Source organism: Balaenoptera borealis (genome assembly GCF_965194805.1).
Source record: "Balaenoptera borealis genome assembly, chromosome: 2".
NCBI classification, from domain to species: Eukaryota; Metazoa; Chordata; class Mammalia; order Artiodactyla; family Balaenopteridae; genus Balaenoptera; species Balaenoptera borealis.
The window spans coordinates 48,931,648-49,508,363 of NC_138867.1; the positions used below are offsets into that span (position 1 = coordinate 48,931,648).

General features: G+C 38.7%; 2 protein-coding genes and 3 long non-coding RNA genes across 8 annotated transcripts; 3 read left to right on the forward strand and 2 right to left on the reverse strand.

Moving 5' to 3' along the window:
• The first annotated feature begins 18,239 nt into the window (after nt 1-18,239).
• LOC309624448 lies at nt 18,240-59,921 on the forward strand. The gene is made up of 2 exons (XR_014241933.1): nt 18,240-27,856; nt 28,585-59,921. It is a non-coding gene; the product is annotated as an uncharacterized lncRNA (long non-coding RNA).
• Nucleotides 59,922-176,508: 116,587 nt separating this feature from the next.
• On the reverse strand, nt 176,509-454,609 carry DEPDC1B (DEP domain containing 1B). 2 transcript variants are annotated; one of them, XM_082382374.1, is made up of 17 exons: nt 454,481-454,609; nt 444,060-444,325; nt 408,093-408,228; nt 403,962-404,089; nt 401,940-402,070; nt 399,597-399,644; nt 390,669-390,809; nt 364,077-364,243; nt 361,444-361,620; nt 350,913-351,098; nt 345,887-346,447; nt 342,692-345,684; nt 326,733-326,795; nt 283,218-283,308; nt 216,619-216,740; nt 205,480-205,512; nt 176,509-186,306 (listed from the first exon to the last, which is right to left on the reverse strand). In XM_082382374.1, the coding sequence occupies exons 1-11, from the start codon at nt 454,526-454,528 to the stop codon at nt 346,286-346,288; spliced, it is 1,590 nt and encodes a 529-aa protein (XP_082238500.1). In that variant the 5' UTR covers nt 454,529-454,609; the 3' UTR covers nt 176,509-186,306; nt 205,480-205,512; nt 216,619-216,740; nt 283,218-283,308; nt 326,733-326,795; nt 342,692-345,684; nt 345,887-346,285. The 2 variants fall into 2 exon arrangements, with proteins under 2 accessions (XP_082238500.1, XP_082238501.1); XM_082382375.1 differs by lacking the exons at nt 176,509-186,306; nt 205,480-205,512; nt 216,619-216,740; nt 283,218-283,308; nt 326,733-326,795 and adding an exon at nt 336,837-340,478 and having other exon boundaries at nt 343,762-343,851; nt 344,701-346,447.
• On the forward strand, nt 251,948-304,459 carry LOC309624413. Its single transcript, XR_014241884.1, has 5 exons — nt 251,948-252,425; nt 253,678-253,805; nt 253,919-261,781; nt 301,486-301,608; nt 303,214-304,459. It is a non-coding gene; the product is annotated as an uncharacterized lncRNA (long non-coding RNA).
• LOC309624485 lies at nt 449,771-451,262 on the forward strand. Its single transcript, XR_014241968.1, has 2 exons — nt 449,771-449,838; nt 449,897-451,262. It is a non-coding gene; the product is annotated as an uncharacterized lncRNA (long non-coding RNA).
• Nucleotides 454,610-484,171: 29,562 nt separating the features above from the next.
• On the reverse strand, nt 484,172-554,116 carry ELOVL7 (ELOVL fatty acid elongase 7). 3 transcript variants are annotated; one of them, XM_082382467.1, is made up of 9 exons: nt 553,944-554,116; nt 539,173-539,315; nt 507,926-508,023; nt 501,204-501,394; nt 497,104-497,184; nt 496,157-496,213; nt 493,793-493,898; nt 488,723-488,859; nt 484,172-486,891 (listed from the first exon to the last, which is right to left on the reverse strand). In XM_082382467.1, the coding sequence occupies exons 3-9, from the start codon at nt 507,987-507,989 to the stop codon at nt 486,682-486,684; spliced, it is 846 nt and encodes a 281-aa protein (XP_082238593.1). In that variant the 5' UTR covers nt 507,990-508,023; nt 539,173-539,315; nt 553,944-554,116; the 3' UTR covers nt 484,172-486,681. The 3 variants fall into 3 exon arrangements, with proteins under 3 accessions (XP_082238593.1, XP_082238594.1, XP_082238595.1); XM_082382468.1 differs by lacking the exon at nt 539,173-539,315 and having other exon boundaries at nt 553,945-554,116; XM_082382469.1 differs by lacking the exons at nt 507,926-508,023; nt 539,173-539,315; nt 553,944-554,116 and having other exon boundaries at nt 501,250-501,387.
• Nucleotides 554,117-576,716: the final 22,600 nt, after the last annotated feature.

Here is a 576,716-nt window from a genome sequence, read left to right on the forward strand (position 1 = left end):
ATGAAGGAACAAGATAAAACCTCAGAAAAACAACTAAATGAAGTGGAAATAGGCAACCTTCCAGAAAAAGAATTCAGATAATGATAGTGAAGATGATCCAGGACCTCGGAAAAAGAATGGAGGCAAAGATCGAGAAGATGCAAGAAATGTTTAACAAAGACCTAGAAGAATTAAAGAACAAACAAACAGATGAACAATACAATAACTGAAATGAAAACTACACTAGAAGGAATCAAGAGCAGAATAACTGAGGAAGAAGAACGGATAAGCGACCCGGAAGACAGAATGGTGGAATTCACTGCTGTGGAACAGAATAAAGAAAAAGGAATGAAAAGAAATGAAGACAGCCTAAGAGACTTCTGGGACAACATTAAATGCAACAACATTCACATTATAGGGGTCCCAGAAGGAGGAGAGAAAGAGAAAAGACCCAAGAAAATATTTGAAAAGATTATAGTCTAAAACTTCCCTAACGTGGGAAAGGAAATAGCCACCCAAGTCCAGGAAGTGCAGCAAGTCCAATACAGGATAAACCAAAGGAGAAACACGCCGAGACACATAGTAATCAAATTGGCAAAAATTAAAGACAAAGAAAAATTACTGAAAGCAGCAAGGGAAAAACAACAAAAAACATACAAGGGAACTCCCATAAGGTTAACAGCTGATTTCTCAGCAGAAACTCGACACCCAGAAGGGATTGGCATGATATACTTAAAGTGATGAAAGGGAAGAACCTACAACCAAGATTACTCTACCCGGCAAGGATCTCATTCAGATTCGATGGAGAAATCAAAAGCTTTACAGACAAGCAAAAGCTAAGAGAATTCAGCACCACCAAACCAGCTCTACAAAAAAATGCTAAAGGAACTTCTCTAAGTGGGAAACACAAAAGAAGAAAAGGACCTACAAAAACAAACCCAAAACAATTAAGAAAAGGGTCACAGGAACATACATATCGATAATTACCTTAAACGTGAATGGATTAAATGTTCCAACAAAAAGACAAAGGTTTGCTGAGTGGATACAAAAACAAGACCCATATACATGCTGTCTACAAGAGACCCACTTCAGACCTAGAGACACATACAGACTGAAAGTGAGGGGATGGAAAAAGATATTCCATGCAAATGGAAATCAAAAGAAAGCTGGAGTAGCTATACTCATATCAGATAAAATAGACTTTAAAATAAAGAATGTTACAAGAGACAAGGAAGGACACTACACAATGATCAAGGGATCAATCCAAGAAGAAGATACAACAATTATAAATATATATGCACCCAACATAGGAACACCTCAATACATAAGGCAACTGCTAACAGCTGTAAAAGAGGAAATCGACAGTAACACAATAATAGTGGGGGACTTTAACACCTCACTTACACCAATGGACAGATCAGCCAAAATGAAACTAAGTAAGGAAACAGAAGCTTTAAATGACACAATGGACCAGATAGATTTAATTGATATTTATAGGACATTCTATCCAAAAACAGCAGATTACACTTTCTTCTCAAGTACGCACGGAACATTCTCCAGGATAGATAACATCTTGGGTCACAAATCAAGTCTCAGTAAATTTAAGAAAATTGAAATCATATCAAGCATCTTTTCTGACCACAACACTGTGAGATTAGAAATGAACTACAGGGGAAAAAACGTAAAAAACACAAACACATGGAGGCTAAACAATACGTTACTAAATAACCAAGAGATCACTGAAGAAATCAAAGAGGAAATCAAAAAATACCTAGAGACAAATTACAATGAAGACAAAATGATCCAAAACCTATGGAATGCAGCAAAAGCAGTTCTACGAGGAAAGTTTATAGCAATACAAGCCTACCTCAAGAAACAAGAAAAATCTCAAATAATCTAACCTTACACCTAAAGGAACTAGAGAAAGAAGAACAAACAAAACCCAAAGTTAGCAGAAGGAAAGAAATCATAAAGATCAGATCAGAAATAAATGAAAAAGAAATGAAGGAAACAATAGCAAAGATCAATAAAACTAAAAGCTGGTTCTTTGAGAAGATAAACAAAATTGATAAACCATTAGCCAGACTCGTCAAGAAAAAGAGGGAGAGGACTCAAGTCAATAAAATTAGAAATGAAAAAGGAGAAGTTAAAACAGACACCACAGAAATACAAAGCATCCTAAGAGACTGCTACAAACATCTCTATGCCAATAAAATAGACAACCTGGAAGAAATGGACAAATTCTTAGAAAGGTATCAGCTTCCAAGACTGAAACAGGAAGAAACAGAAAATATGAACAGAAAAATCACAAGTAATGAAATTGAAACTGTGATTAAAAATCTTCCAATAAACAAAAGTTCAGGACCAGATGGCTTCACAGGTGAATTCTATCAAACATTTAGAGAAGAGCTAACACCCATCCTTCTCAAACTCTTCCAAAAAATTGCAGAGGGAGGAAGACTCCCAAACTCATTCTATGAGGCCACCATCACCCTTATACCAAAACCAGAAAAAATACTACAAAAAAAGAAAATTACAGACCAATATCACTGATGAATATAGATGCAAAAATCCTCAACAAAATACTAGCAAACAGAATCCAACAACACATTAAAAGGATCATACACCAGGATCAAGTGGGATTTATCCCAGGGATGCAAGGATTCTTCAATATACGCAAATCAATCAATGTGATACACCATATTAACAAATTGAAGAATAAAAACCATATGATCATCTCAATAGATGCAGAAAAAGCTTTTGACAAAATTCAACACCCATTTATGATAAAAACTCTCCAGAAGGTGGGCATAGAGGGAACCTACCACAACATAATAAAGGCCATATACAACAAACCCACAGCAAACATCATTCTCAATGGTGAAAAACTGGAAGCATTTCCTCTAAGATCAGGAACGAGACAAGGATGTCCACTCTAACCAGTATTATTCAACATAGTTTTGGAAGTCCGAGCCATGGCATTCAGAGAAGAAAAAGAAATAAAAGGAATACAAATTGGAAAAGAAGAAGTAAAACTGTCACTGTTTGCAGAGGACATGATACTATACATAGAGAATCCTAGAACTGCCACCAGAAAACTACTAGAGCTAAACAATGAATTTGGTAAAGTTGCAGGATACAAAATTAATGCACAGAAATCTCTTGCATTCCTATACACTAATGATGAAAAATCTGAAAGAGAAATTAAGGAAACACTTCCATTTACCATTGCAATAAAAAGAATAAAATACCTAGGAATAAACCTACCTCAGGAGACAAAAGACCTGTATGCAGAAAGCTATAAGACACTGATGAAAGAAATTAAAGGTGATACCAACAGATGGAGAGATATACCATGTTCTTGGATTGGAAGAATCAATATTGTGAAAATGACTATACTACCCAAAGCAATCTACAGATTCAACGCAATACCTATCAAATTACCAATGGCATTTTTAACGGAACTAGAACAAATCATCTTAAAATTTGTATGGAGACACAAAAGACCCCGAATAGCCAAAGCAGTCTTGAGGGAAAAAACGGAGCTGGAGGAATCAGACTCCCTGACTTCAGACTATACTACAAAGCTACAGTAATCAAGACAATATGGTACTGGCACAAAAACAGAAACATAGATCAATGGAACAAGATAGAAAGCCCAGAGATAAACCCACACACCTATGGTCAACTAATCTATGACAAAAGAGGCAAAGATATACAATGGAGAAAAGACAGTCTCTTCAATAAGTGGTGCTGGGAAAACTGGACAGCTACATGTAAAAGAATGAAATTAGAACACTCCCTAACACCATACACAAAAACAAACTCAAAATGGATTTGAGACCTAAATGTAAGACTGGACTCTGTAAAACTCTTAGAGGAAAACATAGGAAGAACACTCCTTGACATAAATCACAGCAAGATCTTTTTTGATCCACCTCCTAGAGTAATGGAAATAAAAACAAAAATAAACAAATGAGACCTAATGAAACTTCAAAGCTTTTGCACAGCAAAGGAAACCATACACAAGACGAAAAGACAACCCTCAGAATGGGAGAAAATATTTGCAAACGAATCAACGGACAAAGGATTAATCTCAAAATATATAAACAGCTCATGCAGCTCAATATTAAAGAAACAAACAACCCAATCCAAAAATGGGCAGAAGACCTAAATAGACATTTCTCCAAAGAAGACATACAGATGGCCAAGAAGCACATGAAAAGATGCTCAACATCACTAATTATTAGAGAAATGCAAATCAAAACTACAATGAGATATCACCTCACACCAGTTAGAATGGGCATCATCAGAAAATCTACAAACAACAAATGCTGGAGAGGGTGTGGAGAAAAGGGAACCCTCTTGCACTGTTGGTGGAAATGTAAATTGATACAGCCACTATGGAGAACAGTATGCAGGTTCCTTTAAAAACTAAAAATAGAATTACCATATGACCCAGCAATCCCACTACTGGGCATATACCCAGAGAAAACCATAATTCAAAAAGACACATGCACCCTAATGTTCATTGCAGCACTATTTACAATAGCCAGGTCCTGGAAGCAACCTAAATGCCCATCGACAGATGAATGGATACAGAAGATGTGGTACATATATACAATGGAATATTACTCAGACATAAAAAGGAACGAAATTGAGTCATTTGTTGAGACGTGGATGGATCTAGAGACTGTCATACAGAGTGAAGTAAGTCAGAAAGAGAAAAACAAATATCGTATATTAACACATGTATGTGGAACCTAGAAAAATGGTACAGATGAACCGGTTTGCACGGCAGAAGTTGAGACACAGATGTAGAGAACAGACATATGGACACCAAGGAGGGAAAACCGCAGTGGAGTGGGGATGGTGGTGTGCTGAATTGGGCGATTGGGACTGACATGTATACACTGATGTGTATGAAATTGATGACTAATAACAACCTGCAGTATAAAAAAACAAAGAGAAAAAACAACTAATACTAAACTTTCTTTGGGTTATTTGTATGGAAGTATGTTAATATAAATGTTTCAGACATTACATGAAATTTCTAAAAATCTTATATGTTCTGGTATAATGGTATAAGTCATAATTCTAGTTATTACTTTAAAATATATATCTCAGAAATAACTAAATTTCCTTGTCAATTGCATTATTATGAACTTTCATCAAATCTTTAACCGTGGTCATTTTTAAGTCTTTTGTCATTTACAGACAGTTCTGGGTGTACTCTGATGCTTTTGCAAAAATGTTCCTATAAAAGGGTTTCATCTTCAAGGAATTCATGGAAAAGACTCTGACAAGTACAGGTTTCTGGTAACTGACTATACTGCTGAACTGAATGAATAAGCATTTTCAGAACTCTAATGGAAAACTGATGAATTCATAAAAGTGCTAACAAAAGATCAAGATGAAAAAAAAATTAATTACATGGGACTGAGTGAACTGATGAGGATGATTATAATTTTTGTGACTTTCTGTTTGAATTAAAAAAAAAAATCCCACAAGGACTCAGAGGCAAAAAATGTACAAATCAATTTTCACTGCAAAGTAAAGGAGCTGTTACAGTGCAGGATTACTGGACTGAATGTCAATATTATGACGTAGTATGAGTGTGTTTCGTGTTTGGTAATTGCAGTCATTGTTGCTTTTGTTGTAGTCATCCATTTACAATGCTTGGTGTCAGTTTATTTATCTCTTGTAACGATAAAATACAGTGTGTGTGTGTGTGAAAAAAGAAAAAACTATCAGGACAGAGAAGCTGTCATTCCAGTGATGTTGCTGAAACAATAGGATGTAAACCTTGTGGGAAGTATGTAACTTGGTGGCAAGGTTATGTGTGTGGAGCCTGCTTGAATGATGCCAGAACAGAGAAAAACTGAGTTGTGTGATGGAGAAATGGTCCCGATGATATCTCTGGAGTCCTAGATCCAGAACTACCCCCTGGGCCTCTCAATTATCTGATCCATTTAATTTGGATTAGTATCAATTGCCACCAGTATCTCCAACAAAATCCATGCCTAAAACAATACATGGTAGCATATCTAAGAGATAAAGTAACCAAAAGTCGTATGGAAAAAATACACACCCTAAAGGGTCTCAGTAAATAACTCAAATGAGACCATAATAATTCTAGTAAACCATTCTCTTCTGTGAGACCAGCCATGACCTCTAAGTATGATGACCCCAAATCCTTCTGTCTTGAGCCCCTACAACATTGCCACCTCTGTCCCTGGCACTATGAAGGCCAACATAAAATCAAGATGGCAGTTCAGCTGTGGAGAAGAGATATTCATAACTAAAGATATCCATAACAGTTTAAGTGATTAGGTGCCAAAAATGAGTTCCACTAACAGCAAAGGTGGGAGACGTCTCACTGTGAGCTGATGCAGTACAGGGGAAAGGGGACTCCCTTAGTCAGTCAATTGTTTAATACATTCCCTTTAATCACTCTCTTGTTAGTCCTGTTCAAGGCTGGTTTTTCACAAATAGAATCTATAACCAACTGTTTTATCTTTGCTATCTTTCAAAAAGAACCACTTTCACATTTTAATGCTTTGTGTACAAAATGGCTCAGTAGGATATGTAAATTTAAATGGCTTCAATTAAAGCAGTTTTAAGCAAATGCAGTGTAAAGTTTAGTAACATTAAGACACAATGAAATGCTGTGGGAAATACTTTAAAATAGCAGCAGATATTAAGCAATATTCTGGCTACCATTATGGTTCTGTTCTCCTAAGACAATAATTTAGTGGCTGACAGGAGCGCAGGCAGGTCTTGCCTTTTGAGTCAAGGAATAATCCTCCTTTCTTACAACTTTAAATCTTTTAAGTCTCTGATCAATTCTTTCTGGGTTACCAGGTGGATCAGCAATAATTTTCCTGGCACTGATGTTTTACCTTGGTCGTGCATCATGGTCCAAAATACTGCAGTTCTAGTCTTTAGCCTCATGTGCTGGTAAATCCAAACTCGGGAAGCCACATCAAAGGTGTGCTCTTGAAACACCAACAGAGATGAGATGGTGTCTCAGAGCCAGTGCCTCCTCCTACAGACATGTCTCCAACAAGAAAGACTGGAGATGTTTCCCAACCACTTGTGTGCTAAATTGGGTAAAGCAGGTTATTCCACAAAGGTCCAGGGAGTATAATTATTACCAAGCATTTTCATAGCAGTCAGCATGGTACTACCTGTTCACAACACATGAAGAAGCCTTAGACTCAGCCCATGGAAGAGAAAAGGTAAAGTGAAACCTCCATGGAGCTAATATATTTTTCAGTTTCTCACCAAGAAATTAAGAGTGCCTCTGCAGACAGTGAGGAAGAACAAATAAAATTATTTAAAAGGTCTTCAGAGACTGAGAAGAAGAAACGTGAAAACTTAATGAAAACAGTGAACACATGCAAATGCAGCACCAGCCATACCACTAATAGAAAACGTTACTGAAAATTGGAGAAGGGGGTATTACATAGTTCCAATTTTTCCTTAATACTTAGTGGAGAGGATTTCTGAAACTCAACTGAAAGCTCAGCATGCATATAAATAGCTCAAAGGAAAATGTCATGGGAATAAGATTATCAAGAAACATGTAACCTCATACATATAAGATGTAGCTATATAGTCTTGAAGAACAGCAGAAGGAGGCCATAGCTACACACAAACACACACACACATCCCAAGAGTAAGTCACATACTTGTGATCCAATTGTCATTCATTCCGACACATGTTTATTAAGTTTACTTCATAGTAAGTATTTTTGCTAGGCATTTGAAGATCTATAATACCCTTCTCATGTTAAAACTTTAATGATTATTATTTTTCTTAACACTGTCAGGTTCCAAGGGCCACTGAATAGACATCGTTCTTAAAACAGTGGTTCCACAATTTAGGATTTTATGGAACAATAAAATTTTTACATGAAAAAAATTTTGAGATCAATAGAGGAGTGCCAACATTTTATTTTGCAAATTAAAGGCCTTACAAAATAATTACCATCTACTAGAAGTAACATTTCCTTTTTTTTTTTTTTTTTCACAAAGGGAAATTTTAACAATGTAAAATAGGAAGGTTAGACTCAGAAGAAAAGGTAATTTCTCCAAGAACAAATTATTGTGGTCTTCAAATACTTTTTCTGGACCATTCTACTTTCTGGTACTCCAATTATGCATATATTGCTGTATTTAATGGTGTCTCACATTTCTTTGAGGTTCTGTTTATTTTTCTTCATTTTTCTGTTATTTATATTATGTAATCTTTATTAATATATCTTTACTAATTCTTTCTACTGACAGGTCACATCTTCTGTTGAACCCCTCTAGTAAATTTTTCATTTAGGTTATTTTAACTTTCAACTCTGGAATTTCTCTTTGGTTCTTTTTTTATAATTTCTATTTTTTTATTGACAGTCTTCATTTGATGAAATACTGTCCTCATACCTTCCTTTACTTTTTAAGTTATGATAATCCTTTAATTCTTTTTTAATTGAAGTATAGTGCTGTACAATATTATATAAGTTACAGGTGCACAGTATTGTGATTCACAATTTTTAAAGGTTATACTCCATTTATAATTATTATAAAATATTGGCTATATTCCCTGTGTTGTACAATATGTCATTATAGTTTATTATATACTTAATAGTTTGTACCTCTTAATCCCCTACTCCTATCTTGCCCCTCCCCCTACCACAGGTAACCACGAGTGTAACCTGTGGTTATACTAATGTAACCTCATACATATAAGATGTAGCTATATAGTCTTGAAGAACAGCAGAGGGAGGCCATAGCTACACACACACACACACACACACACACACACACACACACACACAGAGATTATTTGCCTTTCTCTGTCTGACTTATTTCATTTAGCATAATGCTCTCCAAGTCCACCCATGTTGCTGCAAATGGCAAAAATTCATTCTTTTTATGGCTGAGTAGTATTCCATTGTGTGTGTGTGTGTGTGTGTGTGTGTGTGTGTGTGTGTGTATTTATCCATTCATCTGTTGATGGACACTTAGGTTGCTTCCATATCTTGGCAATTGTAAATAATGCTGCTATGGACACTGAGGTGCCTGTATCTTTTCGAATTAGTGTTTTTGTTTTTTTCTATCCTTTAATTCTTTGAACATATTTATAATAGTTGTTTTGACATCTTTTTCTGCTAAGTCTCAGATCTTGGTCTTCTCAAATGCAATTTCTCTTGCCTCCTTTTTTTTTTCCTGTGTATGAATCACACTTTCCTGTTTCTTTGCATGCCTTATAATTTTTTGTTGTTGAAATTAGACATTTTTGACAATATATTTCAGCAACTCTGGATACTGTTTCCCACACCGTGGGGCTTGTCATTGTTTTTGCTTAATTATTTAGTGATTTAACTGGCTTATTTCAGTGAAGTCTATTTGCCCTGCAGTTTGCAACATCTGATGTCACTCTTTAGAGGGCACAGCCTTGAACATGCTCACAATCACCCCAAGATGACAGTGATTTTAGCATGGCTCTTCTTGACTGTCTCTTTCCCTGATCTCAGTTAAGCTGTGTGCCTCCGTTAGTAAAACACAAGACTATTAGCTTCTGTTAATTGCTGGCTGATTTCTCTATTGTTTTCAACAATTCCCTGGGAAATAAATTGTTCCACAATTTAATTCAATTCAATTTGGGACACTTCTGGGGTTTTTGAGGCTTGTTACAACCCCAGAAGGACTCTTCTTAGCTGTCTCTCCCTCTGGTACTATCTGTTAAACTTCTAGCTGGCCTATAATTTATCTTTTTGTTATCATGGAGCTAGCAGCCTCTTCTTAATTGTTCACTACCAAAATCTCCATTTTTCTCAACAGTAGTCTAAGACTTAAATGTTTTCACATTCTGATCCAAATAAAGTCAGTTCCTTTGGGGAGAGCTATGAGGTTCTCTGTCTTATAGCCTGCTCTCCCCCTGGGAAAAAAATCTCTGCACCACTGCTCTGGATCTGGGGGAGGGAATAATGGCCTGTTTCTCTCAGAGTAGACTCTGCTGCGTAAAGCAGGTGTTACCCAGGGACGATAGCCTCTGGTCTTCTAGACTTACCTCTTCTGGGAACCTCTGTCCTATGAGCAAGCAGGGATGAGGGTGATTGGAGCCCATTATCCTTGGTCTGCCATGCTTATGATCGAACTTTTACCCTATAAGATGGGGATGGGAGCCCTAAACTTTTAAGTCTTGCCTGGCACAGAGTTCTACAACATAGAACTTGGGAGAAGGATTAGAAATGCTGGTGGCCTGCCCCTCCATGGTAGATATTGTAGCCCTAGACTGGAAGCTTCGGCGAGAGGAAGTTCCATGTTTTCTACTACAACCACCTGGAATGTAGGTTCTATTATGATGAGCTGGTGGGGACAGAGGGAGAGGTAGTAGGTCATGGCTTAAATGCTAGAAACTCTGGCTGTTTGAGCCTCAACTTAGTAGATTTTCTTTAAATGTTTCTCCATTTGCTGTATGCCCCTGGGACAATTTCCGGAGACTTAAGTGGTTAGGTTTTTAAAATAATTTTCTCTAGTTATGGTTATTTCAGTGAGGAGCCAGTCCATAGGGCTACTCATGCTGCCATTTCAGAAGTAGATCATTAGTCTATTTTTCCTCATTGTGCCACAGGCTGGTGAAAATTTTATAATAGCTCTATATCAGGCTGTAGACTGGCATTTATGAACCATAGCCTAACAAGTTCCATTACGTTTTCCAAAGAAAGGTAACTCCTTAAAGAAAGCTCTAAACTAGTATCGCACATTTTAGTGTGCATGACAACCACCAGAAGAGATTTTTTGAAGTTCAGAATCCCATCTCCAACCCAGAAGTTCTTATTTATGATGTCTGGGGTAAAACCAAAGAAACTGCACTTTTAAAGAGTATCCTGGTGGTGTTTCTTAAAAATTAATGTAAAAATGAATCATCTGACTACCTGGGATATTTGTTGATAAGATTTTCATTCCGGAATAATTTTAAATTTACAGATTCTTAGTTTGGGCAAGGTATCATGGTTATGTAATGTGTTAATAGTAGGGGAAGCTGGGTAAAGTGTATATGAGAATCCTCTGTACTATCTTTGCAACTATTCTGTAAATTAACATCAATATAATGTTATTAACTAAACTGTAGATATTCTTAGGATTTCATCAATTTTTCCACTAATATCCTTTTTCTGTTTCAGGATACCACATTGCCTTTAGTCTGGGACCTTCGCAAAATGCAGATTCTGCATTCACTTAAAGGTATTTTCTACAATATTATTAGTTACAAGTATACTGAAACTTCCCAGAGTTCTTTGACTCAGATAACTTTTTTCCCTCCATGAACCTTCTAGTTAATTATACGTATCCATTCATCTTCCTTATCCATTCATCTGTTGCTGGACACTTAGTTTGCTTCCATATCTTGGCAACTGTAAACAATGTTGCTATGAACACTGGGGTGCATGTATCTTTTTGAATTTCATTTTTTCAGATATATACCCAGGAGTGGAATTGCTGGGTCATATGGTAGTTCTATTTTTAGTTTTCTGAGAAACCTCCATGCTATTTTCCACAGTGGCTGTTCCACTTTATCGCCAACAGTGCACAACAGCATTTTCTCCACATCCTTGCATTAACATTCAGTTTTAAATATTTTCTAATTTTTATTATGTTTTTGCTTTGACTCATGTGTTGTTTAGAAGTGTGTCTATATAAATTTTCAAATCTATCTGGGATTTTTTTTGTTGTTTTTTGCTTAAATTCTTAATTTAATTTCCTGGCAGTCAGATATGGTCTCTTCCCAATTCTCCCTATTCTCTCCTTCTAGAATGCCTATTAAACAGTGAATTTTCTCTTTCTCTCCAACGTGTCTCTTAATTGTCTCTCATATTTTCTTTTTCTCCTTAATGCATTCTGGTTGATTTCTTTAAATTACATTAAAGTTGATTGAGTCTCTCTTTGGTTATATCTAATTTGTTGTCTAACCCATTTGATAATTTTTTATTTCAATTGCTATATTTTTCACTTTTAGAATTTCTATTTTTTGCAAACCTAACTTTTCTTATTCATAATTTGTTTTTCCATCTTAATCATTTTTAATATTCTTATTTTATACTATTCTATTGGATATTTCCATCATTAGAAGGTATTAAGTTTTAATCCTGCTCATTGTTATGTTTTATAACTCTTACTCATTGGGGGCCTTTTTTCTTATGTTTTATAATTTTAGGTTATAATTTAATCTTTAGAAGGAATTTATCTGTAGGAATCCTATGAAGCTTGGTTTAGTGGTAATCTCCTTCGCAAGAAGCTTGCAATTGGTTTTGCCAGATGTTTGAGAGTTATCAGTGGCCTAGAATCTTCTGGGTTAATTTCTCAAGTTGTGGTTCTTTTCCATATTATACAAGGAGTACAGATTCAAATCCCAAATCCAAATGAGCCACAAATCCACAGTGATATGTGGTTGGAGAAAATATTATTTTCTAAGACACATCTTTCTTGTTTCTTCTGTGCTGATGGTGGATTTTTTTTTCCAGAGCCTCCTATTCAAAACAACTTTGTGCTGAAGATCTGTTTCAACCCACAAAGTCCCAATTTTTCATTTCATATTTCCACATGGTTGTTAAAACATAAGTCCTTGGTTTAAGGAGACTAATTACATCCTCCCAAGAGCGACCACAGCATCATTCACATGTTTATCCCTGAGGTTTTCAATTCTATCTTTATTTCTGACTCACAGTGATACCTTTATTTCCTTTCAAGATCAGATATACATGAAACAGTTTGTTTATTTAATCTAGTATTTCTAAGTGTTTGCATAAGGCACAATACTAAAGTTATCAGCCATGTTTCTAGAACTGAAAGTAAAAAATAACTTCTCTCTAATAAGAATCAATGATATCACAATTGGCATGCTATGAATCATTGTAACTTACCAATTGTGAAACTTTTTAAGCTCAAAAATGTTTTATCTAAGACTTGTTTTATCCCTTAGTCCCAGTTTCAGGAAACTATATTGAAAAATATATAATTAATGTCCATACGCAGCACAGAACTCCAATTAGATAGAAACTTGACACTGTACTTCACATGGATCCAAATAAGTCCTTCAATTTTTCTGGACTCTCTCAGAAGTTCTTCCAATCATATTTTTCTACACTGTCTAAGCACAGATCACTTTCCATATAAGTTTTCTCTGTTCATTATCAACAAATTTCATCAGCTTTTCTTCTTTCTTTCCATTCATTCAATATAGCTTTTCTAAGTGCCTGCTATATTTTAGACACTGGGGAAGTTGCCCAAAACAAATCTAACCCCTGGTCTCACAGAGTTTAAATCTTAGTGCAGGGGAAAGAATAAAAATAATAAACAAATTAATAAATGTATTTTAGGTTGAAATGAAAATTATAAATTAACAAATATACTTTAGGTTGAACCATAGGAAATGGCCAATATTTGACTGTTCCTGACCCATTAAAAAGGCAATTTCATATCATTTGACTTAATAGAGTATGACAAGTGATGATAAGTGTTATGAAGAAGAAGAAGCCAGGGTAAGTGGATAGGGAGTGATGGGGTGGGTGTGAGTGTGCTATTTTAGATACCATGGCTACAAATTATCTCTCAGAACGTGTTGTTTGAACAGAGATGGGAATGAAATGAAGACGTGAGTGATACGGATATCTGGAGGAAGAACACTCCAATGAGAGGAATGTGCATGTGGAAAGGTTCTGAGAAGGGAGGGTGGATGGCATATTCAAGGAACATCAAGGAAAGCAGAGGGACCCAAGTGGAATAAATGAGAATAAGAACAGTGTGAGATGAGAGCAGAGAGGGGGCCAGGGGCAGACCCTGTAATACCATGTCAGTCACAGTAAAAACTTACTATCTCACTGCTAGTGAGATGTGAAGCCCTTGGAAAGTTTGGACAGCAGAGTGGCAAAACCAGACTTGTATTTTCAGTGGTGTGGAGGCCAGCCTCCAGGGGGCAGGGTGGACATAGAGAACTTAGTGAGAAGGCTATTGCACTAACCCAGGGGCGAGACCATTGTAACTTAGACTTGAGTGGTAGCAAAGTAGATAGTGAAGAGAGGCTGGCTAGTCACAATTCTTTCATGACTCTTCTAATCTTTCTTTTTTAAAACATATTTGTCTCATCAATGTTTTATCCCAACAAGTATATTGTCCAGCTCTCATATCCTGACTTTGGTGATCCTGGTATCAAAATCATCTTGCCTGCCTGCTAATTCCAATAAGACACTTCTAGATCATTCTAAATTCAGCAGCCCCAAAATCTACATTTGCATGTACCATAGCCTAACACATCTGCATCACCACTCTTATCTCTGATCACTCTCAAGACAATGGCACCGTACCTGATCAAGGAGGAGCTGGCTTTCATTCTGCAAGGAGCATCACCAGAGAATGAACATATGCCTCCAAAGGTCACCACCGAGTGTCTGTCTCTTCCCAGAGGCTGTAACTGATGGGTGGACTCGGCCTGAGCCACAGCAAGAAAGAGCCATTCATGGCCCACTATGATGCTAAGTCGCTCCTCTGAGCAAGAAAGCTCCTAACCCTATCCCTGCAGCTGGGCCCCTTCCTCTGAAGTTTCTATGCTTTACAACTCCCTAAAAAGGAAGTTGTCTTAAGAGGCTTACAGCCCTTTAGGGAGAAGCTGACCACAGCTTAATGGTATGTTAATGCAACTTCTGCAACTTCTGGCCCCATTTCCCCCTCATACCCACATAGGGCTCCATGTAGTCTATTCAACATTTAGGGTGAAGTAATAAGTAACTAGCTGAGCAAGATCAATACCAAGCCGCCATGGCAGGACAGAAACCCAGTTTCTGTCTCTCAGTGTCATATGTCATTCAAGAGTAAAGCATAATAATGTTTATAAAATACAGTTAGTCCAAGAGAACAAGTCATGTCAAAATCATTTATCAACATATCTTAAGTTAAAAAAAAATCCTAATATATAGCTTGCATGCAATATGCAAACAGCCTACTCAGGAGAGGATCTGACATTAAAATGTCACTAAAATTACTACTCAGCTGTAAGACTCACACACCTAAGATTTAACAGCACAGGGCCTATGTAGGGTCACAAGTAATAGTATTAAAGTGAATATTCAAAACTTATTTTCTGAAAAGGCATTTTGCAAAGATACAACTAGACATAGCTTTTTTTTAAAAAAAAAATCTTCATTTGCACTATGATACAGAATGAGAAAACAGAAATCAAAATGTATTCATCACCCTGGTCCCTCCTCTACTTGTAAATAAAGCAGAAACCACATCTTAATATTTGAACAAAATTAAGCTAGATCTGAAGTGATGTTACTTAAGACTACCAAGGATGAAAATTACAGCCTGAATTCAATTTGCTATCAAAAGCACGTGAGATGCCAGATAATGTAAAAGAACTTTGAAATAAGTATTAAAAGGTCCACTGAAAGACCTTTCCTTGAATTCTGTTACTGAAAATCCTCTTCTGCTAAAATTTCAAGGTTCCTTACAGTGCTTCTACATATACTCTCTGACCCCACTAACTGAAAACCTTCCTTTTCTGTAGGCAGTGATTTTATCATCAGACACACTGATTCTGCTGAAAATTGGAGTCCATTTTAAGAGTTTTTCACAGCATGGATATTTCTCCCTTATAAATTATTGTTCACTTTTCCTAATACTGCACAAATAATATAACAACAATACTGAGGAAAAAAATTTTAGTTTGAAAGTTCATCGCACATAAAAGCATGCTCTTTTAATGGAACTGTGTCAGGGTCCCAGTCCCTGAGCAGTAAGGATAAGCATCTCTAGAGGCAGGCTAGGAGTGTCACCAAGCAGGCAATAGTCTCAGTCTGGCTTGGCTCAAAGAAGCAAAGATTTATACAGAAGTGACCCTGTATTCCTGGGCCTCCTCAATCTAGTAACTTTGATTATTTTCAAATTTTGAGATTAGATGAATACCAAAACTAAAAATTTTGGGGGGGGATGAAGAATATGGCGTGAACATAACTTTTAAACAAAGAAAGATACATTTCTCGCATATAAATAACTTCTTTTTTAAAAAATCCCACTCCAATTTGCAAAATCGACACTCCCAAATACACAGCTTACTTTTTCAATACTTTTTTTTTTGGTCAACCATCAGCTACAGTCCCATTCCAGCTTGTTGAGTTAGATTCTTTCTAATGAGGTTTCAAAATAGCTGAAGTTCTACTAAAAGAAGGAGAGCCTTGGAAATGTATGGTAAACTAGTCACTAGGTTTTGGAGACAGTTGAAAGACCTGTGAAAGTATGGGGGTGGTAATGGCAGGGGTCTGGACTGATAATGAGACATAGAAATGCAGGATGCTACAACTTTCAATTTTTCACTTTTAAGATTTGACTCCTACGGAAGGAGTGGAAAATTGGAGCAGTATCTAAGACAGCAGGAACCAACTGGAAGAAAAGTAGTACACCCAGTAGTGTACCTAATTCCTCTGGCTGGCCCCTTTTCCTCCTCATGGATCCTCTTTATCAATAAATTTTAAATGGTATTTATACCACTCCTGGGCTCTATTTTCCATTCCATACCACATTTTAGGAGAAAAGCTATAAAAATATATATGTGAACTAGAGTAAGATTTTGACTCCTACCACTTGGAACTTGACTAGAGTGATGAATAGACTAGATTGAATTTTGGTGACTGTACACACTGGTGGATTAAGTCACTGCTTTGAAAGGCCAATAATTACTGGACTATGAAGAAACAACTCACCAGCAAATGGGTCACCAGCAACTAAAAGGCCAAAAGCATTAGTACTGGAAGCCAATTTATTGGAACTAATCAGATGGCACAAATTTAACCAGAAAGCACCCATGGTTCTGCTGATAACATTTGCTCTGCAAGTTTCAACAATGTAATTTTTAATCTGGGCTCCCAGAGAACAGGCTTTTTGCACCTTGCCCCAGAGATTCTGATTAAATGCATTTTATTTTTAGATGTTTCCTCTCTTGACACAGGGTTCCACAAATATGAAGGGACAAATGATCCCCCAGGCATGCTAGCGGTTGTTGTTGTCTCTTCTCTCTTACTCTGTGGTCTCCTACAAGCATTTAAAATAATAGTTAGTCAAGAAATGTTTTCCTGCAGAACAAGACACTTCCCTTGGCCCTAAAATGGGAATGCATTAAAAGGATTGAGTCTGCTTTGGAACATTAGGTTGGCCCTTTTTGATAAATTGAAGGTGCTTCAGAGTTGAGAGGCCATCTTAATTTTACAGTAAAGAGCTATCTTATGAGAAAGTAAGAAAAATCTCAGGTAGTGTTTTTATTGAAAACATTGTTATTAGCATTCTAGCAAAAGAATTTGTTGTGAGGAGAAAAGTCACACTGTCTTAATTAATATTATTCACTTTTCTTTACAGAGGCTCACATCTAACATGCCTGGAGTTAGTACTGAAGTCAAGGGTATTAAATCAAAAGGAACCTAATGTCTTGATGGTTTCCAAAATAATAATTCAAAACATGTCTGTCAATATTTCAGAAGCTACATGTCCCTGATTAACCTGTAATAATGGGACAGAGTAAAAAGGAATGCGACTCAATGATAAATTACTCACAGAACTATGTGGTGTGATAAACTGCTAATTCAACAAAGCCATCAACATATTACACCTTCAGAATCTTTCATGCTTCTGAAAAGAATCATCAATCAACCTCAGTTCTTGGAAGAGCATATCTTAGATACAGCTCTTCTTTCTACACTCCTCTAAAATTGTATTTTAGCCAGGGTTGATAAGCAAAAAGTAACATACCCTTGTCAAAGTAAAGACTGATATTTCTCAAAGGAGAGCATTGCTATGTGGGAGACAAAATATGATCCCTTTGTTCTTGGTCTAAGATCCCTTGATAACTAGAGTCCAGGGTTCAACCAGAAATGTCAATATTACACTAAGAGGCAAGAAAAGATTTCTTCCCATTATGCCTTCATTATACCATTAAGAGACCTGGGTCGTACTGACTCACACATATGTATCTGTGGATACTCAGTCAAAGATGTTATCGTGTCCAGCTCCTGTCTTTAGGCAAGTTAAGCATTATTGATTCCATTTCTTCTTCTTTTTTTTTTTTTGGCTGCATCGGGTCTTACTTGCGGCATGCAGGGTCTTCGTTGAGGCATGCAGGATCTTCCGCTGTGGTGCAGGCTTCTCTCTATTTGTGGCCTGCGGGTTTTCTCTTCTCTAGTTGTGGTGTGTGGGCTCCAGGGTGCGTGGGCTCTGTAGTTGTGGTATGCGGACTCCAGAGCACGTGGGCTCTGTAGTTTGTGGCACACAGGCTCTCTAGTTGAGGCACGCGAGCTCAGTAGTTGTGGCGCATGGGCTTAGTTGCCCCACAGCATGTGGGATCTTAGTTCCCCCACCAGGGATTGAACCTGAGTCCCCTGCATTGGAAGGCAGATTCTTTACCACTGGACCACCAGGGAAATCCCTTGATTCCATTTTACAGATAAAGGAAGTGATTCCCAGAGCATCTCTGCGCCAGAATTTACCTGCCTTCCAACTAAACCAAAAATAATAGTCATTAGTAACAATACACAGAGTTTCTCTGGTGTCCTTTAATATAATCTTGCAGCCATAACTTGATTGGGGCTTCAAAGTCATCTAGGTAAGCCCAGTGCAAAATCATCTGTGAAATTAAGTAGAGTGCTTACAGTGCAAGAAGCAGGAGGTAGTTAATAACATAGACTATGTCATCATGATGTTTAGACATAATCTGATTCAGTCAGAAATGAGACGTGAGGTCTTAGAAAAGTCATTTAATCTTTTGTGCCTCAGGCTCCTGGTCTGTGAAATGGGAATATTAATGGTATCTACATCGTAGGGTCACTGAATAGATTAAATGAGAAAACATACATTAAGCATTTAATGTAGTACCTGGCATATAGCAAATGCTCAATTAGTATAGCTATTAATATACAATGAGAGTGTTGATTAATGGGCATTGTCTCACTCAAAGAAAATCTACTGCAAAGTAATAGCATGGTCCCAACACTTCCTAAAAGGAGAGGACTGCTACCTGATTTTAACTTTGTTTCCTCAGAACAATGTCATATTCCTTTCTGCAAATTTAGCGATCACCCTTCATATCAGACCATGTCAACCACATCAGCTGAGATTAGAAAGAACACATATTTCACCTTTACCAACAGCAACTAATTGGAACAACTTGGCATCCACAAGGAATCTCTATTTTATATCTCGTGATAACTATCCATGACTAATATTTTATTTCCTGAAAAACATTCCAGTATCTCATTCCAGTATCTTGGGAGTCAATGAGAAGTTGGTTCCAATCCTAACTCTGTTGCTTACTAACTGTATGACTTGGGCAACTCACTTCTTTTTTATGAGCCTCAATTTCCTCATTTATAAATGAACATAATTATAACATAGGAGGTTGCTAAAAGTATTAAGTAATTTAAATTCACAATTAATTCCTCTTTATCAACGCTGTCATCAAGTTCTCAAGAATAGGTTGCTTTTGGCCATGATTTACTCTTGGGTCCAAAAAGTAGCCTGTATTAAACAATGTATTTTCCAACCTAACCTCAGCAAGTGAGTCCTCAAACATTGCTTCTGTACAACTTTTTACATTTCTCTAAATTGATGGTGTCATTTTGAATTATAATCCTGATGTTTAACAAACTCATCATCTGTCTAGACACATGCATGTCAAAGAAAAAGCTCATGATTTCAGTATTACATTTGGAATCTCAGAATTTAATTTTAGTGATTAAACATCAGAGCAGTTCTTCCATGCATCTTTACCAAGCCTACATTATGGAATCTCCAGAAAATTAATGCCACCAGATTGTCACTCCAATTAGCCAAAGGAATACTCTCTATTCTAAACTGTTGCTAGAATCAACTCTACGTGTAGAGTTCCAAAATCACATAATCAACACAATCAAGGATGTTATCTCAAACTTCAGCAACAGCTGGCCCATTACTTTTATAGTTTAAATATCTTTAACATGGCCTCATCAGAGATTTGAAAACATCTTTTTTTTTTAAAGGTTTTTAAAACCACTTATTAAAGATTAAGGGACAGGCAAAAATAAGAATCTACTTTATTTCACAAATGCTTAAATTATGGTTTTATTTAAAATATGAAATCAGTAACCCTAAACACGTGTCCCCCAACCACCCGGAAATGTGCTCACAATTTGAATCTCATGAATGTTTTAGAATAAAAGCTAGTCAGATAACTACATTTACTGGATATATATTACATGAAAACTTTCTAGTCAACACATTGGAAAGTATAAAAGAAATATAACTGGCTCTCCCCTCAAGGAAATAATAATACACACCCATAACCAAGAGGACTGATAAAGCAACACATTTTGAACATGTGAGCTGACACAGTGTGGACAAGACAGAATGGAAAGAAGATGAGGAGGCAGATCTCTGAAGAAGTAGCGCCCACATTGACAGGGAAAGGAGTGGGCTTTCTTCTTGGGGAAAACACATATTGGGGTGGAAACAAGAAAGTTGAGTTTTAAATTACTTAACAATACTATAGAGTCTAAAATTCACACAGAAAAGATGGCCAAGGAGAATCTGGATTTAATCCTACATGCAACTATGCGGCATTATACAATCTTCAGAGGAAAAAAAAATGATAAAAATAGTATTCAGGAAAGACTATTCTCAAATCATTTCCACCTATTCTTTGCGGTTCTGCACAAAACCCTTATTTTTAAGGAGCTTTTGCTTTCTTTGCTATAGGACAATTTTTGTGGCCCTAGCAATCCCCAAACTAATTCTGAGTTTTTCGTGCAAGACAAAACTTAGTATTTATCTTAAAACTACGACCTGCATGCTTCAATACAGCTTTTAAAGTTTCTGTCTTGTTTTTAATGGCGTCCTTAGCTTACGATGTGTCTGAAGGCATTTAGCATTTAGCTCCCTGATAAAATGACAAGGGACTGAAATAGACTGCAGGAAACTTACATTAACTTCCGTCACGTCCAGTGGTTTGGGGAGTGAAGCTACGTTAGAGAAAGCATTACTTCCAGCAGATGCTGACAGAACGCAGCAGTTCCTCAGACAAAATGGACATTTCTCCGTCAATACGGGCCCCTCATCTCCATGGAGCATCTTAAGCAATCCCAGCAGCAGAGGGATGTGGGTTGCCAAATACAGACACAATCTGTCCCCTCTCCTAAAATGAGGTTGGTTCTCATTATTCTCAAGGAGTCACACAAGCTGTTGGCAATTTGTTCAAGTGAAGAGCAAACCATATTGAGTAGTTGCAACACTTCAGACCTCCAAGGGCAGCAGAAGCAGAATGTACCCACAGCCCCAGCTGACCGGCAATTTCTGGACCTTTCCAATAATAGCTGAGACAAAGGGGGAAATGAAGCCTGTCACATACACATCACTAGCCAGGCCTGGCTTTTGTAATGCTGAACTAACAGAAAGAGGGGACCATTTAGTAACTGTATTACAAAACAGCCCACAGAACAGCCTGCTCTGGCTGCCCACACTGATGGCAGCATCACGCTGCTTCATACCCTTGCCTAGGCATCAGCTAGGGCAGTAGTGTGTGCTTACACCTGCAGGAAACAGCACACTTTTTTATGGAATGAAGCATTCATACAATTCAATAAGAAAAAGAAATGGCCAGACATGCCGTAGCCCTGGTCAAGAGTGGGTGGCATTAAGGTCGGATTAAAGGGAAAAAAAGGAACCATAGCTGGATAACTTTAGGAAACTTCTCTTGCAGATTTGAGGATTTACGATGTACTTTTTTTTTTTTTAAGGCTCAAATCTTTCAGTAAAGAAATCTGTTTCGATTAATTTCATCTTGTGCATCCTACCACCACCACCATCACCACCGCCTGTTTTATTAACGGGACCATTTTTCATCTTATGTCTGTTAACATCTCATGGAAAACCCACAGGGAAAAGCTGCTCTAAACTGCCCACACCTTAAATGTGATAAATTGAGGCTCAGAGACACTTAGTAAATCACACACCCAAAGTAGCTATGGCAGAAACAGAGTTGGATCCCAGGACGCTAAGTCATTCCAGTGCTAATCCTACGGTCCTATAGATCATACACACCAATGTCACATTTTTAAAAAATAACATATTTTGGATATTGATTAACAGAACCAGCACGATTTTAGCACAGAGCAGGGAAATTCTAGCAATGCATAGAGTTGGCAAAAAATGTGAAGATCTAAGTGAAACTAAGTCAACATGACAACCTGAATTTAAACTAGAAAGGCCTGTATTCTCAAACTAGAGGAGAGAAGACTTAAAATAGTCACAGTGAAGGGATTGGAATAGTTGTTCTCTAGGGTAGGCATGTCCTCTGTCAATCTGTTCTGGAACTACAGACAATGACGGTACGTGGATGTAACTCTGTTTCTATAAAGTTGGTCATCCCAGCGGAGGAGATGAAGAACAAAAATCGACAATAACAGGATCATTCGCTGAAAACCATCTGACTGCACAATGAGTTCCTAAGGGAGCTGGTGTCCTCTACACTGGAAGTTTCATTAAAAAAGTAAGATAGATTATCATCTACTGGGAAAGGTATAAAAACTGTCCTGCCTAAAGAAAAGAGATGGATTGATAAAATTGCAAAGTCATTGTCAACCTTTCAAGCCAGCCTGTGAGCCAGAGGCTGGCTATGCTGTCTGTGTGCTATCCAGAGACTTGCCTCACATTCTACTTCTTTGCCTCACCTTTTGATCATTTTCTTGTTTACTGGCATCTCTGTCTACCCTATGGGGAAACACGAAAGTGAAAGAAGACTGGAAACAAATTATTATATTGAATTCCTTCCTAGATAGATTTACTTCTTTGAACATAGGATAGAATAGAAAAAGGTAAAAATTATGGCTAAAATATGATTTGGATTATCTGCTCATTTTTTTATCCCATTTCTTGATCAACTAGAAACAACCCGAATGTTGGGGGTAATTCACTGACCCAGCTACATTGGAGAAGAGTTGCTCTAATGAATGTTCCAAACTTAGACTTTTCAGAACCAATTTTTCTACTCCAAATCAGAAACCATGAAGGTTTGAATCAATTCCCTTTCTCCCACACATCTTCTCCTACATCTCTTTTTAGAATCCACTGCTAAAAACAAATAATTCTGAGAAGGCTTTAGAGGAGTTTCAACATGTAACCAAATTAACTACCTTTCTATTCAATTTAAATTTAAATTAAAACAAAATATAAACAACTGCAACACTAAAATCCCTCCATTTTAAAAAAGAATATATATGCTTTTGGTGTATCCAAATTAATTAGCACTGATGGTCTCTAGATGAATTTTGCTTATCATGAAACAAGGAGGTAGACTGAGTTTAGCACTTACAACCTAAAGATAACATCTAAAGTTTAAAGATTTTAATGATATTTTAAAAATCAATTTGCATTGGTCAAGATTATAGTATAGTCCTATAAACCCTACCTAGAAGAAAAGCCTCTTGAGTACATAATAAGAAAAAAGGAATTGACAATTTCCTGGGCTCCAAGCGTACATGAAACAGATTAAAAAAATGTTTCTGCAGTTTGTTATTCTTTTGAATTCCCCCAACCCTGCATCCTACTTCATATTCACCAGAAGAACTGAAGTTCCCCTGTGTCCTCTTGGCGCTAATCATGTCCTATATCTAGGTGACTGACAGAACTTCAGTGCAGTCTGTGTAGTTCAGGCACAGAGAACTTATCCCCAAGTGTCTCTAGTCTCCTCACCAACATTCCATCTCAGTGTAAGACAGAGAGGGGAAAAATAAACACGCTAAGGTCCATTGGATCTGCCATCATTACCCAGAAAGCTCATTATCACCTGGATTTAGCAATAATATTGATTGCACTATGGCCCTAAACACACTACATGATATAACACAATTGTAGAATGGACAGCCAACTGTGCCTGAGCTGGTTCCTCAAACACTGGGAAGAACAGGAGTTCTGATAACTAATTTAAATGCTTTGTAAGTGGGGCTAAAGACGGGACAAAAATACAGCAAAAGAGTAGCACAGCATAGTGGTTAATAGTGTGGGCTTTTGGAGCTGGGGAAACCAAGTTCAAATCTGACACTGACACGTGCTTTGGGACCTGAACCTCTGACCCTCAATTTCTTCCTGTAAAGTTGGGATCATGGTAGTTCCTCATGTCTAAGTGCTTATTAAGTGGTAGCTACTATGATCATTATCTTCTTAACAGAAGAGTCCCTGAACCACGGAAAGCTTCTCTTTTTTCACATCTAATATCCTGCCAACAGAGGAGGGTTTCTTTATCCTGTGATTTAATCTTAAAATATAATGATTTAACAAAAGTATACAATGAGACACTAAGACCATCTCCAGTTTTCAGCAGAATAGAATTAAGGTCCCATTATAGGAACCTTCTAAAATACACTGACATTGTATATGTATTTTTCAACAGTACTTTCTAGTTTTGTCATCTAAACCTTGGCAAGAATTCCTCCCACATGCTAGGGCATCCGTTCACACTAACAGTAGTGATGAGGGGAAAGGTGGGGGAGAGGAGAAGCTCACATCTCCTTCTGAAGGATAACCCTGGAGAGAATGGAAAGTGGAGCAAAAAGGCAGTTGGACTCAAGTAAGATCTGCCTCGACTCCCTAATTTCTTGTACTTTGGGATGACCATTGTTATTTGTGTAAGAAGGAGAGGCAGTCTGGATGGGATGGAGGAAAAGCAGTAGAGGAGAAATCACTATAAATTATAAACAAAAACTCCATCTTTGCGATTGACAACTTCTCCTGGGACTTCCTGAGCCAATTAGTATCAGTTGCTGAGGTGGGTTTGGTCATACAAACCTCTGTGCTAATGCCCACCTGCGCTAAACCCACCTCCTGTGAAGCAACAAAGCCTCTGTTAATGAGGTTCAGGACCAATCATCTGACAAAGAGTCCCGCTAAGGATGCTACAGCGGATGTCTTAGGGTAACCGGCAGGGAAATTCCCTTAAATTCTACTGTCTTACTGGAAACCAAGACACTCTAAAATAATGACTTGGCTCATTCTTTCCGCTCCTCTTTTCCTTTGCTTCTTATCACGTGAGGTGATTAAATTTGAATCCATTGCTCCAACTGCTGGGCCCAGCTGTTTTCAGAGGTGGGAAAAGTGATGTTGCAAGGAGCAAATTGTAAATCCAGGCAAAGAACAAATGACAAGAATGTCATATTTCTCTAGAGTCACCATCTCCAGGTGGGAGACACAGTTAACACGAGCCCTACAAAACAGTTAAAGAAGAGTTTAGCAACATCTGGGAACCTGCCTGGCCAACTTGCTCTTGTCGTAAAATTCATCATGGTGTCTCCACTGCATTAATACACAGAGCTCAGGATGCTTTGTGAATCCATTCAGTGTAACTCAGACAAACTGACACCAGTTTTGTTGTCTGATCTCCTAATAAATGACACTCATCCTCGTGGAGGCATACCCACTTGGTTCCTACTATCAAACAATCAAGCAGCAGTTGTTGACAAAGCCTATTATGAACACAACACTGGATAGGGCACTCTGGAGAGAAAAGAAAATGCCTCAAAGTCCTTGGCTTCAGAAAGCAAAAATGAAAAAAACCAAAAAGCAAAAATGAACAAAATGAACACATCGTGTAATACTACATGTGAAAAATAATAAACTAAAAAATGTTAGGGAACTCTGAAAAGGAAACAAAGAGATAAATGCAGGAATGGCTCCCCAGAGAAGGTCAGGTATGAGTTTAATTGCTTAAATGGTAAGACTTAGATTGGAGGCGTGGGTAAGGAAAAATTGTAGAAGTGGGAAGACACAACATGTCAAGCCCTAAACGATAAGACCCAATGATCTAAAAGATATTCAGATTCCCCTCAAGCTCAAGTCTTCATGAAAATAATCAAAAGGAAATCACAGATAGAGCTCCCTAAGTTTTGCATAGGCCAAATTCTCCCTGACATGATTCCATCATCGTGGCTCAGATAAGTGGCTGCTGATTAATTTGATCTCAGTACATACAGAATACGATGGTACCTTGGCCTAGTGATAGCTAAAGAAATCACAAAAACAGTGGCATGGAGGCTCTCCACCCCACCCCGTCCTCTCTCTGTGGCTGGCCGCAGCTCTCACCACAAACAATTAGAACTGGAGAAAATAGCCAGGCGAAACAAAATTGAGAGAGACAGGCATGAAATTCTTTTCAAGTTCATTAGGCAAATAGACCAGGATGTCTCAGAAGGTATGAAATATAGTTGGTTGCCAAATTCAGCAACATGTGGCAAGGTCTGCCTCAACAAAAGTACATCACTCTGACAGTAAGCTATGAACAGGGGATGTGGATTATGTCTTCATGATCCATTCTTCCCTTGGCTTTTCTGGGATATTTCTGAGGTTGGAAGAAGCTAGAAGGCAACTATGAGCTCTGCTCACACACTTCACTCCATCCCCCATTGTGGAATAATAAAATTTTATAGCTGGAAAGAGAGAACATGTACTGTAATCCTTACCCAGAAAGTGCCCTTAGAATTCACTCATTCGTTTATTCAACAAATATTTATCGAGTGCTTACTATGTGCTAGACATCACTGTGTTAGACACCAAAGATATAGTCATGAAAATTACAGGCATGTTTCCTGCTCTGTGCAGTTTACAGGAGAGAGGACACATAACTGGAAAGTGGAACTATACTTGACACATGCTAAGAACAGAAAAATTGGGTGTGCTGAATTTTGATCACCTCTTCTTCACCCCATTGGTGAGGGAATGATTCCTACCATAGGGCTGTGAAGATGGCTGAAAACATGACACACAATACGGAATGGCTGAGACCTACAGCAGTTCAGTAGTCATAGATACTCACAGCCCAGGGGAAGACACTGCATGCCACACAGGGACACATGGGATCACTCAGGAACAGAGTGAACAAGCGAAGGCCATAGGAGGTGGGTTTTATAGTAACAAGAGGATGAGGTGACCCCTAGTTGCCACAGAAGGATATGACTGACTTGTTTGAATAATTCCCTGGGCTGGCAGGGAACTAAAGGCCGCCACTCAAGGTGAAGTGAGCCCTGCGTTTGGTCCATGTGATTAGGAGCATTGTTTGGCCGGGAAGCACAGTGGGGAGGGGAACCTGCAGTTGGGCCATGTGAGGCCCTTGCACTTTTACCGGAGGTCAAGGCTGCACATGATCTTGAACCTTATGAACCTCTTGAACCAGTGGGAGCACATAGAACAGTCCAAAGGCCAACCCTGAGATCACTTACAATTCAATCAGAAAGCCTTAGTTGGTGGGAACCTAGAATCAGAAAAACTGTTTTCTCTTCCATTCCTCCTCCTCTGTACATGGCAAATAGCGTGGGTATACAAAGGGTCCTGGGTGTCACCCATCTGTGTCTCAGGTCCAGCATTAATACCCTGCTTCTCAAAAAAAAAAAAATATATAGGCTGCATCCTTTCTGGGATACCACATTGCCTTCCCAAGCTGAGGGCTGGGTGGGTAAGATCTGGGCAAGGGGCTCTCCGAAGCAGCCTCTGTGACAATTGTATTTAATACAAGTTAATAAAGACAGAAAGCCCCACTTATGTGAGTGAACATAAGTTCACAGGAATAGAAGTGAAGTTACAGAGGTGCAGAGAACATCGGTCCCTCTCATCTCAAGAAAGCAGACAGCTTGGTAGAAGCAGCCGTACGCAGACAGAGGAAGAAGTGTGCTTGTCTGAACAGGACTTGCTGAGAAGCAACAGAAAGCAGGAAGCAGGAAGCCAGATGCAACAGGAAGAACAGGCAGCTGTTTACAAGACTGAGCCCACTGTTGTCACTCAAACGGGAAGATACGTTCCTGCCCTAAACACAATCTTCGTAACAGTGAGTCTAAGGGAACGAGAGAGAGAGAAAGTGTTTATAGAGATGTTAAATCTCCTGCAAAGAGTGTAGTTTGTTTCCCCACAGCAGGCTATTGGAAAGCCTGTGAAAGCAGACCCTTGGGAGACATAGAAAGTAGAATCAGAGTACGTTTTCATGGGATTTCATAAAGAAGGATATCCCTCAGGTCAAGAGTCTAGCCATATAAACGTTTTGTAGAAGAAAAAGGTCAGCTTCCAAATGGAAAAGTGCCAGCTGGTGTCTTTCTAACTTGCTCCCTTTCCTTCCTCTGCACCCGACATTGTCGTCAGCATCCCCGCACTGGTGCAGACTCACCCCTGGGTGGCACAGGCCTGGCAGGATGCTCGTGGATAATGTGGGAGGGGCAGGAGACTGAGCAACCTCCAGACGTCTGCTTCTGGAACTCTGACACTGTCCACACATGGGTGTACATCCCATGAGCATCAGTCCTCACTTTCTGAAGGGCCCAATTCTAGCTGGATATACAACTTAACTCAATAAACAGAAATAGTTCATTAGTAAGCAGATAGAAGGAAGACATCTGGAAGTCACACCCATCTGACTGCCTCCTTAGAGCTATGGAGGAATTGGAAGTAGAAAGTCAGCAGATACACTGTCTCCTGTGTTCCACGCTAAGCCAAAAATCATACCTTTGTTCTCCTGTGATACAGACCAAATGATAACGTCTCAACCATTTTCCTTTCAATCAGACCAAGAGGACTGAAGAAAAGCATACAGCTGTCACTATGACCACCTATGGTTTCTGCCCAGACCACTCAGGGACTGCTTTACTCTTTCTGTGTCTCCTTTCACCACACAGGTGTTATTAAAATGACAACCTTAAAAAGAACACTAAACTAGGTGACAGAATGAAGCAGTAAGGAAAAAATTAAGTTAAAACTGAACATATATTTTGATTCTAATTATATTAGAAATATGCCTGAGGGGAAAGGACTTGAAAAAAATACAACACTATATTAACAAAGAGGCAAAGAGAAGAGAGGAAACCTTTATCAGGGCCAGTTGCCATATATCAGGTTCTATGTGCTTGGGGTTAGGACAGAACTGTTTCGTGTGTGAGCTTATGTGTTTGTTTATATCTTTCTGTATTTTCCAATTTTTATTAATGGGATTATAGTACATAAATTAAAATATATAAAGTATACATGCACATAAAAGAATCAGAACACTCCAAAACAATATGCCACCATAAGAGCTATTTATTATACCGGAGAAAGAGCTTGAGTTAGAAGCAGACACACCCAGCTTAGTCTCATGCTAACTGTGTGTCTGTGGGCAAAACAGTAACCCTGTGGGCCTCAGTTTCCTCACCCATAAATATAAGGATAACACCACCTACCCCACATCTTTTCCTAGGCAGTCAATGTTATAACATCTGTGAATGATGTTATGATATCCATGAATGAATCTCGCCCAGTACTTGGAAGTACTCAAAAATACTCCTTTCCTTACCGTCTACACCAGTCCTCTGTTCAATGCACGGATTCCCTCCTCTATTTTGATTCAAGGTCCTTTGCAGAGATTAGATTGTGGAGGGCTTAACAACTTGAAAAAAATTATCAGACAGCTGTTTCAAGATCTGTGTTTGCAACTTTATTGCACCAAAGAAAACACTCTTCCTTTATCTGTAAAATCTGCGGTCTGTGGCAAGATTGATCAGGGCTTTGCAGGGCTTTCTGAAAAGTAAGGGCACCTCTCCTTCATTCCCCATTGAAAGGCTGGCTCTAGTGTGTGTGTTGCTCTTGGTGGTGGTGTGTTTTCCTCACTTACTGCCTAACGTAAGGCTGTGAGAAGACAGAATCACCCACCGCCAGGGAAAGGGAGGTTTTTCTAGCCCTGCACTGTGCAGGCCATTCAGGCACCAGGCAGGGAGCTCCTGTGGCATCAAGCCCAATGGGTGATCCAAGCACAGAGAGAGGCCTCCATCCTGCCCTGCCAGCATCGTTGTGACCAAGATTATATAAAGGAAACTGCCATGTAACAGAAGAGATCATTCTCATAGCAAAAGTCTCTATCACCCTTGCACATGGTAAAATAATAAAGTATGGGGGGAATGTTTAAGAAAGCAATAGATATCAAATGCAGTGCTCTCAGACATACATTATATTTGCTTACGTCTAGGAGTTATCAATGACTTAGAAGCTGTTCCTCTGCATCTCTCGAAAGAAACCTTGTCTTCATAGGGAGGAGGAGTAGGAAAAACACTCCCAGGAACAACAGCAGTTGCAGCCACGGATGGGGGATGGGCCCCCTCCACGGAGGTAAAGGGTAACCTCTTCAGGTGTGGTCTGGTCCCTCACAGGCTTAACAACTTACAGAGCATCCACAGTATCACAGAACTGGAGGGATGCTTGCAATGTGGTCCCAAGTCTCAGGGCAAAAGTTAGAAACCCAAGATCTAGTCCTGACTTTTCATCCAAACCCCTATGAGAGAGGAGGCAAATCTCCTGGGTTCTTCATTATCTCCTAAATAAGAGCATCATTCTGTTAAAAGGCTCTGAATCTGCGGTGTAAAATTCTGCCAAAATTATACACCATAGTTTTTGTCTATGGGCAGATGTTCATTTTTCAGAGAAAAGTTCCATATCATTTATCAGATCCTCAAAGAGTCCTGTAGTCCAAAAATACATTAAGAACAACTAAACTAAGTCACAAGTTCCCTTCCAGATCCCCATTGTTGGAGCAAATATTTCTGATTATGAAACTCACAGACTTAGAAAACAAACTTACGGTTAACAAAGGGGAAAGGAGGAGGGGGGGATAAATTAGGATTTGGGGATTAATATATACACACTACTATATATAAAATATATAATGAACAAGGACCTACTGTATAGCACAGGGAACCCTACTCAATATTCTGCAATAAGCTAAATGGGAAAAGAATTGGAAAAAGAATGAATATATGTATATGCATAATTGAATCACTTTGCTGTACACCTAAAACTAACACAACATTGTAAATCAACTATATTCCAATATAAAATAAAATTTAAAAAAATAAAAAATAATAAAATAAAACATGTATAAAAATACACATTCATTGTAGAAGAAATTTTAAATGTAGCCAAAAAGAAAAATTCCCCATAATTGGGCCATCCAGAGATAACCACTGGTAACATCTGCATACACAGGAATATTTTTTACGATGGTGTATTCAAGTTACACTCTGCTCCACTGCACATTTTCATACATTAAAAATTCTTCAAAAAATTCCTCAAAAACAGTACGTTTAGGTCGAATAATATTTCATCATAAGCTTTTAATTATATTTTGTTTAACAATTTGCCCATTGTTGAACATCTATGTTGAGTCTAATGTTTTGCCGTTATCAATAATGCTGCTGTGGACAGTCCTCAGTCAAATTGTGCTTATTATACTTTTGGAAGAAATGGGGAGCTACTAAGAGTTTTTGAGCAAGAAAATAGCAAAATCCATATTTGTCTTATGATGTTACAGGAGATGAGTTGAAGTGGGAGAGAATAAAGGCTTAATGATAAGGTAGAAGGCTGTTATTTGAGAACCTGAACTGAGGAGGGAATAGTGAAACAGGACACAAGGTCCAGATGTAGAACATATGCCAAGTGGAAATCACCATGAGTCGATGGTTCACAGGGAGAGAGGAGAGTCCAAGTTCAGGCTGAGGTTTCTAGCCTTCATGCCTGGAAATCAAATATACCATTAACAAAGACAAGGAAGCTAGGCTGAGAAGCCGGTTTGGAAAGAGGCAAATGAGGAGTCATATCTCCAGAAGGTCACTGCAAATTGAAAGATATAATTATTGAGCGACTTTTTTTTAATCTTAAGGAAAAAAAACTTTAAAAATTGACATGCTTTAGGACACCAATTTATAACAATATAAACTGGGAAGTATGAGCCAAGAGAACTCAGTGGTATATCACCTCTTAGCTCTTGAATGTTCAAATTCAAGTAAATAGGTATTAGTAATAAACATCATTTAAAGCATAGAAGCTGAACAGTTTGCTTCATTCAGATCAGAATAATACTTCATAATTATGACTATATAACCAGATTTTTAAAATTATAACATATTTTTCACCTTTATTATTTTGTTTTACTTTTTCATTTTATAGATTCTTTTAATCAATATGTTTCAGTTAAAGGAGCTAATTGCTAGGGGGGAGAATCCAGAAATTAAGGTCACTAGCATATAAAATGCCACCACATGTCATTGGCTCAGAGCTCTATTTCTAGGAGAAGGTCCCTAGGAGTCTAATTCAGTGAAGATTTTTCTGGCTTTCTCACAACATAGTGAAGCCATTAGGAATGACAAGTAGAGATTTTCTCAATGGGGTCTCTGCTTACCTTTTAGGTCCTCACGTACAGGTCTGAAATAGTAACTCTGGACTTAGGTTTAAAATGCCATCTTCTACTTAAATATTTACCATATAAAAATTTCTACATCATTCTTTATTACTGGACTATATTCTTGCCCCAAACTTTAGCTTGCCAAACAAGAATATAGATGCATTTCTCATAAGATTCTTTGAAAACACCATTTTTACCAATTCTGAAATGCCAAAGACAATCAAAGATGTAGTGACCAATTGGCAGGGAAGCTATTAATGTTATTTCCATTTTAGTATGAGGTTACTTTTATCTTTTATAGCCACCCTCCCTAGTGTGATAAATCTCTACCACAAGTATTTACTGAAAGACATTTTCATGTTCCAGGCACTGGTACTAGGTGCTGATGGTATTAAGCTACAGAACACTGAGATCAAGTTCAGTAAAATGTAACTGATGCAATTCCTTTCTCATAACTGGGAATTAAAGGGGCAAAGAAATTAACCAGTTTCTTCTAACTTCTAATCCTCCAATTTCACCTTCTAATTCTTTCTTTTACTGTCCCATACTGGATGACAGGAAAATTGACTAGTTACATGACAGCCAGAGTGGCCTAATCCCCACAAAAGAAAAAGTCCTATATAATAATTCTAAAAGCCAGAGAAAATACTAGGAGAATGTTCTGATAGCCCCAAGTCTTGCCTGTGCTAACCTGGTTTTCAGATAAGACCATGGGAAATGTGATACGAACAGCTCGAAGTGTCATTTCAAATGAAGCACGGCACTTGAATGGCCTCAAAATGAGTTATAAGTTACACTAGGCCATACTTTTATGTATAAAGTAAAAGAACATGAAATAATTTAAGAGAATGGCACACAGTATGGCAAAGCGCCTAGAGACCATGATCTATGCCCTAATTGCAGGGGAAAATAAAATGAACTGAACCCTGAAAAATAAGATTTAGATAAGCAGAGAAGATGTAGAATGAAGAGATGTATTCGAGGGCAATTCCTGGGTGAAAGTGCATAAGGAAAGGCACAGAAGCAGGAATAAGTACATCTAGTTCCCAGATTGACATTAATTTGCACTGCAACGTGGTCTAGAAAGGGACCATCAACTCTAGACATGCATCAGCATCAAAACTGTGCTCTGCAGATTGCTAAAGCAGATGACCTGATGAAACAGGAATCAGGAGATGTTGTGAAACCCAGATGGCCTCTTGGATGCAGAATTCTGATGGAACACAGATGGAAAGCCCTGGAGATGCTGAACCAGAGCGTTTGTTGCCAATCCGTATGCTTCTTCATTTGCTGTTTATTTCCTAAACTTTGGTTTATGTTACAAAATTTCCCTAGTCAAATATGCATGTAGGAAATGAACTGCAATCTTTTAAACATGGCATCTCCTTCAAAGTTTGGAAGTGCAGCTCCCTGTAAAAAGAGACCCCACAGACATGCAGATCTTTTAGAATGGCATGGGTTCATCCTTCACCAAAGAAGAGTGCCAACTCCATAACCTGAAGGAGTTTCATTCTTCTCTGACCTGCTGCTGATGAGGTATATATTGGGCAATTTACTACATACAACCCAGAAACTGAAGTAGAAAAAAATAGTAAGAACTCAGAATATGGAATTGTATCAGTTAAACCAGAATCCCTCATCTGGTTCTGGAAGCAAATGGAGCCTAGGAAAAAAAAAAAAAAAAAAGCTGCTGCAAGTAAATAAAAAATTTAGTTGTAAAGTCTTTTAAAAAATACTTTATTATGATATCTTGGAAGACAAAAATATGTCATTCAGCCTAATGAGACTACTCCTTCTCCACTTGTCTTAGATACACTTTTTTCCAGATACCCTGCTATAAGAAGCTGAGAGCTGTAATGAACAGAAAAGCTGTCACCTATAACATGACTTGTGTATTTTTAACAGTTCCACCTACCTCTCTCTCACTGATTTGCCAAGACAAGTTCCTTTCTTCATACTACTGGGAATTTTGTTTGTTAACATTTATTGAGCAGAGACTCTAAAATAGACATTGAGTTTGATACTAAGGACACAGGGGTGAATGAGACAAGCCCTCCTTTTAAGGAACTGTTGAGGAACTGTTGGTAAAGAGGGGAGTGAAGTTCAGCGTGATAAATGTAACACCAAGGATAATAAAAGGGTATGTTTCTCAGCCTTGAGAGAGGTGGGATTGAGGAAAGAATCTGTTCAGAGGTATTATCTTAGCAAAAAGGAGAGTAACGGTGAGCCACTTGGAAGAATGCAAAGACGCTCTAAGTAGGGGCATCACCTACTCAGAGGCTTGGAATGTAGAGAGATGGTGCATATGGGAAAATGCATCTAGTTCAAGGTAGAGAGAATTGCAGAAAAAGTGTGCAAAGCACCAAATCATTAATGATTTTTAAGTCATATTAAGGAGTTTAGACTTAATTCTGAGAACAGTGGAGAATCACTGAAGCATTTTAAAGATGAGAAGTGGCAAGAATAATAACACTCTGGATGCTATATGGAAAATGGATAAAAGAAGGCCAGCCTGAAGGCAAAGACATAAGATAGGACACTGCAATTTAAAAGATGATGAAAACCTGGACCAGAGTAGTGGCAGTCATAATGGTTAAAAAGAACATGGATTCAAGAATAGTAGAATCCACAGACTCTGACAATAAGTTCTATTTGGAGTGGAACAAAGGGGGAAAGGGTCCAAGATGACTCTCCAGTTCGTTACTTATCACTGAGTTAGGGAATACAGGGAGAGATGGAGATGTAGTGGAGAAGATGAGTTCTATATTGGGCATGCTGAGTTTGAGGCAACTTTGAGAAATCTAAGGAAATGTGTCCACTAGATCTGACCTGGCCATGTAGAGTTGAAGTTATCAGCACATGGGTATATCTTTTTTTTTTTTAACATCTTTATTGGAGTATAATTGCTTTACAATGGTGTGTTAGTTTCTGCTGTATAACAAAGTGAATCAGTTATACATATACATATGTCCCCATAACTCTTCCCTCTTGCACCTCCCTCCCTCCCACCCTCCCTATCCCACCCCTCTAGGTGGTCACAAAGCACCGAGCTGATCTCCCTGTGCTATGCGGCTGCTTCCCACTAGCTATCTATTTTACGTTTGGTAGTGTATATATGTCCATGCCACTTTCTCACTTTGTCCTAGCTTACCCTTCTCCCTCCCCATATCCTCAAGTCCATTCTCTAGTAGGTCTGTGTCTTTATTCCCGTCTTGCCCCTAGTTTCTTCATGACCTTTTTTTTCTTTTTTTAGATTCCATATATATGTGTTAGCATACGGTATTTGTTTTTCTCTTTCTGACTTACTTCACTCTGTATGACAGACTCTAGGTCCATGGGTATATCTTGATAACATCAGAATACGAGGTAAGCATGCCCAGTTAGAATGTGTAAAATGAGAAGAGATGTTCTAAAGACACTGGTCTCATAAGATGCTTTTAAGATCCATGTTACCTTAGAGGGGAGAGGTTTTACCCTCTCACAATACACTGGAATGATTGGTTTATCCCATTTGCTAATTTTTAACTGGTAATGAAGAGGAAAACCTTGGAAGGTGGTATGTCAGGCAAATGTTGATGGTGGGGGTATAGTGGTATAAGATGGAGATAGAAATCAGGGTGTTCAACATTGATTCTAAAAAATAAGGGATAAAACCAACACAAACTGGGCTTCTTAGGCATCTGAGGAGAAACTTAAAGTCAGTGACCATCACTTTAAAGAGAATAAGAGGTATGTGCTCTTCAATGACTCCACAAACTCGGGGACAAAAAAAAAAAAAAAACTAGGAAAGGATTATTTAAGTTTCATGGGTCATTGGAAGTCTCAGGTAGAGCTATCTAGACTGGTTGTTCTCAACTTCAGCTGCAATCCGACTTGGGAAATTTTTAGAAATGCAAATATCCAGATGTCCTATAGACCCTTGTTATTCAAATTGTGATCAACTACCAGCATCATTAGGCTCCCATGGGAGTTTGTTAATAATAATCTCAGACCCCGTGTCAGACCATGAATCAAAATCTATATTCGTATAAGATTCCCCAAGAGATGTATATGCACTTTGAGAAACACTACCTCTGAATCACTGGAAGGCCTTGTTAAAACACAGACTGCTAAATCAGGAGTGGGGTTTGTGAATTTGCATTTCTAACAAGTTCCTGAATGCTGCTGCTACTGCTGCAGGTCTGAGACCATAGTTTGAGAACTTCTGCTATAGACCAATTAAATCAGAATCTCCGTAGGTGGGATCCAGGTATCAGTATATTTTAAAGCTCTCTAAATGATTCTAATTTACAGTCAATGTTTAGAACCACTGGTAAAGATATTTTTCTGCTCCTGGTTACACAAAGAACGAAATGAACATGAGAACAGCTTAGCTATCCTCTCAACACTAGCTCAAACTCATGACTAAAATATTCTTTAATATAAGATGAATTTTGATTAATCAAAGGAGAAAGAAAAATGCTGCTTCATCCTTAGTGACTCACTTCCACAGACATATTTGGTTACTGTTGAAAAACAAGGTCACCAAAAGTAATCATTAACTTAATCATCACAGTAACAATCAATTTATTAATTTCATTTTCTGATGATTCTTATTTAATTGGGAAATGGCATTTTGAAGGCCAGAATACGTTTCTTTTCATCATATTTTTTAATAGAAGCAATTCTGAATAAATCATTGTTCTCCAATCAGCCTGCAAAACCAATTCTTTCTGTTCATCTCTTTGCTTTAGGTTTATTTTTTACCTTCTTTCTCTAGGTTCTTAAAGTGGAAGTTTAGAGTATGATTTAAGACATTTTCTCTTTTCTAATGTATACATTTAGTACTATAAATTTCCCTCTCAGAACTGCTTTAGCTGTGTACCATAAATGATATGTTGCATTTTTACTTTTATTCAGTTCAATGTATTTTTTAAAATTTTCCTTGAGATTTCCTCTTTGATCCATGGATCAAAGGTGTATTGTTTGGTTTCCAAGAGTTTAGAGATTTTCCTGTTTTCCTTCTGTTATTCTTTTCTAGTTTAATTCCATTCTGGTCAGAGAAGCACACCTGTATAATTTCTATTATTTTTAAATTGGTTGAAGTTTTTATTATGTCTTCAGATATGATCTATATTGATATAAGTTCAGTAGACACTTGAAAATTTTTGTATTTTACTGTTTGGGGGTGGAATAGTCTCTAAATATTAAGATCCTATTGGTTGATGATGTTGTTGAGTTCTTCCATATCTTGGATGATTTTCTAACTAGTTGTTCTATCAATTGGTGCAAGAAAGGTATTGGAACCTTCAACTATAATTGTGGATTTATCTATTTCTTGTTTCAGTTCTATCAGGTTTTGCTTCCATATTTTCAGCTCTGTCATTTGCTTTATACATATTTAGGAACAAATGTCTTCTTGATGAAGTGATCCTTTTACTATTAATACATAAAGACCCTCTCTGTCTCTGGTAATTTTCTTGGCTCTGATATTAATATAACCACTCTGCTTTTCTTTGATTAATGTTTACCTGATATATATTTTTAATGCTTTTCTTTTTTTGGCTGCATCAGGTCTTAGTTGTAGCACATGGCATCTTCACTGCAGCATGCAGGATCTTTCCTTGCAGCACGCGAGCTCTTTGTTGTGGCACTTGGGCTTCTCTCTAGTTGCGGCACGCAGGCTCTCTAGCTGTGTCATGCGGGCTCCAGAGTGCATGGGCTCTATAGTTAGCAGCACGAGGGATCTATAGTTGTGGCAGGTGGGCTTAGTTGCCCCATGGCATGTGGGATCCTAGTTCCCTAACCAGGGATTGAACCTGTGTCCCCTGCATTGGAAGGTGGATTCTTAACCACTGGACCACGAGGGAAGTCCCATACCCTATTATTTTCAACATACCTATATCACTATATTTGAAGTGAGTTTCTCTCATAGACAGCATATAACTAAGCAATATTTTTAATTTCATAATGACAATCTCTTAATTGATGCATTTGGATCATTTACATCTAATGTAACAAAAATATGCTAGGGCTTAAGTCTGTCATTTTATCTTTTGTTTTCTGTTTGGTTTGATTTGGTTTTCATTTCTCTGTTTTCTATAGCCTATCTTCTTGTGGGTTACTTAAACATTTTTTAGAATTCCATTTTAATTTACCTATAGTGGTTTTGAATGTACCTCTTTGTACAGCTTTTTTAGTAGTTACCCTAGGTATTCCATTATATATAGATAACTTATCACAGTCTACTGGTGGTGTCATTTTACCAGTTCAAATGAATTATAGGAATCTCACCTCCCTTAACATCTTTTTACCCTCTTGCATTTATAATTGTCCTAAATATCTCTTCTACATATGTTTAGAACCACATCAGAAAGTGTTATAAATTTTGTCAATGAACAAACATAATTTAGAAAACTCAAGTGGAGAAGGGAAGTCTATTTTGTTTATATATATTTTTGTTTATCATGTTCTTTTTTCTTTTGGTCACACCACACGGCTTGCAGGATCTTAGTTCCCTGACCAGGGATCGAACCCATGCCCTCAGCAGTGAAAGCACAGAGTCCTAACCACTGGACCACCAGGAATTCCCTGTTTATCATGTTCTTTTTTCCTTCCTGATGTTCCAAGTTTCCACTATTTCCTTTATGTCTAGAGACTTCCTTTAGCTATTCTTTTAGGGTTGATCTGCTGGTGACAAATTCCTTTGTTTTCATTTAAGAATGTCACACCAGCCCAGTGGGAAGAGGGAGGAAGACTTTATTATCGCCAGGTGAGTTTGGAAGGCCACACTTCCCATGTGGTCTCCACTGACACAGAGGGGAGGTCAGGCATACCAAAGTGAAGATAAAAGTTCTTATCCCCTACTTGATCTTTTCTGACATTATCCCAGTGGGGCTTCAGAGTACCACATTAAAGCCCCACAAAGATGAAAATCTAGGCTTCCCACTTAGACTTTGTTGGCATGAATGTGGGTGGGTCCATAGTTTTTTCTCCACTGTCTGCCTAGAGTTAGAGCAGTTCTTGTCTAAAAGTTTTCTGTCATGCTAGGGTGTCTCTTTCCTGGTCCTTTGGCAAGAGAGAGCAGGTTTTTGTTGAGGATATTTTTTATCTGTACCCATTGTCATCTCTGGGTCACCAGCTTCTTCAGTTCTAAGTCTGGGATACATGAGGCAAAAAGAAAACCCCAGGGAACTTACCAACTTACTACCATGTTGTTCTTTGGGTCCCAAGGTCCCTAATCAGCCTGCCTTCTACCTTCTTAACTCTACCTTTCCGAGTATTCTTATTTATATATACATATATCCATACACATATAATATACATGTATTAGTATTTTATATAATATGTATGTATTATTTTAGTTATACATAATAGGAGGAATAGGGGAAAGCATGTGTACACCATCTTCCTGGAAGCAGAACTCTCCATTCTTTAGCATGATGAATGAACTAATGAATGTGAAGAACAGGTATCCCTTGGAGAACAGAAACTACCTGAAAACATTACCCAGTCACTAACAATGGCTAAAATATAATAAGAGGGTGAAGAAGTTTTCAAGAAGCAAATCAGGAACAAGTGCAAAATAAAGTTCTAGATATACTGAGGCAGGGAGAGCAATAGCTCATGGCCTCAGGCTCTCATGACCAAATGTCAGAAACTGCTGGAATCTTAACAACACCTGAGATCCAGATGCATCACAGGCCTGGGGAAGCTACATAACCTCTCCTCACTAAATAGCATTATTGTGAGAACTGAATGAATTGATAAATGCAAATAATTTATAGCAAGTGTCTGGCTCACATTAAGGGCTCTATAAATGTTAATTATTAATGTTGTTAGCTAAAAATATGTATATTACCTTAAATAAGAGCTTCTTGAGATAACAGAAGTCTATCCATATAATTATTAGGTCACAATTCTCCAAGGCTTGGAGGTCAGTGTTGAAGAAGAAACTGACCATCATCATTAAACTTAACATGGGGAACATTCTGCCAGTTATGAGAATTTTTACCTACTTCAAGGCACTTGCTTAAGTTCATAGGCAGCACCGTTAATGTAGTTTAGAAAGAAATTTTTTTTTTGAAAAAGAGATACATATCAGGAAGGGTAGAACTAATTCTACCCCTACTCACCCTACTCTGGGACTACTCAGACTTCCACCGTCTACCAGACACCAATCTTCCCTAAACATACTACAAAGTACCTCAAAATCACCAAGTCCAATATCAAACTTCTTGTTCTTGTTGAAACCTGCTCTTCCTCCAGATTTCCCTATTTCAGTGTCTCGCTAATGAACCATTAGCCTCTAAGGAAACCAAGACAGAAATCACAGTCATCCTTTATTCACCATTCCTAAAAAGTCACTAAGCATACTGATTCTATATCAAAAATACTTTGACTTTGTCACTCCTGTTTCTCTCCACTGTCATTTCTGTAATAGAGCTACCAACCCCACCCTTGCTCCCGCCTGACTCAGTCCTTCATCCAGCCTCAACTTCTACTCCTTTCGCTTCCCTTCCTGCTCAGGAATGCAGCCAGATCAAGTGGTTTCCCAACATCTCCCCCAGCTCAATGCCTTTGTGCATCTGTTTCCCTCTGCCTAGAATGCTTTCTCCCTCTTCCCTTTACATCCCACCTGCAAACTCCTATTCATTCCTGAAAATGAAATTGAATAATGCTTTTCTCTTCATTTTTCCTAATAACTCGAGATCTACATATAGCTCTTTTTCTACCAGCTATCTTTTCCCACTAGGCTGTAAGTTCCTCAAGGGCAGGGTCATGCATTTTTCAGCTTTATAGTCTTAGGGCTGTTAAAAAAAAGGTGGACTATGAAAACAAAGAGTCTTAAATTGAAACATTAGCTTTGTCATTTCCCAAGTATGTGACCTTGGATAGTTTACTTTATATCCTGTCAACTAATTGGATTGAGAATATAACTTGCAGAGGTGTTGATCCTGTGAACCCTCAAAATAGATGGGGGATACAGAGCCACAAAATGCCTTAAGTTAGTGGTCTATCACTAATCTCAAGTGCCTTTCAAATATGAATATCACTTCTGTGCGTAATAAAATCAGGAAAGTTTGGGAAGCATGAAATTACTTAATTGACCAGTTTGTGCATAGGTAAATTATTGATGATAATGCCTGATTCAGAGGGTTATTGGAAGGATTTATATATGTTAAAGAACCCAACTAGCACAAATTCTGGGACATGGTTGGTACTCAACAAATGTTAGTTCTATTCATCTTCTTTTTATTTTTTTCTCTTTAAAGTCTTTTCTCCACTTTTCCGTTTTCTTTCTGCTCTAGCTTTTTAAAAAATATATTTTTTTCAGTCATTTCTACACTTATTCTACTTCCTCTCTATTTATTTTACTTTACTCCAACCCAGTCTCCCCTTATATCCTTATTCTATCCTCATTCAGACTCAAGAACACACACTTCAAAGATATGGCTTTCCTCCACTCACTATGCATGCATACCAACACTGCACCATCACCCACAAGACACCAACTCTGAATGTTGAGAAAGCTTTAGCAAGAATTATTCCTCATAATAAAAATCTATGAGTGGAAGAAGAATTAATTTTCAAGGAGAATAAATCTCATTCAGGACAGGTTTAACACAACCAAAACTCAAAAGATAAGCAAAAGAAAAGGAAAAGTAATGGAAAAAGTAAAAAGAAAAGAAAAGAGATTATATTGTAATAGAAATAACATTGTTTCAAACAATATTCTTCAGCATATGAAACAAAGAAATCATCATCATTCTTGGAGTGAAGAATCTAAATTAATTGAAATTCATGTGACATAGCAATGAATCTCTTAAAAGGATGGGAAAGGGAGAGACCTAAAAAAATGAGTGTTAAAAAACATTAGTCACCCATGGTGATTCAGGAAAAAAAGAATTACATGGTAAAAAACAGCTGGGATTTGCTGCACTTGATCTTCACTTTGCCAATAGAGATTGAACATTGCATTAACATATTACTGGTTGGAAGTCCTGTGGTAACTTATTTAATTTGGTCCAATATGGAGCCTCCAAATTTTCAACAACAGTGGAATCATTCTTTTTCTTTAAAGTAGCATCTCATATAAGTAGTACACTTTGGAAATCTTATTGATGCATTTGTTTCCATTAAAACCAGGAAAGTAAAATTATCAATTGGTTTTTGTATAAGTAAAATATTTAAACTTAAAATATTTTGAGTTTTAATACACCTATAATACTTTTCAATTTTTCAATAGTTTTTTACCTGCTTTAATGTTTTGGAAAAAAATTAACTATTACAAAATTTTTTCCCTCTTGCCTTAGACTCCAGTATCCCTAGGCAGGGTCCTGAGTGGTTGCCTCTGAATGGGAGTGAGGGTTGATTGGGGAGGAGCATGAGGGAACTTTCTGGAGTGTTGGAAATGCTCAGTATCTTGATAAGGGTATGAGTTACAAAAATGTATACATTTGCCAAAGCTCAGCAAATGTTCACTTACAAGCATGGCATTTCATTGTGAGTTTTATATAAAAAAGAAAAAGACTGTGAATAATGAATTCTAGTTAAAAATGTGCATGCTGAAGTATGTAGGGGAAAGAATACTTAAGTCTATAATTTACTCTGAATGCACAAAAATAAAATGGATTAGTGGATGGAGGGTTACCTGTATGTGATAAATTCTAGTAAAATGTGAATGGTATAATTGGTGGTGGGTACATATTTGTGTAGTGTAAAATTCCTTCAACTTTGCAAATGTTTGCCAGTTTTCATAACAAGGTGCTAGGGAAAAGAGAAAATGAATAAAATGAAATGAAATGGAATGAATAAAAAGCAGCATCTCAAAAAAAAAAAAAAAGCAGCATCTCATAGAAATAATGAGAAGCTCTGGTCTAGAAACCACCTGCAGACAATCATGATTTATTCACTACTGAATCACTATAGAATGCCTAATATGTGACAGGCACTGGGATATTATGACATCAATGAATAAAACAAGTAAAAATCCCTGCCCTCATGGAGCTCATATGCTAGTGGGCTAAGGGTAAGATAATACACTTATTAAATAACTAAACTATATATTAGGTTAGAAGGTGACAAGTACTGTGAAGAATAAATAGTGCAGTTAAAATAGGACTGCAATTTTAAATAAGAGAGTTGGAATAGGTCTCAAAGACAAGGTAAGATTTGTGCAAAGACTTGAGGGAGATGACATAATGAGTCAAGTGGAAAATCTTGAGGGGTAATCTACCCCAGGTGGACTTACAGCCAGAGAAAATGCCATTGAATGGGAACATGCCTGTCATATTCTAAGATTAGCAGCAAGGCTGGTGTGGGCTGACAGATTTAGTGGCTAGAGTAGTAGGATATGAGGTCAGGGAAGGAATGAAGGACCAGATCATGTAGAATGTTATAGGCTAAATTGTGACCCACAAAATTCATATGTTGACGCGCTCCCTAATCTCCAGTCCCTCAGAATGTGACTGTATTTGGAGACAATGCCTTTGAAGAGGTAATTCAAAGTTAAAACTGGGTTGTTAGTGTGGGCCCTAATCTAATATGACTGGTGTCCTTATAAGAAGAGGAGGTTAGGAAACAAAGTGACAACCATGTGAGGACACAGTGAGAAGGTGGCCATCTGCAAGCCAAGGAGAGGGACCTCAGAAGAAACCATACCTTGACCTTGAACTTCTAGCCTCTAGAATTTCTGTGGTTTTAGCTGCACAGTCTGTTATTTTTTTTTTCTGGCAGCCCATCCCTCCTAACTTTACAACAAGAACAAGCCAAATAAGTTCCAAAACCATGTTTGCTTGTTTGTTTAACTCCCAGAGAACTAGGAATACAAAGAAAGCTAAATGAATTAAATTCCAGGAAGGAAGGAATCCTTCCCAGCAAAGAAGAAACTCACTACTGCTTTCACCCCTGGTTTAATGGGAAGAAGAGCAAATATGCTCTTGATAGGGGTAAGGAGAAAGTAGCTTAACTTGTAAAACTGTTAAACATTATAAGTGGACTGATGTGATGGATTAGATCCCACAAAACCTCATCACAGAGGGAGGCTGCGGCCCTGACCCAGAGACACAGAGGCCTTTCCTGAGAGAAAGGCAGGAGCTCTCTGAAGGCTGAGGATAGGGAAGAACAGCCGAGAAACAACTGACTTCTTCATTATCCTTTACTTTCTCCTTTCAATAACTGTTGAATCTGTAGTGATGTCACCTCTCTCATTCCTGATACTGGTAATTTGTCTCTTCTCTTTTATTCCCTGATCCATCCTAGCTAGGTTCATCAATACTATTGATCTTCTCAAAGAATCAATTTTTGTTTTCATTGATTTCCCCATTGTTTTTCTGTTTTCTATGCTCTCGGTTTCTGTCTTGATCTTTATTATTAACTTTCTTTTCTTTATTTTGGTTTTCATTTACTATTTTATAGTTTCTTAAGATAGAGGCTGAGGTCATTGTTTTGGGACCTTTCTTTATTCTAATATAGGCACCTACTGCTATAGATTTTTCCCTAAATACTGCTTCATGAGCATCCAACAAATTTTGATATGTTGTATGTATGCTTTCGTTTCATGTGAAATACTTTCTACTTTCCCTTTACATTTATTTTTGACCCGCAGTGTATTAGTTTCCTATGGCTACCTCAACAAATTATCACAAACTGTGTATCTTAAATCAAAAAAAAATTATTTTCTCACAATTCTGGAGGCTAGGAGTCCAAAATTAGAGTGTTAGTAAGGTCACACTTCCTCTAATGGCTCTAGAGGAGATTTCATTCCTTGCCTCTTCCAGCTTCTGTTGGCTCCATGTGTTATGTGGCTTATGGCTCTATAACTCCAATCTCTGCCTCTATCTTCATTTGGCCTTCTCCTCTGTGTCTGTGTGCTCTCTTTTTCTTTCTTTTATAAAGATACCTTTCATTGGACTTAGGACTCATATGGATAATCCAAGATTATCTCATCTGAAAATCCTTAACTGAATCACATCTGCAAAGAAGGTCGTAATCACAGGTTCCAGTGATTACAACATAGACATATCATTTTGGAAACTACAGATCAACCCAAAGAAGTTCGTATTCACAGGTTCCAGTGATTACAACATAGACATATCATTTTGGAAACCACAGATCAACCCACTACACAGGTATTATTCAGAAGTATGTTATTTGGTGTCCAGATATTTGGAGGCTTTCCAGACATGTTTTGTTATTGATTTTTCATTTAATTTCATTGTGATTAGAGAACATACTCTGCAATACCTTTAAACATATTGAGACTTATTTTTATGGCCCAAAATATAATTTATCTTGGCAAATGTTCTGTGTGCATTTGAAAAGAATGTATATTCTGCTTTTGTTGGGTGGAGTGCTCTAAAAATGTCAATAGGTCAAGTTAATTGACTGTGTTTTTCAAATCTATCTACTGATCTTCTGTCTACTTATTCTATCAATTTGTGACAAGGATAACATATTTCTGACTGTAACTATGAGTAATGTGTACTATATTACTATGTTTTCTAACACTGTCTACATCTCACACCCATATGTTCACTGATACCTACACGGGTGGATACTTCCTAACAAATTCTCCCTCTCTTTTATTAGGAGTCCTGTCCATCGTTCTTTCTATTTTAGTTATAGATATTTTTCTACAAATTTTGGTTAATACATAGGAGATATTTGACTCTGCAAAAATTTCAACCTCAGTTTTTACTCATCCTTTAAAATTCAAACTATACTTTTATCTTATAAGTGTTGTAAATTATGTTTATGTTCTAGGTTTCATGAGCTGTCTGCTCCTGATCAGGTGATATAATTCTGAATACAATCAAAGCCACTTATGAAGTTTTGTGAGAGGTACTAAGTGCTCTTCTAAAAACTTTTTAGTCTTAAATATTTAAATAGAGATGAGAAAACTGGTAACATTTTTTTTTCAAATATCAGATAGCAAGTTCAAGAAGCAGATTATACTAAACTTCTCATTACTGAGAAGTTACACATCATGAACTCAAATTTCTTTTTTGAGGCTTAATGTAGCTTAACACTTTACCTCATGGGAGTTACAATATGGAAAGAAGACATAAAAGACTTGGGTTGATTTGTTTGTATCACAGCAGGGCCTGCAAAATATATCAGGTCTCTCAGGGTGGCCACACTGTCTGAATAATTCACCTCTGGGCTATTGTTATATTTGAGGGAGGCATTCAAAGGTCTATGAGTGACCATCTGCAGAAGAGGAAAAGGCAGGCCAGGACTGCATGAATTTCCCATGTACTGAGTCAAGCTCACTATTGGAAAAAAAAATCTGTCTCATATTCAGCCAGTTCTGAGAAAAGATCAGCTGAATGAATACAGTGTAGTCACCTCTCAATATTAAAATACATAGTACTATTTGTAAGAACTAGAACAATGAATGGAAAGATGAGACAAGGTCCAACAAAGCGATATGGTAAAACTGCAATTTGTCATAGGAGACAAATTTCCATTAAAATGATCATTGGGCTTCCCTGGTGGCGCAGTGGTTGAGAATCTGCCTGCCAATGCAGGGGACACGGGTTCGAGCCCTGGTCTGGGAAGATCCCACATGCCGCGGAGCAACTAGGCCCGTGCGTCACAACTACTGAGCCTGCGCGTCTGGAGCCTGTGCTCCACAACCAGAGAGGCCGCGATAGTGAGAGGCCCGCGCACCATGATGAAGAGTGGCCTCCGCTTGCCACAACTAGAGAAAGCCCTCGTACAGAAACGAAGACCCAACACAGCCAAAATAAATAAATAAATTTATAAAATGATCATGCTAAAGTACAGAATATCCCAGTGTGGGAACTTTATCATTATTTCTACTTCTATTCAAAACTTACTTTGGTTCAGGTGCTATGCTAGGCAGTATAGGGAGCTATTAATATGACTTATTATCTGACCTCATGGAAATTAAAAATTAGTTGGTGATAAAATTTTATTTATGTTTATTATAAGATCTCTCAATAATAAAGTTATCACCTGGGTAAGAGGTCCTTGAGACAATCTCCTACCTAGAGCTGAGAACTCCTAAGAAATGGTACTTTTCAGGGATACTTTCTTTGGTCACCAGACTGTTCCCTAAAACAGTCAATGTATATAGGCCTTAATTATAATATTAAAGTTTGAATTAAGATAAAAATGCAGTATATGAAAAATGAGTGTGTGATTTGCTTTTAGCTGAAAGTTTAGAATGACTGATGGTTCACTTTGGCATGAGCTGTGTCATACAAAGGAGGCCTTAGTTGCATTTCTACAAGATAACCCAAGGCAATGACACCCTCCCCATCTATGCCATTGCTCTTGCACCAGAGGAGACCAACTAGTGGAATAGCAGTCTTCTGGGGCCAAACCAGACAGGTTTACTTGAAGATGCTTCTCCACCATTAGGACACCCAGAGTCATGAGACTCTAGAACACTTCACTCACCTTTCCTCTCCATAGTAAAGGAGAGAGCAGTTGGTGGCTTTCAATTTATCCTCTTATTAGAAGCCTTCCTATCTGACATATTCAGAATAGGTAGATGGCCAGTTTGTCAAATAAATATATTAAAGTTAAGAATCTTTAAAAATAATACCTAAACATTCTTCATAATAACATTTAAATGCACATAGTTTGCTATTCTTTTGATGTGAGGCCAAGGCCTTTGCTTTATGTACAGATCTGCTAGTTAGATTTCTACATCTTACATAAAGCATTTTCATATGCATCATCTATGCTTTCAAGTTTTGTTTCTTTAGAATAAAGCGAGGAAATTAAAGACACCTGAGAAAAAATCTGAAGAATCATTCTATGATTCTTAGCCACTCACATTTTCCCATCTTTTATGATTGTCTCAGCCACACCTAATTCTAATTCAACAAGAATTTTGCTTTAGCAAATTGACTAGCAGTCTATTTTAGTTTTCATATAAACATTTCTCTTCACTTGTAGATGTTATATTCATTTACAGAATAATTAATTACATTATATAATAAAATAGCAAGTACAACTGTCATGTACAGATTTGGGACTCTTGGTGACATACATCACCACAAGGGGCACCTGAAGTACACAGGAGTAGCGAAGAACAGCCTTCTAGAATGTCATAGGCATTAGTGTTTAAACTTTCCGGAGGAAATAGAGAATGTCAGTTAGTCCACTTAGCTGGGAGATGGGATAAGAGGGATTCTGTTGTTACTTCTTAAGCTTGAGACTTTTGTAAAGGCCTACTTATTTAGAAAAGAAGAGAGAAAAAAAAAAAAGAACATGCCTCAAGCGTCCCTCTACAACTAGAAAACTACCTTAATCAAAATACACAGATATAACCAAAAATTACAGAGAAGGAAACAATGAATTCTGCCTGGCATTTAAGAATAAGAAAATTAAATTTCAGAAAATCAAGACAGCAAAGGAGGAGTAGCAGAGGAAAACTTCAACTCCATTGCTTCTCTTGAAGCAAAAGCTTATGTGATACAGCACTACTAAAGTGAAAACAAAGAGATACTACTTGACCAGCCCCAGTTCACTTCATACAAGTTCACAGAATGACATGGTGCCCACAACATCTCAATGTCATCAACAATGAGTTGCAATAAAAATGACCTTGAGAGTTCCTTTCAGGTCTATTTGTGCAAACTTTGACAAGTGAACGGCACTTATTGATATAAATAAAGGCTGGCAGACCACATGACAGGTTTGCATACTTAGAAAATTATATCAATGTAATCAGCAGATTCCAAGATTTGAAAAGCATTTTGAAACATTGCATAGTGCACATGTAAAAGGGACAGAGTGATTTCAGTGTCTCTCAATCAAATATAGAGCTTTGAAGAAATAGCTAGTTCCAATGAAGACATTTTGGTCAGAAAACTTTAGGTAAACAAGATGCCCATTTGATACTAGCTCATTCCCTTCCCATGAGTTCAGATATGGCTGTAGTCAATCTGTGTCACAACAATCCAGAAAACATGATAATTCTTAGCAGTGCCATAAGGAACTATTTAAGAACTAGTAGAATTAGTCTGTTTCCATAGAGACAAAGGAGATTTATACACACTCTGAAAGAAGTTTATAGGGTTATACCATTTCCATGAATGTGACAAGCCATTGTAGATATTTAAGTAATAGTTTTCCAAAGGAAAAAGCAATATTTTCAAAGACCATTTATGGCAACGATGAAATGGTCATAGCTCTTTTTTTTTATATATGAGCTCCATAGACATTCATACTCCAAATATATACAGACACTTGTTTACATAAAATAAAACATCATAAATTACCATCTATGGTAAGATGTAGGTACAAACACCTGCAAATGATATCTTTGTAGAAACCATAGCATAATATCATACGGCCACCAAGTGATTTGGCCCTGCTTATTTCTAAAACTCCAGTCCATTACACTGACTACCATTACAGCTATTTAAGCATGAAATGCTTGCCCTCATTTTTATTCAGATACTTCATGGACGATTTACTGTCAGCTATAAAAATCATTTGAAAGGTAATTGAGTTTACAGCTGAGAAAAATAAGAAGCCTCCTAAACAATCTCAGAATATTGACTTAGTGTCTTGTAGGTAGGGATGAACTTAAATTGAATGTGAAATTGGGGCAAAAGGTGACTTTTTAACAAGAACATTTTTTAAAATAAATGAGCAGAATGGCTTGTGGATGTTCAAGTTTCTCCCCCTTAATAAGAAAAAGCTTAGCCGTAAAGAGAAGAAAACTTTAAAATGCCTCCAAAGTCCTCATAGTTCAAAAAATAGTATCAAGGGCCAAAGGTAGCTTCAAGACACTAGCCTCAGCTGTAAAAATTGTGAAAGGCTGGGTCAGTGAGGCTGACCACGTGTAGGAAAAGGACACCTTTTCTCATAGGTGTGCCTTTTACCAGATATGTTTTATTTTCCAACAAATATAAAACCTAATTACATCCCCAAACTCTTTAATGCCCACTGTGTGTGCAAGGCACTGTTCTAGATACCACAAAGGAACACAAAAATGATAAAACCTAATTTTGTGGCCACCACAAACTTAAGGTCTAGAGGGAAGACAAATAAATGAATAACTTTAGTACAAAGCAGAGTGCAAGAAGGGCTACAAAGACAAAATGCACTCTCTGCTGGATGGTGGAGCTCACCCAGCTGTCAGTAGGGCTGAGGAACCTGGAGAATGAGCCCTGCCCACCCTGGTATTGCTGTGTAGGATAGGCGCCCCCTTCAGGCCTTAGGGCACCAAGGGCCGGCCTCTAGCGCACACCTGACAACAATGCTTCTGCACACATATGCTTCTCCAACTGTGGGCAGCTCTTCAAAGACAAGAACTAAATTTCTTATTTATCCTGTGTTCCTAGCACTTAGTTTAGGGTCTAGTACCTAGGAGGCAATCAATAAATATAAAATGGAAAATTTAATAAACTGAATTCCCTCAATCCAGAATGGGCCACTATCCCTTTTCTCCCTTTTCTCTATACACACACATTCACATTTCTGAATATAAAATTCCTACCCAGGTCAAATGCTACTTCTTCCTTACAGCAATATTTAATCTTGCCTCTTTTTCCGACCCTAAGCAGAATTTTTTACATTTTCCCTAGATTTTTCTGTAATCTATACCCCTCAGACTTCTAAAATGGTTTTAAATGGCTGCATTATTAAATCAATGATTCTCTGTCGCTCTCATTTTCCACCTGCTCTCAATAGTTTGTGTGATTATTGCTATTTGTGCACTGCTTTTCTGTGTAACCTCCTAGAGGGAGGGATCTAAACACCTCATTTGTTATGCCTTCAGCACCCTAAGAGAGCATCAATTTACTGGTTTAACAAGAACCTATTTAGCATCAATACTGGGCCTGAAGCTATATAAAATTTTAATTAAGTGAAATTATATTTCTAGACATGATTGAGAGATTCCAGTGTAACAGGGGTCTTCTTGACCTCTGCAACCTTTTGCCTGCTCTAACACTGCTGTGTTTGCTCAAGGGCTATTGACACACAAGACTGTCCTGACACTAACTACTCCATGTATTATTTTCTTTCAAACCTCCAGCCACTTTTTTCCTCTAATTCATCTTCTGCCTGGATAATATCACAGGTGGGATACATTGATGTCCCTTCATCTATGTCTTACTTTACATGAAATAGAATAAGAGGTTAAATGATCATTTACCCCAAAATGGCAAGCAGCTTCTACCTTTGACCTCCAGAACCTTGCTACACATACATGAGTTTTCTTCAACCCTTGGGTAGGAGATTCCTGGATTAAAAATGCAAATGTGCTGCCCCCTCCTCCAAAAGTTTCAGGTCTCTTTATTTGGCCCTTCATATCTTTATATATAGGAAAATAAAACAAAACAAAAATAAAATGAGCGCATTAAATGCACAGCTTTTAGCACATTGCTGAGCACATAGGAGAGACTAAGCTAAAAATTGTTAATTGGTAAAACATATGCAAAAGAAGTTTTCTAACTATAAGGAGTCTTGTATGTAACTGGGTACTTTGTTTCACAGACAAATCTCAAGTTGTCAGAGAATTCAAAACAACACTCAGAAAAATTCATTTTAAAAAGTCTGAGTCATGCTGAGCAGACTATAGCTGGTATTTTATGTGCTCTCATTTTGAAGCCTCTCATTTAAAAGGAATCATTCATATTTTCTCCAGAGAACATAAAGAATTTTTGTTACTTTCAATCACATGTAAATTGGTTTTATTCTTGAAACTATGGCCATAGTTGCAAAAGGAACGCTGAAGATCACAGTGGGATATGGATATTTCACCAGAGCATTTCATATTCACCAGATTATGTCATGTATGCACCTTGTATTTGAGAATTCATTCTACAGACGAATCTTAGAGATTGCTAATTTTCATAATAAACTAAAGCTGCTTATTCACCTAAGAGAAAACAGAGAGGGAACGTGTATAATTATACTTGAATCAACAGCTGCTGTGCCCACTAAACTCTTCCCCGTCTCCGATGAAGACACCATCACTGTTTTTGCAACTAAAATAAAGTTTTTCTAAACGCAGATAATCTAAGGATCAGTCATCTTACTTTTATGTCTTTCCCCAGAGTGGTTTAAAAGAAAATGTTTCAGAAAACGTGTATAACGTTCAAATTTGTCAGTTGCTGGAAACACTGACAAAGTCCAATGTAGGCTGCTTCTAAACTCCTTGAAAACCCAAAGAAAACAACAGAACGGAAGGTCCAGTATAATTGCATTAAATGTGTCTGTGGGAACTCAAAATAAGCATGACATGTTGCCCTAACTGATAAAAAAATTTCTGGCATAAACCTCAGACAATTTGGGTGATCCTAGAAATCATTATAATCTCTCACCATCTGTCTCTTTTAATTTCTCCATTCCTAACTTCTAACTTCTGTTCCATTTTTCTCACCACAGCCCCAAAGTAAAGAGCCTGCTTTGAAGGTTACAGCTCTTTCCCCACCCCTGTATACAGACTTCCCTACTCCTAAAATAGCGATAAAAAATAACTCTTGCCTACCAATTACTGAGATGGTTATAGAATCTGCTATTGGATTATCCTCTGGTTAAATGTTTAAAGGTCAATTAAAATGCAAATTAACACTAGACAATGTAGCAATTATGGCTAGAGCATGACAAGAGAAAAAGTCAGTTTCATCCAAAAATGCAAATTTTTGGAATCATAATTAAATGTGTAGCTATTTAGATTTGACAAAAAATTTTATGGCCTAGTAAAGGAATCAGGAAACCCCAGCTAAAATTGTGCCAGATAAGCGTTTCCAGTCTGGTCAAAAAAATGTCATTTTAGAGACACCACAATTTTGGCAGTATATCTTTTAATTTCATGTCACGGAATTGATTTTCCTGAATTGTTAGAGTGAGTGGGTTAATGTAGCAAAACTCTGAGTTCTTTGGGGAAAGATGGAGATCATTTGGTATAGTAATTTACTGATGTGGAAGAAATGTATCTCCAGATATGTTTAGAAAGGATTGCTGAATTACAAAGAGATCAGTATTTGCCAGTCTCATGTGTGAGTAGGAGTGATGTCTACTAGTGGCTTTAGTAAAATGTATACATACATATAGAGCATAGGCTTATTTCACATGGCCAGCCATTTCATCTGACAGTGGCTGATGGTGGAGGTGAGTGGGAGAAAGTGAAATTAAAACAATAGAAGACCAATAGCAATAAGAGCATAACAGAAGGCACGAGGCACCAAAGAGAGACTCATATGAGAAGCAGATGATTACACATCATAACAGAATGGACATTGATTCACATTCTGAAGATCTCAGGGAGACAAAAAGAATGAAGAAGGAAAAAAGGAAATTAATGATTGGTGAAAATTAAGAAATGACACACCTAATAAGAAATGACTGTGGAAGAGTCGAGAATTATTAACGGCTTGTTTATTAATATTAGTTAATATTAGTTGAATTATTAATATAATCCATATTTGAAAAAAGCTAGATATTCATATGAAATAACTAATGGGACAGTATGCAGACACATAAAGCAAATGCATAATGATTTTTTAAAATGTTCTTTCCTCTATGTATTCATTGTTACAAAAAGAAAAGTACAGTCCAATAATACAAATAGACAAATGGTAAGTACTATAACAGAAGGAAAGAAGCCTGAACATTTTCTAAAGAACAAAATGTTCTGCACTGTCCTGAAGGGATGTGAGGTAGCATCAGAAATTATTACTATCCTGTTGCTGGGTCTCCTGCTGGTCCAAAGAGCAGCATCTTTACTGAGCAATGACCTGGACACTGACTCAACATCTTGACATGGCCAACCTCCATGAGAGGCTGATAATATTGGTTCTTATCTTGGATATTTTCAGGGAAGTGGAAAACAAGTTAACCATCTGCCTTCCTTTAGCTGTAGTTCTAAAGCCATGATATTCTAAAAAAAAAAGCTAACTAAATGCCACAGATTAAATATCAAACTACTAATGATATCTACTATTCAGGTAATATAAGTGTAAGATTCCATTTTCCCATAGCATTCTTTGCACAAAGTCATCAGGATCAAAAGGCATTGTTTGACAACATTAAAAAAAATTACTTCTCTGAATTAAAAATCAAAAACATAATTAAAAGGTGAATGCCTAAACATAAAAATATCTGTTACGACATGCTGGACAAGAATAAAATCCTTATGAAAGAAAGAGATAATGTTAATCATGAAGAAGAACTTAAAATCCTAAAACACAAATGTATGGAAGACAGAGTTTTACATTGCAACCTCATTAGTCACCTAAGAAATGCAAACTAAAACAATGACATTCTATCTGTAAATAACAAAAATAAAAATTGTAAGTCTGGCAAGTGGACAATGGAACAGGCATACTTATATATCTCTGCTAGAATACAGTGAAACTGTCTTTTCAGAAAGCAATTCGGGAAGAGTTTTTGATCTGGAAGTCCCACAGCTGGGAATCTATTCTAAGTAAATAATCCAAAGTGCAGATAAAAAATATGCACACAAATGTTCCCTTAAAAAAATTGTATATTATATAAGGGAATGTCCAACAATGAAAGAATCTTTAAGTAAATCATGATATATTCATATTATATAGACATATTATAGAGTTTTTAATTACACAGGAAAATGTTTATGATAAATTGCTAATTAGAAAAGCAGGATTCAACATTTTACATCAGGTATGATGTCAAACTCTATGACTCTGTGTGTGTGTGTGTATTTTTGTCCATTCCCACACATACATATAGAAAATTACATGCTAAGATAACTACCTCTAAAAGAAACACGTATTATCTTTTAATGAGAAAAACACATAATTAAGGGAATAAAACTTTCTCTGTTTTCCAATAATGCTGTGCATTAAGAACTAAATATCATTTTGGACTAAATAAATTTGGTTTACAGTAACTGAGGATTATAAGAATCCTGCCAGAGTCTAGGCATGGCTGAGTAAAGCCTGTCTTCACTGCATGCAAACTAGTCATTTAAACAAAGCTGAAAGACAGACATTTTCAGGGTATCAAATAATACTTATAACTGAGATACATTTGTTATGCTAAATGCAAATCATTCTTTTTTATTTAACTATGCCAAGAATCTTTATTGATTAACTTGTAAACCTTAAGACAAAGCAGTATATATTTGAAACAACATAAAACACACTTCTTGCCAAGAGTTTATAAGGATTCTATAGTTCTTCCAAACAAATACAATTTTAGTGAACATTTAACTTAATTCTATAAAACACTCATAAACTTTTTTTTCTCAAGGGTTAAAAAGGCTATTTTCCCCAATTCTATAGTTTTTTAGATTTAATTACAAAGAAAAATATATGCAAAATATCTTATTTCTAAAATGGAGACAAGTGCCCAATTAGATGAATAGCTCCTATCCCCCTGCCCAGCAAAAGATATTTCTAAGACTAGTTATTATCAATGAATTTATTGATATTATTTATCAATGCCAATAAAAGTGGAAAGCCTTTACTTTCTCTCAATTCTACAACTAGTTTCCATAATCATGTTACGCTGTCATTGGAACATATGAATAATTTTGAAGTGTCTCCTATTATGGTATAGCCCAAAATGATAATAGGCCCTTCTTGGCTGATGTATATTGAGGAACTCTGAAGTTTCCTGATTATTTGGAGTATCATTTTGCCAGTTATTATGTCTTTCTCTTGGTCCCGTTCATTTGTAAGTGTACAAATTCCTTTTCCTTTTCTTATCAGGAAAACTGATGAACTATTTCCTAAGCTATCTGCGTTGAAGAGTTATTAAAAAGATTCCTGAGCGTTGACTACCAGTTTACTTAAAATGCTTTTTCTCGAAATATTAAGCAGACAGAAATGGAATATCCATACTCATTTTTATCGTGCAGTTGTATGACAATGGGTTTATGTGATGCTTTATAAAAGGTAATAACAATTAAATCCAAATACAAGATAACAAAAGAAGAATTCTCCAAGATAAAGGAGAAAATTAATGATGTCAACATGTTGGAGAATTATTAAGATTAAAAAATATTACTTTAATTAAATGATATTTGATTCTACCTCCTTTCTAAGGAAATTTCCAACTTTGTAAAAATAACTCTGAGTAGTACTATCAAAATGGATCTAAAGAAAGATTTTTTGGCTTCCTTGATGGCACAGTGGTTAAGATTTGGCCTGCCAATGCAGGGGACACGGGTTTGAGCCCTGGCCCAGGAAGATCCCACATGCCATAGAGCAGCTAAGCCCATGTGCCACAACTACTGAGCCTATGCCCTATAGCCCGCTAGCCAAAACTACTGAAGCCTGCGCACCTAGAGCCCGTACTCCACAACAAGAGAAGCCACTGCAATGAGAAGCCTGTGCACCACAACGAAGAGTAGCCCCCGCTGGTCACAACTAGAGAAACCCCGCATGCACCAACAAACACCCAACGCAGCCAAAAATAAATAAATAAAATAAAAATCTTTAAAAAAAAAAAAAAAGATTTTTTAGTCCATTAAAATAATTTCTCCCCCAAATCTACAGTTGTTCAGAAATACTGCAATCTGCAGAATTTTAATTTATCACATTTACAAGTTATTTTTCATTCTTTGATGCTACCTGCATTTCCTTATTTTTATATTCACCCTGGACAACTGTTTTAAACATCTGAAAGGTAAACCCAGAGCCAGATGATTGTTTCCACTTGATTTAAAAAAAAAAAAAATGGATTTCCCTGGTGGTCAAGTGGTTAAGAATACGCCTTCTATGCAGGCACGCAGGTTTGATCCCTGGCTGGGGAACTAAGATCCCATGGGCCGTGGGACAACTAAGCCCACGAACCACAACTAGAGAGCCCGTGTGCCATAATTAGAGAGCTCGCATGACGCAACTACTGAGCCCGCGCACTCTGGAGCCTGCGAGCCACAACAAAGATGCCACATGCCAAAACAAAGATTCCAAGTGCCACAACTAAGACCGAACACAGCCTAATTAATTTTTAAAAAAACTGATCTATAAGTAAACAATAGACACATTAATAAATATGCCCTGAATTGTCAAAAATATTACATAATTTTGGTTCTTAGGCAAATAGGAATTTTAAAATGCTGTCACATTTTCATCATTATTTAAAGGTTCATCGAAGTTCTCAAAAGCTGAAATTTATTCACTCATAAATATATTTATAAAGAATATATTTAGGTGTGAAAAAATTTCAGCTTTTGATGCAAAAATGCTCAACAAAATACTAGCAAACAGACTCCAACAACACATTAAAAGGATCATACACCATGATTAAGTGGGGTTTATCCCAGGAATACAAGGATTCTTCAATATACGCAAATCAATCAATGTGATAAACCATATTAACAAACTGAAGGAGAAAAACCATATAATCATCTCAATAGATGCAGAAAAAGCTTTCAACAAAATTTAAAATTTATGGCAAAACCCACTCAGAAAGAGGGCATAGAGGGAACTTACCTCAACATAAAAAAGGCCATATATGACAAACCCAAGTCCAACATCATTCTCAATGGTGAAAAACTGAAACAATTTCCTCTAAGATGAGGAACAAAACAAGGTTGTCCACTCTCACCACTATCATTCAACGTACTTTTGGAAGTTTTAGCCACAGCAATCAGAGGAGAAAAAGAAATAAAAGGAATCCAAATCGGAAAAGAAGAAGTAAAGCTGTCACTGTTTGCAGATGACATGATACTAAAGATAGAGAATCCTAAAGATGCTACCAGAAAACTACTAGAGCTAATCAATGAATTTGGTAAAGCAGCAAGATACAAAATTAATGCACAGAAATCTCTTGCATTCCTATACACTAATGATGAAAAATCTGAAAAAGAAATTAAGGAAACACTCCCATTTACCACTGCAACAAAAAGAATGAAATACCTAGGAATAAACCTACCTAAGGAGACAAAAGACCTGTATGCAGTAAACTATAAGACACTGATGAAAGAAATTAAAGATGATACAAACAGATGGAGATATATGCCATGTTCTTGGATTGGAAGAATCAATATTGTGAAAATGACTATACTACCCAAAGCAATCTACAGATTCAATGCAATCCCTATCAAACTACCACTGGCATTGTTCACAGAACTAGAACAAAAAATTTCACAATTTGTATGGAAACACAAGACCCCGAATAGCCAAAGCAATCTTGAGAAAGAAAAACGGAGCTGGAGGAATCAGGCTCCTGGACTTCAGACTATACTACAAAGCTACCGTCATCAAGACAGTATGGTACTGGCACAAAAACAGAAATATAGATCAATGGAACAGGATAGAAAGCCCAGAGATAAACCCACGCACATATTATTTTCAATAAAGGAGGCAAGAATATACAATGGAGAAAAGACAGCCTCTTCAATAAGTGGTGCTGGGAAAACCTGACAGCTACATGTAAAAGAATGAAATTAGAACACTCCTTAACACCATACAAAAAATAAACTCAAAATCGATTAAAGACCTAAATGTAAGGCCTCATACTACAAAACTCTTAGAGGAAAACGTAGGCAGAACACTCTATGACATAAATCACAGCAAGATCCTTTTTGACCCACCTCCTAGAGAAATGGAAGTAAACATAAAAATAAACAAATGGTATCTAATAAAAGTTAAAACTTTTGAACAGCAAAGGAAACCATAAACAAGACGAAAAGACAACCCTCAGAATGGGAGAAAATATTTGCAAATGAAGCAACTGACAAAGGATTAATCTCCAAAATTTACAAGCAGCTCATGCAGCTCAGTATCAAAAAAACTAACAACCCAGTCCAAAAATGGGTAGAAGACATAAATAGACATGTCTCCAAAGAAGATATACAGATTGCCAACAAACACATGAAAGAATGCTCAACATCATTAATCATTAGAGAAATGCAACTCAAAACTACAATGAGGTATCACCTCACACCAGTCAGAATGGCCATCAACAAAAAATCTACAAACATTAAATGCTGGAGAGGGTGTGGAGAAAAGGGAACCCTCTTGCACTGTTGGTATGAATGTAACTTGATACAGCCACTATGGAAAACAGTACGGAGGTTCCTTAAAAACTAAAAATAGAACTACCATACGACCCAGCAATCCCACTACTGGTCATATACCCTGAGAAAACCATAATTCAAAAAGAGTCATGTACCACAATGTTCATTGCAGCTCTATTTACAACAGCCAGGACATGGAAGCAACCTAAGTGTCCATCGACAGATGAATGGATAAAGAAGATGTGGCATATATATACAATGGAATATTACTCAGCCATAAAAAAAACGAAATTGAGTTATTTGTAGTGAGGTGGATGGACCTAGAGTCTGTCATACAGAGTGAAGTAAGTCAGAAAGAGAAAAACAAATACCGTATGCTAACACATATATATGGAATCTAAAAAAACAATGGTTCTGAAGAACCTAGGGGCAAGACAGGAATAAAGATGCAGACGTAGAGAATGGACTCGAGGACACGGGGAGGGGGAAGTGTAAGCTGGGACGAAGTGAGAGAGTGGCATGGACTTATATATACTACCAAATGTAAAATAGATAGCTAGTGGGAAGCAGCCACATAGCACAGGGAGATCAGCTTGGTGCTTTGTGACCACCTAGAAGGGTGGGATAGGGAGGGTGGGAGGGAGATGCAAGAGGGAGGAGATATGGGGATATATGTATATGTATAGCTGATTCACTTTGTTATAAAGCAGAAACTAACACACCATTGTAAAGCAATTATACTCCAATAAAGATGTTTAAAAAATAAAAGGGCTTTGCTGAAAGCTTTCAGGGAGTTCAAGGTTTTTAAGGCGTGAGCCACCCGTCTCCTTGCATGGCCCTGCAATAAACTTTTCTCTGCTGCAAACTCTGAAAAGAAAAAAAAAAAATATATATATATATATATATGTATATATATATATTTATAAGGAAAATTTCAATCAAAGCCAACAAGAATATACTTTATAAAATTAGAAGTATTTTTCTATCCTATGCAACTACTGGTACTGACATTTCTAAATGTTCAGGTAAATTTAATTCAGGAAAATACATAAATCCTAATAGTACAATTTTGGCAAATAGATACACCCATGCAACACATACCTTTATGATGATATAAAACATTTCCATTACCCTAGAAATTTCTCTCGTCTATTTCTAGTTAATCTTCCTTCACAGAGACAATTATCATTCTTTTTTTTTTTTAACCTGCATTAATTCTGTTCTAGAACTTCCTATAAATGGAATTATATATGAGGTATTCTTTTCATTTTGGTCCTTTTGCTCAGCATTATGTTTGTGACAGTCATTCATGTTGTTTCATGGATCAGTAGTTCACTCATTTTTATTGATGAGCAGTATTCCATTGTATAACTATACCAACGTTAGTTTATTCATTCTCCTGTTGATAAATATGTGAGTTGTCTCCGGTTTGAGGATATTGTGAATAGAGCTGCTATGAACATTCTAAACAAGTCTTCATATGTATATAAATTTGTATTTCTTCTAGATAAATAACCACAGTAGAATTACTGGGCCAAAGGGTAGGTTTATGCAACTTTATTTTTTTTAATTGCAAAATCCTTTTCCAAAGTACTTATAACATTTAATATTCCTATCAGCAATGTATGAGAGTTCAGTGACTCCAATTCTCATCAATATTTGGTGATGTCAATAGTTTTAAATTGCGATCCTAGTGGGTGTGTAGTAGTATCACATTGTGGTTGTAAATGCATTTCCCTGAAGACTAAAAATATTGAACAGTCTTTACTGTGTTCACCAGCCATTCATACATGTACCTTTGTAATGTGTCCATTGAAGTATTTTGCCCATGTTTATTAAGATTTGTGTTTTCCTTATTGAGTATAAAGTTCTTTATATGATATTTATTCAAGTCCGTTGTCAGATAAGTTTTACAAATATTTTCATCCCATAACTGGCTTGCATACTCATGTACTTAATTATGTCTTCTGATGAGCAGTCTAATTGATCAGTTTTTATGGATATTATTTTCTACATCTTATAAAGAAATATTGGCCGACTACAGTCTTAGTTCAGACTGCTATAACAAAATACCATAGACTGGGTAGCTTATAAACAACATAAATATATTTCTCACAGTTCTGTAATCTGGGAAGTCCAAAATTAAGGTATCAGAAGATTCGGTGTCTGGTAAGGTCCTGCTTCCTCTTTCACAAGCAGCCATCTCTTGCTGTGTCCTTACATGGCAGAAAGGGAGAATTCTGGTCTCTTCAGTTCCTTAGAAGGACATTAATTCCATTTATGAGGGCTCCACCCTCATGACCTAATCACTTCCCAAAGGCCCCATCTCCTAATATCATCACATTGGGAGTTATACTTTAATATACGAATTTTGGGGGGACTCAAACATCCAGTCCATCACAACCATGAACTTGAAAAACATTATTCCATATTTTCTTCTAGTAGTGTTGGAGTTTTAGTTTTTATTTTATGTCTGTGATCCATTATATATTAATTTTTGTTTCTCATGTGAAGTAGAAGTAGAGAATTATTTTTTTCCATATGGAAATCAAGTTGTTCCAACACCATTTGTTAATAAGACTCTCCACTCTCCCATTTAATTGCTTTGGTATCTTGAAAAAATCATTTACTATATAAACATGAGCCTATTTCTGGACTTTATTCTGTTCTCTTTATTTCTCTATCCTTATGCTAAAATCTCCTCATGATAAAATTTTACCATCTTGATTACTGTATTTTTATAGGAAGTCTAGAGTCAAGTAGAACTGTTCTTTTTCAATATTTTTCAAAATTGGATTACTCTAGATTCTTTGCTTTTACATATAAATTTTAGAGTGTTTGTCAATTCCTATGATATAAAAGCATGCTGAGATGAAGATTAAAATTAATTTGAATCTATAGAAGATGTGGTAGATAGATGTACAGATATATATATCAACATGGATGAACCTAGAGAATATTATGCTTAGTGAAATAAGACAGACAGAGAAAGACAAATACTCTATGATATCATCTATATGTGGAATCTAAAAAAGAATACAAGTGAATGTATATGCAAAACAGAAAAAGACTCACAGATGTAGAAAACAAACTTGTGGTTACCAAAGGGGAGAGGGAAGGTGGGCGGGGACAAATTAGGGGTATGGGCTTAAAAGATACAAACTACTATGTATAAAATAGACAAGCAACAAGGATGTATTGTATAGCACAGAGAATTATAACCATTTTCTTGTAATAACTTAGAGTATAATCTACAAAAATACTGAATCACTATGCTATTAACCTGAAAATAATATAATATTATAAATCAACTATACTTCAATAAAAAAATTAAATTAAATTACATTAAAAATTTTAAAAATAAAGTAATGAAAGCTACAAGCATGGAGAAATAAGAATCATTACAGAGCTTTCTAAGACTCACTATGAATAGAACTGGTTAACATAGATGGGGGAAAAGTATTATGGAACTTAAAATGTGGAAGAAAAATAAGCAGTTAGATGGAAATTAATATGTCTAGAAGTGTATTACAGTGTCCAAATACATTATAAATCTGGCCATTGTCTCAACTTCATCACCAAAATGATGTTTTTAACTACTCAATCTCCTGGGGAAGTTACTTTCCATGAGATTGTACCTCCAATTACATAATAAAAATAGGGTTCCAATTACTGAAATACTCTTTATTATAAAATTTCTGGTATTATTCTATAACCAAAGGTCAGTAGGTTCACCTTCTTATAAGCCAAAGCGTTTTTATTTATAGGAGAGAATTTCTATTCTACACCACTTATACAGGAAATGCCAATATTTTATTGTGAGAATTTTAACACAATATAGCTTCAACACAAGCTTAATCTGACATATCCAAAGAAAAAACATCTTCAAGATGCTCCAAGTGTGAAGCCCACTCCAATTGTAAATGACTCATTTTTATGGATGTGATTAATATACTGCCATGCACTAAGCTCTAGAGTAGGATATTCAGCTAGTTCAAATGTACATTCAAAATAATGTATTCCTAGAGTATCAAGTTCTTTTTGTACTTGCATTCCAGATAATCCCTCTATTTGAGTAAAAACTATGAATTCTTTATTCAGCCATGGTTTATATGTTGTCTGACAATTCTTTTTATCTCTCTTCAAATCAATAAACATCTACCAGTAAAATAAAAGCAGATTATAGGCAGAATCTCAATTAACTGATCACGTACAGAAAATGCATTTCCATTTAGTGTGTTAATTTTCCTTAATGTCTCCTGTTTATGACTAACTGTCTGCCATTCAACTAACATAAATGTATTTATCTAAAAGATCAGAGAAGTTATCTACCTTCATAAGCATTTAGAAGAGGAAAAATCTTTCTACTTGTTTCAAAATGGGGTATAAACACATTTCTAAAATAATTTTAAACAAATTTATTCCTCTGAAACTTGATTTTTAAAAAAATACACAACTGAAAATTACATATAGAGAATACATAAATCATAACTATGGAAGAACAATAACTACATCTAAATTCATAATTAGGTCACTATTTTGAAAATGCAATTGCACACTCAAACAGACATTTACTAACCTCCACCATTTTTCCTCCCACTCCAACCCTTCAACATCTTCCTGTGTTTTTCATGTCAATTTTAACTCCCATATAATTTTTCCCTCTATTAAGAACAATTTGTTGAATGGTTTCATTTCTTTAACACATGCAACTCAATTATGTTTTCCTGTTAATGTATATAAGAATGAGGCTGATTTGTGCAGATTATCTGACCCTTCATTTTCTACTTGTGTGACTTTTGCAAGTCAATGGCATAAAGGAAATTCCTGTTCTCCAGTTGTATCATCTATCACGATTAGAAAAATATAATAGATGAAAGATATTTGAAATATATTACAGTGGATTCAAACCCAATGCAATTCTGTTACATTTTAACAGTCATTATTGAACTTTTAGGTCTCTCTCTTACTCTTTTGAGGTATTCTTACATCAAAAAAGGAAAGGAAGAATAGACACAATTTTTGAATTTATATTTTAATATTACACCAGAATTGTGTCTTAATTCCAAGTAGAGACAAAGATTTAAAATTTTAATTATTAGCATACAATCTTTAAATAAAAGTAAAATTCTGTTTTTTTTTTTTCTCAGCTTCCTGATAGGAGGTTCAGGTTCAAATAGCTTCTGGCTAGCATCCTTCAATGCTGCTCTTTTCAGCTTATCACTAAAACCACTGAAGACACCTTTTAAAACCAAACTAACAGACAACCAATTCCATAATCTAGAAGGAATAGATAGATTCTAACTTTGAAAACCCTAAAGGGAATTTAGTAATACCATGGCATATCCAATTTTCACTTCCAATCACCAGGCTCATAGACATAGAAAACTAAGAATACACCCTTCTTTTCTTTATGAGAAGAGAGGCACCCAGAGTTCTCAGCTTTGGGAATTATTCTCTGAGGCAAATATTTTTTCTCTCACCATTCTACCATCTTTAAGAGAAAAAAAAAAATGAACAGAAAGTAGGGGGAGAGGTCTGCAGTACATGTTCTAAAAAGATAAGTCTGCATAGGTAAAACCTTTGGTGGATGAGGTGGAAAGGACAGGTGAATGGGGCACAGAGGAATAACCCTGATTTGGGGGGAATTACAGATGCCATGTAAAATTTCTCCTTAGAGTAAAAAGGAATCAGGCTATGGGAGTTGAAAGAAGACCAAATTACAACTGAGGGGAGGTATCTTAAATAAAAACAGTCAGAGAATGCTAATTGAAACAGAAACAATGTCCATTAAACTATAAACTTAACATTGAAGTTTTCATCACCATTACTGTAGAAAATGTAGAAAAGGAGCTGGAACAAGGAAAATCCACTCAATCTGTGTATTGTTGTGGCATTACTTAAAATCAAATAGAAAAAAAAAAACTATTTAAGCATATAACAAGGGAAAGAGAACTGTGTTCTGAAACTTCAGAGCAAACTTCTGAAAATTTTCTTACTGCAGAATCCAAAAGAAAATTTCAGAAAACAATTTGTCATCTTCATTTTGAACAAAGAAATATGGCCTCTATGAAAAGGAAACAGGATGAAATCAAGAGGATCCCAGGCAGATTAAAAAGGCAAAAGGGTAACATGAAAAGAGAAAGGATTATTTAAAAAAAGAAAGATTACAAAGAAAGTAAAAACAGAGTAGAAGAATTAATTGATACTGAAGGTGGTGGTTTTAAGCATTATTTAACTGTTCTATAAGATCTCATAGGTAGAAAGAAAAAGGAAAATATGATAGAGAAGGGGTGAAAAAATAAAGAGTAGCATTAACATACAGTTAATCAGTGTTTCTAGAGGAGAGCCCAGAGAAATGGAACAGAAACAATAATCAAAAATATACTTAAATCCTTTGTCAGTTGTGTCATTTGCAAATATTTTCTCCCATTCTGAGGATTGTCTTTTCGTCTTGTTTATAATTTCCTTTGCTGTGCAAAAGCTTTTAAGTTTCATTAGGTCCCATTTGGTTATTTTTGTTTTTATTTCCATTTCTCTAGGAGGTGGGTCATGCAGCTCAATATCAAAAAAACAAACAACCCAATCCAAAAATGGGCAGAAGACCTAAATAGACATTTCTCCAAAGATGATATACAGATTGCCAACAAATAAATGAAAGAATGCTTAACATCATTAATCATTAGAGAAGTGCAAATCAAAACTACAATGAGGTATCACCTCACACCAGTCAGAATGGTCATCATCACAGACTCTACAAACAATAAGTGCTGGAAAGGGTGTGGAGAAAAGGGAACTCTCTTGCACTGTTGGTGGGAATGTAAATTGATACAGCCACTATGGAGAACAGTATGGAGGTTCCTTAAAAAACTAAAAATAGAACTACCATATGACCCAGCAATCCCACTACTGGGCATATACCCTGAGAAAACCATAATTCAAAAAGAGTCATGTACCACAGTGTTCACTGCAGCTCTATTTACAATAGCCAGGACATGGAAGCAACCTAAGTGTCCATTGACAGATGAATGGATAACGAAGATGTGGCACTTATATACAATGGAATATTACTCAGCCATAAAAAGAAATGAAACTGAGTCATTTGTAGTGAGGTGGATGGACCTAGAGTCTATCATACAGAGTGAAGTAAGTCAGAAGGAGAAAAACAAATACCATATGCTAACACATATATATGGAATCTAAAAAAAAAAAAAGGGGGTCATGAAGAACCTAGGAGCAGGACAGGAATAAAGACACAGACCTACTAGAGAATGGACTTGACGATATGGGGAGGGGGAAGGGTAAGCTGGGACAAAGTGAGAGTGTGGCATGGACATATATACACTACCAAACGTAAAATAGATAGCTAGTGGGAAGCAGCTGCATAGCACAGGGAGATCAGCTTGGTGCTTTTTGTCCACCTAGAGGGGTGGGATAGGGAGGGTGGGAGGGAGACGCAAGAGGGAGGAGATATGGGGATACAAGTATATGTATAGTTGATTCACTTTGTTATACAGCAGAAACTAACACACCATTGTAAAGCAATTATACTTCAATAAAGTTGTTTTAAAAATAAATATATAAATAAATAAAATACAAAAAAAAAAAAAAAAGAAAGCCTATATGATCCACAAAATACCATTAAGAGAAACAATGTATGTGTTATGAGAGTCCCAGCCAAACAGAAAGAGGCACAAAGCTTATTTAAAGAAACAAAGGTTGAGAGCTTCTCAAAACTGGGAAGTTATTTGGACATCCAAGTTCCTTAAGCTCATAAGTCTCCCCAAAATTTCAATTCAAAACAATCTTCTTCAAGACATATTACAATAAAACTGCCTAAAATCAGAGAGAAAGAAAAAAAATTTAAAGCAGTGAGAGAAAAAATGTTCTCACATAAAAGGGACTCCTATAAGGCTACCAGCAGATTTCCCAGCAGGCCAGGAAAAAGTGGGATAATATATTCAAATTGCTGAAAGATAAAAGTGCCAACCAAGAGTACTTTACCCAGCAAAGATGCCCTTCAGAAATAAAGGACATTTAAAAACTTACCCAAACAAACAAAAGTTGAGGGAATTCATTACTGCTAGATCTGCCTTACAAGAAATGCTTAAAGGAGTTCTTCAAGCTGAAATTTTAAAATGCTATTAAGTAAAAAGACAGCTTATGAAAATATAAAACACAATGATAAAGGTAAGTACAGTTGACCCTCAAATGATGGTGGGGTGGGTAGTCCACATATAACTTATAATCAGCCGTTTTATCTGACATTTCTCTGCAATGGCAGATTCAATGAACCATGAACCATATAGTACTGTATTATTTACTATTGAAAAATATCCGTGTGTAAATTGACCCATGCAGTTCAAACCCATGTTGTTTAAGGGTTAACAGTGTATAGTCAAATTCAGAAACTTTAATACTGTAATAGAGTGCTGTATTAATTACTTAACTCTAGTATAAAGGTTTAAGGACATAAGTATTGCTAAAATAATTTGTTTATGGATACACAGAATAAAATGAGGTAAGTTGAGACATCAAAAACATAAAATGTAGGTGTGGAGAGCAAAAGTGTTGAGTTTTTATACGCAATCAAAGTTAAGTAGTTATCAGTTTAAAACAGGCTGTTATATCTATAAGATGTTTTATGTACACCTCATAAAGCACAAAGCAATTACCTACAGTAGATACACAAAATTTAAAAAGAAGGGAATCAAATATACAACTTCAGAAAATCAACAATTCACAAAGGAAAACAGCAAGAGAGGAAGAAAGATACAGGAAACTATAAAACAACCAGAAAACTATTAATAATGGCATTAGTAGGTCCTTGCCTATCAATAATTACTTCAAATGTAAATGGATTAAATTCTCTAATCAAAAGGCACTGAATAGCTGAATAGATTTAAAAAAAAACAAGACCTAACTGTATGCTGCCTATTAGAGACTAATTTCAGTTTCAAGTGCAAAAATGAAAGGACAGAAAGGCTCAAAGTGAAAAAGTTATTCCATGCAAAAGGAAACTAAATAAAGTGGGGGTAACTATACTTATAAGAGACAAAAGAAACTTTAAGTCAAAAACTGTTATAAGAGACAAAGAAGGTCATCACATAATGATAAAGGGGTTGATTCATCAAGAGAATGTAGCAATTGTAAATCTATATGCACCCAACATTGGAGCATCTAAACGTGTTAAGTAAATATAACAGATCTGAAGGGAGAAATAGACAATAACACAATAACAGCCTAGGGTTTCAATATCCCACTTTCAACAATGGATAGATCATCCAGACAGAAAATCAATAAGGAAACAGCAGACTGGAAAAACACTATAGGTCAAATGGACCCAACAGACATATACGAAACATTCCATCCAACAGCAGCAGAATACACATTCTTTTTTTTTTCCCCTGGCGTCTCAGTTGTGATTTATTATCCTGGCTCACAGGATACACTTCCTAAGAAGTAATTGTCACAATATAGAGTCTAGATTTCTCAATGAGTCAAAACTCTTTGCTACCTAGGAATAATAGTCACATTTCAAACAAGATTTACAAGACTGTCTGATGTTTGGTTATCATGTTTTTTATGAATTTAATGTACAAACAAACAAACAAAAACAGAGCATGTGCATCCCTCCAGGATCCGAAATGCAAATCTCAATATACTTTCCTATAATTATGTCTGAAGGGGGAAATTTCCCTCCAACTTTTAGAAGCTGATTAGGTTTTACCAGGCAGTTTAAAGTCCAGTTCCTCTCCCCAGCAGTCACACATATATCTATTTTTAGGATGGTTTCCCATTACAATGATAGACCTGTGAGATTCCTTTCTCCTCTACCTCTGAGAAGTTTCACATAGCTTTGAAAATAAAGTAAAAATAAAATCATTTCCACAATTCTACAATTTAATTTTCAAATTGTGACTAGAATAGAGCTTAAATACATTGAAATGCCAACCAAAAATGGCTTTAGTAAACTGAAAGCAAATGACAAACCTATATATTGCAAGGTTTTATTTGTTTTAAGTCTGAAAAAATATTATAAGGGTTATTAGCAGTAAATAATGTATAGAGGTAGAGAGAATACACATTCTTATTAAGCACACATGGAACATTCTCCAGGATAGATTATATGTTAAGTCACGAAACAAGACTTAGCAAATATAAGAGGATTAAATCATACCAAGTATCATTTCCAACCACAATGGTATAAAACTAAAAATCAATAACAGGAGGAAAACTGAAAAGATCACAAATATGTGGAAATTAAATGACACATGCCTAAATAACCAATGAATCAAAGAAGAAATCAAAAGGGAAATCAAAAAATATCTCCAAACAAAAGAAAATGAAAACACAACATACCAAAACATATGGGATACAGCAAAAGCAGTTCTAAGAGAGAAGCTTATAGCAATAAAGGCCTACATTAAGAAATAAGAATGTTCTCAAACAACATAACTTTACACCTCAAAGAATTAGAAAAAGAAGAACAAACTAACCCAAAGTCAGTGGAAGACATAAAAAAGATCAGAAAAGAAACAAATGAATAGAGACCAGAAAAACAATATAAAAGGTCAACAAAACTAAGAGCTGGTTTTTTAAAAGACAAACAAAATTGACAAACATTTAGCTGGACTAAGAGAAAATGAGATAATGTTCAAATATATAAAATCAGAAATGAAAGCAGAGACATTATAACTGATACCACAGATACAAAGGATCATAAGAAACTACCATGAACAATTATACACCAACAAATTGTATACCCTAGAAGAAACACATAAATTCCTAGAAACACAAAACCTACCAAAACTAAGTCATGAAGAAATAGAAAACCAGAAGAGAAAAATAATGAATAAGGAGGCTAAATTAGTAATCAAAAACCTCTCAACAAAGAAAAATCCAGGACCATATGGTTTTATTGATGAATTCTACCAAATATTTAAAGAGGAATTAATTCCAATCCTTCTCAAACTCTCCCAAAAAATTGAAGAGGAGAAAACATTCCCAAACTCATTTTACTAGGCAAGCATTACCCTAATACCAAAGTCAAATAAGAACACTATAAGAAAATAAAATTACAGGCCATAATCCTAATGAATTTGATATAAAAATTCTTAACAAAATACCAACAAACTAGATTCAGCAGCATATTAAAAGGATCATACACCATGATCAAGTGGGATTTATTCCAGTGGTGCAAAGATAGTTCAACATCTGCAAATCAATGTGATACACATTAACAAAATGAAGGATAAAAATCATATAATCATCTCAATAGATGTAGAAAAATTCAACAGACTTTCATAATAAAAACTGTGAACAGAATGGATATAGAAGGAATATACCTCAACATAATAAAGCTCATATATGACAAGCTCACAGCTAACATGATACTGAATGTTGAAAGGTGGAAAGTGTTTCCTCTAAGATCAGGAACAAAACAAGGGTGTCCACTCCCACTACTTCTATTCATTAATGTACTAAAGTCCTAGTCAGAGCCATTAGGGAAGAAAAAAATAAACAAAAGGCATTCAAATTGGAAAGGAAGAAGTAAAATTTTCTGTTTTCAGATGACATAATCTTATATATAGAAGATCCTAAAAACTCCACGAAAAACTATTAGAACTGAAAAATAAATTCAGCAAAATTTCAGAATACAAACAACATACAAAAATATGTTGTGATTGTACACACTAATAATGAACTAATGAAGAAAGAAATAAAATAACACAGTCCCATTTAAAATAGCATCAAAAACAATAATATACTTAAGAATAAAGTTAATCAATGAGGTGAAAGATCTATATACTGAAAACCATAAAACAACGATGAAAGAAATTGAAGTGAAAAAATAATTTGAAAATTCAAAAAAAGTATTTGTGTTAAAATGTCAATGTTACAGTCACCTATAGATTTACTGAAATCTCTATCAAAATACTAATGGTATTGCTTAAAAAAAGAGAAAAAAAAATCCTAAAATTTGTATGAAACCACAAAAGGCCCCAAATAGCTACAGCAATTCTGAGAAACAAGAACAAAGCTGGAGGCAACACGCTTCCTGATTTCAACCTATATTACAAAGCTATACTAATCAAAGTAGTATGGTACTAACATAAAAACAGGTACAAAGACCAATGGAAAAGAATTGAAAACTGAGAAATAAACCCATGCATATTGATTAACTAATATTTGATAAGGGAGCCAAGAACACTCAATGAGGAAAGGACTGTCTCTTTAATAAATGGTGCTGGGAAAACAGGAACACACAAAAGAATGAAACTGTACCACTATCCTACCCCATTCACAAAAATCAACTCAAAATGGATTAAAGACTTAAAAGTAACACCTGAAACTATAAAATTCCTAGAAAAAATTAGGGAAAATTCCCCTTAACATTGATTTTGGCAATGATTTTTTTGGATACAACAGCAAAAGCACAAGTAGCAAAAGCAAAAATCAACAAGTGAGACTACATCAAACTAAAAACTTCAGCACAGCAAAAGACACCATTGACAAAATGAAAAGACAACATATGGAAAGGGAGAAAATATTTGTAATCCTTATATCTGATAAGGGGTTAATATCTAAAATATATAAAGATCTCATATAACTCAATGGCAAAATAATAATAATAATAACCCAATTAAAAAATGGGCAGAGGACTTAAATATACATTTTTTCCAAAGAAGACATACAAGTGGCCAACAGGTATATTCACGTTACTAATCATCAGGGAAATTCAAATCAAAATCACAATGAGATATCACCTTAAATTTGTTAAAGTGTCTACTATTTAAAAGAAAAACAAATGATAACAAATGCTGGTGAAAATGCAGAGAAGAGGGAACAGCTGTGCACTGTTGATGGGAATGTAAACTGGTACAGACACTATGGAAAACAGTATGGAGGTTCCTCAAAAAATTTAAAATGAACTACAAAATGATCCAGAAATCCCACTTCTGAGTATATATCCAAAGGAAATGAAATCATTACCTTGAAAAGATACCTGTACCATGTTATTGCAGTATTATTCATGATAATCAAGGTTTGAAAACAACCTAAGTGTCCGTCGACAAATGGTTAAAGAAAATGTGATACACACAGACACACACACACACACACACAGAGGAATATTTTTCAGCCTTAAAAAAAATGAAATCCTGCTATTTGTGACAACATGGGGGGCATTATGCTAGATGAAATAAGCTAGACAAAGGAAGATAAATACTGCATGGTATCACTTATATGTGGAATCTTTATTAAAAAATTAAACTCATAGAAACAGAAAGTAGAATATTAGTTGCCAGGGACTGAGGGGTGGAAACATAGGGAGAAGTTGGTAAAAGGGTACAAATTTTCATTTATAAGATGAACACGGTTCAAGGATCTAATGTATAGCATGGTGACAATAGTTGACAATACTGTATTCTATAATTAAGGTTAACTAAGAGAGTAGATCTTAAGCATTCTCACACACACATGCGCAGAAGGGGTAAATATGTGATGGATGTGTTAATTAACCTGATTATGAGAATCCTTTCACAACATATACGTATATAAAATCATCACAATGTACAATTAAATATATTAGGATTTTGTCAATTATACTTCAATAAAGCTGAAAAAAGAAAAATAAATGATTATATATTAGGGGTAGATAAAAATATCCCAGAGTTATAAAATATAGAAATTAAATAGACCATCTATTTGCTCACAGAATGCACAAATATGTGAATCAGATACACAAAAACACAACAGAAATTAATATCAGAAGATAACCTTAAAATAAAAACACATAAAGGCAAATTTTAAAATAAAGCATTCCTAAATGGCACAGACTAAAGAAAAAAATGAAAATTCCAATTACAAATTGTTTTAACATTAAGAATAATTAGAAAATATTTTATAAAAGCTGATGATTGTGATAAAAGATGTATTCAATGTGGAAAAAATCATGATATTTGGAGTCATTTTCTTTTAAATGAATGAAGATAAAAGAACAAGATACTCAACTCAATAAAATAGAGATCAATAAAGTTCAATAAAATAACCCTAAGAAAAATAGCAGTAATGAATCAATAAAAATAAACACAGAACCAGATATTCATTAAATAAGCTAGAAAAGGATCAATAAAATAACCCTAAGGAAAATTAGAAAAATGAATTAATAAAAATAAAAGAAGAAAAAAGGGCAATGAGATAAAAACCATCAGATCATCTCAATAGATGCAGAAAAAGTATTTGACAAAATTCAACACCCATTTATAATAAACTCTTAATAAAATGGGTACAGCAGAAATATGCCTCAGTATAATAAAGGCCATATATGACAAACCCACAGCTAATATCATACTCAATGGTGAAAACCAAAAGCTATTCCTCTAAAATCAGGAATAAGGCAAGGATATCCACTATTGCCATTCTTATTAACATAGTATTAGAAGTCCTGGCCAGCGCAATTAGGAAGGAAAAAGAAATAAAAGGCATCCAAATTGAAAAGGAAGAAGTAAAACTGTCACTATTTGTGGATGACATCATTTTATATATAGAAAACTCTACAGACTCCACCAAAAAACTATTAGAAATAATAAACGCAGTAAAGTTGTGGGGTATAAAATCAATATACAAAAATCTGTTGTATTTCTATACACTAACAATGAGCTAGCAGAAAGAGATAGTAAGAAAACAATCTCATTTACAATCATAACAAAGAGAGTAAAATACCTAGAAATAAATTTAACCAAGGAGGTGAAAGACCTATATTCTGAAATCTGCAAGACATTTTTGGAAGAACTGAAGAAGACAAAAATAAATGGAACTATATCTCATGCTCACGGATTGGAAGAATTAACATTGTTAAAATGTCCATATTACCTTAAACAATCTACAGATTCAATGCAATCTTGATCAAAATCCGAAGAACATTTTTCACAGAAATAGGACCAAAAAATTCTAAAATTTATATGGAACCATGAAAGACCCCAAATAGCTAACGCAATCCTGAGGAAAAAAATAAAGCTGGAGGTAGCACACTCCCTGATTTCAAACTATGTCACAAAGGCACAGTAATCAAAAGAGCAAGATACTGGCAGAAAAACAGATACATAGATCAATGGAACAGAATTGGGAGCCCAAAAATAAACCCACACATATATAAACAATTAATTTATGACAAAGGAGCAAAGAACATATGACGGAGAAAGGATAGTCTCTTCAATAAATGATGTTGGAAAAACAACAGCCACATGCAAGAAAATGAAACTACACAACTATCTCTCACCACACACAAAAATCAATTCAGAATGGATTAACGACTTGAATGTAAGACCTGAAACCATAATCTTAGGAAAAAACATAGGCCGTATGCTCTTTGACATCAGTTTTAGCAATATCTTACCAGATATGTCTCCTTAGGAAAGAGAAAAAAAAGCAAAAATAAACAAATGGGACTACATCAAACTAAAAAGATTTTGCACAACAAAGGAAACTATCAACAAACCGAAAAGACAACCTACCCAATGGGAGAAGATATCTATAAATCATTTATCTGATATAGATTAATATCCAAGATATATAAAGGATTCATACAACTCAATAACAAAAAAACAAGCAACCTGATTAAAAAATGGGCAAAGGAGTTGAGTAGACATTTTTTCCAAAGAAGACATACAGATGGCCAACAGGCACATGAAAAGATGTTCAACATCACTAATTTTTATGGAAATGCAAATCAAAATCACAACAAGATATCTCTTCACACCTGTTAGAATGGCTATTATCAAATAGGCAAGAAATAACAAGTGTTGGCTAAGATGTGGAGAAAAAGGAACCCTCGCGCGCTCTTGGTGGGAATGTAAGTTGGTGTAGCCACTATGGAAAACAGTATGGAGAGTCCTCAAAAAATTAATAAGAGAACTACCATATGATCCAGGAATTCCACTTCTGGGTATTTATCCAAAAAATATGAAACGCTAATTCAAAAAGGTATCTGCACTGCTATGTTCATCATAACATTTCCATAGCTATTTCCAATAGCCAAGATATGGAAGCAACATAAGTGCCCATCAATGGATGAATGGGTAAAGAAGATGTGGTGTGTGTGTGTGTGTATATGTGTGTGTATATATATATATACACACACATATACACACACACACACAAAATGGAATATGACTCAGCCATTAAAAAGAGGAAATCTTGCCATTTGTGACATGGATGGACCTTGAGGGTACTATGCTAAGTGAAATAAGTCAGACAGAGAAAGACAAATACTGTATGATTTCATTTGTATGTGGAATGTAAAACCCAAATAAGCAAAGTAAATAAATGAACAAATAAAAATAAACACTTAAATACAGAGAACAGAGTGGTAGTTACCAGAGGGTAAGGGGTAGGGGGAGGAGCATAAAATGGGTAAAGGAGATCAATTGTACAGCGATGGATGGAAACTAAATTTTTGGTGGTGAACCCGCTGTAGTGCATACAGAAGTAGAAATATAATGTGCACATGAAACGTCTATAATGTTATCAACCAATATTACCTCAATTTTTTTTTAAAAAAAAAGAGCAATGAAGCAAGTAAAACTCACCAAAGCTAAGCAAGAAAGAAAAAATTCAAATTTCATTGAAAATTACAAGGTAGATAAAGCCAAATAAGATTTAAAAGATCATAAAAGGACAGTATATATGACCTCATTTTGATTAACATGATAATCCTGATGCAGACAATAATGTAAGAAAATATAAATTAAGAAAAGTGATCTAGAAAGAAATAGTAACCAAAATATAATAGAACACATACATAGCATTAAAAGCTTTTGGAAAATCTATCTATAAAATAAGGAAAAAGGTACAGATTATTTAAGAAGCAAATTATTTTAAAATTATGCTACATCTCACAACATAGGTAAACATGAAAGGCTACCATACCCATTTTACCTAAATATTATAACCCTGATACCAAACCTGACAATGATTGTTTTTTTAAAAGATATACTTATCTTACTTTTATTAGAATGAAAACATAAGTAAAATATTTATATAAAATCCAATTAAGAAAAAAAGTCACAACTAAATAAGTGTTCTAAATACTTAAAACAATAAGACAGAGGCAGGATTATTTTTCATAGTAATTCTTTTCCTTAAAATATCAAAGGAAAAAGATATAATGGAAGATAAGCCATTCTAGACAATAAAGTGTATTAGAAACCTGTAGCAATGAATATGATACTAGCTCCAGACAAGAAAGATAAAGGATTGAAAGAAAAAGATTAGCTGCCAAAGATAAATATGCTAAATATGTATAGTATAAAATTTTAGTGTAAGAAAATGTGACATTTCAAATCACTGAAGAAGGTTTAGATGAATCACAACATTATGAAGAAAAATGGCATGTACGTGTCCTGTAAGTATTCAGGTCACAAGCGGAGAGGCAAAGTTCCAGAGGCTGGCCTCCAAATTCAGCCAGACCAACCATTTGAAATCAAGCAGCTCATCGACCATGCCCCTGGGACCACAGATGTGCATCAACTCTGTCTGCACTTCCTAGTCCATCCTTTTCCTTCCTCCTCATCCCTCATTTGCCACTGTCCCAGCATCACACTAGCTTAGAAAAGAGAGAATAATCACCATGTCCCCGCAGATCATACCCCATAAAATTAACCAAAATAAATAGCAAGGAGAAATCGATAAAGAAATCTTTTTGTTCAGACGCCATTTCCTGTTTTCACGACACTTTAAAAATAGAGATGTTTCTATTCTATTTATGTAGAAGAGAAGGAATATTTAATCTCATAAAATGCCATAGAGAAAAAGAGAATATAAATTCTGCCTCAACATATGAGAAATACTTTTAAATCCAAAAGCCCAGTAATTTCCAAATTCTATCATGTTTGACTTTCCAACTAACTTTCTTTTTTTCAATTTGTTCTATAATATAACCTTTTGTGAAACTGAATTTAAATTAATTTTATTTTGAGAAGTGTCCAACATTCCTTGTTGAATTCTGCAGTACCAAATACCCAGGAGAGGAAGTTTCCAAACTATTCTATCCCACACTCTTCTGGAGCTGTTTTTAACCTTGCTATAGACATTTAACAATAGTCCAATTTTTTAAAAAATAATAATAATAACAAATCTTTGGTAATTGGTCACAAAACTAATGCCATTATAAGATTATCAACCCACCATATAAAAAGAAAAGCCAGAAACCCCACAAAGGCTTGTGTTTCTAAAAGATGCCACAGATGCAAAATGCATTCAAAGTGCAGTTTAGTATACCCTCCAATGAATGTTACACCGTAACTCAGCACAGTTCATAATTATGGTACCATGGAAAGAGCCAAAGAAGACAATTGCATCTGTATTCTTTTAAACCATTTTTCTCCCAGATGCCCAAAGAGCATTCAGACAGCAAAACAAATGCCCTGTGACAGAGCTGAGGGATTCAAAATTGAAAATTCCCCTTGACTCTCAATCTTTTTTTCTAGGTAACAAACCTACCCCACCATTATCACCATTAGCCCTCAATATTCTACTGTTCTTCCTCTCAGTGATGTAGCTATGGCTAAACTCTTCTCTGAAAAATAGTGACTTGGCAGATGACAACCAAGTAGAATAGCTATTTATGTTGTTTCTGTCTTCATGTCTTATAAACATATTGAGATCTGAAAGTCCATGGCTTTCTGCCTAGATACTCACTGTTTTGTTTATTCTGAAGTGCTTGGTGAGAATCCGTTAATATCATTTAAATCTTATTTGGGGAGAATCCGCAAAAAAGCCACTAATGCACAAATTGATAAATGTTGTTTTTGCCCTCCCTCAGCATCTTCCCCCTGAGAGACAACCTGGGGACAAGAAGAGACAGGAATTGTAATAGGAAATTAAATTTCAATTATAATTACAATGAATTCAGTTTCCTACAATGGCAATACCCAAGAGCACCACATTTATAGAAAAATAGAAGTGTGGTAGTCACTGTTCATGAGTCTAGCCATAAACAATTGAACAAACGAAAATCTGTACTCTGAAACCTTGACATTACAACTCAATTTAGGAACAAACATTTGAAATAGGTAAGCACATTGGTAGATTAGATACAGAGAAAGATCCATGGGCTTTCTCTCTTCTTCTTGAAATTTAGAAATAGATAAATTGTTCTCAATCAATTCTTTACTCTGATAAGAATGCACACTTGCTTGGGCTTATAATATTTCTCAGCAGAGAACAGTGAAAGCACAGCTATTGCAAAAGAAAAGAGAAAAAGAAAGAAAAGGTACATTCTTTCTGTCTTTATAGGGTTACTAGATGAAGATATCCGGGACTCTCAGGCCACTGGGATATGTTGAAATGCAAGACATCAATGGTGCCACATCTAATGGAGGTGAAAATGTAAGGCGACAATTTTTAGTTCCACAAAGCAATGCTAACTCGTTATGTATCATACAACCATGTTGATTACTGGCTAGATTATTGAATACAACACTTTGGTCACTAGGTAAGACCGGTGGACTGGTTAACATCATGATAAAAAGATTTTTTTTTTTTTTTTTGGCTGCATTGGGTCCTCGTTGCTGTGTGTGGGCTTTTCTCTAGTTGCAGCGAGCAGGGGCTACTCTTTGTTGCAGTGCACGGGCTTCTCATTGCGGTGGCTTCTCTTGTTGTGGAGCACGGGGTCTAGGTGTGTGGGCTTCAGTAGTTGTGGCACACGGGCTTCAGTAGTTGTGGCTCGCGGGCTCTAGAGCGCAGGCTCAGTAGTTGTGGCACACGGGCTTAGTTGCTCTGCGGCATGTGGCATCTTCCTGGACCAGGGCTCGAACCCATGTCCCCTGCATTGGCAGGCAGATTCTTAACCACTGCACTACCAGGAAAGCCCCTAAAAAGATTTTAAATATGGTGTTTTTTTTTTTTTATTTAAATCCAAAATCTAACACAAATGTAATATTATTTGAGAGCACTTCTTTCTTCTCCTTGAGTTTACATTAAGGTTTATAGAAATGAACTGGTTGATTTGTGGGTATATGTGCTTTTTTTCTTCCTTGAGAAGTAGGTAAGAATAATCTATAACCACTAATGCTTGATACAGCTGCCCTATTGGAATGGCATCCTGGAGACCCCCTTCATCCTTCAAATTCTCTTCTTTGTGGGCTTCCATTATCTGCCTCTCAATGGGAAGTCTTCCCAACATGGACCCTCTCTTTGACCTTACAGTTATTAAATCAAACAAAACAATAATCCCACTTTAGCAGCCTTTTTTGGATCCCATCCAGAGAATTACATTTTATTGTGAACACCTCATTTCAAGAAGAAAAATAAAAACCAAAAATGTTTGCTAAAAATGATGGCCAGGGTGGTAGAAGTTTTGGGAACAATCACATAGGAATGATTCCTGGTGGAAATGATCAGGAGACTAACCTGGAGGAGGGAGGGCTTAGAGTCTGAAGAGCCCATGACTGAGGGAGAGGGAGTAAATTTCTTCTGTGATGCTCCAGTGGGCATGTAGCATAGACTGCCTAGATGCTAAACAAATCCACATCTTCCCAGGCACACAGCTCAACTACAGGCGTACCTCATTTTATTTTGCTTTGCAGATGTTGAGTTTTTTCAAATTGAAGGTTTGTGGCAACCCTGGCCTATTGGTACCATTTTTCCAAGGGCATTTGCTCACTTCATGTCTCTATGTCACCTTTTGGAAATTCTCACAATATTTCAAACTTTTGCATTACTATTATACTTGTTACAGTGATTAGTGATCAGTGATCTTTGGTGTTACTCTTGTAATGGTTTTGGGGCACCATGAACCACACCCATATAAGATGGTGAACTTAATCTAATATAAATGTTGTGTGCATTCTGACTCCACCGACCGGCCGTCCCCCTGTCTCTCTCCTTCTTCCCAGGCCTCCCTATTCCCTGAGACATAAGATTGAATTTAGGCTAATTAATAACCCTACAGTGGTCTCTAAGTGTTCAAGTGAAAGAAAGAGTAGCACATCTTTCTCTTTAAATCAAAAGCTAGAAATGATTAAGCTCAGTGAGGAAGGCATGTGGAAAGCCAAGATAGGCTGAAAGCTGGACATTTTGAGCCAACAGTTAACCAAGCTGTGAATGCAAAGGAAAAGTTCTTGCAGGAAATTAAAAGTGCTACTCCAGTGAACACGCAAATAATAGGAAAGTGAAACAGACTTATTGCTGATATGGAGAAAGTTTTAGTGGTCTGGATAGAAAACCAAATCAGCCACAGCATTACCTTAAACCAAAGCCTAATCCAGAGTAAGGCCCTGACTCTTTAATTCTATGAAGGCTGAGTGAGGTGAGGAAGCTGCAGAAGTTTCAAGCTAGCAGAGAGTGGCTCATGAGGTTTAAGGAAAGAAGCCATCTTCATAACAAATGTGCCAGGTGAAGCAGCAAGTGCTGATGCAGAAGCTGCAGAAAGTTATCAAGATCTACCCAAGATCATTAATGAAGGTGGCTACACTAAACAACAGATTTTTAATGGAGATGAAATAGCCTTATATCAGAAGAAGATGCCACCTAGGACTTTCATAGCTAGAGGGGAGAAGTCAACAGCTAGCTTCAAAGCTACAAAGGAGAAGCTGACTTTCTTGTTAGGGGCTAATACAGCTGGTGACTTTAAGTTGAAGCCAATGCTCATTTCGCATTCCGAAAATCCTAGGGCCCTTTAGAATTATGCTAAATCTACTCTGTGCTCTATAAATGGAACTGCAAAACCTGGATGACAGCACATCTACTTAGAACATGGTTTACTGAATGTTTTAAGCCTACTGTTGAGACCCACTGCTCAGAAGAATATTACCCACTCCTTTCAAAAGATGACTGCTCAGTGACAGAGCACCTAGTCACCCAAGAGTTCTGATGGAGATGTACAACAAGATTAATGTTGTTTTCATGCCCACTAACACAACATCCATTCTGCAGTCCAATGATCAAGGAGAAACTTTGATTTTCAGGTCTTATTTAAGATAACCATTTTGTGAGGCTATAACTGCCATAAATAGTGATTCCTCTGATGAATGTGGACAAATTAAATAGAAAACCTTCTGGAAAGGATTTACCATTCTAGATGCCATTAAGAACATTTGTGATTCATGGGAAGAGGTCAAAATATCAACATTCACAGAAGTTTGGAAGAAGCTGATTCCAACCTTATGGATGACTTGGATGGGTTCAAGACTTCAGTGGAGGAAGTAACTGCAGATGTGGTGGAAATAGCAAGAGAACTAGAATTAGAAGTGGAGCCTGAAGATGTGACTGAATTAATACAATCTCTGGATAAAACTTTAACGGACGAGGAATTGCTTCTTATGGATCAGCAAAGAAAGTGGTTTCTTGAGATGGAATCTGCTCCTGGTGAAGACTATTGAAATTACAACAAAGGATTTAGAGTATTAAATAAATTTGGTTGATAAAGCAGCAGCAGGGTTTGAGAGGATTAACTCCAAAGGGTAAAATGCTATCAAACAGTATTGCATGCTACAGAGAAAACGTTCATGAAGGGAAGAGTCGATCATAGGGGCAAACTTCACTGTTGTCTTATTTCAAGGAAGTGCCACTGCCACCCAACCTTCAGCCACCACCACCCTGACCAGTCAGCAGCCATCAACACGGAGGCAAGACCCTCCACCAGCAAAAAGACTATGGCTCACGGAAGGCTCAGATGACGGTTAGCGTTGTTTAGCCATGAAGTATTTGTTCACTAAGATGTATACATTGGGGGTTTTTTAGACATAATGCTATCACACACTTATTAGAAAATGTAAGTATAACTTTTATATGCACTGAGAAACAAACAAATTTGTGTGACTCACTTTATTGTGATACTCACTTTATTGCCATGGTCTGGAACCAAACCCACGATATCTCCAAGGGATGCCTGTATATTTCCCAATCTAACTCTTGCAGTTAGATTGGGTTGTGTGATTGACTTCTGGCCAATGGTATAGGACAGAAGTGATGCATACCACTTCAAGATCTGGCCCTTAAAATCTCCCATGTGATTCTTCACATTCTCCTGAGAGTGCATGAGGAGCGGTTGATAGATTTGAGCCTTACTCTGGCTAGATCACTGATATTCTTCTTATTCCTGAATCTTCCTTTATGAGGTCTTTCTGCTATCTCGTCCTTTTCTTACTCTGAGCCTTTGCCCATCTCCTTAAACACCTGCGTTTGTGAAGTTACTAAAGGTTTCTTTTATAACTTCTGTATGAATACAATCCCTACCCGGCCAAACAAAAAGTTCTTCGAGAGGAAAGACAAAATCCTTTTGTATGTGCTCCTGTGCTCCCACCAGCATACCTGGTAGCATACTCTATACACAGGAAATGAAATTTCACACTTAGGCAGTTTCTGTTAGCGAATTGAGGCCAACACATTAAAATAAGCATTTCTAGTGATTAGAGACACATTTCTAATCTCCAGGTGTTTGTCCCTTGTCTTCCTCAGCCAAAAAAAAAAAAAAAAAAAAAAAAAATTTGAAAAGGAGGGTCCATTTGCTGAGCTAGTTTCACATTCGTAGAAGCATCTGTTCATCTTCTTGAGCGGGTAGGAAAATTGCAGAGGCCTAACATCAGTGGATCAACAGCAAAAATGAAAATCCAGCAAACTTAGTGCGCCATTTTATGCAAACCCTGATATCCTTTTAAAATAATCTCTAATGTTTAACTCAGCCCAGGCCTCAATGTTTAAACAAAATAAATTGGTAAATTTTCCTCATGTGAAAAATGAAAATTTCCCCTCAGTCAGTTCACTTAATAAGTATATACACATTCAGAGATCTTTTAAAATTTACATTTTTATGTTCAAATGAGTATTCTCCTTCCAGTCTCTCCAAACAGTCTGAAAATCAATCACTTAAAAAAAAAAATCCTTCCCACCTTTCTCAAATTCTTTCCTCTTAGTTATACAATATAGATGTTAACTTGGATTTTTCATAAAACATGGATACACCATGGATTTTTTTATATAACAGCATAAGAAAATGAATGTCCCCAAGCTTCTGGAGAATGGGCCCTTAACAGTGACCAGGAATCCCACTACTTTTCTCAAGCCAGCTCACACCCACTCTTTTCCACAATTACCATATATCAAATTCTCTCAGCTCTCCTCACACCTCCACCTCTCCTTCCTGCTCCCTCACAGACAAAGATACTGTCTTTTGCTTTACAGGAAAATAGAATTCCTAGGAGGGGAACTCCCTCATCCTCTTCATACCAAGCATGCAAACATGGACATCTCTGCAAATCTTTTCCTGTCTATTCCCAGTCTCATGAGCCAATACTATTCATGATCCTTTTTCTCTCCCAAATAGCTGCCAGCTCCCTATCAATTAAATATTTACCAGTGACTTTTAAACATACTCAAGTCTCTCCCATCTTATATAAATAACCTTTCCCAAATCCTGCATGTTCTATTTGCTGTTCTCTTCTCATAAGACTTATCTTTTTTGACTGTATCCAATTTCACAACCCTCACTCACTTTTCACCCTGCTCTAATCTGTCTTTTTCCTCATCCTTCCACAAAAAACCCACCTCTTACTAAGATCACCAGTGACTTCCATACCAATAACTCTAAAGGACTTTTTCAAACTCACATTACTTGACTTTGCTGGTCACTTCATCTTCATCAAAGCATATCTTCCCTTTGTTTTCATGACACTAGTAGTTTCCTTCCTATCTTTTGTGATATTCTTCTACAACCTTTGTAAGTTGATCTTCCTTCATACAGCCATGAAATGAAGTTCTTCAAGGCTTGGTTCTAGGCTCTGCTTTTTTTTATCACTCCCTAGTATCTCTCTAGGCAATGGCACCCATGATCATGATGTCATTGACCACCTCCATACTTATGATACACAAGGTATATTCTAGTCCAGGCCTCTCCTCTAGGCTCCAGAAATATAGATTGAAATGTTAACTTGTTGTTTCTGCTTGTCTCAAAGTCATCCCAAACCCAACATGTTCAGAATTGAGCTTGAAATCTGCCTCCCAAATCTGACCTGCTTGCGGTGTCTCTATCTCACTGAATGATGCCACCAACTATCCAACTTACTTTTCTTCTCCTGACCCTATATTCAATCTATCACTAATTTCCACCCATTTTACCTCCTAACTACTTCTGAAACCCATCCCCTGCTCTTCATCTTCACACCACCACTTTAATCCAAGCTCTATCATATCTAGCCTTGTAACCTCTACAATTTTCTACTAGTCTTCCCCAGGTACACCTTGGCTGCCTGCCAATGCTGTCTGCATTGAGCTGAAAAGAGCTGTTTAAATCACAAATCTAACTCTATCCCTCACATATTTTCAGTGACTTTCCTTTGCCCTTAGGATTAAAGATATTTACTAGGACCTGAAGGCCTTGCTTAGTCTGGCCTCTGACTGTCTTTCAGACCTCATCTAGAATCTTACCCCAATGGGCTCTCTCCCTCCACCTCTCCCCTGAGGTCACTCTGGCCTTCCCTTCAGCCCCTGGAATTTCAATGACCTGACCTGCTAAAGGGGCTTTTTCTTCACCACCCCATCATTTACCTGGTTAATGCCTAGTTACAAACTCTCCTATTATTCTCTCTAGTAGTATCGTGTACATGACTTTCATGGTGTTTGTTCCAATTTTCTATTGCAATGGGTTATTATCCTCACATTGTATCATTTTTTACAATGTACCTAATATCTATCATAATATAGTAGGAGTACCTCTACTGTAGGAACTATGTTCATTAATTTTTGTATCCGCAGAATCCAGCACAGTGCCTAAAAGGTACACAAAACATGTCTGTTAAAAGGATGGAAGAAATGTTGACCCAGACTCAAAGATCCTGGGTTCAATGTGTAGGCTGTGGAATTAGATCTATAAACCCAAATTCTGGCTTACTAATTGTGTGATTACAGACAAACTACTTAGTTTCACTAAGCCTCTATAAAATGAGAGTGATAATACCCAACCTCATATGGTTACTGTGAGAATAAAGTGAGATAATTCTTATGAAACCTAGTTTTGCAATTCTAATACCTCAGGGTATACCTAAGGTATACTCATGGAGATTATTATTTTCAAACAAATAAACAATGTACACTGCTTTGAACCACCTCTGAGACTCTGCACAAAGAGGGAGTATACATCATGGTCCCTTCACATAGCTCTACCTGCCAGCATCCCTGTCAAAGAACAATGTGGCCTACAGAATGAACATTGGGACTTCTGCTCCAAAGCAAGACAGCCAGCAGGGCTCCCTGAGACAACCTGGAATGCCATCAGGTAAGTGGCCTTTTCCTGAGGAAGTTAACTGAAACTAACATCCCACCTAGCTTAAGTCACAGCCTTCCTAGATATAATACTTTGATGTAACAACCCAGCTGAGATTTGGAGGGAAAAAATGGCTCTGCAGAGGGCCTATAGGAATTCATACCAACCTCTTAACAATCAAATCTAAAAGTTTCCTTAAGATTATATACCTTCCTTGGGTATACCCAACACTCAAACTCAGTAATTCCCTATCTTTCCTACTTGACTCCAAAATAATGTATAAGGATTAGCTATCATTTAAAAACAACTTGAGCTTCAAAAATTGCCATTAAGGCAAATCTGCAGAAACAATTACAAGGAAAGTAATAATATTCTAGGTTTGCAGAAATATAACTTATTTACACATACTACTCTAGTGTTGGAAGAATGAAATGAGAAGGATGTCTGTTAATGTATGTTAGGGCCATCTGAATTTTCACCATACTACAACATGAAATGCAATTCGTATTTGCTTCATCTGCACAAAACTATGCTGTTCTCACTACTTCAAAATACTCTTGGCATGACTATTTTTCAATAAAAATTCTATTGCCCCAACTTTACAGATGAAGAAGTTGAAGCAATCAAGGGTAAAATCATGCTCCAAGATCAAGGAGAAACTGGGAACCTGTGATGAGAATGGCACTGTGATATGGGAAGAAAAGAACCTGTTCTGACAACAGACTGTTTTAGCTTCCTATGCAGTTATAAGAAGTAATACAGAGAGATCCAGAGTACACTTTATCCAGTTTCCCCCAATAGGAACATCTTTAAAACTATAGTACAATATTACAACTAGGATATTGACATCGATACAGTCAAGATACAAGATACTAGCAGAAGGATATTTCTGAGTGATTGATTTCATCTCATGTGAAAAATGGTCTAAGGAATGAAAGGTGTTAGGGAGCCAAGAGTCTTGACTACATTCTGTGAACCATTAACAGCTCTAATGACGGAAATTTTATTACACATAGCAGTCATAAAATTGGATTACAATGATAAAGATGAGAAGATATTTGTGGGCAGCTAGAGGCCTGTATAGCATTTCTTAAGTCACAACATGTAGATCAGTGATTCAGAGACTTTTGTACCCAATCGTGCTCCCGTGTGGGTAACTTACACTTCACCTCTACCCTTAGTGACATTTCTTAGTCACTGAGTGTGAAGCCTCAGAAGAATTCAGCCAATCATCATATTCAAAACAAAATGAACCTATCCAGTCTCTTAGCATAGCCAATCTCATATTTAGTACAAGAAACAAGAACTCCATTTGCTTCCTCTTTGTTTAAGAAGAGGTAGCATCAAAGACCTTTGAGTTTCAGATCAGGCCAACTTGGGTTTGCATTCTTGCTCTCCCACTGACTAACTGCCACCATGGGTACCTGAGATTGTTACCTCATCTGGAAAATGCCTGTCATAGGTATCCACCAAAAGTGTTAGGGGGTCAATGAGATAAGGTACATAAAAGACATGGCACTTGATGTTCACTCAAAAGGTTTATTTCAGGTACTCTCCTTCACTCTGCTTTCTAGTTCCTTCCCTTACAGTATAAGTTTCTTGTTAGAGAATAATTAAAGTAGAATGTCCCAAAACACATCTACTTTGCTCACCTGACATATCAAACATGTCAATAATTAACAAAAATTATTTTACTTCACACCTTCCCCAAAAAGGCTTTATAGTAAAATAACAAAGAGAACTTGACTTGCATGCCAAACAGAAAGCCCTTCTTTCTAAAGAGACACTTCAATGCCAAGCTACCTCTCAATACTGGCAGCTGTAACAATGAAGTTTAAAATGTCTACAGGGACCTGGCAACTGCAGGGACCAGCAAAGACAACACTAAACTTGAGGCCAACTGAAAGGTCAAAATAATGTACACAAAAACAAAGGAAAACCAGGTATATTTAACTAGAGCACTCAGGAAAATGATACCTAAAGAGACAGCTTAAAGTAGAAAACCCACAGAGATGATAACCTATGAGCCAGAAAAAAACTGAAAAAACATAGTGAGGCTCCCCAGGATATATCAGTTATAGCATTACAAAAAGCAATTAGGCAGTGAATATTACATTCTAAGCCTTAAAAACAAACAGACAAAAAGTCCCAATCATTTTATTCCCACTAAGATTCCTTACATTACCTTTACCGTTCCCTAAGCTGATCCCTGGACCATCTAAGTCAAATAGGAACTGAACAATGGGCAAACTTCTTAGACTTTAATGACTGGTCAGACAGGTTCTTTGGAGCCAGAAGAAAAGTAATTATGGGGGAGAAAATAACCTTAGCCATCTGTCCATTTATTTAGCTGCAGTTCAGATATATTTCTTCTAAAGATCTAAGATTCCTACCTGATATGTAGGTATCTCTGCAGGCCAAAGAATATGAACTAATGGCTCCTTGAAATTTGGCATGAACAAAGAATACCAGAACCTTTGATAGATGACTGTTTCAATGATTAATGTTTTCTTTAATGGGAGGCAGGGAGCAATGGCTTTCCTCTGGAACAGTCTATAACATTTGCGACATGAATGGGTAATTATGAAAAGAACTGACCTAAGAGAAACTGGGTAGAGCACTTCCTGACTCTCTTTCTCCTTAATTAATTTTTGAGGTAATTGTAGATTCACATGAAGTTAAAAGGAATAATACAGATCCAGTTGATCCTTTACCTAGTTTTCCCCAGAGGTAACAAAATCACTATCAGAATACTGACACTAAGTCAAGATACAAAACAGTTCATCACCAAAAGGATCTCCCATGTTACTCTTTCATAGCCACACCCAACTCTCTCCCACCCTATCCCCCCTTAACACCTGTCAGCTACTAATCTCCACTCATCTGTCTTCCATTTCATAATTTTGTCATTTCAACAAAGATAAATTGAGTCATATAGTATGTAACCCTTTAAAATCGGATTTTTTTTCACTCAGCTTAATTCTCTGGAGATTCATCTAGGCTGTTGTGTATTTTGATAATTCATTCCTTTTTATTGCTGAGTAACATTCCATGGTATGGATGTACCACAGTGTGTTTAATCATTCACTCATCAAAAGATATCTGGGTTGTTTCCAGTTGTTAGGCTATTACAAATAAAGCTGCTATCACCCTTCATGTACAAGTATTTGTGTAAACTAGAAATCTTCATTTCTCTGGGATAAATGCCCAGAAGTGCATTTGCTGCATGCTTTAGTAGTTACATGTTTAGTTTTCAAAGAAAGAACCAAACTTTTTTCCAGAGTGGCTCCACCATTTTACAGTCCCAGTAACCACAAATGAGTAACTCAGTGCTTTTGCATACTTGCCAGCATTTGATGTTGATATTATTTTTTATTTAACCATTCTGATAAATGCCCCTGGCTCTCCATTAAAGGTAAATGTGAAGATAAGAGGAAAGACTTGCCTAAACTCAGAGATAACACTGAAAACTTTAATTCAGCAATTTAAGTTTTACTATATGCTTTCCTAAAATCTGATCAGCTAAATTCAGAAATTGCTCTCCAAGACCATCAGAAAATTTAAATAATTCAATAAGGAGAAATAGCAATCACATGACCACATTTCAGCCTGAAACATTTCATCTTGTACATAATTTTTTTAACTTTATAATATTTCATTATCATCCCATTTAGTACTAATATTTATTATTGTGATTTTCTTAAACAAGAAGTCTTCCCAGAGCTGTTTTCTCATTAATGAAGCTTTAACAGATTAAATAACTCATAGGTATTTCTTACCCATTAACAGCTATTAGGTTATTTTGCCATCAGCTACACTGTATCTTTATAACTTCGGGTTCTATCTTTACCTTACAGGCTTAGGTCATTTTTAAAGTTGTTCAAGCTTAGATTGCATTAACATTAAACCAAAATGTATAGCCCAAACAACTGTTTCTTAGATAGGTCTTTTCCAGAAGCTTCCTATCTCCCTGGGAAGTCTTAAGAGTTATCATGTCTTCTTTTTTAATTAATTAATTAACTTATTTATTTACGCCTGCATTGGGTCTTCGTTGCTGTGCGTGGGCTTTCTCTAGCTGAGGTGAGCGAGGGCTGATCTTTGTTGTGGTGTGCAGGCTTCTCATTGCAGTGGTTTCTCTTGTTGCAGAGCACAGGCTCTGGGCGTGCAGGCTTCAGTAGTTGTGGCATGCAGGCTCGGTAGTTGTGGCTCACAGGCTCTAGAGCACAGGCTCAGTAGTTCTGGCACACGGGCTTAGTTGCTCCACAGCATGTGGGATATTCCTGGCCCAGGGATCGAACCCATGTCCCCAGCATTGGCAGGCGGATTCTTAACCACTGTTCCACCAGGGAAGCCTCTATAATGTCTTCTTTATCCCTCACTGAGAAATCCTACACTGAAAAAACCACTTGATAGAATCCACTAAAGCTGAATATATGCATATCTTTGTCCCAGCTCTTCCACTCCCTTGTATAAGACCCCAAAACTGTGTACATGTGAGCCAAATATAAAGTACATAGCACCATTATTTGTAATAGCCCCAAGCTGTAAATAACTCAAATCTCCAACAACAGAAGAATGGATACATAAACTGTGGTATATAAAACATATAGTGGAATACTATACCGCAGTGAAAAGGAACAAGCTACTGTTATATACAGCAATATAGTCACAAACACAATGTTGACTTAATTGTCAGTCATAAAAGAATGTACAATGAATAACTGCATTGGTCAAAGTTTAAAAATTGGTCAGACAGGGGGAGGAACCAAGATAGCGGAGTAGACGGACATGCTCTCACTCCCTCTGGCGAGAACACCAGAAACACAACTAGCTGCTGGACAATAATCAACAAGAAGACACTGGAACTCACCAAAAAAGATACCCCACATCCAAAGACAAAGGAGAAGCCACAATGAGATGGTAGGAGGGGGGCAATCAGAGCAAAATCAAATCACATAACTGCTGGGTGGGTGACTCACAGACTGGAGAACACTTATACCACAGAAGTCCACCCACTAGAGTGAAGGTTCTAAGCCCCACGTCAGGCTTCCCAACCTGGGGATCCGGCAATGGGAGGAGGAATTCCTAGAGAATCAGACTTTGAAGCCTAGTGGGATTTGATTGCAGGACTTCGACAGGACTGGGGGAAAGAGAGACTCTACTCTTGGAGGGCACACACAAAGTAGTGTGCACATCGGGACCCAGGGGAAGGAGCAGTGACCCCACGGGAGACTGAACCAGACCTACCTGCTAGTGTTGGAGGGTCTTCTGCAGAGGCAGGGGGTGGCTGTGGCTCACCCAGGGGACAAGAACACTGGCAGCAGAAGTTCTGGGAAGTACTCCTTGGTGTGAGCCCTCCCAGAGTCTGCCATTAGCCCCATCAAAGAGCCCAGGTAAGCTCCAGTGTTGGGTTGCCTCAGGCCAAACAACCAACAGGGAGGGAACCCAGCCCCACCCATCAGCAATCAAGCGGATTAAAGTTTTACTGAGCTCTGCCCACCAGAGCAACACCCAGCTCTACCCACCACCAGTCCCTCCCATCAGGAAGCCTGCACAAACCTCTTAGATACCCTCATCCACCAGAGGGCAGACAGCAGAAGCAAGAAGAACTACAATCCTGCAGCCTGTGGAACAAAAATCACATTCACAGAAACACAGACAAGATGAAAAGGCAGCGGGCTATGTACCAGATAAAGGAACAAGATAAAACCCCAGAAAAACAACTAAATGAAGTGGAGATAGGCAACCTTCCAGAAAAAGAATTCAGAATAATGATAGTGAAGATGAACCAGGACCTCGGAAAAACAATGCAGGCAAAGATTGAGAAGATGCAAGAAATGTTTCACAAAGACCTAGAAGAATTAAAGAACGAACAAACAGAGATGAACAATACAATAACTGAAATGAAAACTACACTAGAAGGAATCAAGAGCAGAATAACTGAGGTAGAAGAATGCATAAGTGACCTGGAAAACAGAATGGTAGAATTCATTGCTGCAGAAGACAATAAAGAAAAAAGAATGAAAAGAAATGAAGACAGCCTAAGAGACCTCTGTGATAACATTAAACACAACAACATTCGCATTATAGGGGTCCCAGAAGGAGAAGAGAGAGAGAAAGGACCAGAGAAAATATTTGAAGAGATTATAGTTGAAAACTTCCCTAACATGGGAAAGGAAATAGCCACCCAAGTCCAGGAAGCGCAGCGGGTCCCATACAGGAAAAACCCAAGGAGAAACATGCCGAGACACAGAGTAATCAAATTGGCAAAAATTAAAGACAAAGAAAACTTATTGAAAGCAGCAAGGGAAAAATGACAAATAACATACAAGGGAACTCCAATAAGGTTAACAGCTGATTTCTCAGCAGAAACTCTACAAGCCAGAAGGGAGTGGCATGATATACTTAAAGTGATGAAAGGGAAGAACCTACAACCAAGATTACTCTACCTGGCAAGGATCTCATTCAGATTCGATGGAGAAATCAAAAGCTTTATGGACAAGCAAAAGCTAAGAGAATTCCACACCACCAAACCAGCTCTACAACAAATGCTAAAGGAACTTCTCTAAGTGGGAAACACAAGAGAAGAAAAGGACCTACAAAAACAAACCCAAAACAATTAAGAAAATGGTCATAGGAACATACATATTGATAATTACCTTAAATGTGAATGGATTAAATGCTCCAACCAAAAGACACAGGCTTGCTGAATGGATACAAAAACAAGACCCATCTATATGCTGTCTACAAGAGACCCACTACAGACCTAGGGACACATACAGACAGAAAGTGAGGAGATGGAAAAAGATATTCCATGCAAATGGAAATCAAAAGAAAGCTGGAGTAGCAATACTCATATCAGAAAAAACAGACTTTAAAATAAAGAATGTTACAAGAGACAAGGAAGGGCACTACATAATGATCAAGGAATCAATCCAAGAAGAAGATATAACAATTATAAATATATAGGCACCCAACATAGGAACACCTCAACACATAAGGGAACTGCTGACAGCTATAATAGAGGAAATCGACAGTAACACAATAATAGTGGGGGACTTTAACACCTCACTTACACCAATGGACAGATCAGCCAAAATGAAAATAAATAAGGAAACAGAAGCTTTAAATGACACAATAGATCACATAGATTTAATTGATATTTATAGGACATTCCATCCAAAAACAGCAGATTACACTTTCTTCTCAAGTGCGCATGGAACATTCTCCAGGATAGATCACATCTTGGGTCACAAATCAAGCCTCAGTAAATTTAAGAAAAATGAAATCATATCAAGCATCTTTTCTGACCACAACGCTATGAGACTAGAAATGAATTACAGGGGAAAAAACGTAAAAAACACAAACACATGGAGTTTAAACAATACGTTACTAAACAACCAAGAGATCACGGAAGAAATCAAAGAGGAAATCAAAAAACACCTACAGACAAATGACAATGAAAACACGACGACCCAAAACCTATGGGATGCAGCAAAAGCAGTTCTAAGAGGGAAGTTTATAGCTATACAAGCCTACCTCAAGAAATAAGAAAAATCTCAAGTAAACAATTTAACCTTACACCTAAGGAACTAGAGAAAGAAGAACAAACAACACCCAAAGTTAGCAGAAGGAAAGAAATCATAAAGATCAGAGCAAAAATAAATGAAATAGAAACAAAGAAAACAATAGCAAAGATCAATAAAACTAAAAGCTGCTTCTTTGAGAAGATAAACAAAATTAATAAACCATTAGCCAGACTCATCCAGAAAAAGAGGGAGAGGACTCAAATCAATAAAATTAGACATGAAAAAGGAGAAGTTACAACAGACACCGCTGAAATACAAAGCATCCTAAGAGACTACTACAAGCAACTCTATGCCAATAAAATGGACAACCTGGAAGAAATGGACAAATTCTTAGAAAGGTATAACCTTCCAAGACTGAACCAGGAAGAAACAGAAAATATGAACAAACAAGTCACAAGTAATGAAATGGAAATTGTGATTAAAAATCTTCCAACAAACAAAAGTCCAGGACCAGATGGCTTCACAGGTGAATTCTATCAAACAGTTAGAGAAGAGCTAACACCCTTCCTTCTCAAACTCTTCCAGAAAATTTCAGAGGAAGGAACACTCCCAAACTCATTTTATGAGGCCACCATCACCCTGATGCCAAAACCAGACAAAGATACTACAAAAAAAGAAAATTACAGACCAATATCACTGATGAATATAGATGCAAAAATCCTCAACAAAATACTAGCAAACAGAATCCAACAACACATTAAAAGGATCATACACCATGATCAAGTGGGATTTATCCCAGGGATGCAAGGATTCTTCAGTATACACAAATCAATCAATGTGATACACCATATTAACAAATTGAAGAATAAAAACCATATGATCATCTCAATAGATGCAGAAAAAGCTTTTGACAAAATTCAACACCCATTTATGATAAAAACTCTCCAGGAAGTGGGCATAGAGGGAACCTACCTCAACATAATAAAGGCCATATACGACAAACCCACAGCAAACATCATTCTCAATGGTGAAAAACTGAAAGCAGTTCCTCTAAGATCAGGAACGAGACAAGGATGTCCACTCTCACCACTATTATTCAACATAGTTTTGGAAGTCCTAGCCATGGCAATCAGAGAAGAAAAAGAAATAAAAGGAATACAAATTGGAAAAGAAGAAGTAAAACTGTCACTGTTTGCAGATGACATGACACTATACATAGAGAATCCTAATGATGCCACCAGAAAACTAGTAGAGCTAATCAATGAATTGGGTAAAGTTCCAGAATAAAAAATTAATGCACAGAAATCTCTTGCGTTCCTATACACTAATGATGAAAAATCTGAAAGAGAAATTAGGGAAACACTCCAATTTACCACTGCAACAAAACGAATAAAATACCTAGGAATAAACCTACCTAGGGAGAAAAAAGGCCTGTATGCAGAAAACTATAAGACACTGATGAAAGAGATTAAAGATGATACCAACAGATGGAGAGATATACCATGTTCTTGGATTGGAAGAATCAATATTGTGAAAATGACTATACTACCCAAAGCAATCTACAGATTCAATGCAATCCCTATCAAATTACCAATGGCATTTTTTACAGAACTAGAACAAATCATCTTAAAATTTGTATGGAGACACAAAAGACCCCGAATAGCCAAAGCAATCTTGAGGGAATAAAACGGAGCTGGAGGAATCAGACTCCCTGACTTCAGACTATACTACAAAGCTACAGTAATCAAGACAATATGTTACTGGCACAAAAACAGAAACATAGATCAATGGAACAAGATAGAAAGCCCAGAGATAAACTCACGCACCTATGGTCAACTAATCTATGACAAAGGAGGCAAGGATATACAACAGAGAAAATTCAGTCTCTTCAATAAGTGGTGCTGGGAAAACTGGACAGCTACATGTAAAAGAATGAAATTAGAAAACTCCTTAACACCATACACAAAAAGAAAATCAAAATGGATTAGAGACCTAAATGTAAGACCGGACACTATAAAACTCTTAGAGGAAAACATAGGACAAACACTCTTTTACATAAATCACAGCAAGATCTTTTTTGATCCACCTCCTAGAGTAATGGAAATAAAAACAAAAATAAACAAATGGGACCTAATGAAACTTCAAAGCTTTTGCACAGCAAAAGAAACCATAAAGAAGATGAAAAGACAACCCTCAAAATGGGTGAAAATATTTGCAAATGAATCAACGGACAAAGGATTAATCTCCAAAATATATAAACAGCTCATGCAGCTCAATATTAAAGAAACAAACAATGCAATCCAAACATGGGCAGAAGTCCTAAACAGACATTTCTCCAAAGAAGACGTACAGATGGCCAAGAAGCACATGAAAAGCTGCTCAACATCACTAATTATTAGAGAAATGCAAATCAAAACTACAATGAGGTGTCACGTCACACAAGTTAGAATGGGCATCATCAGAAAATCTACTAACAACAAATGCTGGAGAGGGTGTGGAGAAAAGGGAGCCCTCTTGCGCTGTTGGTGGGAATGTAAATTGATACATCCACTATGGAGAACAGTATGGAGGTTCCTTAAAAAACTAAAAATATAATTACCATATGATCCAGCAATCCCACTAATGGGCATATACCCAGAGAAAACCATAATTCAAAAAGACACATGCACCCTAATGTTCATCGCAGCACTATTTACAATAGCCAGGTCCTGGAAGCAACCTAAATGTCCATCGACAGACAAATGGATACAGAAGATGTGGTACATATATACAATGGAATATTACTCAGCCATAAAAAGGAACGAAATTGAGTCATTTGTTGAGACATGGATGGACCTAGAAACTGTCATGCAGAGTGAAGTAAGTCAGAAAGAGAAAAACAAATATCGTGTATCAACGCATGTATGTGGAACCTAGAAAAATGGTACAGATGAACTGGTTTGCAGGGTAGAAGTTGAGACACAGATGTAGAGAACAAACATATGGACACCGTGGGGGGAAAACCGCGGTGGGGTGGGGATGGTGGTGTGCTGAATTGGGCGATTGGGATTGACATGTATACACTGATGTGTATGAAATTGATGACTAATAACAACCTGCAGTATAAAAAAACAAACAAACAACCAAACAAGAAAAACAACTAATACTAAACTTTCTTTGGGTTATTTGTATGGAAGTATGTTAATATAAATGTTTCAGACATTACATGAAATTTCTAAAAATCTTATATGTTCTGGTATAATGTTATAAGTAATAATTCTAGTTATTACTTTAAAATGTATATCTCAGAAATAACTAAATTTCCTTGAACTTTCATCAAATCTTTAACTGTGGTCATTTTTAAGTCTTTTGTCATTTACAGACAGTTCTGGGTGTACTCTGATGCTTTTGCAAATATGTTCCTATAAAAGGGGTTCATCTTCAAGGAATTCATGGAAAAGACTCTGACAAGCACAGGTTTCTGGTAACTGACTATACTGCTGAACTGAATGAAGAAGCATTTTCAGAACTCTAATGGAAACCTGATGAATTCATAGAAGTGCTAACAAAAGATCAAGATGAAAAAAAATTAATTACATGGGACTGAGTGAACTGATGAGGATGATTATAATTTTTGTGACTTTCTGTTTGAATAAAAAAAAAAATTCCCACAAGGACCCAGAGGCAAAAAATATACAAATCAATTTTCACTGCAAAGTAAAGGAGCTGTTAGAGTGGAGGATTACTGGACTGAATGACAATATTATGACATAGTATGAGAGTGTTTCATGTTTGGTAATTGCAATCATTGTTGCTTTTGTTGTGGTCATCCATTTACAATGCTTGGTGTCAGTTTACTTATCTCTTGTAAAAATAAAATACATGTGTGTGTGTGAAAAAAAAAATAGTGTAAGGGTAATACATATTCATCTGCTATATTTGGAGTATTCCCCAGTTTGTACTTCACCATTTAATTGCTTGTGATTTTAAGAAAAATATTTGAACAGTTTTCAGTTTTTATGTGTTTCAATCTATTGCATACCTGTGTAAAAAAAAAAAATTAAATTAAATTAAAATTAAAAAAATAAAATAATTGGTCAGACAACATTACCATTTGGGGGATAGAAATGGAAGGAAGTTTGAGGGAGATCTCTGGGGTGCTCATAATCTGGTTGGAAGTTACATGGATGTGGTCACTATATGAAAATTCATCATATTGAACACATGATTTCCATATTTTTCTATATTCCTGTCAAACATAATAGAATAGCTTATATAAATACAGTTTTTAAAAATATGAAAGAAAAAGTTAAAATAATGATGATTATGAGCATCATGATGAAAGAATCCTTTCTCCAAACTCAAGCAACGGTCACTAGCTTTATTGCACAAAAGTTAAATCCTGCCGAGTGAGTGTTAGGATTCAGAGTTATGGTTTTAGAAAACAGTTCACTCAGCAGGCTATCTAGTCCTAGTCACTGAGAGACATGGGCAATTTAACCCTCTTCACAGTGACTGAATAAATGGAGTCAGGAGGGAATACAATGGGGATTCTGTTGTCAGCACCTGGATAAGTAAATAGAACTTTTCTGAGGTTTGATGAGGTTTTAATCACTCTTTCTGAGAAGAGTTAGTTTGGCTGTCTCTTGAGAGAAAAGGGAGGGTCCTAGAAGTAGCATGTCACTTTGGGGGTACCTGGTGACCACACTAGAGGTGAATCTTCCAAGCAAGTAGATGCAATTATGCTCTAGAGGAGACTATAAGCTTTCCATGAAAGAAATCTTTGATCTGATACCTAATGCTAGAACTTCTTTGAAAAAATATGTAATGACTCAATTATGATGGCAGTTCAGTCATTCTACAAAAATGTATTAAGTACTTTCCATGTGCCTAGTATTGTGTTAGATGTGGCAATTCAGTGATAAATAAGAGAGACACAAAACCTGCCCTCAAATGGGGCTATAGTCTAGCAAGGCATACAGATAAATCAGCCAAAATAATTAAGTGTACAGATAGGAACAAATGGGGAAAATACCAAAACTAGTCCAGAGCAGGAGTTAGGAGAGTGTTCCAAGGCTTTCTGCCAATAGCAGAGAATGGTCTTGGCATCTCAGAGAAGTGGGAAGGGAGCACAAGGAAAGACAAAGCCGAGGGCCAGCACAGCTGAATGTTCCAGGAGGAAGCAGCAGGAGCATCTGGGCAGGGGAATAACCACAGCACAGCAAAGCCAAGAATGGGGACTTACCAACAGAGGGACCACACCAATGGACCTATGAGGGGCAGGCATTCTGACAACCTCTCTTGCATCACCTTAACACCCAGAGTTTTGTGTCATTGTAAGGAAAGAGAGAAAAGGACTACAACATACGTGGTGTTACTATTTTCTATGAATAAAAGTTCTTTCTGGCCATTTGAGTCCATGCTAGCCAGAAATTTTGCAGCAATTTACTGAGCCAACTAGGGGAAAGGTGAGCAAGCCCAGTAAGCTCAGTACAGCCACAGCATCTAGGTAAGGTCAACACACTTAACGGCAGAGATAGATCAGGAGGGAAATGTCTCCTTCAGCACATTTTACCTGGAATTTCTCATCTACATCATAATTATACTCTGTATCCCATTAATAGTAAAGGTGAATGAATATTTTGTTCTACTATCTTAGTTACTCAACAAATATTTATTGCATATCATTATGTGCCAAGGTCTGGGAAGAATTAGGAAAGTGTAAAAGCAAAGGTGTTGTTAACAGGCAACCTAACCAAGTGGAAACAAACATGCACTTTGGAACCTGATCACATGAGGTTTAAATCCTGGTTCAACTTCTTACTAATTCAGTGGCCTTGGGTTAGTCCCTTAACTCCCCACCACCTCATACCCATAATGTGAGGATAAAACATTACCCTGAAGTGTTCTGCAGGATTGAATGAGATAGTGTGTGCAAAGCACCTAGGGAAGGTTCTGCACGAGAAGGTAGTGGTTCAGCAAGAGCTGGACCCCCCCATCCCCCAGACTCTAGCCCATCTTCCTTCTCTCTGCACCAACTCGTTTCTTCACTGGAATTTACAAGCACACGTGTGGACACTGTGGATTGACAGCCATTCACATTCCCCACCCCTGCAAACAGCTGCCTTTGGCCAACCCTTGTATGAAATTCAACCTGCCCTCTGAAGGACAGACATGGGTCTTAGTTTAGGGCCATTTGAGCAGGAAATGCCAGCATTCAGATGCCCTGACCATGGTCTATAAAAGGGAAGGACATGATTCCTTGGCCCAGCAGAACCTTTACTCGGTGGGGAATGGCGTGATCAGAAAAGGAGTCCTCTAACAAGCTGGGTCAGGCAGGGGACTCTCTTGCCCAAGTCTAAGCCCAGTACAATTTGGAAATAAATGCTAGAGGAATAAAAGAATTTTCAAGAGATGGTCTTTCCACCAGACTATTTCACCAGTCATGTTTTTAAAACAATCTTCCTCCCTGAGCAACCCTACTCCTATAGCTATTTTATAGGAATGCTGCTTGTTTTCTTTCCTTTTCTTGTTTGAAACTCACTCTGAATCTCTAACATGTCCAAGGTCTTGACATGCTTGCTCATTGTTCTGTATATCCCATGATATTCTTTGGATTAAAAAAAAACGCAGTCTTACCTAAACTGTGTTCACTATGATTGCTGTTAGTCAGTGTGTGGACTTAAATAAATATTTCAGCTACTGCTACTCATACTTTGCATAACGACCTCGTATAATATTTTGTATAATTTTAAAGGTGGGAAAGTTTTAGAAACCTAAGTCTGAGAAATAATACCAGGAAAATTACAAGAAAAAATCGATATCATCCAAAGGCTCTTTATAGCCAAATAATTGTCCAAAATATATTTATTCAAATTAATAACAACAGCAAATTTTTAAACAGCCAATTCAGTGGCTATATATAGATATAGCCCTGACTCACTTAAACAAAAGGACCCTCACTCTGTCAAGGAGACATATGATTCATTAACTAGTCAGAAAGAGAAGAGTAAAAATCCCCAACACAAAAGTCAGGGGGCAGGATACTCTGAGCTCAGAAATTATAACTCATGGTCTGTGTCAGGGTACACTAGGTACAGGGTCCTGATGTTCTACGGGTGTATACAAAGCATGGTGCAATCTGCCCAAGCCAAGGTTGGCTCCAGACCAGGGCGGTAAGGTCAGCGAACTGGATGCTCATATGGGAAGACAGAAAGCTGTGACCGTCTCCTTGGTTGCATCATCGCAATCGCATTGATCTCTCAATAAGGAATCTCTCTTCTCCTCTCCCAGTTCCATGGATGACTCGTTCTCCTCGCTGATTCACTGCAGGGCTCATCTTGAAAACACAAATGCTAACCTGATGAAATAACCCCAAGGCTGAAAGCTTAAAATACACGAAGGATGAATAAGTGCACCTGGGGCTCCAAGGACTAATGCCATAAAACTGTCATCATTTCCCACCAAACGTTATTTCACCCACTCACTTGATGTACATCTGTGGCCCGTTCACACTGCATATGGCTGCGGACAGAAAATGCCTTGGTTCAAAACTAGCACAGTGGGTCTGGAAGAGGCTTCTGCTGCAGCGTTGGCTTCCTTCTTAGTTTTAGCTCCAAACCTTGTCACCCTAACATAAGGACGCTGAACAAGCCTACGTGGAGGCTCAGAAAGTTCCAAATATGGGTTCCAACCCTGCGGCTGACTTACTAATGTGGGGCTTCAGCAAAGTATTATTTAAAGACCTAAAATGCCAAAAGCATCTACTCTATCTCTGCTACCTTTAAACGTGGCAGAGTTTTCAACCAAACAAAGGAGATTCTACTCTAGATGAAAAGGATTTCAGGGCAAGAGCGCCACAGTCTCTCCCAGGAGCACCTCTACGTAGTTAGAATTCTTGCCATGAATGCCTTGTACAGTGTATTCTTAGCACAATAAACACTGTCCTTTCATCTGTTTGCTTCTCTCCTGAGTGCTTAGAAGACAAGGGTGCTCTGCCCGCCCCCCATTCTGCTCTCATTAACAATTAACAATACTGAACCACTAATTATTACAGTTTCTGCTTTCCTTTACTTTCCTAGGCTGAATAATATTATTTTGGTAATTCATTCAATGAAAACTTATACAATAAATTTCTAAAACACTAAAATGAATGAAAAGAACAGAAAGCATATGGTCTCTATCTTTAAGAAGTTTAAAATACAGTTATGGAGGGAAAGGACACAAAATAACAATGTAAAACAGACTGTAATTAAGTTCTGTGTGGTTTAAAAAGTGTCAGTAAGCAATAAGGTGATAGAAAAGATTATACAATAGATGGGGGAGGGGGAGGGGGAGGGGAGTGATACAGGGGATGGAAGGGGCTCCGTAGAGGAGTTACAGGTATTTGAGCTGGGTGAAGGAAAAGGGTCTGTTGGAGCAGGGGTTCCTGACCTTTTTCGCGCAATGGACCCTTTGCAAGCCTGGAATCTAAGACCTCACCATATTTCAAAATATTTGAAATAGAATACTTGGATCACAGAAGAAATCAATGATCGCCATTTCTGCTATACTGCTGTTTGGAGAACATGAGTTTGTTCCAGTGCAATTGATACATTAGGGAACAGTCTGGGCATAACACAGATTCATGTTTGCTTATGCACCACTTCCTCCACAGGAAACACTAGGCGAATGCAAAATTGGTACCCACCAAAACTAATGACAGAGGAGTACACAAAACCCAGACTCACATGCCCCAAACTTCCACCAGCTTCCTCAATGCACCAAGAGAGTTGTCAGCTGCACCCATCCACACCTGGTGTGACAACTTTCCATTGAGTTTAAATAACCCCACTTCACAATAACACACAAGCCTCATCCACTTCTACAAGCACACGCACGTCTTTTTCAAGGTGAGGTACCATATTTCTTGAACATAACTGTGTATGACTGGGCTACCATTTTTATTAGGTTCCTATATTTCTTTAAAGTGTAACTGATAAGATTTTTGAGTGTTATGCCCTGAACCCCACATTTCCCATGAACTCTATGGTTTTTATGGTGTGACTCTGCATGGCAGGGTGATTTTAAGAACATGCATGTTGCAGTATAGCAGAACTGACTATATATTTAAAATATTTTTTTTAATTTGTGAAATAATAATATATATGCTTCTTTATTAACACATTAAATTATAAGATCTAGCAGCTGGCCAAATAAACTACCATAATTTCACCATATTGATGAGCACAAATTATATAGATATCTGTAACTATAATATGACATGAGAATACTCTGATTTCTGTGAATGAAGCCACAGACAGGGTACTGCTAATGCTCCTGATGTTTATGGTCTATATTGGTAATTGAAGAAAAGGTTAAATTTCAGTAACATGTTGACAACAATAATGATATAATTTTACCCATTTAGTTTCTTCGATGCCCTGAATTTTATCTTCACCCTCCAGGTAAAGAACCTCTGTTATAAAGAGAGTGAAGGTGAAGAGCTTTTCTATCAAAGAAATTGAAGTAGGCAAGATCATGATATGAATTGTCGAGCTAGAACCAATAACTTATGATGGAGAAGATGAGAAGGAAGGGGAGGAGAGAAAAGAGAGAACATGCGGAAATACAGAATGGGCCAATATCAAGGCCAGATAAAATTCTCTCCTGACTTTTCTATGTTTCCCTTCCTGTCCCATCGATGGTATCGAGTCACTGACTCACACTCATATCATCAACCAACACACAGCCCTTGCTGCTATAACTATATGCAGTCATTCCTTCCCAATAAGAATTTGTCTATGTGCTTTTTCTTCCCCAAGTATGATCTAGTGGCAAGATCACTTTGAATTTTTCTGTTGTCTAAACATCTTGCCAATTTTATCTTCTTGAAGACTTGGTTATATATAAACATATCCTGTATCCATCATGAAAAGGCAGATTCTGATATCTCATATCCAATCGCAGTTGACTAATAATAGTGCCCTATTCATAACTGCTTCTAACCTTATAACAACCTTCCCTTGCCCAGCTCCCAGTGGACCCACCTAATAGTTACCATCTTCCAGTTTCACAAGCTAATAACATCAACTCACTCATCTTCTCAGGTTGTGGGAGGGTGGATAAGATAGTTATCGTAAATCACATTACAGACATTAGGCAATGTTTATTACAGGTATGTCAACAGCCACAGGGCAATGTCTTTAAGCATTAAGATTTCTGAGTCATCTCCTGCCCTGACTCTATGCCAAGCCCTGCCACCCAGCTTACACAAGACATGTCCTCTTGGTCCCATTTGTGGAGTCCTGATCTCTGTCCCATGTTGATTCCTTTTAGGAGGCACGTGCCCAGTGTGCCCATGTCACTGTCCCAGAGAGAACTGCTGAACCAAATGGGAGGGGGGGTGATGGAAAGGACTCTGAAGAAGAGGGACCTAGGTCTCTTGCAAACATGCATGTGACTTTCCCTGCTTCAGTCCTTAGTGATTCTGACACTTTTCAAATAAGCAGAGAGGGAAAAGGAGGAATTAATGGAACTGTGGACCCCATACCCATTTCTATCGGAGCTATTCTGCTTCTGCCTACTTTATATTCGTACAGTTCATATAACTTTAAAAATAGATTCCATTTACAACAAAAGAAAAGTTTGAAAACCACTAAACAAGATGACCTCCAAGGACAGTTCTGGTCCCAGCCTTCTGGGCCTGTTCTGTGAGCAGGAGTAGAAGAGATAATCACCTTTATGCAATAAGAAATCAAAGATTCCTATCCCAAATCACCTCTTTTTTATGCTCCTCATAACTCCCATCTTCTTTAAACCCAGGAGACAAAGATGCTATTTGTAGATCATTAACTAACAGCATTACCACATTAAATCATTTTTGACTATTACCCATTTAGCATCAGCCAGTTTAGCAGTATAGGCACTCAGCCAGGGCTCTGAGGTTGAAGGTGGCCACGCAGGACAGCTTAGCTTTGAGAGCAAGGAAAAGAATGAAGAAGAAGTACAGACACGAGATGCTACCACTCAGACCAAACACCAACAACTTGTTTCCAAGTAACTGTCCTGCCAAGCTTGCTTTAAAACAGAAAGGTAAGACTCATCAGTAGTATAAACAATGGACTCGCCAAAAGTCTTTTAAAATAGTTTATTCTTTAATGTAGAGTAAGAAGAACCTACTTGAAAACATCTTTCTTTGTCTTTGTTTGCCCTCCTGTTCCAATAATGGAAACATAAACAGAGACTAGTCATTTTAATTATTATCAACTTGAATCATCAGAATATTTTACTATAAGTATGTTTTTGTGACACAGTCATCCTGAGAAATAGCAAGCACTAAACTCCCTTTGATAACTCAGGAAGAGTTTATTTTCTTAAAGATAGAACTATCATGTATACTTTTCCCTTTCCAGAGAACACAGTTCACCTATTTAAGAGGGCGTAATGGCTTCCTGAGTTGTACTCCTCCACAACACAGCTTGTCAAGCTGCCTTGATAAAATCTTACGTTGGTTTACAAACTGGAACACCAAGATCCTTGGTTTCCAAAGCAGTCTTGCATATATCATTCATATACAAGGAAGAACATCTCATTCCCTCATCACCTTTTGGGTTGACCTGAAGTCTCTTAATGGTGGGTTGATGTTGTTGATGAACCGTGACCTTTTTTCCTTCCATTATCCCTCCCTTTATTTCCTCCTCTGTCTGCTAATTTCACCCTTAACCTCAACTTTAACAGTTCCCACAGCGGTCATATCCATCCAAGAGAGGGTTTCCAGATAAAATACAGAATGCCCAGTGAAATTAGAACTTCATATAAAAAGGAACAATTTTTAGTATAAGTATGTGCTATTTTAATTTGCTAATTCTGGTAACTCTATACCTGGGTCAAGATCTACTATCCAATTATTTTCTCCTTCCAAGGGAATAAAACCTTGTTCTGGAAAGTTGTGGAACTGTACTAACTGCTTTAAAATATAAATTCATAGATGGAGCCGGGAATGGGAAGGAAATGTTAGCTACAAAGGGCCACAAGGGAATTTGGGGGGTGGTCAAACAGTTCTAATATCTTGATTCTGGTTGTGTTAACATGACTGCATTTGTCCAAATTTATAGGATTATATAATAAAAAGAGTGAAGTAAATAACACTTAAATAAACCTGACTTTGTAAAGTAGAAAACAAATGTATGCTACTCAATCTCAGATGGACCTCACACATATTTTATATGTCATTTTATTCCACCCTAGGTATTAGCAGAGTAAATGTCCTTCAACAGTTATTCCAATTTTTAATTCTTTTTAAATCCACAATTCCAACATCCCATCCCTCTCTGCAAACAGACTTGTCCATTCATGTGACAAGCATCTAATACTAACTAGATCTGTACCAGGCTCTGAGAATACAAAAATGAGAATAGAGTCCCTACGAAAAAAATCACTCACTATCTAGTGGCCAAAGAGACATGAATTTTTTTTAAAAAAGACATACAGTGTAAAAAATATATAACGGATCATTACAAGATGCACTAAATGGAGGAACAGCAAGCACAAAACTCTCTTTGATAACTCAGGAAAAGTTCAAAATGCTTGAGTTCAGCCTTCAAAGTTGGGAGTTATACAATTAGATATAGGAGAGCAAGTGCCCAGGGAAAAGAAGGAGAAGGTAAGCTGAACAGGTGGGTCAGTACAAATGATGAAAGCCCTTATCATTCAGGTGCTGTCAGAATTCTTGCTTATTGTAACAGAAATGGACTGGCTCGCTGAAGCAGAAAAAGCAAGTTTGCTGGAAGGATATGCTGGTTCACAGAATCAGTGAGAGGCTAAAGCACCAAATATAGAAAATGGGCACACACAAAAAACCCAGGGCACTTTGGATGCCAAGAAGTAAGAATCACAAGAACCATCCTATAGCAGGAATAATGACTAGGATACTGCTGCCACTGAAAATCAATGGACATCCCCACAGACACAATGAATCAATTCTAATAGCCCCCTGACATTGACCCACTTGCTCCAGAGGCAGTCCCAGCAGGAGAGCCTGACTGGTCGAGCTGGGGCCACATGGCTATACCTAGGATCTTGTTGTCAGAGGCAGAGAGAGGTAAGAATAGCCTTCCTCCAAGGTTGTACATTACAGACAACTGCCCAAACTTGGAAGGGGGTTGAATCTGGCCAGTCAAAAAAAGGACACCTGTCAAAGTAAGTCTACTCTCATTAGCATCGTTAGTATCCAGAACCTCTCTAATTTGGCTTATCTGATATTTCTAACCCTGATTCCTCCATCTGGGAAAAAAAATCTCTTCTCCAATTCTGTGGGTCTTGTACCATCTCACGTATAGGATGTCACATTTAGACCGAATAATATTCGTTGTGTGTCTTTGGCTTCTTTCTTTCTAACTTGGTAGGTGCCTTTTGAAGTTTGGTATTTCACGGTAGTCATCTGTCTTTCAGTCCCCGCTTGTGCTCAGCACAGGCCCTCCACAGCAAGCTGCCGAATGCACGTCTGTGTTCTGCGTGGATGTGTTCCGAGGCAACTCAGCATGTGTGCTTGGAAATGTGCCACTTTCACTTGGTAGGATCGAATCTCTTCCAAATCAGACCTTTTTATTTCAGCTCACAGGAGATCCCTGCCCTCAAGGCCTTGAACTAAACCTCAGTAGAACAGATAATAAACCAGCCCAAACCACCAAAGATTATATCAATGTGCATGTGGCTGTGGAACGGGCTAAGAGCTGGCACCGAGCATCACTGAGGCTGCCAGTGAGCTCTCCGAAGAAAGCCAGACAGCCCTGTGCTCAGGGAGTCCCTGCTTATAGTGTCCTTTTCTGACACTGCATAAGTTAAACAAAAGGAAGAGTCTGAATTATTAGTTGTTTGACAAAATGAACAAAGGTATAGAGCATCCTATTACTTTTTCTAATCTAGGGGAAAGAAACAACACATTTCACTTGGCTCAGGAAGAAAGGTATTACATTTGTGGAGAGGATAATCTCCTCCACCCATGTGAATGAAGAAATACTTAAAGAGGTTATAATGGGAATTTTATCTGCCTCAGACATTCCCTTGCACAGTGGTTTCTCCTTTTAGCCCTGACTAGCACGTGGGGAGGCTTTAATCCTCCCACCTCTCCAGGAAATCATAATAGCCTTATTTCCTGACTGAGTTACTGGGGAGGAAGCGAACAGAACACAGCCCCATTATGTGCTTTCATTAAGCGGTTACATCATTTAAAAGAAAAAAAAAAAAAAGCAAACAAGCATCTCAAAGATAGCCTCATTTGTAGCCGAGTTCAGGCTCTGACCAAATAAAGTCTGCAGATGAAGGTGGCTATTTAAGTGGGGTTTTCTGATTATTCCAGATAAGAAGTATAATGAAAAGTTACCAAGTTCAGAGAAGAGTTGGAACACCCAATTATGTACAAAAACAAATGATAATAATATGGACAAGGATTTGTCCTCAGAAAGGGGTATAAACACACAAACACCATCCTTTGTTCTTCTGTATATCATAGAAAGAATTTTTTCCAGTATTATGCACTTCCATGAGTTTTTAATCCTGTACTACTTTTATCAGCCAATTAGTAAGTAAATGTGAGAGTACTCTCTACAGAGCTGTTTTATCCTCACAAGTACACCAGAAAGCACCAGGCTGGTCGAAAGAAATGCAAAACTGAGGGGAAATGAGGCTCCCATTTCATTATGATTGACCATCTAGTGAGTCAGAGCAACATCTTGAAACTTTTCTGAATGGAAATGACTTTTTTTTTTTCTGCTGAACTTATGATCATGCTTTAAAGAACACTAAAAATAAAATTCTAGAACCATGAAGATCATTGAATTCCTATCGTATTACAAGAGAGTAAACTGGGCTTAAAGTAGTCAAGTGGTCTACCCAGGGCATATTCCAGAGCTGGGCATGCATCCAGGCCTCCTGTCTCTAGCACAGGGCCCCTCCTGCTGCCCTTCTGGCTCTCCATCCGCACCACAGTGACCGTGGTCATTCACTTTCCCAGAAGCGACTACAGCTGGATTCTGAAGGATGTTCTGTGCCCGAGGTGGAGCTGGAAGAGTAAGGAAGAGCTCCTGCTGCTGTGATTTCCTCCAGGTTCAGGGGTCTCATCACACACACACTCCTTCCACCCTCTGCCTCACCTCTGTCAGTAACCCACCACCACTCCCCGGGTGTTGTGACTCAAATATGGGCATCACGGTTACAACTCCTGAAAGATCCTTAGGAGGACCAAAAGTCAAGGACATTTAAAGACTCGAAACACAGCACCTTCCATCCTTGCCACCGTGTTAATACTTAAAATGGAGAGAAGGATCGCATACACAGAGCATTTACCAAGCAAAATCAGTGAGCTGCAATTGCCTTGCCTCTAGAAGAGCACCCTCTCTTTTAAAGAAAGTGAAGAGAGCCAAGGCCAAAGCTAAGCTAAAAAAGGGTAGTACCAGATGAAGACGCGTGCAGCTCAGAACTAGGCACCAGCTTGAAAAATGCAGGGAATATATGGTATGTTGCCGATAACTCTCCAACCAAACACAGACCCATCAGCCTTTTACCTCACATCAACGTCTGATCAGTGTGAATTTAGAAGCAGAGAAGAGCAACAGGCAGCCACTTGTGGATCCCACATGTCCTAACTCCTCCCTTAGATACCTGTTTTCCTGAGCCTAGCAAACAAAGCAAATGCAATCAATACATTTTCAACCCATAAGAAGACGTTTGCTTCTTTGGAACACAGTAAAGGATGAAGGTCATGTTCATTTCTGCTTGTAAACAGCATGGGTTATGGTCATAACTCTGTGTTCCTGGAAGACAGAGGAAATATGTGACTTGATACTTGGGGGTCAGTCTTCCTCATTATCAAAAGGCTCCTTTCTTTTGCTGGAGATTAGATTTCTTAGTGATAAAAAGGGGAAGCTAAACTAGCTGTTCTTTAAGCTCATTTCCTGCTTTGGCATTTTAGTAATCCGTAATTTTGAGGTCCTCAAGCATTGTGTTTTGCATTAACTCTTTTCCCTGTCTATTTCTACTTTATTGTGTCACATTCACATTAACGTGCTAACATTACCACATAGTGATTAAGAGTATGAATCTGGCAGCGTGGCAGTGTGAATTTGGGGAAGATTTGTAATTTCTAAGCTTCAGTTTCTCAATCTTTAAAATAGACATCTGTCTCATGAGGAAGTTTTAAGTCTTAACACCACATTAAAATGACAGAATGAGCCCAAAGTGAGCAATAAGTGACATGGAGAAAGTACTCAAAAACTGGTAGCTGTCATTATACTTTATTATCGCTTATTTGAGACCTAGTCTTAAACACGAAGGATAGAGCACTGGAGAAAACCAGACAACCCTTAACTCCTTGAGATCAATAAATGTTCTTTCTGAGAATTGGTATAATTGGAAAGCCAATGCGAAAAAGCCTAACAATACTTTAAAACCTAGAAAAGCCGCTAGTTTTCATACTGATAAAAATCTCTCAGGAGAGAAATTCCCAGGACTTAGCAAAGTGCTACAATAAACAGTGTGTTTTCAAACGGAAAGCAACTCAAGAGGGCACTTTGACTAAGCCTCGAGATTTATCCAGATGGATTTTTAAAAATTTTGTATCTATGCTTCAAGGAAGCAGCTATGATTCTTCCTGGTGGGCCTGTTAAGGCATCTTGTCAAACTACTGACTCCGTTAAATTCATTCATTTTAAAGTCAAGGTATGGCAAACACCAAAAGGAAATAATAAATATGTCTTCTTTCAGTTTTGCAGGATACAGCTAAACTCAAGCCAAAGGGATTAGATAGAATATATGAGAAAATCATTAATTTTTAAAGTTAATTTGCAAGGATCTCTCCATAGGGTTATTATGAATACTTAGCATGTTCTCAGAATGGCTCAGATTCTTTGGAACTGACTATGGCTCAGTTCTGGTTGTTTGTGAGTAAGGTTTGGTCACTCTGCCTGAACTCAGCACAGGGCAGATTAGAACAGGAGACCGAGGGAGTCACATGGAACACCTCTGCCTGACCAGACACTGAAAATGCTGAAATGACTAGCAACCTGTCCATGGCAGAGCCCAGAAAAGAGGAAACTATCCCAGAAATAACCGTCTGGCATCCAATATATAAAATATCTTCACAAAGAGATGTTGTCACTCTGCAGCTGGCATTGAGGACGATGATAATGGTAGTGTTTATTGGGCATATATATGCCAGGTGCAGTTCTAAATGCTGCAGACACCATACCTCATGTAACCTTCACAACCGCTCTCTGAGGTAGGGGATTGTGCCCGTTTTAGGGCTACTCCTTGCCCTTCTCTGCCCTACACCCTGCTCCGTATCACAGAGGGGTGATGCAGGTTCCCTGTGTGCTGGCTTCTAGTTGTGTTTGGCTATAGGAGCGCAGGGTGGGAAAGCCAGGGTATTTCTTGCCTCTCTCTGTGCCTCAGGCAGAGTCGCCAGCTGTGAAGAGGTCCCCTCCATGCCTCCAGCGTCACCATAATTGCAGCTTCCTCCAGGTGACCTCAACGCCTGGACTTCAGTAACACCGTCGACAACAGATTGCCCTCCAGACTAGGGTTCATAGACGTTCCCTGCTATCACTAACCTGTGGGTTGTTTAGTGACCCCACTTGGCTTCTCAGCTCCTCCCTCACCTACATAATCAATTAAATTCCCTCTGGTTCAGACACTTAAGATGATTTTTTTTTCTTTTTTGGACCATTATTATTCTCATCTTACAAATAAAAAAATCAAGAGGTGGCTTGCCCAAGATTACATGTTAGAAACTGGTGATCATTGGGTCCAATGATTCTGAAGCCAATGCTCCTGGCTGCTGCATTATATTGTCATTTCTTAATGAAACGGTATAAAAGTATAAAGGTTAGAAGTATATGAAGAGACTCCTATCTACCTCTACTTCATGAACAGTGATCCGCCACATACCTACTATTTTGCTGCCAGTTTTCCTAAAGAGAACATGGCTGGGGGTTGCTTTGGTCTGTGAGCTTTGTTTGGGGGTCTAAGTTTATACTTAAGTCATTAACAATAGAGTTCTCCACTCACTAGTTTTGATTCTTGATTTTTCCTGATCATCTTAAATTTACTGTTACAAAGTGAATATATCATAACCTTCCCGATCGAGATACCAATCTCTTATGGGGCAAAAGGTTGTAACAATGGTAAATTAGGCAAAGATATTTACGTGACCACACTAAAGAACCCACAAAGTCCTGATTCTCCAGCAAGTACTCTTTCTACAGAACATTTCTCTTTGCAGTCTATCCTCTAACCTATCTAATGAAGTCTTTATGCACGACTTGTTCCAGTTCCCATCAACTAACTCAGTTTTATTGCAAAAGCAACACAAGAGATAAATAGTTTATACGCACATAAACATTAATTATTCAATTTTAACTTGTCGTAATTTTTGGCCAAAGATTTTCTGTTTAAGAGGAGCTATTTAGATGAGAAAAAAATTATATATATATATTATATAAGGATATACGTATACTTCTGTAAAAAAGTTTATTTAATTCCAACTACATTTTAAAATATTTCATTCACTGCATTCTTTTTTTTTGAATTTTTGAATTTTATTTTACTTATTTTTTTATACAGCAGATCCTTATTAGTCCTCAGTTTTATACACATCAGCGTACACATGTCAATCCCAATCGCTCAATTCAGCACACCACCACCACCACACTCTCGCGGCTTTCCCCCCTTGGTGTCTATACATTTGTTCTCTACATCTGTGTCTCAATTTCTGCCCTGCAAACCAGTTCATCTGTACCATTTTTCTAGGTTCCACATATATGCGTTAATATACGATATTTGTTTTTCTCTTTCTGACTTATTTCACTCTGCATGACAGTCTCTAGATCCATCCACATCTCAACAAATGACCCAATTTCGTTCCTTTTTATGGCTGAGTAATATTCCATTGTATATATGTACCACATCTTCTGTATCCATTCGTCTGTTGATGGGCATTTAGGTTGCTTCCAGCACCTGGCTATTGTAAATAGTGCTGCAATGAACGTTGGGGTGCATGTGTCTTTTTGAATTATGGTTTTCTCTGGGTATATGCCCATTAGTGGGATTGCTGGATCATATGGTAATTCTATTTTTAGTTTTTTAAGGCACCTCCATACTGTTCTCCATAGTGGATGTATCAATTTAAATTCCCACAAACAGTGCAAGAGGGTTCCCTTTTCTGCATACCCTCTCCAGCATTTGTTGTTTGTAGATTTTCTGATGATGCCCATTCTAACTGGTGTGAGGTGATACCTCATTGTAGTTTTGATTTGCATTTCTCTAATAATTAGTGATGTTGAGCAGATTTTCATGTGCTTCTTGGCCATCTGTATGTCTTCTTTGGAGAAATGTCTATTTAGGTCGTCTGCCCATTTTTGGATTGGGTTGTTTGCTTTTTAATATTGAGCTGCATGAGCTGTTTATATATTTTGGAGATTAATCCTTTGTCCATTGATTCATTTGCAAATAGTTTCTCCCATTCTGAGGGTTGTCTTTTCATCTTGTTTATGGTTTCCTTTGTTGTGCAAAAGCTTTGAAGTTTCATTAGGTCCCACTTGTTTATTTTTGTTTTTATTTCCATTACTCTAGGAGGTGGATCAAAAAAGATCTTGCTGTGATTTATGTCAAAGAGTGTTCTTCCTATGTTTTCCTCTAAGAGTTTTAAAGTGTCTGGTCTTACATTTAGATCTCTAATCCATTTTGAGTTTATTTTTGTGTATGGTGTTAGGGAGTGTTCTAATTTCATTCTTTTACATGTAGCTGTCCAGCTTTCCCAGCACCACTTATTGAAGAGACTGTCTTTTCTCCATTGTATATCCTTGCCTCCTTTGTCATAGATTAGTTGACCATAGGTGCGTGGGTTTATCTCTGGGCTTTCTATCTTGTTCCATTGATCTATGTTTCTGTTTTTGTGCCAGTAACATATTGTCTTGATTACTGTAGCTTTGTAGTATAGTCTGAAGTCAGGGAGTCTGATTCCTCCAGCTCCGTTTTTTTCCCTCAAGACTGCTTTGGCTATTCGGGGTCTTTTTTGTCTCCATACAAATTTTAAGAATTTTTGGTCTAGTTCCGTAAAAAATGCCATTGGTAATTTGATAGGGATTGCATTGAATCTTTAGATTGCTTTGGGTAGTATAGTCATTTTCACAATGTTGATTCTTCCAATCCAAGAACATGGTATATCTCTCCATCTGTTGGTATCATCTTTAATTTCTTTCATCAGTGTCTTATAGTTTTCTGCATACAGGTCTTTTGTCTCCCTAGGTAGGTTTATTCCTAGGTATTTTATTCGTTTTGTTGCCATGGTAAATGGGAGTGTTTCCTTAATTTCTCTTTCAGATTTTTCATCATTAGTGTATAGGAATGCAAGAGATTTCTGTGCATTAATTTTGTATCCTGCAACTTTACCAAATTCATTGATTAGCTCTACTAGTTTTCTGGTGGCATCTTTAGGATTCTCTATGTATAGTATCATGTCATCTGCAAACAGTCATTCACTGTAGTCTTTTGCTAAGAAGTCACTTGATTTTCTGATTGTTAATATAGACATATAGTAGAAAAAGTGAAAATACAAAGAAAAAATAAAAATTATTATTCAAAACCAGAGATAAATTCTATTGATAGTTTAGTTTCTTTCCTTTCAGTCTTTTGTGGGTTTTTTTTAAACATAGTTGAGATTATATACTATATATAGCTTTGTGTTCAATTCCTTTATCACTTAAAAACTTTTAAATATTTAATTTGTTAAATAGTTGCATAAAATATATCAAATGGGCCTGCCACAAATTATACCTATATTTGAATACTAGGTAATGTCCAACTTTTTTTATTATAAGCAGTATTGTTATCAACATCTTTTTGCAGAAATGACTGAGTTTTAGATTTTTCTCTAGGCTAGATTCTTTTCCCCCCCCCCCCCCCACCTCCAGGTCCTGCCCCACCATAGGTGGGCCAAAAGACACAATCTCATCTCCTCTGGTCATTTTTATGAACATTGTCCCACAAATTCCTTTTGAAAAAAGCATATGCTATCTGGACTACCCTATTTGAATGCAACTGCTCTTTGGAAAAGCAACTGTATGATCAAGCATACCTTAGCAGAAATTGGTTTATCTTATCCTAGAGACTGGTAAACTTGGATGAGAAATCAGAAAAGATCTTGAGTATAGAGTGTGGGCAATAGCCCCTTTGGGGGTCTGTGGAGGTGAATGATGAGGTGTAGAATGAGATGGTGAGAGACCAGTGTCTAGGCTAGATTCTTAAGACAGAATAAATTACTAAAATTTCAATTTTTGAGCCAAGGGAGTAAATATGTTCAAAATCTTGAAACATACTACCAAACTGGTTTCCAGAATAATCCGAATTTCTATGTTAATAAAAATCACTGAAGTACTTCTGAAGTACATTCATTGTCTCCTAACAAACCTGTTTTCTTTATTAAAAAAAAAAAATCAAGCTTATATTCATTGAGTAAAATGCAAACCTATTAGTTTAATTAAGAACTTTAAATTTAAGACTATTTTTTTCTCACTTTTCCTTTTCTTCCAGGTTTTAAAATCTTACAAGTGCAAAGAAATAAAGAATACATATGCAACATGCATGAGTTTGTAACAGATTTTTGAATTTGCCAGGATGAGTTTTCACATTTTCATCAAGATCATAGTAATGATGAATCATCTTTTTTATTTGTCTTATTTCTACTGCCCTTTCAAAGGGAAATTCACCTAGAATATCCTCCTTGGTGCTGAGTGACTCTGACAGTACAGACTATGTGAGTAGATGTGGATCCTGCTTATGACATTCTAACGCAGGCTGAAGAAAGTAATCTATTGTCATTCAGAAAGCAATAGGCAGAAAGGAAAGCTACAATTTTCTCTCCATATTCACCTTGCAGAATTTTAGGAAAGTGTTCAGATGCTGTTCTCTAAAGTTCTTAAAGTATCCTGATTTACTACCTCTTTAAGAAATGATAGGAAAATTTGTTCAATCCATTTCCCATGGTTTTGCCAAACCTAGGGCAAATTGCTATCCTAATATACAATGCTGTGCCCGATCCATTGGGTGGCAGCCATGACTCATGGTGAGATATTAAGCAACACTCACGAGGTAGAGATCAGGAGGTGTATGGCTGGCCTCCCCCTGCCACTAACTGTGAGAACTGAGCCACTCCCAGAATCTCAGGGTCTTGGTTTTCACATCTGTAAAATAAAAGAGTCTGAGCTAAAGGAGACAAACACCCTTTTATGTTCTAACATCCCATGATTTTAATGAGTCCTAATAAAGCATTGCTTTTTCAATGCTAGTTAAGTATCCCTCCGATTTTTCTATATCCCAGTTTCCCTTATCAATAAAATTTCAATAATGGTGTTCTACCAACTTCAGGAATGACATGATGTAGACTATTTAATTCATTAATTCATTCCACAGACATACATTTCTTGGCACTCTTCTTGTCCTGGACTTGAAGCAATGAACTAAAAGGAGGTCTCTGCTTCCATAGAGCTAATATTCTGAATTGTAAACACGTGAACAAATAGACAAACAAAATTATTTCAGGCAGACAAACAGAGTAATGGGGTAGTGACTAGGTGAGGGCAAAGCATGCTACTTTCAGTAGGGTGGTCGGCAAAGTTCTTCCTTCAGAGGACAGTTGAACTGTGACCTGAATGATGCCAAGAGCCGGCACGTCCAAGAACCGGCATGATGCCAAGAGCCAGTTAGAGGGAACGGCTAGCTCAAAGGCCCCCAGCAGGAATGAGTTTGGCTAGCTCAAGAAACAGAGAGAAGGCCAGTGTGGTTGGAAGTCAATAAGCAGCAGAAGGAGAGACTAACAGATGAGAACAGTACGAGCCAGATCACGCAGACATTTGTAGATGATGATAAGGAGGTTTGCTTTTAATCTAAGAGCAATGACAGGCCATGAAGGTTTTAATCAGGGGACTGACATGGTCTGATTTATATCTTAAAAGATCACCCTGTCTGGTGTATAGAGAATGGATTGCGTATTTTATTGCCAGCCATATTGGAAAGGACTCCTGTTCTCTTACAGCAATATTGATAGTACTTCTTTTGGTGAAAAGCAGCAAAATATGCTGGATAAAATATTTTTAAATGTTTAAATGCACACACGATTTAGAAAGAAAGAAAGGGTAATGCTCAGGCACCAAAATCAATGAGAAAGTACGAATCCAGAGAGCAAGGTGTACTCCTGAAGCCAGCCGCTAGCCTGGTAGCATCAGCCCACCTTGATGACCTAAAATGAAACCCACTGCAGACAAGCCAACTGCACCAGTTTGGAGCAGAATTAACACATCTGTGTGATCTCACAACCCCAAGAGCTGTGAGATCCCCAAAGTACCATTTCTTCCTCCTACTTCTCCTCATCTGCCCACAGAATGGAGAGATGGTTCTCAACCTTCACAAGTATGAAAGCTGCTTTTTAACAACAAAAATCTTCTTTCATTCCCCTTCATACACACACACACACACACACACACACACACACAAGAAGTTGTACGTTCACTTATTTAATCCACTATCATTTCCTAGGGAACTCAAGAATTGATAGACCCCAGGGAATAATTCTGTGCCCAAGGAGTAGTTCAGCTTCCATACAGGGAACAAGTGGAATGGAGGAAAGAAGACCAAAAGCCATCAAGGTGCCAGATCACAGAGTAAAAACTCACCGTGACTCAAGACCTCCAAACAACTGTCCTCTGAACCCAGTGTTCCCTCCTTAGTTGTTTTCCATCAATTTTGGAGTAATCACAATCAGTCATGAGATTAATAACTGCCTTTCAAATTAAGTGGGCAGTTCCCAGACCACTGCCCACCTATTTTGCTGAGCGAGGTACCCAAGTGTCCTACAAAGTACATAGTACACCCTGAAGTGTTTGTTAATTTGACTTGTCTCAATAAAACCTCAGAAGTCTTGGTATTGTCTCCTGGCCATCAGGACCAATAGGAAAAACATAGGTGTGGGGCAGGCTGGTTCAAACAGTCTCCCCTTCTGCCAACAAATCATTTTCAATTAGCAAACAAGACCTGGGTAGCAAAACTGCAACAATTCTTATCATTCCTTCCTCCTTTTTCAGTGTTTCTCCTCCCAACTTCTCATCTGATGCCCCACACACAGAAGAAAAGCCAGACAGAATATTAAGAAATATGTATGTGCTTCCTTCATTGTAATACTAAATAAAATATACCCCTTGAGCCAGTAAATCTACCTCTGGAATTCCAATTTCTTAAAAAAAAAAAAAAAACTTAAATATGGAAATGGTTTCTACACAAAAGTATTCCACACAGCATTAGTCTTAGTAGCAAGAAAATTAGAAACAGCCTAAGCGACCTATTACACATTCCTTGATGAAATGGTTACATATACAGTAGAGATGAAAATTCTCATGAGACAATGTTAAGTTCAATTGCCCAAAATTCAATTTCCAATGCAATGACCTTCATGGAACTTTAGGGTATTTGTTCTTTTTTTTTCTGCAGCTTGTCTTTATTTTACCAAAAAAGAGAGAGAGGAAAGCTTTAAGGAACTTGTATTACTTTTATAACTGAACATACATTTTAAAGACAAAAAATATATATGAAATAGACAATGTTGATCTCAGCCTCACCACCCTAACATTAGATCAGGAATGGAAAGAAATCTCATACACGAATGTTCTCTGAAAACAGAATCTCTAATTCTATTTTGCTAAGATTCAAATTTAGAAACCATTAGAAGGAATGTTCCAAGTGGTATTAATTGCAATGTAGGTATGAAAGGGTATGTTCAAGGGAACACTTCCCCAAAACTATACTGAAATTAATAAACTAAAACCTAATACTACAAAGTAAGCTTAAAATCAAATAGGTAAGTTAGGGTGTAAAGAGGAGCACATTACAACAGGAAAAAGTTGAACTCATTAAGATAAACAGCCATGATAAATACTAGTGGCAGCGCCGAGTAAGAAGCACATTGCTATCTCTCTCATATGCAGGCAATAGCCCAATACACTGTGTCTCAGCCACAGAATGCATCTGATTTCACGTGCTAGAAAAATTAACCTTAATTAAGCTGAGGGAACCCCTGCATAGGTGTTTTATGTCAATTGAATACACCTAAGGAAAATTAAAACTTAAGAACTGAAATAAAACTGATGTAATTTATGTCACTATTACTAATTAAAATGTTGAGGCTTTCCCAGTTATAATGAATAAAATTAGCACTCACAGATCTCACATCTAAGGAAAACCAGACTGAGATCACACATGTTTCTCAAGGTAGCAAATAGTTTTTCTTTTCCTTTCTTCCTGTTTGCAGCATTCAGCAGTAGGGCAGGTTTAGAAATCAGAATCATGCCACTTTAAACTGTTGACATTTACTCTCTAAGGTAGAGCTAAAGGATTTCAATTCAAGCCAAAGTCCAAGGATGCAAATACCAATGGAATGACTTACTAGGGCTAGGAGAAGGCAAGCGAGCTCCTTCTGAAATATATAAATATGGTATCTAAACAAAAGCTTCAAATGATGAAAATGATGTTTCCTCAAATCATTCAGTCCAGCATAGCTTGAAGGATCTTGATGTCTCTTTTTATAAATAAGAAGTATCTGAATCCTATAGCTTTTTGAGGGTTCTTTCTTCTTTATCTTTTACACGTTAAAATTAAAGTGGTTTTCAAGTAAATTTTTAGGGTTTGCAAAAATACACAGGCCTGTACAGTACTGTGTTGGGACAAGGGTGGCTTGGGAAGCAGTTGTGTATTATCCCGTTTTTAAAAAGTTTAATGCCCCCTACAGACAAAAATGTCCATGAACAGATTGCCAACCAGTTGGAGTATGGGCCTAGGTTGTGAACCACTCAAATAAGCCTCCTAAATAGGTTACAGAGTCATTCCTGGGGATTGTAAGGGAGGATTTCAAACAGCACCATCTGTTAGAACTACTACCCTGAAAAAGTTACACTGGTTGGTTATCACTTAAAGCACCGTGGAGTTCACCCCACCTGTGTTGGAACAACTTGGTGAAAATCCATGGTCACATCCTGGCTCTAGCATTGTAAACCATGGCTTCAATTCAAGCCCATTCAGTCAGAGTCCTGAGATACCAGATATCTGGAGGGGCAATGATGTGTCTTCTCACAGATGGTTCCTGGAGCCGTCATAGTGGATGCGTCTTCAGGTCCTCCTTGTCGGGCCCTTTCCTTCTAGGACCCCAGCTTCCACTTATATCCGGTCCCATTTCTCCAGGCCAGGAGTCCTCTACTCATGCCTCCCAATCAGAGAGCAACACCACCCACCCCCACCTCACCCCTATGCATTGGCTATCTCCTGAGCCACCCCTGGCAAAGAGTACAAGCATAGATGCTTACCGGTGCCCAGTTGTTCACATAAATGGGTGAAAAGCGGGCCAGACATAAGAGATCAGAACGGTGTGCATGGATGGGAGACAGCAGATGTTGGCCCCATCTAAAGAGGGCTGTCACCACTCAGCCCCAGGAGGTTTTCAATGAACTGAAACACAGGATGGGTGTTGCCAAGTGGCCTAATTCTTCAAATATGTATGAAATAAACTAATTTTCAAATGCTGGCCTTTTTCTTCCTTAAACTGTTCGGGACAACCAAAACATCATAATTTAGGCTTTTTGGAATCTTTATTCAGGTTTGGAATTCTATGGTTCTAAAAACACATTGATACACTTACCCATGACTGTAACCTCAAAAATCTTCCTACTCTGTTTCCTCTTAGAATCTTTCCAGAGCTTCAGCCAGTTTATCTGAGGGCATTAATCAGACAAGCTTCACAGGCAGGGTGCCAAAGAATTCCCGCTTACCCCTGATATCGTTTCAATTAGTTCAACTCTACAACAGGCAGATAAAAGGGTCTAAGGTGCCACTGCCAATCCCACATGGCTGTGTGTGTGCTCAACCATTCTTGGCAGTCTTCTCTAGAAACTGCCTCAGCTTCTTGGACGACTCAGAAGCAAAGGTAAGAAACTCCACTTGTGGTAGTAGAGAAAAAGGCCTTTCTTGAAGCCAAGAGGCTACAGTCAGCAACATCATAGTCTCTAAGCTCTGCCCGGCTCAGCCTCTGTGACAGAGGTCATGAGTTGCCTTCCAAATACCCACTTTCTCCTTCTTCCTTAGTAAGAGAACACCAGCAATAGCTAGGCATATTGCTGCTTGACACACAGACTAAATTTCCCAGCCTCCCTTCCAGCTAAGTAAGGTCATGTGACTAAATTCTGGCCAATGAGATGTAAGAGGAAGTACTATATGGGCCTCTGGGAGGGAAAGTTCTGCCATTCCTGCTGGCTGGAAAGTGGAGGTGATATATAGAACTCCAGCAGCTACCTTGGATCTTGAGTTGACTTTGAGAATGGAAGCCATGTGTTTAGAAAATGGATAACAGAAATAGAAGGAAATTGGGCTCATGGTGACATTCTAGAATTGCCATGCCAGCCCCAGACTGCCTACTTCCAGACTTCTTTTAACATGAGAGAGCAAATCTTTGTGCATTTCAACCACTGTTTGAAAGGACTCTGCATTATTTGTAGCTGAATGTAATTCTTCAGCAGTATAGTCTCTCCCCTCCCCTCGGCCATCGTTGCGCCATCTAACCCTTTGATCCCTTTTAAACTTCTATTCTGTGTGAACTAAATTCTCTTATATGCTCAGAATTTTTCTATCACTCTTCCACCATAATCAACACATGCCATTTTTCCTGATGATAAAAATTCTCTCCCAAGGCAAGGTAGTGAACTTCCTCTTTTGCCTGTCTTTTCAGCTTAGCAAGGATCACAGTTACTTAACAGATGGCGTTTCTGTCCTCTCTCTGGAGACTAACCGGAATGTACAGTCCCTCAGGTATGAACATGATGCTGCTGACCCTTTATCCATAAAGCATCTCGAGAAAGTATTTTTGCCACCTTTCTACCTCTCTCTTTCTCTCTCTTCTCAAAGATGGGCCGTGTGAACGGGCAGGGCAAAAGAGCGAAGGCTGAGGCCATAAAAGAGAGTAAAACTAAATGGCTCACCTGGCAACAGGACCCATTGCTTTCGCCTCTGATTAGCATTATGGCTTAAACCATAGAAATAAGCCGCCTTAGACATCTGCTAGAATATAGGGATCTTCAATCTCTAGTTTGAATGACAGGACCCTGGAGGCAAAACATTTCCTGTGGAGATTCTGTACTTTTCCCTGCTCTTGCTTTTCTAGCTCAAACAACTCAATTTTGTTGGGCTTCAAAGTACAGTTCAAGGTAAGTCAAGTTAATGGCCCTGGGGATATTACCAGCGTGACTCATCAATTACAGGAAAAATATGAGGTATGTATAAACATTCTGAAATGGGTTTGAAAAAGACTCAGTTATGTTTGTGACTATTTCCAGTGGTACTTCCACAATTTTTCACGAAATCACATAATGGCTAATGAGTTGACCCTGGAAAATTTTGGAGGAAGTATTGGGTTGGCCAAAAAGTTTGTTGGTGTTTTTCCCATAACAGCTTACGGAAAAACCCATACGAACTCTTTGGCCAACCCAGTACATAGCCCAATAGGGTACTGGTCATGGTAAAGTTCAAGAGAACAGAATCTCCCCAGCTATTTTAAGAAGAAAAACATGTTATACAGATAATTAAGTGACTTATCACCGGGGAAGGCTGAAGAAATACTTCTAAGCTGAGCCTTCAGAAATAATTCCCAAGCCACATCACAGAACTGGGCCACCAGGAGAACCATTACCTCTTCTGTGATTAGCTACCTGCCACCTTGGGATGCCGTCAGTTCCATAACCACAGTGCTGCACCACAATTAGGAAGCAAACACTAACAGGACGGCGGCTGGATCATGAAATCGCTAGAATCCAGGGGCCACTCAATTGGGAAGCTGCTGACTCAGCTGCTACTGCTGTCTGCTTCCAAATCATACAGTACCTGCTATGCCCTTCATCAGCACAACTGATACTCCACACCCTGCCTCTTAACACTCATGTAGCTAGTGACTGAGCCCTGGGACTTGTGCCGATGCTGAAAGCAAAGCAACGAAACATCCCCATGGTCATTCACCACCTTATCTCCAAGGAAGTCTGAGAGACTGTTTTGTAACTTTCCACCTTTTACCAGATGAATAATAGGGGCTTGGAATGGATGTTAAGAGACAATCCACCATTCTACCACAGAATAAATTTACTTTTAACATGTCATATTACTAAGTACATATCAAATACCTGATATGCACACAATACTATACGTATAGCCCAGGCAATCAACAGCATTTGCTGAGAAGGTCATCAGGCCAGGGTCTTCAGTTTTCATCAACTTTGATTTTCATCAATATATAGTATCTAAACTATCCCATTTTTTATACCACCAGTTACCAAACCATAGATTAACAGCCACTGCATGAATGCTTATGAATGAGAACGATGATCATGGTAAGTGTTCTGGAAAGCACTATAACAAAATATATACTTTCCTAAGAAGCTTAATATCTAATAAGAGAATACAGTACTAACATGAATACCTATGAATGAAGTGACAGGTATATAAAAAATGTTCCAAACCAGCCCTGAAATTTAGTTATAATTACTTTAGATTTAAATAGTCCCTAAGGAAAATGGGGTAAAGTAGGTTTGCCTGAACTAGCACCCCCATTTACCTATTTAAGAAACACCATTTAAGTAGCATTGACCACTTTTCTTACAAAGTACCAAACGCAGAAGTAGTGCAAAGGGAACAGAAGTTCATGCAGGGATCAGTGTACTGCAGAAAACACCAAGGCGCACTATTAAATACAGTGAATTGGTTTTCAGACCATTGCTAAGGTGTCTTTGAAAAGAATGGTCTGAGACATTCATTTCATTCTGTTGGACACAAATAAATATACCTGGTATTAAATCCATCCTTTTACAATCACTGGGAAAAACAACAGTTTGGCCACTGATGAAGCTGCCCGTTGGGCAGAATCCACTCTCCTATGTAACTACTTTTGCAATAAATCATGCAAAAAAGGCAGCACTGGTGATAAGGGCTGTACACTGTGATTACTATTCCCATAGCCAACTCTCATTAACACAGAATCCAATTATGGAAATGCCATATGATATAACAGGCAAAATTCACACATTTCCTGGAGGCAATTTCTTTGTTATTGTTTATTTTTGGTTTTATTTTTACCACAACTGAAAAACACATTAGCAACAAATTACAATGCCACAACTGTAGTTTGAAAATACTGTAAAAAATAAAAATAAGCCCAAGGGACTATAGTCAGGAGACAAAATCCAAGGACGTCTACTGTGGGCCTCCCTGCACCTTTCAAATGTATCTCATTGCACATTAGACACGTACTATGGTATTCGTGAGCAAATCCTTACATTACCAGCAAGGATGTCTGGCTGCACAGCTGGACTAGCTAGACGGTGCCAATCCACTCTCCCCAGAGCCTCCTGGCAGAGGGCCATGTGCCCCTAGAAGCCAAAAAAGCGTTAGTACCTTGACTCCTTGGAATTCACGTTGGCGCCTCAGCAGTTTGAACCAGTGCAGAGACCGAGAATTATCCCAGACCGGGAAATACCTTTTAATCCACTACTTCCCCTTCCTTATATCCCTACCTCTAGCCTGGTTCTCGATTCAGAGGAATTTGAAAATAAAGTCTGTCTTCCTATCCCCACCTTCCCCCAACTCATCGGTACTGAGAGGCCTCAAGAGAGGTCCTGGGAATGTCCCCAAGAGGTGGAGAAACACCAGGGGGCCCCTAATTAACTTGTCAGCAGACCTAAGAGCCACATGTCAGGCTCAAAGATCTAGAGCTGCCCTTTTATCAATCCCCAAGATCTTGACCATTGCATTCCCATTAATATTACCAATATTCTCACCAAAACAAGACAGAGGAATTATTAGGTTCTCTCTGGCTCTGCTTATTGAACAGACCAAGTAATTGCCCTGAACATTTTATTATCAAGATGAACATTTAGCCTTGTACCTAGCAAAGACGGTCGGTGCTTTTTTTCCACTTGCTATTTTCCTTACACCTTGTATATTTATATGGACTGCCTTCAGCTGCAGTTCTTATTTTCACATAATTTATAAATTTTGAGAAATCCAAATAGTGATAGATATTATATTTGTGTATTCATATTTGAACAATAACTTTCCTGAACATTTTATTTTACTCTGGGTATTCCAATATCCACCTATGATTTAGAAATGTCCTCTGGAAGCCATTTGCAATGGCTTCTACCTTCTAACTTCTACTTTCCTTTTGAGAAATTGCTAGTTTTCCCCCTTTTTTCCCCCACTTTAATCTCTCATCACTTACTATAGGAATACTATTGAATGAATAATGATGAGGAACTGTATAAATGACATTGATATTGTTGACACCTCACACTAAATTTGTTTGATTTTGCATTCACTAGACTTGTTTGATTAAAAGTGTTCATCACCAGGGACTCTGTGACTTGGAAAGACAAGAAACGAAGAAACTGGCGTGATTCCAGCCATGCTGGCGGTACCTCTGTGAGCTCTATGACACTACTATTCATCTAGCTCGAAGCTATGAAACTGACCACTCACGTCCATCAACACAGCTACAAGCACTCGTGTCAGAAACTCACTGGTCATGTTGTTATAGGTCAGGGGAAAAAATGAGTCAGATAAAGAAAAGTACAGCAACTAGAGGTAGAAATAGAGCAAAGAAAAGAGTTTCATTCCCAGTGGAAAACAGGCAGAAAGGGCAAGGACAGGGCACCAGACCCAGGTGTGCTTAGTCAGTACAAGAAAGGAATAGTTGAAATCAGAGACGGGAGAGCTGTCCCATGGGTTAGATAGGGTCCCAAGAATGCACTTCCCACAGGGCCTGCTCCACAGACCACAGTTTATATCGGGAAGGCTCTTCCCGTATAACTCTGCTACTAAATATTTTTTTAAACTTCATTATATTTATGAATGCAGAATCAAGCTGTGCAGTGAATTCATTTTTAAACTGCCTGGCTTATCCTTCTGAGTTATCTTTGTTAAAAAAATTCACTATTGCTCTCTAAACACCTATAATGAATAATCCATGCCATGACTTCTTTTCATATTCACTAATCTTTACATTCAATTTCCTATTAACTGCAATTTCAATTCATTAAAAAATGATATCATCCTGGAACTGAAGCTTGATTCTTATTTTTTATGCCAAAGCAATTATATTTCAAAGAGTAAAATTTTATGTGCCTTTCCACTTGGAATTTTTACCAGATTCCTGTCTTGACTACTGCCACCTCTCAATAGAGTTGAGATGAGAACAGAACATTTGAAAAACTCAAGCACTGAGAATTGAGAGCTTTGAATAGTCACTTATGTGAAGTAGGATGCATGGTACATATAGAAATATTTTTTACATGTCCTTGGTAAAAACATCAGTAGTGATAGTAACAACATAAGTAATATTAACAATATATTTTTCTTCAACTTGTGTTCCTGATCCACCCTTGTATACTGAACTCAAGTGGCCAACCACACACATTTCACATCTCCATTTACCACTTATACTGAGTCTTCCTGATCCTGCCATTACTAATAACAGCAGTATGCTAAGTGATAAACGTGTATTAACTCATTTAATCCTCACAATAACCCCATGAAACCCCATGAAAGTAATATTTTTATTACTTCCTTCATTTCAGAGATCATAAAACTAGGGCACCAAGGCTTTAGTAATTTCCTGGCTAGTATGTAGAACAGGGATCTGAACCCAAGCAGTCTGCCAATAGAGCCTACATATTTTACCACTCTGCTATGTTGTGGTGGCCCTTTGTCTGCTTCCCAATGACTGATATGGTCATAGTGGGAGGATTCAGGAATGATTGGCCCTATACCCAGAGAGAAGATGGATTATACACAGAGGTAAAAGAGGTTCCCACACTGCTGACTCCCAGAGAATAAGAGACATAAACAAGCAAAACAGATTCCTGGCTGGTTTTTTCCTCATCCTTTTGCCTTTTGCTTGTCTAGTTGTCCTTTTGATCACTGCATTTGGCTTTTGGTTCTCTTAGCCTGGGTAACTGGCAGAGGCAATGATAAATGATCATGCTTTGGCTGACTGTATCAGACACATTACGGTATATTATGTGGAGCCAAGAAAATATATTATTCTTTTAGAGCACCTTGGTGGTATCAAGCATTGCTGCTGGCACAGTGCATTCAGTAGACACTCTACATGATAGCCATCCATCTCCTCCAACCCACGTCACCATGGTGACACAGACCTGCCATTCCAGGGCCTGAGCCTTCCAGACCAGCCTCGAATTTACCCAAGCAAAATGCTGGAGCCCCTTGGTAGCTAAACACAGAGTTCATTTTGTACACTATTTAATATAAGCTTTCATTCAAGTTCAGTTTGGCAATATTACATGAAAGAAACCCAAGCAAAATGCCGGAGCCCCTTGGTAGCTAAACACAGAGTTAATTTTGTACATTATTTAATATAAGGTTTCATTCAAGTTCACTTTGGTAATATTACATGAACGAACTATCTATATTTTTGTCCTGAATATAAGTAAACAAGAAATAAAGTCAAATCACTGGCAAACAAGATGTGATATTTAGGTCATCTCCCCACTGCAGAAGAGTAAACAGAAATAGGCCTTTATTCTCTTTCTATTGGGAATCTTGGGTCTGTCTTCATTCATTCAGTCAATCAGAAGACATCAATTGGGCACACACTATGTGAGGATTACAAAAGTGAAGATATAAACTCTGTCTTCAGGTGGCTTCCATGCTAAGTGTTAAAATAAGGACATATGTGGTCTTCCATTAAGGAAGTCTGAATTACAAAATGTATGCAAGGAAAAATACGGTTCCATACTAAGATTTTGGAGAACGTAGCCTGAACAGAATATTGTAATAAAAACAAGACATCTTGGGGGAAAAAAAAAGAGTTACCAAGGGTGGATCTCATAAGAAAGTAATAGCTGATTTCCCTCCACAAAGATTTGGATAAAACAAATAAAAGGCTGGAACTTCCTATTTCTATTCCATTCTTAAGGCAATAAAAAAGAAAATTACCTGTTCCCTAAAGACTTCTTAAAATATTAGCTCAGAACCTTTTGGCAAAGACAACTCTTTTAGTAAAACACATCTAATAATGTATCTTCTGGTCTTTATAAAAAGTCAGCTTACATTTCCCAAAGCTGTTCTTGTGCTTATTATGTATACACTAACATTATAGAATCATTTGGTAAACAATCACACTCACACACACACACAACACACACACACCTCCCATGTTTCTAGTCACATTGTTTTCTTACCTAACAAGATATGCTTCTTCCTCATATTCAACCTCTCCACTTTTGTAAACACCTTTTGTTAATTTGAGGGCAGTGCGTGAATGGAATGTTCCTGTAGGGGCAAAAGTGGATGTGGTTTATCGCTATGGGACAAGGTCTCCTCCAGCTGTACTTTCTATCTGTGACCCAGTGAAAACAGAATCAAAGGAGCAGGTGTGATTGCTTACATGAAAATCAGGCAAAGCAGACTTGGCTTTTTGAAGCCACATACCAACAATGTGCTCTTATATCTTTTTATCTCAGACAAAGCAGTAACACATTGGCCAGAAGCCCCAAATTCAGATCCATGTAGACAGAAACCTCACCCAGTCTTATTTGACAGCATTAATCAGAGGAAACCACAAAGAGAGAATTTTCACACTCAACTGAAATGCAGCTGGTTTTGGAAACAGCTAAGGGAGGGTACAAAACCTTTCAAGAAGTAACCCACAATCGTCATGCAGAAGACCTGCCTTTCAACACACAATGGCACAAAACAAACTCGTCACCAAGTACACAACTGCTATTTACTAAGGGGAAAATATGTGGGGAATTGTGATCAGCAGAAGGGAATCCCTGTGGCTGGGGGAAGACACAGCTAAGGGACCAACCTCAGTGACCAAAAGGCCAGAGAGTAGAAGATAAACTTAAGCTTAATTGGACATAAGCCCTTAAATTCTAAGTGCGTCCATCCATATCTAACATTGTACCTGGCTCTCCAGGAGTCATCTCCCAGGGACAGTGCTGAGTCATCAAGTCTTCTCCCAGGAGCTACTGCATGTGCAGTTGGCATCTGTGCTCTTATTATCATCAGGACTGAATCCTATTTCAGCATCCCATCTCAACGGGCCGCGGGTGGATAATGAATGGAGAATTTCAGGAGGCAGTCCTGACCCCATGACTAATAGTCAAGTGAGCACTATTTAATTGAATTACCAGTTGAATAAAAATTATTTTAGGAAATGAACTACAAACTCCAAGTCAAGTTGTAACATCATTATCAACATCACTACCTCCAGTACTAGGTACCTTGAAAACAGGGTCTTGAATGCCCACCAATATCCTACAAAGTAGGTTAGCCTCACAAGAACCTTCCCTGCCTGCACTGAACTGTATCCATTTCTGGGGTTGGCTGAGTGAGTGATGACTGAGTGAGTGATAATTCAGCAAAGCCATCCAATGGAGTGTTTAGCATAGCGATCAAGCACATAGTAGGTGTCCCATAAATATTGGCTGAATTCAAGAATTAATGCATTAACCATAAAATGATAATCAGTTACCTGCTAATTATCTGTGAAAATTAATCAATCATGTAAAATACATTAAGGAGAGAAATCATGATTTAATAAATCAGTGGTAATTCTAATCAAGAGGCATTATAAGGACAACCACTCTCAAACACCCAAATAGGCTTTCAGCTATAGACAATCAAATAATCTCCTTTCTTTCCTTCTGCACTTTCTCTATATAAGTCTAGCCCCTGGCACCTGTCAGCCAGGGCTCCTAAACACTTCTGGTTTGGCGCTGCCCCATTCAGATCGATTCTTGCTCAAATAAACTCCTAAATCTTTTTTAAAAATGGTAATTCTGAATGAAGAAAATGAGACATTCTCTGATAACCAGCCTACCCTTTCTATTCTAATAAATCAATCTGTGCCAAAAACAAGGAGACAAATAATAAATGAATGTCCTTAGTTCTGTTCATGACTATACTTTCTGTTCCCCTTGTGCTTGGGTGGAACCAGGCACCATAACTTCTAGTCAGTGAGTTTTTGAGTTGAAGTGCCTCGTGCCATTTCTGTACAAGAGTATTTAACCCATTAGAGCTCGACCCCTTAGAGCTCGCTTTCCCCTCAAGCATGGCAGTGAGCAACATCTGAGATGCTGGCAACTTCATCACTCGTCCCTGAGTGACGATGATTGGCAGAGCATCCAGCCGACCCACAGTGGACACATAGCATGAGTAAGAAATAAATCTTTGTTGTTTAACCCACTGACACTGTTATAGCAGCACATCTCATCCCAGCCCAGCTGATAAAGTGAATAAAATTCCAGGATGCTGAAGTTTCCACAAAATAACAATGATCCAGGACCACATCAAAGCTCAAACTCATAGCTTCTGACTTTGCTCACCTCTATCCCAGACCATCTTCAATCTTCCCCTATTACTACCCTTACTCTAATCTGTTTTTGATTCCACTAGAATTTAAAATTCTGCTCTCTGCAGAAGACTGTTATCAGGGCTGGGAATAGAGGGGAGAGAAGGCAATTTTTGCCTCACAGAAAAGCAATACATGTTCTAGATGAGATTACATTTAGAGCTCTACTCCACAGATGTGAAATAGACCAAAATATTTTCCTGAGCCTCTCCTTCCCTGTGTTTGATCTGCTCCTAGGGACTGGTGTCGATAGAAATCTCTTAACCACAGAAACCCTTTTTGCTTTCTTTTGTTTCAGATCTTGAAGAGATGACTGGTGGGTCAGATGAGTCATTGTTTGGGAACTTGAGAATTTTCAGCTGTACTTTCATATTTCATATTTTTCTGTCAAGAGGTAGCATTTAACAGAACCATATATTTTTCTGCCACATGGTAACGATAAGGATGGTGACTGATGAGAGTTAAATCTCAATGGACTAGTCACATTAGTTAAAATTTCATCAGCTTCATGGAACATCTCCTGTCTAACATGTCTTAGGGGACAGATAAATATTATTTTACTTCTGTTTGATTTTAGAAGGTTAAGTCTGTTGCCCTTGGTCCCTGATGTGCCATTCATAAACAAATAGATGGATCATCACAGACTTTCAGGGTAGTAGGAGGAAGATTCCTCTTAAAAATCTGACACTAGCTATGGGCTGTATCACTGGTTGCTTATCATCTTAAATGTATGTTTTCCCCTTCTACTATCAGAAAAGCATTTATCAACCATGCATACAGGCTCAAAGCAAACTTGAAGCCCACTATGTTTATTTAATGCTCTGCAAAAATCTCATCAGCCTTCCTATTCTTGTCAGAATTATGAAGATAAAGCTTTGGTGTGCATGATGTACACAATGACATCCACTATAAGTTTATATTGAGGTCTGACTTTCAGGTATTATACATTTGCTTCTTTTTTGTTTTAAGGCAATGCTTGTGATTCACTGCTCAAATCATGTAGCTAATTTCACCGTTCCCATATTTTCCCATTTCCTCACCACCCTCTGCCCCTGTTCTCCCCCAACCCTGACAAATAATAAAATTATATTCCAATCAAGAGTGAAAGAGTTGCAGGTAAAGCCACCGAATGGGAGTAAACTGTATTTCATCCAATGAATAATTTTGAGTGCAGACTTTATACTAGATGCTGTTGTAGATTCTGAAAATAGAGCAGTAAAGCACAGTAGAGGAGGTCCTATTCTCATGATGCTTACATATCAATGGAGAGACAATAATAAATAAGATTATTTCAAATAAGTGTTGTGAGGAAAATGAAATAGAGTTATAGGATAGAGTGATGATAGAGGTGAGCTCACCAAAGAAAAACTCTCCAGGAAGGTCAAATTTGAGTCAAAGTCCAGGTGGAAAGAAGCCAAAGATCTGAGGAAAGAAACATCTAGAAAGAAGGACAAGTAGGTTCAACAAGGAGCTTGAAGTGAGAAAGAGATTAGTCTATTTAAATAAAAGAAAGCAAGCCTAATTAGATGGAGACAAGGTAGAAGAGGAACACAGAGGCCAGCTCAAGACGAGCCATGGAGTTCAAGGTAAAGCCCTTGGCTTTTATTCCAAATCCAATGAAAAGCTATTGGAGGATTTTAGTAGAAAAGTGACATGAAATGTAGATATGCAAATATCAGTCCGTCTGACAAAATCGGTCAAACCTTTCAACTTTCATAATAGAATGTTATTTCTGCCAGTTCTACAAAGAAAGCATGGGGATATTCCCCAAGTCATGGGGGGAGAACTCCTGAGCTCTCACTTTTCATTAGGACTCCAAGGCTCACGCTAGCCAGTACCCAACAGACCCAGGAGGAATATGTGCCAGCCTTTTCAGAAAGGCCACCCTAACTGGGGTGTCCTGTTGAGCTGCTTCCTAAATTCTTATTCTGCCAGTGTGATGTGTTTCCCAAGCCAGGATCTATCAGAAGACAATTGTCAGATGCTGTGTGGATGGATGGACGGGAGGGGAAAACCGGAAGCTAGAGACATAGGGTGTTTTATCATCACTGGCCTACCGTTACATGGGCCAGTGTGAAATTTCCTTAGAAGGCATTAGAAAAATAATCAGCTTGCTGTAAAATATTAATTTATATGTATTAAAATACATCATAAAATATAAAACATTAAATATATAATTAAATATTATTGAATTTTGTACCATATTTCATTCTGATCCTAATAGTTGTCCATAAAACCTTAAAGGATCTTCTGCCATGGAATCAGTGAAATGTCATTTTTTTCTCAAGCAAAAAGGTAAAATTTATGAACAATGCATGTGCCAGTTCTGTGCAATGCCAGCTTGACTAAAATTTGCCTAAATTTGCTTTCAACTCGGCAGAGCGCCATTGGTGCTTAGACATTAAAACAGCTGGTATTCCTGTCAAGAAGTTCTGTATTTCTTTTTAGAAATGTAGATTAAAGTGGCTTACTTTAAAATCCCTACTCTTGAAACCAATATATACAGATCGGCTCCATTCCCAAGAAACAGAAATGTTTCATTCCCATCCCTCTCTTTTTACTGTCAATCCTAAACTCCTTTGTAAGCCCATGGAGGACTCCACTGAAAAGTCTTGATAGACTTGCTTTAGATAATCAGGAAGCAGTGGGCTAATAATTATTTTTTTAAACGACCACCAATAATGTTTATTCTGTATGATCCAAGTAATGTAACCAGCCTATCCTCCAAAATGTAGAGGGATGATATGATAACTCTACTTTAAAACTCACTAAAAGTAGAGAAGTTTCCCATTCATCTACAGGATAATACTGGACACCCTCCTAAGGGCATACATACTACCCTTAGAGGCACAGGTTACAAACTGATACCCAAACACCTAATGTGACCAACCCATTTTAACATGCAGCAACAGAGGCACAAGTCTCACAATGTTAGCACAGTGTTTTTTAAACATTTGAATTGGCTGTCAGTATTTAAAACTCAGCAGATTTTACAACTTGATTTCCAGTTCCTTTGGAAAAACTCAAAAGATCTGAAGCCCCTAGACGTGCATACTTGCTTTTCTTCAAGACAACAATCCCCAGAGGGTAAGTAGTGGCCACTCCCCATAGACAGAGAAATACTTGATTTGCTAAGTCTCTACCATGCCCTATTATATTGTAATCCCTCCCTGCACCATTCACTTACAGCACCTGCCTGACCGGTGCAAACCCTCTTTGGTAATGAAGAGACAGATCAGATGGATGGATGGAAAGATAGATGGATGGATGGATGGATGGATGGAGGGATGGAGGGATGGATGGATGGAATGCAATTAAGCCCCAAATTATGGAGTTTCCCTGAACAGTGAAATTTTATAGCAAGCACTCTTTAGTACCAAATATGCTGAGGTTCCAAGGCTTCCCTAAAACTAGAATTTTGAATTCCTCTGATTAACCAAACTGAGTAATAGACTTAAGTAGTTGAGACTATCTCAGAATCTGGCCACTTCTGGAACTCTAGACCCTACCATTTCTGCCTATTCTCCAAAACAGGAGACCTTAGGGGCAATCATGGCCATTTGCTAGCCCACATGGCACCTTTGTGGAAAATAGAAAAAGTTCCCCTTCCTCTGGGTTGACACAGACCCACATCACCTGGCTAGGCTTGGCAAGCAGAGTAGGGCTGCCTTTTCACTGGCACTCACCTCCTGCACCCTGGCCCCATTTGTATAGTGATTAATCTGCACAGATACATGCAGCAACACAGCCCCGGAAACAAACATCACACAGACCACAAATGAAATCAACATGCATATGAAATTCAAACAGAAAGATGCACCTGACAAGTCAAGAGATTAAAGGGACATGAAGACTTGGGTGTTTTTTCATTGGTGCACTGGGTTTTTAATCTCTCAGATGAAACAGATCTTAGAACCTTTGAAAAAGGGAAATAAGTGAGCACCACACCAGGCCAAGAGAGGTGAAGACCAAACTACTCTACATAATCTCTGAGATCATTCTGTCCTGAAGAACAGGTCTCCCACGTGCGTAGATACACAGTCTATTCAGAAAGCCAATTTTTTATTTGTTGGGGGTAAAAATGATTTACAAGAAGAATTATTTTCACTTCTCCCTCTATTTTTCAAAGTATAGTTGATTTACAATGTTTCAGGTATATAGCAAAGTGATTCAGTTATTCATATATACATACTTTTTCAGATTCTTATCCATTATAGGTTATTAAAAGATATTGAATATAGTTCCCTGTACTATAGAGTAGGTGCTTGCTGTTTATCTATTTTATGTATAATAGTGTGTATGTTAATTCCAAACTCCTAATTTATCCCTCCCTCTCCTTTCCCCTTCGGTAACCATAAGTTTGTTTTCTATGTCTGTGAGTCTATTTCTGTTTTGTAAATAAGTTCATTTGTATCATTTTTTCAGATTCCACATATAAGTGATACCAGATGATATTTGTCTTTCTCTTTCTGACTTACTCCACTTAGTATGATAATCTCAAGGTCCATCCATGTTGCAGCAAATGTCATTTCTTTTTTATGGCTGAGTAATGTTCCATTGTGTGTGTATATGTATATATATATGTATATATACCACATCTTCTTTACCCATGCATCTGCTGATGGACATTTAAGGTTGCTTCCATGTCTTAGCTATTGTAAATAGTGCTGAACATTTGGGTGCATGTATCTTTTCAAATTGTGGTTTTCTGTGGATATATGCCCAGGAGTGGGATTGCTGGATGATATGGTAATTCTACTTTTAGTTTTTTAAGGAACCTCCATACTGTTCTCCACAGTAGCTGCACCAAATTACATTCCCACCAACAGTGCAAGAGTGTTCCCTTTTCTCCACACCCTCTCCAGCATTTATTATTTGTAGATTTTTTGATGATGGCCATTCTGACTGGTGTGAGGTTGTACCTCATTGTAATTTTGATTTGCATCTCTCTAATAATTAGCAATGTTGAGCATCTTTTCATGTGCCTGTTGGCCATCTGTATGTCTTCTTCACAGATGTCTATTTAGGTCTTCTGCCCAGTTTTGACTTGTACCAGAAGAATTTTTGTGTCAATAAGAATTCTATAACAAGTGGAAACTTTGAAAATACTATTCCTTTTTTTTTTTTTTTTTTATCTTAAATAGCCCGGTCCAGGTAAATTTTCCCACTCCTTAATGGAACATGAATTTCAACAAGTTGTGCCAGTCTTACTGCCCTGCAATTTCTCCTGTCCTATCTCACTGTTCAATTTCATGTTTCTCCTCCCTGCTGGGACCTGGTAACTCCGAGCTTTCAGTGGGAGTCCTGATGGCCTTGCTCAGTAAGTTTTTCAGTACAGTCTCCTGTGCTTTTTGAGTCTGAAAAATAAGCACTTAACACCAAAGTGATTTTTTCCTAGTCCACTGGAAGTACGCATGTCCAGTACCCCTTTGACTCTCCTTGGAGGAATCCCCAGGACTAAGCCTCCAGCCCCAACACAACCTCATGCTTCCACTTGCCTGAAATAGCTGCCCTGTCCTAAAAGGAGGTAAAGAAAAGCCCTGCCCTCTCCAGCGAAAGCACTTCTGAATCATGTATGTCGTCACTGAATGTTCTTTTTCAGATCTTATAGACAGTGGAAATGAAAGAAGCATTATGGAGAAAGAAATATATTTTGCATCTTTGAAATATCTTTGATCTTCTCCCATTCCCAGGTTTTACCCAAGGATAAAATATTTGCAGATATTTCAGAAAATGGGTCTCCATCATGCTCATGCAATTTCCCATTTCATAAAATAACAACAATAATAATAAAGTTGTCTTTATCTAATATAAAAAGTGTTATACCCTTCTCCTGCAGACAGACAGCCGATGTTCTGTTGCAGTTTACAGGTGACAAAGATGTGACTTCACATTCCTCAGTGACAAAGTTGGAAAGGCATTGTGATCATCCAGGTTTCTCACACTAGCCACTAGGACATGGCATGTGAGACGGTTGAATAGTAATGTTCTGGGAGTTGCCATCTCGGGACATACTTAACGGAGTTTCACAGGGAATATCATGACCCATGTTGGCTGGTGGTGGGGAGGGGATGGTAGGACGTGCTGGGGGGCCCCTTTTCTCCCTCTCCCCACAATCTCACTTTAACACATAAAATAGGAATTGCCACAGATTCCTATTTGTATTATGGAGGAGGTATCCTTCCCTCGTTCTGTCATTCATCCATTTTCCATCATGGGTAGAGAAAAGGATTATCTGACTATTGGGTCCCCCTCTCTCTCAATCTCTCTCTGTCTCTCCTTTCCTCTCTCCCTCCCTTTCTCTCTGTATTTGGACTGCTCCATCCCACTCTCTCCCTCACCCTCTCCCTCTTTGTCCTTCTTCCTCTCTCCTCCCTCTCTTTCCATGCCTTCTTCCTTCTTCTAGCTATCTGTAATTCTTTCTCTCCTCTTCTTTTCACTCTCCCTTTCACTCTGAACTACCAACCTGAAATCACAGATGTTCTTCTGTCTTCCTTGTTTAAAGCCATGGGGGCAGAACTGGCTGCTTTATTTGTGATGGAGGAGGTAAGTCCACTATGAGGCAAGATGGTGAGAAGCCCATTGGGCCTGGCCCCATAATGAAGATGTGCCAGCATTAAAGAAGACATTATTTATGATATTTGAAATGATGAGCTCATCAAAGCTCTCAAATGTAGCAGTAACGAAACTGGGTCTCAACCAAAACGGGCCAAAGGGAAATTATACAAGAACGAAATTTCCTCTCCTACTCACATATCTGGCCAAGTGATTTTGATGGACCATAAAGTGAAGGAAAGTGATCATCAGATTCTTAAATGATGACTTTGAACCAAAACAGCCAAATAAATCACTTATGGAGAATGTTTCAATGTAAATTTTATATTCATAATCATTGAAACTTGCATCCTGACTTTTAAAAGATAATTATATATACACTATGATGTATTAAATCCCTTTGTATATACATTGCTATTTTATAATGGTATAATTTTAGTTCAATAAAGAAAATAAGTCAACAATGCAGAAAATCCTCCTTTGATGTCTGTCTTTATTTCTCCATTGATCCAAAACCCATGAAAGATGGAATGTAATCAAGCCCTCGGATTCCCAATAATTTCCACTCTTGAGCACGGAGCGCACAGACAGAAGAGTGAGTCAGCTGATCCAAGAACCAAGAAGGAGTAAGGCGGGACCTGCATGGGGGCCCATCACGGGGAGGGCCAGACCCAGTGAGAAGTGATGAGTAGCAAACACATTGCACGCTATACAGACTTCCTACCCTCGTCATTGAAAAAAATCTTATGTTTAACAAGGCTGAGACTTGTCTGCTCATAGTCATAAGACCCTGAAAGATGAAAGTCAGGAAAATCAGAAGGAAAAATCAGGTCAGACATGAATATGGGTGATATTCAGTTATGGGTTTTCACCAGGATTTCAATAGGGAGGAATTGTAATATCACAAACTTAGTGACTTAAAACAATACATATATATTACCTTACAGCTCTGGACATCAGAGGTCCAGAATGGGTCTCAATGGCTTAAATTAGAGTTGGCAGAGCTGCATTCCTTTCTGAGGGCTCTAGAAGAAAACCCGTTTTCTCGCCTGCTAGAGGCAGCTCTTATTCTTGGGCTCAAGACCCTCTCTCTCCATCTTCAAAAGTCAGCAAGGATTGGCAGAGTCTGTCTCATGCTGCATCATTCTGACACTTCCTCTTACACCATTGCCTCCTTCTTCCACTCTTGAGGACCCTTGTGATTCCATTGGGTCCACCCAGATAATCTAGGATAACCTCCCCATCCCAAAGTCATCTGATTAGCAACTTAATACCATCTGCAACCTTAATTCCCCTTTGCCAGGTAACACAACATATTCACAGGCTCCAGGGAATTCCATGTGGACATCTTGGAAGTAGGGGGTGGGCATGAGTCTACATTCCACAGCCCTCAACACAGTTATCAAGTCTTTCTTTCCTTGAAAAATACAATTGAGCTAGCACTGTTAATTTATGTAATAATGTTGCTACAGTTCCTTCGTCCAAAAACAAAACAAGCCTCCAAAATCCAAACAACTCATAGCCAGCATTATAACTTTCTACGGCAAAGCAAAGCAGTTTTCTCCTGCATGCCTATAAATTCCAACTGGCACTTTTGCTTGTTCCCCAAAACACCATCACCTTCCTGGCTTGTTAGGAAGAAAGAAGGAGAGAGAGTAGAGTGAAAAGGAATGACACAAGCTGAACAGATCCAGGTACAATTCCACTTGAGGATTGAAAAGAGGAAACACTAAGCAGCATATCAAAGAAACTTCTGTGTTGCCTAGGGTACTCTAAGCCCTCAGCACAGCTCTGAAAAAGAATTCAGTCTGAGAGTAATCCTAAACTACTGAAGGTGCCCATGAATATTCTCCCATGTGTTTCAGAAATTCTCCACAGTGTTTCAGAAATTGCCCAGGGAAGGTCATCTGACTCACCCATGACACTATCAGAATCAAACAGGAAAAAACAAAGAGGACAAAGCAAGCAAAATCACATGGGATACTTTCACCTGTCTCTTCTCCAAGTAGATAGTCAGGACATTGTTTCCAGTTTACAAAAAATAAAAGATAAAATGATGACTCATATCCCATCTATAAATGTCTCTGATAAGCTGGCATCCAGACTTCATTTGCTACTTCAAATCTTTCAGATTATATAGCATGTTTAAAATCAGTTGAATATATATGTTTTTTTCTCTATATAAACTTTAGGGAATTTTTCAGTGCATCAAATAATTTCTAAATATTGTACACTTTAATTTCTATCTGAAATCATTTCCTAAATCACACACAAAGTTAGCTAGGTAATCCAACTCATCCTTAGGAATCTAGCTATAAAGTTGGGCAACACGGCAACCTCACCCTCCTTGAAACATTGCCATGAGCCCACAATCTTCCTGGCATCAACTCCTATATCTAATCAGATTCTTGGCCTTCCTACTTCTAAATGTTCTCAAATCTTCTTAATTGTCTCTATCCCTTAGACTTCATTTTCATAACATTTATCACAGTTTTAATTAATTATCGAGGTAAATTTTTGTTTACTCTGTAAGGACAGGGACATATCTGCTTCTTTCTTCCAAGTTTCAGTTCTGTGCCCAGCACACAGTGGACTCACAAGGACGACTGAATGAATAATGCTCCTGCGTAGCTTTTTAACACACATGTTTATTCATGCCAGACACTATTTTAAGTGTTTTGCATGTATTCATTCATTAACTCTTATAACCAATCCTATTATGCAGGGGCCATTATTTCCTTGTTTTACAGATAAGGAAATGGACATAGAAAGGTTCACTGATTTGTACAAAATCATACACAGCCATTAATAACAGATAACATTTGTTGAGTACTTATATGTGCCAGGCAGGGCTGCTGCTTTACCTCCCAAGGTAACTTTGTTCAAATTACAAAAAAGATGCCCCTTTTGGATAGATGAATTTAAACAGGTATCTCCTGCTCCAGGATGAGTAAGCTCCCTCCAGGGCACAGGGATTGTAAATTGAGAGCAGGCTCCCACCTGCCCTGCCCCCGCCCTCCCCACCGCCAAGCCTGAGCCTTTCGGCAGGGTACAGCCTGCATAAAATATCATACACAAGTATCTCGGTCACAAACTGCTCAGAGCACTAAATGGCGATCACCCCACAGCAACCCAAGAGACGGGCATTAGTATTTTCATCCCCATTTTACAGAAGCAAGACCAGCAACCCACAGAAGCAAAGTGACTGCTCAGAGCCGTCCAGCTATTGAGTGACAGAGGTGGGATTCAAGCCAGGCGTTGTGGTCCCAGGGCCCACACACCCAGCAATGCTCCCTCCTGAATTTGGTACTCCGGTTCCTGCAGCAGTCTCCTAACTAGTCTCCATGCCCCCTAACTTGTCCCACAACTTAATCCACTACTGCAGCTACATGAATTTCTTAAAGGTACAAATCTGATCAAGTCTCCTTCCTGCTCAAACACTTCAATAGCTCCCTCATTCCCTTCAAGATAAGGTCAAGACTCCTTCCTGTGGCTGGGAAGGGCTCCTTGTGACCTGATCCTGGTCACCCTCTAGCTGAACCCCTGACCCTCTCTCTGCCCTGACCCCTCACTGCACACAATGACAGAACCACACCAAACATTCTGCCCCATGAACCTTCACGTTCTTGCTGCCACAGGCCTTAACACAGGACAGTCTTTCCACCTGGAGCCCTTTCTTCCCCCAGTGCAGTTGACTAGCTCCTACTCATACCTCAAGTCTCAGCCTAAATGTCTCCTCAGATTCGTGTTCCCAGACCACTCAGTCTAAATTAGATCCCCTAAGAGATTCTCTTATCATACCCCATGTTTTCTTTGTAACAATATCACACATATGTGCTTATGTGATTATTCAATCAAAACCAGTTTTCCCCAGTCATAAGTATGAAGACAGCAGGGGCAATGTCTGTTTTGTTAGTTAACTATAAACTCAGCATCTTACACATTTCCTCGTACGTACAGGCAACCAAATCCTGTTGAATGTCCCTCCTGGGTGCTCACCATGCTTCGCCATCACAGCCCCCGTCACAATATGCTGTAACAGCCTGTTTCCATCTCCCATTTGATTGTAACTATTTTAAATACTATGAAGACAAAGACTTAATCTGACTTAGTTAGACCCCTCTACTGAACCTCCAGTATCCAGCATGTTGCCCAGCATATAATAGGTGCTCAAACATTCCAGAATAAATGAGTGAACAAAGCAAAAGTAACTGGGCCATTCAGAGAAAAAGTCCTCGTATTATCACTGCCATAAATGACATCAGTGAATTGAAGAATTGTTCTACTTTTAACCGCTTTAAAGAAATAGGGTCTATATGGAGCACTGAGAAAGTTTTCAGCTTCAAAATCTGACCCAATGTGTTCCCCAGCCACAGCAGACAGGGAGGCCAACTCAGGCCTAGATGAAAAATGACCTGTCAGCTTAGTCAACAGTCTCAGGAGTGACCACTCAAACACAAAACTCAGCATCCACTTTCAAGTCCTATAGAGACCAAGGCCTACAAGAACTACGAAGGATTCTCCCAGAGGGGATCAACAATGCTTACCAATAGACATTATATCACTCCCCATTAAAGGAAGGTCTTAAGGAACCAAATCTCCCTAAATTGATAATTAAATGACTACCCATCAGTCTGAAAAGAGGAGAAAGTGCATTCAAATAAAAAGAAGCAAAAGCAAAGTTAAAGTATATTACTTAATAATATTTTATAAGATCATGGAGGAAAAGCCATTCCTAAAAAGGACGACTTGTTCAACAGGAATATAAAAATCTTTTCTACATACAGCATATGCAATGGAGGCAACACCCTGTCTCATTTTCACCTTGTTCCAGAAAGTCTCTTCAGACTTGGAAACAATGACAAGGTCCTTCAGATTCTGGAATAGGATTCTACTATTTTGTCCACTGGCGAGTCATGATTGCTAGGTTGTGTATGAAGGAATTTCAGATCAGTCTTGGAGGCCATAAGCATGAAATATGAACAGTTGTATCATGGCAATGACAATGATCCCAAAATGCCACAAACACATTGGTATTTCATTAAATTAATAAGAATATTTTCATGACAACACAAATGCCCTGGAGTTTTCCCACTAGCGAAGGGGACATATGTTGAGTTGATCAAACTTCATCTTCTCTCTGATTCAAAGCCAGGTCTCTCTTTCCAGCCACAGACCAATTAGCTCCACACTCTACTTCTAATACCAGGATTCTGAACGTAAGGATCTAAAAGTTTACTTGATCGATTCCTTCATTCAGTGTCTTCTTATCATCTGTCTTGCTGTTCAGCATCTCATTAGTGCTGCAGTTAATACCTTAACATGGATGACACTGATTTTTCTTTGCTTGGTTTATTACCTTAGTCATCTAAGAACCTAACCCCCTTGACACAAAGTAGAAGCATAAGTAAAATATCATTTAAAAAATTAAAGCCAGTATGTTGCTGACAACATGCACAGTGGTTTTATCAGCTTTACAGCTGTTTGCAGAGCCCAGCTGAGAGTTAACTCCCAGTGCTGAAGCTCTTCCCAGGCGGTGATGAAGGCCCCACATTCACAGTCACCGCCTTGGGCCATCAAAGTACTTTGGCTCTCCTTTCTGCTAATCGGCAACATTCCCCTTTAGTACTGAATTTGGAACAGACTGCCTTGAGAGCAGTTTTTTAAATTGTAACCAGGAAAAAGAAAAAATAACTTAAAAATCACTCACCCAAGAAGTCGTTTTGATTATTTGCTGCACTGGCAGGGACCGGTTTTTATTTTTAGGAACATTTTCATGAAACAAGGCTTTATCTCTTCTTACCAAGTATAATAGATCCAGTTACTTTTCTTCATCCTTACTCTCGGTCTGCTATTTTTGACTTCAAGAATTATCTTCTCCAGTAATAGGGGTGCTGCCCCCAGGATAACTAAAACTTGAGTGGGCAAAAACAGCCAAGTCCATGGGTCCCTTCTCATGAAACCCAAAGTAGCACGAGGACCCAATCTCATGAAGGGTTCTGAGTCACAGATATTCAAAGGATGCTGTGTAGGTGGATGACCTGGTGGCCTAGGACGTGAAATTTACAAGAAAGCAGAGCCTAAACAACATTTTTTTTCCTGCTGCTCTGTGATGACTTCCATATGTATGGTCCTTTGGCGGCACAAAGATCCTGGATAGTAGGTTTCCTTTTTTTTTTTTTTAACATCTTTATTGGAGTATAATTGCTTTACAATGTTGTGTTAGTTTCTGCTGTATAACAAAGTGAATCAGCTATACATATACATATATCCCCATATCTCCTCCCTCTTGTGTCTCCCTCCGTCCCACCCTCCCTATCCCACCCCTCTAGGTGGTCACAAAGCACCGAGCTGATTGCCCTGTGCTATGCGACTGCTTCCCTCTAGCTATCTATTTTACATTTGGTAGTGTATATATGTCCATGCCACTCTCTCACTTCATCCCAGCTTACCCTTCCCCCTCCCCGTGCCCTCAAGTCCATTTTCTATGCCTGTGTCTTTATTCCTGTAGGAGGTTTCCTTTTAATATACAAAGACCCTGACAGGAAGGCCACTGCTACACTATTTGATGCTTTTGTGTTGATTAGAAGACACCCTTCCTCCACATCCCTCCTCAGGACTTGGCTTGTGAGAAAAGCATGAATTGGATTTCAACCTCCCCACACACTCCCCTGCCTGGCCTCTCCCGCCATTGAATAGTACTTGGGTTTCTTTGTAACACTGGAGCAACAGTTATTTTTCCATTCATTCATCACGTTTCAGGCATGACAATGGGTAAGGCACCTGGGCTCTGTGGAGAATTTAAAGGTGAATAAAACAGTGGGTTTCTTCAGAAAAGGGTCAGCCTTCTCAGTAAATGACTGTCATGAGCAATGCTGTTGAGGTGCTAAGAGTTAATCTGCCCAGTGCTGGCGAATGTTCTGGTTTCACTGGAGCATAGGAGAGTCATGAGTGATTGAACTTAAAATAGAGCTTGCATGACTAGTCAATAGAAGATCGTGAATTAAGGCAGTTTTAGAGAAGGGAAATAGTTCACCAACAGTGAGCTTTGAGGATACAGACTTGGTGATGATCAACAAGATGAACTAGAATGTGACGAGGGTGGAAGGAGGCTAGAGGCAGAGAGGCCAGGTAGGAAGTTGATAGATTATATTATTGTCCAAACATTCACCACCACCCCCCAAGGGAATATTACATATTCCTAATCCATTAACCTCAGGCCTGGCTACGTGATAGTCTTCGGACACTTAAATGGGATAGGCAGAATACGTGCCACTTCCAAGAAAAACTTTTAGAGCCATTAAATGGTTCTATCATGTGCTCTTTTATCTTTGCCACAATATCCCAGAGTAGGGCTGCTCCTTCAGCTTGGGTCCCAGAATGACGATAATATGAGGCACAGCTGCAGCCGACTCAGAATGAATAAGTACAGGATTGAGAAATACTCCTGTTTTTGCTAGCTATTCAGATTTGGGGATCATTAGTGCAGCATAACGCATCCTAAGCTCACTGATGTGGGAGGCTAACGCACTACGAAAGTGAAAGCAATAAGGTCATAGACTAGATAGAGAGTAGTATTGGATAGGACAGGGCAGAGACAATAATTATAATAACAACGAAAAACCATCATCTAACATTCATTTAGTATTTATATGACCAGCATTCTGTTAACCATATCTTGTTTAATCCTCATAGAGCTAGACACACATATCTGTTTAACACCAAAGTTTGTGCTCTTACCCATTTTCCCCGACGGCCAATAAAGCTTGGTATTGTATGTGCCTGTAAGGTTAATTCATCAGAGCTGGGTTGCTCAAACCCTGAATGTTCTTAAAAATGTCCTATCTTTAGGACTTGGCCAGCTCCTGGGAGTTGAGCTCCGAGCCCTTAGAATACTCTGCCTTGTAAGAGTGTTGTATGCCTGAGGCCTTGGGCCCAGCAGTATCAGTTTGGTCAAATAGTTTATGCTAACAATATGATTCATGGTGAATGCCTATTTTTTCCTGGGGATCTGGAGTCTGAACAGCTGAGATAAATCATGCTGACACTGCATGTCTACATGACTGATCCCCAGTAAAAACCCTGGACACCAAGGCTCAGGTGAGCTCCACTAGTTCCCTGGTTGTACATCTTGTCACAAATCATCGCTCAGAGAATTAAGCACATCCATGCAACTCCCCTGGGAAAGAAGTTTTGGAAGCTTGCACCTGGTTTCTCCTGGAAATCATGCCCCACGCATCTTTCCCTTTTCTCTCTTTTAATTTCTATCCTTTTACTTCAATAACCCACAGCCATGAGTGTAATAGTTTTCTCAGTCCCATGTACCCTTTTAGCAAGTCATCAAGCCTAAGGGTGGTCTTGAGGACTTACAACACAGCGCAGGACGTGAGACAGGCAAGTGTCAAAGATGACCCCAAATTTTCAAGCCCAGGTGACTCAAAAAAATAGAGGTTCAAGACCAGAAGTGGGACAGCCAGAAGGAAATGGTGAGCTGAGGGGGAGGGTAAAGGAGGAGGCTGAGAAGGCAAGTGGAGAAAAGAAGGTAAGTTTGGTGCTTGATTTAATAAATTTGACTTCCATATCCAGGTAGGAATGTGCAATGGGCAGTGCGAAATGTACAACCGGAGTCTATGATGGAAACCCAGGATGGGAATATAGTTAATGATTGAAACCATGAGAGTGAGTGAGAGTCCTGAGGAAAAGATGAGAGAAAAGGAATGGCAAGGAGTCAAACATAAACTGCAGAGAATATAACTTGGTTGCCTTGGGAGCAAAAAACAATGAGAAGGGGAGGCAACTTTTATCTATTTCCCATTCATCATAAAGGATGGCCTGTTTAATTTTATATAAATTTGTATTAATCCAGTTATACCATAGACTTTACACAAGAAAATAACTGCTAGAGGGGTTTTGCGATACATAAATAGCACTAAAAAATTAGCAGTATTGATTTTCTCAAGGAATCCTCCTTTCAAGAGCATTTAAAACCCTGCCTCATGAGCAAAGCATCCAGGCATGACTATGGTGCTGTTGATAATTCCAGAGAAACTGGGACAGAGGGAAGCCCCAGCCATTCATGATACTCTGTCGTGTGTCTGTGCAGCTGCCGCCAGGGCTATTTTTATATGTTTATTTATGTTTTTAACCATTAAAAAATTGGGTCAAAAGAAAGACAATGATAAAGCCAGTTAAGGACCTGTGAAACAGAGGCTTCTTTTCATTTAACACAGCATTTTCTATTTTTCTGCATTTTCCTCATACAGCAAACAGAGCAAGAGAACAAGAACGTCAGGCCCAACTCCAGCCCTTCCCTTTTTCTTCTGCTCCCTCCAGGTAGGATTTGTTTTCTATTCCACCATGCTTTTAGGTTTTCCTTTTTCTATAGAAGAATTGATATGGGATCATTTCAGGGGCATTTCCAATAAAGTTGCTATGGAAATCAGAGTTCCGCCCCAGCCCCGTTTCACCTGAAGAGACGGGGCTGGGGCAGTCCCTCCCACATTTATGGCCCATGTGCTTCTTACCAAGGCATCAGAAAACACCGAACCTGTTAAAATTTTCCTCTTCTTTTTTTTTTTTTTAGCTTTACCCTTTTTTGCTAGAGAATGCACATACACGGCTACATTTAGAAGAGAATTGCGAATTGGTCCTAGGGCCTCGGATCAGACAGTGAGCACTGGGGAAATCTCGGGCAGTTCTATAGCCAGTCTTGCCCTATTACACTGCCCACCATGGACAATTCCACCCCATCATCTCAGACTCAAGCTGTTGGGAAAGCCATTGTGCATAACATTCAAACCAGTGTCTCAAAAGCTCCCCCATGTGTGCACATGAAAAATAACTCATCGGAAGAAAAAATCACTGGAATAAGTGCAAAATTAGAACAGGGACCACTTTTCAGGCCCAAAAATGTGCTAAGGTACAAGAAAACAGAACATCCTATAATTATTTATTTACATGTCATGTTTACGACCTAAAAGTATAATTAATTTAAGTGGACTGGTTTTATACAGACTACAGCATCAACAAATGAACCGGATACATAAAAAAATTTTGATTTTTCTATAAGTGGGATGAAGAAAATGCCAAAAAATGAAAAATAACTGGATACACTCAAAAAGAAAAGCCATCCAAATAAAACATAATCAACTGATCTATATATTTCAGCCCAAGAAAGGAATTACATGAAAATGTAACAAAATATTTAGCACACTTTCCAGAAAACATTTGCCTAGTTGAAAGGTTTTCAGATTTCCCCTCTTGCCCGTTTACCATTCCCTCATGGAAAAATATACTATAGCTAAGACTGCTGTGTAAATCAGCCACCCCTGTCCCCCAAGCCAAAGGTAGACTTCCAGAATATTAAAATCAAGGCTGGCAAAGATTTTCTACTCCAATCTCCATCTTGTACAGATGAAGAAAGTGAGCTCAGAGAAATGAGTGGACTTGTCTAAGCCCATAGAGCTGACAGAAAAGCTGAGAACAGACCCTTAGTCTTTTGTTTTTTAATCCAATCATTATTCCTTTACACCATGCCATCTCCCGATTTTTAATAATAGTAATGAATAATAAGCAGAAAATATACTAACAAATACTACTTCCAATACTAAAAGGTACTAAGCACCTACTCTGTGCCAGACATGGTTTTAAGTACATTACTTGAATTAACTTATTTGTACTGAGAAGAACACTCTGAGGTTGTATTATCACCTCCATTTTACAGATGAGGAAACTGAGGCACAGAGAAGTAAAGTACCTCCCCAGTAAGTGGTAGAGTCACTCTAATACTTAGCCAGTATAACTCTAGAGATTAAATTCTTAACCACAGGTAACTAAATAGGATACAAAAAGTAGAATCATTATTCAAAATTCAAAGGGACACCAGCTATAGGGTTAAACCTTGGTTTTTTTAGGCAACATAAAACTGAAACCTGTGATAATTAAAACAGAAGTATGACCAACTTAAAAGAAAACAATAACAACTGGCTTAGAAGGAAAATTCTTACCCAATTAGCACAACAAATCCAAAGCTTTGTAAGTATCCAATTTCATACAAATCATCTAAGTAGAGGGCTGCATCCTTTGGTATGCTAACTGAAATCATGCTTACCTAGAATTAGAAATTATTCTTATCTATCTCTTAAGACAATCCCTCTTCTAGGCATTTCTTGTTGAACCTATTTTCCAAGTAATAAAATCAGATTTCTTAAGCAGGGGAGGGGGACCTCTCCTGCTTCTCTAGTTGGTCCAAATTAATATCAACTGGTGTCCTAAAGACACCAGTGACCACCCAATGTCCAAATCCAATGGAAACGTGCAGGCTTACCTCACAAAAGCTCTCCATTGTTTCCTCCCTCTCCTGACATTTCCCCTCTCTTAGCTTCTATAACATCAATCTCTTGGCCCTTGCCTGGTCTTTTACCCCTTCTCTTTAGCAGGTCCTCCTCATCCATGGGCTTGGTTAAGCTTGGTACCCCCAGACTTCTGTCCTTGCTGGGTTTTCCCCACATCCCCTGCCCACACTCACACCACAGCTCCCACTGCCACTTAGGAGCTGATGCCTGGCTTCACTGCTGGGGTCTCAAAACTGCTTCTTTCCTCTAAGCTTCACACTGTCTGTGGCAAAACCTCAGACTCGGCATAATCAAATCCAAATCCCTTCTACTTCACCAAAAATTCTATTCCCCATCCTGTGGTCCTTATCTTGCTTCATAGAGTCCCCCAGTCAACAAGCCCAAACCTTGAATCACCTGAGACTCCTTCCCTTCTGCTCAGGATACATCCAGTGAAGCTGTAATTTCTATGAATTGTACTTTCTAAATTGCTCTCAGGTCCTCCCGTCTAACCCCCATGCTCATGAGAGTCTACCTTCATCACCGTATCTCTCCCCATCCCCCAAAAAACTGTTCAGTGTGGGTTCCACCAGAAGTAGACTCTGAGCTAAGAATTTAAGTGCAAATAGTTGTTAAAGAAGAGACCCCCAGGAAGCAAATGTAGGGGGCATGGAAGAATGGCAGGGGCGGGAAGGAAGTCAATACTGGTTTGTAAATGGTCAGATGACTGCTGTAAGCAGTGGGGTTCCATCACGGCCGAGGCCTCCGGGAGACCCTAGGACACCCTGCAGGTTTGCCCCACGAAGGAGCCAGGAAGCCAAGACATTTACCCATCACTGTCTCAGGGCTGCTGTCAAGGGGGTTAACTCTCCCACACTGGGCCTGTCTCCTTGGAGTCTTGCAAATTCCCAGTCGCTGAGGCTTGTAGCTGCTGGCTTGTGTGGGAACAGTGGCTGCCGAGGGAATATGAGAAATCCTTCTGAGGCTCCCAGAGGCTTTAGATGGAATCCAAGTGCCTCTGCACAGCCTACCAGACATTCCATGATCGTCTCCTGCTTTACCCTTTCATCATTTCCCAGGCTTCCTGGATGTACACTCATGTGCTCTAGCCTTACCTACTTATCAGTGGTTCCCGAAACCACAAGGCCATTGCCTCAGCTGTGTTTGGACTTGGTAGTCGTTTTCCCAGAATGACCACCTCTACCTCCCAACCCTCTTCCCCTCTATCTGAAATACTCCCGCTTTTTGACAAGATACAGCTTGCAGCCTTCCCCATCTCAAGTTCTCAAGCCTTCCCTCAATCCTTGCCCCTAAGTTGAGCACTTGCACCCATGCCACTGCCCTGCCTTGTCAAACTGTCTCTCTCAACAAACTGCATGGTAGTTACTGGTCCCCATGGTTAGGCCAGCTGGCCAGAGTGCGAACTCCTAACAAGTGAGGACTATGCTTGATTTATCTCTGCTTCTCCAGCACCATGCCCAACGCAAGGAAGAGGGACAACTGGAAAAACACCAAATAATTCCTGAAAGGCCTAGATACCATACAGAATAAATAATGTAAGTCTCCAATTAATATGGCAAACAAAATAAAGCAAAAGGAAAACCTAGGGGGAAAAGTAGCAATTCTCCCTTTAGTGCATGCTTTTCTTTAAAAAAAAATTGCTTATTAGGGATATTTTTCCTTATATATGGGCTATAAATCAATTTGATTTACTCTACCTCAGCTTCTTTAGCTAAGTGCCTCTTTATTGACACTGATTTCCTTAAAGGGAACCTAATGCTTAAGAGACCCTGACAGGGAGCCCCGGAGAAAAAATCTTCTACATATTCACTCATGGGTATTTTGTGACCACAGTTCAAACTCTCACACTCAGGCTCTTTCGTGTGCCTGACAGTGAGCAGCCTTCACACTGAGCCCATTGATACCCCTGGAAGGAAGAAACAAGGGATATAAGTACTCTCCCAAGACCGGCTTTGCAGGCCCCTCAAGGCCACCTGCATCTGTGGCCCAGCTGAGCTGTCCCTGCAGGGGACTTCTGCCAGCTTCAATGCTGATGGGTGGAAAGCCAATGCAGCGTGCGGTAGGGGTCGTCCTGCCCCTCACCTTTCACTGGATTCATCATAAGCAATTTATTGTATGCAAATGTACCCAAACCTGAATAAGGATGAAATTCAGATTCTGGGGTAGGGTTTGTTTTGTCCTTGTTGTGTTTTGTTTGTTTGTTTGTTTGTTTGTTTTTGTCTTTTTTTGAGACAGTAGCAGATAAAAAGGAGAAAGAGGTGATAAACTACTTCTAAAGGCCATGTAGTTCAGCCCAAATTGACTCTGCTTACATTGATGTGAAAACTAAACAAATTGCAGATATCTTTGATCTGGATCCTCTGGCACAGTTTGTGCTGGGCAACTGTTGTTTGAGATTTTGTGATTCATTGATCAATGTCACCATGTCTGATGGAAACTAAATTGCCTTCAGTCCACCTGGACACGATTTCAGCATTTTACTCCCCTGCCCCTCCCTATCCTTATAATTACACAATAGGAAGGAAAACAACCACAGTGGATCTTCACTGTTGAAGGTTTTAACATTGGGTGTTGCCTTCTATCACCTGTGTTTGGGTTTTACCCTAACCGATGCTGGGATCCTTTAATCTGAGGTGATAGAAATCTACAAATATAGCAACAATGCAATCTGTTGCAGCAGAAAGCAAAGAAGGAATCTTGGAACACCCTGCTCAGAAGTCAGGTTTGCTGTTTCTGTTTTATTTCACATTTTCAGACTCAATGCAGGCAGCCAAGGAGTTGCTATTCAAAATGTTTTGCTGACCCCACAAGAACCAATGTAAATAGACTTTCTACCCAATGACGCCAATGCTGAAGGCAGTGTCTATGTGTTTTTATATTTTATGAGATTTCTGTGTATATTGCTTCCAAGACCTTGTGTTGGTGAGCAGAGTTTTGCTTTGGTGTAAACTGATGCCAATCTTTGCAGGCTACCGTTTCTCCTAGTTCCTCTCCACCAACTACAAAACTAAGAACAGAGTGAAAAGATAACACTGTACTGAACTCCCCTTTTCATTCCTACACTCCTTGATACTCTTTCCCTGGGGTCCATGTCTCAGAGTTGTTTTATGGGCAAAACCTTGCCCTTAAAGGTTTGGGCTACCCAATCAAGCAATCCCCAATGGATAACAACGGCTAGCAATTAACTCAACAGATATTCATTAAGTACTTCTGAGGGGCAAGTTATCACTTTTCTAAGCATTCACTTCCTTTTTTTTTTAATCTCAACATTCCTTTGAAGAAAGAAAGGACAGGATTTGAATCCACATTTTACCATCCAAGAAACTGCAATATAGAGGTTTCGTACTTTATCCACAAAACAAGGAGCAAGTCAATGAAAGGGCTGGAATAAAACACAAGTCTAATAACAAAGTCCAGTGTCCTTTCCCTCATCCTTCCCTAAGCTTATACCAAATTCCACTTTATAACAAATGAGACAGAAGTCTCTTCCCAGAGCTTCTCCACCTGGGGTCTATATGCCTGCGGATGAACAAAAGGAGAAGGGTCTGGGACTCTTGAAACTGTACTCAAAAGGTTAATATATGTGCATTTTTCTGAGGAAAGAGTCAATAATTCCAGAATGGTTAAGAATGATTTTAATCCTATGCTATATATTATATATACTTGAAACAGCAAACCAATCACATATGAGAACTGACATTTCTCCTTCCCGTCTCCTAAAAAGTACCTTGTCGCAATTTTCCACATACAACAAGCTACCCCAAAAGTTAGTAGCTTAAAAGAACAATAGTCATTTCATTTTCTCGCAGATCCACAATCTGGGCAGGGCTCAGCAGGCACAGCCCTTCTGCTCTGTGTAATGTCAGCCGGAGTGACTCGACGGGCACCGGGGGATCTGCTCCAAGGCAGCTCTCCACGTGGCTGGCTGCGGGTTCCTCTCCACGTGGGCCTGCGTGGGGGAGGCTTAGGGTCCACACAGCATGGCGACTGTCTCAATAAACCGAAAGTGAAAACTACCATTTCTCAAGGCCTGCACTCAGAATCAGACACAGTGCCCCTCTGCTCCGTTCTATTGGTCGAGCCGTCACAAGAGGATTCAAGGAGAAGAGGCGGAGACCTCACTTCTTGCTGGGAAGAGCATCAAAGAATTGCGAGGCCATGATTTTAAACTGCCGCATACCTCTAGGGTCACCTTTTCTCCTGTATTTTGCTCCATCACTATTCTCTCTCTTTTACAGACCTTTGCTGTGTGAGAAACCAAGCTCTGACATTTCTTTCTGGGGTGAGTTTTTAGCCAACTCAGCCTACTACCGCCAGCTGGCCTGCTCCCCTCGGGTCACACTGGGCTCCTTCTGAGCCGTAGGTGTTCAGACTTCCTCCCTTCACTGCGAGGGTCACTTGAGGTACTCTGCATAGCCTGCTCCTTTACAGAAGTACTACACAATGGCTTTAGGGGGATAGTGGCTGTGGGTTCTGTCTGAAGACCGAGGGATAAAAGGTCCTCTGAGAGACTTACATTAGATACAAGCGATGTCATGAGAGAAGAAGAGATTGACCTTTCCCAGCATCACTCTGTGAACTGCTGGTTGGGTTGAAAGCATGCCCAATTCTGCCTGTTTCCAGGCACTAACCAACCATACCGCTCTTTGAAAAGCAAGAGTTTTCAAATTTTCAAGGAAATGCCAACCGGTATTTACATTATTTGCATCACTTTCCCCCATTCTCTTCATTAATTCAAATGACTGATCCATAAAATTGGTTATTGGCACTGAAAAATTCTCTAATATCTGCCTCGGGCTGCCTCAGGCAGGCCTTTGGAAATGGTCTGTTTTTGCTCTGCAGCAAAGGTGATAAAAAAGGGCCACCTGCTAAGGAGGAAAGGCTCCAACTCCAGGCCTGAGGAGGCTATAAGTCACTATTCAGATCAACCAGGCACCCCAGAAGTCTTAACTGCATTCTCACCACCCCACTCTCTCCGATCCATCAGCATGTCAGGACCCCTCTTGTCCTTAGGGCCTTTGCATCCTCTTTGCTCTGGGTTCTCTTGCCCCAGAAAGCCACGTGGCTTGTCTCCTCTTTCCTGACGTAAGTCTTCAGGCCTTCATTTGCATATCACTTTCTCCGTGAACCTGCCCTTGGAAGCCCCATCTAAAATTTACAAACCACTGTACACACACCACTTCCCCTCACCCTCTCTTCTTATCCTGTTCTTATCACTAGTTAGTATATGATGTGTTTTACTTAGTTATTGCCTGTCTCCCCTTCTGCAATGATAGCTTCGTGAAGGCAGGATTTTTTTATGTCCTGTTTATTGCTGGTCCTGGAATAGTACCTGGCGTCAAGTAAGTGTGCGAGACACATTTATTAATAAATAACTGAAGGGACCGGCGATCCAACCTGTAGCTGTCCTCAAAAGGTGGTAACACAGGGTTCCTAGTCGCATTGCCTGCTTTGAAGGTAGAGAGCTACAGATCCGCATCTAACAGCCACCCCACCTGTGTTAGTTTCCTACTCCTGCTGTTAACAGATCACCAAAAACTTAGCAGCACAAAGCAACAAAAGTTTATTATCTTACAGTTTTGTAGGTCAGAAGTCCAACATGGGTCTCAATGGGCTAAAATAAGGCATGGCATGGCTCTGTCCCTTTCAGGAGGTCTTAGGGGAAGATGTGTTTCTGTGCCTTTTCCAACTTCTAGAGGTCATCCCCATACCCAGGAAGACGTGTGGCCCCTTCCTCCATTTTCAAAGCTGGCAATGTCACATGCCTCTAGCTATTCTTCCTTAGTCACGTCTCCCTCTGACTCTCATTTTCTGCCTCCCTCTTTAAGGATGATGTTAGCCCCAACGAGACAATCCAAAATAATCTCCCTATTTTAAGGTCATCTGATTAGCAACCTTAAACCCATCTGCAACCTTAATTTCCCTTTGTCCGGCAACCTAACATATTCATAGATCGTGGAGATGAGGATGTGGAACTCTTTGATGGCCATTCATTCTTCCCACCACATCACCCTCTAGAATGACCTAAGAAATGATAAGGCCTCTCCCATCACTTTGATAGCTGTGATGTTTCTTATCCAGATACTGAGTCCTTACATTTGGTCCTTTCATAAATACTTATTGAGGTATAGTACAAACTTCCCCAGACTTAGAGGCAGAAGACATCCACTGAAGACCCTTTCTGAAACTGACCAACTCAGTCACAATCACTGAGACTTCATTTTCTCAACAGAAAAATGGAAATAACAAAACCTCCTAACAGGGCTATTATGAAGATTAAATGTGGTAATGTTTATAAAAGCTCTATAAACGTCAAACTCCACACAATGTAGGGACTCATTATTATGACAGAAATCTCTAGCACCAAGGATACCCTGAGTTTGTTCTCATGGTGGTTTTGATTGTTTTGTTCCTTGAAAGAAATGATACGAATTATCACTTGCATACTTTGGACAAATCGGAACTGAAATTGACAGCGCTACGCACAGTCCAAGTCCTGCATTACCTTTACCTGGTTAATGTTAACAATATTGTACAGACAAACCAACTGCGAATACTCATGTATTTTTCTTCAAAAATAACATTGGGAAGCAGATAATCCTCACCTTTATTTGATCTGGCAAGCAATCACTGTAGTTATTTTTATAATATATTTCCTTCTAGGCTCCTTAGGGGGAAAGAAGTGTGTCACATTCATTTTTGTAACTCTGGTGCACAAAGTTTTGCCTGGTAGTGATACCCTTAAGTTAATGAATAGTTCTTAAATTAATAAATAAGTTAATACATTAAGGATTAATTAGTTAGCTAATTAGAGATGCACATTAGGAACTTCTCTCTGCTGCTGTTATACAGTTATAATTCCTTTCCATCTTCATTTTCCAGTTTCTTATTAATCCCACCTAGAGCTTCCCAACATCAAGGGGAAACGCCTTTGCCTGGCCTCTGGAAAGTCGCTGAAATTCCTCCTTTAAAGCAAGTTCTCTAAATGCGGAGCACCAGCCTCCCACTTGTGCTTTCAACCACCACTCTCATGATCAACTATTTCTTCCTCAGTTTCCCCTAAGAAGGATACTACAGGGAAGATTTCGAACTCCATATTCAAACAAAAGAATTGAAGATCTGCAACATATTTAACTGGGTACTTCCCCTAAGGTAGTTGTAATCATTGCTTTTATGCGGCCAGGTGAGGATTTCATAGAGGCTGATAAATGTTCTCAGGGACAAAGATCTGATTCTGAACCTCCTGGCCTCTGGTGGGTCTTGCCCTAAGGAGGGCTCATATCTCAGTGGTCAGTGGATGACACATCATTAGATGTGTTCCAATAAATCAAGGGCTTATACAAATCCCAGAGCCTGCTTTTGTGGGGCTCAAGCTACAACCAGTTTAAAACCTCGCACACACTGGAACAACTTCATAAAAAGACTATGGAAGCTAGGCCCTTGATGATTCCACACTGCCTGATTTGCCAAGAGCAGAGAAAGTCTTTTCCAAGCTGAGAGTCTTTGAGCATTGCAGATCTGTCCTCGATACTTAGGGGGATCAGTTCCATTTATTCTCCCCTTCAGCTGTAAGATTAAAAAAAAAAAAAAAAGACCCTATGAATAGCCCACTGCAATTAGAAAGCACTGCTAATTGAATCAAGAAGTTAAAGGTGTAAGACACATTTGTATTGAATTTCTCTTGAAATACACTTAGATTTAGAAGATAAAGGGAAGGAGGACTTGACAGTGTGAATTTTTGCTGGCAACAGAAAATTCCAATTCAACAATTAACTCCACAATAATTATTTTGCCAAACACAGCAAATATATCTGGATTCACCTAAACCTAATACTGTAGGGGTAGCATTTCAAACTATTTCCACTTTAGTCACTCACTAAACATTAGGATGGCCTGGGCAAGTAATAAACTCTTGCAGTAATGAATGGCTAGTCCATTTTTCTTTACCAATTTACCATAGATTCTGGTGGCAAAAAAATGCTTCACAGAAAAATACTGATTTAACTCTATTAGGGAACTAATTCACATGTTTAAAAAGAGAATTCCTTAAATGTTTCCCTGAGAGGGTTATTATCTACAGATTTGCCTAAATTTTCTAAACTCATGTGTGCCTTCAACTAATATAACCTTTTATTTATTGCAGTTTTAAGAACTAAATTGAATAATCCACAAAAGGTAAGATGTTTCATCATTTAGATTTTTATTCTGTCATCTTTATATCAATTCAAATCTGTTGTCCTCTAACTTTTCCTTAGAAACTCAAGTAACCACTAACCACAAATGAAGTAAATACTTCCAGTCACTAGTTACAAAATTACACATTCCTAACTTGTTTGTCTATTCACAAATGTTTAAGTTCTTTCTTTGGGGATGGAGCAGCAAGAAGGACATGACCTTGGCAGAGCCCATGAATCTCCATGAATCTCCGTGAATCTCCACGGATCTGGGGGATTCCACAACCTGCTTTGAGGCAAACATTTTGTTGAAAGCAAAAACCAATTCACCAAACCAAGGAACTCCTGCTGAGAAATGTCAACTCTCTCACATCTTTACCTTCAGGGCAGTTCCGAAACCCAGTGTTGTTTAAAGTTATACTAACGCTCCCCAAATGACCCATGAGAACCCAGACTTTTTAAAAAATGGCTCAATCCCAAGACCTTTCCTACTGCTCCATTTCAATGTACTAATGCAGTAGGATTCTACTAAACCAGATCCTGTTCAAGCAAAGAAGTCATGGCTATGATCACTGCCTTAGTTATGAAAATAGCTGTACCATAGAAAGCTGACAGCCTCCATCTGCTGAATAACTTGTTGAAAACAAATCAACCACAGAGAGACGATTATTCTAAGGTACTTTTAAAATGTAAGGTCTTTTTTAATTTCAGGAAACTTGACTTCTTTAAGACGGTCCATTCCACAACAATGGTTCATAATTAGATCTATTTATTTTGACAGTCCATAGCTCCTGATAAAAGGCCATCTGCAACATTTTCAAATTAAAGATTTTTCCTACAAAGAACATTACTATTCACAACGTGAACTGTTGAGGCTTGAAAGGGAAGTGTAATCAAAGACCACAACATAAAATTCCATTATCACAGTGTCTGGTTTTGCCTCTGCTTTCTCAATTTAAAGAGGAAGAACGAGAAGTAAATGTAATAAGTAGTGAGGCGTAAAGGATGGGGGAATGGAATTGCTGAGTTAGACTGCAAGCATCTCAAGAGCAAAGAGTGTGCCTTTCTTTTTCTTCATGTCTACAAAATATAGTACATGATCCACACTGTGTCCTGTTAATGTAAGTTATCAAGATTAAGAAGGAAAAAAAGCAAACAAATGAAACTCCTTTTCAGAATCCTCCCACCTTCTGCCTCAGCACCCCTCTAACCTACTTGGGTACCTCTTTCACAGGTTGTTTGAGCCCCCTTCCCAATATCATGCTCCCCAGGCTTGCTCATCACCACCTCCAGGACCACCGTCTAGAGTTGTACAGGTAGTTTACTGCACAAAGCTCCCCAGCTGAAGGGGGCAAGTGAAAGCTGAAACCTAGTCCACAGTTACCAAGAGAATCAGCTACTAGTGTCCACCTGGGAAGGCCTCCTATTTGTGGACTGCGTTGCAAATGACAGAGGTATCTCGCCATCACTGAGGAAGCTACTCAACATATTGGCTAAACCAAGTCAGGGAAAGTGGTCAGAGTTGCAAGGACAGTAGTAAAAGTGGCTGCCACATTTATGGACCTGATACTATCTGGACACACCAACCAATTTCCACCGTGGCCTAATCAGTCCATTTCCACTCAGGTGGTGACTTTGGTTGCCACTTCCTGAGTGGCTGGTATTTTTGCCCTTTAGAGCAGGAGGAGCCCAGCTCAGAGAATTAACCCTTGTCTGAGTTCTGAAGAGAATTATTATACCATAGATTAAGCTTCTGAAGGGCACCCTGAAAGCCTGCTCTGCATTCAGAAACCCCCTCTACAATGTCCCTCAGGTTAAGTCAACCAAGCTTCCCTTGAACACTTCCCACGAGGGGGCGTTTCTCCAAAAGCAACCCCTTTTCACTCTGAGAGAACCTGCTTCTCCTCTATTCTGTGATATCAGGAATTAGAAAATTTAGCTACCATTTACTGAATGCATATTATGAGCTTTCCATATATGAATTTATTTAATCCCCACACCAACCCTGTGAGGGAGGGATCGTCCCTGCCCTTCTACAGGTGAACGAAGAAACTCGCCCAAGGCCACACTGCTGAACAAGGATTTGCACTCAGGCCTGGCTCCAGCACCCTGTCTGTAACCACTATGCTCTGCTTCTGAGTGTCTAGCCATCTATCTAGCTGCAAATTACAATAAGGTGTATATTTAAAATGGAAATTTTAGGTCCCTGAAATTCCATGATTTGATTGTTTACACTAATAAGGGAGCAAAAGGCTAAGTTTAAACAATATTTAAACCTCATTTAAATAACTACTTTTCATTTCCTTCCACCTGATCCGTTCTAGGCCTATTTCACAGCTGTACTCTCAGAAAGTAGGCTCACACCTCCATTTCTAGGGGTGGGGCTGTGAGATCTCAAGGGATGAGGGTGGGGAGTCAGTGTGACATTCCTTCTGGGTATTGCTTACAGAAACTTCAAGAAAGCTATAAAGTAAAATAATTTTAAATGTTATCTCTTTATCTTTTCTTCTCCTACTTGAAATACAGAATTGTAGTAAATAGCTTTTTTTTTTTGTAGCTTTAAAAGAAAAAAAAAAAAAGATGTCAGCAAGAAGGAAAATGAAAGGCTCAAAGGAACGCCTTTGATAAAATGAGATGGTGATGTGTAACCAAACTGTAGCCTCCCAGCATCTGAGCTCTTGCCTGTATTTGATGAATCTCCCACCACATAGGTCTTTGTGGGAAACAAAGCCACTTCCATTATAGCAGTCAAAGTAGCCAGATTCTTGCTTTTCCAGCCCCTCGGGTAACTATGGCACAGATCGTGAGCTAGCCACGAGCAATGAGACACCCTGGGGCATCGAATCATGGACTCAGTGACTCAGCGAACAGGGAGCCTTCATTCTGGTAACTGAGGGGGCAGCGGTCAGCTGTCAGGCCAGCGGCATCGGCAGCTCCAAGCAGCGGCATCCAAGGCCAACACCAGCAGTGGCCACGCAAGCCACCATGTCATGTGCAGCAGGGACAGCAGCGATGGCTCACCAGGCTGGTTCTGTGGTGGAACTTTGACTGTGACTTTGGCTTCTTGATGCCCACACATATTCTAAGTCTGGTGCCCGACACTTCACAGTGACTCTACCAGATGCCTGATATCTTTTAGGAAATTCCTTTTATCCTTAAGCCAGCCAGAGTCAGTTTCAACTGCTTGCCTTGAAGATTCCTAAGGGATACATTATGTACAAGGACATATTTGTGCTAAATCAGAACAACGGCATCAAGCCACATTAGGAGCGGCCACTAAATCCATCTCAGCATGTGAGCCTTATCCTACCTTTGGACCTGGAAAATCACAAGGATGGCCAGGCTCGAATTTCTTTTTTTTTTTTTTTATTACATCATGCAGTGACCACCTCCTCAGAATATCACTCACTACACAAGAATGAAGAATGGGAAAGCAGAAATAGGTGAGAATATGCTTCGAACGTCTTTTATTAGTTTCCCACTATACTTAAATGTAAATTCTTATCAAACCCCAAGTGTATTTAATAACATAGAATTTCCTTGTTGTAACATCTTTCTGTAAAATATACTAATTTATGGAACTAAAAGTGAGAGTTACTTGGTATTGGGGGTAGAGAAGTGAAGACCTGCTTAATGCACACATTTCTTCATTTCATTGCTCATCATGGCAACATCACAACACAGTACTTGGGACAAAGGCCGTCTAAGCTATTTTAAAATAGAACCAGTCTTCGTAAACAGGAAAACTACTATGGGGTACACAGGGCTTTATTACACAAAAGCCATATTTTAAATAGAGGAAAATCGTTTAACAAACCATCATATGTAGTACTGTCAAGAAGAGCAAGGACATGATAAACACAAATTGCAAAAGAGTGGTTCAGAGGAGGAGAATGCAAAAGGGGAAGGGCTTATATTCCATTAAGTGAGCCATGGATTCAGAGAGGGTTATTTCATTATTACGCTTTAAACTACATGACACAAACTCTTGAATATATAACATAGTTTATAATGAAAAATCTAAAGACACAAAGGACAAATAATGACAAAACTAAAAAAGACCATGCTTCAAGAACATCTTCCTTCAGCCTACTTAATTGTTGAAGCCCCAGACTGTTGATAATACAGCCCCTGGAGCAAGCACACATTCCTTCCCGTATCTTAAGATGAACGACAGAGCCTACATCTTTTTTCATGGCAATACAACCAGGCAGATAGAGGCCCTGTGCTGATAATCAGTTGCAGGTGAAGGAACTGCTCAGCCTTGATCAAGGGCTCTCCGTAGCATCTCCCTCCCCAGACCTTTTTCCAGGGATCCATATGTTAAACGTGAGCACTGGCTCTTTCTTTGTCTTAACAGGCAATTCCCAGGAAACTCCAGCCCTGCAGAGACCCCTCCAGGTTGCCCAGCCTCCATGAATGTGCCGCTTGTTACAGAACATTGAAAAGGTTCCCAGACCATGTTCACAGTGTCTGCCTCAATCAGCAGATAAATCTAGCTTGATAAACTGACACACTCTGCCCTCCTCCCGGCCACATCTTAATAAGAAACCCAGAGAACTGCCAGCTTTTTTGTTAACCTTTCAAAACACTAGAAATGAATCTCAATAAAACCTAAACATGAGTTCCCAGAGTAGGGGGGAAAGCACAAAACTCTAACTCCTAATCAACCAAGTGTAAAAGAAAAAAAAAAGATCCAGCAAAAAAACTTACATTGGAACCCTGACAGCTGGAAAATACAACTACGTAATGACTGCAAATGCTGAGTGGATGCTGATGGGACCACTGGTGGTGACTGTTTCTTTGCACCAGAAGTGCCTGGAAATAGCAATAATGTGAGAACAATAATTCCATCCATGATGCCCACAGGCAAAGAACACTGAACTGTAACAGCAAGTAATATCTGCAGAACATCCTGGAGGTTGTGTGTCATACTTGCAAGAAAAGTATGCATTTGACCATCCAGAGATCTTATGGTCAAATATCAGCTCGACAACTTTCCTCTGAGTCTCAGTTTCTTGCTAGTGTCATGAAGACAATAATCTCTACCACATGGAGCCACTATGTGGTTTACATGAGACAACGTATTGAAATGTCCACCATGGGGCCTGGCACGTGCAAGGTACTCAATAACCATTGGCTCCACTCCTGTTCCCTGGAACACCTACAGCCACAAAGGGCTGCCTCATTCCTGCTTGCTGCAGGCCAAGCCAGCCTCTCCAGGCCTAGAGCTTCCTGGCACTCCACGGTTGCACCCCCAAATTGACAGTCACACCTTGGAATGGCCTGCAGCAATTTTCCATAAAATACACAAGCTCTCACTGCATAAGGGTACCCAGGGTTGAAGATCACAGTTAGAACAGTAAACTGGCTTCACTCCAGTCCCACAGGGTTGGTGATCTTTTGTTGATGCTTCACATCTAGTAAAATTTCTATGTGATATTTATAAATCAGATTGAACTCAGATAAAGTTATAAAGCAGTCTTAAAACTGTCATTGTTAATTCCTCTTCACCTTCATGGTATGTCCCTTGTAACCTCATAATCAGGCACTGCATGACCATATTTGATCAATGCGCCCTGTTCCCTGTCCTTGCAGAGCTATAATCCCTATGGTGTCACCCGCGAAGGTGCACCAACCCAGACTCTGCCCCATGCCCCACTACAAAAACTTACCAGCTTATTGTCCTGCTTATAGAATTACAAATCAAACCATTTACAGGAGACCTACTCTAATCCTCCATTTAATTAATAAGAAACCACGGTCCTGAAGCCTACCAGATGCTAGGTAACATCGGAGCCAGGTCTGGAGGCCAGACCCGCTGGCCCCCAGGCCAGAGCTTCTTAGATGGTAGGCTTGGCAGCTGGACCAGAACCAAGGCACACAATAGCTTAGTGTATTCCTGCTCTGAAGTAATAGTTGCTTTTAACAGGGACCTTTAGTTAAATGGGATGAGTGATGCTTAAATTTCAAAACAGCTGCCAGGGCCGGTGGGTAGATATTTGGGGTTGAAAAAGAGGTTTGTGGCCTCCCTCAAATCATTCCACTTCGGTGACCACCTATAGTTCCAGGAAATGTTCTGCAGATGAAGGAAAATGTGGCCTCCATTTCCCATCCATCTATCTTTTCAACGAAGAGTTGCTGAATGTCTGATACATACATGGTATATTGCTATAGGGATTGCATGTACAAACACAAACATTATGCACACGTTATCCTACTATAGGGATTGAAAAGATGACTCCTCCCGCCCGCTTTACTCACACTCTGTGGGCCAAGTATTGCACTAAGCACTTTATTTGCCTTCTCTGACTCAATCCTCACAATAATCATACGAAGTAGATGTTTGTGTCCCCTATGTTACAGACAGGGAAACCAAAGCATAGAAGTTAAGTGCCGAAGTCCCAAGGTTAGTAAGTAGCAGGCTGGAACTCGAACCCAGCCTGCTCAACTTCCAGAGCCTGTGCCTTTGTCCCCTTCCTGGTGCCCTCTCTCCACAGGTGCATGGCTGACCTTGGTTGGGGGAGTATCAGGAAACTCATATAAGAAAAAGCATGTGAAGCAGTGAACACAGCACTTGGCAGATAGTAAATGCTTTATCTTTTTAAAGTTGGACGAGACAAACCATTTTATAAAACTTTTGTTTAGTTTGGAACTCAATGACATTTCGGTTTGCAATGCCAATATTAATATACAAATGGCAGTGAGTTTTACTGTGACCTGATCATTCTGTTAAAGTTGTCTGCAATTTTCCATGAATGTAAAAACAAAAAAACAAAAAAATCCTAGAGATTTTCTGGTTCCTACAGTCTGACCAGCTATATTTTGTGTGCCAACACCCCCAGTCATTCAATGCTCTTTTGTCTCTCTCTATATTATTTAGGTGGAGATGGGGCCACGCTCATTCCTCATTTAAAGAGTCCACAGGGAGTGGGTGGTGCTCAGTAAAGCCAAGCTGACTCCCTGACTGAGAGCTGTGAGAATGGAGTGTTGAGTAACCATTCTTTTGCTCAGAACAAAGGGTTTGTTAACTTGAGCATAATTAAAATGAGAGGACTTCCTCCCGGGGTTGCATCACCTCTGCCCAAGTGACAACCTAAAGTCTCTGACTCTGATGCCGGGTCACTGAATGCAGTTTCAGAGGCACAGAGCTTCTAGAGCAGCACTGTCCAATGGAAACTTCTGTGATGATGGAAACGTTCTTCCTGTGTGTGCTCAGCCAAGTACACAGCCACTAGCCACACGTGGCTACTAAGCACTTGGAATGGGGCTGTGTGGCTGCGGAACTGGGGTTTTCATTTTATTTCACTTTAATTAATGTGCATGGCCACATGTAGCTGATGGCTACTATAGGAGATAGCACAGTTCTACAGGAACTGATGGCAGGAAAGCTGGTTTATGGAGGACGGAGCGAGGGCTCAGTAAACTTGATGTTTTAGTTTCTTGACAGATTCTTAACCCCCCAGAAGCATGACCACCAAGAGGGTCTGGGCCATGTTGGAAGGAGACCAGTTTGTCTGTGATGTACTTCCTCTCTCTAATTCTGGGATTTCTTCAGGTAGGACCTGGACCACCATCAGGAACCAGAGAACAAGAGAAAGCAAAGGGACTTTGGAACCTCTAAGCCATCTTTTTGCAGAGGAGGAAGCTGGAAGTCAAAGAGGAAGCCCTCTTCCCTAGGTCATATGATGGCAGAACAATAAAAGCCTCCTGATACACAGTCCATGCTCTTTCAACTAAACTTAGCTGACATCTCAGTTCTTATCCCTAATAAATTGTGGGCAGGTAAGTTTTCGGGGGTTGCAGGGGAACAATGAAAACGTATAAAGGATGCCAAGAGTAGGATGTAGGGACTGGTATCCCCAGCAGAAGTGCCCATCCTATCAAAACTGGGCAACTGCCACTTGCTGCCAATTGTTGCCATGTAAGAATATGTCACCCAATTGTCCAATTTTCCCAAGGGAAGCAAGGAGTAGAGTTTGCAACCTCTGGCTTAACCTGTCTTCTCCTCACCCTCATCTCTAAAACATCCTCACTAGTTAGTGATTATTATTCACAACTTATAGGTCACAGATTATGGAGGTTAAGCATCTTGCTCAAGAAACAAGTAGTAGAATATGAGTTCAACAGCAAATTGGGCTCCAAAGTCTACGCACTTCCCACCACATCCCACTCTTCTCTCACAACACCAGCTCCACCCACTGAGGTTCCTTATTCTAACAGATGGGCTCGAAGTGGCTCTCCCTGCAGTAGATCATCTTGCACTTTTTACTTTCTTTCCTAAATTATAATTTCATTGTTAACAAATGATGAAAATTCCATTACCATAGCTGAGAAAAATAATAAAGCTATTCCTTGCTGAATCAAAATAACAACAAAATAAAATTTAATATCTATGCCAAAATAACAGGTAAGCATCCCCCATCCAAATCTACCCCATTCCTGCCACCCATCAACAGTGGGTCAGAAGTGTCTATGTATCTTCCTTTTAAAATTACCATGTCTAAACATTTCATGCACAGGACTCTTATATGGAAAATTAATTTTTAAACTAAAAGGAAAAAGAAGAGGGACTGGAGACAAAGAAGGTGCTATCCCACATGCCTTCAACTGTTTTCTGTATCTAAAGCCAAAACTCTGGATGTGCTATTTATATCAGTCATAACTCTTCTCTCTTTGAGATGCCACACCTACAGTGATTGATGGGTAAAGTCTAGAGTTTCTAATACTGTCTACCCTGATGGCAAATTGATATATAGTCCCCAGCAAGTTCCATTTGAGCTCATGATTTTCCTGTAAATGTGCCCCGGCACAGCTGCCACATTCCTAAATTTTGGGCAAAATTTATGATGGTGCTTCACTATTCGATTATTGTGTAGGAGCTTAGTGTAAAACTCCCAAAATAGTGATAATGTGATTGCAGTTCTTTACTTCATTGCTGGCTGCTTAGAACTCTCAGCTTTACATCAGCTGACTGTTTGATGAAGATTAATTTCATTTTCTCTCTATCCACTGTGTTAATAAAAATAAGCATTGTTGAGAAAATAGGACCGAGTGGGACAATTAGCTAATACCCGTTCCTTCTATCTCTTGTAAATTATGTTGAAATGAATGGCAGTAAAAGTGAGTTCAGAGATTGCAATCTGCTTCCCGGTGGCTGGTTTAAAAAGTACTCTAAACTTAGCCTGCTTAGCCCTTCTCATTCTAAGAACCCAGAGCCGTGGGCTAAATGAGATGCCAACTGGAACTGGACATAAGGGGAATAAGGAATGAAAAAGGCCAGGGGCAGAGATGTGATGGAAAGAGAGGAGGTCAAGCAGCGTGGGTCGGAGTGGAGAAGGAGAGGAAGCATTTGGGAAGGTTCTGACGAGCAGCTGCTTGGTGGCAAGGGGCTCATATAACACATAACGCGTACCTCTACCTGTTTTATCACATCCACCAAAGATCTCAAGCAACTGTCATCCAGCTCTCAGCCCCTGAGCACATTAGAGTTGAGGAAGGAAACTTTTCTCCCGGAAGATCCTGAAAGAGCTCTAACTTAGCCCAAGAAGCCATTAAAGGTCAGAGCACGTGCATAGTAAACGTAACCTGGATCCAGAGCACTTTCATAGGCCTGTCTCCTGATCCCAAGTACAAAATCCTGACCCGCCCCTCCATTTCATTCTTTTATTCTTGTAGTAGCTTAAAATGTAGTTCCAAAATTCTTAGATACTCTTCCCATCAAGAAGTGAGCTCTGTGCCCTCTTCCCTTGAATCTGGGTGGGCTTTGTGACTGCGTGACCCAGAGAGGATAGGGAAGTGAGGCGGAGTGGTCTCCGCTGTTGGCCATGACAGGCAATGTGCTTCTGCCTCCACCATGGGAACACATGTGCGTGAGGCCCTGGGCTCCAGTGTCTGGCAACCCCGCCACCGCCAGGCTGTGAGAAAGCCAAGCCACACAGAGAGGTCCCATGGGGCCACTCTGGTCACCAGACATACGAGCGAAAAGCCTCCCAGGCCCAGCACTGAGTCTTCCCGGCCCTTCAAGTCTTCACAGCCAGAGCAGAGCCAACCCAGCCCCGCTGTGCCCTGACTTCTGGCCCTTAGCCTCCTGATGAGTGTAAGAAAATGGTTGTTGCAGCAGCTAAGTTTTGAGGTAATTTGTTACACAGCAGTCACCTCTGGAACAATCCTGCTGCTCCATCCCCACCTCTAATCTTTCTCTGTGGAGGCTTCCATCTTTACATCCTTAAAGGAGTCATTTCTATTTGTTTGTACCCAAAAGCTCTTTGTTCAAGTGAAAATTTCTGCCTAAGAAATTGGTGGCTAACATGGGACTTCCCTGGTGGCGCAGTGGATAAGACTCTGCGCTCCCAATGCAGGGGGCCAGGGTTCGATCCCTGGTCAGGGAACTAGATTCCGCATGCATGCCGTAACTAAGAGTTTGCATGCCACAGCTAAGGAGCCCACGTGCCACAACTAAGGAGCTGGCGAGCCACAACTAAGGAGCCTGGGAGCCACAACTAAGGAAGGAACCCATGAGCCACAACTAAGGAGCCCGCCTGCTGCAGCTAAGACCTGGTGCTATCAAATAAATACATAAATAAACATTTAAAAAACACAAAAAAGAAATCAATGGCTGACAGAAGCTCTAGGGCTCCTTAGCTCACAATTTGACAATCACCCTTCATCCAGAAAATAAATACGTGGCTTTCCTTCAATCAATCAAATAATTTCTGGAATACTGCCTTCTCTTGAAAGCCTTCCCAGCTTAATCACACAGAAGTTGATGGCTTGTAATTTCTTCCCTCACCCATCTCCCAGCACCACCACACATAACCACCGGCATGCATGTATTGAACAACTAAACATCATAAAAGATGTAAAAGAAATATGTCATGATATCCCCCTTTAAAGGACTTCCAATCTTGTTTTGAAGGCAGTGCTAGTCACTCTGCCCCCACCATCAGCCTTATAAAACAAAATAATAAAGATAGAGGGACCCACTCTCACAATCACATTATATATAATAAGAATATAGAAAATCCTATTTCTGTGCTTACGAGGCATGTTTCCTCCGTGCACATCCGTGTCACCAGTGTTAACAATAAGAATGATTCCTTATATCTGAAACAAGTTACTATTCAATCACTTATTCACACATTCAATAACCATTTACTGCTCTCTTTGTATGTGCCAGGCCTTCTGCTAAGCTCTGGGTATAACCCAGGGAGTAAGACAGACACAGTCCATGTCTTTTCGAAGCTTACATTCTAGTGAGGAAGACAGATAACAAATGTGTAAACATTTTAAAAGTATGACTTACACAGGAAAAGAAATAAGGAGGACGATGCAATGGACACTAAGTAGAAGTAGGATGGCCACTTTGCTGAGGGTGGCCACAGAAGACCCAGGAAAATAAGCGAATGGGTGGCATTTGAGGTAGATCCTAAAGATAAGAAGACGCTGGGAAAATCTATTAAAACAGGGTTTTGGGTGAGGGAACAGCACTTACAAAAGCCCCAAGGCAAAAAAAATCACTGCATGTTCCAAGAAGAGAAAGGCCTATGTGTCCAGAGAGATGGAGGAGAAAGGAGAAGGAGTTAAGAGCCGTGAGAGGGGGAGCCTGTATGTGTCATGATGCCAAGCATGTGGTCTCTGAAACTATAAGCCATCCAAGGGTAAAAGCAATCTAAACAGCAACTACACTGTGCTAATAGTTACTTAATCATCATTGTCATCAGAGCAAAGTTTATATTGATTACTTGCTTACTTTGGATTGATATTTTGGAAAACATTGCTGTGTTCTTTCCTTGCCTTTCAAGTAAAAAATGTCCTTAGGACAGAAAGAAGGAGAATCTGGCACTCAAAATAGGCCTTATGCAAGGCTTACTAATATATTGTCTTGAGAAAGAATTTTTAAATGCCTGTATCACCTTTCACATATCAGAAGGACTTGAAGAATTCTCCCACAGTGAAGTAAAGATGGGACATAGAAGAATGTGGAGAAACCTCACCCTCATCCTCATCCCAGGGGCTGTGAGAGGAGGAGAAGCAGGGGAAAGAGCAAAGTGGCTGGAGTGTGTCTTAAGGAGTTTTACATAGATCTGGGAAAGCCAGAGGAATGAGGGTTCTAACCCTGTTCCTGTCCAGGGCTATAGAAAGACATGACCTCTCAGGTTGCCCCATTCCAAAGTCCATGTGGAGGCAGTTAGGCAGAGAGACAGCTTGGAGTGTAGCTTTTCTGAGCACCTCTTGGTTGCCTGTGGGAACCATTGTGGTAGGGTTGGGGTCCGGGTATTCACAGCTCCCTAAGGGGGGAAATTAGAAAGTAGCTGAGCTTAGAGCCAGTATGCCAGCCTGGAGAGGAAAGAGATGGTGCCCTAGCAAAGGCTGGGTGTGGAGAGTCCATTCAAGGGCATCCAGCCTCTGTTCTTGAAGGGGGACAGGGATTCAGAGGCCCTGTGATACCACTGAGAATGAGATGATACCCAGCAATCCAGGGAGACTGCCAGACCCTAATCAATCCTGAAGACTCCAGAGTCCTTGTTACACCAGCTCAGATCTCAGCCAAGAATGCCAGTGGACCACGCAGCAAGTGGGGGGATGAGTGGTCAATGAAACCCAGGCCTAGGGCTGTGGACTCCTCCCTCCCACCAAGACTGCCTCAGCCCCTCCCCTCTCCCACATACTTGCATCTCATCTTGGAGAGGAGCCCAGAAAAGCCTGGAACACTGAGAGATCTGAAAGTCTGAGCACTTTTTCCTAGACATAGAGCTTTATCTAAAGTCAGTATGGCAGACCACGATTTAAAACAATTTGGACATTCAATTAATTTTCCTTCTAATCAGCAAGAGTTTGTTGAGGAGGAACATCACATTAGTGAAAATCAAAATTAAGGAGCTACATGTTCTCTGCCCATCCAGATGTGGTGGGAGAGAAATTTGTGACTGATTACAAGTGCTTTACACATGTCATCTCATGCAATCCTCAGAACAACGATAAGAAGCCATCGCTCTGAATCTCTTCCCCATTTTACGAGGAGGAAAGTGTCAGGTTCAATAAACTGATGAAGCTGAAGCAACCCCTGAGTGTCAGAGCCACCAAAGGTTTGAGTGCTTGATCAATGCAGGGTTTGCCTTATCACTCTTGGTCCAGAATTCCTGTTAATGTGATGGCAGTGAGCATCACAAGTGTATATTTAATTTAAAATCACAAGGCACTTACCATGGGGAAGGCACTGTTCTTACTGCTTTGCAAATATGGACTCATTTAATCTTCTCACCAATCACATGAAGTAGTTAGTGTTATCACTCCATTTTACATGTAACACTGAGCTCAGAAAGTGGAATAATTTGCCTCAGGTCAATTTTGTAGCTAATAAATGGAGGAATTGATACTTGAACCCAGACCACAGAGAATGAGAAATGAGCTATTAACTGCTGCACTGGACAAAGAATCAAAAAACTTTTCAAATTCTAACTTTTTCAAGTTACAATGATTCTAGGTTGTAATAAAACTTACAGTGGTTTAATCTTCGTGGCTAATAAAAAGTTATATATTATTCCAGGGATGCAAGGAGTTTTCAATATCCACAATCAATGTAATACACCACAATAACAAATTGAAAAATAAAAACCGTATGATCATCTTAATAGATGCAGAAATAGCTTTTGATAAAATTTAACATCCATTTATGATAAAAACTCCCCAGAAAGTAGGCATAGAGGGAACATATCTCAACACAATAAAGGCCATATATGACAAACCCACAGCAAACATCATTCTCAATGGTGAAAAACTGAAAGCATTTCCTCTAAGATCAGGAATAAGACAAGGATACCCACTCTCACTACTTTTATTCAACATAGTTTTGGTAGTCCTACTCATAGCAGTCAGACAAGAAAAGGAAATAAAAGAAATCCAAATTGGAAAGGAAAAAGCAAAACTGTCACTATTTGCAGATGACATAATACTATACATAGAAAATCCTAAAGATGCCACCAGAAAACTGCTAGAGCTCATCAATGAATTTGGTAAAGGTGCAAGATACAAAATTAATATACAGAAATCTGTTGCATTTCTATACACTATCAATGAACTATCAGAAAGAGAAATTAAGGAAACAATCCCATTTACCATCACCTACCTAAGGAGGCAGAATACCTGTGCTCCAAAAACTATAAGACACAGATGAGAGAAATTGAAGATGACTCAAACAAATGGATATACCATGTTCTTGCATTGGAAGAATCAATAATGTTAAAATGACCAAACTAGCCAAGGCAATATACACATTCAATGCAATCCCTATCAAAATACCAATGGCATTTTTCACAGAACTAGGACAATTTTTTTTTTTAATTTGTATACAAACAAAAAGACCCTGAATAGCCAAAACCATCTTGAGAAAGAACAGAGCTGAAGAAATCATGCTCCTTGACTTCAAACTATACTACAAAACTACAGTCATCAAAACAGCATGGTATTGGCACAAAAACAGAAATATAGATCAATGGAACAAGATAGAAAGCCCAGAAATAAACCCATGAACTTATGGTCAATTAATCTACAACAAAGGAGGCAAGAATTAACAATGGAGAAAAGACAGTCTCTTCAGTAAGTGGTGCTGGGAAAACTGGATAGCTATATGTAAAGGAATGAAATTAGAACACTCTTGAATAACATATACAAAAATAAACTCAAAATGGATTAAAGACCTAAATGTGAGACTGGATACTATAAAACTCCTACAGGAGAACATCAGCAGAACACTAACATAAATCGCAGCAATATCTTTTTGGATCCATCTCCTAAAGTAAAGGAAATAAAAGCAAAAATAAACAAGTGGGACCTAATTAAACTTAAAAGTTTTTGCACAGCAAAGGAAACCATCAACAAAATGAAAAGACACCCTATGGAATGGGAGAAAATATTTGCAAATGATATGACTGATAAGGGATTAATATCCAACATATATAAACAGCTTATATGACTCAACATAAAAAAAAAAAAAACCAAACAACCCAATTTAAAAATGGCCAGAAGACCTGAATAGACATTTTGCCAAAGAGGAAATGCAGATAGCCAACAGACACATGAAAAGATGTTCAACACTGCTAATCATCAGGGAAATGCAAATCAAAACCACAATAAGATATCATCTCATTAGAGATGGCTATCATCAAAAAGTCTGCAAATTACAAATGTTGGTGAGGATGTGAAGAAAAGGGAGCCCTCCTCCACTGTTGCTGGGAATGTAAGTTGGTGTAGCCACTGTGGAAAACGGTATGAAGTTTTCTCAAAAAAACTAAAAATAGAACTACCATATAACCCAGCAATTCTACTCCTGGGTATATATCTGAAAATAACAAAAACCCTAATTTTAAAAGATACACACACGCCAATGTTCATAGCAGCATTATTTACAATTGCCAAGATATGGAAGCAACCTAAGTGTCCATCAACAGATGAATGGATAAAGAAGATGGGGTATATTTATACAATGGAATACTACCCATTTATAAAAAAGAAAGAAATTTTGCCATTTGCAGTAACATGAATGGACTTGGAGGGCATTATGCTAAATGAAATAAATCAGACTAAGAAAAACAAATACTGCATGATATCACTTATATCTTGATTCTAAAAAATACAACAAACTAGTGAATATTAAAAAAATACAACAAACTAGTGAATATAACAAAAAAAGAAATAGACTCACACATATAGAGAACAAACTAGTGGTTACCAGGTTGTGGGGTGGTGGAATATAGGGTTGGAGAAATGGGAGGTACAAACTATTGGGTGTAAGATAGGCTCAAGTATGTATTGTACAACATGGGGAATATAGCAAATATTTTGTAGTAACTGTAAATGGAAAGTAACCTTTAAAATTGTATAAAAAATAAAAATAAATAAAAGTAATATAATTTCCAGAAGTGTTCATTTTCCATTCACTGTGAAAAATCTATCTGAAGATAGTTACAACTGACAGCTAGATGTAAGTAAGTTATGGCATTTAAAGGAAAGATGGACTAAAAGACTAGCTTAGGTAGAAAGAAAGTCCTTTAAGGACTAGAACTATCTTGGACTCTCAAGTACACTATTACCGGAGCTGTAGGAGATAACAGAAGAAAGTCAAATCACAAGAGCAAGCACCATATAAGTGTTAGCTAATTTCATTATCATCAACATTAGCATCATTACTGCAGTTATAATATAAAACCAAGACATCGCAACATAGGAAAGTGATCCTTATGTAAAGGGAATTTTCTCAATGAAGTCATTCATTTCATACCAAAAGCAAGGAATTTCAAATTTTAACATATTTCTGAACATTTTAGTCCAGTCCAAACCATTTAGTTCTGAAAGAGTAAAATGATGGAGGTTGCTGGATGTGTGTAACACTGTCCGTGTTCACCGTGTGCCTAAAGACTCCACAAGGCGAATCACGTTATTAGAAATAACTCGCTGACTTAATGAAACAGTAACTATTAGAGTAACTATTTCTTTTTAGCTGAGTATTTTTATTCCAGTGAAGGAGCTGGGATAAACGCTGGCTGGCTTGCTTTTGTTTCTTTTGTCTTCCTTGAGGTCTTCACCATGCCTGGCTAGATCCACCTGCACAATCAGTAAGATGCCAATACGTCTGCAATTAGGTATGTCTTCCAATAACACTGCGAAGGTGGTATCTCTGTTATTTCCACCTTATGAGTAGAGCAATGAGGGCACAAAGAAGTGAGGGGGAAATGCAGCCATAGAAGACTCACCGCAATCAATTTTGTTGCTCCCGATTACCCCAAAATGCATCTCTTTTATAAATAGGTCTATTTGTACACCACTCAAAAGTATAGTCCAAAAAATGGAAAATCAGTCAACACCTTTTTTTTTTAATTTTTTGATTTAAGTTTATTTATTTTTTTATACAGCAGGTTCTTATTAGTCATCAATTTTATACACATCAGTGTATACATGTCAATCCCAATTGCCCAAATTCATCACAGCACCAGCCCCACCCCACCGCAGCTTTCCCTGCTTGGTTTCCATACGTTTGTTCTCTACATCAGTGTCTCAGTTTCTGCCCTGCAAACCGGTTCATCTGTATCATTTTTCTAGGTTCCAAATATATGTGTTAACATACGATATTTGTTTTGCTCTTTCTGACTTACTTCACGCTGTATGACAGACACTAGATCCATCCACGTCTCAACAAATGACCAATTTCGTTCCTTTTCATGGCTGAGTAATATTCCTTTGTATATACGTACCACACTTCTTTATCCATTCGTCTGTTGATGGGCATTTAGGTTGCTTTCAGGACCTGGCTATTGTAAATAGTGCTGCAATGAACATTGGGGTGCATGTGTCTTTTTGAATTACGGTTTTCTCTGGGTATATGCCCAGTAGTGGGATTGCTGGATCATATGGTAATTCTATTTATAGTTTTTGAAGGAACCTCCATACTGTTCTCCATAGTGGCTGTATCAATTTACATTCCCACCAATAGTGCAAGAGGGTTCCCTTTTCTCCACACCCTCTCCAGCATTTGTTGTTTGTAGATTTTCTGATGATGCCCATTCTAACTGGTGTGAGGTGATACCTCATTGTAGTTTTGATTTGCATTTCTCTAATAATTAGTGATGCTGAGCAGCTTTTCATGTGCTTCTTGGCCATCTATATATCTTCTTTGGAGAAATGTCTATTTAGGTCTTCTGCCCATTTTTGGTTTGGGTTGTTTGTTTTTTTAATATTGAGCTGCAGGAGCTGTTTATATATTTTGGAGGTTAATCCTTTGTCCATTGATTCGTTTGTAAATATATCATCCCATTCTGAGGGTTGTCTTTTCGTCTTGTTTATGGTCTCCTTTGCTGTGCAAAAGCTTTGAAGTTTCATTAGGTCCCATCTGTTTATTTTTGTTTTTATTTCCATTACTGTAGGAGATGGATCAAACAAGATCTTGCTGTGATTTATGTCAAAGAGTGTTCTTCCTATGTTTTCCTCTAAGAGTTCTATAGCGTGCGGTCTTACATTTAGGTCTCTAATCCATTTTGAGTTTATTTTTGTGTATGCTGTTAGGGAGTTTTCTAATTTCATTCTTTTACATATAGCTGTCCAGTGTTTTCCCAGCACCGTTTATTGAAGAGGCTGTCTTTTCTCCATTGTATATCCTTGCCTCCTTTGTCATACATTAGTTGACTGTAGGTGCGTGGCTTTATCTCTGGGCTTTCTAACTTGTTCCATTGATCTATGTTTCTGTTTTTGTGCCAGTACCATATTGTCTTGATTACTGTAGCTTTGTAGTATAGTCTGAAGTCAGGGAGTCTGATTCCTCCAGCTCCGTTTTTTTCCCTCAAGACTGCTTTGGCTATTCGGGGTCTTTTGTGTCTCCATACAAATTTTAAGATTTTTTTGTTCTAGTTCCGTAAAAAATGCCACTGGTAGTTTGATAGGGATTGCATTGAATCTGTAGATTGCTTTAGATAGTACACTCATTTTCACAATGTTGATTCTTCCAATCCAAGAACATGGTATATCTCTCCATCTGTTGGTATCATCTTTAATTTCTTTCATCAGTGTCTTATAGTTTTCTGCATACAGGTCTTTTGTCTCCCTAGGTAGGTTTATTCCTAGGTATTTTATTCTTTTTGTTGCAATGATAAATGGGAGTGTTTCCTTAACTTCTCTTTCAGATTTTTCATCATTAGTGTATAGGAATGCAAGAGATTTCTGTGCATTTATTTTGTATCCTGCAACTTTACCAGATTCATTGATTAGCTCTAGCAGTTTTCTGGTGGCATCTTTAGGATTCTCTATGTATAGTATCATGTCATCTGCAAACAGTGACAGTTTTACTTCTTCTTTTCCAATTTGTATTCCTTTTATTTCTTTTTCTTTTCTGATTGCCATGGCTAGGACTTCCAAAACTATGTTGAATAATAGTGGTGAGAGTGGACATCCTTGTCTCATTCCTGATCTTAGAGGAAATGTTTTCGGTTTTTCACCATTGAGAATGATGTTTGCTGTGGGTTTGTCGTATATGGCCTTTATTATGTTGAGGTAGGTTCCCTCTATGCCCACTTTCTGGAGAGTTTTTCTCAAAAATGAGTGTTGAATTTTGTCAAAAGCTTTTTCTGCATCTATTGAGATGATCATATGGTTTTTATTCTTCAATTTGTTAATATGGTGTATCACATTGATTGATTTGCATATATTGAAGAATCCTTGTATCCCTGGGATAAATCCCACTTGATCATGGTGTATAATCCTTTTAATGTGTTGTTGGATTCTGTTTGCTAGTATTTTGTTGAGGATTTTTGCATCTATGTTCATCAGCGATATTGGTCTCTAATTTTCTTTTTTTGTGGTATCTTTGTCTGGTTTTCGTATCAGGGTGATGGTGGCCTCATAGACTGTGTTTGGGAGTGTCCCTTCCTCTGCAATTTTTTGGAAGAGTTTGAGAAGGATGGGTGTTAGCTCTTCTCTAAATGTTTGATAGAATTCACCTGTGAAGCCACCTGGTCCTGGACTTTTGTTTGTTGGAAGATTTTTAATCACAGTTTCAATTTCAGTGCTTGTGACTGGTCTGTTCATATTTTCTGTTTTTTTCTGGTTCAGTCTTGGAAGGTTTTATCTTTGTAAGAATTTGTCCATTTCTTCCAGGTTGTCCGTTTTATTGGCATAGAGTTGCTTGTAGTAGTCTCTTAGGATGCTTTGTATTTCTGCGGTGTCTGTTGTAACTTCTCCTTTTTCATTTCTAATTTTATTGATTTGAGTCCTCTCCCTCTTTTTCTTGATGAGTCTGGCTAATGGTTTATCAATTTTGTTTATCTTCTCAAAAAAACAGCTTTCAGTTTTATTGATCTTTGTTATCGTTTCCTTCATTTCTTTTTCATTTATTTCTGATCTGATCTTTATCCTTTCTTTCCTTCTGCTAACTTTGGGTTTTGTTTGTTCTTCTTTCTCTAGTTCCTTTAGGTGTAAGGTTAGATTGTTTACTTGAGATGTTTCTTGTTACTTGAGGTAAGCTTGTATAGCTATAAACTTCCCTCTTAGAACTGCTTTTGCTGCATCCCATAGGTTTTGGATCATCGTGTTTTCATTGTCATTTGTCTCTAGGTATTTTTTGATTTCCTCTTTGATTTCTTCAGTGATCTCTTGGTTATTTAGTAACGTATTGTTTAGCCTCCAGGTGTTTGTGTTTTTTATATTTTTATCCCTGTAATTGATTTCTAATCTCATAGCATTGTGATCAGAAAAGATGCTTGATATGATGTTAATTCTCTTAAATTTACTGAGGCTTGATTTGTGACCCAAGATGTGATCTATCCTGGAGAATGTTCCGTGTGTGCTTGAGAAGAAAGTGTAATCTGCTGTTTTTGGATGGAATGTCCTATAAATATCAATTAAATCTATCTGGTTTATTGTGTCATTTAAAGCTTCTGTTTCCTTATTTATTTTCAATTTGGATGATCTGTCTATTGGTGTAAGTGAGGTGTTAAAGTCCCCCACTATTATTGTGTTACTGTCGATTTCCTCTTTTATAGATATTAGCAGTTGCCTTATATATTGAGGTGCTCCTATGTTGGGTGCATATATATTTATAATTGTTATATCTTCTTCTTGGATTGATCCCCTGATCATTGTGTAGTGTCCTTCCTTGTCTCTTGTAACATTCTTTATTTTGAAGTCTATTTTACCTGATATGAGTATTGCTACTCCAGCTTTCTTTTGATTTCCATTTGCATGGAATATCTATTTCCATCCCCTCACTTTCAGTCTGTATGTGTCTCTAGGTCTGAAGTGGGTCTCTTGTAGACAGCATATATATGGGTTTTGGTTTTGTATCCATTCACCAAGAATGTGTCTTTTGGTTGGAGAATTTAATCCATTCACGTTTAAGGTAATTATCAATATGTATGTTCCTATGACCATTTTCTTAATTGTTTTGGGTTTGTTTTTGTAGGTCCTTTTTTTCTCTTGTGTTTCCCACTTAGAGAAGTTCCTTTAGCAGTTACTGTAGAGCTGGTTTGGTGGTGCTGAATTCTCTTAGCTTTTGCTTGTCTGTAAAGCTTTTGATTTCTCCATCGAATCTGAATGAGATCCTTGCCGGGTAGAGTACTCTTGGTTGTAGGTTCTTCCCTTTCATCACTTTAAGTATATCATGCCACTCCCTTCTGGCTTGTAGAGTTTCTGCTGAGAAATCAGCTGTTAACGTTATGGGAGTTCCTTTGTATGTTATTTGTCATTTTTCCCTTGCTGCTTTCAATAATTTTTCTTTGTCTTTAGTTTTTGCCAATTTGATTACTATGTTTCTCAGCGTGTTTCTCCTTGGGTTTATCCTGTATGGGACTCTCTGCACTTCCTGGACTTGGGTGGCTATTTCCTTTCCTATGTTAGGGAAGTTTTCGACCATAATCTCTTCAAATATTTTCTCTGGTCTTTTCTCTCTCTCTTCTCCTTCTGGGACCCCTATAATGTGAATGTTGTTGCGTTTAATGTTGTCCCAGAGGTCTCTTAGGCTGTCTTCATTTCTTTTCATTCTTTTTTCTTTATTGTCTTATGCAGCAGTGAATTCCACCATTCTGTCTTCCACGTCACTTATCCATTCTTCTGCCTCAGTTATTCTGTTCTTGATTCCTTCTAGTGTAGTTTTCATTTCAGTTCTTGTATTGTTCATCTCTGTTTGTTTGTTCTTTAATTCTTCTAGGTCTTTGTTAAACATTTCTTGCATCTTCTCGATCTTTGCCTCCATTCTTTTTCCGAGGTCCTGGATCATCTTCACTATCATAATTCTGAATTCTTTTTCTGGAAGGTTGCCTATCTCCACTTCATTTAGTTGTTTTTCTGGGGTTTTAGCTTGTTCCTTCATCTGGTACATAGCCCTCTGCCTTTTCATCTTGTCTATCTTTCTGTGAATGTGGGTTTTGTTCAACAGGCTCTAGGATTGTAGTTCTTCTTGTTTCTGCTGTCTGCCCTCTCAGTCACCACCTTTCTGGAGAGCCTTACTGCATCTGGATACATTTGGGTGGTCTCAAATATTTTCATGTAGTGCCTGTGTTTCACCTCATCTCATTTTTTTCTTTTTTCTGCATTTCTGGATCACTATCTAGGATGATGAGTGATCTGTATTATTTTCAGGAAGACAGAAATGTTTCCCAAATCATCCTGACTATTTCATGCCCAGTTCAAACCCTACATGTTTTATATATTGTCATAGGTACTTTTAGCAAAAGAAGTCTGTCACCCACAATTCTGTTACTGGTCTTAGCAAAGTACAATAGCCATTACATCTCCAGTGATGACTGTGAGGCACTCCAAGATCTTAAGGTACACACTGAATCCTTTTTTTAAAAACTGTTTTTATGTTAAGTTCATGTTAATTATCCTGGTTATTTAAAAATAGGTAATCTAGTCTATAATAATAACAGATAGCTATACCTGTATATTTATCTATTTGCCAAAGGCTATAGCACTGTTTCATATAAGCCTTACAAAAACTACGTGGGACAGGTTTTATCAAATACTTTTTATAGCTGAAGAAACTGAGGTGGGGCTGCAGGTGGAGTTGCTTACTTAAGCCTATGCAGCTATTAAGTCATGAAGTCATGATACCAGGATTAAAGCCCATTTCAGTGTGATTCTGAAACCATGCTTTTAACCACAACATTATGAAGCTTCAAGTATGGAATGCATGTGTAATTCATCAACCCAATTTATTTAATAAAAGCAAGCAGTGTCTTCCCCTTGCCAGTTGAGCTCACAAACACATAATTTTCATGTTATCACCAGCTTTATTTACTCCTGGACATTCTTCCCAGACTACATTCCCGATGACTGGTATAGACTTGTTTTTTTACATCACTGATTCAAAAACTCTCGGGATTTTTGGAGAGCAATATACTATAATATTACTTCATCAGACCCACAGGAAGAAAAAGTTTGAACATGACATCTACTTTCATTTAAATCAGTCTTCTTTCCGATCTTGAAAGGAAAGCATATTTTGCATTCATGTTGCTCTGTGTTTTATATCGGTCCCAAAGATACTAGTACATAATAGGCTTCCAGAGCCTTTCATTTCTTGAAGATGAAAGTAATTGCATGAGAAAAGGGAAGGAAGAAAGGACTTAGGAGATAGGAAGGCTACACAGAATCAGGCACGCAGTGGTACATTTTTACTAAAAAGGACACAATGTGCCTTTTATACTATGCATGAAGCCTAATCATTTCTCTCACGTGCATAAAATCAGATTCCAAAGAAATCAAAGTAATGGCCTAATCTCATAAACTCAGAAAGCCAAGAATATAAGAGGATTTCAGGGTGGTTTGTTTTAATTTAAAAAAATTATTTGGAGAAAACAGCTGAGGAACTTCAATTTGGTACAAGTATCATGAGGTCTTATGTTGGATTGTCTCAGCCCTGCATTAAATTCCACGGTAACAAATGATCCTAATATAATTTCCATTCAGAAGAATGAAACACAGCCATCTAGTTGTAGGCATCTCCTAACTCATAGGGAAATTCTAGATTTTTCCAGCTGCTTTACTGGAGTTACAGTTGACTTTTTCAATCTTGTTTTACACAGCTCTAGAGAAAAAGGGAACCATGAGCTATGTTTTACAATTTACTTAACTAATTTCACGTACTTATGTTTTTTCTACCAAGTTTCTTGACAGTTATAATTTCTCCCCTTTGGAAATTAAGGAGAAGGGATCATAGTTCACAGCACATGCCATGCTGACAGTCCTTGTCTACCATATGTGCTAGGACCCACTTTAAGACTAATCTTGGGACCTCCCTGGTGGTGCAGTGGTTAAGAATCTGCCTGCCAATGCAGGTGACATGGGTTCGAGTCCTAGTCCAGGAAGATCCCACGTGCTGCAGAGCAACTAAGCCTGTACACCACAACTACTGAGCTCTAGAGCCCACGAGCCACAACTACTGAAGCCTGGGCACCCAGAGCCCATGCTCCACAACAAGGGAAGCCACTGCAGTGAGAAGCCCGCGCACCGCAACGAAGAGTAGTCCCAGCTCACCACAACTAGAGAAAGCCCGTGCGCAGCAACGAAGACCCAACACAGCCAAAAATAAATTAATCTCCTCAAAGAAACATTCCAAACCAAAACTTCTGTATACTGAGCAGTCCCCGGCTTCCCACGCCATATCAATTATGTGTCACTTATGGCATTTTGTCTATCAGTTGCTTTTATATTCTTTAAGTAGTTCTTGTATGTCAATCTGTCTCCAGAGATAAAGAATGGAAATAATAGTCATAAAAATGAAATTTGATTTCACTGAGTATTTTTATGGGTCCAAATTTACACGCTATTGAGATATGCATTGCCCCTCCAGAAATAAAGCCACTTTATTTTAAGAAAAAAAACATATACATCAATACAGGCAACTATAACCTGGGTCTATTACAAAACTTCTCCCTGGAATACTCAGGGATATATTTAAGTTAAAGATCAGTGAAGGGTTTGCTTTAGAGAGAAAGAAAAAATTTCTGGAACCTGTTTCTGTTGGTACAAACAAGACCATGAAGCAGTTTACTAGTCATTCAACACTCTGGGAAGCTCATGTAAACCAATCCTAACAATTTTTTGAATGCTCTGTTTTAAGTGTTATAAATACTGACAGTAATGAATAACCAAGAAACAAAGTGAGTGCCTCTTATGAGAACATAGTTGCAATCTAATTACATTAAATCCAGGTAGAGAGTCATCCCATGTGACAGCCTGCACTCACCTGCCTGAGATCATATCCCCAAAGCAAGATGCACCCACCCATGCAAGTCCAAATCTAAGGTGCCTGTGTGTCTCTGGCACACATGTTTCAAAATTCCTCCTTGGTTAAGAAGCAAGAAGAGAGGAAAGGAAGTTTAGGTCTTAGAATAGTCACTTGGTTTCAGGTAGACACACATCAAGCCAGCTGGCGGTACCAGGTCACATGGAAGGAATGACTAAGTGGTTGTGCTCAATCTGGATGAGGCAACTGGACTAAACATAAGGCAAGACTCTGGAGCCCTAGAAGATGGTGAAGCCACTATATACAAACAGCTTGGATATCTGAATGACTTCGTGGAGCATACCGAGCCCCCTCCCCCAACCCACATTGCACTGTGATGTGAGCAAGAAATAAGTGTGTGTGTTAAGCCATTGAAATTTAGGTTTTAGTTTGTTACAGTCTTTGTGCTATCTTGACTAATCATACTGTGTGCCTCCATCTACAAATGGCCAATATGGGTATCAATTAATCAAATATCCAAGTTACTTGAAGTAGAAGGTGTCCAGACTTTTTTTTTAACTGCCAGAACATGAAGTGGCCATGGTATAGCCACTGCGGTGTTCAGCAGCTGGATTTTAAAAAATGATTGACAACCATTGAAAAGACCACAAAAAGCAAATGTGCCCAGAGAAACAATCTTTCTGAGTTCTGAGGAGAATTCTCCCCACAGATTATGCTCATTTAATGTGTGCAATAAGTACAATTATTACACAGATGACAGAACTGAAGCTTAGTGCACATCATCCAAGATTGTCCAGACTACGTCTGTCTGCTGAACTTCAAATCCTGTGTTCTCAACCCTTACACTCCTTGAGGGCAAAAACCAGACTTCTCAATTTTTTATTTTATTTTTAGTTCCCCTCACACAGTTCTAAGCCTAGCGCTTAATGAACACCAGTAGTGTGAGTTAATGCATTCTCCAAAGTAGGTGACATACTTCTTTCTCAGTGGAAAAATCAACTATATTTTCAAGATCTTCTGAAGTCATTCAGTAACAGTCTTGCATAATAACTTTGTACAATAGGTCAGTAACGGTATTTGACAGAAAAATACAGAGTCAAAGGCAGTTAGCAACAGGAATCTCAACATGCAGCAGAGGAAACAAGCTTTGGAATATAAAGAAAAAATTTTTTTAGAAAGCAGTTACCAAGAAGAAAAAAAATGTTAATGGGGTCTTTTCCGTGTTCATTTCTTAGGTATATTACATTACAACCAAGTGATGAGACCATGCAGCAGTGAAACACTAACAGATATTCCTGTTAAGTATAGAAAAGACAAATGAGAAATTTCTATGATATTTAAATGGATGGGGTTTAAAGTGAATGTTAAGGGGGAAAAGTCCCAATATTAGCATTTATTTATAGAAAATAAAAATAGATGCTAATATTAGAGATAGATTCTTTCATATTTCACAGCAATGAATTTACAATTTGCTTTCCAGCAGACTGTAAAGAGACAAGGAAGCTGAAAATTCAAAGAGACACCTGAAATACCTAAAGACAACTTTATGTCGCAGGAAGTAGAGAAACTCTAAGATAGCCTCTCTTTCCACAGAAAGGGATTGATTTGGAATGTTCAATGAATAGCTACACTTTGTACCAGACACACTTCACTTCTCAAATTCAGTGGAGCAAGTCAGGTAAAGGAAAAAAGAAGAAAGAAAACAAGCTAGAAAGCTCAAAGGACATGATTCCATAAAGTATTAATAAATTTAGACTGTGCATTTGAAAGATACAATCCAATTCAGAATGCGGAACAAGCTAGCATATGCTCTACCCATATTTTTAAAGTACAAAAAAAGGAGAATTCTTTGCAAATCACTGACCAAAATGGAAATAAAATTACACTATCACAATGGAAATTATCAGCTGGTATCTGTCCTAGAATATTAAGGAAATGAACCACAGCAGTAATAATAATAATGCTGCCTCTAATTTGTATAAATCACGGTTGCTCATCTCATTTGTTATAACAAAAAATGGGTAAGTTAATCAGCAAAAGATTATTAACTGATTTATTGAGAATAAAACACAAGAATAAAAAGCAGAAGCCAATTTGCAGATTCATCATAGAGAAAATGAACACTGGGGGCACAATAAAAAAGTCAGCATCCCTCTGATACAGTGTTGGTGGGACTATAGACACTATGGAGGGAAATTTGGCAATATTTAACTAAATAACAAACATGCATATCTTTTGAGGTAGTAACTGCACATTTATGAATTTATCCTACAGAAATACTGGCTTGTACCAAATGGTGTGTTCAAGGTAGTTCATAGAGCACTCTTTATAATAACCAAAAATAATAATAATAAATAGGAATTTAGTGAGATAATTTATGATGTATTTATGTCAATGAATATCATGGAAGCCCAAAAGAGAATGGAAAAATTATGTATTAATATGTATAGCCTCCAAGGTTTATAATTAAGTGGAAAAAATGTAAGGTACAGAAAAGTATATATATATACTACCATTTATGTGAGAAAAAGAAGATATGATATATATATTATACATTAACAAGATACATATTAATATATACATTAATAAAATAAGAGAAGATATAAATATATATTTAATATTTAATATAAATATATACCTTGTCCCTCTTATTTTTACTCAAGATATATAGTATCTCTAAAAGAGTACAAAAAGAAACTAATAATATCTCTCATTTCTGAGGAGAGGAACTATGCTACTAGGTTAGAAGGGAGATTTTTCAATATATATTCTTCTGTAAATTTTGAATTTTCCCATGTGAATGTATTGGTCTCTGATCGAAAATTACATAATTTAAATTACAAAAAAAAATTTAAGATAGGCAGCATGCATTCTAAGTTACAAACAAATGCAAGTCAAATTGATAGCCACAGCAGTCACGTTGAGCTGAGGAGGTAGAGATCACGGTCAGGGCGGCTGAAGTGGCTGGAACCTATAAGGCAGGGTCCTAGAGAGTAAAAAGTTATGCAGAGAGAACTTCCCAGAAGTCTAAGTGGGAGTTCTCCCTAAGTTTGTGGCTGACATCTGGGCCATACTTTGCAGGATGAGAACATCTGAGGCTTACCAGATAACAAATGTTATGGGGTGGAAAGAACAGAGATACTACAGGTCAAGTAGTGCTAGAGGGAAAATAGCGCTGGACATCACTGGAGCTCAGGTGCTATGAGAGTGGGAGAACTCATTAACATTCCATTAACACCTTTGGCAGCTACCTGAGACACAGGAAGTTAGTGCATTCTATAATGAGGGCCTGTCCTAAAGTAAGTCCTAGGACCCCCACAAAGCCTAAAACAAAGCCTATCATCAAGGAAAGCAGTCTCTCCTGTATGTTGAATACTGCCAAGTTGAAGGGGATCAGGAAGCACTTTGGCTTCCGAGAGATTTGCACTAACAAAGCATAAAATCGTGTTCAAGATGATCAACCAATAATCCAACAGAATGCTCAAATAAGAATCAACATTTTTCCAAAGAAGATAACAGAATCCAGAGGTTTATAACATATTACCCCAAATTTCCCATAGTTAATCAAATATCACTAGACAAAGAAATAGGAAAATGTGATACACAGACAAGCAAAGAAGTAGTAAATACAAAAAAAAACCCTAATGGCGCAGAATTTGGCCTAACAAAAACTTTATAGCAGCTATTATAGATATTTTCAAAGGATTAAAGAAAAAATTACTCAAAGAAATACAGGAAATATGATCGTAAAGAGTAGACAGAGAGGAAACCTAAGCAGAGAAAAGAGCCAAATGGAAATCCTAGAACTGAAATGAAAAATTTAGTGGGTGAGCCTAAACAGCTGATTGGAGATGGCAGGAAAAAAGTCAGAACTTAAAACATGTCAATAGAAATTATTCAACCTGGGAAATGAAGAAGGAAAAAACATTAAGAAAATGAACTGAGCCTCAGGAATAGGTAGGGCAATTTCAAATAGTCTTACATAAGTATAATTGTAATTCCAGAAGGAAAAGAGAATGAGATGAGCCAGACAAAATACTTGAAGGAATAATGTCTGAAAACTTCTCAAATTTGATGAAAAACACTAGCTTACATATCCAAGAAGTTTAGCAAACCCCCAAAAGTATAAACACAAAGAAAACCACACCCAGGCACTCTGTAGTCAAACTTCAGAAAATGAAAATTAAAAAGAAAATATTAAGAGCATCCAGAGAAAATGTCCATATTATATATAGTGGAACAAGGTTAAGAATGATCATGGGCTCATCAAAAACAATGGAGACTGAAAGAAATCAATGAAATAGCAACTTTAAATTGCTAAAAGGAAAAAAAAAAATTTGTTATCTTGGAATTCTATATCCAACAAAAATGTTCTTCAAAGATGAAACAAAGGCACTTTCAGATCAACAAAAACTAAGAATATTAATCACGAGCAGATCTACACTGCAAGAAATGCAAAATATGAAGGCAAATGATACTAGATGGCAATTCATATCTGCAGTAAAGTATAAAGAGCATTAGACATGTTAAATAAACTGGTAAATATAAATAAGTTTATTGTCTTTTAATAGACAATCAAAAGACCACTAACTATTAAAAGCAAAAACAGTAACACTCTAAGGTGGGGTTTATAACATATGTTGAAATAAAAGATATGGCAATAATCATACCAAGAAAAAGGGATAAGTAAATTGAATTATATTGTTATAAGGTTATTATTGTATACCTGTGAGATGCTATTTGTAAAGTGTGAAAATGTAAGATATTGACTCTAAATAGTTAAAAGTACATATTTTAAGCCCTGAGCAATCAATAAAACTAAATAAAGATAGATAGACAGAAAGACATTCATTCATTCATAATGAAAGAGACTATAACTAAAAGCTAATAGAAAAAATAAAACAGCACACTTAAAAATATTGAATTAACTCAAAGAGGGCAGGAAAGAAGCAACAGAGGAACCAAAAATAAGAGACAAATGAGGAGGGCTTCCCTGGTGGCGCAGTGGTTGAGAATCTGCCTGCCAATGCAGGGGACACGGGTTCGAGCCCTGGTCTGGGAAGATCCCACATGCCGCGGAGCAACTGGGCCCGTGAGCCACAGCTACTGAGCCTGCGCGTCTGGAGCCTGTGCTCCGCAACGAGAGGCCACGACAGTGAGAGGCCCGCGCACCGCGATGAAGAGTGGCCCCCGCTCGCCGCAACTAGAGAAAGCCCTCGCACAGAAACGAAGACCCAACACAGCCAAAAATAAATATATAAAATAAATAAATAAATTTATTATTTTTTTTAAATGAGGAAAAAAAAGTTTAATACCTGATGTTTAGTGGGATTCACTCAACAAATTCATGCAAAAAATGCGAGCAAGGCTACAATGCTGATGCCTTAAGAAATACACACATTAATAAGACATTCCTCGTAACATCAAAGATCTTACAATTGTACATAGATATACAATAATTATCATATGAGAAATACAAAGAATACTATAGTTACCACCAAGCACTTCCTATACACTAGATCTCTGACTAAGTGCTTTATAAATATTAATTCATTTATTCCTCACAATCCATAATGTAGGTGCCCTTAGCCCCATTTTGTAGGTAAAATTGGATGCAAGCTCCATGAGGGCAATGACCATAAGTATTATTTATCTTTGTGCTATCATATCTCACTCTTTGCAGAGCATCTAATAGGTGCTTAATAAACAGCTGTCAAAAGAATGAATGAATTTTAAAGGACACAGTAATTTTCCTCATGCAGAGAACCAGAATTGGGAGCCAGACAGACTTGAGTTCAAAGTCCTTGATATTAACAGTTAGGTAGGATCCCAAACAACAATAACCTGGGTGACAAATACATCCAGTTGGTACACGACAGTTCTAGTTTATGACTATTGTCCCAGTGCAATTACTAATAGGGCCCTCACTCACTTTCAAAAAAAGCCAAATTTAAATAATAAAATATATGGTTACTTTAAGATTTTAGAGAAGAAATCTCCTTCTCTTCTCTGGTTGGGATAATCAGGAACTCTTCTTTCAACAGATGGCACTTGAAACAACTTTTTAACAGATGAATAGCATTTGCTAGACAGAAAAGAGAATAAGGTTTAAAAGGGGAAAAGGATTCTGTGACTTTAAGAAAACACGACATATGAATGAATGTGTAAATAGTTGTGAGATTTGGCACTCCAAGAAACTCTTTAAATAAAAATTTTTTTTCACAGATGTTCACAAGCAATGGAGATTGAAAGCTTCCTAAATGACTGGAAAACAAAGGACAATGACAAATAAGAACGTGTCACTGGGCTGAAGTGGAAAAACAGGAGTGTTTCCCTTTTGCTCAATCTTTATGTAAGAGTCTTAAAAGGCAGAGCTAATAACATTCATTCTGTAGATCACCCTAATTTTGAGAGTAAAGGTAAAAAAGACTTAATGGATTTACATGGATACAAAAAGAGATAAATTAAACCAAAGTGATTTTCAGTTTGGTGAAACAACTTCAGTTTTACTTCAAAAAAAACCAAAAATCCTGTAGTTCAGATACTTTGCAAGAAGAAAATTTCCAAGGAAATGGAAAGTGGTTGTCGAGGTGTGCATTTAAAGAAGAAAGTTCAACAACTAGACCAATTACTATCAATATGATTGCTATTGTTACAAACTATATCTGTTGAGCATTGACTATACATCAGGCACACTGTTAGACATCTTACATAACTAAGTTAATGCTCACAGTAATTCGTAATATATTACAATTCTCTCTATTATACAGATGCAAAAGACATAGCTCATAGAAACCCTAACGGTTTTTAATGGTAGAACTTGAATCCGTTCTGAGATTTCCCTGATTCCAAGCAGCTCTCACTCCTGCCTCCGGGTCTCATTGCGTTAACAGTGATCCCAAATATGTTGAAGGTGAACAATCAATGTACAGAAGAAAGTGCTTGCCTCTGTCTTGCTAGCTCTGGGAGACAGTTCTGTATGTCAAACAAATGGCCTTAGCACATTTCAAAGAAAATGTTGAAGGAGATGCAGAAATGGAAAAAAAAAAAAAACCAGTTAAATAAATCTCACTTACCAATAAATGATTAATGATTGGGGAAAATAACGGTTTACAAATATGAACAGAGTATACTTTGCCCAAAGCTCAGACTATGTAATAGTTAAAAGGAAATAAACATGGGTTGAGAACACTGGAAGGAGAACTGTGAGGTGTGTTTGCTGTTAGATTATAAGCTCCTAAACCACAACCATTTTCTAAGAGATGCAAAAGTAGTTCCTTCACCTATGGGATGTAAAACTGAACTTGAAAAACTATCTAAGACTATTCAGTGTAGATGGTTCCTTTCAAATGGTGGGGATTATGGAAAGAATATGTTATGTGTTTTTCAACTCATAACTAAATCTCTCTATCTTGAATTTCCTTGACATAAAAAGCATTTTAAATCAAACTATTAGAGCATAAGTTAAGTTGCTTAAATCTTCCCTTTTCCTAAAATACCTGTTTCATAAACATAAATAAAATGTTTAAATTTCAAGAGAATCTTTGTTAAGACATTTTAGAAAGTTTACAGCTTTCACTTTGCTTTTCTTACTCCTAAGTAGAAGTTTAGGTTTACATTTAGATGTTTTATGATAACATCTAAATATATTAGTTAAGCCTTCAACCAAGAATATGAATGTCTCTTGACTCTCTTGGCTTAGAAGTCTACAAGGGCATGTTACTTTCAAGATTTTCTTCTAGAAGCTAAAGTCCAACATATTATTTCAAATTTGGGAATATCTCCTTCCATTTCATTTTATTTCTACTTGAATAAATTAAAGAACTATTTAGGACAAATTGAGGGTTTTTCCACAGTAGACCTTCTTACAGTTATAAGAAAATGAAAAGACTGATTTCTAATTTTTCAGAGCCTCCAGGTTTAGTTTATAGCTTTCAGGATGTATAGCTAAGAAATCTTCCAAAGCTAGTAGGGAAATGGAACACAGCAAAAATAAAGAAGCCTGCCATGGTAGCTTTTTTTTTCTTTCTCTTTTTCTCTCTCTTTTTTTTTTGGCAGGCAAATTCATCTGAATCTATCAGAATATTGAATATTGATAATTTGTGAGTTAAAGTTTCCTGATTATTCTAAAACTCTTCCAGGAGAATGCTAATGTAAAAAACTTCTTGAGAATGACAACTAAAATCCACTGAACTTAAATAGTATCCATTTATTAGGAACCAGATAAAGCTATATTTGTTCTGAAATTACTAAAACTGTCTTACCATATGGAATAATGGAATAGCCCATAAGCAAAATGAAAAAATTAAAGTGTGTTGCAAATTCCCAATATTAATCCTCAATAAAGATTTTAGAAATCTATCAGCTTTCATTTGTTTCCCTGCTCTCTCTCTATTGAATGTCTTTAAGAAATTAACAGACTTTCTCCTACACAAAGTCCTATGCTTTGAATACTAGAGCATCATACTTGTATTTAAAAATTAATAATCATAAGTTAAAATTCATGATGTTTTTCAAGTAGACTTCAAAGTACATTGAGATCAAGATAAAGAATTCATTTAATCTAACTCTATCTTCCAAAGGAAATAAGAAGAGAGTTGACCAAAATGGCAATATGGAAGGCTCCTGAGTTCCCCTCATCCCACAGATACATTGAATATATAGCTACACGTGGAGCAATTCACTCTGAAAGAAATTCAGAAACTAGCTGAGTAACTCCTACATATCAGATGAATGAGAAAATACCCACATTAAAATAGGTAGCAAAGGCTTGAGACATGCTCTCACCATAAACTCCCTTGATACCATGCCATACAATTGGGAGGAAACCCCCCAATTCCTAGTTTCTCCCTGAGGGGTGAAGGGTTTGGATCCCATATCTAGTACCCTAGCTCTTAAAAAACCCACCAGAGGGAGGGGCTCCCAAAACACCTAGCTCTGAAAGCCAGTGGGGTTTGTGTCCATGAGACTCACAGGACTATGGCAAACAAAGAAGAAATCCTTAACTGGTACACAGCACTCATCATGGCTATTCCCTCAGAGCTCAGTGCAGAGGGGACAGGCAAAATCTCCCATCTCCCAGTCGTTCCCCAAAGAATTTAATCCAAATACGTTAAGAGTTGCTGCCTAAGGGCCAGGCTTCTAATTAAGTAAGCACTGGGAGCTATCTGTAATCATCTCCAGAAACCAGAGAAGTCAGTGGACACCACTCCCACTTCCTCCTGCAGCCCACTCCAAGTTGCCAGTATCTCTCTAGAAGGAGCTTGTACACATGTCCCAGCTCCAGCTTTTATAACTGCCACCTGAGAGATAGGACCTGGACTGCTGGGATCTGATAGCAAAGAGGCTTCCATTCATGAGTCCCATAGAATTGTAGCAAACAAAGAAGCAATTCTTAACTAACTATCCCCCAACCCAAGCACCCAGAGCTCAGCACAAAGGAAGCAGGCAAAATTGCCTATCTCCTAGTCTTTCTCTGAAAGGGATTTATACACATACTTTAAAAGCTGTTGCATGAAGGCCAGGCTTCTAATTTAGACAGCATCTAGTGGTTGGCTGAAATCTTCCTCAGAGACCAGAGAAGCTGGTGGATACCTCTTACACCTTCTCCTTTCACCTCACTCCAATTATAAAAACAAATCACCAGTATCTCTCTGGAAGGAGCTGGTGCACACAGCTGGCACCCCAGCTTTTGCAACAATTACCCAAGGAATGAACCCTTGGGTTGCCTGGCTCTAACTGCCAATGGGGCTTACATACACAAGTTCTACAGGACTACAGCAAACAAAAAAATAGTTTTTAATAGACATAGGAATTATCCTCCACCCGCATAGCTATACACCCAGGCCCAGAAGAGAGGAAGCAGGTAAAATGCCCATCTCCCAGTCTCTCCCTAGAAGGAGATTAACTACATACTTCCCCGGGGGCTGCCTGAGGGTCCAGCATCTAATCAGCCTGCATCTAGGTTCTGATTGCAATACTCTCCTTTGGGACACTGACAGATCTTGGCACATCCTTAATGACTGGGAGCCACTAAAAACAAAGAAGGAGGCTTGAACAATCACAAAAGTTTGAGGGACAACTAGGAGCTCAGGCCAGGCTGATCAACAAGATTCATCTCCTATACAAGGCCATTCTGTCAAAACTGGGACAGGTGGCTGTTTTATCTAATATGTGAAAACCAACACAGAGAGTCAAAGAAAGTGAAGAAATAGAGGGATATGTTGCAAGCAAAAAAACAAGATAAATATCCAGAAACAAATCTTAATTAAGCAGAGATCTGTGGTTTACCTGAGAGTTCAAAATAATGGTCATAAAGATCAGACTCACCAAGGTCGGGAGAACAATGCATGAAAAAAGTGAGAATTTCCATAAAGAGATAGAAAATATTAAAATATTAAAGCAAATCACAGAGCTGAAGAATACAATAGCTGAACTAAAAAATTAAATATTTGGGTTCAACAACAGACTAAATGATGCTGAAGAAAAGATCAGTGAACTCAAAGACAAAGCAGTGGACTTTATCCAATTAGAGAGGCTTTTAGAAAAAAGAATGAAAAAGAGTGATGATAGCTTATGAGACTTATAGACCAATATATGCATTAGTGGTCCCAGAAAGAGAAGACAGAGGGAAAGGGGTAGAAGGCTTATCCAAAGAAATAATGGCTGAAAACTTCTCTAACCTGGAGAAAAACCCTGACATCTAGAAACAGGAAGCACAGAGAATGTCAAATAAGATGAATCCAAAGAGGCTCACACTGAAATACATTATAATTAAATTGTCTAAAGTTATAGACAAGGAGGGAATCTTAAAATGAGCAAGAGAAAAGCAATTTATTACATACAAGGGTACTCCCATAAGACTTAGAACTAATTATTCAGCAGAAACCTTGCAGGTCAGAAGAAAGTGGCATGATATATTCAAAGTGCTGAAAAGAAAAAAAAAATACCAACCAAAAATACTCCACCCAGCAAAGTTGTCTTTCAGAATTGAGGGAGAGATAAAGAGTTTTCCAGACAAATAAAGATGAAGGAGTTTATCACTACTAGACCACCCTTAAAAGAAATGTTAAAGGGAGTTCTTCAAGCTGAAGCAAAAGGATGCTAATTAGAAACAGGAAACTATATAAAAGCATAAAATTCACTGGTACAAGTAAATATATAGCTAAATTCAGAATGTTCTCATGGTGTAATGGTGGTGGGCAAATAACTTATAGCTCTAGTATGAAGCTTAAAAGACAAAAGTATTTTAAAAAACTATAACTACAGTAAGTTGTAAATGGATACACAATGTAAAAAGATGCAAACTGTGACATAGAAAACATAAAATGTGGGAGTAGAAGACCTTTGGTCTGCATTTGAAGTTATTATCAGCTACAAATAGACAGTTATAAATATAAGATGTTTTATGTAAGCCACATGTAACCACAAAGCAAAAGCCCACAGTAGATATATGAAAGAGAAAGAGAAAGGAATATAAGCATACCACAACAGAAAATCATCGAATCACAAAGAGAGCAAGAGAAGAACAAATTAACAAAAGAATCATAAAACAATCAGAAAACAACAAACAGAATGGCAATAGAAAGTCCATAACTATAAATAATTACTTTAAAAATAAACGGACTAAAGTCTCCAATCAAAACATATAGAATACCTGAATGGATTTTTTAAAAAAACAAAAACACAAGACCCAACTATATGCTGCCTACAAAAGATTCACCTCAGATTTAAGGATACATATGGATTGAAAGCAAAGGGATGGAAAAAGATATTCCATGCCAATTGAAACCAAAAGAAAACAGGGAGAGCTATATTTATATCAAACAAAATAGACTTTAAGCCAAAGATTGTAACAAAAGACAAAGAAGATCATTATATAATGATAAAGGCATTAATTCATTAAAAGGATATAACAACTATAAATATTTATGCACCAAACATAGGAACACCTAAATATATAAAGCAGATATTAGCAGACCTAAAGGGGGAAATAGACAGCAATTCAATAATAGCAGAGGACTTCAATATCCCACTTTCAACAAGAGATAGATCATCCAGACAGAAAATCAATAAGGAAACAATGGACTTAAATTGGATTTAAATTACACGTTAGATCAGAGAGAGTAAACAGACATATACAAAACATTCTATCCAAAAGGAGCAGAGTACATATTCTTCTCAAGTGCACATGGAACATTCTCCAGGATAAATAATATGTTAGGCCACAAAATAAGTTTTAATAAATTTAAGAAGATTGAAATCACTAAATATCTTTTCCTACCACAATGGTATAAAACTAGAAATCAATTACAAGATGAAAACTGGAAAATTCACAAATAAGTAGAGAGTAAACAACATGCTCATGAACCACCAATGGATCAAAGAAGAAATCAAAAGAGAAATCAAAAAATATCTTGGAACAAAAGAAAATGTAAACACAACATACCAAAACCTTGGGGATGCAGCAAAAGCACTTCTGAGAGGGAAGTTAATAGCAATAAATGCCTACATTTAGGGGAGAAAAAAGAGCTCAAATAAACAACCTTACTTTACACTTCAAGTAACTGGAAAAAGAAGAACAAAATAAGCCCAAAGATAGCAGAAGGAAGGAAATAACAAAGATCAGACCAGAAAAAAATAAAATAGAGACTAAAAAGACAATAGAGAAGATCAATGAAACTAAAAGCTGATTCTTTGAAAAGATAAACAAAATTGACAAACCTTTAGCTAGACTCTCTAAAAAAAAGAGAGAGAGAGAAAGGAGTCAAATAAATAAAATCAGAAATTAAAGAGGAGATATTACAATTGATACTGCAGAAATACAAAAGATCATAAGAGACTACTATGAACAATTAAATGCTAGCAAATTGGACAACCTAGAAGAAACAGATAAATTCCTAGACATATACAACCTATCAAGACTGAATCATGATGAAATGGAAAATCTGAACAGATTGATTACTAGTAAGGAATCAGTAATTAAAAACCTCACAACAAACAAAAGTCTGAGACCAGATGGCTTTACTGGTGAATTCTATAAAACATTTAAAGAAGTACTAGTACCAATCCTTTTCAAACTCTTCTAAAAAATAGAAAATAACACTTTCAAACTCATTCTACATGGCCAACATTACTCTGATACCAAAGTCAGACAAGGATATTACAAGAAAAGAAAATTAGAGGTCAATATCATTGAGGAATATAGGTACAAAAATCCACAACAAAATATTAATTAGAGAACGAAATATAACAATATGTTAAAAGTATCATACACTATGATCAAGTGGGAAATATTCCAGGGATGCAAGAATGGCCCAACATCTGCAAATCAATCAATGTGAAAAATAATACAATCATCTCAATAGACGTAGAAAAAGCATTTGACAAAATTCAACATCTTTACATAATAAAAACTCTCAACAAACTGTGTTTAGATGGAATGTACCTCAACATAATGAAAGCCATATATGACAAGCCTACAATTAATATTATACTCAATGGTGAAACACTGAAAGCTTTTTCTCTAAGATCAGGAGCAATACAAGGATGCCTACTCTTACTGCTTTTATTCAACACAGTACTAGAAGTCCTAGCCAGAGCAACTAAGCAAGAAAAAGAAATAAAAGACATCCAAATCAGAAAAGAAGAACTAAAATTGTCTCTATTTGAAGAAACATGATATTATATATAGAAAACCCATAAAGATTCCACCAAAAGACTATTAGAACTAATAAGTTATTTCAGAAAAGTTGCAGGATACAAAATCAATACACAAAAGTCAGTTGTGTTTCTAAACACCAACAACTAACTGTCAGAAAGATGAATTAAGAAAACAATCCTATTTACAATAGCATAAAAATGAATAAAATTACTTAGGAATAAATTTAACCAAGGAAGTGAAAAATCTGTACACTGAAAACTACAAGATATTGATGAAAGAAAGTGAAGAGGACACAAATAAATGGAAAGATAGACCATGTTCATAGGTTAGAAGAATTAATGTTGTTAAAATGTCCACACTAATCAAAGCAATCTATCTACAGATTCAATGCAATCCCTATTAAAATTCTTACCAAAATTTTTCACAGAAAATGCTAAAATTTATTTGAAACCATAAAAGACCCTGAATAGCCACAGCAATCCTAAGAAAGAAGAACAAAGCTAGAGGCGTCATTCCTGATTTCAAACTATATTATAAAGCTATGGAAATCAAAGCAGTAAGATACTGGCATAAAAACAGACATACAGACCAAGGGCACAGAATTGCGAGCCCAGAAATAAACTCGTGCATATAAGGTCAACGAATTTTCACCAAAGGACTCAAAAATATACAATGGTCAAAGGATAATTTCTTCCATAAATTGTGTTAAGAAAACTGGACAGCCACAAGGCGTTGAGTGCAACTGGATCCTTATCTTACACAATACACAAAAATCAACTCAAAATGGATTAAAGACCTGAACATAAGACCTGAAACCATAAAACACCTGAAAGAAAACATGGGAGGTTAGTCCTTGATATTGGTCTTGTCGATGACTTTTTCAATTTGATATCAAAAGCACAGGTGTCAAAGCAAAAATAAACAAGTGAGACTACATCAAACTAAAAGTCTTCTGCACAGCAAAGGAAATCACCAACAAAATGAAAAGGCAACCAATGGAATGGGAGAAAATATTTGCAAACCACATATCCAATGTATACTTTGGTTAATACCCAAAGTATACAAGGAACTCATACAAATCAATAGCAAAAACGTAAATAACCCAAATTTAAAATGAGCAAAGGACCAAAATAAACATCTTTCCAAAGAAGATTTACAAATGGCAAACAGGTACATGAAAAGGTTTTAACATCACTTATCATCAGGGAAATGTAAATTAAAGCCAAAATGAGATAACATCTTACATCTGTTAGACAGTCTATTATCACAGACAAGAGATAACAAATGTTGGCAAGGATGTGGAGAAGAGGGAACACTTGTACACTGTTGGTGGGAATGTAAACTGGTATAGCACTGTTGATAACAGTATGAAGGTTCCTCAAAAAATCAAAAATAGAACTATCAAATGATCTAGCAATCCCATTTCTGAGTATATATCTAAAGGAAATGAAATCAGTATCTCAAAGAAATACCTACACTCCTATGTTCATAGCAGCATTATTCACATTATTCACAAATACCTAAGTATTTGTCAACAGATGAATGGACAAAGAAAATGTGATATATATATATATATATATATATATATATATATATATATACACACACACACACACACATACATATACACACACACACAAACAACGAAATATTATTCAGCCTTAAAACAAGAAGGAAACCTTGTCATTCGCAACAACATGGATAAACCTGGAGAATATTATGCTACATAAAATAAGCCAGACAGAGAAAGACAAATACCACACAGTGTCATTTATAATGGAATCTTTTTTTAAAAAAAGTTCAACTCGTAGAAACAAAGTATAAAATTGGTTTCCAGGGGCTGCAGTTGGGGGAAATAGGAAGAGGTTGGTAAAAGGGTATAAACTTTCAGTTATGAGATGAATAGGTTCTGAAGATTTATTGTTTAACATGGTGATTATAGTTGACAACACTGTATTGTACAATTGAAATTTGCTAAAAGAATAGAACTTAAATATTGTCATCAAAAGAATAGAAGAAAAAAGAAAAGAAAAGAGGTAAAGGTGTGAAGTGATGGTTGTGTCAATTAAGTCAATGGGGGAGAATCCTTTCACAATGTATATCAAATCATCACATTGTAAACTTTAAATATCTTATACTCTACTTACGAATTATACCACAAAAAAGCTGTGGGAGAAAAAGGAAATCAGAAAATCCCCAACCATTCTAAGCTCTTCAGAAATGAAGTCTGATCGACCACTGCTTAAGCTACTTGCAGGTGGCAACCATTATTCATACATGTTTAGGAGCAGTATGAGTCTTCTTGGGCCACCAGGATGCCATTTAGTTCACTGAAGCATACTGAACATTACCCACAGAACTCATACTGTTTCTAGAAGTACCAAATTAGATTCAACAAGGTAATGGGCTAAATGATGGGGAAAATCCAGCATGGGTTTTACAAGTGCAGATATTTGACACCTTTCTCCTAGGAATCTGCTAATTATCACTTTACCTGAAAGGAGCAGGCAACTGGAAGAATAATATCATGATCATTGTGCAGACAGAGAACAGGCTATAATACAGTAAAGAAAGGGAGGCGGGGAGGAGAGAGAAAAAGCTGGGTTTAGAGACACGGGTCTTGATTCATATTCTGACTTGACCATTCTAATATGTGTGACCTCAACACAATCATTTCACCTCTCTACTCCCCGTTTCCTCATCTTCAAAAGAGTATCTACTTTATCTGGTTGTTGTAATGGTTCACGTATATGAACCCATCTTAAACTGTTTGGCCCATGGGAGGTGCCCAGTAAACACTGGTTGAGCACAAGCTTTGGAATCGGACAAATGAGGCTCAAGTCCCAATTCTAATATTTATTAACTCTTTGGAGTGCTGGCAGGTCACTTAACCTGTCTCTCTAAGCCTAAGTTTCTTCATCTATAAGCCTTTTAGGCTTAATGTGGAATGAATTAGATAATGTATAAAATGCTTAACACAATGCCTTACCTAAGGTATTTAATAAATAAAGGATATTATTATTATTTTACATTGAGCCCAGACCGTAAGAAAAGCTAAGAAGCCAGTTTGTGATTTCACCGAAAACTGATGGTGGGTAGAATCTCCTAACTTGGCACCCAAAATTCTTCTGACTTTTGCCAAGAACCCGCTGGTAGCCTTTTCACTGTGCTTTGCATGTAAATCTTGACTATTCTTAATACTCCTGGCATTTTTATGTTAATTTACATTTATATTAATGTCTTTGCTTTTAGCATAAATTCAGAGAGAATCTGAAAATTGAGAATATTCTTCATAACTTTAGTATCCGTTATGGAAATTCAGTTATCACGGCTTCCATGATAGAAATCTTAGAGCATTTCTTTCCAGCTCATAAGTATCCAGATTAAACAAATTAATAAAAGAAATTGTGTTTCCCGAACAACCCTGTTACAGATATTTTATGTTCAGGAGACATGGAAACAATGATGAATTTTCATTTCCACTTTCCATTATTAGGACAATTTTTCCAAATGAAGACTGCCTTTGTCATGAGGACAAAAGCCATAAATGAGTGCCACTGAGAAGCTACCTCTTTTGTGATTGACATCAGGCATTTGAGAGAGAGCTGGCACTATTCAAGAACGAAGTGAAATGGCCCTCACTAACTGCTAGAATATTCCATACCTTTTCTATATCAGATGTTAGTGCTCCCTGTCACCCTATAAGTGTAACAAATTTTAAAAGGCCTTTAATATCACTCACTTGTTCCAATATACCAGAGAATTCACATCGAATTCATTTTAAAACAATCATTGTAGGAAGGTCATTAAACAAAGCTCTATCCATATTCTGCATCAGAGCATTCGCTCTTGAAGGAAATAGTAAGAATGAAACAAGGGAGGCGAGTACAATTAGAACAAAAAGTTGAGAACAAGCCAGAACAACTGTTTGGAAATGCCTTTCCTGTCAACCTTATTTAAAATAGCACCTCCCCTAAACCACACCATCTAAACACTTTCTCTGCTTTATTCCTCTTCATGTTATTATCACCACCTGACATTTGTATTTTTCTTTTTTTTGCTATTTTTGTTAACATCTTTATTGGAGTACAATTGCTTCAAAAGGTTGTGTTAGTTTCTGCTGTTTAACAAAGTGAATCAGCTATATGTATACATATATTCCCATATCTCCTCCCTCTTGTGTCTCCCTTCTACCCTCCCTATCCCACCCCTCTAGGTGGTCACAAAGCACCGAGCTGATCTCCCTGTGCTATGTGGCTGCTTCCCTCTAGCTATCTATTTAACATTTGGTAGTGTATATATGCCCATGCCACTCTCTCACTTTGTCCCAGCTTACACTTACCCGCTCCCCGCCCCCAACACGGTGTCCTCAAGTGCATTTTCTATGTCTGCGTCTTTATTCCTGTCCTGCCCTTAGGTTCTTCAGAACCTTTTTTTTTTTTTTAGATACCATATATATATGTTAGCATAAAGTATTTGTTTTTCTCTTTCTGACTTACTTCACTCTGTATGACAGACTCTGGGTCCATCCGCCTCACTACAGATAACTCAATTTCATTTCTTTTTATGGCTGAGTAATATTCCATTATATATATGTGCCACATCTTCTTTATCCATTCATCTGTCGATGGACACTTAGGTTGCTTCCATGTCCTGGCTATTGTAAATAGAGCTGCAGTGAACATTGTGGTACATGACTCTTTTTGAATTATGGTTTCTCAGGGTACATGCCCATTAGTGGGATTGCTGGGTCGTATGGTAATTCTATTTTTAGTTTTCAAAGGAACCTCCATACTGTTCTCCATAGTGGCTGTAGCAATTTACATTCTCACCAACAGTGCAAGAGGGTTCCCCTTTCTCCACACTCTCTCCAGCATTTATTGTTTTTAGATTTTTTTCATGATGGCCATTTTGACTGGTGTGAAGTGATACCTCATTGTAGTTTTGACTTGCATTTCTCTAATGATTAGTGATGTTGAGCATCCTTTCATGTGTTTGTTGGTGATCTGTATATCTTCTTTGGAGAAATGTCTATTTAGGTCTTCTGCCCATTTTTGGATTGGGTTGTTTGTTTTTTCTGATATTGAGCTGCATGAGCTGCTTGTATATTTTGGAGATTAATCGTTTGTCAGTTGCTTCATTTGCAAATATTTTCTCCCATTCTGAGGGTTGTCTTTTCCTCTTGTTTATGGTTTCCTTTGCTGTGCAAAAGCTTTTAAGTTTCATTAGGTCCCATTTGTTTATTTTTGTTTTTATGTCCATTTCTCTAGGAGGTGGGTCCAAAAGGATCTTGCTGTGATTCATGTCATAGAGTGTTCTGCCTATGTTTTCCTCTAAGAGTTTTATAGTGTCTGGCCTTACATTTAGGTCTTTAATCCATTTGGAGTTTATTTTTGTGTATGGTGTTAGGGAGTGTTCTAATTTCATTCTTTTACATGTAGCTGTCCAGTTTCCCCAGCACCACTTATTGAAGAGGTTGTCTTTTCTCCATTGTATATTCTTGCCTCCTTTATCAAAGATAAGGTGACCATATGTGCGTGGGTTTATCTCTGGGCTTTCTGTCCTGTTCCATTGATCTATATTTCTGTTTTTGTGCCAGTACCATACTGTCTTGATTACTGTAGCTTTGTAGTATAGTCTGAAGTCAGGGAGCCTGGATTCCTCCAGCTCCATTTTTCTTTCGCAACACTGCTTTGGCAATTTGGGGTCTTTTGTGTTTCCATACAAATTGTGAAATTTTTTGTTCTGGTTCTGTGAAAAATGACATTGGTAGTTTTGATAGGGATTGATAGGGATTTGATAGGGATTGCAGTGAATCTGTAGATTGCTTTAGATAGTACACTCATTTTCACAATGTTGATTCTTCCAGTCCAAGAACATGGCATATCTCTCCATCTGTTCGTATCAACTTTAATTTCTTTCATCAGTGTCTTATAGTTTTCTGCATACAGGTCTTCTTTCTCCTTAGGTAGGTTAATTCCGAGGTATCTTATTGTTTTTGTTGCAATGGTAAATGGGAGTGTTTCCCTAATTCCTCTTTCAGATTTTTCATCACCAGTGTCTAGGAATGCAAGAGATTTCTGTGCATTAATTCTGTATCCTGCTACTTTACCAAATTTATTGATTAGCTCGAGTAGTTTTCTGGTAGCATCTTTAGAATTCTCTATGTATAGTATCATGTCATCTGCAAACAGTGACAGTTTTAGTTCTTTTCCTGTTTGGATTCCTTTTACTTCTTTTTCTTCTCTGATTGCTGTGGCTAAAACTTCCAAAACTATGCTGAATGAGAGTGGTAAGAGTGCGCAACCTTATCTTGTTCCTGATCTTAGTGGAAATGGTTTCAGTTTTTCACCATTGAGAACAATGTTGGCTGTGGGTTTGTCATATATGGTCTTTATTCTGTTGAGGTAAGTTCCTTCTATGCCTACTTTCTGGTGGGTTTTTAACATAAATGGGTGTTGAATTTTGTTGAAACCTTTTCCTGTTTGATTGAGATTGTCATATGGTTTTTATCCTACAATTTGTTAATATGGTGTATCACATTGATTGATTTGCATATACTAAAGAATCCATGCATTCCTGGGATAAACCCCACTTGATCATTGTGTATGATCCTTTTAATGTGCTGTTGGATTCTGTTTGCTAGTATTTTGTTGAGGATTTCTGCATCTATGTTCATCAGTGACATTGGCCTGTAGTTTTCTCTCTTTGTGACATCTTTGTCTGGTTTTGGTATCAGGGTGATGGTGGCCTTGTAGAATGAGTTTGGGAGTATTCCTCCCTCTGATATATTTTGGAAGATTTTGAGAAGGATACATGTTAGCTCTTCTCTAAATGTTTGACAGAATTCACCTGTGAAGCCATCTGGTCCTGGACTTTTGTTTGTTGGAAGATTTTTAATCACAGTTTCAATTTCAGTGCTTGTGATTGGTCTGTTCATATTTTCTATTTCCTCCTGTTTCAGTCATGGAAGGCTGTGCTATTCTAAGAATTTTTCCATTTCTTCCAGGTTGTCCTTTTTATTGGCATACAGTTGCTTGTAGTAATCTCTCATGATCTTTTGTATTTCTGCAGTGTCAGTTGTTACTTCTTTTTCATTTCTCTTTCCGTTGATTTGAGTCTTCTCCCTTTTTTTCATGATGAGCCTGGCTAATGGTTTATCAATTTTGTTTATCTTCTCAAAGAACCAGCTTTTAGTTTTATTGATCTTTGCTATTGTTTCTTTCATTTCTTTTTCATTTATTTCTGATCTGACCTTTATGATTTCTTTCCTTCTGCTAACTTTGGGGGGTCTTTTGTTCTTCTTTCTCTAATTGCTTTAGGTGTAAGTTTAGGTTATTTATTTGAGACATATCTTGTTTCTTAAGGTAGGATTGTATTGCTATAAACTTCCCTCTTAGAACTGTTTTTGCTGCGTCCCATAGGTTTTGGGTCATCGTGTTTTCATTGTCATTTGTTTCTAGGTATTTTTGGATTTCCTCTTTGATTTCTTCAGTGATCTCTTGGTTATTTACTAGCGTATTGTTTAGCCTCCATGTGTTTCTATTTTTTACAGGTTTTTTTCCCTGTAATTGATATCTAGTCTCTTAGCATTGTGGTTAGAAAAGATACTTGATATGATTTCAATTTTCTTAAATTTACTGAGGCTTGACTTGCGACCCAAGATATGATCTATCCTGGAGAATGTTCCATGAGCATTACAGAAGAAAGTGTATTCTGTTGCTTTTGGATGGAATGTCCTATAAATATCAATTAAGTCCACCTTGTCTAATGTGTCATTTGAAGCTTGTGTTTCCTTATTTATTTTCATTTTGGATGATCTGTCCTTTGGTGAAAGTGAGGTGTTAAAGTCTCCTACTATTATTGTGTTACTGTCGATTTCCCCTTTTATGGCTGTTAGCATTTGCCTTATGCATTGAGGTGCTCCTATGTTGGGTGCATAAATATTTACTATTGTTATATCTTCTTCTTGGATTGATCCCCGGATCATTATGTAGTGTCCTTCTTAGCCTCTTGTAATAGTCTTTATTTTAAAGTCTATTTTGTCTGATATGAGAATTGCTACTCCAGCTTTCTTTTGATTTCCATTTGCATGGAATATCTTTTCCATCTCCTCACTTTCAGTCTGTATGTGTCCCTAGGTCTGAAGTGGGTCTCTTGTAGACAGCATATATATGGGTCTTGTCTTTGTATCCATTCAGCCAGTCTATGTCTTTTGGTTGGAGCATTTAATCCACTTACATTTAAGGTAATTATTGATATGTATGCTCCTATTACCATTTTCTTAATTGTTTTGGGTTTGTTTTTGTAGGCCTTTCCTTCTCTTATGTTTCCTGCCTAGAGTAGTTCCTTTGGCATTTGTTGTAAAGCTGGTTTGGTGGTGCTGAATTCTCTTAACTTTTGCTTGTCTGTAAAGGTTTTAATTTGTCGAATCTGAATGAGATCCTTGCTGGGTAGAGTAATCTTGGTTGTAGGTTTTTCCCTTTCATCACTTTAAATATGTCCTGCCACCCCCTTCTGGCTTGCAGGGTTTCTGCTGATAGATCAGCTGTTAACCTTATGGGGATTCCCTTGTATGTTATTTGTTGTTTTTCCCTTGCTGCTTTTAATATTTTTTCTTTGTATTTAATTTTTGATAGTTCAATTAATATGTGTCTTGGTGTGTATCGCCTTGGATTTATCCTGTATGGGATTCTCTGTGCTTCCTGGACTTGATTGACTATTTCCTTTCCCATGTTAGGGAAGTTTTCAACTATAATCTCTTCAAATGCCTTCTCAGAAACTTTCTTTTTCTCTTCTTCTTCTGGGACCCATATAACTCGAATGTTGGTGTGTTTAATGTTTTCCCAGAGGTCTCTGAGATTGTCCTCAGTTCTTCTCATTCTTTTTTCTTTATTCTGCTCTGTGGCAGTTATTTCCACTATTTTATCTTCCAGCCCACTTATCTGTTCTTCTGCTTCAGTTATTCTGCTATTTATTCCTTCTAGAGAATTTTTAATTTCATTTATTGTGGTGTCATCATTGTTTGTTTGCTCTTTAGTTCTTCTAAGTCCTTGTTAAATGTTTCTTGTATATTCTCCAATCTATTTCCAAGATTTTGGCTTGTCTTTACTATCATTACTCTGAATTCTTTTTCAGGTAGACTGCCTATTCCCTCTTCATTTGTTTGGTCTGGTGAGTTTTTACCTTGCTCCTTCATCTGCTGCATATTTCTCTGTCTTCTCATTTTGCTTAACTTACTGTGTTTGGGGTCTCCTTTTCACAGGCTGCAGGTTCATAGTTCCCATTGTTTTTGGTGTCTGCCCCCAGTGGGTAAGGTTTGTTCAGTGGCTTGTGTAGGCTTCCTGGTGGAGGGGACTGGTGAATGTTTTCTGATGGGTAGGACTGGATTTTGTCTTTCTTCTGGGCAGGGCCACGTCCAGTGGTGTGTTTTGGGGTATCTGTGAACTTAGTTTAATTTTAAGCAGCCTCTCTGCTAATGGGTGGGGTTGTGTCCCTGTCTTGCTAGCGGTTTGGCATGTGGCATCCAGCACTGGAGCTTGCTGGCCGTTGGGTGGAGCTGGGTCTTAGTGTTGAGATGGAGATCTCTAGGAGAGATCTCACCAATTGATATTACATGCGGCCACGAAGTCTCTGGTGGTCCAGTGTCCTGGAGTTGGCTCTCCCACCTCTGAGACTCAGGCCTGACACCCAGCTGAGCACTAAGACCCTGTCAGCCACACGGCTCAGAAGAAAAGGAAGGGAAAAAAAGGAAGAGAAAAAATAATATAATAAAATATAAAAAATAATAAAATAAAAAAATATATAATAAAAAAATAAAAAGAGAGCAACAAAACCAATAAACAAGTCCACCAATGATAACAAGCACTAAAGACTAAACTAAGATAAACGTAATAATCAGAAACAAATCAGTCACAGACAGCAAACCCCAAGTCTACAGTTGCTCCCAAAGTCCACCGTCTCAATTTTGGGAACATTCATTTTCTATTCAGGTATTCCATAGATGCAGGGTTCATCAAGTTGTCTGTGGAGATTTAATCTGCTCCTCCTGAGGCTGCTGGGAGAGATTTCCCTTCCTCTTCTTTGTTCTCACAGCTCCTGGGGTTCAGCTTTGATTTTGGCCCCACCTCCATGTGTAGGTCACCCTCAGGCATCTGTTCCCCACCCAGACAGGAAGGGGTTAAAGCAGTGGCTGATTAGGGCTCTCTTGCTTACTCAGGTCAGGGAGAGGGTGGGGTATGGTAGTCATAATTGGAATGCAGGGTGAGCCTGTGGTGGCAGAGGCCCGTATGACACTGCAACAGCCTGAGGTGCACCGTGCATTCTCCCGGGGAAGTTGTCCCTGGATCATGGGACCCTGGCAATGGCGGGCTGCACGGGCTTCCAGGAGGGGAGGTGTGGATAGTGACCTGTGCTTGCACACAGGCTTCTTGGTGGCTGCAGCAGCAGCCTTAGCTTTCATGCCCGTCTCTGGGGTCTGCGCTGATAGCCGTGGCTCGCGCCCATCTCTGGAGCTCATTTAGGCAGTTCTCTAAATCCCCTCTCCTTGCACACCCCGAAACAATGGTCTCTTGCCTCTTCAGCAGGTCCAGACATTTTCTCTGACTCCTTCCCGGCTAGCTGTGGCATACTAGCCCCCTTCAGGCTGTGTTCACACAGCCATCCCCAGTCCTCTCCCTGGAATCCGACCTCCAAAGCCCGAGCCTCAGCTCCCAGCCCCCGCCTGACCCGGCGGGTGAGCACAAGCCTCTCGGGCCGGTGAGTGCTGGTCAGCACCGATCCTCTGTGCGGGAATATCTCCACTTTGCCCTCCGCACCCCTGTGGCTGCGCTCTCCTCCGTGGCTCCAAAGCTTCCCCACCCCGCCCAACCCCCATCTCTGCCAGTGAAGGGGCTTCCTAGTGTGTGGAAACTTTTCCTCCTTCATAGCTCCCTCCCAGAGGTGCAGGTCCCGTCCCTATTCTTTTGTCTCTGTTTTTTCTTTTTTCTTTTGCCCTACCCAGGTACATGGGGAGTTTCTTGCCTTTTGGGAAGTCTGAGGTCTTCAGCCAGAATTCAGTGGGTGTTCTGTAGGAGTTGTTCCACATGTAGATGTATTTCTGATGTATTTGTGGGGAGGAAGGTGATTTCCATGTCTTACTCCTCCTCCATCTTCCAAACAGCCTGTATTTTTTTTTAGCTAATTTATTTATAGTATGCTTTCAGAAATTCCCTGGTGGTCCAGTGGTTAGGACTCTGTGCTTTCACTGCCCATGGCAAGGGCTCAGTCTCTGGCTGGGGAACTAAGATCCCACAAGCCACACCGTGTGGCCAAAAATGAATAAATACATAAATAAATATAGTATGCTTTCCCCTTAAGAATGCAAGCTCCATAATGGCAGGATTTTGTGCCTATTTTGTTCATTGACTATACCTCCCCCAGTGCTAGGACAGAATCTGGCATACAGTGTGCATTCAATAAATATGTGTGTGGAAGGAATAAGGACCATTAGCTGAGTAACCCAAGTAGGCCTCCACAAGACTGGAAATTGAGGCTTCTAGTCAATTCCCAGAGAGATGTTAGGAAAAACAGGCAAATTTTCCTTTTGATACTCACCACTTTCTCACAATTTCAGAGGCTCAAAAGTAGCTAATGGTGGGAAAAGAAAATAAACGTTAACTTGGAGAAGGTGCTTGATTATAGTCATGATAGAAGAAACAGCTAAAATAAGAATGAGGCAGTATTTTTTCCTGTCAGATTAGCACTCAGTGTTGGTGGGGGCATAGGAGAAGCAGTGACTCACAGACATTGCTGGAAGGGTAGATTGGTGCAACTTTTATGGCAAAAAATTGTGTAATAACTTTCATCTAATAATTCTACCCTTAAGACTTTGTCCTGCAGATATACTTGTACATGTGTACACCGTTGGAAATAGGAAAAGATTAAAACAACCTAAATGTCCACTAGAAGGGAACTGGCTGTATAAATGATATGATATATAAGCAACAGAACACCATGCAGCCTTTAAAAAAGAATAAGGTAGACCACTATAGTTCACCTCTCCAGAAGCTCACAGTTGGTATTGCCAAACATTTTTTGAATTTGCAGACTACCTTATAGCATTATTAGTGAACATAGTTTTTACTCCAATAGCAAAGCTTTTGTAACTGTGAAAATATGTTTTATCTAGAATTATAGGCATCTCAGAAAACTAACACAAACGGATTGTAGATGGTGGACATGAACTTTACTTCATCTCCAATAATTTTAAATTTAGTTTGTTATACATTCCAGATCCATTTCAAGATACATCTTCTCCATGAAGGCTTCCCCTGGGCCCCTGTGAATACTGCATGACAAGCACCCCCAGAGCCTTAGTCTCAGGAGGCAGTACAGGAACTAGTCATCCTACCCACGATGGCATCAGACTTTTGCATTAAGTCAGGAAAAGTGGTATCTAAGGATGTAGAGAATTATCTACTAGATGAAATCTTACTAAGCCCACAAGCTAAATGCAAAAAATGATGGCCATACCATGCACCCAGATGTTTGAATCAGAAACCTAGAGATCATACTGGATTGTTCTTTCTTTCCCCATACAACAGTTCATCAACAAATTCTGTCCACTCTACTATCAAAATAAATCTCCACTCCCTTCCTCCATCTCCATTGCCTACATGTGAGACTGCAAGAGCCCCCTAATCATTCTCTTTCCTTTCATGCACCCTCCCACTCTGCTTGTACCCAAAATTTCTCTGACTTCTGCTCAAGAATCCACGGGTAGTATAAGAGTAATAATAAAATATAGACTAAGTACAATGGTTAAATAAAACAGAAAGAGAGCGGGGGAAATCAGCTCTGCTTAAGGAGATCAGGAAAGTTTTCACAGAAGAGAACACCCTTTGATCATTTCTTGAAGGACAAGCAGCAATTTTCCAGATGGGTGATGTGTGCGTGGGAGAGCTTGTCGGCAGAAGGAATAGCATGTACAAAGGCACTGAGGCATGAATCAGCAGACTGTTTAGTAAATTGAAAGCAGTTCAGGATGGGTAGGGAGCAGGATGGATGTGGGAGGGTGGTAAGGAAGGTAAGCAAAGTCCACCCATGGAGAACCTATGCCTTATGAGCCATTTTGAAGAATCTGACCTCTTTCATGGAGTCCAGTGGTTATCAATGCTTTGGTGTTATAAATCTTTAAAATCTAGTGAAACTATGAACCATATTCTCAGGAAAAAGAGGGAAAAAACACACTCACCAAAATAATGCACACAGTGTCCACAAACACTCTGAAGCCCAGAAATAGCTTGGACTTTAGGTTTAAAATCCTGTTATAGGCAACATACCCATTTTCAGTTTTTTTAAATGGCTGGAAGTATATACAACAATCAGGAGAGTAATATTATCCAATTTGTGTTTCAGAACAATAGCCAGCTCTGTTGTGAACAGATAAAAAGCAAGTGAGATTAATGGTAGAATGAGCAAAAAGGCACAATGACAACCATCTGGTCAGGAGATGATAAAAGAAATTGTCAAGAAATTTTTGGAAAGATGAGTGATCCAACCTATCAGATATTTAAATACATTACAATAGTTAATGTGATGCTGATCAAAAAAGAGCTAAAGAAATCAATGAAAAAGATAGAAAATCTACATACAGAGTTGTGTATTATGTTTTTTCAAGATAAAACTTGAAAGGGAAAGGACAGATTATTCAGGAAATCATTGTCAAGACAAGTGGAAAACTATTTGGAAAAGATATAAACTTAAATTCTCACATTGCCATACAACAAAATAAATTCCAGATGGATCACAATCTAAATGTAAAATAAAGAAACCAAAAAAGTACTGGAAGAAAATGTAGGGAAAGTGTATATAATCTTGGGATGGGGAAGATTTCTAAATCTTTCTAAACACAACAAAGGCAAAAACTTTAAAAGGAAAACAGGCAAAGACTCAACTACATACACAAAAATTTCTCATGTAAAAATATACCAAGGGAAAAAAGTCAAAAGGTGACTAAGCAAATGGGAAAAAAGATAGAAGACGCATAGCCAAATGAATACTATCTTGCTGCATAAAGAATTTCAATAAGATTAATTGGAAAATAAGCATCGCAAAAGAAATATAAGCAAGGAATACTAGTAGGCAATTTATATAGGAAAAAATATCCAACTTCATTAGTATTTTAAGAAATACAAATAAAACCACCGTGAGGTACCATTTCCCTCGCATCAGTTTGGCAAGGTTTTTATTTAAAAACACTACTACTTAAAGCAGGATACAAAATTAATGCACAGAAATCTCTTGCACTCCTATACACTAATAATGAAAAATCTGAAAGGGAAATTAAGGAAACACTTCCATTTACCATTGCAACAAAAAGAATAAAATACCTAGGAATAAACCTACCTAAGGAGAAAAAAGACCTGTATGCAGAAAACTATAAGACACTGATGAAAGAAATGAAAGATGATACAAACAGATGGAGAGATATACCATGTTCTTGGATTGGAAGAATCAACATTGTGAAAATGACTATACTACCCAAAGCAATCTACAGATTCAGTGTAATCCTTATCAAACTACCAATGTCATTTTTCACAGAACTAGAACAAAAAATTTCACAATTTGTATGGAAACACAAAATACCCTGAATAGCCAAAGCAATCTTGAGAAAGAAAAACGGAGCTGGAGGAATCAGGCTCCCTGACTTCAGACTATACTACAAAGCTACAGTAATCAAAACAGTATGGTACTGGCACAAAAACAGAAACATAGATCAATGGAACAGGATAGAAAGCCCAGAGATAAACCCACGCACATATGGTCACCTTATCTTTGATAAAGGAGGAAAGAATATAAAATGGAGAAAAGATAACCTCTTCAATAAGTGGTGCTGGGAAAACTGGACAGCTACATGTAAAAGAATGAAATTAGAACACTCCCTAACACCATACACAAAAATAAACTCCAAATGGATTAAAGACCTAAATGTAAGGCCAGACACTATAAAACTCTTAGAGGAAAACATAGGCAGAACACTCTATGACATAAATCACAGCAAGATCCTTTTGGACCCACTTCCTAGAGAATTGGAAATAAAAACAAAAATAAACAAATGGGACCTAATGAAACTTAAAAGCTTTTGCACAGCAAAGGAAACCATAAACAAGAGGAAAAGACAACCCTCAGAATGGGAGAAAATATTTGCAAACAAAACAACTGACAAAGGATTAATCTCCAAAATATACAAGCAGCTCATGCAGCTCAATATCAAAAAAACAAACAGCCCAATCCAAAAATGGGCAGAAGACCTAAATAGACATTTCTCCAAAGAAGATATGCAGATGGCCAACAAACACATGAAAGGATGCTCAACATCACTAATCATTAGAGAAATGCAAGTGAAAACTACAATGAGGGATCACCTCACACCAGTCAAAATGGCCATCATGAAAAAACCTACAAATAATAAATGCTGGAGAGGGTGTGGAGAAAGGGGAACCCTCTTGCACTGTTGGTGGGAATGTAAATTGATACAGCCACTATGGAGAACAGTATGGAGGTTTCTCAAAAACCTAAACATAGAACTACCATATGACCCAGCAATCCCACTAATGGGCATATACCCTGAGAAAACCTTAATTCAAAAAGATTCATGTACCACAATGTTCACTGCAGGTCTATTTACAATAGCCAGGACATGGAAGCAACCTAAGTGTCCATCGACAGATGAATGGATAAAGAAGATGTGTCACATATATGCAATGGAATATTACTCAGCCATAAAAAGAAACGAAATTGAGTTATTTGTAGTGAGGTGGATGGACCTAGAGACTGTCATACAGAGTGAAGTAAGTCAGAAAGAGAAAAACAAATACCATATGCTTACACATATATATGGAATCTAAAAAAAAAAAAATGGTTCTGAAGAACCTAGTGGCAGTACAGGAATAAAGACGCAGACGTAGAGAATGGACTTGAGGACACGGGGAGGGGGAAGGGTAAGCTGGGACGAAGTGAGAGAGAGGCAATGACATATATACACTACCAAATGTAAAACAGATAGCTAGTGGGAAGCAGCTGCATAGCACAGGGAGATCAGCTCGGTGCTCTGTGACCACCTAGAGGGGTGGGATAGGGAAGCTGGGAGGAAGGCGCAAGAGGGAGGAGATATGGGGATATATGTATACATAGAGCTGATTCACACTGTTGTACAGCAGAAACTAACACACCATTGTAAAGCAATTATACTTCAATAAAGATGTTAAAAGTAACAAATAAAAATAAAAACAATACTACTTAAGATACAGGAAAATATGCCTTCTCATGCACCACTGGTAGGAGAATAAATTGAAGGGAAAAAAAACTTTCTGGAGGGCAATTTAACAAAAAGAATCAAACCTTTACAAGCAAATATACCCTTTAGTCTACCAGCTCTGCTTCTAGATGTGTATCCTAAGAAAATGATTCTGTTTTAGCTATAAGGAAATAACATAACAATTTTTACTGTAGCAAATAATTTAAATTTGATTGAATAGGTGAATGCCATCTAATCATTAAAAACTAACACTAAAAAAGTATGCTGTAGAAATATATTTAGAGGCATGAACTGATGTTCACACCAGTTTGTTAAATTGAAAAACAAAATAAAAACAAAAGCAGGTGATAAAACCGTATTATCACATACTAGCCTAGCACAACCCCACTACCACCCCATGCTACCATACATAAACAAGAGAATATATGTTGGTTGAGATATTAATTTGAAGTACATTGATACAACAAATGATAGCTAATTATCAGTAGTAGTAGTAGCAGTAATAGAAACAATACACAACACTAAGCAAATGGCAGCCTGACTCACAGTTAACATGTCAGTAACGGAATTCAGATAGGGAGCCCGGTTTCTAGAATCCCTTCACTGGTCTGCTGCAATACCGCTGATGTAGCATGATTGACCTTGTTGTATCTCCTCATACTGGTCGCTTCATCCTAATCCTGCCCCTTTCCCTGCCAAATTTTGGCCCAGAAATTTCAAAAGGAAGAACACAGAGAGAAAAACTACATGCAGTTGGACATGGAAACTATGAAGCGACAGAAAAAGAGGTTTGGGGTTGCTGCTGCATCCCCTGGAGGTGTCAATAATTTCTCTAGTAGTGGTACTGATTGACATGAGTTGGAAAGCATTGCTCCAGATTGATGGGCTGACAGCTATGTGGTGATAGTCCTGGTATAACTTAGCACAAGAGTGCTTAGATACCATCCTGTGGCCTCCGGCTCACTAACACATGCTGATTTCTAAGTATCCCTTAGATACTTGTATAGCTCGTGGCAAGTACCATGTTTTCATCCATTTCCAATATAATGTTTTCATTTCAAAAGGTCCACATGGGGCCCCTGAAAATTTACAACTATCATATAAATCAGTTTACCATGCATTAAAACCACATCATATACACTTTAGAACAGCATCTCAACCAATCTGTACTTCATTTTGAGATATGCTAGCATGGAAGTTACAACGAGTAATATTTAAGCCTAATTTGCAATGGAAAAAACATGTTTCTATTTAGTTCACATTTGCAAACTTATCTTTGTGACTGCTAATTCCTTTGCTTCTGATTCCCTCCTTTCAAAACTATAGACAAGAGGTTCATCAGAAGACCTTACTCGGTACTGAAAGCAGTTGAATGTGAGGCAAAAAAATGGAGTAGATTTTGAAATTGGGGAAAAATAGAAAGAAAGAAAACTAATGCCCACATAAATGAGTGGATGTTTAACAAAGGAAGTTATCCCAAAGGTCAGAGATTGGCAGAGGAAATATACTATTTACCAATGGTGGGGAAGGAAAAAATCCCAAAGACACATAAAACTTACTCTAAATATTTGCCATTCTGTTTTATTTAAGACCAGGGTACATTAGCAGCAGAGAGCTGTGTACACAGTGAGGACACCAAGTTAGAGGGTCCAGTTCCTTAATCAGCAGCGAGAAGTTAATCTCACCAGTCCTAATCAGTTTCAGCAGAATTCCTATTACTAACTGAGAGTGGTAATCTCAGAGAATATCTATTTTACTATCAATAGTTCTTTAGTTCTTCATAATTTTTTAAATTTATTTTATTTTGTTTTATTTATAGTGTATTCTAGCTCAGTTATCTTGTTTGATTTATCTCACGATTTTGCTTACTATCATTTGTTTGGAACCTCACTCCTACAAGTTGCTGGAACCTATTTTGTTGACATTTACAGTCATTCCACATAGTAGAAAATAATAAATTATATTTTGTTAAGAGAAAATGCAATTATTAGTCTACTTTGACAGCTTTCATTGATGAAAAAGGCATCCTCCTCATAAATTAAATTTTATGTGAGTTTCCTTTATATTTGGAAATTCCAGGAGTGATTATTTAAAAGCAAAATCATCCATTTACCAGAATAACTCAGAACAAACCCGTGGTGTTATAAGACCTGACAGTATTTCTTGGAACAGAATGTTATTAGCTCATAAATTTAAGGCAGGCACACAGATGCCTGCCCCACACATAACATAAAACATTTTGCTTCAAAAAACCCTCGGTCACATTTTGACCATAAACACTACATACTTGATAATCTCACCAGTGGGAGGTTTAGGTTGTAAAGGGTTTACCATTTCTCACACATTCAGGCAGAAAGATGTACTCTTTCGTTCTGAAGATCCTCACTTGGTTTCCCCCATACTTCATCAACAAACCCATGCTTCACTCCTGAAGTCTCTTTTCTAACTTACCTTGGGCATACAAATCTGGAACGGGAGAGATGCTGCAGTACAGGCAGCGTCAGCATGTGGCCAAGGGAAATGAAATCTCAGTTCCTACCAACAATACAAACCTCTGACATTTGATAGCAGGGAAAAAAAGGGGGGAGCTAACGTCCCATCTAATCTCAGTGCTTTCGCAGCAGATATTTAAATGAAAACAGTTCAAGCTCCTGACGCCACAGAGGGTAGACTTTGCATAATGCTCAGTTTCTAATGCCTCCAGAAGGTATCTGATATTTATTTATAAGCCAAATATATTACGCCTGAAATGAAAAAGCTTCTAGAATTTCCAAAAAGCTTGCATAAAATTGCCTGAATATGTATTAGCATATAAGTTGGAAGAAAACATTTTTTAATCCTACTTAGGTTTTTCTGGTTATTATTTGCCCTCCCCACCCTGTCCCATACACTGGATCATGAAAACACGATTTTAAAGATTTTTAACACAGACATCATTGACTTGATTGTTCAAATCTCCCTGAAGCCCATTTTTAAAGATCACCTGGGAAAAAAATCTTTGGAGATTTTGTAAACTGTCCCAGGTTCAAAAAAAGCAGAGACGTGAGTGCAAAGACCCTTTGAGATTATGAGATGGCAAATGAGGAGGCTTCAGGAGGTGTTCTGAAAGAAACAAGTCCCTCACAAATGGAACTGAAAAGCAACAAGTCATTTTTCTCCCTAATCGTAACAAAAGAAACTGAAGCAAACTCCTGTTTAACTGGAATTAAACCATCAGAAGTTCACATAACCATTATTTTATTAAGTCGCCTTTCATGAGAAAGAGACAAATGAAACATAAACAAGCTGGCTCAGAGACTTATTTTTAAAAGCAGCTATTAGGATACAATCAGTGGAGATTTAACCTGAAATTCAGCCTCATAAATATGAAAAGGATTCTAAAGTTGTGATTCATGTTCATATGATAATGTTAGTAGTGAGTGTATTTTATCATTTGCTAATCATTTGAAAAGTGGTTTTGCCCCAGATTGATATGAGTTCTAACCCCAAGTTAATTACAATATATAAGGTTTTAATTAACCTATCCCCAGCCTATTTTGGACAAATTGAAATCACAACAAAATGAAGAATGCGGGTTATTTATTTTACTTGGGGAGAGAGGGACAGGGAGACTGAGTGAATTATTTAAAAAGGTAACTTTAATATGCATCATTTCTTTGTAGAGCAATTAGATGAGAACACAAGGTTAGAGAATGAAAAATTTGTATCTACAATATAATTTACTTTATAGCAGAATAAATTTGGGGAAAATTCACAAACTCAGTTTTACCAAATGTAAGTTAAGGGTGTCAGTATGCTTTCTGTATCTTCCACAATACAAAATTACGAGGTTCACTGACCTGGTCAAAGTGAGCTGGATAAAGGTAATTGGCCATATAAATGGTGAAACCTATTTTTACGTGGAGAAAATAAGACTGACCATTGATTTGACCACAAATATATAAATGCTGTCCTTATGTCTTTATATGGATTTATTTGAATAAGATGCTCATCCAGTAATCAACCCTAAGTTTCTTGTGAAGGTACCAGACCATTACTATTACTATCTCCTACCTATAAATGAAAAAGTGAAAGTAGAAATCATAAAAACATGTTGCCCGACATATAGGATGAGGTTAAAAATAGAACTTAGAATTGTAAACGTATTGAAAATAGTGCTCTGCATTCAGTAAGCACTTAACACATATTTGTGGAGTAAATGAATGAACTGACACTCCACAGCCCAGATTACTGGGCTTTCCAAGCACCCTGTGGTTCTTGCTAAGACCTTTAGATGTTCAAATAAGATGAAAATTACAGGAGGCACATATTTCTGCTACTGCCTTTAACCATCTTTTTGCCCCTGTCTCTCTTTGGTCTCTTTGCTACCTCTAGGATAACCCAAGTTTGCTCCAAGGGAGTTCACAATGTAATATATGCATAGTAGGAGAAACCTAAGTTCTAAACATATTATTCCCAGCTCTCCCAATAACTATGGGCCTTAGGGAAGTCGTAAGACATGCCTTTATTTCCCTACCCACAGAAGTATTAAAGGCTGAATTTGACCCACAGTCTGTTGGTGTTAAGGATGTCAGAACCACACTATTCCTCTCAATGGGGAAAACTTCCAGGAGTTTAAATGGTGTTAAGAGATTTGGAAAAACCAAAAGAAGAGTTTCCTTTCATCCCTAATTCCATAGCACCTACTGCTGGACTCTCTACCAAGCCAAGAGAGGGAAGCTGAACTGACCCCACTATCAGCTCAGTCATGTTCAGTAGCATGACTGATAACAGCGTCTTTACTGACCAGGATGTATGGGTGATGTCTTGCTAGGCTTGTTGCAAAATTAATACTATATAAAAGTGAAATGAAATTGGAATTAGTATTATTAAACACATAATGACAATAATAAAGAACTCTTCTTACCACTCTCAAAGGCCCAGGAAAAGTATCCACATAGTTTTTCTCATTAGCACAAAAAGAGTCTAAATGGTTTCATCGGAAGGTTTAAATAACAGGAAAAAAATTCATATTTCTCATTCCTTCTCTTGGAAAAATTAATAAACAGTTAAATGAGAAATAGTAAGAAGAAATCCTCAGGATGTTCTCTAATGGAGAACACTCAGCCTTTGGAATTTAAATATCTGAGAAAAAATTGAAAGGTCACTTGTCCAAAGACCCAAGGGCAAAATCTGGAATTTTCTTCAACTAATCTAAGTGCCATCATATTTCCTGCTCATTTTCAACATAATTAATCACACTGAATTACATTTTCAATCACACTGAAAAAAAAAGGCTAGACCAGAGATCCACATTTTCACTTCATTCTTGTTCAAAGAAACAACATAATCTATAGGACATTATGAACATGCTGTCTCTGAATCCTAATCCTCACCTAGGTGCAAACTGGCCAGCCAGCTTTCTAGCCAACAGTCAGCCATACATCTGTACACTCTTAGAGAGCAATGTATGCCTTATCTTCATTCACTGAGTACATAAACATTTCACCAACCAAATGAAAAGCCCTGGGTAAAGAAGAAGATAGAGACCCTGCCCTCGAAGAGCTTAAAATTTAGTGTGGAAGACATATTTGCATGCCAAATTACTAGAACATGAAGTAAAATGTACACACTGCCATCGATCAGGTTTTTTTAAAAATCCAACATCTATTACATTTCAGAGTCCACAGCTATGCTGAGAAAGTGAGAACATTTCCCAGCATTTAAAAAATCACTCCAGGGACTTCCCTGGTGGCGCAGTGGTTGAGAATCCGCCTGCCAATGCAGGGGACACGGGTTCGAGCCCTGGTCTGGGAAGATCCCACATGCTGCGGAGCAACTAAGCCTGTGCACCACAACTACTGAGCCTGAGCTGTAGAGCCCGCGAGCCACAACTGCTGAAGCCCGCGAGCCTCAACTACTGAAGCCCGCGAGCCTAGAGTCCGTGCTCCGCAACAAGAGAAGCCGCCGCAATGAGAAGCTCACGCACCGCAAAGAAGAGTAGTCCCTGCTCACCGCAACTAGAGAAAGCCTGCGTGCAGCAACTAAGACCCAATGCAGCCATAAATTAATTAATTAATTAATTAATTATTTAAAAAAATCACTCCAGAAAATATTCCAGATTATTAAACAGATCTGAGAAAACAAAGCATCATAGCTGAGGGAGGAAAAAACAAAATTAAAAAACAGTTTCAAAGTAGCATCTTCATTTTTTCATTCAACTACACACACGCCAGAAAAACATAAAATGAGATCAGATTTCTCCAATCCAACTTTGCCTAGTCTCTGTGAGAAAGCTAGTTTCAAATGCACCAGCAACTTTGAGATTAAAATGTGAAGCGAGTGAACTTCACATCACTATACAGGTACAGTGTTCAAATTACCCTCAGGATTAAAAATCACATTTTATTTTTTTCAATGAACACTGTAAACATGCACAGTCAGAAGCCTCTTACCTTTGCTGTTTAATTATCCATCTGATTGAAGCTCAGATCAGCTCTTTATAATCCAATCTTGAGAAAACATCTATTTAAAAGCAGAGTTTGTTCAAGTAGAAAGTTGACTGAATTCTCCTAGTCTAGAAAGAAATTGGCATGTTTGCTTGTGCATATCAAATTATTTAATTGCAAAACTGGGAATTATTCCATAGATGTGAATGGATATCTAGTTTATGTCATAAAGGAGAGATTATACTCATAGGAAAAGTTATTTACTTACTCATTTTCCTAACTAGATTTCCATGCACATGAGAATTTCATGTCAGGAAACTATTGCCAGCAGTGTTCCACCAGAGACAACCAAAAAAAGATCATCAATGTCTTTTTAGCTGTAAATAATGATAAAATGGAGATCTTTGGGAATATGATTACAGCTTGTCTAGCCTAAAGAGTTTTAAATTTATATTAAGCCAAGTAAACTACATTTTACTGATTTAAGCTGATGCATTAAAACAGGTTTGTTGTATGCCTTGTCACAAAATAAGAAAAATCAAGGAAAAGCATCAACTCCTTTTTTCCCAAAATATTTTTCCAATTATAAGGTCTATAGCTCCTCCTTCTCCGCATATGCTGACAAATGTACCTCTCCTGCCCCCCCAGGGAGTAACCTGCAGTAACTTGTCTGAACTTGTTTGTCTGTAGTTCTTACTGGCAATTTCTAAGTTATCTTTCAAGATCTTTTGAGGAAATGACTTATCAGGGCATCTCGTGTGTTCTTTTCTGTTCATGCCCCCTCCCCCTTTATTTTCCTTCCTTGGCACCATAGGAGTAAACATATAAAAGTCTATAACTTACGGTGGCTTGTTTTTACTTGAATGTATTTGGAAACTATTTTTTAGAAAAGGACTGAACTGGGAAATAGGAGATTTGGAGCCTGGTCATTGTATAGCCTTGGGCCAGTTATATAATTCACTGGACCTGTCTTCTCTGGCACAAAATAAAGAGGACCTTATTAGATGATCAATCTCAAAAGTTCTGACAACCCTGACACCGGAGGACTTTCTAGCTCTTGGACTTGGGACCTTACACTTGGATGCCATTTGTTACATTAAGAATATGGTTGACTCTTCTCCCAGTGGATATAAACCCAGGCAAGAACAAAGGGCACGTACCTGAGGAGGGAGTGGAAACAAGAGAGAAGCAGGCAGACGGGGATGTGTGGGAAGAGCAGGAGAGGAGAGGGGAGAGGAAGAGAAAGAGGAGGAGAAAGAGAGAATAATGAGGAGAGAGAGGAAAAATCCAGAGACATGGTGGGGGGGGGGGTGGTAAGAGTGGGGAGCAGGGCAAAGTGTTTAGAGAAAAAGAGGAGACACTACAAAGGTGCGCACAGTTAAGAGAACTCAAGAACAGACCCAAGTAACAGTACACAACTCTAATTACAGAGCATAACATCTGAAAATCTTCACATGTATTTTTTGCATGGTAACAAATACCTCCAGTTATTTGTTTCTCTCCAGAAAAGAAAAAAAAAAGCAAAATATTTGGATATTGAAATGATAACTTTAAAGCTCTATAAATATTTGTGAAGGAACAAAGTTATCTTCTATTATGTGTTTACTACACACTAGATAATGACATTTTAAACAATCATATGTTATTATTTAAAAATTAGCATGAGAGAAATTCTAACACAGGGTCTGGGAGATGGTAGGCATAAATATACCTCAGAGGAAGAGAAAGGGGAAGGAAAGAGAGAAAGAAAGGTAATATTTTAAAGTGACATATAAATCATCTTCCTGAGCTCGAAAGCCATACATTATAGTGGAGAGAGGACAAAAGGATAAAATATGCCCAAGTTAAAAAGACTCTGAACAAGCTGCAAGTACAAACTTCAGTAATAAAAAGTTAAGTAACCAGAACTCAACAACCAGAATCCTGAATTTACTAGAACACATACACATACCTTTACTGTCCAGTATTCAAGGAAAAACAAATTTACAAGAATATAAGATATTTCAGTGTTCATGAAACAATAGTGATCACCAGCAGTAGCAACTTCCTAAGAGTGTCCCAGGAGAACAGTTATCCCTGGTTCCTACGTATCCACAGAACAATAACCACTGTTACTCCACATGCAGACCAGAGATCAGGAAGCCACTCAAGGACCCAGTGGTCAATGAAACCCTAGTTAGTCAAAGTAGTGAGCTTCACAGTCGGAATGAGCTGGCTGTTTTCAATGGTTTCCCACTAGAGAGTTTAAAACACAACCTCATCCATAAAATCTGTGGCGTGAAGGGCCCCCAACCAGTAGCCCCACTCCCCTTCTCTTTCCCATCTTCAGCTCTGTTCCGCGATACAAGGAGCCCTGCACACACTCATGACAACACTCCAGCCCGCCCATCCAAGATGCACACACAGCCCCACACTCTTTGGTCCTAGTAGCACTCGTACTCAAGTAGTACAGTTCACACCGGGGAGATCTGACCCCAAGACAGGCCCACACAGACTCTGGAAGTAATGCGGGGGTCGCTTAAGCAGGGGATTGTGGAGTCCTGAGTGGTTTAGCAGTGGGGGTGAGGGTGCCTTGCACGAACCACGTCCCTGCAGAACCCTCTCTTCGTGGAACATGGACAGAGGCCAAGAATCTTTCTTGCCCAAGGCCAAAGGGTGTTACTGTTGATATGACATTTCTGCCTTAATCAGGGTTAGCCAGAAAATCTAATTAGCTGTATCTCATATCCCAAAAGCCGGACTAGATAGTATTGGTTATACTATTTAGTGAAAATAACCATCCTAAGTGCTAACATTACTTTAGCTCAGTTGGTCAAATGATTTTGGTTTTAATACCATGGAGTCCACAGTGAGCACAAGAGGATGCATTTCTTCAGCGAGAAAAGTCTAGACACAACTAAAAAATAAGCCAGCATGAAGAGAAGCTTTGTGAGCTGTTAGGCAGTGACCAGGTGGAGAGAAAAGCTTTTGTCTCAAGTCCTACTTCCTTACACTCAGTCTACAAAACATCACAGGTCAAGCCTGTGAGCCAAACTGAATGATGAATCTTCCCTTTCATTTTCCCTTCTTTTAGCACCTCACCCTACCATACCTGAGTTGTTCTCCATAGGAACAAAAAAAGATCCACTTGCCCAAGAATGTGTCCTGTGCCTCTACTTCCCCCTTTCTACCACCAGACAATTCTTTTTCTCATCTTTTCGGGGCTTTATCCATTGGTGGTGGTCACCCAACTAATAGAATAAACTACCTACCATGTACCAATGGGCTAGTGAGTGTTATCAGTTGAATAGGTCATCTGTGCAAGTTAATTAACACTGTAAACAGGGCCTTGAAAACATGTCATTCCTTAATAAGTAAAATGACTCCACTAGAAGGTATGTATTGCAGAAATGAGATCAGGCCAGTGGGGACACACAAGTTTCTTGGAGCACTTTGAACATATCATGCAGGCAACTGCCTGCCGTGCTGAGAGGTCTATGTACCTAGAGTACAAGGAAGAGATGAGAGAAAAGGAACTTGTCCTAATAGTTTTGCAGGGCAATTGAAAAGACAGAATCTATGTATAATGAAAACTCTTTAATAACATTACAAAGTAACACAAGGATGAGAATGGATGAGTTATAAGGCCTTTTCCCTCTTGATTTCTAATACTCTTCCAAACATGTGATCTGCTGTGAGCTTTCCCTGAAATTTTGATTAAGAGACAGAACACTTGGCTTGAGTAGCAAAAGAAATAGCTTGGAAGAACTTAGACACATTTCCCCCCTTCTGCTCTCACATTCTTCTAATTCCCCAAATTTGGGCCTTTTGGAGGATGTTTAGAGGTGTCCCTACACATTGCATGTGCCTCTACTTTTTAAGTCTTTTAATGTATCAAGGTTCTCGAGAGTTAGCTTTATTCTCCTCTATATAAGGGTGAATACTGAGTCCACTTCAGTTTTTTCCAGCTGCTTGGAAAATGGCAGTTTTGCCATTGTTCTGGCCCATGATTTCAAAAAGGCAGGTAATCCCTGAAATCCCAGAACCCTCGGCTTAGTGTCAGAAAACTCACATTCCAATTCCAGCTTTAATGCTCAGTTGCCTCGAGGAAGCTGTTGAACACTTCTTTGAGCCTCAATGTCGTCTATAAAATAGGGATTTGTTTCAGCCAAGACCAAATCAACTAGCTTGTATGGGAGAGCACACAGCCCAGTGGGGCTCAATATGTGTGGTTGATGTGAACATTCATGCCAGGTAATCTCTGTTTTGGAATTTCTCAGAAGAAGATCAGATCCATCCATTTATTCAGTTAACAAATGCTTTGTTGAGCACCTAATAAGCATCTGACTCTCCACTGAGCACTTGTGAGGACCACAATAGCTACGAGCCATCCCGTCGCTACTGGAAAGTTTCTATTTTCAAATTACCTCTCTTCTAGTATTTTCCCTTTTGGAAGATAGTTAAGAATGTACGTCATGTTTGCTTGCTTAAATTATATCTATTGGCAACATTTTGGAATGGAGTCCATCCCTCCCTGGGCTTCATTATACATCAAAATTCCCACAGTTGGTGTTTTTCCAAGACACATAGATCAGCACAGTCTCTAAGAAGTTCTCTCTTGGGTTTGATAAAGAAGAATTAAAATACACCTGGACTTTATCAAGCCTGGTTTTCAGGCTGTCAGGGGAGGCTGGCGTTGGTAGGGATAAATTAAATTATTAAGAATGGAAGTTTCCAATAATCAAGGGAGAGACGCGGTAACGAGCAGCACACAAAGATAATGAGTAAGCACATACACTGCACACCAGGGTCCATCTGATAATTATTCTGCCGTTCAAATGCACCCCTCCTCAGTCTACCACCACTGAACACCAAAAATGTAGCAAGAAAATATCTGGATAGTAATTCCTGCTCAGTTGAGTCTCTAGTTATGGCCAAATAAAGACAGACAATTAGACAATTAATCACCCAAAGCAGTGTGACTTAGTGTAACTTTCATTGATTACAAATGGGCAATAACACATAGATATTTGAAGCATCACTTTGTGCTATTAATTCCAGGAAAATCACATACTGAACCATCTATTAAAATGGAAAAGTCATAGTTGTTCAGACCCCAGGGAAGCTGACAGGATAGAACAAGAGTTTGAAAACATATTTTTGGTACAATTGTTGGCCAAAATCATTGATTATATAAAAATTAGTTCTGTACATCCTTAATGGCTTCTATTTTCCCTGATCTACATTACACTAAAAGGAGAATGAGTACCCTCAAAAAATGGAGAAAAGTATAGAAAATAGCATGTTTTTCGACTCCTCTCTCCAAACACCCATCTTCTTCATATACTTACGATGAATGAGAAAGAAGAAAACAACAGGCCTGCTGGGGAGTACACGGTTAGGAGGAATTCCTGACCAAAACCTTCACAGGCAGGGCCGCCACTTTACACAATCCCATTCATACTCTTTGTGAAATCCACCTCCAGGGCTGTGCAAGGCTCAATCTCTGTGCTATATACAATGACCCTATCTAAGGGTACACAAGGATCCACAAAAAAGTACTCCTAGTCCAGGAAAATACCATGTTGCCCTGTGACCTAGTTCAATCCTAATGAGATAAGGAGAAAAAAGAGAGAGCGTTTATTGACTTTAAAACTACTCAAGAAGTTCCACAGACTCAGAAGTATCTGAGAATTGTAAAAGATTTGATTGCAATCACAAGAAAGGAAAGTCTTTCCATTTGACTGATCCTCAGATAAACAAAAGCACAGTGGGAATGGCTGGGCAAAAGACTTTCCTATCTTCACACCCACACACCCAGTAGAACATATCAGCAAGCAAAGAAAACATTCACCAAATTTCCATTGATGAAATATACCAGGCCTTCTCTTTGGTTGACTTTGAAAACATTAAGCCATATAATTTAAGTTTTTGTTTCAATCTGAAAAATGGAGTTGATACCCTAGATATAGGGCATTTGAGGACAAGCCAGCCTGAAAGTAGGACAAGGGATTTCTATCTGGCCAGATAAACGACACCTCTGGACCTCAGTCACTTGACCAAGCAGAATTCATGTCTGAAGTGTGCTTATCCCACATGGCATAGTGAGCCTGCTTTCCTGGGATGCTCAAGGATGTGCTAGAAGCAGGATCTCTGAAAACCCTAATTTGGGGCTCCCCTCCTTCCTCTTCTAGCCACCCCTTCCCATGGGGCTAGGAGTCTGCAGCGTTGGAGGATATACCTCCCTATAACAACTATCTCCCTTCTAGACAATTCCCCAAGTTCCCATGTCCCTGGAATTCCCTGTCTCACATGGTCCAAAGCCAGCCTCCAAGGCCCATGTGCGTCTTTACTCTCCCAAGGGCAGACCACTTTACAGCCAGTGTGTGTACCCCTAGGCCTGAGGGGTGATCATGGGCAGCTATCCAGCTATGGGTGTGGATAAAGCTTGAATGAGCAGATTGGTTGGTCCACACATATTCCTACAGTTGCACAGTGGAGCCAGGGAAGGAAGAGAAAGGATAAGGCTGTGGGACAGAAGGGTCTCTTGTCCTGGACCTGCAAATGTTAGGGGTGGGCCTGGAATGAGATAAATCACAGACTGAAACGTGTGCTATTCAGTGGTCCCAGGAAATGTCTTTCTCTCTCCTATCCTCACAGTGACCACACAACTTATTATCTGAACCAGGGCACTGTTGAGTATAAAAGGGACCCTAACCAAATGGGATACCAGCTCAATAGGTGAAGCCAAGACTGTCCTGCAAATTGGGATATAAACTCATCCCAGCTACACCAAACTACAGGTAGTAGCCTCCCCTGTAATGATCCCTCACTAACACCAAGCCCAGAGTTCCAAAACAATTGCCATCCATTGGCATCCAGCACTTTTCTTCCCGTAAGGTTCTTTTTTCCCCTCACAGCGAGTGTTTATGCTTGGTCCACTCAAGAAGTAAATAAAACTTCATCCTTGTCATGTACAACAGACTTTGGGTATATAATAGAAAGCATCGGATGTAGTTCCACCTTCTGTTGTTTATCTGCAAAGGTTGTTCAATCTGTTAAATCTGTAGATTGGCATCCTAATAAATAGAAAATGAAATAAAAGGAAAACCAGAGAACTGTCGGAAATCTGCAAACACACCAAAGAAAACTGGATACTAGGATTCCTGACTGAGGTAGAAAATCAAACATAAACAGTAAACAGAACCTTAAAGAAAATGTTGTGATGGCCTTTTCTGGAGCCAACCCTACACTAGGCCTGGGAATGCAAGATTTAATCCGGACCAGTCAGCGTTTTCCAGAAGCTCACACCCTAGAGGAGGGAGTTTCTGGTAAGGCCTGAGGCCACATCCTTGGCACCTGGTTACTGTGACTCCCTTGCTGCCTCTTGGCAAATTCCAGTAGCCTGATTTCCACTCATAGCTGTTACACAACACACACACACACGCACACGCACACGCACACACACACTTTTTTCCTACAGTGCTTCCCGTCAGTCTGTCCTACTGTCTGCCATTATTTACATTAGAAGTTCTTAAACATGACCACTCATCACAATTACCCTGGGAGCTTCTCTAACATACAGATTCCCAAGCAGCACCCCACAGAGACTGAATCAGCAGGTCTGGGGTGGAGCCAAGACATTTCTACCCTTAGTAAACAATCCAGATGACTATGAAAGCAAAGCATTCTAGCCTCTGGAGAAGCTCAGCTAGAGCAACCCAGGCTGGGACGTTGTCTGACGGGGGATGCAGCCGCGCCCTCATGCTCTGTCTGTCCCAGCCTGCTCCTCCGTGGGGGTCTTCCCAGAGAGAAGTGAAGATGTTTTACCCAACACCCTGGCAAAAAGCACCACAATGAAAAGCTGTCCTTTCCTGCCGTGGCCAAGCTCCAACCAACTGCCAATTCCAACACATCCTGGAAGATTTCTGTATTCATTCCCTTTCATGAGAAACTGTTTGAGCTTTACTCAGAAATAAAAGTACACACATACAACAAGTTTATGCAAACTTTAGAATGGTCCATTTTTTATTGACAGTCTTTATTTCCTAATCCAATGTTGAAACTTTTCCTTTGAATGAAATTTTAACCCATTTCTTTCCCTTCTCTCCCTCTTCCTCCCCATCCTCCACACACCCATATTGTAATCTGTGAGTTTTTGGTTAAATTAATAACTCCCAAGGGCCTAACCCTTCTAAGAGAACACATCAGCAACTCCAGGAAACCATGTAATTTTTCTATTTGTGAAAATTAGCCAAATGTTTTCAAAGGATAAGAAACACTGATGGCTTCATTTTTGGTTCATCCAGAATATGGATGGGAAGAAATTATTGCAGTCAATCAACTTGAATTTTGTGTTTTACAAATAGCCTAGCATAATCAGAAATAAACCTAAATTTATAAGAGAAATGCTATTGGGTAGAAATCCCTCCTTGTCGATGGAAAGACTGACCACAGGAGTTCAGGCGTCACTCTGGATCTTATCATCACAGGCAAATCCACAGATAAGTCAGCTTTTGCAGGAGCAGAGGAGGTAAAAAGAGCTTTACTCCCCTCGCACAGTTCCAAGGTTCAGCATTACCCAGCTCACTAGAGTCGGGGCTCTGATTGCCACTTCCCTTGGGAGCAGCTGCTGCCTGTCTCCAGGGATGTTCCCACAGACCTCAGGGATGGAGCCTTACAAGAGAGCTCTCTGATCTTGACACTGGAAAATCTCAATATGCTGCAAGGAAGTAAGTCAGTGCTAAGCATGGAATCCCAGTTCCATCCCTCTGATATGCTTTTGGAGGGTATGAAGCTAAAAAGGTAAAAATAAAAAGACCAGACTCAAATGTGGAAAATGAACCCACTCACTTCCTGAACATGTGCTAAGCTGAAGAAATACTCCTCAATATATTAGTCCTTAGCATGCTGTTATTTGATTAACTTAAGTCTCACTTCTCTTGCTTTATCGTTCTTTTCACTAAGCTTCAGATAATTTTCCTAAGGTAGTTTAAAAGTAAAGCTAAATGCTTACCTTCCATAAATCATAAGAAAGAAGCTGTGTATAATCTCATTTGTGTAAACACAAATTTGGCATGAAATAGCTTAAAACAAATTTTGGAAGAACATGCACAGAGACTTTCCCATTGGTCGGTTTGGGATGGTCCAAGATTTCTATTCCTCTTACTTAACTCTTTTCTTCTATAAACATTTATTACTTGTATGCCTTTCGAACTTAAAAAAAAGAAGTGGGAAGTATTGAAGGTATTTACCAATGGAAATTATCAACATCAGATAGTGAAATTAATTATTTCAAAACTCTAGGGACAAATGGCAACATTAGACTTCTGACAACATCGTTTCTTTTGCTGCATTATCCATCCACCAGTGCCAAAAGTCCATCCACTAGTTGGATGGAAGTACTGTTGACTCTTGAACAACATGAGTTTGAACTGCAGGGGTCCACTTACACATAGATCTTTTTCAGGAAATACTTACTACAGTACTACAGTATCTGGGGTTGGTTGAATCCATGGATGTGGAACCACGGATACGGAGGGCCTACTGTAAAGTCATATGTGGATTTTTGACTGCTTAGGAAGTTGGCACCCCTAACCTCCAGTTGTTCAAGGGTCTACTGTATTTGCCTGCAACATTATTTTGAAACAAGATGGGCACAAATGACAGCTTACTTACTCTCCTTAAATAGCCACTAATTCCACAAATTATCTGCCTGTTGTTCAAGACAGAGACCGCCACAGATAAAGTAAATAAGGATGTCTCCTATCAATGAACTGGAAAATGCATTCATTTAAAAATTACTCAGTGTCACAATTTACATTTCAATTGTACACTTCTTGCTTCCACTTTTAATGGAGGCTATAAGGCAACAGGCAGATAACAAATGTTCCCTAAGGGGATTTAAATTGGCTCTATTAATCTCTCTCTGACTTCAAGACAATGTTTAAAAATAAATGTCTGGCTTAACATTTTACAAAATCTTCCTTTTAAACATTAATTTTTCTTCTGTGCACCACAAGAGAGAAATTTTGCATTCAGGTTCTAAGTCAAGAGCAACTCAATGAGACTGAAATCACCCAAGGCAGGCTCCACTTCTTCATCTCAATCACTAAGTGGCTTGCTTGATCACACTCGAGACCCACTATCACTTACAACTGTCTTATCTTCAAGATCTGACATTTTGACAAACCTCCCTATAGCTACCATCTCAAATTTTTCCACCTTGCCTCCTGTTGAATTTGTCTTTCCCCCTCACTGTTCTCTCCAGTTAATCTTGCTTTTTCTTCTTGTTTTAACCTCAGGCTTCTTAAACTGGGATATATATCCCCACCCTCATCCCAGTACAGGGCCTAGTCATGGAAAAATGTGGCATATATTTTTTAACTCTTTATTTTACTTAATAATAAATAGCTTAATACTTAAAATTAAAGCAAATACATATACATTATGGAATTTTAAATATTTTAAAAATAAAACTCAGGACTTTAGAACTTACAAAGCTTCTGATAGGCTACTTTAAGACTCCACGCCCTGGAGACAAGCTTCTCTTCTCTGTCATTATGAATATTTCATAGGAAACATTTGAGAAGCATTCACCTAACCTATTCAGCCTCCTCTTGGATTCACAGCCTATGGTTAACCATTCCCAACCAAATTCTCTCTGACCTCTGAGAATGCCTAGTACTCTTGACTCTCCATTAAAACACTTACTTGGACTGACGCAATCCATCTCTTCTCAGTTAATTCCAGGGTGTCACTAGAGAAAGTCCCGTTACAATATTTTGTAGAACCATGCCACTCAATCAGTCCTAGGCACTGGTCACCACTAGACAAGCCCCCTTTTTTATCTCTAATATACATCCTAACTTTCGCCAATTCTTTCATTTTCTCAAATGTACTTCTGACTTCCCCAAAGAACAGCTTCATTGCCCACTCTACAAAGATTGAGATGATTTTAAGTGAACTGCCTCAACTTTCTCTCTCTCTCCATGAAATGTCATAGGACATGGCACATAGTTTCTTTCTTCCCTCCCATCTCAAAGCAGTATCCCTATTCTTTTCTGAGACTAACCCCATGCTCCTGACCTACCTCTTGCCAGCCTGCTCTTTCCATCTTCCCCACTATTTCTTGTATCTTCAGATTTTGTCTTTCCCCTCTTAGATGACAAAGACAATTGCCTCTTTTGAAAAGGGATCATTTCTTAATCCTGCTTCACCCCAAGTTCTCCTCCTTTCTTTATCAAACTTCTTGAAAGAATAGTTCATGCTCATGGAATTCACTTCTTCTCTTCCCATTGTCTTCTTGAGCCCCAGCAAATAGGCTTCTGCCTTCACCAAGCCAAGGCAACCATTCTCACTAAGGTGACAGGGACCCACTCATTACTATCCCAGCTCTCTGCTTGGAATTTGTCCCACTTCAACTCCCAAAGAATAGGCAAGTTGTCCTTAACCCTCTCTTCCTTTTCTTCATTCCACACCATGTTTTATCACTTACCTCTCTGACTGCTCCTACCCACTCTCATTCACCGGCTCCAACCTTCAGTCTTTTCTTCTATAGGCTCTCTCTTGTGAACTGCATGCATCCCATGTCCTCAACAATCACCTCAGTGCAGAGGACTTTCAACTCCAGAGCCTTCAGCCCTTAGCCCAATACTGAGTCACTAGCCCATTTCTACTGCCTGCTGGGTAATTTCAAGCATAAACCCAAGAATGGTCTGGTATGTGGAAAAGAATGAGTTTTCTATATGAGCAGTGGTTTGGCCTTGGCAAACCATGTAACATGAGTCCCAGTTAGTAAAAATAGTAGTACTTACCTCATAGGTTTGCTACTGAGGATTCAGTGACATAAAAGTAGGAAATTCAATTTATTTATATTGATTTAAATAGAGCACTTACTGTTTGTCAGGAAGGCTTATAATACAGGACTTTACAAATAATAACTCATTGAATCCCTACAAGGACGCTATGAGGCAAGTAGTACTATTATCCTCATTTCACAGATGAAAACACTGAGACACAGCCAATTTGGGTAACCTCCCCAGGTCACACAGCTAATAAGTGGCAAAGCCTGATTCCAATCCAGGCAGTCTAGCCCCAAAAGCTACACTAAGCTGCCTCTCTTTATACTGCCTATCTGCCTTTTAATGCACTGCAGAAATCCAGTTATTATTATTAAATCAAAAATCCAGAACATCAGGCCACCCCTGCAATTCAAATTTCTTTCATGAGTTCCTGGTTAACGATACCAATCTTATAGACTACCACCTCCTCATCAGCTTAACTTCCTCTCTCACCCTCAGAACCTATTGCTGCCAAATCCTATTCTGTCCACCTCTGAAATGGTTGACTTATTCCCACCATCAGTGCTTTAGCTCCAGCCTATTTCATTAGTACATGGAAAAAAAAAAAGAAAAGACCTCCTATATATTGGGACAATTAGTAAAATTTGTATAACAGACAGCAGTTGTATATCAATACTAAATTTCCCAATTTCAATCATTGTACTGAAGTTATGTAAATGAAAGCTCTTATTTTTAGGCAACGCACACTGAAATATTTAGGGGTAAAAGAGGCATGATGTCTGCAACTTACTCTCAAATGGTTTAGAAAAAACTCCTAGTAATATGTATACGTTAGAGAATGAGAGAATGGTAAAGCAAATGTGGCAAAACGTTAACAACTGGTAAATCCAGTGGAAGGATATTTCAAAGCTTTTTGGCTATTCTTGCAACTTTTCTCCAAATTTAGAATTATTTCAAAATACAAAGCTTAAAACAAAAAAACTACCAGTCTCCTTGCTGCCCCTGACCATGGCCCTCTCCTGCCACTCCACTTCCCACGTCCCTCCACCAGAATGTGGAAGGCAATCAAGTTCAAAGTACCCAGCTGGCATGCAAAGCAATGCATAACCTCCCCCACTTCTATTCCAATCTTCTGGCACCCTTCCCAACAGCATGCACAAACTCCCTCCCCACTGCTGGGTTCCCCATGCCCCCTGACCCCACCCCAGACTCAGCATTTTCCTGCATCCAGGCCTTTGAAGAGGCTGTTACCTTTGCCTAGACTAGAACCCCCTTTCTTCCTAAAGATAAACATCAAGGTCATATCATTCCCTCAAAGACTAATTGGAATCCTATTTCTTTCAAAATGGCTTCCCAGATCCACCCAGTTAAAATCTGTTCATCTTACCCAGCCTCCTAAAGCAGGTGTTTACCTCTGTGTACAGCTTACCTCCATTCAACCTTGTACTAGAAATTTTATGTCTTTGATCTAGGAGATTGGGAGTTTGCAGAAGATGATAATAATGTGGTTTTCATCCTTACGCCTCCACCTCCTCTTACATAATTTTGCAGAAACTATGTATTTCATAACTCAAAAAATGTGTACTGCCAGGGCTGATCAGGGACACAGGGCAGCAGATAGGAAGGGACAGGAGAAGGCCGCAGCTCTGGCAGTGAGCACGAAACCTGGGAAGTTCTTATACGGGCACACGCCCTATTCTCTGCAGCTCCCACCTCTGCAAGGAAAGGAAAGAAGAAAAGGAATGGCCTTCTGTGCTCAGTAACACCCTCCTGGGCTCGCCTTTAGAGAGCTCCTGCCCCCTACCAGGAAGCCTGTTTTCAGTCATTTCGGTCTGTCCCCCTGCCTCACACAGACCTCCCAGCATTTCTGCCCTGTGCTGGCCATGCACCCAGCTGCTGCCAGCAGAGAGAGTATATGTGGAGCTTCCCTGGCTGCACGTGAGAGCTTCACCCAGGAATCTAAGTGCTTGAATGACTTTGCTTTCAATACTTTGCTTTTTCTGTTTTTTTTAAGGAAAATAAAAATCAAGCCTTTAGAGAAAACTTACCCAAAACAGGAGTAGTAAACTTTTTTTAAAGTTCTAGGTAAAAAGCAAAGCAAGGATGCTCAAGAAAAATGGAACCTGAATGCCATTTGCCCTTCAAGTCATCTTTCCCCTAATGCCACTCTCCCTAAGAATCTTGGCCCTCTCCTTCTGGCACACACTGGTTCCTCTCAGATCAGGGCTCAGACCCAGCGTCCGTCTCTTCCTCTTACTGACAGAGACTTGGGCTCAAGGGAGGTTAAGTAACTTACCAAAGCTTAAGTTGCCCTAAAGTGGTTCCAAGTTTGTCAGCAGGTTTATTTGTTTTTCGGTTAGAATTGAGGACCAAAGTCTGATATTTGGGAGTTGCACAATTATACCCAGAGAAGTAGATGAGATTCTTAAGAGAGAATAGGAGAAAAATAGAAGGCCAAGACTGGGATGCTGGGAAAACCTGCATTTAGAGGGCACAGTAAGCACCCTATTGTCCCCAAATATGGCCTTTCCATGAAAACTTCAGGTGATTACTTCCTAAATCTCATCCTGTTGTGAGAAATGCCAATATTCACCACTCTTGAATCAGACTTAAATAAGACTCACTGCTATATATAAAATAAATAACCAGCAAGGACCTACTATATAGCACAGGGAACTCAGTATCTTGTAATAACCTATAATGGAAAAGAACCTGAAAAAAGAATATGTGTGTGTGTGTGTATATATAACTAAATCACTTTGCTGTACACCTGAATCTAACACAACACTGTAAATCAACTACACGTCAATTTAATAAAAGAAAACACCCCACTGCTTTTTTCTTTCATTCATTCAGCAAGTATAGATTGAATGTCTGGCACATATCAGAAGCTATTTTAGGTGCTAAGGATACAGTAGTGTACCAGACAGACTAAGTCCCTGCTTGCAGAGAATTTACCAGAACTACACATCACTTCCGTAATATTGCAATATCTGAAAACTCAGAGACTTCCTAGAACAAGTGATTTATTCCCCATGAATTTCACTTCTCTCATCTGTTAAATGGGAACATCAAAACTCTACCACCTATATCACATTCAGTAGATAATCAATAAATGGTAACATGTGATTATGATTACACACTACCCTAAAATCAGAGTCATCATTCACTTGTCTCTCAGGACTAAACCTTATAAATAATACTGTCACTATGTCCTAAATCTAGTCATTGAGACACATCCCTCACAATTTTGTCTATTTCTGTACTCAACTGTGTAGTATACTCAATACTTTATCTTCAATTCAAGTGTAATTCAAAACTGTAGAATTACAAGTTTTCTATTTTTCCTAATATATATTAAATTCATAAGCAATTATTAAAATTTAAAAGGTTCCATTCATGTGACATAGCACCTAAAATTAACTCAGATATCACTGGAAATATGCTGGGTCTACTTTGGGAAACACTTCTCCATATGCTCAACTTTACAGAGCTGATCTCAATGTCTAAATTTGGCTTATTTAAATGAAACTCATTTTGGAGAGCTGCAGAGTCTGCCATCCTCTCACAATTTCCCCTGCTGCTCCCCTAAGGCAGCCTCCTTTTAACATGACTGTCATAGTTTAACAGCTTCTACCCTTGAAACTAGATCATGTCTCTCCCTTGCCCCAAGTCCACCAATGGATTCCCATCTCCTTAGAATAAATGCAAAGACCCTACTGCACTCTACCAAGGCCCTACATGATCTGGCCTTTGCTTGTCTCCCCACCACACTTCCTACCACTCCTCCCACTGGGAACATAGCTGCAGCTTTACTGGATATTATTCAGGCAGCCTTTGCATCTGCTTTTCCTCTGCCTGCAGCATCCTTCCCAGGTCATCACAGCTCACTCCCTGACTTCAGAGGCCTTCTGTGAATACTTGCTCACTCCTCCATCACCATCATTCTTGCTCACCTTGCTCTATTTTCTCCATAACACTTATCACTACTAAACATCAAATGACGTGCATTCATGCACTTGTTTCCTGTCTGTCAAGCCCCTTTAGACTGTAAGCTCCAGGAGGGCCTGCATTTTGTCTATATTGCACACTACTGTATTACTAATGCCTGAAATACTATGGAAGCCACTCATCAAATATTTGGTGATTGAAGGCATGAGCGAATGCACAAAGCATGGATAATTAGTATTCTTTGAAACATGTTCAGTTTGAGGTTTCTTGAGGACTCAAAGGGTGGGCAGTAAGAAATGCAAAGGAGTTTAGGACAAAGGAAAGCAAAAAGTAAGAGAGTTTAGGACAAAGGAAAGCAAAAAGTAAGAACACCGGAAAGCAAGACTAAAAATGCACAGACCCACCCACCAAAGTCCTCCAAATGCTACTGGAATGTTGGCCCCAAAATACAGAAATTAGTTGGAAACAGAACTCATGGATGGATATTGATAGAATTGGAAAAGAACTCACTTCATTATACAAGAATTTGTCTTGCTTAATTTGGTTTAAAAAGGAGGGGGGGAGGCATATAAGTAAATAAAATAAAGTAAATTTTTAATTTTAGCCTTTGATGACAAGCTACTCCCTCACCAAGCTTTGAAAACAAGTAACAAGATAGCATTTGGTTTTTTTCCTTTCTGCCCAGTCTATAAAAGTGCTAATGAACAGTAAAACTTCCAAAATGAAGGCTGCAAAGATGGAGAAAGATAGTGAAATGACATCTGGGAGATTGAGGCCCCAATTCATGGCCTCCCTATATCTACACCTTTGACCCATAGCTTTGTATTCATTCATTCTGACCCTGAGTTACACCATGACTTGCTTTGGCCAATGGGATATTAGCAAATGTAACAGTAATCGAGTCTTGAAAAGCACATGTGTCTTGCCACCTACCCGCTTGCATGACTGGACTTTCATGCTTTTGGACCCCGGCCACCACCAGGAGGACATGCCTGGACCAGCCTGCTGGAGGTATGAGAGCAGGGATGAGAGAAACATGGAGGAGTACTGACTTTCCCCAATCAAGGGCATCATAGGCTCCCAGCCAACCACTAATGCATGAGGAAGCCCAGCTAAAATAATCAGAATCTGGTTTCAATAAACAGAACTCCCCCAGCCAACAAGCAGACTCATAAAAAATAATAAATGGTTGTCATTTCAAGATACTATGCTTTGGAGTAGTTGGTTACCCAGCAATAGCTAACTGATATAACTTGGATAATTACCCTCCAAATAACTGAGATTAAAAATCGACAAGTTACAACGGACAAGCTAAAATGACGTTACCTAAGCAAAAGAGGGCTTAAGTTTCTAATTAAAGTTTTTTAAATCATTTGAAAACAACAGGAATATGAGGAAATATGTGCAATGTAATTGCAATTCAAAGCTAAATTATTAGCATCCTCTTACATTATAAAAGTGGGGTGATGTTTTACAAGCATAAATATCTGACACACAGTAGACTGGCGCTTCTCTTTGTGGCTCCAATAAAAACAAAACGGAGCCACATATGTTTTCTTCACCCTTCAGTCATTCTACCCTAGCCTCATCACTGGGGACTTCTATTTTCCACAGCACTAGAGTCTATTTTCATTAAACTATTCCTTCTTTCATATCAAAAAAATTAACAACCTTCCTGTGCACATATGAAACTCATTCACAGAACTGTAGGTAAAATAAACCAACCATAATTTGCTTCTATTTAGACTTTTGTACTGACATAAGCACTATCTTTCTCCTCTTCCAAGGCTACCCTTCTTCCTTTTTCCTTTGCACGTTTCCCAGGAGGTCTGCACGAAAGCATAAACTTTCACATTAGACATGTGAATAAGGAAGCAGACACAGAGCAATGCATACGCTGTTTGAAGAGGTTTTCCCACCCAACCTCCTTCACTCTCACAGCCTCGCACCCAGACACAATTTTAGTCTCGCAGAATCCATTTTATATTCTGTTCCATAACCATATATATCTTTGTATAAAACGAAACCAGACAAAATTGAGAATGTTATTAAAGATACAGGTAATAATACACTGGTAGAGTCCGCTCTGTGCTCAGCCCCGTGCTGCCCCTCACATGGTATCTTAGTCCACTCAGGCTGCCGTACCAAAATACCACAGGTTGGGTGGTTCATAAACAGCAGAAATTTATTTCCCACAGTTCTGGAAGCTGAGATCATGGTGCCGGTATGGCTGAGTGAGGGCCCTCTTCCAAGTTGCAGACTTCTTGTTTTATCCTCAAGTGGCAGAAGGGGCTAGGGAACTCTGTGGGGCTCTTTAGAAGGGCACTAGCCTCATTCATCAAGGCTCTGCCCTCATGACTGACCACCTCCCAAAGGGCTCACCTCCTAATACCAGCATATTGGGCACTGGGATTTCAACAAATGAATTTTGAGGGGATACAAACATTCAGCCCATAGCACGTGGTCAGCAGAGCCTGGATTCTTGTCTCCCTTTTACAGGCAGGGACACTGAGGCTGGGGGTGGCAGTGTGACACTTCCTCGAGGCTTCTCTTCCATAAAGTGACTAAATCAGAATTCAAACCCAAGTTCAGAGTCCTTTTCTGTACACTATGCTCCAGAGTAATACATTGTTGGAAAACTCAAAACAATTCTTTCACAGAAAAGATAAAGAACAGGGATATATGTAAGAAGAAAGATAAAGAACAGATAGCTATATGTGACAAAAGAGACAACAGAGGCATTTACATTTACATTTACATAGGACAATTGTGTAAGAAAAGCAACTGCTAACATTTCTAGAATATTCTACAGAACACAATGGAAAGCCACATAATTTTATGTCATGTCATGCACTCACTGATAACAGTAGAACAACAAATACCAAATGAGGATTCCCCCACAACTTTGCACATATTTTCACCTCCTCTTAATGTTCTAAATGTGCTGTTGTAGGCTGTTTATTCCTTAGCCAACACTGGCTACTGCAATAAATTCTTTTTTTTTTTTGAATTTTTGAATATTATTTTATTTATATTTTTATACAGCAGGTTCTTATTAGTTATCCATTTTATACATATTAGTGCATACATGTCAATCCCAATCTCCCAATTCATCACACCCCCATCTGCCCCCCGCCACCTTCCCCCCTTGGTGTCCATACGTTTGTTCTCTACATCTGTGTCTCTATTTGTGCCCTGCAAACTGATCATCTGTACCATGTTTCTAGGTTCCACATATATGCATTAATATACGATATTTGTTTTTCTCTACATGACTAATTTACTCTGTATGACAGTCTCTAGATCCATCCACGTCTCTACAAATGACCTAATTTCATTCCTTTTTATGGCTGAGTAATATTCCATTGTATATATGTACCACTTCTTCTTTATCCATTCATCTGTCAATGGGCATTTAGATAGCTTCCAGGACCTGGCTATTGTAAATAGTGCTGCAATGAACATTGGGGTGCATGTGTCTTTTTGAATTATAGTTTTCTCTGGGTATATGCCCAGTAATGGGATTGCTGGGTGATGTGTTAATTCTATTTGTAGTTTTTTAAGGAAACTCCATACTGTTCTCCATAGTGGCTATATCAATTTACATCCCCACCAGCAGTGCAAGAGAGTTTCCTTTTCTCCACACCCTCTCCAGCATTTGTTGTTTGTAGATTTTCTGATGATTCCCACTCTAACTGCTGTGAGGTGATACCTCATTGTAGTTTTGATTTGCATTTCTCTAGTAATTAGTGATGTTGAGCAGCTTTTCATGTGCTTCTTGGCCATCTGTATGTCCTCTGCCCATTTTTTGAGTGGGTTGTCTTTTTTTTAATATTGAGCTGCACGGGCTGTCTATATATTTTGGAGATTACCCTTTGTCCGTTGATTTGTTTGCAAATGTTTTCTCCCATTCTGAGGGTTGTCTTTTCGTCTTGTTTGTAGTTTCCTTTGCTTTGCGAAAGCTTTTTAGTTTCATTAGGTCTCATGTCTTTATTTTTGTTTTTATTTCCATTACTCTAGGAGGTGGATCAAAAAAGATCTTGCTGGGATTTATGTCAAAGAGTGTTCTTCCTATGTTTTCCTCTAAGAGTTTTATAGTGTCCGGTCTTACATTTAGGTCTCTAATCCATTTTGAGTTTATTTTTGTGTATGGTGTTAGGGAGTGTTCTAATTTCATTCTTTTACATGTAGCTGTCCAGTTTTCCCAGCACCACTTATTGAAGAGACTGTCTTTTCTCCATTGTATATCCTTGCCTCCTTTGTCATAGAATAGTTGACCATAGGTGCAAGGGTTTATTTCCAGGCTTTCTGTCCTGTTCCATTGATCTATATTTCTGTTTTTGTTCCAGTACCATATTGTCTTGATTACTGTAGCTTTGTAGTATAGTCTGAAGTCAGGAAGTCTGATTCCTCCAGCTCCGTTTTGTTCCCTCAAGTCTGCCTTGGCTATTTGGGATCTTTTGTGTCTCCATACAAATTTTAAGGCTTTTTGTTCTAGTTCTGTAAAAAATGCCATTGGTAATTTGATAGGGATTGCACTGAATCTGTAGATTTCTTTGGGTAGTATAGTCATTTTCGCAATATTGATTCTTCCAATTCAAGAACGTGGTATATCTCTCCATCTGTTGGTATCATCTTTAATTTCATTCATCAGTGTCTTATACTTTTCTGCATACAGGTCTTTTGTCTCCCTGGGTAGGTTTATTCCAAGGTATTTTATTCTTTTTGTTGCAGTAGTAAATGGGAGTGTTTCCCTAATTTCTCTTTCAGATTTTTCATCATTAGTGTATAGGAATGCAAGAGATTTCTGTGCATTAATTTTGTATCCTGCAACTTTATCAAATTCATTGATGAGCTCTAGTAGTTTTCTGGTGGCATCTTTAGGATTCTCTATGTATAGTATCATGTCATCTGCAAACAGTGAGAGTTTTACTTCTTCTTTTCCAATTTGTATTCCTTTTATTTTATTTTCTTCTCTGATTGCCATGGCTAGGACTTCCAAAACTATGTTGAATAGTAGTAGCAAGACTGGACATCCTTGTCTTGTTCCTGATCTTAGAGGAATTGCTTTCAGGTTTTTACCATTGAAAACGATGTTTGCTGTGGGTTTGTCGTATATGGACTTTATTATGTTGAGGTATGTTCCCTCTATGCCCGCTTACTGGAGAGTTTTTTTTATCATAAATGGGTGTTGAATTTTGTCAAAAGCTTTTTCTGCATATGGATTTTATTCTTCAATTTGTTAATATGGTGTATCACATTGATTGATTTGCGTATATTGAAGAATCCATGCATCTCTGGGATAAATCCGACTTGATCATGGTGTATGATCCTTTTCGTGTCTTGTTGGATTCTGTTTGCTAGTATTTTGTTGAGGATTTTTGCATCTATATTCATCAGTGATATTGGTCTGTAATTTTCTTTTTTTGTAGTATCTTTGTCTGCTTTTGGTATCAGGGTAATGGTAGCCTCATAGAATGAGTTTGGGAGTATTCCTTCCTCTGAAATATTCTGGAAGAGTTTGAGAAGGATAGGTGTTAGCTCTTCTCTAAATGTTTGATAGAATTCACCTGTGAAGCCATCTGGTCCTGGACTTTTGTTTGTTGGAAGATTTTTAATCACAGTTTTAATTACATTACTTGTGATTGGTCAGTTCATATTTTCTATTTCTTCCTGGTTCAGTCTTGGAAGGTTATACCTTTCTAAGGATTTGTCCATTTCTTCCAGGTTGTCCATTTTATTGGCATAGAGTTGCTTGTAGTAGTCTCTTAGGATGCTTTGTATTTCTGCAGTGTCTGTTGTAACTTCTCCTTTTTCATTTCTAATTTTATTGATTTGAGTCCTCTTCCTCTTTTTCTTGATGAGTCTGGCTAATGGTTTATCAATTTTGTTTATCTTCTCAAAGAAGCAGCTTTTAGTTTTATTGATCTTTGCTATTGTTTTCTTTGTTTCTATTTCATTTATTTCTGCTCTGATCTTTATGATTTCTTTCCTTCTGCTAACTTTGGGTTTTGTTTGTTCTTCTTTCTCTAGTTTCTTTAGGTGTAAGGTTAGATTGTTTATTTGAGATTTTTCTTGTTTCTTGAGGTAGGCTTGTATTGCTAAAAACTTTCCTCTTAGAACTGCTTTTGCTGCATCCCATAGGTTTTGGATCGTTTTGTCTTCATTGTAATTTGTCTCTAGGTATTTTTTTGATTTCCTCTTTGATTTCTTCAGTGATCTCTTGCTTATTTAGTGATACATTGTTTAGCCTCCATGTGTTTGTGTTTTTTACAGTTTTTTCCCTGTAACTGATTTCTAATCTCTTAGCGTTGTGGTCAGAAAAGATGACTGATATGATGTCAATTTTCTTAAATTTACTGAGGATTGATTTGTGACCCAAGATGTGATCTATCCTGGAGAATGTTTTGTGTGCACTTGAGAAGAAAGTGTAATCTGCTGTTTTTGGAAGGAATGTCCTATAAATATCAATTAAATCTATCTGGTCTATTGTGTCATTTAAAGCTTGTGTTTCCTTATTAATTTTCTGTTTGGATGACCTGTCCATTGGTGTAAGTGAGGTGTTAAAGTCCCCCACTATTATTGTGTTACTGTCGATTTCCTCTTTTATAGCTGTTAACAGTTGCCTTATGTACTGAGGTGCTCCTATGTTGGGTGTGTATATATTTATAATTGTTATATCTTCTTCTTGGATTGATCCCTTGATCATTATGTAATGTCTTTCCTTGTCTCCTGCAACATTCTTTATTTTAAAGTCCATTTTATCTGATTGCTACTCCAGCTTTCTTTTGATTTCCATTTGCATGGAATATCTTTTTCCATCCCCTCACTTTCAGTCTGTATGTGTCCCTAGGTCTGAAGTGGGTCTCTTGTACACAGCGTATAGATGGGTCTTGTTTTTGTATCCATTCAGCAAGTCTGTGTCTTTTGCTTGGAGCATTTAATCCATTCACGTTTAAGGTAATTATCTATATGCATGTTCCTCTTACCATTTTCTTAGTTGTTATGGGTTTGTTATTATAGGTCTTTTTCTTCCCTTGTGTTCCTGCCTAGAGAAGTGCCTTTAGCACTTGTTTTAAAGCTGGTTTGGTGGTGCTGAATTCTCTTAGCTTTTGCTTGTCTGTAAAAGTTTTAATTTCTCCCTCGAATCTGAATGAGATCCCTGCCAGGTAGCGTAATGTTGGTTTTATGTTCTTCCCTTTGATCACTTTAAACATATCATGCCACTCCCTTCTGGCTGGTAGAGTTTCTGCTGAGAAATCAGCTGTTAACCTTATGGGAGTTCCCTTGTATGTTATTTGTCATTTTTCCCTTGTTGCTTTCAATAATTTTTCTTTGTCTTTAATTCTTGTCAATTTGATTACTATGTGTCTCGGCATGTTTCTCCTTGGGTTCATCCTGCCTGGGACTCTCTGTGCTTCCTGGACTTGGGGGGCTATTTCCTTTCCTATGTTAGGGAAGTTTTCAAGTATAATCTCTTCAAATATTTTCTCAGGTCGCTTCTCTCTCTCTTCTCCTTCTGGGACCCCTCTAATGCGAAGATTGTTGCATTTAATGGTGTCCCAGAGGTCTCTTAGACTGTCTGCATTTTTCATTCCTTTTTCTTTATTCTGTTCCACGGCAGTGAATTCCACCATTCTGTCTTCGTGGTCACTTATCTGTTCTTCTGCCTCAATTCTTCTGCTATTGATTCCTCCTAGTGTAGTTTTCATTTCAGTTATTGTATTGTTCATCTCCGTTTGTTTGTTCTTTAATTCTTCTAGGTCTTTGTTAAACGTTTCTTGCATCTTCTTGATCTTTGCCTCCATTCTTTTTCCGAGGTCCTGGATCATCTTCACTATCATTATTCTGAATTCTTTTTCTGGAAGGTTGCCTATCTCCACTTAATTAGTTGTTTTTCTGGGGTTTTATCTTGTTCCTTCATCTGATACATAGCCCTCTGCCTTTTCATCTTGTCTATCTTTCTGTGAATGTGGTTTTCGTTCCACAGGCTGCAGGATTGTAGTTCTTCTTGCTTCTGCTCTCTGCCCTCTGGTGCATTAGCCTATCTAAGAGGCTTGTGCAAATTTTCTGATGGGAGGGACTGGTGGTAGGTAGAGCTGGGTGTTGCTCTGGTGGACAGAGCTTAGTAAAACTTTAATCTGCTTGTCTGCTGATGGGTGGGGCTGGGTTCCCTCCCTGTTGGTTGTTTTGCCTGAGGCAATCCAACACTGGAGCCTACCCAGCTCTTTGGTGGGGCTAATGGCAGACTCTGGGAGGGCTCATGGCAAGGAGTACTTCCCAGAACTTCTGCTGCCAGTGTCCTTGTCCCCACAGTGAGCCACAGCCACCCCCCACCTCTGCCGGAGACTCTCCAACACTAGCAGGTAGGTGTGGTTCAGTCTCCTATGGTGTCACTGCCCCTTCCCCTGGGTTCTGATGTACACCCGACTTTGTTTGTGCCCTCTAAGTGTGGATTCTCTGTTTCCCCCAGTCCTGTCCAAGTCCTGCAATCAAATCCCGCTATCCTTCAAAGTCTGATTCTCTAGGAATACCTCCTCCCGTTGCCAGACCCCCAGGTTGGGAAGCCTGACATGGGGCTCAGAACCTTCACTCCAGGGGGTGGACTTCTGTGGTATAAGTGTTCTCCAGTTTGTGAGTCACCCACCCAGCACTTATGGGATTTGATTTTATTGTGATTACACCCCTCCTACCATCTCATTGTGGCTCCTCCTTTGTCTTTGGATGTGGGGTATCGTTTTTGGTGAGTTCCAGTGTCTGCCTGTCGATGATTGTTCAGCAGTTAGTTATGATTCCGGTGCTCTCGCAAGAGGGAGTAAGCACACGTCATTCTACTCTGCCATCTTGAACCAATCTCTCCCAATATATTCTTGTTTATCAAAAATATATCTAGGAGAGACAGTGCTCCAGATAACTGAATTTGCCGATTAAGTGAGACTACTAAACAAAGTAACATCTCATTTATTTCAGACTCTGCCCAGATTAAAAGATTGAGTACAGGGTTTGGTAAACGTTTTCCGTAAAAGGTCAGATGGTAAATTCTTTAGGCTTTGCAGGCCATGTGGCCTCTGCAGCAACTACTCAACTCTGCCCTGGTGTGAAAGCAGCAGCAGACAATGTACAAACAAATGAGTGTAGATATATTCCAATAAAGCTTTATTTATAAAAACAGGTTTGGCCCACAAACAGTAGTTTGCTAATCCCTGTTGTGAAACATATCCCTCACCCAGAAGGGAAAAATGCACTCATGTTCTTATTTACTCTCAAGGGAGGACTGACATCCTGAGTGAAGTCTTATTCTCTCATTTTGTACACAATTTTTAAAAACTGGGCTATATTCTTGCTTACAACCTATAGCAAAATTGAAGCAGGTATTTCAAATCAAGGGTGCTAGTGTAGGCCAGTATAGTGAAGACCAAAATCCTTCAGAACACAGCCAGAGGACTGAAACAGCAGAGCAGTCTGTATCAGCTAGTTTAGGGGCAAAACACTCTCCCTAAGCACTTTAACATCATCTTAATGATTTCAATATCACATGACTCAATATCACTTACTTAGAATGATGACTCTGAATCAACAAAGGAGAGATTCCATTTAATCTCTTTAAGACAGAAGAAACATGGAGACACATAAGATCCATTTAGAAAGACCCATGAAAACTGGCCACCAGAAGTTTTGGAACTAACTGAAGAAACTTTAGGTATCTAGAATATATATTTTATTAAATAATTCCCCAGATAATACTAATAGGAAGACAAACATTTATGAAGCACTTACTATGAGTCATGCATCCTTCCAAGGGTTTTACATATATTAATTTATTTAATATACACAACAATCCAACCAAGTAGGTACTATTATTATCCAATTTTTCAGAAAGAATGGAGGTACAAGGAGACTGAATAACTTGCCCAGGGTAAAACAGCCACTAAGTGTGGGACCTGAACCCAGGCAGTCTGGCTCCAGACACCAGTTTTCCAATTACTACACTATGCCAAGGAATTACCTTATAACTATATGTGGGCTGCCTTATTTCAAAGACCATGAACATGATAAGATATATGTAAAATCTCTACTAAATACAATATAATCTTCACAGTCTAACGATTTAGAATTGTCACTGTTTTTCAATGCCTCGGGGTAAAGATTCTAAGTGTCTATTATTTTTCTTCAGTTCCACCAAAATAAAAAGATTGTTTGGATGTTAGATGAAGATATTTTATGCTTTTTCAGTGTTGCCTTTAATATTGTTTTTGGAAAGTGCCAGGAAAATAAACAAGTAAATGGAGTTATGGGAAAATTCTTTTTAGGCATTCCTAGTTCTATCAGATAAATATGAGGATGTGAAATGAGTAAGTCCTTCTGTTTCTTAGGTCAGGACATGAAGATTAAAACAGATATTTATTTGCTACCTTTATTTCTTAAATAACTTAATTGTAAATTTGGCTTATATTGGAGGAAAGTAATTTGGTAAAATAACTGAGGTTACTACTGACTTATCACCTAACAAAAATATTTGACACTAATATATCCAGAGTAAAGGACTAAAATTGGTTTATGATGTTCATTAAAAGAAAATTAAAAGTTTGTGGGAGATTTTTTTTTAAATAGCAATGATCTGAAAAATATTTTTGGTTACTGAGTAGGCATCTGTCTTCTTTTTTGTTTGTGATATAAATATTTTTGCTAATCTCCAAAAGTTCAGAGTGGAAAGAAATCTTTATAGCCTCTAGAAAATAGAGAGGCTACAAACCAAGTTTATATTAATTCCACCATTTGTTCAACTCCAGGCAAGAAACATTTCGCCAAAAGCTGTACACTCTCTTTATAGCACTCTTCTCCAATAAAAAGCTAGCATTCATTGCAAAATTTACACAATACTCAAGGAACAGGAAAGAGTGGAGAAGTTTTGATCAGTCATTTTATAGTTGTTGCCTGTTTTTCATTTTCTTCCTACCTTTTTCTAAAACTACAAAGCAAGAGATTCAAACACCTGACACAGAAGAGGATGGGTTAGGTGGGAGGAGAAAAACATTCCATTACCACTTTCTTCACTATTGGACATAAATATTAAATCAATGGTAATCCCTATAATCATCATTTTCAATCATATGTAAATAGCCTTGGAAAATTGTTAACATATGGGATTAAGAATTGAAAAGTTAAACCGTATTCTTAAATTTTTCTAGATGGTGAAGATTATAATTTTTAATATCTAACTTATACATAGTGGTCAAACTCAAGGCTTAGATCCTATGTAGCCCTATTAAATAACAGAAAAGAAAGGAGAGAAGAGGAGAGGGTAGGAGACAGTAGGAGAGGGAAGGGAAAGGGAGGGGAGGGGAGTAGAAGAAGGAAAAAATAAAAAGAAAAGGAAAGAATAGAAAAGAAAAGCACAAAAGATATGGCATAAATTGGTGAGTTGACCAATAAACCAACTTTCTATTTTTCCTGGAGACAAATAGGACTCATGTCCCAGCCTCCTTTATATTAGGTGAGGCCATTAGGTGACCAAACTCTGCCCTAAAGAATGTGAGCAATCCTCTATATGTTTTCCCCTCTGCCAAAGCACAAGGACCTGGAAACTGGTGATAATTAGGTGATAAGAAAAGTGCCACAAGAAAACCACTTGAATGGGAGAAATTTGCCCATCAGGAACATCCATTTTGGTAAATTGGTAAAACCACTATGGAAAATAGTACAGAGGTTCCTCAAAAAATTAAAAATAGAACCACCATATGATCCATAAGTCCCACTTCTGGGTATATATCTGAAGGAAATGAAATCACTATCTCTAAGAGATATCTGCACCCCATGTTCATAGCAGCATTATTCACAATGACCAAGATATGGAAACAACCTAAATCCATCCATGGATGAATGGTTTTTCAACAATGATAGATACACACACACACACACACACACATATACACACAAACACAGAGTAGAATATTATTCAGCCATAAAAAAAGAAGGAAATTCTGCCATTTGCAATAATATGGATGAAACTAGAGGGCATTGTGCTAAGTGAAATAAGTGAAAGACAAATATTGTGTGACCTCACTTATATGTGAAATCTAAAAAAGCTGAATTTATAGAAATAGAGAGTAGAATGGTGTTTGCCAGGGTCTGGGGAGGTGGAGGAAAGGGGGAAATGTTAGTCTAAGAGTACAAACTTCCAGTTATAATATGAAAAAGTTACAGGGATCTAATGTACAGCACATAAATTATAGCTAATAATACTGTATTATATACTTGAAAGTTGCTAAGAGGGTAAATCTTAAACATTCTCACCAAGAAAAGAAAAATGGCACCTAGGTGACATGATGCAGATGTTAGCTAATACAATGGTGGCAATCATTTTGCAATACAGTAGTCCCCTCTTATCCTTGAGAGATATGTTCCAAGACCCCCAGTGGATGCCTAAAACCATGCATAGTACAAACTCTATACATACTATTTTTTCCCTACACTTACTTACCTATAATAAAGTTCATCTGAATTGCCAGCATCACTACTCTTGCACTTTGGAGCCATTATTAAGTAAAATGAAGGTTACTTGAACACAAGCACTATGATACCCTTACAGCTGATCTGATAATCAGATGGTTACTAAGTGACTAGCAGGTAGGCAAAGTGATGATTCCCGTCCTGGGAGGGAGGAGAAGCAGAATGGCATGAGATTTCATCAGGCTACTCAGAGCGGCGTGTAATTTAAAACTTATGACTAGTTTATTTCTGGAATTTTCCATTTAATACTTTTGGACCTCGGTTGACCTCAGGTAACTGAAACTGCAGAAAGTCACACCTTGGACAAGGGAGGACTACTGTATCTAAATGTATCAAATCAACTCATTGTATGCCTTAAACTTACACAATGTTATATGTCAACTATATCTCAGTAAACCTGGGGGGAACAAAGGAGTTAAAAACATTCTTTAATTATAATTTTAAATTACTGAAGAGTGGTCTTATCCAATCATTAAAGGCACAAGAAAGTCAGGACAATGGTTCCAGATGGCAGTTTTCAAACTGTACTATAATCATCTCAGTAGATACAGAAAAAGGTTTTGATAAAATTTAACATCCATTTATAATAAAAGCTCTCCAGAAAGTCTTTATAGAGGGGACATACCTCAACATAATAAACGTCATATATGACAAGCCCACAGCTAGCATCACATTCAACAGTGAAAAGCTGAAAGCATTCCCTCTAAGATCAGGAACAAGAAAAGGATGCCCACTCTTGCCACTTTTATTCAACACAGTAGTGGAAGTCCTAGCCACAGAAATCAGACAAGAAAGAGAAATAAAAGGAATCTAAATTGGAAAGGAAGAAGTAAACCATGTCATTATGACATGATACTATATATAGAAAATCCTAAAGACACCATCAAAAAACTACTAAAGCTCATCAATGAATTCAGTAAAGTTGCAGATTACAAAATTAACATATAGAATCTGTTGCATTTCTACACACTAACAACAAACTATCAGAAATAGAAATTAAGGAAACAATCCAATTTACCATAGCATCAAAAAGAATAAAATACCTAGGAATAAACCTACCTATGGAGGCAAAAGACCTGTACTATAAGACACTGATGAAATAAACTGAAGACAACACAAACAGATGGAAAGATACATCATGTTCATGGATTGGAAGAATGAGTATTGTTAAAAATGATCATAGTACCCAAGGCAATCTACAGATTCAATGCAATCCCTATCAAAATACCAAGGGCATTTTTCACAGAACTAGAACAATAACTGTAAAATTTGTATGGAAACATAAAAGATCCCAAATAGCCAAAAACAACCTTGAAAAAGAACAGAGCTGGAGGTATCATGCTCCCTGGCTTCAGACTATACTATAAACCTACAGTAATCAAAACAGTATGGTATTGGCACAAAAACAGACACATAGATCAATGGAACAGAATAGAGAGCCCAGAAATAAACCCATGTACCCTTGGTCAATTAATCTATGACAAAGGAGGCAAAAACATACAATGGAGAAAACAGTCTCTTCAACAAGTGGTGCTGGGAAAACTGGACAGATACATGTAAAACAATGAGATTAGAACATTCCCTCACACCATATACAAAGATAAAATGGTTTAAAGACCTAAATGTAAGCCCTGAAACCATAAAACTCCTAGAACGGAACATAGAACACTCTATGACATGAATCATAGCAACATTTTTTTGGATCTGTCTCCTAAGGCAAAAGAAATAAAAGCAAAAGTAAACAAATGGGACCTAATTAAACTTAAAAGCTTTTACACAGCAAAGGAAACCATCAATGAAATGGAAGACAAACTATGGAACAGGAGAAAATATTTGCAAATGATGTGACCAACAAGCAGTTAATATCCAAAACATAATATATAAACAGCTCACACAACTCAATATCAAAAAAAAACAAACAACCCAATCAAAAAATGGGCAGAAGACCTAAATAGACATTTCTCCAAAAGAGACATAAAAATGGCCAACAGGCACATGAAAAGATGCTCAACATCACTAATCATCAGAGAAATGCAAATCAAAACCACAATGAAATATCACCTCACACCTGTCAGAATGGCTATCACCAAAAAGAGCACGAATAACAAATGTCAGTGTGGAGGGAAGGGAACCATTGTACACTGTGGGTGGGAATGTAAATTGGTGTAGTCACTGTGGAAAACAGTATGGAGGTTTCTCAGAAAACTAAAAATACAACTACCATATGATCCAGCAATTCCACTCCTGGATATATATATTAAAAAAAAAAAAATTGTTTTGAAAAGATACATGCACTCCAATGTTCATAGCAGCACTATCTACAATAGGCAAGATATGGAAGCAACCTAAGTGTCCATCAACAGATACATAGATAAAGAAGATGTGGTGTGTGTGTATCTCCTGGGAGAGGGAAGGGGGAGGAGCGAGATAGGGGTAGGGGATTAAGAAATATAAGCTACTATGTATAAAATAAATAAGCTACAGGATATATTATATCCTGTATATAATATATATATATATCCTGTATATAATATATAATCCTGTATCCTATATATATATTATATATATATTATATATATATAGCACAGGGACTATAGCTTATGTTTTATAATAACTTTAAATGAAGTATAACCTTTAAAAATTGTGAATTGCTATGCTGTACACCTGAAACATATAATATTATACAACTATAGCTCAATAAAAAAATAAATTTTAAAAATTAAAAAAAAAATTTTTAACTATACTACAAATGAAATTCCTTCATTTCTGTAAAGTCCTCTCATAAATTGCTGGGTGAAGTGTGTAGGATAAAGATAGGAGAGGATTCATTTCATTTTTATATTTGTTTTACTTATGGTGCTCCCTGTATGGTTTCATCTTTAAAAAAAAGAGAGAGATCCTATAGGTGGTAGAAATGTCTCAGACTAACCAATAGTGCTATTAGAAAATAATCAAACTCTTAACAACAGTGCACTTAAGCAGCCGAAACGTAGGACACACCTGTGGCCGATATTCCAAAACGTGTGATGACCTTCCAGAGTAGAACTAGTTAAAAATTTGGGATTCAGAACTGCTGACTGAACTTTCTAAATCATTCAGAAAGTCATTTTGACCATTCATTTTATTCCTGGGATGAAAAGACCTAGGAATAAGCATCACCTTAACCTACATGTTTATTTCGTTAGTTAAATTTAATAAAGAGAGTCAAAACAGGAATAAAAAGTCCAAGAACATCTGTCAGTCTAAATTTTCTAACTCATTTTTTCCTCTGAGGAAACTACGCCCTCTAAAACTTTGTCATTAACAGTTCTAAATATAGACTGTGAGGGAATGCTTATCTGACTATTGGCTTTGTGCTATATCTAAGTGAAAGGAAAGTCATGGCACCAGCTTAACCAACAAGAAAATCCACCCTGTTTGAGGGAAGCAGACATAGCTTAGAAAGCTAATCAAACTAATCAGTAAGAAATGTATGTCTTTTAGCAGTCACTCCCCATGCATTCTCCCCCCAGTTCCTGGCAACAATTAATCTATTTTCTGTCTCTGTGAATTTGCCTATTCTGTATACTTTATATAAATGGAATCATATGATTTTTTAAAAAAGAAATGTGATATTTTCCATTTTAAAAATTGACAATTATACCTTTTATTAATATTCTGATAACAGTTTTCATAAGTAAGATTTACATGGCACTTAGAAGTTTACTAAATATATTTTCACATACAATATCACTTTTTTATTGTCACGGTAACCATACTGGTATTTTTAATACTCAAGCAACAGACAGATGAGGACTGAGGCTCTGAAAACCTTTGTAATTTTTCAAGATCAAACAGTGAAGACGTTCTTTGCTTTAAAAAGTACTTATCCAATACCGGGAACACGCTTTTAGAAGTAAAGGAAGCTAACTAATGCTATGATCTTCTGCAATGATAATAATGTATAGTTGTACAGTAGATCACAATGCACAAAGAATTAAAACGTTCTTTAATCAGCACTTTCTCATCATACTGCTGATATTCACCAATACAGTAAAATACCAGGACATATATCATTATTTTCATTTTATAGACATAGAGACTGAGGCTTAGAAAAATTTAATGACCTGAGCATGATCTCACTGACTCCAAGATTAATTCACTAAGTCTTTCTACTTCTTGAAATTGGAAATTGGAAGGATACAATTCTGGCTAGTGACTAATATAATGAAAATTTGTATCACCTGCATACACTATATAATTAAAGTGGAAAAAATGATTTTTTTTTAATTAAATGAAAGCTCCTCCTCTTCCAATGGGTAGTGTCAAGCTCCACAAACAGAGGGAATCATACAATTCTAAAGCGTTTAACTCTTTGTGGTAGCGATGAGGGGGATTGTTTCATTTGTTTTGCTCCACCTTCTTTAAAACATGCTCCAGGTGGGACAGCGAGTCTTTTGAAAACGCCAACTAAGAACAATTAAATTCTTTGGCAAGAGTAAGCAATAAGATTAGTCCTATATATAACAGTGGAAAAAATGTCTTAGAGAAGAGTAAGTCTTTCCAAAAGCAAAATTTACCAAATGAAACACTGGAAAATGTAATTCAATCAATAAATAATATTTTCTTTCAATTTGGGTTGATGTCATTGCTTTAGTAGGTAGTGTTAATAGTTGCCAAAAGCCAATTTGTATTCATGAATGCTTTGCAAGTTCATGATGTAATACATTCCTTTTTGAATATATCTTTTGTCAAATCCATCTGTCTATGGCAGATATGCATAGTTTTACAGAACCTTATCTGCAAAAGAACTTCCACAGTCAGACAAAAATGGCTATAGAAAATAAAGAGGAGGGGAGGGAAAACAGATCAACTACTGCTATTTGGAAAATGTTTCCTTTTTTCACAACGCCTTGCTCATGGATACCTGTCCACTGGACACCTGACACACCTCTACTCTTTCTTTTCTTAATATCCTGCCCTTTCATGAAAAAGAGATGTGACCCCGGCATCTCAGGGAGAACTGAAAGATGAAGGTCCTGGAGGAAGCACCAAGGCAAGATGTCAATACTCCCACCAGAATCTCCCTGAGCCACGTTCTGAACACCTTCTGAATTGCATGAGCAGCTGATTAACGTTTGATAATTAAGCATAAGTCATTTTTTATTTGATTCATCTCAATAAGAGCTCAAGCAAGTTAATGCTATAAAGAATGAAGGCACAAAAAGCTGGAAGGGAATGTGATTGCTATACCAAGAAAGCTACACTGACCCTATGGCAAGAAAAGGAGCCGGCTTAGATGTCAGAAACCAGTTCAGAGAAAGCAGTTTCCACGCTTACCATTTCTCACTGTAGATGGGTCCCGAACCACCTGGAGGGGCGAGATTATAGTCCCTCAACAGATGCACTACTTTCTTCCACTGTTACAGTCAGTTAGGAATGTAGAACAGTGAATGTCAACTATTATTATTAGCGTCTACAGCCACAGAAACCCAATGAATGAACTCACTATCCTATCACGACAAAGAAGCTTATACTGTTTCTTCACAAAGTAAATGTATTTCTGAAAGAATGTATTAGAATTACACTTTTTAAAACTATTTTGCATACACTTGGCTGATACAGAAAAGGATTCTATGTTAATTATTTTTCTCTTCTTTTATAAACCTCATCCATTGCTGTGACCTAAAAGGGGTCATATTTTAGAGGGCAAAAATATTTTAACAACAAAACTTTGCACTTCAGTGTGACCAAAATATAAAATTTTGCAAAAAACACAACTACTATTTCTTTCCTACTGACTAAATCATGTCATTTAAATAGGTGCAACCAAAAATAAACCACTCTTGGGTATAAAAATAATATTTTTATAGGAATTGGCAAGTAACTACTCTAGCTATTAGAAGTTTATATTTGTCACAGAAACCTGTGATTTTAAAAACTGTTCAAATGATTTATGCTTGAGGCTTATACATAGCACAAATATATACCTTTGTATCTCTAAGTCTAAAGAGGAAAAATTAGACAAAAAGCAAACTGGAAAACAGCCCCAAATTATAAGAAATTGCCTAACTTTGTGCCCTATTGAGAAAAGGTATAAAAATGATTTGGGAGGAACAAAAATTATTTATTTTTACACATTAACTTCATAGACAAAAGCCCGATTTTTTTATGATAGGTTAGGATAAAATCAATCATGTTTTCAAAGTAAAAAGTGAACTGCTTACACTCACCAGTCTACACTCGTATTAACTCTATCCTGCAGTGTATGCTATGGACGGTAAAAAAAATGCTGATGTTTTCTAGTTGCTCGTTTCAGTCTGCTCCGGCTTTATCTTCAACCTGGTTAACATCAGAAGACACCCCCAGCAATTACACAAACCTAACAACGGCTTCCTTGGGATTTGATCCGTTCCCACCACACATCCCAATCCACATGCTTTCTTCTGTTACCACTGTTGTCTGTGTGTGTTTAATGTGCTTCTTAAAAGGCTTTTTAAAAAACAACCTAGGGATTTCTCATTCAGCTCCCTACCACATGAACAGGACCACTGAGGAGCATTTTTATACATGTAAAAATGTTCTAGTTACCCACAGACTATGTCTCAGTACAGCTTCAGATGACTGCAAAGAAAAGCTCTGTTGTCATTTCACATTTCTCCTCTTTCTGTGCTCTAACCGCTGTGTACCTGTGTCCCAAAAGGACTGCCTGTCATGAGCTGCTCCTTCCCAGCTGTGGACGGCAGGGGTGGGAAATCTTGAAACTTGCCTGACTCGAGGGCTCTCAGCCGTTGCTTTGACACCAGCAATCTGTTTAACCTGTTGGACCTTTATCACTTTTCCTGACCCCATAAAACAAACAGGGCTAGCAAAGGCATTGAAGAGCCTCCTTCAAAAGGCAGCTTGCCTGTGATTCATAGCAAAAAGCTGGAATGACCCTGCCAGGTCTTAGAAGCTTTAAGATTAACTGCATTGAACTTGATACATAGAAAACAGCACCTTGCAAATGAATCATCTGCTACTTCAGTATTTTCTAATTGCAATCACTCCCTCTCGGGGCACGTAATTAATTTACGGAGTTTAAAAAAAAAGAAGTCAGGATTACTCACACAGTCTTGAAGATGCAATGTCAGCTATTTAGGACAGAAACATCCAAGGCCGTGTTAGAACTCAATTACGACTACATATGCGTTAAAGCAGGAACTGGCAGGCCTCTGGACCACAGCAACTATAGGACTCGGGCTTCTCGTACGCTGGGCTATAATTTATGAAACTGAGCCCCAGATCCAGCCAATCATTTAGCTCCTCACAACAAGTCTAACTGGCTCTGGAAGGCTGAAAGGGCTGCACTAGAACAACAAAGATGAGATATTCCACATAACACTCAGCTGATCTGGAATCACTTTCTTTGCAGGGCCAGAGAAAAATCACCAGTTCACTGTCTGAGGGAAGCAGGACAGAGGACCTGGGAAATGCAAGCTCACCCTGGAGCAAGATCTTTTATGGTTTGGCACTCCTAACAGTGCCGGCCTTAAAGATTCCACCCACCGCTGGAACCCGGAGGGCAACTATAGCAGCAAAAACCCGAAGGTAATTTTCATCTTTCTTTTTATTTTTAGTAGGAGTAATGCTGAGTCAAAATGATATACATTAAGTCACTTGGGCAACTAGGTATGCTTTGATTTTACGTTACCTTTTTCTACTCTCATCTATTGTAGGATCATTTGCTGTTAAGTATGAGTAGAGGGCGGCTTAATGTACCTGAAATAAACCTAAAACCAAAATGACCATTTGCGGAGGAAGAGAGATCATTTGCCAGAACCGTTTTAGAGCTGCCTTTTCAGACGGGCAGCCTTTTCACCCACCCACAGAAACAAGAATAAAGGCAGCTCAGGCAGGGGGGAGAGGAAAGGGGTTTCATGGGTACAATTAAGTGCTTTTAGTGTCTTAAAAGGAATAATGGTGCTCAGACAGTACGCAGGAAGACGCGGTATTGTTCTGACCCTTGGCACTTAGGCCATATGAGAAGGTACTAGAATGCACCTTGGTGGGATCGTTGGGGCAGAGAATGACATCAGCACAAGTTGGCAGAGCCCCCGTGGCCCAGGTTTCTGTTTTCTTGGCACTAGTTTCCTTATTTCCCATTACATTTTGAAGTGTTAGTTATGCCAACAGCTTGTTATACCATACTGCCAAATGTGTAGTTATTACTGGATCTGTGGGAAACATTTTAAGTCAAAAGAGATGACGGAAAGAGAAAATCAAAAAAGAAAGTAATGGAACTGACATACAGGTAGCCCAACACCACACCCTCAGATACTCAACATACTTTACCTAATGACAAATCCTTCCATATCCTCAGCAAATGGTGTGTTTCTTCAACAAATTTTGTAGCAAGTGTGACATTAGCAACAAAAAAAATCACTGTAATAAACTTTTAAATAATGAAATCAATCATTATACTTTCAAAGTGACAATAGAACCTCCACAGTATTAAACTCATGTCAGTTTTATATGCTCCCAAAGGAAGAAGCCAGGAAGGGAAACTTGCTTTGTTTAGTGATGAAATATAAGGAACAGTAACAGAAAAGACATTTATGCCCTTTTTGTTTGCTGTAGATAGTTGACTGAATTCAACTTGAGATTTGACCCCAAGAAGAAAAACAGAGCAGTACACAGGGAACAGAAAAAGTAATCCATTCTCAATTCCCCCAAGATTTGTTCTTTGAGCTGTCCAACTTGTGACTAGCCAGGGAGGAATATTTCACTCTTTTAAAATATTTTTTATTTAATTAAATTGTTTACTTGACAATTAATATAAAATTAATTGTTTATTTACCAGTGCTGCTGCCTATGGTGACTATGTGAGAACTGAAACTTCTGAGGGAAGCCGTGTTGTTAAAATTGTGATTCCTTTTACTCAATGGTAACACGGATGATCTAGTCTGAAAGGGAAAGCAAGCTCTTAAGGTAATGTAGTCATTGAAACCTCAACACACAACACTCCCTGTTTCTCATTCCCTGAAAAATATTACATTAAAATCCCTTCAAACACCCATGTTCAAATCTCCATTTGTCAACAGACAAGTCCAAGGATACTCTAAACTAAGGCATTTAAGTCACTTCACATGATAATTGTCCAGAAGTTTCCTACAGGAAAACCTCATCTTTGACAACTTTGAAGATAACCATCTCACCACTCAAGACAATGGCCAACAACCATCCAGCAAGTCCTTGAGTTAGAAGCTTTCTCGGCTTCTGGAGATTGTCTGTGTCAATATAAAACTCAGTTTCAGACTGACCCCTGGTGCCCTGACCCTTACAAACACTAAAGGTTTTGTTTGACTCAACTTCAAGCTGTTCATCTGTTAGTAAGTAATGCTCACCCGAAAACACATTCATGATGAGAGCTTTCTAAAAGACCAGCATGGGCTTCCCTTCCTATAATCATAACAGTCGTGATAGCCTGAGACATGTTACTGCTACTTGGCAATTTGGGGGGTGGTAGATATTTAGTGCCTGGAGCTGTCACATAGCAGGGAAAACCCCACATTGGGATGAGGGAAGTGATGTCTCAGTACAATCCGACTTAAGCTGATTATACCATTTACATTTGATTTCAATACCTTATTAAAAAACAATGCAATGAAGGAGGAAATTTAAAAATACACACCGATACTCTAATCTTCTTTTGCCTAAAGTTGTTAGTGCAGTGTGTTAAAGTCAGCTAGGTATCACTGCCAATCAGTCAAGGCTTGTGCTAGCAGGTTCTGGGCAGAAAGACTACCTCCATCATCACCATCAATTAATATCTGTTGGCTGTTGCATCCAGCACTGAGAGGCTCGTGGTATACAAGGGTCACCCAAACAGCTGAATTCCATTCTTACTCATTTCCTGGATCTCCACCTCACAGATAAGAATTAAGATGATCCCAATCAAAGAAAAGTAGCTCAGGAATGCAAACCTTTTTCTGAACCAAGAACTGTCAGCAAATCTCAAATATCAGAGCAGCTCTGGTTGACTGAAAAGTGTCCCTATATCTGGGCCAAGAAGGATTTCTAGGCCCATAAGCTAATCTGTCTGGCCCTGCAGTTTATGTGGCCAAAGGAGCTGCTCTTGAGAAAACTCATAAGAAACGTCCAGACCCACCATGTCAGTGTGTCAGATCAGCTGAGATTGGCGGAATGCTAACTGCACTCCAGGTGACGTGGATAAATAGCCCCATTGTTTTCACAGCACTGGACTCCGCCTAAAGAAACCCTAGACCTTGGACCAGGTTGCTGGGTGGTGTGGGGGAGGACTGCTGACAGTTCAAATGCCAGCTCTTGGAGCCACTGTCTATAGTGTAAACTGAAAGAGAAGCAGTTACTTAGAAAAACGTCAGCAAGAAGGCCTGCTCACTTTAACAAAGGAAAAAAAAAAATTTTTTTTCACTTATATAAAAAGGCATTTATATATGGTGGTCATTGCCGGGAGTAAGCTTATGTTCTTGGTTCAGATAACAAAACACATCATCTGGGCACATAGACCTCACAATCAAACTTGTTCTTGGCACACGGGGGGAATTTTTGTGGCTGTTTTTCAATTGTCTCCCCAAGAACATGAATGTTTGGAAATGTACTAAAAATGCACGTGACAAGATTCTAAACCATATTATACATAAAATTAACCTAAATCAACAACCTTTTGCACTCATATATAGTCAAAACTCTTCTTCTAGGTAACGAGACGTGAGCGAAAGGATCAATATTTCTTTGGCCTTGCTGTTTGTCAGTGTTTGTCAAAAGCCATACAACAATACGGATACAAAACAGGCAATTACTTACATTTGGAAGAGAAAAATTTGAAGGGTTGCATTCTTCATATTTGATGCTAAAACCGCCTCTTGTTTCAAGCAATGTGTAAGCATTATAGCATGGAGGTTGAGAGCATAAATTCTGAGCCAGACTGCCTGGGTTCAAGTCCCAGCTGACTCTTAACTGTGGACTTGGGGCAAGTTACTTAAGAGCTCCGTGCCTCAGTTTCCCCATATGAAAAATGGTGCCACCCACAGTAACTACCTCCTGGGGCTGGTGTGAAGATTAAATGGGCAACACCTGCTTAGAACTGAGCCTATTACATGGTGAACATTCATTAAGAGAAAACTATCATTTGTTTTATAATGATTATTAAGCTCATTGCAATAAAGGTACACAATATCCAAAATGGAGGTGAATTACTAAACAGCCAGATATGGTGAAATATATCCATTAACATTACATATTTCATTTCAGGTAATATTTATACAAGCAAGATTTTTGTCTTAAGGCCTCTGAGATAAAAGCTCAAGGAGGTGGGTCTGTTAACTGTCAGCTTTCTGCCTGGTTATCACTTGACATTTTCAACCCTGCCCTGTATTTATTGTGTCACACAAGGACACTAACCTAGGAAATGACACAGAAAGGGGTAATTGTAGTAGACATGATTCATATGATAGTTGGTACGAAGTTCAGGCTAGTTTAAAGATTCCTGCGTGAAGGCAAAAAAGTAATGGAAGCCATTCATTTCAGTCATGGTACCCTAACCAAAAAAAGATTTGAAGGGAGAAAAAAAAAAAAAAGAGAGAGAGTTACCTATCATGAGCAGCAGTGCTGATTATCCAAAGACATGAACCATGTCTAGAATTCATGCTGACTTCTCAGCTTAAATATGAGAGAACACTGAAGCTAATTATCTCCTTTCCTCCTGTGATAGGGGATTTCTCAGTGTAGGAGATTATTAACTGAAACTTCAACTTACTCACTGAGAAGGTGCAGAGAAAAAACAGAGTCTGCTTGGTGAGGGAGCAGCTATCCTAGGGAAGGACAATAGACTTCTACCCTCAGTCATTCCTGCATTCATTCATTCACTCACGAGGGGTCTTGCCCCTTATCTCCTTCCACGCCCACACAAACCCCCACCAGTCACGTCTCATGGCTTACAGGGCCTCAGGGAGCCCATGCTCTCTCACCGCTATGCTTCTGAGGATGTCCCTCTCCATGTGCATGCCACTCCCCAGCACCTACAACTAAGACCAAGGAAAAGCCCCTCCTTCCCAGCAAACCCCTTCCTACACGCCTCCTCTCCATGGAAGGTGCTTATTCCCTGCTGGATAAATTAATGAATCAGCACCATTTACCACATGAATTAGCAGGATAAATAATCAGTGGGAAAATTGGGGAACATTTTCAATTTAGCAAAAAAAAAAAAAAAAAGATTTCAAAATGAAATCTAGGGTACTTTCAACAAGATCCAAAATGAAATCAAATGTTAAGGCTTGATAGTCCCATAGACAAACTCTTCACTAGAGTTAGAGAATCATCTCTGGTCTCTCTCAACAAGTTGATAAAGAAACGCAAGGAAGCCTACCCAGGTTGCTAGAAATGATTGCATATGTGAAAGGTTTGTATGGAGTCCAGCAGGGAGTTGAATGAGCTAAACTAAGTCTCTTTATTCTAATTATCCTGCTCCTGGCAGAGGAATGCAAAAGGAAGGGGGAGGTCTCAGATTCAGAGGTGGGTGATTACCTCCCCCACTCCCCTAGGCTGCATCAGCTCCAGAGTTGGACATGAAGTTTCTCTCCGGGGCCCACTTATGCCACTGAGTCCTTGCCACCTGCAGTATTGCTGCGGTCCAGGCCTGTTACTGAGGGCAGAGTCACTGGGCACTGGACACTCACCAAAGACGAGGAGGATGGGAGGGGCTGAAGAATTAAGAAAACAGTGTGTTGGAAGGTAACCAACAGAATTGTGACACAGGTCCAATGTGTCTTTAGGCCCTCTGCCACTTCACCTCTGCCTTGCGCCTCAAAAAAAATATATATATATATTTTTTTCCTTATATATATATATTTTCCTAATCTCCCCAGCTTCCTCCACCAAAGTGGTCCACAAAGGAGCCTGTCCTCCCCTCCCACCAAATGAATCCTCTTGGGTGCCATCCCCAGAGCAACCAGATTAAACCAGTCTGTGCCACTATGATTAAATGTCCCTGTCATCTTCCACGTGGCACTTCATTTTAATAGAGGCTTTCTAGAAACAAACTTGAGAACCAAGGAATTTACGACACTGAACGCTTCAGGCCCCTTGGAGCATGACAACAAAGGCGTGCAGAAGGCAGGCGGGGCTTTCTGGGCCCTGGGACCCACACCAGCATATCAGTTACCTTCTCCTCTCAGGAGTGGGCCACCGCGACACACAGCCCGGAGCCAAGGAGAATGCTGGGTTTTCACTCCTTCGGGCAAGGCCAGTTGGGCATTGCACAACCCGTACAACCACTCATACAGTCATGTCTCTGTGGTCCCTGAGGCTTCCCTCTCTATTTACAGAGCACGGGCTACCATCAGTCAAGAAGAGATTTCTCAATTTTTAGTCCTCCCACAATAGAGATAAATACTTGGCGTCTCAAAAGCACTTTAGCTATGGGGACACATTCGTGATCACCAGCTACTAAGAGGCATAAGTCTCACAATGTCTCCCAGTCCACAGGATTTTTTTTTACATTTTTTTTTTTGCCATGAGAATTTAAGCACAGAAATCAGAGCAGTGGAAGGAAAGCAGATGGCACTTGAGTCCCATGTGCTTTGAAAAATAACGCAGAGGCACTTGAACTTGCGCATCGGGATTGCTGAAGGTGCTTGTTAACATGGTAGATCTTTGATCCCACCACAGGATGCTCATCTCACAGGTCTAGAATGGAGCCGAGAAATCTGCATTTTTTTATTGGTACACACCCCCCCCCCGCCCCTAGGCTTGTTAAACCAGTCATCACGGATTACTCTTGAGAAGCACTGAGACAGTGCATGCAAACCACTTAACATAAAACCTGGCATGTTACGAAGTGCTCAATACTTACTAGCTGTAATTATTAAGAGTTGGAATTGATCCCAACCTCATATACTCTATTCAGACCTAACCTTGGTTAAGTGAAAATTGCACATGGGCCTGGCGGCGTGATAGCAAGCCAGGAGCTAGTTTAGTGCAAGGAAAGAGAAATGAGAAGAGGGATATGGGACAGAGATAGCCTAATTTGTGTGCTTCTAGTGATCTATTAGCCTTTGACGAAAACTCTTGAGCCTCAATTACCTGCCCTCACCATTCCACAGTATCAACAGCTCTGAAAAGACAACATGGCAATGTTTGAAACAATCGTCTACGAACCAGAAGTTCCCAAAGTAAAAACACTCAAAATATTGACATTTTCATTTTTCTGCCCCAAAGAAAGCAATACAAGCTTATTTGTTTTGTAAGACAAAGCAGGGCCCAAGTAAACAGGGCATTTTTAAATGGTTGAGTCCACCAACTTTAGCACAATATAGGAGAAGTAAATCCCCAACCTGACTGGCTGCTGTGCTTCTGTGAGTCTTGGCTAATTTCCTCTGCAATGATGTGGGTCCTCCACAGATGGTTGGAGCTAACTGTGTCTACTTACCACTTGGAATCACTCCTGACAGTAAATAGGATGGCCCTTCAGGAAATCTTCTATTTAGTTTGCATGCTCCTGAGTATAGGACAAAGCTCTGTTGTTTAAGAACGTAAATAACAAAAGCTTTGTTCTTCCAAACCAAGAGGGAAATTGTAGAACCATCCAAAATCCTTGGTCTTAAATTGCATCAGGATAACAAGAATGAAATATTATTTTAGGTTACCCAACAGCCTCAGTCACTCACTCTCCTCTCCTGCCTTCAGAAAAAAAGACTCAATATGGCCTTTTTCTGACAGACGGCAGCCTTAGGAAAAAACTGTTCCACATATTTGGAAGTAGGGCTCTTCCTGCCTTTAAATCAATGGAAGCTATTCAAAGCCCTCTTAGCTTTCTCTCTGAATCATGGGCATAGGAACACAGCTGTTTGTACTCATACAATTAAAGTAAAATAGAAACCATGTGAAAAAAAAAAAATCAAAGTATTTTCTTATACCATCCCAGGTTCTTGACATGTGTTTCACTGCCTGATTCCCTCAGTAACCTCTAAAAGGCTGATACGTATTATTATTCCCATTTTTACCAAGAGAGGTTAAATAAGCTTCCCTAAGGACACGGAGATGGTAAGTGGCAGAATTGGAAGTTAAACAAGAAAGAAAGTAAAAGTAGCCTCAAATCCTACCAGTTAAGATTTAAGTGAAAAACCTCCCATATTTCTATTCATATAATTGTATACAAATGTGATCATTTTATTTTAGAATCTGCTTTGTGTCATTAAATAATTGTCTACACCGTACGTAAAGCTCTTTATCATCATTTTTATTGACTGCACAGAACTTCCCGGAAGGTGCTTACCATAATTGACTAAGCCAGATCCCAACTAATGAACATCAAAATTATTTCTAGTTTTCCCTATGAATATGCTTTTGCATATTTAAAAAACTAAAAAAACTTATTTTTACATTCAAGTAGTTATCCCCTTAGGGTAGGTCCTAAACTGAGAATTGTTGGGCAAAGAGATGATACAGTTTACATTTCGGTGCATATCTCCCAACTACCCTCCAAAAGGTTGCATCGGGTAGCTGCATGAGTGTGTACATCTCCTCACATCACGGGCGCACCAGGTTTAACCAACCATTTACATTTCTGCCAAAATGACAAAGGGAAATGATAGCATTTTTATTTTTATTTGCGCGTCTTTCATTATTAGAGAAAGTTAGACATTTGTTCCTATGTACTGGTCATTTGCAATTCTTCCAGGAATTAATTATCCCTATCCTATTTCTGCTTTACTAGAGTCTGACTCCAAACATTCATTCTATTAGAGTCTGACTCCAAAATTCATTGCAAAGGCTTTCTCCTGCCTATTGTTGCTTTCTCATTGTCTGTGCGGGTGTATCGGAGACTTTGATCTATAGCCAAGAAAACTTCAGCCACATATTGCCAGGGTGATTAGTCAAGTCCCATAAAACATGTTCCAAGAAGAAAACCTGGTTAATTCTGAAGAAGAGAAAGCCATAAACTTCTCCTCGGTTGTCTGCTTCAGAAATAGGTCAACCCCTGACTTTATCAGCAGCTGTTTATCTTATAAGAAACAATGATCCATTCAAACTTAATGTTCTTTTGCACAGAGAAATTTGGATAATGGAAGAGGGGTCAAGAACAGTTGAAAGGAACATCCCCAGAACCAGGGGCTGGGAGGGAGGGAAGAAAAATACACACACACTTCTGTGCCCCAGGCAGAGGCAGACCACAGATTCACAGATTGTTTGTGCTGAGATCCAGGTTAGAGATGGCCTCACTCCAAGGAAACCGAGGCCCCCAGACATAAAGTGACTTGCTGCAATCAACTGACAAATGGCAGTCCCTTGCCCCCCTGAGCAGAGCTCATCCTACTAGGGGACACTGGCCACAAGTAAAGCACAGCTAAGTTGAGTCCCCAGAGCTGAAAAACTGATTCTGCCTCCCAAAGTGCCAGGATCATGGTGAAAGGCATATGTGACAAAAGCACTCTTACCCCAGGCCCAGGAACTTATGCCCAGAGGGCCTGGACCAGATGCCTGGCCGGCCTCGTAGCTGCTAGGTCTGGGCAGAGTTCTGACTGGCTGTGGCTGGAGACTACACAGATGATGTTAGGCTGCCCTCTTGTTCCTCTACTCAAGAATATGACCAAATCCAAACAGCAAAACGGGGCTGATGACAGCTCTTGTAGTAGCCAGGTGTTTTTTTTTTTAAACAAATATCTCTTGTATGATTACCTTAGTTTGTTCAATTTCGTCTGCTCGGATTCAGCCAAATCCAGACTCTGTGTCGAACAGAATCGAGCCTGGCCATATAGTGGTCCTATCCTCCCAGACGGGCTTCTGCCTCAGCCCAGCAGAGACCCAAATGTGATCAAAATGTCTGACAGGAGAACTGGACAAGGACTACCCTCTCCCATCTCACGTGCAGAAAAACGCAAGGGTCAGTGCGTGGCCCCGCATTCATTCCGCCAAGGTGATCAAAGGCAAGCACTCAGCCAGCTGTCCAGTGGCATAGCTCCTTCTCTATATGGTCCCATCATGAAGCTCTTACCAAACCCAAATCATGGCCTGTATTCCACCCAACACAGATCCTTGGTGAGGCCTAGAAAGACAGCCTCCTCCAGCTTTTCTCAGTTTGAAAGCATTTTTCTTAACTCTTTAGACATTCTGTGGCCTAACAGAATCAATAGTTCCCCTTGAGCCATAAAGAACAACTGGATGAGCATATTTCGGGAAATGGCCTAGGATTCAATAGCAATGATTGTTTTGCGCCAGGAGATGCACCTTGAATTATGTTATTTAATCCTCACAACGACTTCCCAAGGTGGGTCTTTTTATCTGTTCTTGAAACAAAGAAACAGAGGAAACAATAAGAAACAGCTCATTTCTGGACTCAGGTGATTCTTCTGCAGAATTTTGTGAACTTTCATTTTGACTTTCAGCAGTTCTTCCAAAAGATCAAGAGGAAAGGACACAGGAGTCTGCCCCGAATGTTAACCTGTCCTGAAGGTTGATTCCTGGCTGCTGGACCAACCAGCTCCCCTCAGTTTCCTCCCTGGAAAAAAAAGCTATCTCATGCTGATGGCCTTCTTTGGGAATAGGATGTTTCCCACAAGAGAAAATTCTTTCCAAAACTTAGTGCTTATTTTAGGAGAGTTGAGTGGATTCCCAGCCATCTTTCACACAGGAAGTCTGATACCCCCAAATCAAGGATACACTCTTCAAGTAAGTTTCAACAGCCCTCTTGGTCATTAAAGACTCAAAAAATAAACAAAGAACCAGACAGGGGAAGCTATGTTGGTTCAGAACATTTGTGAACACATGAATTTTTCAGCAGAAATTTGCTAATCCCTCTGGTATATTTCTCTCATCATCTCCTTTGAGGTTTTCCTATCAACTCCCAGGGTTCCTGGGGGCTTTATTTGCTGACTCTGAAGTTTGGACTAATGCAACTGGTTTTTGTTTCCTGAAATATTCATTCAATTTAGATTAGCATATTTGCTTCTTTTCTTTTTTCTCCAAAAAAGATCCAAAAGAAACTAATACCTGATTCCAAGGGTGGAAGCGATATCACTTGGAACTATTTAACATTTAGTTATAATACACCTTACATAATACTACACTGGGGAATATACCTAATTCCACAGAGTATCCAAAATGGTATCTGATTCAGTACTAAGCTCCTGCAAGGAACTCAATAAATACACATTAATTTATATTCATCAGGATAATAATGGTAGTAAGAACATGCATCTACAAAGAACTTTTCTATTCTCAAAACACATCCACAAATGTCATTATAAATGAACTTCAAAATCTCACGGAGGACTGAGAAGGGGCTTTTGTTCATACATATGAAGGTTTCTATCCTGGCTTTGCCACTTCTTAGCTGTGTGACCTTAGGCAGGTTCCTGAAGGGATCTGAGCCTCGTCTTTCTCAACTGTAAAACATGAGTGATAATTATTCCTTCCTTGCAGAGTTGATGAGAAATTTAAAGATAACATATGGCAAAGGCACAGCAGAGTACCTGACACATGGCAGGCATTTAGAAATGGAAATTATTATTATTATAAAGCAGGACTGATATAATTATTCCCTTTTAACAGTTGAGGGAATTGAGACCAAAAGAGATTAAATAATTAGGCCAGAGCGAGGACCAGAACCCTAGCAGGTCTTCAACTCGCCAAAGGAAAGAGTTCTCTACTCTGTTTCAAAACCTGAAGTGTGAAAAGTAGAATTATTGCCAAAACATGGGTGTTGATCTCTAAATCTTGAAAATAGTTGATCCGTGCTTTCAGCAGCATAGAAGGCAATTAAATTAAAAGTCTGTCTCCATGTCAGCATTCTCAAAGGAAGAAAGATTTAATCTCTTTTCTCATTTGGATATGAGAAAATTTTCTAAGGATTTGATGAGTTTTATCTTTGATTATCACGCATATCTTTTTCTAACTTTCTTTCAAAAATTTACTAATCTTGACACTTTGGTTTGGGTCACCTGCCCTTCAACTAAAGTTAATATAATTTGTGAACAAAACAGACCCCAAAGTAGAGAAGCTTGCCAACTTCAGAATGCAAGGAGGTGCAAGGAGTTCACCTTATTGAATTATCTTTTCAAATATGTAGCTCATCACGCCAAAGCAGTAATAAAGGTCATTTTAGGACCTTTGTGGCCTCTGACACATGTGACAGGCAGAACTTTTTTTTTTTTTTTTTTTTTAATTTATTTATGGCTGTGTTGGGTCTTCGTTTCTGTGCGAGGGCTTTCTCTAGTTGTGGCAAGTGGGGGCCACTCTTCATCGCGGTGCGCGGGCCTCTCACTATCGCGGCCTCTGTTATTGCGGAGCACAGGCTCCAGACGCGCAGGCTCAGCAGTTGTGGCTCACGGGCCTAGTCGTTCCTCGGCATGTGGGATCTTCCCAGACCAGGGCTCGAACCCGCGTCCCTTGCATTGGCAGGCAGACTCTCAACCACTGCGCCACCAGGGAAGCCCCAGGCAGAACTTTTTGGTCTGCACTTTTTCAGTTCTAGAACTGGTCAGTTCTAGAATATGGTTGGGATGTCTTCTTCTTCTTAGAACTTCTTTCTAATAAGTTACTACATTCAGCATTATTGACAGTAATGTGAGACCTGCCTCCTAAGTTTGGGAAGTTTTCAGAACCTTACAACAGGATCAAAAATCGATGGTGCCCTCCACAGCAAGCCTACCTAAGCTTTTGTGAAATCGCTGAAATAGGCTACTAAAGTTGAGTATCGTTCACACGTCCATGTCTTTTTAATGATGTAGCTAGAATGTTGAGTACAGATGGCCAGACTATTATCAATATAAACCCTAGTGAAGAAAAATGAAGAGAGTTAGAGAATCCAGGACACTCCCTCATCTACTACCTGGTAGAAAACAAGTGAAAACATGGCATGATCTATAGACAGCACATTCTACCTGTTCAAAGAACACCAACGTTGTAAATATTTGACACTCTGTCCAGTGTGTAACTTAGCCAACAACTGTTCCAGTTTGTTAGTAAATTCTCCTTCCATTTTATTCTTGACTATATTTTCTTTGCCTTTCTTTTGTTCTTTTGCTTTTTTATCTCCGCATTTCTTTGTTATTCCTCACATGTATTTCTATTCCCACCTTTATCCCACTCTTCTTTATTACCTGAAAGTGCTTTCAGAAGAATCAAGTGCTATAGAAATGTAAAGTTGTTATATCATTATTACTCTTACCATCTTTATTATTTATGTCAAGACATTTTTAAAGGTCTTTTGCATTCTCACTATTGTATCAACAACTTGTTCCTCTAGCCTTTTTCTTATCTGGTCTTCCACACATATTTCAGAATATGGCACATAAATATTAATAATAGAAGCAAAGTTGAATAGCTTTATGTTACCTTTTTTTAATTTGGAAGTATCCAGTGAGTTAGGGGACACTTGTTGTACACCATCTGCAGACACAATTATTGTACCCAAGCTATACAGGAAATTCCAAAGATACAAAAGACATGTTTCTTGACCTTAGAGCTTTGAGCCTAGTCAAAGTGACAAGCCACACAATGAGCAACTTAAGGGGACATCTATAACATGTGCAGATAACTAGAGTTCAAGCAGAGGACCAAGTTTGAGTTGACCAGGTAGAAACCCATGTAAGGTTTTCCTAAGGTGAATTTCAAGAGGGAGGAAAGAAATGAGAAGTCTAGGGGAATAAGGGCATTCTATCTGACCCACCACCAAAGTTATTGAATCATTTTCTATAGCCTTTTTCAGTCTTCTAGGGACTATCCAGTTTTATGATTCCTTTCATATTTCTGTTCTTAATACATTACAAAAGCTACTTTGGAACTTGAGAAAGCTCTAATATGTCTTACTTTATACAGTGCACTCTTGTTTGTTTGTTGTTTTACTTCCATGACCTTGCATGTTGATTTGATATAACTACAGCCTGCTTCTCTAGTTCTTTCAAGTTTTTCAGGTCTTTTTAGGTCTGTATTTTTAGCATGACATATGAAGGGCAGGATTTTTTTTAAAAGCAGTTCTGTGGTATCTGCTGTTTGCGGTACGTGGCACAGCCCAGCAGCCTTGAGACTTTATCCCAGCCCTCATCAAGGCTCTGTATTGTCCCTCAGGCAGTTTCATTCTCTCTGCAAAAAAAGATGAGGTTACAAAACAGCCTCTTCCACACTTAAATGGGGACGCCAAAGCAAAATGCTCTAAATACAGTCTGAATCTATTAGACGGTTGATCAGCTTCAATAAGCTCCAAACCTGGAACGAAATTGTTTCCACCATATTTTCCAAAGGGCTGCATCTTCTTTTTCAAATTTATTTGACATTAGACTTGATGTAGTGACTTTTACTTAAAATTAACATTCATCATGGTAAGCAAAAAAGGGGGAGCACTTTTAAACAAGAAGCCAGACTCCCAGTACCACAAGAGTTCTTATTTAACTGTTTTCTTACTACCAGACAGGTTATGAAACACAGACTGCCAAGAGGAGAGCTCGCCTAAACCTGCCCTCCCCAATCAACAGCATAAAATGCTCATCTGTCTGCTAGTAGGAAACATACATTTTGTTCCACAACATTTGCAATGTCAAATTCAAATGTCTAAATGGAATTAATATAAATCTTGCATGTGTGCAAAGATGTGCTTGACTGGTCATCCCTGAAAGCTAACATTTCTTGTGAAGGGGGTGTTTATAACTAGAAGGAGGAAGAGGAAGGAAGTGCAGTAAGATGGCATAGAAAGGTGAGATTGAGGCAGCAGGAATAAAGATCAACTTTTTCACATGATTGCCAAAGGCCAGTAGTGGCAAGGGTCACCTATGGCATTAGCATTGTTCCTCAACCTCCATGCATAACAGGGCTCTCTCCCTGATGCTTTGGCACATTTAGGAATCTCGTGTAATTTGCCTGCTTGTTTCCAACCAAGTAAATTTCATACAGTCCAATTTTCACCCAGCTGACTTTAGGTTTTAAGAAAAAAACATTAAAGTAAAGCATTTGTCTCCCTATCCTTTCTCTACCCAACTCTGTCTTTAGATTGAAGGATGAAGAGCTGTCAACCCCAGGAAGCATGTTAAGGTACATTTTTCTCTGCTAGGGGACACTGAGTGCTCCATAATACCACCATGGGGTTTGCACACTGCCAGCCAGTGTCGCATTTTCCTGATTCTTTTCATCATAGGTTTGATTTATCAGGCAAATTTCCAAGGCCCACTGCTGTTGGACCTACAATGGAGCCAACTTCAAAGCCAGACATTAGATTTATGGAAATAAAATAAGCACAGGACTTCAATTACAAATATCTACTTTGAATTCCAATTTGCACATACAAATCTTCATCCTATAAATTCTAGCCTTGATTTTTGACTCAGAGAGTCTCCTGGTTTGGTCCTGGGCTCCTTCCTTGAGGTAGGTGTCATTTTAATTCAACCCTGTATTCACACTTTTCTAAATCGAGTTCTATCATCTTTTCTAATAAATGTATCTCTTTGCTAGTTGAAAGGCTTTTGGAGCGGTTGAAAGTCACCCTTTCTGGCTCCAAAGCAGCCTGGCAGCAGCTGCACAACCCACAGAGCCAACCCAGTTTGCATCATCTTCACCAAATCTTCACGTCCAAGTATGGATGTGAGCCTGCTGGTATCAGAGTGGATTAGGAAATTCCCATCCTATGCATACAGTCTGGACACAGGTCTGACCTGAACTTCACATACATGCACATGTTCTCGTACATATGTACGCACACAAGCACACACATGCACACATGTGAGAACACATGCACACCTGTGGACACCTGCTTCTGATATAGTGGGAAAATACTTGTGAAACCCCAAAAGTGATAAAAATACAAAAATTAACACAAAAGTACTACCAAGGCTCTGAGGTTTGGAAGAGACTGTTCCATGGATGCTTCTAACTTCCAAAAGGAAAAAGCGGGGTAAAGAAACAAGGGTCAGGTGAATATCTGAAACTGAACAGTACAAACAGTACAAATAGAGAAGAGGAGAAAAAGGCTAAGGCTGCCAAAGAAAAGCAGCCAGAATTTAAATTTTATTTTAAAGATCAGTGAAAGAACAAAAAAAAGAAGAGGAGAGAGGCAAGAATTGGAAAGGGGGCTGAGTACAAAGGTTTAAGCTGAAATGTCACCATGGGAAGAAAAGGGGCCTGTAAATTGAACAAATGTGAAATAACTGAGTTTCCATTTGGACTTTCAGCCAAAACCGGTGATGAGACATTTTGAAATGTAGACACTAAGAGAAACAGACAGGATTTCCCTTAGGTAAATCAAAGTTCAAGTGTGACAAAACATTAACATTTTTTCTGATTATAAAAATATATAGTCATTTAGAGAACTTGAAAAATACAAAAAATAAGGAAAAGAAACACCTATTACCAAGAGATAACCTCTGTTAATATATGTTCTTCTGGTCATGTATATACAACTCATGATCACACCATATATGCTGTGATTTTTTTCACATAGTATCTTGCCATAGACAGTTTTCATTATATTAAGTCATCATAATATAATCAACAACTTTTAAACATTTATTTTGATTCTTAGTTTGTATATTCTGAAGAATAATGCATCATAGATAGTATTTTTTCCTGAGTTTCTAATTACTTCCTTAGAATAGAATTGTTAAATAGAAGGTTAAATTTGGTACCTGGTTCAAAAGGTGCCATATGTCTTTTTAGAAATTTTGTACTAATTTACACTGCCACAGGTAGGTTTATTTCGCCACACCCTAGTCAACAATTAGCATCTTCTTAACATAAAAATCCTCTACTAAATTGATAGGAGTGCAAAATACAATGCCAAAGGCACTATTAACCCTTATTCAGTTTACCATCTATGGTACAAAGTAAACTTCTGAATATGCATAGAAGTTCGTATACTTTTTCAGTATCATGAACTCCTTTGAGAATCAGCTGAAATCTATGAAACTCTTTCTATAAAAATGCTCAAATATAGCAGGGACTTCCCTGGTGGTCCAGTGGTTAAGAATCTGCCTTCCATGGGCTTCCCTGGTGGCGCAGTGGTTGAGAATCTGCCTGCCAATGCAGGGGACACGGGTTCGAGCCCTGGTCTGGGAAGATCCCACATGCCGTAGAGCAACTGGGACCGTGAGCCACAACTACTGAGCCTGCGCGTCTGGAGCCTGTGCTCTGCAACAACAGAGGCCGCGATAGTGAGAGGCCCGCACACTGCGATGAAGAGTGGCCCCCGCTCGCCGCAACTAGAGAAAGCCCTCACACAGAAACGAAGACCCAACACAGCCAAAAATAAATAAATAAATTTATTAAAAAAAAAAAAAGAATCTGCCTTCCAGTGCAGGGGAAGCGGGTTCGATCCCTGGTCGGGGAACTAAGATCCCACATACCACGGGGCAACTAAGCCTGTGCGTCGCAACTAGAGAGCCTGCACGCCTCAACAAAAGATCCCGCATGCCACAACTAAGACCCGACACAGCCAAAAATAAATAAATTTTTAAAAAATGCTCAAATACAGTAAAATAGGCCTCTAGGAGCTCATCTTTGAACAGCCTCAGACTCACTTCTAAACATCAGACCTAAGTGGAATTTCTGGAACATGAGTTCACTTGTAAGCCTAAACCCAATAATTCACTTAAGCACATAGAACAAACATGGTTTAGTGGGAAAGGACTCAACTTGAGCTGTGGGACTTGGTTTCTGGCTCTAGCTCTTCATCTAAACATGCTTAGGTCCTTATCACATACCAAGCCTCTGTAAATCCATGGAGCTCTAAGATAAGGTCGCCCTTCACTGGCATGTTGCAGAGATATCTGCTCTGTGGACAGTCCATGGTTATTTTCTGTATCTAGGCATGTTCAGAACATCAAGAAACCCAATATCTGACTCTACGTGATGTCTGCTACATGAATACAAATAAATGTCAATACTGTTGATTGCACAATTCCCATTGCCTTCCATGGTAGATTGGGAGTTCCCTTGCAGCACAAACTGGGTCTAACTCAACTGTGCCTCACTTATTTAATACATTCCCCAGTAAATGTCTATGAAAATAAACCAATCTAAACAAAAGAGAAAATAGTGTCTTCCAAAATTAAATAACAGTAGTTACATTTTTGGGGGTTGACTGTAATTCTACAAAATGTTTAAACATGCATATTCACTGGTCATCTTTTCAGCTTAAACAAATGTTTTATACTGTTGATTCTTGTTATTCATAGTAGTTATGTTCTGTAAAGTCACTGGAAACCCTGAATTAGTGAATAGTGAACAATTATTCCTAGGGGGAAAATAGGTGAGGTTCTTGTGACCCTCTGGTCATAACATCTTCATCAACCAATCAATACATGATCTTATCTTATGTGTTTCTGTTTAAAGACATCTTATTTAATATATATATTGTTGGTTCATTAGCACTGAAAACACAGCCAATAGCACTATAACTCAGGCCTGAATAAAGCTCATCTAACACACATATTTCTTCTGCAAGGCATATTACAGCCTCCTTGTATTTCAGAACACTAGACAGCAATTCAGCACTATATTTGTGGGTCATTTTACACAGTAAAATCATCATCAAAAAGCACAAAAATGCAAAAAAAAAATGGAGCATTAAATATATCAAGAAAAGGTTATTTACAGTATGAGAGCTGAAACAAGAAGGCAGAGCCTCACCTTGTTGGAGACTCAATAAATGCTTACGGTATTAGTCAAGGTTCTCCACAGAAACAGGATCAATAGCAGATCCTGGTTATAATAGGAGATATTATAAGGAATTGGTTCATGCAATTATGAAGGCTGAAAAGCCCCACAATCTGCTGTCTGTAAGCCAGAGGCCCAGGAAGCCAGTGGTATAGTTCTGAGAACTGGAGAGCCAGTGGTGTAAGTCCCAGCAAAGGACAGAAGACTGATGTTTCAGCTCAAGCAGTCAAGCAGAGTCAATTCTCTCTTCCTCCACCTTTTTGTTCTACTCAGGCCTCAACAGACTGGGTAGTGGCCACCCTCACTGTGGAAAGCAGTCTGCTTTACTCAGTCTACCAATTCCAATGCTCATCTTATCTGGAAACACCCTCACAAACACACCCAGAAATAATGTTTAGCCAAATATCTGGGCACCCTGCAGTCCAGTAAAGTTGGCGCACAAAATTAACCATCACATGTGTTATAAGAATACAGAATTTATGAAATGCCATTGACTTACATGTTCACCAAGTATGTATCTTCATAAACTCCAAAAAAGAAAGCAGTAAGTTATTTTAAGTTATTTATTTCATAAGGCACCATTCTCCTACCAGATATCATCTGCCAATACCATATACTGTTCTATGAACAAAGATAGCAGCAATATTATACTATATAAGGTAAAGAATTAATAATAATAACAATAATGAATGCCACATAAATCATGATACTAACTCATTTCTCACTTCACTTTTTTTTGAATTTTTAAAAATTTTTTTTATACAGCAGGTTCTTATTAGTTATCCATTTTATACACATCAGTGTATACGTCAATCCTAATCGCCCAATTCATCCCACCACCACCCCCAGCCCCCACCACTTTCCCCCCTTGGTGTCCATACATTTGTTCTCTACATCTGTGCCTCTATTTCTGCCTTGAAAACTGGTTCATCTGTACCATTTTTCTAGATTCCACATATATGTGTTAGTATATGATATTTGTTTTTCTCTTCCTGACTTACTTCACTCTGTATGACAATCTCTAGGTCCATCTACGTCTCTACAAATGACTCAATTTCGTTCCTTTTTATGGCTGAGTAATATTCCATTGTATATATGTATGACTTCTGCTTTATCCATTTGTCTGGCGATGGGCATTTAGGTTGCTTCCAGGACCTGGCTATTGTAAATAGTGCTGCAATGAACATTGGGGTGCATGTGTCTTTTTGAATTATGGTTTTCTCTGGGTATATGCCCAGTAGTGGGATTGCTGGAACATATGGTAATTCTATTTTTAGTTTTTTAAGGAAACTCCAGACTGTTCTCCATAGTGGATGTATCAATTTACATTCCCACCAACAGTGCAAGAGGGTTCCCTCTTCTCCACACCCTCTCCAACATTTGTTGTTTGTATATTTTCTGATGATGCCCATTCTAAGTGGTATGAGGTGATACCTCACTGTAGTTTTGATTTACATTTCTCTAATAATTAGTGATGTTGAGCATCCTTTCATGTGTTTGTTGTCAATCTGTATATCTTCTTTGGAGAAATGTCTATTTAGGTCTTCTGCCCATTTCTGGATGTTTTTTTAATATTGAGCTGCATGAGCTGTTTATATATTTTGGAGATTAATCCTTTGTCCATTGATTCGTTTGAAAATATTTTCTCCCATTCTGAGGGTTGTCCTTTCGTCTTGTTTATGGTTTCCTTTGCTGTGCAAAAGCTTTGAAGTTTCATTAGGTCCCATTTGTTTATTTTTGTTTTTATTCCCATTACTCTAGGAGGTGGATCAAAAAAGATCTTGCTGTGACTGATGTCAAAGAGTGTTCTTCTTATGTTTTCCTCTAAGAGTTTTATAGTGTCCAGTCTTACATTTAGGTCTCGAATCCATTTTGAGTTTATTTTTGTGTATGGTGTTAGGGAGTCTTCTAATTTCATTCTTTTACATGTAGCTGTCCAGTTTTCCCAGCACCACTTATTGAAGAGACTGTCTTTTCTCCATCGTATATCCTTGCCTCCTTTGTCATAGATTAGTTGACCATAGATGCATGGGTTTATCTCTGGGCTTTCTATCTTGTTCCATTGATCTATGTTTCTGTTTTTGTGCCAGTACCATATTGTCTTGATTACTGTAGCTTTGTAGTATAGTCTGAAGTCAGGGAGTCTGATTCCTCCAGCTCCGTTTTTTTCCCTCAAGACTGCTTTAGCTATTCGGGGTCTTTTGTGTCTCCATACAAATTTTAAGATTTTTTGTTCTAGTTCTGTAAAAAATGTCATTGGTAATTTGATAGGGATTGCATTGAATCTGTAGATTGCTTTGGGTAATATAGTCATTTTCACAATATTGATTCTTCCAATCCAAGAACATGGTATATCTCTCCATCTGTTGGTATCATCTTTAATTTCTTTCATCATTGTCTTATAGTTTTCTTCATACAGGTCTTTTGTCTCCCTGGGTAGGTTTATTCCTAGGTATTTTATTCTTTTTGTTGCAGTGGTAAATGGGAGTGTTTCCTTAATTTCTCTTTCAGATTTTTCATCATTAGTGTATAGGAATGCAAGAGATTTCTGTGCATTAATTTTGTATCCTGCAACTTTACTAAATTCATTGATTAGCTCTAATAGTTTTCTGGTGGCATCTTTAGGATTCTCTATGTATAGTATCATATCTGCAAACAGTGACGGTTTTACTTCTTCTTTTCCAATTTGTATTCCTTTTATTTCTTTTTCTTCTCTGATTGCCATGACTAGGACTTCCAAAACTGTGTTGAATAATAGCGGTGAGAGTGGACATCCTTGTCTTGTTCCTGATCTTAGAGGAAATGCTTTCAGTTTTTCACCATTGAGAGTGATGTTTGCTGTGGGTTTGTTGTATATGGCCTTTATTATGTTGAGGTAGGTTCCCTCTATGCCCACTTTCTGGAGAGATTTTATCGTAAATTGCTGTTGAATTTTGTCAGAAGCTTTTTCTGCATCTGCTGAGATGATCATATGGTTTTTATTCTTCAGTTTGTTAATATGGTGTATCACCTTGATTGATTTGCGTATATTGAAGAATCCTTGCATCCCTGGGATAAATCCCACTTGATCATGGTGTATGATCCTTTTAATGTGTTGTTGGATTCTATTTGCTAGTATTTTGTTGAGGATTTTTGCATCTATATTCATCAGTGATATTGGTCTGTAATTTTCTTTTTTTGTAGTATCTTTGTCTGGTTTTGGTATCAGGGCGATGGTGGCCTCAGAGAATGAGTTTGGGAGTGTTCCTTCCTCTGAAATTTTCTGGAAGAGTTTGAGAAGGATGGGTGTTAGCTCTTCTCTACATGTTTGATAGAATTCACCTGTGAAGCCATCTGGTCCTGGACTTTTGTTTGTTGGAAGATTTTTAATCACAGTTTCAATTTCAGTGCTTGTGACTGGTCTGTTCATATTTTCTATTTCCTCCTGGTTCAGTCTTGGAAGGTTATACCTTTCTGAGAATTTGTCCATTTCTTCCAGGTCGTCCATTTTATTGGCATAGAGTTCCTTGTAGTAGTCTCTCAGGATGCTTTGTATTTCTGTGGTGTCTGTTGTAACTTCTCCTTTTTCATTTCTAATTTTATTGATTTGAGTCCTCTCCCTCTTTTTCTTGATGAGTCTGGCTAATGGTTTATCAATTTTGTTTATCTTCTCAAAGAACCAGCTTTTAGTTTTATTGATCTTTGCTACTGTAAAACTCATATTCTTAAGTGCTACATTATATTGTAGTGGATTTTAGTATAGGAAAAAATATTTTGAAAGTAAGAGTTTAGTTCATTGTTCAAGCACAATATTAATGCCAAAAGAAGTTAATATTGTAGCCAAAATACTTTTCGAGGTGAAGAAATGTCATAAGTAAATACACAATCATAGACACAATATGCTCAGTAAGGAGGCGTCACATTTAGCTATTTTTCCAACAAGTGATATCCAAAAATGAAAATATTCAGTGAGACACAGCTAACCAACAGCCATGTAAAATAAAATTGTAAATGATCAGGAATGCTAATTCAAGGCAGACCCATGTGGACTGACATCATAAATAAAAAGGATATGACAGGGAGGGGGAAGGGTAAGCTGGGACGAAGTGAGAGAGTGGCATGGACATATATACACTACCAAATGTAAATCAGATAGCTAGTGGGAAGCAGCTGCATAGCACAAAGAGATCAGCTCCGTGCTTTGTGACCACCTAGAGGAGTGGGATAGGGAGGGTGGGAGGGAGACGCAAGAGGGAGGGGATATGGGGATATATGTATATGTAGAGCTGATTCACTTTGTTATACAGCAGAAACTAACACAACATTGTAAAGCAATTTTACTCCAATAAAGATGTTAAAAATAAATAAATAAAACTTTTTTAAAAAGAAAAGGATATGGAATAGTATTATGGGTGTTTCTTACAAAATGAGCTACTCTGTGACTGTGAAAGTGATTTGAGCAAGACATATGCATATGCACTTTTGCAAAATTCCATAAAAAATAGAGCTATGAATTCATAGATGCATTTTTATTTAGTCTTTGGGTTTAAAGTTTGCATGCCTAGTATTATTTCTACCTATCCAGATAAGATCTGGATGACAATGAAAGCAGAAAGCAGTGGGATATCTTCAAAATGCTGGAAAAAAATAACCGTCGGCCTAAAATTCTATACCCAGTAAAAATATCTTTCAGAAACAAAGGCTAAGTAAAGATAGACTCTGAAAAACAAAAACCAACAGATTCCTCAGCAGCAGGCATGTTCTCAGTGAAACATTACAGGTACTCTTCAGGGAGAAAGGAAGTGTTCACAAATGAAGGATTGAGAGAAAAAAAATGAAGAGCCCAGAAAAGGGGTTATATGTGGGTAAATCTAAATGCATACCTAATGTATTCAATAATAATTTATTCCATAATAATGTCCTGAGAAGTTTAAATATAGATACGAAATTAGAACACTTAAACAAGAGCACACTGTAAGTTAGGAGCAGGGGACTGAAATTAGAGTATCTTAATTTCTGTGAATTGTCCAGGAAATGGCAAAAGTATTCGTTTATCTTAGGCTTCAATAAGTAAGTGATGCACGTGATAATTTTTGTTAACCACCAAAAGTATAGAAAGGGATGTATAACTAGCAAGCCAACAGATGAGGAAAGGTGGATAAAAATACTAATTTTTTAAAACTTCAAACAAAAAGAAAGTAAAAGGGGGACAGAAAGATGGCACAAATGGGGGGCAAGTATTAAGATGATAGATTTAAACCCAACTGTATCAATAATTACATGAAACATAAACAGATTAAATATGTCAATTAAAAGACAAAATTGCTAGACTGGATTAAACAAAAACTGTATGTGTTTATAAGAGATTCCTTAAATTTAAGAATATTGGAAAGATTGAAGGTGGAAAATGAGGAAAAGTCACTATGCAAAAACTATCCCAAAACAAAGCTGAGGTAGCCATATTCATATCAGACAAGATAGATTTTAAGAGAATAAGACTTAGCTGAGAGAAAGGAATTTTTCATAATGATAGAGTTCAATTTGCAAAGAAGATGTAACAGTTCTACATGTGATTAATAGCTTCAAGATATTTAATGTAAAAATCGGCAGAATTAAAAGAAAAAATGGTAAATCCACAAATCATGATGAGACATTTTCACATACCCTTCTTGTAACAGATGTAATAAACAGAAAAATAATTAGCAATTACAGAGAAAATATGAAAAGCATGATTCAAAAACTTTATTTAATTAACTTATATAGAACACAACCCTTATAACAGCAGAATATACACAGCTGGCTCTGCAAATGGCAGGTATGGAGGGCCTTCTGTGTACTATGCCACTTTACCTAAGGGACCTGAGCATCCACAGATTTTGTTATCTGTTGGGGGTCCTGGAACCAATCTCCCCACGGATACCAAGAAACTACTGTATTCTTTTTTAAGTGACTAAAGCAGAAGTCAATAACAAAAAGATAACTAGAAAATCCCCATATATTTGGAAATTAAGTAATATACTTATAAAGAACACATAGGTCAAAGAAAACTTCAGTGGACATTCAAAAATATTTTGAATTAAATAAAAATGAAAATCCTACAAAGGAAAATTCATTAAATAGTTAAACTTGATATTTGAGGAATATTTATATGTAGATATTAGGTGAGGGGAAAAAAAGCTTAAAAAAATCAATTATCTTGGTTCTATGTCAAGAAGATATACAAGAATAGCAAATTAAACCAAAAGAAAAGGAAGGAAATGATAAAAGAATAAAATTAATGGGAAAAATTTTAATACAACAGAGAATATCAACCAAGCCAACAGATTGTTACTTGAGAAGACTGGTAAGATGGTAAAAAGAAATTTGATAACCTCCTGATAAGATGGATTAAAAAGGAAATAAGATAAGAAAAGAGACAAATAACAAATATCTACTCCTCAACTCATATTATGAGGCCAGCATAACCTTAATACCAAAACCTGACAAAGTTATTAAAAGAAAAGAAAGTTCAGGTCAGAGTCTCTCATATAATAAATGTAAAAATCTTAAATAAAATATTAATAAACTGAATCCAGTAATAATGTGGCACACCATAGCTGACTTCAGCTTACTCCAAGAACACAAGGTTGGTTTAACATTTTAAAATATCAGTTCAGTGTAGTTAACCAGACTAATAGAATGAAAGAGAAATCTCTATCATCTTAATAGACTGAGAAAAAGCATTTGATAAAATTTAACATCTATTAATCTAATAAAGAATATTTACAAAAACAAATTTTAAAACACCACACCAAACATCACTTTTAACACTGAAATGTTCAAAACTTTTCCTCTGAGATCAGTAAAAAGAAAAAGATATTTGCTATCCCCACTTCTATTTGACACTGTACTGGAAAGCCTAGCCAGGGTAATAAGACCAAAAAAAGGCATAGAATTAGAAAAGAGTAAGTAAAAATATCAATACTTTTAGACCACATGATTGTGTTATTCAAAAGAATCTATAAAGTATTTGAATTAATCAGGAAGGTTAACAAGTTCTGGATAGAAAAATCAATTGTTTTTCTGATATGAGCAACAGAGATTGAAATTTACAAAATAATATAACTTGCAACAGCATCAAAAATACCAAATACACAGAAATACATCTAACAAAAGATGTACAAAACTGCTATTGAGGGTAATTTTTCTTTGTATCAATATTGCACTGTCTTAATTACTGTGCTTTATAAGTATTAATATCTGAGAGTAAGTCTTACTCTTTGTTCTTTTTCTTTAGAGCTCTATTGACTATTCTTAGCTAACTTAGCTAACTTTATTTCCATATAAAATTTTAAATAAGAATGTGAACCTCCATTAAGAAAATAAAGACTGCTGGCATTTTGATTGTGATATTATTGACCTCTTTATGGAAGAACTGACATCATTATGACATATAGATATCTATGTAAAATCTTTCCATCCATGAGCACAGGATAGTCCTCCATTTATTTAGATCTTCCTTAATTTCTCTCATAAATGTTTCCTAAATTTCGGGGGAATTAAGGGAGAATAGTTATTAGGAAAGAGTATAAGGGAAAGGAGGAATTATGTTTTGCAGATAACATGACAGTTCTTGACCTGCATTTCCCTTTTTGTTTGTTTAAGATAAGAAGAAAATCCCTGAAAATGTAACAGATGGCCACAATCCTCTTTCATGTATGATATGTGGATAACATATAAGAGCTCAAAAGGCAACTGCTGGGTGGTACTCCAGATCAATTTTCCCAAATTGCAGGCTATGTGTTTAGTGGGTTACAAACAGCCATATTTTCAATCAGATAGAAATCATCAACGTGAATCTTGCACGGTAAGATTAAGCATCATTTCAAGATTTTTACTTTTGCTTAAGTTATACACACACACATATCCACACACACAAATATATGTATGTGTATATAGAGCCTGTGATGTAAAATCTGTTTATTCTTGTTGATTGCAGTCAAAAATATTTGAAAAACCATGCTCTGGGAACTATTTTCCAACAGAATTCTAAGTGTCATTACATGTTATAACGCCTGGTACTTACTGTGGCAGGTATTTTGCGGCTGTGTCATTTTCGCTTTAGCTCAGACGTAAACCTTAGATTTGGGATTGCTACCTATGTGATAGAATAGAATTGAATGAAAGTTAATGGTGAAAACTGGAGGTTATGGATGAGTTAATTAGGGAAGAATATGAGAACAACAGTGAAATGCAGGTAGCCGGAGCCCAGCCGGAGCCTTTGAAAGAGGATGCTCAAGAACACTGAGCGTTAGCCCCCGGAGGATATCAGTGGCTCAGGGAACTTATTGGAAGGGGCACAAGGTGCTGCAGAGGCAGTGAGTGAAGATAAAGGACAGCTGTCTGAGAAGGCATTTCTCTGGGCCTCCTCCTGGCTCCCATCTCCTGGTCCCTTTCTTTTCTTTTCTTTCTTTCTTTTTTTTTTTTTTTACACTTTTCTTAGTGATTAGTGTTTTAATTATACAACAAATACATGTCCTCTTTTAACGAATTCTGATATTACAAACATGCACAAACTAAAAAAACAAACATTATCTCCTTCTCCCCTATTCCATTGTTCTTTCCTAGAATTAACCATTTTATTTTATTTTATTTTTATTTATTTTTTTATTGGGGTATAGCTGCTTTACAATATCCTGGTCCCTTTCTGAAAGCACCCCCAAGCTGTACTTTTGCTTTTTACTTGCTTTGGTCTCCCAGACTCTCCCTCAGTGGCTGAACTGTCACCATGTCTGGCTCTCCATCTTTTCCCTCAAGATTCACCCTAGCAATTTGTTCCCCCAGCTCTCTGGTTTAGGACCATCATCTCCCATAGGATGTCTCCCAGCCAACCTCAGCTGGGGTTTAAGCAAAAAAGATTGGGGTGTTAAGACATGAAACGGAGAGCAGCTTTAACCTGAACTCCTAGGCTTGTACTACCTCAACCAAAAGAATTGTCAACCAGAGGAAACATCTCCACATGGCACAGCAATTGGTGAAAGAGATAAGAATTACAGCAAAAAAATGATGATGATAATGAGAGTATTTGAGAGTATTTGTTGAGCATTGTTTTATGCCAGGCATTGTTCCAAGCATCTTACATGAATTAACTCATTAAATTTTCACAGTAACACTGAGTAGGTAATGTTTTCCCCATTTTGCAGGTGAGGTAAATGGGGCACAGAGTTTTTAAGCAACTAGCACATGGTCTCACAGCTATAAAGTTGTGGAGAACATAGAAAGAATAGAACTAAGAGTGAACTTGGAAGTAACCAAGAAGAAACAGAATATTGAGACAAAGTGGGACTCTGTGATTTTTCAGGGTAACTTTAGTTTGCCTTTTGTTAGTTCTACGAGTTCATACGCAGTCTAGGTAGATAGACGCTTGGACTCCAGCTGCCTTTGCCTGTCAACTTCTGTGTGGCATATGTGGAAGTGTCCAATGTCAATCTCAGAGAGGTTTTTTTTTTTTTTTTCCTTTAAGAAAGATACTGCTTTTATAGCTTCCTAACTGGGGTCCTCATAATGAAATGTTGAACAGTTTCTAGGGATTCACCAGGACACTAATCCAAAAAAACAAGAAGCCTTAGCATCAGCTGACTACAATTCATCCTACTGATTAGAGACAGGTCAGTCCCCTACCTAATTTTGGGAAACCCAGAAAAAAGACTGGTAGGCAGAAGGTATTTTGAAGATCAACAAAATAAACCATTTAACCCATGCAACCAAAATCACTGAGGAAAAAGGTCATCAAAATCCCAAAGCCCAGTGAAATACCCACTTCAGAAATGGAACTAACATCATCAAACAGCTGGGTTAAATATTGATGATTAGATTGTGGTTTCTCCACCAAACTTTTCAAGGAACTTAAAAAAAAAAAAAAAAAGAGAGAAATCACTCAAAAGGTGGGAAGATAAGAGACAGAGTCTATCACAGGCTCTTACCTGCAAATTTGAAGTACCTATTGAAAAAGACAGAGAGAGACCTTTCAGCCTGACATTTAGATATTGCTTATGTGATGTCCACTCTCCCGGTACAGCCCTGATCTAAATTTAGTAGTTTAAAAAGAACTAAGTCTCTCCTCCCACCCATTTCCAAATGCCAGTTGAGAAGTCGTTTCTCAGACCCTTTTCATCCTCAAGAAAGCCCTGAGAACTTTAAAAAATTTAAGGACAAAATGTCAGAACACAGTATGCAGTCTCTCCTCCTTCCTAAAATGGCCATTTGGTTAAAATCCATGACAACAAAAGAGTTAAAGTTCTGCACTGTTTAAGAACAACCAGCTGACCTTTAAATCTGCTGGTTTGAATCCAGTCACCTTTCAACAAGCATGAAATCTGGAACAAGGAGTACTAACACACACCAATTATTTTCATAGTGTACATGACTGAACTCACAGTGTCCTGTTTAGGAAAAACAAATAAATAAATAAAAATACACACTCATTTTCCAAAAGCCAGACTTAGACACCGAGTGTCTCTGTTGGCAAGGACTGTCCTTTGGTAACTGTCTGGAAAAGGGCTGTTGGAGAAGGCCTTTCCTGGAAAAAGCACAAAGAAAGTAACTTTTTCATGTTGCTTAAATTCTGTTTAATGAAATGGTTTCCCCCAGCTTTCAGTATAGCAGAAGTAAAGGTAGCTGGGAAATAATTAATTACTATACTCCGTTAAGAACTTTGCATTCTATGGATGTAAGAGAACAATTTTCCCCTCCCCGTGAAAGGGCAAAACGCTGACTCCTACTTTGAGCAAAGGCATAAAAATCCAGGGGCTCAAACCAAGTGTTGAGTGTCTACTCCTCAAAACGACTCTTTGCTTTTTGAAAGTCATTCTCATGAGGTTCTTTTAAGTGAGGATAGTCCCTCGCGCCTTCAAAATATAATTCAGCTGACAGAAACTCCGTCACAGGCTTTTTAAGAGCAGATGGCACGGCTGTTTTTGTACAATGCGCAGAGAGACGCGCCCTCTCCGGAGGCCTGTGGCCTGCGACCAGACAGCCTCTGGTCAATTGCAAAACTGGGCTCTTTAGCACCTCCTTTATCCTCTACCCCCAGGCCCCCTCATCCCAGCCCATTTCCATCAGCCAGTTACACGGAATATTAGCCCCACACCTGGACCACATTCCAGCCCGAGTGTGTTTTCAAGGACTGAGACTTCCGAGATTCCTTCCCAAATCTCCAAACCCTCCTCTCTCATGGGCCCACGTTTGCCAGTCCCTGCTTGCCACGACGCGTGACTTCCCTCCTTCATTCCCTGCCATCTGTCAGTCCAGAAAGAGAATGGTCGGGCTCTCGCAGCACTGTGGGCCGTGGGCCCCGGCCAGGGCCCAGACCACAGCCCTCCCAGCCACTTCTGCTTCGGGGCAGGGGAGGGAGGGGCTGGACTCGGGCAGAGGGGGCACTGCCTGGCTTGGCTGCTGCTCACGGTCGGGGTCAGGAAGGCATCTGCCAGCCCTGGTGCAGAAGGTCCCTCGGAGTTTACCACCTAGCGGGACGACCTGGTCACGTGACTAGCCCTGCGGACTCCTGCGAAATCAAAGGAGCCTCTTCCTGGAGCCCTGGCAGAGCAGGTGGCCAGGGCTTCCTCCGGCCTCGCTCGCTGCCCTGTCCTAATCCTCATCCCTTCCTAAGGAGCACAGCAACCTCGCCAGCTTCCGGGCAGCCGCCATTTCCTATCCCTTTTTCCTACATCCGGGACTTGACGCATTGTTCAAGTCCAGACACTCACCATCGACCCCAACTCACAACTGGTTCCCCAGCCTCCATCTGCTTTGCCAAGATTTGGGGAACAAGGAAAATCAAAGTGTCTTATTATACCACCCTCAGCCCAACAACCAACAGAAAAACCCTCATCATCTGAGTACAAGGTGTGGACCACCACTAGGCCCGCACCTGACTCTTTTATTTACTCTCCTCGCATGCGGTGAACGACGCCCTTGGTCACGTCATCCTAAAGTCTGTAACACAGAAGGAGACCTAAAGTCCTATATGCTTGAAGAATTGCATGGCCATATCTTTAGTTAACATTTTCTGTTTTATTAATCAGGGTCCATGATCTTATAGTAGATGAGATCTGTTCAGGCCAGCCACCATTTCCTCTCCTTTCTGTCAGCATCCTGCAGACCACAACCACCACCAGAAAAGCAATGTGGTTTCGGGGAGAAGAAATCACGAGATACCTGAAGACAAAAGACTGAGGATTCAGGCCCAGAATTGTTATTAACTGAGAGACTTTGGCCAGGTCACTACAGTTCACTGAAGCCTCAGTCTTACCCTCTGTAAAATGGGGATTATAATAGCCACCCCACAGAGTGCTCTGAAGGAAGAAATAAGATAATAAAAGTGAACATAATTTTGAATTATAAACAGAGAAAGAGGAAAAGAGGAGAGAGGAGGGGAGGAAAAACTGAAAAATTCAGCTTCCCTCACCCTTTTGCACTAGCAGGTAAAACAAAGTGTTCAGACAGGAAACCTGAACAAGATAATCCAAAATATAATATTCTTAGGCACTGTTGAAGGGAGAAGCTACTGTAATCGCCAAATCTGGTCAAGAGCTCAGTCTGAGCAGCATGTTTTTTAACCCCTGAGTGCACTAAAGCTTTGGGACTGACCTGCAGGAAAAGGCCAGAAGCTTTCCTCATTTCATTCCCTGTAGTAGAAAGACAAGAGCAGCTGAAGGACAAACGTCAAGAGTGGGGTGAGGCAAACACCTCAGGCCATGAACTTACTTTATCCCTTTGGTAGATCACCTTCGGGAGAAAATTCCAGCTTTGTGTTTTCTGCTGGGCCCCATTCAAATGGGAAGTTCTGCTCAGAGGCCTGAAATAGAAAACAGGAAGTCAACAGAACTGATTTTCCTAATTCCTCAAATGCAAATCACTGCACTTGCTGTGGATGAGAACTACCATGAGGTGTAAACCTCCTTTCTAAAAGGAGGTCACATGCCAATTATGTACAGAAAATATCCTACTCCAGGGTAAAAAGGAATGCTCCATCAGCTTTCTTCCTAAATGGAGGGAAGCAGAGCGGGATTGACAGTGGAGACGATCAAGGGTGTCCCCATCAGAACCAAACTGCCACTAAAAATAATGAAGTGTCCCACTTTGATGCTCAGACACTATTCTCTGAGCTGCTGCTTCTACAGTCACTTTTCTGTAGCTACTTCTCAAGGGGGCAGTTACTAAAATGGCTCCCCTCCCAACTTCCTCATTATGTTTCATGGTTATCAGTATTTTCTTAGAGGCCAAGTTTGAAACTTGCAAGTTGAAACTCCAAGCCCCACCCCTGCACCTGCCCCTTTAGTCAGTTTCCATCACAGACCATCAGTTCCATCTCATTTACATCAGACACAAATTCAGCTAGTTCTCCTGTCACAGCTCGACTCTGGTTTGCCACACCCGGTCATTTCCTCAGCCATCTCTGGTCTGAATCCTAAGCACTCCAGCCTTCTTGCCTCCCCTCTTTCACAAGACTGCCAGATGAATCTTTCCAGCAGACAGTCCCCTCACATTACTCCCTGGCCCCAAGGTCTGCCACAGCTCCCTAATACCTACTGATCAAATCTAAATTACTCACAAGTGGTCTCACCATAGCTATCTCGCTTAGTGTGTTATAGCAGAGAGGGCCTGAGCCTGGGTGCCAGATGGATTGGGTAAGAATCTCTCTTAGGTGAGCTTTACCACTACCTGGCTGTGTGAATCTGAGCAAATTATGAAACCTCTCCGCCCCTCAGTTTCCTCATTTGTGGAATGAAGATAATTACACCCACCTACATAGTTATTAAGGGACTAAGTGGGACAATACATACAAAGTGGTCACAGTGGGTTCCAATAAGAAGAGTAACTAGTGCTTAGGGAGTGCTTTCTACATCCCGGGCTCTGTTCTGAGCGCCACACATGTGTTTATGCAGGTATGACCATTATCCTCATTTTGCAGAAGAGGAAATTGAGGCAAGAGAAAGTGAAGTCACTGAAACCACACAATGAATCAGTAGAAGAGCCAGCGTTTGCACTCAAGCAGTCTGACCCCAGAGCCTGTAGACTCAACTCCTGGCTCTACCACCTCCCATCAAGGCCACGTCCCCTTCCCTGCAGCTTTCACTGGCTGACACAACCCACAAGTCCACCCCAGTCCTTCCCATCTGTCCAGTCTCCCCTGATGGATGCTGTGCTGCATTTTCCCTCCAATCTCACCTGATACCTTGAAAGAAGCAGTTACTATATTTTCTCTATACTCAGTATACCATCTCTTTACTCTTTTTTATCTTGCCCTCACTTATATATCGGCTTGTAATTCTTCACTTCTTTCTACCATCTGTTTCTAGAAATTGCATCCGAAAAATAAACATCCCCAAATTCCAGAGTGTCCCCAAAGAATGTTATTTCTACCAACACCCCAGCTGTCATTACTAACCCAAGTCTCCTAAGTCCCAGTCACTTACACAACAAACATTTACCAAGCATCTGCTGTGTTCATGTCGGTAGATGCAGATTACACGGACCCCGTCCTCTAGGAGCTCGCAGACTAACGAGGAGATGAGTGTTTGTGTAGAGAATGTTAATAAGTTGTGACAAGTATGAAACACATGCTATTAATGGCATCTCCACCTTTGGCTCTTCCTGCTGTTGCACTTCCCGTGTCGTGTCATTCACGTAGGCCGACACACTACCCCTTCCTTTTCATCTCTGCAGCCACCCCATGGTTTACTTGCTCCCTATGTGATTCCTGAGCTATTGCAGTCACCTCCCAACTTATCTTACTGTCTCATCCTCCTTCCCCTCAAAAGCAGCCCGCCTGCTGCTGCCAAACAACCTCTGTTGTCACTCCCATATTTGAAAACCATGAAGGTTAATAAGGCAAGTGCAGGCCCCTGAGCCTGAACAGGCAAAGCTACTTAGGAACTTAGCCAACTTCCTATCCTGATTTGCTTCACTCCCCTCCACATCCATACACTTCACCTCACGCACCACACCTAAGAGAGACTTCTTACAGGTCTTCAAAAACGAGTCCCCTTCCTGTTTCCTATTGTTCCCTTTGCCCTCCCAATCCATCGGCTCATTTTTGCTTCTGAAATTCAGATGCTCCTCCAGGATTCAGGTCAAGTCACCTCCTCCATGAAGCTTCCTCTCATTCTCCCACAATGTATGATAGTTCGGTTCTCTGACTTGCTTTAGTCATGCATTTGTGTCTCCTTTAGGGCACTTTAATTCTATCTTGCATTCCAGTCATTAGTAGTTTTAATCTTACGGTCTCTATCTTTAGGACAGTATTTGTCTTTGTTGTCTTCATTCAATACAGCACCTAGCAGATTGCCTCAAGCATAACACGTGCTGAATAAATAATGAATACGCTCTTTGATTTTTTTGTATGTGACGTAGTGGGAGAAACCTCATGAGGACCCAAGAAGAAGCCTAAGTTCTTTCTTTCTTATTATTATCATCTAATCTTTTATCCAACAAATCTTTTTTCATCCCTAGGCAATATGCTAGGCACTCGGGGTACAAAAATAAAGACACAAAAGCCTGCACTCAATAAACACATATTTTCTATCAGAAAGATCGGCACATAATATAAATAAAATAATAAGATACATGAAAAATCATATGAATTGCAAAATTATGCCAATTCTACCACTAACTAGGTATGTGACCTTGGGAAAGTCATTTATTCCGTGAGGTAAGTGTTGATAAGTAAAAAAGGCAAACTCGTAGGCGGTCTACGAATTTATGATTCTAACTCACAACTTTTTAAAAAGTGACTCAACACAAAGACTGGTTATCATTCATGTAACTGTAGGAGAATGAGGCCACAGAGGCAAATGCAGACAGTGCTAGCCCAAGCTCTCTTCAGGTGAAAAGGAGTCTTGACCAGCAGATGTTGAGTTTACCTCTCTTGGCCAAGGCTGTTCTAAGATAGAGGTGAATTCCCACTTTACCCCAAGCACAAAATATAGAAGTCATTTAATGGACTCCTCTAGCTCTGATTCTGTGCTCATCCAGCCTGGTTACTGACTGGTTTGCTATCAGGTCTGTCTCTTGGAATAGAATACGGTGGTCAAGCTGATGAGTATTTTGGTTTCTGGGACTCTTGTCTTTTTCATTGCAAATTAGTATGTCATTCTCATTGACACATCAGTCTCATGAGCTGATTAATATGAGTCCTCACCTAAGAAGCAGATACCCGCTCAGTGAACCCAACAAATCAAGTTTCTGGCCTGAAAGGCTCAGGTATAAACCTTAGACCTTAGAAAATTCTACGACAAAGGCACCTTACAGAGGTTTCAGAAAGACAGCCGGGTGCCCTTCTCTTAGAGACTTACACCCCCAAACACACATGCCATGTACCTTTTCTCCAAACTCTTCTAGTTGGTACTTAGAGGTAAGGACCAGGTTTTCTTTTCCTTGTGCATCGTGGAGCCTAGTCAGAAAAAATGCCCTGGTGGGCATAAGAGATGCTGTCCTCTGGGCTCCCACGTTCTACCACTAGTATTTACTACATGGGAATGCCTTGCATCCCCCCTCTCTGATGTGGGCAATGTGTTCTTTCCTCTCCTCTCTGTATCCCCCCAACCTGGTGCCTGGCATGTCAAAGGCATTCAATAAATGCTTGTGTATGAAGCAATCAGCCAATATCATCAAAAACTTTTTAAGGATTTACACATGCTAAATTTAGAACTACAAATGGTACGGTTCCTATCCTCAAGTAAAATCAATGCAAAACTTAAGACCGGAACTATGAATGTGATTTGGTCTTAGGATGAGTCATTAATCAATGAAAAACAACTCAGCAACCAATAAGTCATTTCAAAACAACAAATTCTCTTTTTGTATTTCTCAAATACTGGGAAAGGGACTCAGTCCACAGAAACAATCCATAAAACTTCCTTTTTTTTTCATATGGTTACCTCATATCACACAAACTCTTTCATTTACCTTTCGCCTTCAGATCCTCCCACCAAAACTGCCCTCCCAGAACCAGTCTTCAAACCTCACTCCTTCTCTCCCTCTACCTTTTCCCTTGATTCTGCATCACAAAAGCCCAAAAGAACTGGTCTGGCAATATCGAACCTTGCTTGAAATCTAGAGAAGGAAAGAAAAAGAATAAGCAAAACCAGAACCATTCTTTATGAGCAGTGAAAGAAGGATACCTCGTAACTATCATACACTAAAAATGTTGGTCTGATCATATAATGATACAATTTTTAAAAGCCAAAATAAATAGAAAATAGTACCAAAAAAAGAAATTGTTTAAATTTCTTAAGCCTCTACAATGTTTGGGAAACTTGTAACAATCACAAAAGATTTATTGAGCACTTGCTATAAAAACTGTTTTCAAAGGGATACTGTGTCAGGGATACCCAAGACCACCCCTATATTTGAACATTCACTAGAAGAACTCACAGAATTCAGCCTATAGTTGTACTTACACCTAAGATTTCTTACCTTATAGTAAGGATACACAGCCAGATGATAAGGGGAAGAAATATGTGGAGAATCTGAAGGATCCCAGGTGTAGACTTCCTTATGCTCTCTCCCTCCCATGAGAGGTCACACAGAGAACACATACCACAGCAATGAAGAAGTTGCAACACGATGCAATGATTCAGCCTAGGGAAACGCCTTAGAGGCTAGGTGCCCGAGGTTACTACAGGGGGCTGGTTATGTAGGCACTCTTTGCCTAGCACATATAAAGTTCCAGAGCCCCAGAAGGGAAGCAGGTGTTCAAACTTAAATTGTATTTTTTGCACAAAACTCTAGGCACAATGAACCACACTGATCAGTTAATTGACTGAGCACTTCGAGAACAAAATTCCTAGATGCCAACAAAGAGCCAACCTTGTAAACAGGCCTTTCTAAGAGTAGCAGTCTCAAGTCTGCTATGTTAACTCTCTTCTGCACAGATACAAAGACCAAGTTCATGTCCTTGAGGCAATTGAAATCTAGAGAAACAAGACTTACACATAAAAACATGTATTGCATACAGTAGACATAGCTTGCTAGAAACACTAAAGTAATATTTTTCAAAATGTCCCCTAGACCAGGGGGACCCAACCCCCGGGCCACGGACCGGTACCAGTCCACAGCCTGTTAGGAACCAAGCCACACAGCAGGAGGTGAGCAGCGAGTGAGCAAAGCTACATCTGCCGCTCCCCATCGCTCGCGTTACCACCTGAACGACCCCCCCCCACGCCCCCGCCACCAGTCCATAGAAAACTTGTCTTCCACGAAACTGGCCCCTGGTGCCAAAAAGGTTGGGGACCACTGCTCTAGACTACCTTTATCAGAATCACCAGAGTCCTTCTCAATGACTATACCTTGAAGCATCCTAAGCAATAGAAGAATGGAGTGTCAGTGAAAGCCACAGATTGAGGTGAGATTATAGAAGACCTTGAATACCATAATGAGAAATCTGAATTTTATTTCATAGCCATCAGAAACCACTGAAAGTTTTCTTTTTTCTCCACCAGCTAATAATAAGATCAAAACAGCACTGTTTGAAGATGAATCTGACTACCTTATGGAGAATAGAGGGGAAGGGGCAGAGATAGTAGGCCAAGAAACCAGAACCTCAAAGGGAAAGAATGATCATAACTAATATCTAGGGACCACTCACTAGGAGTTTACACTGTCCAAGATGCTTTACATGAATTCTCATGTCAACCTTCTAAAGTAGGTGTTAAAATGTCGTACAATGAATTCAAACCTAGAGAGTGTGATCCCAGAGCTTGTGTATTTACTTGCCATCCAACAGACCTGTAATAGAAAGTCAGGACAGTAGAAAAGGAACAAGGGGTGAAGCAGTACACGGGGCAAGGGAAAGGAAGTAATCCCAGGTAACTCCTACATGTATCTTGTCCTTTCCTCCCTTTGGGCACTTTCTTCTAAGATGACATGCAGAAAGCCATCTTTTAAAAATGGTAGATGATTGAAAGAGAGAACTAAAACCAGAAATTGTCAAAATATTTCTGAATAAGATGAGAGGTGAAGAATTAATAGGAGTCAGAGCTTCTTCTTGACCCCAATAGCTAGTAAGAAACAAAGTGTCCTGTTGCACATCGATTTAAAGAAAGGAGCGGGCAGCCAGTGGCATTCTTTTATTTTTAATATCTCAGAGAAACTTACACTGTTAAAATCTTCCTGTTTATTTCCCTCTGACATAACACAACCGAAAATTACTTAATAACTGAGCTACTCTGAAGAGTGTAATTTTTAAGACATCCAAAATTAACACTACAGAATCATCATCTGTCTCATCATCAAGATACATTTGTTGAAGATGTAGATGTCAACTACAAATTGGCATTTTCCATGGGCACTTGCCATCTACCTCTACAAGGATTAAATCATGTGCTGCAGCAGCTGCTGACTTTCAACACCCCCTGAAAGGAGTTCAGGTGGAGAGCAGAAATAAGGCACTCTGTGCTCTGGGAAAAACTGGCAGGACAGGTCTTCAGATAGTTAGATATTTTCAGGAGCCGATTTTATGAGCCCAATTCTTGTATCTCCTCATATCTAGAAAAGCACTAAAATCCTTCATGGTGACGTCTGCTCCTCATGACTAGGAGTAACCTGCGCAAGACTAGCAGAAACCTTCTGTAAAAAATATTTGCTTGATTGCATGTATTCTCCCTTCACCAAAATCACATATATACTGACCTTCCCCCATGCCTCTTTGGAGTAGTTTCTCAGAGCTATCGGGACGCTGTCTCCCGGGCTGCAGTCCTCATTTTGCCCCAAATAAAACTTAACTCAAAAAAAAAAAAAAAACCAAACACTTAACTCGCAACTCTCACATTGTGCATTTTTTTAAAGTCGACATAGAGAACAAACGTATGGACACCAAGGGGGGAAATGGGGGGGAGCGGTGGGATGAACTGGGAGATTGGGATTGACATATATACACTAATATGTATAAAATAGATAACTAGTAAGAACCTGCTCTATAGCACAGGGAACTCCACTTCACTGTACAGTAGAAACTAACACAACATTGTAAAACAACTATACCCCAGTAAAAATAAATAAAATTTTAAAAAGACGCATTTGTCGATCACTTAATTGCATGAAAAGTTTTAGAGATGCTAGAGGAAAACACTGTCCCAGCAGCTTTAGGGGACGCAGCACAGTAATTTGCTTAATCAATAAATTCTTGGTTCTTCATAAAACCCAGAATTAAGCAACAAGACATGACAAGCCACTATTTATGGGGAATTAATTTGTTGCCTCAACTGGCATTAGGCAGCAGGCCAAAGGCCAGTAAAACAAGTTTAAATTAATGTACCAAAATAACTCAGTTCTAGAATACTGATCTTATCATGTTGGATGTGATTCTAAAATCTTTAGTAGCCATTAACCTTACTTCTAAGTGAGCAGTCAGTATCTTTCATATTCAGAAGCCCTGCCAGGCAGCTCAAGCACTCAGAAGTAGGGTCAAGAAATGGCAACGAGGAACAACTTAAACAAAACCTTCAAATCCTTCAATGCTACCTGAAGGTCTGTGGAATGTACCATGCTATTGGAGAAAATTCATTCTGATTCAGGTAACCAACTCAGTAATAGCTTGCTTGAGAATTCTCTTCCCCTAAGAAGTAATGCCAGTGAGAAGTTATTTGCTCACTTATTGTTACAGCATTCTGACAAGGTTTAAAAGAATGAAGGGGTCTTCCCTGGTGGTGGAGTGGTTGAGAATCTGCCTGCCAATGCAGGGGACACGGGTTCAAGCCCTGGTCTGGGAAGATCCCACATGCCGCGGAGCAACTAGGCCCGTGAGCCACAACTACTGAGCCTGCGCATCTGGAGCCTGTGCTCCACAACAAGAGAGGCCGCGATAGTGAGAGACCCGCACACCGCAATGAAGAATGGCCCCCGCTTGCCACAACTGGAGAAAGCCCTCGCACGGAAACGAAGACCCAACACAGCCATAAATAAATAAATAAATAAAAATTTTTAAAAAAACAAAAAATTAAGGTGGTTTAATCCCAGACCTCAGGATCTCATTACTATATTTAAAAAAAAAAAAAAAAGAATGAAGGGATACACAACCTGCCTTCCAGGAGTCTCATGAGAAAAATGGCACAGACACAGATGGAAACAATATGAATACACACCGGTAAATATTTATGAACGGTGTAAAAGCATGGGTCATGGAGGTCAAACAACCTCGGTTTGCAGCCTGGCTCTACCAGTCACCATCTTAAGCAAGTTTTACAGCCTTCTCGAAGCTTCAGTTTCTCCTTCTGAAAACTGGGTTAATAATAACACCCACCTTGTAGGTTGTTGTGAAGCGTTGGTAAGATAATGAACATAGAATGCTTAGCACATGAAAGGAGTCCAACAAATGCTAGCTGCTATTACTGTCATAAAATGATTAGTTTTGTTCTTACCACTATTATTACTACTTCTTGCACAGTGGGTTCTCTCATCTGTATTTTGCCCCATACCTTAAAGATAAGGGGGCTCCCAAGCTGCATGTGCTGGTCCAGTCCAGATGGAATAATTCGCCTCAGGCAGGGAAGCTAGGAGGTTCAGGGTTTGTCAGAATGTCAGAGAAGAATATTTCAGACGGCTGTAGAGGGAAGGAAGCACAGCCTGGATAAAGCAGATAAGTGAGTTTGCTCTAAATGTCTTCTTGAGCTGAGGAAGGGCACATGTTCACAGTCATATGATTTTCAGAGCCGGAAAGTGACTTAAAAATCCTTAAGTCACTCAAAAAAAAAAAAAAAAAAAAAACCAAACAAACAAACTAGCTTTTGGATAACCACAAAAACTGTATGCCTTCCTCTAGTGTTATTTGAAAATTTGAAATAAATGCAGTATCGTGAGGGAAAAAAGATGGTTGCAATGGTAACCTTGAAAAAAATTTTATTTCGACCTTGAAAGATACACATTTCTTCCTTGGATCATGTGGCAACAATGTGAGCTCTGAATCTGCATGCTCACCAGGAGCTTTCCTTCCTAAGTAATGGGAAAACCAGAGCCCAATGCAGGTTACTCTCAATGTCAAGCTTCTTTGCTGCTTTATTTTCAAATGTCATAGGACACCTTCACCCTGACTCTGATCCACTCCGTATAAGGCCAGGACAAAGGACCATTAAGACTCTAGCGAATGGCTCTTAGCCACACAGTTAATTGGCGAAGGAAAGACACGAGAATCCTGCTGATGGAGAGGAAGATTCAGAGGAGGAGAGGAAACAGAGACTACAGCGAGGGCTTAGAATAACTTGCTGTGGGAAATCAAATGATGTGGGCAGCTAGTTAGATCTGAGCAAGAAAGAGACTTCAGCAAAATGATTTTTTAGGGAAAACATCCTTTCTGCTGTATACAGCGCACAATAAATTAACCATGTCAGATCCTTATCTCGGCACCTTTTGCTACCCATAATGAAATGATAATGAAATATCAACAAAATATATTTAAAGGTAAAATACAGTTGTAATGTTTTTCGTTTGAGGAAGTTTTTTTATTTATAATCAGTGCTTAACCCATTTTAGGAATGAGGTTGAAATAAGATTTTTTTCTCAGTTGGTTATAACAAACTTAAAGGCTCGGTAGCTGGAAAAACAAATTCTGTTTTCTTTTCTTTTTTTTCTTAAGACAGAGCATTACACACTGAGCACGCAGGAGCTTGGACTCTTTTGAGTGTTCCCCAAGTCAAAAGCCAAGTTTTAGTCTTAATTTCTTAGAGATGTCCTCTCGCTCGGACAACGTGAAGACATTCTGAGTTTTCCTCCGCCTAAATTTTCAACTCAAGTAACTGGTGGCCGGGCATTTTCCAGAAACAGGCTTCCTATCAGAACACTTCTTCCCTTCCCAGTACAACTGTGTGCATATTGACCTAGTTAACAGACCTGTGTTCTTGTTAGAGCCTCAGCAAATGTTTGATGATGACCCTGGCCTTCAAGAGTTGGCCACAACCCTGAGTTTTCAGAGCCTTTTCCCAAAAGGGAGAGGATGAAAAAGGAGCTTCCAGACTGGAATGTTTTCTGCTTAGCCACTTCCCGTGCTACTTACCGAAGGCTTTGCTGATGGGAATACTCGTAAAGGGCAACACAAACACACCCATGTTTGAGCTGCCATCTGAAACCAAAGTTAAGTACACTTGGTGCATTCTTCGTGCTGACCAGTAAATTTTGGTGTTTTCTCAGAAGAAAATAGGACGGCCCTTTTCTCTTGAAGATGTGGGAAACAGGCAGGCATGTGGCACGCTCCGGAGTTTCTTGTATAGGAAGGGAGGGGGGCAGGACTCTACCACAAAGAGGAACCTGGGGGGCTTTGCTGAAACCTGCATTGCAAGCACACGGCTATCACGTGCATTGCGTGTTATCCGGCAGCTGTTTGCGTTTATCAGCATCAGCTGAGCGGAGCTGATGGGCTAATCATTAAGCCCCTACATCCAAGCCACCTCCTGGCCTCCCACTGGAGGCTGAAGGGAGGAAAGCCCAGAGCGGGAAAAACTTGGAAAATGATGAAAATCTTATGTCAATGTGTTCACTCTGGTATGACTCTCTTAAGTCTCTCTTGGGGAATTTAGGTCTGGGAAGCTTTCAGACATAGGCAAGGACGTATTCAAAGCCCTTATGGGGGGCTTCCCTGGTGGGGCAGTGGTTAAGAATCTGCCTGCCAATGTAGGGGACACGGGTTCGAGCCCTGGTCCTGGAAGATCCCACATGCCACGGAACAACTAAGCCCGTGCGCCTCAACTACTGAGCCTGCACTCTAGAGCCCACGAGTCACAACCACTGAAGCCCACACGCCTAGACCCTGTGCTCCACAACAAGCAAAGCCACTGCAATGAGAAGCCCACGCAGCTGCAACAAAGAGTAGCCCCCGCTTGCCACGACTAGAGAAAGCCTGCACGCAGCAAAGAAGACCCAATGCAGCCAAAAATAAATAAATAAATTAAAATAATAATTTTAAAAAGCCCTTATGGGAGTGATCGGAGCAAATCATTCCATACTCATCCATAGTATTTTTCTACCTTATCCATATCCTATGTTGGACTTGGGGAAAAGATGACGGTAGATGTTACAAAATTCAAAAGTTATAAAAGAAAATGGTGAAATATCGTCCCCAACTCTATCTCCCAGCCATTTAACTACTGTTGCAGTTTCTTAAATATACGTCCAAAGCTGTTCTGTGCGTATACAAGTACAGACGTACATGCATTTTTATGGAAAATGTATATATCACATATGTAGAAGAGTAGTTTTCAAACTTTTTTTATTGTGATCTACAGAAAGAAATGAACTTTCTCTTCTGTTCCATGGATGTGGTTATCTGTGACCCAGTACCAGAGTGCTTTAATCATTTTAGCTTTATATTATGTGCTCATCAGGGCATTTATGCTTCTCGTTACTTTTCTGATTCAGGATTTTTCCTGGCTATCCTTGCTGTTTATTCTTCCATGTAAACTTTAGAATCAGCTTCTCTGGACATGTGGTCCTTTCTTCCATGTATCTTGGTGCCAATTGTTGTTGTTTATATATATAAAGACCATTGATTTTGGTATCAAGCCACACTACTCAATTGTCTTATTGTTGATATCTTTCAGTTAATTTCCTTGTTTTCTCGGCACAGAGTCATATTATTTGCAAATATGATTATTTTACCTCCTCTTTTCCCATTTATACATCTCATATTTCTTTCTTTCTCTTATCTAAGTGAAGTTGGCTAGTACCTCAAGATTAATGTTCACTAATGTGATGAACATTGTGCTTCTATTGTTTACCCATTAGGCATGAGCTGACTTTTGAGGTAAGATAAATCTGTTATATTAAGGCAATAGGAAGTTAGTTCTGTTTCATGAGGTGTTTATCCATAATCAATCATGAGTTTTACTATAACAACAAACATTTTCAGCAACCATGTTTTAATATATTAGTATGGTGAATTGTGTTAATGGGTTTCCTAATACTAAACTATCCCTTCCTTCCTAAAATGAACCTCACTTGGTCATGTTTTCTTTTACTGACACCCTGGATTCTGTTTGCGAATATTCTATTGAAGACTTTTGCATTGATAGTCACAAGAGGCACTGGTCTGTGGTTTTCTTTCGTTTTATTGTTGATGTTCCATGGCGGACTTTGTCACCAACAGAATCTTTACTTCATGAAAGAAACCAGAGGCTTTTCTTCTTTTTCTAGAAGAGTTTTAAAAAGCAATGGGGTGATTAAGGTTAAAAAGAGTTCACCTGTGAAAACATCGACAGCTGGTAGCTGGGGAGAGGGGCAGCCCTCTGAAAACTTTCCTGCGTTTCAGAGTATAATTGATCTCTTTAGATATTCAGACTCTTCTGGGGCCAGTCTTAGAACTGCATTTTCTAGAAATTTCTATATTTTATACAGGTTTCTAGAAATTACATATTTTATCCAGGTTTTAAAATTTATTTGTATATGGTTAAGCAAATAAGTCTCCTATAATCTCTGTTAATTTATCTGTGATTATTTCTCTACTCTTTTTTTTTTTTTCAATCTATTTCTGCTTTCTCCCTTTCAAAAACAAATGTTGCACCATTTTTCACAATAGCCAGAAGGTGGAAGCAATCCAAGTGCCCACCAACAGATGAATAAATAAACAAAAGATGATATATGCAATACAAGGAGTATTATTCAGACACAGAAAGGAAAGAAGTTCAGACACATGTTACAATATGGCTGAAATTTGAAAACATTACACTCAGTGAAATAAGCCAGACAAAAAGGGAAAAATATCGTATGATTCCACTTACATGAAATATCTAGAATCTGCAAATTGATACAAACAAAAAGTAAATTTGAGGTTACCAGGGGCTGGAGAGAGAGGAGAATGGGGAGTTATTGCCTAATGGGCACAGAGTTTTTGTTTAGGGTGATGAAAAAGTTTTGAAATAGTGATGATGATTATATAACATGGTAAATATAATTAATGCCACTGAATTGTACATTTTAAAATGGCAAATTTGTGTTATATATACTTTACCACAATGAAAAGATCATTTCAATAAAATGAGTATAGCAAACACAATTCATAGACTTAGTTTTGCCATTTTAAAAATTCTTCAAATTCATTAATTTCTGCTTTAATCTTTGTTAATGTTTTACTCTATAGCTTTTTTAACTTATTTTATTTTATAAATTCTGTATTGTATGCTTAAGTCACTTAATTTGATTCTTAATTATAAGTATTTAATGCTACAAATTATCCTCTAAGCACTGCTTCACCAAGATCTCATAGCCTCCAATATGTCATTTTTTGTTGTTTTCTAAATATTCTGCAATTTCAGTTTCAAGAAATATTTGTGTTCTTTAATTTCCAGGAGGTAAGGAAGCTTTCTATTTTTATTAGTAATTTCTGATGACAATTTTCACAATTTTGTCATCAGAGAATATTGTCTATTTCTATTTGGGAAAATTTATTGCCATTTTCTTTGTGGTCTATTACACAGTTAATTTTTGTGACAGCTCCATTGATACTTGAAAGTATATATTTTCAGAGTATAGAGCTTGATGTATATCTAAGAGCTATCATAATGATTGTCATTTAGGCAGTCCATATCCTTACTTGTTTTTTCTATTTTATTGTCAGTAGTTAAGAGATAAGAATTAAAGTTTCCTATTATTAAAGCATTTCTGTCTATTCCTGTTGCCTGTAACTTTGGCACTATATTTTCCATGACAGTTTATTCATCACATTAAATTACATCATGAGTTACATCCTTTATTATCATCAAGTGCCATTTTCATCTAATGCAATGCTCTCTGTTTTGAATACAGCCATACAGCAATGATTGCTGCTTTTGCCCTCTCCTATTCCTTCTCCCTCTCCCTCTCCCTTTTTGTTAGCTTGGGCTTCTCTAACAAAATACCATAACTGGGTGGCTTACAGTTCTGGAATCTGGAAATTCCAAGATCAAGGTGCCAGCCTGGTCAGGTTCTGGTGAGAGTTCGCTTCCTGGCCTGCACACTGCTGCCTTCTCGCTGTGTCTTCATATGGCAAAGAGAAAGCTCCGGTGTCTCTTCCTCTTCTTATAAATAAGCACACCAGTTCTATCAGATCAGGGCTCCACCCTTATGACCTTATTTAATCTTAATCACCTCCTAATGGTCTCCAGTATACAATCACATGGCAGGGGTTAGGGATTCAACATATGAATTTGGGTGGCACACAATTTAGCCTATAGCAATGTCTTTGCCCAACTCTTTATCTTCAGCCTTTCTGGACTTCACTGTTTTAGGTACATCTTATTATTATATCTTATCATTATTATTTTATTATTACACATAATTGGACTTCACTCTTTATCAATTTGAGAGTCTCTTTTAATAGCTGAGTTAGACAATTTATGGTTATGGTCATATGTTTGGTCAAAACTTGCTACTCACATTTTAGGTTATGATTCCCTTCTCTTGCTTTTGATATCCCTATGTAGTGTGTTTTGCTATAACACCAGCTTGATTTTCCCCCCTTGTAATAGTTTGATTTTTGCCTGGATGGTAGAAGAATTTTTCTTTGTCTTTGAGGGTTCATAAATTTACCTGGATATGTGTCAATGTTGATCATTCTGTATTAGTTTTTCCTGGGCCACACTGTGCCCTTTCCATTTGTAGATTTAAGTCTTATTTTATTTTCCAAAGCATTGTACTGAATAATATCTCCAGGCTAATTCTTAGAGGATACAAATAAGGCATATGCTGTGATTCTTTTGTCTTCCATATTCTCTCTAATCCATTCTAACTTCCTTTGTTTCTTATTTATTTTTCTTGCTTTTCTTAATCCTGTCCACCTCATCTTCACTGGTGTCAGCAGTGTTTATTCTCCTTTGTGTTTATTCCAATATGCCTGAATTTCCATGATGGCTTTATTTTTCTCTTCTGCTTCCCTCCTGAGCTCTAGAAGTTCTTGTTTTATCTCCTTCTGTGGTGCCCCTATGATTTTCCCTGAGCTCTCAGTTGCTCTGCTTTGAGTCTGTTCATTGTTTCATTAAGTTCTATTAGCCATTTATTTAGTCATAATTTCCAACATCTTGGAGGTCACTTGCTATTGTGAGGATTTTTTTTCTACCATATAGATCCCCTGTCCCCTCCCTCCTTTTGTCTTATACTATCTTGTATGGAGACTGTGCAGGTTGCCTTTTTATTGCTCATCTTTATATTAAGTGCATCCTTCCCGGACTTTAAAGATGGTACCTTCTGGGGAATGGGTGAGCAACTCCAGGCTAGCAGGAATTCTCAATGGTTCGGGAAGAAACTCATTATGACAAGGCTGTATATGTGACTTCTTTTAGCTTTTACCTCTCTCCAGCCAACAGATATTGGCAGCTTCAGAGAAGAACACAATTCAACCTCTCCTCTACCCTGCCTCATCAGGAGACAGACCAAAGGTGGCATTTCTACATGTTTTTTATTTTTAATTTAGCTCTGCTTTCTTCATTTCTCTATGGGATGAAATAGGGTCTAGGGATCCAGCCACCCACCCACCTCATATGTAGAAGCTATTCCTGTGACTTCAAAGAAGGGATAATTGGTTTTGCCCCTCAGAGTGCCATCTACTTAAGAAAATAATTTCCTGCCTGCTTTGTCTGAGATCTATATCCTCAAACACCTGCCCTGTGAGTCTTTCTGTGTCCACGTTTGACCTTTACTGCATTGGCAGCACTCCCCATATATTATTTTTGGGGGGTTAGTCTTCAAGTTTTATCAAAGGTAAATTCATATTTCTATCCTCCTTTTTTTTTCTGGAAAATTCTGAGGAGAAGGGTGGAAGAAATATCTTTAGCCTGCACTTTTATTTTTTATTTTATTTTTTTTGGTATGAACTCAATACATATTTATTGAATATTTGAATAACAGTATGATTTTCAACTCACTTGGAAAATGCCTCTTTTTTTTTAACATCTTTATTGGAGTATAATTGCTTTACAATGGTGTGTTAGTTTCTGCTTTATGACAAAGTGAATCAGCTATACATATACATATATCCCCATATCTCCTCCCTCTTGCGTCTCCCTTCCACCCTCCCTATCCCACCCCTCTAGGTGGTCACAAAGCACTTAGCTGATCTCCCTGTGCTATGCAGCTTCTTCCCAATAGCTATATATTTTACATTTGGTAGTATATATAAGTCCATGCCACTCTCTCACTTCGTCCCAGCTTACCCTTCCCCCTCCCCATGTACTCAAGTCCATTCTCTATGTCTGCGTCTTTATTCCTGTCCTGCCCCTAGGTTCTTCAGAACCTTTTTTTTTTTTTTTAAGATTCCATATATATGTGTTAGCATATGGTATTTGTTTTCTCTTTCTGACTTACTTCACTCTGTATGACAGACTCTAGGTCCATCTACCTCACTACAAATAACTCAATTTCGTTTCGTTTTATGGCTAATATTCCATTGTATATATGTGCCACATCTTTATACATTCATCTGTCGATGGACACTTAGGTTGCTTCCATGTCATGGCTATTGTAAATACAGCTGCAATGAACATTGTGGTACATGATTCTTTTGGAATTACGGTTTTCTCAGGATATATGGCCAGGAGTGGGATTGCTGGGTCATATGGCAGTTCTATTTTTAGTTTTTTAAGGAACTTCCATACTGTTCTCCATGGTGGCTGTATCATTTTACCTTCCCACCAACAGTGCAAGAGGGTTCCCTTTTCTCCACACCCTCTCCAGCATTTATTGTTAGTAGATATTTTGACGATGGCCATTCTGACTGGTGTGAGGTGATATCTCATTGTAGTTTTGATTTGCATTTCTCTAATGATTAATGATGTTGAGCATCCTTTCATGTCTTTGCTGGCAATCTGTATATCTTCTTTGGAGAAATGTCTATTTCGGTCTTCTGCCCATTTTTGGATTGGGTTGTTTGTTTTTTTGATACTGAGCTGCATGAGCTGCTTGTAAATATTGGAGATTAATCCTTTGTCAGTTGCTTCATTTGCAAATATTTTCTCCCATTCTGAGGATTATCTTTTCGTCTTGTTTATGGTTTCCTTTGCTGTGCAAAAGCTTTTAAGTTTCATTAGGTCCCATTTGTTTATTTGTGTTTTTATTTCCATTTCTCTAGGAGGTGGGTCAAAAAGGATCTTGCTGTGATTTATGTCATACAGTGTTCTGCCTATGTTTTTCTCTAAGAGTTTGATAGTGTCTGGTCTTAATTTAGGTCTTTAATCCATTTTGAGTTTATTTTTGTGTATGGTGTTAGGGAGTGTTCTAATTTCATTCTTTTACATGTAGCTGTCCAGGTTTCCCAGCACCACTTATTGAAGACAGCCTGCTCTTTTAAATAGAAGCCCCACTATTTACAAAAGATAAAATGAAGTTTAAAGCAAACATAAAGAGCAGCCTTTAAGGGGAAAAATGTCCTGGCAGGTGAACACACATCCTGAGAACTGGTCATGGAAGAGAGTGGAACAGCTTCTTTACTGGTGCCTCAGTGCCTCCAAAGGGGATTAGAAGACCAATGTGCAGACTATGTATATGCTGGGCCCTCCCTGTGAAACGTATTTCTCCCCAGACCCCACTGCTTTGCCTTATCCTCACCCTTTAGAATCCTTGTTACGCAAAATGTGGTCCATGGGCCAGCAGCATCAGCATCACGTGGGAGCTCGTTAGAGATGCAGCATCTCAGGCCCTACCTCAGACCCCACACCTAAAACAGGATTCTGCACTTTAAAAAGATCCCCAGGAGATTCATATGCACAGAAACTTGGGAAGCACCACTGTAGCTCTCAGCTCAAGCATCACTTCCCTCCGCTGACCCAATCACCACAGTCTCCTTTGTTACACACTCATAAAATGTTCCTTTTCTTCTGAGCTCTCACTCTGTAATTATACATTTGTTCGCATAATTTTTTCTATTCATCTCTACCCTTCCCCAGTAGTGCCAGGCTCCACGGCTCTCCACCAATCAGTCAATAAATATTTGCTGAATGAGTAAATAAATGTGTGCAAAATATTATATTTGTGTCTCAGAGCATTTTTTGTGCCAGTTGGTACCTTCCCTTTCTCCCACCAGCATCCTCCCTGAATCTAACTCATCCATGCCTGCCTCAGCCTGGAACTCCTCAATTCAGCCCTCTGACTGGCCCAACTTCAATCCCAGGCATGGCTTTGGAGCAGACCCTGCCAGAAGAAGCGAGTGAGTAAAACCAAGGAATAAATGGTATCCCTGAAAAATTCAAGAATCTCATCATTCAGAGCACAGTTCCATAACATCTCACATACTTGTAAGGGAATATAGTTCCCACGCACTGGAGCTGACACCCAGTACCACCAGCCCCTGCCCACAGAGGGGGTGTTGCACAAAGTGGGTCCCAGTGAGAGTGGAGGGGCTACAACAGGAGTGGGAGGAAGCAGAGTGGCTTTCCCTGCTGCTCACACTGAACTCACACTGAACACACTGCTCACACTGAACTCCAGCAGTGGAATTTTTCTTGTCTGCTGCCCTCAACAGGCGTAGCTGAAATTGCCATTCTCAGCTGCAGGGGGCTGTTTTGATGAGCAAGGAATGAAAGGTGACAGCTTGCAACTAGTTTCCATACTTGGATAATTAAATCTTCACTAAATATAGTAGGTTTAAAATAAATGTTCACAACACTGAAACAGAACACGCTAATTCTAAAAATATAGACTCCCTGGCGGTGAAAGTTCTCTTGAGAAAAACGGACACCGAAGCAAAACAATGATTTCATCCCTCCTGCCCACCACCCCTACCCGGTGAGCCAATTTGTTCCAAGACGAGGGTCACCACATGGCAAAGGGGGGGCCATAGCTGTTACCAGACACTCCATGAAACTCTCAAAAAATTAACGGTAGAAAGTCAAGGGAGGAGAGGTTATAAATCTGAATTGTTCTCTTTGTGGGATCCTGCTCAGCACCAAATCAAACCAACCAGCACTTGTAAGTATACTCAATATGTGCAAAGCTCAAGTTCATAGGGGAAGGAATTTTCACTAGGTTGCTTTGCTTTGTAGTACAGAATGCATTCTATTAAAAAGGAGAGACACTCAAATGAGAGAAACTGACTGCCTTTGAAGAAAGTATAAATTTTCTAAGAAACCACTCTCCTGAATGATTATATCACAAGTGACCTTGACTCTCCATGGCTTCAAAAGCAATTACACCCTGAGCTCAAAGGAGGCTTTTCTCTGGTTATAAAACTCTCCTTCACAACTCATTTGGTACAATAACAAATGGTCAACAAATCTTCAAAGATTTGTCTTCACTCGGTGTTTCTACTCCTCAGCCTGTTCTCTTTAGAATCCACTGTAACCAGAGAAAAAGTTTGCATCAAACTTTTTGCATCCCCCCTGTTGCTCAATCCAGTGGTCACTCCCCAGTCGTGTCAGCAGCATGTGACACGGTTGATCACTCCCTTCTTGAAAATCTTCACCTTTCAATCATTTGGCTTTCAGCCTACCATTCCCTCTTGGTTCTCCTCTGACCTCAGTAGGGGCAACTTAGCTGGAACAGAAACTCAGATTTTGCTCATGTGTGACCTCACAGCCATGCCCATGCATTCTATTTTTGAAAGGCTTGAATTTTCTGTTAACTTTATAGCAAAACTGTGTATGCAGCTATGACAGAATAACAGCCTCTTTTCTCCCAGAATATGTGGATCTTCAGTCCTTTATACGGGCAAGGTCTCTTTCCATCTGTTTTCTAAAAATAGTAATTAATCCTAAGATGTGTGTTGCCGTTACATTCTGTGAAGCATTTTCACTTAATTTTCTTTTTTTCACAGGAAAAAACAATGATCCAACTCATGGCTTTTGAAGAACTAGAGAAAATCATGGCCACATGAAAGAAGGAGTCATCACTCATGCCTCTAGGCTCTTTGATTGGTTCAGATATCATAGCAACCCCCTCACCTGATCTCCTGGGCCATCCTACACCCACGCAAACACCAGATGGCAGTTTTTAGATAAGCTTCTCTATCTTCTGGTGAAGAGTTGCCTTGTAACGAAGAATAGATCCTATAGCTCTGAATCCTTCCAATTCCCCTGTTTGGCCCTTAACTGATTCTTCCTTAGTGAATACGCAAACCTCTGGACTGGAGACAAATATGCATAAATCATACCTGCAACTCCATGTAGGACAAAGGCTACATGGTACCATATTAATATATGACTGCTCTTGAGCTTTAAAAATCTTAGGACCTGAAGAAGGACCTAATCCACTATCCTCAGTTCTAGATGAGGGAGTGAAGGCCCAGAAAGGTAAATGATTTGCCCAAGGACTCACAGTGGTGAGTGCAGCCCAAGGACCAGACCAGGCTCTCCCAACAGTGGGCAGGGTTCTTCTCTGCGTTCATCCCTAGGCTTTACAGGGTTCTATGTTCTGCTGAGGAATGCATTGCACGGAGCCCCCTGCTGTACTGCTTTTGGTCTCTTGGTGTTAGAATGACGCCAAGACACTATTTCTACATAATTCTTAAACACTGTAGTCTCTGTTTTACATCTGGTCCATTAAGTTTCTCTCATTATGTGTTCCCGCCTGGACTTCTATCAGGAGGAATCCATTCATTAACAAAACTTTCAGAGAAATATCTTTGCCATTTTTAGAAGTTTATCATTTAAACCTAAAGGAGGGAGAAAAAGGTTTGAGATAGTGGCTTGAAGAAGAGTGTGGGTTGCTGAATAGTGTGGATTGTTGAATTTATTTTTTCTAGTTGAAGATAATTAGAGATTATTGCCTACCATCTTCTTTGGAAAGACTGACATTCACTTACTTCTCTAGCACAGAGCACATTAACACTCTCAACCAATATCATTTGATTCTGGCTTAGAACTACAGATCTGATTTTCTCCAAGGGAGCCCTCAAGATTTCTGATTTCCCTTTCTTCCTAGGATAATTTATATTTTTTCTTCAAGTTATGATCTTCTATTTTTTCCCTAAGTACTATGTTAGCAAATTCTGTGAGCTTCAGAATATCAACCCCATCTGTACCTAAGTCTCCAGATCTTCATAATAAACAATCTTGCTGATTCCTCGTGTACTAAACTACATTTTATGTATATTTTTTAACATCTTTATTAGAGTATAATTGCTTTACAATAGTGTGTTAGTTTCTGCTCTATAACAAAGTGAATCAGTTATACATATTCATATGCCCCCATATCTCTTCCCTCTTGCGTCTCCCTCCCACCCTCCCTATCCCACCCCTCTAGGTGGTAAACTGCATTTTATATGAACAGGTTTTATAATCGGGAAACTGACATTGCAGATGAGCAGAAATAAGATTTCTATCCATTCCCTTCCAATTCCTTGGGCCTAAATATGTCCCTTCCTCTCCATGAAACATGACTGAAGACTCATTATTTTGCACTGCTTTCTGAGATGGACCTCCTGGCCCCAGCCCTGGCCACATCCATTATACAGACCTTTTATTGATGTCATTAACACTTTATAGATTTAATGTTTAAGTCTGCTTCCTCAAGGGCCGATATCACATATTTTTCCTCATATTCATGGTACCTAGTAGGTAGCACCTATCAGGCTAACAAAATAGTTAGTCAGTAAACGTTTCTTGTTTTAAATCGTTGACATTCCTCAGCTCTTTATAGAATTAATCTTCTGGCCCAAGAGGAAACCTGAAATGGTCTTACCTTGGCTATATATGGAGAGTATATAAAGCGAGAAGGCAGGATCTACTGCTTATGCTTTTGAAACAAATGTAATGGGTATAGGTTTGTTCCACAAACCCCAGGTCCATGAAATGGCATGCTTCTTTACTTTTCCAAATCTAATTCTAACTGAACAAGCCTTCTCACACTAGGATTGACAGGAAATCCAATCTCAGTCATTTTTAGACCACCATATACCCCACCCACCAACATAAGAACACTGGGGCTTTTGCAATCCATTTAGGGAAGAGTCTCTGGTCTGGCCCTTTGTCTATCTTGGTTGCAGAATCTTGAAGTATATTGTCCCACCCAGCTGGCTCATTTCATGATAGACGACTCTGTTATTCGCAGGATCCACCCCACCACTGAAGTCTTTGCCCTGACTCTGAAAGCCAGTGTCTCTCATGACCACCAGGGGTCTCAGCATTCCAGCATCCTCTGTGGTTCGACCTCCCCCCTTCAGCTTCCCAGTGCTCCCTCAACATCTGTCCAGTGCAACAGCTCCAGGAGCACAAGTCAATGCAGCAAAAGCCTCTTAACTCTCCCCTGGAGAAAGGGGATCTCAGACGTCCACACAGAACCCTCCCTCCAGCTACCCTCAACTAGTAGAGGTGGAGAGTAAGGATGGAGAACAAACAAGCATTAGAAAAAAAACAGTTATTTTCTCAATCATTTCATGCCACCACAGAGCAAGGTATTTGCACTGCTTATCACAATTGTGTTTAAATATTTGGCAAATACAACTATGAAATTATTCCAGAAGAAATGCAGGAAGGGTATTTCTTTTCTTTTTAAAGAACTGGGGACAAGTAATGAGGGATATGTGGGGCTGGCCAGGAAAATTCTATTTCGGAAACATGAAAGGCTGATCTGCTTCTCCCACTTCACAATCCTCAAAATAACATAAACTATCCTCTTTTTTTAAACGGGAAAAGGCCATGTTCACAATAAGCTCACTTCATTTCCTCCCGTTTTAGCTTTTGTTGCACTCTTGACCTGTCCTCCAATTCAACATAATCAAAGCAGTTTGAATAATTTTGCATATCCTGAACATCTTCCTGCATGACATTTCAAGATTTTTGAAATAAATTGCTCTGGGAGTTCGACTTGCAAGAAGACTCTGGTTGTTTCAAGAAGACTTCACCTTTGTGTATAAATCCTTTAATCTGACAATTGTTCTGCTGCAATCTCCAAATGACTATAACTCGGTTTTAATCTACAAGTTTATATAACTCAGGAATTTTTTTAGCATAAATTACATAAAGCACATTCTTAACTTCTAAAATTTAGTGGGTGTTTTATGTTGTGTTTACTTTTTCCATGGAGCCGAGAAAGAAATCTAGCATGTCTGACACTTTTAAGAGATGTGTTTGTTCTGTATTCTGAATCCAATTCAAATGTTGAAAGTTCGAGAGAAAATGCTTAAAAGGAGGTGGTTACAATGTATATTTATACCACAGATAATGACATTTATAATATGTGCATTATCTTACATAATAAATAAAAATTTATAATTGCTATAATTACTTACTGAACTTTCAACTAGGCAGCTCCTTTTAGAATTTATCAATAGTTATTAAAAGGTGAGAAAAGAGTTGTGAGATATTACATTTTGTTCATTTTTTACTATATTCCCCCCTTACAAGCAGAATGTTAGCTCTTTGTTCATTAGGGGTAAATTGAGGCAGAAAGCAGACAAGGCCTATGAGATTTCCTGGAAGTGATTTCTGGGAGGGGGCAGGGGGGAGTGTAAGAACTAAGCCCTTAAAGCTAAGAAAATGAGAACCAAGGCCATCCAAGTGTCTGAGATAAACAAAAAAGGAAAATAATTTCTTTCCTCACCCTCCACCACCCCAGAAGAAAAAGAGGTTTCCCCAGATCAGAGGGGAACAGAGATTGGAGGGGGGATATCCTAAAAAAGAAGGGCCCTGGGTGGTAAGTCTCCATTAAAAGAGTGGCTGCATCCAGCATCATGCAGGGATTCTGGATCCCCCGGCACTTCAGAGAAGCAGGAAACTGTAATGACACAATCCCCCAATGTACGACATGAACACAGTGGGACGAACCACCTGAAGTAAACCTGCCCCACAGACAGGTACCAGGAATGAGGCGGCAGCAACCTAGGGGGCCCAAGGACCCAGGACCACCTGGGAGAACAGTCACTCACAAACAGCTGCACAGGAGCGGAAGAGGAATCTTCAACGTGAGCAACGTTCCCTAGAGCCTGGACTCAAAGTGCAAAATGAGAGAAAAGGCAGACCCAGGCCTTGCTGAGATTGTTCCCTCTACGCTAGCAGAATAGGGGTTGATTAAAAAAATTATGATGGAGTATAGGGAAAAACACCAATATTTGTGGACTGAGATTTATACCCACTATGAGGGAAATGTTTAATCTTCATAGTATGCTTTTCAACTAAGCAGACAGGTATTTGTGGTCTTTATTTCATTGAGCTTATCTATTTTTATTGCATTATGAAACCAGTGCATTGTGAGGATGCTTAAAATCTACAAATGTTTACACAATCACAGTGTCCCTACTTGGAAGTCAGGAGGAAAAGTCTATCTGCAAAGTGCATTTAATAACACTAAGTCATAAAAATCAAAATAGAGCACGTTACTGATGACAGAACTGAATGTAGTTTTATTTTTTAATGAATCCTGTGGCCCTCAGAAAGGAATCCAACCACGATACCATAGACATCAAAGTGGCCAAAATAAGTATTATTTCACTATACAGCATCATAAAACCTGGAGACATTTGCTGTCTCTTATTTATTGTAGCCAATGGGCTGATATTGCTAAAAATCAAACAAAAAATTTAGTCGTGTGGGTTGTTGAATTTTTAACATCATTTGAATTCACCGTCTCACTAAGTTTCTCATGTAAAAGTGAGGGCACTCATTTGGAAAAATGGAGCCCTAAAATGTGGGATAAGGACATCTGGTTGTATTGAAATGAAACTGACAATCCTGAAACCCCAAGTTGCCCTGAGTCTTCCTTACCAGTGGAAGTAGCTTGCCCTCTTTTGTTTGAGGACACTAGCTTTTCTTTGATTGAAAAGCCTATTATAACATCACCTGGAGAAGATGACTTGAAAAGAGATGATCATTCTCTTCAAGACCCACCACAATTACAACTACCTCTTGTAGTCACTCGACCCATAACTAGGGCTGATACTCAGCATGCCCACGGGAGTCAGGCACACACTATAACACAGAAAGAAATAGCTCACTCTCCAAAAGACTTGCAAGATTTTGCTAAATATATTGGCGTAAACCTGGAGAAAACATGTGGAAATCGATTCTAAGGGTGTGAGAACAAGGAAGATAATTAATTTGGCTCTAATTAGATAGAGCCAAATTCATTGATATGGATATATTTACTAGTGCTTCTGGATTTAACGTGTTAGCTCGTGCAGTTAGAAGTGGCTCTAACAACTGATGTGGCTGGTTGCCTGAAATGTGGTCTCAAGAGTGGTCTACATTCAGTGAGGCTGAGATGCAGGGGAATACAAAAGGTCAGGGAGGTAGGAATGCTGGTAACTCTAAAAATAGAGTTACCATATGATCCAGCAATCCCACTCCTGGGTACATCTGGAAAAGGCAAAAACTCTAATTTGAAAAGATAGATGTACCTCAGTGTTCGCAGCAGCACTATTTTACAATAGCCAAGACATGGAAGCAACCTAAAAAATGTTCATCTACAGATGAATGAATAAAGAAGATGTGGTGTATATATACAATGGAATATTACTCAGCCATAAAAAAAGAATGAAATTATGCCATTTGCAGCAACATGGATGGACCTAGAGATTATCATACTAGGTGAAGTAAGTCAAACAAAGACATATTATATGATATCACTTATATGTGGAATCTTAAAAAATGATACAAATGAACTTATTTACAATACAGAAAGAGACTCACAGACATAGAAAACAAACTTATAGTTATCAGAAGGGAAAGGTGGGGGAGGGATAAATTAGGAGTTTGGGATTAACAGATATACACTACTATCTATAAAATAGATAAAAAACAAGGTCCTACTGTGTAGCACAGGGAACTATATTCAATATCTTGTAATAACCTATAATGGAAATGAATCTGAAGAAGAATAGATATTTATGTATAACTGAATCACTTTGCTGTACACCTGAAATTAACACAACATGGTAAATCAACGATACTTCAATTTTTGAGACACTTAAAATTAATTAAATTAAAAAATAAAATAAAGGGAAATAAAAAAGCTCTGTAGTTGCTCACTTTGTTGGCCAAGCATGACAATGAAGGAAGCTTCCGTTGAAATGAGGATCCCTGATTTCATGCAACGATGGGACTCCAGAGGAACAGAAGCCATGAGGCAGCAACTTACCACCAAAGACCAGATGGACTATTTACCATAAAAGGTGCCAGGGATCTAATGTTGATCTGAAAACAGTAATAGGAAAAAAACTCTAGGTTTGGTGACCAAATACCTCTCTTGAGTTTCAACAAAGAATGAGAAAAGGTATGTGAATAGACTTCTCAGAATGAGCACAGTATGAAGATATTTGTGTTGCATGTGAATGCTTATTATCAAAAGGCATCCACTACAGAAGAGGCTCTTTAAAGTCATGCTATCTGATGTCAGTCAGACCCTTTCCCCAGCTACCCCAGTGCTACTCAAAGTGATCACAGTGTCAGGGATAGAGACCCTGCATAGGCTCAACAACATCGATTTCTCCTTCCTAAGGCTGACCTGGCTACTACTGCTGCCGCCGATTTTCTAACCAGCCAACAGCAGAGACCAACACTGAGCCCCTGACATGGCGCCCTTTACCAGGGGGACCCATACAGCCACCCAGTAGCAGTTTGATTATGTTGGGTCTCTTGTCTTGTGGAGGGGATGGAGATTTGTCTCCACCATACTAGACATATACTCTGGATACGGATTAGTCTTTCCGCCCATAATGCTTCTGTCAGAACCACCTATGTACTGACCTACGTAAATCTGACCTAGGTACTTCGAATTCTCCTTGAAGCCCAGAGAAAAGCATTTGCTGTGTATGATATTCCACACAGCAGTGTTTCTGATCAAGGGACTGATTCACAGCAAATGCACTTATGCCCAACTAATTAACAGATTTTATTACATATCCCATACCCCAGAAGCAACTGGGCTGACTGAAACGTTGAATGGCTTACTGAAGACTCCATTACACCACCAACTGAGAGACAAGACTCTGAGAGGATGGGGTTCTCTTTTATAGAATAAAGTGTATGCCTTGAATCAGAGATTTTATACGGTGCTATCTCCCTCATAACCAGAATACATGTATCTACAATACAATACAAGTGTGGAAATAAAAGTGGCTATTCTCACTATATAAATAACAAGCTATTTGCAAAAATTTTGCTTCCCTTCCCAGCAACTTTGACCACTGCTGGCTGACTTGGGGTTCTAAGTTCTCAGGAGGCAAGACTTCCACCAAGGGATGTAAAATGGTTCCATCAAGTCATAGGATGAGAATGCCACAAGCCATTTTGCACTCTTTATGCTACTGAACCAACAGACAGAGAAAAGGGCAACTCTATTGGCTGGAGTGGTTGATCCTGGTTACCAAGGGGAATTTGGGGTGTTGCTCCACAAGGGGGGCAAGGAGGACTGTGGAAGGCAGGGGATCTTCCGGGGGCACCAACAGTAGCGCTTAATAAAAAACCATAGGAATCAAAACTTTTAAAAGGCAGGATTATTGAGAACTCAGACCCTTGGAAATGAAGCTTTGGATCACCCCATCAGGCAGAGACCTTTGACCATCTAAGGGCAATGGTACATAGAATAGACAGTAGAAGAAGGAGGAAGTCATAGCTATCAACTACGGCCTCTTTCTCAATTACAGAAATGAGAACTGCAGTAGTTTTACATATTTTCTCTTTGTATGTTACATGTATGAGTACATTTGTATATATTAACCATTTTCTTTTTTTCTGTCTTTCTTCCCTGCATTATTTTACATAGAAGTCGTTGAATGTAAATTCTGCAACTTAGCCTTTAGATAAGAGAATACTCAGTGGGACTGGGATTAAATTTGAAGAGTAAGTAACATCGCCAGTGGGCTACATAAATGACTGCTGAAACTGTGTGTCTCCTCATTGGGGGAAAGGGTGAGAACCTCTGCACTTCTATGAAGAAAAGAGTTGGCTTTGTGTTGTGCAAAAGTTCAAATATGTTTAAAAGGGTGCATGCGGAAGTAAGTAGTCAAAGGAGGTGACTGCCAGTTACTGGTTTATTGCCTCTCAACTCCAAATCCACCCTGCTTTGCCCTAATCTGGACTTTGTAAACACTTCTCCTTTGCCAGCTGGTGCCATGTTATGTTTTGTTGGTAGAGTGCAGGAGGGATACTGCAAGGTATAGCAGAGGAAGGCATGGTCCTTCTTCATTCTTCCTGGTCCTTCTTGTTCCTGTGGCATGCCATCAGTGGTATGTGGGGGACCCAGTGGCATCACCCTCGAGTGAGGGCTTTCTACTGAGTTTCCCTATCAGCCCAGTAGGCAGCTTGCTTGCCAGCAGTATGTGGAAGATCCAGGGGTACCGACCTTCCTGCAGGTTTTGCCAGGTTCTAGTAGACACATTCCCAGTTCACTGCTTGCCAGCCCTGGCTCATGGCACCTCAAGAAACTTCGCCCTCCAGTGGACCACAGCCTCTCCCCCTCCAACAAGGTCTGGATCTCAGCCTCGAGTGGAAGGTGATGCTCTCCCAAGTTTATTCCTTCCTTGAGCAGTACTCTTTCTCAGCCCTAGATGTCACAGCTGCTTCCTACGTTTACTGTTCCGGTGTTCTTTAGCATTTAATTTACCCCTTTTGCAGTTAATTATATTTTACTAGTTAATAATTTTTTATATGAAATTTTCCCTGTTCAAATTACTGGTGTAATTTCTGTCTCCTCACTGGTCACTGACTGACATAGTCCCCTTCAGGAAGGAATCCCCTTAAGAAAAGTTCTAAGTTTTCCACAAATGAATTGATAGAATTTTTAAAAGTACAGTGCCTCAAACAGGACCTTTCACCTAGGAGATGCTCGATAAATAATTGAATGTTTACCAGTTAAAATTGTAAGATTTGCCTTTTATAAGATGGGGAAAAATTGGAACCTCCATACACTGCTGGTGAGATTGTAAAATAGCACAGTCACTTTGGAAAACAGTCTGGCAGTTTCTCAAAATATTAAACATACAGTTACCATGTGATCCAGCAATTCCACTTTTAGGTATATACCCAAGAGAAAAGAAAACATATGCCACCCAAAAACTCCTTCACAAATGTTCATAGCAGCATTATTCATAATAGCCAAATAGTGGAAACCGTCCAGATACTCATCAACTGACGAATGTATGAATAAAAAGTGGTATATGCACACAATAGAATATTATTTAGCCATAGAAGGGAATGACGTATTTACATGTCATAACATGAATGAAACTTGGAAGTGTTATGCTAAGTGAAAAAAACCAGAGCCAGTCATAAAATACCACATATTGTATGATTCCATTTGTGTGAAATGTCTAGAACAGACAAATCTATACAGAGAGAAATTTCATTAGCAGTTGCCTCAGGCTGTGGGGAGGGGATGGGCAGGAATGGAGAGGATTGCTAATGGATATGGGATTTCTTTTGGGGGTGATGAAAATGTTCTAAAATTAGACTGTGGTGCTGTTTGTTCAATTCTGTGAATACGCTTTAAAAAAGGTGAACTGTACACTTTAAATTTAAATGTATGTGAATTATTTAAGAAAGCTGTTTTGAAAATTTGCCTTTTAAAACTGGCTTTCATTCTGCCACTATACTTCATGAAATGTATCAAAGTGTGGCTAAAATAAAACCAAGAATTAAACCAAATAAATCACAAAATCCTTATTTTAAAAGGTATATCTGGGGAGACCTTCAAGATGGCTGAGAGTAAGACGTGGAGATCACCTTCCTCCCCACAAATACATCAGAAATACATCTACAGGTGGAACGACTCCTACAGAACACCTACTGAATGCTGGCAGAAGACCTCAGACCTCCCAAAAGGCAAGAAAGTCCCCACGTACCTCGGTAGGGCAAAAGAAAAAAGAAAAAACAGAGACAAAAGAATAGGGATGGGACCTGCACCAGTGGGAGGGAGCTGTGAAGGAGGAAAGGTTTCCACACACTAGGAAGCCCCTTCACGGGTGGAGACTGCAGGTGGCGGAGGGGGAAGCTTCAGAGCCACGGAGGAGAGCACAGCAACAGGGGTGTGGAGGGCAAAGTGGAGAGATTCCCGCACAGAGGATCAGTGCCAACCAGCACTCACCAGCCCGAGAGGTTTGTCTGCTCACCCACCGGGATGGGTGCGGGGTGGGGGCTGGGGGCTGGGGGCTGAGGCTCGGGCTTCGGAGGTCCGATCGCAGGGAGAGGACTGGGGTTGGCGGCATGAACACAGCCTGAAGGGGGTAGTTCGCCCCAGCTAGCTGGGAGGGAGTCCAGGAAAAAGTCTGGAGCTGCCGAAGAGACAAGAGACCAATGTTTCAGAGCGCACGAGGAGAGGGGATTCAGAGCACCACCTAAACGAGCTCCAGAGACGGGCGTGAGCCGCGGCTATCAGCACGGACCCCAGAGACGGGCATGGGATGCTAAGGCTGCTGCTGCCGCCACCAAGAAGCCTGTGTGCAAGCACAGGTCACTATCCACACCGCCCCTCCCGGGAGCCTGTGCAGCCCGCCACTGCCAGGGTCCCGTGATCCAGGGACAACTTCCCCGGGAGAACACACAGCGTACCTCAGGCTGGTGCAACATCACACTGGCCTCTGCCGCCGCAGGCTCGCCCCGCATCCGTACCCCTCCCTCCCCCGGCCTGAGTGAGTCAGAGCCCCCGAATCAGCTGCTCCTTTAACCCCGTCCTGTCTGAGCGAGGAACAGACGCCCTCAGGCAACCTACACGCAGAGGCGGGTCCAAATCCAAAGCTGAACACGGGAGCTGTTCGAACAAAGAAGACAAAGGGAAATCTCTCCCAGCAGCCTCAGGAGCAGTGGATTAAATCTCTACAATCAACTTGATGTACCCTGCATCTGTGGAATACCTGAATAGACAACAAATCCTCCCAGATTGAGGTGGTGGACTTTGGGAGCAACAATATATATATTTGTTTCCTTTTTCTCTTTTTGTGAGTGTGTATGTGTATGCTTCTGTGTGTGATTTTGTCTGTATAGCTTTGCTTTTACCATTTGTCCTAGAGTTCTATCTGTACGTTTTTTTTTTGGTTTTCTTGTTTTAATATAGTTTTTAGTGCTTGTTATCATTGGTGGATTTGTTTTCTGGTTTGGTTGCTCTCTTCTTTTATTTTTTTTCTTTTTTTCTTTTTTTTATCACTTTTTAATTTATTTTTAATAACTATTTTTTATTTTTTACTTGAATGACTTCCTTTTTTTCTTTCTTTCTTTCTCCCTTTTCTTCTGAGCCATGTGGTTGACAGGGTCTTGGTGTTCTGGGCGGGTGTCAGGCCTGTGCCTCTGAGGTGGGAGAGCCGAGTTCAGGACATTGGTCCACCAGAGACTTCACAGCTCCACGTAATATCAAACGGTGAAAGCTCTCCCAGAGATCTCCATCTCAACACTAAGAACCAGCTCCACTCAACGACCAGCAAGCTACAGTGCTGGACACCCTATGCCAAACAACTAGCAAGAAAGGAACACAAACCCACCCATAAGCAGAGAGGCTGCCTAAAATCATAATAAGGTCACAGACACCCCAAAACACACAACTGAATGCAGACCTGCCCACCAGAAAGACAAGATCCAGCCTCATCCACCAGAACACAGGCAGCAGTCCCCTCCACCAGGAAGCCTATACAACCCACTGAACCAATCTTACCCACTGGGGGCAGACACCAAAATCAACGGGAACTACGAACCTGCAGCCTGCAAAAAGGAGACCCCAAACACAGTAAGTTAAGCAAAATGAGAAGATAGAAAAACACACAGCAGATGAAGGAGCAGGGTCAAAACACACCAGACCTAACAAATGAAGAGGAAAGAGGCAGCCTACCTGAAAAAGAATTCAGAGTAATGATAGTAAAGATGATCCAAAATATGGGAAATAGAATGGAAAAAATACAAGAAACGTTCAACAAGGACCTAGAAGAACTAAAGAGCAAACAAACAATGATGAACAACACAATAAATGAAATTTAAAATTCTCTAGAAGGAATCAATAGCAGAATAACTGAAGCAGAGGAATGGATAAGTGGGCTGGAAGATAAAATATTGGAAATAACTGCCACAGAGCAGAATAAAGAAAAAAGAATGAAAAGAACTGAGGACAATCTCAGAGACCTTAATTGATATTTATAGGACATTCCATCCAAAAACAACAGAACACACTTTCTTCTCAAGTGCTCATGGAACTTTCTCCAGGACAGATCATGTCTTGGGTCACAAATCAAGCTTTGGTAAATTTAAGAAAATTGAAATTGTATCAAGTATCTTTGCTGACCACAATGCTATGAGACTAGATATCAATTACAGGAAAAATTCTGTAAAAAATACAAATACATGGAGGCTAAACAATACACTACTTAATAACCAAGAGATCACTGGAGAAATCAAAGAGGAAATCAAAAAATACCTAGAAACAAATGACAATAAAAACATGATGACCCAAAACCTATGGGATGCAGCAAAAGAAGTTCTAAGAAGGAAGCTGATAGCAATACAATCATACCTCAAGAAACAAGAAACATCTCAAATAAACAACCTAACCTGACACCTAAAGCAATTAGAGAAAGAAGAACAAAAAAACCCCCCAAAGTTAGCAGAAGGAAAGAAATCATAAAGATGAGATCAGAAATAAATGAAAAAGAAATGAAGGAAACTATAGCAAAGATCAATAAAACTAAAAGCTGGTTCTTTGAGAAGATAACCAAAATTGATAAACCATTAGCCAGACTTATCAAGAAAAAAGGGAGAAGACTCAGATCAATAGAATTAGAAATGAAAAAGGAGAAGTAACAACTGACACTGCAGAAATACAAAGGATCATGAGAGATTACTACAAGCAACTATATGCCAATAAAATGGACAACCTGGAAGAAATGGACAAATTCTTAGAAAAGCACAACCTTCCAAGACTGAACCAGGAAGAAATAGAAAATATAAACAGACGAACCACAAGCACTGAAATTGAGACTGTGTTTAAAAATCTTCCAGCAAACAAAAGCCCAGGACCACATGGCTTCACAAATTCTATCAAACATTTAGAGAAGAGCTAACACCTATCCTCTTAAACTCTTCCAAAAAACTGCAGAGGAAAGAACACTCCCAAACTCATTCTATGAGGCCACCATCACCCTGATACCAAAACCAGACAAAGATGTCACAAAGAAAGAAAACTACAGGCCAATATCACTGATGAACATAGATGGAAAAATGCTCAACAAAATACTAGCAAACAGAATCCAACAGCACATTAAAAGGATCATACACCATGATCAAGTGGGGTTTATCCCAGGAATGCAAGGATTCTTCAATATACACAAAGCAATCAATGTGATACATCATATTAACAAATTGAACAATGAAAACCATACGATCATCTCAATAGATGCAGAAAAAGTTTTTGACAAAATTCAACACCCATTTATGATAAAAATCCTCCAGAAAGTAGGCAAAGAGGGAACTTACCTCAACATAATAAAGGCCATATATGACAAACCCACAGCCAACATTGTTCTCAATGGTGAAAAACTGAAACCATTTCCACTAAGATCAGGAACAAGACAAGGTTGCACACTCTCACCACTATTATTCAACATAGTTTTGGAAGTTTTAGCCACAGCAATCAGAGAAGAAAAAGAAATAAAAGGAATCCAAATCAGAAAAGAAGAAGTAAAGCTGTCACTGTTTGCAGATGACATGACACTATACAGAGAGAATCCTAAAGATGCTACCAGAAAACTGCTAGAGCTAATCAATGAATTTGGTAAAGTTGCAGAACACAAAATTAATGCACAGAAATCTCTTGCATTCCTATACACTAATGATGAAAAATCTGAAAGAGAAATTAAGGAAACAGTCCCATTTACCATTACAACAAAAAGAATAAAATACATAGGAATAAATCTACCTATAAAATACCTAGGAATAGGGCTTCCCTGGTGGCGCAGTGGTTGAGAGTCTGCCTGCCAATGCAGGGGACATGGGTTCGAGCCCTGGTCTGGGAAGATCCCACATGCCGCGGAGCGGCTGGGCCCGTGAGCCAAAATTACTGAGCCTGCGCGTCTGGAGCCTGTGCTCCGCAACAAGAGAGGCCGCGATAGTGAGAGGCCCTCGCACCGCGATGAAGAGTGGTCCCCACTTGCCGCAACTAGAGAAAGCCCTCGCACAGAAACGAAGACCCAACACAGCCAAAATTAATTAATTAATTAATTAATATTTAAAAAAAAATACCTAGGAATAAACCTACCTAAGGAGACAAAATACCTTTATGCAGAAAACTATAAGACACTGATGAAGGAAATTAAAGATGATACCAACAGATGGAGAGATATACCATGTTCTTGGACTGGAAGAATCAACATTGTGAAAATGACTATACTACCCAAAGCAATCTACAGATTCAATGCAATCCCTTTCAAACTACCAATGGCATTTTTCACAGAACTAGAACAAAAAAATTCACAATTTGTATGGAAACACAAAAGACCCTGACTAGCCAAAGCAATCTTGAGAACGAAAAATGGAGCTGGAGAAATCAGGCTCCCTGAATTCAGACTATACTACAAAGCTACAGTAATCAAGACAGTATGGTACTGGCACAAAAACAGAAATATAGATCAATGGAACAGGATAGAAAGCCCAGAGATAAACCCACGCACATATGGTCACCTTATTTTTGATAAAGGAGGCAACAATATACAATGGAGAAAAGACAGCCTTGTCAATAACAGATGTTGGGAAAACTGGACAGCTACATGTAAAAGAATGAAATTAGAACACTCCCTAACACCATACACAAAAATAAACTCAAAATGGATTAAAAACCTAAATGTCACTATAAAACTCTTAGAGGAAAACATAGGCAGAACACTCTATGACATAAATCACAGCAAGATCCTTTTGGACCCACCTCCTAGAGAAATGGAAATAAAAACAAAAATAAACAAATGGGACCTAATGAAACTTCAAAGCTTTTGCACAGCAAAGGAAACCATAAACAAGACGAAAATATAACCCTCAGAATGGGAGAAAATATTTGCAAACGAAGCAACTGACAATGGATTAATCTCCAAAATTTACAAGCAGCTCATGCAGCTCAATATCAAAAAACCGAACAACCCAATCCAAAAATGGGCAGAAGACCGAAATAGACATTTCTCCAAAGAAAATATACAGATTGCCAACAAACACATGAAAGAATGCTCAACATCATTAATCATTAGAGAAATGCAAATCAAAACTACAATGAGATATCATCTCACACCAGTCAGAATGGCCATCATCAAAAAATCTACAAACAATAAATGCTGGAGAGGGTGTGGAGAAAAGGGAACACTCTTGCACTGTTGGTGGGAATGTAAATTGATACAGCCACTATGGAGAACAGTATGGAGGTTCCTTCAAAAACTAAAAATATAACTACCACATGACTCAGCAATCCCACTACTGGGCATATACCCTGAGAAAACCATAGGTCAAAAAGAGTCATGTACCAAAATGTTCATTGCAGCTCTATTTACAATAGCCAGGACATGGAAGCAACCTAAATGTCCATCGACAGATGAGTGGATAAAGAAGATGTGGCACATATATACAATGGAATATTACTCAGCCATAAAAAGAAATGAAATGGAGGTATTTGTAATGAGGTGGATGGAGTTAGAGTCTGTCATACAGAGAGAAGTAAGTCAGAAAGAGAAAAACAAATACAGTATGCTAACACATATATATGGAATCTAAGGAAAAAAAAAAAAAGGTCATGAAGAACCTAGTGGCAAGACGGGAATAAAGACACAGACCTACTAGAGAATGGACTTGAGGATATGGGGACGGGGAGGGGTGAGATGTGACAGGGTAAGAGAGTGGCATGGACATATATACACTACCAAATGTAAAATAGATAGCTAGTGGGAAGCAGCCGTATAGCACAGGGAGATCAGCTCTGTGCTTTGTGACCACCTAGAGGGGTGGGATAGGGAGGGTGGGAGGGAGGGAGATGCAAGAGGGAAGAGATATGGGAACATATGTATATGTATAACTGATTCACTTTGTTATACAGCAGAAACTAACACACCATTGTAAAGCAATTATACTCCAATAAAGATGTTTAAAAAAAAAAAAAAAAAGAGTCATGTACCACAGTGTTCATTGCAGCTCTATTTACAATAGCCAGGACATGGAAGCAACTTAAGTGTCCATCAATGGATGAATGGATAAAGAAGATGTGACATATATATACAATGGAATATTACTCAGCCATAAAAAGAAACTAAATTGAGTTATTTGTAGTGAGGTGGATGGACCTAGAGTCTGTCATACAGAGTGAAGTAAGTCAGAAAGAGAAAAACAAATACTGTATGCTAACACATGTATATGGAATCTAAAAAAAAAAAAAAAAATGGTTCTGAAGAACCTAGAGGCAGGACAGGAATAAAGACGCAGACACAGAGAATGGACTTGAGGACATGAGGAGGGGCAACGGTAAGCTGGGATGAAGTGAGAGAGTGGCATGGACTTATATATACTATCAAATGTAAAATAGATAGCTATTGGGAAGAAGCTGCATAGCACAAAGAGATCAGCTAAGTGCTTTGTGACCACCTAGAGGGGTGGGATAGGGAGGGTGGAAGGGAGACGCAAGAGGGAGGAGATATGGGGATATATGTATATGTATAGCTGATTCACTTTGCTATAAAGCAGAAACTAACACACCATTGTAAAGCAATTATACTCCAATAAAGATGTTATAAAAAATAATTAACTCCTTTGAGCAAGGAAAAAAAAAAGGTATTTCTAGATACTTGTATCATTTTATTTGCTTTTAATAAAAATTATTTTGAGAAACATTTGAGAGAATAGTGGATGACATTTTCTCGGCTGTTTTTTAATAGCCTTTCTTTTTTTTTGAATTTTATTTTTTTTAATAGAACAGTTATTAGTTATCTATTTTATACATATTAGTGTATATATATGTCAATCCCAATCTCGCAATTCATCCCACCACCACCACCCACCTAGGCTAACTGTTTCATCAGAGGGTCTGAAGGGTATGTTTTTTGAGTGTGATTTCATGTGTAATGATTCTAAATCCATGTTACAGCCCAGCTCATAAAAGGTAATAAACAGGAAAGTGTGATGGGAAATGCCACAGGGTATCCTTCTGGTTCCACTTCTACAAATAGAGGCCAGGGTGTCAGAAAGCACCTCCACCACCCTGGGCCCCCCTTCTCATCTGTAAAATGAGGGTGCTGAAAGAGATGGTCTCTGAGGGTCTTTGCGTCTTTAACATTCTGGGTGTCTGAGATTGCTATGTAGTTGTAAATATTTTTATATCAAGGATAGGAGGCAAAGGCAAATGTGGGTGAAGTCTAAGCAAATTTGGCAAGTGGAGGTAAATTTTTGATGTTGAACGCTGAAATGTGATGGCCTAAATGACCATCAAATATGCCTGGGAGCACAGCTCCTCGAGGTCACCAATGCTACTATACTTTAGGGAATCAGTCAAACAGCAAATTAGAGGCTAGATGGGAATTAAAAATTAACCTGACTCTTCAGAATGAAGACCTTTGAAGGAGGTTACAAAATTATTTATTATAGTTAAGTGCTATATTTATTGCCATTTTCCCTGGGAAAAGTAGCCATTCCTTTTTTTTTTTTTTTTTAAATAAAGGCTTCTGTAGTTATTCCTGGTTGAAAAAAAATGGGTAATTTTGAAATAATTAAATCCTCTATATAGTTTTTTTTTTTTTCATGTAACTCATCTCTCCTTTTGCTCCCTCAGGATCCTGCAAAGCAATGCACCTCAGGAAGAATACAGGAGAACGCAATTCCTTTTCCTTTCTCATATTTCTTTTTGTGTGCAATAAAACAGTACCCATAGGAGCTTTCCATCATAACTCCAAATGTATGAGCTAAATCTAATTGTTCCTTACAATAGCTAATCTCACTTTTAAATCATGTTGACAATATCTTATCAAGGCTTTGAAAATTGCTTAAGAAATACCTGTTTACTTGACTGAATTGTAAGCTAGATGTTGCTCAAGAATTTTTAAAATTCAAGTTTAGTCCTTCAAATTTCACCTCATTTATTTTATTAGGTATGTACATTGGTCAGATGTTCAGTGAATGAAAATCTTCTAGCCACAAAATAAAAGCGAAACTAGACACTTAGCTTTTATCTGAGTAACATAAAATATAAATGAATATAAAATGAATAAAATTATAAAATATAAATATGTATTTTTATAAATATAAAGTGAACATAAAAGTATATATAGAATATTTGATACAGGGACAGAGTATTAGATGCTATTAGGTACAGATATAAAATATTAAATACGGGACTTCCCTGGTGGCGTAGTGGTTAAGAATCCACCTGCCAATGTAGGGGACGTGGGTTCGAGCCCTGGTCCGGGAAGTTCCCACATGCCGCGGAGCAACTAAGCCTGTGCACCACAACTACTGAGCCTGCGCTCTAGAGCCCGCGAGCCACAACTGCAGAGCCCATGTGCCACAACTACTGAGCCCACGTGCCACAACTACTGAAGCCGGCACTCCTAGCGCCCATGCTCCTCAACAAAGACAAGCCACCGCAATGAGAAGCCCACACACCGCAACAAAAGCCCGCACACGTTGCTGCGTGCGGGCTTTCTGCAACTAGAGGAAGCCCGCACACAGCAACGAAGACCCAACGCAGCCAAAAATAAATAAATTTATTATAAAATAAATAAATAAAACATTACATACAAATACTTATTTAAAATGAAAAAAGAAATTACAACAAAGTACAAACTTTTAAAAAGTGATAAAGATCACGTGTTACAAAATCCAGAAAAAATATATGATATTTTTATTAATTAGCTGCCTGACACATTTCTAGAATACTTGTACTCCTATAGTTTTAGCTGAATACTCTTTGGTTGCCCTGTCTTATGTCAATGATTTTTTTTTTCCAAAATATCTAATTAAGAAGCATCATGTCTTTTGTCTATTTATGTTCGGTTTGGTGTTTCATAAATATTGTGGGATTGTGATTCTGAAAAAAGTCATTGAACATTGTTGAATGAAGTAGCGCTCATCATAACAAGTCATAATGAATGATGAGAGTATATATCAAAATCAATGACCTGGTTATAGTGCAGCCAATGGCTGATCTTCACGCCTTGTGCTGACTGAACAAACTGAGTTTTTCTTTACTGTCATTTTCATCTTCCTGCTGCTTTTTCACTTCCTGCTTGAGAAGGTCCTGGTCCTCATAAACATCTTTACGTCTTCTGTCTCCATTTTTATTAACTATAATTCTTGTTTATCTTGACCCTTTTCCTTATCTTCATGATTTTGAGCATTAGAGATTTTCATTTATATTGTGACACAAATAAAAGAGTTTTTGATATTTTGTGACACAAATAAAAGAAGCTTCTGCCAGCCTTCTTTTTTTCAATTTTTGTTTTTGGTTTCCCTAAGTATATGTCTTTCATATCTATATTTTGATATAGTGAGTAATTCTTTAATAACTTATATAATTAAATATGTAATACGTCATGTAACATACAACATGATTCATCTGAAATCAAGTCATACATGAGAGCAAGACTTGGGAAACTCTTTAGTAAAGGGTCAGATACTAAACTTTTGGCATTGGGGGCCTTACTGTCTGTCTCAACTACCCAACTCTGCTTTTATAGCACTAAAATAGCCATGGACAGTATGTCAATAAATGGGCATGAATGTGTTCCAAGTAAAACTTATTGATAAATAAGGCAGCGAGCTGGACTTGTTCCCCAGGCCATAGTTAGCCAACCCCTCCCCAAGAGCAATTCAAATGCTTTTTTAAAGTGCTGCTACCTTGTACTGAGCTCCACATTTACTCATACTGCTTACTCATAATTTATACTGTACACATTGACTTATTAGTGAATGCTAGGAGTTTGGTCACTTGAATACTTCCCTCTTCTGGTTGTTTTAATGCAGCTGCCATTTGGGGTGTGCCATTTCATCTGGAACCATGGGATTTTAGCAGGACAAGGTGCATCTGAAATGTTAAAATAATCCAATACCTTGGGAAGCAAAAAACATGTCACTTCACACACATACAGTTTGTAGTATGGCAGCAGGTTTGGGTCTTAGGTGGAAATTCCGATAAATTCTATTTTACACATTTCCCATCAAAAAAGAAAAAAAAATGCATGGTGCATTTGTGATTGACATGCGGCATTACTGAATATATTACTGGCAGGAGAGAATTTCCTCTTTGACTAAAAATCAATGAAGACAATTTTACAAACCTGGTAATTGGAAGAGTTTTCCCGGGATAACTTTCGGATCTCTACACTTCAAACCTTGCTACTGGGCATACATGCTTCTGGTGTTAGGCTCCACGTGACACAATCGTGTCGTGATAAAACTCTGGCTCTGTCCTTTCCTGTTACTGTGCTGAGTGGATTGACACAGTGGGCAGCAGGAACACTACTGGAAGCCATTCCAACGCCCGTGTAGCTAGCAGTAACTTAGCTCTCTCTCTGTATTAGTTTCCTATGGCTGCTGTAACAAATTGTGTGTGTGTGCTACACACATAGTGGCTTAAAACAACATATATATATATATATATATATATATATATATTCTCTTATGGTTCCAGAGGTGAGAAATGTGAAATCAATTTCACTGGGCCAAGATCAAGGTGTCACCGTGCCACACTCCCTCCAGAGGCTATAGGGGAGAATCTGTTTCCTTGCCTTTTCCAGCATTCCTTGGCTTGGGGGACCTTTCCTCCATCTTCAAAGCCAGCAGTGTAGCATCTTGCTTCAGTGGTCACTTTGCCTTCTTTTTGCGTCAAATCTTCCTCTGCCCCCTTCTCATAGGAACACTTTTGATTGCTTTTAGGGCCTCCCCAGACAATTTCCCCATCTCAAGACTCTTAACTTAATCATATCTGCAGTCTCCTTTGTCATGTAAGGTAACATTCACAAATTCCAGGGATTAGGACCTAGATATCTCTGGGGGCCACTATGCAGCCTACCACACTAAGTTTTATACATGTAACATATATGTCTCACACATAACCCAAACTAAATGTATGTCCAATTCAACCTCCCATCAGCTTGATTCCAAAAGTGCCTGTGGCCCCTTTACCACCATAACCTGAAGGGAAATATGACCTAAAAGTCAGAGTAGAAAGAGTAGTCTCAACCAATTGAAGTTAGGATATATTATTTTTGTAATTTTTACAAAATCTAGGACTTTGTTATATCAGCTCAATCCTCACAACTCTCTTAGGTTTTACAGATGAAGTACCTTACTTCCAAAGGCAGTGCAATGCCCCAAACAGGAACTTAAAATGGGACCATGCACACGAGGGACCCTCTGACTAAAGCTTCAGAAGTTTCAGGTAAATCCTTCTCAAACATACTATTTGCCTCTCCCAGGGTTTTGTTTTTGTTTCTGTGTTCTTGGTAGTAAATAAGAGAGACTCTATTTGTAGTCAAAGGCACCTCTATGCAGATTTTCCAGTACCATCTTGTTTATTTTGGTTTGTTTGCTTTACTTTTTTAAGTTGAGGTAAAATTCATATATCCTAAAATTAACCATTTTAACATGCACAGTTTAGTCCCTTTCAGTACAGTCACAGAGTTATGTAAACATCACCTCTATCTAGTTCCAAAACATTTTCATCACCCTAAAAGAAAGTGACTTCATTAAAAAGTCATTCTCCATACTCCCCTGGAAACCACTAATCTGTTTTCTACTTCTATGGCTTTACCTATTCTGGATATTTTATATAAATGGAATCATATACTAAGTGACCTTTTGTGTTTGGCTTCTTTCGCTTAGCATAATGTTTTCAAGGTTCATCCATGTTGTATCATATATCACTTCATTCTTTTTATGGCTGAATAATATTCCCTTGTATGGATATACTACATTTGTTTATCCATTCATCAGACATTTGAATTGTTTCCACCTTTTGGCTACTGTGAAAAATGCCGTTATGGACATTTGTAAGGGTTCTGCACCCAATTCCATGCGTCTGTGTTTTTTTCCCCACACCATCAAGTAATTCTACACCAGCTGGTTATCCTATAATTCAATTCAATTCAGACACTATCTACCTGGAGATACCATCAGATTCCACAGGTCAAGGGCTTGGTCCTACAAGATTGCCCCTCACCACTTCAGACACCAATCTCAAGTCCAGGTTGTCACCTGCGCTTCTGACTACAGATTAGAGCTTCAAACAACCCCCTCCTTTAGTTCAATTAATTTGCTAGAGTGGTTTGCAGAACTCAAGGAAGCATTTTCCTTACTAGATGACAGGCTTATTATAAAAGAATATAGCTCAGGAACAGCCAGATGAAAGAGACACGTAGGACAAGCTATGGGGGAGGGGCAGAGGCGTCCATGCCCTCTCTTAGGTTGCCACGCTTCCCAAACCTCCACATGCTCACCAACCTGGAAGCTCTCCAAACCATCTCATTTGGGGTTTTTATGGAGGCTTCACTACATAGGCATGATTGTTTAAATCACAGCCATAGCTCATTGGAGCTACTAAAGCTGTGCTTAAAGGAAAATTTATAGCCTTTTATGCATAGAGTAGAAAAGACAAAAATCTGATAGTCAATGATCTAAGCATTTAATCTCACAAAGTTGAAAGAACAGCAAATTCAAGTCAAAGAAACAGAGTGAAAGAAATAAAGACAGGAACACAAGGTAAAAAAATTGAAAACAAATACACAATAGAGAGGTCAGCAAAGCCTAGGATTGCTTCTTCACGAGGGGATACATAATTTGCCTAAGTAAGAGCCAGATACCAGCCCAAAGCTCTTCGGCTCCCTAAGCGAAGCTCTCAGGCTGTAGTCTACAGACCAACCCATAACCTCCATCTGGTCCTGAGGCCCTTGAAGCACATGATCTTAATAAAAGCAACTCTGACTGTTTCTAGAAGATGGAACCAGAAATGTAAGTGAAGTCAGCCTTTACAAATGCATTCAACTGTGAAATCATTCTTGTCGTTGCAACATATTTGCAAATTTTTTTGAAGTCCACATCTTTTCTATGTTAAAGTAACTCTCAAGTTATTATTTTCTAGGGAAGAAAACCTGAAAAAAATGGTAAATTGCTGCTTATGTGAAATAATATTTCATTTCACATTGAACAAGAAACTATTAGATTACTATTTTATACTGAAAGGAGAAGAATTTTGTTAAATAACATTCTCTATGAGATTAATAAAGTTACTTGGAAAACAGAAACACTGTCTTAGAGTTATTGTTAAGATCCTAGGCCGCAGGAATTGTATACACTTACCTGAAACATTCCCCAAACTGCTCGTGTAATACTCTGCACTCTGTGATATTCCACAAATATTAATTCAAAAATTCACTGCACTGGTTCCTCCACTTTACCGAGGGTGTTTACATACCCATTTGAGCCATAAATCTCCGTGGATCTTGGAGTGTGGCCTCAGGACCAGCAGCAGCATCACCTGAAATTGTTAGACATGCAAACTCTCAGGCTGCATCCCAGACCTGCTGAATCCACCTCTCCTAGCGGAACCCGCAATTGGTTTTAACAAGCCCACCAGGTGATTCTAATGCACGCTGACGTCTGAGAACCACTGATCTCAGTTGAGAAAGGCTTCCAGAAGCATCTCAAAATGTCACCTGCAGTAACTTTAGGAAGCTCATAGGGCTCTGCACATCCACAAGTGTTGGCAGTTTATGCAGCGTTCTTAATGGCTCTGATAAAGCAGGAGATGAATTATCAAAGAAGGAGCTTCTGCGGTTTGCAACAGAAGACAGGTTCTACACTGCAAAAAGGGGCTGTAAACAGCACTTCCCAGCATACTGCAAGAAATGACAAGAAATTTAATGAGCTTATAACACCAAGAAATACTTGCCTGAACATTTGATCATTCACCAGAGTAGAGTTGCCCCACCCCTAAAAAAGGACATTAACAGGAAAACAGAAGTGAGGAAGCCAGCTGAAAAAAAACCCACTATTTCAAGGACAGCCAATTAAAAAACGACTCGATAGAATGAAAATAAGATGCACCAGCACTTTATCACCAATTATCCTAAGGTGACAATGGCTATATTTACTCATCTATACCTTCCCCTGCCTTATTTCTGCCTCTGTTTTGAGAAGAAAATGAAGAAAAAATGTTTCCCCTGAGTTTCCCTAAGCTCACACTTTTTCAACTAAAAAAAGTGGTCACAACAGCCAGGACAGTCTCCTCGGGAGTTTAGGAACATCAGTCTCTTAACAAAGTAGAGCAGAACCCTTGCCTTTCCAGCTATGTTGTCTTGTTATTGTTCTGTTTTGTTTTATTTTTATTTTTTTTAATGTACTTTCTCCCTTCCAAGTCAGACAAGAGATTAAACTGAAGTTCTGAGTGAAATTCCACTGATAATTGAAAGGGGGAAGGTTGATAAAGGAACACTACTTCTCTCTCCTTTTTACCTGATTTCTCACACTGTGTCCAGGTCATTGCGCCACTAAGTAGAATCTTCTACAGGTCAAGACTCTATCTTCCCTTCAGACGGTGAGCTGGGAGTGTAGCAGCCCTCTCTCATGTCTCCCCCAAATCATGGCACAGGTGCTATCTCTGCCTAGACTTGAAAAACATCTCTCTCTTTTTTATAATTATTTTGTATTCTACTTTTAAAATTACGACTGTAATACGTGCTCATTTTAACTAATAAAAGAATCCAAAGATGCATCTATAATATCAGTAATGTTTAAACAAATTTGTAATGAACGTTTTTGGGGAAATCTTCCTTTGTGTGAATTTAGGTGGCAACAGATTCAAAGAGCAAGACAAAGGGTTCACACATCCCCCAACCGCCACCCCTCAGCCCCCAACATAAGCTCAGCTTGCACCAACACTCCTACTGGGACTATTACATCTAAAGGAAGTGATACAAGGCTCCATGGCCAGTTGGCACCAGTGGAGGTGAAAGTCTAATGGTGCACTTGCTAGTAGGGAGATGTGAAACCACATTGCTTTGTGGTGTGACCTTTGCTGTGACCTCACTGCCAAGGTACCTGCCGAATTCCCGAGCCTAATTCTTCAGTCTCAATCTTCCAACCAGTTCTGTGAGCACCATTCAGCCCATACTTTGGAATATTCTCAATAGTGGCAATTTTGTTTTCCCCTTTAAGGGTAGATTAGACTTTTGAAATGACCAAAAGGCACTTGGAAACAAGTGATGACACTAACTCGTACTATATATGGACAAACACACTCATACACACACAAATGAGATATGATTAGAAAGCTTTGGCATTTCCTGCCTGAAAAAGACAAAGAAAACGGTGCCAAAAATATTTTGAACAATGGAATCATAGTTAAAATGAGTGCATTTTAACATTTCTTAATCTCACTCTTTAAAAGGATGGAACTAATTTGAATGTTTATTCCTGTATTGTAATTTAAAATCAATCTCATTACTGCCTACTTAGTGTGCTGCTTATAGGAGGCCAGATATAACAGGACCTCATGGAGACCCTAGAAATACTTCATAATTGATAAGACAAAATTAGGCTTCCAGACCCATAATTTAATTATTTTAAACCTAGAAAATACAACTCTGTTCTGTTCTGCCTAGTATTTATTATATTCTCTACACTATAATAATAACAAATTAGCTTTGTCCTGATGGTATACCTACATAAATAAAAACACTTGTTAGAATAGCATTTTTATGATCTTCAACAGAAGCAAATGTTTGAATTATCTTGTTTTAAGTTGCTGTGAACTTTTGATACTCTTATCTATCCATCTGAGAGTTTCTAGCACATAGTAGGAGGTGCTGAACATATATATATATTTTTAGTTCTATGCCATGAACTGGGAGCTAAGTTTTTTTTCTCCTGCGATTTTTTTGTACTGGTTTTATTGAGATATGTTTCACATACCATACAGTTCACCCATTGAAGGGTAAAAGTCAATGGTTTTTAGTATATTCACAGTTGTTCACCCAACACACCTGTGATTTGTTTTAAGCGGCATTAGCCGAAGGAAGAAGGGACAGAAGAGGAACTCATTCTCAAGTTACATACAAGTCCATATTGTGGTTATTTTGCCCAATACATTGTATGCAGCTTTGGGGTGGCAAATTCATCCACCCTACATGGAAATGGCACGAGGTGGGAGGGAAGGTATGCAAAGTGATTTATTTAAGGTAGCTGGTCCAATCTTCCTAACAAGGGTCTATCCTACTGGGCACTAAGAAAGTCAGGAGTTGTCAAGTAACAAAATTTAAATATATCAGATGCCTTCATAACTGACAAAATCAAGACTGATATTTGATTTGAAAGTCAAAGTGAGGAGTCATGAAATATATAACAAATACCTATCACGGTCATTTTCATTTAAACCGTACATATATATACATTTAATAAAATGAGTCCTTTTAACCTGTCAAGATGATATATGCTTTTTCATCACATAGTTCTTCCACTTTTTCATTAAAATAATATTGATTCAGTCTGGAACTTAATAAACGGTAAAATGTGGGGCTTTACTTGCCACTGTTAGCTCTGGATTTGATTCTCTTTGCTTCTCCTCTTTTCCAAATTGAGGTCAATCAGTTTAATTCACAATATATATGATTTCTTCATTATTCATGTTATGGCCTGAATGTTTGTGTCCCCCAACAAAATTCATATGCTGAAACCCTAATTTCAATCTGATTGTCTTAAGAGATGGGCCTTTGGAAGGTAATTAACTTGGGAAGGCTCCAACCTCATGAATGGCATTAGTGCCCTTATAAGAAGAGGCAACTAGCTAGCTTTCTTTTTGCCATGTAAGGACACAATGAGAAGGTGGCCGTCTGCAAGCCTGAAAGTGGGCTCTCACCAGACACCAGATCTGCCAGCACCTTGATCTTGGACTTTCCAGCCTCCAGAACTATGAGAAATAAATGTTTGCTCTTTAAGCCACCTGAGTCTATGGTAATTTGTTATACAGCAGCCAAATTAGGACAATTCATAATTTTATTTTCCATTAAATCATCAAATTAAATAATCTGTTCTTTTATATCTTCCTATAAAGTCATTAGTACCTTTGATTGTCTGAGATCAATTACTGAACTATATTTATGATTATAGTCTTAAAATTCAGAATTTCCTACAGTAGGAATTGGCAAAATTTTTCTGTGAAGGAACAGACTGTAAATATGTTAGGGCTTGTGGGCCATTTGATCACCATGCAACTACTCAATTCTGCCTGTAAGCAGGCAGTTTCTATGCCTGAAAGTGTAATCCCGGTCTCTGCTCTTAAAGGCTACTCACACTACAGTCTCTTCATTCTGAGCTGGCCCATTCTGGTCCACTGGCCCTTACAGCACCTCTGAGGCTGTGGAAAACTTTAGGCATGATCCTCTGTACACCAAGCACAGGCCCTGGGGAGCCAGGAGTACAGCCTCAGTCTCACCTATCCAGCTTCCTCCAAGGTAACTCCATGATGTTGCTCTCACACTGCACTGGTCATGGCCCAGAGTGACAGGCTTACACTGACCAACAACTAGAGTCCTTGATCTCCCTCATGCTTTGACAGGGAGCAGAGCACTAGATCAAACATTCTCAGAATCCTCCATGCCTTTCCTGACGTTTCTACACTCTCTCCATTTGACTCACAGTCCTAAGAAGGGGCAAATCAAGGACCTTCAGGAAAAAACAGGAACCACTACCTCATGGGACCAAAAGGGTAAAGCCTCTACTTGCTCTAATCCAAATCCATCTTCCTAGAGGAACCAAACCTGCTGGACTCTGAAAGATAGTCTATGATCTAGCCCTACCAAATTTTTCTTTTAATATGTTGCAGAGCTTTAAAGAAATTTAGAAAATTCTTTTTCTCTTGACGAAATCAAGATTTTCATGCTGCCAGCACTATTGAAAAACATCCTATTGTAATTAAAAGCTGAACACTGACCTTTTTCTTTGCATTCTTATTACAAAAGTCCTAGTCCCACTCTTAGTTCTAGAATTTCTCATTTCCCCACCCACAGCTACAGAAAGGTGTCTTGGCCTGACCAGGAATAAGGTCATATACATAGAAGTTCAAGAGAAGAAAGTACATAGCATATTTCAAAAAACTTCATCTTCTGTTAAATTCTTAACTTTCGTTAACTGAAGAGAATGAATGAATAAATGAACAACTTGGAAGATAAACTTGTGAAGAAAGATTAGAACGGAAAAGAAGCAAGCTCAGAGAACATTCAGGAATGCTTACTCAATACATAAAGTCACTGAGACCATGAATATCTAGCCTTGGAAAATAAAAATATATCCAAACGAATTGAAGTCAGGATCTTGAAGAGATATCTGCACTCCCATGTTCATTGAAGCATTATTCACAATAGCCAAGATATGGAAGCAACATAAGTGTCCATCGATGGACAAATGGATGAAGAAACTGTGGTATATACATACAATGGAATAGTATTTAGCCCTAAGAAAAGAAGGAAATCTTGCCATTTGTGACAACCTGGATAAACCTGGAGGACATGATATGAAATAAGCCAGACACAGAAGGACAAATACAAGATAACCACTTATATGGGAAATCTACAATAGTCAAACTCAAAGAAGCAGGGAGTAGAATGGTGGTTACCAGGAGCTTAGGGGAGGAGAAAACAGAGAGGTATTAGTCAAAGGGTACAAAGTTTCAGTTATGCAAGATGGACAAGTCCTAGAGAGCTATTGTGTAGCACAGTGCCAATGGTAACTTAATTCTATATTTAAATATTTGCTAAGAGCGTAGATCTTATGTTAAGTGTTCTTATCACACACACAAAAATAATATTAAATAAAGAGGGCAGGAGGAAACTTTTGGAGGTGAATGATGTTTATGGCATAGATGTGGTGCTCGTTTCATGAATGTACACTTATCTCCTAACCCGTAAAGTTGCATACATTAAAATCATACAGCTTTTTTTATGTCAATCATAACTCAACAAAGTGGTTTAAAGGAGAGAGAGAGAAAAAAATAAAATGCCACAATTTATAAAATCTAGAATACCATTAATTTTTGTGCCACTAAAATTATTTTTTAATGCTACCAATTAAACTGTGACACATAATCAATTGAAAGATGTATGCTGGGACTTCCCTGGTGGCACAGTGGTTAAGAATCCACCTGCCAATGCAGGGGACATGGGTTTGAGCCCTGATCCAGGAAGATCTCACATGCTGTGGAGCAACTAGGCCCGTGCGCCACAACTACTGAAACCTGTGCATCTAGAGCCCACGCTACGCAAAAAGAGAAGCCACCACAATGAGAAGCCTGCGCACTGCAGCAAAGAGTATCCCCGCTCACTGCAACAAGAGAGAGCCCGTGCGCAGCAACGAAAACCCAACAAAGCCATAAATAAATAAATAAATAAATAAATTTATTTTAAAAAAGATGTATCCTAGTTTCAGAGAAACTGAATCATGGAAATTCTACTGATACCTGAAGAGGATGCTGAACAATCAAAATGTTCAGTTAACAGGAAAGCATAGGACTGTCTTACAGCAGAATGACTGGTTTGAGAGGTTCTCAGAAACACAGAGCTACTCTGAAAGATATTTCCTGGGAAATGTGCACAAGCTATGGAAAGTTTGATGATCTTTGGTTTTGCCTAAAGAACAGCAATCTAAGTCCTGCCAATTATCCTTTCCTACCATCTGCAAACCCATGACATGCATTAATGATAGAAAAAAATTACCTTTAATTAAAAGAATATAAATGAAGCATAAAAAGAATGTGAGAATTTTAAAACTACATCATTCTAGACTCTGTCAAGATAAATTGAGCAATCAGAAAGCCATAGCATCTAAGTATGACCAATGTTAGCTGCTTATAACTCACCCCCCCTATTTATATCTACTAGGGATTATAAAAGTTTATAAAATTGGGTTTTTGATTTTGAAAACACTCCACATTGATAATGGGAATATTCTGCATTTTTTGGTTCATACAGGGCTAATCAAGTCAAGAACATTTTAATGAAATGAGGAATAATTTAGAGATGCTTATTTAATACTCTCATTTTATATTGAGTCAATTAAGAAAAAAAAAACACATAACCTTGGTTTTGACTTAATGATAAAATATGAAAACAGGCATCATGTTATGAGTCATTTAATCCAATAGGACAACTTGAAGCTCTGGCCAGCTCTAATACCCAGCTTCCTAAGCTACTGAAAATTACCATGAACATTAATAATGATGTGAAAAGGGAGTCTGGTTTATATAAATGCAAGTCAATACAAATAGGGAAAGGGCAATTTATTGTGATGGATGTGTTCACTGAATGTAAAAAGCAAATTATTGAAGACAGAGTGAAAGGGAGAAACCTATAAATATCCAGGCTCCCTGGAGTAGAAGGGGATTAACCACATGGAAATTAAAGAAAAGCTAAAGGAAAACACTGAGTTCACATGTGGAGAAAATATTAAAAGCATCTCACTGCAGGCAACAAGATTAAGGCAATGCATTTGCAGAGCCAGTTCTAACATTCATTAAATGTTATGAAATGGAACAGTATAGACCCAGAGGCATGGAATATCAGGCTGTTGATGGAAAAATAGAAATGGGCAAATAAGAAGGATCACTCTTGTAAATAAAGCACAAGGAAGGTTCATCAACACCAACGATTTTTTGCAACCTTTGGAAATGCATTGGCACAAATGAACACTGGCATGCCCTGTGAACTGAGAAAGAGAAGCCATGGCGTAGCAGCAACCTAAAAAGGATTCAAAAATTAATTCCAAAAAGCACTGGAATCCGGATCTACTGGGCTGGAATAAGAAGAGGAAGCCACCTTGGAGATGTTATTTGAGAGATGTCATAAAACTTCTCACTTAAAATAATTCCCCTGCCCACTCTGCCACATTCATGAAATCTCCTTATTACTCATGCCTTTAGATAAGGCCATTTAAGATGCTCTGTTAAAATACTAATATTATCTGGACAATGTGGAATTACTTCTAGCTGCCACTAGAGCCTTATTTCACGCTGGTCCCACTGAGGAAATGCCTTCTGCCCTGCCTTCCTTACTGGTGGGCACATTCTTCAGGACTCAGCTTAAACATCAGCTGCCGTGTGACACTTTCCATATCCCTCCAACTGCCCTGGAAAAATTGCCTTTCTCTCCTCTGTGCCCCTTGCACTCTACCGGGCTCTGTGGCACTGAGGTCATCATCTAGAATTACAATGTAGGCAAGTTCATCTTCCTCACTGGGCTAAGGTCCCTTCAGAGTTGGAGCCGTCTTTCTTCCTCCATTGTTGCCCAGCCTAAGGCCTGGCATATTAAGGCTCTAAAAAAAAATGACTAAGTCAAAGAGCTCTAACTATTTGGATAGCTAACCAGTCTTCATAAAGAAATGTAGTGCAGCCTGGATAAGTTATGCTGAGGGCAAAGGTCAGCATCATAGTGGTGACCCTGAAGTGAGAGGGCAGTACCATGCAGGCACTAGGCTGTTTCACCAACTCCTAAAAGGTGTTTCATACAAAACCTATGCTCAATAAGCATATGAGCACAGTCCAGGAGGTGGGGGATGAAAAGAAAAGGACCCCAATAAGAAAGAAGAGGCACAGATGGAGGATATGAGGAACCAAAAATAAGCCCCCTCTTTTATAGATTTGCTTGGATTCAGCCCACATACCTTGCCTGACAGTGACAGGATTTCACAGTGACAGTGTGGTAAAGTGGAAAAGTACCAGATCATCAAAGAAGACCAGAGTTAAGGTTTTACATTTGTAACTGGGTACCACTCTGAACCTCAGTTTCCTCATCTGCATCTGTCTGCTCACTGGGATTTGAAAGGATTTAGTCAGAAAATACAAGTGAAATCACTGTACAAAGTGCTCATGGAATGAAAAGTATTATTTGTTTTGGTCTAACCAATAAGACAATGTAGGTGAAGAGCCACCTGCTAGTGACAATGAACATATGTAAGGAGACTGAAGGTTGGCTCCAGCAATTTAGTGGGCACAATGCCTACCAAAATTTCTTGAGTATTTTACCAACAACTTTGATGAAATAGGTACAGACATATAACACACAAATATCGACACTAATGAAGGAAAACTTTCGTTAGCTATCATGGATTAAACCAACTGGCGTAATAATATAAACATAGGCAGACGGCAGTTCAAGTTAAGTTAGGCACATTATGATAAGCCTAAGGATGAGGATAACATTTCTCAGAAAATGTTGACTTAGCATTGACTTTAAATCCACCCTGATCAGCTTTATCCTATTTGATACAGAACTGAGCTTGCTGATACGAGAAGCTGTTCCACTCAGAAGAAAAAGAGAAGAGATGTAGATAGGAAAATAAGCACAAGGCAATAAGGGGCCAAGTGTGGAAAATGGTTTAAAAAAAAATCACAAAACACTAGAAATGGAAGTGACCTTACAAACTGTTACTGAGTCCAAGCTCATACTGCTCACCACATTACAGGCCAATAAACCAAGGGACAAGTTGTTGGGGGCAAGGAATAGTGACTTTATTTGGAAAGCCAGCAGACCGAGAAGATAGTGGACTCATATCCCAAAGAACCATCTTGCCTGAGTTAGAATTCAGGCTTCTTTTATACTAAAAGGGGAGGGAGTCAAGTCAAACATTTCCTGGTTCAGGCCAGCCTCCGAAGGGGATGTGTTAATTTCTTTCTTCCCACATTCATTCACAGGTGGGCCTGGTGTTTCCTGTGAGCTAAACAAAGGTATTTTAGCTTAATGCTTTATTACCTGGGAGGCAGTGTTCCCAGAGATGGGCCAGTATGTATAATTTAAGCTTATAGGCAACATCCCTTTAGTGATTAACTTGTAATAGAATACAAAGTTTCTTCCCTATTACAAAATCTCCTAATCCAAAGACCGTCATCTCTACCCTTAGGATCAGTTTCACTAACATGGGTCATTCAACATTTTTCTTTTTTTTTTTTTGGTTATCCAATACTTAGTGTAGGACCTGCACACTCCACTGGCTCCTCCACTCTCAGCAACTGATATCTTCCTGTCCCTGGAAGACGCTGGAGTCTGTGACCTCTGAAATGTAATCCCTTCCCTTCACTGAGGAGCAAACCCAAGCCCAGAAAGGTTGTGACTTGCTCAAGGCCACTTGCCCAACTGTTTACTGGTAGTGCTAGAATTTAAAATCCAAATATTGGGCTTCCCTGGTGGCGTAGTGGTTAAGAATCCGCCTGCCAATGCAGGGGACAGGGGTTCGAGCCCTGGTCCGGGAAGATCCCACATGCCGCGGAGCAACTAAGCCCGTGCGCCACAACTACTGAGCCTGCACTCTAGAGCCCGCGAACCACAACTACTGAGCCTGTGTGCTGCAACTACTGAAGCCCGTGCGCCTAGAGCCCGTGCTCCACAACAAGAGAAGCCACCGCAATGAGAAGCCCGTGTGCCGCAACAAAGAGTAGCCCCCGCTCGCCGCAACTAGAGAAAGCCCGCGTGCAGCAACAAAGACCCAATGCAGCCAAAAATAAATAAGTAAATAATTTTTAAAAAATAAATAAATAAAATCCAAATATTCTCATTTCTAACCAATACTGGCGCTACAAATTCTAGCAGGAAGGACCCTTGGGTAATAATTTAGTTGGAAAGAAGGGACTGAGCATCTTGCTTAATCACATTTGTTTCAGGTGAGGGAAATGAAAGCCTCCCCAAGCTATCCTGTGCCATCACTGCTGTTGCCAACACACTGATTAACTCAGTAACCTCTAAGATGTTTTCTGGGCTATGCTTGTTTGGCTGCTTATAGTATGTTGACATCAGCAACTCCAAAGGCATTATTGAAAACACATGTTTTATCCCAGATCTCCATCTCTGAATCTATTATAAAGAGCTTGGTTTAGAGATCAAAAGATTAGCTTAATCTCAGTAATGAGAGTAAAACAAGATTTATTTTAAGGAAAGAGGACAGGCACAGTTATCCCCACACTGCAGAAGGCAGCTAAGGCAAGCGACTGACATGCACAAAATTATCCTACCTCTGTGGGTTTTCTCCTCAACCTCAATTTTGCAGGCAGTATTTTTTTCACTTTAAAGTCTAATAATCTGACATTTATCCCAAATTATCTGCTGCTGCATTTAGATAACTTCTCATTTTTACCATTTATAGCTCACTTTTGGAGAGTATTTAGCAAGCCTTCTGAACAGAAGCCTTCTGAAGCTTTGGGGGTAAATATGGTAATAGAGGAGCCAAAATATTACCCACAGATCCTTTTGTTGCAACAGAGATGACTGATTTTTAAGTTTCTTCTTCCCACAATTAATGGCTTACTAATTATACAAAATATACTTGACTTTTAAATAAAATCCTTAGTTTTTCCTTTTGGTACAATAATTACCAACACAAGACTGACCCCTACTGGGAATATCTGTCCTTGTTACATGGATCATGACTTGGGAAAAGTGAAACAGCCTAAACCAGACACTTCTAGGGCCTTAATAGATTATTGAATTCAATTCTCTGTGAAAAGGTTAAGAGTGAGAACTTTTTGAAATCAAAACTTTTTGAAATCAAAATCGTCTTTAAGCAGTTATTGTGTCTAATTATACTTGGTATTTTAATAGTAGAAAGTTTTAAGAAATTTACAAATGATGTCAGTGTATGTTTTTTATTAGTAAATGTTAATTAAATGTTAATTTGTCAGTAAATGTTAATTATTGCTTCAGATAATTATTAAGAGTTCAAACACTGAAGCAATATTACCCAATCAGACTTGACCACCCTGTGCATTCTTTAGAAAAGTCTTAAAATCTTTTCTAAGTAACAAAAAGCTTTTAAAGGATTGGAGTCTTTTAGGCCAAACTTGCATATGCACAAAAACCCAGGTTTAATAAATTATGCAGAATCGGTAAGCAAGAAGGCTGATTTCATTTTATATTTTCCTCTGTGCCTCATATTATGGTCTGTTTTCAGATCTCATGTGAAGTAGTTTTCAGTCACGTGATTCTAATCTTCAAGACAGCTTTCCATGGTTTGACTTAGTTGTTTTTTTTCTTAATAACTGAGTCAAATACACCTGATTCTAAAACATACATACATAAATAAAGATATCAGTTAACTAGAGATAAACTGGACTCATGGGCTCTCAGAAAGTCAGAGATTGCATTTTATCCCAGCCTAACTATTTTTAGCAATAAACTGCTCTGCTATCATGGTAAGTTATCACTGTTGCCAAGATCCTTCAAAAGGTCACAAGTTCTTAGTGGAAACAGTAAGCAAAAGGCCTCTTTATTCCCATGTTGGATTAGCCTTACAACTGATCAAAATAAAACTACTTCAATTTAAAAAATCAATTACAGTTTACTTATTTCTTATGAAAATAATCTTTAGTCCTTTTTTTTTTTTTTTTTATTAAGTAAGTCTTTGTTTTACTAGACTACTCAAGAAGACCACCATGTTATTACCATCAGAGAGATGCTGGCAGTAATACGTAAAACTTGCGGGGGCTGGGAGAGCAAAGAATAACTTCCGTTACATTCTCTACAAGAGGCTCCGAATGCTATGAGCGTTCTCAGTTCTGGCCAGGAGCCCCAAAAGAGGTATTATAAAGTGAGTAGACCTAGCCAAATACATATATTATTTTTTATTTTGAAATAGGCACAGTTTATGGAAAACATAATATATTCTAGATCCTTGAAGCAAACGATTCACATAACAGTTCTCCAAGATGGAATTTACAAAAACTGTAAATAGATTTTTAACTAAATCTTAAATTCACTAGAAATGATGGAACTTATGTAGCAACACAAACATGTACTAAACAACTGAAAGTGACATTTTTTATTAGGCTAGTACCCTTTTATCCCATTATTCTTCCCATTTTATTTCCTCAAATTGAAAATTTGAGCATTAAGGTTAAGTAGACACTGAAACACAAAAAAGTCCATCAGAAGTTACTCATTACATCGTTAAATTAGTGAATATATCCTCCACTTATTCCAGGCAGTGTATTTTTTCTATGAAATTCAATAATAAATGCATTCACGAGTTGATACAAATAAGCAAATTCTCTGTTTATGAATGTGGTACCAGATCCCAAATTTCAACTTGAATACCCAGGAGCAAATAATTTCTCTAAGGCTTGATAATCATAGTTTATATTTTACAGTAATTTGTTCGTGTGGAAGACCCGATATGCAATGATGTCAAGGTATTATACTTTTTTGCAGGTATACAGTGTTAAGAAGAAAGGAAAAGCAAGAATGATTCCAAATGCCATAAAATTAGAATATCCTATGTCTCATTCTGAAGTGAATACTTCAAATTTAGGCAAATACTATGATGATGGCTAGACACACAGCTGAATTGCCTCTTAATACTGACTTTAGCAGGTAATAACACTCTTACTTTACTCCAGGATTTTAATGTTTGCAGGTTGTTGCTCTTGAGGGTAAAAATAAAGATGTAAGTTGATACAGCCACACCCATTTAGTAAAGAGCCATTTTAACTGATTCCTCTTTTAATCATGATAAAAGATTTGTGTGACATACCAAACATGGGAATATTTAGTTTCCTCTTCTTGTACATAAACAGTTCACAAATACTGGCTCTTTTTAAGTTATATTTCCTATAAAAAGGTACAGAAACTCTCTTCTAGAGGTGGGAATCAGAATCAAGCTCCTGGACAACACAAATGTTAAGTCATGACCCATATGTCTATTACATTTGCTAGACCCCAGATATGACTTCCCCAAAGGCAGATGCAGGAACACAAAGATGTGTGAGAAATCAGAGTGATGAATGGCTGAATTTCATCACCATGCTCATACATGTGGTATATTCAACCTTAAAAAATTGCTGTATTGCTCTCAGATTTTCTATACGGAAGACTCACTTGATAAATTCCTTATCATAGTCTCTCAGAGCACTGATAATCTATAGCATATTTTCTACTCATCATACCTACAAATAAAAGCAATTACACATAAAAATTAAAAATACCTTAAAAATCATACCTACAAGTAAAGCAAATACATGACTGCATCCACAGAGCTTCAAAGAAATACTTTGTTTTCATCACTGCTGCAAATTTTTTGTGGGAATTTGTGGGAAATGCAATGAAAAAATCTTCAGCAGATATCTGTAGACAGTGACCAGAAGAAACTGGAAGTGAATTCGGCAAAATGCTAGGTCAAGACAATGAAAACACTGCAAATCAAAAAGAAATTTGAGATATTAAATTTTTAGAAAGTATAGGCTGAAAAATAACATGTGAGCTTATAAGTAAGATCTAAAAAGTGCACATAAAAATATAAAACAGTGGGCTTCCCTGGTGGCGCAGTGGTTGAGAATCTGCCTGCCAATGCAGGGGACACGGGTTCGAGCCCTAGTCTGGGAAGATCCCACATGCCGCGGAGCAACTAGGCCCGTGAGCCACAGTTACTGAGCCTGCACATCTGGAGCCTGTGCTCCGCAACAAGAGAGGCCGCAACAGCGAGAGGCCCGCGCAACACGATGAAGAGTGGCCCCCGCTTGCCACAACTAGAGAAAGCCCTCGCACAGAAACGAAGACCCAACACAGCCAAAAATAAAATAAATAAATAAATATTTAAAAAATATATATATATAAAACAGTGCTCATTGGGAGACAATAAGACATCTTAGCGAGGAGCCTGGGCTGTGCAGTCAGAAAGAGCTGGTTGTGACTGCCTATTATGTTGCTACTTACAAGATGGGTAGTCTTGGGGAAGTTACCCAGTCTTAACTGAGTCTCTGTTTCCTGAGCTGTAAATGGATATAAATTCCATAATAGCGGATATAAGCATTTAATAGGAAACTAGACATACCTAAAGGGAAAAGTGCTGAAAAGGAAGAAAGACTGAAGAAATTATCCATAATGCAGCACAGAAATACAGAACTATGGAAGCTAGAGGTTAAAACAGAGGATAGAAAAGATCTAAAATAGTTTAATTAGAGATTCAAAAGCAGAGTTGAGATTGTGACAAAGGCAATATTTAAAGTGATAAAAGACTTCAATCCTCTTAAGAGGCCCCACAAATCCCAAGTAGAATAACTGTTTAAAAAGCACATCATGTAAATTAGATACAGCATCATAAACTGCAGACCACCAAAGATGATGAGAAAATCTGATAAAGCAGCCTGCCAAAAAAAGATACAATATCTGCAGAGGAATGACAATTAGAGTGGCAGTTGACTTCTCACCATAACAACAGAAACCAGCTACCAAAGGAATGATAACTACAATGTACTGAAATAAAATAACTATCAACCTAGAATTCTACATGCAGCAGAAATACCTTTAAAGAACGAGGGCATTCCTTATACTGAATGTACACTTAAAAATGGTTAAAATGGTCAGTTTTATGTTATATATATTTTACCACAACTTTAAAAAATTTTAAATGTCACATACCAAAAACCATTTAATTATGGTGCTAACCACACTTTAAAGGGGTTAATTGTATGGTGTGTGAATTCTATCACAATAAAGCTGTTTTAAAAAAGAATAATAGCAAAATAAAATGTTTTCAGGCTAACAAAAACCAACAAACCCTTACTAAAGATAAATTCTAAAGAATGTACTTTCAGAAGGAAAAAAAGTGGTAAAGTATGTAGATAAGCCTATTAAACAAGGACTGTATGTAATAACATGTTATGAGGCTTAAAAACAACAAAATTAAAATATATTACAACAATAATATCTAATTTGGGAGGGTGTTCTTAGTGCTTTCAAGTCCCTGAAGAGTCTGAGGAGGGTTAAAAGGTAATGACTAACTTTAAACTTTGATAAATTAGCATGCAAGATGTAATTTCTAGGGATCCAATAAGATTAGAAACAGAGTGTTTAAGTTTCAAATTAGTAGAAGAAAACATGAAATTATTTTTTAACTCCAAACAAAGGCAAGAAAGTGGAGACAAAGTGTTAGAAAATTCAATAAAGATTTATACCAAAATATAAAGTAATTATATTAAATACAATTTGTCTAAATGTTACAATTAAAAATAAAGATTATCAAGTTGGCTTCTTAAAAAAAAATATTCCAACTGTATACTGTTTATAAGGTACAAAACTAAAATATAAGAATGCACAAAGATTGCAAATAAATGCATCACTAAAGATAAGGAGTGATTTTCACAGTGGTTTAAAAAAAAGCAAAAGAGGGAAGCATGCAGGGATGTAGGGAAGAAAGAAGTATAAACTGTATTGTATCTATTGCTTCATAACAAATCACCCTAGATTAAATGGCTTAAAGCAACAAATATTATCTCATATTTTCTGTGGGTCCAGAATCCAGAAACAGTTTAGCTGAATCTCTCACAGGCTGCAATCAAGGTGTCAGCTAAGGCTGCCTTCATCTCAAGGCTCAACTAAGGGAGAATCCACTTCCAACATCACTCACATGGGGACTTCCCTGGTGGTCCAGTGGTTAAGACTCCACGCTTCCACTCCAGGGGGCGTGGGTTGGATCCCTGGTCAGGGAACTAAGAATCCCGCATGCTGCGTGGTACAGCCAAAAAAAATCAAAACCGAAACAACATCACTCACATGGCTGTTGGCAGGCGTCAGAAGATCCACTTCTAAGATCACTCATACAGCTGCTGGCAGGCCTTCTGTCCTCACTGGCTATTCAGCAGAGATGTCAGATCCTTGCCTGAGGGGCCTCTCCATAGGGCAGTTCACAAGAGGGAAGCTGGCTTCCCTCAGAGGAAGCCCGGAAGAGAACAAGAGAGAGGGTCAGCAAGATGGAAGCCAGAGTCTTTGTGATCTAATCTCAAAAGTGATATCCCATCCCTTTTGCCATATTCTACTTGTTAAAAGTGTGTCATGAGATCCAAGGTCACACACTCAAGGAGAGGAGATTACACAAGGGCATAATCACCAAAAGGCAGGGATCACTGGGGACATTTTAGATGCTGTCAACCACAGAAATGAAAAACAAAAAGTGTCATTGTTTGCTTATTATGTGGTGAATGCAGAAAATCCAGAAGAATCACACTAGATATTTAGAGTGAATAGGAAAGTCTAGCAAGCTTGTTGGGTACAAAAATCTGTACACAAAAATCAGTTTATACTATATATAAGCAACAAACAGAAAATGGAAATTTAAAAATAACCCCATTGGACTTCCCTGGTGGTGCAGTGGTTAAGAATCCGCCTGCCAGTGCAGGGGACAAGGGTTCGAGCCCTGGTCCGGGAAGATCCTACATGCCGTGGAGCAACTAAGCCCGTGTGCCACAACTACTGAAGCCTGCGCGCCTAGAGCCCACGCTCCACAACAAGAGAAGCCACCGCGATGAGAAGCCCAAGCACAGCAACAAAGACCCAATGCAGCCAAAACTTAAATAAATAAATAAAAATTAAAAAAATAAAATAAATATAGAAAAAAATAAATAAATAACCCCATTTACCATAGGAGCAAACAGTTAAATAATAACTGTTGACGCTAGGGATGGGTTCTATTATCTTTACCTTTTCATATATTTGAAAATTTTGGGACTTCCCTGGTGGTCCAGTGGTTAAGACTCCGCGCTTCCACTGCAAGGGGCACAGGTTCAATCCCTGGTTGGGGAAGTTCCGCAGGTCATGCAGCGCGGCCATAAAAAAAAGAAAAATTTGATATTAACTTTTTTTTTAAGTATCAAATATCTGGAAACAAATCTAATAAAAGATTTGCAAACGTTTACAGAGAAATTTTAATTTTTTTCTAATTTATTCTAAACAAACAGAGAGATAAAGCATGTTCACGGACTAGAAGGCTCAATATCGTAAAGATTGCAATTCTCTCCACATAGAGTTATAAGTTCACTACAATCAAAATCAAAATCTCAACTCTGTGTGTCTGTGTGTGTGTGTGTGTGTGTGTGTAGCCTGACAAGCTGATATTAAAATTAGAACAAAAGTGAAAAAAGTCCCAAAAAATGTGGGAAAAGTCTTCAGCCATATTAATAACACAAAGTAAAACCATAATGAGATGCCATTATACATCCACCACACTGACAATTCAAACTGACAACAGCAAGTTTTGGTGAGGATGGTAAGTAACAGGAACTCTTATACACTGCTGATGGGCTGTGAATTGGCACACTCACTTTGAAAAACTGGTTTTATCCACTCCTCAATTTCACATGTAGGTGGTGGTTATGTTTTATGATCTCTCTATAAGTATGTGATATTTAACAATAAAAAAATAACCTTGAGGGAAAAAAAAGAAAACAGTAACATATATTCCCAAAGATAAGCCACAGAAGAGGAGACTCTGGAAAGTAAATTGTACCTCAGGGAACAAATAGAGCAGAAAGTAGATTTATTATTTGCTCTAAACAGAATTCCAAGGCCTAAGAATAAAATCCTGAAACACTAAAAATCTCCCATTACTTTCCACACTTGCATGATAAGGGGTACTCATACCAGTAGGAATACTTCTTTCCGTCTTTGAAGAGGAAGTCCACTGCAGGAGGCATTCTGCTACGAAAGAACAGAGGGGGGTCTCAAGTGCAAGGAAAATTCAGTCCAAAGAGCAGAGCAAGCCAATTAGTGAGTGTTGCTCTTAGCTTTTTGGGTAATCACTCTCAAAAGAAGCATTCCACCTGCTCCATAATTTAAGTGTACCACTATTTGCAAGAGGGAAAAGCAAAGGAAAAGAAATGGACAAAGCACCTCCTAAAGTCTAGTACAAAAGCCCAAAACTCACTTCTTATTTTATCATAGAAATAAATGATTGATGTGAGAACATTAGTTAAGGCAATGACGTTTAGCATCTGAAGATGCTCTCTGACTGACCTAAATATATATATTCTTTTTTTTTTAATTTTATCTATTTATTTTATTTACTTTTGGCCGCGTTGGGTCTTAGTTGCCACACGCGGGATCTTCGTTGAGGCATGTGGGATCTTTCACTGCAGCATGCGGTCTCTTCGTTGTGGTGCGCGGGCTTCTCTCTAGTTGTGGTGCACAGGTTCCAGAGCGCGTGGTCTCTGTAGTTGTGGCACACGGGCTTAGTTTCCCCGTGGCATGTGGAATCCTAGTTCCCTGACCAGGGATTGAACCCACGTCCCCTGCGTTGTAAGGCGGATTCTTTACCAATGGACCACCAGGGAACTCCCTGACCTAAATAAATGCCAAAAAAGAAACACGATGTACAGTATTAAAAAGAACAGTATTTATTTACATTCCATTTACTTTCAAAAGGATGAGGAAGCTGGAGAAAATGTATTGATACTTATAAAGGAAGTAGTCTCATTTTACTTAACCCATTTGTGTTTTTCATGAAACAACAAAGATTTGACTTAGAATCACAGGGCTAGTGAGACCAAAAGAATTTATCCAGTTCAATTTTCCATCTTTAGCCAAGACTGAAATTATACCACTGCAGGCAGATGAAAATCTACTTCACTTACAAGTAAACACTAACTAATATACACATCATAAAAGAACTAGCTTTCATAAAATCTGTCATAGCACCCAACAGATCTGCAATAAAAGACACAGCCATTGTAATAAAGAACAATAAGAATCTTTGTGCAACAGTGAAAAACAATTTACACAGCAGAAATCACAACTGGCTATTAGGTCAACAGCATCACAGTAACAGTACCCAGTGTCATTCTTATTCAAACATATACACTATTTTTCAGTCTTGGTTATCACAAAGACATCAGTAACTAGGATGTACACACAAATATTTTATAAACACCATAGGAAACAACAAATAAAAAAATGAAAATACCCTTAAATTTTGTAACAAATTTAAAACATGTTAACTTTACCACTATATATTTGTCTCATTATTTTTAATTGGTTTGTACACTTTAAAAACAGCATTGAGTTTTATAAAAATACTGATAATGGCTCAACATTTTTTGAAGTCAGGAAATCTTTATAATTCAGTAGTCTGTGGTTTATGTGCTTGTTTCTTCCAACACCATAGTCCTCTAACCACCTATTTACTCAAAAACAACAGCAACAACAGAGGTCTTTAACAGCTATCCAAGTATTACATCCGAAAACTTCTAGTTCTTTGAAATGGTTGGAAGGGGTTTTTTAGTGCCCACATCAGCAGCTGTGGTTTTGCTTTAGGTTTTTCAGGAAACAGAAGTGCTTCACTTTCTGGTGTAGGAAATCGTTCTTGGTAGACTTCAGGATAGGACTTTTGAAACTAAAAAAAAAAAAAAAAAAAAATCCAAGAAGTGTCAAAAAAACAAATAAAAGTCAATAAAATTGGGCACTGTAATTTTAAAATAAGCTTCCGATGCAATAGTTCCCTATTTTTGTTTTGTTTTAATGTTTACTGCTTTTCATCAGAAAAGAAAATAAGAAGAAAACAGATCACAAGTTCACTTCAACACAAATCCATTTCTTTTTGTTAAATCATTGGATTGCACTTTCAATAGATCAGATTCATATTTAATTTGATCTAATCTTCCAATAAACTCGTTTTAGTCATACTTCTTAAAATTTCTCCCCTGCCAACTATAAACACACCTCCCTTCTAAAATATTCACAAGTAATTCTGACTTATGTTCTACACAGTCAAAGAAAATCTGGGCCCAACAACATTTCCCCATCTCCCTGCTTCTCCAGCTTAGCCCCACCTGCTTCTACCCAAATGGAAGAGAAAACATGCTGGTATACATTACTTTACAAAAAGCTTACAGAGAAGCAATATGTTTTTCCTTTGATCATCACCACTGAACTCTTCTCCAAAATTACTCTGAGAAAAACATGATGGGAATCTAGAACCCTTGTGCTTTGTGTATAATCTTATGTGGTGTGATCAGATATCAAGCTATACAGGATTCAGTCTTTAAAAATAAACACCATTCACTTGCTCTTGAATCAATACTTTAAAAATGATCAAGGTAGGACCTGTGCAGAAGGGGAGAGGCAGCACCTCCAAAGGAGGGCCTCTGGAGCGTGGAGTTCCGGAGTTCGGAGCCGTGTGGCTGACAGGGTCTTGGTGCTCTGGTCGGGTGTCAGGCCTGAGCCTCTGAGGTGGAAGAGCCGAGTTCAGGACATTGGTCCACCAGAGACCTCCCAGCCTCACATAATATCAAATGGCAAAAGCTCTCCCAGAGATCTCCAGCTCAATGTTAAGACCCAGCTCCACTCAATGACCAGCAAGCTACAGTGCTGGACACCCTATGCCAAACAACTAGCAAGACAGGAACACAACCCCATCCATTAGCAGACAGGCTGCCTAAAATCACAACAAGGTCACAGACACCACAAAACACACAACTGGACGCAGTCCTGCCCACCAGAAAGACAAGATTCAGCCTCATCCACCAAAACACAGGCACCAGTCCCCTCCACCAGGAAGCCTACACAACCCACTGAACCAACCTTACCCAATGGGAGCAGACACCAAAAACAACGGAAACTACAAACTTGCAGCCTGCAAAAAGGAGACCCCAAACACAGTAAGTTAAACAAAATGAGAAGACAGAGAAATACACAGATGCTCCAGGTGAAGGAGCAAGGTAAAAACCCACCTGACCAAACAAATGAAGAGGACATAGGCAGTCTACCTGAAAAGAATTCAGAGTAATGATAATAAAGATGATCCAAACTCTTGGAAATAGAATGGAGAAAATACAAGAAATGTTTAACAAGGAACTAGAAGAACTAAAGAGCACACAAACAATGATGAACAACATAATAAGTGAAATTAAACATTCTCTAGAAGGAATCAATAGCAGAATAACTGAGGCAGAAGAACAGATAAGTGACCTGAAGATAAAACAGTGGAAATAACTACTGCACAGCAGAATAAAGAAAAAAGAATGAAAAGAACTGAGGACAGTCTCAGAGACCTCTGGGACAACATTAAACACACCAACATTTGAATTATAGGGGTCCCAGAAGAAGAAGAGAAAAAAAGAGGGACTGAGAAAATATTTGAAGAGATTATAGTTGAAAACTATCCTAATATGGGAAAGGAAATAATCAAGTCCAGGAATCGCAGAGAGTACCATACAGGATAAATCCAGGGAGAAACACACCAAGACACATATTAATCAAATTATCAAAAATTAATACAAAGAAAAAATATTAAAAGCAGCAAGGGAAAAGCAACAAATAACATACAAGGGAATCCCCATATGGCTAACAGCTGATCTTTCAGCAGAAACTCTGCAAGCCAGAAGGGAGTGGCAGGTCATATTTAAAGTGATGAAAGGGAAAAACCTACAACCAAGATTACTCTACCCAGCAAGGATCTCATTCAGATTCAACGGAGAAATTAAAACCTTTACAGATGGGCAAAACTAAGAGAATTCAGCACCACCGAGCCAGCTTTACAACAAATGCTAAAGGAATTTCTCTAGGCAGGAAACACAAGAGAAGGAAAAGACCTACAATAACAAACCCAAAACATTTAAGAAAATGGGAATAGGAAAATACATATCGATAATTACCTTAAATGTAAATGGATTAAATGCTCCAACCAAAAGACATAGACTGGCTGAATGGATACAAAAACAAGACCCGTATATAGGCTGTCTACAAGATATCCACTTCAGACCTAGGGACACATACAGACTGAAAGTGAGGGGATGGAAAAAGATATTCCATGCAATTGGAAATCAAAAGAAAGCTGGAGTAGTAATTCTCATATCAGATAAAACAGATTTTAAAATAAAGACTATTACAAGAGACAAAGAAGGACACTACATAATGATCAAGGGATCAATCCAAGAAGAAGATAGAACAATTGTAAATATTTATGCACCTGACATAGGAGCACCTCAACGCATAAGGCAAATGCTAACAGCCATAAAAGGGGAAATTGACAGTAACACAATCATACTAGGGGACTTTAACACCCCACTTTCACCAATGGACAGATCATCCAAAATGAAAATAAATAAGGAAACACAAGCTTTAAATGATACATTAAACAAGATGGACTTAATTGATATTTATAGGACATTCCATCCAAAAACAACAGAATACACTTTCTTCTAAGATATACAGATTGCCAACAAACACATGAAAGGATGCTCAATGTCACTAATCATTAGAGAAACGCAACTCAAAACTACAATGAGGTATCACCTCACACCGGCCAGAATGGCTATCATCAAAAAATCTACAAACAGTAAATGCTGGAGACGGTGTGGAGAAAATGTAACCCTCTTGCATTGTTGGTAGGAATGTAAATTGATACAGCCACTATGGAGAGCAGTATGGAGGTTCCTTAAAAAACTAAAAATAGAACTACCATATGACCCAGCAATCCCACTAATGGGCATATACCCTGAGAAAACCATAGTTCAAAAACAGTCATGTACCACAATGTTCATTGCAGCTCTATTTACAACAGCCAGGACATAGAAGCAACCTAAGTGTCCATCAACAGATGAATGGATGAAGAAGATGTGGCACATATATACAATGGAATATCACTCAGCCATAAAAAGAAACGAAATTGAGTTATTTGTAGTGAGGTGGGTGGACCCAGAGTCTGTCATACAGAGGGGTAACTCAGAAAGAGAAAAACAAATACCGTATGCCAATACATACACATGGAATCTAAAAAAAAAAAAAAAAAATGATTCTGAAGAACCTAGAGGCGGGACAGGAATAAAGGCGCAGATGTAGAGAATGGACTTCAGGACACGAGGAGGGGGAAGGGTAAGCTGGGATGAAGTGACAGAGTAGCATGGACATATATACAGTACCAAATGTAAAACTGATAGCTAGTGGGAAGCAGCCACATAGCACAGGGAGATCAGCTCGGTGCTTTGTGACCACCTAGAGGGGTAGGATAGGGAGGTTGGGAGGGAGACACAAGAGGGAGGGGATATGGGGATATATGTATATGTATAGCTGATTCACTTTGTTATAAAGCAGAAACCAACACACCATTGTAAAGCAATTACACTCCAATAAAGATGTTAAAAAAAAAAGATGTTAAAAACAATTTTTAAAAAAGAAAGAAACTGGTGGGTGTGTTGAATAAAAGAGACTTATGAGACAAAAACAAAAACAAAAGCAAACAAACAAAAAAAAAAGATCAAGGTATGTATACCTGAAACTAACACAACATTGCAAATCAATTACACTTCAAGTTTTAAAAAAGATCAAGTTAAACCTATGCTGAGTTGAAAACTCTTCTCTGAAACCCTAGGCTGTGTTGTTTAATGAGAACTAAAAACTTTTAGTGATGCCTGCAGCAAGAAGTCAATTTGATAGTGGCTATGTAAAACCAAAGACCCTTATTAAATTCTGGACATTTTACACCTGTGAATTCAGCCTCATTTGCCTTTCAAAAAAATCCAGAGAAACTGTCCTCATTTGACAGCTTCTCTGAATTTAAAGTAATTGCTCCACTAACTCACATCATACCACACATCAAAACCAAGGACAAATATTAGAGAATAGCTTCATAAATGAAGAGATCAATAATGGTAAAAGATCTACATTGGAGAATAAAGATCTGGAAAACTGACCATAATTGTGTAAATTAATATACGAAATAAATAATTTACTTTCAAAACTGCTCTGTCTCAGAAGATGAGATGCATATGAAACCTATTAAAATAGAGAATAAAAAGAAAAAAAAAACAACATAAGAATGGTAGGGAGAAGAAATGACTTGTGAATAATATCCTTTTTACCTGCTTCAATTTTTTCTTCTTTTCTTTACTGGAGAGTTTGGCATCTGTGATGACTTCCTCCAACAACGCTGCCAGAGGTTCCTGAGAGCCGTATGCTCTTTGGTATTCAAATTCCTCTGGGCTAATTTGACGGCAAAATGATGGAGCAGACAGAGTGATATCCATATCAGCTCCTGGGTATTTTATCTGGGGCAAAGGGATTATTAGTGAAAGCGCATTTTCAAATAAATTTCAAAAATTAATTCACATCATAGATCTCCTAGCAGGAATGATATGACATTCAATTTGAGGAAAACTATATTGAAAAGTAAAAAGTGTTTCCATAACTTCAAAAAAAATTCATGTAAAGCCACAGTTTCGCATATGAGTTTTTGCCTTTTTAAACCCCAAAGCCATTTTCATAAACAAAAAACCTTGTGCTCCCTTCTAATAAGATCTGAAATTTATACACAAACTGAACATATTGACTAGAACGATTCCAAGCACACACAATGAACTATGTAGTTTCTTCCCACATCTAGAGAGTCTGTTCCTCCCTCCCTTGGGCACTGACAAAGGTACAAGTTTAGCTCAGCTGCTGTGTAGAGGGAAGTACTGCACCCATCTCCAAACATGTTCATAGCATGAAACTAGTGAAAACGAATGTGCAGACACTACAGGGCAAAAGGCAGAAGGGTGAAATAAGAGGGAAAAAGGTACCAAGATCTATAAATAAAAGCATCCATTAAAAATACTTAATTTCATCCAAATCAAAACTACAATGAGATATCACCTCACACAAGTCAGAATGGTCATCATCAAAAAAATCCACAAATGATAAATGCTGGACAGGGTGTGGAAAGAAGGGAACCCTCCTACACTCTTGGTGGGAATGTAAATTAGTACAGCCACCTTCACAGCACGAAGGTTCCTAAAAAAACTAAAAATAGAGCTACCACATGACCGCGCAATCCCACTCCTGGGCATATATCCAGAGAAAAACATGGTCCGACAGGATACATGCAACCCAATGTTCATTGCAGTACTGTTTACTATAGGCAAGACATGGAAGCAACCTAAATGTCCATCGACAGAGGAATGGATAAAGAAGATATGGTACATATATACAATGAAATATTACCATCCATTAAAAAGAATGAAATAATGCCATTTGCAGCAACATGGATGGACCTAGAGATTGTCAAACTGAGTGAAGTAAGTCAGACAGAGAAAGAAGTATCATATGATATGGCTTACATGTGCAATCTAAAAAGAAATGATACAAATGAACTTATTTACAAAACAGAAACAGACTCACAGACTTAGAGAATGAACTTATCGTTACCAAGGGGCAAATGTGGGGGGAAGGGATAGTTAGGGAGTTTGGGATTGACATGTACACGCTGCCATATTTAAAATGGATAACCAACAAGGACCGACTGTATAGCACAGGGAACTCTGCTCAATGTTATGTGCAGCCTGGATGGGAGGGGAGTTTGGGAGAGAATGGATACACGCATATGTATGGCTGAGTTGCTTTGCTGTGCACCTGAAACTGTCACAACATTGTTAATCGCTATATTCCGATATAAAATAAAAAGTTAAAAAAACTTTTTCAGAGTCCAAGACATTCATCTTCTCAAAAATATAGCACCTACTGTCCTTCTGCAGTGGATAAAATTCCTACCATTACATTCATGTCTTTGGTTTAAGATTTTTCTTTTCCCAGAAGCCACAGTTAAAAATAAATGTGTTAAGAGAATACAGAAGAGGAACCAAGATGGTGGAGTAGAAGGACGTGCTCTCACTCCCTTTTGTGAGAATACCAGAATCACTATTAGCTGCTGGACCATCATCGACAGGAAGACACTGGAACTCACCAAAAAAGATAACCCACATCCAAAGACAAAGGAGAAGCCAAAATGAGATGGTAGAAGGGGCACAATCACAGTAAAATCAAATCCCATAACTACTGGGTGGGTGACTCACAGACTGGAGAACACTTATACCACAGAAGTCCACCCACTGGAGTGAAGGTTCTGAGCCCCAGGTCAGGCTTCCCAACCTGGGGGTCCGGCAACGGGAGGAGGAATTCCTAGAGAATCAGACTTTGGAGCCTAGTGGGATTTGATTGCAGGACTTCGACAGGACTGGGAGAAACAGAGACTCCACTCTTGGAGGGCACAGACAAAGTAGTGTGTGCATCGGGACCCAGGGGAAGGAGCAGTGACTCCAGGGGAGACTGAACCAGACCTACCTGCTAGTGTTGGAGGGTCTCCTGCAGAGGCGGGGGGTGGCTGTGGCTCAACGTGGGGACAAGGACACTGGCAGCAAAAGTTCTGTGACATACTCCTTGGCGTGCGCCCTCCCAGAGTCTGTCATTAGCTCCACCAAAGAGCCCAGGTAGGCTCCAGTGTTGGGTTGCCTCAGGCCAAACAACCAACAGGGAGGGAACCCAGCCCCACCCATCACCAGTCAAGCAGATTAAAGTTTTACTGAGCTATGCCCACCACAGCAACAGTCAGCTCTACCCACCACCAGTCCCTCCCATCAGGAAACTTGCACAAGCCTCCTAGATAGCCTCATCCACCAGAGGGCAGACAGCAGAAGCAAGAAGAACTACAGTCCTGCAGCTTGTGGAACAAAAACCACATTCACAGAAAGATAGACAAGATGCAAAGGCAGAGGGCTATGTACCAGGTGGAGGAACAAGATAGAACCCCAGGAAAACAACTAAATGAAGTGGAGATAGGCAACCTTCCAGAAAAAGAATTCAGAAAAATGATAGTGAAAATGATCCAGGACCTCAGAAAAAGAATGGAGGCAAGATCGAGAAGATGCAAGAAATGTTTAACAAAGACCTACAAGAATTAAAGAACAAACAAACAGAGATGAACAATACAATAACTGAAATGAAAACTACACTAGAAGGAATCAATAGCAGAATAACTGAGGCAGAAGAACGGATAAGTGACCTGGAAGACAGAATGGGGGAATTGACTGCTGCGGAACAGAATAAAGAAAAAAGAATGAAAAGAAATGAAGACAGCCTAAGAGACCTCTGGGACAACACTAAACACAACATTCGCATTATAGGGGTCCCAGAAGGAGAAGAGACAGAGAAAGGACCAGAGAAAATATTTGAAGAGATTATAGTCGAAAAGTTCCCTAACATGGGAAAGGAAATAGCCACCCAAGTCCAGGAAGCACAGTGAGTCCCATACAGGATAAACCCAAGGAGAAATACACCGAGACACATAGTAATCAAATTGGAAAAAACTAAAGACAAAGAAAAATTATTGAAAGCAGCAAGGGAAAAACAACAAATAACATACAAGGGAACTCCCATAAGGTTAACAGCTGATTTCTCAGCAGAAACTCTACAAGCCAGAAGGGAGTGGCACGATATACTTAAAGTGATGAAAGGGAAGAACCTACAACCAAGATTACTCTACCCAGCAAGGATCTCATTCAGATTCGATGGAGAAATCAAAATCTTTACAGAGAAGCAAAAGCTAAGAGAATTCAGCACCACCAAACCAGCTCTACAACAAATGCTAAAGGAACTTCCCTAAGTGGGAAACACAAGAGAAGAAAAGGACCTACAAAAACACCCCAAAACAATTAAGAAAATGGTCATAGGAACATACATATCCATAATTACCTTAAACGTGAATGGATTAAATGCTCCAACCAAAAGACACAGTCTTGCTGAATGGATACAAAACCAAGACCCATACATATGCTGTCTACAAGAGACCCACTTCAGACCTAGGGACACATACAGACTGAAAGTGAGGGGATGGAAAAAGATATTCCATGCAAATGGAAATCAAAAGAAAGCTGGAGTGGCAATACTCATATCAGATAAAATAGACTTTAAAATAAAGAATGTTACAAGAGACAAGGAAGGACACTACATAATGATCAAGGGATCAGTCCAAGAAGAAGATAGAACAATTATAAATATATATGCACCCAACATAGGAGCACCTCAATACATAAGGCAACTGCTAACAGCTCTAAAAGAGGAAACTGACAGTAACACAATAATAGTGGGGGACTTTAACACCTCACTTACACCAATGGACACATCATCCAAAATGAAAATAAATAAGGAAACAGAAGCTTTAAATGACACAATAGACCACATAGGTTTAATTGATATTTACAGGACATTCCATCCAAAAACAGCAGATTATACTTTCTTCTCAAGTGCGCATGGAACATTCTCCAGGATAGATCACATCTTGGGTCACAAATCAAACCTCAGTAAATTTCAGAAAATTGAAATCATATCAAGTATCTTTTCTACCACAACACTATGAGATTAGAAATGAATTACAGGGGAAAAAATGTAAAAAACACAAACACAAGGAAGCTAAACATTACATTACTAAATAACCAAGAGATCACTGAAGAAATCAAAGAGGAAATCAAAAAATACCTAGAGACAAATGACAATAGAAACACAACAATCCAAAACCTATGGGATGCAGCAAAAGCAGTTCTAAGAGGGAAGTTTATAGCTATACAAGCCTACCTCAAGAAACAAGAAAACACTTAAATAAACAATCTAACTTTACACCTAAAGGAACTAGAGAAAGAAGAACAAACAAAACCCAAAGTTAGCAGAAGGAAAGAAATCATAAAGATCAGTGCAGAAATAAATGAAATAGAAACAAAGAAAACAATAGCAAAGATCAAAAAAACTAAAAGCTGGTTCTTTGAGAAGATAAACAAAATTGATTAACAATTAGCCAGACTCATCAAGAAAAAGAGGGAGAGGACTCAAATCAATAAAATTGAATAGAATGAAACGAAAAAGGAGAAGTTACAACAGACACCACAGAAATACAAAGCATCCTAAGAGACTACTACAAGCAACTCTATGCCAATAAAATGGAAAACCTGCAAGAAATGGACAAATTCTTAGAAAGGTATAACCTTCCAAGACTGAACCAGGAAGAAACAGAAAATATGAACAGACCAATCACAAGTAATGAAATTGAAACTGTGATTAAAAATCTTCCAACAAACAAAAGTCCAGGACCAGATGGCTTCACGGGTGAATTCTATCAAACATTTAGAAAAGAGCTAACAGCCACCCTTCTCAAACTCTTCCAAAAAACTGCAGAGGAAGGAACACTCCCAAACTCATTCTATGAGGCCACCATCACCCTGACACCAAAACCAGACAAAGATACTACAAACAAAGAAAATTACAGACCAATATCACTGATGAATATAGATGCAAAAATCCTTAACAAAATACTAGCAAACAGAATCCATCAACACATTAAAAGGATCATACACCATGATCAAGTGGGATTTATCCCAGGGATGCAAGGATTCTTCAATATACGCAAATCAATCAGTGTGATACACCATATTAACAAATTGAAGAATAAAAACCATATGATCATCTCAATAGATGCAGAAAAAGCTTTTGACAAAATTCAACACCCATTTACGATAAAAGCTCTCCAGAAAGTGGGCACAGAGGGAACCTACCTCAACATAATAAAGACCATATACGACAAACCCACAGCAAACATCATTCTCAATGGTGAAAAACTGAAAGCATTTCCTCTAAGATCAGGAACAAGACAAGGATGTCCACTCTCACCACTATTATTCAACATAGTTTTGGAAGTCGTAGTCACGGCAATCAGAGAAGAAAAAGAAATAAAAGGAATACAAATTGGAAAAGAAGAAGTAAAACTGTCACTGTTTGCAGATGACATGATACTATACATAGAGAATCCTAAAAATGTCAACAGAAAACTACTAGAGCTCATCAATGAATTTGGTAAAGTTGCAGGATACAAATTTAATGCACAGAAATCTCTTGCATTCCTATACACTAATGATGAAAAATCTGAAAGAGAAATTAAGGAAACATTCCCATTTACCACTGCAACAAAACGAATAAAATACCTAGGTATATACCTACCTAGGAAGACAAAAGACCTGTATGCAGAAAACTATAAGACACTGATGAAAGAAATTAAAGATGATACCAACAGATGGAGAGATAGACCATGTTCTTGGATTGGAAGAATCAATATTGTGAAAATGACTATACTACCCAAAGCAATCTACAGATTCAATGCAATCCCTATCAAATTACCAATGGCATTTTTTACAGAACTAGAACAAAAAATCTTAAAATTTGTATGGAGACACAAAAGACCCTGAATAGCCAAAGCAGTCTTGAGGGAAAAAAATGGAGCTGGAGGAATTAGACTCCCTGGTTTCAGACTACACTACAAAGCTATAGTAATCAAGACAATATGGTACTGGCACAAAAACAGAAACATAGATCAATGGAACAAGATAGAAAGCCCAGAGATAAACCCACGCACCTATGGTCAACTAATCTACAACAAAGGGGGCAAGGATATACAATGGAGAAAAGACAGTCTCTTCAGTAAGTGGTGCTGGGAAAACTGGACAGCTACATGTAAAAGAATGAAATTAGAACACTTCCTAACACCATGCACAAAAATAAACTCAAAATGGATTAGAGACCTAAATGTAAGACAGGACACTATAAAACTCTTAGAGGAAAACATAGGAAGAACACTCTTTGACATAAATCACAGCAAGATCTTTTTTTGATCCACTTCCTAGAGTAATGGAAATAAAAACAAAAATAAACAAATGGGACCTAATGAAACTTCAAAGCTTTTGCACAGCAAAGGAAACCATAAACAAGACGAAAACACAACCCTCAGAATGGGAGAAAATATTTGCAAACGAATCAACAGCCAAAGGATTGATCTCTAAAATATATAAACAGCTCATGCAGCTCAATATTAAAAAAAACATCCAGAAATGGGCAGAAGGCCTAAATAGATATTTCTCCAAAGAAGACATACAGATGGCCAAGAAGCATATGAAAAGCTGCCCAACATCACTAATTATTAGAGAAATGCAAATCAAAACTACAATGAGGTATCACCTCACACCAGTTAGAATGGGCATCATCAGAAAATCTACAAACAACAAATGCTGGAGAGGGTGTGGAGAAAAGGGAACCCTCTTGCACTGTTGGTGGGAATGTAAATTGATACAGCCACTATGGAGAGCAGTATGGGGGTTCCTTAAAAAACTAAAAATAGAATTACCATATGATCCAGCAATCCCACTACTGGGCATATACCCAGAGAAAACCATAATTCAAAAAGACACATGCACCCCAATGTTCATTGCAGCACTATTTACAATAGCCAGGTCATGGAAGCAACCTAAATGCCCATCGACAGACGAATGGATAAAGAAGTTGTGGTACATATATACAATGGAATATTACTCAGCCATAAAAAGGAACGAAATTGGGTCATTTGTTGACATGTGGATGGATCTAGAGACTGTAATACAGAGTGAAGTAAGTCAGAAAGAGAAAAACAAATATCGTATATTAACGCATGTATGTGGAACCTAGAAAAATGGTATAGATGAACCGGTTTGCAGGGCAGAAATTGAGACACAGATGTAGAGAATAAACGTATGGACACCAAGGGGGGAAAGTCGTGGGGGGGTGGGAATGGTGATGTGATGAACTGGGCGATTGGGATTGACATGTATACACTGATGTGTATAAAACTGATGACTAATAAGAACCTGCTATATAAAAAAATTAATTAAATAAAATTCAAAAACAAAAAAAAATTTTTAAATAAATAAATGTGTTGCCAAGAAGGGTTATTCCATGAAGAACATTCCATGTCTCAGCATCAGTTTACCAGGTCATTTAGAGACAACCCAAGAGAAACAGACCAGAACCACAAGGAAAGGAGGACACACACAACACTTAATTTTTATTTGAACCAAGAATTCTGGAAAAAGTAGAAAAGGGCCAGAATAAAGGGTGAGGCCCAGGTAAAATGTGCCAGCCGAAGCCTAGGACATGAGAAAAACACAAGATATCTATGATTAAAGGGTACAAGAGGAAGAAGAGGGTTACAGACAAGGTCAACAGAAGGTTGGTATCAAAAACAATGCTGACCTCACTGTTTTTATCTATCCCAGGATCAGCCCTGAAACTGCCCCAAAACAATTCACCAGAACAGTCCAAGTAACACTTCGTTTTCAGAAAGGTACCACCCTAAATGTGTTACGACGGAGGGGCTGAGTACCCTGTGTGAGAGAAGAGAGATCTATAGGCTTTGAGCACTAAAACAAACAATTGTTTGGCAATTCTAATGAGTGTGTACTTCTAAGAGAGAAAATGTAACTGGACAGTTGGGTGGTTACTGATTTTATTCAGGGCCATCACAGGTCATGCTACTCTGCGGTTAAGTTAATCATCACTCAGCCTTCTGATCTTCCGCTGACAGTGAAGGGCTCACAGGGTTACGTTCCTGCAGTACACGCCTGTGCCACGTGAATACACAAGCCCAGCAAGGATGCGAGAGCAACGGAGTCACTGCCATCACTTTTCCTTTTACAGAAATTCAGTAAAAGTATTTCTCTTCATTTTCATGTTTTTTTTTTTTCAGTTTGGCTCATAAAGTATCAAGGGGAGGTGGGAGATTAAAAGAACAGTAATATTACACTTTTCACCCATTTAAATGGCAAAGGTATGTATGTTAATAATAATACCCAAAGTAGTCAAGGGTGTAAAGAAATGAACACTTTCTTATACCAACAATGGGAATGTAACTTGGAACAATCACCCTAAATGGAAATTTGACAACATGCAATCAATGTTTAACACACATTCATGGTCTTTCACCATGAAATGCCACTCCTAGGAATTTATTCTTAGAAAGTAATCACAGATGGACCAAAAAAAAAATCTAACTATAAAAATATTTACTGTTATAATGTTTGTAAAATAGAAAAAAAAATGGAAACAGTATAAATATCAACCAAAGAAAATCATTTAAATAAATTATGGTATATTCATATTATGGAATATTATGTTACCAATCATAATGATATTGTGGAATATATAACAATAATGTTGATAATAATAACAGCAGCAGTACCAGATGAGGGCTTACTATGTGATAAACATTATTCTAAGCACTTTACATGTCTTAAGCCATTCAATCCCCAAAATAGCCTTAGGAGGTAGCTATTAACTATTGTTATCCCATTTTACAGATGAAAAAAAGAGATGGTGGGGCAGATGCTAAAGCAGAGAGTCGTTATACAACATGCCTAATGGCTAATAAAGGGCACATAAGAAATTCAAACACCATTTAGTCTGTGCTCCTGGCCATTCTGGGTCAATAAAGAATATTTAACGATGTGGAAACTTCTTCTTGTTGTATTGTTAAGAGAAAGTAAGTTATAAAAGAGGAACAAAGGAAGGAGGGAAAGAAGGAAGGAAGGGAGGGAGAGGGGGAAATAGAAAAGACTTAACTCTGACTGAACATTTAGAGTTACTCTGATATTTTTTAATGTGTGTTTTCTCTATTTTCCAAATTCCTTCAATGTATTAGGTGATAATTACCAAAAAATAGGAAAATTTTTTATTTTAATTTTTAAACTGCACACTGAAAACAGATGGTTATTTACTTTAATGATACTTTGGGAGGTAGCAGCTCACTGGTCCTTAATTGTGGAGCCTCAAAAAATGCTTAAGGGGAAAGAGGGCCAGTCATTCAGAAGGAGACAAGCAGAACTGCCTGCCTTTAACCAACGTTTCTGCTCCTGCAGGCTGACAACAAACCCTTCTGGGGGGCCCACGTTATAGCAATACATTACATTTCTTTTGCACCATTTTATTATAATGACTGCAATGACAAAAACAATAAATACCTTTCAAAAAGTATCTGCCATATGACAGACATTTTTGCCAGGGGTTTTACAATGTAGTATCTACTCTTTACAACAACTTCATCGAGTAGGTATTGACCATTTTAACACTTGCAGAAACTAAAATCCAGAGGGCTTAAGGGACTTGCCCAAAGCCACATAACCAGGAAAGTGGGGAGCCAGGAGTTTGGCCCAGGTCCTTATGGCTCTGAAGCAGGGTTCTTCTACCACACCATGTTTTACAGTGAGGCAGTATGGCATAGTAGTTAAGAGCACTGATTCTGGAAAACAATTTTATCAATTTGAATCCTAGCTCTGTGACCTTGGACAAATTACTTATGCTCTCTGTGCCTCGGCTTTCTCATTCAAAAAATAGTACCTAGGTGGCAGGGCTATTATGAATCAAGACTTTATTGCACATAAATCACTTCCATCAGGAAGTATATGTAGATTCTGAACAAACTCATTTTAGGAATTTGCAACCAAAAGTATGCAGCATTGATCAACACAACAAAACCTAGTGGACATTCCACAAATTTTCAAAGATAATAACAAACATGTGCAGTGCCTACTATGTGCCACGCCCGGTTATAAGCACTTTGCACAAATTAACTCACTCAATCTTCAAAACAAAAAATGCCAAGAAGCCTAGCAAACTTACATAACTTTCTACTGGCAATTTTATAATTATAAAATTATATTTATATAATTATAATAATATATTTAATTATATTAAATAATATACATAATTATATAATTATAATATCCCTTCCTTTACCTGGACTCTTCGTAGATGGGCCACACGTTCCTCTATGGAGGTCTGCAAGGCCAAAGGGACTTTCAGAATCTCTTGGTAATTGTCCATCAGAAACGTCACCAACCTAGCAGCTAATAAATCATCCAAGTCCACTTCATCTTTGGAACACAAGATGCAATGGGAAAATGTCTGAACCATCTAAAAAAAAAAAAAAATAGGGGGTAGGGAGGGTGAATTTTTAAATAAACACAGATGAGTTTTTTTCCCTACTCTGAACTGAATGCCATCTAATTTGCAAAAAGCAAATGTGACCAGTTAGTGAGAAATGGCCCACAGCACAGGGTGCACATCTCACCTGGCACCTGGCCACACCTAGTCATCTCAGATGGGCTGATCTTCTCATCAACCAGCATGAAGAGAATGTGCGTCACATCTCACAGAGACTTAGCAGAGATGCTTGTCTGAGCAGTTTTTAAAGGCACCCCCTTTTATAGATGGTTTTAAATATATATATTTAAACAAATTCTGAAAATTATTATCACCATCACAACTTGGATCATGTAGCACTTTTAAGTTAAAAGTACTTTATAGCCATTTAGTCTAATAATATTCTAATTTCATTATTGTCTTATTTCGTTGTTTTTTTAAAAAAAAAAATTTTGCTAGCACAATCTATGTGCCTCAACGATTAGTTTTTCCTAGTTAATGTTATTTTCTTCAGGATTTTGTATGTACATTTGACAACCACCTTTGAACAAAACCATCAGAAGTGCATTAGGTGATGAAATACAAAAAATATTATAGCAGTTGTTTCCATAGAATTCATTTTAACTAATCCATTCTTAATGCAATCCTTTGGATGGACTTTTTTTCCCTTTTCCTACTAATTTTATTGTTGACAATCTTATTTCAAAATCTATAAGCATGTAAATGAAACAAGTCAGGCACAGAAAGACAAATACTATATGATATCACTTATATATGGAAACTAAAAAATACAAGAAACTAGTGAATATAACAAAAAAGAAACAGACTCACAGATATAGTGAACAAACAAGTGGTTACCAGTGGGGAGAGTGAAGAGGGGAGGCACAATATGTGGAATCTAAAAAAATGGTACAAATGAACCTATTTACAAAACAGAAATTGAGTCACAGATGTAGAAAACAAACTTATAGGTACCAAAAGGGAAAGGGGCAGAGGGATAAATTGGGAGATTGGGATTGACATATACATACTACTATATATAAAATAGATAGCTAATAAGAACCTACTGTATAGCACCTACTGTATCTATTCAACACTCTGTAATGACCTATATGGAAACAGAACCGAAAAAAGAGTAGATATATGTACATGCATAACTGACTCACTTTTCTGTACAGCAGAAACTAACACAACATTGTAAATCAACTATACTCCAATTAAAAAAAAAAGAATTACAAACTATTATGTATAAAATAAGCTACAAGGATATATTATACAGCACAAGAAATATAGCCAATATTTTATACCAACTATAAGTGGAACATAACGTTTAAAAATTGTAAATCACTATATTATACGCCTGCAACTTATATAATATTGTACATCAACTACAATTTTAAAAAACCTATAAGCATGACATCATGTAATTCTGTTTAATAAGACTTCATTTCATCAACATACTGCAGATGATACTTTCTCTTCACTCACATGTATGTACAGAGGGAGAGACACACACAGAGACTCTTTATTTGGAGAATAGGGATCTGTGAGTGCCTTGAAATTGTATAGAAAATTTTACACATGCATTCTTCTGGGGAATAGATGCAAAGTTTTCTTCAGCTTTTCAAAAAGGTCCATTAGCCCACCTACCCATCCACCCACCCCCCAAAAAAGGTCAAGAATCACTCTACTGGGTGCTGATTTGTCCTCTGATCTTATGCCACACCTCTAAAAGTCGAACAGTGGACCCTCAGGCATACACAATGGTTCACCAACATATGGAAAGGATGTACATCCCAATGAAACATCAATTTTGCTCTAAGATATTTTTTGAGGAAAATTAATAAATTTTGCTAATAAATAATTCTAAACCTAGACCCTATTTTAAAACACATGCTGACATGACAAAGTAGAATTCAAAATTAGCCTATGTTTTTAAGCAAAACTGAGAATATATTAGGAAATATCCTCACTCATGGACCCTTAGATCATACCCTGAAAGATACACATTCTTTCCTTCCAAGTTGTCTGGTCTAACTCCATATTTTACTTCTTCCCTCTTTAATCCATGATATATGCTGCATCTTCTCTTACTGGTTATAGTAACAAAGGCTTTGCGACCCTTTTTGTCCTGGAGGAGAGAATGCTGCTTCTTGACAGGCCAGTAATCCTTTCTGTCCATGCTTCCTTCTCTTTGTGTTGACAGCAGGCAGGATGCAGCAGCTATCTCTACACGCAGTGTCTACCTCTACTCACTCTTTACTTTTCATTATGTTCTTTAAGTCACTAAGACCAAAAGCACAATACCAGTCTGGGTGGATTCCAAGCCATGGCTCTTTAAGCGAGCCTGCCTTGTACCTTCCTCTGGTTGCCAAGCTAGTAAACTTTACTCAAGTGAATTTTAACCCCCAAACTCCAGTCCTCGTAGATGTCAGAAATCAACCTACCAGTGTTCGGGTGCCAAAGCCATCACACAGTGGTGGCATCTCCTTATTTAAGCAGATCCTTGCCATCATCCTCATCAACAGCTGTAACTTTCTTCTATTTTCAGGAGGCAGGAGGAGGCAGCAAATTTGAAATGCTTCAATGGCCATTTCCTCTTTCTGTAACAAACCTGATTTAGAAAAAAAAAAGGTTCTAATCCTTTAAAAACCTATAGCCTACCTGACTCTATTATGTTCATATTTTTACAAAACATGTATTACTAAAATTATATAAAGCATGTTTGCATGTGCAATTATACTGGGCTAACTGACATAGATCCACTGTCACAAATAAGCATAGAAAACACGAACCACCAACTAGCGTTGGCAAATATATAAAACAAATACAGCCATTTCCCCCTCCCACACCCTGGACAGATACAACTAAATTTTCATAGCATTCTTTCCCTCTGAACCAAGAGCAGTCAGGTTAAGCCTAACTTAACTCTCAACACTCTGTAAGAGGTCCAAGACAGCATGAGCAAGAACATGAATGTGCCATCACTGCCCTGAAGTTTCCCCTTTTGTACTATTTCCTCATGAGGAGCATGGTCACCATCCTGCATGACTCTCATAGACTAAATAATAGGACTAATGCTGTTAGAGTCGTTCTGGTGCCTAATGGCTCTGCTTCTTTCTAAATAATACCTTCCTCCCACTTAAGCTACTTTTTCTAGCTAAGTGTGATGATTCAATTGTGTTACATGTCATCCCTCCTCACCCAATATGATTTTGCTAAAAATTAGGGTATTCTAATATCGTGCTCTCTTCAACCATATTTGTCTCTGGACACACACACCTCCAAGCCTTCTGAAGAGATGAGACTGCTTTCACCGATTTATTGGTTCATATCCAACTTTTTCAAGTTCCAACTAGTCTCTGCTTGGAGACAAAACCATCTTTTATATTCAGTAAATATTTACTGGCCATGTACGATATGCCAGGAACAATGCTAGGTCTCAGAAATATAAAAATATGCCAGGTACCTTCCTTTAAAGAGCTTATGCACTGTGAGAAGGAGAGGCCCATAAAAAAGTAAGTAGCAAAATGTGAGAGGTGCTGCAAGAGACATGTGCAACAGGCATATTAGGGAACCTGTAAGTCACTCAATAAGACTATAGCATAGGCTGTGAGTGTCCAATAGAAATGAAGCAAAAAAGGTTAGCAGAGATGAGATCTTAGAAGGCCTTGAATGCCAGACTAAGGACTTTGGGTTTGAAGAGAAAAAAGGAAAGGAGCTGGGGAATGATGAGAAAATACTCCTAGAGTTTTGGGGAAAGTTACTCACTAAGGACATTTGAGCAGAAATCTGAAGAAAATGAGAGTAAGCCTGGCAAATATCACAGAGACAAATTTTCAAGGTAAAGGAAATAGCAATTACAAAGATTGTGACAAGGGAGTATGTCTGGAATGTTTGAGGAACAGCAATGAGGGCAGTGTGAAGAGAGAGGAGTATGCAAGGAATATTCAAGTCAGAAATGAGGTTAGAGAGGAAGTCAAGAGCCAGATCATGTAGAACCTTGTAGACCATCATTAAGGACTCTGGTTTTCACTGTAAGTGACCCAAGAAGTCATTGAAGGATTCTGGGCAGGAGAGCCATTTAATTTGAATTATTTTTACTCTGGCAGCTGTATAGAGAATAGACTATAAGGGGGTAACAGGGAGGGAGGAAGGAAGATTCAAGGCATGATTGCAGTCTGTATGAGGTTGGAACTGGTAGCAGTTGGATCTGGTCAAGACCAATTAAATTCTACATCTATTTCTCCACGAAGTCTTTTACTTTTGCGACAAAGGCTTCTATCACATTAGGCCACAAATCCCTTCTTCTACCAAATTATAAACACCTGCAGAGAGTCAAATTTCACCTTAACTTTATATGTTTCATATACATATATACACACACACAGTTTTATAAATAAGACTTCAAGATAATTGAAATCATAATGCATTTCTTTTGGCAAGCCCTATTTCCTAGTATATGGTACAAAGCATAAAAGTAAACATTCAAGGGTTGGGAGAGGGACAAAATGGTAGAGTAGAAAGACCCTGAACTCACCTTCTCTCATGGGCACACCAAAGTTGCAACTGCTTACAGAGCTATGAAAATGACCTGAAGACTAGCAGAAAAGATTTTCCACAACTAAAGATATAAAGAAAGAGTCACAATGAAACAGGTAGGAGGAGCAGAGATTCAATATTAAAGGACCCACATAAATGAGTGGGCAACCCACAAATGGTAGGAATATCACAACTGCAGAGGTCCTCCCCAGAAAGTGAGGGGTCAGATCCTACATAGTGCTCACCAGCTTGGGGTTCCTGCACCAGAAGGACAAGCACCCAGGACATTTGGCTTTGAAACCAAGTGGGGCTTACATTCAGGAGGGCTGGAGGGCTGGAGGAAACAACAGAGACTCCACTCTTTTTTTTTTTTTCCATTTGCATTCTTAATTTATTTATTTATTTATTTTTGGCTGTGTTGGGTCTTCGTTTCTGTGCGAGGGCTTTCTCCAGTTGCAGCAAGCGGGGGCCACTCTTCATCGCGGTGTGCGGGCCTCTCACCATTGCGGCCTCTCTTGTTGCGGAGCACAGGCTCCAGATGCGCAGGCTCAGTAGTTGTGGCTCACGGGCCCAGTTGCTCCGCGGCACGTGGGATCCTCCCAGACCAGGGCACGAACCCATGTCCCCTGCACTGGCAGGCGGACTCTCAACCACTGTGCCACCAGGGAAGCCCCAAGACTCCACTCTTAAAGGGCATGTGCAAAATCTCATGCACTCTGAGTCCCAGCACAGAAGCAGTAGTTTGAAAGGAGCCTGGGTCAAACCAACTTGCTCATCTTGGAGAGTCTCCCAGAGAGGGAGGAGGAGACTGGGATTCTCCCTGGGGGTGGAGACACTGGCAGCAGCCATTTTGGGGAGCTTATTGTACCGTGATGAACCAGTGCTGGCAAGCACCATTTTGGAATCCTCCCTCTAATCTATTAGTGCCAGGGGGCCTGCCCCACCCACCAGCGGGTCCACAGCAGCCATGGACCACCAGATCACAGAGCCAGCCATGTGTGAAGCCTACCCCGCCCTCCAGCAAGGCCACATCCACCACACGACTCAGGGCTTTGCAGTCAATTGGGCTGGGGGTGAAGGGGAGCAGCCCCACCTCCCAGTGCACCCACAGTAGGTGGCCTCACCACAACAAAAGGGCAAACACAGCCTACATAGGGAGCACCTGCAGGGCATATAGCTCTGGTGACCAGAAGGGGGTGATGTGCTTCTGGGTCCCACAATACATCTCCTATACAAAGCTACTTCTCCAAGATCAGGAAATGTAACCAACCTACTAAATACATAGACATAAAAACAGAGAATTATGCAAAATGAGGATAAGAAGCAATATATTCCAAAAGAAGGAACAATACAAAACCTCAGGGAAAAAACTTAAAGTGGAGATAAGCAATCTACCCAATAAAGAGTTCTGGGTAATGACAATAAAGATACTCACTGAACTCAGGAGAGGAATGGACGAACACAGTGAGAATTTCAACAAAGAGTTAGAAAACATAAAGAACCAAACGAAGTGGAAGAATACAATCATTGAAATACACTAGAAGGAATCAATAGTAGACTAGATATAGTAGACCCAGAGGAACAAATCAGCAATCTGGAAGACAGAGTAGTGGAAATTCACCCAGCTGAACAAAAAAAAAACAGAAAAAGAATTTTTTAAAATGAGGATAGTTTAAGAGACCTCTGGAACAGTATTAAGTATGCTAACATTTGAATTATAGGGGTCCCAGAAGGAGAACAGAGAGAGAAGGGGGCAGAGAACTTATTTGAAGAAATCACAGCTGAAAATATCCCTAACCTGGCAAAGGAAAAAAACATCCAGGCCCAGGAAGTAGAGAGTCCCAAACAAGATTAACCCCAAAAGGTCCACAACAAGACACATTATAATTAAAATGGCAAAAATTAAATGTAAAGAGAGAATCCTAAAAGCAGCAAGAGAAAATCAACTAGTTAGGTAGGAGGGGAAGTCCCATAAAACCACAAGGTGACTTTTCAGCAGAAACTTTGTGGGCCAGAAGGGAGTGGAACAATATACCCAAAGAGATGAAAGGAAAAATACCTACAACCAAGAATACTCTACCCAACAAGGTTATCATTCAGATTTGAAGGAGAGATAAAGAGTTTTACAGATATGCAAAAGCTAGAAAGGCTTCAGCACCACCAAACTGGCCTTACACAAAATGTTAAGGGACTTCTCGAAGCAAAAAAGAAAAGGCCACAACTAGAAATGTAAAAATTATGAAAGGAAAAATCTCACTGGTAAAGGCAAACATACAGTAAAGGTAGTGGATCAACCAGTTATAAAGCTAATAGGAAGTTTAAAAGGCAAAAGTAGTAAAATTCACCTATATCCACAATAAGTAGTCAAAGGATACACAAAACAAAAAGATGAAGAAATCAAAAAATACCTGGAGGCAAATGAAAGCGGAAATACAATGATCCAAAATTGATGGGATGAAGCAAAAGCAGTTCTGAGAGGGAAGTGACACAAGCTTACTTCAGGAAACAAGAAAATCTCAAACAACCTAAACTTACACCTAAAGGAACTAGAAAAAGAAGAACAAACAAAATCTAAAGTTAGTAGAAGGAAAGAAATAAATATCAGAGAAGAAACAAATGAAAAAAAGACTAAAAACAAAAGACAAACCAAAAAATAAAAAACACCAATTACACTAAAGGCTGGTTCTTTAAAAAGATAAACAAAATTGATAAATCGTTAGATTCATCAAGAAAAAAGAGAGAGGGCCCAAATCAATAAAATCAGAAATGAAAGAGGAGAAGTTAAACAGATACCACAGAAATACAAAGGATCATAAGAGATTACCGCAAACAAAAATTATATGCCAGTAAATTGGACAACCTAAAAGAAATGGATAACTTCCTAGAAATGTACAGTCTCCCAAGACTAAATCCAAAAGAAATAGAAAACTTGAACAGACCAATTACCAATAATGAAATTGAATCAGTAATCAAAAAACCCCAAACAAACAAAAGTCCAGGACCAGAAAACTGTTAGAACTAATAAACAAATCCAGTAAAGCTGCAGGATACAAAATCAATATACAAAAATCTGTTGCATTACTATACACTAATAATGAACTATCAGAAAAAGAAATTAAGAAAATCCCATTTACAATTGCATCAGAAAGAATAAAATACCTAGGAGATAAAAAACTTGTACTCTGAAAACAATGAGACATTAATGAAAGAATTCAAAGATGACAAAAACAACTGGACAGATGTGCAGTGTTCATGCATTCGTGCTCATTGTTAAAATGGCCATACTGCCCAGGGCAATCTACAAATTCAATGTAATCCTTAGCAAAACACAACTGGCATTTTCTACAGAACAAGAATAAATAATTCTAAATAATTTTTATGGAAACACAAAAGACCCTGAATAGCCAAAACAATCTTGAGAAGGAAAAACAATGCTGAAGGTAGCATACTCCCTGATTTAAAACTATACTACAAAGCTTCAGTCATCAAAACAGTATGGTACTGGTACAAAAACAGACACACAGATCAATGGAACAGAATAGACAGGCCAGAAGTAAACCACACTAATATGGGCAATTAATCTCCAATAAAGGAGGCAAGAATATACAATAGGGATAAGACAGCCACTTCAATAATTGGCGCTGGGAAAACTGGAAAACTACACGTAAAAGAATCGAACTGGAGTACTCTCTCACACCATGCACAAAAATAAATTCAAAATGGATTAAAGACTTAAATGTAACACCTGAAACCATAAAACTTCTAGAAGAAAACAGGCAGCGTGCTCTTTGACACTGGTCTTATAATATTTTTTGGATATGTATCCAAAAAAACAAAAGCAAAAGTAAACAAATGGGACAACATCAAACTAAAAAGCTTTTTGCATGGTGAAGGAAACTATGAACAAAAGGAAAAGGCCAATTACTGAATGGGAGAAGATATTTACAAACAATGTATCCAATAAGGGGTTAATACCCCCCCACAAAAAAAACAGAACTCATACAATTCAACATCAGAAAACCAAACAACCTGATTAAAAAGGGGACAGAGGATCTGAACAGACATTTTTCCAAAGAAAACATACAAATGGCCTACAGGCACATGGAAAGATGTTCAACATCACTCATCATCAGGGAAATGCAAATCAAAACCACAGTGAGATACCACCTCACACCTGTCAGAATGGCTGTTATCAAAAAGACAACAAGTAAGGGTTGGCAAAGATGTGGAGAAAAGGGAACTCTTGTGCACTGTTAATGGGAATGCAAATTGGTGCAGCCATTATGGAAAACATTATAGAGATTCTTCAAAAATTAAAAAATATAACTACCATATGATCTAGCAATTCCACTCTTGGGTATATATCTGAAGAAAACAAAAACACTAATTATAAAAGATACATGCACCCCTATTTCATTCCAGCATTATTTACAATAGCCAAGATATGGAAGCAACCAAAGTGACCATCAATAGATGAATGGATAAAGAAGGTGTGTGTGTGTGTGTGTGTGTGTGTGTGTGTGTGTGTGTGTGTGTGTGTATCTATGTATGTATATATCACACACACACAATGGAATATTACTCAGCCATTAAAAAGAATGAAATCTTGCCACTGCAACAACATGGATGTACCTAGAGGGTATTATGCTAAGTAAAATAAGTCAAAGAAAGACAAATACTGTGTGATTTCACTTATATGTGCAATCTAAAAAACCAAAGAAATGAACAAACATAATAAAACAAAAACAGAGCTATAGATACGTAGAACGAACAGGTGGTTGCCAGAGGGGAGATGTGTGGGGAGAGGAAAGAAAAAGTGAGGGAGACTAAGAGGTACAAACTTCCAGCTGCAAAATAAATGCGTCACAGGTATGAAATTACATATACATACATTTAGTACATTAGGGGAATATAGTCAATAACTATGTAATATCTTGTATGGTGACATATTATAAAAAGACTCATCTTGGTGATCACTTTAAAATGTACAGAAATATCAAATCACTATGCTGTATAACAGGAATTAACGTAGTGTTGCAGGTTAATTATACATCGAAAACAAACAAATAGACAAACTCATAGCAAAAGAGATCAGATTTCTGGTTACCAGAGGCAGGGGTTGGGGGGATTGGATGAAGGCAATCAAAGGTACAAAGATCCAGTTATAAGGTAAATAAGTACTAGGAATGTGATGTACAACAAAATAAATATAATCAACACTGCTGTATGTTATATATGAAAATTGTTAACAGAGTATATCCTAAGAGTTCTCCTCACAAGGAAAAAAAAAACATTTTTGTCTATTTCTTTAATTCTGCATCTATAATGACATGATGGATGTTCACTAAACTTATTCTGGTAATCATTTCAGGATGTATGCAAGTCAAATCATTATGCTGTTTATGTTAAACTTATAAGGTGCTGTATGTCAATAATATCTTAATAAAACTGGAAGAAAAAATATTAAAAAAGAAAAAAGAAAGCAAACAGAAACAAAATAAAGAAAGAAAATCATCTGTTTAAAGAAAAAAAAACAATATATAGTAGGGTTATAACATGTTATTAAAAATATATGTAGCACTAAAATGTATGATAACAATAGCACAAAGGGCAGTGGAAAAAAATGAAAGAATATTGTTGTAAGGTAGTAACATTATAAATGAAATAGTACAATATTTAAAGGTAGGTAAAATTTTCTTGAGATACAAAAAGCATGAACCATAAAAGAAAATGATAAAATAGACTTCAAAACTGAAAACTTCTGCTTTTCGAAAGACATTGTTAAGAAAAGGGGGGAAAAGAACCACACTCCAGGAGAAAATATTTGCAATAAATATATCTAACAAAGGATTTACATGAAGAACATACCAGTAACTCTTTTTTTAATAACCATTTTTATTGAAGAATAATGAATTTACAATGTTGTGTTAGTTTCAGGTGTACAGCAAAGTGATTCAGTTATATATACATTTACTATATCATATAGATTTATTTATATGTGCATATATATATATATAATTCTTTTTCAGATTCTTTTCCATTATAGGTTATTATAAGATATTGAATATAGTTCCCTGTGCTATACAGAAGGTTTTTGTTGCTTATCTATTTTATATATAGTAGTGTGTATATGTTAATCCCAAACTCCTAATTTATCTCCCCCCCATTCCCTTTAGAAACCATAAGTTTGTTTTCCATATCTGTGAGTCTATTTCTGTTTTCAAACATACCAATAACTCAGTAATAAGAGAACAAACAAACCAATTTAAAAAATGACAGAAATGAAGATTTCAATAGACACTTTACAAAAGAAGATATATGAATGGCCACTGAGCAAATAAATGGATGCCCAATGTTAGTAGTCATGAGAAAAATGCAAATTAAAACCAAAAATATATACCACTATGCGCCCACTAGACTGCCTAAAATTTAGAAGACTAACAATGTGACGTGTTGACAAGAAGGAAAAGCTACTGGAATTCTCATGCATCACTGATGGGAATGTAAAAATACACAATTATTTTGGAAAATAGATGGTCACTTTCATATAAAAGTGAACACACATTTACCACATGATCCAGCAATTCCATTTCTAGATACTTACCCAAAAGAAGAAAGACATATATTCACACAAAGTCTTGTACACGAATATTCAAAACAGGTATATTCATAATAGCTCAAGACGAAAAAACTTCGCATCCCAACAGATGAATGGATAAATAAATTGTGGCATATCCATATAACAGAATACTCAGCAATAGAATGTAACAAACTACTGGTACATGCGACAGCATGAACAAAAATCTCAAAAACATTACAGAGCAAAAGAAGCCAGATAAGAAGTACACACTGTATGTATTCCACTTGTATGAAACTCTTAAAAAGAAAACCTAATCTATATGGATAGGAAGCTTCTATTCCTGGTTGTCTGGTGCCAGCGTTGGGGTGAGGACTAAAAGAGAGCACAAGGGAACCTTTAAGGGGAATGGAAATGGCCTATATTTTAATTGCAATGGTAATTACACTAGTATAAATTGACCAAAACTGTACTTAAAATGGGTGCATTTTAATTTTGTTAATTATACCTCAATAAAGTTAATTTAAAAATAAATGATTTAAGGAGACTCCCCAGGTGGTCCAGTGGTAAAGAATCTGCCTTCCAATGCAGGGGTCACGGGTCCTATCCCTGGTCAGGGAACTAAGATCCCACATGCTGTGGGGCAACTAAGCCTGCACGCCACAACTACTGAGCTCGCGTGCCTCAACTAGAGAGCCTGCGTGCCACAAACTACAGAGCCCACACGCCCTGGAGCCCCCGCGCCACAACTAGAGAGAAGACCATGAAGCCCACACCCCGCAATGAAGACCCGACACAGCCAAAAAAAATAAAGAAAATTTTAAAAATAAAAAAATAAACAATTTAAGAAAATGATTTAAGAGACCTAAGCATAACCAAAGTAAAACTCAAAAATCTTAGTACAGAATCTCTTTGTGATTTAAAGATACAAAAAGATTTCTTGAGACACACAAAGTAATTTGACCAAAGTAAGGCACAGAAGTTTTTTACGTTGTGATTACAATCAAAAGACAAGCCACAGACTATGAAATGATATTTGCCAGACTTCAGGATTAGTATCCAGAATGTATTTTTATAAAGACAAAAAAGAAAAACCAAAAGAAAAAAAATGGGTAAAGGATAGAAAAAGTATTTTACCCAAGAAGAAACCCACATGACCAATAAACATCAATAAGATTCATTTTCATACCCATCAGACTAGAAAAATTAAAAAGCCTGATGAAACCAAGTATTGGTAAGGAAACAGGCAAATAGGAATATAGCACTAACCAGTGTATAAATTGCTAGAACGACTCTGGAAAGCAATTTGCTAGAACCAGTAAAGACCTGAATACCAAACAACTTAGCAATTCTGCTTCTAGATACAGAGAAACACATGGATATCTTTGCAACATGGCGAAATGTATGTGTTGGATCAGGGTGGTGGGCACATGATGTCTGTTATATTACTCTCCATTCTGCCAATTTAAAAACCACCCTCCTTCCAAACAGTACTTTTGGTGAAAATTTGGAAATTAAATTGCAGGGTTACTCCTTAACGTGCTATTGGAAAACGTTTTCTTTCTATGAACAATACCACCTATAACAATGAGCACATCGAGCACTAGATCTCGTCTTCTAATACTGTTCTCTACAGAAAGGAACCAAGAATCCTTAAAGAAATGGCTGATTCCAGGGTGGTGACAGAAAGTAAAAGATGAGCCTCTAGTGGCAAAAGTAAAGACAGTGCTTCAAGGACGCTGGGGATGTGGCGAAAGGATACATGAGCCATTTTAAAGGACCCCCTCCAGGGATTCCAAATACACGCATATTAGACTGCCTAATATTACACTATACGTCGCGGGGGCTGTGCTCAGTTTAATTCCCTCTATCCACAGTCTTTCTAACTCCTGAAGTCCAATTTGGTTCTTTTTTCTCTGTTCGTTTTTTATGAGATAATCTTTTTTTTTTTTTTTTACAAGTATACAATTCAGTGGGTTTTGGTATATTCACTAAGTTATGCCTATCACCACTATCTAATTCCAGAATGTTTTTGTCACTCCAAAAAGAAATATCCATACCTATTAGCAATCACTCCCCATTTTCTCCTCCCCTCAATTCCCTGGAAACCACTAACCTCTGTCTCTGTAGATCTGCCTGTTCTGAACATTTCATATAAACGGAATCATAAAATATGTGATCTTTTGTATCTGGCTTCTTTCATTTAAAATAATGTTTTCAAGATTCATCCATGTTGTAGCATGTTAACAGTACTTTCCTTTTGATTGCTGAATAACATGCCATTGTATAAATATACTGCATTTTTTTCATTCATTATTTGATGGACTTTTTGAATATTCTGAGTAATGCTGCTCTGAACATTCATGTACAAGTTGTGGTGACACATACTTTCAATTGACTTGGGTATATGCCTAAGGGTGAAATTGATGAATCACATGGTAACTCTATGATTAACTTTTTAAGGAACAGCAAAACTGTTTTACAAAATGGCCATGCCGTTTTACATTGCCACCAGTAATGCATGAGGTTTCCAATTTCTCCACATTCTCAACTAATACTTGTTAACCATCTTTTTTATATAGTCATCCTAGTGGGTGTTAAGTGGTATCTCATTGTGGTTATGATTTGCCCAGTTTTGAGGAGCATCGCCCTAGAGATGTACAGCTTAGAGTATATTCAGCAACAGATTCAAGGGGATCCCCATGCAGAGTTGTGGAGCTTTTTCTCTGTATAATTGCCTTATATTAGTTTGCTAGTGCTTCCATAACAAAATATCACAGACTGGGTGGCTTAAACAACAAAAATTTTTTCTCTCACAGTTTTGGAGGCTAGAAGTCTGAGATCAAGGTGACAGCAGGGTTGGTTTCTCCTGAGGCCTCTCTCTATGGCTTACAAATGGCTGCCTGCTTGCTCTGACCTCACATGGTCATCCCTCGGTCTGTGTCCAAGATTAATCTCCTCTTCTTATTAGGACACCAGTCATATTAGACTAAGGCCAAATCACACAGCTTGTAACCGTAGAAGCTGGAGTTTGAACCAGTTGCAGAGTCTGCATTCCTAACCCCTATATTATATTGCTACTGACAAGAAAAAACTATTCTTCATTCTCATTCCATAATGATATCAGCTCTGTTTGCTATGTTTGTAGAAATGAGATTTAAAAATCATAGAAACTCTTATATAAATAATTTCCGATAACCTCGAATTTGTAAAATTTCTCCAAAGTTATCAAAGAGAAATTATAAAAAAAAAAAAAAAAAAAAAGGGCATGTCATTCATATACTCAGCATTAGGAAAGCAGAAATACTAGGAGCATGGTAAGATGGTATAGAACCAAATGACTTTGGAAAAACTACTCAACTTCTTTTCAGGTCTACTGAGATTTTCCTCATCTGGAAATGGAAATAATACTAGCACCAATCTCACAGGGTATTGTGAAGTTTATAAAAATAATACTATATATTAAAGTGAGTCCAAAATTTGGAACAATACTCTTTTTATTCACAATGTACAAAAGAATACCTGTATGTTTATTAAAATTAAATACATAATTAATACAGGAATATTTTATACACTTCAACCCTTGATTCTGGCAAGCAAATAATTTTTATTTTCTGCTCTGGTGCCTAGAACACTATAGGTACTAAATTAATGTCTTGAGTGACTGAAAAGACTTGGGAGATCATTCATACCACCATTTTGTTTGCTTATGAATCAAATGAGATTTTGAAAATCCTGCTTCCCCATCTTGGAAGTCTGAACAACATTACTGAATGCCTTCTAGGCCCAAGTTACTATATATTAAGCAATTTTATCTGTTCACATTTAATCATTTTGACTATTCTATGAAGTAGGAAGTACTGCCCCATTTTATATACAAGGAAACCGAAGCCCAAAGTAGTTAAGACTGAGAGTTTTCCCTTAGCTGAGATTCAAACCTATGAAATCCTTACATACATAATTAACAACACATAATTAGGAATCTCCTCTCAATAAATCCTACTTGGTTTTAATTTGGTATTAAAAGTGAATGGTCAAGGGCTTCCCTGGTGGCGCAGTGGTTAAGAATCCACCTGCTGACACAGGGGGCACGGGTTTGATCCCTGGTCCGGGAAGACCCTACATGCCGCGGAGCAACTAAGCCCATGGGCCACTAAGCCCATGTGCCGCAACTAGTGAGCCCACGAGCCACAACTACTGAAGCCCACACACCTAGAGCCCAAGCTCTGCAACAAGAGAAGCCACCGCAATGAGAAGCCTGCACACCTCAATGCTCGCCACAACTAGAGAAAGCCCTTGCACAGCAACAAAGACCCAACACAGCCAAAAAAGTTAATAATAAATAAATTAATTAATTAAATTAAATTTTAAAAAGTGAATGGTCAGCAATTATTAATTATCAATTAAAAGATTACACTCTCTACTTAATACCATGCTACCATACTCTATATACATATTAACACACTCATAGGCAAACTTTTCTTGGATACTATATGTGTCCTAGATAAAAACCATTTTAATCTTGGATTATATTTAAAACGTTCATCCATCAGCCACCTATCATCATTGTATTATGTCTTAAGTAATCTTTTGGCAAAATCTCCAGGGATCCAAAAAAAGCTCTAGTGGCTATCAAGTAAATACGTATTTATTTTAAAAGAGATTGAACCTAGGGTGTAAAACAGACATAAACTAATAGAATTTTTCAACCACACCAAGGCTACAATTTGAAATCACAAAAATATTAATTGGTAGAAAGTTTAGAAAATTGGCAGGTGAATATAAATTATTCCTTTTTAATATTTTTGAATGTTTAAAGAGGCAGTAATGTAAAAAGTCACAATCCTATAACTCCCTTGGTATTAGGAACACAGATGCTACAGACAGCAGGGGAAATTGGGTCATAAGGATACTTAGCTGTGCTCCAGTTTATCACATCATTGTACATACCAAATAAAACCAGAAAAACAGATTAAAAGTAAAATACAAGCTATGTTTGCAGAAAGTAGAGATCTGCATGCTATTAATCTTGAAGGGAGCAAATTGTTCTATTACTTGTAAAAGCACGTGAATTTCACAAAATATTTTAGAACTTGAATAGAAGATCTTCCACTACAGCAGAAAAGAATTTTAAAAGTTTGATAGTGGTTTTGGAGCTATTTTTCCTGCTTTAAAAATTAAAACTAAGGATAGCAGCTAATATTTATAATGATAAACCTAATTTATAATGATTATGAAAATAGCTAACATTTATTAAGCATTTCATTATGTATCTAATAGTGTTCTAAACACTAACAGTATCTCACTGAATCTTTACAACAATCCCTATGAGATAGATACTATTATAATTTCCATTTACAGATAAAGAAAAGTGAGGCTTCAAGAGATTATATCATTTGCCCAAATCACATAGCTGGTCAGTGGTAGAAGGGGATTTGAGTCCACACAGTCTAGGCCATGCACCCTAAATACCATGCTGAATTACCAAGAGGCCAATTACTTCCTAAGGATAAATTCATAGAAGTAGAAATGTTGGTTCAAAGAGTACGCACAAATATTCAATAAGCAGATAATCAAATAAAATGTCATTCTGCGTTCCTCAACTTGAGGCAAGGATTAGAGAGTAAAAAGAACAGAGAATTTCTCAAATTTGAAACTAGCTCCTTTACACCAACAAGGGCACACAAAACCATTTTCTTGAGAATTCAAAATGAAAGCCAGGTTTCAAAATGAAAATTACTGCCAGTTTCCCTCCCACAAAGTAAAAACAGAATGTAGTTTATCCCTGAAGAAACTCTCTAATCACTTTAAAATGTTAAATTCCTACAGATGAGCCAGTTTGCAGGGCAGAAGTTGAGACACAGATGTAGAGAACAGACATATGGACACCAAGGGGGGAAAACCGCGGTGGGGTGGGGATGGTGGTGTGCTGAATTGGGCGATTGGGATTGACATGTATACACTGATGTGTATAAAATTGATGCCTAATAAGAACCTGCAGTATAAAAAAACAAACAAACAAAACAACTAATACTAAACTTTCATTGGGTTATTTGTATGGAAGTATGTTAATATAAATGTTTCAGACATTACATGAAATTTCTAAAAATCTTATATGTTCTGGTATAATGTTATAAGTCATAATTCTAGTTATTACTTTAAAATGTATATCTCACAAATAACTAAATTTCCTTGTCAATTGCACTATTATGAACTTTCATCAAATCTTTAACTGTGGTCACTTTTAAGTCTTTTGTCATTTACAGACAGTTCTGGGTATACTCTGATGCTTTTGCAAATATGTTCCTATAAAAGGGGTTCATCTTCAAGGAATTCATAGAAAAGACTCTGACAAGTACAGGTTTCTGGTAACTGTACTGCTGAACTGAATGAATAAGCATTTTCAGAACTCTAATGAAAAACTGATGAACTCATAAAAGTGCTAACAAAAGATCAAGATGAAAAAAAAAAAATTAATTACATGGGACTGAGTGAACTGATGAGGATGATTATAATTTTTGTGACTTTCTGTTTGAATTAAAAAAAAAAAAATCCCACAAGGGCTCAGAGGCAAAGAATATACAAATCAATTTTCACTGCAAAGTAAAGGAGCTGTTACAGTGGAGGATTACTGGACTGAACGTCAATATTATGACATAGCATGAGTGTGTTTTGTGTTTGGTAATTGCAATCATTGTTGCTTTTGTTGTGGTCATCCATTTACAATGCTTGGTGTCAGTCTATTTATCTCTTGTAAAAATAAAATACAGTGTGTGTGTGTGAAAAAAAAGTAAACAATGAAAAAAAAATGTTAATTCCACAACAATTAGAGATGAAAAACTGAATATAACTCTATAGAATGAGCCATAGGTAAAAGGTATTTTTATCTAAATGTAAAGGACAAATCATGTGATTTTTAATTATTCATAAAGGATAAATCATGTAATGTAAGCATCTTTTACAATTGCCTATTGTTACTAGCAATATTTGAATAATAGTATACTTTCTGAAAAACCTTCACATTCATTAAATCCTCACAATCATCTTACTATGTAGGAAGGTAGAGATGAAATTTAGAGTACTCTTTTTTTTTCCAAAAATTTTTTACAACTAAAATTAAGAAACATATTTCATATCACAATAATATAAATACATAGGCATTTAAAACAAAAAAGTTTATAAAAATACCTACTCTTATTATATACAATGCACTCTGATATTTTGTACACTATTCTATGGGTTTGTTTGTTTTTTAATGCTGTTCTACTACATAGAATTCACATCCAACATGTAGTAGTTTCTGAAACAATGGCTTAGGGACTACTAAGTTTGAACCAAGGCTCTCGTATAACAAACATCCAGGAATACACAGGCAGAAGTCAAACAGATATTCTAGTCTTGAGTTTAGGAGATAGATCTGAGATGAAGATAAGAATTGAAAATTCTCAGCATATGGGTGATCCATGAAGTGGTATGATGTGATCAAAGAGAAGATCTGATATATCTGTAATACCTAAGTCCCTCTTGGCATCCTGTTCCAAGGATGTTGTTATTTTTCAATCTGTTCAAATGTCAGAGCAGGACTCGTTTTTAGTTCTTTCTGCCTTTGAATCTTGGAGTGCTATATATTGCTTCCCTCAGTTAAATTACACGTAGGAATACTTAAATTCTCAAAAAACAGTTTAATTTGAGCTCTCCGTTTCTATTTCCTAACTCTTTCTCATTGCTAACCATTACCTAATCTTTTTCTTCCCCTTCATTAAAAGCTTACTGACAAAAGCACACTACAGGATTCAGTAAAAAAAAAAATGACTGCAAGAGAATTTAGCTTTCAAATATCCAGGACAGTCTACAGCTGAACTCAAGACATGTTCAACAAGTACTTGCAGATTCCTCACTGATTTTAAAGAGCTTCTTGGTTTTGTTTAAGGTTCTGTTTTAAGAACTTCTGAAGGACATTAGTATTCTATCCTTATTTTATAACAAAAGCGTTTCAGTGTTTTAACTTTTATTCTTTGGATTCATTTCATTTTGCTAAACAAAAGCTAAAAGAGTAACTTTTTCATCTTTCACCATTTCTACAATCTCAACATCATCACAAAAATACTGAATCCTCCTTCTTTTAAGAAAATGACAAGGGCCTTCTGTAGCCTCAGAAGTAACTTGTTTCTTGCATTTCAGAATGATATAATAGTGCTTATCCTAATTATAGATTGTAAAGATCTATCACAAATAGTTTTACATTAAAAAATCTTCCTATCTTTTGAGAGAAGAAATGGCTAGATAGCAGCATATGATCATCCTAGCTCAACTTACACATTGTTCCGATTTTTTGTAGTTTTCAAAACGAAACAAAACAAAATAGATACTTAGTAGGAAGTGTTACCCATCACTTTAAGTTTCATGTTTTCATATCTATGAGTATGACAGGCATTACTGCCATTTAACAATGTGAAAACAGGCCCAGAAAGGCAGAGTGATTTATCAGAATGGGTAAAACTAGGTCAACAAACCACCAAGTTACCTGAGCTTGGTGATGTTTCCACTGGTGAAAAAAGAACATAATAGTGAAAAGATAATAAACTATCCACGAAATTACTTAAGCAATTCATCCATGAGACTTTTTTCAATCAGGGAAACATTTCATTATTTAGCTGAATTAAGGAAGGATAAGTGAATAAATAATTAAATCTCAAAGAAACCCAACTGTTCCTTATGAAAGTAATAAAATAAAAATCAATGGGAATTTGTAATGTTCTGTGTTTTAGAAGTTAGGTGACACTTTGGCCATAATGACCATGTGACAGGTTCAGAATTCTTCAGTGCTTTATGTGACACCTACTTTTGGCACCCTCCTTCCCGTTCTCCAAAGGTGACATTAGATTTCTATTTTCAAATCATTGGAAACACAAATTTTCATTTTTGCAAAGTAGACTTGATCATTCCACTAACATATACAATGTTAACAATAAGCTATTCCTTATGGGAGCTTCAAAACAGAAGTGAAATTGGAAGACTTTTGAGAAGGCTTGGAGTTCCCAGAAAGTCAATGGACTACGTCTGTTCAGACAGAGGGTAAGAGACTCGAGAAGTGTTCATTGTAGTTTTCAAACAACCAAAGAAATAAAAAAATATGCCACAGTTTCATTTTCACTGAGAAAAGGTATAAAAAGGAAACGGTTTATACTAAGCGGAAAGAATTCAAACTACATATCAATTAGCAAGAACTCCCTGCCTACAGAGAGACACAGTAAGCGGGACTACTTCTCTGGAGGCTTTTGAGGAAAAGCAAACAAGTTGACTTCGTGAATTGCTTAAAGGTAGATACAGATCCACGCACACACAAGTGATGCCCTTTCCTACACGAAGAGTCCCAAACTGCTATAGCATTTTTATGAGTACTTTCGCTTTTATGCTTAGAAAGTCCTTCACCCACCCCAACATCAGAGAAGTATCAACTATTTTAGATTTGTATTTTTAAAATTTAATTCTCTAATACGGCTGGAATTAATCCTGCTGAATAGTATGAGAAAGGTCTTAATTTTTTTCCCAAGTTTTGTCAATTATCCTAGTGATTACTAGTCTACTTATAAATAATTTATGTTTTTAGTTACAGCCAGTGAATACCTAGGCATTTGCCTAAATTTCCATCTTTAAGAACTACCTAACTCACTTTATTCCAATAATCTTGACATAACAATAGTCATTACATTTGGAGGTTATTCAGTATCTTTACCTTGGCCCATCTGCAACTTCAAAAGCTTGGGCCATAAGCCCTGGGACCTGAGAGCAGAGAGCACCACCAGCAAGAACTTCAGACTAACATGGGCAAGAGCTCTCTGTCTGGTCAAGTGCACCAAGTAGGCACTCTCTGAAAAAAGGAATTGTTTTCCCGTAAGGATTACCATGGGATAAGGACCCTGAGATAACCTGAAGCGCATGAGGGCAAAGAGGTTACAAAGCAAGATGGCACACAGCTCCAGAGGATCTCCTAGAAATCACTGTACAAAAGAACCAAAGAATGGAAAACCTAATCTTATGGATATTTCTAGGTTAAAAAACATAGGAGGAGATCTCAGCCTTTGAGTTACATGATTCAATGTATAACCAGTCTAGTGAATTTCAATGTCATTTTCTAAACTTTATATCTACGAGAAAGCAAACAGCAAAGACCTATTGTGTCAGCCTTCCAGCCTATTAGCACATAAACCAGGAGCCACGAACTCACTTGCCTATAGGAGCAGAAACCAAAAATATAAACTCTTATGTGAATTTCCAATTTCTTAAAGTTTGGCAATTAATTAAATTTTCTTTTTAAAACACACAAGTTAAACCAGATGTATTCATGAGCCAGATTTGGCCCATAGATCACCAGTCTAGGATCTCAGATATTAACATCATATAACACACAAGCCAGCCAATTTTCCAAAACACTATTCCCTGCTCCCATGCCCCTTTGTGCTTCCTTTCTGCCTTCTCTTTTCCTCAGTATGCCAACTTATTGCAAGCTACACAGCTCAGTGGATTCTAGGGTGCATATGAAGTGTGTGTAAAGGTTGCTATACTATCTCACTCACCCTATTCAAGAGTCAGCCGAACTCTGATCTTAATATAAGGAACTGCCATTTTGGAAATGAAGATTTATTACTAGTCACAGTTATGTTGTTAGGTCAGACTGCTGAGACGAAGTATAGTATAAATAAAGGGTAAGTCTTAAACCTCCAAAAATGTCTTTTTTTTTTTTTTCATTTTTTTCTTTAAGAACACTTCGATATCCTGCTTCACCTATCAATGACTGTTCTCAGGGTCACAGTTATGGCATAAAGCCAGAATTATTTCATGCAAGAAGCAAAGGAATAACCCTCAAAAGAAATTCATTAACTAAACTAAAAATGATTTCCATTGAAATTGCTGCAGAATTAGCTTCTACAACAAAGCAGACTGATTACCTACTTTAAAGCATTTTATCTAAGGGGATCCTATTCCAATCAAAGTAAGTCAAAAGGTTTAAGGAATGACTAATTCCTCCTGGGATTCGACCTATGTATCTAGTTTGCATAGACCTAGATATGATACACTTTCCCACAGATTCTAACAGGATTGCTATATTAGATAATCTTTGTTATTCATATAAACAAATTATGGTCCTCCATAACCTAGAAGACTTTCTTCTTTCACTATGTAAAGTTCTAAAAACTATGGTTTTCAATGCAGGGTGTCTGAAATATATTCACTTGAGAAGGACTGATCAGGGAAGGTTAATATATGTCACCATCTATACACATTAGTCTATTCTTGCTGATACCTAAGAATAATAAATTCTCCATTCTATCCATCCTTTTCCACCTCAAAGCCTCTGCTGAAAATATTTTAGCTGATGGCTGACTCTAACATCAATTTGGAAACAACCAGCTTTAATTCCTAGATGGGATCAAAATGAACAATTGGGGGTAGAACAGACCAGTGACATCACAAATGTAACTGATGCAAATTGGAACTCATACATTTTTAAACACCTTCCATTTGATTTCCTAGAAGCCAGTGCTCAAATGAGAATTTCTTCAGTCAGCTTCCACTAAGCTTCCAACTGACTCTACCCAGAAAGGCTCTCATTCAGATTCCACAGAGAAATCAAAAGCTTTACAGACAAGCAAAAGCTAAGAGAATTCAGCAGCACTAGACCAGCTTTGCAACAAATGTTAAAGGAACTTCTCTAAGTGGAAAAGAAAAGGCCACAACTAGAAACAAGAAAATAACAAACGGAAAAGCTCACTGGTAAAGGCAAACATACAGTAAAGGTTGGAAATCATCTGCACACAAATATGATATCAAAACCAGCAACTGCGAGAAGAAGAGAACACAAATGCAGGATATTGGAAATGCACTTGAAATTAAAAGACCAGCAACTTAAAACAATCTTGTTTATATATAGACTGCTATATCAAAACCTCATGATAACAACAAACTGAAAATCTACAATAGATACACATGAGAAAGAAAAAGGAATCCAAACACAACACTAAAGTTAGTTATCAAATCACAAGAGAATAAAAGAGGAAGGGAAGAAAAAACACCTACAAAAACAAATCCAAAACAATTAACAAAATGGCAGTAAGAACATGCATATAAATAATTACCTTAAATGTAAATGGATTAAATGCTCCAACCAAAAGACATAGACTGGCTGAATGGATATAAAAGCAAGACCCGTATATATCATGTCTACAGGAGAACCACTTCAGATCTAGAGACATACACACTGAAAGTGAGGGGATGGAAAAAGGTATTCCATGCAAATGGAAATCAAAAGAAAGCTGGAGTAGCAATGCTCATATCAGACTGTAATAACAGACAAAGAAGGACACTACATAATGATCAAGGAATCAATCCAAGAAGAAGGTATAACAATTGTAAATATATATGCACCCAACATAGGAGCACCTCAATATATAAGGCAAATACTAACCGTGATAAAAGGAGAAATCAACAGTAACACAATAATAGTGGGGGACTTTAACACCAAACTTTCATCAATGGACCATCCAGATGGTCCATCCATTTCTATCAGATCATCCAGATAGAAAATCAATAAGGAAACACAGGCCTTAAATGACACATTAGACCAGAAGGACTTAATTGATATTTATAAAGCATTCCATCCAAAAGCAGCAGAATACACATTCTTCTCAAGTGCACATGGAACATTCTCCAGGCTTGATCACATGCTGGGCCACAAAGCAAGCCTCAGTAAATTTAAGAAAATTGAAATCATATCAAGCAACTTTTCCAACCACAACACTACGAGATCAGAAATCAACCACACACACACAAAAAAAGGTGAAAAACACAAACACATGGAGGCTAAACAATATGCTACTAAACAACCAATGCATCACTGAAGAAATCAAAAGGGGAAATCAAAAAATACCTAGAGACATATAAAAATGAAAACACGAAAATCCAAAACCTATGGGATACAGCAAAAGCAGTTCTAAGGGGGAAGTTCAGAGCAATACAATCTTACATCAGGAAACAAGAAAAATCACAAATAAACAACCTAACCATGCACCTTAAAGCAACTAGAGAAAGAACAAACAAAACCCACAGTTAGTAGAAGGAAAGAAATCATAAAGATCAGAGCAGAAATAAATGAAATACAAATGAAGAAAATAGAAAAGATCAATGAAACCAAAAGCTGGTTCTTTGTAAAGATAAAATTAACAAACCTTTAGCCAGACAGATTAAGAAAAAGAGGGAGAGGGCTCAAATCAATAAAATGAGAAATGAAAAAGAAGTTACAATTGACACCACAGAAATACAAAGGATCATAAGAGACTACTACAAGCAACTATATGCCAATAAAAAGGACAACCAAGAAGAAATGGACAAATTCTTAGAAAGGTACAATCTCCCAAGAGTGAGCCAGGAAGAAACAGAAAATATGAACAGACCTATCACAAGTACTGAAACTGAAACTGTGATAAAAAAAACTCTCAACAGCAGGACAGGAATAAAGATGCAGACATAGAGAATGGACTTGAGGACACAGGGAGGGGGAAGGGTAAGCTGGGACAAAGAGACAGAGTGGCATGGACATAATATACACTACCAAATGTAAAACAGATAGCTAGTGAGAAGCAGCCGCATAGCACAGAGAGGTCAGCTCGGTGCTTTGTGTCCACCTAGAAGGGTGGGATAGGGAAGGTGGGAGAGAGAAGCAAGAGGGAGGAGATATGGGGATGTATGTATATGTATAGCTGATTCACTTTGTTATAAAGCAGAAACTAACACACCATTGTAAAGCAATTATACTCCAATAAAGATGTTAAAAAAAAAAAACTCCCAACAAACAAAAGTCCAGGACCAGTTGGCTTCACAGGCAAATTCCATCGAACATTTAGAGAAGAGTTAACACCTACCCTTCTGAACTATTCCAAAACATTGCTGAGGAAGGAACACCCTCAAAATCATTCTATGAGGCCACCCTCACCCTGATACCAAAACCAGACAAAGATACCACACAAAAGGAAAATCACAGGCCAATATCATTGATTAATATAGATGCAAAAATCCTCAGCAAAATACTAGCAAACCAAATCCAACACTGCATTACAATGATCATACACTATGATCAAGTTGGATTTATCCCAGGGATGTAAAGATTTTTCAATATCTGCAAATCAATCAGTGTTATACACCACATCAACAAATTGAAGAATAAAAACCATATGATCATCTCAATAGATGCAGAAAAAGTTTTTGACAAAATTCAACACCCATTTATGATTAAAAAAAAAAAAAAACTCTCCAGAAAGCAGGCATAGAGGGAACCTACCTCAACATAATAAAGGCCATATATGACAAACCCACAGCAAACATCATTCTCAATGGTGAAAAACTGAAATCATTTCCTCTAAGATCAGGAACTAGACAAGGATGTCCACTCTCACCATTATTCAAGATAGTTTTGGAAGTCCTAGCCACAGCAATCAGGGAGGAAAAAGAAATAAAAGGAATCCAAATTGGAAAAGAAGAAGTAAAACTGTCACTGTTTGCAGATGACATGATACTATACATAGAGAATCCTAAAAATGCCACCAGAAAACTACTAGAGCTAATCAATGAATTGGGTAAAGTTGCAGGATACAAAATTAATGCACAGAAATCTGCTGCATTTCTATACACTAACTATGAATGATCAGAAAGAGAAATTAAAGAAACAATCCCATTTACCATCACATCAAAAAGATGAAAATACCTAGGAATAAACCTACCTAAGGAGACAAAAGACCTGTACTCTGGGAACTGTAAGACACTGATGAAAGAAATCGAAGATGACACAAACAGATGGAAAGATATACCATGTTCCTGGATTGGAAGAACCAATATTGTCAAAATGACTATACTACCCAAGGTAATCTACAGATTCAGGGCAATCCCTATCTAATTACAAGTGGCATTTTTCACAGAACTAGAACAAAAACTTTCACAATTTGTATGGAAACACAAAAGACCACCAATAGCCAAAGCAATCTTGAGAACGGAAAACGGAGCTGGAGGAATCAGGCTCCCTGACTTCAAACTATACTACAAAGCTACAGTAATCAAGACAGTATGGTACTGGCAGAAAAACAGAAATATAGATCAATGAAACAGGATAGAAAGCCAAGAAGTAAACCCACGTACCTATGGTTAATTAATCTATGACAAAGGAGGCAAGACTATACACTGGAGAAAAGACAGTTTCTTCAATAAGTGGTACTGGGAAAACTGGACAGCTACATGTAAAGAAATGAAATTAGAACATTCTTTAACACCAAACACAAAAATAAACTCAAAATGAATTAAAGACCTAAATGTAAGGCCAGATACTATTAAACTCTTAGAGGAAAACATAGGCAGAACACTCTTTGACATAAATCACAGAAAGATCTTTTTTGATCCATCTCCTAGAGTAATGGAAATAAAAACAAAAACAAATGGGACCTAATTAAACTTAAAAGCTTTTGCACAGCAAAGGAAACCATAAACAAGATGAAAAGACAACCCACAGAATGACAGAAAATATTTGCAAATGATACTACCAACAAGCAATTAATCTCCAAAATTTACAAACAGCTCATGTGGCTCAATATAAAAAAAAAAAAAAAAAAACACACACAATCAAAAAATGGGCAGAAGACCTAAATAGACATTTCTCCAAAGAAGATACAGGTGGCCAAGAGGCATACGAACAGATAATCAACATCACTAATTATTAGAGAAATGTAAATCAAAACTACAATGAGATATCACCTCACACCAGTCAGAATGGCCATCATCAAAAAATCTACAAACAATAAATGCTGGAGAGGGTGTGGAGAAAAGGGAACCCTCCTACACTGTTGGTGGGAATGTAAATTGATACAGCCACTGTGGAGAACAGTATGGAGATTCCTTAAGAAAGTAAAAATAGACCTACCTCACGATTCAACAATTCCACTCCTGGGCATATATCCAGAACAAAACATAGATCAAAGGGATACCTGCACCCCAATGTTCCTGCAGCGCTGTTTACAACAGCCAAGACATGGAAGCAACCTAAATGTCCACCAACAGATGAATGGATAAAGAAGTGGTACATATGTACAAAAGAATATTACTCAGCCATCAAAATAAATGAAATAATGTCATTTGCAGCAACATGGATGGACCTGGAGATTATCATACTAAGTGAAGTAAGTCAGACAGAGAAAGACAAATAACATATGATATCGCTTATATGTGGAATCTAAAAAAATTGATACAAATGAACTTATTACAAAACAGAAACAGACTCACAGACTTAGAGAATGAACTTATGGTTACCAGAGGGGAAGGTTGGGAGGGAGGGATAGATAGGGAGTTTGGGATTGACATGCACACACTGCTATATTTAAAATAGATAACCAACAAGGATCTACTGTACGGCACAGGGAACTCTGCTCTGTACTCTGTAATAACCTAAATGGGAAAAAGAATAGATACATGTATAACTGAATCACTTTGCTGTTCACCTGAAACTAACACAACATTGTTAATCAACTATACTCCAATAAAAAATTAAAATTTTTTAAAAATTGGAATTCGTTTTTTTTTAAGTTCCAAGTTCTTTTGTTTCTAAATTCTACCGTAAAACATTATGAAAATGGAAAATGAGAAGAAAATCTAAGTGCTTTTTAATCCTGTCTTTAGAATTTGTCTTTTACCAGTAACATAATGGCATTAAGTGGCTATAATGAGAATCTACTCAATTAGTCTTTATGCATCTTAAATAACAGCAAGTAGTCATCATTAGGCATGATATTCACAAGGACATAAGCCCCCAATTCTCCCTGGTGGAAAACAAAATACCAAGAAGACCCAGTGGTCTCAAAACACAGTACTAGGTCTAATCCCTTCATCTGTTCTCAATATTGGTCTCTCTGAGAACAAACTCACTCTTATGTACATGATTTATAATTGTTCCATTTTGCTTCTTATTATCAGAAATCCTATGAAATCTTAAAATTGAAGTATTGTGCTAAGAGATCAGGTACATTATTCACATATTGCTGATACTTTATTTTGTTAGGATACTATGGCTGCGTCCCTACTTTCCGACAAGAAAATAAGATAGTAGAAAGGGAAGAGACGGGGAAGGAGGAATGGGAAGGCGAAGACTGCTAAGCCCACAACACTCAAAACCAAGAGGATGCTAATTCCTACAAATCTACATAACAGAGTATGATACCCACACAGTGATTTGGTCACTAAAGCAAACTTTTGGACAAGAAAACAATAATATTTATTGAACAATCACAACATCAACAGAAAAATCTGATTTCCAAGAAGAAAGGAACAATATCAGAAAAACCTATACCAATAATATTGATTTCTTTTTCCTTTTTACCATGTTTCTTTGACAGTGTAAATTCTGAAATATAAATCTATGTGAGAAGTAGCAACAAGTTTTAGAGAACAGTAATTACTATATTTTACATGTCACAGATAACAAATAGTCCTACAAAAACCTGTTACTTCTATAAAAAGAAATAAGATTTCTATTTGAAAATATCTCTCTCACACTTGACTATTCATGAAGTCATATCCAGAGTAGTAGATTTACTCATGAGTAAATGTCAAATTTACATTCTTCTCTACCAATAAAGTCATACTTCTTTGTACAGAAATGACATAGAACATATTACTCCTCCCTAAGGAATAAAAACTAGTGGTCCTTGTTTAGGTTTCATAACAGAGCTTAACTATTTTCTTTTCCTCCTTTATAGAGCAGGACTCCAACTAGGCAAGCATCCCATCTGTTTTTATTTCAAAAAAGCTATGGAAGTCTCAAGATAGTGAAAAATGAAATGATTCCATATCAGTAGTGAAGATATATGCTCATTATATTCCAACTTACCTAATACATTGACAAAGGCGTCAAAAAGGTGAAACGTAAGCAAAGGCTCTTTCAGGTGACCATAGTAATCAGCTATAGTTTTAAAGACATCTTTTTCAAATCCTAAATACATAGGCTGCTTCAAATCCGAACAATTAGGCCCTGTTAAAAAAGGGAAAGAGAAAGAAAGAGAAACATTAATGGGGCAATCATCTCTAAGTATTAGTCTCTGTGCATAGGTGTGGTGTGTACAGATACTTAAGATCAGAAAAGTTTTCAAGGAGAAAACTGATATTATACATTCTGCTTATATAAATATACTTTATATCTAAATTGAAATCTATTATAAAACAATGAGGAAAGTCACTGGCTTACTTCCATTTTCAAAGAAACCGACTTTTTCTTTTATGATGTTCTGAAAGACATTTTTATTAAATGTAAACAGTGATAATTCTCTTTGAAATAGTCAATATTTCTCCTAGTCTTTTTTCGCCACGCGGAATATGGGATCTTAGTTCCCCGACCAGGGATGGAACCCACGCTCCCTGCAGTGGAAGCACACAGTCCTAACCACTGGACCGCCAGGGAAGTCCAGATATTTTCCTAGTCTTGACACAGTTAACCAACATAGTAATTACCTCATATATGTAATAGATAAGCTATAAAGCAATTTTTAAAGCTTTTTATTATTTCATCATTGCTATATTATAAAATTCAAGAATCAGAGTTGAGTGAAATAATTGCTGCTTCTAAACTATTTTAGACTAATAAGAATGTATGGACAGACTCTGGGAGGGCTCACGCCAAGGAGTACTTCCCAGAACTTCTGCTGCCAGTGTCCTTGTCCCCAAGGTAAGCCACAGCCCCCCACCCCTACCTCTGCAGGAGACCCTCCAACACTAGCAGGTGCTGTGAACCTGGTGGGAAAGAAGAGACATGTAGAGCAATTATCACAACACAGTACGGTCTGTGGCATCATCTTAAAGGTGGGCTGTCAGTACTGGGCCTAGGAGGCTCCCTCCTGATCCCTGACTGCAAAAGAGCTCAGCTTGGTGCAGAAGACAATATATACCTCTAAGCCTTGGCGTCTTTCTCCCTCTGGTCTGACGGTGCTCAGTCCTGGCGAAAGAGCCGTGTGGATGAAAGGCTCTTGGTGCTCCAGCCAGGCATCAGGGCTGTGTCTCTGAGGTGGGAGAGCCAACTTCAGGACACTGGTCCACAAGAGACCTCCCAGCTCCACGTAATACCAAAAGACGAAAATCTCCCAGAGATCTCCATCTCAACACCAAGACCCAGCTTCACTCAACGACCAGCAAGCTATAGTGCTGGACACCCTATGCCAAACAACTAGCAAGACAGGAACACAGCCCCATCCATTAGCAGAGGCTGCCTAAAATCATAATAAGGCCAGAGACACCCCGAAACACACCACCAGACGTGGACCTGCCCACCAGAAAGACAAGATCCAGCGTCATCCACCAGAACACAGGCACTAGTCCCCTCCACCAGGAAGCCTACACAACCCACTGAACCAACCTTAGCCACTGGGGACAGACACCAAAAACAACAGGAACTACGAACCTGCAGCCTGCGAAAAGGAGACCCCAAACACAGTAAGTTACGCAAAATGAGAAGACAGAAAAACACACAGCAGATGAACAAGCAGGGTCAAAACACACCAGACCTAACAAATGAAGAGGAAATAGGCAGTCTACCTGAAAAAGAATTCAGAGTAATGATAGTAAGGATGATCCAAAATCTTGGAAATAGAATAGACAAAATGCAAGAAACATTTAACAAGGACCTAGAAGAACTAAAGAGGAACCAAGCAATGATGAAAAACACAATAAATGAAATTAAAAATACTCTAGAAGGGATCAATAGCAGAATAACTGAGGCAGAAGAACGGATAAGTGACCTGGAAGATAAAATACTGGAAATAACTACTGCAGAGCAGAATAAAGAAAAAAGAATGAAAAGAACTGAGGACAGTCTCAGAGACCTCTGGGACAACATTAAACACACCAACATTCGAATTATAGGGATCCCAGAAGAAGAAGAGAAAAAGAAAGGGACTGAGAAAATATTTGAAGAGATTATAGTTGAAAACTTCCCTAATATGGGAAAGGAAATAGTTAAAAAAGTCCAGGAAGCACAGAGAGTCCAAGGAGACTCCTAGGATAAAACCAAGGAGAAACACGCCAAGACACATATTAATCAAACTGTCAAAAATTAAATATAAAGAAAACATATTAAAAGCAGCAAGGGAAAAACAACAAATAACACACGAGGGAATCCCCATAAGGTTAACAGCTGATCTTTCAGCAGAAACTCTGCAAGCCAGAAGGGAGTGGCAGAACATATTTAAAGTGATGAAGGAGAAAAACCTACAACCAAGATTACTCTACCCAGCAAGGATCTCATTCAGATTTGATGGAGAAATTAAAACCTTTACAGACAAGCAAAAGCTGAGAGAGTTCAGCACCACCAAACCAGCTTTACAACAAACGCTAAAGAAACTTCTCTAGGAAAGAAACACAAGAGAATAAAAACACCTACAATAACAAACCCAAAACATTTAAGAAAATGGGAATATGAACATACATATCGATAATTACCTTAAATGTAAATGAATTAAATGCTCCCACCAAAAGACACAGACTGGCTGAATGGATACAAAAACAAGACCCGTATATATGCTGTCTACAAGAGACCCATTTCAGACCTAGGGACACATACAGACTGAAATATTGCAGAGGGAGGAACACTCCCAAACTCATTCTACGAGGCCACCATCACCCTGATACCAAAACCAGACAAAGATGTCACAAACAAAGAAAACTACAAGCCAATATCACTGATGAACATAGATGCAAAAATCCTCAACAAAATACTAGCAAACAGAATCCAACAGCACATTAAAACGATCATACACCATGATCAAGTGGGGTTTATTCCAGGAATGCAAGGATTCTTCAATATATGCAAATCAATCAACGTGATACACCACATTAACAAACTGAAGGAGAAAAACCATATGATCATCTCAATAGATGCAGAGAAAGCTTTCGACAAAATTCAACACCCATTTATGATAAAAGCCCTGCAGAAAGTAGGCATAGAGGGAACTTTCCTCAACATAATGAAGGCCATATATGACAAACCCACAGCCAACATTGTCCTCAATGGTGAAAAACTGAAACCATTTCCACTAAGATCAGGAACAAGACAAGATTGCCCACTCTCACCACTATTGTTGAACATAGTTTTGGAAGTTTTAGCCACAGCAATCAGAGAAGAAAAAGAAATAAAAGGAATCCAAATTGGAAAAGAAGTAAAGCTGTCACTGTTTGCAGATGACATGATACTATACGTAGAGAATCCTAAAGATGCCACCAGAAAACCACTAGAGCTAATCAATGAATTTGGTAAAGTAGCAGGATACAAAATTAATGCACAGAAATCTCTTGCATTCCTATACACTAATGATGAAAAATCTGAAAGTGAAATTAAGAAAACACTCCCATTTACCATTGCAACAAAAAGAATAAAATATCTAGGAATAAACCTACCTAAGGAGACAAAGGACCTGTATGCAGAAAATTATAAGACACTGATGAAAGAAATTAAAGATGATACAAATAGATGGAGAGATATACCATGTTCTTGGATTGGAAGAATCAACATTGTGAAAATGACTCTACTACCCAAAGCGATCTACACATTCAATGCAATCCCTATCAAACTACCACTGGCATTTTTCACAGAACTAGAACAAAAAATTTCACAATTTGTATGGAAACACAAAAGACCCTGACTACCCAAAGCAATCTTGAGAACGAAAAATGGAGCTGGAGGAATCAGGCTCCCGGACTTCAGGCTATACTACAAAGCTACAGTAATCAAGACAGTATGGTACTGGCACAAAAACAGAAACATAGATCAATGGAACAGGATAGAAAGCCCAGAGATAAACCCACGCACATATGGTCACCTTATCTTTGATAAAGGAGGCAAGCATATACAGTGGAGAAAAGAGAGACTCTTCAATAAGTGGTGCTGGGAAAACTGGACAGCTACATGTAAAAGAATGAAATTAGAACACTTCCTAACACCATACACTAAAATAAACTCAAAATGGATTAAAGACCTAAATGTAAGACCAGACACTATCAAACTCTTAGAGGAAAACATAGGCAGAACACTCTATGACATAAATCACAGCAAGATCCTTTTTGACCCAGCTCCTAGAGAAATGGAAATAAAAACAAAAATAAACAAATGGGACCTAATGAAACTTAAAAGCTTTTGCACAGCAAAGGAAACCATAAACAAGACCAAACGACAACCCTCAGAATGGGAGAAAATATTTGCAAATGAAGCAACTGACAAAGGATTAATCTCCAAGATTTACAAGCAGCTCATGCAGTTCAATAACAAAAAAACAAACAACCCAATCCAAAAATGGGCAGAAGACCTAAATAGACATTTCTCCAAAGAAGATATACAGATTGCCAATAAACACATGAAAGAATGCTCAACATCATTAATCATTAGAGAAATGCAAATCAAAACTACAATGAGATATCGTCTCACACCAGTCAGAGTGGCCATCATCAACAAATCTACAAACAATAAATGCTGGAGAGGGTGTGGAGAAAAGGGAACACTCTTGCACTGTTTGTGGGAATGTAAATTGATACAGCCACCATGGAGAACAGTATGGAGGTTCCTTAAAAAACTAAAAATAGAACTACCATACGACCCAGCAATCCCACTACTGGGCATATACCCTGAGAAAACCATAATTCAAAAAGAGTCATGTACCAAAATGTTCATTGCAACTCTATTTACAATAGCTAGGACATGGAAGCAACCTAAATGTCCATCATCGGATGAATGCATAAAGAAGATGTGGCACATATATACAATGGAATATTACTCAGGCATAAAAAGAAACGAAATGGAGTTATTTGTAGTGTGGTGGATGGAGTTAGAGTCTGTCATACAGAGTGAAGTAAGTCAGAAAGAGAAAAACAAATACAGTATGCTAACACATATATATGGAATCTAAGGGAAAAAAAAAAAGGTCATGAAGAACCTAGTGGCAAGATGGGAATAAAGACACAGACCTACTAGAGAATGGACTTGAGGATATGGGGAGGGGGAAGGGTAAGATGTGACAAAGTGAGAGAGTGGCATGGACATATATACACTACCAAACGTAAAATAGATAGCTAGTGGGAAGCAGCCGCATAGCACAGCGAGATCAGCTTGGTGCTTTGTGACCACCTAGAGGGGTGGGATAGGGAGGGTGGGAGGGAGGGAGATGCAAGAGGGAAGAGATATGGGAACATATGTATATGTATAACTGATTCACTTTGTTATAAAGCAGAAACTAACACACCATTGTAAAGCAATTATACTCCAATAAAGATGTTAAAAAAAAAAAAAGAATGTATACTCTTTTTCCTAAAGATATTCTGAAAAGGAGATTTTACATTGTGTCTTAAATTCATTCTGATTACAAAACTCTGCATTTGATCACCAACCATCAAAAGATAGTTTATAAAAAATTTTTTTTTAAAAATTTTAAAGCTGCTCAAACAAAGACTATGGGAGACTGGATAAAATGACCTCTAAATTCCTATTGAATTCTTTGATCTAAGAGTCTAGGTTTTATTTCCCCAGCAATGCTTTTGAGTGATTAGTGGCATTGAATGAATTTTTATTAAACAAAATTATAATAGAAAATAACACCAAAGCAGAAACAAACTGATGTTTCTGCTAAAAACAAGTTTAAAAATAAAAAAGATAGTTTATCAAGCAGAGTCATATTGCAAAGTAACTCTAAGAAACCTGGAACAACCTAGGAACCAAGAAGCCTGGAACAAGTGAGGCAGAGATCCCCTTGTATCAGGGACCAAAGAGGAACAAGAAACTCTTAGCTCTCTACAGAGCTGGCAGCAAACGCCCCCAACAATCGGTACACAGATGGCAAGATTTACATCGCCAAGTGGAGAGAAGAACTGGATCTGCCCATGCCTGAGGGAAATGGTAAGTGGTTCACGAGGAGCTGCTTGGCCAGCCTTGTCTATTTCCATCACAGTGTGGAAGAAAGGGACGCAAATGGATTGGCCAGTTCTGGGCCAGCAGAACACAAGACTAACAACTGTACCAGAATGGATCTCTACTCTCAGGACAGCCGGAGAAGCCAGTAAAAATTGAAAGGAAATTCTTCCTACAGCATCACTGTAACTAAAGAGAAAGTATCAAACAAAAAAGAACAGTTAAGTATTGTGGGCCTTCACATTTCAAGGCCATTGGAACATTGTGGAAACAGCTTTTTGTTGGTCTCCTTTAAAATTCTCTTACCTTTTAGTGTTCTAAAATTGACTAAAATGATGAAAATTATTAAATATCTATATGTGTGGTACCTCGTTAACCTAGCAGCAAACATAGCCATTTTTACTTGCTTCCTCCTCTATAATATCCCAAGCTTAGTCACTTGAAATAGTGGGATATGTCTCAGCAAGCAATACACATTGCCTTGAATTACTCCCTCCCGGGATAATATGCAGTTCATTCTAAGCGGTTGTACCCCCTTGTGAACACTTCATCATGCTTGATAAAAATATGCAAAAACAAACCAAAAAAAGGTTTCCCTAAAAATGCCAGTGCGTGGCAAGCCCTATGAGAGGAGGCCAGAGTTCTAAGATCTTTTGTTTCTCTATCATGTTGAATTTCAGAATATTTTTTAATCTAGTTTTTATAAATGTTATTCCTGAAAGACTTTGGAAAAGAACTGTTTACATCCACTTTTTATTGAATTCTTGCAATCTACGTGCACAAGGAAGAAAAACAGTTAACCTGGTTTTGTATTTATTTAGCATCAGTCCCTCATTCTGTGGCCCACCATGAGGCTGGCCAACAATGAAAGCACCCAGGCCGATGGTCTGCAATAAATGCAGACGGGCCCAAAGGGAAGAGATGAGCAGTAAACCTACAGAAAAAGAGGCACAGGGCCTTCAAAATCTCATATAATCAGCCTATCCTTTCTGTTCCCTATTAGAGGACTATAATGGGAACCTAGACTCGTTAAGGATAAGAAGGATAAGGAACAGACCAGGACTTTGAGAAGACTCAAAGTAAATTTGGGGAGGCCAATGAGAATTTGGAAAAATTAATAATTTTATACAACTATTCAAAAGGCTGACCTCGCCCTTCGGCCACCTTTTTTTCTTTGACATGTAAACAAGCATGTTTATGGATGTGCCAACCATCTGTAAAGCACTGCACTTGATACGTGTGAGAGGTGTCCCTGTTCCCAAGAATTTCCACCTAACGTAACGTTAATGTGGAGAACATTACTAAGTCGATCCTCACATCTTTCCTCTCCACTGATAATTCCAGTTATTCTAACCTTTCTGCAGAAGTTTTGTGGCATTATGTATAAATCTTGCTTGAGGGAAAATTATACTCTTCATTACATTTTGATCACCACTGAGAATTCAACATCATAACCACACCTTAATATACACTTTACAACGTATTATAGCCTAGACTTGTTAGACTGGCTTCCTCTGTTCATTTCCAGTTGATCAACTTCCAAAATCCTTGGTTTTCCAAAAATTCATAAATGGGTCATTTAACCCATTTATACCTTCTATTTTGTCATTCCGGCCAAAGATATAATTTAGATTAATTTACTTCAAATGACTGAGCAAGAATAAAAAGCACTCCCCCAAACTAAAAACCAAAGGACTCTACATCTCAGAGGGGTTCCAAAACATGAACCAAAAACCTATGAAAATCTTAATAGTTAAACACAGAGAACTTTGGGCTTCTCATAAACTAACACTGCTATTTATATTTAGGATGATAGTATATAATCATTTTCTACATATTACCACTGAGATCACCCACAGTGAGCTGAACAGTTATTTTAGTTTCATTCTATAATCAAACAAAACTAACTTCAGTGAAATTAATAATTCAGAGCCTACTAATTCAAGAATTTATACACGTATCTCTGTACATGCTAGTCTTACCCAAAAGGGAAGAAAGAAACCACCTCTCTGAGGTGATCTTTGAGACTCAAAAGACCCTACAGAACAAATATCACCATTATTAGTCAGCTAAAATAACTAGAATTCTTCTCATTAAAATCACTTGTTTGGGTTAAGCCATTAACCATTAGAATCCCTTCTTTGGGTTAAGCCTTCTGAAAATCCCAGAAAAATAGTAGTGTTAATGAGATACCATAATAACTCATTTCTTCACAGTGCCTATGATATCCAGTGAAGGAGATTTCATATGCCTATGAAAAACTTCAGAGGGACCGCCCTGGTCCAGGCCCCCTCGTTTTACAGCCAAATTGCTGAAATGGCCTTTTCTGTTTCTCTGCATGCATGTTCTTCTCCTTCCAAACCATGCTGCATACCAATTAGATTAGTTTTCTAAAACATCTCTCTCCAACTTAAACCAACGCCCTATAAAAAACCAGTGGGAAACAGGACCTGCTGAGTAAACTGATGAGGTAAATATAAGGCATACTTAGGAATACATGTGTTAGGAATAAAAATTTAGGTTTTAGGAATAAAAACCTATAAACTGTTAACAGGCATTTATCTATTACAATATTGCATTCAATATTACTAATTATTCTTTCCTGTGATGAAGCATTCAGAAGCAGCAGTATGGACCTTATCTGTAGTGTGATTATATCCACAAGAAAATGGAAGCACAAAACTCCTTTAAAAATGCTCTGTAACTCAGCCCTTTCACTAAGTCACAAATTTATCATTAAAAGCACAGTAATCCCCAAACAATTAACTGCCAGTCTCAAAGGTCTCAAATCAATGTTCAGGGCATTGAGCAAAAAAATTTTCTAATTTAGGGCACTAATTTCTGTTAATTTCATAAAAATGGCAGGTACTTAGTACTTACAATTTGCCAAACACTTCATAGCTGACAGTACCCAGTGAGGAAGTTCTTCTGCAGAAAAAGGAAAATAAAAAGATGTTTTATTCAATTGCATATAACTCAAGGGATTATATACACACTTGGTATCATAAGAATGATACTTGCCCAAGTAATATGAAACATACCTGCTAATCACAAATCACCTGCTTATGTATCAGAACATTTAAAAGATAATTTTTCCTTAGAAGCAATGTTACAGCACGTGATTATATAAACCATAACTATAAATTTCTCTAAAGACAAGATGCACTTGTATAAGTTTTAGGGAAAAGAAGAAATTTGATAGTTTGTTCCAAAGAAACACACTAACAAACAAATCAATTATCCTAAGAATTTTAGAAAGAGAAGAAAAAAACATAAAAAGCAAAAGTATGAGTCATCAAATGCATTTATGAAACCAGTTCACCAGATACCTTAAAAAAAAAAAAGAAGTTAAACTCTGTATGTCCGATGTCCAATATAAGTATCATTTTACATGTTTCAATTTTCAAAATGTTTTAAGGCAAGGAAGTTCCACTGACATATCAATATAGGTTATTAGTATTAGGACAGCCTTAAAATAATAATCACTAGCATTGCTACAAAAAAACCCAACTGAGCCATTTGGTACAGGGTCTCTTCCCCTGGCCCTGCCACAGACATCTGATGAGCGGGGCCAGCACTCATGCTTCCACTTCTCACCTTCTCCACAGTCTGTGAAACTGCACAGACACTGGTTGGTTGACTTGTATTAGAGCTAATGAACCTGAGGCTTGTAAAGTGCTCTCTTCTTTCTGAAGAATGTACTTAATAAAATAAAAGACAACTGATCGGGGCTTCCCTGGTGGCGCAGTGGTTAAGAATCCACCTGCCAATGCAGGGGACACAGGTTCCAGCCCTGGTCCGGGAGGATCCCACATGCCGCAGAGCAACTAAGCCTGTGCGTCACAACTACTGAGCCTGCGCTCTAGAGCCCGCGAGCCACAACTACTGAGTCCACGTGCCACAACTACTGAAGCCTGCGCACCTAGAGCCCATGCTCTGCAACAAGAGAAGCCACCGCAATGAGAAGCCCAAGCACTGCAACGAAGAGCAGCCCTCGCTCACCGCAACTAGAGAAAGCCGGCGCACAGCAACGAAGACCCAACACAGCCAAAAATAAAAAATTAATTAATTAAATAAATTTAAAAAAAAAAAGACGACTGATCATCCAACTGGTAGCTGAAAGTATTCATGTTTGCTGTACTCAGAGAATGTGGAAAGATTTTAGATGTACTTCAAAGGCAACAATACCCCCCTCATTCTATGTAATTTAATTTTATATGTTGATATTAACCTGACAACTCATGAAGTCACAAATCTGTTTATTTCTGTTTCCTAATGTTCTTCATTCCTGATAGAGGGGTTTTAAAGGGGAAGCGTTTCAGGTTTCAAAGACACATTCTGCTCATGTCAGGAAACATGGCCTAGAAAACCCTCTTCCTCTCTCACTGCTCAGGCTCCTTCTAGGCCAGGTTTCTTTGCTGCCCAGGAGCCTCCAGCCCTACATTTAATAATAATTTACAAAAGCCCAAAAGTACTATACCATCTTCCCACATCCAAACGTCATTCTAGCTCCAGCTAATTCCTAGGATCAAGTGTTTGAAGTAAAAGAAGAGTCCATCCAATTCTGGTCTATCCCTTATCCAGGGGAAGAAAATTTTTAAATCAGTTTGGGGATTCTGGCTCACTACAGTTACCAGGACCTTATTTCTCCTAATCAAAAACCAGGATAGGCGGCTGCTAAATGTCTTTTTTCCCAATTTCTAAACTGGCTTGGAGGAAAAAGTATAAAAAAATTAAACACCTTCAACATCTGGAAAGCTACCTTTATTAAAAAGGAAAAAAAAAATGACATAAACCAAGAGTATCCCAGAAAATCTGACACAGAGACACCACAATGAAAAGGTCAGTGAGAGCTCTAAAAAAATCAGTCAGACCCCAGGACCCACGTAAAAACTGACTCAAGCTTTCTGTTAGGCATTAAACTTACTCACGTCTCAGGGATTTTCTGGGGATGATAAAGAACCACTTAATGCCCTGTGTGGCTAACACTGAACTAGCATCTGGATGGATCTTGCTGAGGCTTTCACTCCAGGGTATTCATCTTTCTATGACATTTCCTGACTCCAAACAATTAGTTTAAAGGTCTCTGGAAGTGAGTTAAGGCTATACGTAATGAGGGGGTAAACATATGTAAGGTTTAGGGAAGGGTCAAATAGAAGCTGATGGACCTGTACAGCCAATGTACTGGATCAACCGGGAACAAAATGGCTTTTATGCACTTACTTGACTTGTCATCAAGGATAACAACTCCCTGCTTGCTCACACTATATACATTATGGATGATGAACTTGGAGTTGACAAGTTTAACGTCTAAAACTTCTTCTAAGGAATCCAGGCCAAGGATTTTCTGTAAACTAAAAAAGATAAATAATGATTAAATTAATTAGTTACTTTTTAAAAATCATTATCTGCCCAAGAACTGGCACTGTAAAAGATCAATCTTTAGAATGTGCTGTTTTCGTACATTTCATCCAATCTTTGTGGGGCAAAAAGGCTAGACATTGCATATATAAAACAAACTTAAAAGAGATCATTTTGTTATTAACGTAGTACTTCACTAATTTAAAAACACAACACACTGAATGTCAAGAAAATGACTTTCTAAGTAAAATATTATAATAACAAAAACTAGCTTATCCAATGATGAGAAACTGCTGTGAGTACATCTTTATAAGAATTAAAAAAAAAAAAAAACTTGCTATGACATTGTTAACTTTAATCTAGGAGACCAAATTTTCCATTACATGTTTCATTAAGCTTAAGATTTCAGTGTAACTAGAAAGTTTAAAGACTTTTACATCACTAATTATTAGAGAAATACAAATCAAAACTACGAGTTACCACCTCATACTGGTCAGAATGGCTATCATCAAAAAGTCTGCAAATAATAAATGCTGGAGAGGGTGTGGAGAAAAGGGAACCCTCCTACACTGTTAGTGGGAATATAAATTAGTGCAGCCACTATGGAAAACAGTCTGGAAGTTCCTTAAAAAACTGAAAATAGAGCTACCATATGATCCAGCAATCCTACTCCTGGGCATATACCCGGAAAAGATGAAAACTCTAATTCAAAAAGATATATGCACCCCAAGGTTCACTGCAGCCCTATTTACAATAGCCCAGACATGCAAGCAACCTAAGTGTCCATCGACAGATGAATGGATAAAGATATGGTACATATACACAATGGAATATTACTCAGCCATAAGAAAGAATGAAATATTGCCATCTGCAGCAACATGGATGGACCTACAGATTATCATACTAAGTGAAGTCAGTGAGACAGAAAAAGACAAATATTATATGATATCACTTATAGTGGAATCTAAAAAAATAATACAAATCAACTTATTTACAGAACAGAAATAGACTCACAGACATAGAAACAAATTTATGGTTACCAAAGGGTAAAGGGGAGGGGGAGGGGTAAATTAGGAGTATGGGATTAACAGATACACACCACTATATATAAAATAGATAAACATCAAGGATTTACTGTATAGCACATGGAACTATATTCAATATCTTGTAATAACCTATAATGGAAAAGAATCTGAAGCTGTACACCTGAAAACTAACACAATATTGTAAATCAACTATAGTTAAATTTAAAAAAACAAAAATAAAAATAATTAAACAGGGTTTCCCTGGTGGCGCAGTGGTTGAGAGTCTGCCTGCCAATGCAGGGGACACGGGTTTGAGCCCTGGTCTGGGAAGATCCCACATGCCGCGGAGCAACTAAGCCCGTGAGCCACAGCTACTGAGCCTGCGCATCTGGAGCCTGTGCTCCGCAACAAGAGAGGCCGCGATAGTGAGAGGCCCGCGCACCGCGATGAAGAGTGGCCCCCGCTCGCCGCAACTGGAGAAAGCCCTCTCACAGAAACGAAGACCCAACACAGCCATAAATAAATAAATAAATAAATTTTTTAAAACATATATTTAAAAAAAAAACCAAACAAACAAAATAATTAAACATTAGGTGATTTTGGACCAGTGGCAAAAAAAAAAAAAAAAAAAAAAAGAACTTTTAAAGTTCTATTCTTAACTAGTATATAAATGACAATAGAAAATCCCCAGAATTCAGTTAAATTGTTTGCTAAGCAGCATAGCTGCAAATAATGCAATCAAATTTGAGAGTTTTATACACAGTTTCAGAAAATTAAATATGCAGAGAGCAGTAGAGAAGCAAAACAGAAAAAAAAAAGAAAAATACTTAAAGTTCTCATTAATACCAAATGCACGTACTATGATAATGTCATAGTCTTCCATATCTCTTCTACATTGGCCTCTGTCAGCTGTCTGCGGTGGACGAGACGGCAAGCCGGCACCTCTCCAATAGCAATGCTGTGACGCTTGTACCACATCTCAGAATTCTAATTGGGGTGGGGGAGGAGAGTAAGACAGAAAGAGAGAGAATAAGTATTTCAATAGACAGAGGTATGATTTTATGAGAAATTTCTGTGATTTGGTTATTTTTAACTTGTTTTAAAATAATAATTTGAAATATTAACTTTCTTTGCATGGACTGCAGAGTAATAAAGTATGACTCAAAGATCAGGTCATATCATAAATGAATATTCAAGAATTGCAAAAGAGCTATGGCAATAAGCATGACATTAGCTATTTTTCCCTGTGGGAGTTCCAACTAATCAGTGAAGTAGCAGTAAAATAAAATTTCATTAATTCAAATTAATTAATATCGAGGAATATCTATGCAAATTCACACACTGTCCAAATTAAGTGATTGTTAAAAATAACATTAAAGTCTATCACTTTCAAGAATTCTGTTTTTTATAAGGAAAGATCAAATAAGTACAATGTTAGATAGCAGGCCCCAGATCTTAGGCATCTGAAGAAGGCAGGGAAAAAAAGAGCTCCACAAGGACAGCTGGAGATGGCCGGGAAGAAAAACTAAAGCCCAGAGAGGTTAAGTAATTTGCTCAAAGTCACACAGCTTTAACGCTTCAACATTCTTCGCACCTCCCTTCTCACATTTAGGCTACTAGACAGAAATCTTAAAACTTCCTTTTGGTAATCACAGAGAGGAACTATGAATTTTTAAAGGCAAAACATATAAGAAATCACCTACAAAGGGTTTTTATAATAGTTTTTCACAGAAGTGTCATTATAGAAAATATCTTATTAATTGGAAAAAATGAACTGGAAAGTTGTTTTTTGATGTGGTTTTTGGTTTCGTTTTTGGAGAATTACTGAACTACAAAAGAAACTTGAAGCTCACATGGATTTGTGACTTTTTTTTTTTTAAAGTATCCAAATTAGGTGTTCTCTTTTAAAGGCAGGAATATCAGTTGTTGCATTTGCCTAGCAAATTCACTTCTAAAAGTTATCTTAAAGAAATACTCAAAAAGAAATACTCAACTATTTATCTGTAAAGATACTGTTCATTGCATTGTTTACACACATACTGAAACATGGTACATATCTAACAGTAAAGAACTGGATAAATAGGGCTTCCCTGGTGGCGCAGTGGTTGAGAATCTGCCTGCCAATGCAGGGGACACGGGTTCGAGCCCTGGTCTGGGAAGATCCCACATGCCGCGGAGCAACCAGGCCCGTGAGCCACAATTACTGAGCCTGCGCGTCTGGAGCCCGTGCTCCGCAACAAGAGAGGCCGCGATAGTGAGAGGCCCGCGCACCGCGATGAAGAGTGGCCCCCACTTGCCACAACTAGAGAAAGCCCTTGCACAGAAACGAAGACCCAACACAGCCATAAATAAATAAATAAATAAATAAATAAATAAATAAAAAGACTTAAAAAAAAAAGAACTGGATAAATAAACCATAATCCTTTATAGACATGATACAGATATTAAAAATGATGTTGAATGTTGAATAACATGAAAAAATGGACACAATACACTGTTCTAAGTGAAGAATATAGGCTACCAAAACAGCACAGCACGATCTCATTTTGTTGTTAAAAACATGCGTGGAAAAAATAAAACACAACAAAAACGTTAATATTAATTCTCTCTGGATGATATTATGAGTAATTTTTTTTTCTTTTGTCTCTACCTATGAACAATTCTGTTAATAACAGCAATAGCAGTTAACAGTTTCTGAAAACCTGTGTGTCAGGCACCTTCTAAACACTTTATAGATAGGAAGTCACTTGATTTTCATAATGACCTTACCCCAGGGGGGTGTTTTCATCCCACTTTCACCAAAAAGAAAACTGAGACACAGACACAGTGAATAAAACAGAGAAACAAGATCACACAGCTAGTAAATGAAGGAGCCAAGATTCAAATCCAGCAGTCTGTCTCCAGAGCTCACACTTGTACTCTCCACATTACACTGCCCCTCAGCAAACACAACAAATCATTTTATTTGCCTCAGTTCATTTTATTTTATAAAATGGCTAGGCAAGAGAGAGGGTAGGACAGAACAAAAACAAAAACGAACAAGCAAAGTGGAGGCAGAGATACAAAGAGGCAAAGTAAGATAGAAGAAATGAATACGAGCTCAGGTCCTTTAAGAAAGATGGACTGTTTCTCTATTGACTACTAACCTCATCAACCTAAAACCTGCATAAGGCCCAACTGGGGAAACAGATCCTGCTCTGCCATTCTTCCTCTGGACAGTCCTCTTCCTCCGGACAGCCCAAGCTTTAGAGGAACTGTAGCAAGTAAGGAGCTCAAACCTCCACCACTTGATTTAGGGGGAAGTACAAGAAAAGGCAAGAGCAACATTATCAGAAATATACACACAGACGACCAGTGACATGACAAGCTGTGGGGGAAATGCTTGATGAATCTGAGACACTGGTATACCACCACTTCAGAGCTGATGAAAAATTAGAAACTGAAAACAGAAGAGAGAAGAGAGACGACACTGTCTTCTTCATTGGTGCATGAAAGTGTGCTAATGAGCAGCTGGTCTTCCTAAAGGTTCACAGAACCAAAAAGAACAAAAAAGGGAAGTTATTATATCGATGACATAAATACACATTAGTTTAATATGGGATTTTACCTCTTTTGTATAAACAATACTAGATGACATTATAATGAAAAAATGGCTGTTGAATAACCACTCTACTGATGGGGTCATATTAGGTGTTTAAACACAAATGTTAAAAAAAATGAACCTGATTTCATGGAGCTGATATTTTAACTTTCTTAAGTACAGGAACTATCAGCTAGACCTTAATTAAGTTCTCCTCATTAGTAATGAATTAAATAGTCCTCAAATACCCTTTGTACTCACTCTTTCAGAGTAGTTCCACTTTGTTTTCTAATAATCTATCGTCGTATTGAATACTTCACTAGACTATGAGCCCTTTTGGAGGAAAAACCGTATTACATACAACTGCATCTGTAGAACCTGGCAGGACGCATGGCGCACAGTAGACAATCAACAAATCTTTGTTGAATGAATGTTAATGACTTTCAAATACGACCTCTTATCTAAGTTCCAGAGCTTTTATCTCCACCTGCCTGTTAGATACTTCCATTTAATACAACCCACCTTTCTCATCAAATATATTTAAAACTACATTCATCACTGTCCCTGACAAATCTGCAAGTTCATATGGAGTCCCCATTTCTGTCACTAGTGCCACTCTTTTTCTTAAATTATTTTTGATAAAGCTTAAGCTGCTTAATTATTCTCTCCAAACTGAGATACAATATAACCTCTTTTAAAAAATTTTTTTTTCTTTTCAATCACATCGCCTAAAAATGTTTACAACATATCTTTGCAAACGTATGAACTGGACATCCAGTCCTATAAGACTAGATTAACTTAAAACATTGGTGTTAGTACAATTCTTAAAAACTGCCGTATAAAATTTTTGTCTGCATTTTATTTTTTAGCATTATGGCAATCTTAATAGTTTTCTACTGAGGATATTTCAAGGAAAAAGTACACCCCAAAAAAGGTAGTTTATTCTACAATGTGCTTAGGTTTCCCAAAACTAGCAGAACCTACCTTTGTTCATATTGTGTCAGGACTCACTCCACAATCTTCCATGCCCCAAACTTCACACTTTCAACTGGTAATAATTATAACAAAGTTCAGGAAGAGAAGAGAAGGAGGGAGAAGAGAAAAATTATAGAATAGAAAGGAAAAGGAAATTATAAGGGAGTTTTAAGAGAAAACTGCTCAGTCTAAACATATGAAAACAGCTACCGTATATTCAGTCATAGTGTCAATAGGCAAGAGTGAAAAAATGCAAAAGCCAATCTTCCTGTGTTACTAGTCTCTCAGCTATTAACGGATAAGATATTGTTTTAAAGTGCTTTCAGACCACTGTTTCCAAGGGACCGACAGAAAAACTGGACTAAGCCTGATGGTTCACAGACTATTTCTTATCTTTCCCTCTGCTAGTCCTCCAGCTTCTATAATGGCACTTACCATCACAACTGGCCTCACTGGGATATTCTCTTGTGAGGTGCCTGGTGGGGGATCATTCCATTCTGGAAATTTAATAACATCCTTTTGATATGGGGGCCTCTTTGGATATGGTCTCAGGGGTGAGGAAGGAGGAAATCTAAAAACCAAAAAGAAAATATTATTGCAGTCAGTGGGAAACACAGATATTTTAACAACAGTCCCCACTTCTTTTATCCTTGAGAGTTTATATAACTCCAAACTTCAGGTAATGAATTCATACTTAAATCATTACATACGGCTAATAGTACCCAACAATGTATGATTTTTTAAAAGCATTCATTCGGCCACAGCTGATGAGCCTCTTGCAGGGCACGCAGACCCCCCACCTTTTCCTCGTCTTCTTGGCCAGGTTGGCTCCGCCAGCTCCCCGCAAGGGGGACGAGGAGGAGGAGGAATGATTCTGCAGGCAGCCTGCCAGATTGGCAATTTGAAGCACACTGTCTGTACAGCTGCTGAGTTCACTGTGGGGGAGTGAAGGGCTGTCATAAAGATGACTCCTGGAGCCGTGTGGCTGACAGGCTCTTGGTGCTCTGGCCGGGTGTCAGGCCTGAGCCTCTGAGGTGGGAGAGCCGAGCTCAGGACACTGGTCCACCAGAGACCTCCCGGCCCCACGTAGTATCAAACGGCAAAAGCTCTCCCAGAGATCTCCATCACAACACTAAGACCCAGCTCCACTCAACGACCAGCAAGCTACAGTGCTGGACACCCTATGCCAAACAACTAGCAAGACAGGAACACAACCCCACCCATGAGCAGAGAGGCTGCCTAAAATCATAATAAATTCACAGACACCCCAAAACACACCACTGGACGTGGTCCTGCCCACCAGAAAGACAAGATCCAGCCTCGTCCACCAAAACACAGGCACCAGTCTCCTCCACCAGGAAGCCTACACAACCCACTGAACCAACTTTACCCAATGGGAGCAGACACCAAAAACAACGGGAACTAAGAACCTGCAGCCTGCAAAAAGGAGACCCCAAACACAGTAAGTTAAGCAAAATGAGAAGACAGAGAAATACACAGATGCTCCAGATTAAGGAGCAAGGTAAAAACCCACCTGACCAAACAAATGAAGAGGACATAGGCAGTCTACCTGAAAAAGAATTCAGAGTAATGATAGTAAAGATGATCCAAAATCTTGGAAATAGAATGGAGAAAATACAAGAAACGTTTAACAAGGAACTAGAAGAACTAAAGAGCAAAAAAACAATGATGAACAACACAATAAATGAAATTAAAAATTCTCTAGAAAGAATCAATAGCAGAATAACTGAGGCAGAAGAACGGATAAGTGACCTGGAAGATAAAATAGTGGAAATAATTACCGCAGAGCAGAATAAAGAAAAAAGAATGAAAAGAATTAAGGACAATCTCAGAGACTTCTGGGACAACATTAAACGCACCAACATTCGAATTATAGGGGTCCCAGAAGAAGAAGAGGAAAAAAAAGTGACTGAGAAAATACTTGAAGAGATTATAGTTGAAAACTTCCTTAACATGGGAAAGGAAATAGTCAAATCAAGTCCAGGAAGCACAGACAGTCCCATACAGGATAAATCCAAGGAGAAACAAGCCAAGACACATATTAATCAAACTATCAAAAATTAAATACAAAAAAATATTAAAAGCATCAAGGGAAAAGCAACAAATAACATACAAGGGAATCCACATAAGGCTAACAGCGGATCTTTCAGCAGAAACTCTGCAAGCCAGAAGGGAGTAGCAGGACATAATTAAAGTAATGAAAGGGAAAAACCTACAACCAAGATTACTCTACCCAGCAAGGATCTCATTCAGATTCGATGGAGAAATTAAAACCTTTACAGACAATCAGAAGCTAAGAGAATTCAGCAACACCAAACCAGCTTTACAACAAATGCTAAAGGAACTTCTCTAGGCAGGAAACACAAGAGAAGGAAAAGACCTACAATAACAAACCCAAAACAATTAAGAAAATGGTAATAGGAACATACATATTGATAATTACCTTAATTGTAAATGGATTAAATGCTCCAACCAAAAGACACTGTCTGGCTGAATGGATACAAAAAAAAGACCCGTAAATATGCTGTCTACAAGAGACCCACTTCAGACCTAGGGACACATACAGACTGAAAGTGAGGGGATGGAAAAAGATATTCCATGCAAATGCAAATCACAAGAAAGCTGGAGTAGCAATTCTCATATCAGACAAAACAGACTTTAAAATAAAGACTAGTACAAGAGACAAAGAAGGATACTACATAATGATCAAGGGATCAATCCAACAAAAAAGAGATAAAATTGTAAATATTTATGCACCCAACATAGGAGCACCTCAATACGTAAGGCAAATGCTAACAGCCATAAAAGGGGAAATCGACAATAACACAATAGGAAGAAGGGACTTTAACACCCCACTTTCACCAATGGACAGATCATCCAAAATGAAAATAAATAAGGAAACACAAGCTTTAAATGATACATTAAACAGATGGACTTAACCTATATTTATTGGACATTCCATCCAAAAACAGCAGATTACACTTTTTTCTCACGTGCTCATGGAATATTCTCCAGGATAGATCATATATTGAGTCACAAAAAAGCCTTGGTAAATTTAGGAAAATTGAAATCGTATCAAGTAACTTTTCTGACCACAATGCTATGAGACTAGATATCAATTACAGGAAAAATTCTGTAAAAAATACAAACACATGGAGGCTAAACCATACACTACTTAATAACCAAGAGATCACTGAAGAAATCAAAGAGGAAATCGAAAAATACCTAGAAACAAATGACAATAAAAACATGACGACCCAAAACCTATGGGATGCAGCAAAAGCAGTTCTAAGAGGGAAGCTGACAGCAATACAATCTTACCTCAAGAAACAAGAAACATCTCAAACAAACAACCTAACCTTATACCTAAAGCAATTAGAGAAAGAAGAACAAAAAAACCCCAAAGTTAGCAGAAGGAAAGAAAGCATAAAGATCAGATCAGAAATAAATGAAAAAGAAATGAAGGAAACAATAACAAAGATCAATAAAACTAAAAGCTGGTTCTTTGAGCACATAAAAAAAATTGATAAACCATTAGCCAGACTCATCAAGAAAAAAAGGGAGAAGACTCAAATCAATAGAATTAGAAATAAAAAAGGAGAAGTAACAACTGACACTGCAGAAATACAAAGGACCATGAGCGATTACTACAAGCCAAAAAGTTATTATATGCCAATAAAATGCAAAACCTGGAAGAAACGGAAAAATTCTTAGAAAAGCACAACCTTCCGAGACTGAACCAGGAAGAAATATAAAATATATACAGACCAATCACAAGCACTAAAATTGAAACTGTGATTAAAAATCTTCCAACAAACAAAAGCCCAGGACCAGATGGCTTCACTGGAGAATAATATCAAACATTTAGAGAAGAGCTAACACCTATCCTTCTCAAAGTCTTCCAAAATATGGCAGAAGGAGGAACACTCCCAAACTCATTCTACGAGGCCACCATCACCCTGATACCAGAAGCAGACAAAGATGTCACAAAGAAAGAAAACTACAGGCTAATATCACTGATGAACATAGATGCAAAAATCCTCAACAAAATACTGGCCAACAGAATCAAACAGCACATTAAAAAGATCATACACCATGATCAAGTGGGGTTTATCCCAGGAATGCAAGGATTCTTCAATATACGCAAATCAATCAATGTGATAAACCACACTAACAAATTGAAGGAGAAAAACCACATGATCATCTCAATAGATGCAGAAAAAGCTTTTGACATAATTCAACACCCATTTATGATAAAAACCCTCCAGAAAGTAGGCATAGAGGGAAGTTACTTCAATATAATAAAGGCCATATATGACAGACCCACAGCAAACATCGTTCTCAATGGTGAAAAACTGAAACCATTTCCACTAAGATCAGGAACAAGACAAGGTTGCCCACTCTCACCACTATTATTCAACATAGTTTTGGAAGTGTTAGCCACAGCAATCAGAGAAGAAAAAGAAATAAAAGGAATCCAAATTGGAAAAGAAGAAGTAAAGCTGTCACTGTTTGCAGATGACATGATACTATACATAGCGAATCCTAAAGACGCTACCAGAAAACTCCTAGAGCTAATCAATGAATTTGGTAAAGTAGCAGGATACAAAATTAATGCACCGAAGTCTCTTGCATTCCTATACACAAATGATAAAATGTTTGAAAGAGAAATTTAGGAAACACTCCCATTTACCATTGCAACAAAACGAATAAAATACTTAGGAATAAACCTACCTAAGGAGACAAAAGATCTGTCTGAAGAAAACTATAAGACACTGATGAAAGAAATTAAAGAGGATACAAACAGATGGAGAGATGTACCATGTTCTTGGATTGGAAGAATCAACATTGTGAAAATGAATATACTATCCAAAGCAATCTACAGATTCAATGCAATCCCTATCGAATTACCAATGGCATTTTTCACAGAACTAGAACAAAAAATTTCACAATTTGTATGGAAACACAAAAGACCCCGAATAGCCAAAGCAAGCTTGAGAAAGAAAAACAGAGCTGGAGGAATCAGGCTCCCGGACTTCAGGCTATACTACAAAGCTACAGTAATCAAGACAGTATGGTACTGGCACAAAAACAGAAATATAGATCAATGGAACAGGATAGAAAGCCCAGAGATAAACCCACACACATATGGTCACCTTATCTTTGATAAAGGAGGCAAGCATATACAGTGGAGAAAAGAGAGCCTCTTCAATAAGTGGTGCTGGGAAAACTGGACAGCTACATGTAAAAGAATGAAATTAGAACACTCCCTAACACCATACACAAAAATAAACTCAAAATGGATTAAAAACCTATATGTAAGGCCAGACACTATCAAACTCTTAGAGGAAAACATAGGCAGAACACTCTATGACATAAATCACAGCAAGATCCTTTTTGACCCATCTCCTAGAGAAATGGAAATAAAAATAAAAATAAACAAATGGGACCTAATGAAACTTCAAAGCTTTTGCACAGCAAAGGAAACCATAAACAAGACGAAAAGACAACCCTCAGAATGGGGGAAAATATTTGCAAATGAAGCAATTGACAAAGGATTAATCTCCAAAATTTACAAGCAGCTCATGCAGCTCAATATCAAAAAAACATAAAACCCAATCCTAAAATGGGCAGAAGACCGAAATAGACATTTCTCCAAAGAAGATATACAGATTGCCAACAAACACATGAAAGGATGCTCAACATCACTAATCATTAGAGAAATGCAAATCAAAACTACAATGAGGTATCACCTCACACCGGTCAAAATGGCCATCATGAAAAAATCTACAAACAATAAATGCTGGAGAGGGTGTGGAGAAAGGGGAACCCTCTTGCACTGTTGGTGGGAATGTAAATTGATGCAGCCAGTATGGAGAACAGTATGGAGGTTTCTCAGAAAACTAAAAATAGAACTAGCATACAACCCAGCAATCCCACTAATGCACATATACCCTGAGAAAACCATAATTCAAAAAGTCATGTACCACAATGTTCACTGCAGCTCTATTTACAATAGCCATGACATGCAAGCAACCTAAGTGTCCATCGACAGATGAATGGATAAAGAAGATGTGGCACATATATACAATGGAATGTTACTCAGCCATAAAAAGAAACGAAATTGAGTTATTTATAGTGAGGTGGATGGACCTAGAGACTGTCATGCAGAGTGAAGTAAGTCAGAAAGAGAAAAACAAATACCATATGCTAACACATATATATGGAATTTAAAAAAAAAAAAAGGGTTCTGAAGTACCTAAGGGCAGGACAGGAATAAAGACACAGATGTAGAGCATGGACTTGAGGACACAGGAAGGGGGAAGGGTAAGCTGGGACAAAGTGAGAGAGTGGCATGGACATATATACACTACCAAATGTAAAATAGATAGCTAGTGGGAAGCAGCCACAAAGCACAGGGAGATCAGCTCGGTGCTTTGTGTCCACCTAGAGGGGTGGGATAGGGAGGGTGGGAGGGAGATGAAAGAGGGAGGAAATATGGGGATATATGCATATGTATAGCTGATACACTTTGTTATATAGCAGAAACTAACACACAATTTTAAAGCAATTATACTCCAATAAAGACGTTAAAGAAGTAAAAAAATTTTTTTTTTAATTTTTTAAATAAAAACATCTGTTCATTATGCCCATTAAATAACATTTATGAAGAAAAACAGGAATCAAACATGTGATGTAGTTTTAAATAAATAAATAAATAAACCTTGGTCTGTCACTTGATTTTCATGATTAAACATGCTCTTAATGGGATACAAGGGTAAGCCATTTCTTTCACCCAGCTCAAAATCCTTACTGCTTCATAACTCCTGCTGAAACTTTTAGGTGGTAAGTATGCAAATAGAAATTATTGACAGATAAATCTTCAGTAATACTTGTTGAGGAAACTAACATTAGCACAAAAATCATTTGGCCTAAAATTCATTTCCATAACTATTTCTAATAAAGATTAATCCTCCTCTCCTTGAATATCCAACACCTCACAATGAGACTGAAGCTTCAGTCTAAAAATCCATCTCGGAGGAGATATAAAGCTTCCCAATATCCTTATTCTGCCCTTTTATACTCCTTTCTGTTTTTATTCCCCCTGGGAATCAACATCATCATTCCTTGGATGAATACATAGAAGTCTAAAGAACAATAGAGGTAATTAAATACATATTTTTCTCAGAGCATCTTTTTCCGTTAGCTTGCTAGAGAAGGATATATTGCATTGCACTGAAAAAGCAATGCAAGAACTCTAGTTCTTAAAGTTGACATAGGGACTTCCCTGGTGGTCCAGTGGTTAAGAATCCGCCTTCCAATGCAGGGGATGCGAGATCAATGCCTGGTCGGGGAACTAAGATCCCACATGCTGCGGGGCAACTAAGCCCACACACCACAACTACTGAGGCACACAAGCCACAACTAGAGAGCCTGCATGCTGCAACTACAGAACCCTCATGCCACAACTAGAGAGCCCACACACTGCAACTACTGAGCCCGCGCACCACAACTAGAGACATGCCCACACACCACAACTGAGAGCCCACGCGCCGCAAAGAAAGATCCCACATGCCACAACAAAGATCCTGAGTGCTGCAAATAAGACCCAATGCAGCCAAAAATAAAATAAAATAAATTAAAAAGTAGACATAGAAGTTAGTAGGTAATGACTTTTTCTCTTCATTTTTTCTTTATTTAAGCCGAAATAAAGGCTTAAAATCTTGTCCATGATATCCACAAAAAAATAATCCAAATAAACTATAAAGATCTTATTCATAAGGCAACTGCAGAAATAAAGAATTTTAAAATGTCTACTGTTTACAAGGAAAGTTTGTATTGAGGTGAATCAGAAGAATCATAAATAATAAGAGAACTATGGAGAAACATTTCAAAAACAGTCACAATAGACTTCAAAAAGGATGACTAACAGAGAGAAGTTGAGCTTCATCTTCTCTGAAAAGAACATCCAATAACTGCACTTTACTTGAAAAGTCAGTTTTGAGTCAGTAAGAAAAAAAAGAGGTCTTGAAATCGTTAAATCAAATTAAGGATAAATAAACTGAAAGACAGCTTAAATTTCTGGTACTCAAGTTACCAACGCAGGTATTTCCAAATGATTCCAGTGAAAGTTATCCTACTTTGTAAGTAAAGGCTGGCTTACCAAAGTCCAATCCTATTTCTTAGAAGCCAACAATCACAGCAAAAGTCCTATTTCCAGCCAAAGTATAGCATGTGTATGCACACACATGCACACACATACACACTCACTCGCATACACACATACACTCTCACATTCACATATACAATATTGCATATAATTTCAGGAATTCACAGACCACCCACCTCTCAATCCTTTCAAAATTAAACATAATCCCTACCCCCACCCCATCACTAATACCCACTGCTTACTTCTTTTCCCCATTCCTTCAACTATAGTGTGAAAAGTATGGACCTGAGTTCCAGCCTTGGCTCTCTCACAAACTGTTTGTCCTTTGCAAAGTGAAAGCGTCTCTAAATCATAGCTTTTTTACTTGTTAAATGAAGGGATTAAATTGGATGATCCATAAATTTCCTCCTAGGTTCAAAATATGTTTCCTGTATTCCCATACCCAGAAACAAGTAATATCTTCCAAAGACCAAAGCAGAATATCTTATGTGGAGAACTGTGATTGATGAGATACTAGGGAGTCACTTTCTTCCTCTGCCCCGATGAGATGAGGTCTGTGCTGTAACATCTGCAGCTGTCAGTACTGATGCGGTATCTTCACAGCCGACTGGCAACCTGACCTGAGATGAAATGCAGAAGAGCTCCCTCTAGAGGACCACCTGTATTTCGTGCATTGACAGTGTTCAATTTCTAACGTTTTAATCATGTCATCTCTATTCCAAATGTCACATTTTTCACTTAGGGGAATTAAGGCCCAAAAGAGGAACACAACTTATTAAAAGCCCAGCAGCTACCTGGCCAAGAGAGCAAATCTTGCACAAAAGATTTGCAAGCTCTTTAATAAGAAAATTATAAAGTTTTATTAAAAGGCATCAAAGAACTAAATTGATAGAGATATCATGTTAGTGAATAAGAAGATTCAATATCATAAAATATCAATTTTCATCATGAAGATATATAGTTACAACGAAATTCCAGTCAACATATAAAGTTTTCCATGACACAAGATAAACTGATTCTAAAATTTATACGGAAATGCAAGGGACCAAATATAATCAAGACATTCTTAAAGAAGAAAAGCAAAGTGAGGTGACTTACTGTACCAGCTATTAAGCTAAATAAGATAATACGGTAGGATGATACTGGTGGCATGGACCATGATTCCTCAACTCAGAATTATTGACATTTGCGCTGTATAATTCTTTGTCGTGGGAGGCAGTTCTGCACACTGTGCAGATCCACTAGATGCTAGCAGCATGTTCTCCCAAGCGTGACAACCAAAAATGTCTCCAAATATTGTCCCCTGCAGAATGGCCCCCAGTTGTAAACCATGAGTAAAAACAGGCAATCTAAAACAAATACACACATGTTTAGAAACCTGATTTATGACAGAACAGACATTACAGATCAATGAAAAAGTACAGACTGTTCAATAAAGAATTCTGATCCAACTGGTTATCCATTTGGGAACAGTGATATTGCATCCCTGTGGCAGACTGCACTTCCAAAGATGTTTTGCAACATTATCTCCCACCTACACGTGCTTCTGCAACGTGATCTTGCCACTACCCCAACAAGAGGTAGAGTGTATCTGAGTTAGGGTGAGCCCTCTCTAACTGACTTGATAAATAGAAGATGGCAGAAGTGACAGTGTGGCAGTTCTGGGCACTAGCCTTTAACTAGCCTGAAACTTTCTTCCTGCCTCTTGGAACTCTTGCTCTTGTATCATTCATTCTTGCAAAGCTCCCTCTTGGAAACCAGTCATCACGTAAGAAGTGCAACTACCCTGAGCCCAGCATGCTGTGAGATGCCTGAGCAACAGGAAGAGGCCCTAGAAGATGAGACCCTGCATGGAAAGAAATTGAGGTCAAGGAGCACCAAAGTTCCAGACTTGTGGATGAAGAAGTTATCATGGAGGTGGATTCTGCAGCCTCAGCTGATGTCCAGCTAAGTCCTTCCAAATTCCCAACCCACAAAATTACGTAAAAATTACAATGATTGTTTTAAGCCACTAGGTTTGGGCATAGCTTTGTTACACAACAATAGATAGCCAGAACAGAAGTGTGTGGCATCAGGGCCAGGGAGTGAGTGGAGGTCTGAAGGAGCTCAGAGAGACTTGTTAGTGGAGGCTGGAAGAACAGCGAGGAAGTTGTTATTGGAAGACAGAGAAAGACCCATGTTACACAGTGGCATAAAGTTCAGTTAAAACTGGCCCCTTCGGTAACAAGGAAAATACAAAAGGTGGATCTAGGGAGTTTTCCAGGATGAATGTTCAAAGTGCCGACTTGTTTCTTTTAGCCTTGATAACAAGATATAGACAGAGAGAGAGAAACTGAAGAAGGAACTTTTTAGTTTTTAAGCAGAATTTAGAGGCAATATAAAGGAGTCGTGACTTGAATGATTTGAAAACAAAGCTATTTCTCATCCCTAATCTCTCCCAGCAAAAGGTTCTCAAAGTAAAAATGGTCTTATGACAAATATCAAATTCAAGATGTTTCTAGTAAACTACTGTCTCAGAGCAGTCACAAGTGTGTGGCTATAAAACTTTTGCTATAACTTCAGGAAAATTTAAGGTAGTACCTTACAAAGTAGTACTTTAAGAATCTTAAGAGTGTTGTACCACAGCAGACTTATAACAGCCCAAGGCAGGGGAGAGTCTATCTCAAAGAGATTTATGAGTGTGACTTTTGTCTAATGGATAAAAGCACAATGAAATTCATAGAAAAGCCACAGCATTTTAAAGATAATAATACTAACAGAATCACCAGCCACTTGGACTAAAAAAGAAACAATTCAAAATTAAACGAACAGTCAAGAATCTCAAGCTTCTATAAGCAGGAAGCATCTGAGAAAGCTTTCCACTGCAGTCATGGGCCAGAATGACTCAGAAATTAGAGCTAAGAGTACAAGGGTGTAGGCAGGAACCACACAGAATCACTCTCAGGAAGCAGAACTGTGACCTAATCAAGGAATGGCAGACATATGTTCAACTGCATTTTTTTTTAATTTACTTTTTTTTTTTTTTTTTTTAGGCATCAAATGGCTTCCTCCTAATTTATTAAATTTATTTATTTATTCATTTTTGGCTGCGTTGGGTCTTCGTTGTTGCGTGCAGGCTTTCTCTAGTTGCAGCGAGTGGGGGCTACTCTTCGCTGCAGTGCACAGGCTTCTCCTTGCAGTGGTTTCTCTTTGTTGCGGAGCACGGGCTCTAGGTGCGCGGGCTTCAGTAGCTGTGGGGCGTGGGCTCAGTAGTTGTGGCTCGCAGGCTCTAGAGCGCAGGCTCAGTAGTTGTGACGCACGGGCTTAGTTGCTCCACAGCACGTGGGATCTTCCCGGACCAGGGCTCCAACCCGTGTCCCCTGCACTGGCGGGAGGATTCTTAACCACTGCGCCACCAGCGAAGTCCCTCAACTGCATTTTAGAAGTGCAATGTATGGGCTACTGATTCCTGTATGTGATGCCATAACAGGATGAATTTTGGGAGTCTTGAGGAAGGGGGTGAATATAGTTTGCAAATGAATGTTGTTGTGGTCAGATTGTATTTTTCAAGGATGGCCACGACAATATCTCCCATTCTTTATGCCTCTTCCACAATGTGACTTTAACACTCCCCATCAACAGGAGGAGATTATTTCTCTACTCCTTTGAACGTGAGTGAGCTCCGTGATTCTTCTGAATAAATAGAATAAGCAGAAGTGACACTTTGCCAACTCCAGGCATAGATCTTAGCTGCCTGGCAGTTTCCTCTTCTTGCCTATTGTAAATACTTGCTCTTGGGAGGCTCATTCTTGGAATATACCTCTTAGAAGCCAACAACCCCTTACTATTATAGTTGCTATAAGAATAGCAACTACCCTAAGCCCATCATGCTTCAAGAAGCACAAGCCATGGGAGATGCCCTAGAGGATAAAAGCTCATGTAGAAAGAGAAAGGAGCCAGGAAGCACAAAGACACCACTATTGTGAGCAGAGAAAGAAGCCGTCTTGGAAGTGAATTTTCTAGCCCAACTAATGCCTTGTGGGTAAGGGGCAAACTGCCAGCTGAGCTTTTTCTAAATCCTTGACACAAAAACCATGAGCTAAATAAAATGGTTGCTTTCAGCCATTAAAGTTTGGGGTAAATTGTTTTTCAGCAGTAGAAAACCAGAACAATCCCAAAATCACACTATGAATAAGAATCATGGGCAAAACCATAAAATTCAGGGCACAATATAAGAAAATATCTCTCTGACCTTGGGCAATAAAGGAATTTTTTTAAGCAAGACATAAAAACCACACGGTATAAAAAAAAAAAGCCTGATACATTCACTTACATCACAATTAAAAACTTTTCTGTTCATCAAGACACCATAAGGTGAAAAACAAGTGAGATTTTGTAATCTATATAATTGACAAAGGATTAATATCCAGAATATTTTTTAAAACTGCTAAGGATTTATAAGAAAAAAAAATCCTATAGAGAAGACAAAGACATGAAGCAGGCACTTCCAGGTGTGGAATCAGGAATGATGAATAAACATATAAAAAGATACTTAATCTTGGGGTGGGGGAGGATAAATTAGGAGTATGGGATTAACAGATACACACAACCATGTACAGAATAAACAACAGGGATTTACTGTATAGGACAGGGAACTACATTCAATATCTTGAAATAACCTATAATGGAAAAGAATCAAAAAATAAAGAATATATGAAACCAAGTCATTTTGTTGTACACCTGATACTAACACAATATTGTAAATCAACTATACTTCAATTAAAAAAAAAAGATACTTAATCTCATTAGCAATCAAGGAAATTCAAAATAACATCACAACGGAAGATCATTTCACAGATCGGCAAAAGGTAGAGTCAGTCAATATCAAATATTTTCTACTACTGAAATAAAAATTTGCATATTCACTACGGAAAACAGCTGGCATGACCTAGTAAAGTTGAACATGCACATATGAACATACCCATATCCTGTATACTAATTCCATTCCTCGGTAACTCTGGGTAACCTAAAGAAACACACATGTGCAAAGGATACATGTTCATAAATGTTGATGGCAGCATTGTTTATAATAGCAAAAAACTCAAAGCAACCCAAATCTCTACTGACAGGAGAAGAGACAGATTACAGAGATTATATCAATATAATAGAACATAATATAGCTGAGGAAATTCCACGACTATAATTAAACACACCAACATGGATGAAATCTCAAAAATCATGAGCAACAAAAGAATAAGTCAGAGAACATACACTCTTTGATATCTTTAATATAAAGTTCAAAACAAAGAAAAATGTTTCAAACAAAAATACTATATTGTTTAACGATACAAATCTAAGTGTTAAAACAATAAAGAAAAGCAAGGAAATTATTAACACATTAACAAATGAGGTCAGGATATTGATGACCTCTCTAGAGAAGAAATAAATTGTGGGTAGTTAAGTGTTTGCTTTGTTATTCCTATATAAATTGTTCAAATATAGTTTATACACTCTTGCATGAAAAAATGTATTTCTCAAGATTGAGGACATTCAAATAGAGCAGAGCTCTCTCTAGTGGGCAACATTTGTCTTTAAAAACTATAGGGAATTCCCCGGCGGTCCAGTGGTTGGGACTCCTTGCTTTCGTTGCCAAGGGCCCGGGTTCGCTCCCCTAATTGGGGAGCTGGGATCCTGCAGGCTGCAAGGCATGGCCAAAAAATAAATAAATAAACACCAACTATAAATTTAATCCCAACATGATCATGGATTCCAAAATTACAAAGTCCCCTTAGAATGATCTAGCACAAACTCCACATTTGCACACTGAAAAATGTGAGGCCAGAAAAGGAATTGGCCACAGCTAATCATTCAACAAAACAACCCAGGTCTCCTACTGCCACCTCTGTTGCCAAATACTGGTTGGAAAAAAGCAATTAAAAAATAATCCATACCAAAGCTACTATCCTTTGATGAATGTACTTGAAACAAACCAGAATTCATTACCTAATCAATCAATAAAAATATTCTAGGGCATCTAAACCCCAAGGAAAACAAAGTTTATAAATCTTAATAAATTTCACTCATAAATGACAGAGGACAGAATGACTTAAAGTCCTTTCCACAATATATACTAAAATTTTTCCTTTAGCATCTGTAGAAATTTGCAGCATCTACAGCTTTTACCACCCTGCCTCTTTGCCTTAGTAGCCTAAAGCCTTTGTATTAAAAAAAGCAATCCAGTAGTGATTATTATAGGAGCTGATCTCTCTGAGACCACTGTTTCCCAGAAACCCATGGGTTAGGCAAATTTATAGTATTTTTCTGGGTTTCACTATGCTCTGTAAACCCATTCAACATATTTTTCGAGCCCAATAGTGGTATATAATACTGTATCACTTAAATGATGAAAAACTGCCAATGATTACATCTCACGATACTGCTTAAAGGTGCATCAGGAACTAAAAGTATTTGAGGGAAGGACAATGATGGATGAAGCTAGAAAAAGTTACTTGATAAACTGAGGAACTCTTTGAACTACAAGCTCAGAATCATTCCGTATTCTGTATGAATAAAGATTCCTCTATGAGTAAAGGATCAAATGAGTATTTTCAAGAAGGGGAGAGATATGATCTGATCTGAAAGACATTCCTACTTTAGATCAGCAATAACTATTTAGAAAATAAATTCCATTTACGACAAAATAAAATATATTAAATACCTATGACAAAAAAATAAAAGAAATGCACAAGATCTATAGGGAAAACTACCACCATTTACAATAGCACCAAAAAACATGAACTACTTAGATCTAAATCTCCAAAACTTGTGCAGAATCTTTATACTTAAAGCTACAAACACTGCTGAGAGATTTAAAACCTAAATTAACTGAGAGATACACCATGATGATTTGGAAGGCTCAATTTTGTTATCAAATCTCCCCAAGCTGATCTATGGATTCCACACAATTTCATTCCAAATCTCAAAAGAAATTTTTATAGAAATAAACAAGTTGATTCTAAAATTTATATGAAAAGACAAAAGAACTAGAATAGCCAAAACAATTTTGGAAAAAAAAAAGAAGTTAGGGGTCATTATCTGAATTCAAGATTTATTATAAACCTACTGTAATCGAGATGGTACTGGAGACAAGGTGGACATACAGGACAATGGAATAGTGTATGAATTAAGTCAGAGGGCTTTATGCAGTGCTGGGTCCAATATACACATGAATACACGTCCTGGGACCAAGGGGTGGAAGTAGGAATAGCCCTTCTTACCATCCCTCCCAGTGACCCACTGGGGGACTTTGTGCTTCCCATCCCTACAACCCTGGGCTCTTTAGTTAGAAGTTCTGTCCCCCAAAGAGAAGTAAGTACTCTTGCCAGGAGTCACAGCAGGCAGCAACAGGCAAGAATAGGAACCCCTGTCATAGCAGGGGTAACTGATCCTGACCAGCAGGACGAGGCAGGGCTGCTCTCAGCCCCCAGGGGCAGGAAGGAATGAATACCCGTGCACCTCTTGTACTCCCTTGCCCCACTGTACCGTGAATGGGCATGTGCACCAACATCACACCTGAGAAGTTCACGGCTATCAAGGGTCCAGAGTCTCAGAATGAACTTCTGGGTCACACTTCTAGGTAATACACCCAAAGTCTGCCAACATGACAGCTGAGGGTGGGAGAATCTACAATGGAGAGTGGAGAAGGGAAAGAATCAGCACCAGTTGCATCCATGAGATCAGCTACAGCAGCAGAGAACATATTCTTCCTAGTAATTTCCATCTCCTAGATTTTGCCCCAGGAAGAAAGGCCTGTAAACACATGTGGAGAAGCAGATCTGTGCAGCACCAGAAATGGACAGTGCCAGCCATGGAGGTGCACGGCTCATATCTCCCTTCAAGAGTAGCAGCCTGGGCTACCCTGGTGGCGCAGCGGTTGAGAATCTGCCTGCCAATGCAGGGGACACGGGTTCGAGCCCTGGTCTGGGAAGATTCCCACATGCCGCGGAGCAACTAGGCCCGTGAGCCACAACTACTGAGCCTGCGCATCTGGAGCTTGTGCTCCGCAACAAGAGAGGCCGCGATAGTGAGAGGCCCGCGCGCCGCGATGAGGAGTGGCCCCTGCTTGCCGCAGCTAGAGAAAGCCCTCGCACAGAAACGAAGACCCAACACAGCCAAAAATAAATATAAATAAATTTTAAAAATTAAGAAAAAAAGAGCAGCAGCCTCCAGGACAGCCTCCAGCCTCTAGCTGCTGCACATTTCACGCTTCCCCCAGGATGCTTCCAGCACATCAGTGAGCACAGTGCAGATATGGAGGCAGGCCAGTCCCACCAGAAGACACAGGACTCCTCCAGCAGGCAACCTTTGCCCAAGGCCTCCCCATCACATCGGCCCGGCCGAGACCTTCTCAGAATTGCACCCTGTGGGCTTAGGCTCTTCTTTCCCGATTCCTCTTTCCTTCTCTGCTTTCCACAGAGGTCAGATCTGCACCACAGTCTGAAGGCTCACCTCGACTCCTCTTGCCTTCCCTTTATCCTTTCCGGGTGCCCCGCCCCGCCTCACCAACCCTAGCATTATAATGCCTGCACATCTAGTCCCTTCCTGGCATCTCCTTCTCTTCTCAGAGGACCTGAACTAACAGAATCTTCTATTAATCTGTACTCCTTTCTGTGTGATGACTTCAAATCAATTCAAACAGTGTAAGTGCATGCTATGTATCAGGCATCTTTCAACGACTTTTATAAGTCTAGTCTTATAAACTGCAACTCAAGGCAAGTTCCCACTCTTCTCAGAAAGTTACAGTTTTAGGATTAACTGAGAAGAACTGATTGATGCCCACATGATCTATATCACAGTTGACCCTTGAACAACATGGGTTTGAACTGCGTGAGTCCACTTACACACGGATTATTTTCTATAAAGATAGTGGAAATTTTTTTGGAGATTTGCAACAATTTGAAAAAAACTAACAGACAAACGATGTAGCCTAGAACTATCAAAAAAAATTAAGAAAAAGTTAGGTATGTCCTGAATGCATAAACTATATGTAGAGACTAGTCTATTTTATCATTTACTACCATAAAATATATACAAATCTATTATAAAAAGTTAAAATTGGTCAAAACTTACACACAAACTCTTACAGACTGTACATGGCACCATTTGCAGTTGAGAAAAAGGTAAACAAACATAAAAATGCAGTATTAAAACTGCATAGAATTAACTGTGTACACAATGTACTACTAGTAATTTGGTAGCCACTTCCTGTTGCCATTACAGTGAGCTCAAGTGTTGCCAATACCTGCTTAAAATGCCCTGTGACGCTAATCATCTCCACGGGAGCAGTTCATATCTCCAGTAAATTGTGTTTTGAAGTAAAAAGTGATCTCTCACTGTTCTCATGTATTTTTCGTCATGTTTAGGGCCATAAAGCTTGCATAACACCACGGGACCCACACAAAGTGCCACTAGTGATGCTGGAAGTGCTCCCAAGAAGCAGAGAAAAGTCATGACATGACAAGAAAAAGTGGAATTCCTTGAAATGTTCCATAGATTGAAGTAGGAAGCTGTGGTTGTCCACCAGTTCAAGACAAATGAATTCAGTGTAAGGAACATTGTAAAAAAAAAAAAAAAAAAAAATTTGTGAAGCTGTTGCTGCTGCTAATAATCCAGCAGGTGCAAAAACCTTGCACTTTTTGAGAAATACCTTTTTATCTCACGTTGAAAATGCAGTTTTTAGGTAGGTACAGGATTGCTATAAGAAAGGCATATAGACTCTAATATGATTCGAGGAAAAGCAAAATCATTACATGAAAACTTAAAGCAAAAGGAAGGTGAAGGATCTAAAACTGGAGAATTTAATACCAGCAAGGGATGGTTTAGTAATTTCAGAAAAAGGTTTGGCTTAAAAAATGTCAAGATAACAGGACAAGCAGCTTCTGCTGACCAAGATGCAGCACATGAATTCCCCGACACCATTAAGACAATCAATGAGGAGAAACTCAGATATCTGCCTTAACAGGTTTTTAACATAGACGAAAGTACCCTATTCTGGGGGCAAAATGCCACAAAGAACATTTATTAGTAAGGAAGAAAAGTGAGCACCAGGATTTAAGGCAGGAAGGGACAGGCTAACTCTATTGCTGTGTGGAGACGCAGTCGGGTTTACGATCAGGACTGCCCTTATCTATAAGAAGCTGCTAACCCATGAGCCTTGAAGGGAAAGCTAAACACCAGCTGCCAGTCTTCTGGTTGTACAAGAAGAAGGTCTGGACAACGAGAACCCCTTTTCTGGACCAGTTCCATCGATGCTTTGTCCCTGAAAATATCTTGCCGGTAAGGGACTGCCTTTTAAAGTTCTTTTGATATTGGACAATGCCCCTGGCCACCCGGAACCCCATGAGTTCAACACTGAAGGCGTCAAAGTGGTCTACTTGCCCCCAAACACAACATCTCTAATTCAGCCTCTACATCAGGAGATCATAAGGACCTTTAAGGCTAATACACACAGTACCTTATGGAAAGGACTGTCACATTATGGAAGAGAACCCTAATCGAGAGAACGTCATGAAAGTCTGGAAGGATTACATCACTGAATATGCCATCGTTGTTACAGAAAAAGCTGTGAAAGCTGTCAAGACTGAAACAATAAATTCCTGCTGGAGACAAATATGTCCAGATGTTGTACATGACTTCATAGGAATTACTAAAGAGCCAATCAAGGAAATCATGAAAGATACTGTGGATATGACAAAAAAGGTGGAGGTTGAAGGGTTCAAGACATGGATCTAGGAGAAATTCAAAAGCTAATAGACACCACACCAGAAGAAATAACAGAAGACAACTTGATGGAGATGGGTGCTTCCTAACCAGTGCCAGACAATGAGGAAGAAGATACAGAAGGAGCAGTGTCAGAAAACAAATTGACATTAGACAATCTGGCAGAGGATTCCAATTATTCAAGACTGCTTTTGACTTCTTTTACAGCATGGACCCTTCTATGATACAGGCACTGAAACTAAAGCAAATGGTAGAAGAAGGATTGATACCATATAGAAACATTTTTAGACAAATGAAAAAGCAAAACAGTCAGAAATTATGATGTATTCTGTAAAGTTCACCACGTGTGCCTGCCTCTCCTCCCTCCCCTTCCACCTCCTCCTCCTCTCCCACCTCTTGTCACCCCTGAGACAGCAAGACCAACCCTTCCTCTCCCTCCTCCCCCTCAGCCTACTCATTGTGAATACAAGGACGAAGCCTTTATGATGATCCGCTGATACCTAATGAATAGTAAATAATCATCATCCCGTACAGTTAATAAGTTTACCTGTTGTGTATGAGTGTGTCTTCATGTGAAAATCTCATAACTGTACAGAAGGACTGTACGAGACATTTTTGTGTCATCATCATCATCATCATCATCACCTAAGTATTCATTGTGTAGAACATCCTGTCCAAGACTCGAAGTGAATAGCCTATCCTTACATAGGCATAAGATGAGTGATATTTAATATAAAACTACTACTGTATTACTTTTCTTACTATTTCATAACCTTGCTTTCAAAGAATTATATTACCATACCATATGCCTCTCTCTCTTGTGTTTGGAGAAACCATGTATCAGCCTATCATCACAGGTAAGTGGCTTTTTTTTCTTACATGTAACAGTATTATATGACTGTAATACTGTATGCCATAAAAATTTTGTAAGAATTCATACACTAGGGTATAGGGTAGTCTACTATGGAGCAATCATATTGTTGCTTCTTTGTTATCAATGCATGGATGATTATACCTGTAAATAAATATGAATTTCTTTTTCACATTATCTTTTTTTTAAGATATTCTTTTAAATCCTAAATTTATGAAACATTTGAAGGGAGAGTTTAAGAGTTATCACATTATCTTTTCATTTGTGATGTCTAGTGTTAGTGATACATATAACATCTACAGTGTTTTGTACCATATAAGACAATATTGATGTTACATACTGACAGACAATTCATCTTGTAAACAGATGATGTAAACTTACAGTATCAATAAACACTGTCTATCTGTATGTCTTTTTTGGAAAAATGGCTATTCAGGTCTTCTGCCCATTTTTTAATCAGGTTGTTTGTTTTTTTGATATTGAGTTGTATGAGCTGTTTATATATTTTGGGTATTAACCCTTTATCTACATATGCTTTCCAAATATTTTCTCCCATTCAGTAGGATGTCTTCATTTTGTCAGTGGTTTCCTGTGCTGGGCAAAAAGCTCTTAAGTTTAATTAGGTCCCATTTGTTTATTTTTTATTTTCTTTCCCTTGCCTGAGAAGACAGATGCAAAAAAAATACTGCTAAGACTTATGTCAGAGTGTACTGTCTGTTTTCTTCTTGGAGTTCTATGGCCAACCGGCACATGAAAAGATGTTCAACATCGCTAATCATCAGGGAAATGCAAATCCAAATCACAATGAGAAGGACTTCCCTGGTTGGCGCAGTGGTTAAGAATCCACCTGCCAATGCAGGGGACACGGGTTCAAGCCCTGGTCTGGGAAGATTCCACATGCCGTGGAGCAACTAAGCCCGTGATCCACAACTACTGAGCCCGCACACCACAACTACTGAAGCCTGCGCACCTAGAGCCCGTGCTCCGCAACAAGAAGCCACTGCAATGAGAAGCCCGCACCGCAACAAGAGAAGCCATTGCAATGAGAAGCCAGCACACAGCAACGAAGACCCAACGCAGCCAAAAAAAAAATTAATTAAAATAAATAAATGTTTTTTAAAAATCAATGAGATATCATCTCAAACCTGTCAAAATGGCTATTGTCAAAAAGGCAACAAATATAAGTGTTACTGAGGATGTGGAGAAAAGGGAACCCTAGTACACTGTTGGTGGGAAGGTAAATTGGTATAGCCACTATGGAAAACAGTATGGAGTTTCCTCGAAAAACTAAAAATAGAATGACCGTATGACCCAGCAATTGCACTCCTGGGTTTAGCTCTAAAGAAAATGAACACCAATTCAAGATTATATGCACCCCAATGTTCATAGCAGCATTATTTACAACAGCCAAGATATGGAAGCAACCTAAGTGTCCATCAACAGATGAGTGGATAAAGAAGATGTGGTAGATATATACAATGGAATATTACCCAGCCATAAAAAAAATGAAATTTTGCCATCTGCAACAGCATAGATGGACCTGAAGGGTATTATGCTTAGCAAAATAAGTCAGAGAAAGACAAATATTGTTTATTTTCATTTGCATGTGGAATCTTAAAAAAAAAAAAGAATGAATGAATATAACAAATATAGTACTATAAATGTATTTTCTCTTCCTTATGATTTTCTTTTCTCTAACTTATTTCATTGTAAGAATACAGTATATGATACATATAACATACAAAGTATGTGTTAACTGACAGTTAATTATTATTGGTAAGGCTCCCAGTCAACAGTAGGCTCTTAGTACTTAAATTTGGGAGGAGGAATCAAAAGTTATACTAGGACTCCCTCTTGCGAGAGCACCTGAATCACAACTAACTGTTGAACAATCATCGACAGCAAGACACTGGAACTCACCAAAAAAGATACCCCACATGCAAAGACAAAGGAGAAGCCACAATGAGACGGGAGGAAGGGCACAATCACAATAAAATCAAATCCCTTAACTGCTGGGTGGGTGACTCACAAACTGGAGAACACTTATACCACAGAAGTCCACCCACTGGAGTGAAGGTACTGAGCCCCACGTCAGGCTTCCCAACCTGGGGATCCAGCAACAGGAGGAGGAATTCCTAGAGAATCAGACTTTGAAGGCTAGCGGGATTTGATTGCAGAACTTTGACAGGACTGGGGGGAACAGAGACTTCACTCTTGGAGGGCACACACAGAAAGCAGTGTGTGCATGGGGACCCAGGGGAAGGAGCAGTGACCCCACAGGAGACTGAACCAGACCTACCTGCTAGTGTTGGAGGGTCTCCCACAGAGGCAGGGGGTGGCTGTGTCTCACCGTGAGGACAAGGGCAAAGGACACTGGCAGCAGAAGTTCTGGGAAGTACTCCTTGGCGTGAACCCTCCCAGAGTTCTCCATTAGCCCCACCAAAGAGCCCGGGTAGGCTCCAGTGTTGGGTCGCCTCAGGCCAAACAACCAACAGGGAGGGAACCCAGCCCCACTCATAAGCAGACAAGAGGATTAAAGTTTTACTGAGCTCTGCCCACCACAACAACAGCCATCTCTACCCACCACCAGTCCCTCCCATCAGGAAGCTTGCACAAGCCTCTTAGATAGCCTCATCCACCAGAGGGCAGACAGCAGAAGCAAGAAAAACTACAGTCCTGCAGCCTGTGGAACAAAAACCACATTCACAGTAAGATAGACAAGATGAAAAGGCAGAGGGCTATGTACCAGATGAAGGAACAAGCTAAAACCCCAGAAAAACAACTAAATGAAGTGGACATAGGTAACCTTCCAGAAAAAGAATTCAGAATAATCATAGTGAAGATGATCCAGGACCTCAGAGAAAGAATGGAGGCAAAGATCGAGAAGATGCAAGAAATGTGTAACAAAGACTAAGAAGAATTAAAGAACAAACAAACAGAGATGAACAATACAATAACTGAAATGAAAAATACACTAGAAGGAATCAACAGCAGAATAACTGAGGCAGAAGAACGGAAAAGTGACCTGGAAGACAGAATGCTGGAATTCACTGCCACGGAACAGAATAAAGAAAAAAGAATGAAAAGAAATGAAGACAGCCTAAGAGACCTCTGGGACAACATTAAACACAACAACATTCGCATTATAGAGGTCCCAGAAGGAAAAGAGAGAGAGAAAAAACCCAAGAAAATATTTGAAGAGATTATAGTCAAAAACTTCCCTAACATGGGAAAGGAAATAGCCACCCAAGTCCAGGAAGCGCAGAGAGTCCCATACAGGATAAACCCAAGGAGAAGCACGCTGAGACAAAAAGTAATCAAATTGGAAAAAATTAAAGACAAAGAAAAATTATTGAAAGCAGCGAGGGAAAAACGACAAATAACATACAAGGGAACTCCCATAAGTTTAACAGCTGATTTCTCAGCAGAAACTCTACAAGCAAGAAGGGAGTGGCAGGACATAATTACAGTGATGAAAGGGAAGAACTTACAACCAAGATTACTCTACCCGGCAAGGATCTCATTCAGATTCAATGGAGAAATCAAAAGCTTTACAGACAAGCAAAAGCTAAGAGAATTCAGCACCACCAAACCAGCTCTACAACAAATGCTAAAGGAACTTCTCTAAGTGGGAGACACAAGAGAAGAAAAGGACCTACAAAAACAAACCTATAACAATTAAGAAAATTGTCATAGGAACATACATATCAATAATTACCTTAAACGTGAATGGAATAAATGCTCCAACCAAAAGACACAGGCTGGCTGAATGGATAAAAAAACAAGACCCATATATATGCTGTCTACAAGAGACCCACTTCAGACCTAGAGACACATATAGACTGAAAGTGAGGGGATGGAAAAAGATATCCTATGCAAATGGAAATCAAAGAAAGCTGAAGTAGCAATACTCATATCAGATAAAATAGACTTTAAAATAAAGAATGTTACAAGAGACAAGTACGGACACTACATAATGATCAAGGGATCAATTCAAGAAGAAGATATAACAGTTATAAATATATATGCACCCAACATAGGAGCACCTCAATACACAAGGCAACTGCTAACAGCTCTAAAAGAGGAAATTGACAGTAACACAATAATAGTGGGGGATTTTAACACCTCACTTACACCAATGCACAGGTTATCCAAACAGAAAATTAATAAAGAAACACAACCTTTAAATGACACAATAGACCAGATAGATTTAATTGATATTTATAGGACATTCCATCCAAAAATAGCAGATTACACTTTCTTCTCAAGTGCGCATGGAACATTCTCCAGGACAGATCACATCTTGGGTCACAAATCAAGCCTCAGTAAATTTAAGAAAATTAAAATAAGATCAAGCATCTTTTCTGACCACAACGCTATGAGGTTAGAAATCAATTACAGGGAAAAAAACGTAAAAAACACAAACACATGGAGGCTGAACAATACATTACTAAATAACCAAGAGATCACTGAAGAAATCAAAACATATGATCATCTCAATAGATGCAGAAAAAGCTTTTGACAAAATTCAGCACCCATTTATGATAAAAACTCTCCAGGCAGTGGGTATAGAGGGAACCTACCTCAACATAATAAAGGCCATATACGACAAACCCACAGCAAACATCATTCTCAATGGTGAAAAACTGAAAGCATTTCCTCTAAGATCAGGAACAAGACAAGGATGTCCACTCTCACCACTATTATTCAACATAGTTTTTGAAGTCCTAGCCACGGCAATCAGAGAAGAAAAAGAAATAAAAGGAATACAAATTGGAAAAGAAGAAGTAAAACTGTCACTGTTTGCAGATGACATGATACTATACATGGAGAATCCTAAAGGTGCCACCAGAAAACTACTAGAGCTCATCAATGAATTTGGTAAAGTTAGAGGATACAAATTTAACGCACAGCAATCTCTTGCATTCCTATACACTAATGATGAAAAATATGAAAGAGAAATTAAGGAAATACTCCCATTTATCACTGCAACAAAAAGAATAAAATACCCAGGAATAAACCTACCTAGGGAGACAAAAGACCTGTATGAAGAAAACTATAAGACACTGATGAAAGAAATTAAAGATGATACCAACAGATGGAGAGATATACCATGTTCTTGGATTGGAAGAATCAACATTGTGAAAATGACGACACTACTCAAAGCAATCTACAGATTCAATGCAATCCCTATCAAATTGCCAATGGCATTTTTTACAGAACTAGAACAAAAAATCTTAAAATTTGTATGGAGACACAAAAGACCCCGGATAGCCAAAGCAGTCTTGAGGGAAAAAAACACAGCTGGAGGAATCAGACTCCCTGGCTTCAGACTATACTACAAAGCTACAGTAATCAAGACAATATGGTACTGGCACAAAAACAGAAATATAGATCAATGGAACAGGATAGAAAGCCCAGAGATAAACCCACGCACCTATGGTCAACTAATCTATGACAAAGGAGGCAAGGATATACAATGGAGAAAAGACAGTCTCTTCAATAAATGGTGCTGGGAAAACTGGACAGCTACATGTAAAAGAATGAAATTAGAACACTCCCTAACACCATACACAAAAATAAACTCAAAATGGATTCGAGACCTAAATGTAAGACTGGACACTATCAAACTCTTAGAGGAAAACATAGGAAGGACACTCTTTGACATAAATCACAGCAAGATCTTTTTTGATCCACCTCCTAGAGTAATGGAAATAAAAACAAAAATAAACAAATGGGACCTAATGAAACGTCAAAGCTTTTGCACAGCAAAGGAAACTACAAACACGACAAAAAGACAACCCTCAGAATTGGAGAAAATATTTGCAAACAAATCAACGGACAAAGGATTAATCTCCAAAATATATAAACAGCTCATGCAGCTCAAGATTAAAAAAACAAATAACCCAAACCAAAAATGGGCAGAAGACCTAAATAGACATTTCTCCAAAGAAGACATACAGATGGCCAAGAAGCACATGAAAAGCTGCTCAACATCACTAATTATTAGAGAAGTGCAAATCGAAACTACAATGAGGTATCACCTCACATCAGTTAGAATGGGCATCATCAGAAAATCTACAAACAACAAATGCTGGAGAGGGTGTGGAGAAAAGGGAACCCTCCTGCACTGTTGGTGGGAATATAAAGTGATACAGTCACTATGGAGAACAGTATGGAGGTTCCTTAAGAAACTAAAAATAGAATTACCATATGACCCAGCAATCCCACTACCAGGCATATACCCAGAGAAAACCATAATTCAAAAAGACAAATGCACCCCAATGTTCATTGCAGCACTATTTACAATAGCCAGGTCCTGGAAGCAACTTAAATGTCCATCAACAGACGAATGGATAAAGAAGATGTGGTACATATATACAATGGAATATTACTCAGCTATAAAAAGGAATGAAATTGGGTCACTTGTAGAGATGTAGATGAATCTAGAGACTGTCATACAGAGTGAACTAAGTCAGAAAGAGAAAAACAAATATCGTATATTAACGCATATATGTGGAACCTAGAAAAATGGTACAGATGAACCGGTTTGCAGGGCAGAAATTGAGACACAGATGTAGAGAGCAAACGTATGGACACCAAGGGGGGTAAGTGGTGTGGGGTGGTGGTGGTGGTGGTGGTGTGATGAATTGGGCGATTGGGATTGACATGTATACACTGATGTGTATAAAATGGATGACTAATAAGACCCTGTTGTACAAAAAAATAAATAAATTCAAAACTTAAAAAAAATAAAATAAAATACACACTAAAAAAGAAAAAATACAAAGCACAGCATAATACAATCTGCAGTTGGTTGAATCTGCAAATGTGCAGATACAGAGAACAAAAAAAAATGTTATACTCGGATTTTTGACTGTGCAGGGGGTCAGTGCTCCTAATCCCTGCATTGTTCAAGGGTCAACTATATTTTGTTTCAAGGTCAATAGTATTTGAGAACTACCCCTGTTCAATCTACCTTCTCTGGCCTAAAGAGCTTTCTCTCCATCTGAAATGGGAGCATTCAGTAAGCCAAGCTCCTTTGATTTTTCTGAATTCCATTGCCCCATTCCCTACTAATGATGCATCATTCTCTATTAATGATAATAATCAGATATCATAAATTCATAGGAAAGAAAGCTGGGTAAGGATTAAAGAAATAAAGAGCAAGTTGGTGAAGGCCAAGTGGATAAAACAAACAAATATAAAGGGAAGGATAAAGTAACCTGATAGGGAACGTGTAACTATGACCACAAATTAAAGACCAAGATAGATAAATCACAAGTTTGAAATTTTCACAAATTAATCACCAAAAAGCCTAAGAAAGGATGTTACAAAACAAAAGTTTATCAGTTACCAGGAGTTGCCTTTTTTGAGTGAGGGCAATCTACTTCAACCTTCTATTTAACGCACCATACTGGCATCTTTTACATCCAATGACGGCAGTTACAATGCAACCTCAGTTAGAATCAGTTAGACAAAACAGCCCAATACAGAACTTTCAGCACCGCCCCCCGCCCCCCACCCCACCCCCCACCCCCCGCCCCGCCATGTGTAGCCATTATTCTTAGTAGACTCCATTCCTGTGCCTCAGGGATCCTGAGCTCCATCTCCTTTTCTCTGATTGCTACAGGCCAATCTGATCTGGTGCTTAGCTCTCAGGCAGTCCCAATACACACAGAAATTGTGGCACTACTTCCTAGGCCCAAAGAGCTGCCCCAGTTTTGCAACCTCTATAGGCATTGCTTGTTATATCAGTCTGAGTTCTCGGTTGCAGAAACCAATTCTGGCTAATTTAACCAGAAAGGAGTTTGAAGATATCCTAGTAGGTCACAAAATCAATAGGAGAGCTGGAAAACCAGGATCAGAAAGTTAAAAAAAAAAAAAAAAAAAAAAAAGCTGGGACAAAAGGGACAAAAGGAAGCCCCACAGCACACACAGCAGGAACCACAAGCGACAGGCTAGTGTGAAAGCCACTGCTGGCACCAGGGCTGCTTGTCCTTGCTCCTGCAGGCCACCACTGCTATCGCAACAAACTCTCAGCTGTCCAAAGTCCTAGGTAGGAACATACCAACAGCCAAGGGTAGGACGTGTGCCTGCACCGTAACTGCTCAGGGGCAGGGAGAGAGCGTCTCATCTGCCTAGGCTTCCACTGGGGCGGGGGGGGAGGGGGGGCCCTGCTTCCCACCAAGGCTCACACAAACAAGGGATCCCACAAACTAGAAAAGGAGTCTAGAAGGCATGGCAGCAAAAAAAAGCCAAACATCTACTATATTTTTTTTTTCTTTTTTTTTTTGGCTGCGTTGGGTCTTCATTGCTGCGCACGGGCTTTCTCTAGCCGTGGCGAGCGGGGGCTGCTCTTCGTGGCGGTGCGTGGGCTTCTCATTGCAATGGCTTCTCTTGTTGCGGAGCACGGGCTCTAGGCACACGGGCTTCAGTAGTTGCAGCACGCGGGCTCAGTAGTTACAGCACGTGGGCCCTAGAGCGCACAAGCTTCAGTAGTTGTAGCGCGTGGGCTCAGTAGTTGTGGTGCACAGGCTTAGTTGCTCCGCGGCATGTGGGATCTTCCCGGACCAGAGATCAAACCCGTGTCCCCTGCACTGGCAGGCGGATTCTTAACCACCGCACCACCAGGGAAGTCCCCTCTACTATATATTTTTCCATCATTATCCCACAGCTATGACACTGTGACCTGGACATTCATTCTTGACCCTTGTGGGAGGTATGGGGACAGAGACTCTGAGACATTCACCCAGCTCCAGCTCCGGAGGCTCCAAACTCCTTGAGACATTAAATAGGAACAAAGCCATTCCGAAGATTTAAACACCCACTAAACACTGTAGATGTGTCTGAAGAACTGCAAGGTATTAGGATTGACAGTCGCCTTGAAAAAGACTTGAGTTACATTCCAGGCCTCAATAAAAGAAAATGCCAAACATCAACAAAGATTCTAAATGAAAATAGCTATTTCAGACTAATGAATAATACATTTAAAAAATGTCAGACTTCAGGCAAACCTGAAGGCCTATGGAGCAGTTAGGGTCTAGCCTGGAATTTGGCTATAAAATGTGGGCCCTTCCTTCTTTGTCAGCCCCATGGCTGGCATTCTCATCCAGGCAACATCACCCCCTGGCAACATCCACAAGTTACCTTAAAAACCTCACCAGTTTCACTGCCTTAAAAATCTATTCTATTACTACTATTCAATTAACTCTATTCTATTCCCTTTTTTTTTTTTTTTTTGGCCACATGGCGTGGCACGTGGGATCTTGGTTCCCTGACCAGAGATCGAACCCATGCCCCACCCCCCGCAGTGGAAGCACAGAGTCTTAACCACTGGACCACCAGGGAAGTCCAATTAACTCTATTCTAGAACACAGACTTCATTCCTACTCAAAACACGGACCTTGGCTGCCTTTTCCTTTTACATAAATGTCAACTCCATAGCCAGGTATTTAAGAAACACCACCAAATTTAGCCCTATGACTTCCTGACCTAAAACTTCTTCTCCAGCCAGGTTAGTCTCCTCCCTCTTCTCCCAGTGAAGCTGACTTAGGTATATCTGACTGAGAGCCATGGTCCTGTCACCTGAAATATGCTCCCCCTTCCCGTCCCATCTGATCATCCAGACCCTATCCCATTCTCAGGACCCAGACGGACGTCCTCCACCTCCCTCCTCCAGGAGATCTCACAAAACTCCAGTCCACACCGACTGGGTCACTAACACAATTCCTGCACTGACCAAGACAGACAACATTACCATGATACAGTCTGGTATGATGTAGTGAAGTGGTGGGAAGGGCGGCAACTGCGGGGAATTTGCTCCAATTAAAGACTTGCAGGTTCACAATTTTTTAAGACGCTGTGTTACCAGCTAATAACATTAGGTGCCTGTGGGGAAGGGAACTGGGTGGAGACTTTGTTTTTTCTCTACTCTAGTCAGTTCCAGATTTATTTATTCCAGGTCTATTATCACACTGTTTAGCCCTATGGCATTTTAGTTTCTGATAAAGCAAAAGGTCTCGTTGCCCAAGATTTTGTTGGCTACTTTTGTGCCTTCTCTCTTCCAGATGAATTTTTACTACTGTTGACTGAAAAAGATGGACGACCTAAAACTTCAGAATCATGTATTATTTGGCGAACTTTCTCAGGACTTCAAGCCTGGAAGGCAGCCTCTCAGATAGCTCTGAGAAACTTCTCTGAAGAGGTAAGGGGAGAGCCAAGATATGTAGGAGTTTTGTAACAAAGTCCAGATAGTGGGAACATCAAAAGATTAATTAAAGAAAACCACAAATCTCAAGTTAACTAACTTAGCGCTTTTATATGTATGGGAAGATGCAAGAGCCTGGGCTCACTGAAATCATCCCTTTGACATACACCTTAGCTATCTGGGGCCAGTATCCTGTGCTCTCCCATCCTGAGTCCCCTGGGGGTGCAACGTTGCGGGTGGCTGCAGTTGCTGATCGCTTGATGGCTGCAACGTCCTTTGTTTACTGATAATGGCAGGCAGCATTCTTAGTCCACAGTATCCAGAAGCAAGTGGGATACTGGTATGGAGCAGAGGTGCCTAAAAGAACTCATCCTATCATTGTAAACTTCCAAACAATACAATTTATTGATTATTCTTTTACTGGAATGATTTTAAAAATTGAAAATAAAAGCAATATGTACTCAATGTGTAAAATTAAGAAGAGATAAAATAATCTATGCTGTCTTTAAGCCCTCTATCCAGAAATAACTACTGTTAACACTGTGACTTTTCTATATTTTTTTGCTTAAGCCTTTACATGGGAAAAAGTAAGAATAAACTATTTTCTATCCTGCTCTTCCCCCTCTACCCCCCACTCTATTTCTATTGTGCATCTGAAAGTTATTTAGCTTCTTCTCATCCAGGACAAACTAGCATTTAAGGTATAAAAAAAACAACACAACTTGAGAATAAATAATAAAAATAAGAAAGCTTCAATGCAAGTTCAAGGCCTGAACCCCACCTGGGGGAGCAAGGTAGAAGGGAAATTTTTATTGTATATACTCTTTTGTACTTTGTAAATTTTGAAACACATGAATGTATTACCTTCACAAAATACACAAAATTGAAAAACAAAAATGAGAAAAAAATTTCAATGATTAAAAACACAATGCCACTTAAACAAAACAGCTGTGTCAATCCAAGGACTGCCAGTGTAGTACCTCTAAGCTTTTGTTACAGGTTCATTTTGGTTAATTAATTCAATACTGCCTTGGTTCTGCTACATATCTTTTTTATATATGCATACTCTCTCTCAAAAGAGATTACAAAATTAGGGAGGAAAAGAATGTTACATTTCTTTCTTATCTTCTTCATCGCCTAGGACTTGGAAAACACCTATGATAAGTACTCAATATTTGGAACCATAAAAGTTTAGAATGGAAAAAGACCTTAAAGAGCTAGTCCAGCCCTGTCATTTTATAGATGAAAAAAACTGATGCATAGGAAATGTACAAAATTTATCCAACTATCACAGGATAAAAACTCAGGACTTGAGGAAATGAATAAAAACAAAAGAAAAACAAAACTCACAATCACAATTTTAAGCTTTACTATAAAAACAGAAGGTGTCCACTAGAGGGAGCCAATAGTCCATTAACTTGAAGAAGTTCCTATTGGCCCCTTCAAAAGACCTATAGGGTAATAATAAAGACTTTTTCCCAAAAAAAAAAAAGACTTTTTCCCAGAGCCACAGGAAATGACTAAAGGGCCATATACCTCAATCAATGTAAATTCGGATTTCTTTCACTAGAGGTACAAATAGAGACTTTTCAAATCTCCAGCATTAAAAAAATGTCATTAGCATCTAGTAAAATTGATTCTTTTTTCTTTTGTGTGTGTGTGTGTGTGTACTGCTCTATCAATTTTAACACACATATACACTTTGTAAAACCACCATCACAATCAGCAAACAGAACAGTTCAATTATTCACAAAAAACCTCCCTCCTGCTCTGACTTAGTCACACCTCCCACTGCACTGGATACGCACGGAAGCGTTCCATACAGATGTTCAGTGTTTATCCATTCACCCATAGGAACATCTGAATTAACAGAGCTGCTATAAATATTCACATACGGAAGGGTAAGCTGGGACAAAGTGAGACGATAGTGACATATATACACTACCAAATGTAAAATAGATAGCTAGTGGGAAGCAGCCGCATAGCACAGGGAGATCAGCTCGGTGCTTTGTGACCACCTAGAGGGGTGGGATAGGGAGGATGGGAGGGAGACGCAAGAGGGAGGGGATATGGGCCTATATGTATACATATAGCTGTTCACTTTGTTATACAGCAGAAACTAACACAACATTGTAAAGCAATTATACTCCAATAAAGATGTTAAAAAAAAAAATTCACATACAAGTTTTTGTGTGAACGTAAGTTTTCATTTCTCCAGGGTAAATGCCCAGGAGCAGGAATACGAAGTCATATATAAGTACATGTTTAACTTTAAAAGAGACTGCCAAACTGTTTTCCAAAGTGACTACCAATCTAGGCTTCCCTCCATCAATGGAGGAGATTTCCAATTGCTCTGCATCCTCTCTTGATTTTGGCATTATTAGTATTCTTATTTTAGCCATTCTACTAGATATGTAGTGGTATCTCACCATGGTTTTAATTTGCATTTCCCTAGTGCTGATGATGTTAAACATCTTTTCAAGTGCTTATTTGCTGTCTGTATATCTTTGATGAGCATCTTCATATCTTTGATGAAGTGTCTTTTCAAATCTATTATTTGTTGAGTTGTTTGTTTTCTTACAGTTGAGTTTTGTGAATTCTTTATATATTCTTGATACCAGTTCACTGTCATATATGCGGTTTACAAATATTTTCTCCCCAACATTCGCTTGTCCTCTCATCCTCTTAATAGTGCCTTTCACACAGCAAAAGTTTTTAATTTTGATGAAGTCCAATTTATCATGTTTTTCCTTTTATAAATCATGCTTTTGGTGTCATGTCTAAAATCTCCTTGCCTAACCCCAGGGCATAAAGATTTTCTCCTGTTTTTCTAAAATTTTTTTAGTTTTACATTGAATTCTATGAATGAATTTCTGTATTAAAAAAATTAGGTTTAGGTTGAGGTTCATTTTTTTGCATGTAGATGAATAGATGTCCAACTGTCCCAACATTGTGAGCGTTGATGGTATATTGGTAAGCATAGCTGCCTTCCAATTGTTCCAACATCATTTGCCGAAAAGACTAATTTTTTTCCTTTAAGTTACCTTTACATCTTCGTCAAAAATCAACTGGCCATGTTTGTGTATGTTTCTGGACTCTGTTCTGTTCCACTGACCCAAGCATCCATCCAGCCCTTCACCAACACCAGTCTTCATTACTGTGATTTTATAGAGTAAGTCTTAAAACTGGGTAGCACGACTCCTGCTTTTTAAATAAAGAACAGTGAAAGTCACGTTCAAGAAAGCTGACAAAATCTACATAACAAATTTTAGGTTCAAATTAAACATTTTGGAAATAAGCCAGAAAAAAAGCAAATATGAGGGAAAAGACAGAAAGAAAAGGAGAGAGAAATGAAGTAGAAGAAAAAGAAAAGGGGAAAGAAGTGGGAACATGCCAGTCATACACATTAAGTGGTATAAACAGAGAAAGAAAAAGAGAAGGAAAGAAAAAAAGGAACAGGAAGAAGTAGGAAAATAAAAAGAAAATGGTTCCCTGCACATTAGATCACAAGCACTACACCCGAGCCAGTGAATTTCTATCTGTAAGCCATGAACACCTTGGTTACAACTGCATACCAGAGCTAGCATCAGTAGTAAGAACAGGGCAAGGGCCCAGTGGAGGCTCCAGACCAAGGACCCATCCTGCTAAAGATCTAAAATAGGCCAAACACTTTCCTCATTTAATAGTCCAAAACAAGTAATGATCATAATGCACACTTCTATTTCTATATAACCCACTTCATTAGGTTTAAATAATCCTATGTAACTGTCTGTTCCCATACATAAATGGGCCGATTCAATGATCACCATGGAATTTACTGATGTTTTGTTTAGAGGTTTCAAAGAGACAACTGTCTAGTTCTCTGAGGATGAACTATCCACCCTGTCTACCATACGGGGTTGTCACGAAGATCAAATGAGATCATAAAGAATTGCTTCATAAACTGAAATTTCTTATAAAAATACAAGGTAGTGTCACTGGTTCTCTTCATCCAAAGTCTGGGGCCACAAAGCTTTGTAAGACACAGATGACAGCATATGGCTCGACTATGAGGACCCTTTAGTGAAATCTAAAATTGTCTCCTCTGGCAGCCAGTCCAGCTCTCTTTCTAGTCACCCACGTTACTAACAGCAAAGAGTGGTTCAGTAAATAGCTCTGGGCCCTTCTCTGCAAAATCTCCTCTGTTAGGGACATTCAGATATTAGGATCTTACTTTCCTTTCTTACACACAAAAATTCACTATTTCCCCCTACTTTCTATACTTAACTCTTGGATTCTTGAAAAATAAAATCATAGTTAACAAATGTAAATGCAGTCACACAGCAAATATGACATGTTTTTAAACTAAAAATAAGATTTGACACATTCCAAAATAAAAGCTTCACTCATCATTTCTGTTATGAAATTCTCCTGTGGTGTGTGTGGTGTGTATGTAATTTCTGTCTTTAAAAAATACTCTTAAGAGTCTTTATATTTCATGTTGCTTTCTCTAACTATGCCTTTCTGTAATTCACAGACCCAGGAAACCACCTATCCCCTGCTATATTTATGTAAGTGCTTAAGCTGATTATGTTTACCTTACCTCCTTTATTTGAGAAGACAGCTGATCACTTAATATGTATTACATAGTACTTAATACATTACTGGAATTCTGTGAATATATGAACGTGTGTTGACTACACTAAATATTTCTTGTTTATGATTCTGTTTACTCATTCAGTCATTAGTTTATTTAATAAGCTAGTCAACCTCATGCCGTGGCAATGGAGGCAGTCTGACACGCCCCAAGAACACAGGCTTCAGAGATAGAGACCTCAGTTTAAATCCTGACTCTTACTACTACTTGAGTGACTTTGGACAAGTCAGTAACTTTGGCCTCATTAATTTCCTAATCTTTAAGATCAAGATCATACCACCAACATCTACAGGTGCTGAGTTCAATGACGACTATGCAATGAGTCTGGCACATCACCGGTGGTGTTGTTATCAGTTCCTTTCTTAGACCTTAGAACTAATGTCTAAGAAAGTTCTAAGTAAGAATTTAGTAAGATGCTGTACATCTGAAACTAATATAATATTGTAAATCAACTTATACTTCAATTAAAAAAACATAGGCAATTTAAAAAAAAAAAAAAGAATCCCCAATGAAGTATGGCATGTGGAACCAAGGATAGAGTTTCCACTGCCTGATACTAATAAGCACTATGGTCTCAGAACAGGCTAAAATCACCCAAGATTCTAATTAAAAGTTGGATCAGCAAGCCAGAAGTAACTGCCAAATGGAGAGACAATTAATTGCCCAGCTGACAATCTTGACATCTAGAAGAGGGAGACTGCTGATGAAATTCCGTGATGAAGTTAGATCCTAGACATACGAAGTTGTCTGGCCTTCGCCTTGGTCTGGTGACCACCCTCACCTTGCTCTGTGGCCTTTCTCAGCTCCTAGTCCCCAAAGGACCAAAGAAATGACTCAGGTAGGAGACAGTCACGTTTTCTCTGCTCAAACCCAGCTGTCCCAGTGACCCCAAAATGCCTCACTGAATGTGCTGTAAGAGCATTCCTTATTCTTCTGTTGCAGTAAAAGGCAGCAAATATCTTCGTTTCTTCATTTAATACCTCTCAGGTTCTTAGTACTTTGGTAGCCCTCTCTGTAGATAGCTCAACAATTCCTCTTTTCTGGACTCGTGTGACTTCATTCCTCTTTAGTATTCTCCCGTTCCCTGAATCCTAGGCAGGTCTCCTCCACCTCCAGCAATAGAACAGTCTAGCATGCAGTGAGGACAGAAGTGTTAGCAGAGAGACATCCTTGCCCTCAGATTACTGGGTGGTAGTAAGTGAGCAATCATAAAACAGCACTAAAACATGAGCAAAAATGTTTAGGGAAAAGCAGACACGCACTGCAGGGTTAATCTAAGACATCGGGGAATTCTAGTACAACTCTTCATTATAGGCCTGAGCTTTGCTTAAAGATCAGACGCCTCTGCCACTAACTCCCTGAACACACACCTTCACACTGCTCAGAAAAGTGCAAGCCAGAACTACTGTTTCACCCTTTCAGGTTCCCCAGGAGAGGTACTAAGCTACTATAGCCATCCTCCCAGTGCGCAAAAGGCACAAAAAGGCTTCCTTACTGAAAAGCCACTGCAACAAAAGACTACTTAAGGGGTGCTCTATGAAGAAAAGAGCACCAAGAAAAACTGCAATCAATTTTACTGTAGCAGCAGATTCAGTTCTCCACCCAACAAATCACAAGTAGAAGCATCACGCCCACGGACAAGTAAGTTCTTTCACATGAGGAAGTTTTAATAGACTGACCAGATCCACTGGTCCTCCCCAAACTCCTCCCCTTCGGAGCTGACTTGTTGCCATTACCTGTACAAGTGACGGTTGTCTTCAAAGTCTTCCTGGCCCCATTTTCCCTTGATGTCTTCAATAACGTGATTCTTCAGGAATTTTTTTAGCAGCTGGACCGTCTGTTTGCGGGTCACTTCGGGACCAAAGTTTTGGCTGCGCCTCAACAGCTCGTGTAGCCAATCCACAGCTTCGGCCGCCGTGAAGCAACGTTCATAACTTTTGAAACGACAGCGATGTTTCCGTAACGGCATCTTGGTGCGAAAAAGCTCAACTGTTTCATTCCACTAGGGGCAAAAAGAGAGGAATGCATTTAGTGATCGATTGAGTTTTTTACAAGGTTATTACATCCCAAATATTTAAGACAATGAATGCAGTTTTTCCATAAAAGACTGCCTTAAGGGGACTTCCCTGGTAGCGCAATGGTTAAGAATCCGCCTGCCAATGCAGGGGACACAGGTTCGAGCCCTGGTCAGGGAAGATCCCACATGCCATGGAGCAACTAAGCCCATGCACCACAACTACTGAGCCCGCGCTCTAGAGCCCACAAGCCACAGCTACTGAACCCGCACGCCTAGAGCCCGTGCTCCGCAATGAGAAGCCACCGCAACGAGAAGACCGCGCATCGCAACGAAGAGTAGCCCCCTCTCGCCGCAACCTGAGGAAGCCCATGTGCAGCAACGAAGACCCAACACAGCCAAAAATAAATAAATTTTTTTTAAAAATAAAAATAAATAAAGACTGCCTTAATAACAGATGGAGCCTTGAAATTTTTTTTTATTTACAACTTCTACATGCTAAAGAGAAAGTAACTTTTACAAATGCATTTATTCATGCAATAAATATTTACTGGAGATGTTGCCATCAAGTTGTCCAATGATGTGAACTTAACGGATTTTTTACATTAATGAGAAACATATGAACAAAAATGATGGTAAAACTGAGCTGAATATGCATAATTCACTTCTTAGAGCCCTATGTTTAATATGAGTTTACCTCATTCAGCAAGTATTTACTGTTTGTTACACGAAAGGCACTGTATGGGGAGAGGAAAAGGGAGATGCATAAAATACAGTGCCTGGTGTCAAAGCATGTTTAAAAATTCTGCAGAATATTTTCCTATTTAAAAAAAATCTACCTGGTCCGGGAAGACCCCACATGCCGCGGAGCAACTAAGCCCGTGTGCCACAACTCCTGAGCCTGCGCTCTAGAGCCCATGAGCCACAACTACTGAGCCTGCATGCCACAACTACTGAAGCCCTCACGCCTAGAGCCCGTGCTCCACAACAAGAGAAGCCACCGCAATGAGAAGCCCGTGCACCGCAACGAAGAGTAGCCCCCGCTTGCTGCAACCAGAGAAAGCCCACGCACAGCAACCAAGACCCAATACAGCCAAAAATAAGTAAATTAATTAATTTTAAAAAAAATCTAGACATCCAAGCCATCATCGGCCATCCCTAAATTAAATGAAATGTTCACATATGGTGTTCTTCCTGCATAATTACTCCAACATTTTCTTAGGACCTTTGTCTTCCCACCATTCCTCCTAAAAGTCCCAAAAACTCAGAGTCTTATTCTCATAACCATTCTCTCTCCTCTCATGCTCCTCTTTCAAGTCTATCACTTTACAGACTCTGAACCTTATTTTTCACCTACCTTCCTACTGAAATCAGCTCTTCTGATTTCACCTTTTTCTTTCAGTGATAGTTCTGACCTCAGCATATTCTTTTTATTTTGCCCAACACTGGTTCCTTGTCTTCTCTTCCAGCCAGGCCTCTTCTTCCAGGTTTCTCTTCATATGCTCTACAGTCCCATCACCTCTGCACCTGCTGTCCCATTTCTCTTCTCCCTTTGATGGCTAACTTTCTCAGCCACATTAATCATCCCTGAGTATACAACACCAGGTGCTTCAATGGCCCAGGTAGGGTCTGTGCAAGCAGGCACCCTGGATGTGCAGCACCGGGCTCAACAAACACACAGTTGGTACTCAACAAGCAAACGTCTAACTGGTCTTTCACTTTCCTTATTTTTTTTTTTAACTACCCCCTAACTTCATGCAACTTAATTCTACTCTGACTCCCAGTCATGTCTTTCTCCTGGCCAAACTCAAACATCTTTTTGTCCTATGCATATCAATCTTTCTACTTCATTTGACACTACTATAAGCCATGCTCCAAATTAAGTTGGTCCAGATTTAAACTTTTTTTTTTAACTTTCTTAAAACCACACACAAAAACAATACAAGCTGTAGAGTAAGGTAACCTATAACCAGAATTTCTAAAACAAAACAAAAAATTCAAATCAAGAAAGGACAGACACTCCACAGAAAAATGGAAAAACACTTAAACAGGCACTTCACATAAAAGAATCTCCAAATTTACCATAACATATGCAGATATTCAATCTCATTAATTAGCAGTGAAACGCGAAAGAAATCTATAATGCAATACCACTACATGCCTACAGAATGGCTAAAATGAAAAAGACAGGCAATACTAAGTGTTATCAAGGGAACGTGGAACAACTGGAAATTATATGCACACTGTATAACCCCGCAATTCCATTCTTAAGTATATATGCCACAGAAATATGTTCACCAAAAGCCACCCTGTTCATAATAGCACTATCTTAATAGAAAAAAACAACCCAAATATCCATCAACATAAGAACAGATAAACAAATTGATTTATTCATGCAATGGAATGCTGCACAGCAATGAGAATGAACTATTGCTACATGCAATAACATAGATGAATAACATAGATAAAATATAATTGATATAAGGCCAGATATGAAAAGTACTATATGATTGTATTTACATAAAGTTTCAAAGCAGACAAAAGCTAATCCATGGTATTAGAAATCAAAGTAGTGGTTAATATGTATGGAGGTAGAGACTGGGAGGGGCAGAGGGACATCTGGGCTGCTGGTAATGTCATATTTCTTGATCTGGTCATTGGCTAAATAGGGCGCTCACATTGTAAAAATGCACTGAGTTGTATACCTATAATTTGTGTGCTTTTCTGTACACGTTATGCAGAATAAAGGGCTAAAAACAAAACATACATATATATATACACACACACACACATGCTCATATATTAAAATCCTCCTTGAGAGCAATCCACAATTTTAAATTACCAACCTGAAAGTTGATAAATATGAACTAGCTGATTGTACTGGTACACTGAATGCGGAAGAGATTAAGAAGGGTAGCCGAAGAAGAAACACAGTGGATGAAAGAGGGACTTGAACGTAAACAGAGGAGAAGCAGGGCAAACTGGCTAGAATGAAATAATGAACAGCAGAAAGAGAGCCCAGGAAGAGCCCATGAACGTTGATTTAAGTTCACTCTCTGCCCACCTCCCTCACCAGGTTACTGTGACGTCTCATGAGATCATGCTTACGAAAGCCCTCTGTGAAAGATAAGGCATTCCTCAAGCGTAAGGATAATATATAAAATTCCCAGGATAATCTCTTAAAACAAATTACAGGTTCAATCTATTCTGGAGCTAGAAGAAAACTGTGGGGCAAAATCAAGATCCAAAGAGGACAGGCAAGTCGGCACATGTCACTCAGGTATTTAGCCTCATAATAAAATCTGGAAACCTGCTCTATGCTCTGCTTCTCGAGTGGTCATTTCATTATAACAGGAACCTATGAACTTCAACATAGCTTTAAACAATTTCCACATTTTTTTTTTAAAGGAACTCTATTTATTTATTTATTTATTTATTTATTTATTTATTTATTTATGGCTGTGTTGGGTCTTCATTTCTGTGCGAGGGCTTTCTCTAGTTGTGGCAAGTGGGGGCCATTCTTCATTGCGGTGTGCGGGCCTCTCACTATCACGGCCTCTCTTGTTGCGGAGCACAGGCTCCAGATGCGCAGGCTCAGTAGTTGTGGCTCACGGGCCTAGTTGCTCCGTGGCATGTGGGATCTTCCCAGACCAGGGCTCGAACCTGTGTCCCCTGAATTGGCAGGCAGATTCTCAACCACTGCGCCACCAGGGAAGCCCCCATTTCCACATATTTTTAAACATTGGTTGTTTGGGTCTTTTTTTCAGTTCTCTGCTGACACCAAGCTTGCATTTCAGTCCTGATTAATATATGTTGGGAGATGGGGAGGCAAGAAGAGTTAATAAAAAAGAGTTTTATTTATTTTAGGTTGATTGATAAACTTAATGCACAGTACTTTATGCATTACTTAATAAAACAATGAAGATATGGCTCTCTGGGACCCAATATTTCAAAATATAAGTAAATATGCCTGTTATTTGACTCAAGCTGGTTAGCAGTTCCTCTACTGTCACTTTAATTACAGAATAATGCACACTGTAACAAATTAAATGCAGAAATATATACAAAAGAGTCTGCCCTGTCTCTCTCCAATCCCACATATCCATTAATCATACACACACATATATAGAATCCTTCCCTTTGTATGTATGTATTGTTTATTATCACTGTCGCTGTTTGCTTCCTTTTTGAAGAAATGAGATCAACCATATTGTACATATTATCCTACAACTTGCTTTTGCATTAAACATACCAGGATATCTTTGTGTCAGTACCTATAGATATAGCCCGTTTTATGAATGAATGAGTTCAATAATTTATTCAACCATTTTCCAACTAATGGGCATGAAGCTGTTTCCAGTTTGCTGTTTCACAAGTATATCCTTGTTTACATAACCTAACGTATCAATCCTTTTATTTATTTATTTTTGATAGAACAGATTTCTAAAGGGTATCAGCTTATTTAAACCAGTTGTAGCAATTCACACTCCCACCAATGCTGTATGAGCCTACTGCCTTATCTCTGGCCATTCCTTGATATTATCATTCTTGTGTCTGCCAATCTATATACAAGAAATAGTATCTTTATATTTTGTTTGTGTTTTCCTGCCTTTATCTTCAGTCATTTTTATTTCTTCATTTGAGACTTGCCATTTTTCTTCTGGGTTGTCTTTCTCTATCTTTTACTTAATTTTAAGAACTGTTTAAATCTAGAATTTGAATCTAAGTGCATAGAAGTCAGGAAAGTTACTCTATTTTGCTCAGTTCAGTATCCCCACAACTGAGGACAGTGCCTGACATACAGTACATGTATTTAATAAGTATGTATTGAATGAATATAAATAGGGAATATTAATTCTTTTTCAAATATATTAGAAATGTTTTCTCCTGACTTATCAATTTGTTTATTTGGTGTCTAGCTATATAAAGGTTTCGCTGATGATTATATTGTTTTAAGAAAACAAATATATCTTCTTATCTTTATAGCTTCAGGGTTTACTCCCTCAATTAGGAAAGTTTCCCTATCCTGAGATATTAAAAATATTTATCAAATTTTTCTTTTAATATTTTACAGGGATCTTAATATTTGAATCTTCAACTGAAATTTTTTATGGTGGGAGGGAGGAGATCTCCAACTTTATTTTCTCCCAAATGGAGAGTTAATGATGCTACCCTTCTCTCACTAAACTGAAATAGTAAGCTACCTTACATACTACCTTTCTTGATTGTTTCTTTCTTTTTTTTTTAATAGACAGCTATGAAAGAACTTTGAAATTGTTTATGTTTTACTTTATTTTTTTTTAAACTTTTTAACTTTTTATTTTGGTATTTTTTGTTTTTTTAATTAATTTTTATTTATTTATTTATTTTGGTTGCATTGGGTCTTCGTTGTTGCACACGGGCTTTCTCTAGTTGTGGCGAGCAGGGGCTACTCTTTGTTGCGGTAAGTGGGCTTCTCATTGCGGTGGCTTCTCTTGTTGCGGAGCACAGGCTCTAGGTGCGTGGGCTTCAGTAGTTGTGGCACACAGGCTCAGTAGCTGTGGCTCATGAGCTCTAGAGCGCAGGCTCAGTAGTTGTGGCACACGGGCTTAGTCGCTCCACGGCATGTGGTATCTTCCCGGACCAGGGCTCAAACCCAGGCTCGCCTGCACTGGCAGGCGAATTCTTAACCACTGCGCCACCAGGGAAGTCCTTGATTCTGTTTCTGAACTCTTTTTTTTAATCCCGCTGAGCTATTTGTCTATTCCTGAACAATACTACACTGGTGTGATTACAGTCTATTAATACTAAATTTAAATTTCTGGTAGGTCAAATCACCTATACTCATCTTTTTTAAAACCTTTTAATTCCTCCACTTTTACTCTTCTGTATGAGCTTTCTACTCAATGCATCCCCACACAGGGGGAAAAAAAATCTATTAGGATTCTGATTGGTTTTTTAGCTAATCTGGTGATAGCTAGTTTTCATTTTACACTAGAAATTTTCTAAGAAGACATCCTTATCAAAGACTCATATCTCTTTTCTAGAAAAATTCATAAAAAGAATTTTGAATTTATTTATTTTGATTTTTAATAGCATTTAACGTTAGGATATTTACTCAATCCATGAGACACTTTAGATTTTCAAAACCTAGCAAGGACTGTGATCTCTGCTCCCACGTATTTCCAAATATAATTCAGTGGTTATTTGGCTACTCTGCCAAGAAGGAAAAAGTTGTCTTTAAAATAACTCACTATCCTCAGTAACATTTAGAAAGAAAATATCCTTCGTCAACAAAGAACTAGATAGAGCTTGAGAATGTGATTGTTTCAATGACATATTACGAGAGAATCTTAATAGCAAAGGGGACAAAACAGGTTTGTTTTGTGATTAAAAAACATTTTTTGTTTATTTCAAACCGCTAGTTTAAGGCATAAAGAATCATACAACTGGGGCTTCCCTGGTGGCGCAGTGGTTAAGAATCCACCTGCCAATGCAGGGAACACGGGTTCAAGCCCTGGTCCAGGAAGATCCCACGTGCCGCGGAGCAACTAAGCCCATGCTCCACAACTACTGAGCCTGAGCTCTAGAGCCCGCAAGCCACAACTGCCAAGCCCACATGCCACAACTACTGAAGCCCGCGTGCCTAGAGCCCGTGCTCCGCAACAAGAGAATGAGAAGCCCGCACACTGCAAGGAAGAGTAGCTCCCACTCGCCACAACTAGAGAAAGCCGGCATGCAGCAACAAAGACTCAACACAGCCAAAGATAAAAATAAATAAAAATAAATAAATTTATATAAAAAAAATCATACAACTGTTTTTGCTTAACAACATGACAAATACTGAGTGTTGAAATGTGCTTCCTATTCTTTTCTCTTGAATATTTATTCCATTCCTTTACTTCTTAATATCAAAAATATTATGATAGTAGTGCTATAATATAGCACCTGGCCAGGGACTTCAGAGGCAAACAAACGCTAGATCTAGATGTACTTGCCACATACTGGCAGTGTGAACTTGATCAAGTCAGTTCACCCCTTTACGCCTCAATAAAACGAGGGAATTGGACTAGATAATCTTTAGAGTCCATTCAAACTCTCAGATTCAGTGATGGCTGTAAGTCTTTTAAAGTTCACTAGTTGCATCAGAAGATATAGACAACTCAGAATTAAGTTCAAAGAAAGTATCGGTAGATTTAAGCAGTTTTCAGAAAAAGCAATTTTCTTTCTCCTCATTATTTCTTTTTTTTTTTTTTAACTTATTTATCTATTTATTTTTGGCTGTGTTGGGTCTTCATTGCTGTGCGCGGGCTTTCTCTAGTTGCGGTGAGCGGGGGCTACTCTTCGTTGCAGTGCGAGGGCTTCTCATTGTCGTGGTTTCTCTTGTTGCAGAGCACGGGCTCTAGGCATGCAGGCTTCAGTAGTTGTGGCATGTGGGCTCAGTAGTTGTGGCTCGCGGGCTCTAGAGCTCAGGCTCAGTAGTTGTGGCACACGGGCTTAACTGCTCCATGGCATGTGGGATCTTTCCGGGCCAGGGCTCGAACCCGTGTCCCCTGCATTGGCAGGCAGATTCTTAACAACTGCACCACCAGGGAAGCCCTCTCATTATTTCTTTTTAACTAATGAACTATTTAATATGTGGGTTAAAATGAAAGCTATTTCAGTGAAGATGAATAAGTTGCTAATTAGCTTCCATATTCACCATGAATTGACTTACAGAGTCTGTCATTTTATTTTGGGCATAGAAATTTACCTAGTCCATAAAATGCTATTTTCAGATAAGACTTTGGTGTCTTAGAAAATGGAGCTGTACATGGTTTGAGAAAGTATAGTGAGCTATGAAAGGAGGAAGTAAACACCTGCTCTTTGTGTACCAATAGGTTTTTCCCAAGCTTTTCCCGAAGATTAGGTTGAGGATGATGTTGGGAGAAGATGGAAATGCTAAGTTGGGAGCCAGGGAGGAAAGGCGAGCTGGGGCAGGTAAATAAAGAGAGGACTAATCACAAACTTTATGATTTAACTGATGAAAGCTGTAAAGCACAACTGAATTATGCTCAGGGAAACAGAGATTTTACAATGAGGGGAAAGTACCTGTAAAGACTACGGAGATCACTGATAAATCAGTAATACTCACTTAAAAAAAAAATGGCTATTGTTTTCTGTGTTTTCAAAAATCTTAGTTTACGATCAAGATTCTCAAATAGAATAAAGTTGAGAGGACATCCCTGGTGGCGCAGTGGTTAAGAATCCGCCTGCCAATGCAGGTGATACGGGTTCGAGCCCTGGTCTGGGAAGATCCCACATGCCACGGAGCAACTAAGCCCGTGTGACACAACTACTGAGCCTGAGCTCTAGAGCCCGTGAGCCACAACTACTGATCCCACGTGCCACAACTACTGAAGCCCGCGTTCCTAGAGCCAGTGCTCCGCAACAAGAGAAGCCGTCGCAATGAGAAGCCCACGCACCGCAATGAAGAGTAGCCCCTGCTCGCCGCAACTAGAGAAAGCCCGCGTGGCAACGAAGACCCAACTCAGCCAAAAATAAATAAATAACATAAATAAATTTATAAAAAAAAAAAAAAAAGAATAAAGTTGAGAACTGAATTGACTACCTAGGAAATTCTGGTGATATTTAGGTATTTTCATTAATTATTCACATAATTTAATTTCCTACTTAACTTGATCAGTCTTGGCTAAATCTGAGTTGAATATCACTTCTTGGGGACTGAAGACTTCTGAAGAACAGGGTACTTTTCTTTGTAAATTCCTTTGATAATATTTTAATGTGACTCAGAATCAAGAATGCCTTTCACATAGGCGCTCTGCATCTCTAAAAAGTGGTACTTCACACAATTCTGTGAATGAGATTAAAAATCAGTTCCAATTATCATGTAATTTATTTTTTTAGTCTAAAGCTGGAAGAATGAGAACTGGTTACCCCAAGATCCAGAGTCTCTCTATTTCCCCTGCATTAGTGCTGTGAATAAACTGGCAGTAGGGGAGTGTTATTTTCCCTCCACAAAGAATAGTAAAGTTTTTGAAAGTCCCTTATAAAGCACAACCTGTATCTCATCCTTAAAGATGGACCTACCAATAGCCTTGACCCCAGATGGTTTCAAGTGGTAGAGGCAATTGTGAAGTGGAAGCAGATATGAAAAGAGGTTTTTTAAAATCCTATTTGTTCCCTGTTACCAGCATCCATACCTCTTAGAGGCAGGTCCAAAGGAAAACCTAAATTTATATGTGTTGAATTTTTTTTCAATGAATGAATCATTATGGGTGTCTGTAGTGCATTGTTTGCAAAGATGAGTACAGTAACTCCTTCCATCCTGTTCTCATCTTTTCCTGGATATCCCTTGGGGTGCATAGAACAATGAGCCTAATTCCCAAGTTAGCTGTGGCCAGAAGTGTTGACAGGCCAAGGGGAGCAGTCCTTTCCTCCCAAATCACCTTTAAGCTTTCATAGAAAGTTGTCTAAAACTTGCTCTAGACATTACCAAATTATCGCCACTTACTCCATTATGAAATCGCTAAAATCACTTGCTCCAGGTCACAAAGAAATCAAGTACGCCTTAGAACTCTGATTACCAAAGCTCTTCTCCCAGGAAAACAGGCAGCACCCTGGACCAGGGTCTGCAAAGGCTCTTTCAAACCATAAGTCCGGGCCCACCCTCCTCATTTAGGTCGGTGCTCACAGAAAAAGAAACGTCAGGAGCCGGAAACGGGGTCAGGGCGATCCACCTCTGTTCTGGGCACCGTTAGAAAGAACCTCAAGTGTCACCACAAGTGACACTCGGGACAGAGACACAGTCCAGGCGGCGGGTGGCCCTAAAGTTACGGACTGGGGTGTTGGATTCCGGAGGACAGGAGAGGGGAGAGGGGTGTCACCCTGGTCTTCCGGGCGCTTTAAACAGGGAGGCGCCGTTGATTGGCGAGAACCCAGCCAACGTCTCGGGATCGAAGCTGCGCCCACCCTGGACGGGCTGGGCCCCAGGCCCGGTTAACCTTTCTTTGAGCGTCGTCCAGAATACCGCCGCCCGACCCGAAACACGTCCCGCCTCCTGACCCGGGCCCGGCCTGCCCTGGAGAAGCGAGGACTGACGAATACGCGGCCGACACTCAGGCCGGGGCCTCGCTTCGTCCGGATCCCCGCATGCACACTCACCAGCTTGGTGGCCCGGTATGGGCCCGGCCCCACGATGCGGTGCTCCATGGCCCGCACGCAGCGGCGGCCGCGGCCACAGCAGCGCAGATCCCGGAGAGTCCGAGGCGCCGCAGTTTGAATCCCGAGCCCACGCGCTGCAGGCTCTGATTGGGCGGTGCGGCGGCACGTGACGGGAACTGCGGGGCCCCAGGGAGGGGGCGGTGGGCGTCTCCTCCGAGACCTCCTGCTGCGGAGCGGCAATGGGCTCACAACCACCAGGGGCAGAGTCCGCCGCCCACCCTCGCCCACCCCGCGCACACGCAAGCAGTCTCCGCAGAAGGGTCGATGAACGTGTGTAATTCAGTGACCGAAAGCCGGTTGGACTGGAGAGGCAAATCCCTGTCCGCCCTTCCAAGTGCACCGTGAACCTGGTGGTGCGGCGAAGTTTGGGAGAAGTGGGTAGTGAAAGGAAGCGAGGGGACAGCCTCTTCAAGTGGAGGGACTTGTAAAAACTAGATAAGAGCCCTTGGCCACAGGGAGTGTCGACAGCGTGTAAGAACAATAAAGAGCTGGAAAAGAGCCCCATTCAGCTTCCTGTGTTGTTCTTTTGGTAGAGTAGTCTTCCCCTGGAATTTGAGTTCTTTGTTTTTTGGATCTGACTGAAATTTTCAGTCTTATGCCACAGGGCTCTGAGTGCATTTTGCTGCTCAGAATTTTCCCCCTAGGAATTGATGGTTTACAAATTGATTTGCAATTGTTCAAAGGGATAAATGAGGTCACCACTCTATGCCTACAAGTTCAAAGTTCAAATCTCGTCACCTCAGCGACCATTCAGGATGAGATATCATAGGTAAGAGATAAGTAAAGGATCAGATTCTCACCCTTTGTTAATACTCTTCCTGCATTTGCTGCCCTAGATATGTATTTAGCTGCATTTTAGAAAGCCCCAAAAATTCCTGAGATGATAACATATGTATTACTTTTGTAATCAGAAAAAAGCAATAAAGATATTTTTTTACTTCCAATCCTTATCAGAACTTTTTCTTTTTTTTGGACCTCTAAACTCCGTGGAAGAAATATTGCTTGTCCTTGGCAAGGGACACCAATGGGGCGCAAGAGACAGAAGGAGAAATTTCAGAGCCTTGTCCATCTGGGAATTGTCAGCACCTGCCACAGTGGTGGAACTGTGATCTGATACAAGACATCATGCCCTGCTTCCTGAACATTCTCCCAAGGGTTGGTCATGAGCCAAAGACAAGATAGTTCCTTTTTCTGGAAAGGCATATCTCCCAATGATCTACATATCAGAGGCCACAAGACAGTCTTTGTAAATGTAGTTCAAATTAGACAGCTGATCATCTACCAGTCTTTCAGCATCACATAAATCAACTTGGAAATTTCTCACCTTCTCTCTGCCCTAAAATGCCAGTGCTTTCTACCTTTCTGACCTATGTTTCAGCCACAGTGGTCCTCTTTCCATTCAAACCTCACAGTCCGCTTGGTTCCCCTGCTGGGAATGTTCTTGCCTCAGCTCTTTGCAAGGCCGTCTCCATCTCACCATTCAGGTCTCAGTTCATAATGCGGCCAACCTTAGAAGAGCCTTCCTTGACCTTCCTGTATAGAGAAGCCTGACACGCCCACCCTACTCTTGCACTGTTTTATTTCCTTCTGAGCACTTACCTGTAACTAGAATTACTTATTTTCTTCTCTTCTACTTCTACAATAATGGTTGTCAAATGAAGGGGTTCCAGCTTCTGGGAGCATTTGGGGCATTTGGGCATTGAGGTTGTTTTCTGATCTTCTAAAAGGTAGGAAGGCCAGTACTGGTATTTTGTGGGCAGGGGCCAGGGGAGCTAGATGTCTTCTGGTGCTTAAGTCAGGCCACACAACCTACAATTAGCCCATGTTCTACATGCCTTTTTATTGTCCACTGGACATTCAGGTAAGTGAATAACCTGTTTGTTATTATCTGAGCCTAGAACCTAACTCTGTTTTACATGTAAAATAAAAAGTAGTTTTAGCCGGCTAGAGTACACACTGAAGTTTCCAGGAATATGATACCCTGTCCCATTTGGGATTGTACCAAAAGTTGCTCGCCATGTCACAAGAGCATCAGTAATGGCAACGCAGCTAATGGTATTTGAGACATGTATCTGTGTCATTCTGTATCTGCAACTCTTGAATTCATGAGAATTATGCATACAGGTGCTATATACTTATTTAGTCCTTATTTCAAAATGTCAAATATAAAGGAAGAATGACAAGAATATTCAGTTGACTTTATCTTTACTTCTCTTTAATCCAAATTTATTTATTTATTTATTTATTTTTGGCTGTGTTGGGTCTTCGTTGCTGCACGCAGGCTTTCTCTAGTTGTGGCGAGCTGGGGCTACTCTTCGTTGCGGTGTGCAGGCTTCTCATTGCGGTGGCTTTTGTTGCGGAGCACAGGCTCTAGGCGCGCAGGCCTCAGTAGTTGCGGCACGCGGGCTCTAGACCACAGGCTCAGTAGTTGTGGTGCACGGGCTTAGTTGCTCCGCACCATGTGGGATCTTCCTGGACCAGGGCTCAAACCCGTGTCCCCTACATTGGCAGGCGGATTCTTAACCACTGTGCCACCAGGGAAGTCCCCCAAATTAATTTTTATAAGTAGATGCAAGTACTTGCCTATCTCATTATATCTTTCTGATGTAAGCATGCTTAGGTATTTATTTAAATTTTGAAACGAATATTGCTTTGTTATGAATTACTTCCTTTTTATTTCACCGTTATATTAAAAAAATGTTAATTTTAATTATGTGTAGGTTGGTTACCTGTGAATTTCATTTCAGCAGAATAAAGAGTATTGGCCCTGATCCAGTTGTGAACCGTTGCTCTGTCTAGACTATAAACTCCATGAGATCAAGGACCTCTTGTTTCCCACTGTACCCCAGTTCCAAAAACAGTATCTGATACATAGTAAACACTCAATAAAAAAAAATTAATATATAACTTTGTTTTAATGTAAAAATGTTTTAACTTACTCAAGTAAAATTGAAGCAGGAGGGAGAGTCTACAGTTTATCCTCTGGCTTTCCATGCCTGAGCATACCATAATCTTCCTTCCAAATCCATAGGCACCGCAGTTGAATAAGCACAAAAAATGCTAGTTTATTTTTTTGTTTGATAGATTAACAACTATAAAGAATATAATGGTGCATTATTTCATTTTTCTACATTTATTTTCTATGTATTCTGTGGTATTATATAAATACATCGTAAGTTGACTCAGTTCCTTTTTGGAAAGAGTTACCCACTACTTCTAAGAAATAAATTACAATCCTTACAGTTGTAAAGCTGCTTGCAAAGCTTTGTCACATTATCTCATTTGATCCTCAGAACCATATGGATATGCAAATATGGATAATACCATCCTACTGTTGAGGAAGCTAAACTTCAGGGACTAAGTGACTTGCTTAACTAGAGAGGTTAAGTGTCCCACAGCCAGTAATTGACAGAGCTTGGAACTGAACCTGCACCTTCTGCTGCCAAAGCCTGTGGAGTTTGGTTTGCTTTGGTTTGATTGCTTGGTTGGTTGGTTTTTACTAATGCCTTCACAAATCAAAAAGGATAATTTCCAAATGTAAAGTAGAATTTCACATTTATATTTATGCAAAGACACATTTCAGGAGGGGGGAGAAGGATAGAAACCTTTCATAAGTTTATCCAAATGATCATTCCTAGGAACGAGTTTCATAAAAACCTGAGTAAAAAACTTGAGTTTCACAAAACACTTGAGTTCTTTTCAACCCTCTGATTATAGTTTGGCTTGTTACTATGTTTGTATTCATTGGGATTGATTGCATATGAAATACGTATTTACTCAGATTACTACCCCCCAAGAAAGTTGAACTCTCAGTTAAATAATTAAAATTTATTTCCACATTCACAGTGGAAGCAATTTTAATAAATTGCTGTGCATACTCTTCTTGGCATATATAAGTGTAAGGCCATCAACATCCTGTAGCAGCTTTGCCTCAGCCTCAGAACATCTTTATAAGGTGAGTATTAGCACATTGAGAATGGGCAGTTTCACCATCACCACCTGACTTGTCACTGATATTAGGAAGTTCCAAGCTATGGTGCAAGAAAGCAACACAGGCCTCAAGTATATTGTGGGGTTGGAAGCTGTGTTTCTCAATCATGCCCAGTAGGGAACAGTTGGGAGTGGTGCCCTCACTCCCCAGGGGATTCCTGACTGCTACATGCAGTTCTGCTGCTGCCTGAAAGGTCTCCCAGCCGATTGGATGGGTCATTTTGAAAGAACTCCTCTGCTGAAACCCAAGTCACTCAGTTCCTACATTCAACTTGAGCCTTTCAGATTGTACTACAACTACATTCAGTTGTGTTTGTTGGCATTTAAGCCATCAAGACTGTCTATTTGCCAAGGTTCTTAGAAGTTGTAATATCTGTGACTTGATTCCCATGGCTATTGGTCTGTACTGTCACTGTTCTATTAGGAAATGTTCCCCCAGAGCTTGTATTAACCCTATTCACTAATAGGAACATCATATTCTTTGGGATATGGGTGAAGAAGAAAGGATAAAAATATATGGAAAACATAAAACCATACTATTTCATTGAAACTGTTGAATAATATTTTTATTTCAGTATTTAAAAAATAAATGTCCCAAAGAAATAGAGAATTTGTATTCATTCATTCATTTATTCAACAAGTATGTATGAGTACCGACTATGTGCCAGGCACTGTTCCAATCACTGAAATACTGAAGTAAATAAAACAAAGTTCTCATTTCTAGAAGCTGACATCCTAGTGGGGAAAGGGATGACAAGCTAACTATAATATATAAAAATATATATAATATATCAGGTGGTAATTGGGTGCTGGGAAGAAAAGTAGAAGAAGAAAGAGAGAAGGGTGGAGGGAGTGGATGCTATTTTGGCTCAGGTGGTCAGGAAAGTTCTCTCTGATGAAGTGACATTGGGTAGACAATCTGAGTGGAATAGAGGGGTAGCTGTTTAAGGGAGGACCTTCCACGCCAGTGGAGCAACAGCCCATGTGAAAGCCTGAGGTGGACACATACTTGCCACGTCCAGGGAACACGGGAAGGAGGCCAGTGTTACTGGAATGGGGTGCGTGAAAGGGAGAGAGGAGGAGATGGGGTTGAATACAGAGTGGAAAGGAGCTTCTGAGGCCACATTATGAGCCACAGGATTTGGATTTTACTCTGAATTTGTTGCAAATGTATTAAAAAGTTTTGAGTGTGTCAAGATCTTAAATAGGGTTTTTTAAGCAGCACTCTTGCCATTGTGTGGATAATGGACTGGAATGGGTGTAGGTATGGAGTGGAAGCAGGAAAACCAGTTAGGGATACTGTTGCAATACACTTGCAGGAAAAATAAATAAATTTGGTTGGCACAGTGCTTGGCACATAGTGACATTCCACAAATATTTGTTGAATGAATAAATGAATGAGCAAGTAAAACTAAGCTTCAAAAAGTTATCTCGGGACTTCCATGGTGGTGCAGTGGATAAGACTCCATGCTCCCGCTGCAGGGGGCCCGGGTTCAATCCCTGGTCTGGGAACTAGCTCCCACATGCATGCCTCAACTAAGAGTTCACGTGTCACAACTGGGGAGCCCTCGTGCTACAACTAAGGAGCCCACCTGCCGCAACTAAGACCCAGATCAACCAAAAAAAACCAAAAAGTTATTCATCTCCTAAAGATCGATTCATTTTATCTATAAGTGTATTTCTTATAGGTATGTACTCTACAATATAATAGCTAACTTTTATATTTTCAATTTAACCTATACAATTTGCTGCTGAACCTACTATTCTGGTAGGTCTTATTGTTAAAGGATTATCTATTCTTGCTTCTCCCTTTTGAGTCTGGTAAGATATAGGGTTGGCCAAAAAGTTTGTTTGGGTTTTTCATAAGATGTTACAGAAAAACCCGAACGAACTTTTTGGCCAACCCAATACAATCCATACCCCATGCCTTGTGTTATAATCGTGCACATGCAAACACACACACACACACATGCACACAGACTTCCTGCCACCTCACAATCACACCATTATAGTTTGAAGTTAGCATAAGAAAATCTTTAGCAAGGACCTAACTGAATGGTTTCTCATATTTGGACACAAGTTCAGTTTCTGGCATATCATAGCCATGCCTCTGTGTTGCTATGGCTAAGTATAATTCTCTACATCTAAGAAAGTGATATGATAGAAAAAAAATTTTAAACAAACATTTGTCTGGCCAAGGAACATAGGATTCGAGGAGGAAGATCCTAGAGACAACAATCACCAAGGTAGCTTGTTTAAAATCCTAGGTACCTAGATTCCACAGGTGATTTATGGTTTTGACTCCTTACCAGCAACTCCAAAGATCCATGTACATATTTCTAATTTTGATGAGGCAAAACTTTAAAACTCCCACCTTGGAGGCTGGTATGCAAGAGAATGTCATCCAGCTTGTACATGAGCCTAGCCAACCCCTAGGATCTCATGTCCAATGTGACTTTGATATTCTCTACTGTTTGTGTTTATGTATCTTATGGGGACAATATTATGCTATAGTTGTATTTCAGAATTACCCAAGTCAATGGACCTATTCCTCATAAATGCTAAAAGCCAAAAGAAGTTGGAATTTGGATATGCAGCCTTTGACTGACAGTGAAACATCCAAATAGAGGTGACCCATGGTTGAAAATGTTAGGTGAAGAGGGCAGGGTAGAGTTGGGGAAGTTGAAGACCTACAGATAAATGAGGACTTTGAGGAAGGAAGAATATAGAGAGAAGAACAGAGGCCTTCACTGTCCCATTTCAGCCCTTTAGCTTACTACCCTGACTGACAATTTTCTCTGGCCCTCAAACCTGCTGTTTCAATAGAAAACTTCTGTTGGTTCTTATAAGGTAAATTTAAATTTGCCTTGCCCCATGACAGTCTAAAAAATTATATGTCTCATTTATCTTCATAAAGACCAAACACTTTAACAGAGCAGACATTTGTTGTACAACAAATTAAATTATTTTTGAACTATCTTCCTGTTGTCACCAAACATCTTTAAAGTCACCTTAAAATTAACGTTATCTTTTTGATAAACTTTCACAATATCTGCTTGGTTGCAGGGTTTAGAATATTTCTTAGATGTGTAGTTCTTGTTTCCATACAAAGAAGTGTGTGTAAAGTTAAATAGAATAAGATAGTAGTGAGAATTAACTGTTTGTTCTAGCTCTTAAAAAAAAAAACAAAAAACCTGCTGCTTCACCTCTGAGTCTAGGCTTGTCTGCCCACTCCGGGCACTTCATCTTCTGCGATTCCTCAGCCTGTCCTGGGCCAGGGATAGCTCAGTTAGGGGATTACCCCACTCTCTTGGTTCCCTCCCTAGAGGCTTCAACTCTGGGCATTCATCAAAGACTTTCTCCTCTATTTCACTGTCAAAGGCTCAAGATTCAAGTTTTCACCTCAGCAGAATTACAAATCATTACATGTTATTGAACTTTCGGGTAGCAAACCAATAGTTAAATGATAAATTCTAGTATCAGTACATCAGTTGTCTGACCCATAGCCCCTAAGCTCAGTTTTAAGAAAAATCTAAAGGTAGGATAAAATTATCGCACTTTTAAAAGATGCATCACAAATGGTCCCTGAAATAGCAAATATACTTAGGATAGCCCCCAAAGAATTCAATTTACAAAAAAAAAAAAAAAGTGGAGAAGGAGAAGAATGTGCAGAACTTTTAGAAAACGCTGCTGCCCGGTCTCACAGCCAGACGCTTGTAAGTAGTAAGGTGCCCAGGGCAGAGGTAAGATACTTAACAGGGAATCTCCTACTCCTGGCGGCAGCAGCAGAGGACCCTGGGAGCCAAGGCCCATGGACCACAAACAAACACAAGAGCCCAGAGAAGTGGGACAGCAGGCGGCAGCACCAAGCCAGAGCAGGATGAAAATGAGACTGGGAGGTGAAAGCAGTTGGGGAACAAGGAAGGTCTGTGAGCTGGGGCAGGGTGTCTGTTATGTGTTGGGCTATCTTGAAGGGCTAACAAAGGCAACAGTGGTTATTGTGTTCGCCTACGACACTGCCACTCTTATTTTCTTTCAGAGGCAAGTAGCTGAAACTGGCTTGGATATAAAAAACAAAGTTATTTTAAGCATTTTGTCCTTACCGATGATTACTTTATATTTTTCTTTGTTTATTTCTGACACAGACCTTTTTCTTTTCTTTCTTTCAACTTTTTATTGGGTTATAACATATGGAGAAAAGCACTCATTATCTGTATAGGGTTTGAGAAATTGTCACTAACTGAACCCATCCTTGTAACCAGCACCCCAATCAAGAAACAAAACATGACCAGGACCTGAGCAGATCTCCAGTCTCTACCTGCCTAAAGATAACTGGTATGGGGGCTTCCCTGGTGGCGCAGTGGTTGAGAGTCTGCCTGCCAGTGCAGGGGACACGGGTTCGAGCCCTGGTCTGGGAGGATCCCACATGCCGTGGAGCGACTGGGCCCGTGAGTCACAATTGCTGAGCCTGTGCGTCTGGAGCCTGTGCTCCGCAACAAGAGAGGCTGCGAGAGGCCCACGCACCGCGATGAAGAGTGGCCTCCGCTTGCCACAACTAGAGAAAGCCCTCGCTCGCACGGAAACAAAGACCCAACACAGCCATCCAAAAATAAATAAATAAATAAACCAATAAATAAATAAACCTATAAATAAATAAACCAATAAATAAATAAACCAAAAAAAAAAAAAAAAAGATAACTGGTATGGATCTTCTACTATGTAAGAAAAAAAGAAACAAGAAAGAGTTTACCCCAGACTAAAGAGGGAACAAGAGCCAACTCACAAATTACCAGGAATTTAGTCCATCTATGTTGTAACCCAAAAGCCAACTATAAAAAGTGGAGGGGGGGGGGGGGCTTCCCTGGTGGCGCAGTGGTTGAGAGTCTGCCTGCCAATGCAGGGCACACGGGTTCGAGCCCCGGTCCGGGAAGATCCCACATGCCGCGGAGCAACTGGGCCCGTGAGCCACAATTGCTGGGCCTGCGCGTCTGGAGCCTGTGCTCCGCAACAAGAGAGGCCGCCATAGTGAGAGGCCCGCGCGCTGTGATGAAGAGTGGCCCCCACTTGCCGCAACTAGAGAAAGCCCTCGCGCAGAAACGAAGACCCAACACAGCCATAAATAAATTAAATAAATAAATAAATAAATAATTAAAAAAAAAAAAAAGTGGAGGGGGGAAGTGACAAAAGGATTTTATTTAGTGGACAAAACACAGCATTTGGTTTCAAGCTTGACCGGATATACCATCTGTGGATTTTTGTGGGGTTTCCCTTTTCATTTAAAATGAAAGAGAGGGGCTTCCCTGGTGGCACAGTGGTTAAGAATCCGCCTGCCAATGCAGAGGACACAGGTTTGATCCCTGGTCCGGGAAGATCCCACATGCCGCAGAGCAACTAAGCCTGTGCGCCACAACTACTGAGCTGAGCTCTAGAGCCCGCGAGCCACAACTACTGAGCCCGTGTGCCACAACTACTGAGCCTGCTCTCTAGAGCCCGTGCTCCGCAACAAGAGAAGCCACCGCAATGAGAAGCCTGCTCACTGCAATGAAGAGTAGCCCCCGCTCTCCTCAACTAGAGAAAGCCTGCGCACAGCAACGAAGACTCAGTGCCACCAAAAATAAATAAATAAAATAAATAAATTTTTTTAAAAAAGAAAAGCATTGAAAAAATATATCTTACTGTATGTAATATGGCAAAATAAAAAAAAATTTTTTTAATTAAAGAGAGACTTTCTAGACATTCAAACCCGCTTGACTACACTTCCTTATCCAGCTGTCTCTGAAAAGTCAATGACTGGGGACTTCCCTGCTGGCATAGTGGTTGAGTATCCACCTGCCAATGCAAGGGACACAGGTTCGAGCCCTGGTCCGGGAAGATCCGCCATGCCGCGGAGCAATTAAGCCCGTGTGCCACAACTGCTGAGCCTGTGCTCTAGAGCCCGCGAGCCACAACTACTGAAGCCCGCGCACCTAGAGCCCGCCCTCCGCAACAAGAGAGGCCACCGTAATGAGAAGCCCGCGCACTGCAACGAAGAGTAGACCCCGCTCACCACAACTAGAGAAAGCCTGTGCACGGCAACGAAGACCCCACACAGCCAAAAAATAAATAACTTAAAAAAAAAAAGTCAATGATTGGGTTGCTCCTGGAATTAACAACAGGGCAGTGCTGTGATCCCAGCTCCAGTGAGGGATTAGGAGGGAGAGTAGCTCCTCAGAGCTCACTATGAAGTGACCTCCAGCCTGTCTACATGCCAGAACCCTGGAGACTCTTACTTAAAACACAGATGCCAGGCCTGACTCCAGGTCTCCTGAAAGTAGCTCCCTCGGGGCATAGGGGCACCAGAGGGGTGACAACAGATATGCCATTATTATCTGATCCTCTCCCTCAGACAAGCTGAGGGCTGGAGGCGGGGTTCTGCAGGCCCTGCCAGGAGTGTCCTGAGGACCTGGGCAGCATTCTAGGAGAAAGTGCCTCTTACCTGTTCCTCTTTGCATGATGATGAAGTTCCAGAAGTAACATCCTAAAGGAATGTTAAAGGCCTTGAGGAGAGTCAAGTCAGGCCTCCCAGCGAGGCCAGGAATAATACAGAGCCCAAGGAGATGGGAACAGGGGGGTACAATGAGACAGGAGGTTTGAGGCAGAACCTAGAGTAACTACAGAGCTGCAGTGCAAATAGCTAGCATCAAGTTTTAGCCAGGAGCTTTTAAAGAGACAAGGATCACAGCTTCATCTACTAAGGATTCTTGCCCAAAAAATTGAAACTAAACCTGACCATACCTCATTTTTATGATGCAACTACCGATTTACAGGAAATGCAGAGGACGGGAAAATATGGGGAATTGCAATTGGCAACGTCTGGAATGTGGGGAAGTCTGTAAGTGACCGGGTATTTGCAATTACAAGGAAGGGGGGTATGGAGGGTGGAGGGAGAGCCCATAGAGGTTTGAGACAAATCAACCATTCACAGCATGTGGAGTTATTTAGATCATAATTCAACCTACTGTAAAAATTATAAAAACTAAAAATTTTAAAAAGCAATTGGGAGACAATTGGAAGATGGAATACTGAACAGATATTTGAAGATAATCAAGAATTATAGTTTAAAATTGTATTGTAGGGGCTTCCCTGGTGGCGCAGTGGTTGAGAATCTGCCTGCCAATGCAGGGGACACGGGTTCGAGCCCTGGTCTGGGAAGATCCCACATGCCGCGGAGCAACTGGGCCTGTGAGCCACAACTACTGAGCCTGAGCATCTGGAGCCTCTGCTCTGCAACAAGAGAGGCCGCGATAGTGAGAGGCCCGCGCACCACGATGAAGAGTGGCCCCCACTTGCCGCAACTGGAGAAAGCCCTCACACAGAAACGAAGACCCAACACAGCCAAAAATAAACATAATAAATAAATAATAAATAAAAATTTAAAAAAAAATTGTATTGTAGTTATCTTTTAAAAGACTCAGTCTTTAAGGGCTGTAGTTTTAGAACTTTAACATGCATCAGAATCACCTGCAGGACTTCTTAAAATGCAGATTACTGTGCCTCACCCCCAAGATTTTCTAATTCTGTAGAACTTTGTTGGAGCCCGAAAATTTCCATTTTTAACAAGCTGGATGATGGGTAGATGAGGGTTCTTTATTCCTATTCTGTCTACTCTTGTTATGTTTGAAATTTCTATTTTAAAAGTTTTTTTAAGATAAGGGAAGAGAAAAAAATAGAAAAAGCATTTGACAATATCCAATTCCTGATTTTTAAAAAAAATCTCTCAACGAACTAGAGAATACAAGGGAGCTTCCTCAACCTAATAAGAATCTATGAAAATCCTCAGGTAACGTCGTATCTGATGAAAGATTGAATACTTTCTCCCTAAGATCAGCAGCAAGACAAGGATATCTGCTCTCATCATTTCTATTCAACATTGTACTCGCTAGCTAGTACAATGAGGCAAGAAAAGAAAGAAAAAGCATCCAAATCGGAAAGAACAAGTAAAACCGTCTTTATTTGCAGACAGCATGATAGCCTATGTAGAAAATCCTTTGAGGTCTACAGAACAGCTGCTAGAACTAAGAAGAAGGTTTTGCAATACTGTGGCAAGGACAGACACGACGGCTGGGTAGGAGATGGATGGCTGTGGGGAAGGGCTTTCTATCTTTATTTTCTAAAGCCCCTAGAAGCTTTTTTTCCTTCTGAGCTTGCATCCTATCACAACCTGGGGGCCTTCCCTGACTGATATTGAGAGTGAAGACTTATTCCTTACTTAATCGTATTTCTCCAAGGAGAAACTTCCTAAGAGCCATTGCTCTCAAACTTGTCTGCACACTGGAATCACTTGGGGAGCTTCGAAAACTCCTGCTGCCTGGGTTCCACCTCCACGGATTGTGATTTAATTATACTGAGGTATGGCCTGGACGTAGGATCCCCAATTCTGATGTACAACGTACCTTGAGAACCACTGCCCTACAGGAACATTTCTGGTCTGATAACTTCTCTGAACAGTGAGTTTAGGAGGTGAAACTGGGCAAGCATGGCTCAGGCTCTACTGGATTTTCTGTGGGATCTGCCTGCCTTTAAAGTTTACTGATTCTGTTCTGCTACTCTGAGCCATAAATTGTACGGCAAGGGGCAGAGGGAACAGGAGGTGGGAGAAGACTATGGCTGTCCAGGAGTGACTGACTATGACAAGGTAAATCTAGCTAGTTCAGATATAAGGAAGTCCACTTAGTCAACAGACTTAAAGCCATCTATTCCTAAAACCTTACCTCCCCAACTTTTATTTGGAAAAAGTTCAAAGCATATATACTCGCCACATACATTCAGTACATTCATCAGTTGTTAACATTGTGTTCCATTTGTCATCTTTCTCTCTCTTTTTTTTTCCTTTTTTTGGCTGAACCTATATAGTTCAATAGGTATCTCTTAAGAACAAAGGCATTTTTCTACTTAATCATGATACAATTTTTACCCTCAGGAAGTTTAACATTGATACATTATTATCTATTATACATTCCATATTTATATTACCCTAGTTTACCTCAAAAGTTCCTTTATACCTGTTTTAAAGACCGTACACTGCATTTAATGGTCTTGTCTCTTTACTATCCATAATCTATAGAATAATCTCCCTCCTTTTCAGGAGACACTGACAAGTTTGAAAAGGCCAGACTATCTGTGTCATAAAATACACCATAATGATGCTTCCTTATGATTAATTCATGTTAAATATTTAGCACGAATACCAGGTTTGTGATGTCGTATGCTTCCAATTGCATCACATCAGGAAGAACACAATGTCAGTTTGTTCCAGTATCTCCGATGCTGGATTTAATCACTTTGGTTAAGGTGGTGCCCACCAGATCTCTTCATTTTAAAGGTATCTTTTCCCTTTATACTTAATAAGTAACCTGCTGGGTGATACTGTGAGCCCATACGAATATCCTGTTCCCCAACAAACTTATACCCATGGTTTTAGCATCCATGGATAATCAGTTATTACTGATTGCAAATAGTGATTTGCAATAGTGGTGTTTGCAAATAGTGATTTTCTAATTCTATCATTCCTTCTACATTTTTAACTGGAGTTCTTTTATAAAAAAGAGCTTTCCTCCGTTCCCCTCACTGCCTGCATTTCTGAGTATAATTATGGACTCAGGGATTCCTTGTTTATTTATCAAATTATGATCCATTTCTGTCATTTGTCTTTTTGAAACCAGCTCTTGTGTTGTTTCCATATATCCCCATTAGTTTTTAAATAGTGTCTTTATTTCTGCTACAAGATATTTTAAGCTCATATAATATATTTCCTTCTCCAGACCTGGAAGCAGCCATTTCTCCAAGAAGTTCCCATTCCTTTTAACTGGAAATGGTATTTATTATGCCATTTCTCTTTGATACAAATTTTTTTTTTTTATCTTTATCTGCCTGATTCCTACATCTATCTCCAAGTTTGTTCCAAACTCGGGCAGGTGAAAAATAAGGTGTTATGTATTAAACCCTTTACCCTTCAATACCTGACCCAGTGTAATATAGAATAGGCTCACAACTTATCTTTACAGTTCTATATTGATTCAACAAATATTTTTTGAATGCTTACACTGTGCTAAGTACCCGGGATAAAATTTGAAGCAAGACACACACAGTCATGGCCTTCCTGTGCTTACAGTCTAGTGGAGAAGGCAAATATGAATCAAATGATCATATAAATATTTAACTAAAAACACTGTAAGTCTCTAAAAATAGGCACACTGAGTTCTAGGCATACATCAAGGAGTCTGGCATATTCTGGGTTGGGAAGGGTTCCCTTAAAATAGGAACTTAGAGGGACTTCCCTGGCAGTCCAGTCATTAAGACTCTGCACTTCCACTGCAGAGAACACAGGTTCGATCCCTGGTCAGGGAACTAAGATCCCTCATGCTGCGTGGCGCGACCAATAAATAAATAAATAAATAGGAACTGAGATCTAGGATCTGAAAAGTGGATAGGAGTTACTCAGTTCAAGGGGAAAAGGCTCGTGTGTGTGTGTGTGTGTGTGTGTGTGTGTGTGTGTGTGTTGGGGGTAGTGGTGCTGGTGGCAGAGGGTTTGGGAGTAGTGAGTCTAGCAGGTTCTGAGGTAAAGAGAGGAAATTGGAATATCTGAGAAACCAAAAAAATGCTGAGGTCTTTATTGTCATAAGCTAGGGTAAGGGACTGTGGGGTAGCTGGCAGGCTGGGCAGGTGCTCACTCCATAGGACCCTGAGGGCACAGAAGTGAGATTGGAGTTGATAATGGTGAGAGTTTAGGAACACATTGGTACACAAAGCCAATAAACAAACATGCTCCAAAAGCCTTCAAAGGCAGGGTGGAGGTCTCTGGAGGAAGAGAAGGAGATGGATAAGAGCTGGAATTTTGTTTGGATCTTTTGCAGGGAGGAGGAAGTGATGGGTGAGAGGTGAAGGGAGGGAAGAGTCTGAGCACAGGGCTGACCTTCACCCTGCCCTTACTCCAAAGGATCTGTCCTTTCGCTCTCCTAAGATGTGGCACCACTGAAAACCTGGTCTGTCTCAGCCCTGGAGAGGTGGAAAATTTTAGCAGTGATAGCTGGGAGGAAGGGAGTCCAGAGAATAATCTGAATGATTCCTTAAAGCTACATACAATCTGTGAGGCATGTGGAAGTGCTCTAAAAAAAAATTCTTTTTTAAGTTTTCCAACTCCTTTTACAATGCTAGCAGAACTGACACCAAATCTGATTGACATAGTAAATGCAAAGAGAAAGGAGTAACATAAAAGTTACCATCTTAACCATTTTCAGGTGTACAGTTCAAGTAGTGTTAAGTACATTCACATTGTTGTGGAACCAATCTCCAGAACTCTTTTCATCTTGTGAAACTGAAACTCTGTACCCATTTATCCATCAATGGACACTTGCGTGGCTCCCACCTTTTGGCTACTGTAAAGAATGCTATGAACATGGGTGTACAAATACCTCTTTGAGTCCCTGCTTTCAATTCTTTTGTATATATACCCAAAGGTGGAATTGCTGGATTACATGGTAATTCTATTTTTAATTTTTTGAGGAACTATTATACCAAACTTTTCTCCATTGCAACTGCAAAAGGATTTCAATTTCTCCAATTTACCAATCTTTATTGGTTCCTGTCTGGTTTTTCTTTTACATAGTGGCCATCCTAATGAGTGTGCATTTATTTTTAAAGTATACATGTTTATTGTGGAAATTAGAGATACAGAAAAATATAAATGAAAGAAAAAAGTAAAAACAAAACTTTTTAAATGTTCCATTTTAAAATGAGAAAGCATAGGGTTGCTATGTAAACATAAAAAGAGCCTTTGTTTAAAGAAATGCAAAGAGATTAATTAATAGAAGAGTGAGCAAAGGACAGCCACAGGAAGGTTGCCAGGGATGAAACAGAAGTAGCCAATATTATGTAAAAGGGTTGGTATCTGGTATTGGGGAGACAAGGGTGGGAGCCTGCCTAGTTCACTGGCTACTTCCACCAGGTGAGGACACTGTGGAAGGGGCCTCCTGCAGCTACCACAGCTGGAGGGGTGTCAAAAATACTCTGTTCTGCCCTGCACAGACTATAACCCCAACCGGTTTATCCACTGACTACAAAAAATGGAGGCTAGACAGCCAGAGGAAACATTTCCTTCCCTAATACCAAAACAAATGATATATTTGGAATGCTCCACAGAAAATACAGAAGAGAATCAAGCCCTTAAAAAGCTCTAAAAACACAAATGAGGTGGTCAAACTACACATTTTGTTTTAGAGATAGGAATGCTGGGAAAGAATTTTGGAAAAGCAAGAATATTAAAGCACTTTGTCCAGACTGCAATGCCAGACAATAGTTTACCCTGCACTCATTCAGTTATCATGCCGATAGCGAAGCAGCTCACCTGGGGAACTCTGAAGGCGCAGCAGCTCCCACTGGAATCTGAAGCTATGTGGTGGTTTTAAAACAGGCCCCAAAATGCTTGGAAACACCTCCCGTCAAGAGGCGGCCGCTCTGTCTCCCGAATGAATCCAGTGGGCTTATGACTGTTTCAGCTGATAGAGTAGGACAGAAATGATGCCATGTGATTTCTGGAGTTGGGTCCTGAAAGGCTATGCAGATTCCCCCCAGTTTTCTTGGACCACTCACTCTACAGAAGTTTCTTTACTGGGTCCTCACTCTAGAAACCCAGCCGCCATGCTGTGAAAAGCCAAGCTTGGGAGAGGCCAAGTGTTGGCACTGGTTGATGGCCCAGCTGAGCCCAGCCTTGGAATCATCTCAGCCCAGGTGCCTCACATGTTAATAAAGAAGCCTCAAGATGATTTCAGCCCTCAGCCTTTCAAGGCATTCCCAGCCTTTAGAATCTTCAGAACAAGAGGCCTCAGTCATGGAAGAGAGATGAGCAGTATATGCTATGCCCTGTCTAAATTCCTGATACACAGAACCTGTGGTAGTTTATCTTTCAACGTCTTTGGGATCATTTGTTGTGCAACAGCAGATAACCAAACCAAACAGTTAAATTACTAGCACTACAAAGAAAGTAATTTCAACTACTGGTTAAGACTATTAATTCACCTGTGTGTAGTAGAAGAATTAGTGGTGTTACAGGTACTTAAAAATCAAAGAACTTGGACTATTCAGCTAGCAGTCACTTTCTAGGAATGCTGTCATTCCACAGATAGATTATTCTCATGGGTGAAAATCCTGGTAGGGCTGTGGAGGTAGATCACTCTTGATCTTATGGCTGAGTCTTCCATCAGTGGAAATTCCCTATGTCTGTAGGGATTTTGCAATAATGTTTGATGACAAAGAGGATGTCCTGTAAGAGTCCCCATGTGGGAAAAAGATTTTGTCCTAAGGGCTGTGAGCTTCCAAGACCTCAGTCTAGACGAGACTGTGATGAGCTAGCCCCTCATTGAGGACTTACTTTCTTAAATGCAGTGGTGTACAGAGCTGGCTGGGGTCGGGGTAGATAGCCCTTCTGCTCAGTCCCTTGGAGTCCTCTTGGGGTTTAACAGAAGGATGGAATGGCTGTTTATAGTGCTGATAAACCCTGGGAATCTGCAGTAAATACATAGCATGACAGATGGTCTATGAACAAACAAACTGTAGACTTACTTTGGATGTGATTATTTCTGGCTAGGGCGGGTGGGGGGCAGTGGCAGAGGAGGGAGTGGTGATCCTGGTATACCCATTATTAAAACATTTTCCAATTTTGTCTGCATCTATTATTGAACACACAGTGAATCAAACAAATATAACAAGTCAGGAGCTTCAATAAAAATTGATGGACCTTTGGAAGGATCTTAAGATGAGCTCATGACCATTACACGATCACAGGTTAGACACTGAATCCACAGTATTTGCTAACAAATAAAATAATAATAATAATAATATATACAAATATTAAAGGATTGTTATCAAAAGAATTTTCTAATAGTAAAAGCAGTATTTGGATACAAATTTAACTCTTTATTATGTAAAATTTTAAACATATGAATGAGTGGAGAGAATAGTATAGCAAACCCACAAGTTCAGTAATTAGCAACTTACGGCCAATGCTGTTTCATCTATAGCCCCACCCACTCTTTCCCAGCCCAGCTTATACCCGCTTCATACCATTTCACTGGAAAATTGTAGTACTGTTTCTTAAGCTGGGGCCCAAAATAAGTCACATGACATGGACTTACCCCAGACCTGTTGCTTAGAGCCAAACCTGAGCTCAGCCAAAATCAACCCAAACAACCCACAGACCCATGAGTGGAAAAATAAATATTTGTTGTTGTAAACCACTGAGCTTTTGAGGTTGTTTTGTTAAGTAGCATTATTTGTCGATAGTTACCTGAAATTTATAACAAAATGTTAACAGTGGACTTCTTTGGATGGAGGGAATATAAGTAGATTTTTCATTTTCCAATCGTACTTTTTGTATTTTCCACATTTTCTACTTTTAGCTTATACTATCTTTTAAATTAGACTTGGAAAAATAATATATTTGAAAAGAAGCATTAGACGGAAAAAAAAAAACAATGAAAATAGTGAAGTTGTTTCTTCTTCCCAATTCTGTACTTAAACTAGAATAAACTTGTTTACTTTCCACAGTACATGCAAGGTACAATCAACTAAGCATTGAAAGTTTCACATTGTAAACGCTGTAAAAAAAAAAAAAATGTGATGTCTTAACAACCAAATCATTATGGGCTTGTCTTGGTGCTCTTCTTCTTGAAGCCGTCCCTAATTAGACAGATGCACTGACCCGTCTTTCCTCCACTGCCTCTAAACCCATAAACCACATATTTCTGCCTTATTCTAACAACATTTTCCATTTGTAAAACAAGGAAAGGAGAAACTGAAGGATCAATATGTTATTCAATTACCAAATAATTAGGGGTAAAGATTTGAAATGTAGCTCTTACAGTATTGAAGAATCCCACCATCTGGCTATTTATAAGCCATGGTAATACTCTGCCCCATTTTCTTACCTCATGTATCAGAGTAAAAAGTTATTTATCAGTATATCCCATGTCTTTTTCCATATTATCCCAGATTATCTTCGATTATTAAAAATTGTGTCATACATATGTTTGCCAGCTGGCTATGTACAGCCATAAAAACATATCCCCTACAAGGACACATTTGAAAAAATTAGTGACAACGTGAATGAGCCTGGAAGACATTACACTAAGTGAAATAAGCCAGACTCAGAAAGACAAATACTGCATGATTCGCCGATATGAGGTACCTAAAGTAGTCAAACTCATAGAAGCAGAGAGTAGAATGGTGGTTGCCTGGGGCTGGGTGGGAGGGGAAAATGGGGAGATATTGGTCAAAGGGCACAAAGTTTCAGTTATGCAAGATGAATAAGTTCTGGATATCTAATGTACTGTGTGGTAACTGTAGTTAACAATACTGTATTATATACTTGATATTTGCTAAAAGAGTAGATCTTAAGTGTTCTTACCACAAAAAAAGCAAGAAAGCAAGAAGAAAGGAAAGAAAGAAGAAAGGAAGGAAGGAAGGAAATGGTAACTATGTGAAGTGATGAATTTGTTAATTAGATTGATTGTGGTGATCATTTCACAATGTATTTAAAACATCAAGTTGCATACCTTAAATATATACAATTCCTATTTGTCAATAATACCTCAGTAAAGCTGGAAAAAAGAAAAGAAAAATATGCACGCATACAACAATGAATTAGGCAAAGATAAGCTCATTGTAGTACAGGTCTCACACATTTCTTAAGTGTTAGAGCCTATTAAGAAATGACAAGAAAGACTCCTGTACAAAAATGACAATGTGATTGTGAATCACAGATAAGATATTCTAAAAGTAATTGTGATATTCAGTTTGGGGATTCATGTGTTTGACTCTAGGAGGGAAGACCAAGAAGAATCTGCATAATTAGTCCATAGTAGTCAACAGTAGTCCAGAAGAAAGAAATTGGAACAGTCACTGAAGTGCCGAAGGAGGCCACTAGATACAGAAAAAAATCACACATCACACCACCAGCACCACCACCATCACCACCATCACCATCACCACCAGCCAGCAGAAACAGGTGCTCCCTTCCCTCCTACAGCCAGGGACACAAAATTAGATACTACTCCTTTGGAGTAACTCTGATTCAACTAGGACAAAATATATTGCAGTTTTATGCAAAAGTGCTCTCTAGTGAAAGAAGTAAATAATGGCAAACGAAATGTACTTTAAATGAGGAATTGCCATACTAGGCTACTTTGCCTGTAGGTATGAAATTGATTTATATTGTTAAAAATCGAAGTCTTAAAGCTTCTCTCTTGACAACTGTGATTACTCTTACAATGGGTAGGGGAATTGCAGAAAGCATTTATCTTGATTCACTTTGCAAAATGGTACAAAGAAGAAAGCTGGAGAGTTATACAGTACACAGGTGAGGAAAATACATGGAAAAGTACCATAATGTAAGCAATCAGTTCACATGACACCACAGGGCTATCTACTAATGAAAATCAGAAACTGCATTGATCTGTGAATCAGTAGTCAGGTTGGAAGGCTGATTCAAAGACATCCAAGATGTGAAACCCTGAGCAGTTTATTTCAATGACATGGATCAACCTCTCTGTGAGGACTAGACGTAATTTTACCTCTATATGTCAGGTATGATTCTTAGCCCCAAAACTCATGACTCCAAGAAATAGAACTGCTTCTGTTTTTTATAAGTCCAACTTAATTTCTAACCCTGACCTTTATCCTTATTTGCTTGATCCTATATAACAGATAAAAATTTACCCTCAATTCTTTCCACAGTTTTCTGTAGGTATGGGAAGGTGGGGTGAGGGAGCATGACTTTTGTCATCTGACCTTAGACATGGCCCTCGCTATGCCCACTGACCTTCCCTCCCTCTCCCCATGGATTCAACATCCCCTTTCTACAGCCTCAAGGCCCAGAAATCTTTACTAGGCTCTTTTTGGACCTGTCTGACCAGATGCCCCCTGCAGCCGTTTCTCCCCAGAGATACTATCAAAGGAAAGTGAAGGTCCCTTCTGCTCTCAGAAGCCAAAGGTTATCTCTCAGCCTCTTCAGATCCATTTCCTCCCAGTCCCTAGAAAATTAAAATACCATTACTCCCTTGAGGATTACTAAATGTAACCTAGGATGTTTTTGAGAAGAATATGTGGTACATGTACAGTATATTACTTAACATCACAGTAGAGCTTTGGGCAGCACTACATAATCAAACACATCCATATTTCTGCAGTAAAATATGTGAATATTCACTCTGTGTGGATGAATAAAAAGATGGTCTCTCATTGCCCAAGTCAGGTTTGGCCACCAAATACATGTGCTGCAAACTTAAAACTTTGGGTTTAATAATCACAGAGAAAGATTGTGGATCTGTAACTGAATTTGAGCAAGTTAGATATGAGTATGATGTAACTCCGCTATAGTGCAATAGAAAGTCAAAAAAGGAAGGTGATGTTAAGGGCTCATAAGGTTTGTAAAGACATCACAGAGGAGAAAGCACTTGAACAAAGGCTGGATAATGTGTGGAATTTGCAAAGATCAGAAAATAAAAAGCATCCCATGTGAGGAATAGAAAGAACTTGATTATACTAAATATCATCTGTCATGAGGAAAGTGCAAACTAAAACAATACTGAGATAACACTATATACCTACTAGAATGTCTAAAATCCAAAAATCTGAAAATATCAAATTCTGATGAGAATATGGAGCAACAGGAACTCTCATTCATTGCTGGTAGGAATGCAAAATGGTACAGCCACTTTGGAAGACATTTTGGCAGTTTTTTTACAAAGCTACACATGGTCTTACCATACAATTGTGCTCCTAGGCATTTATCCATTCGATTTGAAAGCCTATGTCCTCACAAAACCCAGCATGTGAATGTTTATAGCAGCTTTACTCATAATTTTCCCACACTGGAAGCAACCAAGATGTCCTTCAATAGGTGAATGCATAAAGAACTGTGGTACATCCGGACAATGGATTATTACTGAGCAACAGAAAGGAATGAGCTATCAAACTACACAAAGACATGGAGGTATCTTAAATGAATATTTCTAAGTGAAACTATCTAACCCAAAAAGGCTACATACTGCATGATTCCATTCATATGACATTATGGAAAAGGCAAAACTATAGAGATGGTAAATAGATTAGTGGATGTCAGGGATTCAGGGTGGGGAAGGGTTGAACCGGTGAAACACAGAGGATTTTTTAGGACAGTGAAACTATCCTGCGTGATACTGTGATGGTGGATATATGGCACCATGTATTTGTCAAAACTCAAAGAGATTTAAAGCACAAAGGGTCAACCTTAAAGGAGGCAAAAAAAATTTTTTAATTGTTTAGAAGGTGAGAGGTTCCCAGGATAGAAGGTAGAATGTGACAAAATAATCTATTACAAATATATGAAACAACCTCATTGAAGAGGATGAAGGGGAAAGGTGCTGACTTAAGTAATTGTGGAAATGAGTGGAGTCTGTAAATGAAAGGCAAAAGGAACTTTAGTTGATCAAGTGGGGTATGGGTTAACAGTTCTGAAACCACTATCCATGTATACTAGAATTGAACTATTAAGTAAACACATGGCAGATGTTGGGGCAAGGTTTCTCAGAAGCAGTTACAGATAAGCAAGGAGCAAAGGCTAGAGTGACCTATTTAGTAATGGATTAGAATTGAAGATATTAATATGAACTTATGCTTATCTTAATATAGATACAGATGGTTACATATAGAAACATTTATAGATATATGCATATGCACTGGTTAGTATACACACATATACTTCCTTGCTCTGTCAGCTGATAGGGCCTAGAAGCAATGACATCCCAGTAGCAGTGAGCACACCTGGTGCCAGCTCTTGGTTTCTAATACCATTCTCCAGTCAAAGGAACCAGGGCCCCTTGGAGAATTGGCTGATTCCAGGACTGGGGCAGGAAATATGCAAGATAAGTCTGGAGCATCTTGTAGTGCCAGAAAGTAAGGAAGTAGAGATATGTCAAAGTGATACAGGAGCCACCTGGAAGAGCTCCCAGTGGTGAAAGCTGGAAGAATTTGAGCAACAAAATAAATGAGGTAGTATTAGATTATAACCCAGAGTATAAAGTAGATATTCATGAGTCCATACTACTGTAAATAAATGAGAGAATGAATAAGTGGGACAGAATAGGTAACTTACTCAAGCAGAAGAATTCCAAATAATTTATGCAGATACTTTGCCCTCAAGGGGGTATCCTTAAGTATGACTGTACATAGTCACTCCCTTCCAAAGAATAAAGTATAAAAGGAGAAAAAAAAGAGTAACATTACCTCAACCAGGTGATCAGGGTTAATATCAACAGTGAAAAGTCATGGTGATAGTATGTACCATTTATATGATAAAAGAATGATACTTTACCTCTATTGTCTTCCTTCTAAAACCTAACAACACATGTAATCATGAGAAAAACATTAGACAAATTCCAAAAGAGGCACATTCTACAAAATACCTGACCAGTACTCCTCAAAACTGTCAATGTCATCAAAAACAAGGAAAGCCTGAGAAACTATGACAGCTAAGAGGAGCCTAAGGAGACATGACAACTGAATGCAGTGGTATCTTGGATGGGATCCTGGAACAGAAAGGAGCATTAGGTAAAAACTAAAGAAATCTGTCTAAATAAAGTATGGACTTTAGTTAATAGTAATGTATCAATATTGGCTCATTAATTGTAACAAATGTACCGTACTTATATAAGATTTTTTTTTTTTTGATGTGGACCATTTTTAAAGTCTTTATTGAATTTCTTACAATATTGCTTCGTATTATGTTTTGGTTTTTTGGCCACGAGGTATGTGGGATCTTAACTCCCTGACCAGGGATCAAATCCTCACCCCCGCATTGGAAGGCAAAGTCTTAACCACTGGACCGCCAGGGAAGTCCCTGGGAAAACTGGGTAAGCATTTATGGGATTCTCTGTACTAACGTTGTACTTTTCCTGTAAATCTAAAACTATTGTGAAGTTTATTTTAAAAAAGAACCTAATTCCTGCATATCCCAGATTTTGAGGCTTTTATCACTTTGCTTTTCTCATTACTGTCATCTATTGTCTTCTTGGCCATATACCCCTCCCTATTCAGAGCACTTTGTCACCTGGCTAACATTTATTCCAAGATTCTTCATCATCTTTTTTTTTTTTAATTTATTTATTTTTCTTTTATTTTTTTGGCTGCACCAGGTCTTAGTCATGGCACACAGGGTCTTCATTGAGGCGCGCGGGATCTTTCATTGCAGCACGGGCTCTTTGTTGTGGCACGCGGCCTTCTCTCTAGTTGTGGTGTGCGGGGTCTGGAGCGCGTGGGCTCTGTAGTTTGCAGCACTTGGGCTCTCTCGTTGAGGCGCACAAGCTCAGTAGTTGTGGGGCGGGCTTAATTGCCCCATGGCATGTGGGATCTTAGTTCCCTGATGGGGGATCAAACCTGCGTTCCCTGCATTGGAAGGTGGATTCTTTACCACTGGACTACCAGAGAAGTGTCCCAAGATTCTTCATCATCGTGAGGCTCTTCAACATTCACATGGACAACCCATCCAGCCCATGCTTAACACTTCCTCATCTGTTCAATTCCAATAACCAGCATACAGTTTCTATGTCAGTCTCTCACTTCCAGAGCCATCCAGTGCTACCTCCACACTTTGAATTTCTGACCACAGCCTACATCCCTCGCCCATTCACCTTCTTCTTCCATAGTTATAGAATCTCTGGTTTTAGCTTGACGTAGAGTCACCTAAAATAAAAACTACACTTCCCGGATTACTCTCTGCTACTTGTGACCCATATGACTAAATTCTGGACAATGAGTTACCACTTTTGTTATTTGTCCTTAAATGGAGAGATCAAGTTCTTCTCTTATCCTCTTCCTCTTTCATGCTGGCTGAAATGTGTATATAACGGCTGGAGTTCCAACACCCATCTTGGATCATGAGATAACTATGGAGTGGAAGCCACATATAGCAGAGTCACCAGATAGAATGTTCCTGGGTCTTTGATACTATAGTGTAACCAACTCAGCTCTGACTGCACATCTCTGGAACTTTACATGAGAAAGAATTTCTATCTTGTTCAAGTAACTGTTATTTTGGGTTTTCATCATTCCTAGTTGAACTTACAAATCAGTTCACTCCCTTATTCCATCAACCCCTCCTTGCCCTATAGCACAGTGGTTAAGAGTAAGAGCTCTGAAATCAAGCAGATTTGGTTTGATACCAGCCCTACCACTTCATAACTGCATGATCTTGGGCAAGTTACTTAAATGCTACAAGCATCAATTTCCTTATCTGTATCTTCCTTATTGTACCTATCTTATAGGGATATTGTGAGGATTTTACCAGATGAGACACATAAGGAGCTTAGTAAGCACCACTGTCCTTTGAGAATCTTGATTTCAGCTCCCATAATGCATCACTTCATCTGCTCTTACTGGCATTCTCAACATCCTCCCTTCCTTGTCCTGCTGCATCTTTCTTGCAAATCCCCACCTTGGTCTATGTAAGTCTTCTCTGTGCCCACACGATCGTGGGCTAACACAGTTATGCACATTGAGACCACTACAGATGTATGGTCTCCAGACTCAGCAGGGCCCTGCTGGAGGCTGGGAAATATTTGACATCTGTGGCTGTGGTTAGGCACATCCATTCCCCACTGTATTTATGCAACTTTTCACTCTTCTCCTCAAGCCATCCCTAGAGGAAATAAACATGTTTATGCAATCTCCTTCTTTAAAAAAAATTTCCCTCAATCCCTCATTTCTTTGCCTACCATCCTTTATCCTCTCCTCATCCTAGCTCCTTGAAAGAACAGTCATCACACTACTTCCTGAGGAAAAGGAGAAGATTTGATGGAGGGATATCCCTCAAACTCAACATGGCCAAAAACAACTCACCATGTGTTCCTTCTTCCTGAATCCCAGTCAGTCCTGGCCCTGGGCCTGCACTCTTGAAGCTGAAACACTGGGTTCACCTTACACATTTCCTTCAAGTTCATGCAGGCCATTTCTTTCCCTTTCTTGACTGGAATTATCTTTTGGGCACACTCTTGTCTTCATTTTCTGTCTAACAAACAGGCCCTCATCTTTCATGAGTCATATGATATTACCACTTCTTTCAAGCCTTTTCTGAGTCCTGCCATCAGCCAGGGAGAACTATCTCTCCTTTGTGTCCCTACATTATGCAGATTAAAAACCACCACTTTTGCAGCTGGAACACTTGACTTGTTTACATGTTTGTCTCCCTCTATCCAAGTGTAAATCTCTGTGGGGATTGCTATTATTTGACTTGTTTTTTATGCTCAGTGTCCAGCACAAAACCTGGTACATACTAGCTATTTAACAAACTGTTGGGACTTCCCTGGTGGCGCAGTGGTTAAGAATCTGCCTGCCAATGCAGAGGACACAGGTTTAAGCCCTGGTCCGGGAAGATTCCACATGCCACGGAGCAACCAAGCCCGTGCGCCACAACTACTGAGCCCACATGCCACAACTACTGAAGCCCTCACGCCTAGAGCCCATGCTCCACAACAAGAGAAACCACCGCAATGAGAAGCCCGCACACCACAACGAAGAGTAGCCCCCGCTCGCCACAACTAGAGAAAGCCCGCACGCAGCAACAAAGACCAAACACAGCCAAAATTAAATAAATAAATTTATTAAAAAAAAAACAAAACTGTTGTTGAATGAATGAATAAGTCAGTAAAAAGTGAGCAGAGGAAGAGAACCTGTAACAATAGCAAACACCTATTTGGTGCTTCATGCATTCATTCAATACAAATTTTTTGAGTTCCTGTAATACGCCAGCCGTTGTTTTAGGCACTTGCAGTGAATAAAACGGACAAAAATGTCTACCCGCAAGGAGGTTATTTTCTAATGAGAAAGACAGTCAATAAACAATATAAATAATAACTAAGCACACTGTATAGCATGTTAGAAGGTAATAAGAGCTGTATGGAAAAAAAGAGAGAGCAAGGCAAAGTGAGGTGCCAGTTGCAATAGTAAACAGGGCAGGCAGGGCCTGCCTCATTGAGAAAGTGAGATCTGAGCAAAGATTGGAGGGAAATGAGGGGTTTAGTCAAGGGCAAGAGCCCCCGAGGCAGAGGCAAAAGCTAAACCTTGAGGCCTAAGATTTCGGGAATGTGCCTCGTACAGTCCAGTGAACACAAGGAGGCCGGTGTGGCTGGGCCAGAGGGAGCCAAGTGGGAGATGAGGACTGAGGGGCAATGGCAGGGGAGACAGACCATGGAAGGCCTTGTAGACCATTGTAGAGACTTCGGCTTTTTCTCTGGGTGAAATCACATGCCATTGGCGGGTTTTGAGTATAAGTGTGACAGGATCAATTTATGTTAAGAGATGACTTTGGGTGCTATGTAGACAATGCATTGTAGAGAGGCAAGGGCAGAAGCAGTGAGTCAGAGAAGAAGCTATTTCAGAAATCCAGGCCGACATGATGAGGGCCCAGAAGTGGTCAAATTCTGGTGATACTTTAAGAGGAAGCCTTTGATGCTGAGTGAGAAGGAGTTGAGGATGACTCAGGTTTTTGGTCTGAACCAGAAGGAAGGCGCTGCCCTAAAAGTTTTCCCTGTATTAACTCATCTAATCTCCAGAATGAACTGATGAGGGAAGTAGTGCCAGGGTTCTGACTTTCAGTGGGGACACTAAGACAGAGAGGTCGTCCGGGTCACACAGTTCATAAGTGACAGAGCCAGGATCTGACCAGGTGGCTGGTTCCAGAGTCAGTGCTCTCAGCCACTGCACCAAGCTCCCCTCCATGAAAGCAGCCTAGTTGGATAAAAGGTTCTTATAGTCGGTCAAAATGCAAAAAGACCAAGGGTAATTCTCTCATCTGGGCAAAACTATTTGGGCCTGAAGTAGGATATTTGGCACGATAAAAAGAAAGAAAGGAAAAGATTCATGGGCACAATAACACAAAGCAAGCAGAAGACACGCTGACCAAGATTCGTGCAGCTTTTAAGATAGAAGGCAGCAGGTCTGCACTCACGGCCTTCACGTTCAGGTAGTCAGATGCTTACATCATGCCTACTGAAGTTGTAAGTACTAAGCACAGAATGTCCCCTTGGGCAGCCTGGGCACTTGAAGCCAATACTACCTTGTACCAAGCCTTCTCTCTTAGTAACCAGACTGTCCCCTAAATTAACTGAATCCTGTCGGCTTTAGAATATACACAAGGTACAGCAATATTTTCAAAATGCTGCAGCTTAACTATAGGCACAAATGCTCTTTTAGATGATAAGGGTGTTGCAGTTTGTAAAGATTGTTGGGCCATATGTGCAAGTACAGGCTGACCTGATACCAGCTGTCAGTGAAAGCCGTGACCACACCCAGCTAGCCACATAAAAGTAAGAGCCCTCTGGTCTTCTCTCTGGGGCAGGCTGGTGTAACAGGACATGTTGTGAGCCTGCTGCATTGTGATTGCATCTGCTGGAAACGTCTAGAAAAACTTTTGTCCCCACCTCCTCCCCAGTCAACACATACTTACGTCCTGAAGTGGAGGTACCAAAACCCTTGGTCTCTCTTGGGTAAGGATCCACCTTCTTTTCCTCCCCACTCAAATCTGGTAAATCTGTATTCTTTGTGCTTATGTTACTTCATATTTTCACCAGTTACTACAGAAGGCTTTTAAATACATTATCTCATTTAAGCCATACAACAATCCAGCAAGGAGAACTTGTACTATTATTCTCATTTTACAGATGAAGAAACAAGCTGAGAGAGATTAACTGGCTTGTTCAAGGTCACTTGGCATCTAATATCCATGCCTCACAGCTTCAGATTCAGCCTCCTTTCCACACTCCCACACTGCTTCTCTGAACCGTGCAGCACATCTCATCCTTGGTCCATCAGTCGTCAGATTCAACTCTCCCATCAGAAGCTCTCTCACATCAGCCTCTTTCTTTCCAGTCACACATTCTAGCTCTCTTTCCCTCACCCTAATCAACTAATTTATCTCTGTCTTTAGTGTCTCATGCCTCCACCCCACCCTACCAGGTGACTCTTCTTAAGGTACCACTTTGGTCATACCTCTCCTCTCCCCCAAATCTTTGAATGCTCTTATTTGCCTGGGGCATCAAGGGCAGATGCTGCAGCAGCACATCTCCAGTGTCAGAGCCCTCCTCCCTACTGGCCTCATCTCTCTGTGACACCTACAGGATGCCTCACTCAATTTGGTCTGTTGGCCATTCCCTTCACTTTCCTAATGCTTTCCTTCCCCTGGGCCTTGAGTTGTTATTTCTTTTCACTTAGAACACTTTGCCCACTAACCCACTCCCCATTTTGACAACGTGCACATCTTAAATACATGACCCAAATTTAAATACCTTCATGGAGCCTACCTGCTTGCTAAGTGCCACGACTTTCAATCGTATGGCACCAATCATATACTTCTCTGTAACATAATCTCCTCTGCCAGCCTGCAAGCTCCAGGAGGTCCCAACTATGCAGCAGGCAACTTTGTATTTTGTATCACTCTAATGTCTAGCACAGGGCTCTGAACATAACAAGTGTACAACAAATGTGTAAAATGATTTGGTTAAATGAATATTCATATTAAAAACCATCTATCCATGCAAACATATGCAGTTAGATTCCAAAATGAAAGACACACACATGTACATGTGATACCACAAATTTATTATAATACACACACCAAAAACCAAACCCAAACTTTGACAGTATCCACAGAGTTTTCCATAGTCGTTAAAAGTAGTTAACAGAGATAAGGGATAATTGAAGAAATGTAACATCATAATCTTATAATTTATGTAACAATGTAGTCTGCTCAATTAAGAATTCTACTCAAGACTTTAAAATGGCAATGTCCCACAGATAATTAAAATTTTACATTTGCATTTATTTGTAATATAGATATAGGTTCTAAAGGATTCATAGAGCTTTATGTCATAAGCCAGATTTTGCAGCTGGCCTTTTTATTTGTTAGGTAAGCAAACCCAAAGGCAAGGAAGTCCTGAAAAGTGGGATGAAACTCCAACAGAAACTCTATGTGACCCACAGAGCTGTTTAATAAAACATTGCCCATCCAATCCTACATCCAGTGATACCCATTCTACTCTGCTGATGTTCATACGGAGGTTACCTCTGCCAGCTGTGATTTCTCTTCATGTAACATTCTAGCTCTCCATTCCTATTCATATAATGTAGAATGTGATTCTGTCACACGTTGCTGTTAGTTTACAGGCACAGCAAACATTTTAAAGACTTTTTAAAGGGAGACAAGGAGGGGTTGTACAGTGCAGGGCAGAAAGTATGCAAGAGAAGAAACAAACTCTCCTGTTTTCTCTTCTTTTAGTTTTGCTTCCTTTTGGTCTTTACCCTACTGGGGTCTTTGGGAATTGTGCGTATGTGTAACAGCATCTACCATACCTCCTCATTTTAGCACAGGCTGGATTTGAAGAGAAAAATAGGAAAACACTTAAGGAACCCTGAGACTCTCACAGAGAAATAAATTAGGGCTGCTGTTTCTTTTAGCTTTGCTCTCCTGTTCTTTACTATTTATTAAAGAAAAATGAAATCTCCCCTTTTATCAACCCTCAAATTCTCATATTGTAAGCAAGTGAAATCACTAAAGGCAAATAACCTTACTAATCTGCTGAGTGTGAAGAGAAAAGGCCATGGTACAGATTAATGGATTAGGAGGGAGACACCTAACTCTAGGAGTTTACAGTTGGTAAAAATTCAGGCTTTGTTGTACAATAAGTATCACTGTGTGTTACACAATTACTGGGGTACTAATTGCTTATAGTCATACAAGCATAAGCAATCCTTCAAAATCAAGTAAAATAGAACAAGAAAAAAAACACTGTGGAAAAATTCAGAAATGTCCAAATACTGCTGTTTCTTGGGCAAAACTCTACTGATCAGTAGTTGGGTTCTCCAACAAGAAAATATGACTTTTAGAAAGTAGCAATTTTAAAGAAACGAGAGCTATGCAAAATGAATTTCAGTCCCTCATTATATAGTTTATAAGTTTGAAAAAAAGAATTCCAGGCTGTTAATTAATTCATAATTCTGGAAAATGCTTTTCCATGCAGTGAATCTATAACAATAACTATTATACAGTCTCTCTCTTGCTTGTTCTCGTTATAAGAGAGACCCTTATCACCAAATCTTCCCTGGATAATCTCTGTGCCACCATTTGCTTCCAGTTGCTTCACAAGCCACTCTTAACCCATCCCTGGGTGGTCTAAAATCATTTCATGTGTGCCAATGATATGAACATTTACACATCTAACCAATATATATTTAACCAAGATAATCCTTTAAACCATGATATGAGAAAGTGACATTACAATACTACAGATGACTATTTTTTCCATTGACAAATTCACCTCTTTCCCGAAATATACAAAGTTCATTGCAAAACAGTAATAGCAAAGTGTTCATTAAGCCATCAGAACAAATCATCTTGTTTTCAAAATAATAACTTAACCTTAGTTTCAAGTGCATCAATGTACTACCCTAAAGGATTGTCACTTTTAAACAGTTTACACAACAAAAGCGTTGTGAGGAAGTCTTACAAGCAAAACTGGTGCCAGCTACTCAAGAGATCCATTAAAAATTACCATTAGTGATTTTAAATGATAACTGATCAAAAATACACTTAACGTTCACCCTATTAGCTCTTTAGAATGGGAATTTAAGTTTAGAGTAAATACAGTGTCTTCTGAATATAGTCAACAAGCAACAAAGCCAGAGCCCACAGTTAAAGGTTTCCAGACCCGACAGAAGGAATCTACTGTACGGCATGAATCTCTGTCCGTGCTCAAAATATCTAACGATATTTTTCATCTATACTGGACTTCTTTGAAGAGTACTATACTGTTTCACATCCTTCTTTCAATCTAACAAAATGTGTTAAATAAAACCTTTAGATTAGGTTTAAAAGCAGCTGAAAAACTGGCTGCTTTAGGCTCTAATTATCAGAAGACTGTTATCTGGGAGCTTTGGGCTCTCAAATATCAGAAACCCCAATAACTTATCATAAAAATACAAGCTCTTGGTTTTGAAAAATATACAAAATGCACTGCACATGGAAATATCTCTTGATTGTCAAGGAAGACAAGATATCAGTCTTATTCATAGATTTATGCTGTGCTGGAATTTCAGTGATCTTTGTTTTTGCAGACTCCATTTTTCACTGTTTTGGGTAGCCTCTGACCTTTGGTGTAAGCACGGTACCAAAAATGGAGAAAGAGCAGCAGAAAGATGCACCCGTAACTCATAATGATGTACAGAAAGACTGGAAACTGGTACTTGCAATCCTCCATGAAAAAGAACTGGCCTATGTGTATCGTGACAATAACGAACTGGACCTAACGGACGGAAGAATGAAAAGTACTGTTTAGCTACGAAGAGTCACAATGGAGCAATTATTTAATGCATTCTTTGTCTGCTTATGTTTAAACACTCTCCAACCACATCTAGGCTACTGTTGGACAGGGAATTTTATCTTTCAATCTAGCCTCTATGGGAGTGACAGTGGGTGGAACAATGTCAAAATGCAGATGGGAATTTGGAACCACTATTCAGTCCTGCCAAAGGGCACCGCTCCAGGGGGAGCTACGTAAATGTCCCTGGAGCAGGGCAGTGCAGCAGCCCTTTCACACTCAGAGAACCATCAGTCTCTGACTTGAGTCCTTGACTGATGAAATGCATACAGGACCACTACCTTATGGCCTAATTTTCTAGGGCAGTTTGATTTCAAACATTCTGTCCTGTTGTTAGACTGGATATTTCCGTTGGTGGGGAGGGGAATAAAAACATTCCAATTAGAGCCCGGCTTATTCTGTAGGAGCCAAAGCATCGCTAAGTCCTCATATCTGCCACCGGTCCTCCACCGTCATAGATAAAAAATACATCCTATCTGCCAACTGCAGCAGAGAATCTGCAAGGGGTGAGAGAGCATTGGTGACCCTCCTAGTGACGCCCAAAGGCTCTGTGTTCTAGAACATTCTACACAGTCTTAAAAGGGACATGTTTTGGGCTAACATCCAGATTTTTTGGATATATTTTTTCTCATGATTAAAAGGCAACATGCGTTCTGTGGAAATTTGGGAAAATAAAAATCTATACATAAAAAAAAATAATGATTACCCACAATCTATCCTGTTATAACCATAGTTAAGATTTTCACATTGTTCCTGTTGTAATCATCAGCTTTCCTTGCATTATCTTAAGGAACTTTTAGAACATTCCTGTGCAGTCGATACAATTATTCCTCTCATTTTGCAGACGAGAAAATGAAACCTTAGAAAGCGTAAGCAGCATCCTCAACATTCTATGCAGGTGTGTTTGTGTAAATATTATCAACATATTTGAAAAAATAATGAACAACATGTATTCTTTTGCTATATAAGTATTTTTCCACATTATTAAAAAGTTTCTACAACATTTAAGAGTATGTTAAGTGAAAAAAAAGCCTGATACAAAATTCTACATGCAGTATAGATGTTCTAATTTCTCTGCAATGAGGATATATTACTTTACAATCATAAAAAATGCTTAAAAGGAAAGGACTTGTGAATAATTTTCATGACTTTGTAATATTCCTAAGCAGGAATTAAAATAATTTACTTCTTCATTTCCTTACGGTTGGTTATTTAGGGTGTTGTCACTTTTGTCAATATGTATATTACACCACCATTCGACACCTTTAATTCCCACAGTACTTATACTAGTTGGAGGAAAAATAGACTTATAAATGTTAGGACTAGATAGGCAGGCACACAGAAAGGCTCATAATCCTCTCAAACTTCAATTCCCTCAAGGTCATTTAGATCTAGAATATGGAATGTCTAACTTCTAATTTAATATTATGTATAATGAGGTTCACATAATTTTGAACATAAATATTTTTATTTTATATAAATGCATAAAATAGTATAAAGATGGTATAAAGATACACACGCTAGTTTAATTGTCTGAGCCTCTTGGCTACCGAATATGCTTTGCTTTCAATAAAGTTCCTGACAAAAGTTCACATAACAAAGAAAGGACAATGATGGGATGCCATAAGAGGCCAGAGACAATTTATATCCCTGTGCTTTGTAAACTTTGCTCTTTAGTTAGTATCCTCATTCGTAAGGAAGACAAGGGACTCCAGTTTAGTTTCGTATCTGGTTTTAAAGAAAATTAATTACTCACAAGCTGTAATGATGTCAAATACTTTTTCCACCACAAATACTTCTGGTAGGCTGGCCCCAATGCACACAGTCCGTAGTAGGAATACATGACCACATGTACAGCTGTATTTAGAAAGGCATGGAATGTTCCCAAACCACCTGGAAAAAAATATTGTAAAATAGGGGCACCGTTCCTTAAAATGAGACATATTTTTGTCTGAACTGAAATTTTAGTAAAATTATTTCTTTAATTTTAGTAGGAAGAAAAATATATACGAAATATCACTCTTGTTAAATAGCTATAAAATGAGAGGGAGCTGGATAATACATCCAGTTAGTAAAACTAAAATACAAATCTTGTAAAATAAATTAGCATGACTTTATTCTGTGATATCTTAACCTTAAAATAGTCTTCTGATTTGGGTTTACTTTAACAAACCAAGTTGACTTCCTTTTAAATATAACATATTGCTAAGTAATAGTAATCAAATTCATATTTAGTGAGAATTAACATATATAAAGCACACAAAGTACACCAATCTTAAGTGTACAACTTGATGATTTTTTACATATGTACACACCTATGTCACCACCGCCAAATTCAAGACATAGAACATTGCTGATGCCACATGAAGTTCCCGTGTGCCCCTTCCAAGAATGTACACCTCCCAATGTAACTTTTATTCTGCCTTCCAGCATCAACTATTAGTTTTGCCTGTTACAAAACTTCATATAAACAGAATTACACAGGATGTATTCTTTGTGGCCACATTCTTTCAGTCAACACACTGTTTTTAAGATTCAACCATGTGATTGCCTTTTTATTGCTGTGTAGTATTACGTGATATGAATGCATCACAATGTATCCATCCTCCCATTAAAAGACATTTGTGTTGTCTTCAATTTGGGTTATTATGAATAAAGCCTCTAAGAATATTATTTTACATAACATTGTGTGGAATCAAATTAACTTTTTCCATTCTCAATAGTTTTCCATAAATACTTTTAGTGCCACCATTTTTTTTTTTTTTTTTTTTTTTTTTTGCCGCACTGCGTGTGGCATGCGGGACTTCCCTGACCAAGGATCCAACCTGTTCCCCTGCAGCACGCAGTGGAAGCGTGGAGTCTTAGCCACTGAACCACCAGGGAAGTCCAAGTGCCACAAAATGTTGGCAGTAAAACCACTGGCTTTCATTACCAAGCCGTGCGAAGTTTGCTCTAATCAATCATTGTTTTTCCAAAATAAACACTAATTGTTAAGTCATCTTTCCTTACTGCTTCTATTTGACTGTTATCAATTGTGCCTTCCTATCCTGGTTTTCCTCTTCTAATCTCACCACATCTCCCACTGATCACTTTCAATTTAGAACAGAAGAAAAGGACCCTGGGGGGAATACAGGCAAAGATTGTTACAATTGTCTTTAGCTGGATCAGTAGTACAGTGGAAGGGGTAACAGAGTGTTCAGTTGATCGTAGGGAAAAAAACCAAAACTCTTCCCTAGTGTCTCTTTCCTAAGATGCACAATCTTGAAGAATCTTCATTCTCTATGCACAGCCTGATTCAGCTTAGTAATGCTGACCTAGAATTTAAATATTTCTCCAAAATATGCTATTTTATTTATTCTAATATTCTTTAATTTCAGAAATTAAGCAAAACCTCACAGATTTGCCTAACTATGTTAGAGGAAGGACTGAATTCATGAACACTATGAGTTATAGAAAGTTTAAAGCAAAATACAAATTTATTACTTCAACCACAATCTTCTAAGGAGAAATGTCATAAAAACTGTTTCATGGAAGAAATAATTATTTTTTTAAAAAAAATCATTCATAATTGCAGCAAGGCTAGATTCTTCTAAATACTACCACTGCCAAAGTACACCCTTAAAATAACCTGTTTTAAATAATTACTTTTAAGTAGTTTAAATATTCCCCTAAAGTCTCTTTTATGCTATACTGTGCTTCATAAACTTTCCTCTCCTAAATAAGTAAATCAAATTTCAGCTAATCCTGTAATTATCACAAATTTCAAGTCAGAAGAAACTGAATTAATGAAGCTTATTAACAACCTCCCAGCTTTTATTATTTACATTTGGATTAGTCTTATTTCCCAAAAGAAACTTGAATAAATAAATTAGTATGGTATGAAAACACCTTTTCTAGGATGATTTAAAAATAGAATAGATTAGGAGTCAAGCTGCTTAACATGGGGACAAGCCAAATACCTCTCAAGTCCATTTGTCTCACAATTACATATACACAGGAAATCTATTTCACGCTTGATAATGGACTACATTAGACTGAGCCTTTCTCACTAAGACACCTCTCCCATTTTTTGGTAGAAGAGTTCTATTTTCCATTCAGAAACTTTCACCATTTAAATGTCCTAAAATGAGGCTCCTACGGACAGGAATTTAACAAAGCACTAGTGTAGCTAAGAGTGTTTAGTAAGGGTTACTGATCAAAATAAGCTATCAAATCAAATTAACTTGCTTATTTTCTCTGGTAATGATTATTTTCTGATGTTATTTCAATGTTTGTTCACAGAACAATCACATTTTAAGTAGTAATGCTTTTCATATCTTCTTTGGAAGGCTTTTCTAATCAAGTATTTTCTAAGCTTGTTTTCTTCTTTATAATAGTTCTGAAAAGCAAACATCTCAGGATGAATTATAATTAGTACCATCACATTTTACTCCTTTGGTTTGGAAAAAAATAAAGGAACCACCTGGGTAATTATCACAACTCTCCATATCTCTGGGAGGGAGTATATAAATAATTAATATAAAAACCTGCCTCAGAAATATTTCCATCACGTTCAAAAGAAAAGCTGGATTGCTATTATCCCAGGGAGGAGTACAATAGGCAAACAGGAAATTAAATACTAGATAGAGATCAGCTGTGCTCAAGTTTTTGAAAGGACAGTTTAAACTGGACAGTTTTATTCTAGGAATGAAAGCCAATGCCACACCATGCTTCTGGGAATACCTCAGCTCTTGTTGTGCTTGTCACTGAATAGATATCAGGTGTGCTGTACAAGTGTTTACTAGGTTCCACACATGAGACTGAGCAGAAGTGCCAACTCATGGAACATGTGAGAGAGAAGAAAACATTATTTTCTACCACTTACATTTTGTAAAGCAGAAGGGGAATTGAGGTGTGGACAATGAATCCACTACAAAGTGCTTAATGTACATGGTAACATTGAAAAATTGGGAATATTATATGTTTAAATGTTCATTATTGAAAGCACTGCTTGTTTTTTAAATGGAAACCAGACTATCAATGGACTCAAAGAGAGAAATTAGAAAAATGCTCAACTCTATTCTACAAATAAAATTTTTTTTTCCCATTATAGAACCAACAGATATTCAAACTAGAAAAATTAGAAAATGCAGAGATGGATAAAGAAGGAGAGGGAGACCACTTTTGTGTCGATTTCTCTAAATCACTGTTTTGGGGGTATTGTCTTCCTATATATTTTTAATCTATATTTATTTTTCAGTGTTGTAATAGAATAATCTTGTCTCAGGGAAGAAACCTGAATAAATAAGTTCTAAGGGTGTGAAAACACCTTGTCTAGCATACTTTAAAAACAGAATAGTAAGAATAGTCATCTATTTCTGATAATTTAGGAGCCAAGCTGCTTAACAAAAGTTTGAGCTAAATGTCTTTCAATATCATTGCATTTCACAGTTATAAACACAAGACATCATAACCATTCTATTACTGGTTGTTTAGGTATTTTTTAATTTTCACCAAAAAAAATAGTGTTAAGAAATAGCACTGTAGAAAGAACTGAGAGGCACAATATACATGTGAGAGAAAATAAAAACATAGAAAGCAAAGAAAAATAATGGAGATTAAATAATATAACTACCTTCAATTTGTGAAATGGACACAGATGAGACTATCTTGTTATAATGTGAGTTAAATTTTTAAATTAACACATATACATTATAAGAAAAACAACTACATTTCCTTTAAAAAAAAATCCTCAACAGATAAATGCCAATTTTGGGCAAGGAGCTACTTTACATGCTGGAAAATCTGATGCCCTTAGGCCAAGGTAGGGACAGCCCTTCCAGCTCCCCTAGGTTCTGCCATCTTCTTCTAGCCACTGGCTTATCCATGTCCCCTCATGCTCTGAGACATGCAGAATTTTTCCCCATGCCTAGAGAGTCTAAAACTCAAACAAGAGTTCCTCAGTTGTGGTTTCTCTTTCCTTTTAGTCTTACCAAGTCAGAATGCCCAATAGAGTTGAGCTCTTCACAGAAACGTTAAAGCTTTGTCTAGTATGGGCTGCAGGCCTATATGAAGACTTCTTAAATTGAAGAAACTAGCATACATAAATCCGCCAAACAACTTTTGCTAGTAAGACTATATCCTTCAGGGTATCACTTATTTAAAAATTTAGGATAGGTAAAATTACTTACCTCTCTGTTTTCTCATATTCTAGATGTTCAGAAGCATAAAATCAAAACCAACAAAAGAACCTGTTTGCCAAGCTTTTGAGTTAAACTATTTTTGACCTAAAAAACAATATCAAAACATCCTTTACTATGGTAGGATGTTTAGGGAAGGTGGGACAACTGCAATTTGACACATCTTTACAGAGTTGTTAGGGGCTGGGACGTGTATCAGTTTTTGAAAATTTGAAAGCAAAGAAGACATGGAACTTGAGATAAACATTCTAACTTCCTGGAAACACACAAGGAATAAGTTATCTAACTATATTCCTATAAAACCAAGGATTTTGCCATTTTATTTGTTTGTTAATTATTTATTTAACAATAGTTACCGAACTATATAGGAAAAGAATAAAATCCAAACAAAACAACTAAAGGATATGTGTAGAAGACTATATACCCAAAGGTCTTACATATTAAAGAGTATTGGGGGGTGGAGGGGAGATCTAGTTAGGAGTCCTATGTTTATGTTTCAGATAATTAATGAAAGTCAGAAGTTTGATCAAAGTGATTCTTCGATGTTTTGAGATTCTTTTAAATCACATTTAAGGACAGAATTTATGCTTATAGCATACAGAAACGTAATCAATTATAACACATGATCCCAACTCTCCCTTGGCTACCTGCAGCAAATTTGACTCCAAACCACCAGGTCCATGGCATGATGGTATGATGGAAGACATGCAGGAAAGTCACTTGACTACTTTTCTTACGCAGAACAAAAAAGATCTGAAATAATTTAAAGAAAATCAAGTTCATATAAAATCATGCAATAATTTATCTAGTGTTACAAAACTATTGGCAAAGTGCAAACTATTCCACGTCATAATGTGCTTTGAAAGAGTTGCCTTACAGAATGCCTATAGAAGCAGCTGATTCTCCAAGAGGCAGCTCAAAAGCTAATACGTATGAGAGAACTTAGGTACGATGCCTAGTCATGCAAGAATCAATAAAAAGGTGAAAAGATATTGAATGAAGATTTAAAAATCAAAGATATAAAGTGAAGAATATGACCAAAAATTATTGAAAAAATGTTATTGGTTTAAAAAAAAAAAACCCACGTGGATTTTGAAATATATGGGGAAGCAGAGACTTTTAAGTCCTAGGGCTGAATTTCTACACTGCTCCCTAACACATCCTACCAATTTAGATAATGGCTTAAGCAAACTAAAAGAGGACTTGTAGCAAATCAGAAGTTAGCAAATTATTATTAAAGAAAGAGGAAGAGGGAAATACTTGAAGAGTTAATTGGGGAAGTAGGGTGGAAAAGAAAGCAAAGCAGCTTAGGAAAAATGAGAAGGGCAACAAAGGCACCATCCAGATTGAATGTATCCAGTGGTTTACAGAAGCGACAAACAAAGAGGTAGAATAGGAAGGCTTTGTGGAGGGGGGAGGGTTCAAAAAAATATTCAAAAGCAGAATTAAATGTTCAAAAATATTCAAAATGCAGAAGACCAGTGATGAGTTAGACTTCTAAGTATAAGACTAAACACAGTAGCAGAAACAAAAACATTCCTAAGAGTAGTTGAGAAATGTGGTTCAGGGAAGAACACAGAGCAGTAAGTTTCCTTATGGAAGCTGAAACTGAGAACATGCAAAGCAGGAACAATGAAGTCAAAATGCATTAGCTTATGCACGTGGAGGAAGGCAACACGGTGCAACAGAAAAAGCCATAAACCAGCAATCTGGGGTCCTAGTCCTAGTCAGTAGCGGCATTCCTCTGGACGAGTCTTGTAACTTTCTGGCTTCCATTTCTCTTCAGATTTAGTGCTCCAGGCTAGGTCAGTGGTTCTCAACCCTGTCTGCATATTACAATGACCAAGAAGGTCTGTTTTTTGTTTTTAAATAACCATGCCTGGTCTCTAACTCCAGACCATCTGACACCAAATCTCTGGGGGTGAGGCCCAGGTTTTTGTTTTCTAACGCAGTTAGGTCCCCAGCACCACAGCGGTTGAGAACCACTGGACTACGGCAGGGGTTCTTGAAGTGTGGACCCTGGACCAACAGCAATAACAGCACTTGAGAACTTGATAGAAATGGAAGTTCTTGAGCCCCATCTAACACCTACTGAATCAGAAAGTCTGAGGGTGGGGTCCAAGCACACGTGTTTATAATGAGTCCTCCAGGTGATTCTAATGCATGCTAAAGTTTGAGAACCACTGGATTCTACACTCACTAAATTCTCCTTTCTAATTCTAACATTATGTGTAGCCAGCTGAGAAGGTAAAGCATGTTGAAATTTGCTACCAGAAATGTAGTGGTATATATTCTAAAGAGAGAAAACACGTGTCAGTCTTAGGCCCCGCACTGATTCCAGATAAATAAGATCCACATGCCACAAAAATAAAATAAATAGCCAGCTTTCCTTTGTTTCTGGAAATAGAGGTGCATGGCTTTCTCCTCTCATCATGGATCCTAATCCATGGCACTTGCTTTTCCCAGGCCTAGTCACTCAAAGTCAGAGTTGATACTCAGGAAGGGAGAAGACCAGTAAACATGGACTTCAGAAAGGCAGATGGAAATAGTTTTGATGTTACCAAAATTACTGATATTCCAGGGATAAGCTAACATTCTAGTGTAAGTTTATGAATTTTGAAGCATTTATCCTCTTAAAGGAGTATGGATGACACAGTGCTTTGTTATAAAGAACCAAAGGCAACATATTCTCTGCTCTTTCCTTCTTGAACTTGCTTCACAAAACAACTGTCATCCAGCTATATAGAGACATAGCTTTGTAGTGTATGTGTTAGTTACATTCTTATCTTAACTAGGTGGTAGATATAAAAGAAAACATTTTGGCATTTGCAAAAGACTGAAAAATAAGTTTATCCTATTCTCTAAAATAACTGATAATAAAAAGTAAAAGATAATATGAGGTCTGCCTGAGGAAGAGAGATAACCAAAGTTATAAGGCAACTGAACACTCACAGTTTATTGCTTTCATTGAAACATCAAACATTTACCAAATGTGGTGATTACATACTCACAGTATCTAAGAGCTCAATAAATTTGGAGAAGTAATAAAGCCAGCAGGTGCGTGCCATCTGCAGAAACACACATAGATATGAATTTATTTATTTTTACATGGAAGAAAATTTTATTTTTTCTAATTTTGGCAAAATTCACATTACATAAAATTTACGATCTTAACCATTTTAGAGTGTACAGTTTGGTAGCATTAAGTACATTCACATTCTTGTGCAACCATCACCACCATCTATCCACAGAACTCTTTTCCTCTTATAGGACTGAGACTCTGTACCCATTAAACAGTAAGTCCCCATTGGTGAATCCAGCCCCTGACAACTACCATTTTACTTCCTATTTCTGAATCTGATTACTCTACGTACCTCGTATAACAGAATCATACAGTATTTGTTTGTCCCTTTGTACCTAGATTATTTCACTTAGCATAATGTCCTCAAGGCTCAACCACATTGTAGCAGTTGTCAGAATTTCCTTCCTTGTTAAGGCTGAAAAATATTCCATTGTACGTATATACCACTATTTGTTTATCCATTCATCCGTTGATGGACATGTGGGTTGCTTCCATCTTTTGGCTAATGTGAAGAATGCTATCAACACTGGCATACAAATACCTCTTTGAATCCCAGCTTTCAATTCTTCTAGGTATATACCCAGAAGTAGAATTGTTGGATCATATGGTAATTCTGTTTTTTGAGGAACCAGACATAAATTTACTTTTAAATCCAAGAAATTCAAAAGAAAAAGCACCAGTTTTCATTTTACAGAAAATTACACACCTGAATTTCTTTGATTTTTTTCTTGTAATTATTAGCTTTTTTTCTCAACACATATATTCTGATAATTGAGTCATTTACTCATTCTGATTTCACATTCAGTGTTTACAAATAGAGCCCAAAAAGTTTTAACGTTGATTTTGTGTTACAAGTTTTTCCAAAAAGAAACTTACCCTCAATGCTGTAGGCGAGCGTGAATAGTCAACAATTTCACATCGAAAGGAATAACCTGTACCCCAGCCAGACATCACAAACTGCAAGAGAGCACATGCATGTTAAAGAAGGAAATATTTGCTCAACGGCTACAATGAAGGTAGTTTTGAGTATGCCTCTTCATTACATTCTCAGCTGAGTCAGCAGTCAGTGCAGAGGGGAAGGCGGGCTAGAACAATTACAAACCAGGAACTCGCTTGATATCAAAGCATCAGGAGTTTTCAAAATTGTAAAGTCACATTTATATAAACTGTGTACTAACTAAAATGGCTATTTCTTGGAATGATTATTCTAATATAGTGGAGAACAAAATACTAGGAATGTTTTGTTTGAACAGCAAATACTGGTAAGTGCTTGACCTTATGTACATCTCTATGTGCCTGTGCATATGTTTGTGTACTCTCAAAGGGGTGACTAAGTCTGAAATCAGTCTTTTCTGATAATTTCCAGCCTTTGCAATTAGTCAACAAATAAATGAGCAAAGCAACTTTCTCAATGTACTCATCCGATGGCTGCATCAACTGGCTTTTTCCTGTCTCGACTAGTGGATGTAACGTGAAGTGATAGTCCATAGCTTTTAAATCAAGATCGACCAAATACAAGACTCACGTATTACTTCTGCTTTGGATTCACATGACAAATAAGAGATGAAAATACTAACAAGAAAGTGCAGTCTGGCAAGCCTTAATTCCAACACACCCACGAAGTGACCTTAGGCTAGTGGTGAGAAGAAAAAGCCTATTGTTGATAGATCTGGACCTTAACTCAAAGATTACATTGACATTCTTTCAGTCTTGACGGTGGGAAGGTCTCCTTTTTTTTTTTTTTTTTAAAAGAAATTCACGTTCTTTTATTTATTTATTTATTTATTTATGACTGTGTTGGGTCTTCGTTTCTGTGCGAGGGCTTTCTCTAGTTGCGGCAAGTGGGGACCACTCTTCATTGCGGTGCGCGGGCCTCTCACCATTGCGGCCTCTCTTGTTGCGGAGCACAGGCTCCAGACGCGCAGGCTCAGTAGTTGTGGCTCACGGGCCCAGTTGCTCCGTGGCATGTGGGATCTTCCCAGACCAGGGCTCGAACCCGTGTCCCCTGCATTGGCAGGCAGATTCTCAACCACTGCGCCACCAGGGAAGCCCGGAAGGTCTCCTTTTAAAACAGTATCTGAAAATGAAAAGCTAAGGGTTCTAATTTAAAATTAACATTTATATTAAATGGTTGGCTTAATTTAGGGTTCTGACAATATGACCAGTTCTTCTCTGGAGTCCTATTCTCACAAATGCCAACATCTTCCCTAGGATGTCTTCTTTCTCAGCATAAGGATTATATCATTTTCTATTACATTACAAGTATGCACTTTTAATTACTGTTAAAGCTGAAATGACAACTTTACAGTAAATTAACTTCTAAAGGCAAAAGTTTATGAGGCATAATCAGAATGACATTTTAATGGTAAAAAGAAACGAAGGAGAAAGAAAAACTACTTAGACCGTGGTATTTAAAAACACTATCCTTTTTGATTGATACTAGCTCCTAGCTTGATTTGTAATATAAATTAATCACACTATTAACTTGGTAAATTATGAAATCTTGAGAATTAAGATTCAGAAAAGTATAAGACATATTTCATGGGTGAGAAAAGTATCTTACAAAAACAAGTCAATGAATTTTCTCAAAGGAACAAGGGAATGTGGTACAGAAATAGTTAAATCTGTTTTACAAAATCCTGATCTGTCAGTGAGCATCTTCCTATTCTTTTGCACTTGGACTCACTTTTTTTTTTTTTTTTAATATTTTATTTATTTATTTATTTATTTATGGCTGTGTTGGCTCTTCGTTTCTGTGTGAGGGCTTTCTCCAGTTGCGGCAAGTGGGGGCCATTCTTCATCGCGGTGCGCGGGCCTCTCACTATCGCGGCCTCTCTTGTTGCTGAGCACAGGCTCCAGACACGCAGGCTCAGTAATTGTGGCTCACGGGCCCAGTGGCTCCGCGGCATGTGGGATCTTCCCAGACCAGGGCGCGAACCCGTGTCCCCTGCATTGGCAGGCAGATTCTCAACCACTGCGCCACCAGGGAAGCCCTTGGACTCACTTTTGACTGATGCAAGTAACACTCTAAGTCCATCCACTCAGATGGGGATGACTGATTCCCCATGCTACCCTACGCCAAACAAGTGCGGCACCAAACACGAGAAGCTGTGGGATGTGGCCTTCTGCAGGGTCTTCACTGGTCTCTCTTTATTTCTTGACTGGTGCCAAGTAACTAGCACACTCAAACCATCACTATAAAATGAGGCATGTGGGTTCCTTTAGTCTGATGTACTTCCTCTCACCTTATTCATATCTGCCCTAACATCCCTAGTAGAGAGGTTCACTCTGTAGAGCAAATGTAATCGTGCCCCACCCAATAAACCATGTGTTTGAATGTGTCCTGGGGGTGACGTGCTGCTCAGCTGTCAAAAGTCTTTGTTTAAACAGAAAGTAGAACTTAATGCTTTCCTGATATTAAGTTTAAGAACATTCCAAAAGCCTGCAGAGCTTTTGACATATATGTCTATATTTTAGGCTTTCACAAAGAAGAGTAATAATTTATATTTGGCAAGTAAAAAAACCCAAAACTGCATATAAGTTACTCTAGTATTACTGGTTAATGGGAGATAGAAACTCTCAGATTCAGACATTCTCAAACCTTTTATGTTGTAATTGCTAAAATAGAAACCAAAACTTACTGGTTATAACTGGATTCCTTCCAGAGAAATATATTTGGGGACATCACATTCAATGGTACAATCAGACACAGAGCATAAAGGGATCTGAGAGACAAGGTCGATCCTGACTCTATAAAATGAGAGAAGTGAGGCCCAGAGAATTTAAATGACTAGTTCAAAATCAGGTAGCTAGTTAGTAGTGCAACTGGGACTAACTAGTCCCTGGTCTCCTGGCTTCCAGGTCTGTTCTTAGCACTGTCCTACAGTAGGCGATATCCTATCTCTGATAACTTGCCCAAAGCATGTATTTTTTCTGCTCCCTAGCTCTGTTCTATTACTCCTTCCCTTTCAGTTGCTTATGCTCCAGAAAGGACAGTAAGGTGACCTGTGAGTTAATTTTGGAAATAAAGTAGAAGGCAGCAAAGGAAGTCCAGACTTCAGGAAGGCCGTGAGAAATGAGGCCAGAGCAGATTTAAGGTGATCTGATCAGGCGGATCCGTGGCAGGAATCAGGTTGGAAGGATGCATGTGCAGAGGCCATGGTGTCTAGAGAGGCTGGAGAGGTCATGCGAGGCCCTCCTGGGACGCAGCTGTGAGGAAGCATAGCCTATGCTGCAGAGGAAGTAAGTAAGGAGAATAGGATGAGGAAGCCAGCCAGCATTGGAAGAGAAGCAAGAAATCCCAGCAAAGCAGGTAAGGGAGGGTGGCTGAGCCTTGTAATCAGCAGAGGGGAGAGAGAGAATTCATGAGTCTGCTTTTGGGTCCTAGAAGTTCTCCACCTCTCTTATTGACAGTTAAGGGACAGCTTCCCTCACCTATTGCTTTGTATGAGTCTAAGTTCTCTGTCCCCCACAAAGCCCAGCTAAATCAAACCAAACAGTCTACCACCTAATAGGTCATCAGGGTATGCAGAACCCAAAGCTGCTACCATGATGATGTCAACTCATTAGAGTCAGGATGAGCTCTGGTGTCAGACCGACCTGGATTCAAATATCAGTCCTCCACTTACCAGCTACACTACTTTGGGTAAGTTATCTAATTTCTCCAACTCTGAGTTTCCTTAAAATTTAACATTTATGGATTCATTCAATCATCTTTTATGGCTAACTGGGTGCAAGTCCCTGGACTTAATTTTTCTCACCACCTGTGAGGCAGACTATACTGAGATCCTCTAAGGAGTTCAATATCTGGTCTATATATAACAATTTTTTGCCAAACACGTACTCTAGTGAGCTAAGTTTCTGAAATTTCTTAAATCTTGGAGAGTTACCCTTACAGTCATAACAAGAAACATCATGACAGACAAACATAAAGACTCAGGCAAAATTCTCCCGTTAGGAATACTGAAGACACTTGCCTCATAACACATATACACAGAAAAGAGTACTATGAAAAAATTGTACGTTATCATCGCTTTCTTGAGTTCAAAGGGCTTTCGATTCTCCATGAGCTTTGGTCCCAGGGATGTGACAAAATAGACATAGAGTCCCAGGATGATGGTTTGTGGCAGAGGCGAGGACATGAGGAGCCAGTCTTCAACTCTTGGATCTAAGAGAAAAACAAGGTGTAAGTGCACAACCATTTAGCCAAGAGACAACTGACAGTAACCAGCATTTAAGTGAGCACCTAGATCCTAACGCTGACGGTGGACTATTTGGTCAGTGATCACTGCTATCTTTAGGATGTGCCAAGGGAAATCACCAGGGATTGTGATGGAGCTCAAAACAGTGAGGCTCAAAGGGCAAAAGGAGGTAGTGGTTACCAGAACCCAGGAGAGAGCCATATGGAGAAGCCCTTCTGGTGAGGAGCTGTGACCTTCAGTTGAGGGGTTCAGCCAGCAGGGCAATCCTGCAAATAAGGGGCCAGGGAAATCAATACCCCAGCCTCACCCTCCTCCCTCTCTCTCCAGTCGCCGAACTCAACCAGAAACCAGAGGGCAGGGGAGCAAGCCCATGGATGTAGTTCACCCTGGTCATTCTACCAGGGGTACACAGTTGAATCTGGAGAACAGAAGACACCCAGCAAACTTTTATCATCTGTCTATAACGACTAGTAACATGTTAGAGTTTCTCCATCCAGACATGCTTTTATATATATAAATATGTTTGCGTTTGCTGTTTCTTAACTTTCTTCTTTCCCCAAGAAAACTGGGGGAAAGTTTTCTGTATACTGTATCATACAATTGAAAGGGGCTTTAGCATCATTTAAGTATCTAAAATGTGGGTTCTAGGTGTCCAAAATGTGGGCTAACCAATCTGATATTTTAAACAAAAACAAACAAAAAAGTACTAGCCTCACAACCATGCAAAAAAGAAATTCACATGGTCCCTGCTAGTTCCAGGCCATGAGAATTAGATCAATTAAAACTTGCAACTCAAGATGAAATGTGATTAATTCTATAATCTTAAGTAGTTCGGGTGTAATTTTACTAAATTGCCTCATGAAGCCAGAATATTATAAAGGAAAATATGTATGGACAAGTTTCCAAGTACATCCGACTCAAAATTGAGTCTTGACTAACCTTAGGTTGCTAAATACCATCATTCCTGTTAATTGGGAAAAAGGGTGGGGGGAATACAGCGCTTGCCCACTGAAACTGCTAATGATGTGGCCAATTACCAAAAAAAGTTGAATATCCCTTCAAGTCTGACTTCCTACCCAATGCAAAAACTTCTTCAACAGACCCCACACCTGATGACTCACTTGGCCTCAATTTTATTGCTGGAAAGTTCACATTTGATACTCAGATATAGCAGGGCATGGCTGTAGCTATTAAAGGTGATTTATTCTATACTCAAATGGGCTTCCCTCAAAAATACTGACAGATGCCCTATCTCGAAATAATACTTAAGCCAAAAGTCAGCTCTAGGAGGGACCCCAAGATATTTAGAAATTTAATGTACAATAAAGAAAGCCTCCTAAGCAAGCAGGAAGGGACAGACGATTCAGTAAATAGGAAAACTGACTACTTGGGAGAAAAATGAGTTTGTGCCTTACCTTGTATCCTATCCAAGCATGCCCCAAACTATGCAATGTAAGAAATATTTAAAGTCTTTCCACAAAAAGCGGGGAAAGGCTACTAGAAATGCTAGGTTAAACAAACAAGTGCCTTTCTGCAGGATTTCTTAGTGCTTCATGTTTGTTGCGAATTGCCAAGATGAGAATGGTGGTATGCAGCATTCCCCAAACTTACTTGGCCATGGAGCCCTGATTTTTTGTAGAATACTATTTAACACCTTGTGGAACTAACATTCTGTGGAGCACCGTTTAGGAGAGATAGCCCTTTGTCAAAATAAATTTATAAATGACGGATTTTTTTCCATCAGTGGGTAATCCAAACCTTAAATATATGAACATCATAAACCATATTAATATGTCCAGTTTTTATCTCCAATGAAATAAAGACTTAAAACCAATACTAAAGAATACTAAAAGAAGGCTTCTGGAAGAATGTTAACATTATCACCTTTGGATGGGGACAATATGGGTGATTTTTATTTTTTTCTTTTTCTTTATAAGAAATTTTAAATGTTTCTGTTAATAATGGACATCACAGGCATGATTGAAAACTAGTTTTTTTGGCTTTTGTTTTTGTCAGCAAAGGAATTCCTGAATTAGAAATATTTGATTGTACTCTTTCCTTAGCTCAGTGGTGGCAGGGGCGGGGGAAGGGGTGGTACGCGGGTATCAGATGACCTCATATTTCTGTTCTTCTGCTGGTAGCAGTAGGAGAAACAAAAAGCCAGGAAACGCATGCTGGGCTGGCTCATTTTATTTTAAAATGATTTAAATAAATCATTTTTCCTGTAATTTAACATTTTAAGCACACACCTTTTTTTAAGAATCCTGAGTGTGACTTTCCAGTTCTACAGATTTAAAAAAAAATCTTATCTTTCAGGAAAAGCTAGCTAATTTAATTTCATATTATTTTCAAAGCAAATAACAGAACAAAACACCAAGCTTTTTCATCCTATTTCAGTCTGCGCTCTGATCCTGGCTCTCACATAACTGACTTATTATGTGACCTGGGGCCACCGACTTAACTTCTCTGTGCTTAGTTTCCTCATCTGTGAATTGGGCATAAAACAGCACGTAGCTCAGAGAGGATTTAGTGAATTATTTTAAGTAAAGAGCCTGGCACAACCTCAAGTTGCTCAGTAAGCATGGCTACTATTATTTCAGCAGATCTCAGTTTTGTCAGCACAGCAGAATCACCTCTGGAATATTTATAAACCAGATAGCAAAAAAAAAAAAAAAAAAAAGATTCGGCATGGGTCCCAGGCATCTATCTGTATGTTGAAAAAAGCTGCCAAGGTGACCGTGATGAACCATCAACGTTATAAACCAGGGCTTCAGCGCTTCCTTCACCTACACTGAGGTCCTCAGTGCTCCTCACTAGGTGCTCTGCAATCATCTTTTATGTGATTTCCCTGCCTCCTGACCCAATCTGCTATGTCTTGTCTCTATACAACTGCCAAATTCACTTTCTAGAAGTAAAGCTTTGCTCAGATTATTCCTCTGCTTAAATTAGCTCTCCTTGCTGAGCGAATAAAATTCAAAGTCTTAATATGTCCACGACTCTGATGACTGCTCACTTTTCCTGCCTTCTCTCTCGGCAACAGTGATACCTTTCTGAATAGGGAGCCCACTTCTATGTGAGGCAGGAGGTTCCTGGCGATGAGACGTCTACAAGCCAGGTGTGGCTGGTGACTCGATAAGGGGGTTGTAGAGGGGGCTGCTCGACAATGTTTAAAGCTAATTCTGCCTCAGTCTGTGATCCCACGAATTACAAAAGGATCAAGGGTCAAGTGAGCTCTGTTTTCCTTAGAGAGGGAGGGAGAGTTTCATGTACCTTGTATTTAGCATCGGAGTTGGGCTTAAGTGTTATGAGCAGAACCAAGATAAAGGCACAGGATGGGAGGGCAGGCTGTCTGAGAGCCCATGACTCAGTGATTACCAAAGTTCTGACTTATTACTAGCCCGATAATGCTTTTCTAAGAGCGTTCTAAAGAGAGAGAGTACAGGAGAGTACGAGGGCCACATACATAGAATATTAATGAACTTTTCCACCAACTACTTTTAAGAGTGTGTTCGCTTCTTAAGTAGCATGTACTAGCTCAAAGAGTACACCCTTTTAAAAGTCTAAGCACCAATAAGATGAAGAGGCCGGAAGGAAAAGCAAACATGTACCTCTCATACTTTATGAAGTACTAAAGGTTCAGAGTGGCAGCAAATCTTACTCAGACGCCGTCTTCTTGCAAAAAGATCACAACTATGTCTGAAAAGTCATCATCATTATTATCCAAATGCAAGGAAAGTTGCTTTTCGAACATTAAAAATGTTATAGCATTGTTTCAAGGTTTGACATCTCATATCTAAGAATCACAATAAACCCTCTTACAGCTTAAGTATTAATTAAACCGTTTTTAAATTCTGTAGCTGTGGAATTTTCCACGTGAAATAACTATGCATGACCCCCACTTCTCTAGCAATCAGAAAACCAATGAATATCATTAAGTTTTCCGAAGTCTACTCAGGATTAGGGCCAAAGCCAAGAATATGCTTGAAATTCTTGGCACTTGATTATGGGCTCAGACCTTTGGAGGGTAGGCAAAGTAAAACTGGACTAAGATGGCCAGAAATGATTCCTAATGGCTCTCAGAGATCAATACCACACTAAGCAGAAGCAAAAAACCTCTCCTGTTACACGCGATAGTGTTCTCATAAAGTTATACCTCTCAACACAAAACATTTTAACCCTTCTAGATTTTGACAGGAAGAGAAAATGTGAAGAAACTTTTTTTAAAAAAATGATATGCTACATTAAAAGTGTCTGAAGATGGAAATGCTCTGTCAGTCATCAACCACCACCACCGTTTGTGTTGGGATATTTCCCAAACAACAGAGCATTTTCATGCATATGGTCTGGTAGCTGGTGGATACCATTCTCATCTCTGTTTTGCTAATAAAGAAACTGAAACCCACAGACAATAGATACTTTGTTCAAGATCACCTAGCTGGTTCACAGTAGCGTCAGAACTTAAATCTAGGTCTTCTCACTACACATCCCTACCGTCCTTCTTCTCTCAAGACTTTAAATTAGCGTAGCTTCAGACAGGTAGCATCACCTGCCTCTTTCTCTCCTCCACCCTGCACTGTCTGCAACGCTGCTTCCAGGGTTCTCCTTGCTTCTCCCTAACCACCTCCACCCCTTTGTCGTTCCTTTTTCTGACCTAATATTACCGAGCTTTCCAATGTAAGTATTCCTAATAAAAATAAAGTGTTGACCCATGAATAAAGGTGGAAGTGGAATTCAGAAGAAGTGGAATTCATCTTAAAACATTTTATACTTCTAGCACTATATAGATACTCATCATCGTCTAAATCTATTTGGCTCTTGAGTTAGGATATTGATTACCTGAATCTCTTGGGTTCCTGCAATTGGGATAGTTAATAGCAAGAGTTGGATAGCAAGGGATCTATTCTTCCAAACAGGTCTATTTTTAAAAATGTACCCAAATTTACTTGGTTTTCAAGGTTAAATCGTGAGAGTTCAGGTAGCAAGTTACACCTCTACTTTGAAAAGAAATTAAAATATTCATATGTTAAAAAATAATAAATAAAAATAAAAACCATTAGAACAAAACAAAAAAATTAGTTTTTAAATTACTGAATTTATGAGAACTACTGTAAACCTTCAGAGAAAGATGACCTCTAAAGAAACCTACAATTCTCTGCACCATTACATAAGTTGAAAAACTAAGAAAAAAAATGAGAAAATATAAAAATTCCCTTAACTCTCCATTCACCAGAGTGAAGCTTCTCTATTTATGGGATCTCTTTCAGGTCCTTGGCATTCTTCAGGGGCAAAACTGTTAGGACCTTTTTCAGTGAAATAAGATTGGTCTTCAGTAGTCCACTGAGAAAGACAGCAATCATGAAACAGTGTATCTTTGCTGAAATCAGTGTAAATTGGAATATAATTTCAATTGTGGTAGGTATCAAGAGGTGACACTTTTCCTCCTGAATTTGGTGAACATGTGATTTCTAATTGATGGGTGAGAACTAATCTGAAGTGGTGATGGTGGTGAATATGTGGAAAGTAATTCAAATGTGAAATGTCAGAATACTAATCCTAATCAGGAAACATAGGTTCTAATCTTTTCTGCTAACAACTGACCATGATGTTGGGAAGGTCACATCTCTGGGCCTCAGTTTCTCCAACTCTAACATGAGGAGGTAGCTTTCATGATACCTAAGTCCATCTCAGCTCTAAACTGTGCCGATTCCTGTCTATTTAAAAAAAATGTACCTTTGTTATATTATTAACACATTTTGTAGTAGTTATAAAAGCAACACACATTTGTATGGTTTAAAAACATCTAGACAGACATAGATAAGGAAATAGAAATTACCCATAATCCTACCACACGGAGATAATTGCTAAGCCTCACAAAAAAAATACATGTGGTGTTTTATAAGTTGCTTTCATTTAATGTATTTTAAACTTCTTGCTATGGCATTAAATGTTCTTCAACAACATTGATTTTTACTTTTTTAATGGGCAAGGGGAGAATTACTCTGGGCATTCTAGAATTACTCAGGGGTTACCCTAGGAAACGCTCCCCATCCTTTCTGATACGCCCCTGGGGGCTGCGGCCCTTCCCACTCAAGAGTCATCCTGGACAGAGCCATTGTTGGCAGTAACTGTTATTTCCCTTAGGAGCATTAGGGCAGAATCAAGCCTAAGAGCCCCGTGCCTCCAAAATCACTTCTAATGGCTACTGAGTTGGAATGTACCATCATTTATTAACCAATTCCCTTCCTTGGATATTAAAGCTATCTCCACTATTATAAACATCGTAATGAACATCATCTGTGTACCTCTATCTTTGTACATATCTTCAGTGAAATCTTTGACACTTCTTCATTAACTAGTAATAAAAATCAATATGTGGGGTGTCAGTGAGGGAGTGTTAAGTTGCAGTCTCTCGTTCTGTTTCAGTGAAATCCTATTAAATATGGGAATCTGACAGGAAAAAGAAGGATGAGCCATAGTTAAGAAATTTGGTTACTTACCAGCATCTTTGATCCAATTACCATAAAGACGCACGGTCCTCGATGTAAGATCACTGAAGGCCATTTTCCACAGGATTTACTCGCCCTTACAATGGGTTCTTCAGTAAAACAAAAAAGAGATGTGTTTATGATCTATGGATGCAAATAAAGCCAAGTTTCTAGTAATACAATATTAAAAATGTTAAAAATTTAATAGGAATAACTGGCAAAACAACAAACTTACTGAGGGTAAATGCATTAGTGAACCACATTAAACCCTGATGCAGTTGCAAACATTTAAGACTTTTCATCATAAGGACAATGCTTAATTCACTCAAAAAGGCTGACGTTCTATGTACGAGATGCAAAAGGAGTAGGTGATTCTAAGAACTGTCATAGGAGCATCTATCTCCCTTTATGGAAACAATATAGGTCAGGAATGGACTGTACCTCTCATGGCAATGTTGAAGTAAAAACCCAGAAGAAAGTCAAGACGACAAACTTTCAGAAAAGATACTCTGATCCAGACTTTTAGCTGATCTTCAGGCGTAAGAAGATCTTCTATATTCAAGTGTTTATAATTTAAGTGAAATAGAGGTAGAGAGAAGGAGGAAAAGAAGATCTACAAGAGCCAAGGAGAAGTTGCCTAGTTTATCTGGACTGATGACAAAAACAGTAGGAAAAAGAAGTCTTTTGAAAAAGAAGACCAATGAGGGAAAACTAGCTCTATCATGTATTAAAAGATATTCTAAATATTCAGTAATTAAAACAGTGTGACACTAGCACATGAGGAGGCAAACCAATGGAATAGAACAGAACATCCAGAAACACACCAAAAATTTTGGGGATTTTAGTACCATATTTCATAAATTCTAAGATGTACACCTTCCCAAATTTTAACACCTCTGAAAACAGCACACACCTTACAAAGGAATGATGCATCATAAAATGAATAGTAGGTTTGATTTCAAGTCATATGGTGGGAAGATGAAAAGTTCTGGAGATAGCTGGTGGTGACAGTTGCACAAAAATGCAAATATACTTAATGCCATTGAACTTTACACTTAAAAATGGTTAAAATGATAAATTTTACATTATGTATATTTTACCACAATAAAAAATAAACCCTCTAGGTCTGCAACAGAAAAATTCAAACTTTATTCTAGCATTCTAAGATAAAGACATTTTAGAATATACATATATAAAGTATATATGTATTTTTTTAAAGACATATCGTATATGATAAAGGTGACAACTCAAACCAGTAGGCACTGAATTACCAGCAATTACCGAGTAAATGGTGTGGTACAACTAGATAGTCAACTGTAAAAAACAAGTTGGATCCAAAAATTATACTATAAACCAAGATAAACTCCAATAGATCAAAGATTTAAGTAAAAATTTAAAAGAACCATGAAAGTACTAGATGACAACAGGGAGAACACTTTTATAACCTTGGAGTAGAAAAACTCTTTTTAACTTTGACTTAAAATCCATAAGACATAAGAGAAGACTAACAGATTTAACCATATGAAAATCAAGAAGAAAAAAGGAAAATAACAAATGACAAACAGAAAAAAAAAAATATGTTCAATTTAAAATACAGACAAGTGCCTCTCCCCAATACATTAAGAGTTCCTAGAAACTGCTGAGAAAAAGACCTATAAGCCAAGAAAATAATGGGCAAATTTCACAGAAAAGGAAATACAAATGGCTCTTAAACATATGAAAAGTTGCTTAACTTTAACCATAGTAAGAAATGTACAGGGCTTCCCTGGTGGCTCAGTGGTTGAGAATCCACCTGCCAATGCAGGGGACAGGGGTTCGAGCCCTGGTCCGGGAAGATCTCACATGCCGCAGAGCAACTAAGCCCGTGCGCCACAACTACTGAGCCTGTGCTCTAGAGCCCGTGAGCCACAACTACTGAGGCTGCATGCTGCAACTAGTGAAGCCTATGTGCCTGGAGCCCGTGCTCTGCAACAGGAGAAGCCACCGCAATGAGAAGCCCGGGCACCACAACAAAGAGTAGCCCCCACTCGCCACAACTAGAGAAAACCCACGTGCAGCAACAAAGACTCAACACAGCCAAAAATAAAATTAATTAATTAATTTTTTTTAAATGTTAAAAAAAAAAAGAAATCTACAATAGTTTATTGCATTGGATGGACTAAAGTTCAAAAATTTTTATCAATCAGATGGGCCAAAATCCAAAAATGTGTTCACTCTGTTGGAAGGACTGTGGGAAACTCATACCTTGTTGGTGGGAGTGCAAATTAGTATAACCCTTGGTGCAATTTGGCATTATCAGTAAAAAAATTATAAACGCATATTTTTAAGCCAGCAATCCTATTTCTAGAAACTTCTCCTATAGACATATGACGTATATTCAAGCTTATTCATTGCGTCAGTCAGTAAGAGCAAAAGACTGGAAACAAGCCAAATGTCTATTAAAAATGGACTGATTGGTTAATGATGATATGTCTAACACCAGGAAATACTATGCCATTGTAAACAAGAATGAGGAAGCTCTCTGAGCGCTAACATGGAAATATCCAAGATAAATGTCTATGTGAAAAAAGCAAAGGAAGGGACAGAATTTTTTTTTTATAAATTTATTTCATTTATTTATTATTTTTGGCTGTGTTGGGTCTTCGTTGCTGCCCACAGGATTTTTCTAGTTGCGGCGAGCAGGGGCTGCTCTTCGTTGCGGTGCGCAGGCTTCTCATTGCAGTGGCTTCTCTTGTTGTGGAGCACGGGCTGTAGAGCGCCGCCTCAGTAGTTGTGGCACACGGGCTCTAGAGTGCAGGCTCAGTAGTTGTGGCGCAGGGGCTTAGTTGCTCCACGGCATGTAGGATCTTCCTGGACCAGGGCTCAAACCCGTGTCCCCTGCATTGGCAAGTGGATTCTTAACCACTGAGCCACCAGGGAAGCCCAGGACAGAATTTTTAAATGACTACCTTTTATACAGAAAAGGTAGAAAGGAATAAGAATATAAATTTCCATTTATTTATATTAGCATACAAGGAACTCTGAAAAGATATCCATAGAGAAGGGATCGGGGTACAAACTGGGCTGAAGGGGTGGAAGGAAGACCTTATACTGTTTGGGTCTTGACTCATGTGACTGTATTACCTATCCAAAAATAAAGAATTAAAGTATTTTAAATAAACAAACAAAAAAGAATGGAATCAGCTGCACTTTTGCTGGGACATCGTTGCTTGAACACCCATACACACATGCACATAAACACAAAAGAGGGATTTTAATCTTAATGCCTCAAGGATCTGTCCACTCCAGAGGATCTCTCCAAGTCCAGGGTGGTATCTCAGCATGGCCTCTGATCTGATACATCCAGTGTCCTCAAGCTGAGTTCAGACTCAAATTAGCTATGGTGATGCCAGGAACTTGCCAGAGTCAGCCTGGACTCTGGTTTTCCTGTGGATGATTTCTGTAGTGAAGGTGTGATATGGGGGTAGGAGCAGAAGCTCTGGGATCGCAAAGACCTTGGTTTGAATCCCACCACTGACTAGCTGTGTGACCCTGGGCAAAATTAAAGTTCAATTTCCTTATCTGTAAAATGGCAATTCTACAACCTACCAAGATAAAATAAACTCACAGAGTTGTTTGGAAGACTCTATGAGATAACATATATGTATAAAGTTTAGAGTACAGAATCTGATAAAGAATGAATATTCAATCAAAGTCAGACATTATCATTTGTAGAGATAAGTTGTACCAATTTAAATGGAAAACATCCAGCCAAACTCAGTTGAATGGCAGTATATGGCACCAATCTAGAGAAAAGTCTACTACTTTCATTATAAGAGCTGGTATGTCACAAATTATAAATGATTCTTCCCTTGATGTTTTCCCGTGGTTTTGGTAGGAGTGTTTTAGACCACGATAAAAGCTACTTTCCAGCTCACCTTAACTACTGACGTAACAGACCTCGAGCCATTATTCTCATAATTAAACTGCCAAAATAATGCTGTTTAAATTATTCAGAATCAGAGTGAAAGATTCTACTTTATAGGGCATATGGTGGGCTTACATTTCAAAGTATTAAACTGTTTTCTGTGCAAGCCCTGCCTCCTCTTTTCTCCCCACTCATTCCACATAGGCCATTTTCCTCTTGCCAGCCCTCACGAAAGCACAAAGCCTCAAAGAAACCACAGTCTAATGCAGGTCAGTAATATTCACAGGCAGCAAAGAGAGTTGGCTTTTCTAATCCAAAAGACTATACGAGACTGAGATGTTGGAAGAGGGAGAAGGTCGTCAGAGGAGTAACTCACACGTGGGGGTGGGGGGGTGGGGGGGAGGGGGGCAGGGAGAGGCAGAAGTAGATGCCCTTCAAGCAGGTGAGAGGGCGGACTGGAGAGGCAGGAAAGGCATCTGTTGTCTCAAGCTTACTGGAGTGGAACTCTCTCACGGATCCTTTCCTTGTAAATAACCTGCCATCCAACAGTCCTTAACCCTTGTGGGCCCACCAGAAGAGAAGGAACCTGCATAATTGTGTAGGGATGGGGCATGAAAAGAAACCTAATCCATTTAGCTTGTTGGAACTAAACAAACTGCTGAGAATTTCCTTATAAGCTGGGACAGTGATGGACTGGACACCAATATTACATTATAGGGACTAGACTAGAAAACTGTTGATAAATGAATTGGGGGCAACCTGAGTTGTCCTATAAATACAGTGTTATCTCCGGGCTAGAGCCAGGCGTATCTCTCCTGTCCCAACCCAGACCTCCCCCCTTAACAGGGACCCTTGATTGCTAGGTACATAGATATGGGGAGAAACTTATTCTATGTGGTGAAGGTATAGAGATATCTTCTAGCTGACAGCAGAACTAGGACCTTAATAACTGATTTTAAATACTCAATGGCATAAAATTTCAGATCTGGAGATGCCAGAATAGTCAGGGCTCTCATGGATGTGAAGCAGAGACTTAAAACTCAAAAACAGTAGACAAATTACCAAACCTTCACTATGGGTGGAAGAGACAGGCAGGTGCTACAGGGGAAGAGAAAAAGGCTCCCTGCCAGAGCTCAGCCCATTTCCAAAGGCATCAAATATATGTGGCAGGATTAGAGTAAACAGGAGCTCACTGACAGGAAACTGGTGCTATTTCACTGACCAGCACCTGCAACTAACCCATGAATTCCACTCCTTGTTTTGGACAGTATCACATGGCAACTGGACCACTTGGTAAAGAAGGGACTTAGGGACTTCCCTGGCGGCGCAGTGGTTAAAAATCCGCCTGCCAATGCAGGGGAAACAGGTTCGAGCCCTGGTCCTGGAAGATCCCACATGCTGCGGAGCAACTAAGCCCGTGCGCCACAACTACTGAGCCTGTGCTCTAGAGCCCACGAGCCACAACTAGTGAAGCCCACGCACCTAGAGCCTATGCTCTGCAACAAGAGAAGCCACCACAATGAGAAGCCCACTCACCGCAACGAAGAGTAGCTCTGGCTCGCCACAACTAGAGAAAGCCCGCGTGCAGCAACTGAAGACCCAACGCAGCCAAAAATAAATAAACTAATTAATTAAAAAAAAAAAAAAGGGGGACTTAATCTGCCCAGACTAGTTTCTTTAGACCTAAATTAAAGATGTCAAGTTCAAATATGAGAAATGTGCCTGACACCTACAGCTTACCTGGAAACTCTTCAAAGCCACGTAGATGCTAACACCAGGACACAGAGTGAGCTTGAGGAATCTGATCACTTTGAGATCTATCTCAACAGGACTCACAAGGCAGCACTCAGCTGGGAGGACTTCTTGCTGGAATTTACTCAGATGGGGATATGACCTTAGGGTTGCCTGTGGTGGGAAGGACCTGGCAGGAGTCCAGAAATCGAAAACCATGGCCAACCATTTACAGGTGAACCCTCATGTGTAAACATTTGTCCAAACCCTGCAAAATACGCTGGGACATTCTCCCTGAGGGAAAGGAGGATAGAGGCAGCGTATGGCTTTCCTAGGGCATGCCTATCATCCCAGAGCAGGGCCCTATGGTTTTCCCTTTCTCTTTTGATGTTTGGGAGGTTCTGGGCTCCCCTCTGATCTCTGTTTTTTAAATCAGACATCAGGGACAAACCTGCAAGAACACTTCTGGCTAGCCCCAGATGCTGCTCAGGGACACATAAACTGAAATGAGCTGAGGAAGGTACCAGCAGAGGGATGGAGGTCTGTAATGGAAATAGGGCAGCAGGGTACGAACAAAACAGCTGACCTGCCTAAGTCTGAGGGAAGGGGATCAGAAACTTTTAAGTGCATTAAAATGTGAGCAATGACTATAAAGTGATCATTTGTTTGTTTAAACCAGGGTTTTCCAAGCTCAGCTTTCTCGACATTTTGGCCGAACAATGCTTACTTGTGGGGAGCTGCCCTGAGCAGTGCAGGATTCTCAGCATCAACCCTGGCCTCCACCCACCAGACACCAGGAACACCCCTTCCCCAGCTGAGACAACCAAAAAGGTTTCCAGAAATTGGTGAATGTCCCCTGGTGGGGGGCAAAGTCATCCCTAGTTGAGAACCACTGGTTGAAAGTGAACTACCAACATTTTTTCATCTAAATAAAAGTAGTTTGCTTCAGAGTAATCACTTCGGCAATTATGTATTTATTTCAGTGATACTGTTGTTCAGAGCAGTTTTTGAGCTTTCCTTTACAAATCAACATCAGAGTTTTTCAGAATTTCATTTAATTGGGTTTAAGGGAGAAAAATATTTGTCTACTGCTTCTAAAAATCAAGCTCATAACTAATCATAAGAATGGTTTTGAAGGTAAACGGATCAAGCTGAGCTACATACTGATAAGTGGGGGTGGGAATGGGGGAAGTGGAGGTGGGATTATCATAATTTACTAACATTTTCAACTTACGGTTTGTAAATTGCAAAGGAACAAATCCAGAAATGTTTAGGGCTATGGCAATATTACTGGAATAAATGTAGAGTAGCCTGAGGCAACTATGTGGGAAGTGTACTTTCTAGCATATTATACTAAATCCTTTTTCCCTTTGTCATTTATAATGAACGCAAATTAAAGGAAGTAAATCTAGAACATGAACAGACTCGGTGAAAAATTATTTCGTACAGATTTTCAATTTTATTAATTACTATATACATGTGTGTACTGCAATTACACGTACACACACACACGCAGCAGAAGAAAAAAACACGTCATGGGGCTTCCCTGGTGGCGCAGTGGTTGAGCATCTGCCTGCCAATGCAGGGGACACGGGTTCAAGCCCTGGTCTGGGAAGATCCCACATGCCGCGGAGCAACTGGGCCCGTGAGCCACAATTGCTGAGCCTGCGCGTCTGGAGCCTGTGCTCCGCAACAAGAGAGGCCGCGATAGTGAGAGGCCCGCGCACCACGATGAAGAGTGTCCCCCACTTGCCGCAACTAGAGAAAGCCCTCGCACAGAAGCGAAGACCCAACACAGCCATAAATAAATAAATAAATAAAATTTTAAAAATAAATAAATAAACAAAAAACACGTCACGTTCCTTACACTTACCATACAGGATTTTGTGTTTTACTGTAATGCTTCACATATATATATGAACTCGTGTTTCTCTTTGGTATTTCCTTTATCAGCTACGTTAATGCAAATCGCCTTGGGAATGAAACACAACATAGAAGGCAAAAAACCAGAAAGTTTAATCCTAGATTTTGAGTTATACAAGCTTAGGTACTTAGCCATACAGAAGAACTCAAGGGCATAGACAAGAGATCTAGGAGGAAACCTCTGAGGTTTCCATGCCTCCTAGCACAGAAGAACATGCTTCAGGCTTAGGAAAGGAGAGTCAGAGGGAAAGCAATTAGTGCAGATCTCAGAGAAAAGGGCAATAAGCCCTGGTGAGGTGCCAAGTAGTATTATGGAAACAGAGGAGAAGGGGTCAGGCTCTGCTGCCTGGGTAGAGCGGGAAGAGGTGGCTGATGGGGCCTTAGGCATCCATAGAGAGTTTCTCTTGCTCCAGCGTGGTGCAAGGGCAGCAGAAAGTCTTCTGAGTACACTCAATAGATGTGGAAGTATTGCAGAAGAGCTGTAAAAAATGAAGGAATCATGTAGCTTAGCAACAACACAGACCTGTATGGACTAGTGGTCAAAGACCTGGTAGGACCCTGGCCATCTCAGGGGATGGCAGTGTGGACAGCGGACAGGGAAACTAAAGGACCCCTGCTTCTAACTTATGCAAAAGCTTTTTCTAACTTGCTGAGAGGTGATGGACAGAGGGGTGGTCACATTTAGAGTTGACCGAAATAGGTTTCTACCACGCCCAAAGAATAAAGAAAGCTTTATTAAAATTAAAAATTAAGCTGTAACAAAATAAAATTTTGTTCTTATATGCTGACTTTGTCAAGGGAGGTTTGAAACCATTTACTTTAGGTATGGGATCAGGTCAGTACAAATTTCCTCTCTTCTATACCCCTAACACAAGTGGCTGTCAGACCTGGTTGATTGTCATAATTACCTAGAGAGAGATTTGGATTCAGTTAGTATGTCTGGGGAGACTCTGATGATGGGCCAGGTTTGGGAACTTCTTAATACTGCATAAACCATTCTCTGACATGACAACACCCACAATATGAGGAATAGGCATGATTCATGACAAGGGGTTCAAAATGAATGTCACTAGGATATGATAAGGTATCTGGGTCAAGAAGGGCAGGAACAGGAGGTGCAATCAATATTGGAAAAGATTTCTCTGGTGATTCAAAATAATTTCAACAGATGTGAAATCTGGAAGATCTTTGAGTCAGCATACACACCCAGAATGTAGGGAAACTAAACTCCTATTTCAAGGGTGAAATAAGCTTGAAGTTCTCAAGCATTTGTGAAAAGAGAAAATTATTGCTACATCTTAGGTCTTAGTAAGTTACAGAAAATTAGAATATAAGCCTTGTCTTTTAGGCAAACAAAATTGATCAACACAAACATCAAATAAAGATACTAAACGCCTAACTTTCTGTTTTTCAAATGGGAATGTTATAGTATCAGGGAGGATGCTTTCATTTGCAAATAACAGAACACAACTCAAAATGGCTTAAGCAGTAAAAGGACGTGTTATCTCACAGAAAAAGAAGTCCAAAAGTAGGAAAATTTCTTCTGAAATTTCTGTTTTGTCATTTTTGTGGAAAAAGATGGTGACAGTCATTCCAAATATCACATTCTCATACACCTTCTTCCAGAGTAGTAAAAGGGTCTTTTCTTTGTGTCTCTTTTTAAGAGGTTTAAAACCTTTCCCAATGCTCCCAGAGGCCCCTTAAACACCTCCTCCCAGGATTGTATCAAGTGCCCATATTTAAACCAAGCACTGAAAAAGGACTGGGCCTGCACTGGTTTCTATAGGGTAATTGGTATTGTGCTCACTCCCACCCCGCACATGTGGGAAAGCACATGGCTTCAGGGAGGAAGGACGAGCCTGAAAAAGGCAGAAGACTGGTTGGTTAACCCACAAGGAGGAAAGGGAGGTTAGCTTTGAGAAACAATGTCTGCTTAAATTGTGACTTGAGGTGATTACTCTGGAGTGATATTTCAGATGTGAACCGAAGGTCTGAGAGGGAACCCACCCATCTAAGTGCTCTCTGCTCACCCTTGTGATGTGTGTTCAGGATAGACTAATCTTGATTGTTTTGTTTGTTTAAACAAAACACGATTAATAAGTTAAGCATGTGTTGCAACACCATATAAGACTTTCCAGTAACTTTTACATGTCTGCTATTTGGAATTACCTTGTGCCACTGCCTCTTTGATGATACAGATAATATGCTATAAGTCCATAAACACAGACAGCATAGAGTTGGACTCACACTTGTAATTGCTATTACCACTTCCACAAACTTAATGTTGTTCTCACTGGTATACAGCATGTTTAAGTAAAATGAGTGTTTCCTACTCCCAATAACAATGACATAGGAGTACATATTAACACTCTCTCTGTATAAATAGACTCAGATCTGCCCTTCAATCAGGTTTAAGAGTTCTACTTTCCATGTCAAGCAGGACCTCAAAACAAATATCCTTACCATCCCCTCCTTTCCTTACAATTCTATTATTTCATCTTGATTTTCACATCTTCACTTTCCCTTGATAGAGGGACCTATTAAAATTAGATGCCTCCGGATAATATAACACTATATATGCATGACCGACCAGACTGGTTTACATTATATTATATATATATATATATACATATATATATATATATATATACACACACACACACACATTATATGCATTATTACATACATTAGATTACATTCCTGTTTTGGCTCTGAAACATAATCCTGACTCATGAGTATGTACGAGGCAGACAGACTTTAGTTTAGATATTCATTTAACAGCCTCAACATGTTAATATGACAACTTGTTAGAAATGAAAGTGTCCTAGAAACCAACGATATTAGCAAAAAGCCCCACTAGGAAATACAATTCATGTAAAACCTTTAGCAAAACGCTAAACGCACTATTTATTGTGCTTACTATTACTCTTATGAAAACAAAGGGCTTCCCAGGCTAAGCAGAGTAATCAGTGTCTTTGCCACATCTCAGGTCCCAGGACAGCATTCTGTAATTGGAGAGACAAGGCCCACTCAGAGAAGAGTCAGAGAACGTTTAGGGTAAATAAAGGACCTGCTCAAATCACCAGCAGCTGTAAACTCAGTGCTAGGCAGTAGGGAATAGGAGGATGAAAATAGGGCCCTGCCCTCAGGCAGCCTCAACATGTGGGAGAATTCTAGAAAACTCGATAAATCTGAGAAGAGAAAAGCATCTGAAAAACAACAAATTAGATGCCTCTGGAAACTATAACACTATATACGTATGACCCACTAGACTAATAGACTAAAGAGACCACCAGGACCAATAGGACTCATTTTTCTGTTAGAAGAAGTGATAAGTACCTCAAGGGCAGTTTAATTCCTATTTGTAATCTAAGTCCTAGTACAATGCCTTGAGTAAAATGGGTAGGTGCTCAATAAATATCTGCTGAATTAATTTTGAAGTATAAACTCAGAAAAACAAGGCAAGGCAAGGGGGCCAGACCAAATACTCCATCCCTTAGGCCTTCTTCTCTACTTTGTTTCAAATGAATGAGATACCCCTCTCGTTCATTTTCTCTTCAAACAAAAAGTATTTTTTGAGCATCCATTGTTGTGCAAGGAAGTGCTGAACAGGATACAACATTATTTTTAAAATAAGGTCCCTGAATTCAAACAACTTTCAGTTTGGAAGAATCTCCAACTGCGTTTCCAGAATGTTTGTTAGTCTGTTTTGATAATGCACAGAGTGAAAGAGGGGAACAATAGAAAGGTCAACACAGGAAAGGTAGATTCCAGGGTTGGTACTTGATTGTGGACGACCCAAAAGCCAAGCTAAAGAATTTTTTAGACTTAGCTCTGTTGACAAAGTAAGAGTCATTACAGGTTTCTCAACCGAGAAATATCTTAAGCAAAGTGGTGCTTGCAAAGATTATCTGGGTGGTGGAGTCCAGGGCTGGGTGACTGAGGGTGTGGTTTGGAAGCAGGGAGAACGACAATGCAGCGATTGCATTCTGTTGGGAAGAATCCAGCATAAGCATTGCTTCCTCCGAGATGCCACCCCTGATTCAATCAGTCGGGCTTAGCTGTACCACTAAGGTGTTCTCGTAACAATTTGTCTCATCTATGGCAACACTTATTGCACAGTATTGAAAATGCCTGTTTATTAATTCTTATCTTTTCGCTCATCAAGAGGAAGAGATTAGGCCTAATTATCTTTATGTTCCCAAGCACCTAGACCACTGCCTGGCATGTAGCAGAAAATATTTGTGGCATGAAGTGAACAATCAAGTGTTACGGGTTGAACTATGACCCTGAAAATTCATATGTTGAAATCCTAACCTCCAATACCTCAGAATTTGGACATAGACATGCATATAAGAACCTAATGTAAACATGAAGATGACCATCTACCAATCAAGGAGAAAGGTCTGGAACAGACCCTTCTGTCACAACCTCAGCAGGGACTAACCCCACCAACCCATTGCTTTTGAATTTCTAGGCTTCAGAACTGTGTGACAATAAATTTCTGTTATTTAAACCACCCAGTTTGTGGAACTTTGTTACAGCAGCACTAGCAAACTAATACAATAAGTGAAAATGTTCAGCCAACTTGGAGAAACACCCAGAATCAGAGCTCAGGATTAAGGTCATCATTAACTGTAAATAAAGAGAGGTGATAACATGGGAGCAGAATACATTTCTGTGATAAATAACGCAGGAGGAAACACGGCAAAGGGCACCTTCTCCGTGAACACCCATGTTTATAAAACAGAAAGAGAAGCCAGGGGAAAACATAAAGAAGCAAAAGTCAGAAACCTGCAGAATAAAGTTGCCTGGTAGAACCTCCCTCCAAATAATGAAAAAAAAAAGTAATAAGAATTGTAAATAAATAAATAAATAGCCACAAAACTTCACAGAAGGAACCAAATAAGGAAGGGACACAGACAAATGTTTTAAATTTCAAAAAAGTTGTGGTCCAGGGTGGGAGGGAGGGAGATGCAAGAGGGAAGAGATATGGGAACATACTGTATATGTATAACTGATTCACTTTGTTATAAAGCAGAAGCTAACACACCAAAAAAAAAAAAAAAAAAAAAAGCTGTGGTCCAGGAAAGGCTCTGGCACAGAGTATCAGCCATAGGATGGCAGAGCTCCTAACCCGACACGGCCTCTTCCCCAGCTGTACTGCTGTTGCAAAAGAGCCTGAGGACTTGCACGAGCACCCCCAAATCTGAAGAGAAGCAAATGGACTAATCCTAATCTTTCCCTTCTCCAGCTCGAGAAGGGAACAATAGAGAGACTCTGATGATGGAGGCCCCACACTCAACTGGTGAGCAGAGAAAGGTGCCTTAAAGGTGTCCCTTGGGAATGGCACACACCTTTAAGGTGGAGTGAATCTTGGTATAGATACTTAACAACACTTTAAAAATGAGAATACAACCTGAGTATATGAGATGTATTTGGGTATACCTTATACCCAGAGATCTCATTCAGCCCTAAATCCCCTATCTACCAAGGCCTCAACCCCACCAAAAATGTTCCAAGTACACAACTACCTAGTTCCGCAAACAAACAGACAAAAAGTCAGTTCATTAAATTGCAACTCACATTGGCTAGATACAGGAAAGAAAAGAATTTCATGATTATTCAGAACAAGAGAGTAATTCTTAAACTTTAATGTGCATTAGACCTTCCTGAGATACTTGTTGAAAAGGCCTATTTCTAGGGCCTCCCCAGAAGGCAATCATATCATTCCAGGGGTCCTTCAATTACAGGTAGGGAAACACTGCTTGTTAACACAAATGGATTTTTAAGTGAGTATTTTAGGTACTTAAGAAAATGAAATAAAGCATTTCTTACAACATGAAGGAAAACGTTTTGGGGCAGAACAACAGAAGCAGGATGGCCCAGTCTGGGGCAGTGCCCCTAGGATTTTCGCTCTGCTATGTATTAATACTTAATACACGCCTTCATTTCACACTCATGGGTGAAGACAGTGACATTAGAATCCCTTCTGAAGGGGAAGAGAGAAGATGAATTCATCCATTCATTCCAGGCTTTTCACACATATGAGTTTTTCTAAGCCTACTGCTTAGCTATTGTCTACTGCTTATCTAAACATCTGCTTAAAGAGATTCTGTATAAAGAATTAATGATGTTAGAAATATTGTTCTGTCCAAAACTGATGATAGATTAGCCCATTATCATATACTACTATTCAGCTGAATCAATTATGGAATTATCCAAATTATATGCAATCCTACAGCACAGTATATAAAACCAGTACTAGTATTTCGCTCTTGTGCATTGGGATGTCCAGGTCAGTTTTTCACGGGTGGCATTCTATCTGGTGGGTTGGACATTCATGCCAAACTGGTTGTCAATTATTTTGACACTCCTGCTTGTCAATTATTTTGACACTCTATATTTGATAGTCATCACACTGCATTTAATTTTATTTGTAGACATGTTTTCCATCACTTAAAACTCTTGTAAGTTCTTGTGGAGTAGGGTGGGAGGGGTGTCTTATGCAGATTTATATCTCATACAGAACTAAACCAGGGGAGGGGAGGCAAAAAAAAAAAATCCATGGTATTAATCAATCAATCAATCAAGTAAATGATCAGAGCTGATGTTTACATTTTGTTGCACTGGCTAGCAGGAAGATCCAATTTTCTCAGCTTCAAATTAAGTTAAAGCATAAGGAAATAAGCCATATTTATCTGTAAATATCTCACATGACAAGGTCAGCTTCTCAATTACTTAGTTTAATTGGATTTATTTATGCTTTTTGCCTTTTACTGAGGGGCTGTACTTGATGGTCTCAAAAGATTTCCTTTAATGGGATTTGATTCTGAAAAACTTGAGGAATGTGTTTTCATTAAAGGTCAGCTGTACTTTTTTTTTTCTTTTTAACTCTAGAATTAAGATTACTTGCATTTTACTCATTTGAATTGTGACCTTTTAATGAAATCCTCGTGGCTTGAAGGAATTCCCTTGACAAATAAACCACAGCGTGTGCAGCACCATCTTCTAGAACTGCCGTATGTCCAGGAATAAGAAAAGATAAGCCTGTTTTTATGAAAGTTAATACAGACGACTGTCAGTTGCCAAGTTCTTGATCCTGTGAGACGTGTAGTGTTTGATGAATGTCTGAGTAAAGTGCTGTGTCCGAGGGCGTCATGGTGTCCACCGCACCCTGCTGAGATGTGAAATTAAACAGAAACCTCAACGTGCCTACTGGTGTCTCAGTGTTGCACGGAAGGAGGCCAGGCTCCACCTTTGGAGTACCAGGTGCTACCACCAGTTCTGACAGACTTAAAAACTTGAAATTCACTTCTGGGGGAAGATACTGAAATGCAGAACTGAGAATTGTTGGTTGGGGAGAAACAGCATTTAAGGTCGGAAGTTGTGTTTGGAAATATTATGTATTATATAGTATAGAAGATAGTATAGTTAAATTAGCTTTAGCTAATTCTGAGCTGTAGAGTTTGTGATTCCTCCAAATAAAATTTAGGAATATAACCTTGACTCATGCTTTTATTAAGTGTGTTGATCTTACACCTCTCAGTCAAACATCATTCACAGAGTTCTCGAAGGCTGAGGATAGTAACAATGCAGCCTCTTTTCATTACTCTGTAAAATCCCTTCCCAGCCACAACTGTCAACCTACCCTTCTAATGACCCTAGCTCTCCTTTATTCTCTTCTAAGAATGCTTCTCTATTTACCTAATCTCAATCTTAATCCAAGACAAGTTCTAGGAAAAAAAGGTAAAATGAGAAACATAAACAATAAAAACTTAAAAGGAAAGAGCATAAAGTAGCAAAAGGAGCCTTGCCAATAAGTTTGACAACAGAGAGCCAAACTTATTGTTTGGTATATATTTAATCTTCATCATAAGACATGTGTTGTGATAGGAGAAAGTTTAACTGGTTGTGGCCTCTGTTGGTAAATCAATAACAACAGCGACAAGCCCCTGGCCATGCTGGGACGCAATCCAAATGGAAAAAATAAGGGCTAGGCCTATGATAATGAAATAAGAGAGAGGGACTGTTCTTGAGTAGATCTGACATACTGTGATTCATCACGGTGGAGATTCTAGACCCTACTGTCTCTAAAGGGTGCTTGATGGAGGGTGTGACTGTCCTCAGACAACCATCTCTCTTGGTTAAAGGTGTCCTTGCTCACAGGAGCCATACACAAAGGTTAGAGATCCCCCTTTTGCTAAACCCAAAGGCTTTTCCTGAGTTCTTATCTATGCTGATTTCCCTGCCATCCCACAATTCTGACTTCGTCCTTCCTTCCTGAAACCCTAACCTCGGCTTTCAGAACATAGCACTTTTCTAACTGGCCTCATGCCTTTCCATCAGTCAGCTCTTTATCATTTTGTTCTGCTGGTTCCTATCTTCACGCTCCTGCACTGGGGCTTTCTGCCCTCAATCTGTGGGATTTTCTTGTTATCTGCCTGCTCTTACTACTATGGTAATGACTTTCAAATCTACACTCTGAGCTAACCTTTCATGTATGCCAGAGGCTGCTATTTGCAACTGCCCATAAACATTATAACTTGGACATACCACTGTCACAGAAAACCTAACTAATCCCAAAAGGAACTCATCTTGCCCAACTTCTACTTTCCACCAGTTGGCTTCTTTATCCAATACCTACACCAGTGTTAATGGCTTGACTTTTCTTCCGATATAAAACACCAGACTCATCTTTGACTCTGCTCTTTCATCTCTAACTTGCAAACTGCTACAAATTAATTTGAATTTTTTTTTAGATGAAACCTTTCTCCACCATTTTCATGCTAACAACCAAAACTCCACTTCACCCTGTATTACTGCACCCAGGCTGGGACAACTCCTGCCTCCATGCTTATTTCCTTTAGATTCATGCTTAGGGTTAATATTATTACCAGAAAAAAAATCAGCCTCAAATACCACTTTTATTATATTTTCTCCCTCCTCAAGAACCTACAGGGACATCCCATTATAAATCACATCAAGTCCCAAGTTCTCAGCTCCATTATCTGATTCCAGTTTACTTCCCACCACTCCCTACTACTCTAATGTTAAAATCTTTCTCTCCCTCTCTCTCTCTCTCCCTCCCTCATTCCCTCTCTCTCTCTCTCTTTCCAGTAAGCTATTTCCCACCTGTCCTCTCCCCTCTCTCTGAACCTCAAAAGTTATCAGCTGTTTGGTTTTGCTCCTATCATTTTTTCTACTAACAGAAATGAGGACTTAGAAATTTCAGAGGCTGCTTGTTAAAAAACCATTAGTCTAACTGTATAGTACACAAGGATTTGTTAAGAGGGGAAGAGGCAGATAAAACTGGACAGTTAGGGGCTTCCCTGGTGGCGCAGTAGTTGAGAACCTGCCTGCCAATGCAGGGGACACGGGTTCAAGCCCTGGTCTGGGAAGATCCCACATACCGCAGAGCAACTGGGCCCGTGAGCCACAATTACTGAGCCTGCGCATCTGGAGCCTGTGCTCCACAACAAGAGAGGCCGCGATAGTGAGAGGCCTGCGCACCATGATGAAGAGTGGCCCCCGGTTGCCACAACTAGAGAAAGCCCTCGCACAGAAACGAAGACCCAACACAGCCATAAATAAATAAATTTAAAAAAAAAACAACCAGACAGACTGAGGCTGAATAATGACTATCCCTAAGGGCAAGTGTGTCTTTCTTATTTATTTGTTTGTTTGTTTGTTTGTTTTAGCTCTCAGGTAAAAACCCTGAAACAATTGTGAAATCACCATAAAGCATGAACAAGTAAAACAAAATACCAAGGTCTCCCTTGTGACCACTGTGTATGAGATTTGTAAGGACAAACATTTCCTGCCACAGGAACTCAGCCACTGTGTGTCTCAGATGAAAGCAGTTCCTTTGCTTTCATAAATTAACCAAGAGGTTCAAAAGCAAGATGGCAACAAGTTCTGCTAAGCAACTTCTCTGACAAAGGTCGGAAAGACTTTTCTCAGTTGCCCAAATCAACCCGTGCCAACCTGGAATCCTCATTATCAGGGATTTTTGCAGTTAAAAAGCTGCTTTTATTAAAGTTTTAAAAACTGGTACTTCTGAAAGGAATGCCCTTTTAATAATGAGTTAATAGAAGCAAGCAAATCTATGAAATGGGTCGGTTAAACCTTAAGCAGAAATTCCCAAGGAAGAAGCAAAACCACAAATGACAGTCAGCTATCTCATCAGACCTCAGTAAGTTTTACTCAAAAACTGAAGAGGAAAAAAAAAAACAAAAAACTGAAGAGGTATTAACAGATCCTGTGAGGAGATTTGCAGGGAGTTTTCTTGAAGAAAGAAAGGGAGCTGACCCAGCATACCACAGGCAGTGCAACTAGGGGCATCTGAAATCAACTGTTGCCTCTATGTCCTGAGGCGAGGGAGTAGGGCGAGCTGCTACCCAAGTTATCCAAGAGAATAACAAGAGAATATCAACAGTGTCCACTTATCAAGGGCTCTGGGTCAGGTCCTGTGCTAGATGTTTCACTCACATTATCTACTTAATCCTCATACCAACCCTAGGAAAAAGAGGTATCATAATCTTCAGGTCACAGATATGGAAACTAAAGCTGGAGAGGTGTTAAGTAATTTGTTCCTGATCACACAGTTACTATGTTGCAGAGCAGGTATTCAAAGTTCAACAGGACCCTGGTCTATGCTTGTTTACTGCAGCACACAGCTTTCCAGTGTGGAGAGTGCTAAGAGGAGCAAGATGGCAAAACATACTTAGGGAATCAACCAACATTTATCAACACCATAGCAGGCCCTATGCTGGGATTCCAAAGCAGACCAGACAACCACCCACTAGGATGGCGATCATCAAAAAGACAGACAAGGACTTCCCTGGTGGTGCAGTGGTTGAGAATCCACCTGCCAATGCAGGGGACACCGGTTCAAGCTCTGGTCCAGGAAGATCCCACATGCTGTGGAGCAACTAAGCCCGTGCGCCACAACTACTGAGCCTGCGCTCTAGAGCCCGTGAGCCACAACTACTGAAGCCCGCGCGCCTAGAGCCCGAGCTCCGCAACAAGAGAAGCCACCGCAATGAGAAGCCCGCGCACCGCAACGAACAGTAGCCCCCGCTCGCCGCAACTGGAGAAAGCCTGCGCGCAGCAACGAAGACCCAACGCAGCCAAAAATAAATAAATTTATTTAAAAAAAAAAACAGACAACAACCAGCGTTGACGAGGATGTGGAGAATTTGGAACAATCATATATTGCTGTTGGAATTGTAAAATGGTGCAGCCACTGTGGAAGACAGTTTAGCAGATCATCAAAATACAGGCATACCTTGTTTCATCAGCCTATATTCTATTTTGCTTCACAGATATTGTGCTTTTTACAAAATGAAGGTTTGTGACAACCCTGCGTTGAGCAAGTCTATCAGCACCACTTTTCCAACAGCACTTGCTCACTTCGTGTCTCTGTGCCACATTTTGGTAATTCTTGCAATATTTCAAACATTTTCTTTATTACTGTATTTTTTATGGTGATCTGTGATCAGTGATCTTTGATGTTACTATGTAATCATTTGGGGGTGCCATGAACCCCACCCAGATAAGATGGCAAACTTAATCGATAAATGTTGTGTGCGTTTTGACTACTTCACCAACCAGCCATTCCCCCATCTCTCTCCCTCTCCTCAGGCCTCCCTATTCCCTGAGACACAACAATATTGAAATTATGCCCATTTATAACCCTGCAATATTGTGAACCTATCAGTACAATGACCCTACAATGGCCACTAAGTGTTCAAGTGAAAGGAAGAATCGCACATCTCTCACTTTAAAGCTGGAAGTGATTAAGCTCAGTGAGGAAGACATGTTGAAAGCCAAGACAGGCTGAAAGCTGGGCCTCTTGTGCCAGTTGGCCAAAAGTCGTGAATGCAAAGGAAAGTTCTTGAAAAAAATTCAAAGTGCTACTCCAGTGAACACATGAATGATATGAAAGCCAAACAGCCTTATTGTATATATGGAGAAAGTTATAGTCGTCTGGCTAGAACATCAAACCACCACAACATTCCTTTAAACCAAAGCCTAATCCAAAGTAAGTCTCTAACTCTTTTTAATTCTGTGAAGGCTGAGAGAGGTGAGGAAGCTGTGGAAGAAAAGTCTGAAGCTAGCAGAGTTTGGTTCATGAGGTTTAAGGAAAGAAGCTGCCTCCATAACACGTTGTAAAAGCACCAGGTGAAGCAGCAAGTGCTCATAGAGAAGCTGCAGCAAGTTATCAAGATCTAGCTAAGATCATTAACGAAGGTGGCTACACTAAACAGGTTTTCAATGGAGACAAAACAGCCTTATATAAGAAGATGATGCCATCTAGGACTTTCACAGCTACAGAGGAGAAGTCAATACCTGGCTTCAAAGCTACAAAGAACAGGGTGACTCTCTTGTTAGGGCTTAATGCATCTGGTGATTTTAAATTCAACCCTCGGTTCATTTACCATTCTGAAAATTGTTAAGAATTATGCTAAATCTACTCTGCCTGTGTTCTATAAGTGGAAAAACAAAGCCTGGATGACAGCCCATCTGTTGAAAACAGGATTTACTGAATATTTTAAGCCCACCACTAAGACCTACTGCTCAGAAAAAAAGATTCCTTTCAAAGTATTAATGCTCATTGACAATACACCTGGTCACCCAAGGGCTCTGATGGAGATGTAAGATGAAATTCATGTTGTTTTCATGCTTCCTAACACAACATCCATTCTGCAGCTCATGGACCAGTGAGTAATTTTGAATTTCACGTCTTAGTATTTAAGAAATACATGTCATAAGGCTATAACTGTCATAGTGATTCCTCTAATGGATCTGGATAAACTAAGTAGAAAACCTTCTGAAAAGCATTCACCATTCTATATGCCATTAAGAGCATTTGTGATTCATGGGAAGAGGTCAAAATATCAACATTAACAGGAGTTTGAAAGAAGTTGATTCCAGTTCTCACAGATGACAAGAAAGCGTTCAAGACTTGAGTGGAGGAAGTCCCTGCAGATGTGGTGGAAACAGCAAGAGAACTAGAATTAGAAGTGGAGCCTGAAGATCTGACTGAATTGCTGCAATCTCATGATAAAACTTTCATGGTTGAGGAGTCGCTTCTTCTAGATGAGCAAAGAAAGTGGTTTGTTGAGATGGCATCTACTCCTGGTGAAGATGCTGTGAAGATTGCTGAAATGACAACAAAGGATTTAGAATTACATAAACTTCGTTGATAAAGCAGCAGGGTTTGAGAGAATTGACTCCAATTTTGAAAGAAGTTCTACTGTGGATAAAATGCAATCAACCAGAATTGTGTGCTACAGAGAAATCGTTCGTGAAAGAGTCAATTGATGGGGTAAACTTTATCGTTGTCTTATTTCGAGAAAGTGCCCATGCCACCCAACCTTCAGCCACCACCACCCTGACCAGTCAGCAGCCATCAACACGGAGGCAAGACCCTCCACCAGCAAAAAGACTATGACTCACGGAAGGTTCAGATGACGGTTAGCGTTGTTTAGCCATGAAGTATTTGTTAATTAAGACACGTCCATTTTTTAGACATAATGCTGTTACACACTTAACAGACTACAGTATAGTGTAAACATAATTTCTATATGCACTGGGAAATGAAAATATTCATATGACTCCCTTTACTTCCATATTCGCTTTATTGTGGTGGTCTGGATCTGAACCTGTGATATCTCTGAGGTATGTACACCTGTAGGTTGTGACAGTTCTGTTTAAATTAGTGAAGGTGATGTAAAACTGAATGCAAACTGAACAACAGAGGTCCCCTCAAAGTCTCAAAAACACAGTTGGCAAAGCACTTACTAGGTTTTCCAGCCCTGCATAGAAGGGTGTTGTGAATGAAGGTTTTAAAAGAAAGAATCATCTCTAGAGAGGAGAACAGAATTAGATATTTTTGCTTTAATTTTACCAAACAATCTTCTCACCTAGACCTGGATCTCCTGAGCAGGATTATCCACTTGCACATTTACTCCATCTTGGCTTTATCTACGTATATGACCAGTTTTAAATGAATGACTTGGGATTCTAGTTTATGAGCCAGTTTCTTGGGTGTGGCTGGCCTTGTATTAATTCACTAGACCCTAAGAATATACTCCTCCCCACCAAACACATGAAATGATTTACGTATCTAGATATCCAAATTGGCCAGTGTGAGGACTGTCCATAGCGACCACACACAGACACGGCTTCCAAGAGAAGTGGGCAAAATCATCTGGAAGACCTTACTTTGCTACAGTGATCATTCTTAACATTAAGTGGAAAATTCAGAGCTGGAGACTCACCTGCTTTACTTGTCCTAAAATCCCTATCCCATGAAAAGCATCACATGGACTAACACTGCAGCTAACAGAAATTGTAAGTGGACCGTACAGGGTGTGTGAATTGATAACCTTAAACTCAAAGCACACAGACAGTTTTAAAGGGTGGCCTTTAAGTATATGCTAGCAAGCTAATGTAATGAACTGAAATCAAGACTCCTATTATATTATACAATAACCAGCCTACAGGACTTCCCCTAACAGATGTGATTTTAATTGGATTAAAGAATTTCTAGCATGTTTTCCCTCTAAATAACCCACATGAAAATACTTGTCATTCTTTAAATGCTTTTGTTCACTCCCTCCTATATAGGCACATAAAACTATGGAAAATACTAGCCAGATAAAAAACATATATCTAGAATCGCAGAGCTGAGAAAGAATTTAAGAATTATCTAAATCTACTCCTTAAATTCAGATAACTAAATAAGCAGATGAGTATTTTATTTTTCCTTTAGCATCACTCAGAGTGAAATCAGAAAAACCTTGGAAAAGTTATCTGTCTTCGCTTAGTCTTTTCATTGGAAAGCAAGAACTAAAAACGGTGATTTAGGTTTGCTACGGCAGAGATGGAAAAATGGAGTTATGTTGCAGCCTAGAAGTTATGTCGGTTTTTATCTCAGATCCATGGAGTAAAGAGACACCTCGGGCAGGTCTGAGGCATGTCCTGGAACAGTGTGGGATAATACTAATCATAAGGCCAGAAGCTGTCTGAGCTCTGACAACTTGCTCTAGACCTGAGGTCTGGGCAATTTTAATCTGAGTCGCTATTTCCTATCTACAAAATGGAGGTAATATACATCCCTCAGAAAGTTTCTGTGAAGGTAATTGCATGATTTAACCTTAAGCACTACACAGTCTAAAGGCCTTACTTCAACAGATTGGGATCAGTAAGATAAGATGATCTCCTGGAGGCCAAGGAGTGAATGTTATTCACCTGAATCCCAGCACAACCCACAGCACTACAAAGTTAATTCTAGACAAACAGGCCAAATTATACCATAACAGGATTCTGAAACAAGGCCAGCTCTGGTCATCTCAACATGTAGCTTTTGGAAAAATATACAGTGACAGTTCAGTTTCTCTTCAAGTTGTGACACTTTAAAAATTTGAAAGATTAACCAGTATATGCAGGAACTTAGCACATGATTGACATGTATGCATTTTCAATTACTGGGGAAAATATAGATGATTCAGTAAATAAAGTTAGACAAATGGGTAACCAATTGGAAAGAAATAAATTGGAATCCACAGCTCATACCAAAATAAATTTCAGATGCATCAAAAATTGAAACATAAAAAAATGAAACTATAAAAATACCTGGTGATTGAGGGAAACTCAGTAAAGGGTACACAAGATCTCTCTGCACTAATTTTGCAACTTCCTGTGAATCTACAGTTATTTCAAAATAAAAAGTTAAAAAAATACTTGGTGAACCCGAGATAATTATTTTATAATACTGAAAAGAGGAAGGCCTTTCCAACCGTGACAGTTGGAAGTTTGTAAAGATGTAAAACCCACCTAAAATTAAATATTTGTGCATGTCAAAAGCCTAATTATATACAAAATCAAAAGACAAGTCAAACAGAAAGAAAAATAGATGCATCTCATCTCCCAAAGGGCTAATTTCCTCAATATATGAAGACTGCCAGCAAATTTTTTTTTAACATCTTTATTCGAGTATAATTGCTTTACAATGGTGTGTTAGTTTCTGCTTTATAACAAAGTGAATCAGCTATACATATACATATATCCCCATATCTCTTCCCTCTTGTGTCTCTCTCCCTCCCACCCTCCCTATCCCACCCCTCTAGGTGGTCACAAAGCACCTGAGCTGATCTCCCTGTGCTATGCGGCTGCTTCCCACTAGGTATCAATTTTACATTTAGTAGTGTATATATGTCCATGCCAGTCTCTCACTTTGTCCCAGCTTATGCCAGCAAATTAATAAGAAAAAAGCCAACAACCTGACAGAGAAATGGATAAAAGATATGAATAGTTTATAGAAAAGGAAATAGAAATAACTCTAAAATATAAGCAAAAAAGACATCCAACCTCACTCAGCAATGTAACAAGTTCAAAGTTAGAGTGAAATACCATTTTTACTTTATTAAATAAAGTCTGATAACATACTTTGCTGGCCAAGGTATAGCAAAACAGGCACCCCTGTACATTGCCAGTGGGAATTTAGACTGGTACAACCTCTGTCGGAGTGATTTGGCAATATCTGTTGCAATGCAAATATTCTAGGTATATACTGAACACTTGTGTGAAAGGTACACATAGAAGATTTTTTACAATTTTTAATAGCAAAAGAAGTGGAAACTAACCAAATGCCCACCAATGTGAGACTTGTTAAAAAAGTGGCATATTCATACCAGGAAACGCTACGTAGATATAAAAAGGAATGAAGTAGCTTTATCAAAGCTGCTATGGAATAATCACTAAAAAACATAATTAATGCCAGGTACAAGATAAATACTTCCTTATCTCTGGAAAGGTTGGTAAGATATTGGTAACAATGGTTACTTATCTTAATAAAGTTAAAAATTAACACAACAATCATCTATATTTATTAATGTTCCCTAAACTTTATGGCCACACATAGAAGGGAGTGAGCCAAGCAGTAATGATCATAATCACGCACATTTACTGAGTCCTTGGTATAGGGCTTGAAGCTAAAGCATGCTAAAAACAGATTCACTAAGCAGGGAAGAAAACACTATCCAAACAAGTCAAACTCAGCAGTAGATGGTATGGATTTATAAAAACTTGATGTAGACTTCAATATACTGAAAACCAGCTGACAGAAATCAGGTGTCATTTATCTTTGTAGCTCACTCACTTCCTCATTTCCCAACCTAGCATACACTCTTAAAACAAAGCAGGCACTCAAATGTTCGTTAATAAATAACAGATTGAAAGGATGACTGGATGGGATGGATGGGAGAGATGGATAGATGGATGGATGGGATAGATAAAAAGATGGATGATTGGAAGAACGAGTAGACACTGAATGACTGTGATCTCTCTCTGCTCCCGTTTCCTTCTGACCCTGGGCCAGCCTTAGTCTCCTTGTGCTCCCCTGTACAAATGGGAGGTGCTGGAATTTACAAATAATTAAGAAACATGATCATAACCTCCGCACGACTTGGTGGACAATTACTAATAGGGTTGGCAAAACAATGCTCCCACCTCCCCGCCCCCACCCTCCCCCCGCCCCTCCGAAATGTCCATGCCTTAATCCTTGGAATCTCTAAGGGACTCTACAGATCTAATTAAGGTTACAGACCTTAAAGTAGGGAGATTATCGTGGATTATCCAGGTGGGCCCAATGTAATCACACGAGCCGTTTCAAGCAGAGAACTGTCTCTGGTTGGAAGAAGAGAGGAAGACAGAGAGACTGGATGCAGGAGGATTCAGTGCACTGTCGGTGGCTCTCAGATGTAGCAGCCCACATTCAAGGACTGGAAAGAGCTCCCCTAGGAGCTTAGGCAGCTCTTGTCGACAGCCAGCGAGGACACACGGACCTCAGTCCTGAAACCACAAGGAACTGAATTCTGCCAGCAACCTGAATGAGCTTGGAAATGGGTTCTTTCTAGAGGCCTCTGATAAGAGCCAAGATGGCCAGCACCTTTGAAACACAGAGCAGAGTGATCACCCTTGCCAACCTGGACTTCTGACCTACAGAACTATGACATAATAAATTTGTGCTGTTTTAATCCACTAAGGGTATGATAATTTGTTATGGCAGTAATAAAAAATGAAGACTCTTCCTGTTCAGCTTAAGAACCATTTGTGGAGCCTGTTCCATGTGAGGCCCTGCACCAAGTGTTTAGGGTAGAAAAGTGGGCACACGTTCTCAAAGAGCTCGCAAGCTCAGAAACCATTAAACAATGCTAGGATACAGTTTAGCACAGCACACTGCAGGAGTACAGAGAGGGGTGCCTAACTCTGTGACGTCCTCAGATGCTTGACTTACTACTCCTCCAATCCCTCCCTCTTCCAATGGATTGGACCACCAACCTTCTTACAAGTCAGAAACGGAAAGCCATCCTAAACTTCACTGACCCCTCCAGACCTGTGATTTATATCAACCTAATAATACTTCTCCTAAAAGTCCCTTCTCTTTCCCATTTCTTCCCCATTTCTTCCCCCAACCTCTGACTGCTACTTTCTGACCTTTATCATCTCTTACCTAGATTACTGTAATGACCTCTCGATTAACTTTCCTGACTCAATAGCCATCCATTTCCCCAAATCCATTTCCCCCAATCCACCAGGGTCATTTTTCCAAGGATTAAATTGAGCATGCCATGTTCCAGCTCAAAATCCTTCAAAGACTGCCTGCAGTTAAAGTCTAACTGCTTGTCTACTCTTAGCAACCCCTCTAAGCTCTACTAGAGCAAAAACTGTCTCTGCTTGGCTTCTAATTCCAGCGCCTAGGAAGGGTCTGGCACGTACGTGTTTCTTGGAAAGTATTTGCTGAGTAAATAAAATCAACCCCTGCTGACGCTGCAGCCTCACTGCTTCCCTTTCAGCAGCCCCTGTTCACTATGCTCCTACCGCCCTAGTCTTCGTTGTAACAGCCTACTCCACCTTCCCTCTCTCTTTATGCTCCACTTTCCCCTCATGGCTAAAAAGCCTCGTTCACCTGGCTGGTAAGCAGATCTCATTTTTGTTAAATTTTGCCCTCCTCTAACAGGGTTATGCTCGTCTTACAGCTCTGTCTAGTCTCTTCTGAGCCCCTGATATAACTGTCTCCTCTTCTACCACAGCATCTGTGGCAAACCCTCTAGTACAACGCTACTCAAAGCTGGCCTGTGGACTAGTGCTGGTGTCCAAATGGTTTATTACCATTCTGGTCCAAGGTAAGTCCAGAAATCAGGTGTAAGTACTTAGAAATGTTTATGGCAATTTGACATTGCAGGGACATCCAAGTATGTGATACTTGTTGAACAAGGTATACACCAGTTTGGATGTTGTTGAATTAGTGTGGTGAGTCACACGTGGTGCAAACTGTATTTTAATCATGTGCAACAGGACCACTTACTGGTCCATGATAGAGCAAAAACAAAGAACAACTCAATTGGTCCACTATCACAGAAAGTCTAAGGAACACTGCTCTAACTCTAACTCGTAAGATGGTACGTTCCCATCTTCCACCTTTTAGGATGTTGTTGGCTGCCTGAGACAATGCAGATGTTCCATAAATCTCAGTGAATAAATTAATAAAGATGCGACTGATAAGAAGACTTTCTAAAAGACATGAGATCTGAGCTGCTTCTTAGTGATTGGCAGGAATTGAGCACTTTGGGGTAACAGCATGGGCAAATGCACTGAGGAAGAAGTGCAAATGAGGAATAGCAAGAAAAGATGGTAGGACTTCCCTGGTGGCACAGTGGTTAAGAATACGCCTGGGGACACAGGTTTGACCCCTGGTCCGGGAAGATCCCACATGCCATGGAGCAACTAAGCCCATGAGCCACAACTACTGAGCCTGTGCTCTAGAGCCTGCAAGCCACAACTACTGAGACTATGTGCCACAACTATGGAAGCCCACGTGCCTAGAGCCCATGCTCCACAACAAGAGAAGCCACGCATTGAGAAGCCCACACACCGCAACAAAGAGTAGCCCCCGCTCGCCACAACTAGAGAAAGCCCACATGCAGCAATGAAGACCCAATGCAGCCAAAGATAAATTAATTAATTAATTAATTTTTTAAAAAAAGAAAAGATGGTGCACAGGCAATGGAAAGCTTTCAAAAGGTGAAATATTACGCTGAAGCATAATGATGTCGAAGAGCTCAACCAGACGGTTCTGCCAGAGTCCAACCACCCTGACCCCCTCCCTCAAGCTTATCCCAGCAGCACCCTCTCAGTAGAGTGTGCAAGCCTTAGCAAAGGCAGAGGGAGTCCCTGAAGGGTTTTAAACCAGTGTTGTGACCTAGCTCATGAAGGATGAATGTCAGGGGGTGAGAAAGGCAGGGAGACCAACTAGGATTTAACTGCAATCATCCCAATGAGAAATGCTGAAAGCCCTCAACAAGGGCAGAGATAATTTAGTGACGTGCAGTGGTGGTAGACACAAAGTCAAGAAATATTTGTGAGGCAATACAGGTGGGGTTTGGTGATTCGCTAGACAGGATAAAGACACAGGGTAGCGTGACTAAAGTTTCTGGTTTGGTGGAGTGACTATGTGCATGGTGGTGTCACCAGAGGAGATAAGGATCACAGAAAGAGGAACAGGTTTAAGAGGCAGGAAATTCATAAATTCCAGTGTTACAAGCCTGTGGGACATTCAGGTGGAGATGGCCAGCAGGCACTTGGGAGAAAGGTCAAGGCTGAAGATACAGATTTGGGAAGCTTTCACATCTAGATGGTGATTAAAACCAGTTATGGATGAATGAGAAGAATAGTGGTCTAAGCATTTCTCCAAAGAAGATATACAGATTGCCAACAAACACATGAAAGGATGCTCAACATCACTAATCATTAGAGAAATACAAATCAAAACTACAATGAGGTATCACCTCACACCAGTCAGAATGGCCATCATCAAAAAATCTACAAACAATAAATGCTGGAGAGGGTGTGGAGAAAAGGGAACCCTCTTGCACTGTTGGTGGGAATGTAAATTGATACAGCCACTATGGAGAACAGTATGGAGGTTCCTTAAAAAACTAAAAATAGAACTACCATATGACCCAGCAATCCCACTACTGGGCATATACCCAGAGAAAGCCATAATTCAAAAAGAGTCATGTACCACAATGTTCACTGCAGCTCTATTTACAGTAGCCAGAACATGGAAGCAACCTAAGTGTCCATCGACAGATGAATGGCTAAAGAAGATGTGGCACATATACACAATGGAATATTACTCAGCCATAAAAAGAAACGAAATTGAGTTATTTGCAGTGAGGTGGATGGACCTAGAGTCTGTCACAGAGTGAGGTAAGTCAGAAAGAGAAAAACAAATACCATATGCTAACACATATATATGGAATCTAAAAAAAAAAAAAAATGGTTCTGAAGAACCTAGGGGCAGGATAGGAATAAAGACGCAGATGTAGAGAATGGACTTGAGGACACAGGGAGGGGGAAAGGTAAGCTGGGACAAAGTGAGAGAGTGGCATGGACATATATACACTAGCAAATGTAAAATAGATAGTTAGTGGGAAGCAGCCGCATAGCACAGGGAGATCAGCTCGGTGCTTTGTGTCCACCTAGAGGGGTGGGATAGGGAGGGTGGGAGGGACACGCAAGAGGGAGGGGATATGGGGATATATGTATATGTATAGCTGATTCACTTTGTTATACAGCAGAAACTAACACAGCATTGTAAAGCAATTATACTCCAATAAAGATGTAAAAAAAAAAAAAAAAAAACCTGACAGAAACATCACCCTGAATTCTTAGCATCGTACCATCTGTGTTTCATCCTTTTTTTCCCCTCACGTGTATTCCTTCATTTGTTGAGCGTCTCCCCCGTGCTTGCATATAAACTTTGTGAGAGTAAAGAAAATAAATAAATAAGTACCAGGGATGTAATATTCAACATGATAAATATAATTAACACTGCTCTATGTTTCATATGAAAGTTGTCACGAGAGTAAAGTCTAAGAGTTCTCAACACAAGGTAGAATAATTTTTTTATTTCTTTAATTCTGTATCTATATGAGATGATGGATCTCATCTAAACTTATTGTGGTCATCATTTCAGGATGTATATAAGTCAAATAATTATACTGTAAACTTAGAGCTTATGTATGTCAATTATATCTCAATAAAACTGGAAGGGGAAAAAAAAAAGAAAGGGAGGTGTAAGAGAGCTGATAAACCAGAGGCTGTGGTTCGAAGAAGGGATATTAGAATTGATGATTTTTTTCTTGGCACATTTCCAGGTGAAGAGGCCCAGAGATGTGCTATGAAAGCAGGCAATTACAGTCTAGTAGGGCTTATCACAGTTGGGTCAGACAACAAACTTTGTCTGATGAGGCTACTCGTAGTTGGCCTCTGAAAGGGTTTTGAAGTCTCCCAGAGAGATAGAGGATGGGGAGATGCCAAATCAAGTCAGGTGCCAAAGTCCACAATGTGTGTGGGACTGAAGAGGGAAATGATGGACAAAGAGGTTTAAGAAAAGCAGAGAGCAAAGCTGGAGAGGGAGGCATCCAAAAAAGGAAAAGTTTTGTTTCACTTGCCCATGGAAGTGAAAAAGTAACAGTTTGATTCAGATGTGGCAATGGGAAGATAGGGGAATTCTGGCCAGTCCATCCAAATGTGTAGTACCTTTGAATACGAGAAAAATCCTCCATTTCTCTCACCCCCTACGTCAAACCCATCAGCAAATCCTGACAACGCTGTCTCCTAAATATATTTTTAGAATCCAAGCACTCTTCACTCTACTGGTGGTCCAAGTCACTTTTCATTCTACCAGTGGTCCTCCCTTATCTGAATTACTGCAATAGCCTCTCAACTGGTCTCCCCGATTTCACCTTTGTCCATCTCCAATGTATTCATCACGCTGAAGAAAAAACAAAACAAAATAAAAACACCCAAAGCATGTCACTTTTCTGCTTAAAATGTGCCAGTGTCTTCCCACCTCACTCACACTAAAAGTCAAAGTTCCTGTAAGTGGCCCTGACTACCTCTCTGAGCTTTCCTCCTCTCACCTCTTCTCTTACTTAGCTGGTGTCAGCCACACTGGGCTCCTTGTCCTTTCTTGAACACGCCAAGAACACCCCTGCCTCAAAGCATCTGAAACCACTGCCCCGACAATGTGGAATTCTCTTCTTGCAGATACCTGCATGCTCCTTCATTTTTTTCGGATCTCTGCTAAAATGTCACCTTCATCACCCCATCAACATGCACTTCCCTGTCTTTATTGCTTTATTTTCCCCATAGCACTTTTCATCATTATTTTTATATATTTCACCAACATTCTATATTTATTTGTTTATTGTCTGATTCCCTCCACTCCCCAATAACACTCTGGAATATGAGCTCCTCGGGGGCAGGGATCTTTTTCTGTTCTGTGCATTGCTGCCTCTCTAGCACCTGAGATGGTGCCTGGGATGTGTCAGAAATATAAATATTTGTTGAGTGGATGGATGGATGAACCTTTTCATAAGGAGTGTGTGGGCATGGGGTAAGGGGAAGAGCCATGATTCAGTTATTTTTGGCAGGTGATAGCACTGAAGATATAATAGAGTTTGAACACAGTGGAACAGGGTTTGAAAGGATAAAAGACAGAGCTGAAGGTGTGGTTAACAGTAGGAGGAGACAACAGAAAGGCTGTAATACCTAGTAAGGCGTATCTCTTATAGGCAGTAACCAAGAATCATGAGAGGAAGGGTGGAAATCAACTGACCTCAAATACTTCGCCTTTGAGACAAGCCAGAATTGGCAGTAACAGGTTCATTCTGGGTGGGGATGGGAATAGGGAATGGAGCCTCATCAGGGGATGGAGATGGTACCCAGAGTAGATGGGTAGGTCATGTGGGTTGATGACTCCTAGAGAGAACAAAAAATCTGAACATAGGGAAAGTATTATAACACACATGTACATAATAGCACACATCCCTAAAATATACAGATAAGCCCATAAAAGGAAGAAAAACAAATGGTCCTCAAAAAGAAGTGTGGATAAGAAAAGTAACCAACAGTAAAGACTAAATTAATTCATCCTGCTTTCTATTTCTGGATACAATTCATTTATCCAGCCTCATCCAGGATTGCAGCGTTCCACAGAAGTGAATGTTTTAGATACTGATATGCTTATCTGTAGGTGTAATCACTTCAAAAAATGCTCTGATAGAAAAATGTAAAACATTTTTAAAAAGATTTCAACCATCTTATACACTGAAACTTTCTGGATGATTCAGGGATATTAGTAAAAGCAGCAGTATCACAGCACTGCTCTCTGGGCCTATCCATGTCTACAGCTATGGACCTTTGCCCTACACTAAAAAGTTCCAAAACCCGTGTCTGCTTCTGATGTATTTCCTGTCTCCTCCCTATCAGCTTGTTAGCCACTACATTGTCTGTTAACAGCATTCCTGGTTCTATAAGACCCCATTCATTCTAACTCACTGCCCTTAATCTGCTATGGGATGAGAAACTAGATAACCAATGATGTTGGAATGTTTAAAATAATGCTATATGGGCTGTGATTAAAAACCAGAGGATCTCCCTATGGGTCAAGTACACATTTACTCAATGGACTTCAGGACACTGTCTTCTCTGCTCAGGGATGAGCTCCCTGCTTTCTTACTGATTTTCAATAGCATTTTGCAAATGAAACTTCATAATAAATGGCCCCTGGGTTAGCAGACTTGTTCCTGTATCTACACCATATTCTTTATTCAGTTCTAATAAAATGTTATTAAGGTGTCTCAGTGCTGTTTCACAAATTAAAAAGTAACACAGATTTAGGACAACAGAGGATCTGCATTTATTCCATGTCTGCAAAAGACATCTCCAATTGAGAGCAAAATTTATAATTTGATTATTTTAGCTGAAGAAAAGGTTTTCCCAGGGAAATATACAGTTACATTCCTAAGCTAGGAGACAAATAGATTTAATGCATAATGTATGTAAAATACAATACATTTATAATAAAGTATAGTATCGCTAAATAGCATTACTTAATTTTTAAGTTAAATAATTTTGATATGAATGATTCTAGAATTAACAAGTTAGAAAGACAAACATATCCCCCCACTATTTATCTGGATAGAAAAATAGAGTTTAGTTCAATATTATCTCAGTGTGGGCGCCTCCAGCTATGGCCCTTTCAAACAATAGCTCAACATCAAAGAGAAATTGCAGACCAATGCAAGATTAAAACAATGACTGCCCTATAAAAGTGGTCACAGCAAATATTTACAAATGTCTTTCTAAATAAATGAAGAAAGGCTTTTCCTTTCCAGTTAGTTTTACCGAAATACTTAAATGATCTCCAAGGATTTTTCCCTTGGTGGGGGAGGAGAGGCAAGGGAGAAATTCTAATGATTCTGGCTTTATCTACCATTATGAGTTTCAAACATCTGATCTTTGAAATATATCAACAATTGCTAAATCTCTAAATGCCCCATCATGAAGGAATTGCCCAGAAAAAGCCACTGATTAAAAGTCTCAAATTCTACAAATGAGTGTGTAATTTGTTCACTTAACCTGCAATGATTACCAAGGAATAAAAACAAAGGAATTACCAGAATCTCAACCAAAACCTTCCCCGATCCAGTTTCTCTGGATTTGACACCACAATCTATCCATGTTTCCAGGCTCCAAACCTTGGCCTCCTACCCTTCCTTCTTCTAGATCTTCCTTTTCTTCACTTTTCCTTCACTTTCTCTGCCTTTCTCATTCCTTTCCATCCATACAGCAGACACCTGTCCAGGCTCTGTGCTGGACCAAGGGATCAACCTTCCCTGATTCACACCCTAGTTTCCTCTCCACTGACAGTGACAAGCCAGCAACCTGAATCGTCCGGCAATTCTCTTGGCCAAGTAAATTTTCTTGCTATTCTCTAAATTCTATTACACCCTCACAATAACTGAAATAGGAATACATTCATCAGAGACTTTTAGGATTTTGCTTTTTTTTCTTTAAAAGTTATCATGTACTCTTAAGAGCATAAAGATTATTTCTACTACTCATAAAAACCCAGATAAATAAATGGTTTTACTCTGCTTTATTAATGTAACAGAGTTTATGCCTAAAATTGTCTTGTTTTTATTCTACTTCGGATGAAGTATTTATAGTTTTAGGAAGATATATTAAATGTACATAGTATGGGACCTTATGAGAACATTTTAAACTGCTGACTTGGGACTTCCCTGGTGGTGCAGTGGTTAAGACTCCACCTGCCAATGCCAGGGGACACGGGTTCGATCCCTGGTCTGGGAAGATCCCACATGCTGTGGAGCAACTGAACCCATGCGCACAACTACTGAGCCTGCGCTCTAGAGCCTGTGAGCCACGACTACTGAGCCCTCGTGCCACAACTACTGAAGCCCATGCACTCTAGGGCCGTGCTCCACAACAAGAGAAGCCACCGCAATGAGAAGCCAGTGCGCCGCAACTAAGAGTAGCCCCTGCTCGCCGCAACTAGAGAAAGCCCGCACGCAGCAATGAAGACCCAACGCAGCAAAAAATTTTTAAAAATAAATAAATGAAATAAACTGCTGACTTTTATGTACCCAGTTCACACTTTTGCCTTGTACTAGCCCCCAAAATAGATGAGTTTAAAAAATTCATTTGGTATAGGTGGACAATGCATTTTAAATTGAACACTGAGAACGCAGAAATAGCAAAGTTATGGAAATATATTTTCAGATTATTTAATAACATATTAATACTTACCTACATGAAATAAGCACTGCTAAGTAAGTTTCTGTTGTTTTTAATCTTTTCTTATAACTGTTTGTATAGTTTGTTAAGTGGACTGTATATCATCCTATTAGCCAAGAATTTCTACACTATTGCCCTTTTAGTCATAACCTGATTTATACGTATTTTTTAAACTTCCTGCTGATTGGATATTTGATGGCATTAATGGATTATTTTTAACTTTTTAGGTGTGATAATGGTACTGTGGTAATTTTTTTAAACTCCTTATCCTTTGGAGATACACCAAAATATTTACAAATGAAATAAGAGTAGCCATGATCCTGGGTGATGTGTACATCTAATTCATTATAGTATTCTCTCTGCTTTTATAAATGTTTGGAAATTTCCATAATATGAGTTTTTAAAACAAGAAAGAAAGAAAATTTCCATGCTAAAAATGCTTATAAGGTGGTGGTGGTGGTTGTTTTTTAAGTATACTAGGAAATGGTTTGTTCTTCAACTAAATAGTTCCCAATTTTTTTCCCCAAGAAAAACTTTGACAACCTTTGAAAAAATGCCTACAAGAGGCTGCAAAGAAATTTACCAAAATGTTAGCAATGGTAATTTCTGGTTGGTGGGATTATGGGTGATGTCTGTTTTCTTTTTGTTACAAGTTTGTTTTGTTTTGTTATTTTTTGTTACAAGTCTTCTATATTTCTAAAATCAGCCTACAATCTATTATCGTAGTCAGAAAGTAGTCTAATTTTCCTGATTATGTGAAAGTATGATTTTCCATGTCAAGCATAGAGAATCTATCTATATCATAAACTTTTTCCTATATTTACCATGAAAAATATTACTGAAAAACATGAACACAAAAGTCCAGTTATCCATGCACAAAACTACCTTGGTATGACAGCAGGATGGGAAGGGTGAGTTTTGACTGTCACCGGGGAAACGCGTGCTAAAGAAGGTAATATTGGAGTGATAGAAAGATTGGGAAGATTTTTGTCTCATTTTCGCAAGACAATTTGATTGACTAATACAACTGAGTGCTCATAATGGATCCTCTAAGAGCAAATGGTCCAGGGGAGTCAGGTGTTTCTGGGAATGTGATAAAAGATATCTTACATGATTTTCATTTTAAGCTTGGCTTGGGCAGGGTTCATGTCTGAATATTGATACGTAGCTATAGTGTTGTTTTCTCATATTTTTCTTTTAGATGGGGAGGGAGATAGAAGAGAGGAAAAGTTTCTCTCCATCCTTGAATGAGAGGAAACAGTTGATGTGTTTTTGACCCTTTTGGCCCCCAACATCATTCTCTCCTTCTCCTTCCCCACATCACTTTATTTGGGGCAGAACAAGTTGCCTATTCGCCATGTGAGACCTCGCTCACAAGCACAATTCAGGGCTCCTGAGACTCAGTATCAGAAACTGCAAGGTCCTTGGGGGAAGGGACCACATCTCCATTCACTTATTCAATGAATATCTGGGTACCCACTATGTGCCAAGCACCCTTCCTGACACGAGGGATACAGCAAGATCCCTATTCTCATACAGTTTACTTTCTTGTGGGAAGACACATAAGTAAACAAAGATAAACACAAACATCAGACAAATGTGGCAAAAGTTATGAAGAAAGGAAACATGACAGACTGATGTGATAGGGTCACCAGGGGCAGAGGGCAGCAACACTAGAAGGGTAGCCAGAAAGCTCTAGAACATTTGAGAAGATCTAAGGGCGAATAGTCCTGCAGGAGACAACAGCAAGGGCAAAGGCCCAGAGGCAGGGACAAACAGTATGTCAGAGGAACGGCAAGCAGAGCACAAGGAGGAGGTGGACGCTGGCTGACTCGGAGAAGTGGGCATGCAGGGTCTTGAGGCCTCAGTGAAAGAGCCAGGGTTTTACTCTACGTACAAGGGGAAACCATCAAAGACTTTTTGTTGTTGTTGTATAACTATTTTTTTTCAAGATTAAATGTGTTTATTTCGAGTTAGTGGATACAATGGTATATTAGATATCAGCACTCCAAGCTACACATATGTATTTGCCTCTAAACCTTCACACATTGTCAGTTGCCATTCTTCTAACATTCCATCACTGGGCCTCCTATTTCTAGCAAAATCATAGTTCAAATGTTTTAAAAAAGTAAAAGCAAGATGATCACCACATTGTGCTTCCAGTGTCCCCAGAAGGATTATAATTGTTTTAAACAAATGTTTATTGTTTTCAGTAAAGGGGGAAATTGATAACATAAGCACTATTAATGGCACGACTAGAAGATAAAGAACAGAATACAGATTCAAAGAAACATTTTAGGCTGGACGAGTTAGTTTCCCCTTAGCGAAAACTCCACATAATATCATGGATATGATGTCAACATTAAATTGTTCGATTTGTGGGCCATACACTTAAGCGTATGGGCTCGTACATTTTTGCACTAAAACAGAAGCAGTACAAGCTTTATGTTCTACCATTACACTTCCAGATTTTTCACTTATTAATATACCTGCCAACCTAATGATCCTTGCATGCATTAGAGTTTGCTTTTGTAGAGTTAAGTTTATTCTCCCCATCCCTCCTGCTCCCGTAAACATTGCGGTGCGAACTGTTTGCCCAATTTTATGAGAATGTTGCAAAGGACAGCTCTGTGCCACCTCGGGACAGGAATTCCCCGCCCCCTCCCCAGTCTACACATGAATCAGTAATATTGATCACATCTCATCTTACATGCAGACACTGCTCCCTTAATTTCCCCATGCCAGAGGCATACGAGTCAGCAGGTATGCATACAAAAATGGAATTAAAAGGAAAAAAAGAAAGAAAAAGCTTTCTTGTTAAAGCCTACTGTCCTAGAAGGAATCCATTGCTTTGAATTAACTTAAAGCCTATACACACGAAATGTGTTTCTTCTGAGAACCTCGTCTAACTCGTGTGTATGACTATTTCTTTAATTATGGTAAAATACACATAAAATTTACGAACTTAACCATTTTCAAGTGCCCTGTTCAGTGGTATTAAGTACATTCATATTGTTGTACAACCATCACCTCCATCCATCTCTAAAACTCTTTACATCTTATAAAACTGAAACTCTCATCAGAGGCTTTTAAGCAAAGCAGTGACATGATCTGACTTATGATTTAAAAATTAAGTTGCTTGCTTGGTAGAGAATTGATGGTAGGGAGGCAGCAGGATTAGGAGTTTACTGAATAATGGATTCAGGATACACTTTGGGGACGGAGCTGACATGACCGCTGCTAATTTGGATGTGGGCATGAGATAAAGAAAGAAATGAGAAGAGGAGTTGACTTCTAGATTTCTATATCTCCAGGGTCTAGCACACAGAAAATAGCCAATGTTTATTTCATAAATGAGTGAATATTGATTTAACACTTAATAAGTAGAAACCTTTCTTCCCAGAGAACCAGGAAAACAGAAATGAAAACTACCATGGATGAAGGAGATATCTCTTTTCTAGGGCCTCACTATCGGTACTGTGTCCTTGTAACATGGATAAAGTCTACACAGTTGGTTCATGTCAACATTATATGTCTAATTCCAACATTAACATTAAAAGCTAATCCTTGTACATATATACAATAAGTTAAACTTTATTAAGCATTTTATATATTTTATGTCATGTCTTTCCTAAATCAATAGATTTAACCTCTGAGACTATGGTGCTATGTGCTACCTCCCTAGAGATGATGTGTGTACATAAATCTGATGTTTTGGAGAGTTTATGGACCCTCTAATGCCCATTCATAGACCAATCTCAGGTCTAAAAATACCCTGATCTACCTAATATGAGTTGTTATTGTATATCGTTATAAGAACCTAAACTTTATTAGCCTAGCCCTGGCACCTTTGGAGCTTTCAAAGGGTTTACCTTCATTCATGTCCATAATAAATGAGTTACCAAGAACCAACATTAATTTACGGGACTTCCCTGGCAGTCCAGTGGTTAAGATTCCATGCTTCCCCTGGAGGGGGCACGGGTTTGATCCCTGGTCAGGGAACTAAGATCCCACATGCTGTGTGGTGCAGCCAAATAAAAATTTAATTTAATTTAAAAAAATTTTTTTAAAAAGAACCAATGTTAATTTAAAGAATATCCTTCCATCTTTACCAAAACTGTTATTGAAAGTATTATACATGAAGTGATTCAAGATCCTCTTTATAAGAATCTACCTCATAAATAAATCCCTTTTACAATTCATTTCTAGGGGAAAAAATACTACCTTAAAAATTGATGTTTTGGGCTTCCCTGGTGGCACAGTGGTTAAGAATCTGCCTGAAAATGCAGGGGACACAGGTTCGAGCCCTGGTCCAGGAAGATCCCACATGCCGCGGAGCAACTAGGCCCGTGAGCCACAACTGCTGAGCCTGTGTGCCTAGAGCCTGTGCTCCGCAACAAGAGAAGCCACTTCAATGAGAAGCCCGTGCACCGCAACAGAGTGGCCCCCGCTTGCCGCAACTAGAGAAAGCCCACGCACAGCAACAAAGACCCAATGCAGCCAAAAAAATAAATAAAATAAATATTTTTTAAAAAATTATGTACACCCCATAAACACGTACTTTACCTTGAGACATATAAGTATGCATTAACTGCCAACGTTCCAAAGTAGTTCCAAGATTTTCTTGGATTTTATTTTCTACAATCTCCACTTTTAATGTTCTAAGTGGATTGAAAACTAGAAAACAAAAACAAAACTTGTAAAGCAAGCTCAGGATATTATCTTTCAAGTTTTCACAATTTTCTCTCCAATTCTTTACAGTTAGTGCTCCCGCCCACTTTTTTTTTTTTAATAAATTTATTTATTTATTTATTTATTTATGGCTGTGTTGGGTCTTCGTTTCTGTGCGAGGGCTTTCTCCAGTTGCGCGAGTGGGGGCCATTCTTCATCGCGGTGCGCGGGCCTCTCACTATCGCGGCCTCTCTTGTTGCGGAGCACGGGCTCCAGACGCGCAGGCTCAGTAATTGTGGCTCACGGGCCCAGTTGCTCCGCGGCATGTGGGATCTTCCCAGACCAGGGCTCGAACCCGTGTCCCCTGCATTGGCAGGCAGATACTTAACCACTGCGCCACCAGGGAAGCCCTGCCCACTTTTTAAGTCACTCACTTTTATGGAATCTTTTCAAAGAATTCAACATTCCTTTCACAGAAGCAATAATACTCTTTCCCTTTTGCACTTTATAGATTTACACACATTTAAATTACCTAATCACAATAACAAGCATAACTGGCGCCAACAAGTTTGCAATAAATACAGCCACTGAGCCAGCCATCAGAGCAGGGAACAGGCTGCTAGGAACTGGTGTTCATCACGCCTGGGCAGCATTTGGTCTGCTTTTTGGGGAAATGAGAAGCATGGGCTCGTAGGGTCGACTGGTTAGATGTCAAGAGGATTGTCTTTATATTAGGATGAACCATATGTAATTGCCAATATACAAATATTTCTCCTAGAGAAACGGCAGTTGCATGTGTTCAACCTAATATTTCTATTTTTTAATTTAAAAAATATTAACTATATTTAATGTTTAATATCACATCTATTATCCTTTTTTTCCCCTCCCTTTAAACAATGAAGAGTGGTTCTCACAACTTCATTTTTAAATTCCATGTTTGCTCAGGAATAAGCTATTAAATAATCACTAATTAAACTCTGGTTTCCTAAGAATGTGATTTCTACCTTCTTTCTTTCTTCAGGTTAAAGTCACATCTGTTAGAATTTCAAAGAAATTCTTCAAAGACTGAAGGTATAAGCGTGTGCCTTCTAGTGAACTGAAGGATGAAGAGCAGAGGGATTAAAATGTGAGGTCAGCATTCATTAGTTTGTTTGTTTGCTTCTCAGACATAAAACTTTTTGGCTCACGGGATCCAACACAGCACTCTCTGCCTAGAGAAGGCAGGAAAAAGGAAAGAAGAGGAGAGGGCAGAGAAGCCCCAGACAGACTTAGGATAAGTCCCCCTTAAATACAAGCAGCCTTTCCTTTTTTTCTGTCCGTGTTATACCACTGAATTATAATAAGCAAACAAATACATCACAAATGTGCTATTAAGACAAAATCCCACAACTGGGGATGGAAAGGAAGGAGCAGAAGAACAGAGGGGCTGTATTTAGTTGAGGGACAACAGCCAAACCCTCTTTTTCTAGTTCTCACATTTCTACCACTGACCCTAAAAAGTCTAAATCAGGTTTACGTTTATGGTTGTCCTTATGCCCTCACAAAACTATCGTTGGATATCAGAGCCCTAGTGTCTCTCATACCCTCTAAATCATCAACCCACAGAGTTAGTACGCAGAGGGGGAAGAGCCTGAACGTTGTAACCATACCTGGGTTTAAATCCTGGCTTCGCACTTGTAACCGTGTACCCTAGCTGAGCACCCTTTCTGCTTCTTCACCTGAGCACCTTTCTTCACTTTTCTGCACCCATGTGTGCTGTGAGGATTCTGGTGCAGACCTTGCTGGCTTTAGACAATTCCTGAGAAAATGCACAAAAAGTGCCTGATTGCAACTATGACTGATGTCTAAAAGATGCCCAAACGTTTCACCTCATGATTTTCAGCAAGCAGGTAAAAACTTAAATGCAGGCTTGAGCCTTCTATAAACATGTGGCACAAGCTCGTTTTCTATTCCCAAATTGTTATGTACACTGAGCATAATCAAGATATCTCATGTAAATAGTGAAGGTAGCTGTCCTTTCCAGGTCAGATAGAGAAAGGAGATAAAGCCTCCAAGGGAGAAGGGGAGGTTCCAGAAAGGTTAACTTGCACATGCAGACAGGTGCTTTCAAAATACAAATCTTGGGCTTCCCCGGTGGCACAGTGGTTAAGAAATCGCCTGCCAGTGCAGGGGACACAGGTTTGGGTCCTGGTCCGGGAAGATCCCACATGCCGCAGAGCAACTAAGTCCGTGCACCACAACTACTGAACCTGCGCTCTAGAGCCCGCGAGCCACAACTACTGAGCCCGTGTGCCACAACTACTGAAGCCCATGCGCCTAGAGCCCGAGCTCCGCAACGAGAGAAGCCACCGCAATGAGAAGCCCGTGCACCGCAATGAAGAGTAGCCCCTGCTCGCCGCAACTAGAGAAAGCCCACACGCTGCAACGAAGACCCAACGCAGCAACAAAGATCCAATGCAGCCAAAAAAACAACAACAAAAATTACAAATCTTAACAGGTCCCCCTTCCCTTCTTAAAGGGTTCCACTGGCTCCCCATTGTCTGTAGGATAAAATCCAAAATCTTTACTAGGTGAATCAAGGCTCTCAGTAAGCCAGCTGCGCATACCTAGGCGACCTCTTCTCACACCCTCCTCTGCAGTGATTTCACAGTGTTTCCAATTCTCTGAATGCACCTGCATTCTCTCAGCCTGAATTTGATTTCCCACCCTCATCCCATTTCTCTGCTGCCCCAACTCCCAGTTTTCCTTCTTTCGGCTCAGGAGGACAACTTTGTCTGCCTTTCTCTGCTCGGCTTCCTCAACACTCTGTGTTAATCACAGTTTTTCACACTGTGAAAGTTTTTACTTTCACACTGTGAAAGTTTTCTAAGTGTTTACCTCCCTTGAACCCACATAGATCTGGACGGGCTTCAGCACCCTGCCGACTACTTTGCCTGCCGCAAAGCTGACACTCAAATGTTTGTTGAGTATGCAACTTCTGAAACTCCCTAATTTTGGCTAGGTTTTGCTCTATACCTTATATTATTAGAGGGGACAAAGGAGCTGGGCTGCTGGTGTTCAAGGCCTGTGCTGCTTCTCCAAGTGGATGAAGATTTGTCTTTAACATGGCACATTTATGAGTTATATGTTATATGGTAACTTAGTTCCTCTGAATCATGGTCTGTTTAGAAATATTTATCACTAACAAAAAGGATAATTTTACTTGTCAAGGCAATAACATGTGCTTTTAATATATCCAAATCAATTAGGAATAATTAAAAATCTCAATTTAAAAAAAAAAGAACAATCTTATAAAGTGCTAAATTTGCATTAGTGTTCAGCTATTTCATAACATGTGAATGGTCCAAATTGGATGAGTCACAGAAATACATCTAAGATATATTCCTCTCTAAAAATGTGTTTATGGCATGCTTCTTTCCAAGCTATATGGTGTGTTTTATTGAAACCCAAGATTAGTTCTCAATTTAACATGCTACTGTATATACAAAGGCTCCAAAATTATTTGTTTGGTAAATAGCATTCTTCTATATTCTAAATATTCTAAATATTCTAAAGCTGATGTTTGCACATGTAGCACACCAAGGAGAATAAGCAATTAAACAAATTAGAAAAAATCTTATTTCTTCAACTTGACCAGTAAGTACCTGAGGTCAGAGGCTTTAAGTATATTCCACTGTCTAGCATAGAGAAACAAATCCCAATTTGTAAAATGACATAACTGCAAAGGTAAGCATTACTGTAACTTAAGTTGTTTATAACTGTTACTAATATACCTATCTAACAACAGAGGATTAGTTAAGGAAATTACATTATAATTTTTAGAATATAAGGCAGACAATAGGAGTTTTGGAAAATATACAAGGTGAAAAATGCTTACTATGTATTATAAGGAAAACACAATATCCTAAAATTCTATATGTAGTAGGATGTAGGAAAACATGCATTTAAAAAATGAGAGAGGGGACTTTCCTGGTGGCACAGTGGTTAAGAATCTGCCTGCCAATGCAGGGGACATGGGTTCGATCCCTGGTCCGGGAAGATTCCACATGCCACGGAGCAACTAAGCCTGTGCGCCACAACTACTGAGCTTGCAGGCCACAGCTACTGAAGCCCGTGAGCCACAACTACTGAAACCCGCAGGCTCTAGGGCCCATGCGCCACAACTGCCGAGCCCGCGTGCTACAACTACTGAAGCCGCGCGCCTAGAGCCCGTGCTCCACAACAAGGAAGCCACCACAGTAAGAAGCCCACGTTCCGCCACAAAGAGTAGCCCCCACTCGCCGCAACTAGAGAAAGCCCGCGTGCAGCAATGAAGACCCAACGCAGCCAATAAATAAATAAATAGAGACAAAGGTAAAATGGCAAAATATTTATTGTGGTCGACTCACGCACAGGGGGCCAAAACTGTCTTCTTGGCTCCCCAGTCTCACCGTTTTGGTACCTCCTTCCAGTTTTCTTTTCTCCTCGCCTCAAACCTCCCCAAACACAGCCAATTCTTCCTTGACAATGTCTCTCAGGATTAGTCCAGGCCCACATTACCTTATACAGAGGTTTTGAGAAAAGATTCCCATTTGGCTTTTCTGCAGTCTCATTCAACTATCATATCTACTGCCAGAATAAGACAGTCATTCTACTGCTAAATATATCTACTGTGGTAATCTCTTCATTTATGTTTTATGCATTTTTGTGTATGTGTTATATTTTTCAATGAAATTGGGTTTTTCTTGTAACTCTGTGTGGCTTCATATTTTGTTTTGCTAGGATGAGGTTAGGATTCATGGCTCTCTGCTGATATGGCTCTACTTCCTTACGCTTCTAAATGGAATGTTTAGCCAGGGTAGCTGGGTTCCTATCTGCAGCAATGGAGTTGGCAGAGGCTTCCCTGCCCGTCCTCTACAAAGCCTGCCAGGTCCCCCACATCTACCAACGCATCCTTAACACCCTGTAAAACCCGGCTTAAAAATTTCAAAAAGTTTTCCACCATTATTCAACCCACCCAATATATGCTACATTAATTCATCTTGCATCATATTCCACAAACATTTATCAAGCAACTACTAGTTGTAAGGCTTGAAGAGTTAAAGTCTTAAGTTGTTAACAATCTTTCTGTGGACCGTGAACATTTATGAAAGATGCTAACCAACAATAAAAAGAAAAATGACATAAATGATAAATGAATGTTCAGGAGTGGGGAAGAGGGAGACTGGTGAAAAGGAGAAGGGAACGGGGGTGAGAATGAGGAAGGCTAGAAGGAAGAGAAGGTAAAAGCCAACAGAAGAGGTTTCATGATTGGGAGAAGTGTGATGTGAGACACGACTGCTGTTTTGCACCTGGGTGACTACAATACAGGGGAGGGAGGCTGACATAAATGACGCTAACTAGAAATGCTTTGGGGCAAAGCAGGGCAAGTCCAAATGGAATATTACAGTATGCACTGACATATGCTACACTAAAACTGAATAAGATACATGGAAAGCACAGAATCTTTAAGTGGGTAAGTAGCAGTGATAACCTAAGTAACAAAATTTTATGAAAAGAAAACCTAAATGAGTACAAAGTCACACAAGAAGGAAAAGAGGGACCTGAGACAGAGAGCCTAGTCAGTGAACATGAAAAAGCACAGGACTTCAAGAAAGTAAGGATGAAGAAAGGAACTCTAGGTGAGGCAGTATGCACAGTGGTAAATAGCCTCAACACTGGACCAGGGCCCCTGAGTTGGAATCTCCTCCTGCTACTTGTGCGTCCTGGGCAAGTTCCCCTGTCTCAGTTTCCTTATCCGTAAAAGGATAATGTTATCATTTATTTACCCCCATAGGATTGTTGCCAGGATTAAAAGAGTTGATACAAGTTCTTAGAACAGTGCCGGGCACAGAAGCATTCGAAAAATGTCTGCCATTGGGGGAAAAATATTTTTTTTTAATCCTCGGTGACCTTGAGGAGAACAATTCCTGGCCAGTAGTAGAAGCAGAAACTACAAAATAAGGGAATTAACAAACAAGTGATGGCTAAGAAGGCGGAGGCAACCCCAAAGTATCGAAGACTCTTTCACAGCAGTTAAGCAATACAAGCGAGAAGTGAAATAAAGAGTAACCTGCGAGTACAGGGTTAAATGAAAATGCTTGTCGAGGGAACAGATCAGCAAGAGGAAAAAGGCTTGGCTCGCCAAAACTATTCTTCAGTCTTTGTGAGACTTGTTTTCCCAACCACACAACGAGAGGACAGGGGTAGAGACCATATCCTTCCTGACGCAGCTTTCCCAAGGGAGCTCGAAAGAGCGTTCTCTCGGCATCCGGTAAGTTTGAATCAGCGCTGGCTGATTAGGGGAGAAGGCCCATTTCCTAACCAACGATACCCTGTAAGATGAAACAACAGGCTTTCCGATTTCCATCTCCGGCACGACCTGTTCCTCCGCTGTGTACTCATCACTCTCCTCAGCCAGCAGCTGCCGCCGGGACAGGATGCAGCTCGGGGAGCCAAAGAGGCAGCGCCCGCTGCAAGAGCAGCGCCCCAAGTTCATTCCGGCCCCGAGGACACAAAAGCGCCCCAGAGGGGAAAAAGCAGAAAGAAAGGGGCTCGGGGATTCTGGGGGGGTCGAGGGGGTGGGCGAGCGAGCCCAAATCCGGGAGCTGGGAAAGTGACCTCGGAGGTCAAGGTCGAGCAGGTCCCTCTCCCTCCCAGTCCCACCCGCAAGCACCTTTGTCCTCCCGCCCGGAACAGCTGGGCCCTGTCCCGCAGGAGCGCTCGGGAGAGGCTCAAAGCCCAGGGGCGGCGGGGACCACCGTCCCCTTGGGATGCTGGGGGCGGCGGTGGACTCCCAGGGAGGGCGCAGGTGAGCGCGGCGGCCCCTCCCTCCGGTGGGAAGGGCTTCGACCCTGGGCACCCGCAGACGGCGCGGCGACAACTTCCGAAGCGCCCGCCAGAGTCCAGGCAGGGCCTGGCCGGGCTCCCGAGTCTCCGGGACCCGTATCCCACTCCCCGCGCGCCGCGCCCAAGTTCTTTCCACCGGGCTGCTCCCGACCCCTGCCCCCCGGCGTCTCTCTCCCTCCCCCCATCTCTTCTCCTCCACGCCTCGGAAAAGTTTGGCCCCGGCCCACCGGCTGGGAGCCCCGCACTCACCCCGCGACGAGCGGAGCCCAAGTACCCGGGCGCGGGAGCAGAGGGCGGCGGCGGGCGGCGGCGCGAGCGCGGAGCTCCTCACAGCGGGCCCTGCTGCCCCGACCGCCGACCGAGCTGGAAAAGGGGCGGAGGCCGCCGGGTGTCACCTGCCCGCTCTCCCACCCGCCCGCTCTCCCACCCCGCCGCGTGACGCCGCAGAGCACCGCCCCCTGACCGCCCGCCGCCGCCGCCGCCAGGTACTCGCGGGGGACCGCGGGGAGGAGCCTCCCTCCCGGGAGGGATCGACCAGGAAGGGCGCGCGGCCTCGGTCGCCCCACCTCCGCCTGGCTCGGCGCCCCGCAGCTCGGAGCGCGGCCGGGACGGGGGACCGAGGACCGCTCGGGGAGATCCGGACTAATTACATTTCTTTCTGAGCACAAATGTCATCACCTGAGGTCATCTCGAGGCTTAACATAAATAGTGTGAAAACTGTCGTCATGCATGACTCAGGATTGAGTTGCAGAAAAATCTGAAATGAGGAAAACCTGGCCCAGGGTGAGGCTGGCGGCGGAGAGGGAGAAAAAAGGGGAGTTCTTGCTCCTGAAAAGGCTATTCCGGAGGGTTAATTCATTATCTGAAATGGAGGCCAGACCCAACGGCGGCGAGAGGCCCAATTTGGGTCAGCTCTATCCCCTGCTTATTAAAAACTGGAGAATTGCCGCAAATACTGGGGAGTGAAGGGGGCTTTTAGAGCAATGAAGAGGAAATTGTATATAATCTAAGTTAACTTTTTTGCCCTGGTTAGTAACAGCTGCTGCTGCAGCCAACACACTCTGGCACACTGACTTTTCCTCATCCACGGCTGGCTTGAGTGTGGGGTGAGGATGAATGTCAGGCGTGTGTATGTGCGCTCCATTATTTTTTACCTTACCTGGCTTTGTGTTTGATCATGAGCCTCCTAACCGCTCTTGTGTTTTGGAATCCTGGCATCAATAGCTGGAGGGCAAAATAAGAGTCGAAAGAAGTTACTTGTTCAGGAGGCAAAAACCAAGAACTAGAGTTGAGTTGTCTTCTAGAAACTGGAAAAATAACCTCAGGGGTTGCAGTCCTGGCCCATGCACCTCACAAACATGGCCTGTGAGTTTGTGCTGTGAGTTTTAAGCATGAAATCACAGCAAAAGGGTCCAGACTACCGGGGAGGGAGGGTAGGAAGAAGAACACTCAGTGGGCCAGAAGCATGTTTTCCTCACATACAGGTAGTTGCCTACCGTCACCTAATCCTACTGCATCAACAAGAGATTTTAAATGTTTTATACAAAATGTGGAGAGACCCCGTAGTAGCCATTCAGGAAAAAAAAAGAAAAAGCAAAAATCATGAAAGCTCAAATTTAAGAGAATCCCAGCTTCAATGAAACTAAAGATTTCTCCTTCCTTTTAGATAAACTTTGCTTTCATAATAAAACCATGTCATTTAGTAGTCTTGGCTACTGGGAACTAGAGACAATTGCTTAACAATATTTGCCTTTGCATTTGTCACTATCTGCCCATCTATATACAATTATAAAATTTCACGTATGCAAAAGATCAAATGGATTCATTCATTTAACAAATATATATTCAGTGCTTTTATGTTCCAGGCTCTGAAGATTCAACAGCTAACAAAACAGACCAAAAAAAAAAAAACCTCTGTTCTTGCGGAACGTACTTTCATTTACCTTCGTTCTAGTTGGAGATGACAGACCACAGATGAATAAGCAAGTAAAATATGAGTGTTCATGTAGTGATAAGTGCTGTGAAGAAAAATAAAGAAGGGATGGGGATAGGGACTTCTGGAGGTGGGGAGGTGAGGAGTTGCACTGTTAAAGCAGCTAGGGAAGTCCTCAGTTGAAGGAGGCATTTGAGCCAAAATTGTAAAGAGATGAGGTGGCAAGCCTGTGTGTCTACCTGGGTGACAGCCTTCCAGTCATCGGGAACCGTAAGGCCAACGGCCCAGGGCATGAGCATGCCCCAGATGATCACGTTCACAGAAGGGCAAGGAGGCCAGAGCTGTTGGAGTGGAGTGGAAGGTAATATCAACAACATTTCGCAAGGATCTGATGTGGGGTGTGAAAGGGGGGGAAAAAGGGTCAAGGATGACTCCAGGGTGTTTTCCTCTATCAGCTGGAAGGAGAGCTGCCATTTACTAAGAAAAGGAAGACTGAGAGAAGACAGTTGGGTGGGGGGGTCATCAGGAGTTGTTTGTGGGACTGATTTAATTTAAGATGCCTATTAGATATCCAAGTGGGAATGTCAAGTAGGAAGTTGTTTATGCCAGTCTGGAGTTCAAGAGAGAGGTCCGGCCTGATGATATAAATTTGGGAGCTTCCACATGATATTTATTTATTCTCTGGTCTGAGAATGGCTAAGAGCACCGTGAGTGAGACTAGAGAAGAGGTTTCAGAACTTCGTCCTGGGGCACCCCACTATTAAGCCATCAGGGAATGAGGAGGAATAGTCCTGAGATTTGAGTAAAATCAGGAGAGTGTGGTTTCCTGCAAGGCAAGTGTGTTAGTCAGCTATTGCCACAATAGTTCTGTGTAACAAATCACTCCAAGGTCAGTGGCGTATAGCAGTATACCTGTTCCCATGCCCATGAGTCAGCAGATCGGTTGCAGTTCAGCAGATCTAGGCTGTGCTCAGCTGGGTGGCTCTGCTTTAGGTTGCAGATTTAGCTTAGTCTGTCCCATGTGTGTTATTTCTGGAGCCCAGATTGAAGAGTCAGCAGCCACCTGGAGAAGATCAATTGGGGTACAAGAAGCAGTCCAAAATCCACATGATTTGTGGGCCTCTGCTCACATTACTGAAGCACGTTTAAGGCCTCTGCTCACATCAGGTTGGCTAATATTCCATTGGCTAGAGTGGGTCACATAGCCAAATCCAACATCAGAGGGGAGTGGGAAGCATATTCAACCTACAGTGGAAGGGTGAAGAGAATGAGTATTTGCTGAACAATAATCCAAACTTTTATCATAGCAAGGGAAGAAAGTGTTTCAAGGTGAGGGAAGTGATCGCCCAATAAGCTAGGAACCAAAATTGGCCCTTGATTTAGCAACATGGAAGTCTTTGGTTGACCATGACAGAACAGGTTTGGAGAAACAGAAGGAATGAAAACCCACCCCATTTGGGTTTTCAGATCTGAACATGCACATTCACCAATAGGCAACAGAGGGAAGATAGAGTTATGGGCAAAGACTGGGGGGAAGTAGGAGCTTGTGTTGATAGATTGTTTTAGGTCAGATTTCCCAGATGCAGACCTGAGGCAGAAAGTTGTGTGCAAGTGATTTATTGAGGTCAGTAAGGGATCCAAAGGGATCTGGGTGAAATAATAATATTGTTCACTATGCAAATGTTAATATTTTCCAAATTTAGCTTTTTTTTTTTTAAAGAAATAAAATGTTACAGTTAAAGCTCCACCCTATCCTAATCCTTTTCTTTCTCCTAAAGGTATCCTGAAGTAGCTATGTATCATTTCCATGCATGCGTTTATACTTTCATTAGTATATCTATCTCAATATATACTGTAATTTTGTATATGGTTAAATTTTATGGAAATAGTATCATACTGTATGTATTCTCCTACAACTTTGTTGATTCATGTAGCTCACTCATTTAATTACTGTATTCTGTTGTATAACTAAACCATTTATTCATTTGCCTTCTAATGAACAAAATTGGGTTAGTTCTAATTTTTCCCTTCTGGAGACAATGTGTCAAGGAATATACAAGTAACTATTTTCTTATACACATGGAGAAAATGTTCTAGGGTTTATACTTAGAAATGGAACTGCTGGTCATGGAATAGATTGTTCTCTTCTACGGACATTTGCTATTTTTTGGCTGCCCTGTATCTGAATCCTCTGTCTATATTTGAGGAAGTTCCTATAATGACTTCATAGAGGCAGAGCTCACCTCCTGTTAAAGAAGCTGAAAACACATGATACTCACTTTGCCACCCGCTTGGGCAGCTAGAGCTCACAGTTGCTGCAACTCCCTGACAACCCTCCTCCCAGGATTCTGAAATTGAAGCTAGTGACACAGAAGTTGTGTTTGCTAGTGGCATGGGTGGCTTCCCAGACTGATTCACTGGCATAAATTTAGCTCTAGTTTGTCAGCAAAGCTTGACTTTGTTCCTACCTTTTCCAAGCCTATTATCCAGCCTTTGTGGAGATTCTGTAAGCGCTCAATATTTTTCAATAAACACCTTTTATGTTTAAATTAGTTACTTTGTTTCTATTTCCTGCAGCTGAGGACCCTGACTGACCGACTCTCCTTGACTGACAGACTTTCCTAAGTGGTGCCAATTTACACTAGCACCACATTGTATTAATAGTTCCCGTTTCCCTAAATCCTTGCCAACATTTGATGTTTTCAGACCTTATATTTTTCCCAGTCAGATGGGTGTGAAATGATTTCTCACTGTTTTTTCTTTTTTGTTGTTGTTGTTGTTCTTTTTTTTTTTTTTTTTTTTGATGTGGACCATTTTAAAAGTCTTTATTGAATTTGTTACAATATTGCTTCTGTTTTATGTTTTGGTTTTTTGGCCACGAGATACGTGGGATCTTAGCTCCCTGACCAGGGACTGAACCCAAACCCCCTGCATTGGAAGGCGAAGTCTTAACCACTGGACAGCCAGGGAAGTCCCCTCACAGTTTTTTTTTTTTTTTTTTTTGGATATTAAATTGCATTCAGTTTAAAGTATCTCAGAAGAATGTTAACTCTTTTATTTTTGGTCTGGACATAGAGGTACACTGCACATTAATTCAAATCACAGATGATACTAAATTGGGTGATGATATGAACACCCAGAGAACACAAACAGACAATAAAAAGAGATCCACAATGAAATAACCAAACAATGTTCACATTTCTTAATGCTATTTTGGATATATATATGGAGAAACACCCGAACACTGATTTCTAATAGCTGGAAAATATTTTCTGCATGACTACCTTACAAAGAAACTTGTGGCTGAGAGAAATAAAAACAAAGTAGGTACAAATTTATAATAAAGAACAGTATCAAAGAAAGTTTAACAAATGTGATTAGCATATATTGAAGCATCCCATCAGAGTCTAAAGAAGTGAATGTTCCTTTTAAAATAATCTGTTTAATCAAGCTGTTGTATTGATGCAGAAAAATCATCAATGTGGGGAGATATAGTCAACCGGTAAACAGAAGTTGTAGTGCTGTTGTAAGTAGAAATAGAAGAATTACGTGGAAAGAGCATAACAAAATTTAAGTTCATAAATGTCAAAAACGGAAATGTAATCCAAGGCAAGGGAGAGATGCTTCATCACTAAACTATTATAAAAGTGGAAACCAGTACGTTATAAAGAGAACCTAAGAGAATTCATATCTCTGTCATTGATTTCTCTAATCTATATTTCAGTTTGGATACATTTTATTAGTTTGTTATATTGCTAATTTGTAATTTTGAAATGAAATTATTATAGGTCCTGGTTAGAATTTCTCCATTAATATTATTATAAAATACAAAAGGATGCCACATAATTTCTGTATTGACCAATTCTTCTTGCTTTCGACTTCTTTATACAATGCAAAAAAAATTGAATGTGAATCACCATACTTATAGATTCTAAGAGTTAGATAAAAGTTTCTTGGAGTGGATAAGAAAGTGAAGCAGGCTCTAAAAATCAGGAGCTCAAATGAGTCATTTAAACTATTCTCCAGTTAAAGTTTAATGCTCTCCACACTCACTGAAAGTCCATAAATTCAACCCGTGATTATGAAATGCAAACTCTTCGTCCTAGCAACAAACAACACATCAACAAAAAACCAGAATAAACCACATCTTTAAAGGTTATTAACAAGCCATTTAGCATGCTTCAAGATCAAGGCACAAATAAGGGAGCATGGTTATTCCTTGGTTTGGGAGGTAGGACTGAACCTCAAACACAGCCACTCACGTGCTTCCTTGTAGTTATAGTCACGCACACATGATACCAACCAATCCATCATCAACTAAATACAAATCAAGTGTTTATTAAAGTAATATTAAATTTTAATTAATATAAAGTCATATTAAAAACATTAGACCATTTTCACCTCAGATTTTAGTTACTGTTTCCTAACCTGTGCATATTTGTAAAGCTTGTTGGTTTTTTCCTTCTCCTTCTCCCTATCTTCACCCTGGTCACCAGGCCTCCCTCTCTTCCCCCTCCCCCTCGCCTCCCCTCCCCTCCCCCTCCTCCGCTTCCTCCTCCTCCTCCTCCTCCTTCTTCTTTCTCACTCTCCCCCAACTCCTCTCCTCTCTCGCTGAATATACCTTTTCAGAAATGCTCATCTTGTTGAGGGGGGAATCAAAGACAGCACTCACTCAGAATCAGAACTGCGAAAGCCACACTGAAGTTCCAATTAAGCAGCAAGGATGTGGAGGAAGGGCTTGGGGTCCTATTGCTTCCCCTTTTTTCTTTTTTTTGATGTGGACAATTTTTAAAGTCTTTATTGAATCTGTTACAATATTGCTTCTGTTTTATGTTGTGGTTTTTTGGCCACGAGGCATGTGGGATCTTAGCTCCCCGACCAGAGATCGAACCTGCACTCCCTGCATTAGAAGGTGAAGCCTTAACCACTGGACCGCCAGGGAAGTCCCCTCACTGTGGTTTTAATATACATTTTCAGGATTCCTAGTGATACTGAACATCTTTTTATATTTTTTTTTAGTCATTGAGATAGCTTCCTTGAATTCCTTTTTCATATCATTTGCTTAGAAAAATAAGCACTGGCTTAGTCATACGTACTTATTTTATATTTTTTTTGTTGACTTGTCCATTGCATGTTTTATAATATCTTTTCTCAATATAGGACTTATACTTTAATTGTACGAGGAGTCTTGTTATTCTTAAATTTTAAAAAATTAAATATAGTTAAATTTATCAATATTTGTCTTATGCTTTGTGCCTTTTGCCTCTCAAATAAAAAATGGTTTCTTTTTCTGAGGTTATAAATATACTCATTTTTGTTTTCCAAAATCTTTTTTTTCTTATTAAATTTAGATCTTTAATCCATCTGGAATTGTTTTTAAACTGGTATGTTTGAATAGGTAATACATTCACAGGCCTTGCATATCAAAAAGTCATACAGTGAAGAATCTCCCTCTATCTCATCTCTCATCTATGCTTTTCTGATATACTTTTAGAGATTAAAAATAATTTTTTTAAACAGCATATTCTTCCTGTTTCTGTCTTTTTTAACACAAATAGTAAATTTGTGTTAAAAACACATTGCTGCACCTATTTTTTTCACTAAACAATATATATTGAGATACTTCCATAAAAACCTTATTCCTCTCTATGTTGTATGACTCTACTGTGATTCATTTAACAAGTTTCCTATTGATAAATATGTAGGTTGTTTGTAGTCTTGTGATGTTACTATCAACAGCTAACACATGTATAGTATGTGCCAGGTACTGTTGTAAGTACTGTTTATATAGAGTAAATCATTTAATCCTCACGCCAACCCAAAGAATACATACTATCATTACCTCCATTTTACAGATGAAGGAACCGAGGCACAGGGAGATTTAGTAACTTACCCAAGAACATAATGTTAGTAAGTGGTAGAGCTAGAATTTAAAACTATGCTCTAGCCTTCATGCGCATCACCACATAGAGTGCTACAGTGAATACCCTTGCATACACTATGTAAGTTCCTAGAAGTGGACCTACTGGTTCAGAGAGCAAGTACATATGTAATTGTGCTAGCTATTACCTCTATATAGGCTTGCACTAATGTACACTCCTGACAGCAATGTATAGAAGTATCTTTTCCCCCCATAGCCTTACCACAGTTAAGGTAACACTTGTTATCAAATGTTCGGATGTTTGTCAATTTGATAAATGAAATACAGGAGATTGCTGTAGTTTCCATTTGTGTTTCCCTTCAGGTGAGTGAGATTGAGCCTCTGTTTCATATGTTTAAAAGTCATTTATATTTCCATTTCTGTAGACTGTTTCTATTCTCTAGTTTTCTATCAGGTTGTGGCCTTTTTTTTCCCCCTTATCAATTTCTAGGAGTCCTTTAATATATATGTACGAAGATTAGCCCTTTGCTGTGATAGAAGTGGTAGGTATCTTCCCCCCTCCCTCCACATTTGTTAAGATCTCACACACATGTCTTTCTGTGTAAGCTCTCTTTTCTATTCCACTGTCTATTTGTCTTGCCTTGGATTTTCTCTTTTACTCTTCTGCGTAAATTTTAAGAACAGCTTTTTTTTTTTTTTGAATGAAAAGCTATGTTAGGATTTTGATTTGAATTGCCTTAAAGTTTAAAGATTTATTTAGAGAGAATTGCCATCTTTAGAATATTGAAGTGACCCATTTATGAACATGATATTATTTCTCTATTTATGTAAATCTTCTCTGTTTGTTAATAAAGTTTTGATTTTTCTCTGTTTTGGTTTTTCACATATTTTGTTAGATTTATTCCTAGGAGCCCTATAATTATTGTGGCTATTATAAATAGTATATGTGTTTTTAAGTTACATTTTCTAATTGTAAATATAGGAATGTTATTAATTTTTCTGTAACTATTGTGTATCCTTCGTCTTTATTAAACTCAGTAATTTGTAGAATTTCTATGATTTTTTAACTGAGACAATAATATCTCCTGTGAATAATTATAATTACTGAATCCTTAACCTGCAACTTCTTACTCTATGTCAGTCTGTTAGGGATTTAACTTTTACCAGTGATTCACAAACTTTACTGAGAGCGAGGATTATCGGGATGTTGTTAAAATGAAGATTCCTGGAAATGTGTCTCCAGAGATGCTGATTTAGTAGGTCTAGATAGTGGGATACATAATCTGCGTTTTAACACACACCGTATATGATTCGGCTATAGTTGCCCAGAGAGCTGCAGTTTGGGAAACTTCTTACATATAACCTATCTCTTCTGATATTTATTATTGCCTCCACAATGAAATGATAAACCTTGATGGCAGAGATTTTATCTAATCTCTCTTGTATCCTTTGTGCCTAGAATAGTAGCCTACCAACAGTAGATGCTAAATAAGTGTGCAGAAGGTAAAAAGGAATTTTAGGAAAGTCATTGGAAGTACTTTGTGTGAAGCTGCTATTTAAATGCTTTAAAAATGTTTTCTCATGTGCATTTTATACACATTTAAAAGATATCTTTGGGGCTTCCCTGGTGGCGCAGTAGTTAAGAATCTGCCTGCCAATGCAGGGGACACTGGTTCGAGCCCTGGTCTGGGAAGATCCCACATACCGTGAAGCAACTAAGCCTGTGCACCACAACTACTGAGCCTGTGCTCTAGAGCCCTTGTGACACAACTACTGAGCCTGTGTGCTGCAACTACTGAAGCCCGCGTGCCTAGAGCCCGTGCTCCGCAACAAGAGAAGCCACCGCAATGAGAAGCCTGCGCACTGCAGCAAAGAGTAACCCCCGCTCGATGCAACTGAAGAAAGCCCAGGTGCAGCAATGAAGACCCAACGCAGCCAAAAATAAATAAATTAATTAATTAACTAATTAAAAAAAATAAAAAATAAAACAATAAAAGATATCTTTGGGACTTCCCTGGTGGCGCGGTGGTTAAGACTCCGCGCTCCCAATGCAGGGGGCCCAGGTTCAATCCCTGGTCAGGGAACTAGATCTCACATGCATGCCGCAACTAAGAGTTCGCATGCCACAACTAAGGAGCTGGAGAGCTGCAACTAAGGAGGCTGCAAACCACAACTAAGGAGCCTGCCTGCAACAACTAAGACCCAGCGCAACCAAATAAATAAATAAAATAAATAAAAATAACAAAGGTTTATTAAAAAAATAAATAAAAGATAACTTTGCTATCATCAGAGGAAGAACAATGATTGCAATGTGATAGGTACATTGACTGGGTGACTACCAACCCTTACCCCAATGTGTCTATATCTTGCCAAGCTTAATGGCATCATTTCTTTTTGGCACTGAAAATGCAGACTATGAGTTTCAGACAAGTCATTTTCTTTTTGGTATCCTTCTGTGCAGATATCTAAGACGTCTGTAAAATTTATATCCCCAGGACAGGATATAAGTGAGATATGGAATGCGAATATCCCTTAAATTATCATAAAAATCAGTATTATAATTATCTTCCTATAAACCCCAATCATTTGAAAATGTTAATACAAAGGGTTTTCCACTGTGAAGGATTGTCACTTACTGTGATTATGACATTAGCTATGATTAATTTGATTTTAAATGTTATGGAATTGATTTCTTTTGTTTTTTAAATAAATTTTATTTATTTTTGGCTGCATTGGGTCTTCATTGCTGCACGAGGGCTTTCTCTAGTTGCAGCAAGCAGGAGCTACTCTTCATTGTGGTGTGCAGGCTTCTCATTGCGGTGGCTTCTCTAGTTGCAGAGCACGGGCTCTAGGTGTGCGGGCTTCAGTAGTTGCAGCACTCGGGCTCAGTAGTTGTGGCACACGGGCTTAGTTGCTCCATGGCATGTGGGATCTTCTCAGACCAGGGCTTGAACCCGTGTCCCCTGCATTGGCCAGCGGATTCTTAACAACTGCACCACCAGGTAAGCCCTGGAACTGATTTCTGAATCAACTATATTATCTGAAACTAAAGTGCAGTGGTTTATTTTGTGTATTCGACCAATATCTTTTTTAAAAAAAACTTTATTTATTTATTTTGGCTGCACTGGGTCTTAGTTGCGGCACATGGGATCTTTAGTTAAGGCATGCGAACTCTTAGCTGTGACATGCATGCGGGATCTAGTTCCCCGACCAGGGATCAAACCGGGGCCCCCTGCATTGGGATCACAGAGTCTTACCTACTGGACCACCAGAGAAGTCCCTCAATCAATATCTTGATATCACAAATTCCTGTGAAGGCCAAGTCTAAATAATATTTAATTAAATTCTTATATATTTCATTTCATAATAAAATGTTTCTCAGATAGATAGGAGAACTATCATAATTTATATCTTATTGAATGACTAAATAATATACTATCAAGATAAGGTATATTTTAATGATGTGATTGAAACAAAACAATTAAGAAAACAAAAAATTTTACATAGTAAAACTATTTAGCAGTCATGATTCTTTTAGAATTTGTAACATATACTATATTTGTACTATGTTACTCTAAATTTTATGTATTGGTAACTGTTCAGTGTACCTTGTAGGTTTGTTTATTTATTTATTTATTTAGGCTGCGCCGGGTGTTAGTTGCAGCACGTGGGATCTTTGTTGCCGCCTGCCGGATCTTCATTGCTGTATGCGGAATCTTCAGTTGTAGCACGTGGTATCTTTAGCTGTGGCATGCGGGATCTAGTTCCCTGACCAGGGATGGAACCTGGGCCCCCTGCACTGGGAGTGCAGTCTTAACCACTGGACCACCAGGGAAGTCCCGTACCTTGTAGGTTTACAAAACAATTCAGCAGATGGAAGCTCTGTCTTCTTGGAGGAGTTACATTTGTACTTGGTTGATGTTTCACAAACTTACCTGATTTGCATAATCACTGGAAACAAATGTTAAAAAACACAGATTTTTTTAGGTCCCTCAAATAGTGGTCCAACCCTACCTTGGACAGCTATGAAATAACCAATGGTAAGAATCTTGATCAGTTTTTTTTTTTTTCTCTCTCTCTCTTTAAACATTGCATATCTTTTTTCCCCTAGATATACCTGCTACTGAAGCGATAACTTGTATAATTTATTATACATTGAGGATGACTGGGTAATCACTTAATTTTTGTGAAAGGCTTATCAATTTGAGGTAAGAGAAGAAACTAAGGACACTTCTATTAATAAGGTATCATATAAGATTTTGTAAAAATACTAGATTCATCATTACATTTTAAATCCTATGTGATACACTAACAGTTTAAAAAAAATTTTGTTGCTTTTTGGGTATTTTCCAGGAGACTGCTACTATAATAAAATTGTAATAAGTAAGCAGAAAGAGGCACCAGGGATTATGTTCTATCAACATGCGTGAATCTTAGCTGCCTACAAGAATATCAAAACAATCAAATTGTCTTTAATTGAAATGGGCATTTTAAACTCTTACTGGAATGTTTTTATTTTACAGTTTCAGGATATCTTCCTATGACTGTAACCTGTAGTCAGTTAGTCAATGTTTACTGATCATTTGTCATAAATGACAGTAGAGGCCAGCTCTGAAAATCAGACTGAGTGGAGATGGGCATATATGTGTTAGTGACTAATTTCTAAGTGAAGAAAAGATGTGTATTGCTTTATATTATCCATATTTCTTTTTCTTTCGCACAGATCATTAAGAGCTGACTGTGCACACAAATGTAATTTAAAAGGCGTATCTTTCATCTCTGTTGTTCTTGGTTTTACATATCCATTCTGTTGCATGTAAAACGAGTTCCCTATCTATTTCTAAATGATAAAGCAATTGCGCAGATAAAGTAGTCTAGGAAATGCGTGTGGGGCAGTTGTGGACTATATTCCCCAAAGCAGTTTGTTAGTCATTTGGTTTGTTACAACTTCATTCATTTCAGCTTTTTTCTTCTAGACTAGGCTGAGGAAAAATTAGACTTTTTCAGAAAGCTTAAAGAGTTGCAGGCAGGTAAGTGAAAACAGTGGTGGACACACAAATAGCCAGCTCCTTGTAATTTAAAAATCTGCAAAGGAATTAGCTCTTGGTGCATTGAAGAAAGAGGTCTTGGAATGTGTGGTGATGAAGAGCATACCCATTCACAGCTGGAGCAGAAGATGGCTAGCTCTTCACTAGGTCAGCTTCTTCTTTCTCCTGGGTGCACAGCGGGGCTCTAATCCCCAGGCTTCTTTGCAGCTTGGGTGTGGCCATATGATAGAGTTCTGGCCAATGGAATTCGAGCAGAAGGGCTTGGCATTTCCTGGTCTGGCTCATTCATACTTACCAAGTAAGATCCTTTCTGCTGTTTCCCCTGCAGCATAAGGAAGCCTTATGTTGAATGTGGTGGAGCCACAAGATGGAGGGATCCTAAGTTCTCAAATTACCATTTGGAGGAGAGGGATTTTATATGAGCTATAAACAAATGTATATTGCATTATGATCTGCCACCTCTCCTCATACCCTCTTTGTCCTTCTCTCCTAACACTCTCCCTTTCCCTTACTCTGATCTAGCCTCGCAGATTTCCTTGCTATTCCTTGAACAAAGCAGGCATGCTCTTGCCTTAGGGCTTCTGTGCTTGTTCCCTCTGCTTGGAATGCTCTTCTCGAAGACGCCCCCATGGATTGTTCTCCCAGTCTTTGCTCAGAGAGGCTTTTCTGGGCACACTATTTAAAACAACAACTCCTTACACTCCCCATCCCCTTCCCTCTATTATCTTTCTCCGCAGCACTTAGTACCTTCTAACATGCTATACACATTTTTCTTTTTAACATTGTTCACTGTCTGTTCCCCTCCACACCCCTCTTAAAACGAAAGCTCCATGAGAAAGGATTTTTGACTTTTTGTTAAATTGCCAGCCTAGAGTAGTACTTGGCAAATAATAAATAATAGATAAATTTTTGCTGAATGACTAAATGCTCTTATATAGATAAGCATCGTGTGCCAGAGGAGCACTAAAGGGAAACTCCTAATTCCCACTGGGATCTGGCAGGGAAAAGTCTTCTGGAGAAACTTACTCTTCTTCCAGGGCCGGAAGCTGATGCAGTTGCTGAGCGTATAAGCCAATGGTCACTTTTTAGTCCTCCTCTTAACTGACCTATCAACATCATTTGACACCATCGTGACTGTCTTCTTGGAGTGCAGTCTTCACTTGCCTTCTGGGGTACCACATTTGCCTGGCTTGTTCTCCTACTTTCCTGGCCATCCCTTCTCAGGCTCTTCAGCAGCACCTCCCCCCTCTAAATGTTGGAGTGCCCAGGGTTCAGTCCTGGTCTTCTTCTCATCTTTCTACACTCATTCCTCAGGGGATCAAAACTTTAAAAAATATCAGGGCTTGAAATGCCATCTGTATACTCATGACTACAAAACATATATTTCTAAATGCTATCTCTTTCCTGAACTCCCGATCTGTATATCAGGTGCCTACTGGGAGAGCCTTTTGGATGTCTAAGTATCGCAAAGTTAAATGTCCACAGTAGAGCCTCTGATATTTCCCCCTTGCCATGTGTTCCCGACGTCATTTAATGGCAGCTCTATTCTTTTGGTTGCTCAGGCCAAAAGCCTCGGAATTATCTTTGATTCTCCTCTTCCTCTCTGCCAATTCTACCTTCCCAATTTAACCAGAACCACTTCTCACCATCCCCACCGCCAGCACCCTGGGACTGCTTGGATTTTACGAGCCTCTTTGCATCTGCTTGTTGCTTCTCTTCAGCCAATCCCCACACTGACACCACGTGATCCTATTAAAACCTAAGTCAAATCATGTCTCTCTTCTGCTCAAAACCTTCCAATGGCTTCTTATATCCCCTCAGAGACCTGCAAGGCCTTTCTTAACCTGACATCATCTCCAACCACTATCCCCCTAATTACTCTTCTCCATTTAGCTGTCTTGCTGATCCTTGGCTATTCCATGTATGCTCTTGCTTCAGAGCCTTTGCACTTGATATTCTTTATCTAGAAGATGTTCTTTCCCCAGATGTCTGCTTAGCTAGCTCCCTCACTTGCTTCAATCATTACTCAAAATTCATCTTTTTCAGTGAGGATTTTCTTGGCTGCCCTATCTAAAAATTTAATGCGGGTTCCTGCCCCCACTTCTCATTCCCTTTGTCTTTTTCCTCCTTTGCACTTTTCGATAATGTATCTTATTTTCTTATTTATTGTCTTTTTCCTCCACCTCAGTATAAGATCATAACTCTCACCTTTTAAAAGATGCATCTCTCTCCTCCCATTTCCATTTCTTCAGTCACAGTTTTAAAGTCATGCTAATAACACTCACTCGCAATGGAAATGTTTGAGCATAGCAAAGGATTTGGTCTGTTTTGTTCACCAGCACATAGTTTGTGCTTAAACTCATTATAATGAATGGATCAAGAATTAATTAGATCCGGTAAAACTGTTTCCTTAGCGAGTAAGTGTTCTTCCAAACCCAGGAAGAGTTAAAATTTTAGAAGATGCTAAAAGGGGTCAAACTCGTAGTTTGATACTGTCATGTTAAATGTAGGAATAAGTTAGTAATTATTGATAATGATTATATATAATATTGTAAATATTAAATATCTATAATTATGATAGATACTTGTAATTATAGATAATGAGTATTTAAGGTTTAAAATTTTAGTGTTCAGGAGAATCAGTCATATTAAGGAATTCGACAGATCAGGTTTATGATTCCATTTTGAGTTTTATCATTGAATTCAGACTCATGATTTAAAGGTTAGAGATGTAACCATTTTAAATGTTTATAATCAGTATTAAATGCCTGAAATGAAAAGTTGTTTTATTGCATTTGTACGTTTAATTTATTGGATTTATAAGAGATGTTTAAATTATTGGAAGCTTTGCATGTTCATTTGTCTGGTAAGGTATTTGAAGTGCTTAAAAACATCAATTATTAAAATTATCAATGCAGTTTAAGGGAATTTGAATAGGTTTGTGAATAGGACTTACGGTTTAAGAGAAGCTGAGTTCTACAGTGAGATACCACTCACACCTACTAATATAGCTATAATAAAAAAGACAGACAATAACAAATGTTGGCAAGAATGTAGAAAAATTGAAGTTGGAACTTTCATATGTTGCTTGTAGGAATGTAAAATGGTGTAGGCACTTTGTAAAACAGTCTGACAGTTCTTCATAAAGTAAGATGCAGTACACCTGAAACTAACACAATATTGCAAATCAACTATACTTCAGTAAAAAAAGGTAAAATGCAGAGTTAACATATGACTCAGCAGTTTAACGCCTATATGTATACCCAAGAGAACTGAAGACATATCCACACAAAAACTTGTACACAATGTTCATAGCAGCATTATCCATAATAGCCAAAAAGTGTAAACAATCCAAATGACCATCAACTAATGAGCTGATAGATATAATGTGGTATATCCATACAATGGAATATTATTTGGCAATAAATAAAGCATGAAGTGCTGATGCATGCTACAATATGGATGAATATTGAACACATTATGCTAATTAAAAGAAGCCTGTTACAAAAGACCATATATAGTAGGATCCATATACATGAAATGTCCAGAATAAGAAAATCTATACAGACAGAATCTACAGAGGTTGCTTAGGGCTAGGGATTTTTAGGGGATATGGGGAGTGACTGCTAAGGGGTATGGGATTTCCTTTTGGGGTGTTGAAAATGTTCTGGAATTAGTGGTGATGATTGCACAACTTTGGCAATACACTAAAACCACTGAATTGTTTATTTTTAAAAGGTGGTTTTTTAAAATGGTGTGTGAATTGTATCAATAAAAAAGAGTTGAGTTCTTTAACTTCAGTTGATTGATATGTTATGCTTAAAATTTACTAGATTTACAAGTAGAATAACAAGATTTATATGATGAATTTGCTGTATTAAATAAAACAAGGTTTTAAATTTGCAACTTTAGTAACTTTATTATTAACTTTAAGTCCAGTCTTAAAAATGCAAAAATGTCTTAAAAATGTAAATTTGAAAGGAAGCTTGTTCTGAGTAACTCATTCATTTGAGACAGTTCTAAGGAGAGAGGTTAGGAGGAAAGAGGAAGGAGAGTATATATGAATACAAACAGTACAACAGGCTCTAGGTTAGATGTGCTTATATTAAATATTAAAGAAAAACACAAGCTTTTAAAAAATGTCAGTCAAAATGGATCTTGAGAAATACATGCTTTAAAACTCTTTCCTGGGACTTCCCTGGCAGTTCAGTGGTTAAGACCACGCTTCCACTGCAGGGGGTGCAGACTGATCCCTGGTAGGGGAACGAAGATCCTGCATGCCGTGCACAGTGAAACAAAAGCTTCTGTGCTTTCCTTTGGTTTTTAATTTGCCCTTTAGAGCCACACATAAATCTTTATACTATAGGACTGTTCTTCAGATATTTAATGATAGTTGTCATGTCCACAGCAGACTTTGTTTTCTCTGGGTTAAATGGCTCTTGATCCCTTTGGCCATTTTCATATGACTTGATTTCATGTCTTCTGCTCATCCTAGTTGCAAATGTACTGCAAGGAATTAGAAACGAGCCACAATACTTTATATGTGATATTATTTTGTTTATGAATATTATATGTCTATTAAAGTAAATTAAGAGAACACTGGCTTGGTATATTAGGCTTCTAGTTAACCACCAGATTTTGCCTCATAGTTGTGAAGTTTACCTCCTTTTGTAATTGGTATTTTGGACTTGTGTCAGGAATGCGTTCTGCTGCAAGTAACAGAAAGCCTAAAGAGAGGCTTAAATAATTAGGGGTTTATTTTTCACACACATTAAGAAGACCAGAGGTACATATTACTGGTATATTGTTAGTTCAGTGGCCTAACAGTGTCAAGCCTTATTATCATTACCATTCTCTTCTCCTCTCTTGTGTGCTTGTCCCCCATGGCTGCAAGTCAAATATCACCTCTGATACTGAAGGCAGGATGAAGGAAGAGAAAGAAAGGTGCCAGTTGTCTCTGACCTCTTTAGAAATGCAAAAGTTTCCCCAGAGAAGTCCCTGTATGCTTCTACTTATGTGTTTCCAGAAGTGTGACATCTTGCCATTCTAAATTGCAAGGGATGTAGGGAAAGTGAGTATTTAGCTGGATACATTGATTCCCCAAGCAGAATTTGGGTTTCTCAAGAAGGAAATGGAAATAGATATCAGGTAGACCAAGAACAGTGTCTGCCACAGGTCTTCAGAACAGGATTTGACATTTTCACTTTCAATTAATTGAATTTGGCGTATCATTTGTTCCAAGCTGTTAAAATAATTTAGATCCTATGTCTGTCATCCATGATATTTGTCATACCTCATAGCTTAGTGTCATATGCAAATATCACCACTGCCATTAATATCTTTATTAAAGATCTGGTGCTGAAGAAAACAGGGCTGAGAATGGAGCCCTCTGGCTCCTGATCTTTTGTCATAAAAATGTGTAGATAAGCTTGGCATTTACAAGGTCCTCAATAATGTTGAATGAATAAAAGTTGTAATGACAAATACCTAGAAATTGGTTTTGAAATTGGTTTAATTGCCAAGCTATGTTACTTCCCTGAGCAACATGGGCTGTTGGTTTATGTTGAATCACTTCATTTCTTCCTCTTTTTTTAATATGAAATGTTTCACAAATTTTTGTGTCATCCTTGTACGGGGCCATGCTAATCTTCTCCACATTGTTCCAATTTTATTGTATGTGCTGCTGAAGCAAGCACTGAGTCACTTCATTTCTGATAGCCTCATCAAAAGCATGCCACAAATTAGTATGGATGTATTTCTTCCCTGTGTCATCACCTGGTAAGGAGCAGGTGAATGTCACCCCTGAGAATACATGTGTTAATACCTGTAACTTCCCTCTACCATAATAAATCCTTTTTTTCCTTTTGCATAAATGTTGAAACATGAAGACATGTAGCAGATCTCTTGTTCATGATGTTCTATACTTTTATCTACATAAATGGTCACAAGTAGTACACTCAGGTAGGATTTAGACCACTTTTTGAATCTCCAGCCATAAAAAATTTTGAATTGTCAACATCTAAAAATTGTATTTTCCCATAAAAATATGGATTTTTTCACTTCTCTTGAATAATTAGCATTTCTAGTTTCAGTAGGCCCACATTCACACATGGCCTAAGTTAGCTGGAGCTGAGTAGTCATATGACATGGGCTGTTAGTTGTTCTCCTATATTTGTTTTCCTTTTTGCCAACAGTAATTGAGTTCCCACTTTTTAGCTGAGCACATGGCCACTTAAAGACCCAGCTTCCTTTTCAGTTAGGTCTGACCAGGAGTTCTGGCCAACAGGATGTTACTGAAAGTGGTGTGTGAAAGAAAGAAGTGTCCTCAAAGGGAGGATGCCATCTTCTTTGTTTTCCTTTTTCCTCTTGGGTGGAATGTGAATATAATGGCTAGAACAATTTTGTTGTATCTCAAGGGGGAAGATGCTGATAGAGGATATGAGAGCAATAAGAAAGTACCTAGTTTCCCGATGATCTCAGAATCAGCATACTGCTGAGGACTGCCTTCCTGGACCTTTATCAAAAGAAATGAATTTATATTTTATTTAAGCTATGTTATTTGAGTTTTCAGGCAAATCTAATCCTAATCCATAAAAGCTACTGCCTTTGAGCAGGTATTCTCAGGTTTATCACAAATCCCACCACTATGTAATAACTCCCTAATATTGACCAGGAGCTGCCATTTATCATCATATCACACTTTCTCTCACCATTAAGAATGGAAAAATGAAAAACTGACATAGTCATGTGTTTCAAAGGAAGTTGAAGAGCATATGTCATTGTGGAAGTAGAGACTATTCTTACATGACTAATACTGCACACCAACTATTAATGCACACTGTATTAAATATGACTTCAGAAGCTATTATGAAACCAACCACAGTAAGAAACATACCCAGAAAAGCAAAGACATGTTAATGACAAACTTAAAGAATAACTTAATGGACTGAAAACAAGGACTGGAATTACAGCAATGATAATGGTGTAAAATGTATTAAGTAAAAAAAATGTTCTTGGCATTAAAACCTTTTGCCAATGATGGGTTTATGAAAAGGTTGCTTGCAGCAGAAATTGTGTCCTGAACAGAAACTAACATTTGCAAATATAAGTTTAACCTCATGTAATATTTCTTACCGTGCTAAAGCGGGAGTGAAGGGATTTACAGTACGAAGCAGCATGAAAAGCTTAAATCATTTAGTTTTTTCCCCTTCCAGCCAATGAGTGTACAGATATAAAAGATATAAATACCACCCAAGTAGCTATAGTCATTTGTGGTGTCTGGAAGGCTTTAAGTGTTTGAATTGCTTTTGAACTTTGTGCCAGTAATAGGCATATCAGAGCATTATTTTTGCGTGTTGAGTGAAGTGGGTAAACAGGGCCGCAGGAGGTGCTTCAGCAAGTCAGAGCTAATACTGGACTTGTTTTTCAAAACTGAAGTCCATGCTGGCAGTTTGCACAAGTTATACAATAATATGTTTATTTCATAATTAAATGAGAATAAAATTTAATTTAGAAAAAGAGAACATAAAATGAATATAGCAATGAATACTATGAAATGAATGTGCTACTGTGGTTTGAACCACAGGAGACACGCCAATGCTTTCCTTCCTTCGTGAATTGTATGCAAAATAGATGTGGTGTGAGAATGAAGGGATTTTTTTTTTTTTTGGATGTTTCTAAGAAATTGGTTTGTGTTATCTAAAGAAGGTGTCAGCTGAACCCATCAGTGAAGATTTATTCAAAGATTGGGACTCCGGTTGACATTCACACTCTATTTCTCTACAAGTGTGTTCGCAATCAATTACACAAACAAATCATTCCTTTTATTCATCTAATTTCTAACCAAACCGTGCCTTTGGGAAACTCACTAAGCCACAAAAAAACCTGGCCTTTAATATGCAGAAATCATTTTCCAGAAATTTAAGTGATGATTACCCCTTGTGGAGCTAAGAACTGAATTCTAAGTTATTTGATTTTGAAATTTATAAAAATAAACTTAGATCATTTTGCCTTTTCTCAGCTAATATTGATAATGTGAATAAAGAGCTAAAAAATGGAAGTTAGTATACTAAAGTGTAGTTCCAAAAACTAACCAGGAACTGAATTCTATAAATCACTCAGATATTTTAAAAATGCAAAAAAAACCCAAAAAACAAAAAAAAAAAACCTGAGTGAGGAATCTATGTTTTGGAAAAACCATATCTGTGAAAAACTTATATTATTCTTTTTTTAAATTTTTAAATTAATTAATTAATTAATTAATTTATGGCTGTGTTGGGTCTTTGTTTCTGTGCGAGGCTTTCTCTAGTTGTGGCAAGTGGGGGCCACTCTTCATCGCGGTTTGCGGGCCTCTCACTGTCACAGCCTCTCTTGTTGCGGAACACAGGCTCCAGATGCGCAGGCTCAGCAATTGTGGCTCATGGGCCTAGCCGCTCCGCGGCATGTGGGATCTTCCCAGACCAGGGCTCGAACCCATGTCCCCTGCATTGGCAGGCAGATTCTCAACCACTGCGCCACCAGGGAAGCCCAAAAAACTTACATTATTAATTTGAATAAAATTAATATTGCTCACAGATGATGAAGAAAAAAGTCACATTTCTCTGGTTCAAGATAAAAAAATAATGAATTATAGAAGAAATGCATAAGCTTTTGCACAGCAAAGGAAACCATAAACAAGACAAAAAGACAACCCTCAGAATGGGAGAAAATATTTGCAAATGAATCAACGGACAAAGGATTAATCTCCAAAATATATAAACAGCTCATGCAGCTCAATATTAAAGAAACAAACAACCCAATCCAAAAATGGGCAGAAGACCTAAATAGACATTTCTCCAAAGAAGACATACAGATGGCCAAGAAGCACATGAAAAGATGCTCAACATCACTAATTAGAGAAATGCAAATCAAAACTACAATGAGGTATCACCTCACACCAGTTAGAATGGGCATCATCAGAAAATCTACAAACAACAAATGCTGGAGAGGGTGTGGAGAAAAGGGAACCCTCTTGCACTGTTGGTGGGAATGTAAATTGATACAGCCATTATGGAGAACAGTATGGAGGTTCCTTAAAAAACTAAAAATAGAATTATCATATGATCCAGCAATCCCACTACTGGGCGTATACCAGAGAAAACCATAATTCGAAAAGATACATGCACCCCAATGTTCATTGCAGCACTATTTACAATAGCCAGGACATGGAAGCAACCTAAATGCCCATCGACAGACGAATGGATAAAGAAGCTGTGGTACATATATACAATGGAATATTACTCAGCCATAAAAAGGAACGAAATTGAGTCATTTGCTGAGACGTGGATGGATCTAGAGACTGTCATACAGAGTGAAGTAAGTCAAAAAGAGAAAAACAAATATCGTATATTAATGCATGTATGTGGAACCTAGAAAAATGGTACAGATGAGCCAGTTTGCAGGGCAGAAGTTGAGACACAGATGTAGAGAACAGACATATGGACACCAAGGGGGGAAAACCGCGGTGGGGTGGGGATGGTGGTGTGCTGAATTGGGCGATTGGGATTGACATGTATACACTGATGTGTATAAAATTGATGACTAATAAGAACCTGCAGTATAAAAAAACAAAACAACTAATACTAAACTTTCACTGGGTTATTTGTATGGAAATATGTTAATATAAATGTTTCAGACATTACGTGAAATTTCTAAAAATCTTATATGTTCTGGTATAATGTTATGTCATAATTCTAGTTATTACTTTAAAATGTATATCTCAGAAATAACTAAATTTCCTTGTCAATTACACTATTATGAACTTTCATCAAATCTTTAACTGTGGTCATTTTAAAGTCTTTTGTCATTTACAGACAGTTCTGGGTGTACTCTGATGCTTTTGCAAATATGTTCCTATAAAAGGGGTTCATCTTCAAGGAATTCATAGAAAAGACTGACAAGTACAGGTTTCTGGTAACTGTACTGCTGAACTGAATGAATAAGCATTTTCAGAACTCTAATGAAAAACTGATGAACTCATAAAAGTGCTAACAAAAGATCAATATGAAAAAAAAATTAATTAGATGGGACTGAGTGAACTGATGAGGATTATTTTAATTTTTGTGACTTTCTGTTTGAATTAAAAAAAAAAAATCCCACAAGGACTCAGAGGCAAAGAATAT

Excerpts from the sequence above, each read along its gene's own strand:
- DEPDC1B (XM_082382374.1), bottom strand. The coding sequence starts at position 454,528 with ATGGAGCACCGCATCGTGGGGCCGGGCCCATACCGGGCCACCAAGCTG. Across the intron at positions 402,071-403,961 it reads AAGACTATGACATTATCATA|TTTACAGAAAATCCTTGGCC; the intron begins GTACGTGCATTT and ends TATCTTTTTTAG. Across the intron at positions 361,621-364,076 it reads GCTTTGGCACCCGAACACTG|ATGGTTCAGACATTTTCCCA; the intron begins GTAGGTTGATTT and ends TTTTTTTTTTAG.
- ELOVL7 (XM_082382468.1), bottom strand. The coding sequence starts at position 507,989 with ATGGCCTTCAGTGATCTTACATCGAGGACCGTGCGTCTTTATGGTAAT. Across the intron at positions 497,185-501,203 it reads CTGTGTATATGTGTTATGAG|TTTGTGATGTCTGGCTGGGG; the intron begins GCAAGTGTCTTC and ends GCTCTCTTGCAG. Across the intron at positions 493,899-496,156 it reads TTATTGAGCTCTTAGATACT|ATCTTTTTTGTTCTGCGTAA; the intron begins GTGAGTATGTAA and ends AAATTATTTCAG.